The sequence below is a fragment of the Cydia pomonella genome, chromosome 1, assembly GCF_033807575.1.
Source record: "Cydia pomonella isolate Wapato2018A chromosome 1, ilCydPomo1, whole genome shotgun sequence".
Classification (NCBI taxonomy): Eukaryota; Metazoa; Arthropoda; class Insecta; order Lepidoptera; family Tortricidae; genus Cydia; species Cydia pomonella.
The window spans coordinates 8,436,710-9,013,425 of NC_084703.1; the positions used below are offsets into that span (position 1 = coordinate 8,436,710).

The following is a 576,716-nucleotide window of genomic DNA, read 5'->3' on the forward strand; positions in this document are numbered from 1 at the left end:
TGTACTATTAGTTAACAAGTGCTTACACATGTTACTTAGGTATATACTATTAGCTGTGTATTGAGGAAATATAGATATCACACAAAAATACGATACTTAATGAGAAACATCGTTAAGCCGATACATAGGTAGTTATTTGAGCACTGTTATTGATTCTATATATAGACAATTGGAATAATTCCGTTATAATCTATTGTTTTCTGCTTAATATCCATTTAGCAATTGACAATACAAAAAAAAAAAACAAGAGGCTTATTCTGAACTGTTCTAGATTTTTTTCCATAATAGTTACAACTCTATGAGGCATGTACCTACACATTGCTGTTGTATTACAATAGTTTAGTTCAATAGAGGCAATTTGATGCATTTTGAAAATATCTGAAGTTCATCAGTGACATTGCCGTTTGACCAAAAAACAATATATATATATATATATATATATATATATATATATATATATATATATATATGTGTCTACTATATGTAAAATTCACGACCTATCATTATAGGAATAGATCCTTACCTTTCGCTTACACCATAGCACCGTAGCAGTCGCGCCCAATCTCTGAGCTACGGTGGATACATGTTTTTTTTTTGTTTTACCCATAGTGACACATAGGTTAAAAGAAATATCAACAAATCAAGAGTCAGGTGGTGCAAATTAGAATTATTAAAATGTGCAATTCTGCAAGGTTACTCCAAGTCAATAACGTGAGGTCATGATCTTTTGGCAAACAAAGCTATAATACACTCGATACACGCGAAATATAAACGAAGTAAACAATCTAAAATGTTAATAGTGACACGAATTAGAACATTTTAACTGACTGTCGAATATCGCATGGTAATTTTTAGATGGTTACTTTGGCACCGCTTACAACGTTAGCTGCTTGTCTGATTTTGAATACCGAAGGAGAGTTAAAAAATAATTCATAAAAATCAAACTCCACATCTATACAAAAATATAATTTAATAACAGAATGAGTAATGATACAAACACGTTGCCCCACATAAAAATATTAATTATCAAGTCGACGCAACTAGAATCGAGTCTTGAAAACTAGACCTGTTAAGTAGGACAGTGTTGTAAAAAATCCATACTCGGAGTATTTAAGATAACAAACCAATTAGGAGTCAGATCGAAGCGGTTCCCTGGCCGGAAAGCGAGCGCTATGCTATGATCATTGAGATAATTAAATCATTTTAAACAATAGTCGTGGAAGAGTCGGTCGATTTGCGTGCCTGTTTGCATTATGCCGAGCACGCTCTTCGCGGCGCTTAGTCGTTTCAACGATCCTAATGATCACTACCTTAACCTTAATCAAAAACAATCAGAACGCTCGTTTCTGACACTTGTTTTGTGTCGCAGTACAAATCAGCTACGATGAATCTGACTATAGCTAACCTTCTGACAATTTTGTGTGGCGCTTTCACGATGAAATGTTATGACAGTACAAAGTCGCACCGATAACGAGTTTCCGTTTTTGATTGAACGCGCATAGCAAGGAGAGTACGAGAAATTTCACCCGACCCAGAAACCAATTGCGTTGAATTTGTTTAATTAATTACCTGGTATATCTTCCTGCGTCCTTTGCGCTGTGCTTAAGGAATATAAACTCTCTCCGCTTGGCATAGGAGCAATATTTGTTTTGACAGTGTTGTCGAGTACAGAGATTGGATGACACAGAAACGGGCAGAGAAGCCGTGAAAATTTGACGGCAACACACAATACTTAACTAAGCATAACCGACGTTTTGAATGCCTTCTATTCTGGAGACCCCGGTCGCAACGTCCATACTTACATAAATTATCGTTCACTCTTTACGTAACCAATGTTCGGTTTTCAGCGATAATTTCTGAAATTATTACTCGTGTTTCATGAATTTTATACTGCAGTCATTTGCAATGTAAGGGATCCAAAATAACGTGACTTATACTCAGTCTAAAAATAAAATGCTTTATGATAATTTGATGCGTTTGACTACACGTTTACATAACCTAAACATACACTTAATCAAAGATCAAGGCATCCTAATATATAATTGGTCATTTTTCATTTAGATTGGGATAAGACAGCACAAGAATAAAAGCTTATTAAAATTAATTGATGCACAAAAACAGCAATCTTGGATGCAAACGTGGTACTTAAGGTTTACCATTTAATGGACCTGCGCTTAATTTGAGGCAGGGAGCCTCAGGGCAGTCGTACATTTCGAGTCTGTTTTGAATGCTGCCGACTAAAAATAGCCGTGAACTCATCCAACAGAGATTCAGGTAAAGATTTTTACTAGTAATTCACCAATAGCATGACATAATTGGTTATAAAAAATTAAAACATTTTAAGCCCGTCATTCAAATTATATGACACGATCATATAAACAAAAAACGCGAATTAACTTTAATAGTTATCGCTTACTTGTTAGGTATAATTGTATAAGATAATATATATATACCTACACTTAAAAAAACCGTCAAACTCATTTAGCAATTAAAATAATAACTGAACTTAAGTAATAAAGAAATAAATTTCGATCAATATCCTGAACCGAACTATTGGCCGGTGTAACACATTCCTAAGTCCGAATTTTTATGTAAGTCAAAATATTTGCTATTGTTGCTTATGCTACTATTATTTATGGAAACATTTTTTTCAGTATATACTGTATAATTATACCTTAACCGTGAATATAAGACCTAAACTTTATTTACGAACTTATACTTACGCATTATACTTTGTCAGATTTTTTAACAATTAAAAGATCAATTAAAAAATGCAGAATACCTACCTGTTTATGCCACTGCTTAAGCCAGCCATTTCACATCGTTTGTTTTAACTACTGCTTAACTACTAAATTAGTAATTACTTATTTAGTAATTTAATCCGCTAATTAATTTTATTAATTGCATAACTAAGTATTAATCAGCGGGGTAATACTTATTATGGAGTTCAATAGAAGTGGAAAAAATTCAAATATACCAATTAACCTTTTCTTATTCACGTTATATGTAGTAACATGACACTATCAACAAGTTTTACACTTAAATGTCAGTTTATATTTCGATAAAACCTTTCGTAGAGTTAGAGTAAAACTTATTTAAAGCTCCTCTTGAATATGTGTATACGTACTATGACTAAAACAAGAAATTGGGAAATTGTATAAAATTCTTTAACAAGATACCGAACTTATAGACTCTAAATTCAAAACGATTGTTTTGATAAAATGTCCATGGCTGTCCACTACGGCACCACAGCGGCAGCTATGGAAGACGTTAGTCCCTAAACGCAAAAAAGCCACAAGGCGAAATGTGGAGTTGTCTATTAAGGTGCCTATGGATAGATCTTGCAACCACATAACCGACTTCCCCCCGACAGTGGCAAGAAGACGAGCTCGACCTGCCGTACCAGTTGACGTATCAACAATACTATTCAATACTAGACGGCAGAGCGGCTCGTCCTAATGCCTCTGCAAACATTCTTGGCCTCGGTGCAATGTGCTGCCTCTATGGCCCCGAGAGAAAGGGTTAAAATGCTCTGTCAGGTTTAGAGCACTATGCACCGAGGACAAGAAGGCTGGTGGTGAGATACTAGAAATTTTGCGAATACCCAGGCTACAAAAAGTAGTTGAAAACTCGTGACATTTGAGTCACAATTCCAGACAAAGTTTCAACTCCGTCATCGATCGACAAAAATGTAAGTTCCCGATAGAAACTGTCAATCTCCTCTCAATCCCCTTACTTTTCCTCACTTAAAATATTTTCGTTCTCGATGCAATGGTTCAACCCCTTTTTAGCCTTATTAGAGGATGTATTTTCAAAAGCACTGAAATCACTTTTCGTGCTTTCTAATAACGAATTTCAAGTCTTTTATTACGTGGTCAAATCCGTCCCATTATAAACTTTAAGCTTTAAACCCCATTTTAATGGTAAGTATTTTTTTAAACGCTTTAATTAATTCACTTGTAAATAAAGCGATTTTAATAAAAACAAAATTACTTGTTTTGTAAATTATAATTTTGTGTCTTCCTTCGGAGTTTCAAGTCCCTCACTCGCAAAGTTCCCGATACAAACTTTCAACCCCTTTTTCAACACATGGCATACATTTTCAAAAACGCTGAAATCATTTTTATTGTATTTTATTCAAATATCCTTTTCACGACGTTTTAAGTTCCTGGCTCAAAATAAAACTTGAACGCTATACAAACGTTCAACCCCTTATTAACCCCTTTAGGATTGAAAATCGCTTCTTATCTCTTGTAAATATACTTTATAAATGCATCCTATTACAACTTTCTATCTTTTGTAGCTTCGGGACTGCATTGATGAATCCGTCAGTCAGTCAGACAAACGCATTTATATATATAAGTACCTATAGATATATATTTGGCGCATTCGAGGTGGATCTGTAGTTTGATTGCGCCTTGTTTATATGAATTTTCATGTCATTATTAATAAATATTCAATTATGTCCGGTTATGGTTTATTTATATGTGCTCGTAACTCTGATGTTAATAACTCAAAAACAACTTAACTAATTGTGACAAAAAGTGATAACTTTATTATAATATTATTTTGTTTGAAACGCAAACACACCAATAAAGTATTTTTAATAACTACTAAACTAATTGATTAAAATGTATATTTTTTTTTTTTTACAGCACTATATACAAGTAATATTTTTATTTACATATATAATCTGAATCAATCGTCTAAATTAATAGCTTACTTTTTATATTAATAAGTCCTTACTTATATTTTAAGTACACATATTTTTTTTACTTTCGGAGCGATAATTTTTATTTTACCAATGTGACGTCATGCGTGATTTATTTATCCATTCTAAAATGCAGCCCACTAACGATCGAAACCGTGGACGGACAGACGGACGGACATGGCAAAACTATAAGGGTTCCTAGTGGACTACGGAACCCTAAAAAGTCTTTCAACAGACAACCTTAGGTATCAAAATGGGGCAAGTAAAAAAATCCTACATGAACATGCATAGTCAGAAAATATGATTATAAATATGTAGATACCCCACAAACGCCACACAAAATCACTGAGCGCCCAAATTTTTATACAAATACTGCCTGAGGAAAAATGAGCCGTATACTTTTTAGGACGATCCTATCGTAAAGAAATATTTGTACGTATTTACAGAAAATTTATTAAAAAAGAAAACATATTTCTACTACAGTATAGGGACTTTCAGTTTAAACTAAGTATAATTATTTCACCGAGTATAAAAGCGTAAAAATTCACTCAGGAATAAATCAATTTGGTAGGTTTTCCTTAATCTAACTAAACTACTGTTCATTGTGTAGGTAACTTGAACGTGTTGATACGAGTTTACTATACCGATTTGACCGATACGGAGTTCCTAGGATAGTTTTCTGGATACTCAGACTAAGATAATTGTTATGGACATAATGTTAATGGCCTCTTTAAATCACAATCATAACACGTGCATTCTCACGTTTGGGTAAGAGATAGTGTAATCTGTTTCAAACGCTGGACGCCAGACATGGCCACTTGGCACGTTTGGACAATCATTGACACCTGTCATTTGTCGAAATGTATCCACTGTACATACTAAATATGGATAAGTAAACTAAGTAATGTGAGTTTTGGTAGACGTACCTAATGTAACAAGTTGGAAACTCAAAATCCCATACAAAATGAGACTTAACGCAAACGTGTACGTCACGTTACGCCATCGAATAAATTTACATCATCATCATTTTTGATATCATTAGTGACTTTTAGAGGCCAGAGCAGACCGGCTGCGTGTGCGTAAATGTGTAAGTGCGCGTGCATGACAATGCTGGAGTCGTGCACGCACATGCTACGCAAGCGGTGTGCCGTCTCTCTTAAGGATCCATATATTACAAAGCACACATGCACGTCTGCACGTCCGGTGTGCACAGGTTTTTATGCGTAAATTTAAACATTTTTTACGTGTATGAAAACTTCACAAGTGAATGTACAGTTATGTAGACATAAAATGTACCACCACAAGTATTTTCATGTAAAATGTTGCCAAGACGAAACCAAAACGTTCGCACTCTCAAAAAGCCAAGCTTCTAACTCTACAAGCCTTAGGGCCTCTACAAGCCTTCACAAACTCTAATCCTTAGACAAAATATGTGGCTTGGCCGTTTCGCTGCCGTCACATGGGCGTAAGGTGAAAAATGTATTCACTATTAAGTAATTATTTTTATAAACTATACAAAATTCTTTTTGTAACGAAATGGCCAAGCCGCATATTTCAACCAAGGTGTAGAGTTTGTGAAGTTAAAACTTATAGACTTAGAAGCTTTGCTCTACAAGAGATGTGTCAACAACACTACTTCATTTCGTATCTATACTCTATATCTTTAGGTATTTATATAAAAGTAAACAAAATCTTCCCTCAAATGGCTCCTTAAATGTAGGCTAAAGTCAGGTCGTTCGGTTACAGATCCAAGCGGTTGGTTGACTATTAAATGTTATAATTACCGGAAAATGTATCAATTGTTTGTTTACATTTATTTAGAGGGACATGATTTTATCTATTTCAGATACCCGAGGTAGTTGATCTGCATACTTAATGGTTATAGGCTCATGCTAAGTTAACTGGTTCTTTCAAGCGTGGATAACATAAGGCGGTCTTCACATTGGATGCGGATTTGCACGCCGCTCCGGAATGCGAACGGCACATCGCGAAATAGGCGCATAGCGCTCTCACGCTTATACACCGGAGCGACGTTCGAATTCGCATCAGTGTGCAGTGTGATATTACCGACCGAGACCGAGCGTCTGCGAAGGGCTCCGTTTCAGCTTGGGCAAAAATGCGTTCGTATGTCCGGATGTTTACCCCCGCAGGTCGCATTTCTCAACTGATTCACGTGAAATTTTGTGAACATGTTCGGTGGTTAGAAAGAATTTGTCTGTCGTTTCGTTTTTTTGGAAAATGGTGGAAATTGGTATAAAGGACTTAAGTGCCACTTAAGTCCATTATGAGTTTGCTGTAATAATAACTCAACGAAGGAAGTATTTTTTAATTTTGCTTTTTTTATGCTTATGAAGCTTATGGCGAGGTCCACAGCTCACAGAGCCGCTAGTATTAAGTTGGATAACTTCTACTCATGAACACATTTTTAAATGGTCGGTAGCGGTCGAACCCCGACTGGTGTCAATGAGTTTCATGTTTCATGCAACTTCAGAACGAAATATCTATTACCAATTTCCCGTTAAAAAAAACGTAAACAGATTCACACTATTTTTGTAACACCTTGTATAGGTACAAAACACCCATGACGCAGGAACAAATATCTGTGTTCATCATCATCCAAATAAATTCCCTTACCGGGATTCGATCCCAGGACCATCGGCTTCATAGGCAGGGTCACTACCTACTAGGCCAGACCGGTCGGTCGTCGAATTTAAACCTTACAGAAGACCGCAGCCAACTAACACTAGACCCTTCTCATAGTGTTGTGTTCCTACCGGTGAGTAAGGTTGCCAGAGCTCAACGAGGGTGCGGGGTGTTAAGGTCGGCAATGCGCATGTAACACCTCTGGAGTTGCCAGTAACCGTTTACCATTAGGCGGGCCGTATGCTTATTCGCCACCGACGTAGTATAAAAAAATATGGTCCGAATATACGGTAATTATTCGGTATTCGGCATGTTCGGCAAGTTTTCTAGTGTTCAGTTAAAGTGCCGAATATTCGGTAAATATTTTTTATTGTTTGTCCTTTTGCAACGCTGTAAAATGTAAGCCTTCACTTCACTAGTAATTTTCAAGTACTCTCTTCCATTAGGTTACGCTTTCCCCATTGTCATTAATGATCAGACATGTTGAATCCATATCATGTTTTGATTATTAGAGGTGCTGGAATTTTATGGCGAGTCCCTTGCCTTTTGATCAGTTTGTTTTTACCTATGAAGCAATTCATCTTTAGATACTAATGTAAATTAAGCGTTTTAACACATTCACCGCTGAGCTACGGTGGTAGCCGATAACATGGGTTTCCCGGTATGTAGCGAAAATGATGCGTAGAGACAAAATGACAACGAGTCGTGATTAGCGCTGAATGGGTTAAAATGGTTTATTAGAATGATATGATACAGATGAACCGAAGAATTCGAAGATCTGACCCGAACATTCGGCCGAATGTTCGTATTCAGCAAACTCCATATACGGCCCATCCCTACATACCTATAGTAAAACCGCTATAATGGAACAGGCACCAGTAATGGGATGGTATAGAGAAATCCTGTTAAACAAGTATTTACCATCAGTTTATATTGCGCCATACATCTCATGACTGGAGCAAAAAACCATAGTTTTAATTGGTTAATAATATTGCAACTAATTGAAGTAGCTTTCATTAAATACGTAGAAAATATAAAGGACGAATTAGACGTTCAACTTTTAAAGCATAAAGCGATATACATTTTAAAGATGTCGGTGAAATATCAAAAATACTTCAAAATTTCTATTAAATGCCCCATAATTGGTGCCGTTAACATAGGTATACTACAAACCAAAGTATTTCGAAAATAGAGGTTAAAATAAAATAAATGAAAAATGTTTATATTATATCGCAAAGAGCTAATGAACCCGTCACTGAGGAAATAAGCCGGCTATAAGGGCGCATTCACACTGGGCACACCGAACGTTCTATTTTTTGAGATTTTTCTTCCATTTATAAAAAGTGGGAATACATTTATTAACGCAATTAAGTTATGAGTAAAAATTACATTCAATAATAATACCAAAATAAAATGAATGCATTCATAAACTACTACATTCAAATAATAGTCCCACATAAACGAAGATTGGATCTGTTGAATAGGCTGTTCATTGTATAATTGGTTTTTTTTATAGGTAAGGTTCGTTTTAGTGTTCATTTTATTTGAGGTATTTAATTTTGCTCTTATTTTAATTCTTCATTTATTACTATTATTATACGATTATGAATTAATTATTTACTACAATTTTTGCCCCATTGTAAACACTCCCTAGTTTGGAACCACATCGAACCTGTTTGGGGCATTAAGAATCCGAGAACTTTGACCCAATGTTACATTGATTAGTCACCGGGCACTAATTAAGTACCCAATAACATTTAACAGTTACTTATCTTTTTACTTGGCTTTTAATGCTTTAGTGTTGCGATAAGGAAAAAGGTTAGAAGCTTTACAAGTAATGTAAAATCACGGATGATAATACTAGTAACGAATGAAGCTCGATAGATTCCTGTTTAATGGGGAGTATTACTGCAATTTTCGGCCGCCAGAGTGCAGCACTAGCACCATCATAAACCATAGAGTAACTTATACATACTGTGCCTTAAAATGTTTATTGACAAGTTTTCACAGATAATAAAATATGGCATTGATGCATCAAGGCGGTTTGTTTACAGAAAATATAATTTTATTTCGTACCCGGCTTGGAAGATTTAACAACTGGAGTCGCGTTTAAAAGCTTAACCCTCTTTCTATTGTATAGACTGACGTTTATTTGACATGGCTATTTGTATGTTACGTACGAATAGTCATACATTTCACGTGCCTCTCCCCCGCAAAAATCGGTAGACTGTTTTGTACAGAAAACTACAAGACAAGGCGTCTCCAGTTATTAAATCATCTAAGGTTTTTAGGGGCCTATCCATGACAATCGTACATCGACAAACGCTAAACAAATAGAAAATATGTGTCGGGATGACAGATGCAACGAAAAGTCACGTCCATACATTATTTAAATTTCGATTGGCGTTTTCTATCAACAATTGTCATCCTGGCTAGGCGAGCTAGTGATATAATAGGCTAGTATTTGCTAGTATACATTTTCTTTTGCGTCCCTACTTTCAGGACTGTGCCAAATTGGCAGAGGTGTTTTTAAATCCATTTAATGTTTACTCCCCAACGGTCAAAGTTACTTACTACACTGGCGGCTGGTTTTGCGCAACTACGACGCAAGTATTATTAGCATGACATCGTGTCTATTCCTCACGCTCATAGCCATTGTTGGTCGGTAGGGTAGCCTAATAAAAATATAATTAAATAAACTAAATGAGGCGGCATATCACAAATAATTTGCGCGAATATGCTGAGTTGCACGTGTCTAGCGCGCCGCTCGTTAGGAAACCCGTTCGTGGTGTCGTGGAATCCGTTTTCAAGACCGGTTCCTTGCTCTATCCGACACTATTAACGTCCTGAAAGATCTTTTTATAGGTACTTAGTAACAGACATAATAAAATCGACTATGCGTTTATCTATGGTAATCTTTTACATCAATATTATATAGGAAATTTTATAAGCAAATACAGCCTCAATATAAGGAAAACTATACATAAACATGAGAATTATACGACTAATGTGTTACTAATAAGTCATTTAAGATAATAAATTGATACGTTTACCTTAAGATAATTACCTTTTTTTTATTTTTATGATCTTTTTATGTATATCGTAAGTTTTAAGAAAATAACTTGTATGTATATCGAAAATAAGGATAAAATCAATGCGAGTAATAAAATGTGTAATAAAGTTTCTTTGGATGAGCGTTTTTATTTTAATGTTAGTCACTAAGACACGGTCACACAGAAAAATACAGTCAATAAGTAATCGCTACTCGTATGTACTATCTATGCTGTTTTACCCTATATATCCTCGTGGCAAAAAATTTAATTGTATGTTAGGTATTCAAAACAGTTCACATTTTACGTTTTCCAGCGAGTTGCGCAATGCAGCGCCACCTTTTGCAGCGACTACTTATAACCGCCTTACACTGGACCATACTAGTTTAGTTACGAACATTTGAAAAACGAACAACGACTTTGGTCGTGTTTTAATTTCCATGCAATGTCATAAAGAAGATCGTCGATTTTCTTAAGCGATTGGGCCCCCTCGTCAAATTGAACGTATACGTGTACTATATAGAAGCTGCTGCTAGTACTCGGCTCTTGAAGTATATTTAAGTTTGAAACATTATAGGTTTTGAGATGTTTTTTGGAGAAAATTGGAAAACAACGTAAAAACACTCTCTTAATGGGATACTTAAACGAGATCTAATTGAACAGATTCTAGAATCTCTTTTACCTAACACTTAACTGGCCATATCACGTTGATAAATCAAATAACACATTTAAGACAAATAATTATTGACCTGACAGAAAGTGTCAAACATCTTGTCAGTTAAATCACATGATGATTATTTTTAGATAAAACTATAATCGTTTTTTTTTTGTTTGGGAAATGAAACCAAAAAACTGTTATGAAAAGTTTTCTTAATATCTATGTTAATTGTTTTATGTAAAGTTGGTTCTCTTAAATTATCGGTAACTAATGTTATCACCTTAAATATATACATATATATATGGAATTAATCGTTATACTTGCTAAATTATGATGATAAAAACGGACGGATATTGGCAGGTCGTGTCTCTGTCTACCTAGCAAATAGTTTAGTGCAAAGGTAATATAACTCCTTAATGAAAAAACCTCACGGTTCAGGTAAAGTTAAGCCTTATGTCAATTCTATTAAGATGTTGACGACAGCAACGCATTTGTTGCTGTATCTATATGAAGATTTATCTTACCCTAAACAGGGTGAAATTGTTATGTTTGACCATATGCTGAGGGTTGGACATGTAGGTCATACTGAACAACGCAAAATTATCTGCCGTAATTTTGGTGAATCACATGTCAATGTTTTATATGGAACAGCAGATTTTTTTTCGCGATTTCGGGGTGGCCCCATAGTAAAAATTACTCAGTGTGATCCACATATTCAGCCCTACCTGTATACCCTCCATACTTACCTATTTAATGAAATATATTGAATTACGGAAAAGAACACTAAAATTTATTTTTATAATGTATGTCTAATTTGTGTAATAGATGCATATTTAATTAATAGAATGAACTTTAAAACGCGATAGTAACTACTAAGTGGGCCGAAAATCATAATCATGAAATTATCAAAAATTACTTGACATATTATAACGAGTCATTTGTTTTGGTTTATCGATTGTTGGTATGTGAAACGGAATGGCATGGGGAAAAACGGTTATATAAGTTGGGTAGATGCGTATAAAGCCTTAGAGAACCAGGTTTCGAAATCAGGCAAACAGTCCTCCCGCGTCACACGGCTTGCAACACCAGCGCTGCGCCGCGACGATCGCGAAAGGGGCACGATAAGAGAATCTGTTAATCTCACATAGGGTGAAAAATGTAATTCGGAATGCTTATTAGCGAAAAAACTACTTTATGACTTATATATTTGTTAATTTTACATAGTTTAAAGTTAAATAAGTTCGGATTTCAGTTTATAATTTGCATATGATTCTGTGAAAGTCCAGTTTCAGGTTTAAAGTATTATTAAAAAGTACCTTTTATTATATTTTGCTTATTTTAAGGTAATAAAGCGCCAGTATCAATTATTTTAGAAAAAGTACGCTGCACTAAATTAACTCCGGATCACCTACAGAGTCGACGCTACGCCACTGCTACAATCATTCTCGTGGTTTATTTATAAGTAATTAGACATATTTAAAACCACAAGGCTACCACAGTATCACGGTCTATTGCCCCAATTCAGATATTTAAAGTCGTCTATAACACCACTAACCTCAGCAGGGGCAACAGGATGAAAAGAAGGGGCAGAAGATTACACAACTGTATCAAAATGACATAGGTACATAGTGCAATATTATTTTCCCCATAACGATACCAATATATAGTTAATACCAGTTTCACCTAAAGGTTTATTAGTTTCGTATGTACCAATAGTAGTAAAACTCGATAGCATTAACGATCAGTTAAATACGTCGGTATTGAGTTTATCGCAGAAATTTCGCTGTTTAAGTATTACAGTTAAATGTTGTATTTACTATGGCAGTAATATTAACGTAACAGTAACCTACGCTTATCATTGCTTAAGAAATATTACCTATATATAATTTACTAATAACTTATTAACATAATTTTGTCTCCTTTTGTCATCATATTTCACGTTACATGTCGTGCCTGAATAAGAAAAATAATAGATTTAGATGGACATCAACTTAGTAGGTACACATTATCCTTCTGCTGAAGGAAATCTACAAATATTATAGGTAGGTAACAATTCAACGGGTCCCTGTTTAAGATATTATTAGTTACAATACGTATAAAAAGCTTGTTTTTTTATGTAATTGATCACTTGATCAGTTACTTTATTTAAAATCAATGCTTAGATATACGTATATAGATATTACTTGTATAAGAACTGCGAGAAAACAAATCATTATTATTTCATTATATGTTGCGAGAAAATTGCTTTTTATCGGCTTCGAGCAGTCACGTTTTAGATACTAGTCGGCATTATTTAAATGCATATATCTATAATTTCAACAGTAGGTATTTCGACTACATTTTTAACTTTTTTATGACATTATTTGAAATTTAAAATATACTAATTGTGGTCTAAAAATATACGAAAGAACTGTGTATTATATAATTGTATTTCTTTATTGGGTGAGTTTTTATATACAGCAAACTTTTCTCTATGTGTCGTGTTTTTTTACCGTTCATTGTGTTCGCTTAATCGAAATGATGTAAATAGTTTTAGGTGATTTATATTTTTATTTTAAACAACAACTTAATTTTAGACATATAGGATAGTAAATAAATAAGTAAATATTATGTAGTTTGTACCATAAAAATACTCAGAAAATGAAATATAAGTAGTAATGAAATACCTAGTTTTGACTAGGTAACAACAGGCGATCTTATTTATCGCCTAAAATAAACCTGGGTAGACAAGTACGAGTCCAAATATTTTAATAAATTGAATGTTGTAGCTATATAATATATACCTACAACATTCAATTTATTAAAAATTTTAGCTATGACATATTGTTTACCATAACGACACATCCACCTATCTTCAGACAGGGAAAATTGTACAAACCTAATGTTAATTTATTAATCAGTGCAAAGCAACAAATAGGTACCTTTTACAATCAGAATGATCTCGGTAAACGCAACCTGGCGTTTTCTCCGCTATTGCGATTGTTATTAATGATTTATATTACGAATAAAGTATATTATACATAGTATCCGTAACTTGGCCCCAACATAATAATTCAATGAGGGAATGTAAACAAGTTTAAAGGAGTGCCACTTTGTTGGAGGTAGGGGGTGGGAAATCTGGAGGTCACTGGCGACAAAGAGATCGCTAGAAGAAAAGTAAAGAATCTCCTAATCCTTAAGTTCTCAAACTAAAACAAATCACGGACTCCTTTTCCGATTGTTTTTTTTTCTGCGATGGATACTAAAAATTTTGACGGCTGAATAATTAACTTAGCTTTTGTTACCGGCTAGCATAATTTTCCTAGCGCTTTTAAGAAAACTGCGCCGTTTCATAGGTGTTATTAAATAGGTTTTTGTGTTTCATTCCAGTCACGGGTGAATAATACGCGAACAAAAGAAACGAGCATACGCGTCGAATTCAGAGCCGCTTTTCACTTGCTGTGCTCGATAAGATATTTAAATACCAAATATATAAGCAGAAAAATCCTTAGCGCCGTACGCGCACGACAGCCGCGAGTATTTACAAAATACCGTCCGGATTAACCTTAACGCTGAACGGTGGTGGTCCTCGCAACCCCAAGATTCGCCTTGCAGTTATATGACAGTCGCAGCGGCTAGAAAATGAGATCTTACCTTGTCAAAAATTCCGAGTGATGTTTGTGTTTTCAAAGTCCGGTTTAGCATTCACGTCGAACACGATAGCACTGCGTGAGAGAAAGGCAGCTTGTCACTGGACACTCGCGAGTGCGGCTGCGCGGGTACGTGTGCGCGGGCGTCGGACGGTGCTGAGACTGGAGGCCGCGACGCGAGGGGGCCGCTTAAAAGAGCGCCAGCGCACCCCGCGCTAGCTACCACCAGCACCCAACGTCGACCAGCACCAAAAACCACTTGGACTCTAATTGGACGGAAAAAATAGTTTTTCACAAAAAAGTCATGTCATATTTTAATATAAGATTAAATATATGACAGTTAATGAACTCAAATTGCTGTAATTCATTATCACAAAATAACTGTATTTTTTTGAGTGAAAGAAGCTATTTTGAAGCCTATTTTTAATTTTAAATGATGAACACCAGTTAGTTATGCTGGCCATTTTTTCGCAAATCGCCGACCATTGTGTCTATTTTGCGTGAAAATGAGGTAGCGCTACTCTAACCACCCCGAAACCTAGCAATGTCTTTAAGTTGCTAATTGTCTTCTTTAGTGTGCACGTGTCTCTAGAGATTTGATCTTGTATACTTCAACCTGTTTACAGTGTAGGAAAATGTTTTGAAGTTTCCTCTTTTTCCATACACGCTCACATGGGGCTGTCTGTTTTACCCATATTATATAGGTGTTTGTTTAGTGTGTCGAACACCAGATGTAAATTAATATTCAACTATTATTGTTGGAAAAAAACTTCGTAAGTAGTTATTTATTTCTATACAAAAGCTCAAAACTCGACGCATTAGGTTCCTCAACCTTCCCTCTGACGGCATGCGGAATATAGAAAGTCAGTGAGCAAATCCGAACAGAGTCTTTCGAACTTGATTATTATAAAAAAATGTACGTAGCCATAAACAACAAAAAAGAACAATATCTGACAATATGATACAAAAAATAGGCGTAGATAGTTGAAAAATTCGAGTAATAAACTTGGCACGCGCGTACAGTTAGATCGTAATACTATCAAGGACTATATTAACACGCACTTTACTGAAATTCAGCGCTGTGGTGGTTTATGTAGTTACCAGTATTAATTAAATTTTGCGTGGCTATTTATACTGACTTGTTATTATATTAAGTAAGTAGTACTTGTTTTTTTTTGTATATGTTCAGCTACTATTTCTGTCTGGGCAAATATAAAAGTACATATCTACTTAAGTCCTGCTAAACAATCCGATGTCACCTGTGTATGTTTATTATTTACATAAAAGTACAGATGTGCAGTTGCGGAAAGTTTAAAAAAAATTGGAAGAGTTCTCATAAATTTCAATAAAATTTCATAGGAAATTAAGGTAACTTCCATTTTGCGAATGGAAAATCGATCCCCATACAAAATCTGAGAAGTTTCTGAAATATTTCAATGTGGAAATTTCGCAATTTTGGAATCTTTTCGACGTTACATCAGTGTTAAAAGTACCTACACTAAGCTAGGTAAGCCTTACCTGAAGAATAAAAAAAATCAGATATTACTATTTAGATTTATCACAGGTATATTTACACCCCCGGTCGCCCTCGATCATTATTACACTCGTCATAATGATCTAATGAGCAATGATCACAGCCTTAGCCGACCTTCCTACTAAATACAATATGACTACCAGGTAACATTGTGCCGCCCGAGCCACCATCACGTTCCAATTACCCTATTCTTGAGAAATTCCTAGTCACTTATTTATATTTCATAGCAACTTTGTTAGAATCGTAAAACAGCACGATGTTTTGACAAAGCAAACTGCCCGGTGGTTGCTGTTAAGATAAGAGCCTAAATAATAATATTGTGAAAAGTTTTTGGCAAATAATTCATTGTTGGTACAAGCTTTTATCGCTGAGTGTACTTTTCTTTCCACAGGTAAGTAATACTGATCGAGACAATTCTAACAACCCCAAAAACAATTTTTATCACTGAGTTCATATGGCTACCTCCTGTCTTTATCACCAGATCAGCTCGATGGTACCATAATATTGCATTGTCAACGTACTTACATATGTACGTAAATTTTCAGCTTCATCGGAAACCGGGAAGTGGGTGAGATTTAACTTGCAAGATTTGACCCGTACATACATAGGTACATTGCAAGTTAGTAAAAAGCTTGCAATAAAACCAAAATTTAGACTAGGTAGCTTTTTCTTATCTTCTCTTGACAAGTTGAAGATAAAATAGGGTCGCAACGCGCATGTAACTCCTCTGGAGTTGCAGGCGTACATAAGCTACGGAATTCATATATAAGACTGAAATTTTGCCCCCTATTTATATCGGGCATTTTCCATAATTATTTAAAAATAAAATAAAAAATTACACTACATTACTATTCCAAATTTCAAATCGATAGCTTAAGTACATCTCGAGATATTTAGCAATGTGACAGACAGACGGAACTGTTCCTTTTGTACCTTTTTGGTACGGAACCCTAAAAATCATCACACTCTGACAAATAATATTAAATAAATGACACTCGGACCGCGACTGCAGCACAGTTACTCGCTGCAACGTTATTGCTGCCGGCTGCAACGCTGCCGCAGTCGCAAACCGAATGTAACCATAAATGTACCCTTCGGATTCATACTACACCAGCTTGCATTACTGCCAACTGCATCGCTGGCGCAAATGTGAAAATTCGAGGAGCAACATTGATTTTGACATTTGCGGCAATAATGCAGTCGGCAGTAATATCGCGCTGCAATACTGTTGCAGTAACGCTATCGATTGCATTACTTTCACAAATGTCAAATTTAAATAAATTACTCGATAAAATGATTTTTTAGCCGGCTGCAGTCGGTTATCGTATCGCAATAAATCTTTCCTTAGTAAAAAGAAGTAAAGTAACTCTGTTTATGGCTGTTTGTCACCTCTTCATACTCAAAACGCTGAACCGATGTTAATGAATTTGCTATGAAGATAGTCTAAGTCTTAGGGAAGGATATTGGATAGATTGCATCATGGATATTATCATTCTACGCAGCCCAAGCCGCCGGCAGAAGCCAAGTGGACATGCGCAACAAACTAATACTCGTATGTACGTATTACCTATATTTGAGGCGTATCGAAACCGCGCCTAAAGGGAGGCGTCTATATGTAATCCCATGTATCGGTACAGGCATGTGATTCTAGCGAATCTAACGCGAACTACCTACATTATTTTAATTTGGTGATTTTTAATACAACATAAAGGGTTTATGATATATCATTATAGACATATCATAAGCCCTTTATGATGCCTTCAAAATCACTAAATTACAGCCAACACAAAGATAAACTTTAAACCAATTTCTTATACTATGTGAAAATTTTATCTTATGTTAGCTGTTTGGAACCCCAACCCAACAATTTCCTATAGCCAAGAAAAATATCCTAAGACAAATGCAATTTTGATGTGTCATATAATTACAGTGGCACGGGACTCGGAAGACTTTTTACATATAGGCCTCTGGGAGCCTAATCAAGATGACAATCATTGTTAGGAAACTCCATTCGAAATTTAAAAAATGTTTAGAAATAGTCACGTGACTTTTCGTAGCATCTGGGCTATCCGCGAAAATCGAAGTACGTCAATTGCGGGCATTGTTCTCTGTCACTTTACGTATTAGTGAGAGTAAAAGACAAAGATCCCCGCAATTTGCGAATTTTGGTTTTCGCGGTTTTTAGTTTTCGATACATTTTTAATTTACGTTTGACATTTGTCGGCGTACGATTGTCATCTTGGATAGGCCCCTGGGCAGAGAGTTACCTCAGCCTCCCACCGTGCCGTCACGGTATCGCCACATACGTCCGTATCACAAAATATACTTATGAAAATGTAGCCAAGTGCGCCACCCAAGGATTCCGCAATCACAACATTTCACAGATCAACTATTTTAGGTCTAGTAGTGTCGAAGATAAAGGGGTAAACGTCAATTTTCGCCTTTTTGTCTCTCGAGATGTAGTAAGTAGTTTTTTTTTAATACGTCATAAATGGTACGAAACCCTTCATGGGCGAGTTCGACTCGCACTTGGCCGCTTTTTAGGGTTCCGTAGTCAACTAGGAATCCTTATAGTTTCGCCATGTCCGTCTGTCTGTCTGTCTGTCTGTCTGTCCGAGGCTTTGCTCCGTGGTCGTTAGTGCTAGAAAAATGAAATTCGGCATGGATATATAAATCAATAAAGCCGACAAAGTCGTACAATAAAATATAAAAATTTAATTTTTTTGAGGGTACCTCCCCTACACGTAAAGTGGGGGTGAATTTTTTTTTTGCTTCAACCCTACAGTGTGGGGTATCGTTGGAAAGGTCTTCCAAAACTAATAGGGGTCTTTAACAAACATTTTTTGATAAAGTGAATAGATTCGGAGCTAATCGCTCCGAAAGAGAAAAAAAATGTGTCCCCCCCCCTCTAACTTTTGAACCATAGGTCCAAAAAATATGAAAAAAATCGTGGAAGTAGAGCTTAAGAAAGACATTAAATGAAAACTATAGCGGACATGATCAGTTTAGTTGTTTTTGAGTTATCGCAAAAAGTTGCTCCCATAGTAAAAAGACTTACTTTAATTAGGTACTGATTATGCAATTTTGCCTATTTGTTTAACTCGCGTGAAAGGTACCGTTTCATCCCTTGGTTAACAATTTACTATACTTTAAGCTCCAGTTTAGCTTATTGTGACGGAAGAGTAACTACGGAACCCTACACTGAGCGTGGCCCGACATGCTCTTGGCCGGTTTTCTAGTTTCTATTTGAGGTTGCTAAATATTCATATTGACTGCTACACGCTACACGACTGTGAAAACATTGCGCTATAGACTGACGAAATAAACAGTCTTCAGATTCAGGGTCCCTAACGCTTTTGCGATGCTGATATGGGAGCCTGGCCAAAATGACAATCGTACATCTAAACGCTAAACGAAAAGAAAAAGGTATCGGGATGACAGATGCTATGAAAATTCACGTTACTATTTATTTCTATACATTATTAAAGTTTTTTTGTATAGTTTCTGTCTACTACATTAGCTGGTCTACGTGGTACACTTAAGAAAAATTAAAATGAATAATATACTCGTATAATTATAATTTTCCATTGCTCTTCAGTGTGTAAATACTCGTAACGACAAAAGCTTAAAGCAGGAAAGGTTTAACTCTTTAACGCAATAGCTGTGATGCTGAGACGGAAATAGATAATAAGTGTTTTTGTTGTTATTCCCCAGGTAGTTTAAAGATAACCTGTAAAACGTGTAAGTATACAATGTGTATTAAAAATAGTGGTGATCCGTTTAATCCGTGGGCATATTCGGTATCGTGTTCTAATTAGGAAATAGTAAAAGATTTGTCCGGGAATTGTGGACATTAATAGATATAATTTAGGATAGCTTAGGAGAGCAGAACGAAACAACCAAGCTTTCCAGTCTAGATTTTAATGACAACTAAAAAATAAAAGAATTATACATAGAAGACGTCAAATGGACATACTCGTAAACAATATGTATAAAAAATATAAATAATATAAAAACCTATTTACACCTCGACAAGATTTTTTTTGCCCTTTGTATGGAGGGTTGGCTGACTTGTAAGACCTACCAAAGAAATATGCCTACTTGAATACTAAACTATCTTTATCTTTAAATTTCGCGACATGTTTCCAAATCAGAAAATGATACTGAATATATCCTTATACAGATCACCGCTGTTTTTGTTACAAGTTGTACTGACAGTATATTTTCATATAACAATTTATTCTAAATTAACCAACATTCGATGGCACTTTATGGTGCTTTATTCTGCTGTATTTATTTATTCTCCTGAGAATCAGAGGCAGTTGTTTTGTTTTTGAATTTGGAACCTTTAGTTAAATATTAAAGTTTAAAACAGATTGTGGATTATGTAAAAGAATGTGTACGAAGGGTCTTAGGAGATCTCCAGTTGCATCATTTTTCTTTGACCAGAACGAGAAAAGAATGCATTGAGTCCAGCGAAGTTGCAAATATCGTAAAAAAATTGCAATTTCTTAAAGTCCGTATTACACGGACGGTTTGCATTCCGATGTCCGATTGAAAAAAGGAGCAAATATCTTAGTAGGAGTAACAAACCGAATGTCTTTACCAGGATACCTGACTGGCACTGTATCGAACGCTCGTTTTATGGGTGGGCACTGAGCTTGAAACGGCACTTAGAATACTCCGGCAATGGTTTAAGTAGTTTTGAAAACGCTGTTGTGTTTGATATTTGAGATTACTGTGTTTATAAATGTCACTATAGGTACCTCTGATAGCATCGCTCAAGGGCGCTAAGTACATTCCATAAAACCAGCTAACTATACTTAGTCCAGTACTACAACTATGCTTCACAATTTCAATACCAATCTTCTTTTTGGTTTCGCAAGTGTTTTCTTCCATTTAAAAAATAAATTTATGAAATTACTTTGTTTAGAACTACGACATTCGAATAATACCACATAGTAGATACACGGTATTTCAGGAGGAACCCTAAAGATTTTAATAGTGTATTCCTAATCACATTTAAAGATTAAAATGTCCTATAAAAAAAATCTGGAATTCTCCTAGTTTCAGAGTTAATGTCTACTGAAACAAAAAACATTTTTATTGTTACTTAGTGGTAAACGGCTTTTTGATGGCGATGTTGCTACGATGAGACGTAGTCTAAATATTCTCATTGATAAATGAAAAACGTGACAAATAACACTGCAAAAAGTAGGTTTTACGAAAAAAAAAAAAATCTTTTTAAGTGACAGGTTGATTAATGAATGACATTATTTTTTTAAGTAACATACGTTTAAAAAAATCAGAATAATATATTTTTTTTGCGAAATTCACCTGAACTCATATAACATTTGTTCCTTCTTTTAGCCTCAGAATGCGTGGTTTAAATATTTCGGGTTCCTCGTGATAGACCGCGTATATGTAAAAGTTACATTGTTTACTGTGAGATCCACCCCACACTAGCGTCTTTTGAGCTAGTGAGCGCTATGGAAAATAGCGTCGTTTTCGCCGAGCAGCAGCCCTGGAAACGACTAGACGTCGACGCTCGGGAGACGCTAGTGTGGGGTGGCCCTTAGACTGCTATACATGGTGGGACAGTATAAGTATCAGTTGGAAGTGCATTATCACCCAATTTTTCTATGAAAATTAGGCTCTATATCTCTTGGTTAAAATTACTTAGGAAAAAACTTATTTACACGTACTGATGTGCCGTCGGAAAATTACCAAAATTGCCAGATTTCCACATGGGAATAAATTCGGAAACTACTCATATTTTTAAATGGGGATCAAAATATTCCAGTTCCAAATTGAAATTTCCCTTCATTTACAACTTCCTGCAATTTCCAAGCACATTTACAAGTTTTTGGAAACTTGTACATCTTAATTCACGCCACCTCCTGAAGTATGATCTTGAGCATACATGCCTGTCAACAAGGATGTTGTATGACTGGGCACAAACGCGACTGACATACTTGTAATCATGTAGGAGTATTGTAATCTTAAAAACGCAGACATAAATACTTAATAGACTACACCCAAACATCTACTTCGCGTGCGAAAAACTTCAGTTTTCTAAAAGAATTAAGGATGAATCTCGTTATCACGGATGGACGGATCACGTTAGAATGGCTCGGGTCCGGGCCGAGCCATTCGACACTTCGTTTTCTATAGAAAGCATCAGGTGAGCACCGGTCACCTGTCACCTGTCATAGAAAATGAAATGTCGGCTGCCACGGCCCGGACCGGGGCCGTGCTAGCGTGAGTCATCGTTTAACTCGTGAACTCTGGCAAGCCCATAAAACAAAAAAAGAAACAATAACATAGCAAATGCTTTCGATGAAAACTATTCACATAATTTTTTTGACCGGTTTTGAATGTATCTAAAATACGGGAAAAAGTTGAATGAATGAAGACGCGCAAAACTATCCAAGAAGCGGTACTATACGGTGGTACTTTTTTATTTATTTATTTATTATTTATTATTAACATAAAATGATACATCTCAAACAGATACGGAGTCCCACAAAACAGTTTACACGGTTTGACTATGGGATCGTGCAGTCTCTACTCTCTTATATTTATATTACAATGAGATTCGTTTCTATATCTATATGCTTAATAATTATTTTATGCAGTTTACAAGGTAACTACGCAGCTGTACATCGCGGTAACTACGTACGATATCTACGTCTTCATGTATCTCGAACTATATTCAGGACATAAGAAGAGGAAATCAGTAGTTGTAAAACTATAAAGGCTGCTTGTTTCCGCTCATCGCTGCCAGCGTCAGAGATGCCGTGCTCGACATTTATAATCCTAAACGTGACTAACACGTGCCTTCATTCAAACAAATAATACCCGTACCTACAAACAAGCACATGAAAACGGCGATGTACGTACGTGGGAACATACCGCATCATTATTGTATAATCGTCCTAAATTAATACCGAACACAATGGCGGATAACTAGCAGTCGTCCATTAAGTACGGCGGAAGTCATGTCAGGGTGTGCGAATGTTGGTAAGATTATAAATTACTGTTAATCCGTGTCAACTCAGTTGAGTTGATCATGAAAAATGGCGGAGGCTGAAATTGGCAGTTGCTGTGATGGTGACGCGCTGCAATCAGATGCAGGAAGGCGCCAAGGTTCCTGGCGTTGGTGCAAGCTATAGAAATATTTGGTGATATTATAACAAATAAATAATTGTTTCTATTTGAATTAATTGTCTGACATTGCATTTATTTATACAAGTTTAACGAATCTATTTTGACGGTGTATCTTTTCGTTTGCTTTGATTTTGGTTTTCCTAACATCCTAACTTTGTTGTGCTCCGAGAGCTTTTTGATCTTTATAAAAATTTAAACATGACCCATTGGAAAATTACGCGAATGAAGATTTTATGTTTCACAATGATAAATGCAGTAATTTTTTTATGGAGTAATAAAATATTTTTACCTCGATGTTACTTAGCTAAGTAATCCAATGATGACTCCTCTCCATTCTTTTCCACTCTGAATTCAAATATATTTATACTATCAATAGAAGTTACAGAAAGACACCGAGGTACCTGTTAAATCGACAGAGCTGTGAGGCCACACACGTACAAACAAGGGCGCGACCAAACATAGATTCGCCAAATGTCCCATGCAGCTGTATACGGAGTCTTCTAATAGTTCGATTATAGATGCAAGTTACCCCGCGATAAAATTAGCTTGACGATAATTTGACAGTGCCCATAAAGATATTTAAAATTATTATTAATGTTCTTTATTTTTCTAATAGGTACTCGGAAATAATCTCATCCAAAAAATCATCTCTCATGTAGTTCATTATTCATTATCTGCCTGATAAGCGGGTGAAATTGATACGTTTGAAAGTAGGACCGAAACTAAACTCATTTGTACTAATCCATTTCCATTGTAGATGTAGTTCATTTGAAAACCTTTTTTTCTGTCCTCCGGACGAAAAGTGTCAACATTGCTCCCGCTGCGCTAAACGAAGTTGCCGCTTTCCGCCTCCATCGAGCAGAAAAATAGTATGCGCACCACGGGAGGAATCGTAGGACATTCAATCCCGCGTCTTTGCCACCCTCGCCACTTTTCCTCCCGTGGGGCACAAATAACTATTATTGATTTGTTTTCGCTACGAACGCATGGGCAATAACAGAAGGGACTAGGTGCACACCCTACATTTTTATCTTATTTAGGTTAGGTTGCAGGATGATGTTGTAATTTAACATCTACCTGCGAGTCCTGCGACCCCTTCCCCCAATAGGTAAGTCCATCAAACAATAACAAATAACTTAAAATTCCATAACTGTTAAATCACCGGCAAATTTTCCTGTAGTTTTTCCCCTATCTCCTTCGGGGTCGCAATTTTACCGCATGTGAGACCGCATAGCGAGCTCTAACCTAGATTTATTTCTCGGTGATTGTGCGTTTATTTTGCGTGTCCGTTTCGACCCATTGGCGAGCGTAGCACTAAAGTTCTACTGAAAGTAAGTAGAAGTTATGAACATTGAAGAACTACGCTTTTTTAGGGTTCTGTACCTCAAAAGGGAAAATCGGAACCCTCATAGGATCACTCGTGCGTCTGTCTGTCTGTCCGTCTGTCACAGCCTATTTGCTCCGAAACGACTGGGTCAATTAAGTTTAAATTTGGTACACATATGTAAGTCTGTGACCCAAAGTTGACCACAAGTTTAAAACATAGGGGGCACTTTTGGGGGGTAAACAAGAAAATTTAAAATCATAGTTCTGTATGCAAATTGTGTTACTACATATCGAATGACAGGGCTCATTGTGAGGATCTAATATATTTATTTTTTTATAATTTAATAAAATCAATTTAACAGTTATTTAAGAAAATAGGCAAAAAAAGACCATTCGGCGCCCCTCTTTTATCTCCGTAACTTTATCTACGGTCTAAAACTTTGAAAAAAACACACAAAATAGTTCTTAACCTATTTAAATATTTATATCAGGAAATCCTATTAGAAATCTACCGTCAAACGCGAGTCGGACTTCAGAACAAAACTGCTTTTAGGATGTTTTAGGGACACAGCCGTAATGGTTTACGTGAAATGTGGTAAGGACACCTATTGCGACAGCCGAAAGTCGAGATTCGCTTAAAGTCGAAGGCCCGAAACGTCTCTAAGAGGAGTTGCTACACGCGAAGGCGAAGGCCGAGCTGAGGGAGATTAGTGCTTGAGCACTAACTGTGTTTAAACACAGAACAATAGTAAAAGTGGCCATGTGCATACTTCTTGCAAATTTCACAAGTATCCTAAATACGAAGGCCGATGGCCGAGCTCCACATATGGCCGATGGCCTGAAGCGTTCGGGAGAGGCACACCATTAATGTTCAAGCGTAACTTGGACTTAAGAGAAAAATGCAGCTTGGCTTTATTTGGCACACAGCCGCAATGATACTTGCGCTAATGATTGATTATGCAGGTACTTGTACTATTGTTCCGTGTTTGAGCACTACATTAATGCTAGCAGCTCTGTCTTTGGCTTTCGCTTTTAGGCACTTAGAAGTATACTATTGTTCTGTACTTGATCGCAGCTACTTTGAATTCGTTTTGTACATTAATTTTCGCGCATAGTAGCCTCAAACAAGAGCAATCGTGAAATATCTCTGAAAAATCCCAAATATTTTACAACTTGTTATAATTCTATATATTTTATTTGTCGTAGTAATTAAGTACTCGTAAGCTATCAAATGACACCACTTTTTAGGGTTCCGTAGCCAAATGGCAAAAAACGGAAACCTTATAGATTCGTCTGTCTATCTGTCCGTTTTATGTCATTTTTCTAAATACACCGCGCAGAAGGCTTATTTCAGCTCCAAATGCGTGGTTTCTAGCGCAAAATCAGCGCCATCACATGTAACAACATTTAACAAATTAGCAGAGCAGCTTGTGGCGATCTATTGGAGAGCAGCGACCCCACGTACCTGGGTGCTCCTAGGAGAGCTCTGTCACCCGCTCTGTTCCTCTGCCCCTTGCCTTAGCTGGTCGTCCATAGTTGTGGAAACGTGAGGCAGTTGGCTATATGTTTAAAATCCAGTGACACCTCTCTATCCTCAGCCCTCACACCGGTGTTACCTTTGAGCCATCTTAGATGTCACTTTTCGTGGGGGCAATCTTGTGGGCGCGAGTTACCGTCTGCCGGAAATAAAATTGATACCGTTTTATTCAGCAGACGCGATTTTATCTCATAGCCCATTAGGTATTTAATCCATCGGTTTTACCCAATAACCTAGTTCATTTTAGATTCCATCAATTCTTAATAGTCCTTACACTGTGGCGGGCGCCGGCTCTGCTTGCGTTCCATGACACGGGCAAGGGCAGCATCCGCTCATTGTACCCCATACATCTCATTAAAGTGTCAAAAGGGGCTCTACGTGTTGGCTTCGGCTCCACACACGTCTCCCAAATGTCCGGGATACCATTGTTCCGTGGTAGGTAAAGACATAATTATAGGTATATTTGTAGATAAGGGATCTCCAAAGTGTGGTGACCGCGCGTAAGGTTAGTGATTGTGTAAAACAGACGTAAGTACTTGCCTAAATTTGAACAGATGCTCCTTAAACTTGTCTAATAGGGCAAAACACGCAGTAATCAAATTTTCAGTAACTTTGTTCATTGTATCTTTTCTTTTATATAATTTTTCACATCACAAATATGTATTGATTTGATAATGCACCTCAAACATTCATATCTTAACAACATTTATTTGGGTCACATTACATAATAACTTACAGTTTACTAATACAATTTAAGTACAACAATGACTATCTAATACTAACACGTAGAGGATCGGACTGTTATCGAAATTTATTAAGTAGGTGTTTCACATTAGCCATTGAAACAAACATTCATACCTAAATTGTACATATATGTGGGTCATAAACACTCTAATATTGATAAAGCGTTTTAACATTGTGAAGAAGAAATAAATTTGTCTTCTCAGCCCAATCTCTTAACATGGAGATGGAAATGCTATATCCTCGTACGGCCCACGGTCCTATACAGAGTACTAAGTACTAATCAAGTAATAATCTTATTCAATGTAATATAACCGATTTTATATTGGAACAGAGTTGCATTTCTCTTCTTTCGTTCAAATTTCAAAATAAAATCAACCATATTTCCTTCACTATTGAATTTAAATTGAATTGGCTTTTATTTGTTTGTATTTATTTAGCTTAGACTATTACAACAGTGACCTTATTGCATAATAAAAAACTAGCTAATACTTACTATTAGTGATATACATACAAAATCACTAACAGTATTAGCTTGTATTTTATTATGCAATAGGCCCCTGTTTAAGATTTTGTTTTTCTAGGTTGTGAAGGTTGAATTAAGATTTCGTATACCAAACTATAATAGCGTACTTTTCATGTGTGGGCTCCCAACTCAACTATAAGGTTAATTTCGATACGCTGAAGTCAATTTAAAAAATAATTGACCAATTACGTGCCACCGCGCTCTCACAGAAAATACTAAACGGGTGACGGGCGGGCGGTTGGTCGCGCGTTTATGTCTTTTGTAAGTAAGTAGGTAAATATTCTTTATTGCACCACAAAGAAAACAAATTTAAAAACAGATTTACAATGTAAATAAAGGTAGCAATAGGCGGTCTTATCGCTGTAAGCGATCTCTTCCAGACCACCTTAGGGTAGCAGGACAGGGTAGAGTAGGATTTTGTACTACATTTTTGTCTACTGAGATACTTACCAATCTATAATTATCTAGGTTTTATAGTAAAAAAAGTATTATTTTAGATGACTCATAGATAAAGTATTGTACCTAGGTATACAATAGTGATATAATCAAGCTTTTCAATCTCGTACCTTATTTAGGCGAAATAAATACGGTACTCGACTGAAAAGCTCTCTATTATATCACGATTGTATGATAAAAAAACATTTTTTTAAATAAGGGCATGTTCACATTTAGCTCACAATCAGCGACGAACTATCAAATAAAACTCGTTGTCAGCGGTAATATCAGCGGCTTAACCGCTTGTATCTTAGACGCCAACTAGGCTCACCGTGTACCGCCAACTATGGGCTTACACTTAACTGATAATTTGTAAACCTCATTAAGTCATTACGATAGTCTAGATAAGGCCTAACTTTGCACATACTTTTAATAGAATTTGTTATATTTAAAGTATGTGCAAAGTTAAGCCTTCACGTTGGTGAAAAAGTTTCATTATAAACGTCATATTTTTATAGAAATTTGATACTATGATGACAGTCATTGCAATTAGAATGCAAAGTTAGCTTGGTCCAAGTCTGAGAGTAAATTTAATATATCCTGAGTGATGAACGCTTATTAAGGCCCCGTGGCTTCGTATTCTTCTCTCACTATCACCGAGTTTCAACAAAAAAAGTAATCGATGAGTTCCCGCATCTTAAGAAGCAATTGTCATATTTTAGCTTTTATGCATAAATCGTTAAAAAAAATTAAAGTGAGTTTAGAACCTATATATGTGATTTTTTTCTATCGATCGAATGTCAAAAATCAGGATTCGTATCGATGAAGTCACTAAGGAAAATCCTCAAGATTTTTGGCAACCGTATTGTGATCTTCAAAAATAGAACACATGTTTGAAGAACCGCATGTGGGAAATATATATCCCTTAGCCTGGTAAAGGGTTAACTTACTCGGTTCGTGAGGTTGTACGTGTTTGTTCTTTAGTGGGATACCTCCCACTTAAGTGGTTTCAATATACATATACATTTTATTTACTAGGCTTAAAATAACTCAGTCGCAATCAGCTTAACACCTTTAACCACATCGTAGCCAACCACAATAACTTCTCACAATCGGACACAATTAGTACCTAGTAGGGAAAGCCTTAGCGTAATGCTGCGGCCAGATATGCCGCTCTTTCATTTTCCTTGGGTACCGAGAGACGCTATTACGAATATTCGATGAATCCCAATATGTGTGGCCGCACCCTAAGATTAGGTGGAACGACTAAAAAAGGACTTTACAGTACATATGGGGCTACTTTATAGCACTAGTGCGAGAAGTAGCATATTACGTTACTGTGTCGAACATTTAAAGGGCCATATGTACTGTAAAACGTTGTACGATACATGTGCGAATAGGTAATTCGCAACTCGTGTCGATTTAAAACACTCCCTTCGGTCGTGTTTTAATTTATCGCCACTCGTTTCGAATTTCCTATTTTTCGCACTTGTATCGTAATGTACTATAATCCCATCATCATTCTCTCGACCTACATTCGAATTAGAATTGTCAAGATGGCTTGATTTAATCAGAAAAAAAAGTAGTAACCACCTCAATAAAGTCTCAATAAAGGATTCCAATCGGAACTTAAAAGATTACTGTAAAACGGGTATAGTTCCTCAAATACAGACTCAAAAGTCTCGAATTGCTATCAACTCTAGTGATGGCACTAAGACGGTTATTCATATAATCAGCGAGAGCTATCTTTTTGTTATACTTTGCGCAGCGTATATCGCTATGTAATTGAAAAAAAAAAGTATTTCTATGGCGGTCTACCTTGCCGAGCTAGTTCGGAGCGTTGATTTCATTGCTAAAGATGTGCCAAACGGGCCAGTGTTCTTCAATGCAATTTGCGGTGTAAGACAAGGAAAACAATAGAATTAAATGTAGTTATTGTTTAAACTTAACCGCAAATTACGACACTTAGGTATATTACATCTTCTAACTAATCAATCGCTATGTTACGTCATGATTTAGGAATGACTCTCTGTCACGTTCCGGAACATTAATGAGATTTTACAAAAAATCTGTCTTAAAAAGTAAAACAAATCGTAGTGTGAGCCTTATCAGGCTCTTAAGAGGCCGTTATCGATTTTAGTCGCAAAAATTTCAAATTGATAGATTTAGTCGACGAAATTGTACACCTTTTGTTAACTATAAGAAATAACAAGTACTGGTTTCTATGAGCACGTCTTGTTATCTTTAATTTTAATGGATCATTATTTTGAAAACGGAGTCACTTAATTAGTTGTTTTTTTTTTTTGATGGACGTTTAGGTAAACACGCGTAAAGCACTGATTTTGCCGATCTAATTTGTAAATTTCCTAAAGTTTGGACTAATAAAAATTGTAATTTTGTATTACACATATCCTGTACTTCAACTTTAATAAACTACATTTTTGTTATTATATATTTGAAATATGACTTCATAACAAGTGACAATTTGTCTGAAAATCGACTTAATTTTAACGTAATTTTGAAACTTAAACAATCTACAACGTTTGTTGAAACTGGTCTTATACATCATTTTGTATAATTTATCACCATAGTTTTTATAAGAACTTTTAAAACTGTCCCTTCTCGTCACATATTACGAGACGCCCGCTTGTGACCTCATTATTAAAAGGCAAGATGAGAAGACGTGCTAATAGAAACCAATACTTGTAAACAACAAAATGTGTACAATTTCAACGATTAAATCTATCAATTTTACATTGTAGCTCTAAAATCGTTACCGGGCTCTTAAAATCCTACTGCGTCGTGCCAGATCTGTAGAACCGTTACCCCCAGCCCCCTTACAATTCTAATATACTCGTATCCGTCGTCGAAAAAAAAACATAACTTTTTCACAAATCGGACCCTAGTGATACAATCACTTAATAGTGTAATTGGATTACCTGGTTGATATTAATACTCGTATCAATTTAAAGTTCGTTATCTTCAACTATATTGCTGTTATCGTGTTAAAAAAAATATACTTATACACTTAGGAGCAAAACTGTCCCAATAGTAGCTTATTAGTAGAATGTGGAGAAGTTGATGTCGATCAAGGGGAGGGGTACATGATTAATACCATAACAGCACTCCTTGACATTTTCTACAAATCCGCCTAGCATATGATGTACTTGCCATTTACGATTATTTTGTAATTTCGAATCGAAAAGTAGAAAAACACACATTTTTATTTTTTGGAATACCCACTTGACAAGTTGTTTTCACCTTTATCTTTTTCTTTACCTACATAAGTTACGTGATTTCTGTCGGGTGGGACTGTACTTTAAGCTATCAAGAGCTTAGACTTTACCGACTTGTGGCGTTATTCATAAATGCCATCAAAACAAGTCATTGATAATGGTTTGTTCCTATCTGCCTTGCTAAGTTGCTCGGCTTGCTAAGTTTTATGTTTCTTCCTAATGAAATTGTAAAAATTCTCGTCGTGCCCCAAATATCCCAGTTCCATTGGTACCAAATGATGTTATATGAAATATGTCCTGTAAAAGGGTTAACATTGTGTAACTAATAAAACATTTCAAGTCACGGTATTCTGTTTAATAACATTTACAAGGGATAACATGGAATGTCAACAAACGTTAGGTATCATACGTTACACAGCAAATGTACATTCATTCCGAATCCTAGGAACCGCAAAACCTGAATCTAAAGCGCGGCTTCACTACACGAACCGCGAGCCGGAATTACGAGCGCTTAAAATCAGCGCGCTAGATTTGTCCGTCATTAAGATCTATCGCTGAGCTCGAAGAATTTCGTACATTGACTTTTTAAATTGTTGCCTTCGCATAAGTATATGTTAACGGAGCGCGCGCGACAGTATCACAATGGCGCGCAAGCGAGAGAAAAATATGGGGACTGGCTAAGTACGAAACTCTATGTGCTCGGCAGCATACTGTATTCACTCTCGGAATTGCCTGCAGATTTGTCGCCAGCGACAAATCCAGTATGCAAGCAAGCGCGTGAACTACTGGGTTGTCCGCAAAATCTAAACGGCTCCCTGTGGTCATTCTTTCAGCGTTTTAATCGCTTCCGTGACCGTGTTCATAGATTCCTGGCATTTTCTACAGCTTCGTACCGGTTTTCACATTAATATCACAAGATATTGCAGTCTTATTAATTCGAAAATAAAAGCCACAGTGGCGGTTGAGACACTCGATCTATCAGGTTTAAAAGAAAAGACCTCGGGGCCTATCTTTGGTTGAAATTTAGTGGATTTTGTTAGAGCTCAGTAAAACAAGTCTATACATTTACATATTATGATAGGATGCACGCCGGGCGCTCACTCGGCGTTGTAGTTAGCTCCTGCTCCTTGGCTTTAACCTTCAGGATCTGTTCTTTATCCGATGATCTGAAAATAAGAAACATTTAATAGACATTTTTTGGACAATTAAAATAAAAACGTCGTAATTAAAAATAAGTGGAGTACACGCCAAGTTATTTTGGGCTTGACAGTGTTTAATCGATTTTCTTCTATAATAGAGCAAATATTTAAATGACTCCGAACAATCGTATGATGTATGTAATATTGACTTTATGATTATTATAAAAAGGTAGAAAAGCACTATACGGTTCTGGACAAAACAGCCAAGGCGGTGTGATAACTTACTGTTGCGAGGCAAAACTACGGCCTGGTTGTCCGCGACGGTGCAGCAGTGTAGGTTCTTGTGGAAGTTGTATTGTATGGTGAGGTGCTTCTCCTCGCCCACGCACGGGTCGAAGAAACCAGCCAGGTCCGCCTGTAGTACAATGGAATATTATACAGTAAACTCGGGTAACTAGAGTAAAACCAACATGCAAGGTCTACGTATGGTATGTTAAGAGGAGGTGTAAAGCCAGGAAATTAAAACACGGGTATCGTTACGTCAGTGACCTTGCTGCGAGCACTCCGTCTCGGCCCGACTGACTCTACGCATATCCTCGTATGTACCTTGCTCGCCTCCAACAGCTCGAGCCGCGAGTCCTTGACAAGGCACTGCACTGGTATCGTCACGTCGATGACTTCGCTGTAAGCACTCGGTGACTCGGGCGAGGCCGCGTCGCCCGTCGGCTCGGCCTCAACCTCGTGACTTGTAGCTCCTGATCAAAATAAACAATATATGAAACTATAAATACACCTAACACCCCGGCACTCACTAATGGGTATTTGGACACCAAACATGTGAGGTGATTCTATTTTGTTCATAAAAGCCCATTTAAATTATATAAATTATATTTCTACAATCGATTATTGAACGCGAGTAGTCAAATATGACCTACGATAATTTTAATCCCATACGAAATAAGTATCTTGTCTCCACTACACAAGCCTTATTGAGGGGCTTAGTGAATTTGTGTATTAATGTCCTATAATATTTATTTACAGTATGGCTCGATTCTACTCTCTAAATCGAGCTACTTTTACTATAGTATCACCCCGAAATAGCGAGATTTTATTTGGCCCATACAAAACATCGACTTCTGATCAGTCCAAATGTACGAAAAATATATACAAAGCGAGAAACTCTCTGAATGGTCTTTTAACTTTCGTAAGCTATTATGAAAATTCAAAACATGAACTTAATTAATGTGATAAGCCTACGTTGAATATAGGGATGCACTGATCAGTGCTTAAGTATACTTGGTTTTATTAGCTTATAAGAGTGCCCCACTGCTGCACAAAACGTAACTAGGTGACGACGCCACCTCCGTACTGGTTTCCCTCTGCCCCGAGAATCATTCTGTGGGATCCAGTGTGTGGCATAAGCATGCTAAAGGTTAAAATGTTCTTACCCGCAGGTAGCTTCCCGTACAACGCCCTGAGGATGACGAGGCCCTTTTTCTTCTCCTCGTCGCTCCGTATCCTGGAGTAGGTCTCCCGCATCAGCTCTACCGTCGCTCGCGCTTGCCGCTGCATTTCTTGTAACCTGTCGAATAAAATAAAAGAGCAAGTTATTGAAAAGATTCTTGGAGTAAGAAACTTCTCTTTCTTTGATAATCTTTATTTTTAGTATGCTGTCAATTAACCCTTTGACCGCCATATTAAATATTGCGCGCGGCTACAACTCAATACCAACCTTCGTGCCTTCTGGGGGCCTACCGCGAAAACCGAAATTCGCAAATTGCAGGGATCTTTCTCTTTTACTCTCACTAAGACGTAATTAGAGTGAAAGAGAAAAATGCCCGCACTTGACAAACTTCGATTTTCGCGGTCATAGCCTTGATTAGGTTTAAGATGACGCGCCGTACACGATAAGCATGGCGTAATGTTTAAAAGAGTTAACATAACGTTCAAAATGCTATAACTTGCATAACTAAGCTTCGCAGTATGGTATTTTAGATGCAAAAAAGTTTATACGGAAACAGAACTTTGCTATTGGGATGAAACTCTATGAACTCCTCCTAAAAATATAATTTCAAAGACGAACATTCCAGTACCAACTCACCTTTCAAAGTTAGCCTCCATAGATCTTTGCCGCTCCCTCTCTGACCGCTCCCTCGCTATGGGGTCCAATACTAATTTCTTGAGAATAAGCCATGAGACTATCGGCACGACTGTGGCGTAGAAGACTGGTGACGGCATCACTTCTTCGCACAGGTGTATGGGGACCACTATCGTTTGTGTTGAACACGTCCACCTGGAAAAAATATAAACAAATGAATAAAACTTACAATTGATCGAATTATTCATCATACAAAAGCACAGGTTGTAAATGGTACTGTGTGGCAAAAGTATGAACTTACAGTTCCCATGAATCGTGTTCTTCTATCTCTCGCACATTTCTGATAAGGAAGAGGTGGGCAGTCTGGATAGACACGCTGGATACTGGATAGCACGAAGTAATATATTAACATGGCTACCAAAAGCGACTCGAAGCTCGTTTAGGATCTAACCGATCCGGGGCTCCGTCGGAAACGGGAAAGTATAATAAGGTCGATAAGTCGCTCTTGCGCGAGATCGTCATGAGAGGGCAAAATTGATACACAAAAGCCGGAGCCGAATATCTATGAATTTAGGTATTCACTGTTTTTCATTCATGCGTCACGCGTCACTCATAACTCCTTACTATCCTTTTTTTACTATATTATCCTTTTTTAAGAATATGCGTTACCAACAGATATATTTGAAGTCGATGCCAAGGCATATAGTAATAGTACCGGTCAAAAATAATCAGCTTTATGTCTATAAATCATTACAACTGTAGTCATAAGTAAAATAAACGTGGAATAAATTCTATCAGTCTCTTTGTTACCTTTTCACGGCTAAATATCTATATCAATTTAGGTGAAATTTGGCACTAAGGTAAAAAGTATAAGCCCTGAAGACGGTCCTTGAATTGTTTTATATTTTGAGATGAAGTTATCTGGATAAGGGACTGGAAATAACTCAGTCTCAATTCCACACTTGCGTGTTATGGACAGTTCGAAAATGCTCTTTAAAAATTACGCCGTCCAATAAACGTATTGGATTTATACTAATATACCGACAAACATGGTATGGACACGGACTTCGCTAAGAAGGTGCGACCGTGTGTTCTTAGGTATACCTATAGAAAGTATGTTCATTGCTGTCGTAGTAAGGTAATCCAACGTATATATGTCTTCTTCTTCTTCTTTACATCCTGTTACCCCCTGCTGGGGTGTAGGGCTCGAACCATTTTCTTCCACTGACTCCGGTCTTGGGCAGCTTGGATAACCTCCTCCCACCCCATCCCCAATACACCCAACTCTTGCTCCACGGAACGGCGCCAAGTAGATTTAGGGCGACCATGTTTCCGTTTTCCGGGCATCTTCCAGGTCACGGTCAGGGCCACCTTGGATAGGTGGGTGTCAGGCTTCCTGAGGATATGCCCAATTCAATGCCATTTGCGCGTTTGGAACGAATATATGTATATATATATATATATATATATATATATATATTACGATGTATAGCCGCATCTTTATCGAATCGCACCAAAATCATGGTATGATTCTAAATTTGGATTGGGATCGACTTCAAACATATCCGTTAACGAATATACTTAAAAATGATATATGATTACTTTTGGCACAACATTCATCTTTGTTAGACTCGTTGTTGAACATAAGCTTGTCTTTTTTTCTTGCAGTGTGTTAACACGTGAGCTACTGTACAATTTAACCTTTATAGAGTTATAATATCATTGGTTGTACTAACTTGAGTTTGAGGATGACGCCGCTGGGAACGCCGAGCATGACCGCGGCCGACACGCTGCTGTTTTTAGACACCTTCTTCTCGGCCCCGTACTCTGCTATGGCGCCGAAGGTACCGAGCCTGTAGAATTACACCCATTTGATATTATCGTCGACAAGCACTATGTCTACGGATGTCTTTACAGTTTGCTAATCCTCCAGCAGACCGCAGCTGCGAAATGACAGCCTTTGTGCACAGCAATAGAATTAAATATCGCATATTATTATTATTTATATACTTTAGAATAACAAAGACGTATGATTGAGTGAGTTCATCAGAAACTTTTGATAATTTACAATATAAACTCGAACAGGTTTATACTTTTAATCTAGAACCTTGTTGGAATGCACCAAGGTTGATATTGGACTGTAGCCTCGCGCGTCAGTTGACGTATTTGACTGTCAAAGGGCCTATTAATAACTTACTTCAACGCCAAGCGTAGTTTCATATCGTGCTGCGGCATCTTCCTCATGATATTGAAGGAGATGAACGAGTGCGGGTTGCCGAGCTGGATGGCCGTGTTGGTGTGGTACTTCTCGGAGTCGCGGACGTATATGGACGTCATGGAAGACCCGCCCTGCCCGCCGGCGCGGTACGTCAGGTAACCGACGGAGTGAGCGTCCAGTTGCAGCGCCATTGCTGCAAATAATAGGTTTTGGGTCATTATTTACGTACTTTGGTGGTTTATTTTCTGCATTAACCTGAAGGATTAACCATTCTAGGCCAACCTTACAACATTCTCCTTATAATTTGAGCCTTGTTGTATAGGAAATTGGGATGAATTTCGTTTTTCGAGAAAGCAATGAAACAAAACAAATGTTACTTTATTTGGTTTATGTAGGGCGCTAATTAGGCACTATTTTACTTGGGAGAAATTGGGCATAACCGCCGAAATTAGGGTTCCCTGCGGTAAATACTTTAGCCAACTTAAACCTGATTTTTATTGGGTTACAACATTGATAACGTTGTTTAATGATGACATACTTGAAACAAGACTAGGAACTATCCCCCTCGGCGTGAACTGCATGACCGTGCCGCAGTTGAGGAACATCAGTCGGGAAAGGGTACGGAACATCTTGAAGCCCAGGAGCGGTCCATTGCCTATCCCGAACTCGAACTCCGTCCAGCCCTTCTCGGAACTAAGATGGCGGTTGCATAGGTTCACGGAACCCGTACCTGAAAAAGAAAGTTATGTAAGTTATTTCATGATCTTTGCTGTGTAGAGGTGTGAGGGTTAATAAATGGTTAGGGTAATGTGCGTTTAGCGGGCTGAGTTATGAAAAATCATAGATCATATGGTTGCCAAAAATATGAATAGCCGGGTCCACACAGAGCGAGCATACGCGCGAGGCAATTTCCTCACGCACAAACCGGCCAGTGTAGACGTGCCTCAGCTGGTTTGTGCGTGAGGAAATTGCCTCGCGCGTATGCTCACTCTGTGTGGACCCGCCTAATGAATATCAATCTAGAGGCCGTGCTCTAATTTTTTTTGTTTTTTTTTTTTTGATCTTATGTATGCGTATCTATAGTTAGTATCATTAAAATATATTGAATTATTGATGAAAGAAATTCTTCAGACAGTGGTTTTATCCGGTAAGTACTCTGGTTATACAAAATATCTTCCAGAGTGTAAATCTAAATCAATTTAATAGCCCGAAAAAACCAGAAAAATACACAAACAAATTTACAGGTCTAATATACTATTTTTCACACAGCTTGGGTACGGTGACAGCTGGGCTATAACCACGAAAATCGAAGTTCGTCAATTGCGGGGATTATTCTGTCACTCCAATTACGTTTTAATGAGAGTAAAAGAGAACACATACGACATATTTTGCGTTTTATAAGGTTATAAAACTTAGTAATTGTGTGTAGATAACAGCTGTTACCGTACACAAGCTATGTGAAAAATAGTGTAAAGGTCTGAGGGTAATATAGCCGACTCCACACAGAGCTAGCATACAGCAATAAGGCCAGTATAGATGTGCCTCGGCCGAGGCGGCGAGTTCGGGCGAGGACAACGCGTTCATCGTGGACAACGCGACAGTCAGCATTCTTACCGATTCCGTTTTGTGTTGATATATTCCCTGAGAGCGTCATGGTGTCCCTCAACGTTATGGGCGAGTCTATAGATTGCTGAATGGTCATGCCTGATACCTCTATATTCGGTAGGATATTTGATTCTTCTCTGTTGACAAAACATAATGATGTAAGCTTAAGAGTGCTTAAAAAACAAATAAAAAATAATTCACAAAATAGATTGATAGAATACTCTTTTTTTTATACTACGTCGGTGGCAAACACGCATACGGCCCCCCTGATGGTCTCACCGACAGGAACACAACACTATGAGTAGGGTCTAATTAATGAATGGCACAGTAAAAAGATACAAGAACGACATAAAAAAAAATGCAGTGTCTTCATGCAAAATACATGTGTTCTTATATAAGATACACAAATCATCATCAATTTACTGTTATCTTTGTACTGAGGCTCGAGTCGTTTTGGGTAGAGCTTGAAATAGACTTAATAAAGGACTTTACTTTTTAAGGTGTTTATTAAGCGACGAGTCTCGTATAAGTCAATTTATTTAGACTGTGAAAATACTCGAGTTACTACCAACACTACTACCATCTGTAGATAGTACTCACATGATTTCATATTCATCGTAATACTTCATAAACATATCTGTAGCGTTGACGGAGAGTGTTATGGTGCCGCGAGGATTCGCGCTCTGTTGCAACCTTCGCTCCTCTCGCTCGCGCTTTAACCTGCCACAAAAGAACGGCAATTAAGTTAGGGGCCTTTATGTCATGACACTAAGAATAGGTAGGCAATTATGACTACTATCTTCTGCTCGCAACTTCATCTGATGATTTCTATGATAAAAACCTGGAACTCAAAATATCTTCATACCAAATATCATACGTATTGGTTCAGTAGTAGAAGCATGAAAAAGTAACAGTTTATAATATTATCAGGAATTTCTAAATGGGATGTCTACACTCTATGATGTTACTTCTGTATGTGTTACTGCATCATTATTGCTAACAATCTGTGTTACCGTTCTATTTTAACATAAATTTGTATAGATTTTAGGGTATAATATTAAGAGAATAAAAATCGAAATCACCTGGCTCATTTTTAAAGAGAAGATGTTTTTTAACATTTAGTCATAGTCAATGACTTACCTTTCATATTCTTCTCTAATGAAATGACTTACCTTTCATATTCTTCTCTAATTTCTCTAGGTGTTCGCGTACGAAATATAACTTCCCAGCCATCTACTTCCAAACCTCTTTTACCTGTTAACAATTTAAATATTAATGACTTCTTCTCTATAGTAAAGTACGGTACAACAGTCCGATACACATTGAGATATTTTCTCTTAGCTAGCTGACCATATATATCTCAAAACTTGCCAAGACATGCGTTCTGATCCCTCAAAACAAGGATTCAACAAACCGCGTATTGGAAGGGCTTTTTATATGCATCTGAGAGGTTAGAGTAAGTATAGGGACCATCAGAATATCAGTACTATACAAGGAGTCCTACGGAGTTGCAGGCGTCATAGGCTATGGAGACTGCTTACCACCAGGTGGGCCATATGCTTGTTTGGTGTTCAATAACTACCACCTTGATAATTAATTATTGGGTGATGTCAATAACAGATCATTTTGTTTGCTCCGATATCTGACTTTACTAGTCTGTATACTTATGTAACACATTTTGATTTATTGATTGTAGATTACTGTGCTGCGTATTTGGCCATTTATAATAATAAACAAGCTAAAAAATAGAGAAAACAGATTTTTTGCCTGTATACTGTGACATGAAACTAAATGACATATTTAAATTAGCAAATATCAAAAATTTTATTGTCTCCAGAACAAACCTGTTCATGCTTACCTAGTGTATCATAAATAGCTCTCTTGTGGTTATCGGATAGCACTTCATATGCCTCCTTCACCTTGTTGAAGATCTGCTCTGCCCATTTCTGTTTGTTAGGGTCTGTGCTGTGCTTGTCAGGGTGGAACATGCGGCTGAACCGCCGATATGCGCTGTTGATCTCATCTGGTGATGCCTGTTAAGTTGTACGTGACGTTACACGGGTAAAGGCGGTTGACACTTACGCTATTATTAACGACGCTCCAACTCTAATATGGTGCTGTGCAACATAAGCGCCGACCACCATTAGGTACCAGTGGAACGTTTTACATGCTTGTTATATGGGTCCGATGCAAACTGCCCAATCTGACTTAAAATCAGGCTATTTAAGGGAGCCACACCATACTGTTGCCTAGAAGCGAGTGTTTAGTGTTAGTTTATGAAATTTTGTTTGTTAGTATTTAATGCATTTGTAATATTGGCCTGATTGCATGATCCTGAAAAAATACTTATTGTTGATTGATCGCCGAAGATTGCTTAACAATAAAAATAAAGTTGGTACAGTCTGCATTAGACAACTGACCATAAACCTACATTGCAACACATTAGTTATATGGTAATAAAATAAATAATGGACAGTTGCAAATTACGGTGCTCACTTATGTGATTCGCAAATCATACAAGGAACAGAAATTTAAATGTTTGGATGTGAGTCACAAAGTTGTCATATATTTATTTAATTTCCGTATCAATTCAGTACTGAGACACGAGTATAGGGGTTTCAAAAGATAGTTGTGACTTTGCTAGATAATTTTAGAAGCAAACTGGTATTATATTGTCTCCATACATGTTATGCTGACAAGCAAAAAATACAAGCAAGTAAATAGCTAGCTTATAAAATCTCACACGTTCATTTAAAATATTTAAATAAAGATATTTTGAAAAACAAAAACAAGTATTTCATTTGATTAATGAATGAATGAATGAATGAAATTTATTCCAGAAAATTATTTCCATATACATTATACATTTACACACATTACATAAAGAATTAAATTAAATCAAATTAAATAACATCCTAAAATTTAAATAATTTCTGAAGAGTTTTGTATAACAGATGTGTTAATGATTATGTTAGCAGTCAATCAGTGAAATAGATTTTTGTTTAATTGTGTTACTGAATTGTGTACAATTATTATGAATATTAGTATCTTGCGCATTATTTCCAATCTAAGTTTTACATACACCCACCTCATACAGAAAATATGAAACTTTTCTACTCTGATTTTAACTCATTATTTTTCACTATGACAGGACTTAATCGCTTTAAATTATGTTTAAATTTACCTCCGACGTTTTGAGGACGGCATTGTGCCCGTGGTCTCAGAAAAGGCTGGCTAAAGTTGACATCAACATCTTCTAGCCGCGCGAGTTTTTCGAAATACCCGCAATTGGTCTTGTTTATCAATTTGAACATTTTGCACACTACCAACGGATAAATTTACGTTATGGATAGTAAAGATAAGTTTAGCACAGTACTTAAGAGGTGCTCTATAAATTTGGTGTACATCCCTTCATCCAAAATTGCAGGAAAACTGAGGTCACCAAAGGACATCATCATTTTCCAGTCACCTGACATTTATAAGATCGATTGCAGTTGTGGTAGTTGCTACATTGAGGAAACAAAACATACCATAGCGGAAAGAGTTAAGAGGCATTTCTCGGCTGTCAAGAACTGCCAGGTGAACAAGTCTGCCATTTCTGAGCATTTACTAAAGTCAGGGCCAAACCACTGGATTGAGCTTCACAACCCTAAAATACAGGTTGTGGGTTTTATTGTAGGAAAATCCGTCAAACCATTGAAATAAAAAAAAAAACAGAAATGTCAATTGAGATGAAGGTTTTAAGATGTCATCCACATAGAACCCAGTCATTAGTAAATGTAAGTAAAACCAAAATTGCAAGTTGAGATACCGTGTGAGTGTTGTGTGTCGACTCGGTGATATCCCTAGTGCACAAAACATAAAAGTTGATAAACAAGGCCATGTGCGGGTAGTTCGAATAACTCACACGGCTCGAAGATGTTGCGGTAAACTTTAACCAGTCTTCTCCACGGGACAACACCATCCTCAAATTTCTTTGTAGAGTGTAATAATGGTCCATCAATTGGACTTTGTTGTTAATTTTTGATTGATTACTTGTTTCGTTTGCTTGCTTGAGGCTCTGGTCAAAGTGTCGCCCAAGACAAACACTGTTTTCAAGCTATTTTTAAAAATATTTACTTAAGTTATATATAGAATTGTTTGGTTTGCTTGCTTGAGGCTCTGGTCAAAGTGTCACCCAAGACAAACACTGTTTTCAAGCTATTTTTAGAAATATTTACTTAAGTTATATATAGAATTATTAGTATAAATAAACTTCTATTATACTTACTGTACACTACTGTATAGCTATTTTATTTGTGATCTTGATGTATAAGTGAGGAGGCACTTACAAATCTTAGCTGCATAATATAAATATTTTAAGTAGGTCAAGAACTGGAAATAAAATTGGTCCAGAAGGTAATAGTATGCTCTTTTAAAATAATCAAAATGTCGAAACGAGTCCCAAATGCAAACCTCGTGGGAACAATTTCAAGTCAGATGAAGTTATCATTTTCGTTCCTTTAGTAATCTCAGGACATGACGATATGTTCTGACATGACGACAAGTTCGCATGATGTGTATATAAAAGATTCAAGTAACGAGACATGGAAGCTGGGTTATTATTGTTGCAATAATATAGCCTTAATGTTATTTAATCGAACTGTAAAAAGCATATCATCGCCGGTTCTAACCTAAAATTACGTGACAATATCACGTTCATTTTGGCTCAGTCCGCAATAAATATTATACGCCAACTACTGTATCTACAATTCCTAATATTTATGTAGGACAACAAAACGAGTTTCTCGCAAGAATTTGTCTGCTTAGGATCAAATTTGACGTTATATAATAATGATAATCAAAATAAGTAAGACCTCTGACGAAATACACATGCAATAATATAATTACCGTCTTGGAGACATTCAGCAACTGGTAATAATTTTCTTCCATCAAAATACTATCGCCTTCTTCATCCATTATATATAATTTAAATTAAAAATTAAAAACCTAAAAAAATTCAATCCTTGGATATTGAGATAGTTAATTCCTTTTACTGCCGCTCTGACAGCGGCGTCGCCAGTGTCGAATAGAAAAGCGTAAACCATAGAGTAACTATAAAACTTTGTCTAAACTTTATCCAACATTGTTACGACTCTTTACACGACCCAAAATTTAGAGTTAATCAGATTTCAATTTGAAAACAACGCAGAATGTGTTACATTACAGAAACATAACTATAATTTTAGTACAGCTCAGTTGCATAATGCATTCAATTTTCATAATAAATTATTGAATTACCTTAAAATTATCAATTAAGTCATAGATCACGCTAAGTTGGCAGCGATTTCGAGAGAATAGACTGTACAAGTTATGGAAGGTACCTGCCTCTACCTTCCGTAGTACAAGGTATAAGTGCTATATACGTCAAACTCACTTTAATCTTAAAAAAACCGGCCAAGTGCGAGTAGACTCACCCCCAAGGGTTCCAAACGTCAGACAAGATTTCATAAATCTTTGTTTTTCGTATGATCGAGGCAGGCTTGACAATTTTATACATCTTTAAGTTCGCAGCCTGCCAGCCATATCGTGAAATGTGAAAATCATACTCTCTTTCCCTGAGTCGAATTTCTAGACAGTTTGCCCGTCGGGCATCTGAAACAACCTAACGTACCTATTCTACCTATCTATTGGTTTAATGTGACTACCGTCAAAACAATACACATGAACTTTACAATTGGGCGGATTTTCCGATCGGCCGTCGACATATAGATAAAGATATTTTTTTTCCTTTTTTTTCAAAATGGTAGGCCTAATGGTTACAGCGATAGGGAAGGTATATTTCGCCATTTATTTAACATTCTTACAACGAGTCCATACCTTACAAATCTTATAATATCCCCATAAATAATTTTAAAGATTTATTTACAGTACATATGGTGCTATTTTCCGCACTAGTGCGTAAATTAGTACATTATGTAGCTATGTCGAAAATTTAAAGGGCCATATGTACTGTAAAAGGTTGTACGATACATGTGCGAATAGGTAATTCGCAACTTGTGTCTATTTAAAACACTCCCTTCGATCGTGTTTTAATTTATCACCACTGATTACGAATTTTCTATATTTCGCACTTGTATCGTAAATGATATAATGGTTAGGTTTTCAAATCTTTAAATAAAACGTAGGTAAGTATTTTGTACTGTGTTAAATACTTTGATTTTGAGTTTCAAGAAATGGCTCAGCTAACTCAATGGAAAATTGCTCTGACAATCAGAAAAGAAAATCGGAAATAGTTTTACAGCAGACTCGATACGCTTCGCTGACTAGATCGGCACTCGATTTCATATCCACTCGGCAGATGGTCGGATATCGTGGTGTGGGCATAGACAATGTATTTTTTTTTGCCGTACATATACGTACGGTACGGACAGCAGGCAGTCAGCTAGTAGGTAAGTAGGTATAATACACACAAGCAAAGCAACGTCTCTCGTATGCTCTCTCTAGTGAAAAAATGTAGTAAAAAGTAATAATATTTATATACTTTTCTTAAAGATTAAACTAAATGTAGGCCGAATTGTGAGTGTGTGTGAATTTTGCGCCACGCAGGATACTTATAGGAACCAGAAGGTAAAACAGTTTGAAAATAATTTTAAAACAGATAAATTTAATACTTAACTGTAAAACGGTGATCGTGTCGGGACCATATATCTAGCTTTGTTATTTGTTATTTTGCATGATATTAGCACGAATTAGGTATGTTTTGAAGGGACCTTGGCTTTAAGCTTTTATGGTGAGGTTGGTTTGTGTAGGTGGCTGATTGTTCTGTAGTTGTTTTAGGATATAGAGCGATACATTCGAACGTTCACAGCGAAGTGTTGATTAAAAATTCTAAATGTTTTCTCTCTTTGCCGTACGTTACCTGTCAGAGATGCACCAGTAATTTCACTAAGTACACGGTACACAGGCTTTCCCCGCGGGATTAATTTATAAATCAACTTAGGCTTATTAATCTCTTAATATATTTGCGAGACGGTTTACATTCGTACGCATCATTAGTCTTAAATATATTTACATTTAATATAGGAACCTAATGTTTAACTTACTGGTTACTTTAACTTGTTTATTACTTTATTGATTACATACTTTATATGTTAACACATAAGGTCTACTATTGGTTTGGGTGTCTTATTAACTGGGCTTGCTATGATCCATCTATTAACATAATAGACCTAGTTTTGAGGAGTTATAACTTTCTCCACCACAAATAGCCAGTTGATTGCCAGTATGAATAATAAATTAGGGCTGAGTTATTTATATCTGCACACCATGTAGATATTTAACGTTAACCTTTTTTTAACCCTTTATTGGGAAAGACTGAAAAAATCCTCTATATAAGCGTCATTGCCAACTGACACTGAAATAACAAAATTATGATGTTATAGGTTGGTCTTTTTTGAGACCGCTGCCCTATAAAGGGTTAGAGTCTGTTAATGTCAAAGGTGCATCCCTGATCTTAAATTAAGTAACTTTCTCAAAGAAACTGGTATTCTAATTAACTCCATTTTGGAGATAATCTGATTTATTTTTATCTGATAAGGAAGGACCCCTACAAGCATGTAAACCTGCCTTAGGGCCTCTTTACGTATTGATTAGTGTTTAGTAGGATTTTATTAAGTTGCTACTAAATACATGTGTGAAGTAAGTTATTAAAAAAAGACAGAAAAGTTTGATTATCTCTAGGGTTGCCATAATTATTTGAAATGGAAACGGGACAATGGTGTCGTAATGACCTACCTATATCATTTAAGCTACTAGGCCAAATTTGTTATCGTTTTTGTTTAAATCGAGGATGTCGAATTCATTTATCATATCATATTGACACCATTCTGATCTAAAAATATATAAAATATGACAAAAAAAGAATTTCAATTCCTCCTCATACTTAAATAGTGCTTAAACCACTGAACTAATTTAGTTAAAATTTGGTATAGAGATAGTTTGAGCCATGGAAAAGAACATAGGATAGTTTTAATGTAAAAAATGATCCTTTAAGGGTGTGAAAAGGGAGGTGGAAATTTGTATCCTGAGGAGTCAATAACCACTGAACCGATTTAGAAAAAATTTGGTATATGTCTCGGGTATGAACATAGGATAGTTTTTATTTCAAATAATTTCCATTAAAAGTGAAAAGGAAGGCCTTGGTTGGTATGGGGAATCAATAACCGCTGAACCGATTTAGATGAAAATGATATTATACTTGTCTTAAAACCGAAACTGAAACTATTATCAACTTTAGAGGTCACCGAAGCTGAAATCCCCCCAAGGTTACTTTTTGTGTTTACTTATTAATTTTGCTGATTAAATATGTTCTTAATTCTCATGTTAAAGGTAATTTCTCAATTCAGTTTATGGCCTAACTCATTGACATCTATTGCTTGGTTTCATTTTTATGTTTTGTAGAAACTAGCATGTCTTGGGGAGTAGAACAAAAACAATAAAAATGCAGCAAGGCTTTTTTTTTAATGCTTTAAATTATCTAATAACTGTATTTCATGTAACATTAATGTGTAAAGAGTACTTATTATATTGAGGAATGCATGCTACATCAACCAGAGTTTATCAGAATTAAGATTAATGTGTTAGAATAGATTTAGTTTTATATAAAACTTTGATAGAATGAAAGATAGTAAACTGTTGCTAGGAGAAATAATTAAAAATACCTATATCACTAATAGAAAACAAACACATTTTTCACTCGAATGTATGATGGCTGGATTTTTTTGCTAACAAGTGCTTTTATTTTATTCATAACATATCTGTTCAACTTACAACTTTTCTTAAAACTGATCTTTAAGCTCTATATAGGTAAAAAACTTAAGTAAGTCACCTGTTGTATGTAGTTGTGATGTGTTCAAATAGACATTTGTTTTGTTTGTGTGTGTCTTTTAAACATGTATTGTCTATTCGAACACGTCACAACTACATACAACAGGTGACTTACTTAAGTTTTTTACCTATACTAACATGTATAATATATATGTATCTGATACTTATGGTAACGATTGCCGCATGTTTAGTTGCTATGACAACACAATAACAGTATTTGTATACGTCCATAACTCGTTGCACAACGTTAACCATATATGTATAATGCTTTGCCATACTGATTAACATTAGGTTTGCACACGAAGGACTTAATGAAGGGGTATTCGTTAAAGTGACATGGTACTAAAGTGTGCAATGAAAGATTTTGGCCCATATTGACTTTACAATATCTGTAATAGTGTTAAAGGTGCCGTCAGGTACGGTATTTTCGTCAATTTATAAAAGTGACATCATTAGTAAAAATAACTGGTTCAAATTTAAGCAGATTAGACTCACAACCCCGCCATTATTTATGTAGTGCCAAATCAATATACGTAGGTACCCTTTTGTTGGGAAGTTGACCTTTTAGACTTGGGTTAGTTGTATATTTGTCAAGACATAATGTTGTCGCCGGCAACTGGTTAGTTTTTGCTAATTTTGTAAATGATCTCTTGCTTACATACAGTTGTGTGCAATATAATAGCAGTCAATAAGAAAATTAGGGTAAAACTATAACTCCAGATCAATAATATTGGATTTTTTTTAATATAATTTTTCTGCATTACTTGACATTGTTTCAAAATGAACTGTAACCTTTAGCTTTGCTTAAATAATATTGGAAGTAAAAAAAAATGTAAATCTGCTTTTTTTACTAACTTGCAGAACTTCTTATAAAAATGTAAAACCCTACGAAAAAACTATAATTGTAATTTAGTATCCTGCCTATTATTTCCAATCAAAGCTTTACATCTAAACCCATGTTACCCAGAAAAAAATAAAGTTTTCAATAAGACGATCTTCGTCGCAGAGTGTACAAGTGGTCCATCATTCGGACTTTGATATATAACAAACCAATATTTGCGGCGAGTCCGACTCTTATAATAAATTATGAGCAAACATTTCTCTTGTTGTAGACTTTAAATAAACCACCAAGTTAAAATGCCGTCTACACACCTGAACCTGCGAGAGGACGACGTCGTGCGGCTTGCCCTGGAGTTCCTCCACAACAGGGACCTGCACATCACCCAGCTCTCCCTAGAGCGCGAGACCGGCGTCATCAACGGCAACTTCGCGGACGACGTGCTCTTCCTCCGACAGCTTATCCTCGACGGCCAGTGGGACGACGTACTCGAGTTCATCCAACCTCTAAGCGCTCTAAAAGCTTTCGAAGTGGATAAATTCAATTACGCTATCCTCAGACATAAATACATAGAACTCCTCTGCATACGATCAGAAATAAAAGCCTACAACAATGTCGAAAACATTGTCGACGAGGTAGTAAAAGTGCTAAGCGATTTAGAAAAACTAGCGCCCTCTAAAGAAGAATACTCAAATTTATGTTTACTATTAACTTTACCTAGCATTACTGATCACGCACAATTTAAGAAATGGAATCCAAGCAATGCTCGCGTCCAGTGCTTCCGCGAGGTTTACCCTCTAGTAGAACAATTTTTGCCGTGCGACAAGAAGTCAACCGGTACTGTATCTAAGTGCGCGAAGAACGATCGACTCATGCAACTGCTAATAAAGGGTATATTGTACGAGTCCTGCGTTAATTATTGTCAGGCTAAGGCTACAGGGTCTAAGGAGGCGCAGTCGAACGAGGTAAATTTTTCTAGATTACTGGACGGTTCGGGATTTGACGAGTCTGATTTGAGTTTGCTTTCATGGCTGCAATCGATACCGGCGGAAACGTTCAGCGTGCCTTTTGAACAACGAATGCTGAATGTTGATGTGGAGAAATTGGAGCGTCCGTCGCTGCATACGTCGTGGACAGAGCATATGTTAGTGACGCCGATTAAGCCTCGAACGTTCCCTCATTTGGCGATGCCGTTTAGGAGGCCGCGCTCGGCCGCCGACGCCATGACGCGCTCGCTGCGCCCGCTGCCCGACGGTGCGCCGCGCCACCCGGCCGTTATGGCCTTGTCCGCTATCGACTACGGCCCGTCTTCGTCGTGTTTCGCCGGTTTCCATCTGACAGGAATAAAAGGCAGCAAACTGATGAATACTTCCGTCGATCGGTTGTTTGACAATAATAATGGTGGTAGCATTTTCGACAATTTGGATGATACGTTGAAACCGATCGAGGAGAAATTGAAGCCAATCGGAGAGGGAAAAACGAATGAAGGGAATAGCGTTGGTGCTTCAAACGCGACGACGCCTGAGCACAGAGGGCAGGATTACTCGGCCTCTACGTCTATATCAACCACCGCGGCGTCGACTGAACGTTCGTCTTTGGCAGAGCGGACGCCGCAGCAGCCTGAGTCGGCGCTGTTACCCGCGATGGAGGGAGACTTTAGAAGAGAACTGCTCAAAGAGTACCAGATTCAGAAGCAACGTGAATGCGACGATTATCTCCGAAATCTTTGCTCAGCAGATGCGAGACAAAAAGGGTGAGTTGTCGCTACATTCTCTTTCTAATTATAAATTTAACTACGCTAGTTTTTTGATCTGATTGTAGTTGGCATAGTTATTTCATCAACCCAAGCTTTAAACTTTCAAGTAACCTTGACTCATTTCTAGTTATCTTCACTCGTATGCATGTTAAGCTAATAAAATGTCTAATTACTTTAATTAACTAAATGTTATAAACTGAAATAGAATCTTAATTTTAATTAAATGTTATACAGAATACTAGATATAGAGAAGCTATGTATGTAACATTAGGTTATTACAAGTTTTAATTAGTTTTACCTAAACTGAGACTGTTATTGTGTCATAGAACTGGTGATGAGTAACTCCTAAGACTGCCTCCGAAAACAAAGGCAGCAAATTAATTTACCTATATGTATATTTATTATTTTCCAGTATGGAGCAAGGTGATTCTCCAGGCCAGCCTCCTGGAGCAAAGTACCCGCCAGGCGGGCCCCCCAAGCCGGACCACCAATACATGAGGTAACTTCACACTGAGTCATTTCTTGAGTAGTCACTCTTTGGAAGAATGCGTCATCCGAGTGTTCATTTTCGGAAAGTCGTAACTTGCTCGCGAATGCTTGAAATTTCGTCCGTCTTATGCATGTGCAATAAAGGTTATGTAGTACTGTACCTATCTACGAAGGTATGTAGATCTATGTGTACAAGAATCGGGGCACATACGTAAAAACTACATTGACAAAAATACCGACAAACGTGTATGCATTCGAATTGTTTTTTGTTTACCATTTAGTGACTGTTTGTTTTTTGTTTACAAGTTACTGCACTGCGAAACACGTGCAATCCATTCTACATCAATGTTAGAAAATCAGTAAAGTGATAGGTACGGTAAAAATATGTGCATTTGTCAACGCTACTCTAAGTATGGCTGAGTGCAACTTTATTTCAAGGTATACTGATAATTCTTTAAATTGAATCGAAAAAATACTAGAATCGTGCCTTTGAAAGGGTGTTATATGTTATATAATACACGAAAATTTGTGGCGTGAGTGCCGTGCTATTTGTTGTGGCAATTTTATTAAAAAAAATTGTCTATTCTACAAATCTATTTGTTTTAAATATTGGTTATGTTAGTTCTATGAATATTTAAGCGCTTACATTTTGCCCGCTGTGTCATCATTGTCGTGGCCAAAAAAGTCCACTACCGGACAAATGCTTCCCCAAACTACGCCGACAACAACTGATAGTGCATTATCCTCATTCTATCCACGTTTCCCTGCAATGTTAACGAGACCGGGATGCGTTTATGGTGGTTTTCTCAAGAACTGTTCTGCCCCGACAGCGCTTGGTTCTATGTGTTATGTGCCTCGCCCACTGCTTGTCCATATGGATGACCTTGGTTATTCTATTTCAATTTCGCGGAGATTCCTCGCTTCGGTTATGCGTTTGACTTTGAATGGTCAAATACTGGTTGCACGTTGAATCCTACCGGCAATTATACAGAGAACAACTAAGAGAGCGATAAGTAGGTGTCGGTAAGAATGCGCTGAAGCATTGCATTACTCTAACGTTACAGTTGTATCTCACAATGGCCTCAAGCGAAATTATATCTTATTACAACCGCATTAGGATCGCCGAACAAACAAAAGGAGCACATGATGGTTTCGCGGTACAACGAGCATACTATTTGTTCTGAATATTTAGGAGTCAATTGCTTTAGAACCAATTTCTCCTAACCGCCTAGTTCTATGCAAACAAGCGTAGCGTTTTCCGCATTTTGTGTTGTTACGTTGTTAGTAACGGTTAGACTTGGTTCTTAGCGATTTTTTGATTCCAATTGGAACTCTATTCTTAAAGAATTTAGAAGGAAAAAATAAGCACACGTTGAATTGAAATGCGCGCTTAACCAATGACAAGCAGTTTAAATATACTGATGCTTCGGTGACTCGAGTGATTGCCTATAACGTTAGTGCAAGTTGCACTGAAATGGTGAGCATTGTTGCCAACTAGCTTTTGAAAGTTATTCGACACGGGAGTCTGAATATTGTTAACTATAATATGGGGACGATGTATTAAAGTGCTGACATGTAAGAAAAATATCTGCATATGGAGGAAATTTCGGATGTTAGAAAACAGGTTACAGTTAAAATCAAATGTTACCTTTTTAATTCATATCCTCTTCGAAAATATTTTTCATTTTATTCGTATACCGTAATATTTTATTCCTCGAGGGAGCTTCGATGGCTGATAAAAAACATTAGATTTAGGATATCGATAAGAAAAATCTATTGGGGATAAATCTGGGTTGTGAGGTGGTCAGTTAAGGTTCCCTCTTGGAAATAAAATTACCGATGATTTTATTCAAAACTGCTCATAAAGTTTCGTTGGAGGGCGGGGGAGAAGTTGTCCCTTCCTCTTGATAGCGAGTCGGTTAGGTAGGACAGAAACAATCTGCAGTAACTTTTCATACCGCTTTCCTGTTACCATTTAAGAAAGTAGACCGTTTTATCGTAGGGAAACCAAGTTGACCTTGAACTCGCTCTATAGACCGCGGGCCAGGGGCATATTTCGTCAGTCATCGCCTCCTGGCCGATACTTTGTCAGATGATAGTTTAGATGTGTTTTAAACTTAAAAAAACCCTTAGCCGGTTCTATCGCGGTTGAATGACCTTAGCTGTAAAATGAACATGTAAAAAATATGCGCCTACCAGTTTATGTGCGGCAAAGTATGCGTAATGTGTAAATTGCGTAATCAGTTGATGGCTTTGTGATGTAATGCTACATGCAACGTTTCATGATTTGTTTTTGCTATCATAAAAGGTATAGCGCTTATTGTTCATGCGACCAGCTGATGTTCTTGCCACCGCGGTATAACCGTATGATGATTTTTTTAATCAACAACAGCATCTGAACTATCATTTGACAAAGTATCAAACGGGAGGCGACGGCAATTTTTTTTTGTTTTACGTATTTCGGTGGCTGTCATTCCTCAATCCACCATCGGAGCGGCAGCTGACGTCCACGAGGGTTCATCATACCTAGCCGTTAACCACTACACGAGTTTTCAGCCGGGAGGCGATCATAGAAATTGTTCCTGGCTCGCGGTCTACTATGTTTTGGGCCACTTGACATTGTTGGCTCATTGGATTGTGATATTTTAGGGTTTAAACGTTCGTATCTAGAAGTGGACTTCTGTATCCATTTACAATTGCTTGAGCAGGCGGGGTAACAGATAATTTTTGCGTATTGCGTATATTTAAAATGTTACGAATTTATATCCTTGATGCGCGAGCCTAAAAATAATGGTTTAGGTAAAATGCAGATAAATACACCTGCTGTTGTATTTCTCTGCATTTTACCATTTCCACTGAAACAAACGTAGGGGCCGATTCAAATGTTAACCTATTTATGGTCCACCCTGTATTTATATTTTGGGTTTTTTCAAAAGGATTTTTTAAAACTAAGGTAATATTAAGAGGCTGCCTATTGCGCATGGTTTTTTTACATCAATAACTTCGATACCTATACCTCTTTTCCTCTTATGAGAGAGGAAAAAAACAGTTATTTATTTACATGTGTGGAACATGAGCAATTTCCAACTAACGTCCATATTGTTAAACATGAGCAAATACGAGTGAAATGACTACAGATGTAGCGAATAATCCCTTTTCCATTGTATTTTCTCGGAACGGATGCTGACTCAAATACGAAAGTTTCCGAAAAAATACGATGAGAAAGATTATTCAATACATCTGTATTCCGAATTGTTTAACCTCTTGGGGATGACATTAAAAAAAAATGTGATCGTCAGTTGTGTCAGCCCGCCATCGTCCGGATTACAGCGATCACCGAATTAGCGAGGCTCCGGATTAGCAAGGCTCTACTGGAGTAGTACAGGCAGTATAGCAAAGCTAGTGTAAAATGTAGTTCTAAGCTTCGCCAGTTATATACACTATATAAATTGTAGTTGATGCGTCGACGCGTTGATGAATTATTTGCTTATGCCCCGACAATTTTCTTTTATTGCGATTCTCAAGTAAATGTTTTTTTTTTTTGCAGGAAAAATGACAACGACGAGTCGGATGTTAGAGAACAGATAAATGTAAGTAGATTTGTTTGGCTATATTTTATAATTTTTTCACGCGCGAATGTATGATTTTTAAACAACATGTTCACTGAAACCAAACCAAAGGAATACTAAGTCGAATAAAGTAGTGCTAAAATAATTATTTGACCCTTTGAACGCCAAGAGCCACTGAAGTGGTCGTGTGCTGTCGTGCCTACCACGCCAACGACCACTAAAGGGGTTATGGCATACGCTGTCAAAGCAATTTTACTGTTGACAGATAAAGTTTAAATTCATTTCTCACTAGTTGAGATGTCGGCGTGTATGTCACATTTGAATGCGTTCAAAGGTTAAGGTGACGTTCGGATAGCAACTGCAGATGCATTACTGTTGCAATATTACTGATGCTGGCTTGACGCGGTTTCTGCATCCGTCAATTTGCTTGATGAAATGAGTGACGTTCGACGCAGCATTACTGCCGCGATTATGACGTACCTACAATCCGTCACTCACAGTGTTGTCAGGTGACCAGAAGAGAATTATCGTATTTGTGTGTCAAAATTATCGTACCGATGAAAAAAATATCGTACTATCCAAAAGTATCCAAAAGAAACTACCCCTAAAATTTCTTGAATAGTAAGCTTACAAGTCCAATGTATACTTAAAGATAACGCAATTTTCGTCTTAATTGCGCAAAAATCAGTTTTATATTTGTGTATTTGTGTCATACATTACAGGAAATTTCGACATTATTACTTACACTAAGGAGCCGAACACCAAAAGGTTCTAATTGTAGCCTATTTTTGAGGGAAAATGTGACATTTACGGGCGGCATCGTCAAAGGGCTGTAATTATCGTAATTTTGCGTACGATAATGCTCTTTGGGACGTACATCGTATCGGAGCCTAAATTACATACATGTACGATAACTATCGTACTCCTGGTAACGCTGGTCACTCATTTCATAAAGGACGACATCAACGCCGCAGCAGTAATGTCAGAATGGTAATGCAGCTGCAGTTGACATCTGAATGTCACCTTTTTTTATTGTATTTTTTTTATTGCATTTGACCACAATCTCACCTGATGAGTAAAGTGCCGATGCGGTCTAGGGCGGAACATGTTTACCTAAAAGATGTGTATTCACTTCCGATTTAAAAAGATCCAAGTTATAGTGGACTCTGTGAATTCCATTCCTTAGCCGTTCGCATGATAAAGCTGGAGGCATGGCGTTTAGTGCGAATCAGTGGCAGGCTGGCAGAGTAACGACGTAAGGGTGAAACGCAAGTCCGCGTCTAGTGCGCGCGGTGGCAGAACGGAGATAGGGGGATTAGATTGTGTAATCCCATCGCACACTCCCCGAAATGTATCTGGGAGAATCAACTTTTTAGCGTCACTCGTTGCCATGGTTACGATTAGTTGTCCAGGGGACAAAAGTTCATTGAAATACTGATTTTATGGTACTTAAATGAATTAAACTTGCGTTTTTGTGGTCGTTATAACCAATGTCCATAATGGGCCCCCTACTAAGCATGTTAATAGAACGGCATACACCGTCTCTTCAAACAAACTGTGCCACTGTTGTCCCTCAAACCTCCTTTAATCTTGTAGTCGCAAATGTAACAACTGAATTATATGGTTGTAATATTATTGTGGAGTCCTGCTGTCGAGTAGAGCCCTGGATATGCTACTATTGATACAGTTTGTAGACTTCAAATATAGTCATATCCGGCAAATAGCATGAAACTTAGCACATGTAAACAAAAGATGTCGCGCGAGACTCGACTTGCGTGGTGAGAATCTCACTCTAATCCCAATATGCCCGGCTAACATGAGTTGCGTTCTCGCGCGCGATATACTCGAAGTCGCGCAGTCTGATGTACTAAAATCTAGAGGACCTGGTAATTTGTGTCAGTAATGCACCGTCTACCGATCGAAACGATAGCATTAGAACCAGACAATTCGCAAAGGTGACTGACAACAGGTAACGCAACGGATGAGTAGTTCTCGCAATGATCACCAGATAGCACTGTCCGCACTTGCAGCATTAATCTTTAGATGGCGCTGTATGTTTCAATCGTTCAGCGAACTAAAATTTGCCTTCCCTAAAATATCCCTTTTCCAGTCAACCTATCGTTAGAATAGATGGCGTTACTTCTCGGATGTTTCTATCTCACAGACTTTTTATTCAGAAAATTACGATACTATGCCAAAAGGGGTACGAATCCCGAAATAGATGTTTCTGAAAATATAGTTACATAGGAACTGGTTGTATTTTAATCGCGGGTGAATTTCGCATAGTGTGTTTTTAACCCTTTCCAGCCTGCACCAATCAACATGTTTTTCCCAAAAAATTCAAATACGTTCCAATTAATGCAGCTTTGATGATTCATATGAAGAGAAGTCACATTTCTCGCAATCTTGTCCATAGGAAATACTATGGAACGCTCTATGGAAAATGTATTGCAAAGTACTTTAAAATTAAGAAAAAAACAGACTATACAACAGTCAACAGGTGTTATTGAAAAAAGTAAATCAGTTTAAAGCGCCCACGAAACATCCTCTCTTTTTTAAATTAGGCCCTTCGAGCTTATGCACTAATCCATTTGATGGAAATTAGTTTTACAGCTTAGGTTCGATCTCTTTCTATGCAGGCTTTCGATGTTAAATTTAGAGCCTAGTTTCATAACAGCTTGTGAGCGGAAGCCTTTTTTTACAAGCTTATATTTAACTGGCTCTGTTAGAATGTATCTAGGAAGTTAAATTTGACCCACTTCTCGATTTCGGGTCCGGTGACAATGCAATAAATGCAATATTATCGTACCATCGAGCTGATCTGATGATGGAGACATGAGAACTCATACATCAACATAGGAACGCTCTGATGAAACAAAGCAACCGAATTGCGTTTGGGGTTTTTAGAATTGTCTTGATGAGTATTAGTTGCCTGTGGTAAAAAAAGTGCAGTCAGCGACAAAAGCTTGTACCAATAATGAATTTATTGCCAAAAACTTATTAATATTTTTATTAAAAACAGACGTCCGCTTGTATTATAAGTCTTCACAAAATGAGCCCCAACCTCACAGTTGAGACAAAGTGTTTTCGAAATTACGTAACAGGCATCAAAGCGAAACAAACTTTGCATACCCTAAAGTTTTTATTATACTTGCAAACAAATTGCGATTATGAATATCCTTTTAAATTAGGCGAATGGAGGTAGAGATATGCTGGAAATTTGAAACCAGTTTTTATGGATTGGAAAGTTCACTTGATTTTTTACATGAGGGCGGATCCGTGTAAACAATAGCCTAAACATGTCACCTTATTGGCGAACGAAACTTTCATGGATGTTTATGTCTTGTTTCACTGTAATGGGATAGCTACAGTAGTGTGTAACATAATAGAAGTTTCTTTATGCTTACTAGAGTAAATCGAGTTAATCATTTCTAAAAATAAGCCTAAGACAGTCATGGCAAGTCGTGGGCTGCTATCAACAGAGCCCAAGGCAAACAAACAAACCAAGTAGTCGTTCAATAATCCACTACTAGTCCGAATGATGGACCATTAGTACACTCTGTGAGGAAGATCGAAGAGTTTCATATTTTCTGGGTGAAATGGGTGTAGATAGCGTTTCCATAGCAAAATGGGTATCGAATGAAAGCTTTCAATACCGAAGTGATTACATAAGAGCTCCGTCAACAAAGTTTTGTACGGAGCTCTAAAAACCATTTTAAAAATATGTATCGAATATTTTTATTCGTCTAGTTTTTTGTTTTTATAATAATTTACTTGTTTTTGGTTTATATCACTTCATAAGAAATTTAAATAAAGCCTACGTCTTAATGTTCTTAAAACATATGTAGTAAAGTTTTTACAGTTTGTAATCCATGGAAGCACATCATTATTCTATTGACGCGTATGTGATAAATTATTATTGGCCGTAAAGTGGATTCATGCGCTAGAAAATCCCTCCAATGTCTAGCCATTTGCATAGGAGATATTGCCTAGCCATAAAAATAAAGGCTAGACCTCATTCCACATTCAGATACTAGTAATCTGGTTGTATTTTTAAATAATTAAAGTAAATTGGCATCTATCAATTCAAATGGTTAATTACCTGTATAAATTGATTAATTATGTCATTAATTAACAAGGATAATGTCGCTCAGGGGTTCCCATTTTATTTTGCGTCGAAACACCTGATGATACCTTGACTCCATTTTAATTGTATTAATTAGTGTAAAACTAAAAAGTATACGAGTGTTTACATATATTGCTAAAGCTTTCCAAGCCTCACTGAGCGGCTACTAATGAAAATTCTGATAAATTTAGAGTAAATTTGACATAAAGTAATAAATAAATACACTCACTTCTCCACACACGAACGTAAACGAGCCACTTGGGCATATCCTCGGAATAATGTCCCCAGCTTAGCACGTACGCCAGTGTGGGATTGTCGATCTTCATTTTGATAAGCTGTGGGCCCCACGGGGACACGACCCCGACTAACCTAACATGATTTTAAGAGAGAAGTGGCATAGGTGGCATAATAACTATTGTTTTTTTTATATTACGTCGCTGGCAAACAAGCATACGGCCCACCTGATGGTAAGCAGTCTTCGTAGCCCATATACGCTTGCAACTCCAGAGGAGTTAAGTATTCATACTTTTATATAGCGCATAGATGTTTAAAAAAAATGTTCTTATAGTAAAACATATCTTCCTTTATCTCTTCCTGGGTCGCATAATAATGGGACGCTCGCCCTGTGGTAGCCAAAAGGTGTCATTTTCTCGAGTCGAATCGGGCCCCAGTACTATATATACAAATAGCCTTTGTTTATTAAATCGTTTCCTAACATATATCTCATAACGTCAACAATATTTACGAGCGATTAGATCTGGTTTGTTTTACTCCCACGGCTTTAAAAGGGATAACTCTACCAAAGACTAGTTAAAAACAAAGACTGGTCTCTGTACAAAATTTAACTCATCGTTATAGTAGATGACTTCATATTGCAAGGTATCTGATGCATATATTTTGTACTAACTTCTGTCTTTCTGTCTGCGACTGCGTCTGCGAAGAATTTTCCGGAAACTAAAAACACGATAGTTCAGTACCTCGACGATAAACAACTTGACGGTTAAGTTTACCTGAGATTATTATTTACCTGACCCTGATAACACTATTTACTTTGTTGTAAATTTTCTGCATAGTTCACTGCAAGAATGGCCTTGCACAGGGCCCCAAGGTATGGACCTGCCTGCACTAGAAAGCTGCAATTTATACTCCAGTAACTTCATCGTAATTAAAATCGTTAAGAGAAACTCACGATGACTTTTTCCAGCGTAATAGGACTGCAGTTTCAGTTAACTTTTTCTAACTTTTTGCGTCGTATTTCATGTTATTACTGATTAAGTCTGCCGTACATAAGAGAAAAATCAGTTAACCCTTTTCCAGGCCGCACTAATCTACAAGGATTTCCGAAAAAAAAAACAAATATATTCCTATTAATCTAGCTTTGATGATTCATTTAAAGGCAAGTCACATTTTCCGAAAGTGCAATCTAATTTGAACCTTAAATCGGAATACTAAAGAAGAAATTCTATTGACACGTATGTGGTTGATAAATCGTACTATGCCTGGAAAAGGGTTAAAGAAGTAAAATCGTTCTAAACCAAAAACTAGTGAAGTGACCCGCCCCGGTTTTTGCACGGGTTACACAAAACCTTAACAAACACACCTAAACTTTCCTCAAGAAATCAATAGTGATATTGATGGGTGAAAACCGCATGAAAATTCGTTCAATAATTTTCGGGTTTTTCGCGAACATACAGACAGACGTGCCGGGGAACTTTGTTTTATAAGGTGTAGTTATAAAAAAATAAACGAATTTGTGTTTAACACGAACTACCTAACAGTAACTGTAACTGCAGAACTACATTTTATATAGGTACGTTTACCTGTATAGGCTGTATATATATTTATATATTTTACCCACTGGCAAATACGCAGGTGTACGAGTAATACGTACAACTGAAAACACACGTAACTATTTGTAGACATACTGTTAACGTGAAAAGTTTTTCCAATGATCCTTGTTTATCTAACCAAAATATTGTCAGTTCTTTGGTCCATAAAATGACAACAAAATAACTTATTATAAGCGCTACATATTTTACATACACGGATATATATGATAGATTAAGTATTATTAATTTATGAAATAATATTAGCCTGTGCATTAGATCCCTCCTAGGTGGAGGCCTCCTCCATAAATTTCCACTTATCTCTGTCTTGAGCTATTTTGATCCAGTTTTGTCCAGCAGTTTTCTTAATGTCCATCTTTTGTCCATTACAATTTCCATACTATTTTACTGTCTGAACAAAAGTAATGTGAATGTCCTTATTTAAACTTACTGATAATGTCTGGTCCACATATTAAATGCTTGGCGACTTATTTGGAAATATAGCCTCGTAACTAATTTCCGTTTTTAATATGAATGTTTGTTTCCCTAACAGTTGTATTAGTGTATGCTAATTTGACTATTAATTTAATAGCCGACGGCGCTATTGCATCCATTAAATTTTTTCTGAATTCGTTATGGGAGCAGTTACGTAAAATAATCTGATTATTATAAGCCTTAATGAATTTCACGAAAGGAGCTACGATTTGACGTATTAATTACGAACAAACTTATTAAATATTCATTGAGGTGTATGTTACGCGTTTATACGTAACCAGCGTCTTAAGGCATCAAATGTGATTTTCTTCCATATTTCTTGGTCATATCACAAGTCGTATAACTTTGTATAAGTTTAAGCCAAAATATATTTGCATAATTATACAAGCTTGTTATTGATGCCGATGAGCACAATTTACTTTTCAATTCTAAATACATTTCAGTTACATTTACTTATTTTGTACAATCGCCATCAGATATATCGGAGCGGCCGAGGTGCTCACAAATGTCTGCCGTGTTTGTAGTCTGGAAGCGTGTTTAGATATTGGAAATCCTCTGTAGACTGTACCTGTAGTAAAAATTTAAGAACACGCAGAGTAAAATTATTTTGAATTATAAAATGAATAATTATTTTACCCACAGTTTGTAAGCGAAATTGAGGCATAAGAGGGAAGAGTAGCTTTGCGATCCTAGCGAAATAACGGTACTTTTTCTATGAAATTCCATTTTGGGAGATAACGTTTTCCACTAACTAAATCTTAACAAATCACTTTGATTTTGATATCGATCGCGTCAGCATAAAATATTCTAGGTTTGTTGGTTTCGGTTTAAATAAATAAATAAATATATATATACTATACTGCAAATTTTGAAAAAAAAAAGGAAAACCTGTAACCATAGTTTTTAATTGTGTCAATATCGTACTAAAAACTCATAGAGAATGGAAAATATTTAAAACTGGAAAAACGTTTTCTTTTTGTATCCATGGGCGATGTGGTATACTTCCGTCTTAAGGAAAAACATTATAATCCCATACATGAAATTGCAAAAAATCTGACACAGGATTATCGGTTTTTACCGATTCGGGGACAATTTGAATCAAAGTGACTAGACTTTATTAACGCTGATCATAATATTTGAAAACTTCACACACCTCTCTTCTTTTTATGGCTTTTCGGACGCAGGAGTACGAATCCCAAAATACAGCTTACGTAGTAAATACGCATGAGGATAGGCTAAGTACAATTTCGCACAAACTTGCCAGAACTGAAAGATCCGTATACTACCTGGGACCTTCCGTGTATAATTGGTTGCCCGGCACATTAAGAAATGCAGCATCCGTTCAAGGCTTCATAATTAGACTGAAGTCATGGCTCGAGGAAAATATTTTTCATAACAATCAGAACATTTTCAATCTGCCTCTCGCGATATAATAATATAATCTGTGTAATATAATCAAATATACCGAATGTAAAATAATCTCATTATGTATTGACTTAAAACTGTATGTTATGAATAATACATTTCATATCATTTTATTTCCTTTTCAAACACTCCTAAGCTGCGATTAATAAAATCAAAAAAAGAATTGGTTTTTCAGCTATAGCCTATTTCAAACTCGAAGAGTAGGCTGACACATGTCTAAAAGCAATTATAGGGTTGTCACCAGGGTCCGTACATTTCATGCTGTTGACGCAAAAATGACGTAATTTGACATACAGGGAGATTTTCTTATAACACTACAAATTTAGATTGCTTACCTATTGTCACGTTTTTTTTTTATACTACGTCGGTGGCAAACAAGCATACGGCCCGCCTGATGGTAAGCAGTCTCCGTAGCCTATGTACGCCTGCAACTCCAGAGGAGTTACATGCGCGTTGCCGACCCTAACCCCGCCCCCCTCGTTAAGCTCTCTGGCAACCTTACTCACCGGTAGGAACACAACACTATGAATAGGGTCTAGTGTTATTTGGCTGCGGTTTTCTGTAAGGTCTTTTTGCGTCAACGGCATGACATGTAGGGGCCCTGGTTGTGACAATGCAAATTAGAAACGATTTTTTACCATTCTCTATTCAATCTGAAAAGGCCATATAATTTATTATAGTGATAATGATTTATATTTTAAAGTAAACATTACTTCACAATCGGACGCGACTGAAATAATTTGTCATGAACGGGATTGATTCAGTCGATATAAATTAAATTAAATATCATTCATTTTCAGGCAACTAAGGCCCATACATACATACCTTACAAACTAACATATGTAGAGTCAAACTCTAATGCGATTGAGTTCCGTCTTGCATAATGAAACTCAACGATATTAAAATTGATTTCTTTTTTCTTTTTATAACATAATAATATACGGTTGAGATATTCTAAGCTACGAAGATTTTTTAGTCTTTTTGGGATTCAGGTTATTTTTGTTAAAAAAGTATTGGTCTGAAAATTTATGGCATGGAATTCATTAAAAACCCCTGCCCTGCCCCGCTGCCAGCGGCACCCTAGGTTAGGCTTTTTTAATGTGATCTTTATATGTTGTTTGTATTAATAATTAATATTGTCCTTTTTCTGCCTAAACACAGGAACTCCTAGTTCAGGCGTTTTTGAGCTTTTCCTTATCCTTAGTCTTTAAAAGCTACCACTGTACAATACTTTTTTCAATAAATTATTTGTATTTGCGTTGTTATTGTACGTGTGCTTGTATTTTACTTTTATATTCATGGAATAAACAACCTAACTTAAGAAGAAAAATAAATAAAGAGAACATAAATAATAATAAATAAATAATGACATTTGTAATACCAACTGCTGCATAAGAGTATTTAGTGATATAGACTATATTCTAGAGAATAAGAAGAACGGGTAAAATTATTTACAAAAAATTATTTACTTTATCAAAAAATGGTTGTTCTAGACCCTTATTCGTTTTGAAAGACCTGTCCAACGATATCCCACACCATAGGGTTAAAGCGAAAAAAGAAAAACATTTTGTATGTTAGGTACCTACCTAAAAAAATATTTGTACTTTTTATTATACTATTCTTATCTGTTGTCATGCGTGATTTATGTATCCATGCCAAATTGCAGCTTTCTAGCACTAACGATCATGGAGAAAAGCCGCGTACGGACAGACGGACGGACCCTAGTTGACTCCTAAAAAAGGCGTTTAACATTTCTGCCCAGGATTAAACTTACCAGAACTTACAACAACGCTGGCTTAAACTCGCAGCTAAGTTATTTAGCCAAAATAAAGTCTTTAACTTGACCAACAAGTTAAGGAAAGGTTGTTGACAGATCTGTCTGGCATACTGATGTGCCGTAGAAAAGTTTGCAATATTGCGAAATTTCCACGTGGAAAACATCCTACATTTTTGCATTCAAAATTTTCCATTTCTAAAATAAAAGTTTCTATCGTTTCCCGTGAAATTTCCCTTCTGCAACTTGGTCATCTATAGTTTGGCAGATGTGTCTGGCCCAGAAATCAGTCAATGTATGGCGGGAAACAGGCACAGGTGTGTATGCTGGGGAGTTCAGACATATGTACGTAGGTATATCCTTAGCTACTTAAACTACCGGTGGTAGTGAATACATTGAACATAATAAAATAGCAATAACGTCAAACTGATATAAAAACTTCTAACTTCCCTGAGATATTGTAATTTTTACACTGATCCAAATATAATCAACGGGAGCAGGCACTATAATATGCCTTTAAGTTACGAGTAGATACTCGTATATTATGCACTTCACTTTGCGACCGACTTACGACTTATAAGCAATCTTGTTGTCCGCTGCGTCTTAAACCACTATACTTTCGGTACCATTTGTTCGACTTAAGTAGTAGACACGGAACGGAGACGTGGAAGACGTAGTTGGGTTGCCTGGATAGATCTGAATCTACACTCTAGAGAGAACTCTGCATTGAAAACTCTTCTTTCTTCTTCCTCGCTTTGTCCCGGCATTTGCCACGGCTCATGGGAGCCTGGGGTCCGCTTGACAACTAACCCCAAGATTTGGCGTAGGCACTAGTTTTTACGAAAGCGACTGCCATCAGACCTTCCAACCGAGAGGATAAACTAGGCCTTGTTGGGATTAGTCCGGTTTCCTCACGATGTTTTCCTTCACCGAAAAGCGACTCGTAAATATCAAATGATATTTCGTACATAAGTTCCGAAAAACTCATTGGTACGAGCCGGGGTTTGAGCCCGCGACCCCCGGATTGCAAGTCGCACGCTCTTACCGCTAGGCCACCAGCGCTTTTGCTTTGCATGCTTTTGAGTGTAAGAATTGCCCTTTAACCTAACCCAACTAAGCTAAGATGATTTATGTTACGGTTAGTTGTACGTATCACACGCCTACGCCCGCTTACAATGAAGTCTTTGCGATCCTACTGGATAGATAAATCAAATCCAAGTTCATACGGTGAGGAACTAAAAAGGATATAATACTGGTATCTTTTACTTTTGCTTGGTCGACGTGGCACTGAAAGACCCACAAAACCCCAATAATAATCTTTTACTTTCATAGTATAGCAAATTAACTCATAATATATACGTTTTCCGGGGTTCCTTCTCCTTCCTCGCGTTGTCCCGGCATTTTGCCACGGCTCATGGGAGCCTGGGGTCCGCTTGACAACTAATCCCCTGAATTGGCGTAGGCATTAGATTTTACGGAAGCGACCAACCAACCCAGAGGTTAAATTCAGCCTTATTGGGATTAGTCCGGTTTCCTCACGATGTTTTCCTTGACCGAAAAGCGACTGGTAAATATTAAATGATATTTCGTAAATAAGTTCCGAGAAACTCATTGGTACGAGCCGGGGTTTGAACCCGCGACCCCCGGATTGAAAGTCGCACGCTCTCTCGCTAGGCTCTCCGTATAACCATCTCATTAAATTTGAACAAAAAAGAACATGATTGCAAATTCGTTTTATATTTTATATAATTGTTCTCATTTGCGTTTTCTTTGCTTAACCTAAACTAACGTGACCTTTTACTATCGACCGCCACTATATTGTAAACGTGTTTTTTATTAAAAAAAAGGTTCCGACACCCGGGTCCTTTTATATCTCCTCTACTTCCGATAGTAATCCATTTAGCCCGTAGTTGTAGCTTTTGTTCTCATCTCTGAGTGGGTATAATTTAATTCTCTCAGAATTTATCACTCAGTCGAGGAACCGTGAAATTTGTGAATTAATCGTATTAGACGCACCGGTTAATCACGTCTTTAAGATGTCAGCGATGTTATTATAAAGGATGACTAAACACCAAAATAATAGTTTTCTTCAATTAATGGCTTAGAACGAAAATTAACTACGTTTACTGTTACAACGTCCTACGTAAATCCTTTTTTTTAGTTTACATTTCTATAAGGTACGACATTTTTGCAACTAGGTTCAATCTAATACCAATTGTTTTATTTTATTTCATGGTAAACAGGTATATCAAGATTAATTTGAATATTATTTTATTTCAAGCCCACATTTCGGAAAACGGTGTCCTAGAACATTAACAGTTTTTATGTCGTGCCGTCTTATTAAAATTCACTCCTCATATAAACTTGAGTAACAATTAAATTTGGAAATTAGTTTAAGACCTCGGAGTTATTCAATTGTCTTGACTTGAAATTCAGGACCGCACCCCTGAGATCTGTAAGCTCACCCGTCACATGATATTAATTGAGGTATCTAACTGTCGTAAGGTTTGTTTAAAGCAATAATATAATTTCTTTTTTCATAAAAAATAATTGCACATTTTCATGTCGCAAAATTGATTGAGTTATATAAAACCGGCCAAGAGCATGTCGGGCCACGCTCAGTGTAGGGTTCCGTAGTTACTCTTCCGTCACAATAAGCTAAACTGGAGCTTAAAGTATAGTAAATTGTTAACCAAGGGATGAAACGGTACCTTTCACCCGAGTTAAACAAATAGGCAAATTTGCATAATCAGTACCTAATTAAAGTCTTTTTACTATGAAGGGAAAACTTTTTGCGATAACTCAAAAACAGGTAAACTGATCATGTCCGCTATAGTTTTCATTTAATGTCTTTCTTAAGCTCTACTTCCACGATTTTTTTCATATTTTTTGGACCTATGGTTCAAAAGTTAGAGGGTAGGGGGACATATTTTTTTTCTTTCGGAGCGATTATCTCCGTATATATTCACTTTATCAAAAAATGTTTCTTGAAAACCCCTATTAGTTTTGAAAGACCTTTCCAACGATACCCCACACTCTAGGGTTGAAGCGAAAAAAAAATTTCACCCCCACTTTACGTGTAGGAGAGGTACCCTTAAAAAAATTAATTGTTCAGATTTTATTGTACGACTTTGTCGCCTTTATTTATATATTATATGCCAAATTTCAGCTTTCTAGCACTAATGACCACGGAGCAAAGCCTCGGACAGACAGACAGACAGACAAACAGACAGACAGACAGACGGACATGGTGAAACTATAAGGGTTCCTAGTTGACTACGGAACCCTAAAAACAAAATGCATATAAACTTATTTTGGTAAATTATATTGAATACTAAACGAACGGTACAATACTCACTTTGTCTTAAAAAATACCTGCCACTTGATGTTCGGTATGTAATGTCCCGACCAACTACCAATTTTACATTTTGCTTTGATTTAATTGAGTATCAACTCTATATTATTTTTGTTTGTGGGTAAATTGTATGATAACCGGTTAGAAATGGAAGATCTTACATTATATGGAACTACTTACTTTTTAAGGTTATGTGCCTAAGAGTTGGTAGATAAATTAAGGCACAGAACCCTCCATTATGCCTCGTCCAACACGTACTTGACCAGCTTTTGGCTTCATGCGACGCAACATGTTAGGGTAATGGTATTTTTTGTCCAGAGAATCATCACAGCCTCTACGTATATACTCTATAACTGTATTTTTCCGAGCTTCTCGAGTCTGCGCCATAAAAAACCTTTTGAAGAGTCAAATGGTTTCGTATTGGCATAACTCACCTACAAATGTTACGTTTACGGGGTTTCTATACATTTTTCAATCGTCATAATGATATTATATACAGAAAAAAATATAAGCGCTAGTAACCTTAGGATAGCCCTTATCTTAAAGAGACGTCCATTGAAAGGCTTTGACCGAGGAAAGGGATCTCTGGTTAGTTATCTTAGATTCGGCCACGTAGGTAGCGCTAATGCCATTATCGACAATGGGTAAACTATGTTCTCAGTGGGTGGGTAACCTATAGTGGCCTAAAGTTAATCCATAATATAACCATGATATTGCTAACTTATGGCATTATTATGTTTATAGTAGAAAAGTAAATGATTATGTATTAAATTTAAACCATAATTTTATTTTGTCAAAAAGGAAACTTAAATTAAATTAAAATTACATTTTGGTGAACTAGCAGGTGTAATTTACGTGTCGCGCAATTAAAAAAAAAAATAATTGCAAATGATTGTTCACAAATTGCGATATCGATACTCGGTAATTTATTTATTTGCCATCTATTTTGACCGTTTATTCTATATCAATTGCCATCTACTTTGATCGTCATTTATTGCCGCGTACCTAAACACCGACTTCCTGAAACGGTTAAACGACAGCTATCCTAACATTTATATTTATTGTATTACTTGATTGCAGACCTACGCGCCAGCTGCTCGTTGTTTGACAATTAAAAGACTTTAATTAATAGGGCTGTAGTCTTACCACGACTGCTTTGACACAAACTGACATATTTGGTAACGTCTGCGAAACTTATTTTCTGTACTTCTCGCTCGAATTATTTATGCGAATACGAGCGAGATGCATAGAAAGTAAGTTACGCACACGTTAGCGAATATGTCAGTGTCAAACTGATGGTGGTAGCCGTACTGGTGGCACCGACGATCGGTAATTATAAATAGGATTAATTTTATTATTCGAAAACTGAAACTTTCCTGTCGTATTATTGCTGCTTATTGTAGGTATACTGGATTATATGTCAATACCTTAACCGTACTGATACTTATATAGGTAGTTGGTATATGCAATGTTTATTCTTTTTTTAATGTTTTAAAAGGCTTGCACTATGCTGCAACCTGAGTAATACGATTCAGGCATTTTTCTAAAATACGAGCGAATGCGAGTCTGGGAAAATGTACATACAAATACCTTACCGCTACCGATGCTATGTAGGAACTTGGCGAAAGAGATCGGAACTGGAATATAACAAAATATTTCTTGCAGGGAATGTTCACTGAAATCGTTAATTAACAGTTTTGTGTGAGAGAAATTTGGGAATGTTTATGTCAAAGTCACGATTCTGATGTTTAATTATTTAATCACTGACCAGATTTAAAAAAAAACCGGGCAAGTGCGAGTTCGTTTAACTCGCGCACCGAGGTACACACACTTTCGATTATCTCATGTCTCGTAAACAGAAAAGACTTTTAAGTACACTAAGCATAATTTGTGCGAAATGTATCTATGTTGGTTTTTCACGTGTAATTATTTATCATGTGAACCGATTTCGACAATTTATATTTTCTTTGACAGAACATATTTTTAGCGTAATCTCATAGAAAATTCAAGTATAATTAACAAAAGAGTTAAGTAAATTGCAAATTAAATTAGAATATGTTTTTATTAATTAAAAATAAAGATAGAGGAGAAGGAAATTTTGATCATTTTTCGTTGGTAACCTTCGGAGACTTCATGATACCCCACTTGACCTAGTACCTAGACTTTGAAATTTTGCCCTCTTTTAATATTGATAATTTTCCATACTTAATAAAACAATTAAAAGTAATAATACTTTCAATGTGTTTGGGTTCGCGTTTATGGCTATTCCAAATTTCAAATCGATAGCTTTCGAGATATTTAGTAATGTGACAGACGGGCAGAGTTGCACCATAAGGGTTCCTTTTGTACCTTTTTGGTACGGACCCCTAAAATGAGAAAAAATGTGGAACAATATTTTTTACAAAATAAGGCAAAGATAGGTATGGGTTATATTCACTAAAAATTATAAAGTTTAGAACCAATTTAAAGGGACATTTAGTCCTTTAATTAGAAATGGAAGCCGTTTTCTTACGATCGAATAAAAACAAAGCGTTTCTAATAACAAGGAAAATGACCGTTCAATTAGACGAAGCGCAATCAAAATTGTCGCAATGATTATTCGACACTTTTTATACAAACGAAAGTTATTTAGAACGAATCGACGGTCGTCACAATTGATTACTCCGTGTCGATTTGGTTGGATATGAAAATGATTTCGGTAAATAAAACTGTCGTGACGTAACTGGCCCAATCCCAATATCATGGCCTAATTTCCCCTTCTGGTTGAGAATGTTTTGATGACCAGCTTTCGTAAAATCTAGTAACACTTAAAGTGCCTAAGCTTTATCACGGAAGCAGATATCCAAGCGGACGCCGGAATTCTTGCAATCAGAAAAGGGGCTAAGATGACCAGATGATTATAAAAATTATAAGGCGTCTTGCAGCTACTTTCTGTTCATTTTCACTCGGGTGTTTTCAAAATGGATTATGTTTTTGGATTTGTGACTTGTATACGACTGATATTCGTTAGATACTTTCTTGTTTCAAATAAACATATTTTTCATATCGAAAGTATGTCAATGTCTCTATTTCGATACCAAGGATCTTGATAAGTATGGCATGGCTGATAATATTTTTGCATAACTGTTGAGATAAACTGGTTATGGAACGATCTTAGTATCAACCTACATTCTATGTAGAAGCCGCATACTAAGATAATGTTTACATTTATAAATAATCTTAATATTTAAAATTGCACGAACGTAGGTTTTTCTCAGTCGCGAGTATATCGTCGCGACCTTGGCATGAACTTCCACCCACGTACTGCTTGTTTATTATTGATGGCTCTAAGTTGTGCTCTGGACCATTATTTACCTTGTCACTTACTTATTGTATATGTGTAATTGTAGGACACGTCGATAATCGTACTTGCTCGCGCGCAGTGAGTCATCGTCGTTTGTGTTGTGCGCACCAATGCCGTCCGTTCTGTCCAGTCGCCTCGCAGCATACTTGGAGGACGTACGTTAATACTTTGTTGTCTTTTTACTTCGCGATCGTGTCAGTGAAGATGAGTGTTGTGAAGAAGGTAGCTGCCATGCGTCAGCTGGACTCTATGTTTGGGAACATGAACTTGGAAGGGCGGCGGTCGCCTTATGTCAGTTCGACCGTGGAGCACGATCCCCACTGCGATGTGCACGGAAGACATGCCTGCAGCTCTCCTCATAGATCGTCTCTATATTTGCACAGCAGCAGGGAATCCTCACCTGGATATTATAGGGAGTCAGTGTCGCCGTCTAATGGGCTCATTATCAGGTAGGCGATAATATTTATGTTATGTTCTGACGCGCGCATCATAGCTTGTGCCCTGTCTATAAACAATGTTGTCTTTATGACGCGAGGATTATTTCTTGTTTCATCTTGTCTTCTTAAGTGGCATTGCAAATTTATGTTGTAATTGTATTAATTATAGTCCTAGATTATGTCTTAGACGTATTATAAATATACCGCTTGCTTGATATAACACAGTACCGTCAACCGGGTAGATTAGGGACGGCTGGGGTGAATAGGGACAAAACTTAAAATGAGATTAATCTGACAATTTCTTAGAAAATATCCAGACAAATTGTATCATACAAAATCTACTATCATTTTCTATCGAATGATATAATTTGTGTAAGTATTTGTTAAGATATTGTCTGGTACATTACATTTTAAGTTTTGCCCCTATTCACCCCAGCCGTCCCTATTCATCAAAGTTGATGGTACTAAAACTTAATCATTTTAAACAGTGAAAAATAAACTCCGGCGAAGAAATCTATATCCTTAACTCTTAATCCTTACATTTAGTGCAAAGTACGAAAAAATCTTATGTGTATGAAAATACCAAATTATTATATTACAATATTGGTTTTCAACAATGTTTTATTTATTCTACCAGTAGTTTTCAATATATACATCAAAGCATCAACGTAATTAGGTGTTTGTAGCATGGTTTTTATACTTGATATATGTATTTACAATGTTATCCCATATATAGTCGCGCCAGTTGATGCATTATTAAAATCGAATGCGATAGCTATGTATCTTGGATAACGCTTTGTTCTTTCCACATGGTCTACATAACTTATTTAGACAAACAGGGCACAGGACTAAGGTGCTTAACTCTCATGAGATCCGGTAATACAAGTTATTATACCACACATGTTGTTAAACAGGCGAAGAGATTCCTTGGGCCTGGGGGGCTCACCCGCTCGCGAGATGGATCATCCCTCTGCATTCCCGAGCATTCTGCGGCGCCCGCACAGCCCGTCCGTCACCCCTCCGCGCAGGGAGACACCCAGTCCCACCCAAAGATACAACAACAAAAGGCACTCCATGGGATCATTTACAAACCTTGTCAACCGTGCAAACGTTGTCAACTACAACAGAAGAGACTCCCTTTCTAGCAATGGCATCAGGGAAATGAAAAGAGATTACGTCGGCAGCAACTACTCCTTGTCCAGAAAGAGCTCCATTGATACAAAGAAATCTTCCACAGACTCGTTAGATAACTGGCACTTAAACTGGGACAGCGACAGGCACACTCCCATCTCCACGATATCACATGAAGATAGATTCTCCTTCGGACAAAACAAGGTACGGATTTATATAAATGGCCTCCCGAGGGAGTTGTCTTTTCAATCACGTCAAAGGATTAGGTACTTACATATATTTCGTATGAATGTAATGCCTTAACATCAAGCATCCTTTTGACAGGCTAAAAGGGCATCAAAGTTGGTCAATATTGAGTACAGCTCAAATTAAACTACAATGACGCTTTTGAGAAATTCACTGATGAATAAACAACATGAATTACCTCATCACCCCATTCGTTCAGAGTGAATAGGTAATTTATTTTGTAAGGAAAATGGACGAGTGTTCGTACAAATTGAGACTTATGGCTTATAATTTAACGTGAGCAAGTGCAATTACCGATGTATTCATGAAGAGATCATGTTTATTAAAATTTGTTTCAATAGAATATCGAATTTCCAATTTTGATTAACTTCTTTTGTTCTTAGATGTTTTCTAATGTTGATGCGCTGCTTCTTTTGAATGATACAGCATTTCGCCTTAGATGCTATTAATGTTGTACTCATTAGTGTAACATCGAAGTTGCCGTGGGAAGTCGTGTTAAGGAGCAATCATAGAAGGTGTAAATATTTGCCTACAAAAAAGCAGTTATGTAGGAATAGTTCGTCGAAGCCTGAGGTGTATACGGAACCGAAGTAATGAGGGTTCAATGGTTTTCGTCGTTCCGTTAATCTTCATTGAGCGTGAAGTTGCATTGCGTCGGAAAGAGTATTCGTTCCTTCCTATTGAATTGCGTGTCACGATACAGACAACATGCACCACTAACGCCGAATGCAATTAGTTAGTGCGTTTTACAAATTATAAGTTTTCTCAAGGAAAAAACCGCAAATGAGTGAAGGTATTGTGTACGTTTTCGTAGAAACAGATAAATATACACCGGACGCCATTGAAAATTAACATTGTTACAAATAAATTGACTTTAAAGCGCTTTTGAACTAAAGGTCTCCATTAAAACATAATCTAAAGCAAAAAAATTTGATGCCGAGGGCCTTTGACAAACTCAATCATGTTAATTTCAATCTGTCAACAACAGAATGTCACCCAATCAAGACTTGTTTCGAAGTATAAAAAATAAAATCGGCGAATAGCATGTCGGGTCATGCACAGTGTAGAGTTCCGCAGTTACCATTCTGTCAGAATAGGCTAAACGGGGGCTATTAGTAAGTAGGGTATCATGTACATTACAAACATAAGGGGCTGAATAAGCAGAGTCATGCGAGCTTAAAGCGTTATATGTATCAGTATCAACATCGCCTCCTCTTGTAGTCTCCCCTCCCTTGCTGCAGGATCTGCCGGTTGGAGTTACCCCAAGTATCAGTATCATGTACATTACAAACATAAGGGACTATTTTCGCAGCGCTTTGCGTCTTTTTACTAAGAGGAGGCTTTTTGCAATAACTCTAAAACGGCTGGACCGATCATGTTCGCTATATTTTTCATTGAAAGAATTTATTAACCTTTTATTGTACTACTAATATTTACGAAAATATTCCCCTTGTCGAAAATGGTTGCAGGCGACCGTTATTTGTATCACCCTTACACGATCTTATTTTTAGAGCTATAAGAGGGTGTCACATATTTTTGCAGCCTTCGAACATATTATTGCAGGTGACTGTACTGCACAATGTCACTGGTATATAAAATCACTAGCATCGAAATGTACTATTATAAAAGCGATTTAAACGAAACGAATGCAACTGTTTTTTTTTTTAAGAAAAGTATTTAAATCTCATTCAATTTAGTTGAACCTAGGGTTGCCATAATTATTCGGGACTGATACGGGACAATGGGGTAGTAACGTGGTTGTAAGCAAACAGAGATGATTTATATATTCTGCAGCGGCATTGACATATGGGACAAAAACGGGACGGGAAAAAATCCGGAACGCGATACTTAAGCACGGTGACAGTCCCGTATGTACGGGGCGTATGGCAACCTTACCTATAATAGGGATTGAACTTGTACGGAACAATTGCCTTTTGACCCAAAAACAATGCATAGGACATATCGGCGACTGATAATTCCATTTAGGTAATTCATGCTTTCGTTACGCGATATTAAAAATAAAACTAACTTCACGTCTCGACAAGAAGAACGAGTAGCATTACATAGCATAACAATTTTACATATTCAAATAAAATAAATTGACTGTTTAAATAACACTTAGCTGGTAAAGGTCAAGTAGGCATTCAAATGGTGCGAGCGACAATGACACAAGATCATCCTGCCAATCTGTTTGGCGAAATGTTTCAATACTTTCAATGATTCATCTCTATTCTGCGGCCATGGACGGCAGACGTATCACTGTCATGGGGCATACGAGTATTCCATCATAGTGCAGAGGGCCTAACAAGAAAAACGAAAATCGAAATTTCGTTTTTCTTGTTATAGTACGGTCGCCAAGCCGCTCCGAGGCCAGATTTAATTGACTCAGCTCGGCCTTACCCACAACCGGTATCAATGTGTTCGGACAGTTCTCCTGATCACCGTACATGCGGTAGTAAAGCGGAAAAATGGTGGAGGGGATAGTAATGACGTCACAAAGATGGCGGCCGGACCTATTCTTTTTGGCGGTGTATCTCGAAAACCACTTAACCGATTTTAATCATCGAGGTGTCAAATAATAGCTTATATTATGGAGATTATTTCCTTTTCTACAAACATTTACGTGAAACCTATAGGAAAAAAAATAATCACAAAAAACAGTTTTTTTTATAAAATTATTATTTTTTATTTTGTAAAAATCTCCGTAAATATTAGCATTTCGCAAATTTTGTTTAATATAAAACATATTGCTTCATTATCAAGGAATATAATGAGCCTTAAAACATACAGATCGAGTAATAAACAATGAAGCTACACTCATTTATTTGCGCATGGGTAACGATAACTGGCTTTTACCGCTCGAAACTGTGGTGACTGTTACGATACGTATTGAATGGAATTTATAGAGTATCGGTTTTAATTACTGAAATTATAATTAAAATTATAAAAACCAGACACAATAATGTTACCTTACTTCGACGTTTAGTCTCTTTTTTCGTCTTAATCATAGGTAGGTACATATTTCTTTTTACTTAAAAATTTTATACAGGGTGAACTTTTAACCACCAGTCATACTCTGCGCAGCGACTTTATAGGTCATACTTAACAACTTTTACTATGGGACCAATTCCGAAATCGCGAAAAAAATTTTGACTGTCCCATATAAAGGTGCGACCAACTTTACCAGACCAACACTTTTCCAAACTGAGCTACAGCTGTCCGATGAAGTTAAGTACTTAGGACTAACTCTCGACAATAAACTCAATTGGAACAACCACATCAACAAACGGATAGACAAGGCGGGAGTTGTCTTCTGGCAGTGCAGAAGGATGATTGGTAAGTGGGGACTCAACCCGAAAATTACCCTCTGGCTCTATAAGACGATAATCCGCCCCTTACTCTGTTACGGTGCTCTGGTTTGGTGGCCAAGAACAAACTTCAAAGGCTCGCATGCGCGGCCACCACTGGCTGCACGAGGTCTACCCCGACTGCAGCCATGGAGGTCATGCTAAACCTTCCACCGCTGCACCTACACATACAGCAAGAGGCCAGTCTCTCAGCGGTAAGGTTGCGAACCCTCAAGATATGGTCTAACATCACAGGAGCTCTTCACACAAAATGCCTGGAAAAGGTGTATGACGAATTTCCAGTGCTTAGGTCAGGCACGGACCGGATTCACAAACAAGCTATCTTCGATAAAAGGTACAAAATACAGTTATATGAGGACGACAATCATGAAGGACTCAATCCCCGGGAGCTGAGAATCTTCACTGATGGGTCCAAAACAGACAGCGGATCGGGCTCTGGAACCTTCTCAGAAGACCTGAACATGTCGATCACCACTCGGCTAGGAGCCCATAACTCGGTATTCCAAGCTGAGTGCATGGGCATCATAAACGCGGCGGCTGCCATCACTGCAAGGAAGGTAGTAGGATCCTCCATCCGCATACTCTCCGACAGTAGAGCAGTCTTAATGGCTCTAAATAGCCATATAGTTACATCCAAACTTATACACGAATGCCACGAACGACTAATGGAGGTATGTCATAATAACAAGATCACCCTACAATGGATCAAGGGACACAGTGGATCCCGAGGTAACGATGCTGCGGACGAGCTTGCCAGGCAAGGATCGAATGCGGGGGCGATTGGTCCGGAACCGATTCTTCCGATACCATTTAGCAAGGTACGCTCAATGCTGCTGGCACGTACAGGGAAACTACACACAGAACACTGGCTGAACCAGACTGGATGCAGACAGGCAAAAGAAGCCATGCCTGGCATCAACGGAAAACTCACAAGGGCGCTCCTGCAACTAGGGAAGGTCCGACTGAGTATGGTAACCAGTGTCATAACAGGTCATGTACTATTTAACAAACATCTTTTCACAACAGGTGTCACAGACAGTCCCCTGTGCCGAGCTAAACATCTCGGATCTCCGAGAGACCTCCCCGAGGTCCTACTCAACATCAAAGGTTTGATAGGATTCCTCGAGGAGCTGGGCTGGCAGGACTAGCCCACCCCCAACATATCACGCAAAATAGGCGCAAGTCGTCGAGTTGCGGAAAAATCGCCCGAATACAATACAATACAATACAAGGTGCGACCAGACCGCAGCTTAAAAAACGGTCACGATACGGAATCGCAGTGACGCGTCGTATGCGTACCGTTTTTGACGCATGCTCCCCACACCGCTGTTTAAAAAACGGTGACGGTACGGAATCGCAGTGACGTGCTTCACGCGAATCTTTTTTGTTCGCAAAACAGTTGCGTCTTTTACGTCACCGGTACGGTGTCTGCCATAAGATCTCCGTGTAATATTTTTTGCGATTTTTACGCAGTTCAATTTACGGTGCGTCAGCTTATTTTAAGCAGCGGTGTGGCGAGCATGCGTCATGGACCCGGGTACGTCCTTAAACTACGTCCAAAAGAGAGGTATGGGCATTGTGAATGTCATCTCGCTTTGTGTGGTAGGGTGTCATTCCAGATCCAAATTTTCTTGCGTGATTCGGCATTGGTCCCATAATAAAAGTTGTTCAGTATGACCTGTAAAGTCACTGCGCAGAGTATGGCTGGTGGTTAAAATTTCATCTTATACCTATATTCGACACAAGTAGTAAGTACTTACAGACCAACTATGATACACATTTTGCCTGTATAGTGATACATAGTGAATAAATTAATACCTGATTTAAAAAATAAAACAAAAATAACAAATAGCATGTTATTTAATTCAGTAATCACTAATCAGTCTTAAACAATGAACATCATACTTTTAGATTAGACAACAAAATGTATATTTATACTGTGTTTCGACTTGAAAGATTTTACTGCTTTAAAACATAAGACAAACCTACCAACCAAATGTATAAAAAAAAATGTTTTTTGTGATTATTATTTTCCTATAGGTTTCACGTAAATGTTTGTAAAAAGGAAATAATCTCCATAATATAAGCTATTAGTTGACACCTCGATGAATACAATCGGTTAAGTGGTTTTCGAGATACACCGCCAAAAAGAATAGGTCCGGACGCCATCTTTGTGACGTCATTACTATCCCCTCCCACCATTTTTCCGCTTTACTACCGCATGTACGGTGATCAGGAGAAACGCCCGAACACATTGATACCGGTTGTGGGTAAGGCCGAGCTGAGTCAATTAAATCTGGCCTCGGAGCGGCTTGGGGACTACTAATAGTAAAAGTTGTTCAGTATGACCTATAAAGTCGCTGCGCAGAGTATGACTGGTGGTTAAAAGTTCACCCTGTATAAAATTTTTAAGTAAAAAGAAATATGTACCTACCTATGATTAAGACGAAAAAGAGACTAAACGTCGAAGTAAGGTAACATTATTGTGTCTGGTTTTTATAATTTTAATTATAATTTCAGTAATTAAAACCGATACTCTATAAATTCCATTCAATACGTATCGTAACAGTCACCACAGTTTCGACCGGTAAAAGCCAGTTATCGTTACCCATGCGCAAATAAATGAGTGTAGCTTCATTGTTTATTACTCGATCTGTATGTTTTAAGGCTCATTATATTCCTTGATAATGGAGCAATGTGTTTTATATTAAACAAAATTTGCGAAATGCTAATATTTACGGAGATTATTACAAAATAAAAAATAATAATTTTATAAAAAAACTGTTTTTTGTGATTATTTTTTTTCCTATAGGTTTCACGTAAATGTTTGTACAAAAGGAAATAATCTCCATAATATAAGCTATTATTTGACACCTCGATGATTAAAATCGGTTAAGTGGTTTTCGAGATACACCGCCAAAAAGAATAGGTCCGGCCGCCATCTTTGTGACGTCATTACTATCCCCTCCACCATTTTTCCGCTTTACTACCGCATGTACGGTGATCAGGAGAACTGTCCGAACACATTGATACCGGTTGTGGGTAAGGCCGAGCCGAGTCAATTAAATCGTGTTTCTAGAGGGCTTTTGAGATTTGGCGACCGTACTATTAGGCCCTAAAATCGAAAATCTGATTCTATGGCTCTTGTATATTCGAGCGCTAGAGATACATAAAGAAATTTCGATTTTCGTTTTTCGTGATAGGGCTCCAGTGCAGGTTACATACCTATCTAACACTACTCATTTAATGTTGTGAGGAATTAGACTTATGGTCTACTGTTTTAATTCAATCCGTGATTTGAACCGGCAAAGCCAGCTTGAGCCGTTCTTCACGTGAAGCTCCGTATTAAATTCAATTTTTACGTAATTATTTGATTTTAGGTTGTAGGTACTTCCGTGCATTTTTAAGAATACTTGAGAATAGCTAGAATATAAATTGTTCTCAAGTTCCTTAACTGCCTTGCTCCGCTCATCTGCTTATATCATACTCGACTGGTAATTTCCATATTCCCTATATATATTGACAATAGTACTATGTACTGTCTATCTTAGGTCTCGTTCTTTATAAACGAGAACGATTCAGTAAACGTATCAAAAGTCTTTACGACATTAAATATACTCTGCATTATTCATTAGCATTAAAAGCGGTCGTAAAAAGTTTATATACCTATCGTGGACAATCCGAGCACCGAGAAACCGACTCCCATTCAAAAGGAATCAATAGTCTAGTTGCTTTTAGGTAAATTACTGGTTTGTTTAATAGAGAAAGCAGGGGTTTATTATGTTCTACTTTACTTACTCAAAGTTTCTCTGGAACAAAAGATCACGGCATGATATTGTAAACCGTTAAGAGATCGTACCAAATCATAATAACGTTACATTGATCATAATTTGGTCCAATCATGGGTATATGTAATAAAATAAATCTTATACCGCATAGCTAAATTCATATTTATAATTTTATAGTCTATTTAGACGTATACTTCTACAAAGCAATATAAAGTCCTTTTATATTCTAACCAGAATACGAGATTGGAAATGTAATAAAACAATCTTCATATAACTTTACTTCTATCTTATTTATGACAATGGTTTCATTTCATAAGAATGGTTCAAACTTGCAAAATAACAACTTGCTCTCTACTATGTGCCCTTTTAATAAGACGCTATTTTCTAACGCAACCCAAGCCACAGAATTGTGGTAATAATGTGCAGAAGGTTCATTGACTAACTAAGCGTAGTGAAACAGCTTAAAGTCACTTGTAAGTTTTGTGTACCTACATAAAAATGCGTATAGTCCTAATCGGTCAGCAATATACTTTTGTGAGCAAAAATGTATTTCGTCAATTGTAGGACTTTAGTTAGTTTTTATTATTAAGATTTTGGTAAAAATATTACGTGAGAATAGAAGCCATATGGTAACCGCGGTACGCCACGTGCTATGACTGTAATAAATCGAAGTGACCACCATGACACACTATGTTGTAGGTATGTCTTTTGTCCTGTTATATATGCAACCGTAGCATAAAAAAGTACTGGGTACTCTACCGCGTGTAATAGACGCGTCATGATCAATCTTCTATTTTTTTATCAAAAAATACCGCGCCAGTATTATGTTTTCTAGGTCGCTTTACATGGCTCGCTTGGAGGCAGCAGCCGACCTATACCTCCGTAAATGGGCACGACGCCGCGCACCCGTTACCGGTCGGTACTAAATCATGAAAATATTTATATTTAGTCTCACGACTGTTTACGCCTTTAATACCTATTTTCCGAATTTGCATAGCTACCGCTGCGTTAAGGATATTTTCAAGCTTTTTATCTTCATTTATATATAAGTACACCGTTTCGTGCTGCCTTAAATATTGTGATGTTTATAAACTCTAATAGAGTTTTTAAACATCACAGTCTATACGGTATCTCGCTAATTCCCAAGAGGGAGGCACTAGTTGGGAATTATCTGTATGCATGTTTTTTTAAGAATATACAATCGATTGTACTTCCCGTGATATTCAAATGTTTCATATATTACTTACCGAATATATCTGCTGTTTATTGTATCCTAGAAATTTACAAATAATGAAAATAAATGTGGCGCGTGCACCGCGAGTAAAACGCACACAGTTTGTGGGCGGCTGCATCAAAATGTTTGGAAAGAATTGTTAAAAAATAAGTTATTCATTATTTACCCTATAAAAAATGCCTATGTATACTTAGATTCTATATGAGATTTAAAAATATAGGTACAATTGTACAAACTGCCCTTATTGGCGCTGCTCTTGCCAAAATTAAGGAAATGTAGTCCGACAAAAGTTCAACCATATCCATTTTGGCCATTTGGCGTTTCATTGTAATAATTACACCCACTGCTCACGTTCACAGTCGTGGTTGCGCTCACTAATCAAAAGTAATGATTTGTTGATTAAATAAAGTGAGCAAGATGATTGTATAGTTTAGTACTCTTTACATTTAAGTAATGTCACTAACGTCCTTGTCGACGCAATCAGCTTTATAAAATTGTAATCACTCTTGGTGTGTTTAGTTCTTTACCCTAGTATAGGTACATACAACATTGTAAAAGAGAATCTAATCATATCTATGCTCTATATAGTCATTTGTTCCACAAGGGGGCAAAGTTGTTGTTTAATCCCTCGTGGTAATATTGGTACCAAAGCAAAATTGAGAGTGGAATCCAACTTTGGTACCGAGTGAGATACTCACTGTTAAACATTACGAAAGAAATCTAAATGAACTGTATTAAATAGGTATTTATCATCCAAAATCATCACTTGTAAGTAAATTCTACCAGCCAACATGAGGAAACTCATAATTTGCATTAAAAATCCCTGGCAAGCTCGGCCGAATTTCACCTTCCCATACAAACGGGAGTTTCGTTCTCATTTTAAAACTACGTGTATATAATGTAATGAAACTTTGCACATACAATGACATGAGGTATAATCTAGTCCTGTAATTAGTTTATAGAGTGTTGTATGAAAAATTTAATTCGCTGTATTTTTTTACTACTCGTATGGTATCAGAAGCTACATAAACTAATTACAGGACCAGATATACCTTATCCTATTGTAAGTACAAAGTTTCAGAGCAATCTAGCCAGTTGTTTTAAAATGAGAGCGTAACTACGTTTGAATGGGGAACCGAGCTTGCTGGGAACCCTTAAATTACTTTGCCACTCTTGTGGATAAAATGCAACATTCTGGTCTGTTAATGAAGAATAAAGACAGCCTTCACGTGCGGATGTAGTGAAAAATATTTTGATATAAATAAAGTCAATGTTAACGTTGGACCTTTATTATTTATAGTGATGTCAAAGCATTTTTAAATTGAGTTGTATTAATCCAAACCACGCTAAACATCAAGAATATCTTATTCGCATCAAATTAGGCTATTAAGTGGTAAATTATGTTTATTTGTATTTTACTTCCATCTGTATTCAAACTAATTCAAACCCTAGTCCACAATGCACCGATGGTCATGTCAATAGTGAATCTGATAACTGAATCATACTTATTAAAATCCCATTTATTTCGTCAGATATTATGCGCAGAGCGATCGTTAGCATATTACCATAATTTGACCCCGTTCGTGCATGTATTTTAAACATATTTCTTTGTTTATTTTATTTACTTATGATATTCAGGTCTGTTTACAGCTTATCAATAATTCATATTATCGTATACCGTTTACCCTTTGCTTTAAAGGAGATCATCGATTTTGGGCCCAGAGATAAACCATCGCGTACATTTTACAGACTATTAATACGGATATAGACATAATATTGGGTGTAAATGGAACGGGAATTAGAAATAATAAAAATACATTTTATTGTTCCTTTCCGTGATTCCGTATACCTATTTTAATCGCTTAACAAAATCGTTGATTTCCTTTGTTTTTGGTGTTTTATTTGTAAAGTTTTGCATAAACACAAAACTAGATTCTAACGCTACGCGCTATTTTGATGTGGTATCCAGGTGCCGCAATGCAACGGGTCCTTATATCGTGAAGTAGTAAGTGAAGAGTTACTGATTGCAACTAATTTTGCCCGCCACCGCAGCCCGGTATCTCTAAAGAGCCCATCTTAATAGCGTCCAAGGTCGGCATCTACTCATTCAATTCCCATTTATCCTGAAACTCGACTCCATGAATTTGCAGTTTGGCCCGTTTGACTCTTTGATCAATCAGTTATTAACTTCCAATTGATTGAAGACAAAGACAAATATACGACCGGCGAATGATTCACTTGTAATGTAGCGTCGGTCGGAATTGTAAATGTTTACCTACATACGTACTTCGTTTAGGGAATTTCGGCTAAAGTAAACCGGCATCGCTGTGAGTCATTTAATGAAGTCATAGGCTGCACAGCCGCGTTTGCACAACACTGTGAGGTAATAATCTATTGTATTAATTACCTTATCGTCTGTTATTGTTTCTACGATCGCTTTTTTTGCGCGACTATTAATTAATTTATCAAACGTTTAGTTTTTTCTGCTAGCGGTATTCTTTATCATAAGTCCGCGGCGACATGAAACATTTATAGCCGTGATGTATAACACCAGGCATTTGTTGTGGTCATTATTGTTGATGCTTATGCTTAATTAGTATGCGCGTTTTCCACGCGTAGGCTGAAATTAAGATTATGATGAGTTCCATTGACATTAACATGTTTATGATTACTGTGCGTATGATCTGTATATGGTACAACCTTGAGTTCCCTCGTTACAAATAAGGCGACTAATTAAATATTTGAGTTTTCCATCGTTATTTCTAGGCGGGCGTGTGGGAGTTGTGCGCAATATTCAGTTGATTTATCTTATTGTTTTACGTCTCATCTTCATCAATAAGCAATTATTATGCGCAGAGTCGAGTTAATTGAATATTATGAAATATGTTTCTCAGTTGTGGCGTGCTTCGCAAATAACTGTTCGGGCGTAAGAAATAAGCGAAAGTGGAATGCACGCGTGATGTGATAAACGTTATGTCGAAAACTGGCAATTCAAAGACACTCAGAATGTCTTTTTACGGAGTGCAATAGACCGAATAGTAAATCTTTACTCGTGATGGAAACTCAATACGTTACGTAAAATAATAAAAATGAACGATTTCGAATTCACTCCACTTGGAATAATTACATAAATATTCAGCAGTATTGATGGATGCCTTATAAGAAATATTCACGTATATTTTAATCGCATCTCGGCTGGGTTCTTACCTCTGATAGAAAGTGAAAAACAAGTAACCCGCTTGTAAAATTCAACGTTCGCATTACAATGTAAATAGTAATAATTTGTTGGTAGGTACTAAGGTTATACATTGTATTTAATAGTCGCTAGTTGTAAACAGCCGAAGACATCTCGCTCATTCGCTAGAGACTGCTTATCTGAGCGCATTCGACGCGTTGACCGCGCACGGGCTACCCCTTTCACTTATATTCGCATTCGACGGATCGAGCGGAACACAAGCGCGCCTTTCTCTATGTTCTCATCTCTGTCTAACGCGTGGTGGATTGTGGTGCAGCACGGGTGGTGGGCCCGCGCCCGCGCAGCGTCGCTGCCCATGACAGCAGTAGCGCTGTTCCCTCGGCTACATCCGCACGGAACCGTCTGACTACGTCGCGCTCGGATGCGCTACAATCTAAAATGAAGTCCAAACCGTCACATTACGTTGACGCACCGTTCAGACCTTGGCCTCCGCTTTCCCGCCAGGCGCAACCCAATTTTTACTTCAGACCGCCGGATCCAATGGATTTAAGGAATTTCAAAACATCATCATCCAAAGGTTCTACATACTCGGATTTCTCCGGGATGAGCGCGTACAGCAATAAGTCTCGCGACTATTATTTCTTATCTCCGAGCTACAGATCAGCCGGAGCACCCACACCGAGTCACTCGGATCTGTACAGTAGGGAGAGACCTCCGCGTCAGCTGCGACACCCTAACCCGGCACCGGCGGCGGCCTGCCCGTGTAGCCGCTCGCGATCGCTTGAGGACGTTCGTACAGATGTTGTTACCGAGTGGGAAGATGACGACGAAAATGGCAATCGAATTGTTGCTCCTGCAACTAAATTTAACCGCGCATCCTACAAAAGTAACACCTCTTTCCAAAAGCAAGGATTCTTCAGTCGTCACTCCATGGAAAATTTAGTCGACAAACCTCCACAACTGCTGCCCCCCAAACGCGTCTCCGCCTTCCAGGTAATTGAGCTAACTTTCTATCTTGGCTATGATGCCGTTGTAGTAGCCTGTATCTCAACGACTACAGTGATGTGTCTTTTCATAGAAGGGAATTTGCAGTGTGATAATTTAAAAGTTGTTAAACTGTAACTGTGTCGATTTAAAATGTATTTATGCGGACTTTCTAGGCTCGAATATCTGATTATCATTACTTGATTGACGCTCAGCGAAGTTAGAGTTTGTGACGCTATTGCGAATGATGTCTTAAGTATAGTGTGTAAATACTATGGAGATGAATTTGTACAGTGTTGTGTTTACGGAACATCGGCACAATGTTTGGTCGAGTGCTATGGGAATGGGAATCAAGAGCTGCGCCGGGCAGGCCCCGTTCAGCTCCGGTGAACCGAGACACTCCGTCCTGCGCGTAACGGATGTTCGATACTTGATTTTAAATCAAATAATATACTAAGTACAATACGTTAACGTGAATCCAAATCATTTTCATTTATCTATGAACTTACATCACTATAATGTGTGTACATAAGTGTGAATTCAGGTTTTCGGGTAATTCGAACACTTTTTGTTCTAGGTGTTACTCAACGTTGCAATGCGAGTGTGAATTCTTTTGTGTCGTAATATCTTGTTTAGATATGTTTTAATTATTATTGTGAGCGGAATCTAGATAGTGAATTGTATCGTGCACCTTTTTACGGTCGGTTTGTTCGGATGGGATCGTGTGATTTATTCCGGGTACCTGGCTTGTTTTCACCCTCGCGTGTTTCCTGCTACGTGACTCGGTCGCAGGAAATCCTGTAATAGATTCAGAACGGCTCTTTTATTATCGAGTTGTGATACGAAATCTTCCTAATACCGCCCTGTATTGATCATCCGGCCGACCGACATTAGCACCCGCCTACGAGAATCGGACGAGCAAATTAGAAAACTCTTACCCAATGCGACATCCGAAGCGAATTTACAAATTTGTTTTATAACACGAATTTGAATAATGCCTCGTCATCTTACATAAACCTCACGTAACTGTGCATTATGGGTTCCGTATTTGAGACGATTACTAAAAATTCAAATTCATAAACTAAAAACTAATGGTATTCGCAATTTCACATGCAAATACCCTATAATGAAGACCATATGTATGTCTTCGATTTTATGATGAAAAGGATAAATTATACATGTGCTCATAGTTTTTATATAAGAGTGTCCGTTAGAAATGTAACGCAATGTGTAATTAAGATTTTTTTAACTTCAAGCGGTGATGTATTGAAGCGTGGCTTATAAGCAACAACACATGCTTATCAACTCGATTTTACATTTCTAATCTCTATTGAGTGCTATGAGTTACTTAGGAAAAAACCAAACGATCACCTGTTATTTAAAGTTTTATGACGGCAATAATTGCTTGTCACCTAACACAATCATGCCAGTCACCGCTTATGGGCAAACGTTAGTCATATCTTCTAATAACGCGGATGATGCGAACAAAAATAACACTACACTTGTGAAAAGTGACCTAACATTGGTTGCGTCGTTATTTTAAAGAGGTCTCACAAATCATTAAGTTACATAAAGGAAGCTAGAGTTTTAAAATTGAATTAACACGGGTCGTTTAGAATCTTGACCTGTAATTTGGAATCAAAGGCCGTTTCCTTAATCGTTTCAGCTTCGAATTCTATTTGCGTACCGTAGCGGACGGTTGACATTTGAATTTACTGATTTTAGTAATTTCGTTTTATTTTTATATAAATAAAACGTGATCGAAGAGACTGTAGTTCGTGTTAGAAACTTAATGAAATTATATTTTCACAATAATTAATTTGCTTCTGAAAATATTTAGATTCTTATGTATTATATCAAGTAACCGTCGGTATCTCAATTTGGAGAAACAATGCAGGGAATCTAACAAAGAACGCAATTAAATCAAAGAACAAAACGACGTTAAATTCTTCTTTCTTTACTCAATGAAATTAGGAAATTGTCATTTAGTAAAACAGAAAATAAAGTCTTATTATGCAAGATTTATATTGAAACGATACATTTTAGTACATCTAACAAGATTTACATGTTTATAATCACAATTTATGTAATAGATGTACTGTTTATTAATTATCATTAATAATGAAGACACTAAGTATTTTACACTGTGTTTTTTTTTCGTTCATTTCAAGGATTTGTTAGATGAGTTTCCCAAACGCAGTTATTCCTTGCAGCTAATTTTCTTTTCGCATTTTTTCCCGAAAGCGATTATCCTAGTCACTTTTTTGTCCGGCAGCTTATTTTTACAGTCGCTTTGCTTCTCTTTCTGATATTTTTTTGTCTGAATTTTAACCTGCAGTTAATTTCTGAATTCTTTTTTTTCCTTGTTGTTTTTTTCCGTAGCTATATTTCCTAAACGTTTTCTCCCACCAGAGGTGTGTGGGGTCGAATAGTCGATTTGAAAATGTTAAAAATAATCATAATACTTTAAATGAATAAAGGGAAGGGAATCATTTTTTTTAATTTGTTTAGAATCCATAAGTATTAATTTTCTAATGTATGTTGTTGCGGACAAGAACAAGAGGTATGGTCAATTACAAAAATATGGATACAATCAGAACGCTATAAATATGTATACACAACCTCATTGTCCTCATTAAGGTAGTGTATTTTTGACACGTCGATATTTTGTATCGATATAACATTTGCAGCTGACCGTACAGGATTTGATTTTTGTTATGAAAATAAATATATTTAACAACACATCACTGTTGTGGAAATACAAATGTGAAAAGTTGAACAAAACTTTTAGATAGGTATACAGGTTATGATATTTGCAGTTAGATAATCTTGATCTAATTATTCTATTAGGATTCCGGACAAAATAACTAAATAACTTTATATTTACCGAGAAACTTACTTAATATATGTTCTAAGGAATTATAACAAAACGAATAAAACAAAACACGTTCGTAAACAAATGCAAGCATGTTAAAAATTGCTTTAGGGAAATATTGCGAGCAATAAATAAACTACAGAGTAATAAAACGAATCTGAAAAAATGCGTTTATGAACAAATGCGGTCATGAAAGTCGCTACTGGAAAATAGTAAGACAGGGAAATTTAAAAAGTGGGAAAATTTGCGACTATGAATAACGGCGAAAAGAAAATTAGCTGCAAGGAATAACTGCGTTTGGGAAACTCATCTAACAAATCATTTCAAGGGTGCATTCGAGAGCTTAAATAAAGTAAATTTCTCAAAGGCACTGGTATTCTAACTAACTCCATTTAGGAGATAATAAATAATTTATTTTTATCTTATAATGCTCTTACGAGCATCTACACTTGCCTTAGGGCCGGTTTACATATTGATAAGTGTTTAGAACGAGTGTGTACATTTGCTACTAGTACTTTCGAAATGTCATTGATATGTCACAGTATTCAATTGTTTGGTTGAATTAAATGTAAATGCCCGTGTTACAACAACGCTATATACAACATTTAATTACTTTTTATAAAAATAAAAAACATGAATAAATTATTTTTATTAACTATGCCATTTAGTTTCGTTAAACGTACTTAATCATACCCCGGAGTTGACGGAATTCAATAAAAACACGGTGTAGATGTTCTATGACCTCCTACATAAACCGAGTGGTATAAAGTTAAGTGCGTGAGTTACACTTTCTAATGCGAGTCGCAAGTTTGGCCGAAATCGTACTATTACCTAATGTCAGTCAAGTTGTATCGGATTCAAAGAATATCGAAGTGGAAGCGGTTAAGCGATTTGACGTCGATCGATCGGATTGGTCTAGTAGAAACTATCGATCGACGTCGACAGTTCCATTCTACCATCGATCGATTGGTGTGGCAACACCCTAACACTAATTAGTCCGTCAAAACAGATTCGCAAACCCTCTTAATATCGCTTCACTAGTGAGCGCTACTGAGTTTCTGCCTTTGGGGTGCCGTTCAGTCTGTAAGTAATCTTCAGCTTCTTCTAAGGGAAGGTTGTCCATGCTCAATCGACGCACTGATGAGTGTTAAATACATATATCGCCCACAGCTTTATTCGATAGACAACTGAAATTTTTAACCTAATTGCAACCACTACGATCAAATATGGTATGGTGTAAGAGCTCGTATTTTTGTGGTTCACACTGGGATGATTACAGTTTATATAAACAACGTCACATAACGTTGTAGGTGGTCAGCGAAGTGACCAGTAAACCCAAACCAAGGTGTGATATTTGACAATGACACAGGAAGGTTAAGTGCATTGAGACAACAACGTACACTGTAACTGTAAACTATTATCTGCAATTTTGGATGGATTTTCGAAATGGGCAAACGTATGGAAAATCTCGCAACAAAATGATGTTCTAACACTGTTTACTGTCAACATGAGCAAAGATCTTTAATCACCAGGACGAAAAAGGCAAATAATTTGTATATTTAACAATGAACATATTTGTAAGTTTATGGTGTTTTATGAGTTTCTGACTTGAAATAAACGGTTATGTAGCATATTTTCTTAAATCAAATATCCTAAGTATGAAATTCCTAAAGATAACATAGAAAATGAAAATGTCTAATGTAGGCAATTCATGAAGATGCATATCCTTATACACTTATAATCGAACGATCTCATTTTCGAAAATCAATATTCTTTTGTACAAAATGCCTAATGAGAATAATTTGAAAGTTAATATGTCTAGTGCTCAAAATAGCTATGTTCAATAAGCCTAATGAGAATGACAATACTTTGAAAGTCAATATGTCTAGTGCTCAAAATAGCTGCGTATAAAAAGCCTAATGACGTACCTTGAAACTCAATATTTCCGTGAACATTTCCTTCTTACCCTGAGTAACGCCTTTCCCGCTACGCGGGGCTCCTGTTTCTGGGCGGTTTGCCTTTCGGGCATCTGAAGCTACCCAATGAATCTAACCTATCTACTTACCTATTGATTTAGTGTGCCGTCCCTGAAAACATTACAGTTTGGGAAAAAAGCATAGGTAGGTAGGTAGATTAGGTTCGTGGTGAGATGCGTAAATGCATTTACCCCTGCGTCAAAAAAAATGTTTTTGGAAAAGAAATAGTGCATCTCTATCTATAGAGTACGTAGGTATCCCAAACAAAACATAAATATGAAAAATAAGCATAGTTCTCATGGACGATCAAAAGTCGTGATATTAAATAAAATAATCAGTTTCGTAAGTTACAGACTCTTTAAACTAAGGTCAGCTAAACTTAGGACATATGTCGTTGCAAATTTTGCAATTTATACATTTTAAACTTAGGTCAACTGGATGTAGGAAAAAAGTCGTTAGTATTTTCGTGCACTAGTAGTATTTTACTTTAGACATTTAAAAAAATAGGTTGATTAGCCGTAGCACATGTATCTTTAGGAATTTCGAACTTAGGATATTTGATTTTAGAAATTATGTTACATAACCGAATAAACGATATTATTATTTATGGAGGTAAAGTTGTTATTGAGTGTAAGAAGTCGTCTTATTCTGACAGATATTGTAAATCTATCTGTAGACATTTTATATTTACGGAATCCTAAATTTGTTCCGTGTTACGTGACTTATCCGAATCCGTAGCACTCATTTACTGGCCGGTGTTGAATGGCGAGGACATTTGTAAACAACTTTCTTGCCCAAATCAATTCAAACTCGAATCGAAACTGTTACAAGCAATGTTCCGATTACGATTTCGTACAGTTTATGCGGTTAGTTAGTTTTGATCGAGAAAAACCTGATTGAGGAATGTGAATATATGAAACTGGAGTGTTGGCGATTACTAGAGCTGATTTTGCTTACATAATTGACAGCCACTTACTTGGCAACTGCACTTTACTGTTAGCGTAAAAAATAATGAGTGAACAAAGTATTCATAAATAACTCGACGCGTTCTCTCTCATAGAAATAAAGTCATCCTGGCTAGTGAATGGATATGACACACAATAGAAAGTGGGATACGTGTAAACACATTAACCCTTATTTATCCTTAATTACGCACTTTAAAACTTTTATTTCTATTCGTTTTTAGTTAAAATGCCTGTATCACTTAGTACAAAGTCATTTTAGTCTGCCTTTGGAGGTTGGTAATTTGGATCATAGCCAGCAGTAGTCAAGACATCGCACATAGTCCCGTCGGTTCCGAATCGTTAAAACCTTAAAAAAAAAACGACTTCAAAAAGAATAAATAAAAATATTATTTCTTTTACCGGTCAATATGAAGATCTGAATGAATTTCTACCTACTGTTAATTTGCGGCGTCATGCAAAAAATTCCAGATAAGGGTCGGTGTCTTGCATTAGATAAGGGTCGGTTGGTTTTTTTAATATGTTAATATTGACAAAATGATCTTGTTCTTAAATTCAAGTTTTTGTCTTGTAAGCACACAGAGTTATTATCAAATACTTGAAAAACCAAGAAATTATCGTATCTTGTTTTGATTTTATCGATTATTCCTACTAAAAACTTATGATATGGCAAAAGTCACTAAATTTTAAGTATGAACAAAGTAGATGGTTTAAAGAATCTAAATTTGCATCAAAATAAGTGGGGTTTGGTCTACATTGTCCTCTTTTAAATAATAGTCAAACCTTATAGGTTGGGACCCTAAATAAAATTCAGCCATCTTAAAAAATATTTACGAAATTATTTTTATTGTTCAGTTTCCGTTAAAAATTCTAATTAGTCATCGTTGAATTAACGATGAAATCATTTCGCAAAATTTGAACTAGGTACAAATATTTTCTTTCTGTTATGTTATCTTAAATTTTACTTTAAGTACAGTCACCTAAAATAATATGTTACTCTTCGAAGGACGCAATAATACACGCACTTATAAGCTCCACAAATAACATGGTAGGTGTGTCTTACTAATCTGTCAATGTATGGCTGATATGTCTGCCGGAGATCTGTCCCTAAAAATTACGGTCGGATGCCAACTGCAGCTGCGTTACTGTTGCGGCGTCGTTATTGCCGCCACTGCATCTGTCAAATTTCTTGATAAAATTAGTGACGGATGAAACGTCACAATTTTAAGGCGCGGTGTATAGTAAAATGCGCTATTTTTAAATCGATATTTACAGGCTTGTTCAAGGATTTCATCGATTATTTTCTAGTATGTATAACTTCAGTCTTTGAACTAGCCGTATGCTTGTCAGAAACACGATGGCTCATCTTTTTCTCGATAGATTTTTGATTTGAAAATATGCTTAAAACTGTATTTATTTCGATATTTTAGAAGTACTATGATGAATATCAATATGAAATTTACTTCATTCAATAGCTTTTAAGTAACTCTAACATTTTGCTTGTCAGTTTATCGATGCGTTAAATTTTTCATTCATAATTATGAATTCAACATTTTGTCTACTAAACGTTACCCTGCGCGGCAATACCGTCAGTACGCCAGTACGCCCGTGACCACTGTCAGCGTCGGACCTGTGCTAGTTTAGCGGACGTTACATAAAATGGATAATCACACTATAAATACACAATGTTTTCATCACTCTTACGAAGAAAAAACTAATTTTTAAGCTAATTGATTCTAAATACGGTGACATTTCAGACATCCATCCGTCATATTATCTTTTTTGACAAGTTTTACACACGCACCTGTCCGGCATACAGCCACGATTAACCAAATGATGAAATGGTGCCTTGCACCCGAGTTAAACACTCTACTTTTCATTTTTAATACGAGGAAGGTAAAATACATGTACATTTTAAAAAACACTGCTAAGTATAAAATTCAGTAGTACTTATTTCGTGAGGGGTACCTACTTTTAATTATCAATTTAGGTAAAATAATATTTTAAATTGCTATTACAGTAATAATCAAATTGAATGCCTATTTTTAAACGTAAACAAATAAAATTAATCCGCTTGTTTAATTTATATAAGTCATTATATTGGAACAGCTTCATTTTTAACACATACAGGATGCAGGAGATATACTGGATTTAAATATGTGGGATTTAAATAGTGCTTAGTGAAAGGTATCATTTCACGTTTTTGTGGAAGTGCTCAAATGGCTGTAATAGTTTATGTTATAAGTGTTGAATTTGTTTGGTATTTCTGGTTTATTAACTTTCATATGGTATACACTTAAGACTTTATTTACAACATTTATCAACTATTTTACCCTTCAAATTCCATTCAAAATTTTGCAAGTACTCGGTTCGGAAGTTCGTATATATTTGTACCTCTCGCCAATATTTTTATTTCACTGGTTAATTATTCTGTAAATTCAAGAATGTCACTAAATTCCATTTTTGATAATGTTAAACATAAAGTCCTTTGTAAAAGTTTGGTATAATACTTTTATACCATGCTATTTCTGTTTTGTATGAAATGAAAACTGATGACATTTTATTTCTTTTTTTTCAAGTATAAATTTCGATGACACTCTGCCGTCAATTTCAGGTCTCAGCCAATTTTACCTTCTTCTTTAAAACCTTGGACCTTGTTATGTCTTTGTGATATGCTTTTACTATTTTTCCTGCCAATACAAAATATAAGTGGAAAAATCGATCGAAAGTTTCGCAAAATATATTTTCTTCATTTTTGCATTAGGGTGCTTATGTGTAATATGTATATATTAAAATAGTTTATTTTGAAATGAATCACTAGTCAAGGCCTATAGTATATCCCTTCAAGTGGCAGAAGCCAAAACGTAAAAAGTAGTCACGTGGCGGGGCCCCGTCGGGTGTTCAGCGCGGATTTAGAGAATATTACAAATTCAACTATTTAAGCTTATCTATGTATAAAAGTATATATTGAAGCATATATCGTTAGAATAAGCACTAAATACGCTATTCGAATAGAACAATTAAATTATTGTCTTCTTCTTCTTGTTCCCTCAATGCTGAGGATCGTGACATCATGTCCTTCTGTTGAAGTTGTCCTTGTTGTTGTTAAATTATTGTAATGTTTATGCATTTCGCCACATGCACCTAACTAATCAAACCTAGCAACAGTGACAGTTTTCCAGTTTCCTTATTAAAAATGACTACCACCACAAAACAAAGTTATGATTGGAGGTAATTGTTAATTAATTTTCTACGTAGGGCTTAAAATTCAAAGGTTAAGTCATAAAAAGTGCCCGTGAGGAAACGGAATTTTTTTAACCACGTATTCTTGAGTTCATAAGAAGAATTTCATGTACAAGTTTAAGTCAATTCCGCAAAAAAAATTGTTTTTTTTTTTTACTTTTTGTATGTTTTTAAACATATTTAGTTCATGTTCTTGGAAAATTTATGGATTAATATAAATTGGTACATTTTTTTTCGTAAAAATTAGTCTATTCAAATGGTACCTTGTGACTTTGATATCTGTCAAGAAGGTAGTCTAGACTTGGTCCCAAAGTGGCGACTGGCGACATAGCCATCAAAAAGGCGTTATGCACTAAAACACAACGAAAAATATATATTTTTAATTGGTATTAACTCTGAAACTAGGCGAATTAAAAAAGTTTATATGACATTTTTGCCTCTAAATACGATCCGGAATATACTGTTAAAATCATTCCGTTTCCTCGAGGGTACCGTGTATTTACAAAATAACCTCTTTAAAAATCAAGACAGAACTCGACCTAGGCGTTCGATCCCGGATGAACGGTCCTTAGCAACCAAGCGTTAACAAGCGTGTGTATGTATGTTTTCCTTGTCTAACTTTCTAGCTACTTTTGGGCGCTAGAAGAGCGTAAATATACTTCAAAGCCTTTAATTTTGCCACTAAATATGGCAACACCTCACTAACCACCCTCTGTTGGCCGACAGCTTTCTGGCTATCGCATCGACCCGTGAGGGGTGGGCCACCACTTGAAGGGATAAATAATATAGTTGACGATAAAATAATTTTGTTCATCGGAAAGTTTTGTATGTTAATTAACTTTACGGAACAGGTCTTAACTGTACTTCTTTCCAAAGGAAAACAATACTCATTGAGACAATTCTAACAACCTCAAACGCAATTTGGTTGCGATATTTTGACACAGAGTTCCTATGGCCACCTCCTCTCTCATGCATCAGATCAGCTCGATGGTACCATAATATTTCATTGTCACCCTACTTACATATGTATGCAGATTTTCAACTTCATCTGAAACCTCAGTGGGTCAAATATACTTGTAATATTTTATTACAGACAGAGTAGACAGACAACAGACTGATTCTTTATTAGACATTAATTAAAGTCAGTCAATTATACTCATTACTATATAACTTCGAAGTAGTAGTAGTATAAGTGCATTTTTGCCATTATAAACTTTAAATAATAAATAATAATAGCAGTTTTCTCGACCTTTGCATTTAAAATTTATAATCGTCTTCATTGTCGTCAATTCAAAAAATAATATAGAAATAGTCGTTACAGTTAGAGTCAATGGTTCTTTTTTGAGAAGATAGCATAATTTATCTACTTTTTGGAGTTACATATGCTTGTGCATACCTTATGCTTTTGTTTTCAGTTATCTCAATACCAGCAAAAACATGCTACCTTTTTACGTTCACTTCCACAAATTACTTAGCTTTGCTAGTATTCTTCCTTTTTTTCACTACTTGCCCGAAATTGACTTCTATTGCATTTTTAAGGTCAACTAGGTTTTGAATAGGTATCTATATATGATTTAAAGCAGACAGTTGTAACTTTTGTCTGAATTAGTAAGTAATATTATTTCGACACAAAACGATTTGGTATCATTTTACTAGGTTCTCAATTTGCCGCGGTATACTCTAGTATTATATATAATTATCAAATTTTTAATTTCATTAAGTTTAAATCATAATCAATATAAATTTCCGGAAAAGATCCCAGAACTAACAAACCAGAATACGGATGGCGTCAGAATAAGGACGTAGGCTTGCTGCGAGCGCGGCGCTCGGGGCGCCCGCCTGCCTGCTTTACCACTTCGTCTGCTTCACCCCCTCAAAAACCTAAAATCTGTCTATAAGAGCGCCTTAACATTGATTTTATTTATTTTGAAAAAGGTAAACATTTGATCATAAAATTGGCAGACACAGCGGTGAAATCAACGCCGCCGCAGTAATGTCGCAACAGTAATGCAGCTGCAGTTATCATCCGAGTGCCACTTTAAATTGTGACATACATCAACAGATTGGTCCGCTAGACGTCCACCACACAGATATGATGGACATATATATATATATATATATATATATCCCTAGCTAATAAATAACTCTATGTATGGTTGTAAGATTCAGTGCTCTTATCTAGTTGTACTAATGTAACCTTATAAAAGAGGCTTGACGCCTATCACCTCAATCGAGTCAGTAATCGATGCATTTCTAGTTAGAAACCAGTTCTCATTGGTGTCATATGTACAAGCTTTTTCTTCGGCAATCATAAATATTGTTATTGTGGTGAGGCGCATTCACACGTTTTATGATAATACAATTTTGTAGCATTGTTGACGGTAATGTTTTTAACGGATTCCATTACCATTTATCATTGACCTTTCTGTTATATTATGAGTTACTGTTTTTTTCTTATTCAGTGATTATAAATTTCCTCTTTGTATTGTAGGATATGTGTAAATGATACATAATCATGTTAAAATAACAAATAATATTTTGAAAGGTCAGGACGACTTACTAAAACTCAAAAAATAAGTTGTAAATATACAAGTCAACGAAACCCAATGCTGATCTGCGTAAGATATAATAAAGTTATGTTGCACGGACTACGGACCAATCGGACGAATGTTTGCTTGACCTAAATGACAGTTCCATCTTAAATTGGTTAGCGTCCCTATAGTGCACGTCAGTGTTGGCCGAACGTTAATTAGGATTGATTATATTGAAAAATACCATTTCAAATTGAACGTCCGTTACGGTTTACGGTTAATTTTCAATATGGTCAATTCTAATTAACGTTCTGACAATACTGGTGTATAAGTGTGTAAGTTTAAGTAGCTCTATCTATTCTAAAAAGTTGCTGGGTATTTTATAAATAAAACGGATCTTGTTAGAATTTGTTACTTTCTTATCTACACGTAAATGTGACTTGAATAAAAAAAAGAGCGCCTCATTTTTTAGAATACCAATGTTATTAAAAATGTATAGTACTCTGTGTCTAAGATGCGTGTGAGTCTCGTTGGTGTAAGTTGCAAAACTTATAAAGAGAACAATATTTATTTAGTTCTGACAGTAAATGATAGACGTGATTTATTCATCACATTATTCAGTGATTAATTCAGCTATTTCGGCTTACAAATTGCTAAAGATAAATTGCATGAGTCCTTTAATTGGAAACTTCTGTATCAATAGATCATTATTCATTACGTAACGCGATGATCAGTTGTTGAATTTCGAGATTGTTCTCAACTACTAGACTGTTTCCATCGTTTTTTATCAACCAATTGTGACTGATTCATGATGTCATAACGCTGGAAATGGTCTTTAGGAGCATCTTTATAGCACCTATTATATCACGCTTTATTACATAGTGTTAACTGTTATCGTCTGTATAATAAATGAATCGAGTCCCTTATGTACACAATTTTTTGTAGATCTAAATTAAGCTTAGTTTTTCTAAACAATAATGGCACGGAATATGGATGTACCTAACGCAAACGGTTTGGTAGATATTCCACGGCAGACCAAGTTTTTGCTGCCACAATTTCTTTTGTCGTTTTCTCAGTCCATCGCTAGGGTCCATTGACGTGGAAAATATACAGACCTATCGATTCGCTGAATCGAAGACCCTGAAAGTGTCTGTTTTATATCTCCTTTTAAGTCTTACGCTCTTTATTTTTTTCTCTGAAACAAAGTTGTACCTGTATTGTGTATCCAACATTATTTAAACTAAGTTTACAACTTAATTAGGAATTGTTAGTCAAGCCAGATTCAAATCATGCTTATGCACACCTAATCGTTCAATGATTCCAAAACAACTGCTGAATTTCAACCCGATGAAAATTTACATTGCAAATTTCGAGTATAAATCGGATTTGCATTTTTTCTCCCCTTTACCTATATAGGTCGGAAATCCAACGAAACAGCGCAAAAGGCAACTGATAATGTTTTTTTAGTAATACTTTTGAACGTGCTATAGTGGAATGCTTCATTTTCGAGTTAATAGAAAATATACCAGCATATTTAACTGTAAATTGCTCATATCAATGTTCATATCTGTGTCCATAGATACGCTCTAATTACGGCGGACAGAATGTGTTTTGCTCAATTTATAGTGGTGATTAATATAATATTTACTTGATGTGTTTTGAACCTTGCGTTATTGAAAAGGGAAACTAAGATTTTAAAAGGGTCAGCTACAAGAGTTGAATATTAATTTTAAAATTATATAATGGCGGGGCTCACTTGTTTCTTTACCCGACTACGGAATCACAAGATTCTAAAGGGTTAAGATTTTAGCAGTCTGCCGAACTTTAATCTACATACTTAGCAATCATTTTTTTATTAAGTATGCAGGTGCCAGATTTATGAACTTATATAGAAATTGAATCCGCTGTGGAGTGTACAGGTTTTCAGGTTAAGTAAAAACTTGTTATCTACCTGTGGTAGGTATGCAAATTATACTTATAGTCTATTTCTTTAGGTAGGTAAATAAATGTAAACATTGTGTGTGGGAGTGTATAAGGGAGAAGTAGAAGAGGGAGCTGGAAGGGGTAGACCTCGGCGGACTTTTTCTGATCAAATCGGGGAAATCATGAAGAAAGGCCAGGTCAAGAGCACCCTAAACCGACGAGCGTGTATGAGGAATGTCATGAAAGTGAAGGAAATGAGGGTATGTCAGGATCGTAGCAAGTGGAAATCCGTGGTATCTGCCTACCCCTCCGGGAAATAGGCGTGATTATATGTATGTATGTATGTGTGTAATGTGTTTTTACATTTTTGAGTACTTGAATCATTTACCTGTTAACCAATAAAATATAAAACTGCCTTATTAACCTATTTTATTTAATCGTGTAAAGTTTTAATCTACCCTAAAAGGGCTTAACATTCCATTTCGTTTTATTACGTTATATACTAGGGCGAAGTAATAGGAAATATTATAAAACAAAATAAAACAAATCATCCCGATAGATTTCTATTACCAAAATAGCACGACTATAGAAGCTTAATGGTTACGTTGAGTAAGTAATCGAAAAACCAACATACGTGCATTATCTCGCAAAATAGACAATTTGCAGATAGATCGCGCGGTACACAATTATAATGAGTATAGGTACTTCTGTACAAAAGTTTTTCGCCTTTATAGTTACACGAGATGTTTCAAAGTTTGTACGGTGCACGAATTAAACGAACTCGCGCTTGACCGGTTTTTTATTTATTATACAAATGACGATTTTGATAGTTGCTTTATTGAACCGAACATTCCAATTCGTGAATTGCTTTTACCTTGAATACTAAAATAGTGATCAAATCTGTTATAGATATTTGTTATGATGAAACAAGTAATTTTCTTTCTCATTTATGATGTAAATTATTTAATGCTGAACCGCGTCAAGTAGGTTAACCTATATTATGCTATTTTTATTAGACAAATTGGAATTATCAAAATCAACAATTGTATAATAACAAAGACAGGAAGAAACCGAGGCGGTCACAGATGAGAAGGATTAATTCCCATTTGTCCCCGCCGGCCACAGATGGGAATTGATCCTTCCCACTTGTGCCTGGCGGGGGCAGATGGGAATGTAGCGATTATTCTTGCCCAATAAAATACTTTATTGTGGTTTGTTTACATTTTGTTAAATACCTAAAGAAATACACTATTCGTACGTATAGGTTTCCGAGAATTGGGCGTAAAGATTTAATAAATAAATATGGTCTTTGATAACAATTCACTATAAGTAGGTATTCGTTCGTCGTTTCAATGACGAGCTATAATTTCGTTTTGATAGATTGCCCTGAAAATAAGAAAATGTTGGTCGTTCGGAAAAATTCACTGCGGACCACACAACAGATGTCTCGTTGCCCGTCTATTTCTACTATTACTTTCTCAACCTCGTATAACATCTTTGCAGTTTGTCAATTATGAGCTTTATCTGTTACGAGCTAGAGTGTGGTGTCCGTTTGAATGGCCAAGTAAAAATTAAGGTTAGAAAAGGAACAGTTTATTTCATGTCGGGTCATCCGTCATTAGAGTTTGTGTACTTTCTATAGGCTCCTTTATAATAGATAGAGGGTTCCCGAGTTGTATGGTTCCGACAACTTTTGTCAATAGCTTTTCATCTATACCTATAATACTCGTAGCATACTAAAACGATACCTAACTAGCACGAGTACAAGTTGGTCATTGTCTAAGTTTTGCCGGGTCACCTCTACACCATGCTAAGGATATTTGCCTTAGTTTAATAGGCTTAGTAAATAACTGGCGAATGAACTCTCCCTATTGTGGAAAAGGAATTGTATAACTATACCTAACTTATGGGTCTGCCGTTTAACTGACTTCTAAGATTGTCACATTTTAAACAACATCTAATTACAATGAGTTCTGCAATTATGTTTACTCATTACGTTAATAACGCCTAGCTTAGTACTATTAAATTAATTGAGGATTAAATTATTAGTATTAATTGTGATTAACTGTGTGAATTGCACAAAAGTCTATCTCAGTTATAGCGCGACGGCTTTACGCCTGGTTGTAAGTATTTACGGAAATGATGTAGGTAAACAAAATCACGTGACTCGGTTATTCGGTTAACAACTAGTTAACAACATTAATTGCATCTACATTATTTTATATACATAGTTGGCTTCTTTACTGAATGAACTGTTGTCGGTTTGTTTAAATTACTTTCAACGCCTTAAAATTGGCTATACTTAACCCCAACTTAGCTATAAACACGAATCGTTCGAACACTCACCATATAAGTGCAACATTATTGTACCTATGGCTGCTGCTTGACGCAACGTTGGCGCTACTGCGCAGCGACATAATTTTCCATAGCGCTGACAAAGGACGCTAGTGTGGGGTCTCTCTAATAGTGTTTGTAATCATACTAAATTTTAAGTCGTTTTTCCTGGCCAATGACAATGACCCATTGCTTTCTTTATAGGCACAAAACAGAAATGGCGGCCATGGTCTACCCATGTCGGCGGGCAACATGGTCGGAGCCGAGGTGAACGGCTCCCGGCCTACATTCAAGCCTGTGACTGTGCTCGAAGACCTTCAGGCAGTGCGGTGCGCCGAGTTTCACCCCAACGGGAAACTGTACGCCGTCGGCTCCAACACCAAAACCCTCAGGATATGCACCTATCCGAAGATAGATGATATCAAGTAAGTAATTATTAACACATCTATCAGAAACATTTCCGGTCAATTATTTAATTTTTAACAGTTGAAATATGTCACCGTTAAGGAAATATGTGAAATGTTTCAGAAATTGCCCATCGCTAGGTATCATCCCATCTTTATCATCATCGCATTAAGTCGATGCGTAATATAGCAGTGTCATAAAGCGCATTTAAGTCCAAGCGATGCAACTTGAACACGGCAACGTAGTTCGTGCCGAATTTTCGATCTGTTATAGGCGGTCTCCGTTGGAGTTTCAAAGAAAACTCTTGAATACAAAAAATAATTTAATTACCCAAAATACACTGCACAAACTTACAAGATTTAGGATATTAGTAGATGTATTTACATATACATATGTAAATTACGAGTGACAATGTTCTTACTGGTATTCGAATTTTTATATCGTAATATTGCTCTTAATGCGTCACCTACATTTTAGTATCACAGGGTAAAAAAAATTTTTTGAGTGTATTATAACAGTTCATTTCCATTACGCATCTAAATGACTAAACGAGAACAATGCTTAGCGAATGTTGACGATGAAATACCAATGGTGTAACCCAACCAATTGAAAGTACGGCGAAACGTGGTCGTCTTAACGATTCCGGGTCCTTAAGTGTGGTGACGCCCTAGCTAAATTGTCAGACCATCGAAACGTAAAATGATTTTCTAAATTTTATATAGAGGTCTGGAGACTGGTATAACTTTGAAACTCAAGTTTATTATACTCTGCAAGTGATTACTGATTCGTGGATCGAAATTATAAGTCGACGCGACATGAAACTCAAAGTTTAATAACATGCGGTGACATAACAATCTGACATAGAATGCCTATGTACGAGTAATGTCATACCGGAATTAAGAGAGTTTGAGGGTTTTGTGGTTTTCCGCCCTATTTTAATTTTCTCTAAATTAATATAGGCATTTGTTGCGTTTATGTACATATGTATACTTATATTATCCGCTTAATAAATCGTTATCTAGACAGTGAACATCGTTTAAGGTGTCCCTTATTTAACGATTTTCAGAAATATAATAACGCATACCCCCTAATTCAGTTTATTTTATCCCAAAACACTTTGAAAATAAATTTCAGGTCATTCCTGTAACAGGAACCTGGACTTGCAACTAAAATTTCAATACAAATTACTATGGAAAAACTTGGTCAGACAGTAATTTGATAATTTTTTATTGGTTTTCTGTTCGCATCGAGATTTCTTGTGAAATAATGATTATACGGCAGTAGTATACGCGATTGATACGAAAAAAGTTAAGAAAAAGAAGAAAAAATGTTTTTAGTATTGATTATTTAATTCGTTTTGAAGATTTATTTTCATCATATTTCGGATTTAATATTGCATAAAAGTTCCGTACTCCAACGAAAGTTTGCTCTTTTTGCCGGTTAATAAAATATTAAAACTCGTCAAATAATAATGTACATGTAAACTCAGCAAACTTTGTGAAAGGGGAGAATTCTTATTAAATTTATCATAAGTTCTAGCATACATGTTCATATTATGCCTCTTATTTACATGTATACTTCTTAGCCCTGGTTAAGTCATAATTAGGAGTGAATACAATTTACACGCTACAGTCGAGCTTGTCTGATGGATGGAAGTGGAAAACTTCCATAGGAAGTTAAAACACCGCTACTTTCAATATTATTTGACATGCTACGTTTAGGTATTCCTGATTCAGTGCGTTGTGTGTCACTCCAACCACTCACATTATGGACGCGCTCGCGCATTTTACTATCAGAAGTGTCACGTGATAGGGAGGGATAATAACAATAATAATTCGTGACTTTCCGGTATCAAACATTGGTCTTGTTGGACAGTGATAATTTGTCATTTAGTCAACTAGTCATTGAATACGTCTCAAGTAAACTTGTTTAGAATTGATTTTTCAAAATCTCAAATCATGGATAACTTCTCACGCTGTCGATGCAACATTTCCATAAATGTAAATTTGTCATTGAGTCATCTAGTCACGTCATTATAACTAATTTATATAACTTATCATGTAACTGCTTTCGATTTATCTGTCACGTTATAACGCGAATTTGTGACATTTGTTATGATGACATTGCCATAATAATGCTGTACCTAGTTCAGAAGGGCTAAGATGGTCGGCTCTTTATCATTTGACACCATGCCTGTCACGTTCTAACAAATATGTGAGCGCGAAAGTGACGGGCATAGCGACAAGTGATAAAACTGGAACCATACTGCCACTGCAGTTATATATTCTGTGATTATACGAACTACACTACTATATCGCGAGCTGACAAGAAACTAAGTCTTTTACCGTTTCTGCAATGTAAATGTGGAAATTCATTACTAATACGTACAATAGATTTGGAAGAAGGACCTGTTTTTATTCCATATTAAAATGTATTCCAGATAACACTTTAATGTCCTATTGTGTCTACCAACTTGCAAATGGGAATATTTTCTTTTGTGTTGTTAGCATTAGTTTCTGCTTCGGCTGGTTATTTTCCTCAACGTAAGCGATTAACTAAACCATTTGTCATATAAAACGACTTTTCAACACGTGATTTGTGTCCATATTTGTATTTCGTATTTGTTCGGCTTTATTACGAGGTATATTTATATGCACATTGCAAATACGCATATTATACTTGAATAAGGACGTAGTGTTTACTTACAAAGGAAAAGCATGTAGCTTATGTTCTTCTCGCGTGTATAATCAGTAGTATATCATGTATAAGTATTATTGTAATGAATTCGCGATATTTATTAAAAAAAATATTGCGCTGGTGAGAGAAAGGCGTGTTTTATATGATTTGAGTCGTAATGATTATAAAAATTGCGACCAGAAAGAAGAACCTTGTCTTGATATTGCATAAATAATGGAAAGTGACGACGATAAGTACAAAAACTTTTTAATTTTTTAGATGCCTGTAGACTCCCCAAAAGCAACGCTTGGTATACGTGGTATGAACTCTTTTGTGACATGTTGCACACACAATAGCATAAACAAAAATGGAACGCAAGATTTTGTACGCTATTTTGTGTGCGTTAGAACGCTTTTGTAAATCAAGCGGTCAGCAGAACGCGGAACTCCAGACCGCTTTTGGTGTGCGCGGGCTCTTATAAAAAATCTGGCGGTCAACAGGAGGCTGATAACAGGCGGTCTTAAAGTAAAAACCGATCTTTCGAAAACTTAGTTTGTAAACGTTATCTCAAACATAGTTTATTTTTGATTATTTACAAAATCATATTGTACATAAACAGTACAAACTAAAATAATGTAGGCCTAGATCGTTATGCCGGCTGCGTTGTCACGCTCAATGCATGAGGATATTTGTTGGATAAGATAAGATCCAGCCCGGGGGCCGCAGCCTCCGTCCCTCAACCGGTGTCCAGTCTCCCTAACTAGCTCCTTGGCCTCGGCGCACCATAGCCCAGTCGTTTCGACAGCGACCGGAATAAAGTCATACACTGGTCCATGGTTGGCGTATTTGCCGTGTCTGAACTTAAAAGCAGCCTCAGCCGCTGCACCTGCCTTCTTGTGTGGCTGACGAGTGGGAGCAAAAGTACACACACAGCCTATAAGTAAATAAATAAATAAATATTATAGGACATTATTACACAAATTGACTAAGTCCCACAGTTAGCTCAATAAGGCTTGTGTTGAGGGTACTTAGACAACGATATATATAATAAATAAATATTTATAAATACTTAACACATAGAAAACACCCATGACTCAGGAACAAATATCTATGCTCATCACACGAATACATGCCTTTACCAGGATTTGAACCCAAATAAAATAAAATCCTTGTTATTATAGTAGCATAGTGCTTTATACATAACTTCGAGAATTTTTATATAGTTGTTGTCGATGATATTTCAATATTCTCTATTAAATAAAACAAATAATTTAATGTGTGTTTAATTTATACGTGTGTACATTTGCTGAACATTAATGGAACCAGAACAAACGAATGAATCCATATAGCGATTTTAGGTATGTCAGATTATTATTGATATTTGTAATACGGCTCTGTTGTACAATTCTCACATTACTATTATGCGGTTTTTGTTGTAACAATTTAAATATAAATTTATTAACGAAAACACTCATAACAAACAAAATTTTAGGCTTCAAAGTAAAAAACTTAGTATCATATAAAGTGTAAACTGAAATGCTGCCCTAAAAAGCTTGTTTTAATCACTGTAACTATGGTCTAACAATTAATTCCTCTCATGCATATAACTTATTCTCTCATGCATATGAAGTAAAAGGTACACGAATCCCTATATAATGTTTACCTGAATAGGTATTTTGATGTCGTTGTTTAATGGGATTATAGCGATTAGCGGTTGGGATGTCAACTTAATACCCGGAATAGGTATGGCACGGTATTATGTGAGCCGGTGAGAACCTAGTCTCATATTTTAGCAATAAATCGTAATACTTGATAAAACACATGTATAAACCAAGTTATGACGGAATTATAATTCCCGATTTAGCTTAAGAACGATTATTTTGATTAATTAAATGAATATTGACTACCACTCATATTTACTTGATCGTTTCAGGGATTGATAATCAAGAAAATAGTAAACATAGTTTCTCTATCTCACATATAAAAATACAGAAATACTTAATCTTCGTTTACCCTCTTAATACGTTTTAATGACATCCTATATTTTCCCATACATACAAGCTATTTAAAACAAAACTGTGTAAACGTCTAACTGATATCCTCTACAAATGCCCACCTCCCGAGCAGGCTGGTTATAGTGTATTTTCTACTATAGATCATATCCATGCGGTAAAGCAATTGATGAAAAAGAGTCACAACCGGCTCCTGTGCATAACATTCGTAGATTAAGAGGCCTTCAATAGTGTCGCACATTGGGCCGTGTATCACACTCCATCGCTGTTCAATTGATACTCGCTGTATGGATGTGCTCCGGGGGCTATATGTATAGAAGGTTGGGTGGCATTCAAATAAACTAGCGCACATTCTCAAACGCTCTCTAAGGAGGCTGTGCTAACAATCCGAGTGGCGCAGAGAGCCATCATCAAGCTTCAACACCAAGTAAGGAATGTCTAGATCCGGCGCTGCTTCAAGGTGCAAGACGCAGAATTAGATGAAGTAGGATCTCATTACCAAACTAAAATGAAATCGGGGAGGGCCTGTTGCTAGCCAGAGTAATGGCAGGTGGACTAAAAAGGAGCGCCTGGCGTGCGTTGTTACCTCGTTTGGTGGACGACATTCGGAAAATTGCCGGTCACTTCTGAATGCGACTTGCTCAGGACCGAGACAAGTGGCGTACTCAAAGGACAGGAATGGGCAATAAAAGGCTGACATGATGATGATGATAATGAATGACACCTTAAAAACTAGGAGCCCTTTTTTCAAATAGATACCTGTCAGTCGGAGATTAAGGCTGCACTGCCATAATATCGCCACATCGGGTAGACTGATTTATGATTATGATTATGTTGTATAGACTGGCGGGCGGAGTCACCAAGCCAATTAGAATTAAAAATGAATATATTACAGGTAGTTTTAAAGTCTCGTCTATCGCAAATAAACTCTTTGAAAGCCAAATCCGATGGCACGGACATATAATGCGTCGAGAAAGGATCATCCGGTAAAAATTGCTCTTGAAATTGACTCAAGCAAACATCTATCAGAACTCCCAAAGGCCGCCTGGTGGAAAAACCAAGAGAAACTGTCGCTAAAAATACCAGCAACATACTTTGAAAACACATTCAGAGAGCCGATCCCAAACAAAATGGGAAGAGGCACGGAGAAAGAAAAAGAGGAATTTTCAAAATATTGCTTTTTTTGTTAGCAGATGTTTGAATGCTTCTGATAGAAATTGTACAAGTAAGTGTGTTACACCCGCTACACAATAGCATTATTAAATACTCGTTAGCCGTTAAAATGGTTTCCTGGTTGCGTCCCGGGCTTACCAAGCACGACGTCCTACCAACCTTAAAAGCCTAATACAGTAATACACCCTGCTCTGCGGCGGCATATTTTATTCAAACCCGTCCACGCCGCGCTAAACATATAAACTCGCAATTTTATTCCACGAGGGAGCGTTTGGGACAGAAAATGATAATCGCTAGTGAATACCCTCGCGTTCGGCTACGCATTCGGGGAAATATTTGTCCTTAACGTGACAGGTGGGGTGGGATTTCTACCAAGAGTACTCAAGGTATCGCTAGTAAGTAGTGAGCAGATCAATTTTATTGGTATTATCATATTTTTCCGACAAGTAGTGTCATACATTCAGAAGATCAGTCAAGCACGAGGAAAGGCCATTTAATTTTCCTGAAACAATTTATAATCGCATATTGTCAAAAACAATATATTGCTCGCTCCAAAGCTTAAATAGTCATAAGTGTCATAACCCAGTCGCTTGACTGGATTTTAAACATAGCTCACCACTTATTTATAGCTATACTGCGTTGACTGTTTGAATTGGTGAAACCAATGGCCGACGAGGTCTTGATATCGCTATGTATATTAAGGTACCATTAGACCAATTATACATGTCTGAGATAGTTGTATATAATGAATAATGATTATTGCATATTCCTAGATATAGTTGTGAAATGTAAGGGAACTCATACATTATACGACTTTTCTCTTTCCGCACATACTATAACATTGCTACACCCTAGTAGGGTCTAACGTTTGTTTTGTACCGGTTAGCATAGAAATAGACATAATTTATTCGTAAGCATAAACACAGAAGAGAAAATTATACTGAACAGAAATACATAGGGAGAGAAATACTCTCTCCAGCGCAGATCTTCCGATGAGACCATCAGGTGAAACATACATACTCATAAATGTGTCCTGTAAACACAACGTTTGTAAGAAATAAATAGTTAAATAATACAACATTTTAGCATTGTTGTCCGTCAGTTGTGTTACTTCAATTTTGTTCATTATTATTTCTAGGTCTCTTTAATGTTACCCCGATTGACAGTAATTAGACAGTGTCTTCACTATCATTATTATTTAGTATCTACGATGCGAATTCTCATGTACTTTAGTGAATTATTCAGTATATAGTAGTGATGCGAGTAAATTCTTATTTGCAAACCAGCTTCTTCCAATCATCCTTCTTCTAAAATTTTACCTTCCGTTCCATTTAATTCAAAAACTTGATATCAGATTCGTGTATAAATGTCTAACCCTTTCATTATTTTAAGATGAAAGATTGACAGCTGTTGCTACAGATCTTGGCCGAAATTTCTGAGAGAGATTCTTTGTATTTATTACAAGGGCAGCGAACGGAATTATTTACTAATAACAATCTGTTCTCAGTCGACAGACAAATGGCCGATTTATTAATTTCCGGATGAAATCGCAACAGGCTGGTTCAGGAAATAAAGGCATTTGAGAGTGGTTTACCACAGATAAAACTTGGTTTCCACTCTCGTTTTTATTACGCGATATTTTCTTGTTTTTATCAATTACAAGCGCACTTTACGTCTTGTCTTATATTAACAATAAATATCGACACATAGATTTGTAATCTTCGTAAATATAACATAGTTTAATTGCTTTTGCAGTTCGGATGTGATATTGGTTATAATTATGCCTATAATGAATGGGTAAATGGTAATTAAACTGAGTATGAACTAAAGAAGGGGGGACATGCGATGTTGTCATCTAAGTGGCGTAAGAAAAAAAAACACACAACTTCAGATGACTGCTCTTTCTTATAAATTAAATTAAATAGGTCAATTCACTGACGTAGTGACGTATATTTTGCTGTTCATATGTTATAAAGTACACATTACATTAAATAAATGTGGTTCATTGTACTTTAAATTAAACTACTATGCTCCGGGGTAAATTAATTCAGCTAGTGTATTTTGCATATGATTGCCGAGTATCAGCGACTCAAGTCGCGGCCCAGCTCACCTTCCGTCCCCATCTCGTTAAAGGACAAATCCGAGACCTTTTGTCCCCTCGCCAGCGCCTTGGTATCTCAGCAATCCCTCTTACAAATAACCTTAAGAAATACACATTCGCCTTTACGCCGCTGCCCTACAAGCGTTTACGCAAAATTAAACTGTAACTCGGATAAAGGACCCACAAAAATCTCAATATACCGGCAACCTTCACCTTAACTCAGAGAAATACCTGTGCACAGAAATATTAAATCCGGCATATATTCCTCTCACTTGTTTGTCTTCGGAGTTGTTAATGCGGTACGGTAGTAATAGGCTTCCTTTGGGGTTAACTTTATTGAGTGGGAATTCGAACTTTTCTCGGAAATGTATTGTAGACTCCGTTTAGGTAACTTTACATCGGCTCAGGACTGCTTCGTCGACAATACTATTTCGTCACCTTTTTAAATCGTCCACAATGCCATGTCGTCACGTCATCTTCGTAACTCGTTCACGTTACTATTTTGACTACAGTCCCAGATGGTCTACATTTTCTATTTTGACCATAGTGATAACTCGTCAACATTGTACCATCCGTGATCATGACTGCCTTCTATTTACGAGGAAACTTCAGTACTTTTCATTTTGAATTAGTTTTTTCAACTGAAATTTTTGTTGGCCAGTAATTTTGATCTATACCAATGCCAGTAATGTGGACTATATAGGAATGTGGACGGGTTAGCACTGTGGACAAGATTGGAAAGTGCCGAAATAGGATTGTGGACGAAGCGGCCCTGAGCCTTGACATTGACTTAGACGTGACTTTGGGGGCGTCCATTAATCGCGTCATACGTTTTTGGCTTGTTTTAGACCCCCCCCTCCCCCATGGTGATCTTTGGTGATATTTTCAGGACCCCCCCCCCCCCCCATCCAATATGACGTGTATTTTTTTCGATAACTAAAGAACAGTTTTCTAAGAAATGAACCTAAGTACACGTGAAGGATAATAAGGGCGGAAAACTATTATTTTTATTTTATTGACTATAATACAGTATAGCACAGATGAAAAAAAAAATACACGTGATACGTGTCCATACCCCCCGTCCCCTGTGGTGATCCTTGGTGATTTTTTGCTGACCCCCTCCCCCCCCCCCCCCCCTATACAATATGACGCGATTAATGGACGCCCCCTTTGTAATCTTTTATATTTTGCCACTGTAAGATTTAAAGGGCAAGATTTAAGATTTTATTACTTGACAGCCTTAAATTCGACCTCGACTATTACCGCAGCTTGGAGCGAGTGGCGCGCCACCTTTCCCAATTATGCGCCAAAATATTGAATAAGTACATTGCGATACGAGTGCGAAAAGTAGAAAATTTGCAACTAGTGGCGATAAATTAACGTGTTTATGCGGCCTATGTATTATGTATCATACAGATACAAACGCCGTATAAACAACGCTTGTTCCCTTATACATAGGCAGAGATCGCCTATTGACACAACATATTAATTATTTTCAGAGCAATTTAAAACACAATCATATTATTTAATGTCATCCTTCTTTATTATCATTGGAACTCAAACGGCCGAGTCTTGCTACCTTCATTGTTCCGGTAATTTATTATTTTCCATAAAATCTTCGACAATTGTGTTTTGTATTCTAGCTATCTCGACTATAAAATGAGAAATGAAAGGGAAGGCGATATCTAGGTAAATGGATGTTTCAATACAATGCATATAAGGTTGCGGAATTTAACAAATGGCAAGGGCTACTTTGTTATATTGGTCGCCGAAACCAAAGAATACTATGTCAATATGATACTGTTACACAACTACGAGTACTACGACTTTTGAAAGTCTACATAGTTGCTTGATGGCATTCGCTGCTCCTACTCCGTGCCCGCTAGTTTTTAGTGCGAAATATTTACTCCATATTTTACCCCAGTTGTTGGTTTATTATCCAGTTATACTTTCTGAAACTTCTTAGTGCAACTACATTTTTAACCGACTTCAATTTCATAGCAGGAGGTTCTGTATTCGGTTGTGGCTATATTTTTTTTATGTACGTTCACCGATTATTCCGACACCCGTGGTCCGATTTGAGTAATTCTTTTTTGTTTGAAAGGAGTTATCTCCAAGTTGGTCCCATTTTATTTTTGGTTCTGATCTGATGATGGGATCCATGAAGAATTGAGGGAACTCCTAAGTGTTTAAAGGCAAGTGTATATTGAGTTGGGTGTTTTCTTAAGCAAATTGAGCATTTTATCTCAAAAACGATCAATTTGATGAAGTGGATCTGATGATGATGATTTTTTGATGATAATAATGATGATTATTTTAATGTAGTATGTTCACCGATTACTCGGACAACCGTGGTCCGATTGGTCCATAACAATTTTGTGGAGAGTTCCCTATCACTTAAAAGCTACAGAACCATTGTTTTAGAGCATTCACGAAATCCTAATTAAGAAACCCTTATCAAGTTTAGGTCGATAAAATAATAAAATAATAAATACTCTCATAAATGTATGATGAGCCGCGTCTGTACCCCTTTCCTCATATGACAAGTAGTTAACATTGGCGACACGCGTTTCCCTTGACCTTTCTCGGTCGCGAGACTGTTTTATTGTTTCCCGAGACATACTTGAGCGTAATTTTAAGTATGACATGTAACTGCTTTCGCTTTTCTCTCTGAGATTAAGCGCTTAATGCGCCTTTGACGTATATAAAGCTGGTACTGTCTAGCTAAGGAATGCTATTATGTAGATAATGGCATTACAGGGTTATATTCGTACATGATTTCTTCTGTCGGTATGGTTATGTATTTTATCGTTGCAGTGACTCATGCCTCAAGTACAGTCGACGACAAAAATATGTTTACACTTTTGCACCTTGTGGCAAATGTAAATTGCATTTTTTTTTGAGTTTTTTTTTTTATTGATAAAAATGTTTTCATGACATTACAGTTGAACCAATGCGTCACGAAACTTAGACTAACAGCAATAATAATTATAAGCATTAACAATTATAAAACAATAATGGCACATTGACAAATTAAATTGGAACAGTTGAGCACCTAGCATCCATCGTCTCACAGAATCTCAAGCATTCACTATACACTGCCGCCCATCGCCAAGCAAATAGATCGCATTCAGGCGTCGATGCCAGGAGCGCATTGAGCAGTGAAAGGGCGCGGGGCAGCGGCGAGTTCCTGCGCGATACGGTGCGTGCCGGCGGCACGGCCAACAGGTCGCGTTGTCGTGGTCTGGGGGCCTACCGCAAAAACCGAAATTCGCAAATTGCGGGGATCTTTCTCTTTTCCTCTTACTGATACGTAATTAGAGTGACAGAGAAAAATGCCCGCAATTGACGAACTTCGATTTTCGCGGTAATAGCCCTGAAGGCCATTCTCGGGGCGTCCGGAACAAACAGGCGCATGAGACCAGAAACAACTTCGGGACAGTCTGATTCCCCACGCAAGGCTCGGGATGCCATGACAAGGAGTTAGTAATTCCGCCTGACCTCCAAGGAATTGTACCCGAGGGAGCCGAGAAGATACTTTGTCGGGTACAGGTACGGATAGAATCCGAATATTTTTTTATAAAGGAACCTTCAAAACGCTTTCTGGACCTTCTCAAGCAGTAAAGCATACGTCGATTCGTAGGGGTTCCAAATGATCGACGAAGTCTCCAGCTTACTCCTTACTAGACCATTGTAAACCATTTTTATAGCCACCGGGTCATGAAAATCGCGGAGGTTTCGGATTACAAAACCCAGCCTTTGAAGAGCTCTTAGCGAGAGAAAAAATATGTTCGTGAAAAGTTAGCCGTGCATCGAACACTGACGGAAAAGACACGATTTATCGGCTCTGACCCCAGTATATAATGCCCATATATAGCGGAACGAGAGCGGGTAAATTTATTTACTGGTAATTATTTATTATTGATTTAACAGCATTTTGTTTTATACATATAAGATATTGTTTTTATTCGTAATGATTTGGACGACACGGTCAATCAAACATAACTGAGTTTCTCTGTAAGAAAAGATTTATTGAATTAATCTACAAGTACCTAAGTTATTCACAAACAGTACAAGTTAAACAGTAACAAAAATAAACTTTACCTGTAAGAAAAGAAACGACATTTAATGTTATTAATCACAATGTCGATTCTCAAATCACTATTAGCTTTTATTAAATATTGGTTATTAAATTTATTTTGTCATGACGATGATATGACAGCAGTTCTAGGTTATAATCTACCATAGATTATATAAGCCGTTTATGCCGCGATCTGCCAGTGACTGATGCGCGGAATAATTTAAATGAAAGAAAATTATATTTTTCTTTACATCTCCCCCTCCCAGTGAAGATAGAAGATAACTATTTACTCATCTTCATCATGCATGTCAAGCGAAGGGGCTGGAGTTAGTTTAGAGACGTGGAAAAAGTTTGACTCTGATTTCCTATGGTCAGTGCTTATCCTGTAGATTGAGTTTGATATTTTCCCAATGATTTTATAGGGTCCGATTCTCAATTCGTCAAGCTTTTTCCTATTGAGTTTGTTTCCATTGTCCACGAAAACAGTATCACCAACTTCAAAGTCTATATGTTTTCGATTTTTATCATAAATCGTCTTGTTGTACTTGTGTGATTTTAATGTATTCTCCATAGCTTTTTTCCTGTCTTGGGTCAAATCATAGTCGGTCTTCTGAAGTTTCAGCTCATTTGGCAGAATTGTGACATCGGTGCCATTTAGAAGATACTTTGGAGCAAATCCAGTGACAGTGTGCTCAGTTTCATTGTAGTTTTTTACACAGTTCTGTGCTATGGTTGTCCACGCTATTTTAGCGTCACTTTCGTTTATCTTGCATCTGATTTTATTAACTAATGTTTGATTTAATCTCTCGTTTAGACCATTTGAGAAGGGTGAGTCTACAGCAGTGAAAATAATTGGAATATTTTTTTCATCCAGGAATGCCTTGAAGTCTCTAGAGTTGATACCAGGGTATTGGTCTGACAGGATCATGCCAATGTCGTTTTCCTCCGCACAGTTTCTCACTAGTTTAATGAAATCATTTGCATTCTGTGTACTTGACGTCATGATGTAAGCGTACCTAGTGAAATGATCTGATAACAGGTGCAAATATTTCTTGGTCGACCTCGAACCCCCAAATCCTCCAATTGTATCTATGGAGCAGATTTCGAATGGTTTTGTGGCAGGACCCAAGTGAGACATCAATCCATATTTGTTCTGTCCTCTTGATTTGTTTTTCAAACATACTATACAATTTTTACAGATTTTTTTTATGTTTTTTGATAAGTTTTCTGCTGTGTACCACAAGCTAATCATTCTCTGCATTTGTGTGATGCCTATGTGGCCTAGATCTGCATGTACATTTTTTATAAATTTTAAACTGAATTGCTCTGATAATATTATTTTCTCTCTTTCTTTAACTTTCTTGTAATAGACATTGTTTCTTGTTATTAATTTGTCTCTCCTGCTCTGTATATTGACATTGTTAACTTGGTCTATTAAGATATCTTGTAGGGTTATCATATTAACTACTTTTAATTGTTCATCCAGGTTTTCATTTACTTCTAGGACTGGGTTTCTGCTTAAGCAATCTGCTTCGACGTTGTATTTTCCTGGTGAATATTTAACTTGGAAATCATATTGTGACAGGTAGTACGTTAGATCGCCTAATTCCTCATCCGTTCTTGACTTTATATTCATATTCTCCAAAGGCTTGTGATCAGAAAAGACAGTAAATTTCCTACCTATCAGCAGATGCTGCCAATATTTTACACATTCTTTAATTGCCAGGCATTCTAGGTATATAGCTTTCTTCCTTTTTTGAACTTCATTTAGTTTTTTTGAGAAGTATGCCACCGGTTTTTCTTCATTGTTTTCTTGTGGCTGTTTAAGGACTGCTCCTACTCCTAGTATACTAGCATCTGTGTATATGTGTATAGGTAACTTTGGGTCAAAAATGGTCAGTATTGGATGAGAACATAATATTTGTTTCATTTCATCAAATGATTCTTGGCATGCCTCAGTCCAGTTAAAGGTTTGTCCTTTTCTCAAAAGGTTATGTAATGGTTCCAGTTTGATTGCTATTTGTGGCACATACTTATGATAAAAGTTTATTTTCCCTAAGAATTGCCTCACATTTTTCCTTGTTTTTGGAGTTGGAAAGTTTTTTATTGATATTAGATTGTCTTTCAAGGGTCTTACCGAATTATTTTGTATTATATGGCCCAAGTACTTAACTGAGTTGGCTGCAAACATACATTTGGAAAACTTCAATTTTAAGCCTTCGCTTACAATCGCTTGAAATAGCTGTTCCAGATGTTGGACGTGGTCTGAGAACGATTTTGAGAAAATTAATATGTCATCAATGTAACAAACCGTGAAATCTCCCAACTTATGTTTCCGAATTATATTGCACATTATTCTTTGAAATATGGCCGGTGACGTCTTTAAGCCAAATGGCAAGCAAGTCCACTGAAAGTGCCCCTCTTGAGTGACGAAAGCTGTCTTGTGCCTGTCTGTAAGACGCAGAGGTATTGACCAAAATGCTGAATTCAAATCCAGTGTAGAGAAGAACTTGCAATCTCTAGTTTTTATTATTAGATCCTCAATAAGCGGGAATGGCTGAGACTGTGGAACAACGATTTTATTAAGGTCTCGAAAGTCTATGCAAAGTCTTGACTTTTTGTTTTCATCTCTTTTATAAGCCAATGTAACTGGAGCTGCGAACGGACTATATGATTCTTCTATTATTTTTTTTCCCAATAGTTTTCCAATTTGTGTTTCAATCTCCTGTTTGTCTTCAATTGTGCAACGATATGGCCTTTTACTGCAATATTTGTCTATCGATAAGTCAATGTGTGCTTCATAATCCTTTGCAACTCCAACATCATATTTGTCTTTTGCAAATACAGATTTATTTTTCAATATTAAGTCATCAATCACTGTCCGCTGTTGACAGTCTAGATGATTTATGCTAATTTCGAAGTTCTCTTCACTGAAGTACTCGTTGAAGTTTATTAATTTATCAGAAATGATTTCCTTAGAAATATCAATATCCGACTCACTTGTTTCCTTAGAAACTATTTCACTATGTTGTAAAGGAACATTTTGGCTGATTACTAAATTTTCGTCTTGACATAAGTAAAACGCTTTTATACAGTCCAATCCGATTAAGAAATCATAAGTGAAATTGTCATTCTCCATAACAAAAATATTCATTGTTTTTTCCACATCAAAAATTTTCACATGAAGTGTAACCATGCCATTTGCCTTTCCAACGCCGCTAATTGTTTTTAAATTAGTATTGTTAAAGTAACCTAATTCTTTGTTCTTTATTTTCAATAACTTAGCATTTATCAATGACACATTCGAGCCAGAGTCATACATTCCAAGTAACTGAACTTTTTTATTCAATACCAATTTTATTTTAATTAACGGCGGCACTATTAGTTTTTTGGTTCATCACACTGCAGTTCACATTCCAATTCTGAATTGTTGACGTGCTTTATTTGTTTATTATTTTTATCTTTTCCATTATTCGATTTTGTCTTGAACCAACAGGAATCTTCTGAATGATAGCGCACACCTTTTTGTAAACTTTCACAAATACTACACTTTTCCTTTACTTGCTTAGTATCTTCTTTCTTTTTTATAAACTTCTTCTTTGCAACCAAATGTTCTAACTTGCCAAGTTCATTAAATAGTTCTTTTGTTTGTACAATTTCTTCCTTGTTGATTCTATCCGTTATGTAATCTGGTAAACCGGCAGCAATTATATCAATCAAAGTGCCATGATCAATCGTCTTCCTTACTTCTAAAAGAAGTTTTTCTTTTTTTATGGCATATTCTAATAAAGAGCCTGATTGGTACCTGTAAAATAAAGCATACTTGCTTGCGTTCCAACCTTTATTGGCATAGGTTTGCAAAAAGTTTGATTTCCACTCAGACCACTCCGATTGTAAACTATACTTTATCATCATAGAAGAGTACCAGTCAGCGCCTGATTTGTCAAGAAATAATCTGAAGATTTCAATTTTTTCCTCATCCTTTTCAATATTAAACCTCGCACACTCCTTTTCAAATGTTTCCATCCAGTGACATGCACTTGCACTTCTTCCATCAAATTTTTCGATCACAAACCTGTCGGCTAACTTCTTTATACTTTGTTTTTCTTTATTTTGTTGACTTTCAATTAACTTTTCCAAAATTTTCGTTAAAGGATCTTCTAAATCTCTTGTTTTCCCAATAGTTGACTGTCCTTGGGTAATTTCCTCAAGAAATTGGTCCTGGAAAATCATATTTTCATCCTCATCACAGTATGTTTGTAAAAGTTCCTCTGTCATTTTTATCCATACATTTCTGGTTTGATGCCTTTTCTTCAATGTATTTCTCAGTGTATTGAAAGCCTTAGATGCTTGAACATGTTTGTGAAACTGTACAGCTTGAAATTCCTCCGGGATCAGGTAAGTCTTGTCATCTTGTGTAGCAATTGAGGTTATAGCGATGTAGTTAGACTTTCCGTCATTTGTTGATTTCACTTGAAACGTAAACTTTAACTTTTCCATTTTTCTGACAATAAATGTCGTTTTATAAGATATTGTTTTTATTCGTAATGATTTGGACGACACGGTCAATCAAACATAACTGAGTTTCTCTGTAAGAAAAGATTTATTGAATTAATCTACAAGTACCTAAGTTATTCACAAACAGTACAAGTTAAACAGTAACAAAAATAAACTTTACCTGTAAGAAAAGAAACGACATTTAATGTTATTAATCACAATGTCGATTCTCAAATCACTATTAGCTTTTATTAAATATTGGTTATTAAATTTATTTTGTCATGACGATGATATGACAGCAGTTCTAGGTTATAATCTACCATAGATTATATAAGCCGTTTATGCCGCGATCTGCCAGTGACTGATGCGCGGAATAATTTAAATGAAAGAAAATTATATTTTTCTTTACATACAATTACCATTACAAAAAGTACACACACAACACTTGACTGGGTTGAAATGCGGGTTCTCTGTTCGTGGGTGCATTTCGTTGCACACGGTTTTTTCCGTTTTATCGGCTACGCTCTTACCGCGTAGCTCGCCCTGCCACTGAATGTGTTAATCTAGTTATGCGTCAATCAAGAGCTCGCATGGTCACAGGTATATTCACAACGCCAACCTTAGTCGCGTCGGCCGACCGTAATAAGTTTTATCGCCGTATACACAGGGGTCGTCGTTTTGCAAAAAATAGCCAGCAGCAGGAAAAAATAAAATACATTTGTCATTATAAAATAGAAGATGCAATTTGAGACAATTATGGATTTATTTAATTTTAGTTTCATTTTAAAAACTTCGATCTCACATGGACTGTCGCGGAGGCTTGTTTTTTTTCCTTTACAATATGACATCTACTTTTATGTGTTCACATTTTTGTTACGCCCCTTACAAAACGCTACTTGATGAATGCTAATTTGACGGTGAAATATTGCCTTTAATATGTTATAGTATCAACTTTGCAATAAAATGTAAGGAATCGAAAAGTATGTATACATTTTCGTTTTGAAAGTTAAAAATGAGAAGAATGTGTAACTTATAGGAAGTATGCCTTATTTTTTAACATTTCCATGTATTTTTAGTCTGCAATTTAGTGTGTTAAATTACTCATTTTTATCTAATTAACAAGTATTTGTTATAAATCTACTCCAGTAGAGTATTGGCTCTATACGTCGTTTCAGCCACAAGTAAGGCAAAGTTTTATTTAGCTCCTCCCAATTCCAATATTGATCGCTTCAAAATACAAAATTGTAAGGTTTCCCGTGATACAGCGCATAGTGCCCTGAAAGACGCCTGTGTCATGCAAATAAAGCACTCTGACCGCACAAACTATCATGGCAGATTACTTTCTTTACCTACGTTACCCTTTTATAACTTCCTGTACGTTATCCTACATATGTGACATTTTCAAGCAAAGGGTACATTGTCGCTTACCGCAATTCGCTTGTATAATTTATACGAATAACCCGTCAGAACATCATTATGGCAAGCTTGTGGTACCTTTTGCTTGAAAGCGGAAAAGGAGATATTTTTATCTATTCTCAATCATCCGTCAAAACTGTGTGTTAAGTGTCATTATAGAATGTTGGCTCTTTAGCGTAGTAACTAGAAACGGCTCAACAGATTTGACTAAACACACGGAATTAGAATTGATACACTCATACAACTATTATTACTTACCAAAGATATGTAACTACGTACAGTTTAAAAGATAAATAAAGTCTAAGAAAAAAAGTGATACCTTTGGCATATACTCGAGTAGAGGCAACACCGTTTCATATTTAACACATATCACCATATCAGTGAAAGCCACACATATCAGTGAATGGGTGAAATAGCCATATGTTATTCTGAGAGTTTTAGTCCTGTGTCAAGGCCAACTCTAAATGTTCTTAGAAAAGGCTACTTGGAGATCATATAACAAATAGGCATATTAGATATGAAAATATAACTCTTTATTTTTTTTTGAGGTATCTGCCGTTTGGTCGTTACTTGTGTTTCAAGGTTGCTGGCAGTTTGGAAATTGTACGTCGAGGGTTATTCCAATTTCGACACAAAAAATTTTTCGTGTCACTATTTTAAACGATTTTCATTGTGGGCTCAGCCAGCAACACAGTCGAGCTTCGGTTATATTTTCATAATGAAGACTAGTTCTTGTACGTTTGATTATTCTTAAAATTTCAAATTGAATCGCTTTTGTAGTTCTTTTAACGAATGATCATAGAGAAGCACGTCATTCAAGAGCGACGTCAAAAGTTTACATCGCAGTTGTGCAGTTAATAAAAAAAACTGTCATTTTTTTATATCAGCAGTTTCTGACATCCCTCAGTATTCACACACTGTTAAAAATCTTGCATAAATACTTATGTGTAAAAAAAACTCACGAATTTTATACAAAACCTCCGAGGGCTTAAAATCGCCATACGTGCGCTTTAGGGTAATCTAATCCTAATGAAAATTTGTACGCGTGATCAGAAACAATTGAAGCACGCATTAAAATAATAATTTACTTCAGCTTTTTTTATCCTAAATACTTTCAGTTAGCCCCCCGTTGCTAAAATTTAAACTTTTTGACATTGTCGAACTCGGGTAAAAAACACGTTCGTTGTGTCCTTGCATTTAATATGCAAATATTCGATTTTTTTACGTTCAACGTAAACAAAGGGCGTTTGTTCGTAGCATTTACCGTCAGATGGGATAGTTTAACTCTATACCTAAATGAAAAAAGGCTTGATAGGTGTTCATTTTCTAAAACAATAGAAAAAAAATTACTGACATGCTTGAGAAAATGCATTTTTCTACACCTTACTCAGTTTAATAACGATGGAGTGAGTTTTAGTAGGCAACATGTCTTGCCGTATGCGTACGTTAGTTCGTCCAATAAAGCTCTTAAGCACAAGTATCTCGATTGTCATCCCAGTACTCTAAAAGCTCTCGTGTTACCCATTGAACCACAGAAACGTTCGGTGCGGCTAAACCTCGCTTGTCAACGGCATAAACTTTAGTAAGAGGAGCGGAAATAATACGATTGTCAGCTTTGGACATGCCAACTAAGAAGGGATTTGCCGCTTTTGTCGAGTTTATAACTAGATAAAATTATTTCTGGTAACGTTAAACGGATCCATCCCGCTATGATCGTTCAAAGTGTAGGCTTCTTAGTGCTTGAGAAAACTTACAAAGTACTTAAAGGTGATCGGTTATTTTATTTCTGGCACGATATAAATATACTGTAATTAAATTAACAATTTATACTATAAACTTGAACATGAAAATATAAAATAAGGGTCTTGAATAATGTAAATAAGGGTATTTTTATTTGAAAACGTCTCCATAAATAGCTGCCGATGGCAAATGTGCCCAGAAGACTGGCCGCAACGCCACGTTGACTGTTAACACTGAGCCTTGTTGGGAATTTAGTTGAAAATGTGTACATATTTTTGGCCAATGACTGTTTAAATCAGGTAACATTCTTGGAAGCGGGTATTCTTTCTTACAACCTGTTTCTGGGCTTATTACCACCATATATGTACGATATATCATTTAATATTTACCAGTCGCTTTTCGGTGAAGGGAAACACCGTGAGAAAACCGGACTAATCACAATAAGGGGACCTGTGGTTTTTCTGAGTTGAAAGGTCAGACAGCAGTTGCTTTCGCAAAAACTGGTGCCTGCGACCATTTTCGGGATTAGTTGCCATGAGCCGTGGCAATAAGCCGGGAAAAAACGCTAGGAAGAAGAAGATTAGCTACAATAGTATAACAAAGAATTGATGTCGCCGTGAAAGTAACTCGTCATGCCGTTTCACTCAGCCGTTGCACCGGCCTACAAAAAACTTGATTTTGAAACGTCCTTTATGACGTAAGGGACCTCTAAACTAAAAGCGGCGATACGTTTTACCTTTCAAGCCATATTTGCGTAGCGAAAGGTTACTGGCACCGAGAACAGACTAACCTTTTTATCTGCGACCAGCCGGATTACGCTTTTTTTTCAAATAAATTACATTAAAACACATCTAAGTATTTGAAGTAATGCTTAGCAGGTGGCGGGGTTCGCGGGACTGTGGTCGAGCAATTAGGTAAAACAAATGTTGTAAATATATTGCGCTTATAACGTATATTTCGTTGAGGTAATATTAGCAAATAAACAGAAAACGAAAAGGCACTTATCTCGTCCCGCCGAGAAATAAAAATCTTAGAAAGCCCCTATAAATTATGAAACCTTCGTAACGGCGAGTAGGGAATTCTGTGGCTATTTATTTCGACAACAATCCCGTGTCACTCTGAGCGAATCTACTGTGATGCCCAATGTAATTATGACTACTGGCCAGCTAACTAGGTCATTTGAAAAGTAGAGAGCGAAATCATAACAAAACCGGAGTTGGCAATAGGAAATCTACTTATAATAACACAATCTCATCGAATAGGTTACTTAGAACCTTTTTAATGAGGATCTAACGACTATAGAGACAGCAATTTTAGAAACAAACTTTTCCTATGAATAAGTATAGTAAAATTCACGTACGAGATTTTGAATAAGTGTTCACATAATCATAGAATAGAAAATTTGAACTATCCTTTTCCACTTAAATAATCGGAGTAATCTTTTATTGTATAAAAGTGTATCGACGGCATAGCCACTAAAACGGATCTGATAATGTATTGCTGGAGATAAAACCTGGATTTCAACGCAGATATAAATAAAATGTAAACCTTTTTCAATGTTCAAACTCAACGCGGTTTACCTACGTACTCATATTTAATGCACAGTTCTATTTACAGAACCAGCATCCTACAGACCATAACGGAACTACAATTTAAATTCTTATGAATGGTTGTGCCTTGCTCACAAATATACAAACGTTCATGCACATATTCATGGTGCAATTCGGCATCCAGTTGTATAAACAAACCGGTAAACGATTAAAATGTAATACTATTTACTTAACCCCCGATCCGCACATTAAACAAGAAACAGATACAGCTATAATTACTGGTATGAACAATATTTTTTATTATTAAGGTGCCGAAGGTTCAGAGAGCGGAGTTTTTGAAAAATCGTACATTTGTCTAAATTTTATTTAGCAATCTGGATGATTTTCTCTGGGAGAGCAAGATCCCAGAGCCGCCAGACCTTACTTATTTTCCTTCAGGAACAGAAAGTTGAATTCCTAAAATGTTGAATTCCCAAAATGTTGAATTCCCAGAAAGTTGAACATTAAAATGTTGAATTTCCATAAAGTTGAATTCTTTAAATGTTGAGATTGCAAAAAGTTGAACTTGCAGGATGTTGATTATTAAAATGTTGAATTCTTTAAATGTTGAGATTGCAAAAAGTTGAATTTGCAGAATGTTAAAGAAGTTTCCGGTTTATTTTTTATTTTTACTAAAATAAATAGTTTTAAAGGTATTCATTTCGAATAAACAAATTATGAATTATGATTTAAATATAATCTTGACAGGGCAGATTACTTCTAACAGTGACAGTGACAATCAACGTTATCTAAAGAGGTTTTGCAGTAACTACTTATAGAAACGAGTCATGATTCGGTATTACGGCAGAGGTTTTAGCAGCATCTTAAATTGAAATTTCCATAATTGACGTCTAATAAAGTAAAACTAGACTATGGCAGACCAGCGATGAGAAGTATTTCAAAGATCTTCGGTTACATTATGGGATCTATAAGTAATCGAGGTAACTCTTTGAGCATTTAGGAGCCGAAAGTTGAATTGTCATAAAGATAAAATCCCAAAATGTATACTTTCCTAGGATATCACAAAGTCAACGTTGTGGGAATTCTACTTTTTGATATTTCAACATTATAAGAGTTCAACATTTCGCGAAACTAAAAATATTCAACTTTCTGGGAATTCAACATTTTGGGAATTCAACATTTTAGGAATTCAACTTTCTGTTCCTGAAGGCTTAAAATTTACCTAATTATTGGACAACTAAATTATTTAGCTTTAACCCTAATAAATACCTTGACAATGACCGTGACCGTGCCGTTTAATAAATGTTAAATAGGTACGTATTTGTAACCATTTTAAAGTTACTACTTGTTAAGGTTTCATGCAAAACTTGCTTCAACCCATATTAGATTCAATGTCATTGGAATCCCTGAGTGTCGCAATGGTGTCGCATTAAGTTTCATCATTCCACGTTTTACATCTGCACATTCTTTTCATTCACACGTTCTACATTTAAATTTTCTACGAACAAATAAATAAATCCATGCCATTCATAAACTTGTATGTTACTTATGGACAAATCGTAGACGGATATATGATGTATTGATATTTGTCGAGTCGTAAACAATACATGATAGGGCGAGAATGTAATGAGATGAGAATGTATGAATGTCTGACATGGTAAAATTGTTGAGGCGCGAATGTAGTTCGTTGAATAACTAATATATTAAACAATTAAAAAAACCCTACGCTATATGTCAACAAAATCCATTTTATACCGACAATGCCTTACATCATTTTGGAAAAGAGCTGATACTCTTCAAACTGCTGGATCGATTTCTATGAAACAGCTAAGAACCATCGCAAGAAAACTCGCTTTCACGTAAAAATATCGCATCGAAATCAAGAGACAGACATTGGCGTCAAAAATGTAATACCCCTCTTTTGCGTCGGGGGTTTAAAAACGTTGACGAGATGAGACTGTACCTAGACAAGAACATGATAACTCAAAAAGGTGATGAGTTCCCAATGTAAATGTGGCAAATAAAATATTATAAAATAAATAAACAAAGCGGTCGCTGCGATGACTCGTATAGCTTTGTCACAAATTGGTATGTAATACGCCGATAAATAATGGGAGTCCAATGATTAGGTAAATGCCTAAGCTAAAAGTACGAGTACCCGACATGTTTATATGAATACCCGACTGTTTGAGAAGGTGAAGTCCAAAAGTATAAAACAGCCTTGTTAAGACAGCTATTTTTTACCAGTTTTGTATGATAACATAAATAACATGACTACGTTTTTCCATTGACATATAGGTTAATTTTTATACAGTGAATGCTAGTCAAATCAGTCTCTATTTTCGAACTGTCAAAACGATTAACGACTATGGAATTTATATGAAAACAGTACAAGTGATGTCACGGTCAAGTCACCTACTTCTTAGTTCTATCCGATTAATTACATAAAAATTGTGTCAAAAAATAACTACTGTACACGTTTTTCGGTGAAATATAGTTTATTTTAAATACAGCTACTACACTTTTTTTAAATGATCTTCCTCCTATAATTTGAAGCGGATATAAAATTTATTTTTCACCACACCAACTGCTAAAGGTCCTCTTGATTTTCAAAAACTAAAACATGAGGGGCAAAATTTTGAGTCATTTCCTTATGTTAGCTGGTAGAATTTACTTTTAAATGATGATTTTGGATGATAAATATTTAATAACGTTCATTTTTATTTGATTTGGTTTTTTTTTTTTTGGTATTTCATAGTTATTATTTTCCTCGCGTTGGTGTGGTGAAAAATGTTGTTTCACTCGGAGGCAAAGTTTGTTTAACCCTCGTGCCTTGAAACCTTCGCAACACTAGATTCCACTTCTGAAACCACTCGCTACGCTCGTGGTTCAATTTTGGAATCTCGCTTGCTCGGGTATCAAAATTAGCACGAGTGGTTAAACAACAACTGTTGCTCCCTTGTAAAACAAGTAAATATTCTTTGAATTATAACTGTACCTACTTGTTACAAGCTTTTATTTAACTAGCAATGTACCTATGTAATAGTATGTTTGTACGGGTTAAATCTTGCAAGTTAAATTTTACCCACTTCCCGGTTTGTGATCAAACTGAAAATTTGCATACATATGTAAGTCCGGTGACAATGCAATATTATAGTCGTAGTAGTGTAGTAGTGCAATATTGTAGTATTATCAAGCTGACCTGATGATGGAGACAGGAAAGAGGTGGCCATAGGAACTCTGTGATAAAACAACGCAACCTAATTGTGTTTGGGGTTTTTAGAATTGACTCGATGAGTATTATTTGCCTGTGGAAAGAAAAGTACAATCGGCGATAAAAACTTGTACTAAAAATCATTATTTTGCCAAAAACATACAATTATTTATATCTTTTAATACTTTCTATACATTCGCATTAAAATATTTAGAGATTAAACAGACTGAAAATTAAAAGTATGAGTATGTGTAAATAACTAATAACACCTTCATAGTTCCTATTAAATACAAGATATGACAACCTCCTTGTATACAAGTTATTTGAACCCAGTCTGAGATCATCTAAGTTCCGCAACACCTAGAGGCGTATGCAAAGATATGACGACGCATCACGAACTGTCTTGGAGATACAACTTTCAAATAAGGTCTTTCCACAAGCGAGGATTACTTAGTATTCATCTATGAGTCACCCGTTGCTTGCTTTATTTAATAAATATCTACTGATAATCCATATGATATAATGATATAAATATTCACGTGTATATTTGAACAAATGCTTCTGTTAGTTACGCAATTTTTGTAAAGGGCAAAACGACGGTAAGCGACAGGATCGATTAATAAAATCAGGTTTATGTCTGAAAAATTATAATCCGAGGTGAAGGTGAGCTCACAGACCGAGATAAACTGCGATAGCGGCGTTCTGCGGATAAAACACCCTCATCCCTTCCTAGGGGGCCTTTAAGCTAAAACATTAAAAGATTATATTATCGTCAGGTGACAATAAAGTCACTAATTACTAAAAAATAATTAACACATTCACTGCCGGGAACCCACCTGGCGGGCGCTCGTGAACTTTGTTCAGATGCCGGACAACCCGCTGGGCGGGTTGTTTTGTACGCAGCTATAGACCACCGGTTTCTGGGGTAGTGCGCCGTTTTTTGTCTGGCAGTGAATGTGTTAAACAAAAGTCAAACTCATTTTAGTATTAATATGGTTCATTATGGCTATGAACTTGTAGTGGTAATTAGTGAGTTTTGCGTGTCTTACGTAAACTTACGCAGATCGACCTAGGTTTCATGAAACTTGTAAAACAGGAAGAAGTCTCTTTCAAAATCTGTTAAAAAAAAAGATTTTCCTTCAGGTCCCGTAGGTTCGTGTTCTTCTTCGCTCATTCTCACTGAATACAAGCGTGAGCGTGCTCGGGACCGTGCTAATATGTTTTGAATTTTAATTTCTTATAATTAAAAAAAAAAAATTGGCCCGACGGCCATTTGTTCGGTACAAGGTGCTAAAGGTTGGTAAAAATAGTAATATTTTTAACATAACTTTTGTCAATATTTTCAAATCATAATTCATAATTTGTTTATTCGAAAAGAATACCTTTAAAACTATTTATTTTAGTAAAAATAAAAAATAAACCGGAAACTTCTTTAACATTCTGCAAATTCAACTTTTTGCAATCTCAACATTTAAAGAATTCAACATTTTAATAATCAACATCCTGCAAGTTCAACTTTTTGCAATCTCAACATTTAAAGAATTCAACTTTATGCAAATTCAACATTTTAATGTTCAACTTTCTGGGAATTCAATATTTTGGGAATTCAACATTTTAGGAATTCAACTTTCTGTTCCTGAAGGATTTTAAGTAGGGAATGAAACAATGTCTCTTACCGGGAAAATCCTTCTCTTTATTCCAGCTTACATATAATTGTAATGTCACATAAAATTAGGAACTGTAAGGTCAATTTGATTAATTATTTAAACCTGCTATATACGAGCATGCTATCGTCATCTATACTGTTAGATATTTTTACAAGGTAATGTATCTTGGCTTATGTATTTTCCCATTATTCGATTGAGCTGAAATTCACACACATAAATATGTAAGTTGGGTGACAATGCAATATTATGGTACCATCGAGCTGGTCTGATGGACACAGGAGGTGGTCATAGGATTAAAACAACGCAAACTAATTGTGTTTGGGTTTATTAGAATTGACTCGATAAGTATTAGTTGCCTGTTGAAAGAAAAGTACAGTCATCGATAAAAGTTTGTATCAAACATATTTATTTAACTAAAATCTTATATAATAAGATAATTTATTGCTATAATCTTTCCTTGCTATATAATAACTAGAATTGATTTAAGGCTAAGTCAGTAAAAAGAGGATCTGTCCACTGTTGAGTCCACAAACCGTAACAAAAATCACGTTCAAGTGCTGTTACGTGCCAGGACTGCCAGGGGTTGCAATTGACTATTTGTTGTCTATGATTGTCCTGAAACCAAGAAAATTTCACACACAAAAAGTGTTTTCTTACTGATCCCTATCATGCTGGTGCGTGAAAGGTAAACAAAAGTTCTGTAGTGTGTCCTCTTTTGTAATACATTAAAATGATTTCCAATTTCCTTATGTACTTTTGTTATTGCTAAGGTATAATCTATTTGGAATTTGCACAGCTCGTGAGTGAAGTCACGACCTGTCATTAATAAACCTCCCGTATATATTTAACCAATCTTCGCTTGAAAATCGTACGTTTTTCTTAATTGTGTTGGTTTTTATATTCTTAATGATCCCCTGTTACAGTGCGACAGGCAATACTCCCTCGCCGCTAATGTTCCCTGGGAATCTATCAAAAAGAGCTCCGCACGTGAAAGTACGCAGCATCGATACGATGTTGCACTACAGACCACTTGTTCCAATGGATAATCCCCGACGGAACAGTACCGCCGTCTTACGACTATTCTACAAGAAACTCCCCTCTGTAGCAACAAACGCTTCCGTGTCGAGTCGTGCCAATTACTCCGAACTTGTATTCGTTAACAAAGAGTAACTGTAACTATGATCCATTATGCACAACTTGCTAACAGACACCCTTGTTAGTCGAAGCACGATCTGATTTAATATTAAGCAGCTCGATCTGCTCCTGATTTATTTAATGCAATCCACTAATGCGTCGTTATGGCATCAAGAGCACTCACGGTTCTGTGTGACGGCAATCTAATTTATTTTATATAAATATAAAAATACCGTATTGTTAGCGAACGCGCAAAGTACGAACTTGAAATTCACGAACAAAGTAAGCGCTCCACTTAACTTTAATCAACTCTGAAAGGGAGAACAAAATATATCCGCTGTTGTTCCCAGTACATAGGCACCTACCTGTATTCGAAATCTCGCATACCTCAGTCATAAAGGGAACGAAATCGTTGCACACTTGGAACTTGCCTGTACTGTTTTAAAACTCAATTAATATTTACAGTTGCGAGTAATGAATCGGGTCCTTCACGTTACTCTCGAGTTTATATAATAATTATATGATTCACATAATAGGATAAGGTAGAATGGTGAATTATATAACATAGAAAATGACTATTTTCGTTTCTATAAACCAGTACTATACGTTTATTTTATACGTTTCTAGTATTGTACATACATATACCTTTTGAATTTCGGAATCCGAAATTTATGTCATAAAGTCATTCGGGTTTATATATTTTTATTCAACGCGCCTAAAGGAATAGATACGTTAAGAGGACTCTAGTGCATTAATTAATTGAAATATTTTTTCGTAGCTAAATATTCTCCATTGATTCTGTTTATTTATCTGAGCATTATCACTTGTTAAATAAGTAGGCATTTTATAAAATTATTTCAATTTTTATTGAATAATATAGCAATACTATTTATGTATTATGATTTAAGTGAGGTGTAAGTGTGATAAACCGATGACGATTTTGACTGAACTGTCGGATTCATGTTACATTAACAGAGCTGGATTTCAATCAGGTATTCATGTCATCGCGTCATGAAGACTCATGATGATAGAAATTCATCGTACAATGTGGTAAATAAACCAATCTAAATAAACTATATAAGTACTGTGCTTACAACCCGTACTACAGTGGCAGTTTTTTTTTTCAGAGAAAACAGCGCACCGGCTGCTCCGACAGTGCTGCTCAAACGCACCAAACATCACAAGGGCAGCATCTACTGCCTGGCATGGAGCCCGGCAGGAGACCTTCTCGCGACTGGCTCCAACGACAAGACCGTCAAGCTGATGCGGTTCAACAGCCACACCTGCAACCTGGAAGGCCAGGAGGTAAGGAACCACAACTATTTATGGGTCACACAAGGATTTGTAACATCGTGAAAGGTATTTGGCAAAATCGTTTTAACGACATTCGCACACCCATTGTCGTTGTAAGCACATTCCACGTTAATTTCCCAGCCAGACTGCTCCTAATCTTCGAACAACCCCTAAAACTTTACCGAACCGTAATGTGTACCTGTTACTACGAAAACTTGTTAACTCGGGTTACTGAGTAGCGAAGCAAGTTAAAACTATTTCCTTTAGCTGCGTGAGCTGTGGTTTCTAGCACGTGAATCAGTTTTCAGAGTAATTTCTTGTTTTGTCTCTTGTTTATATAATGTAAATAAGTAAGCCACAAGAGCAAGTTTTTTGTGGTTTACGATGAAAATTTATTTCTAGTAACATACTGGCTATTTAGAATGAAATAAGTGATACTTAGTATTAATATCCAGAACTTAAAATAGCATTATGTAATAAAATGACTATTTTTTTGGTTGTAAGTTTAATTCAAGTCTAGTGTTCAGAAATTTTGGGATTTGAATCTACTAGAAAAGAAAGTGTTCCAACGTTTCAGAATCCGCTACTTCTCTAAGTCACTAGTTTACTTGTATGGAGTAAATATATTGGAAAATCGAAAACAAGAGAATTAAATCAAGCCTTTCTTTTTTCTAACACAAACAATAGTGCTCGTGATTCTGAGTGTTAGTATTGTTAGTAACCTAAAATTTCTGGGAACCATAAGAAAATATGACCTTGCAACAGTAAAAAAGACGGAGGATTTATACATTATGATAAAAGTTTATCAAGAAAGTCTTCTCCAGGACGTAATTGTTGTGTTTACAGGCGAATATTCCGTAAATATAAGAGAGTAGCGTCAGCCCGCGACTTCGTCTGAGTGGGATGATGGTCCTACTATCCTATGTCTTTCCTCGCGCCTTAATCTATATCATCAGAGTTACAATCGCATTTATAATATTAGTAGAGAAATGGGATATCAAAAAAACTTTTATTTGATATTGATAAATAAGGACGTAACTACATTTTGTTTGTAGTTGTTTAGACTTAATACTTATTTATATTATATTTTTACATAATTGTATTTAATAAGTTTTAAAACTAATACTTATTTAATAAACTTATTAAATACAATAATGTAAAAATATAATATAAATAAGTATTAAGTCTAAACAACTACAAACAAAATGTAGTTACGTCCTTATTTTTATATTTAATAAACTTATTAAATACAATTATGTAAAAATATAATATAAATAAGTATTAAATCTAAACAGCTACAAACAAAATGTAGTTACGTCCTTATAAAATAAATATATTAACGACAGATTAATCATGTAAAAAAAAAATCATGTTTACTGTAGATAAATTAAGAGTTAGCCACTTTCAGTGTACTAAACGTATAAGCGCGTTAAAACTTAAACTATTTTGGATGTTTCTAGTTTTATATATAAAAAAAAAAAATTTTACTTATTGGCTAATGCACTTTCCGTGTATTTTTTTTTACATCTGTTATATTTACGGAATTATCGCAAGTAAACACTTAACGATTACATTCTGTATATTAAGTAACAAGACTTGCCTAACTTGAACGAAACATAAGCAAACAAAAATCTAATTGAGTAAACGAAATCGTTTAGTGAACATTTAAATATGAGCACGCATGTTAACTCCTTATCTGAGGTAAATCGGACGAGGATCATCAAAAAGACCTCTCAAATTTCAACAGTTTCAAGCGGCTCCAAATAATCAAGTACCTATCTGGGCTAAAAGCGTTATAATGGTCACTTTAACACGGCCAGGTAATGTCACTATTGGCATTATGCTACCTTTCAGGCGAGGAAGTCAAAGTGGCAATACATTACCTTCACGACAGACCCTTTGTTTACCTTGCTATCACTCCACCTACGAAAATGTCGTAGCTTTTACGTTGTTCCACATGAATTTATGCTGCATTTGAACAGATTCATACGACGCAGATAATAACATTTACTCAAGTCTCCCTTTGTTTACTAAGTTTGCTGTCGAGTCAGTACACTTTGCGAGGAAACTTTTCAAATGAAATGTCACTTTAACCCTTTGACTGGGGAACACTCCTTTGTGCTCGCACGGACAAATGAACCGTGCTCTCACTCAAGTTTGATAGCAGTTTGTTTGATAGATTTGATCCTCACGTGTAGCGGTCATGCAGTCCCTCTGCTGATTTAAACTTTTGTATCAATAGCCTTGAAGCACCTACTCCAATTAAATAACCTAGCTTCCAATTTCAGTTGAAATACCAAAAATGATTTCCGATATTGAGATGCATCATACCGTAGCAATAAAACAAAGAGGATGAAGCTTTCAAATGTGGAACTAGAATTTATACACGAATGAACTCCAAAATTAATTTTGCTGTATTCGAAATATTGAATCCGAACAAAATAAACAGTATACATTTAGTTAAAATCTGATGGAAACGAGATAGGTATACAATAATGAAAATACACCTACCTACCTGAACCTATACCTATGTACCTATACTTATGGACCTATTTGGCTAAATCCCACTGTGTGACAATGGGATTTTAGCACTCTATTTGGGTGTCCATTTTCAGGCTAGTTTTAAACACAAAGCAAGTCACTGTCGGAATATGGAAGAGTGATAGAGAGAGATGACTACGCTACGGAGCATTAACGATTAGCATATTGGCTAAGCACCCAGGCCCTAGCTGTCCAGAACGTCAAGCAACGCAATGGTCTGAGTGATTTATTCAAGGATATCAAACATACAGACTGTTTTTGTTATTTTTGACGATACTCTGAGGGATGAATATGTAGGTCATACTGAACAACTTTACTATAGGATCAACCCCGAACTCACAAAAAAAAACTGCTGTGTAAAAATACATTTTTCCGCGAATCATATATCAATGTTTTCTATGGAACAGCAGATATTTTTTTCGCGATTTAGGGGCGGGCTCCATTGTAAAAGTTTTTCAGTATGAAGTACAACTACATCCTGTATGTTCTTATGTTAGGCTAGTAGTATATAGGTATTATGTGAAACCTATACTTATACTGTTATATTTGCTCTTGTGGTTAATAAACGAACTCGCTTGCTAAATTATTGGTAGTGATCGTTAATTAATTTCCGCCATATATATTTTGAATGTTTGCCTTGTTAGCGGTTAGAACGTACCACTTGTTAGTGATCATTCTACAAAATTGACGGGTGCTATACGTCGAGACAATAAGGTTTGTGATGTAGAACTCTATTTCGATATGTGGTTATCAAATAATGGGTACGTTTTGTAGCTACTCAATAAGGCGCTGTTGCCATAAAGTATTAATTAAAAAGCGACCTTAATGACAACCGTCACAGGTATCTTTTACTGCAAACCTTACATACATTATACGGTCCAGCTTGTATGTCTTTATTCTTCTTATCCAGTTTGATAAAGATATTGCCAAATATTGTACAGTTGAAGAACAGTAGTCTCGCCTAGCCACAAGGACGAAAAACGTAAAGCGCAGCTTCTTTCCATAACATCAGGTAGCTAAATATTGCGCAAGATATCAGGCAGTAATATTATTTTATCAGCTCCTGACTGATCTAAAAGTCATCACAAATAGATTTTTATTTAAGCGTAAGTTAAAGTCTTTCTTCCTGACTGACTAATATTTGATAGGTCGCTAATTTAAGGTATTTATAATTGTATGTATTTCTTACACAATGAGTATTGTTTAAGAATAAATAAGCGAATGAATGAAATATAGCTTTAGTCCATTGTAGCGCGGGTCAGTGGCTCCTCGGATCTGATACCAGTGCCCCACGCCGTGGCCAAGCTTACGCTTCTCTTATGTCAGAGCGACCCGCGAAGAAATTACTTATTACCTGCGAACCGCTGGGTCCGTTCTGCGGAAACCTATCAATGGCCACCCGTTTGGTGATTTATGTTTCAGGGATGAAATATCCTGCGTTCAAATTGAACTATATGCCTCAACGCTATTTATTTACAAATACTTACGACCTATCCCTTACCGAACGATTACCTGTCCTTTAGTAGCACTTAACACCGACTGCCTTAACAGAGTACCAAAAATAGTGGGGATTCGATTAAGGGCATATTCGGTATCGTGTTCTGCTGGAAAAGTAAAAGAAAAAATTGACAGAAGGTTCAAATTTCTACAATTTTGTATCTCGAGTTCTCTTATCAACTTCTTCCCGCCGCGCCGTATATGGAATGTATATACTACTTAAAAAAACAAATCAATATATTTCATTAATAATTAGATTTTTTGTTTCTCAGTGGTGGTTTTGTCATGAATATGGCCAAGAATTTGACACTGACATATTCGCTAGCGTGAGCTTAACTTATTTTCTATGCATCTCGCTCGTACTGGCATATTAGAACGAGCGAGATGTATAGAATGTAAGTTAAGCAAACGTTAGCGAAAATGTCAGTTTGCCACTGATAAGACAGTCGGTGTAAGGCTACTGTAGTGTATAGTCATAAATGAATCGAAATGACGAATAAAAAGTGTTTCTAAAATTACCTGAATTATTACAAAATTACTGAGACCTCATTACATGATACAAATAGTGAAATATATTTTATTTTTATTGACGACCAAGAAACCATCCCTACATTGCATTTTAAATTTTTTTTAAATGCATGTTCAAATTTTAGACACTTACCCCCTTATTCATAAACGTGTACTAAAGTTACGATGTCGCTGATCATCGTTTGTCCCTTTCCATCATACCAATACGTCGGAAAGGGACAAACGATGATCAGCGTCATCGTAACTTTAGTACACGTTTATGAATAAGGGGGATAGTAATTAGAACCCCAAAATCTTTCTATGCGAAACTCTCCCGCTCTTATATTTTTTTCTATTTCTAATGTAATATGGCTGTTAACTACGCAATTGATAACTGTCAAAAATATACTGGTTTTAATAACAAACTAGTACCGTCAAAAACTCGAATGGGCGCACTTTTTATTGACTCGGTGTGATTCATGTGTTTTATCCAAGTCAAATAAAGAGCTCTTTTATTTCAATACTAACCATTTAGTTTCAGCTGTACATTGCAATTGATTGGCTAGTGTTTGGAATGGATTTGGATTTATTTGGTTTTGTTACTGAATATACCACTGTAGGCACAATGACCATGAAACGATATATCTAGGTTTTGTTTGTTGACAAACATTTACGTTTTATTATACTTGATTATTAATTGTGATACAAGTGTGTAACACGTTTGCCGCACACGTACGGGAAAGTGGGGTTTTCTTTATCTTTATGAAGAAACAAAATTAAAACATGTTCAAATTAAACAAAATCGGTACCTACTACAAAATTACTTGTTAGATAGTCATATTACTTATAACTTTCGGCTTTCTATAATCTTATATATGAAGCTATTTATTGCACTAGCTAACTATCAATAAAAGTCAATGTATTAAATTTCATAGAACAGTTTTTATTGAGGCGTAAAACTAGTATCTTATCCGAAACTACATCGCGATAACATCGATAAAACTATAAATTCCCATATAAATACCAGGTTACTTTAGCAAACGCGTACCATGCATAAAACTATTTTTAAAATAGAAATCTAATAATACATGATAAGGTCGCGTTTGCGAACACTAGTTTACCTGTGTCTACTCCTCAAGAGAAAATACTAGTTTACAAGTTTACTGTGTAATATTATGACATATTAAAATATCAACTCAGAAATACGGGGCTTTATATGTGAAATGAGTCTGTTTGTACCGATAATGGACTGCATTTTTACTACTAAGCTACAATAGCCGCGTACAATATTTATTTTCTGAAACTATTTAAACACAATGGAGTGTATTTTCCAGACATTGAAGAAATATATTAATTTTACCATAATATAACTTTCACAGCAGTGAATCAGTCAGAAAAGTTATACTTATATATACCTAAGTATACTCATACTTATGGCATATCGAATCTATATGTAATAGTAGATTAGATTATAGTTTATTTTTTTATGGATATAGTTTTTTTTGTATGTTGTATTAATATCAAGAATTTTCATTTATCTATTTCTCATTATTAAAATAAACACTTCGTTCCACGTGACGCTTACTTGACGTCACTTATAGTTTAGGAAAGATACACACAAACAGTTTGACAAACACCATGATTCTATACCAACAATCAAAGAGAATTTGAAATAGAGGTGGAATCTCAAATCAAACTTTGTAGCCACAGTAAGTTTACTGCCATCTTTCGACACATGATTAAAACTTTTAGATCGCCATTTGACTTTGATCCTTCACCTTTCACAGATATGTATTTAACTTGTTAAATATCAAAATGTGGCGCCATCTAATAAAACAATGGCCAAAGGTATGCAGGCATCGTTTCGAGCAATGGCGCCACAAACTTTGGGTTATGCACGGTAAGATGGGGTTTGATATTCAAAAAATTTAACACATATCAGTGAAAGAATAAGGATAAAAGTCAAGTGGCGTTCTAATAGTTATTATCATGTCTCTAAAGATGGCAGTAAATTTACCGTGGCTACAAAATTTTCTTTTACAATCCATCTCTTTTTGATCAATCCATTTGACGACCGGTTTGGCCTAGTGGGTAGTGACCCTGCCTACGAAGCTGATGGTCCCGGGTTCAAATCCTGGTAAGGGCATTTATTCGTGTGATGAGCATGGATATTTGTTCCTGAGTCATGGGTGTTTTCTATGCATTTAAGTATTTATAAATATTTATATATTATATATATCGTTGTCTTAGTACCCTCAACACAACCCTTATTGAGCTTATCGTGGGACTTAGTTTGTGTAATAATGTCCTATAATATTTATTTTATTTATTTATTTATCTCTATTTCAAATTCTCTTTGCTACAATAGACACTTCAAAAACTTGCTTATTGCGTTGAGAATGTAATATTTCTGTAGTGCACTGCGACACTACCTTGTTAAGCTTAATACTTCAAGAAATACATAATCCCGCTGAAATTTGTTGCTCAGCGTATGACGCGGTGGTAGAAACTCCAGTATGTTTTAGTTTAGAAATCTTGTCTTTACTATTACTTTAAAATATTTGAATTTCAAGTAATATTTAAATTGGCACTATGTTAAATATAAAATGAAATATATGTCATATACATACAAAAGAAAAGTGATAATGGCCCGAGTGCCTATGGTTGGAAACGAACCAACGTCCTCTGCATTCGCGGCAGATGCCTTGAACACTCTGCCACCCGGGCACGACAGCATAGGTCGAATTTTCTCAAGTAAATGCAATCGCTTAAGAGCTCTCGTCCCTTTCCAAATGTAAGGTAGAATAGTATGGTTCGTATCGCATGTCTCCAGCCCTGGGCACTGGACACCTTGGTCACTTTTTCTTTTATATACGACATCTATTTCAGTTGATAATTTTTGATCATCAGTTCAAATTCAGAATAAAACTCAACTCAACGTCCGCCATCAATGCTTTACAATTAACTTTATGACAATAAACAAACCCTCAAAAGTGGCCATATGGCTGATCGTAAGCTAATTAAAATAATGTGGAAAACGACTGTTTAGTTAAGGTACAAATGTCTACATTAGAGAACAAAGAGTTTCCGACAACTGTAATTACATGGTACGCGAAATAGCCTCTAATCGTGTACCGTATTCATGAGACAGCCCACACCTGGAGATGCCAGTATTCCTAAAGGGCCCGGAAACTTATCGGATGCTTGGTGCTCATACATAATTTACGAGTAATCTTGCCCTACTCGTTTGTGCGTACATTTTTGAGTTGAACGGCGCAATTGAATCCGCCCCCGTGGACAGACTTGTTTACTCATTTAAATCATAGCGTCATCAACTTATATAAACAGATTATATCCGAACGATTTGCTACTGGTAAAATTAACGGTCTTCCAATCGATGATTTTAATGACTGCATTCGATTGTGACTTTCAGTACTATTTACAAATTATACACGGCGATAAAATGTGATGAAATTTAGTCAATTCATGTTTTGACGTATTAATATGATCTTAACGCTTCTTCGGTTGCATCCTGCAGCAAAGGAGCCCGGGGTCCGCTCTTGGCTCTCCCAATGACATAATATAGAAACCGGATGACATATCGTTTCCAACCCAGAGGAAAAACGGGGCCTTGTGGGGATTAGTTTGGTTTCCACGAGATCTATTCCTTGTCCGAAGATTGGTAAATATGAAATGATTTTCCGTACGTAAGTTCCGGGGTTCGAACCACCTGACTACACGTCCGGAGCCGTACGCCTTACCGCTTGGCTATTAGCTTTTCATGTTTATGATGAGAAAAGGTCACTTGACATTGACAGATCATATACATAACAAATCCAGATCAAATTCATAACCAATCAAAATACGCCTCCGGAATAGTAAAATTACAACTGAGTTGTGTTTTATATTTTGTTAGTTCCACAATTATACACATCCTCAAGTACTCATAAAATTTGAATGTGTCCTCATATTTGGTTTCTCAAGCGAACTTTCTACTATCCTTATTCTCTTATTGGATTCATAGTAAATAATTGATGAGTCTACAAATTTGTGAGCAACAAGCAACGATTCAGTGTTCAAATAGCCTTATTTAAGTATCGTCAGATCGGCCCCAGTACGAAAAACTGGCAGGGTAATGGCTGAACTTTAGGCATCGGTTTTATCTGGAATTAAGGTTGATACCTCTTTTAACTCACGGCCATCCCTGCCGTCATGTTTTGTATACTTTGTATTCTATTATGATGCCCTAAACCTGAAGAATAAAAATGTATAAAGGAGATATCTGCCACGCTTAAGATGGATAATTTATGGAGACAAGGTAATAGCAAAGTATAAATGTAGTTAGGGTTGTGCTAAAAGCAGATACTGTTATTACCTAAAGTCCCTACATTGTTAGCGTGCGCTGACCGCATTTCACGCCTTCGGTGAAACATCCTTGCCTCTCCTACATATGTGCCTAGCCGTAAACCAAATATCATTGCGTGGGGCTATTTGGAATTCCGGGCGTTATTTGTGACTATAAACATCATTGCTTGAGGTCAAATACTTTATACTTGTACCTGCTAAGGACCTATTTACTGCATTATTGCCGTTTATTATATTTAGGTGCATAACACATAGTTTATGTCGCCGTGGAAGTCTTAATTTAAATACGAAGATATTTACACAAGTCAATATATCTTCTAAATTAAAACGCTGTGTGTTTTTATATTTAATTATTACACGTTTTAATCAAGGGTAAATGCCATAAAAATATCACTCGGAAACAAGATACAATTGCGAGGGCAAACTTTAAGCAAAACCTTAGTAAGTTTTGACGACCGGTTTGGCCTAGTGGGTAGTGACCCTGCCTACGAAGCTGATGGTCCCGGGTTCAAATCCTGGTAAGGGCATTTATTCGTGTGATGAGCATGGATATTTGTTCCTGAGTCATGGGTGTTTTCTATGTATTTAAGTATTTATAAATATTTATATATTATATATATGAACACAAGCCTTATTGAGCTTACTGTGGGACTTAGTCAATTTGTGTAATAATGTCCTATAATATTTATTTATTTATTATAAGTTAAAAATGGCTCGATAGAAAAAATCACAAAACATCTAATTTTCATTTATTTTCAATTTTATATCGTTACGCATTACATATCAGTATAATTTTAGTATATAATAGATTAGTAATGATATTTCCGAAGGATTAATTAGGTATAAATAGGACTCCTAGAATATTTTTAATATCTTATTGTTATTTTTGAGATAATTGCATAGATAATGCTTTCACAGAACATACTCTTACTCTCTGCTCTGTACATTTTATTCTACGTCACTGACCTTCGCGCCAGACAAATCTCCCTTTAGTCCTTTTGAAGGGCAGAAATTTATTTAATGCTATACGACTTACGAGATTATACCTGATTTTGCAAAGGTATACTCTGAGTGTAGATGATAATGCCTTTATTTGGAAGGATATAGGTTTTAACCCTTCTGTTCGTTAGAATATTTCCTCAAAATGACCAAAATAAGTAATAGTACTCTCAATCGCGAACGGACTGATGACTAAAAGAACATGGTTAAACCTATGAAGTCGATGGTCCTGGGTTCGAATCCCGGTAAGGGCATGTATAGTTAATTTGTGTAAGAATGCCCCTTTAATGTTTATTTATTGATTTAAAGCTTATAGTTCTGTCCCGTACGTCTATCTTAAACATCTCCTTTTTCACTATACAATATTATTGTTCAAGTTAATCTACTAAGTGCAGAAAATAGGAAATTCGCAACGAGTGGTGATAAATTAAACACGACCGAAGGGAGTGTTTTAAATCGACACGAGTTGCGAATTGCCTATTCGCACGTGTATCGTACAACGTTTTACAGTACATATGGGTCTTTAAAGTTTCGACTTACGCACGAAAAGTGCTCATTCCCGCACACGTGCGGGAAAGTAGCATCATATGTACTGTAAAGTATATTTTATTGTTCAGGTGGAGTTGACGATGCATGACGGCACAGTAAGAGACGTGTGCTTCATAGAGGACACGACCAACAAAACCAGTCTGCTAGTGAGCGGTGGCGCCGGCGACTGCAAGATCTACGTCACTGACTGCGCCACTGGCAAGACTTTCCAGGTAAATGTTGTCCCTATACTATCCGCCAACCAATATGGTCGTAAAACGGTGGTAGTGGTTGCGTGGTCGTTGCAAGAGTGAGAGATAAGATAAGATTCGCGGCTACTATAGTACCATAGACAAAGGTAGGGCAGGAATGTGCTAAAAAGTGCGGGTAAAAAGGTCTACTCGGAAAAGTCCGTTTGGGATTGAAATGGCCGTAGATTAAAGATACGGTAAGGAGTTTAGATGTTTTTAATAATCAATTAGTACTTATCTATCAAGGAGAAATTAAAGTGATTAGGTAAACAAGTAATCAATTATCCCGAATTAGTTCGAGGTTGGCCGTGATTCTTGCGCAGACAGCTCTTTTAATGAAACTAAAGGAATTAATCCGTCGTATATGAAACGCGGATTCGAGCTTCACGAAACCATTCTAAAAAATATCCGGTTGTAGTCAAGAGTTCTTCGAAATCTTCGGGAATATTTAGATATATGAATAATAGTTTAGAAGATAATTTTTATTTTATTCCATCGCAATGTTTATCATTATGACAATAGGTTACGGATCTGTACGATTATATGATGGTTGCCATTTTACTTGCATTTGCACTCACATACTATAGAAACCTATGTCAGGCTCGTAAGTCGTATCGGGCTTAATCCGGTTGTTTATTTGATCACAGGCACTAAGTGGTCACTCCGGGCACGTGTTGTCACTGTACAACTGGGGCGGAGCGATGTTCGTGTCTGGCAGCCAGGACAAGTCGGTCCGCTTCTGGGACCTGCGGACGGGGGGCTGCGTTAATGTCATTTCGCCGCCCGTCGGCAGTGCTACCAAGGTAAATCCAGTCCAGATTATCATACAGTCGACGTAAGAAATTATTGAAAATGCCTACTTAGAAGGCACTGAACAGTCACTCAGTTTCTCGTTGTACACCTGGGAGAAGCGATGTTAGTGTTTAGCATCAGTATATTCGTATCTGGTGGTATGAGACCATACCTACTACTGTCGGTAGTGCAACAAAGGCATATTCTGTCCAACCATTCCCTTCACCAAGGAAAGGCAAGAATTAAAAAAAATCGTTTTCCACTGATGGAATAGGTTCTAAACCCACAGCTATAACTTCTCCAGAGTAATCAAAATAAGGTAAAAAATGTCGGTAATCTTGGTTTAGATAAGTTTTTGTTTGAATATTATAGAAATCGATAGAGTTTACAAGCCATAATTTACTTCTGCCTTGCGCGTTACTTTGGGAATATTTCGCCTACGCGGCCTTGAAAGGTTGAAATATAAAATACGTTTTACGTAGAATTTGTTCAGAAATAAACTCGACCTCAAGTTATGATGAATAACCGACCGTATTTGAACTGGTCTAGCCTTAAATTCTAGTACTTAATATGTTATCAGTACAGAACAACTATGAAGTAATTTATTGAATTAAATTTTACACATAAAAATATCTAAATAGGGAATCTAATTAGTAATAATACATACCTAATTATTATTCGATAATGACATGTCTTGCCTTAATACATGTTTTTTAACGAACGCGAAGCGACGCACCTCAAAATATGTACCACTTTTTCGGGTATCGGGAATTTTTGGATTCTAGATATTTTAAATATTTCTGTAACAAACCAATGTTTATTTGACGCGAAGAGCAGGCTTGGATCTCTAAGCCACAAAGCATTGTATATTCGTTTTTCATTCCTTTAATAAATGCATAAAACTTAATTCAATAACTTGAAAATCATAATCTCTCAAAGGACAATTAACTTTGTGGCAGAATTTATGGCTAAACTCGGTATTTACATCAGATGTATACAACTTTAAAAATAGATAAGTTACGATCCGCGCCCGTTTAGCATAACCCTCTTAAGTTGGTAAGTTAATCTTCCCGTTTTATACTTGATATTGAAGTCGTCGATATTGGCAAGAAGATGGATCGCCGCGTCGCTTACAAAATATGTATACTGCATGCGACACTTAACTGGAATAGTAACTAAGTTAGCGAATATTCTGGGCTAAACTAAGTATAAATTATGTATATGACATACTTCGCTCACTATTATCATTACTGAGATTAAAATTAAGCTTCTCATTTCTCACACCTTTATCATATTTTCGGCATAGCGCCTTCAACTTTTGAAAATTCAATACGATTTATTTCCAACATAAAATTAATGCATTAGAGAGATTGATAAACCACAACATGTGTCCGATTCTCTCATATCTTCATATATAATATGCTTAAAGATGGTCCATAAATACTGACAGACGAGCGGGTACAGTGAAGTGTAAAAGCATGGATGCACACAAGTTGCTCAAAAATATGTCCCATAGCTCTTAAGTCGACGAATTACGAGCTATGGGACATTTTTTTGAGTAAGTCTTGTGCATCCATATTTTCACACTTGACTTGCCAGATCATAGTCCTAAACCTAATATCGTCGGCTTTTACAGTCTTCGGACTCATACCTTGTCGTAGACTACTTTCATTAGTAATATAGGTACAAATGTAACAGTGAAGGCAAAAGATTGCGCGGTCGTTCACCAACGACCTTCACGACGTCTTCCTAATTCTACACGGTCGTAAGATACGCGCTGAACAGAAACCGGGAAAGACAGATTATCGTCTCCAGATGCAACCCTGATGCTGGCCACGATCCTTAGATTTAAGGGACTTACCCAGAGAGGTATAACGTATCTAGTTGCAATAAGGTTTAAGAAAAAGCGGTTAAGTGTGGCAACGAACTGCGTTTACAATTTCGTTTTACATGACCTTAATGAGAACCTTAATTGGTGTTGTGTAGGGTGCAGCCGTGGCGTCTCTGGCGGTGGACCCGTCCGGCCGCCTCCTCGTGTGCGGGCACGACGACGGCTCGTGCGCGCTGCACGACGTGCGCGGTTCCCGCGCGCTTCAGCGGTTCACTCCGCACTCGGGCGACGTGCGCAGTGTGCGGTTCTCGCCTGGCGCTTATTATCTACTCACAGCTGGTTACGACACCAGAGTCGTGCTCACAGATCTTCAGGGTGAGTTTACTACTATAATATCCTAGCAATTAATCTTTAATCGATATGACAAAGTGCGCGCGTTGCAGCGGTCCACACCGCACTCCTTCAACGTACTACTTACTACCACGGGACACCAGTCGTGTTTTCGGATCTTCATTGTGAGCTTAACTATAAATAGTTCATAGCGATTATATCAGATTTTTGTTGAAACTTGTGTCATACAAGTTTTTAAATAAACGTAGTAATAAGCCTGTAGTTATGGAAACGATTACCTTTCTAAGCGTATAAGGGCTCAATCAGAAAAAAAGGCTACTTAAGCCTTTAATTTTGAATATGTCATGAGAGACGTGAACCTAATTGCTGTGTATGACACCCTCATTATACCAAAGTTTAATCCTAGCAAGGGCTATTGGCTAATATTTACACACATTTTGTTTATCAACACAAGTCAAAATACTTCTGGCTTTAATATTTTTAACAGTAACTTACAAATTTACGTTGTAACAAACGCGTTAATTACTCAGTTTTTGTTTCTAAGTAGTTTTTACATATTTTTAATAGCCTATTTTTTAACTAATTTTTAATAAACAAGATCTTTTGCCCCTAACATGGCGGAGAAATGCGTCCTGTAGAGGAGAAAAGCCGGCCAGACATACAATAGCATTTTCGCATAATCTGAAACGGACTCGAATGGCTCACGCTTCGCGTTCGCTCGGTCAATGATATTTGGTACGGAGATTGTTTGAGTCCCAGGGAAGACCATAGAATAGTTTTTATCACGGAAAACATTACTCCACGCGAACGAAGTCGCGGGCAGTGGCTTGTATTGATTACATAACAACCAACCCGGTACGTAAGCGTCAAAAGTTCAAAAAGGTCGCGAGTCAAAGTGGGCCATGTTTGTTCACGTTCAGCTTCACTATTGAAAAGTAATAGTTTTCTACTTTCTGCCATCGCTCAATTACCAACTTATACTACTTACTTAAAAATTTAAACCTTTGGAAACGTTCGACGTGTTATTTTAACGTATATAAAACCCAGAATGTTGCTATTTCTCCTTACTAATTGAAAGGATAAGCACGATTAGTTTTAGAAGTACATATGTGGATTTTTAAAGTGAATAGTAAATACGGTCCTGATGGACGAGGATAAGGCAGAAAGAGCTACTCAACTACTCACGTCTCTCTGATCTGCGATCTGTGAGAGGGGAAAAGGTTATCTCGCGCGATTTGCGCTGCTGCCAGATATAGGCGAATGAAACATGTGATGAACAAATGGAATCACACTGACAAATATAAAAATGAGAAAATTATTTAAATTTTTTAATGACTTTGAATAGTTTCATATCTGTGTGTTGTTGTATTTGGCATCTTATAATTATATTAATTACAGTACGCCAACTTATTATAACGTATTCCTCATTTAAATTTTCTCAATTTATTTACGAAAATGGGTTGATAGTTTAACATCGACTACAGTTGTAAAGCAACGAAGTGTTAATTAGAGCCAGTACACATTAACAGCACATTCTGGGCAGTCCGTTAATCGTCCATTAATTAGCCAGTCGTATCCTAACATGGGTCTGCAAGGCGAGCCATTAGATGGACCATTAGAAAAAACACGCTTGTTTCCGTCGGTCACGGTTTACTTCACAAATACTTTTAGTATAAAGATTAATGTGAAGTGCTATGTGCTTCTATGTTAAAACTATATAAAGCATTTATTCGGACTTAGAGAGGATAAAAATGTTACAAGTAATATTTTCAATAGGGTAACACTGTTTCAATCTAAAAAGGTTATAGAAGGTTTTGTAAGGCGAGTGTGAACTTTTAGTCGATATCATTGTTCTTTAGGTAAAATATTTTTTTAGTATAATTTGTATGTATGTCACTTTATTACACTTAAAGAGGTTTACATATAATAGACAACACAAAAAAAAGTTATGTTCAAAGGCGAACTTATCCCTAAAAGGGACCTCTTCCAGCTAACCTATGAGAAGAAGCGAAAGGATCAAACACTAACAAGTGAACGACAATTTAATAAGAACAATATGATGATGCTTGAGATTGACAACTAGAGCTGCTTCGCACTTTATTGTCTCCATTAACTGCACAGTCCGATGTTAGCTTTAAATGTCCCTATTGAAATATCTTCTCGATGATCGTATAGGTAAAAAACTTAAGTAAGTCACCAGTACCCCTAGTGTAAATAAATTCGATTTTGAAACGTGACGTACGCGTTTGCGTTTAGTCTCATTTTGTATTGGATTTAGAAAGAGCGCGCCAAGCGGGACGTTTTGGAAACTCAAAATCCTATACAAAATGAGACTTAACGCAAACGCGTTCGTCACGTTATGATGTCGATAAAATTTACACTAGGGGTACTGTTATATGTAGTTGTGAGGTGTTCGAATAGACATTTGTTTTGTTTGTGTGTGTCTTTTAAACATGTATTGTCTATTCGAACACGTCACAACTACATACAACAGGTGACTTACTTAAGTTTTTTACCTATACGCAGTTGTACGAACACAATTAAATTGCGCGAAAAAGTAACGTCAGAATCAAATGTAAAAATAAATATCTATCGGAAGGTGAAAACTTAATTATTAACTGAGATCATAATGAAAATTGTACGAAACTATTTCATGAAATTGTTGCGAGTTGAAAACCTAACAACGCCAGCTATACATGACTACATAGAAATTGACAACCCAATAGAATGTATGCATTTCTAAGTATGTAGCTCATTTTAAAAACTTTCAGTGTGCATTTACCTATTCGAGATTATGTTCTGTATTGTAATTTCTATATAAGCAAACATGTTTTTATATTCTGTCTAATAATATATGTTTTATTTTGCTCTGATTTTTTTGATTGCTTTAATCATCAATGACTGTTCTGTAAATATTAATTTTTATCTTCTGGGTTTCATGTACTATGTGTAGTGTATTGAATGCAAATAAATAAATGAAATCAAATGAAATATGTAATTGAACTTATTTGTACAAAATAGCCGTCGGATCTCCATCCGACGCGCAAAGCACGACATGTATAGTCTTTCTTATTAAAATCTACGAGCGAATAATTTTTCTATTAGCTCTGACGTTACCAACCTTATTGGGTCGTGTCCTGAGGGGTTTCTTAGTATCGTCCGAGATCGATAACTCATTAATACGCTCGTGCGGTGCAAACGGGGCAAAAATACTCTTTATTAAGGAGAACACGTGGTTATCTTCATCACGGATAAGGCTGTAACTTGGATTGCTTCAGCGATATTCAGAGAGAGAGAGAGAGAGAGAGAGAGAGAGAGAGAGAGAGAAATACGTGAAACTTAATTTTGCCAATAATTTAGAATTACTGTAAAACACGGTGGCCAGTCTAGTTATAGGAAAGTTATTTTTATAATATAAATTTAATAAATGTGATTTATATTCATTTTCCCAATTCTTAGAATTATAGAAATACGTAAGGAAAATTAGTAAGAAGTCTAAGATAAATAACGTGCAAGATATTACGGATCGAATTTTTTGGGGCTTTTCCTGTTTATCTCTTTGTTTAGGTTTTGTTGTTAAAAATATACTTGATAAAAACTAACCGTATGTTTACTTAAAGTACTTTTCTAAGTTTGGTTAATTTTCGTCGTCCTGTGTCAAATTAGAACACGTTTTTAGGGTTCCGTAGTCAACTAGGAACCCTTATAGTTTCGCCATGTCCGTCTGTCTGTCTGTCTGTCCGAGGCTTTGCTCCGTGGTCGTTAGTGCTAGAAAGCTGAAATTTGGTATGGATATATAAATCAATAAAGCCGACAAATTCGTACAATAAAATCTAAAAAATTTTTTTTTTTTAGGGTACCTACCCTACACGTAAAGTGGGGGTGAATTTTTTTTTGATAAAGTGAATATATTCGAAGATAATCGCTCCGAAAAAAAAATGTGTCCCCCCCCTTCTAACTTTTGAACCATAAGTCCAAAAAATATGAAAAAAATCGTGGAAGTAGAGCTTAAGAAACACATTAAATGAAAACTATAGCGGACATGATCAGTTCAGCTGTTTTTGTGTTATCGTAAAAAGTTTTCCCTTCATAGTAAAAAGACTTACTTTAATTAGGTACTGATTATGCAAATTTGCCTATTTGTTTAACTCGGGTGAAAGGTACCGTTCCATCCCTTGGTTAACAATTTACTATACTTTAAGCTCCAGTTTAGCTTATTGTGACGGAAGAGTAACTACGGAACCCTACACTGAGCGTGGCCCGACATGCTCTTGGTCAAAAGAAGGAAAAATGTTATATGAGCTTAAGTTTAACCAAAAAAAAGTTTCTTTTATTTTTTAATGTGTTTGTACGTAAAAAAATAATGTTATGGTAAAACTGGCACAGAAAATGAATTTTTACGATTTTTTTGTAAAACCTAGTTTATGCAAAGGTTACTGGTCACTTTTCGACGTCTATCAATAAGGATATTTAGACTACGCCCGATAATGGCATCATTGCCATAAAAAAAAGGCGTTTTGCACTAAGTTACAATAAGATTTTTTTTTATTGGTATTAACTCTGAACCTAAGCGAAATCCAGAAAAGTTTTGTATGACATTAGTCTTTAAATGTGATCAGGAATAGACTTAAAATCTTTCGGTTTCCTCATGTTACGTGAGAGAAATACGTCATAAATAGTGTATACTAAACGAATTAAACTCTTACTTAACACCTATATCATCTATTCGTGGTTATCGTATATCGTTACGCCACGATCGACTGACGTGAAACAAATGAACAGTGTCATTTATCATTGTTTGGCTTACCTCAGTAGTGGCAACATGGTTCTATTTTTTTATCACTTGGTCACTATGCCCGTCACTTTCGCGCTTACTTACTTGTTAGAACGTGACAGGCATGGTGACATATGATAAAGAGCCGGCCTTCTTAGCCCTACTGCGGTGGCAGCATGGTTCCATTTTTATCACCTGTCACTATGCCCGTCACTTTCATGCTTACATATTTGTTAGAACGTGACAGGCATGGTTACAAATCCCATCTTAACCCTACTGGACCCCATTATAAAAGTATAAGTTTCAAATACGGTGTAATGTCAGTATGGCAATTTGGATGCGATTGCGCAATTGCCATGAAGAAATTCCTGTTACATACATATAGGCTATAGTAAGCCCACGTATTTCTTTGTTCCAATTTCTATAATTTCACGAAACCTTAAGTGAATTGACGTTTCAACTAGAAGGAAATTGTAAGTAGGTACACTCAATCCATTAAATTTTAAGTCAATTTTATTTTTCGCTCCAACCTTTTCTTATCGTGTGTCGCCGTCGTTTTATAGTGGCTTCCCAGCATGGACTCTCGTTTATGTTAATAGAAGAATCACCCCAAATCACAGACCTTGTAATGTAAAAATATTCAAAGGAACTCTGCATTCAGTACAAAAAGTTAGACAACTTTTAGTTACACGTATCCGCTAAAAACTTTAACACAACGACCTGAAAGTGGACATAATGTTCATATAAAAGTTCTGTTTGCTAAGACAATGTTTCTGCGGTTAGATCCTAAAAGTGCTGAGTACCTACGTCGAGAATGTGTGATATAACCATTTTATTGTCACACCAGGTGTTTTCATCTGAAAATATCTACAAAAGCTCCTAGCAAATAATACAAAGGTCTGATTACCTTCGTTCCAAATTCAAATTTGTTACTCCGCGCCCCGGCACCGATCTCCGAACCTCCCGTAGCCCTCAACTTATTGTCCCTCGACATCGTACAGGTTTCATGTCGAATTCCTTCAACATTCAGGCAATCCGGCTGTGGAATGATCTTCCTCTCTCTATGAGACAAGCCCAGAACAAATTCTCCTTCAAGCGCATGTTGCGCAAGCATCTGTTTGACAAGGTTCAAAGGTCGTCCTCATGATGTTTCACAATGGGTATATATTTATATATGTATGTATTTATATTTATGTATCATATTATTTATGTACGTATAATTTTATATAGGTAATATTGTGATATATTTTTTTGTCATTTTACTCTGTATTCTGACCCTGCACCAATTATGATCTTTCGGTTTGGCTCATGGTTGACTGGTAGAGAATGCCTTCTGGCATTAAGTCCGCCATTTGTACTCTTCATGTATTGTGCAATAAAGTTTAAATAAATAAAAAAATAAATAAAGGTCTTTAACATTGGCGAGTAGTGTAGCTTTCAAGACAATAGTATATTACGATACAAGTGTGAAAAGTAGGAAATTCGCAACGAGTAGCGATAAACTAAAACACGACCAAAGGCAGTGTTTTAAATCGACACGAGTTGCGAATGACCTATTCTCACCGTACAATGTTTCGCAGTACATATGGCCCTTTAAATTTTCGACATAGACATGCATGTGACACTAGTGCAATCGGCCGAATTGTCTAACCAATAGTGGTACTTAACTTTTTTTTAAATTAAAATTTCTAGTCTACAAAAACGGGAGATAGTGCGGTAAAGTAGCACCATATGTACTGTAAAAAATATGATTCTAATCTAATCTCAGTCCGGCGCTGACGCGAATATGGCTCCTAGGTAGACCCTCTTCAGTTGCACTTCTCGATTACTCGAGACACGCGTTGTCAGCAAAAACTAGGCCTGTGTTAAATAAAACTCAAGTGAGATGTCGTGCTCAAATAAAGGTCCTGTCTGGCCTAATGGATCCAGAATTATGAAACCGATGATCCCGGGTGCAAATCCTACCAGGATTCGAAAACTGTCTTAACCTCCTGAGACCCAGAAGCAATTGTTTCGTTTTTGAATTTGGAATCCTTAGTTACACAATAATAGTTCAAAATATATTTTGGAATAAGTACAAAAATTTGTACTCAGTGTCTGAGGAGGATAAAACTGCCAGTTTTGATGTATATCGGAATTTTACAAAAATTGAAGTGCCGTAAAGCTCAAGCTGTCGAGAAGCGAGAAGCACTCTGTAGTGGTGACTTACTGGAGCTCTGAGGAGCTATACGGAGAAATAAATCCTTAGGCACTAAATATCAAAGTTAATAGGTAGAGATTTCATGTCAAGGAATTCAACAATTATCTTCAAAACGTATAGCTGCGTCTCTCGAGAGAAACCACGCACACTACAACAGTCTGTAGAGTGTAGACATAAAATACTGTCATCGCCATTTCAAATTATTATATCCTTATTACTGGTGTGTGTAATTCCATTCATTCATTCCACCTTTGAATTGCGAAACCTATAACAACAAGCATTGAACTAGGATACTTCGTAAATGCCCCAGAGCGTAAATCCAGGACCGTTAGCTAGTATCATATATCACGTTGGCTTCGTAATCAACTCTAGTAAACAAGGGACCCTAATAGGACAAATGTTTGCCTATATCAGTACTCCGAGCCGATGACGAGCGCTAAATGAAACTCGTCAGGATGACTAATAACAAATGCCTTTTTTATTATTACGACGTGGCCTACGTGACTATTGTACCTATTGATTTGGCACATGATTTAATAATAAATAAGTATACCTAGTCAGCAGCAGAAGCGAAATATTTAACTTACTTAATGCCCAAAGTTTGTAAGATTTATACTGCAACGCTGTAAAGTCACTATAACAAATACACACCCGCTAATGTATGTTCTGTTCTTGTTAATTCTGTTTAAATATATCGTTGTATGAATTTCGTTCCTATCAGATATTATATACTTCATTGAAAATATTGGAAACTGTGAAACTTATTCCCAGTTTTTCGGTTCTGCCGCCAACAACACTTAACAAATGCATGCGTTTTATGTTGGCCTGCATTAAACGATCTGAGCTGGAGTACCTTATTCAAGCCAGGGATAAGGTTTTGTATGTTTCTAATTCACATTGAATTTTATTTGACTTTAACAAACATATTGACAACTTTGTTGTGGTAGTGAAGTTGAACTTCTGTAATAAATATGTGTCAATGCGAGCGATTATAGGGCGTCACTGTCGCACAAAAAGTGACACTCTCCCCTACACAAATATCTGTGTTCGCGGCTTAGTGCTACAGTCCAGAAAATGTATATCTGTGCCACTTCGGACCTTGTTGTTGTTGTTGTGTTTGTTAATATGTCACAGGTCACAGTGATGAGAAAGCCGCTAGGGATATCATGTTATATGTCACTGTGAACCAGAATGGGAAATGGCTTATTTTCATAGTTATTGATTATAATTCATGACTCTCCCGTTCGAGTTTCACGGATTTATTAAATGGTGCAGCTTTTTATGAACACATGGCTTGCTTAGCTACTTCTGCTGCTGACTGAACACGATAAACTAAAAACCACGGGATTATACATTTTCGTGTAGATCAATTTTAAAGTTATTTTGGCGTGCATTATAATATAATTCTTAATTACCAAAATATTTGGTTAGGTAATAAAAATGTATGTATGTACACCGTAGTAAACTTTGCACATTGTACGGCGGACACGGAACGTGTAAGTACGATTGTTGCCGTCATCTGCCACCACCGGTGCCAATTTGAACACCTTTAAATTACCCCTATCCCTAGCTTCTACCTGTATAGCATCGATTTTGTTAACGTACTTGTTATGTTTTAGGTGATTTGACCTGCGCCTTGCCGAGCGTTCCCGTGGCCCGGCACCCCGACAAGGTGATCTCCGCCAGATGGCATCCGGACGACTTCTCGTTCCTTTCGACTTCTGCAGACAAGACCGCCGTGCTGTGGACTATACCGCCGGTTTAACTCCTCCGGTATCCGGGTCGTACTAACACTAAAATAGTACATTACGATACAAGTGCGAAAAATAGGAAATTCGAAACGAGTGGCGATAAATTAAAACACGACCGAAGGGAGTGTTTTAAATCGACACGAGTTGCGAATTACCTATTCGCACATGTATCGTACAACGTTTTACAGTACATATGGCCCTTTAAATGTTCGACACAGTAACATAATATGCTACTTCTCGCACTAGTGCTATAAAGTAGCCCCATATGTACTGTAAAGGCACTTTCCTGACTTGATGCGGAACCGGCAAAAAAAGGCGATTGTCCTCACTTACACCAATCAGGAAAAAATACTGCGTACTGTTTCGATTACACACTGACAAATCAGGTGAGGGCCTAAATTTCTTTATCCTGAGCTAGCAGTCATCGTATCATGTTTCATAATTTCTCATTATTAACAAAAGGTCCACGTGCGGGTCGAAGTCGCACTATAAGTTGTGCTTGCCTCACCGATGCCAAAATTTAAGGACACTTTACGGTTTACGGTTGTGAACTATATTGGCATATAGCGCTTCTGCCGTAGTTTTGGTCTGGCAAAATTGTTGATATTTTATGTCCTCATATTTTGGGAATGAGAAAGGCAAATTAGAAATGTAATCTTGAAGCGTAAAGAAAGAATAAGAGTTTTAGCTCTTAAATATATGATGATAGTCCATTGTTTGTGAGTCGATTTGTCGGTTTCCGTATCAAAAAGTCATCATACTGACATCACGACGACCACATATGCACGATATGGACATACGCTACGCTTGATATGGAAACCCACACAAATACTGGTTACTATGGCTACAGTCAACTACGGCCAATTAAAGGAGGGCCAAGCTCTTTATAATATAGATCAAATACGAGCTGTTTATGGGATATTTTAATTTCAATTTCATCAATTTCACGTGTAACGTCCTGTAATATAATATAGGCAATGCTAAATTATATGTTCTGTAAATAAATTACGTTTAAAATTTTATACGAAAGATTTTACGAAGGGTGTCTCGGGAATTCAATTTGGCGAAGTGATCGATTTTTCGTAAATGGCGGGAGCTCTGCCGCCTGTAGAATTGCCCTACCATTTAATGTCTGTTTCGTATAAAATTATTTTATGCTACAGATTTAAACGCTGGTTGATAAACGTGGATCAGTTTTATGAATTTGTACGGGATGTTAAGAGAGCTCTACCCACGATCAATTCTCACAAGTCAAGTTCTGTCAAGTCAGTTATAATTGTGAACCTTCGTAAGAAATAATAACATGTTACATCCTTACAACTATCAGTTTTAACTGTGTAAACACGATTCTGTGAAAACTGTTATTTAAAACTGAATGTGATGGCCAGTACCTATAAATGATATATTGCATCCAGTGATTTGAAACTGTACTCACGGTTCGGTTTCTAAAGACTTACGCCCGGGTGTGTTGTTTACTACCGTTTACCGATACGAGTACTACATCGCAACATTCAAAGGTTACATTTTACAAATGTTGTTAAAATAAATCGAATGTTACGATTTCTCTTCATTTATATGTAGTTTGTATATAGTATTTATAACTCTTCCATTATTTTATGATGTTTCTGTGCCTCGAATTGGCGTTTTTTTCTTACTTTCAGGGAATAATGAAAGCATTTTAGTAGAAACACATCTTTCGAATTAGCAGTTCTATGTTTGTTTCGTTCCATATTGCTGAACAAATTATTTATACGAAATTTGTTATTACAAGTATAAACTATTGTTTATACTGATGATTCCATGAGCTAAGATTTTATTAATCGATCGATACTAAGCTACAACCCCGCGATAACACACAAAGTTAAACTTGACATTTTAGCATGTTGAAATAATATTCAATGTAAAAGGTGCAAGTATGTGTTATATTTAATTTGTTTTACCACAATATATATTCAACAAATAAATAAGGTAAATTCACGTATTCTGTTTATTATTTGTGGTGCTGTTCTAAATTTGAGATGATACTGTGTCATTGCGGGCCTAAGTATAGTAGTATAGTTTAACAGTAAAATATGTATTAATCTTATTTAACTCCCATAGTAGCATTTTGTATTGTTAAATACATAATGTTAAAGAGTTGTACGTATTTTACTTGATTTAATACTTATTTCTGTAGCTCTATTTTAATATATATTGCATGTATGTACTTGTGTGTGTACACTTAACATTTTAATGTAAATTTACATTTGGCTTCTTTTATTATTGTTTGCTACAAATACGTAAAAAGATCAAAAAATGGTTAGAGATTTTTTATGTCATGTCTTATTGTGAATTATAAAAACAAGTTCATTGTGAGGTACAAATGAACTGTATAAGTATTTAAAAGATTGTCTAACCATTTCTAAAAAGACAAACGACTCACTTGTCAAAATACATGGGAAAGCATTGCTTTACTTCTGTTTGGGTTTTAAATCTTTGGTAATGTGATGTGTTGCGATGTGCTGTAAAATGCTTCTAGCTTTATTTCTGTTTATAGATGTTAAAGACAAAAAGCTTTAAACACAAAAAATCTTTATTTTTATATACGTAAGTATTTATGGAGCTTGCGTAGTGATTATCTTGTCACAAATAGGAATATTGATATATTTTGCTTTTTATTTTATGTGTTTTTAAATTATTTGACTATACGTTTTTGTACATTGAATCTCATTTTGAAAATTACTAGTAATAAAAAAACATGATATTTTCTTAAAGAGGAATTTAAGTTCGCCCTCTGGACTAATACCAAACAGAATTGTCACCCAGTGGAAAAGTTAGGTCAGATTTAATCAAGAACATTTCCAGTCTCATTTTATTAGCTTCCATGCTAATAAAAATTCAATCCGTCATGTATTATATTACACTTTTTATTGTTCATCTATTTTATACTTTACTTTCATTGTTTGAAGGTTTATTTTTCATTCCCCTTGTCAATGTCATAAGTATTTTACTATAATACGAGTCGTGTTGAGTACGTGCTGTATAGCGTGGTCCGGTCGTTTTTGCTGATTTTGGTCTGAATTGAAGCGACAGATTAGCGGATTAAATATATTTTGAAAAGCTAGCAAGTCTTTAGATTAGTAAGCGAATTTAATTTCGTTCACCACCATAGGTAGTCCATATTTTAAATAAAAAGAGCTTTTGCGGTTTTGGTGGGAATTGTTCACTGGTTAGTTTTGACGGTTAATATGCTTGAATTTCTCCATTCGGTCACTTTATTTACAGTCAATACTGCTCGCGAACATTGTAAATAATTGCGAAAACGTGACCAGAACTGCAAATTAAATTGCACTTCAAAATAAATGCGTCATTTCTTTTCGTTATTGTCACGTTCATTCCAGCTACAATAAATCAACTGTAAACGTCGCTTTAAAGTTAATTGTTACGAGATATTCAATTTTAGTAACGACATTCAGTTGACCTACTCATCTCTTAGGTTTCTTGAAGGTTGTCATCATTAAGAGCCTGTGCTAAATATGTTTGAGTCAAACTTTAGGTTAAGCGAGGCCTCTCCAGAGTACGTACACAGACGGATCAGCACGTCGTACTGGGGGCAAGAGAGGCGCTAAGCCCTCGACCATTTGCTTAGAATCGTAAGGGCACCTATGGTGTTAATAATTAATAAATAAATAATTGTATTAATGACAATCTTAAAGATTATAATATGACGTACCTAAATTATTAATATAAATGTACTGCAATCTAATTGTAAACGACTTTGCACAAATTTAATAACTAATAATTATTAAATTTACTTTTTCATGTTGTGCTAGTTAATAATTTACGTCGAGCAAGTACTTATATTAAGTAGTGTTTGACAAATGGAAGATTATTAAAATACTTGTTTTAATTATTATTATATTTGTGCTGAGTCAGCCATTATTGCACATAATGTTATTATGTTTATAGTATATATATTTTATGAACGAAAAATGTATTAATAAATTTTAATTTTTATTGACAGATAATCGATGCTTTAGTATTTTAACTTACCCAAATGTAGTATATATATATTTTATGGACGACTAATGTATTGATAAACATTAATTTTTACTTGACAGATAATCGATGCTTTAGTATTTTAACTTACCCAAATGTACGAGACTTAAGTTAACAGAATTGATGAAAACATTGTCAAACTGGAATTCGTTAACAAAATGTATCCGTTAATTATTTAAGAATATAATCACATTATTTACTTACTATTTGTTTGATTAATCTCCTTTTATGGACGGACGGAATAGTAGTAATCCAGCAACAATTTGAACTACTGCTTTTTTTTTACAATCGATAAAGCGCCACCTTTTGCCTAAAATATTCACAAACAATGAAAAGTCTTCAATACGTCCGGACCGGACCGGACCGGACCGATGGGTGACGACCGGTGTGGCCTAGTGGGTATTGATGTGCGAATCGGACGCAGTGTGTCATGCCTCTTATTACGTCGATACGAAGTATCTCGCCTCTTAAGGTACCGGACCGGACATGTAAGGCCCAGTGCCTAACAAAGCACACTTCATAATTTTTCGGTATCTTTATAAAAACGGTTTCAGTTAATATTAAACATTGTTTTCTAACCCAACGCTACTATGAATACGTCGATGATTCTATATTTTATTAAGTAATATTTGTTGCTTTTTCTTACAATTAATACTTTTATTTTTGTATCTATAAATAAATAAGGTGGGCCTTACATGGGTCAGGTACCTTACTATCAAGCGGTTAAAAAAAGACTTCTAATCTAATCATGGTGGGATTGTTTCGCCCACGGGATAAAGGCGCTTTCTCTGGAATTAATTTGTAAAACTTTGGATAGGATTCGATGCAATTTAACCGTGTACGCATGTATCTAACTCTATTGTCTAAAGATCGTTATATAGGCCGTTAAAATTACCAGCTGCTTGTTATTATAAATAAAACGCATTTGACCCGTAGTTACAATGCTACTATCAGTACTGATGTAATAAACAGCCTACTGAATTTTAAAAATACAATATCGAACGTGGTTATTCTACAAAGCGCCTATACGAAAGATAAATGTAAAGACATCACTAGAAAGTTATATAGGTTCACGATTTGTTACCTATACAATCATTATACAAAGTGTAACAAAAATAGTGGGGATCCGTTTAAGGGGATATTCAGTATCGTATCTGATTAGGAAAAAGTAGAAGAAATGTTTTTTGAAGCGAAACATTTTTGGACTGTATGGAGGGTTGGCCGGCTTAGACGACCTGCCCCATAGACAAAAAATTTTTCGCGTCAAAAAATCTTTCGTTCTGTTTTTTCCTCATCAAGATACCATACCCAATATGCGGGCTTAAACAGATTCCTACTAATTTTGTTACACCCATCATAATGCCTTCAAAAGAACATCCCAGCCCATAATGTTTCACTCCGCTAAGTAAACCCCTAAAACCTTACGCTCCATTGGGCTTCTAAAGCTGCAACATCTGAGTTCGTAATCTGTTATTCCCACAGACAAGTATGATTTTACGTTTAGGTATATGTTACCGTGAAAATACGATTTTACTGACAACACGTTTTCTCCATTTAAAACGAGTTTTAACTGCAGAAAATGTTTGAACAATTAGTCAAAACTAGTTTCGAGGCACTTAAAAAATCAAGGCACTTTGCGAAAACCCCTTCGGCCGCGTACGCAACCAGAGCTTCGTAACCAGATGCGATCGAAAACTTTTTCTGCCTTGTACGAAACCGGTTGCGATCAAAAACTAATTCCGTCTTACTAGTTATCAGTTACGATCGAACACTTTTCTTTGTTGTAAGAAACCTTTCGACCGTTGATAAACTCAGCTAAGATTATATTTGTACACCTTGTTATACAGTATAAGTACTGTACACGTTATATATCTAGTCAAAAATCAGAACACAAAAATTGTACCAGTTGATAATATTCAAATACTTTGTTGGCAAATACAATGTAACCTTGTTCCTTAAAAGACACTGGCTTAAGAGACATGGAGCACTGACATTCAGGATAAGAAATTATCATGAGTATCATGAAAAAATATTTAATAAAAAACCTATAGCTAGATGGCCCAGACATTGGTTTCGTATAAGAACGAGAAGTGTTCGATCGTAACTGGTTACGGGTAAGACGAAATTAGTTTTTGATCGCAACCGGTTTCGTACAAGGCAGAAATAGTTTTCGATCGCATCTGGTTACGAAGCTCTGGTTGCGTACGCGGCCGAAGGGGCGAAAACTAGTTTTAACTAGTGAAAACGTGTTCCCACCAAGGCGAGGTGGAAAACTAGGTTTAACTAGGGAAAACGCGTTTTCACATAATACAGGTTTTTACGGTAACATACAAGATGTTTTTTATAAACTCCGTTAACTTCGGGGTATGGCTAAGTAGGTACATTTAAGGAAGCTGAATGGCATACCTAGATATTTTAAATTATTGTTATTTTCGTTAAAAGTAATTAGTAGCACTGTCGTAACACGAACATTCTATTTAAATCCAAACAATACAGGCCTTAAGACAAGTGTACCGGGACTTATCAGATAAAAATAAATCACTGATTATCTCCAAAATGGAGTTAGAATATCGGTTATTGTTGAGAACTCTACTTAATTAAAGCACAGGAATGCACCAGAAGTTTGACGTGTTGGCGTAGATTTATACGATGGATTTAGATTTTTACGTCGGTTTCCAAAAATCTTGTGCAAAGCAAATAAATAATAATTAAATAAATAAATATTTGGGGACAATCTTACACAGATTGACCTAGCCACAAACTAAGCATAGCTTCTACTATGGGTACTATTAGGCGACGTTATACATACATACTTATATAGTTAAATACAAACTTATATGAAACATACAACACTTAAAACACTTATGACTCAGGAACCTGTGTCGACCTGGGGGCCGAATTTGAATTTCGAGTGCTCGATTTCGTGTAACTCCCTTCAATTTATCTCCACTACAAGGCATTTAAATTCTACTAATATAATTGAAAACGAGTGGCCAATACCACTAGATTCCCAATTTTTATTGCTCGTATTTCAAAAATAACAATTCGCCGTTTTCCACAGATTTTCGAGTAACGAAATCGAGCGCTCGAAATACAAAAATCAGCCCCCTGTGTTCATCACACAAATTCGAACCCGGGACCATTAGCTTCATAGGCAGGGTCACTACGCCAGAACGGTGGTCTTCAGCAGGTAAAATTTTGTAGGTACTAAAACGTGATAGTCCAGAAAAGCAAAGGTATTGTACATTTTATCTGGCTGGCAGTGGAATTCGATCCGATCCAAGTTCTTAAAAATATTTGAATATTCTGATGATAAATATAAACAAAAGTTTTTAAGTTCTATAAACACTATTAAAATAAGACAGTGTCTACTTTATAATTGCACTTGACGAGGGCACGCCATCAAACATGGTAGGAACAAGCAACAAAATATAACGCCGGGTATCGTAATTTTTTTATTACAATCGTTTTTAATTGCTACTCATGTCATGTAGGCTCAGAAATATTTTTTCTGAGTGTACTCTTACGCTTGCATACGAGCCCCGATGCATGTGTTCTCGTCTCGTGAGAGCAATTTCTAAGGTTCTTCCATTTGAACAAATATAATGTAATTGCTAAAAAACAATAATGATTAAGACTAATACTAAACTTCGCTTTTTTTAGCATTAGAAACAAGGTAAGCGATCTAGACGTGTATTTTTTATTGCTTGAAAAATAAGTTTCAGCTAATATGTAACAATTATATATTATATAGCATACTCGTATATGACCATTTACATTCTATCGGTTTCATAAGTAATATTGTTTTAAAGCGTTTTTTAATAAAAAGACACGTCAAGATTATTAACCCTTTTTCAAGCTTTTATTTAACTTGCAATATAACTATCTCAAATCTTGCAAGACAAATTTGACCCACTTCTCGGTCTCCGATGAAGCTGAAAATTTGCATACATATGTAATATGTGGGTCGGGTGACAATGCAATATTATGATACCATCGAGCTGATCTGATGACGGAGACAGGAGGAGGCCTGTGGAAAGAAACTTACTAAATATATGGTGTACCGAACTATTTGGCTACTTTGACTGCTACGAAGTATTTGACGCTGACTGTACAGTCAGCGATAAAAGCTTGTACCAAAACCGAAATTTTTGGCAAAAACTTATTTCTAATAAACAAACTAGTTTAATTTAATTATGTACTAAAATATACATGCTACTAGGTATAACAAAATGTAAATACAAGATATACCAATTGTACCAATTGAAAAACAAATCGGATTGTTACCTATTTCGGGTAGGATTTAAGAGATTTAGATAGGGCTGTTATAGTTGACGAAATATAATTTACACCAATCGGTCATAAGACTTTACCTTTACGAATACCATAGGACAAAAGAGGTGTAAATGTAAAGTGCTTTGCCGCACGTCCCATTCATATAATAGGAATAACTAGTTATGATACTTTGTGCTTCTGGGATAATATCGACACGTTATTAGGTAAACGAAACTTTTTCCGACACAAATCGTATTTACTTTGAAATTAATGTATCATATTTTTTTATAGAATAAACTACGTATTGAAGTTACATTACTAGGAAAACAAAGAAATTAAAATGTAGAAAAGTAACTGGGATGGGATGGGAAAATAGGATTCTATTTCTTTTATTACCATATTGTAAAAAAGCCATTAGCGATAACATTCATCGGTGCAAATAATATGTCTTCAACTATACTAGAGAAAGCAACATGGCTCTGCCAATGTACTGGCAGTTTTGATTCGAGCCCTTCCATGTAAAAGTGGAAAGGACAATATGATTTGATTTGGATTTTGATCTATAAGTCAAATTTTTCTACAGCAAAAGTCTCATTGGGAAGTATTTTAATTTACATGTGAACAAAATCATTAAAATATATAAATAATTATTTTTACAGTAGACGAACGCTACTGCATCGGGGCTAGTAGGTATTATAACGTCAGAAAGCACCTAGGGTTTTTGATTTACGATTACACATCTGAGATACGGCCAAGTTTTAAATCCTATCTCTCACAGGGCCAGTACATCGACACTAAAAATTCTAGAAAAGTTTAAATAGATGGCAAGCAATAACACGCTTTCCCAGTCAAGTAGCCAAACGATAGAACTCTACCTGTAATTATCCAGTAGAACATGCCCCATGGGTGCTGCTATCGGCCTGTTTAGATTTATTGATATTTCCTACGCGTGGTTTCAGTGATAGATCAGTGATAACTTAACATATTAATGAATTCCACAACCGAAAAAAGATAGATAAAAAAAGAATACTTGGGTACGAAACAAATTTAATTATAACTTGGTATTAACGAATGATCTAATTTCCTTCCCGTAACATCATGTTTTTGTCGGCCTTGTGAGGCTTTTAAAAGGTATATAATGTTTTTGCGAGTCTTGGACGTTGATTAATTATAACTACGGCGCAAAAGCTTGTCGCAGAAACAGAATACTGTCAAGTATAACCAGAATCTTGGACTAATAAACAGCAAAACTTACGTCAATTATTATTTACAGTACATATGGGGCTACTTTATAGCACTAGTGCGAGAAGTAGCATATTACGTTACTGTGTCGAACATTTAAAGGGCCATATGTACTGTAAAACGTTGTACGATACATGTGCGAATAGGTAATTCGCAACTCGTGTCGATTTAAAACACTCCCTTCGGTCGTGTTTTAATTTATCGCCACTCGTTTCGAATTTCCTATTTTTCGCACTTGTATCGTAATGTACTGTTTTAGATTGTAGCTCGGTAAAGTTTTAGTTATTACTGCCTTATTAAAAAAATAACGGGTTGCTCTCTGGGAATGGCGGCCGAAGTGAAAACTTGAATTTTAACGTTGTGTATTTTTGATATTTTGGAATGGTTAGGGAATAATTTTGCACGAATATCTTTAATTATCAGTATAAAAGTACTATCATTTATGTGGTAAAATACAATATTCATTTATTGCGCTATCGTACACAAACATGACAAATTATATTACATTAAAAAATTTACACTTCAGAACTATTACAATTATTTAACATTAAAAAGTTTAACTCTCAGAAAAATCAACTTCTATCCATGATTTCAACCCTTCTACTCTACTGGCTTCAATGACATTGTAAAAGTTTTTCGATCAGGTCACGTGTCCGTCTTACGAATTTTTAATCTGTCGAATCTGTCGGTCACGTGACCTGTCGCGAGTTTAAAAAAAATCCCCATCACAAAAAGTGCACAGCGTCGCTAAAGAAATTTTCACTTCAAAAATACATTTTATTTAAGAACTACGTATGTACATAACATAACTCTAAAACTGGTCGCTGCTTGTAACGCTTGCTTTGATTTGCTTGCACATCTCAAGTTTTGACTTTGAGACCACTTAGCTCGTGTGCATTTAGTCAGTCTAACACATACACTGCCGGCAAATCGCTAGGCGGGTTCTCTGTTCGTAGGCGGTTTTCACTATCTACAGATTTTTCTCGTGTTATCGGCATCTACGCCGTTAACGTGTTACATTAAAAGCTGACCATGCGTTTAATGTAACTCTGTGCCTGTGACGTCAGTCAGAATGGCCTTACTTAATTAAAATGAAGAAAACCTTACCATATTTTTGTACCTAATTTGTTTTATTTAGTTCCTCCATTGAAAAAAAAATTGACTGTCACGTCACAAGCAGAGAGTTACAATAAACGCATGGTCAGCTTTTAATTTAACTTTGAAATCACTAATAAATAGGGTCATATTAAAATTGAATATGAAGGTACATAAGAGGTAGAAAAATTTGGCTTTTATAGAATTTATCAATAATCGCGGGATCAAAGCGTAATAAAGTACGGGTGCACTGTTCTTTGCTGATAACTTTAAGTACTGTGAGACTTTTTTTAATGGACGTACTAAATAGTACAAATTAGGTACATAAATATGGTAAGCTTTTTTTTATTTAGGTACACCCGCCATTCTGACTCTCACACCTGTGACAGCGGTCAAACCGATTAGTAGGTAAGGTTAATTCGGTTTTAAATTGTACTGTTATTGATTTAATTATAATTATACAGTGAATATCACTATATACATTTTTCTCTAAAGGAAAAAAAATGATGAGTGTTGCTAGCAGTGAATATGAATACAATGTAGCTAATATAACGGTTTTAGTATTTAATTACTTACACGGAAAAATAAATTTTGAATGTAACAAACTTTTGACACTATATTACCAACCAAGTATGTAGGTATACTTAACTAAATAATTAGAGGGACACTTTCAGTTATGGTTTTAATAATACAAATTAACAACAGACAAATTGATAATACAGAAATACAACATTATGAAGCACATATTGGCATTTTTATTTTTTTAACACCATACCCATGTGTATCTACTTAGATAAAATAACTAAAAGGTATTGTCGATTATACTATTAGATAATGTCATATGAGAATTTCTTAGTTACATGTATATTTACGAATCGCATACCAATTAACCAATTTACAGTTGAATTCCAGTTATAATATGGGGTGTTGAGAATAGAGAACCACTTACACTTACAGAGTCAGACAATTTTAAACTTCTATAAAATTATAACATTTACTTAACACTTACAACGTCTGGGCTATAAAAATCGCTGCCAACTCCGCTTGGTCTGACTCTAACAAAGTGATTTTAGTTATTTATTGAATGTCGCGTATGTAAGGCCCGTGTTTTTGATAATACACTAGTTCACTGCGGTCGGGGGTCGCAAGACCGCATGTAAGGTATTGTTAATATGAAGATTCTCTGAAAGCTCTGTACTGGTTATCTGGTATGCGAAAATTATAAATTATTTAACTGCCATTGAATGATTGAATATGGATACCAAACAACAATATGTACGAGTAAATTCAGATAATAAATTATTTTATCATTAAGTATTATTGAATCCGAGCTTTACTTTAAAATGGCATTCGTTCCAGTAGTGTTTTATTTACACATTATACATACCTTCATGAAATTATATTCCTTAACAGCATCAAAAATAACAATAGCTACACCAAAAATAATAATTCGAGTTTTTGGACCATAGTTGACTGGTTGGACTTTGGCTAGGTTAGGTTAGGTTAGGTTAGGTTTGGTTAGGTAGGTTTGGTTTGGAGGTTTAATTGTACATTTATTCGATCATGTGAAATGAGTAGCTTAATACAATAGTTATAAGAAAATAAGAAATTGAGACTGGATACTTTTCATAGGTACACAATGTAACTGTGTTGTGTAACTATAATAAGAATAGTTTTAGGTATCAAAGGTGGTGTCTTATCTGGTCAAATATATTTTATCTAAAATTGTAATAACATTATTGAAAAACATAAGCAGGTATTCGTATTATTATTCCGGTAACTACAAGGGAACATTCGATAGACCTCTGCTTTTTTTTAATTTCTTTAGGCTCATACTTCTTTGAAAATAATAAAAAATATGTCAACGAGAAGAGTATTTTTTCTCCTAAATTTATATTGTTTAATTAATTAAACTTATTCATATTACAAATCCGAGTAGGGTACAATTTCAGGAAAAAATGTATTTGGCCACATAAAACAATCGTCGCCGTACTTATATCATTTGTATACATTTTGGCGATCGTACATTTTAGCAACTAACACGTTTTATATATAAAAGATTACTCATAGTATTTTCCATAGAATTTATAGATATATTGTTAAGTATTTGTACAAAAGAGCCAGTCGATTTAATCATTATACTATTACTTACATATGTAGGATTAGGTACACACATTAGAAACATTGGTCTCAGATAACTAGGTAAACAATGCTTAAAGTAATTGATGATCATGAAAACAAAATCTTAAGTATTTTTGTTTGGTAAGGTTCTGTGGCACGGTACTCAATAGGTACAAAAAAACAGCAATGGCAATGGTGGTGACACCCTAAATATATTATCGGTGTAACATTTGTGATTCACTTAAATATTATACAACGTAGTTTAACATAATTTTCGTATTTCTATAATTATTAAAACACGTCAACTCATCTCTATAAAATGAAGTATTTGCTATCAGCATGACTTACTGTCAAAAATACTTGAGGTTGCGTTTGACATACATATGGAGTCGCGCGATGCATCTCCAGTTATGCGCAGCGGTAAGCACTCCATTTCAATAGTACATTTCGATGCTAGTGCGGAAAGTATGTCATTACTTCACGAGTACCGAGATATGGCAAGGCTTGGGACGAGTGAAGAATGAAATTTCCGCACGTGTATCGAACGACGTTTTTAAATACAGTTGCAAAAAAATATGAAAAACAACAAGTACTTTTTTATGCATGTTCTATAAGACAGAAACAATTGTAAATATAAAATATTATACTATTATTACCTAAGTACCGTTATTTACGATTATTTGTGTATCGTATATTTAAATTGTATGAAAAAAATATCGAATGTTGCCTTTGGAAACATAAAACATTCTTGCAGTAAGAAAAAACGCCTCTGCATTGTCAGGCGTTTCGGCAGCTATTCCGTTCCATTCAGACAACTTGTTAAGAACAGTTTTTCAATATTCAATATTAAAAAATAAACGTGTTATGATGATGAAGAGGTAAGTAATAAAATATGAAATACACATATATTTATTATTCTTACATTAGCAGTAGGCTTTTATGTTGATTACGACTTTTATAGGAAACTAACATTAACACTCATCAATAAGTAGTCATGAATTGGAACAGGTGGAAAAGTAAAAAGCACTAGTTCGCAAAATCCAACTTTCCGCTAAACAGCTACGTAAAGTAGCACTTTTTGAGCAACTGTATTAAAATATATTTTACAGTACATATGGTGCTACTTTACCGCACTAGTGCGAAAATTAGCATATTACGTTGCTGTGTCGAACATTTAAAGGGCTATATGTACTGTAAAACGTTGTACGATACATGTGCGAATAGGTAATTCGCAACTCGTGTTCATTTAAAACACTCCCTTCGGTCGTGTTTTAATTTATCGCCACTCGTTTCGAATTTCCTATTTTTCACACTTGTATCGTAATGTACTATTACAGTAGGTACATATGGTGCTACTTTTCCGCACTAGTGCGTAAATTAGCGCAGTATGTAACTATGTCGAAAATTTAAAGGTTCATCATATGTATTGTAAAACGTTGTACGATACATGTGTGAATAGGTAATTCGCGGCGAATTTTTCGCACTTGTATCGCAAATAACTATTTTACCTTGTAACAAATACATGTTTTGTTTAGTATTTATCAGCATTTTATATGAAACTGATGTTTATCTGACTTGTACGGTCACGTCTGAAAATATATATACGGGATAAGTGCATACAATACCTTAATATATGGGTAAATAAGATCATGTATACATATTTTTGGCACTTTGTTCGTATCAATATTTTTAGAGGTGATTGTACCTACCTTATTGTTGGTTACGAAAACAAACGAAGCAATAAAGAGTCTATACAATGAAATACATATTGATTCACTTTAATCATTTGAGCTAAAACGAAAGAATACCCATATTATATGAATATGACTGTGTTGAGCTCTCCAGGGTCCAGGTGACTCAATAGGACTCTGTAGCGCAATCAGCAAGCAGGAATAAATCAGTATTGGAGCTGGAAATAGGATACAGCCGGATCACCTATTTAATTCACTGATATTATTATTATTAGTATTCGTCGAATACTGGGGCCCATTTTCGAACGGTATAAATTAAACTAATATTACCTACTATTAGTTTACAAACTGTCAAATCGTATGTATGTACATGACAACACACGAATAATATTAGCCTAATATGGTTCGAGAAATGGGCCCCTGGTGTTCCGTCAGAAAGGTTCCAAAATTGCAAATGATTTTGAACCACATCATGAAAACAATTCGGGAATTTCTCATATTGTGTATCTACGGGAATCGAAATTTTCTATTTCCAAATCCAAAGTTTCCTCGGTTTCCTGTGAAGCTATCCTGTAATTTCCGAGGTAGTTTTAACTTTTTGGAAACTAGCCGCTACTTGCATATCTGTAAATACAGGCGATCCAGTCAAATGATCTTGGTGAATGGGTATCATTATCCTGTCTTACTTTAACATCAATTTATAAAATGATTTGTTTTTGTTTTACAATTTGCATTTTTAAAACTAATAAATATTTTAATTAACTAAGAAACAAGTCAATAAATTCTTTAGATAAAATTTCTACTTCGTTCTACTATAACGAATTTTGGTTTCAACACATACTTCCATAAAAGTACATTTTTTTATCGATACTAAAGCTATATTTAATATTCTATATACATTTTATTATTTGCTTACACAAACTTGAATAGCTTCGCTTTACCCTGTCCGTGAGATACTCTTTGTGGCCATGTCATCATTAAACACTTGGTATCAGATACTAAGTCTTTGGTATTTTTGAATTATTAAAATAAGAACGCATAGAACGCACAGGCGCTTCTAATGATACCTTCTATGAACTACGTTATTAACTTATTGCGTGGTGCATTGAAGAGTGGCATTCGTCAGATCTATACCTATACGGTTACGCTATCACGAGCTTGACGCTGACCTGGCACTGAAATATTGGCGAGCGTGTGCGTAACTTACTTTCTATGCATCTCGCTCGCACTAATATGCCAGTACGAGCGAGATGAATAGAAAGTAAGTTACACAGACGTTAGCGAATGTCAAGTTCGTACTTGATGCCAAATAAGCGCGTTTTTATTGACGATGGCGATGGCTTAAAAACCGTTGAGAAGAGACTGATTGTTTAAGTTATGATTCTGGAGATAGATTAAGCGGGAAATGGAAAATTACAGTTGGTTTCTTCAAATAATCGCCTTTCGTATGAAATAATAATAAGCTAAATATTTTCCGCCTCATGATTTTACTTTAAAGAAATGTAAAGTTTTTTCAGTGATAGGTATTGAAATATTGTAAAGTGTAGTTATAAAGTTTAAAAATTTACTATGTAACTGACATTATTAAGAGCTACTTTGTGGAAATCAGACGGAATTATTAGAACTTGCAACAATAAAGTTAAGTACATATTTAGTCGCAATAAGATACAGAATGTACTACTGTATCTTGTTGCTCAGTTCCAAATATATCATATTTAATAATGAATTAAACTGTAGCTAATTAAAATTTTACACTAGAACAGTCGCGCCCTAGTTTGAAACGCATTTAGTCGCTTTGGGGTCCACTGGACCCAGTCATTTAAATAACCATAAAATGAAAGCTCTTTAAAGACAATGGTTATACACATAATATTCCTTAAATTAGATTATTAGAGCATTCATGAAATAATAATCAACAGTTTTAATTAGCGCATATTCGCAAAATATTCAAATCTAAATCTATACTTATCATTTTACTCATTAGATGAATATATGAATGAAGAAGAATTTGACGTGATTATTAAAATGGGTAACTTATTATTATTATTAATGTTGTTGATATATAAAAATAGACATAAGATGTAAATAATTAATGTAAATTGACATGTAACTTGCGTTATGAATTGAAATAGAAATATAAGTGACATTTTTAACTATTTTTTAGCGCGTTCAAATGTAATGTAAATAACCTTCAGAGATCTTTATTTCCCTTTTTATAAACTAGATTTTCTTAACCTACTAGAATTGTTTCATCAAAAATGGCTAAAATTTTACATACGTCTAACAGACTCATAGACACTTCAGACGTCCGTTGCTCGTGAATGTGACACCCTGACAGACAAAAAAAATGACGAATCGACGCGACGAACTTTCACTTGAAGGTACTAAAAACGACATCGTCGTTCAATACCTAACGAGCAAGTTAGCGTTAATAAAGGTCCAGCAGACCTATTAGCGACTGTTCTAGTGTTAAGTGAAGTGTACTTTGCTTCTTTGGTGTCTGTGGATTAGCAAGTCCGTAGTAGCCGTAACATTGCAATTAAAAGACAGTCAATTTTTATTTATTTAAATGCATTATCTGAAGGTCACTCACAAGGTTTCCCGACGATATGGTGGTAATGGCTGAGACCATTAAGGACCTAAGTACAATGCTCGAAGACCTCAGCAGAGTTTCCAAATCGAGGTTCCAAAATGAGCCAGTTTTGACTTATGCATAAGAAGGCTCAAAGTCACTCAAAGAACAATAGCTATTCTGCAGAAAAGATGAGATCCGCAGGAGAACCAAGGTAACCGACATAGTCTTCAGAATCGCTAAACATAAGTAGCAGTGGGCGGGGCATATTGTTCGAAGAACTGACGGCTCACGGCCGCTGGGGTAGAAAGGTTCTCGAGTGGCGATCGCGTACTGGAAGACGATCACGACGATCTGGTGAAGGTCGTCGGAAACCGCTGGATGCGGAGAGCGCAGGAACGGACGTTGTGGAGATTCTTGGGGGATTCCTTCATCTAGAACTGGACGTCTTTTGGCTGATGATGATTAACCTTTTGACCGCCGTAGTCTGATATATCAGACAATCAATACCCAGCTCGTGTCGCCGCAGTCTGATAAATAAGACAATTTTTTTCATGTTTTTCTCAAGACATTCTTTACTTTAATAAAGTTTACTTTGGTTCTTTGCATAAGTAAGTCGCAGTAATTGTTAATTAAGTAACAGTGAGACTGATCTGTTGATTTTATTATATTTTCTAGTTGAAAATAAACTTTAATTATACCATTAGATTATGTATGATTTTACCCCAAGTCTCGTAGCCAAAGTCTTATTTAAAAGACACCAGTGATGTGACGATGATTGGTATTGAAATATCTACGTTGACTTTCTCATTCGATGTTTAGATTTACGACGTAAGATTTATGCATGCGACTGACCTTACTTAGCTAACCTATTTTATTTTATCACTTCGATATGTTCTTATAAATATATGACGTAAGTTGTCTATTATTCTACAATGTCATCCGCTGAAGAATTAATTAGAATTTTAGTATTTTATTTTAATTTTTTTAAACCTAAAAAATTATAATTTAAGAATTTTAATTTTTATCCATAGGTAACCGTAAAAAACTGTCTACCTTAAACACAAGAGGATAGAAAGAGCTTAGACGCTTGTAAATTGTAATTTGTAGCTTTATAAAACGCGACCCTGGTTGATTGTTACCAATAATCCTGACCTACCGGTCTGATGCGGTTTGGCGTCACCTACTATATTGTCTATACATATAATATTTTATAGATCCATGAATGATAGATTTGGTAGACACTTTTTCCATGACTGAATCTGTCATAAAAATAATCTGCCGTAACCAGAATCTGTCCTTAACTGAATCAAGTTACCCAATGACTTAAGTAGCCACACCAAGTGTTGATACATTCGCTTCATACGCAATTGCCATGCAGAGACTCCTTCTACAGTTCTAGGTGCACGTTCAGCGTCCAGAAACTTGACTCTAGCAACACGACATGCCATGATGGCCTCGCAGTAAATGATCGAGTACCTAATCCTTGTCATTGTGATCCCGATCCAAGCAGTTCCACTTTACCATTTTACTCTTTGGACATTTTGATTCCATGGATGTTTTGACCCTTGGACATTTTGACACTTGGACATATTGAGTCCTTGGACGTTTTCAAAGTTGAACTTAGAAATAAATATATTTGAATTGTACTAGTGCCTACCTTCCAGGGTTTCGTGAAGTCGGTTTTTTTCATCGATGATAGATATTTGAATCGATAAATAAGGCGAGACTCTGTTATCGTGGTTCATCGGTAATCCCTACTAAGTTATTATATTCCGCAATAATAATCAATACAGACTACGCCGTCGTCTTAAAAATGAGACCGCATGTGACGTCAAAGATATAACTTAGAAAATTTTAGTGGTGTAGATTACTCGATATTTCAAAGTTATGTTAGGTCAACAAAATATATAAGAAGGTACTGTTTAGTAGTTTTAAAACTTCGAATACTATAATAATATTGAGTTTACAATATTTATTTATCAAAAGAATTGTGTTACTGTGTAAAATTTTATAATTTATTATGCCAAACAACGTTGAAATTTTCAGATTCGATACGTTTCTAATGTGATCAATCCTCTCCCTACTAGTGTCAACTTATCAACGAAAATACAATGAAGCCTTCGCCAATGTCTGAAATAGTAGACCGCTCATGACGTCACAGATACGAAATAAAAAATAATAGTGATGTAGCAAAGTCCATCAATAAATTTGCATAGCTGGTAAAATTCACAGATTCAATCCATTAATAAAGGGACGAAACCATAAAAAAGACATTGGTAAACGTGATTTAATTATTATAATATTTTTTTTTAATGATAAGGTGGTAAAAAATGAAGTTAATCACTGTAAACTATAAACAATAAAATATTTTATCGTAAGTTATGTGGCAAGCACTACACAGTTTGTTATTACTTAGTATAGGCGGCGACACGGGCAAGTTCGATGACATCCTAAGCGGCGTTCAAAAGGTTAATATCTTGAGCGTTGAAATAATTAAGAGAACTTCAAAGGTCTTTAATGTATTCAGGAATACACCCTTAAAATTCTTCCAGCGACTAAGGAAGGACTGCTTAAAGGTAGGTAATTGGAAATAATTATTTATTTACCAATATCAAACATGCTTTGCACACGTTAATATTAAAAGTTACTATAATCTTTTAAGAAATTGGAGATTACAGTCGACTGGATATTGTAAGTAAATTTTCTGGCTCCATCTCATTTTAAGGTGAATACAATATATAACTTCGTAACACTTAGGGCTGTAGCCCTTTTTGTTTCATTCGCTTCTTCGTGGTTTCAACATTAAATCCTTGAATTTCTTGATTTTTAATAAAAACACAACAATCATTGCATAACAAATAACTAGTAGGCATCATAATGCCCTTATTATTATTTTGTACAATTTTCTTGTTATTCAAAGTCTCTACATAATATTTTATGTAATACATGTTAAAGCATTAATAAATGTGGGTTTCTAGCGGAACGACTGTGAAATATGAGTCTCCGTGGCAAGGGAACTTCAGACTAATTTCAAGCCACATCGCACCCGGGTTCCTCCGCGCCTCCTTATTATAATAATAATTGCCGCATAAATAAATTATGTACTGTTTGCTTCATTTTGTCTTTCGTTCCATTGGACACTGATGGAGGGTTTATTTAATTTCGCACAATTTTCACACGGCGGATACGATTGCATGAGGAAGGTCAGATGATAACTAGATAGGTGGTTTATTTGCGGACAGACGAAGGAAGGATAATTTTTAATAAGGTAGTAATATTATGTCCTGCATCTAACTATTATTTATAGTGCTTACAATCGATGCGCATGTTTTTTTGATACGCTTTGTAGCCTAAACGGCTGAACAAAATTAAAATTCATTAGAATCGATTGACAGTGGAGTGTTTGTTACTGGATATAAAATTCATGTGATACGCAAGTTTTTCCGTTTTAGATATTTACATGTTTGTCTTTTATATGATAACTATGTTTAAGTACAGGTATGTTTAGTGGCATAGGTATTTTTGGTGGCAAACTTCTAACATAATTACTATCCACATTTTTTTTATAGGTACATAGGCCTTTCATTGCAACGTAACGTATTACTAAGAAACAAATTAATAATAGTTCAATGTAAGAACAGCCCGAAAACTAATAATAGTAATAATAAGTCGGCCAATATTAACAATTGATAAATCTGTCTATCCTCCTAGTGTGTGGGAGTTATCAGACTTAATATAATATATATTTTTGCTCTTGATATTCTTTTTATATATAGGTCAAGTGGGCGTGAGCGATTTCCGATATGGTCCTACGCAAAATTTGATTAAACCGGAGTGACTCCTGAAGTTTATTTTTAAACGCAACAGACCAGGGACCCATTTCTCGAAAATATTATTGCGGTCGTCGTGGGAACCCATACAATGTGTAGACTAATACTGTTTTTATAACGGTATACGCAATCGTATGTTTCTTGAATCATCAAATCGTATCAGCTATGAAGTCACGGGCGGCAAAATGAAATAAACATTGGGTATTAAAGAAACGTCAAAGGCCCGCTTTCGGACCGCGGGGAGCAAGTTATGTTTCAAATGCCTATTATGTTTCTGCAATTGGCGATCGTCATTTGTTGAGAGTCATACCTAAGTATAACTTTACTCGTAAGTTCTCAAATAAAAACATTTCCGTAGGATGAGCTATGAGTTAAATGGGTGATGGTTGTACCGAAAAAAACTGTGTTTGTGAAAAAAATGATGCGATTGAGAACAAACTAAGGATTTTTGAATAACTACAGTAAGCGACTTTCAATTTAGATAATTGTCATTTTTTATATTTATTATTTGTGCTGTAGGAGTGATAAGCAGCTCCTTCTTAACGCACTCAGCGGCAGCTTATTACGGACCAGTTTTTCATATTTACCAGCATCCCATCACCTGCTGGAATTGTTAATGTTTTTTTGGCTGTTTCATTCTTCTCTTTTAATACACTTTTGATTAGATCCTAATAATAGTTGCGAGAACGGCTCTGCATGATGTTTAGAGCTCTTACTCTATTCTATGTCAACTGCCAAATGCGATTTTTGTACGAGGGAAATTGTATGATTTCCGACTTGGCCTAGAATTAAGTACTAACACACATATTCTATAACTTTAGATATCCTAACTTTCGTACGAAAAACTGAACTGATTTTCATCGTAGTTAGTTGCACTTTAGCCGCATATGTAGATATACCTGTCATAATTATCGTAAAAACTGGAGTAGTCCAGTTTTTACGATAATTATGACAGGTATGCTTCGTTTTCGCAAATTCCATTAACAATCTTCGTGATGGCCCCAGGGTCACTTGTTCCTAGAGATTTATCGCTTCGAAGCTTCTGTTCAAGAGACTACTAAATTAGTTTTTATTATGAAATGCACGAATTTTCGAGGTAATTTTAAGTGTTTCGAAATGAGGCATGAAGGATTTTTTGGCATATTTTCTTGCTATTTGGAAAAGATAAATTTTTAGTGATCTTTTCTATTTACCGGTGTAAAGTCGAACAACGTAAAACCGGAATTATTTATATTGGAGTATAGAATGTAATAATAAGACTTTTTATTGCGGTAAGAAAGCCGTAAACATCTTACTTAGAAACAAAATGACAGCGGCGTGAAATTTAATGTTTTTTTCGGTACAGGCCTTAACGTTATGCGTCTTTCCTGTGGACAACATAAAATAGGCATGTTAAATCCACCTACTTCTTGAAAGCTGTATCATAAAAGCCTATATAGAATAATGTACTTATCTCTGTAGTGGCCAGATTTATCATTTGATCTTTTCATGACGTCGCAATCATTTCATGAAGTAAACAATACTAAAATGGCATTTCATGAAATGATCATAATCTATGATCTGGCCACGACATATCGAAGTCGTTAACTTTTAAGTTAAGTTCCACAGAAAAGATGCTGGTTTTCCCAAACGTTTTTGTCCCAACTATGTATGTAAATCATCCAGAAGTATTACTAATGTGCTTATAGTTGCCTACTGTACTAACTTTTGGCCGAACATTGTTCCTGCTCCCATTATAGGTTTTTAATGGTTACTGCAACAGAATTTAATTAATTGAAGCTGTTGTAATATTCACGTAATTTCCACTCATCCTGAATCAAAAAGCCTTATTAATAAGCCCTGGAGGGCAAATGAGGTCGACGGGGCTGTTCGTACTTTCTATCGAGCGAACTTTATGTAATCGTGTAGTCGTTAAGCAATGTCATCTGTTCGAAATGAAAATAAGAAACTAGAAATTACTTTAAATAACTTAAGGCGGTTTTCACATTGGATGCGGATCCTCACACAGTGTGCGAGCGGGACGTCGCTATCGCTATATTATATGTACGTTCATACTGTTCATAGCGATGTCTCGCTTACACACCGGAGCGGCGTAGGGATCCGCATCAGCGGCACAACCGCATAAGTGCTCTCTTGTATTTTACTCTTCCGAGCTAGCTTTTAGTAAAAAACGTGCTACGCCTTAACGCGTAAAGTGTTGAGCATTGGGTACCTATAGAGGCGTAATAAAATTTCAAAGTAAAGGAGATCATCGATTTTGCTTAGGCACTTGGGCGCAGAACAAACAGGAGCATTTTGGATTGTAACGAACGTTTTATTAATCGTCAGAATCTTTAGATTACGATGGTAAAAACAAAATTACGAAATAAAACCGGAATATGGAGAAATCCTGCAGTGAAAACATGAATCCGGAAAGAAAAACCTTTAAGCAGGTGCTACTATTCACACTCCATAAAATAAGTGCGGAATTTTTCATGTAATATAAAGTAATATTTTGATCTTATTTGTAGCACATTATTTCCTAATGAAAGTGAACATATTGTTAATTTGCCATTTGTAACACTTTTTTCAACAATAATAAGGTTTATTTAAGATTGGCCTTGGTTGCAAATATTTGACAGATTGGAAAAAGATTGATACGTATCATTATACTGAATACATTTACATCTCCAAACTTTAAACCAAAATTAAGAGAAAAGTAACTTTATTTAATTCTAAGTATTTTAAGTCGTTTGTGATTTAAACATAGGTACAAAAACTAGATAATGAAATAAGTGATACTGTTATATTTTTAATAGTATCGAAACGCACGTATGTCAACTATGAGACTATGACAGAGATAGTGGTAGTTAGTGTCGAACTAGAATACAGATTTGAAGTGTTGAAGTTTAGTGCAAAGATAATATACTCGTACCTATACCTTTTTAATAAAATAACCTCACGGTTTGTGTGAAGTTGAGCGTTATGTCAATGTTGATGAAGATGTTGACGACGGAAATCATTTTGTTGTTCAATATGTTAAATTACGGATATGAATAATATAATATCTTGTTATTATGTATTTCTAATTCCAATTTCATTTACACCAATATTATATATTTTTTCCGTAATAAAATGCCCATATAATTACTGTAATATTCTGTATTATATAGGCGATGGTTTTTCCTCCGGGCCCAAAATCGATGATGTCCTTTTATAGTCAGCAAAATTTAATGTCATATTTCGACACAGAACTAATCTTAGAATGACATATGACTATTTGACCCATACTCTTTCATTTGATATGTGTTGAATATCAAACGGTGTTGCCATTATTACAGTATAGACCAAAGGTGTATCGCTATCTATTCGAGCATACATTTTTCTTTATTTTTCGAACCGCGTGTTTTTTTCTTAAACTTTATTTATCTTATCAAGTATATAGTACACCGTGTTTTTTTGACTTCCGTTAATTTCAAGGGTGCATTCCTGAGCTTAAATTAAGTAACTTTCACAAAAACACCGGTATTCTAACTAACTCCATTTCGGAGATAACCAATAATCAATTTTTATCTTATAAGGCCATAACGAGCGTATATACTTGCCTTAGGGCTTGTTTACATATTGATTAGTGTTTAGGACGAGTTCATACAATTACTACTAAACGTAAGTAATTACCATCTCGGACGATCGGTGTTCGAAATGACATTGATATGTCTCAGTTTTCAATTGCTTGGTTGATTTAAATTTAATGCCCGTGTTACAACAACGCTATTAGCAACATTTTTTTTTTATAAAAAACAAAATAATCAAAAAAAATATGAAATAAGTTTTTTTGTAAATTTCCTATGCCATTTAGTTTCCTTAAATGTACTTACCGATACCCCGAAGTTAACGGAATTCAATAAAAACACGGTGTATAATGTGGCTTTCATTATAACGATTTCATGTAAAGTGTCTCGTGGATGCGGTGAATCGAAAAAAATATTCCTATTATTAAAATTTAGATTAATCAAGTCTTTTTAAAATAAAGTAACGACCTCCAAAATCAATAATGAAGTAGAAAGCCTCATCGAAATTCAGCGTGCAGGCACAAATTCGTAAATGAGAAAATAAAAACGCCTAATCAGAATTCTGGCCGGGCGGATTGAGCAATAAATATTAGCTCAGTCCTTGAGAGTAGAAAAAAGGACCTATGTGTTAATCAAACTCTTGCATACTTACGCTCTTGCCGCCTACGGTAGAGCGATCCTCATTTTATGGCCAATGTTCAAGTAGTCTTAGCGCACTAGCAAAAATATTAGAGATTATTAATTTAACGATGTTTGTCTCGGTGCTGAGTAATCGTTATTCTGAAGGTGTCTATTTAATTAATAAAACTACAGGAGTCGAAACAAAGCCTTGTCTTATCCATTTTTAAGGCTATAATCGCTTGCTCTGGGGCCCCTCTTTTATAGATAAGTAACCTGATTCAAAGTAACAAGTTCTAAATCGAATCCCCGGCAGTAAATCTTGCCAAACAAGTTGCCGACAAGCTTCCTTAAATCATGCGAATGTATTTGGCTCACGATATGAAAATATATATGGAATCGATGGGATATTATTACCTACAGAATCGCAATATGCCTGGAACGAAAATTCTATACACAATTTTTCTATTTTAGTTAAATATTCAGGGACGTTGAGATAAATTATAGGGACTCGGGCGTACATACATAATATACCGTAGTTATGCAGAAAAGAACCAACTCCATTTTTTTTACCGTAGTTATATGCAGAAAAGAACCAACTTCATTTTTTTATCAATGCAGAAACCAACCAAAGCCACTGAGTTATGGTGTAAGTCACTTTGTCAAAAATAAAAAGTTGGTCGCTTTCTACACAATTACGGTCCGTAATTGCGCTAGCGAAGAACAAAATAAACAAATAGTCACAATTTTTTTCAGATCCAAAAAGCTTATCAAAAAAAGATAATATGTTTCGACGAAAGATATATTTCAAGTGTTAAATATCTAAATAATACTTGATTAAATTTTTCGAGTGTGACTGCCTATTAACATGAGACACGGAAGACAGACGAGCCTTCCTTGATCACAGTTAGTGCAACCTGGCTGAAACATCGGATAAAAGGTAAAATTAAATATTTTTTCGTGTTAGACCCGTTAAGGACATTAAGTTTGTGTACTAAACGCGAGAGTTTAAAGTGTGATATGTACGATATTACTAATATGGTCAGTACCCCTAGTGTAAATTTTATCGACATCATAACGTGACGAACGCGTTTGCGTTAAGTCTCATTTTGTATAGGATTTTGAGTTTCCAAAACGTCCCGCTTGACGCGCTCTTTCTAAATCCAATACAAAATGAGACTAAACGCAAACGCGTACGTCACGTTTCAAAATCGAATTTATTTACACTAGGGATACTGGTAAATTACACTTAACATTTATTTATGTAATTATAAAACTCATGCATTTGCAACACACATCTGATCGGCTAAGAAATTTTTACAAGCCTCCACCAATTTTCGCATTGTCGCGGACGTTTTAGTTTTATGTATATGTATGTGGATAAATGTATTTCACCTTGTATATCTTATTGTTAGGATTGAAAGAGAAATCTCTTCATAACTGGGGCCTTTCAAACTCGATTTGGTATCTTATTCCTTTGAAAATAGGTACCTACATCTAACGTTGAACACGTATGAACAGAGTATGAGATTCATGAGGATTTATCAAATAGAAAGCAACCCACGGGGAATATCTTCATATTATTCACGTCTGTCGCGTTTCATTGAATTGATAAGTAAATAGGTAAGTCATACGTTTTTTGATAGACAATATGGTTTCTTATAACATGGATATATTAGACAATAGCTTCGTCAGCCAGTGAACCAAAGGTTAATACATCGAACAAAGGTTAGGATTTTATCAGTTAGGTATTGAGGTTTTGTTTTCCATAAGTTACAGCCAGAGTATTGTGATATGTCGTGTCTGTTTTGATATTCTTGTTTCTGGTAAACTCCAGCCTACCAAAATGCAAATAATAATAAAAATCATGATAATTTACGATGAGAAAATAGCGCGGATCAGGTAAAAAAAATTTAATGATCCGGTCAGAGTGTATTTTTACTAAAAATACACTCTGACCGGATCATTTTGTATACACCTCTTTAATTAATTTTTGTAGTAACCTATCTCACTTAAGCAAAAAGTCAAGGAGCAACAATCAGTTAATTAAGATTAGCACCTTTCGTACCAATTTCATGATAACTGCAATTTTATCTACCTATCCTTTTGTTGTGACCTGTATTGGTCAAATGTCCGATATATCCAAATCAAGCATTAATTCCTCCGTTAGGCAGTTTTGAATACTGATGAAAAGGGGTTTGGTTTTAATTTCCGTCGATAACTTTCTATAGAAAGGGAGATACATTGTTATAATGAATTTGTAACTGTTTTGACATACTTTCTAACATATAATTTTGGTTTGATATATAAAAATATGAAGGTAAAAATAATAAATATGCAAGGCATTCTGCACAAGCCAGTTGTGAAAGCGTTGGCCGTTCTGTCGATCTAACGGAAATAATGGAAATCCTAAGCGATCTTAGTGTAATAGGGGCGCCGAAGTTAACTTTACATAAATAAAGTTAGACAGATACATTATTACGCTCTTGATTATAAGGTTAGACCGACGTTTTTACCACTTTCTACCTGTGATTCTTGTCGCCTAGTTTAGGTACATAACGTAAATATGTAAGTAAATTTTATGTCAATTTGGCAAAAATCACGACCGCAACACCGCATCAATTTCAGGTAAATGTATTTATAATAGTAGAATTAGAATTTCACGTAAAAGTCGTATTAGACTATTAAGCATGTTTTCTATGTTGCATTGGATAAATTACATTCTATATATATATTGACTGTTGTTATTCTTGACAATGTTAAAATACCTAAACTAAAAAACACTGCACATCAGCCTTCGTCTCAATACTATCATATCATTTCAAAACTTTCAACTATCCTAATAGTCTTTCCCATTGCACATCGTATTTACATGCTTGTATAAAGTTGTTCTTTCAACCCTTAGCCATTTTCAATGTAGCAACCAAATTTCGCGAATACAGGTTTCGTAGCACAGTCCAAGTCGTTAGGTATTAAGGTAGACATCCGAGGGCTCGTTACTGTCTTAGTACATGTCATCGGGGAACATAAGTCATTGCCAAGAGAAGGGTGTTATCTACTATACATTAACATGTCGAGCACTAGGACATTTACCTTGGCTACATTTTTACCTTGCGGCGTAATGCTAAGGGTTGAGAAAACATGTATTTACAAGTAAGCTCAGGAAGGTGGGTTTACAAGAAGTCGTCGGCGGGCGGCACTCCGGCGGCAGACATCTTGCGGCGCTCCAGGCGCGCGCGCGACACCGGCCGGTGGAACTGCTCGCTGCGCCGGCGTCAGCGCTCCGGCGCGGGCGCTTCCGACTCCAGCTCCATCCACAGGGAGCTGATTACGCGTCCTTCTGCACAAAACAATACATTGTTACGTACAGTTATCAAACAACTCAGGTATCTATTTGAATTCGCAGGGCTATACATATGTATATTGGATAGCTGTCCATTAGAAATCAAATCAATGGTCACTTTCGCAAATACGTTAAACGCACCAACATACTCGTACATCTTTTCAGCTGATTGCGTTTCGCGGTCGGGTATCACATTGTTTTTATAGTTAAGTGGAGGTAACTACTTATAGAACCTATCATTAAATATTCACGTGACTATTTCCCTATAGGTATTATTGATATAAGTGGTGATCTACAGATGGTAAGTGTAATGATCTCAAGCACTTGGTGCGGCATATGAGTCGGTGGGTAATTGCTATGGGAAGGAAGACCGCCGAAAGTAAATAATGTTCTCTGAAATTTGTAACAGCTTCCGAAAATTCTGACTTTGGAAATTCCCCTTGGGAAATGTTCTTAAATTAACTTATACTTCCATATAACAAGTTTCTTAACTTGAGAAATTACTCATGTCTATGCCTCAAATTTGCAAGTTTTCGATGTATTTTAAAAGTACAAATAATATGATTCTGTCTCGGTTAACAAAAAGCACAAGATCATTTTTCTTTCTAAATCAAATAGTTATTTAACTTCTGTAGGCATTCATGTTCTCCGACTTTTAATAAGTAGATATACAAAGAAATATTTCATGTAATATTTTCTGTACGGTTCTGATCTGACCTACAGTTATACGCCACAAAAAAAATGAAAATTTTGAAAAAAGGTAAATCTATAAACCTAGTTTTTCATTGTGGCAATAACATACTAAAAAAATCATAGACAATGGAAAATATTTAGAAGTGGAAAAACGTTTTCTCTTTTTGTATGGACGATCACGTGGTATATATACTTCCCTATTAACATATCACTGAATTCTATCTTTATTATATTATTCAGAAAAGCTCTTATCTCAATACATTGTAATATATATATATATAATTGTTAGACTACTTGTTACTTTCTCATCACATTGTTTCAGTTATTATGTATTTTCCCTTATTTGTTCTAAAGTAGATAATTATTAATTTGGGTTTTTTGAAGAACAGTGCGTAAATGCATAAAGACAAATAAACATTGGTGCACCATAATAATACATGACAATCTGTAACGTTACATCAAATTTGTAAATAAACATAATTTTGTAAAATATACTAACACTCAATACCTGACCTACTACACCATTTTTAAAAATACGTATACTCGTACGATAAGTCAACCCGTATAGGATACATAATATCGGTGGCAAGACAAAAATTGAGACTTACCTATTTACTGTAGGAAAAAAAAACTTAGACGAATCCGTATTTGTTATTCCCATTAAAAATTGTAATTCTAGCCTACTTTTCGGGCGTAACTAATTCAACATGACGTTGATGCTAATTAATCTACAAAACTGAAGGTTGGTTGCCAGAATTAATAAAGCCATCTGAAAAACGTTGAGCTCGTTCTACTTCTCGAAACCCGACGTGACAGCACCGTAATTTATTTATTCAATAAAAAATAGACCCAGATCCGAACTGTATAGCTGCCATCTTTATTTTATTTATTTATTTATTTATTTTATTTTAGTATATGGAAAACCAACAGCGCTATATATATCTAGAACTTCCAATAGAATTACAGAGCCAATTACAGGTTCTCACTTATAAAAATACAATAAATTATAAAAAGTTTTTACCAATCTTAATTTACACATACAAGTTCCTACAGCATAAGAACAGATCTATATATATATATATGATTCATTTTTACAAAAAATAAATTAAAAAAAGAAAAAGTAGTTAAATCCTGTGAGTACATATTCAACAATGCACCGAGCCTTGTCCTGCGCCAGAATTATTGTCACCCATGAAGTGTCTGATTAATTTATTTTTTATTACTGCTATGCTATCATTATATATGTCGATATCACAATTTATAGAAACTTTATTTAAACTCATGCCTGCCCTGCATATGAAACTGTTTTTCCTATACCTAGTAGTAGCTTGGTAATTACTAATGGGACGAAAATGCCTTAGCCTCCTTGACGGAATATTAAAAGAGATCTTATTAAGCAAATTTGGACAATCTACATTACCTTTAATAATATTGACTAAGTACACTATATCTGCAATTTCACGGCGCTTAACAAGTGGGATCAAATGATGTTTCTTACACAGCTTAAGATAGTCGATAGAACTATAGTTGACTCGCATTTTATAACAAAGAAATTTTATAAATTTTGACTGTAATCTCTCAACCCTATCAACATAAATTTGATACTGAGGATTCCATATTTGAGATGCGTATTCTAGTTTGCTTCTCACGTAAGCGCAATACAAGATTTTCAGAGTTTTAGGATGGGTAAAACAAACTGAACTACGCATTATAAAACCAAGTGACCTGGAAGCTTTACCTACTATATTATCAATGTGTTCACTAAAAATAAGTTTGGAGTCATGAATAATACCTAAATCGCTCATGCTTCCAACTCGCTGAAGAATGTTACTTTTTAGTGAATATGGGGTACAAATGTTATTTAATTTACGAGAGAAGGTTACTGTAAAACATTTAGTGGGGTTCAAATCTAATTTGTTTATAATACAATAGGCATCCAGCCTTCTTAGATCAGATTGTAGTGCACATGCATCAGCCGGTGAGCTAATTTTAGCAAAAATTTTCATGTCATCAGCAAAGCTGAGCAACTTAGAGAACTGGAAGCAGCTACTTATGTCATTAACAAAGATGTTAAATAGAAGTGGGCCCAATAAAGACCCTTGGGGGACTCCACTTGGGATAGATACCCAGCTCGACATATAATTATTAATCACCACCGACTGGCACCGATTTTTTATGTACGACTTAAACCATCTTAAGAGATCCCCTCTAATACCAATCAAGTAAAGCTTAGATAATAGAATATCATGGTCAATACGATCGAAAGCTTTACTGTAATCTGTATAGATAACATCCACCTGATGACCATTGTCCATCGACTCAGAGATAAAGTCATTGAACAGAGCCAGGTTAGACACCGTGGACCTACGTTGTATGAAACCATGTTGAGTGTTATCTATACAATTTCTTAATGCTGACGAAATCTGCATGTGGACTATTCTTTCTAATACCTTGGCCAAGATACATAATTTAGAAATCGGTCTGTAATTGGAAACATCTGTTTTTGAACCTTTTTTTAAAACTAAAAAAAAAAAAAACTTTTTTAAAATGAAACTTTTATTTTTTCATAACAAATTATTTTCATTACAAATACCGATAGAAATAGGTAGTACTTCTAGGTAAAATTTTCTACGTACAGCACGACAAAAAACGGCCATAAGTTTCCATAAGTTTGGAACCGGCAGGTATTCAATGTTAAAAATAGAATCCCAATAATCCCATTTAATCGTCTATCAAATTTGGGCGCCCAAATAAAAGCTAGGTACCTACGTACGATCTGTATGACACACATCTATAGTGTACTCAATATTTAAAGTAGCGTATCATATTCGATATTTCATATGTTTTCCAATCGTAGGAAAGAAGAAAAGTTATCTTTCAAAGTGACGATAAAGAAGTCTATTTTGTTTGGCGTTCGTCATTAATTTCTAGTTTTATTTTAAATTTAAATACATTGTTTAAAAGTCTGATACAATATAAAACAACTTCATTAATCAAGTACTTATCCCATTTTATGTTAATAATATTGTTAAAATTCACTAATTTATTAGTGACGGAGTTAACAAAAGAGTTGACATGTTCAAGATAATTATATTAAGATTAATTAAGACAAACAGAAAACACATGGCGACTCCAAAGAAAATATTTACCGTCCTAATTGTGGAAAATGAAGTCTCCCGGCAAATTATCACGTACAACTCGTAAAAAGAAAAATACTACGTCTTTTGATCGCTGAAACGGACGCTTCAGTGGTTCCGCATTGGCGTCGTGGCTTAGGGGGAGCGCTCACAGACCAAAAAGAAACTAAAATGTACGATCCGACTTTTATTTTCCTGTTTCTAAAGTATCGAGTGCCAAAGAGGCTTCATTAAGTTTTGAAGTTGGTTTTTCTTGTTCATCCGATGTCAATTTGGAAGGAAAAGCAAAGCTATCATCTATTTTAAAAAAGATGTGGGGCCGAATGAAGAATATTGGACGATTACACCTACTGAACCTCTCATTAAATATTTTTGTAATGCAAGTATATATTTTAAGCTTTTTGTAAAACATAGTTTCGGGAAAAAAATGGAGTACGCGCAATGTAGACTCAGGCGATTAATCCGACTGTCGAATGGTTTCACGGTCTGTGAACACCATCCCTTACTCGTCCAACACCCGATACACGAAAAAGAAAAATCTACACGTTACCGAAGCGTGGATATCTATTTTGTATCGTAACGAAATATCGTACAATTTGCTAAAAGCCCACTTGGCGCGAAATCTCCGACACAACTTAAGGTCGCGCCATTCGTATAGTGATTTAAGCCCTTTTCGAAATTATTGATCCCAACTAATCTCCAATAGGGCCTAGTGTGAGTTAGTATATTAGTGTTATAGGTCGTTCTTAAAGTAAAGGGATGCTTTAATATTGGTATCAGAGGGGCAATTGTTTTAGTAATATTTTTAACGAAAGTATTCGAATCTGCCGCTCAACAGACCATGCACGTACCTAATCCAACACTAACTACCGAATTTTTCTCGGATAACAGCACCAAATAGGAAATTGAATTGTTTGTTCTCTCAGTGGACGTAGGGGGTGGGTACACCACAACAGGAAAACGTGTTTCATTCGAATCTATTGTTGTTTCGCAATGTAATGAGGCAAAGAAATGGCGATAATACGACGCAAAGCTGAGGGCTAATCTATTCTCACGTTTATTTCCTTTTTAGGGTTCCAAATCATGAACAACCCGAGCGTACAATATAATTGTATTATGTACTTTTCACTTGGCAGTAATTTGAAAATTCACTTGTCTGCCCCGATTTTCTGTGTGAAAAAACCGTTGTCTGCCCCGACATTCTGTATACACGACTGCCGGCCGCAGTGTGTTTTTCATACACAAAATAAGTTATTACTAATGTTTAACTGTACTAGTGGATAACGGCTATGTATGATGAGTCCTGATGGACATCAGCTGCCACTCAGTTGGTGGGTTGAGGAATGGCAGCCACCGTAACATGTAAAAAATCAATATAGTCATCAGACAGATAATAGACCGCGGGCCTGGAGCATGTAATTATCGTCAGTCATCGCCTCCCGTTTAATACTTTGTCAGTTTAGATGCCACCCCAGCTGACGGTCATTGCACCGCTATAGAACCGGATGACGGTTTTTATTTTATTTTAAATAGCATCTAAGCTATCATCTGATACAGTATCAATTGAGAGCCGATGACTGAAGAAAAATCTTTGTTTACATGTTCGTCAGCTGATGGTCTTTTCACCGCGATACAACCGGCTGACACTTTTTTCAAGCAAACTATCACCTGACAAAGAATCAACCGGGAGGCGATGGCTGACGATAGATAATTTTATGGCGGTCTATTATCTGTCTAAAGTAAAAGACACTCGTCAAAAGTCAGTGGATTGTTTGTACAGAATGTGTTAACAAATAATAATAAAAGGATGACCTTCAGATATCATGATTTTTTCGAGGATTTGCTTTATTAACATGACATGACAAAAAGTAATCACATTTTGAAACCCCAGCAGCGGTATCGTGTTCGCATTTTTATCAACTGTAATGCCATACGTCACTTTACATACTTGTTAGAACGTGTCAGGCATGGTGACAAATGATAAAGAGCTGACCATATTAGCCCTACGGTATGCATCGTCTGACACGCACGTTGCCAGGTTTTTGCTACCTAAGAACGCCGTAGATTAAGTAAACCAATTCTTTTATGCACGTCGCTTTGTTAATGCTTGTGGCAAGTAAGGTGTAGGTTAGGTACTATTACGTGCTATCCGAATTGAACTAGTACTTATCAAAGTGTATACTTAGATCAGGATCAGACGGATCTTCTTTCACATTAGGATCCTAATATCAAATCCCAGTGCAGGCGGTACATTTAAAATTTGGCTTTACACTAACACTGAACATTTAATATTACTAGAGAAAATATTCGGAACCGTCTAATTTATAGGTACGTGGAGTTCGCCACTGTTTAGTTCACCACACCATCACGTGTTCATAAAGGCGGCCAACGAAGCGAGGGGTATGACGGGCAAGGTTATACATATATGTAACAGTAATTAAGGCGGGCTTGTTTGTGCTGCTACTGATGCTAACTTTATCAAACTTGTGCTGAAAACTGTAAATTCTCGAGTGCGCTAATGACGCATTTGATTGGATATGGATACAGGGCTTTCTAGCACTAACAATCACGGAGCAAAGCTGCGGACGGACAGACAGACAGACGGACATGGCGAAACTATAAGTAGTCCATTGAATAAAAAGTTCTAGAGTGCGTGAGTTAGTAACGTAAGATGTTTCTTCGGAAACATGTCAAGAGTCCCTAGGTAATAAACATACTAAAACCCCGGGACACTAGGAGGAGCCCCGGAGTGGGGGGAGGGGGGGAAAGGGTCCATTTTTTCATTTTTCGCTTAAATCTCAAAAACGGTACATGTTAGAGAAAAACTTTCAAGGAAAAGTTGAAAGGCCATAAAATTATCTACAAGTTGTACCTAAATCATTTTTTTCTATTCCCAGCCGTTTCTGAGTTACACGCAGTAAAAAATGATTTTGGCTCAAACAATTTCCCCATACTACATACCCATGTTTATCACATCAATCGATCAAAAAATATTTCTTTCTTCCAAAAAACTCAAATGTGCAACTTGTGACCGGTACTGATAGATTGCTCTTAATTAGGTCTATAATTGGTAAAATAAACACATTCCTCCATGGAAGCCTTTAGGAGGAATCGATTGTCAAAATATTATATTAGGGTAGTTTGAGTTACTGAACTTGATCTTTTTATTTTTTTTCTTCCAAAAAACTCAAAAGTGCAACTTGTGACCGGTACAGATAGATTGCTCATAATTAGATCTATCATTGATAAAAATACCAGATTCCACCACGGAGGCGTTTACGGGGAATTGAATTTTATTAGGGTAGTTACGATACTTGAACTTTTTATTTTTTTTCTTCCAAAAAGCTCAAAAGTGCAACTTGTGACCGGTACTGATAGATTGCTCTTAATTAGGTCTATCATTGGTAAAAAAAACACATTCCTCCATGGAAGCCTTTAGGAGGAATCGATTGTCAAAATATTATATTAGGGTAGTTACGCAACTTGACCTTTTTATTTTTTTTTCTTCCAAAAAGCTCAAAAGTGCAACTTGTGACCGGTACCGATAGATTGCTCATAATTAGGTCTATCATTGATAAAAAAACCAGATTCCACCATGGAGGCGTTTAGGAGGAATTGAATTTTATTAGGGTAGTTACGATACTTGAACTTTTTTTTTTTTCCTCTAGTGCCTCTCATATGACATCAATGTCCCAACATTATCCATGTGGGGATAATGTTGGGACATTGATGGGGGGATGGCAGTCTGTAGGAAACACCCTGGAGCCCATAAAAACCGAAGATCCACCAGCACCAGAGGCCTTACTACAGACCATATTTTGCCGTTGCACTAAAGATTGTGCTAGCGGCAAATGTGGATGCCGAAAAGCAATGCTCAAATGTTCAGCGGCATGCCTTCATTGCCAAGGGAAATGCCTTGACAGCGTATCCATTCAGGAAGATGATGATGATGGTGATGGTGATGACGAAGAGCTTCACCACGAATCACCTACATCTGAGGATGAACAAATAATAGAAGAAGAACTCTTAACAGGACCGTCCCAACCCAAAAGGATGAAAAAGTAGTCATCATCATCATCATCATCATCATCATTATCATCGTCATTTCTTACAATCCACAACAAAAACAGAGAAAAAACGGTCGTCTGCGGGCACCCTAAGTTGGTAAAATAAAAAGTTTTCGAATTTTTCACCTTTCATGGGATGTAGCTCGAAAACGGCTGGGAATAGAAAAAAATGATTTAGGTACAACTTGTAGATAATTTTATGGCCTTTCAACTTTTCCTTGAAAGTTTTTCTCTAACATGTACCGCTTTTGAGATTTAAGCGAAAAATGAAAAAATGGACCCTTTCCCCCCCTCCCCCCACTCCGGGGCTCCTCCTAGTGTCCCGGGGTTTTAGTATGTTTATTACCTAGGGACTCTTGACATGTTTCCGAAGAAACATCTTACGTTACTAACTCACGCACTCTAGACCCCCCTTGGAGGGACTCATTCAATGGACTAAAGGGTTCCTCATCATCATCATCATATCCTAGCCGTTTTTGACCACAGCGACTGAGTTCTACCGCTGAGAGCGTCGCTGGTGCGCTCTCAGGTGACTGATATAGCCAATTTTTGCAGCAAATGTACGACCACACTCGTTGCAAGTCAGCACCCCTCCGACATAATTGTAAAGTATGGCCGCAGGTGGTCTGGCCTTCAGCTTGTCACGCTTAGCGTCGAGTTCTGTGAGCCTTGAATTCACAGAACTCAAGGGTTCCTAGTTGACTACGGAACCCTAATAAAATTATGAGGATAACGAGGATTATAGTATCAGATCTCTTTAAAAGTGGCTGGACGCATGTTTAATCTTTGTGAAATTTTCTATCTCTTCGTTCTTGGTATTTCATATTAAATACAAAATATATATGTAGGTATAAATAGTAACTAACTTTAAAAAAAGTAGGTATAGTTTATGCCGCTTTGATTCCTTCCTCGGCCACTGGAGGTTACTTTTTCTTTAGTATATGACATCTATTTAAGATTATGTTTAAATCTGTAAAGTACCGTTAGCAGTGCTGTTCTTAGAAACTTTAAGAAATCTATCGTTTAACCTGGCAAGGTAAAGAAGAGTTTTTAGAGTCGGGTAAGCTAACTCTGCATGGCATTTGTAATGGTAAAGTGTGGCCATGACATCAAATTTCTATGAAAATATGACGTTTGTAATGTAATGACACTGCTTCACTATGTTCCGTTCGTGTCGGTGCAGAGTTAAAATAGACGGAATTTGGCTTGTTAGTGAGACTTTAGAGAATGAAACAGCTGCAGCATAAAAGTCTGTGATGAGTGAAAATTTTCTTTCGTAAGAAATACACTTCAGCTTTTTTCAAGTCGTTAAGTAAACTCTCGTTCATCGCAATTTTAATCCTATCTGATCGGCGCCTTTGGGGCAGACACCTGGCTAAGATTGCATACACGTTTCTTCCGGAGGGATGGGGTCAATAGCCGGTTCCCACAGGCCCGTCTATTTTAAGGGACTTGAACGCTTTATCCTACAAAGGTCGTAATTCTCATTGGTAATCCGAGCGCGGCCGTGTCGAGTTGTTCAGCGTGCTTAAATTTTACGTATTAAAATGGTTTTTGTGGCTTTTTTAAGCCCCCGTAGGTGGTCTATGTAATTCGCAACCATCCGCACGCGCGCTGATACTATTTAACCGACTCCGGCGGGGAGGTTCATGCGTTAATCATGATTATAATGCTGTGTGCAGTGATCGCCACAGTCTTCTCTCACTCTCACTGAGCTTAAGCGTGAGCGAGATGAACGTGCGTGCTCGGGACCGCGGGTATCATTTTTAGGGTTCCGTACCAAAGAAGTACAAACGGAACCCTTATGGTGCGACTCTGTCCGTCCGTCCGTCTGTCACAACGCTAAATATCTCGATAACCACTTAACACTTAAGCTATATATTTGAAATTTGGTATAGTTATGAACATTGCTAACCGAGACACATTGGCAGTATTATTTTTTATTTAAATTTTTAATAACATGGAAAATGCCCAATATGAAGAGGGGGCAAAATTTCAAAGTCTTGTAACTAGATCAAGTGGGGTATCATCTGAAAGAGCTTAAATTGTACATTCCAAAACGTTCTTGATTTTATTTTTCGTAATGAAAAAAAATCTTTTTATGAAGGAAAATGTGGAAAAAATACCATCCCCTCCCCCTTATCTCCGAAAATTATAATTTTTTACACAATATTAACATTACTATAAATTTTACAGGAAAAATATAATCAGACCTCTATCTGTGTAACTTTTTTTTATTAACAATAAACATTTCCGAACACTGTTTGCAATTTAACCAACCTTACATGTATTTATTACACTTGAAATTTCTATACATACTCGTACCATACACCTACAGACATACATTTACCTCTCATAGCTTTGTATTCAAGTCATCATACTCCATAGATACCATATATACCCGACTCATCCAAGATGACTTGGTCGGAAAGTAACCTGAAACCTTATTTGCCAACCTATAATAACTTATATAAAAAAAAGAAAAGGTGAGTTCGGCCAAAAATAAAATTGCACTTTTTTAGAAGCAATATCCATATTTTTAGCGCTGGTAAAAAATTGTTAAAACTTTTTAAGGTGCGTTTAAGACCAATGTTTGTGATTTTACTCTGTTAGAGCAAAAGTAAGATATCAAGTTCTGAATTAACGATGTTACTAGAGAAAGGCGTCAAGATAGCTAATTATATTTTTGCAACCATATCGTGACCTAAAAAAGCGCTACGTTTTTTCAAAAACTTCTGGTTGAACCCACTGCACCTAAAAACTTATAAATAACCTTGTTGGTTCACCAAGCACTAATTTGTTTTTTGTATTCACCTTAATAAAAAAACGTGTTTTGTTTTGTTTGTTCATCTCGACGTTATAATACTTATTTTTATCAACAAATTGTCTTAATAGGGAAGGGAGACTCCTTTTTAGGGTTCCGTAGTCAACTAGGAACCCTTATAGTTTCGCCATGTCCGTCTGTCTGTCTGTCTGTCTGAGGCTTTGCTCCGTGGTCGTTAGTGCTAGAAAGCTGAAATTTGGCATGGACATATAAATCAATAAAGCCAAGAAAGTCGTACAATAAAATCTAAAAGTTTAATTTTTTTTAGGGTACTTCCCCTACTGTGTGGGATATCGTTGGAAAGGTCTCTCAAAACTAATAGGGGTCTTCAACAAACATTTTTTGATAAAGTGAATATATTCGGAGATAAACGCTCCGAAAGAAAAAAAAAATGTGGGTAACTTTTGAACCATAGGTCCAAAAAATTTGAAAAAAATCTTGGAAGTAGAGCTTAAAAAACACAATAAGGGCGGCGCCCCACTGCAGCGCACGCTATGTACACGACCCACGTTCCTATACAAAATTTCGTGGGCTTGCCCACGGTTTGTATTAAAACGTGGGCCGTGGATGTAGCGTGCGCAGCAGTGGGGCGCCAGCCTAAACGAAAACTATAGCGGATATGATCAGTTTAGCTGTTTTTGAGTTATCGCAAAAAGTTTCCCCTTCATAGTAAAAAGACGTACATCCACAGTTCATCCCTTGGTTGTTCAATCTACTATACTTTAAGCTCCAGTTTAGCTTATTGTGACGGAGGAGTTACTACGGAACCCTACTCTGAGTATGGCCCGACATGCTCTTGACCTTTTTTTTTCTTTTACGCCAGGGTCCAACCTGTATTAAGGTTCGACTCGGTAAGCGAATTGGAATTACACCTAGGCTTATGATCCACATACCCGGGTTCATGTTATTTACCGCTGTGGATTAACCATATGTCGCGTCGCTGTCGCACTTATGATTGTGAGTCGAACGTGACAGATGTTCTCATATCTACAGCAGTAAACATTGACAGCATTTTTTGTTTAAACGTTGACAGTTTTTATTATTTTTAATAACTTACGAGTATCTTACAAGGCCGTTATCGATTTCAGTCGCAAAAATGTCAAATTGATAGATTTAGTCGATGAAATTGTACACCTTTTGTAAACTATTAGAAATAATAAATACTGGTTTCTATTAGCACGTCTTGTTATCTTTCATTTTAACAAATATTTTTATTGAAAACAGACTCATTTAATATGAATGCTTCTTTTTTCTGATGGACGTCTAGGTAAACGCGCGTAAAGAACAGATTTTGTCGATCCCCTTTGTATATTTCGAAAAGTTTGGACTGCAAAAAATGGTAATTTTGTACTACACATGTCCTGTACTTCAACTTTAATAAACCACATTTTTGTTGTTGTAAATTTGAAGTGGTGTAAATGAAAGTTAGAAGAAAACAATTTTGTCCAGAAATTACCTCAAATGAAGCGATAATTTCTCTGAAAATTGACTTTATTTCAACGTCATTTTGATACTTAAACAATCTAAAATATTTGCTAAAACTGTTCTTATACATCATTTTGTATAATTTACCACCATAACTTTTTGAAGAATTTTTAAAAACTGTCCCTTCTCGTCACAAATTACCGGGGACGCACTCTTGCGACCTCATTATTAATATAAACCAATACTTGTCATTTAGATATTACGCAACAAAAGGTGAACAATTTCAACGACTAAATCTATCAATTTTACATTTTTGCTCTAAAATCGTTACTGGGCTCTTACATCTAGATTAAAATGTAAAGTAACACCAAAATCACAGTCAATTTCATTCAGAAAAATCATCTTTATTTTCCTCGTCTTTTGATGTCTCTCATATGATATAGTGTTTTATTTAGATCCCACACTGTATAGGCCAGGCAAGCCAAACGTTTCCGTCTATACCTTACCTTCTTGATGCTTGGCCTGATTTCTAATTATTTCCTGTAATTTAGTTGGTTTTGCTTCATTTTTAACTGAATATTTGTACAGGCAACAACTACTGTTTCCCATTTACTTAAGTATAAATAAATAGGCAATATACCTACTTATGTACCTAGTATGAACTTACAACTTTTCCTCAGTCAATAGTGTACAAAAGAGCTCGATTGCTCTAACAGTTAAAAAAATAGCTTCCAATCAAGTGAATACCTACAACGTTTTTAGGTCGAGTATAAAAAACACATGAATGAGAATTTGTTAGCTGCGGAAAAGTCTTCGTTAAGTCGATTATCGAGCTTCATTCTTGTAACTCTTCTCTGGGTAAAAAGTAACAATTGCACACATGTTTTTATATACGAAAAAAAAATCAATGGTAGCTGCCGTTCAGCTTTCGCGTTACTTTAATTAAATTTACTCCAATGTAAACATAAGAATTGCAAACCCTACACGTCGACTCCCAGGGTTTGACCTCCCGAGAAATCAATGGTGTCGGCTCAATAGACTAAGAACGGGACATGGCCGATGAAACTACTTTTTGCACAGGTGGGGGTGGAGGGACTCAGCTCTGTGTGATTGCGGCGAGGAGGACCAGACCATGGGACACATTATCCAGCGCTGCCCCCTGTATTCCTACCAGGGGCCACCAGAGGATCTGCTGCTTCTCACACCCGATGCTTGGATCAGCATCCTGAACGTTGACGTGTTATGCGATTAAATAAATAAATTAATTTTACTGTGCAGTTCTGGTGTTCTATATAAATACGAATCAAAACTCGCGCAACGAAACTTCTAAATAATTCACGAAAGTTTAGTCTTATTTTATAAATTACCTAGTATACTATCTAAAATAATGAAATAATCCGACCCATTTTATCGTTACAATTAACGTGATATATCTTTCGGTACAGACCTTGAACAATGAGGCTAACCTTAGCACATAAACCAACGCTCACTCAAAATACGGCCTAAAATTTAAATAATTGTATGTAAACACGTCCAGAATGCTTGTAACGCTAAGGCGCCTCAAAGGAAAACATGTTTCTAACATTAATTAAAGGGCGGGCACCCGCATCTTCAATTTTCTTGTGACCGCGCCATTGCAGTATGTTAATGTAACTTGTCGGCGTTATTACTATTCGGAATACGTAATAGACATGTTTTAGTTTTGGGAATTGAGCCTTAAGACGTAACCTACTAGGTTAGAAACCCGTAAATGGAGCGTAAGAAGCTGAAACCTTGAAAGTTCTAACTAGCGTGTGAAAGCGTAGGATTATATCGACGCTCCGGAATGGAAGGCTTATGCTACAAACGCTCTAAAGCTTCGGAAAATCTAATGCTGTGCGCTGTAAGACTGAGTGAGCTGCGACTGCACATGACAACTAGTAATGTATAGATATGGACACACGTCTGGTGTCGGCAGGCATACCCCAGACCTCCTTAGTCAACCCTTGAACTTTAAGGGTACCTTTAAGGCTTAAAGTATAGTATTTTAACCCAAAAGAGGCTAATGTTGACCCGCATAAAATCAAATAAGTGTAGAAGAGTCTGATAAAAAATATAAAAACGCCGTCGAATATCTTAGACCATCCAGGTGACAATGTGCCATAATTTCAGTATAATAATAAATCAGCACTAGTAGCAGACCAGTTTGTCGCCAAGTCTAACTTTAATAGGTTACCTACTTATTCGACTTTACGGTACTTGAACAGTCGAACTCGGAATAGTTCCAATTATAACCGTGCATCAATGTGGTAACGACGCAGGTTTTTGAAGTAGAAATACCGCGCAATTGGCGGTATACAAAAGTAACTAATCAAACGCTAAAACCGACAATTTATAAATACCCATCCAAGTTACTGTAGCTCAATCTCAACAGTATTTGCTTTCAGCATCTAAGTGACAGAATAGAGACTTGAACCCACCGCACATTAAACTCTGCCTAATTGACCTTATAATTTCTGGGTCAACAAGCAAAAATCGCAGAAAATATATCGTTACTATTAACGTGAAATCCTTAATGTCCCTACTGACATTAACATGTCTGGTGCAGTAATAAGCAGTGACAATATTCCACATGAGAATATTTAATTTACTTTAGCGAATTAAAAATTGATCCTTACTCTAAAATAACGACTTTGCTCTTTTTATTTCGCCCCGTTGAGAAGAAAACCGTTATGTTGTTATCTGGAAAACAGTTGAGCAATATACTCACTGGAGATCTGGCTCACCAAAGTTGAACTGGGGGTCTATTTTAGTTTAACAATTTGTTATAGTGTGCGATTTTCAAGGTTGCATGAAAATAAGATTAGATAAGTAATATGAAAGCATGTGAATCGAGCTCCCGGTTAAAAACTAATGTATATATATAATGTATTGTAGATCACAAACCTTCTCTCTTGAAACGACATTGCCTGAATACTATAAGTATCTATACAATGTATACTAAAGCCGAGCTGATCAATCGTTAAAACTACATTATTGAAAACATCCAATTATCTCTATTAATAACCCGTTAAAATGATATTGATCCATTAATCCATCCATCGTTATTAATCCATTTCTGGACATAACATTTTTTCTTGATTAAGTATAGGTATTGTGACATTTATGACTACATAACGTTATTTTTGTTACGAATGTAGCTAACACAGAGGAAATACTTTTATAACATTACTATTACTAGCTGTTGCCCGCGACTATCTGTCACAATGTCTTTCTACGCACTTTCAAGTCTCTCACTCGTGAAAGCGAATGATTCTCTCAACCCTCATAGAAGAATTTTCCAAAGTGCTAATTTTTTAAATTACTTTTAAATGCCTCTTTTGAAGATAAGTAAAATGCAAATTGTGAACTAAAGTATCTTATTTAAAGCAAAAATATTTTTAGGTCATTTTATTAGTTAAGGGGCCCATTCTTCTTACTTAAATAACTCTGAAATATATTTCTTGTATTCTAGTATTACCAATTGGTTAAGAAGTCTCAAGTCCCTTATTAAAAAAAAAACTATTCGTACCCGATACAATATTTCAAACCGTTCTTCTCCTTAGAGAATGAATTTTCATAAACGCTGAAATAGCTTTTCTTCATTTCTATTATTGTGTCTCTACAAAGGATGAGTTATCAAAAATACTGAAACTATTTGTCTCGTTTTCTAATTTTCTTACTGAAAAATTGTCACTCCTGATAAAAAAAGTTCACCCCTCTTTAGACACCTTAGAGGACGAATGAAAAAAAAACAGATTTGATGTACTTTGTGGAAGGAACTGACCAGGTTTCTCAGTTTCCTCTTGAGGCGCGGCGATCTCCGGCGCCTCTTCGATGGTGCTGGTCTCGTCGGGAAACTGCACGTGTTTCTTGACCGCCGAACGGCTGGGTTTAGACAGCACCGACGCTGAAACAACGCCTGCTGTCACTCGAAGTACAAAAATATATCGATGCCCTAGTTCACACTCGTACTAATTACGGGAAAAAAAAGTTAAAGGTGATTAGTAGCTTAGAGCATAAACAAAAAGTCATAATTAGTACGAGTGCGAACCAGGATAATAATATAAACTTAATTCAACCACAACTTAGATACATCTAGGTTACTAGATGGAGACAGGAAAATGATAGAGAAAGTTGGAAAAAGCTGGAGGAGGCCTTCACCCAGAGAGGGATCCATATGAACAAATAAAACTACATTCAAAAATGAATAACATAAACGAAAAGAAAGGACATGGAAGAAAAGGCTATAATAATAATAATGTGTATAGGTACGAGTATATGCACAGTCAAAAGAGATCATTTTGACCCATTTCGTACCTAGTCACAGTGACAAACGACATGAAAGTCGCTAGGGACCTCATTCTATTGTCACAATGACGAGGTACAAATTGGGTCCCGAAATGAATTATTTGACTGGACATATGTGTATTTATGTGTATGTTCTACAATTAATATATATTTATTGTAGAAAATGAACGTTAATCCGAATGTGGCTGTGAGGTAAAATCAGGCTCAAAATAGAAATATGATTGTGCTCTCACAAACCATTAGGGCTATTTTCAGATAAGAAGATTTTCCAAAAACCTTTTATATCAGTCCGGGAATCGGGTTTATATACAAAAACACATATAACGCCTAAGTATTTTTTTTTACTGATATAGATAGTCTATATTTTGTCTAAGATATCTATAAGGATCAGATTTTATAATGGAACCATGTACCTAAACGGTGTTTCTTTTAAAGTCCTTTAATTTCTAGGGTGCACTCCTAAGCGATGTTGATTAAGTAATATGTCATAGTTTTCAATTGTTTGGTAGATTTAAATATAATGCTTTTATTATTTTATTTCCTTATTATATTATTTAATGCTATAGAGGAAATAAAAAATAACAATGCCATTCCGTTTCCTTAAATGTACTAAGCCAAACCTCGAAATTAACAGAGTTAAAAAAAAACATGTATAAACATATTTATGTACCTATCTTTACGTTGAACTCACTCACACTCGTCTATTTTCATTTCAATACGTCATATTAGCGCGTTTTCAATCAAGAGTATTCAGAATCATTGAATCAAATGATCTCGTATTTCACTACGCTCAATAAGCCCTCAGGCATCAGATACGTTAAACTCACATTACAAGCATGGACTTTGATATATTTGCGGTAAATCATTTTGTGACTGAGCAATACGATTGTCAAAAAAACATTTATTGTACTCGATAAGCACGGTTGAGTCAAATGAACGAATACATTTTTCCGGTTTTTTAATAACAGTTTACAAAGTTACCACGAACATACGTTACTGTAGGACTATGTAATTACACTTTTTAGGGTTCCGTAGTCAACTAGGAACCCTTATAGTTTTTAGGGTTCCGTAGTCAACTAGGAACCCTTATAGTTTCGCCATGTCCGTCTGTCTGTCTGTCTGTCTGTCTGTCTGTCTGTCTGAGGCTTGTTGGCATGGATATATAAATCAATAAAGCCGACAAAGTCGTACAATGAAATCTAAATTTTTTTTTAGGTTATCTCCCCTAGACGTAAAGAGGGGGTCAACTTTTTTTTTTGCTTCAACTCTACAGTGTGGGGTATCGTTGGAAAGGTCTTTCAAATCCAATAGGGGTCTTACATAAACATTTTTTGATAAAGTAAATATTTTCGGAGATAATTGCTCCAAAAGAAAAAAAAATGTGTGTCCCCCCTCTAACTTTTAAACCATAGGTCAAAAAAATATGAAAAAAATCGTGGAAGTAGAGCTTAAGAAAGACTTTAAATGAAAACTATAGCGGACATGATCGGTTTAGCTGATTTTGAGTTATCGCAAAATCTAATGTATAGTACTATCCCTTTCGGCTATTTAGGGTAGTCGAATTTCAAGTAATTATCTGTGGTTGTGCACGCAAAGTAACGTCAAATTTTGCCAACCCTAATAATTGCTCGTAGCGATTTTGAGCCGAGAGCGCCTGAAAGGCCGAGTGTCACCCCACTGCTATAGAATAAAAAACCGAACAGCTGCCTAATAAAACGGTATGCAATTTTATTTCCAGCAGACGGTGACTTGCCCCCACAAGATGGGCAACACCCCCACGGGACTTACCCCTACAAAAAACGACATCTAGAATGTCGCTACGCCTTATTATTAATTATTAATAAACGGTTTTATTTAACTTCCCCGTATATATTTGTTTATGGCTATTTTGACATCTTCCGAAGACTTTTTCAACAACTTCCTCTGAACCGATTCTGGTATAAATTTGCACACACGTTGAGTTTCCATGACAGTACAACATTGTGATAATTTCATGAGGGTCTGATGATGGAGACAGGAGGTGGACAATGGAACTCTTCAACCGTTACTAGTAATCTCTTCGTGTTTGGGCTCATTTGGTTTGTATTGACGAGCCTTATTACGATATACAGAGTCGGATGGTGGAGTCAGGAGGTGGAATCAGGAGGTGGATAGTGGAACTCTTTAACCGTGAATAGGAATCCATAGTGTTTGGGCTCATTTGGTTAGTATTGATGAGTCATTATACATGGTGACGAGAGTCTGATTATGGAGTCAGGAAGTGGATAGTGGAACTCTTCAACTGTCACTAATAATCTCTTCGTGTTCGGGCCCATTTGGTTGGTTTTGACGAGTCCCATACGTTACATATCATATAGTGACGAGAGTCTGATGATGGAGTCAGGAGGCAGACAGGAGAACTATTCAACCGTTACTAGACCAGAGAATGTTAAGGGATTTGCAGATTAAATATTTACTCAAAGTTTTCTCATGTGAATAAATATGTACTGTGGTTTAGTACTCCTAGCGCAGACTGAATAAATAAACCTTGCGAGACAATTAGTGCAGAGACAATTACTCCTCGGCTATTAGTTTTCTTTAAGCTAGGGCATTGTTCTGCTGAAATTTTGCTCTACGAGTACGCGAGCATAATAGCTTATTTAGTCTATGATCGTCTGCTAGTAAAATATACTTAGAAAAGGTACAAGAATTTAGATCTTTTGTAAAAAGGGTGCTAAAGCGATCTACAGCGTTTTTAACTTAATTGTCATTTTAGTAATGCGTAAAGATAAGATATTGAATGTGCTTAAATAAATATGAATGAGTCTGTTCAGTAGTGTTTCTAAAAGTGTTCCGTACCTTCATGCAATAAAAATAGCCATACAAGCAAAAACTAATTAATGGCTCGACTGTTCATATTCAAAGTAATTTCATGGAATGTAATTTGTTAAGTTTTATTTTTTGCAATTTGCAGTAAATTGGGGGTGTACCGCGAACCATTTATATTGTTCGTTCGTCTATTTGCCCCTCTATTTCCCTGATATGCAAGAATAGAGCGGCAGATGACGGAATTTTGATTTTCACGGTAGGTTCTCTAGTTACTTGTTGAATATGAAAGTGTAAGTTAAGTGGCACTTACTTATAGCCTTTGCGGGGGCTTCTGAGAATTCTTCCGGGTCGTGCCGACTTGGCATCGGCCGGCTCCCGCGCGCTGCAATAAGTTCAGCAATGTTGTACTATTTTATATTATGTCAATTTGAAGAAAAAAATGAATTCTGAATAGCTACTGAATCGGTAATAACGCTTGATTGTTTGGAACGTTGCAGGCAAATTATGAGAGCGGATGGTATGAAATGAAATTGAAATGAAATGAAAAAATATTATAACACCATATGTTCGAATACAACTACTATCCTATCAAAAATCACCGGGTGCATTGAATACATCATGACTCACTGGTTTGCATTAATAGTTAAACATTGATAGGATAACTATCTATTCTATACCGTAGATCTGAATCTGGAAAGTACCTAGAAGCCGCATGAGGCCAACTTTTTGCTCGATTCACTATAGACGAGTTTTGTGATTAGGTACATACTCGTATGCCTAGTTACCTGTTGTGTTGTTTGCTTCCATCTACACAAATTATATTGTAAGTAGTATTAAGAGATGTAAGTAAACTTTGCATGCCCATGTTGGGTAGGTAACTGTTGGGATAATGTTATTGTAAAAATATCATCATTTGTACACAGTTTGATATATGTATATTTAAAATGTTACCAATAGATTTGGGCGCTTCAGAGAACTCCTCCGGGTCACACCGGCTCGGCATGGGGCGGCCTGCGGAGCGCCGCCGCCCGCCGGAACTAGTTGTGGTAGTGTGCTGAGCTGTGGCCGTGTATTGCACTGACGCTAGTTGCTGCAACAAGAAGAACACTAAAAATTAACAACGCACAGGCATTCTCTAAATATATACATATATATATATATATATACTACCTACTTCACAACACCCTGAAACAAAAGGTCATTTCCGTTTTATGTATGGAAGCTGAAGCCACCTTTTAACACGCATACCGACTGTTATATGTAGAGGTATTACGAAATCAAGGTCATATCATATTTACCGAGTTTTTTCTAAAATTCATCGCCGTATAACGTAGGTAATTGAGATTAGTTTCGTGATTGTGCGGTTATTTTCTAAAGTACTGTGAGTTCAGCGGACGTTCACGTTATTTTAGAATATATAGCCTCTATTATATAGGTGTTAGGAGCAAATAGATGTATACACAAAAAACAATTAAATTCAAAATTCGTTTTCACTAATAATGCACTTTATGAAAAGTAGTTTTTAATGAGAAATTCCATTTAAAACTAGTTTTCATCAAGGCCTTACGGAAAACTAGTTTAGACTTACTAGCGTTACTGTAAACTAGTTTTAACTAAGGAAATAGCGTATTTATACATATATCTCAATTTAGTTCAATTTTGACATATTTTTTGGACAAAAATAAGGCAATCTTCTTTCATGTCATTCCTGTGATAGCAGCAAACTAAGCCCTAGTGTTTATTATATTAATTGACTACTTCGAGGCTACTGTAGGAGTTTACACAAGTTTCAAAATGGCATATTGCAACCCTCGAAATACTAAATAGGAAACTTGTTAAAAGAGTAGATTGCCATAATCACTTAACGCGACCCGACCGCATAATATACCTACCCTTTTAACAACCGGCAGTTAGCGAGCCATCAGCGTCAGCAGGCATTTTTTGTTTCCCAATTTTCAATCCTCTTATAGCGTAAACGTGAATAGATCACAACTGATAATAAATCTTACTAGTAGAGGTTTAGAAATGAAAATCGGTTGCGACAGTTCAATTATTTTGCTACCGTGACTCAGGGAGCCCGGCTGGTTTCGGCCGTATTAAAATTCAGAGGCGCTACTAGAATAAGGCACTATGTCCTTTTGTATCGCTGATGTACTTGATCATTTTACCTGGGGGCGAGGAATTGTGAAATTCGCTTGATTCTTGCTGCGTAACGGAACCTTTCACGCCTGTTTGCCCTATATCAAAAAAGACGACCCCATTTTTAGAGTTAAAATATGAATAATGTTGGATGGTAGTGAATTTTTATATAACTTATATTACATATTTAGTGATGTCAAACAGACATCGTCACAGGGTACATGAAAACTTTTGTAAAAATCATACATTGGTAACAATTTTCACGTACAAAACTTGCAAATACCAAAAAACACGACTGAAATACGCAAACTATGCCTGGGTACTTACCTACTTGCGATTGCTGAGTTTACCGAACACGGTGTAACACATTTGTTGCAGTCTTCTACAAAATACGGTTTAATCACGTCTAGTCTGCAAGGTTATGCTATAAAAAAAACCCTATAAATATCTTAGTATAAAGTATTTATACTAAGATCACTGTGTACAGCGCCTTCTATCGGCAAATTGTCTAAATAATTTGCGCGAAGTAATGCACGTATGTTGGTTTTCGAGGATAATTCTCTATCATGTGAACCGTTTTAAATTTTTTTATTGTAAATGAAAAAAGGTGTTTTTAATGTAATTTCCAGTGTAATAAACACACTTATAGCTGGTTAAATTGCAAACTGGATGCGGAAATGTTTTTTGTTAATAAATTTTTTTTACCAAGATAGAGGTCTGATTATATTTTACTTGTAAAATTTAAAGTAACGTTAAAATAATTTAAAAAATCCATAATTTTTGTTCGGTAAACTTCGGAGATAAGGGGGGGCGGGAGGGAATAGTATTCTTTTCACATTTTCTTCCATAAATAATTTTTTTCCACTACCACAAAATAATAAACAAATGTTTTGGAATGGTCAATTTAAGCTCTTTCAAATGATACCCCACTTGACCTAGTCACTAGACTTTGAAATTCTGCCCCCTCTTAATATTGCGCATCTCCCATAGTTATTAAAAATAAAATAACAAAATAATATTTTTAGTGCGTCTGGGTTAGCGTTGTTCATTACTATTCTAAATATCAAATCGATAGCTTCAGTAGTTCTCGAGATATTTAGTGTTGTGACAGACGGACGTACTGAGTCGCACCATAACTTATCCTTTTGTACCTTTTTGCTACGGAACCCTAAAAAGATCGTACTTGCATATTGCAATCCTTGAAATACTAAATAGGAAACTTGTTAAAAGAGACTAAACTTGTTAACTTGTTAGAATCGATAACAACATTATTCACACTTCGCTGGTCTAAAATATAAATCTTATTATGTATTAAACTGAGTATATTCATAATTGTTAAATTAATACACATAAAAGTATATTTCTAAATAAAAATGATTCCGCTTTTTTTTAACTTATAACTGTCGTGTATGAGTTACTCGTTAATTCAACAGTTGAATGAACGTCGTATTAACGCTGGTTTAACCCAGCTCGGATTTTATAAATACAACAGAAACGAGAAATATATATAAGAATACTGTTTTTTGTAGGATACTCGGCATGCAGGGGTTGAAGAATAGACAGCTAAATTGTTCAAAAGTTGGGTTGAGAGTTTTATGGCAGCGAGTTGAACCGGAGTAGTTGGCCATTTATTATGCGAATAATAAACACACTTTCAGTCTTTTAAATACATTTTGTTGGTTAATTCATTTTTGAACGTACTCGTATACAAAAGTTAATTTGCAACAACGCAACAGATTTCAGATTCTGTCTGATTTTGCCAGCATTTTGAATGATATTTTGTTAAACAATCTTACCTCGAAAATCATAAATCGGATATGAAAAAAGACAACTTTTCAAGAGAGCAAAATAAAATTGTCTAAGTATACCATAATATAATAATACAGTGCTGGGCAGGCCTTTCTTTGTTTTTATATTGTGCAAGGCCTTCGTACATTCATTCTCGTAGCGTAAAAACATTTAAGTAGTTTTTCTGATGTCCAAATTCGACCAAAGAATTTCAAGTCCAGCTAGAGCTTTCCATCGCTTCGATTTGATCCGACACAATGTTGTCAGTCTGTTTAATATAGGACCATGCAGGCTTTCAAATAATAAAATACGCAGTCGAGTTTCATTAACGCTTTTCCAGGCAAAGTACGATTTATCGACCACATACGCGTCAATAGAATTGTAACCTTAGCAATGCGATTTAAGGTTGAAGTTGGATTTGACTTCCGAGAAATGTGACTGGTCTTAAAATGAATCATCAAAGCTGGATTAATTGGATTATATTTGGATTTTTTGCGAAAACTTTGTAGATTGAACTTTGTAGAAAACGGTTAACTCAAGTATCTGGGGGCACGGCAACATTTTCCATGAAAATGTTTTTGTCGAGATCAAAGTTTTAAACGTAGGCAACATTTCAATGTAAATTGTAAAAAAGCCTATTTAACATGAACCTCAAATGAATATTAAAATTACAAAAAATACACACATTTACTATTAAAGAACCAATTACTTAACTAGTGTTGCCATTCTGAACTTAAGTCCTCTTCAACTAAACAAAAAATGCTATCGAAAAGAGAACATCCTTTTTTGAAAGTCAGTTTGAAAAGCGGGGTAAACGGTCACGGTCGGTATCGATCGACGCATAAATGTGCCATCACAAACCATGGTGCCCCATACCTACAGGTACACCAGACGAATAGGGAAATTCTTTGTTTCGTTATTCCCCAGGCGATAGAGACAGACGGCGATATTACTGCAGTAAGGGATTCGGGAATAGGCTTTTATTTTGATCAATAGGGCTTACCACGGCCACAATCACACTATTCAATTCCCTGCCTGAATTCCCACTTTGGGCATACATACGTTATGAGGCAAAATTAGACCTGGTTCCATCTATACAAGAACATCAATTTCTAGGAATTGTTCTAAATTAGCCTTAACGGCTCACGTGCAGAATTCAATATTAATATTAAAACTTCCGTGAGACACAGAAATATTAAATGTATTAACACGGGTCACTCGCGTATTTTAAGTGAAAGCCTGACCAATCTGTATAAAAATACCGACATGTCAAAAGCTGAACTGGTCTATGTTACTCTGTGACACTAAAATTGTCTAATAACTAACTAATTTAAATATGAACAATAATCTAAAATAACAAATTCAGTTTCAATTCACCATACAGAGACGCTGAACACTGGCCCGTTCAAGCCGTAGTGTAGGCCTGTCGAGTCTACGGAGCTGTCCAATCCATCAATATTGCCACAGCCTGTCGACAGCTCATACATAATGAGGGATAGTCATGCTGTCTAATATTGATGTAGTTCCAAATAAGTTGTTTGTAATTTGCTTATTTAGTACGTCATGACTGTAATAGGAAAAGTAGGTACAGTCAAGGTATTAGATATGGACACCTGCAAAGTGCAAAAATATGTAGACACTACCTTAATATTTAGATCCTCTAATACTTCGACATATAAAACTTCGAATACTTACATACTAAACTATTTTTGTAAGTAAGAAAATAAAGAGATAAAGTAACAAGTATTCACTTATAATTTACGGTTGTATGGTACTCAACTGTCACAAAACCCCAATCATGTGGTGACCAAAGTATATGGGCGCCCCGCCACAAGTGCCGAAATATATTTTTTTGATACACGCCGACTATAAATAATTCTACACACACGCCACACACAACGCTACGGACAAACTAAACTTTATTGAGCAAAATTGCTATAATAAAATATCCGGTGCGAATGTGGGTATCCGCCATTTCGGGGCTATGAAAACTATTACAATATAATATACTTTGTGAGAATAAAAAGGTTCGTAACCAAGTTAAGAACAAAATACGAGTAACAACCTAATATATGAATTACGAATAACAAACTAATATATTAATTAATTAAAAGGTTTACGTACTTTTTCTTTGATCATGATCTGACCCCTAGTGTAACTTTGATCGACATCATAACGTGACGAACGCGTTTGCGTTAAGTGTCATTTTGTATAGGATTTTGAGTTTCCAAAACGTCCCGCTTGGCGCGCTCTTTCGAAATTCAATACAAAATGAGACTAAACGCAAACGCGTACGTCACGTTTGGAAATCGAATTTATTTACACTAGGGGTACTGATTTTTATGTAAGTTAATGCTTAGATAAGTTTTTAATCAAGTGTTGAAATATGTAGTTGTTCACACAACAGAATTTGAGAAATATAGTCTTGTAAACCAATTTTGTTAGTTGGTAAAGAAAATAAATCAGAAAATATTCGATTTGTCGTGCAAATTGAGAACCTGTCACCTTGTTTTACTGTCCAGTTTATTTGTTTTGCGAAAATACTACAGTAAAATATAATTCGTTTGCGCTGAATATAAAATCCCATCAAAAACATTTTCATGTAAAATGTTGCCAAGACGAAAGCATAACCCTCGAACGGTCAAAAAATTATCAGATCTCTTGTAGAGCCAAGATTCCAACTCTACAAGCCCCAGCCAAGCCATATATTTTGAGTAAGGTGTAGAGTTTGTGAAGTTAGGCCTTGTAGAGTTACATCTTGACTCTACGATCGATCTGATAACTTTTTGACAGTGCGAGCTTTTTTTGTTGTTTGTGTACTAACACTATACTATATACCAAATTTCAGCTTCCTAGGACTTCAGAAAGTACCCTAAGGGTTTTGATGATCATCAGTGAGTGAGTAAGTGAGCGAGACAGTGACGAAATCGGGGTTTTATAGGTATGAATAAAATCTGAAGTATGGGGCATTTCACGCCAAGCGGGCAGCGAAAAAAATGACAGGTCATAGAATTTGCTGATATTTGGAATAGTTATACTATTCGATATCCTAAAGGGTATAGCCGGGTAAGCATGGCCAAACTACCCTTAGCGAAAAAATAATTTCCTTTTACTAGATTGTTACTATATACTTTATATCATCCTCGTCAAATCGAAATATGTATTTGGAAGTGTTATAACATTTTCCATCTTGCTCAAAAAAGATCTTATTTCATGCGGATATACTGAAGGACTAAAGCATGTATTATTTCCTCGGGAGTTATCGTTTGTGAAAAAAAGGCATAACTGCCGAGGGAGTTAAACTTTTTTTTTGCCACTAATTCATACAAACTTTTAAAATATTAAATAATATTAACCTTTATATATGTAGCCTTTCACCAAAAATTGAGCCTCAAATGCTTCAACTTTTAAAAAAATGCAAAAAATGAAAAAATACATTTTTATTTTATTACAACCCAAGTACTGATCTGATTTCTTTGCAATTTGGTTATGTTGTATATACAATTACGGTCGTTTTCTAAAAAAATATATTGAATTATCTCTTGAAAAAAATATTGAAAAATTTCAGAATAATTAAAAAAACTACTTGCGACAGTTATCAAATATACATATTTCATGTAGAATTTAATAATATTTAACATATTTTTTTTAAAACTTAAAATCGGAATTAACAGTGTGAAAAACTCGAATTTGTGATATCCCATACTACTTTCTCTTCATACAAGCAAAGAAGACAATAAACGAATGAAGTATATTGTGAGCTAAGACCCCTTGTCGGGTCCACTCCAACCGACGAAGATACGCCGGAGACAGAGACCCTGACCGACTCTCGGGAGTACTCGGGTCTGTGGGGTCGTTACTATTATTATTATTTTATTATCTCCTTATTAGGAATAGGCAATTTTTCATACGAGTATGATTAAGTAGTAAAACTTAAAACGATATCTAAATATATTTATTTTTATGACATTTAATCGCTAAAACGTACATTTCAACAAATAGTTAACTGTATAACAAGTATTTAATGAATACATTTAACTATGTCATTCATTACCTATACCTAACGAATTATATTATTATCCAACTAATAAACAAAACAGTATTTCAATTACTTATTTAACCACACATTCAGTTAATTCTTTCTGATGTAGGCGATGCCCGGCGTCCTACTACTCGTATTCTGTCCATCTGTTAGTGGCATTTGTAGGGCCCTGAGGGCCTACCGTGAACTACGTTCGACGTGTTGTCTCCCTGTCATACTTACGTACGAAATTACAAGTGCGATAGATAGGCAACACTTGAAACGTGGTTCGCGGTAGGCCCTCTGAGTAGGCCTCTAACTTGACTGTTAATTCTGGCTTTGTTATTGTTTTAAAGCAGTTTGGACTCTCATCAAGACTCCTTTTTATCCTCTAACTAAAAATAAATTAACGATTCTATAAATTTACCCAATGCAAACCATTAAAAAAAAGGAAAACTATTAGAACTAAAATTAACCATTCTATAAATGTACCTAACGATAACAATTTAAAAAATATGCAAATCTATTTGATCTAAAATGCGGTATTCCTTTAAAAACCAGTTATAACCGGCCGTCCCGAGGGTAGAATTTGTTTGTAGAAATGGTCAGTCGATTATTCCATTCAGTGGAGTGTGCTAACAGGGTTGGCGTATACAAAATACACAGTATACAGGCTTCAAATAGTACCATCAAAGAGTAGAAAAGGTATATTGTAGATAGATTCATAAGGAAGCGAAATGACATATTTACGACGAGGGCGTGCCTAAACGAAGCGAAGGATTTTACGATAATGAGGGTGGACATTATTTAAATACCATATGACACATACTACTTTTCACATCACCTATGAGGGAAAAGATGGGGTAAACGTTCTTGAGAACGGCACAGTTCTTTACTCGACGAATGGAGGAAAACCGGAGAGGCAATATAGGTTTGTTGAGTTACTGTACCCTTAACAAGAGATTTTTTCGTCCGTACAAATATAAAATACAAATAATTTATTATTAGAAAGTAAGTAATAGAAATGATAATGATGTTGCATAAAGTGCGTTACAAATGTCACAGTCAGCGAGTATTTGGCGTGCAATATATACTGTTTGTAATGCATGTCATTGAATGTACCTAATGTTTATGTCAAATTCGTTAGCGATTACGTATCTTTATATCTCTTCAAGTGGCATATGTCGTTTTTGAGTTGTTGGAATTTAGATTTCATTTCAATTAATCAAATTTGCAATTTAAATTACATAATCGGTCGGGAGTCGACGGCCAACCACTCCAAGGGTTAACAGAGTGACATACACTTAGGCCCACTTGCACCATTTCACTAACCCAAGGTTAACCGGTTAAACCTGAAGTTACCATGGTTATCAATACAATTTCACACTGGGTTAACTGGTGCAAGTGGGCCTTAATAAGTTTACTTAGACGAGAACGTAAAAGGCCACGCAGTAAACTTATGGTAAGGGTACTGTTTTTAGAAGCTTACTGTACGACATGGCAGCCACGTGTACGACGTACTCAAGTGACTGTTACAAAATCTTGCCTATTTGATCAAGTTTACCCTTAAATTTATTTTACACGCTACACACACGTGTACATGCTAGTGATGCCTAAACAAGTTTATGTATAATTAAAGTAATTTTAATCAGCAGACTAATGCAAATACCTATACACCAGACTACTTCAAATACCCTAATACTCCAAATACCGATGACACCAGACACTCCGGCAGTAGCCCACCCCGCGCCCACTGAACCCCGGCGCCCGCGGTGCCGCGCCCCCGCACCCCAGCCTGCACGATCTGAGCTCAGGAGTCCTGGGAGCCAGGAGACGTCACAGTGAACCGATGACACCAACGATTCCGGCAGGAGCCCGCCTCGCGCCGCCTGTACCCCGCGGCCGCCACACCGCGCCCCCGCGCCCCGGCCGCGCCCATGCCCGCGCGCCCCGAGCCAGGACCTCCTCCCCGGTCGACGGTCATCCACTCTGATGGTATCGGGGCCGGCCTCGGATCGATGTCGAGGGAATGTCTTCGGCAGAAGGTGACAAATATATGTATGTGCGGGGCCTCTTTCAAATGTTTTGTGAACCACTTAGCAAAGGAGAAATTTGATAGGGGTACCACTCTAATTGTATATTTAGGTGATAGTGTAGGTGTATGATAATTTCACTAAATCATTTTGTGTGCCTTGCCGTATCCCAATTCAGTATCTCATGAACATAATATTAGAGTGTCCGAATTAAATTCCATGCTGTACAATGTGACATGTTACAAAAGTAACTACAACTTCATAGACCTCAACCAAATGTTCAAAAGAAACTTTATAATGTCACAATGTATGATCATTTTTAGTATTACTTGCAGACAACTTTGAACCTGGGTTTTTCGACTCTGCAGCCAATGGCAACAGCGCCAACGGAGCCTCGAGCGCTGGCGCATGCGCAGCCTGTCCCGTGGGTTGCCCACAGCATTTAAACAGACTGCTGAGACAGCGGAGAAGCCCAGCGAGCTCATGTTAGTCCAATAAAACCTACAGGGCTTCCCCAGCAAGGAATTAGAGGTGGGTCTATTATTAGTTTCTCTAGATGTACATATTATGCGTATTACGGAACACTGGCTCAAGGAACATGAATTATTATTACTCAATATTTATAATTAAATTATAGTTAGCTCGTTCAGTAGAAAGTCAGCCATTCACGGGGACTCATTGATTTTAGTGAAAAGAAAATTGAAATGCAAGGAAATAAACGACAAAGTCAAACTTTCTATTAAGCGAACTATAGAAATATCATGTGTGGTAATGGAAAGTCACATTATGTAACGAAGCACGTTACTATACGTATTTAAATTAATTGTAATCTCAATCTCAACTAATACTTTAAATAAGAAATATTATAGGCCTTAAACCAATATGTTAATTTTTACATACGATGTTCCATCATGAAGTTCTAGTTCATATCTTCCGGCTCCATCATCAGATCAGTTCGACAGTACCATATTATTGTATTGTCATGACAACTGCATACAGCTGCCGCTACGATCCTTGAAAATGGTTAGATTAGTTACCTTAGATTCAATTACATAGTTACATACAGGTCGACTTAATAAAAACGTGTTAATAAAGATACCTTTAGCTGCTTTGCTGCTTCAACTCAGATCACTATGGTCAAAAACTTGGACTAATAATACTGCGGGCGTAGTTTTGTTAATACCAAAGAGTATTTATTATAGTAATTGATTGTAATAGAGAGGTAAAGTCTAAGAAAAAAATGTGCCCCTTAGTTTGACATCCAAAACAGATGGCGCTGTACTGTGCCATATGTTTTTCGGTCACTGAATTGTCAAATATCAACTTTTGACAATCAGAGTTACCGCAAAATGTATGGAGCTGTACAGCGCCATCTCGTTTTCTTGTCAAATTCGAAGCACGAAATTGACTTAGATTATACGCATCTTAATCAATGTATCTTTGATAATACACAACTAGGATACCATCGTCCACTTTTCCTAATATAGTATTTACGCGCCGAATACTGTCTGCAGACCTGTACCCCTAGTGTAAATTTATTCGATGGCGTAACGCGTTTGCGTGAAGTCTCATTTTGTATGGGATTTTGAGTTTCCAAGACGTTCCGCTTGGCGCGCTGTTTCTAAATCCTATACTAAAATGAGACTTAACGCAAACGCGTACTTCACGTCACGAAATCGAATAATTTTACACTAGGGGTACAGGTTTGCAGACAGTATTCGGCGCGTAAATACTATATTAGGAAAAGTGGACGATGGTATCCTAGTTGTGTATCCTGAGCGCCGGATATTGCTGGCGCCTTTCAACACTTGTTGTCAACATTAGTCATCTGCACGTGACATATGTATTCTTTTTTAATGGGTTATGAAACTTATATTAGATACCTACAAGATCAAAATTTCTGACGTCAAAAATACAGATTCAAGATTTAATTAAACTAATTATAATTTTGATAGTTTTTGCTTGACTTACTAATATTCACGTCGCGAGAAAACTTTACCGTTATGGTTGACAGTTGACACCTCACAGTAGTTATTTAAGTTTGTTTAATTTTTTTTGCCATGGACTACTGTATTTGCAGAGTAATAGCAAGCTTTTGGAAATAAACAGTAATTATGACAACCATTTCGTATATTTGACAGCATAGCAGAACTTGTTGACATAGAATAACCTTAACCTTATTTTAAGTATTGACACAGGTCCTCCAAAATTATTTTTTATCTTCGACAGTCAGATATACAGACAAAATTATTCATAACAAAAGGTCCAATTTCCTCAACATAAAACGCGATAGTACATACTCAATCGATATATCTGAGATACTGTTTGAACAGGTGAAACTTACAGCTCTGCCGATGACAAGGGTACCTAATCGGCAAGGATATTCCGGGCGGTTAGATCCTTCAATTCACGAGTAGACTATACAAGTCTTGTGATAATAATACAAGGTTCGGCTCGCAAGTCGCGATGAGCAAATATTTTGGACGATATTGAGTCTACCTTCCAGATAACTTTCGTTGACACAGTTTAGAATGTTTAAAACTTCTTCGTCTATTCCAGCAGTATGGTAAAAGTACCGGACCTTCACCAAACATCGGGAAATGGTATCAAAACTCACTCACTCGCTCGTCAAAAATGTGCCAAAAAGTACAAAGTGCGATTCAAATGCCGAAACCAATTTGAAATTCTTAATTTTTTAGCCTAGCTCGGTGAATAATATTATGAGCCTTTGTAACATACCCGATCATTGAAGTCGAAAGCGGCCGTGCCGCGGCCCGCCACGTACTCTTGAAACTGAGATATAACGCATATAATCGCGTAGATCTGTGGACAAAAAACAATGTATGTTTACGAAAGTTGTACTTGATGGCAATGCTTAATTTTCAATGTGAAAAAGTTTCAGGAATCAGCGCTGTTTTCACACATATCCGTAGGTACACCTTACACCAGATAGCCATACACCTTATTTCATACCGCTTTTAAGATGATTGCCTAAATTGGAATTATTTTGCCATTAAGTTGTTTCATAGACAAGATAGGTACGTGATCGCTTACTTGATTAATAATTAATGACAAGCAGTAGGTAATTAAATATTGATGAGATGTTCAACGGACCGCTCTTTAATTAATTATCTTATCTGCAATTAATTGCCCTAACATCTGTTATACCTGATTTTCATTAGTACTCTCCCAAAAACATAAGTCAGCTGGTTAATTAAGTATTTTGCCCCACCCCCACACCGGTTACAAGGTATTACAAAGGCACCTCGCGTGGAGTATTCGTGCGGTGGTGCGGTGTGGTATCTTATGGGGAGTATTCATAGACATTATCAACGCCCATATACACGTGCGTGTCTACGAGAACGCACCCGGTTTTCGCCCATAACTAAAATTTGAGAACATAGGTAGTGTGATTTCTTGAATATCTTGCTCTCGTAAAATCAAATTCCCCTTTGTATTTTGCACCCCGATAATCTGATACTTACTCGTACTTATTTTCTTCAACTCAAACGGGTTGAAGTGTAAAACTAGTAAATAAATGGAAATGTCGTAAATTTTTTTGATTCGATGATTCGAGTTATAATATTAAATAAATTGTATGCTACACTTCACTGTGCATTAATGGTCGGACTTTTTAAGTGACACAATGCTTTTTGTTTATTACTATGAATTATCCTAATTATAAAACAGCCGGACTTTATTTATGCAACGCCCTTTATTTGGAACGATTAAATACCGTAGTTTACAAAGTATAATATCTATAGACCTATATATTACATCGTAAAGACCGGCCTTACGAGCACTAAAATGGGGTCAATACATGGGTGTTAAAATCGCATTTAGTTATACCGCTGCGCTCAGTCGTGTGGCGGATTGCGCTGTGAAAATATGTCTCGCAGCATAACACAAAAATGCCTAGTTGCGTTGTAAAAGTTTGTAAAAACCATTATAAAAAATGTAAGAAGAAAGATGGGATCTCATATCATCGGTGAGTAACTTCCAATTATATTTATTTATTGCTTAAAACAAATTGAGACGATAATTTTATTTCATTCTCACGCGCAACCGATGTTCGCTCGTACGTCATGACGCTAATGTATTAACCTTGTAATAAGGTCTATGACGCGCTTAAACGTAACCCGCTTAGCGTTAGCCTTGTATGCACGCCCGTACAAAGTTATCGCTTCGAGCGCTTGGTAGGCGGGATATGGGCGGTGCTCACGTGGTTCTACTCCAAGGCCGCTAGCTAGAGTCAGACAAAGATGAGTTGGTAGCAATTTTGGTAGCCCAGACGGTGTAAGTGTCAAGTATAAACGTCATAATTTCATAGAAGTTTGACGTTTAAAATAACCCGTGCACCGTCTGGGCTATCAACATCGCTGCCAGCTTATCTTCGTTTGACTCTATGGCAATTCATATGCAAGGGCTTATCCCTAGTTTATATCTATGATAATATCATATTTTATATTACCTATATGAAGCAGGTCTACAAAATTCATTAAGGTACCTAAAATTGAGAACCTCAACAATAGATATTGAGTACTTCACTTTTAAATAAAAAAAGCATTTCATATTTTTATACTTCAGTGTTCAGGGCGCATTCTCATCGCTCCCCAAATACGATTAAAGTTGACCAATGGTATTTGTGCCCTCGTATTCTGTAGCAGATGTGAGTAATCGTAGAGCACATCCTTTTGGTTCGTTTCGGTCGTACGGGAGTTAGCACTCAGAGATAAAACCCCACACAGGCATTTTAAAGACCCTCCCGTCTGAAAACTTTGGCGAAAAAATGTGAATATTTAATTTTGTTAATTTTGTTTGTAAACTTTTCCAGCGGAATAAGCAAATAAACTTATTTAGCGTCTCGTGGCAGTGCAGAGCTTCTACCCTAGCCCCCTCGAATTAGTGAAGGGGGGATTTCTAAAGATGATCTTTTAGTGAATGCATGAAATTTGCTGATTAACTTATTCGATGAACCGCTTAATATTTTTCAATTTACTTAAAAGCTTGTATCGTTCGATATGGCACAGAAGATATTAAAACCTTGGTTTCGAATCTGGGGGTACTTTTGCTGGAAGTAAATAATAGCTATTTCGCGGGAAGACTGTAATAAGTTGTACAGTTTGCGCGCAATTTTTAAAAGTGGAGTAAAAGACGCTTAGAAAGAAGTTATAAGTCTGTACCTACACGGATACAAATAGCCATCGTAAAACGCGTCTCCATTCTGGCTCAGAAGCTTAACTCAGTACTTCGAATTTGTAAATAAATAAAATAATTTTTAGTAAATGTTTAAATTCGTATTTTTTAAAATCATATCGAACCTGCGTCTTTCGCTAACGCCCTGGACCTCTAGACCACCCGGTCACATCGGTACCCGTCCCAAATTCCCGAGTATATGCAGTTTTTGAAAGGCGCCTTTGACTAAATTTAGAGAGCGCGAGCAGCTTTCGTGGATTTCATTCTAGACCCTTCCTTGGGTGAGGGGGTGAGAGGTCTCTTCCGCATCCCTACTATGGAGACTGTGTCCATTCGCGCCCCACCGCAGCTGCTCGCCCGTGCTTGCATCGCCTATACGAATTCCTCGCGGGATTATGGTACAACGAAAGAGATGGAGTTGCCATGTATACAACTAACTAAAAATAATACGTTGAAGCAAGTAACTAAACTGTACTGTTGTAGACATTTCAATACAGTCTATGTTAGGGGTGTTTTTACCAGGTTAAGGCAATAAATACATTTTAAGCCAGAATAAATATTTATTCTAATAAAAATGATCGATACTTTGATGGAGCCCTCCATACATGTCTCAGATAATTGTATGCGCTTTTGTATAGATTGTTGACTAAACAGGTGCAGTGAATTCAATCGATCAATCAAATGCCGCACTTAATGCAATTTAGTTGTGGTTAGTTTCGCTTCAGCTGCTTCCCGTGTTGTTGAATTCTTTGATTTCTGACTGTTATCCTTTGCACCAGTCTCATCTACTTCCTCTGCTGTAAATATATCTTGTCACTAAATGTACCTATATTAAAATCCATGCACTGTCACGTTTAACTTGCATGAATGTTTTTGTAATAAATTTATACTTAAGTCGTTTTAAATGAACTTTGAAAGACGATTAGCTATTAGGCAATATTTTGAACTGATTAAATTGGACTCTAAGTAGAAACAGATAGCTCCCACAGTGTTGAATACTAACTCCCACGAGATATACCTAGCCGCAATCCTTGACCCAGGAATAGGATTAGAAACAAACAAGCCACTTAATAATTGCTTTAATTACGTGGCTAGCATGGAGGAAAATTATCCTTTAACAAATTATGCTAATTGTTGTCTGCGGTTCAAAAGGATTTGGTACAAATTATAATTAAGTTTAACTTTACAATGGAACTGGAGGAAGTCTCGTGCCCTTGTAATGTATGTAATATAATAATGTAAAGCTCGTAATAGGGAGCCCCTGCGTACTCTTTTCCTTCGTGTATTTACATTCTTCAGTACGCGAATTGCCAGACACATTAAAAACATAGCATAAATTCCTATTTTTTAATGTAAAATTGTACATACTTATGAACATGAATAGCCAATCATTTCAAATAATCTTGACACTTCTAAACACTTAGTCCAATGAGACTAAAATCTAATTAATTCAAATTATACTAGTACAGCAGCATATAAATAACGGATTTGACTACGCGACAAAAACTTCCTAAAAGCTTAAAGAGATATATCTTAATATGTAGAAAAATTAGCCTAAAACAGATACTTTTGAACGCGAACTGTATTGATTTGTCATTATTTGAAAAAAAATTCTAAAGCTAAAATTTTTGGCGCGTTGTACAGTCAGCATCAAAAGTAGCGGATTAAACAAGGTTTCAAAAGTATCTGCTATTCTGTAACAGCTTAACAAAATGTGGTGGTTCTATATGTAGAACAATGAAGACGTTAAAAGATATACTTTTGAACGTAAATTTTATGGGCTTGGAAAAGTTATCCGGAATATCAGATACTTTTGGAGCGATGTTTCATCCGCTACTATTGATGCTGACCCTATCACTCGCTACTACGAGTATTGATGCTGACTTTATGTACTAGTCTGGTAGTCGAAGTATTTAGAAGATTCGAAGCTAAAACTCGCTTCGAGTAATACGCGATCTATAACGGCGATATTTTTTACGTGCAACTACTTTACCTATAAAAAACTCCCGTTAACCCTTTGACGCGTCCGCGTTAAAACTTCTAAAGACATATGTTCTCGATTTAAAGTCGAAAAATCAGGATTCGGATCAATAAAGTCACTAGAGAAAATCCTCAAGATTCCAATTTCAATCTAATGAATTTTTTGCAATCATATTGTCATCTAAAAAAGCGGAATGGTTTATCGAAAACCCCGCTCGCTGAACCTACAGCACATAAATGCATGATTTGTGTGGCTACCACCAGTTCGGCGCTGACATAAACGCTATCAAGAACGTAACTTACTTTCTATGCATCTCGCTCGTATTCGAATATAAGTGCGAGCGAGATGTATAGAAAGTAAATTACGTTCTCGATAGCGTATATGTCAGTTTTGACACTGTCAGTGACTCATGGTGCGGGTACTGTTTACTGAATGGCTCAAGCTAAATAAGAGGATTTCCGATCCTAGTTTAGTTTGATTAATAGCTATTATAATAATCACCTGTACGGCTAAAAAGCTTGAAAAAGGTTGAAATAACGTTGTGATGCAGTTGGATTGTATATAAAATGTTTGCACTAATAACAAAATATTGTAAACGTGCTTGATATATTTTGAAAACCTGTTACCCCTTGATACCTACTACCGCAAAAGCTTTTTCGATAACTTTAATTATCAATAACGGGAAATTTACGTGTTCATAATTGACGCTCTTTGATTGCGTTGTTTTATCCGTTTTTGTGATATTATCCAAGAGAAGCAACTAAGACGCATCGAAGTTGACTTGCTACACGACAACACTCCGCCGCATGTTGCTTCTGTTTCTCATCATCAACTAGAACAACTCGGTTTGAATGTGGTTCCACACCCAGCTTATTCCCCAGACTTAGCAAGATTACCAGTTGTTCCGAGCTCTAAATAATTTTCTCCGGGAATAAAATTCCGCGGTTTTAATTATATTAAATATAAGTTGTTTTTTAACTCTCAGACAAATGTTTTGGTCCGATGATATTCAGTCGATTAAATGTGTTAAATAGACAGACTTAAACACTTTTTACCTATTAAAACCAAAATATCACTAGCACAAACTTTAATCCTACCAATAATCGACTATTCTCCTGTCTTTTCTGATCGCCGTACCTATTTGGCAATTTTATTTTCCCAAAGTACCATAAAACCTAACTTTTTTCCAAGGCGTTTCGGAAAACTAGCGTTAAATAGGTATAAACGCGTTATCTAGGGATAACGCGTTTTCTCTAATAGCGGCGTTTTCGCGGCATCATAATATATTTTAAATACATTGCCTGAAAAAGTGGCAAGCGGATATTCAATAAAACTTCCGTCGATTAGTCAACGGAACAAAAACAAATTACACCATGTAAATAAACCTTAAATACCCCGAAATTCTGTTTAATTAAAGACAAAAGCTTTTGTGTCCCGAAGTTGAAAAAGTTTAAAACAGGAGTTAGAGGAAATTACTTACTAAATTGCTCCTTTATGGCTCCGGAACTTTAAACATTGTGTTAATATTATTGATTAACAGTTTTTGTTTGTTCTTGATTGAATAATGTACTTTTAATATGGCACATTAAAGAAAAAAAAATTAGGTGGTAGCCGAGTGGATCTGACGTCCAACTTTCTTGAAACGTGCTCGCAGATTTAAATCCTGGCCTGTGCCAATCAGTTTTTTTTTTGTTAGCCTACTATAGTGTCCCATTGCTGGGCAAAGGCCTCCCCTCGTTTTCTCCACTCGACTCTGTCGTCGGTATTTTACCACCATTTTGGGTAGAATGCGTCCAAGTCGCCCCGCCATCTCCTTTTCGCCATGTCCTTTTTTCCCCCCTCATGGTATACGACTCCCCGTTTTAGATTTTATGTTTGGAAAATCATTTGATATTCTTCGGTGAAGGTGCGGAGCGTGGAGTCTTTATCCCAAGCTTCTCGCACAAGAGAGGAGGCGTGTGCATAAGCAGACTAATTTGACAACAATAAAGACATAAAAATAATTTATATATAAGATGGAAAATCTATCTATCCATATACAAATCCCATAATAAAAAAAATTGAGAAGTTACCGGTGCCGATGGGGTAAAATACACAAAGTTCGCTCGAATTCAAAATCTAAAAAACCACATGTACACGTTTGTCGCTGTATGATCGAAATTCTGATAACTAATATTTGATCGCTTGCCTTTGTGTAATTAGTTTCAGATCAGAAACGTGGAGATTAGCAAGGATTTGCAGCGGTTATTACCGTGAAAACACTACAGTCACATGAGTGCGTCCAATCGAAATTAAGCCATAAGAGTTTAAGACTAAGTATCTTTTTGATCAAACGAAATGCGATAGAAAAGAGTTTGTGTTGGTTATTCGTCATGTGTCGACGTTATAAGCCTATTGGCTTACGCCTGTATTATTTCTAACCTATGGAACTTTCAATACCGAATGAGATTATTATTATTAATGGAGATTTTTATTAAAAGGGGTGTACAAGTAAGCCCTAGGATACTACAATAGACTGTAGGTGCCTGAGTTAGGTACTAGATTATTTAGTGCAAGTCTTAGAGCACTGGGCTTAATACAAAGAGTTACAAATTACGAATATAAATTCTGAAGTAGAACGCACTGAAAGCAAAACCCAGCAAAAATACGTGCCGTAGTATATAAATGTACGGATTTTTACGCAATCTTGCATTTGCCTGGTACGAGTAGCTTGTGACAGGCGTGTCAATCGATGTTCTTTTATTGACAGAAATCAGTTGGGAATACAGCGGAATGACACCGATTGTTTCACGTCGTACGAGTTCGCGAGAACGTTTTCTCGCTATGTTTAGCCAAACAAAACGTGGAGCGGCATTGGAACCTCACATTTTTATATTTGTAGGAGAGACATGTACCTACTGCGACTAATGTCAAAATGGGATCAAATGTAAAGTTCTTACAAACACTGCTCCTGTAGGGCTAAGATGGTCGGCTCTTTATCATTTGTCACCATACCTGTCCCGTTCTCTCAAGTATGTAAGTGCGAAAGTGACAAGTGATAAAAATAGAACCATGATGCCGCCGCTGGTGTAGATTATAAATCTCGAGCATTAATTTCCCATTTTACAGACTATTTATTCAATTTTGATTGTTTAAAATGTTTCTCGAAAAAAACGAGTGTGTTAATCTTAACCATTTCAAACTGAATAAATTCCCACTTCACCTGAATAGATGAAAGCTTACAAATGATTCGCATTTATCTAACCTGTATCATTTTATAGAAATGGAGAGGGCAATTACGCCCTGAACTGAACCCCTATAAATGTCGGTCGCTATTGTGTATACACCCACTTAAAAGGCTATTCATATAATACTATAACTAATTTATACTACGTAACGCTTTCGTTAACCACAAGTGGCCTTGAAATGACCGGTTTAGCTTGAGCCCTCGCAGCATAGGAAATATAGACCCAAAGAGGACAAGCGGATGGATACTCCTTACGGTGCCGATGGGTACGTGTCATCCGATTTCATTGGGGGTAAAATAGAGACGCGACCGTAATTATATTAGGCATTTCGGTCGTGTACGGTCAAAAATAAATAAGAGGCTCAGAGAAAAGTAAATATAGAAAGTGTTTGTAATCTTCTAATGTCGCTACGTAGTATGCAAGCACAGCTCATTCATGGCCCAAAATACCTATGACGTACCTAAAACGCAAAATTTGCTTAATTTATGCAATCGTTTTATTTTTACTATAATCATTTAATTTAGTTTTTAATATCTTTAAGTATCTATAACTCATTATTTTCCGTAAAAGTGTTTCGCCTTTACGGCTACCACCAGTTTGGCACTGACAAATTCGCTAACGACTGCGCAACTTACTTTCTATACATCTCACTCGCACTAATATGCCAGTACGAGCGACATTTATAGACAGTAAATTACGCACACGCTAGCGAATATGTCAGTGTCAGGTTGGCTCGCAGTATCAAGCTCGTGGTAAGGCTACTAACCTTATAAGTGTTTAAATGAGCTTTGTTCTATAATTCTTTTCTATTCGCTCAAATTAAGAATATTATTAAAACCAATAATTTCGGTAGAGAACAAAACAACGTTAAGAGCGGTACTTATAGGGTTTCTGGTTTCTCGACCTTTTTTATTTCTCGAGGCACGGGAATTTTCGACCAGGATTTCTCGACTTTCTCGAGTATCTCGAGAAATTTAAACAGTTTGAAAAAACACCATGTTATTATTTTATTTTTTTGCTTTATTACAAATCAGGCGAATAGGAGTCGTAGATGAGATCGATAACTAGACAACTGGTACCATAAATTGCACTTAATAATCAACAATTCAACAACAAACAAAGAAAACGTGTATTTTTTTAGGTATTTCACAAAATGTAATATGGTATTTTATTAGGCAAGAATATTCAAGTCAATAAATTTAACGAATTAAATTTGACAAATATTTAATATGACAATCTTAAAGAAGATTTTACTACGTAATATTTTTACTCAACGTAACATAAAGCTGCTAAAATTGTACTATTTTGCCAATAGGAATATATCGGGATGATTTGATTTATCAATAATGTTTATTACTAATAATTACATTTAATGGGAAACATACAGCATATAATAAAACAAAATGGTAAAAACTAATCTAAATTAAAATATATCTAAATAAGGCCCACGCGGCATTGTGCCAAAGATGCTGGCAGCATTCCCTCGCTGAATGGCAATACTTATGCGCTGCGAGAGAAAGCTGCCAGAATGTTTTAGTTTTGTAATATTTGTTATTACATGGCCCTTTAATTTGTATTTTAGCATTAGAAACAATATAAGCGATCTTAACGTTTCTTTTTTTGAAAAAGTTTTCCTTTCATAAGTAATAGTTACGAATTTATTGAAAACGTCTTTCAATAAAAAGACGCGTCAAGATTGTTGACCTTTTTCTAATGCCAAAAAAGGAAGCATAGTAATAAAAAGAGACGAATTCTTTAGACATCTGAGGGTAGCAGTTCAAAAGTTAGAAAACATGAAAATCTGTTGAAGCCAAGTGATAGGGGAGGGGGGGGGGGGGGGAGGGAGGACCAAGGCAATTTTTTATTTAATATTTCAGACGTTTTTAAGTACATGAAAATGTAAAAAAAAAATCTTACATTTATTTACCTACCTAAAGAAGTACACTATAGACACATCACGTTTCACTTATAACAAGAGATTTATTTCTCGATTTTCAAAAATAAGAGAGAATCTAAATAATATGTGCAAGATCAATTTTTTCATTTAATTTGCCGCTCTTACTTGTCGCACTAAACCTGCCTACATGTTGATTAGGGTATTTATAACTAACATATAAAGTAGTCTACTCAGCAGCGGCCTGTATGCAGCAAAGGCGGGGATAACAATTTGTCACTAGGCAAGCCGATGCATATTAACGAGTAATATAAACTTACATTAAGAATGATGAGAAAGAAATCCAACGTAAACAGGAACGAAGTGACCGGGTTGAAGTTTAGCTGAAACAGAAAAACCTATTGTACTTTTCGTTTCCGTTGTAGGTATATAGTTACGATAACACATAAAGGCATATATGAAAACTTATGGGTTGTCCCGGTCTATGTAACTTACGCTTTCGTACTTATATAAATTTATTTTTTTACAGGTCGTTTCATATACAAGGTGCCCGTGAACATTGCGAGGCATTTTAGCTAAGCATTCCTGGTAATATTTAGAAACTAAAATGTCATATAAAATTTTCTGTTTGATGTTTTCATTTCAATTCAATTCCGTGCAAAAATTACTAAGACGATTCACACGCTTAGACTGTATATGCCGCCGATATATAGTTTTATATGCAAACATGCATGTGCATCGCAACGGGTTCTAAACATGTGCTATGTCGGTTCACTTACCGCTTCAGTTTGCGGTGGCACAGTCTTAGAGTTACATTTTTTAAATTCGTATCATTGGAAGAATAGGTAATAGTGATTTTTAACCAACTTCAATTTCATAGAAGGACGAGGTTCTGTATTCGGTAGTGGCTATATTTCTTTTCTGTGTTTTTAAGGTCATACGCAGAGGTCGATTTACAAGAATTGAATGAAATGAACGAGTGAATGAAAATATCTATATGTGTATCATATAAACCAATAAAATTGTGGCTCGGACTTCGATCGAGCAACAACCCGATTCCTTGCGTCGATACTCATTTTATGACATTATTACGATGCTGACAGTTACATAACCTGAGCAAAGTCCGTTACGTCACTTGTCACCATCATTTAGCAGGTAACAAGAAGGTTAAATTACGTTGCGTAATGTACAAAAGGGGTAAAAAAGGGCGCGAAGCTGCTGAACAATACACCCACATTTATTAACAACAAAAATGAAATCCTACTTTGGATTTTTAAAGCTGAACAAATTAAAAGCTCTAATGTTTTCTGGAAGCTTTATTATTTTCGAGGCCACATTTCAATTAAATTCTCAATTAAATCAGTAGAATTCAAGTCTAATGTCGAAACGATGTGATTTGCCGTCAGACGGATATTTTACGGTTGAAACATTATAACTACAAAAGGGTTGAAGCCCCGTTTAGACGGTACAAGAACTTGCACACAATTTTCGATACATTACTAACTACAGAGTACAATGAGCTCAGTCGATCGACTAAATATTGCAATGTAACGAAAATTACATGCAAGTTCTTGAACTGTCTAAATAGGCTGGTTCATCACAAAAGATCCCGACTGACATCTTCGGTCGGCTTGAATGACCTTTGGACATAATACTGTGTTTGTATATTAAATGCTTTTTATAGGTATGGTTGCCATAATTACTGAGAACTACAATGAAAATGGAGCCAATGGGGTAGTAACGGTGTTACAGGGGGAGGGGTGCAAATACATATTCACCTAGCTTCGTTTTTTAGGTAATGAAACTAGATGGTTAAACAGATATGATTACACAGGACCTATAGAAACAGAGACCATTTCTATAGCGGTAGGTATATATACGGAACAAATTAAAAACGGGACGGGAAACATACGGGACGAAATACATAATTGACATTTCAATTTTCTGACCCTATAATTTTATTGGTTCTCTACATTTTAATTGGAACGAGGAATACGCTAATAGTTTATTTTTTTCACGAGGAATTGTATTTAATTTATTTTCATTTTATTTCATGCGTACTTATTCTAAAATGGCGTAATTCCACGCTACGCTTACGCTAGAAGCTAGGTCTTATCGCGATAGAAAAAACTAATCTGACGTTGTCTATCATTGTCAATGTTTTAAACTGGTCCGTTGTTTTCTTTAAACAATTATGATAAAATATCAGATTTCTACGACGATTTGGATATTATAACGGATACTGATACATAAATACGATACCTTTCATATAGATACGACGGATCGACGGATAAACACTGAAGAATGTAATATAATTAAATGTTTGTACCGATATCTTCGATGAGTTATTTTTGGTATTTTTGCAGTAGGTAAGGGACGAAACAGTATTTGGTATACTTTGGAGGAGTATATACCTCATCGATCCATACGGCTTTGTCTATTTAATTCGTAGATAGTATCTTAATTATGTAAGTATATAAATTTCTCTTTGTTTTGAAAATCAATCAATACGTCGTATTCAATTGACAATGTCAAATCCAATATTATGACAGCTAATTTTTTTTCGTGATGAATGGCAATGGCATTTCACCTATTGTGCCGTAGAAATGGTAAAGTCACAACATTTTTAAATTCTTTTGTATTTTTTGTAATAAGCCATATTCAATTTATATTAATATATTGCAGTGTTCAGGAAGCAAAATACTTCCAAATCATATGTAAAATTTTAGGCTTTATAAAATGAAATGTTGTCAATTCTGGTGACAGTCCACGTATGGCAATGGCAATCCTTTTTATAGGGTTCCTTATGCATAGACTGATTGTATGCAAGGGGTCACCCCTCTCTGCAGCTGACTGTACATTAGCTTAATTGTAATATTTTGATGAATAAACTACCTATTTGTCGAATTGTATTTGTAATAACTGTTCTACATATGTCTGATGTCTTAAAAATTGGTTATATTTTTGACGTTAGTATTACGTTACGTTTGGCTACCTCTATTGCACGCGCATAATTATATTGCTGTTAAACTCGAACAGTGATATTGGCAACCAGTATCATGGGCAGGACAATAGAGATAGCAACAGGCGGGCCAATGTACGAAAATCTATTTGAAAAGCGACTCTGATTTACTAATAACATTACAGAAGTATACAGTTCTCATAAATCATCAAACATTTATTCAGCAAATAGGCCACAGGGGTACTTTTACATGTAATTTTTTTACAAGCAATTAAAATAACCAAAAATTACAACATACAATTATTTTATTTAATAATACTGAACAAGGCACCTTATTAAAAGTCAACAAGTAAGTACCGATGTAGACTCAACGTCCACTGTCAGTCAAGATGAGTTATGGTCCTCTTGCGTAGGTAGTACTCAAAATAAAATATAACATCGATCGGGTAATTGCTAGTTCAGTCCAACATAGGAAATGTTGAATACATAAAATTGGACTATAAAATAGCGTTTTTGAAGACGTAAATAGAAACTGTTATAATATTTAATAAATGAAGAGAGGTTAGAAAATTAACATAATAGGTTAAAACCTCATCAACTCCATATGAAAAGAAAACATGACACTCAAATCATAAAACCAGTAATATAATGCATTAAAAAACCGCAAATTACAAACAGCATAAAAATAAACTGTTTGAAACAGTAGTTTTTAGGGATACATAAGTAAATCAATCATGGCGATAATGTAGTAAAAAAAAACTATAAAACATTTTTTTTTTGCAAAAAGTAAAGTAGGCATGAATATATTTTGCACTCTTACCATATAGGGATAGGCCTTTCAAAACAAATAGGGGTCTCCAAAAACTATTATTTGATAAAGTGAATATTCTCTGAAATAATCGCTCGAAGAGAAAAATAAATATCCCTAGTGACAGAAGGGTAACTACGGAACCCTACACTGCGAATGGCTCGACATTTGACGGCACTTTCGGTCGGTTAGCGCATCGTGTCTGGGGATCGCATGATCTAAAGCTGCAGACGAAGTTGTCGGTGTACAAAGCCATGTTTTTTCCCATTCTTTTGTATGCTTCGGGAACATGGTGCTTGAACAAAGGCGACATTCGCATGACACAGCATGGACGTGTGTAGATAAAATAGTGTAAGTAACGGCGCATAATTAATTAGGCATTAAATCACTCGTAAGACCCTTTTATGAAAAAAACATTTTTTTAAATTATTAGTTAGGGACTTAAATCAGTTACATGATTATGCTAGCCCAATCGTACCGTGTTCTAGAATTCTTACCTTATTGTACCTACCTATTGTACCGTTTGCAAAATTTATAACATTTAAAAATATCTTTTTAGTCTCTTCTGATGTCGGTACAATTAAGATGCTCTGAAAAGCACCTATATCTAATCTATTTACCCTGAGGGTAGTTAGTAACGCTTGTCTCTCGCTTTCATTCTGTGCACTTTCCGTCAAAATACGTTGCATGTCATCAATACAACCGCAAACATGGCAACTTATACTAAACCTAAACCTAAGTAAACTCGTATTTTAATACCTTTTCATCACACTTGCTCAAAAAAGACTTTATTTCATGCAGGTTAAACTTTTCTTATAAGAAGATATTGATAAAAGTATTACTATTGATTTGGGCTAAATGAAAATACCTAAAACAAAACTTTATTTAGGGTTAAACATTGCATCACACTTGCTTGAAAATGTCTCTTATTTCATGCAGGTATACTGAAGGACAAAGGGGTATGTTGTTTCCGAGGGAGTTATGGATTGAGAAAAAAAAACTATAACCGATTAATTTAATTAATTAATTACTAAATGCCGAATGCCTGAAATGCCTTCGATGCCTATTCTGTCAAGAAATTCCAAAATGGTGGACGAATGTTGATATGGCACCGTATTTAAGAATTATTTGGCTTAGAGTTTAGCTTTTTCTGCACAAGTGTGATGAAAAACATTGTGTGTCACTCCGTGGGTAAGACTGTTGCAAACTCGGGTCTTTAATTGCCACCCTCGTATCCAAAATTTCACTTACCCCCCTCGTTGCACAATGTACTATTCACTATGTGGCAGTCACATAAATTACTACTACTTATAATTTGTTTTTCCGAAGAAAAAAGTGCCAAATCGTTTAATAATTTTGAGTATTCACTTAGATAATTCGACTGACAAATCAGGTAGGGTCCGTCTGAGCTAACTTTGAACCGGCTTTAATACAGTAAAGTGAGATCATGTCACTATAAACGTCACATTTTCATAGAAATTTGACATTATAATGGCATTTCCACACGTTGTCATTGAATATGCCACGCAGAGTTACCTTGGTCCAATTCTAATATGAACTCAGAAAAAAAACTGCCTTTATGTGAGTGACGTTAATAGATCATCTCAAACAAACTTCTTTCGGCAAGTCTCGTTATTAATATTAAATAGGAATCAAATATGTACAAGACTTGTTTTTTGTATTGCTAGCAAGCGAGGCTTAATAAAATAAATGGTTACTTATTTTTGAAGGCCTTTTGAATAAGAAATATAATATACAAACATGATTTATTTGAGATATATATTTCATAATGTAATTTTTTAATTTTGGACCTCTGTTCGGGCTGATATTTATGTTCTTCCTTCTTCTCTAATTGTAATGTAATGGCAGTGTGTAATGAGGTCATAAATATCATAACCCCAGTTCATAGACAAGCGTAACTGAATGAGTTATTTAGGTATTGGTAAGAAATAAGGTTGAGAAAAAACGTTCTGTCTAAATAAAAGTGAAATTGTTGTATAGAGGACTTATGAGGACCGCTACTCCATACAAATATAGTCCCCATTTTCCTCTCTGGATGTTGACATTATGGATAATATTTATCCACGATTCGATGTATATTAACCATAGCTATATCTCTTCATTTGCCTTTTTCTAATATAATTTTCTAATAATATTTAATAAACAACTTCAAATCCTATTTTTGACATTTTGTTTTACCAGTTCACTAAATCCAGTTGGAAATTTGTTCACATTACGTTATTTTAGAGTAAAATGTTACATCCAGTACTTTCGTGATTTGACTGAACCAGTTCAGAGATTTGATCAAATCGGTATTCAGAGATTTTATTAAATCACTGAACTTGACTTTTTTAGAGGATTTCATCATTTCACTCAGGGATTTCATCAAATTACTTAATTTTTATAGGCAAATGATAAAATGGATTCCCCAAAGGTAACATCCTGTGTAACTTGTAACTGTGTTGTGAGTTGAATTTTTTGGACGATTTCGTCATTTCAGTAAACCGAATCAGGGATTTGATTAAAAAACTGAATTTTTCTAGGTAAATACCTAATAAAATGTATTTGCCATTTTACCATACTGGGGGCCGATTTTTGAATTTCGAGTGCTTGATTTCGTGTAATTCCCTTCAATTTATCTCCACTACTAGGCATTTAAATTTTACTTATATAATTGAAAACGAGTGGTCAATACCACTAGATTCCTAATTTCTATTGCTCTTATTTTTAAAATATCAATTCGCCGTTTTACAAGATTTTCGAATGACGAATTCGATCGCTCGAAATTATAAAATCAGCCCCACGCGTGACTTAATCCAATACCTTAGAGATTTGGTCAAATCTCTGTTTGGATCATTTCCCTGCGACATATATATAGATTGAGATACACATTTACGTTCGGAACAATATGACGATATTTGAAACCTGAATTCTAAAATGTTAATTTAAATTAACAGTGATTAATAAAACTTAATTTAAGTTTATTTCACGTAAACGAACCAAGATTATTTTTTGTTTGTTGTATGAATAAAATAAATAATATTTAAGTTGGTGCGCAATGAAATGCCTACTTACATAATAACTCTCAGATTTTTTGGTTTCAAACAACCTCATATTACGATAGTCATTCGACATATACAGGTATTAAGTAACGTTTGCTATCTAAATCTTCATACTGAATCGATCATAAAATAAAATAAAAACACGTAAACATTTACAGTAAATGTATGTTAAAGTATTATATTTTTGGTTAGCTACCGTTGACAACATATTATGGGGACACATTCATTGTAAACCTGTTAAATGGCGAGTATAAAGTTACAGATGGCTATTTTATAGCGTTATTCTTAATATTATCTTTCGCCTCGTGTTCCATAATGTCGGATGTGAAAAAAGTAAACTTTTCAGGAGTGTCAAAACGGAATGGACACTTTTGTATACCAACATGTCATCCTCATGAAATATGTGAGCTATCAGGTCCATTCAAGTTATTTAATAAGCAAGTTATTTATGCCTTTTAATTTAGTCTGAATAATTAAACTTAAAAAGTTGGTATTTATGCAAAATGTATCTCATCCCATTTTTTATGTCTTCTAAATACAGACATGAAGTCGTATTTTTACATGCTTACTCTCTACTTTTTAAATATTTTAGACATAAGATTCATTCGACGTTATGGAATTCGTGTAGCTTTAACATCGCCGTATTATTTTATTAATTATGCTTTATACGGAGAATTTTTAAGGGCAGGGTACTATCATAAATATGTCGATGATTATAATCAACTTTTACTCTATGACCAAATCTGGAAAGACGGAAAAATAAATAAAATAGCTCGGTTTTCTCGTAATTTTGGTTCATCATAAAAGTCGTTCATAATGACCTCATATGCGAGTATGGCCGAACGTTGAATAAACACCCTGCTTGTGCTTACTACACCTATCCCACTGAACATCTATTACCGAATCTCCACAATGTATGGGCCTGAGGATCTCCGTAAAGTTGTTATAGATCTCATCCCGATTGCAGCTCCCGCGCTAGCATGATAAATACAAAAGACAAAATACAGTAAAAAATAATTTGGCTCAGCCAACCGTAGATAATAAATGTATTATTTCTATCTAGTAACATTACTGTACAAATCCAATTATATATTTTTTGTTTTATATAGCCTAACTATATAGATTGTAATCGTTAAGTGTTTACATGCGATTGTTCCGTAATTATATCAGATAAATAAAAAAAACTTTAAGCTGACATCGAAAGTACTTTACCCAATGAGTAAAATTAGAAATATCCAAAATATAGGTATTAAGTTTAAACGCCCCCATACATAAAGTACGGCGTTCGTGGTCTTAGTGGTTTAATTTTATTACAGTAAGAGATAGAAATATGATTTGTAGCATGTTTACATGATTATTCTTTAATCAAGTAATAAAACTATTCGTGGTAAAACTAAAACAATTTCGAATCATTATTCATTAATGACCTAATAACGATAACGGCTAAATTACTGAGCCTTTTAAACTAAACCATCAGCGCACGTCGCACTAAATGTAATTTTAATTAAAAAAGTTATTGATATAATTTCAATCATTGAAAAACGTATTTTCGATATTAAATAAAAGTTTTTTTAATATCTTTTATATTTACGAAATAATTGTCAGTAAACACTTAATGACATCCTGTATGGATAACGTAGTTAGGATAACAATAGGATCCAATACGATAAGGATCCTTTACACATTAAAACGCCACAATTTGTGCTGATTGAAAATAATTGTAAGGGCAGAAAGATTTAAGAACTTGATTTTTACGTTTTTTGTAACATTGCATGGTTTCATGAATGGTGCAAAACAAGTTAGTTCAGATGTATTGAAATGGCCTATTATTTATTATTTTAATTGGTTAATACTCACCGTCTGTAAGTAGAACAGATAGACCAGATTGACCATTTCCACCATGGTTTCGAGAACCATGGCCACGACCCAAGGTAGCAGCATGAATTTGAGGTCCTGCAATCAATTTTCAAATTACAGTATGAACAATAAAATAACGGCATACATTGTATGAAATTATAATTTATTTAAACAGTGACCCGATTTCCGTGTATATAGATATGGAAATTGTATTTATATGGGCATGACCAGTAAAAGGAGCAATAAGTTAAACTTTAGGCTGTACTCCTCAAACCGACCAACATTTGTTCAACTTTTAAAAATAACTTGTGTTTGGATTTTTAGTACTTACACTTTAAAGTTTGTTCTAAGACGTATACTCGTATTTCGAATTTTTTTTTGTTTAAAGCGTGAAAAGAAACGTCAGTTACAATATTTAAGATAATATTTATTTTTTATGAAAAAGAGAAATACTAAAGAAGTCATAATTTTTAAAAGTTTTTAGTCAAAAGTTATAGTGTTTGAGGAGTACAATATGTTTTAATTATTTGCTCTATTACAGACCACACCCGGTAGATATGCACAAATTGAATTTATTGCAGATATATAGGTGCTTCAAATTGCTTTGACTCGAAGTAGTAAGATGCGTTTCTAATTACACAATCAGCAGCAAAAGTAAATAGCGTATCAGACTGTGCATGAAAAGTATACCTAAGTAGAGATATACAAAACAGTTAAACTGTTGCGGATACTAACTAACTAGATACATCTCTCTTTTGAGAAGTATTCGAGGGTGGCAGATACTTTTGGTGCGTTGTTTTATACGCTCCTATTGATGTTGACTATACATTACAATGTTCTAATAATAAAACAGTTAAATATGTATATAATTATGTATTCGCGGGCTTCCGCAACTCGACGTCGCAATTCGCGCCTATTTCGCGTGAATATAATTATGTAATAGGATACAAATACCGTACACACAAACACATCTTGCATATCATAATTATATCAAATTGCGAGAAATATAGATCCTTCTTGCATGAGGCACTTCGTGTTCTGATACAAATAGTTATTTGTTTGATAATGGGGTAAAGTTGTTGTTTAACCGCTCGTGCTAATATTAATACCCGAGCAAGCGAAAGATTCCAAAATTGGAATCTCGACGTTGCGAGGGTTTCAAAGCACGAGGGATAAAAAAATTGCCTTCGAGTGAATCATACAATTTATTCACCACACCAACACGAGGAAAATCCTAACTGTATATCAAACATAATCAAACCAAGTGAAATCCAAATGAACCTTATTAAATATTCATCATTCAAAATCATCATTTATAAGTCGATTTTACCAACTAGTATATAGGAAATTAACTCAAAATTTCCATCAGATTACTTTGCCACACATGTGTATAAAATGCAACTTTCTCATCCGTTTTTGAACAACCAAGAGAGCCTTTACCAGGTGGTGTAGTATAAAATATTTTTTACAGCTGATCAGCAACAGATATTGTAATAAAGCCCCTCAAATATATAACCATATTCCTATATTACTTTATTATTTATATGTATTAACACACGAGAGACGAAGAAAACAAATCAAACGGTGTTATTTTAGTTTCTCAACTAACGAATACTTGGAACACTCCCACTCTTAATTTTATTGAGGAATAAGTGTCGTGTTTTGATTGATCTGGAACAGCATTCGAAATCTACAGTTGACGCCAATTTGATCTCACTTTAACATCACTCGCCCGTGTATCCAGCTTGTAGGTAAGGTACATATATACATATTAGCTGACAGCTTTCTCTCGCAGTGCATGAGTATTACCAAATATTTGCCAGCATATTTGCCACGATGCTGTGTGGACCCTTGTAATACTTTTTTTATGAAATAAAGTCCTTATTCAGTAAAGTTTACTTGTAATACTTATTGTATGAAATAAACCTCTTTTAAATGTTGTCTCTGTCTAACAAATAGAAATTGTTATAAATAGTTTGTTTAGTTTGACCGTTATGAATAACGCCATTAAACTATGTAAATGGATTATATCGCGTATAATGAATTTAAAATATATCTCGAAGTCTCGAACTCTACTTATATGTATAGGCCTTGAAATTTATAGTTTTTTTCATTATGTTATTGTGATTAAGGTATGTAGTTACACAAGTTGTAATTTTTCCTCATTCTCCTGTTGATCACGAACGATGTAAAGGGTTCGAAATATGGGGATGTATTCTAAATTCATTTTACGCGATATAATCCGTTTATATAGTTTTCTTTCATGCGTAATTATGACAGAAACCAACATTAGGTACTTATCTTATACCTTTAAACGAGCAATTCTTGTATATATATATATATATTTCTGTGATCTCGGAAACGGCTCTAACGATTTCGCTGAAATTTGGTATATGGGGGTTTTTGGGGGTATACAATCTATCTAGATTAGTCTTATGTTTGGGAAAACGCGTGTTTTCGAGTTTTCATGCGTTTTTCTTTCGACGCAGAATATGGTCGCTAATTTCGTGTTGCCGGCCACTGTCCGGCTGGTCCAGCGGGTTAAGACGCGGACTGCTAAACGAGTGTTACGGATTCGAATCTCGCCCGGTGACTAACTTTTGTTTTTTTTTTATATGTTCAAGTTTATATATAATTTTTATTGTTTTAGACAAGTTTAATTTAGTAAAAAAATGTAGTTAAGATTATCACCTATAGACCACCATATTACAATAAATAGTTATAACCGAGCAAAGCTCGGTCGCCCAGGTACTTTTATTCTTAAGGCGAGTATCGTTAACATGTTTTGTACCTTTAATAAAAATAGATCAAATTGAGATCAATTTGTAAAGTTCGTATACTTGTTCTATTTTCTAATCCCAGAACTTATTTTCGGCTTCACAGGAACTTGAAGGACTAAACATCCTTGTTTAGGTTACGTAAGTTTAATTAACGGTGAGATCGGCCAAATGGCCCCAAGGCGGGACAAAAGGCAAGTCAACAGCTCGCAAGTTACAGACATACACTTAGATATACCACACAAATGGCCAATTCGTATCTTAATAGAGCTTTATTGGGTAGGTATTCTCATATATTTGTAGTTGAAGCTGTTTCAAAAGTCGAATGAGGACTTGTTGTACAACTTAATTGAATTGGTTTTTATATGTTTAACCATAGAACTAAGTATTAACAAATACTACTCTAGAACTAAGACTACCTCGTCTGTCCGTCCCTCAATCCGTCCACTCAACACTGGGTTCGGAAATTAGATGGCCACCGCCTTCGTAAAAACCTGTTTTTGCTACCGCCAATTCATTGGATTGGGATGTCAAAAGACGAAACAAATCCCGGCAGGCTTTGTTAGAATACAACCAGGAAAGAATAAACTGCTCTAATCCACGTATGTCACTCAAAGTTCGTTTTAGTTTTAACGTCTATTTTAATATATGTCTATGACAAAGACGGTAAGGTCTGTCGAGAAGGGCCCCACTGGGCAGGTCGACTTGAAAATGAACGGATAAACACCTAATAACGGTATAAAATTACCCCGCCGTAATTGGCTGCATCCGCCTTAGCTTTGACAGGGGAAATTATTTAACTAGGAGTTACAAGTGCTCTCGGTGAGGTTTTGTAGTGAAAATCTCTTTGATCCTTTGTTTGAGCGCTTTTAAAGTGAAATACACAAAGTCAAGATTCTTCTTTCTCAACGATATCTCAGTTAAGATAAAAAGGTTTTTTCTTATAGAGCAAGTAAATAGAAAATAATTTGAAATTAACCACGATGGACCTTTCGGGTTAGACAATATACCAAACGAAGTTTAGGATTACAAGATGGTCAAAAGAACATCATTTATTTTAAAAGTTATAAGCAAGTAGGTATGAATAGACGGACATGACTTAATTTAACTTTTAGGCTACCTTATTTAAATACTTAAAGGATATTTCAACAATAACAACAACAGTTTTAAAAAAGCGGCCAAGTGCGAGTCGGACTCGCCCATGAAGGGTTCCTTTATGACGTATTAAAAAAAACTACTTAAACTACTAGATCTCGTTCAACATTTTACCACTTTGGACACACATTTTACCACTTTGGTAGTGTCTCTCGCGCAAACTATTCACTTTAGAAAAAAATTATATTAGGAACCTAAATATCATTTTTGAAGACCTATCCATAGATACCCCACACGTATGGGTTTGACAAAAAAAATTTTTTTTTTAATTTTATGACGTATTAAAAAAAACTACTCACTAGATCTCGTTCAAAACAATTTTCGTTAGAAGTTTGCATCGTAATGTATATCATATATTTTTTTTAGATTTTTCATTCTGTTATTTTAGAAGTTACAGGGGGGGGGGGGGGGACACACTTTTTTTTACTTTGGGAGGTTCTCTCGCGCAAACTATTCATTTAGAAAAAAATGATATTAGAAACCTTAATATCATTTTTGAAGACCTATCCATAGATACTCCACATGTATGAGTATGTTGAAAAAAAAAAATTTTTTTTAATTTCATGACGTATTTAAAAAAAACTACTTACTAGATCTCGTTCAAAACATTTTTCGTTAGAAGTTTGCATTGTAATGTATATCATATATTTTTTTTAGATTTTTCATTCTGTTATTTTAGAAGTTACAGGGGGGGGGACACTTTTTTTTACTTTGGGAGGTTCTCTCGCGCAAACTATTCAGTTTAGAAAAAAATGATATTTGAAACTTTAATATCATTTTTGAAGACCTATCCATAGATACCCCACATGTATGGGTATGTTGAAAAAAAAAATTTTTTTTAATTTCATGACGTATTTAAAAAAAACTACTTACTAGATCTCGTTCAAACCAATTTTCGGTGGAAGTTTACATGGCAATGTATATCATATATTTTTTTTAGATTTTTCATTCTGTTATTTTAGAAGTTACGGGGGGGGGGGTGATATAAATTACATATTCATTAAGATTTATAGAATAGTTTATTCATATGTTGACAATAAAATTAAAAATGACAGATATGACATACTGAACGCCGTTGATGATGTTCTCTATGGTAAAAGATAGGTGATATGAAATGAGGTTGTAACATTCGTTCGCCCTAAAGATTTAAACGTCCATCTCATCAATTAGTCGACGAGGTGGTTTAATGGTACGCCGGCTTCGACGCGGTGCCATAGGTGTAGCGGCTGTGGCCGTACCGGCCTCATTCTGAGGAGAGCAAACTGGGGCAACTTCTGCAAGAGATTCCGCTCCAGCTTCTGACCCTGGGCATGGCACTGTCGATCCATTGGCTTGCAATACTGGTGTTGACGATGTAACTGGTACCATAGGAGTTCTCTCAGCTGGGATTTCTTCTAGGTCAGGGAGACGGGGTCGTATGTGGTCTGCGTGATACCTCCTCTCCACCCCAACTGGAGTGTTAATAACATAAGAATATCGATGTGTGCGTCGAGAGACCGTGGCAGGCTCCCATCGCGGCTGTTCCCTGCTTCGCACATACACAGCATCACCCGGTCTATAGTTTGGAGTCTGGTCAGCGGAGTTAACATTCGCTTGTATTTGTCTATACTGTAATGAACGTTTAGCACTTGGTCTGGCATTGTCAAGGAGACAATTTAGTTGTCTTCCAAACATTAGCTGGCCCGGCGCTTTGCCAGTTGTGCTATGGGGTGTGATGCGATAAGCGAAAAGGAAATGTTCTAAACGTTTCTTGAGGCATTTTGTGCTTGACGACATTCTGGTCTTGAAAGTCCTCACAAGCCTTTCGGCTAATCCATTCGTCCGCGGATGATAAGGTGACGATTTGATATGTTTAATTCCGTTTTTTTCACAGTAATCCTGGAATTCTTTAGAAATGAATTGGGGGCCATTGTCAGACACTAAAAATTGGGGTAGACCAAAGGTAGTGAAAATTGTATCCAGTTCATCACATAGTTTGGTTGTCGTTATTTTGGTCATCGGCTTGATTTCAATCCATTTAGAAAAAGCATCTGACAAAACCAACCAATATGAACCTTCGAATGGTCCGGCAAAGTCGACGTGAATCCTTTCCCAGGCTTGGTCTGGCATGGACCATGAGAAGATTGGTAGATCTGAAGTATTAGGCCTATTTTCCTGGCATTTGTGGCAAGTCTTTACATGTGTGTCTATATCTTCCTCTATAGTTGGCCACCAAACGTAAAAACGTGCCAGTGCTCTCATTGCTGAAATGCCTGGGTGCCCAAGATGCAGATATTTTAGGGTCGGTTTCCTCAGAGTGTCAGGAACAACAATACGGCCTTGCCACATGATTATTTTGTTTTCTAGTGACAACTCATCGCGCTTCCGGGCGTATGGTTTTACATCGTTTGAGTATTGATGCTCACGCCAACCAGTTTTTATAAGGTTAGTTATTCGTTTAAGCGTAGTATCTTTTCGCGTTTCTTCTCGTATAACGGTTTCAGATAATGCAAGATCGCCAATGCTATCAGTTTGCAGTCGCGCTACAATTTTGTGGACCTTGAGTTCAGACTTGGAAGGTAATTCCTCTGGATTGGGCATCCTGGATAAATAGTCTGCGATGAGATTGTTGCAACCTTTTGTATACTTAATGTCGTAATCATAACTACCAATTATTAAAGCCCATCGTACTAGGCGATTGTTGGCGAGTTTGGGTAAGTTTCGTTGAGATCCCAAAATGTGTATCAGGGGCTTATGATCCGTGACTAATGTAAATTTAGTGCCACGAAGATATTGGTCAAATTTTCTAATCCCAAAAAATATTGCGAGAGCTTCGCGGTCTATGACGGAATACTTTGACTCTGCTGGTCGGAGTTTTCGTGATGCGAAAGCAATTGGTTGTTCAATATTATTCCTCATGTGAAAAAGCACTGCGCCCACGCCCTTCTCTGAAGCATCACAGGCTAGGTAAAGTGGGCACTTATCATTGAAAGCTACAAGTGATTTAGAATGAACAATCATTAATTTAGCACGTTCAAAAGCCTCAGCTTCCTTGTTGGTCCATTGCCATTTCATTCTGTTCCCTGTTAGTGTGTGAAGATCGGCGCATACACTGTGTAAGTGTGGTATAAATCGCTCATAAAAGTTGACTAATCCAAGGAATGATCGTAGCTCCTTGGCATTAGTTGGTGGGGAAGATTTGCTGATAGCTTCTATCTTTGATTTTGTAGGGCGTACTCCATTTTTGTCAATTGTGTGCCCAAGATATTCTACTTCTGGTTGTAAAAAGGTACATTTCTTTAAATTGACTTTTAATCCAGCTTGTTCCAGTCTTTCAAATACGGTACGTAGTGTTTCAAGGTGGTCTTTGTCGTTTTTTCCTGTAACTGCAATGTCATCAAAGTAGACTGCTACATTTGGCAATCCCTCCAGAAGCTTGTCAAGATAATGTTGGAATATTGATGGGGCCGTGGAAATGCCAAATGGCATTCGGTTGTAGGTGTAGTATCCTTTGTGTGTCGATATTGTCAAGAACTGTTTAGATTCGGGCTCAATTTCAAATTGTAGGTACGCATCTTTTAGGTCAATTTTTGAAAATTTTTCACCCTCCGCTAGACTCTGGCGTAGTTGATCAAACAAAGGAACAGGGTGTGCGTGTGTTATCAGAACAGGGTTGAGTGTGCTGCGGAAATCACCACAGATTCTGATCTGGCCATTGGTTTTCACCACGTTAACTGTCGGTGTTGCCCACTGGATCGGAGTCATATTTGGGTCTACTTTGGTTATAATTCCTTCTTCAACCAAACGATCCAGTTCAACTTCTATGTTTTTCTTCATTGAGAATTTAATTGATCTGGCTGTGATGTGTTTCGGTTGTGCATCGGGCTTGATGTGTATGTTTACTTGATAATCTTTTACTTTTCCAAGTTTTCCGTCGAAGAGTGTTGTATGCTTGTCCAGAATTTGTTTTAGTGTAATGGCTTCCTGTCGAGTTTTCTTGATCGAGTAGACTGGTTTTGGAAAATCCATCTGGAACATTTCGCTCCATTGAAGGCCGAACAACATAGGGTCTGCTGACTTCATGACAACAACAGGAAGTAGTCTTTCCTCATTTTGAATGCGTACGCTAACGTTTGTTAGACCCTTTGGTTTGAGTCTTGTATTTCCATATGCGCGCAAGCTGGGAGCCTTTATGAGGGAAGGAGTTCCGATACGCGCCCAGAATTGCGTACTAATGATCGAATAGAGAGAACCGGGATCCCAGTCCATCGTGCAAGGAATGTCGTTAATGAAAACATCGATTTTTTTGCTGTCCTTGCTGTTCGTTTTACTTATTTGACAAACGATGTCCGTTTCATCTCCGCTGACGTCTGAGTAGGAAGATTGAGACGAGTGGCTGCTACTCCTGTCATGCTTAAGTTTGTGCAGCTTGTTTCTTTTGGTAAATGTTGTTTGTTTATAGTTTCGATTAGGTAAGCATGCTTTACCTGATTTGATGCAGCAGTCCTCGAAATGGCCTGGTGTGTTGCACTGTTTGCATGTATGTGTTTTGGCAGTACATTGGTTTAATGGGTGTCTTTCGGGCTCACCGCATCTCAAACATTGATGGGTCCGTAATTTGCGCGGTGATGTGTTCTGGTAAGATTTGGAGTTTCTTTTAATCTTATTGACATTGGCCTGTGTGTCTGTATCGCCTTCTGCTCGTTCCCGAGATTGAGCAACGCTAAAAATCTGAGAGAAAGTCACTTCTTTCATCTTACCTTCTTGAATGTCTTGTAGATCAGGCCATTTTTGTTTAAGATCGATCTGTAATTGTTCGTGGTTTAGCCCGGTTGCAAATCGGTCACGTAACTGTCGCTCTAGTAGATCATCGCTATAGCCACAATCTTTGCTTATTTCTTTCAGCCTGTTAGCGTAATGTTCCATAGATTCATTTTCTTTACGTATGCAGTTCCAAAAGTCCGTTAATGCTCTATATCTTGTGCGTTTTATTCTAAATAGGTCCATCAGTTTATTTCGTACATCCGCGTATGTACTGTCTTCAAAGTGTGGTGTAAGTGCAACCTTTATTTCGTGAAAGATCTCCGGTGAGAGGCAGGTGAAAAGTAGTTCCTTCTGTATGTTGCGTGCATCCTCGCCCCAAAGTTTGCATTTTGTTTCGAAATAGTCAATAAATTTTTCAACCGCGGTATCGTCTGGATTGAATTTGTCGCTCTTAAAACCGTTGTAAACATTGTTTCTGTTACCGTTAGTATTCGAAAAACTAGGTGACTCCGTGCCGTTTGTCGTTGTTGGTGTAGGAGCCGCGGCAGTTGCGTTTTGCTGTTGCGATAACAGCAATTGTAATATGTCTGAGATTTGCTTCTGTTGTGTAGCTTGCAATGTAAGAAACTTGTCAAATTGTTCGCTGTTCATTTTGTAACGAGTTTTGTTTTAATCCTCGTCGCCACTGATATAAATTACATATTCATTAAGATTTATAGAATAGTTTATTCATATGTTGACAATAAAATTAAAAATGACAGATATGACATACTGAACGCCGTTGATGATGTTCTCTATGGTAAAAGATAGGTGATATGAAATGAGGTTGTAACAGGGGGGACACACATTTTACCACTTTGGAAGTGTCTCTCGCGCAAACTATTCATTTTAGAAAAAAATGATGTTAGAAACCTCAATATCATTTTTGAAGACCTATCCATAGATACCCCACACGTATGGGTTTGATGAAAAAATATTTTTTGAGTTTCAGTTCTAAGTATGGGGAACCCCCAAAATTTATTGTTTTTTTTTCTATTTTTGTGTGAAAATCTTAATGCGGTTCATAGAATACATCCACTTACTAAGTTTGAACAGTACAGCTCTTATAGTTTCGGAAAAAAGTGGCTGTGACAGAATCGGACAGACAGACGGACATGACGAATCTATAAGGGTTCCGTTTTTTGCCATTTGGCTACGGAACCCTAAAAATGGTAAAAATGCCCTTTGTGACTATTTCCAATATTTTCTAAACAAGGTGTTAAATAAAATAGCGTGAAACGTTCAATTTCGCCCATGCATAAATATGGTCATCCATCATACAATCAATGGTAAAATGGTACTGTGTAACTTGTTAGTAAAAAACAAATTAAACCACAAATATACGTATATACGTAGGTAGGCAGTAAGTACTCTGTCATATAGTAATTTTTCCGCCGACGAGCATTTCTCCAGAGCCAAGATTGACTTTAAAGTTGTCGAGTGAAGGATGGCTCGCGCTATACTCGTAACCAAACCATGCCAAGACGTCCGATATTTCGTTTTCTAAAAAGAGCATCTGTATAACGTTGTACGATATAAGTGCGAATAGGTATCACTGACAACCCGTCATAGACAACGAAGTGTCTGACGCCTCGGCGCGGACCCGGGCCGTCTAGCGTGAGTTATCCTTAAGTCTGTCCCACCGCACATAGATAACAGACGTAACAGTCATTGGACAAATCATTCCATAACCGTATTCTCGTTAAAAAGGAAACTGGTTTTTCTACAGCTGTTATGCGCGGGCAGAACTGAAAGTTTCTGCATCTGAGGCGTAATTACGGAATTCGCAGTACACTTGACCTTTCACATCACGGTGATAAATCAGATTTCGAATATAAGCTCCTTATTTACACATATGTACCTACATATATACTTTGTATGATTTTTTTAAAGATTTGTTTTGTGTAATGATAAAACAAGACTAAATTACAATATATCATAACAACAACAGGTATATCTACAGTTCTTTTTACCGCCGCCGCCTACCGCCATAAACTTTTGTGGAGCAACACTTGCATTTGTGCAACACGGTAACATTAATATATTATATATTAAAATGTTTTTGCCTGCATTGTGTTATTGTGCCTATCAAAATAAAATAAAATAAATAAATTAGGTAACTTACCTATTTTAGTTACTGTAACACAGTGTTACTCCCCAGTTGCTCCACTAAACTTGACTAAGGTGTGCATGCACTTTAACCGACAATTTGTAAATACGTAGTCTCGCGAAATTAACTATCAGTCAATCAGCTTATGATTTTCCTGTGTCACGTACGGTAGTCACAAAGGGACAGGGTATTTTGAATGTATCTATTTTGGAATTATTTGAAAGCAAATCAGTTTAATAACTCCGGCAATCAACATGCCTTTTTGATCCATTGGACTGACCTTTCCCAGAAAATTACCTTTTCCTTTAAGCTATTAGAGAAATAAGTTAATGTGCAAAGGGATTTAACCCCAATTATATACATTACCTAACCCAGCCCGAGGGGATTGTAAGTTAATATTGTCACAGGTAAAATCACGCCTGGGAAGGTGTTTAATCTGTAACAGTATAAATACACCTTACTTTAATAGAAATGGCAAATAATGTAAACAAATATGACAGATGTTGAAAAAAAAAAATTTTTTTTAATTTCATGACGTATTTAAAAAAAACTACTTACTAGATCTCGTTCAAAACATTTTTCGTTAGAAGTTTGCATTGTAATGTATATCATATATTTTTTTTAGATTTTTCATTCTGTTATTTTAGAAGTTACAGGGGGGGGGGACACTTTTTTTTACTTTGGGAGGTTCTCTCGCGCAAACTATTCAGTTTAGAAAAAAATGATATTAGAAACTTTAATATCATTTTTGAAGACCTATCCATAGATACCCCACATGTATGGGTATGTTGAAAAAAAAATTTTTTTTAATTTCATGACGTATTTAAAAAAAACTACTTACTAGATCTCGTTCAAACCAATTTTCGGTGGAAGTTTACATGGCAATGTATATCATATATTTTTTTTAGATTTTTCATTCTGTTATTTTAGAAGTTACGGGGGGGGGGGACACACATTTTACCACTTTGGAAGTGTCTCTCGCGCAAACTATTCATTTTAGAAAAAAATGATGTTAGAAACCTCAATATCATTTTTGAAGACCTATCCATAGATACCCCACACGTATGGGTTTGATGAAAAAATATTTTTTGAGTTTCAGTTCTAAGTATGGGGAACCCCCAAAATTTATTGTTTTTTTTCTATTTTTGTGTGAAAATCTTAATGCGGTTCATAGAATACATCCACTTACTAAGTTTGAACAGTACAGCTCTTATAGTTTCGGAAAAAAGTGGCTGTGACAGAATCGGACAGACAGACGGACATGACGAATCTATAAGGGTTCCGTTTTTTTGCCATTTGGCTACGGAACCCTAAAAATGGTAAAAATGCCCTTTGTGACTATTTCCAATATTTTCTAAACAAGGTGTGAAATAAAATAGCGTGAAACGTTCAATTTCGCCCATGCATAAATATGGTCATCCATCATACAATCAATGGTAAAATGGTACTGTGTAACTTGTTAGTAAAAAACAAATTAAACCACAAATATACGTATATACGTAGGTAGGCAGTAAGTACTCTGTCATATAGTAATTTTTCCGCCGACGAGCATTTCTCCAGAGCCAAGATTGACTTTAAAGTTGTCGAGTGAAGGATGGCTCGCGCTATACTCGTAACCAAACCATGCCAAGACGTCCGATATTTCGTTTTCTAAAAAGAGCATCTGTATAACGTTGTACGATATAAGTGCGAATAGGTATCACTGACAACCCGTCATAGACAACGAAGTGTCTGACGCCTCGGCGCGGACCCGGGCCGTCTAGCGTGAGTTATCCTTAAGTCTGTCCCACCGCACATAGATAACAGACGTAACAGTCATTGGACAAATCATTCCATAACCGTATTCTCGTTAAAAAGGAAACTGGTTTTTCTACAGCTGTTATGCGCGGGCAGAACTGAAAGTTTCTGCATCTGAGGCGTAATTACGGAATTCGCAGTACACTTGACCTTTCACATCACGGTGATAAATCAGATTTCGAATATAAGCTCCTTATTTACACATATGTACCTACATATATACTTTGTATGATTTTTTTAAAGATTTGTTTTGTGTAATGATAAAACAAGACTAAATTACAATATATCATAACAACAACAGGTATATCTACAGTTCTTTTTACCGCCGCCGCCTACCGCCATAAACTTTTGTGGAGCAACACTTGCATTTGTGCAACACGGTAACATTAATATATTATATATTAAAATGTTTTTGCCTGCATTGTGTTATTGTGCCTATCAAAATAAAATAAAATAAATAAATTAGGTAACTTACCTATTTTAGTTACTGTAACACAGTGTTACTCCCCAGTTGCTCCACTAAACTTGACTAAGGTGTGCATGCACTTTAACCGACAATTTGTAAATACGTAGTCTCGCGAAATTAACTATCAGTCAATCAGCTTATGATTTTCCTGTGTCACGTACGGTAGTCACAAAGGGACAGGGTATTTTGAATGTATCTATTTTGGAATTATTTGAAAGCAAATCAGTTTAATAACTCCGGCAATCAACATGCCTTTTTGATCCATTGGACTGACCTTTCCCAGAAAATTACCTTTTCCTTTAAGCTATTAGAGAAATAAGTTAATGTGCAAAGGGATTTAACCCCAATTATATACATTACCTAACCCAGCCCGAGGGGATTGTAAGTTAATATTGTCACAGGTAAAATCACGCCTGGGAAGGTGTTTAATCTGTAACAGTATAAATACACCTTACTTTAATAGAAATGGCAAATAATGTAAACAAATATGACAGATTTTGTTAGTATTTTACGTATAATCTAAAGGTTTTACGATAGTTGTTTTCATTGTAATATTAATAATTAACATATGGTTTAACTAGGTAATAACTGATACAAATAAAAGATTTAAGTATACTACTGTTGATAAAATCATGGTTGGCCACAAGTGCGAGATTACGAAGAAATGAAGGTAAATTGGTTTGTTTAGATTAATTGCCATTTAATATTGAATTTTATAAGTAGTTTTATAAGTTCTAAATCCCATCAAAAACATAAATGTGAAATGAAAGCCAAGTTCAATATGAAGTACGTGTATATGCTTTGTTGTTAACTTCGCTGATAAAAAAATTAAGATCATGGGTGCCAAGTTCTGCGTAGAAAATCATTTTTACAAGACAAGATACGGGGCTCGAAATGGTTCGGATGATACACGATTGCTGCGTCGCCAGTTCCTTTTTCTTTGAACTTGGCTGGACACGCTACCGCGTGTCTGGATTTGATAAAGTTACGTCACTGTGAGGCGTTACGCAGATGAAATGAGAAAAGTTAAAAATAAGTTACTCACTTTAAAAAAAAGTGCAACGTGCGTTTTCCCCAACTTGAAACAATAATCGCTATATAGAATGTCGCTTCGTAATGAAATGACGTTGCTACGGGCTACGGCGTAGCATGCGTAGCACCCACGCAGTAAAAAAGTGCACGAGGCGTATTCTAATAGTAATAATAGGTTATGAATGGATTTGTTTACGTAAGTCTATGAGAAGCCCGTTGCCGAAGGTGGAGGACTTTAAATGACTCGAGTTTGTTATCATTTTACTGTATACGTGATATTTATATAATACACTATGCTTACTTTTTAGCGAAATGAGTGTTAAATTGTTGTATTTTGTAATATGTCATATTGCTCTTAGTTTTTAAGATGCCGATCATTATGAGATATATTCCTAATTTTTAAGTTGATATGCTTTTACATTTTATACTTATTTAATATTTTTGCATTCTTTCCATTTTTGACATTTCAATTGTATATACTGATGATCATAATATAAATTCGTGTAAATTGACATAGCATTATTTATACTGCTATTTATTATTATGATATTCATTTATATGAAAATCAAATTATACGGTAATATTATAAATACATTATGGATGTGTTGCTGATCCAATTATGATAAAGCCATGTTTGAAATTTGTGTACGTGTGTACACACACGTAAGATAATAACTTGGACTGTCCGTGCGGAGTTTGTTAATAATGCACACCTAGCGAAATTGTAACAAGGCTGGCAAAAATAGCCCGAAAGCCTGTTATTATTGTATGTAACTCAAGTAAATTTTGAAACGGAAGTCTTACATGTGATCGGTGCAAGGTATAGTTATTTACGATACAACAGCGGAAAGTAGAAAATTCACAACGATTGGCGATAAATTAAAAGACGACCGAAGGGAGTGTTTAAAATCGACACGAGTTGCGAATTACCTATTCGCACATGTATCGTGCAACGTTATACAGTAACCCTTTAAACTGTCGACATATGCACGGAAAGTGCTCATGCCTGCTTTAGCGCGGGAAAGTAGCACCATATGTGCAGTAAAATAATACGACAGGTCGCATGATTATAGTCTATATCTTTCGTTTGACAAGCGAAATTTAAACACGGATGCCTTTGATTTTTTTATTAGCCTGGTGAAGTCAAACGATTTATGAAGTATGGTAAATAATATACAGTACCTGGGCGACCGAGCTTTGCTCGGTTATAACTATTTATTGTAATATGGTGGTGTATAGGTGATAATCTTAACTACATTTTTTTACTAAATTAAACTTGTCTAAAACAATAAAAATTATATATAAACTTGAACATATAAAAAAAAACAAAAGTTAGTTACCGGACGAGATTCGAACCCGTAACACTCGTTTAGCAGTCCGCGTCTTAACCCGCTGGACCAGACGGACAGTGGCCGGCATCACGAAATTAGCGACCATATTCTGCGTCGAAAGAAAAACGCATGAAAACTCGAAAACACGCGTTTTCCCAAACATAAGACTAATCTAGATAGATTGTATACCCCCAAAAACCCCCATATACCAAATTTCAGCGAAATCGTTAGAGCCGTTTCCGAGATCACAGAAATATATATATTTATATATACAAGAATTGCTCGTTTAAAGGTATAAGATATTTATTATGTACCAATCGACGTCAAAATATGTTTACATCTTTCGCCTATTACAAACGAGTGAGGTGGAAAGGTGTAATATATTTCTAACGTCGACTGTACCACTACACAACAGACTGTACAACTAGGCAACAACACAGCAACAACATATACTCGTTTATTGCTACTGCTGTCTTGATATTACGGAAAGAGACTCAGCTAATTTCGGCTTCGTAGGGCGTTGTCCTATACTACCTTGGTGACGTTTGTCATGAGACGTCATATTCAAATTTAACATGTCATTAATTTTTCATAAAGTGCAGTATTTATTTATATGATATGAAATGGCACTTAATAAAATAAGATGATGGATGAACGGTCGCCTGTATTCGGAAATCGTCGTAAACAGCCAATTGTCTCTTTCCAAAGATCGATGTGCAATATTTATCGCCGGGTACTCTGAGAGTGACAAGAATAATATTTTGATCTTCTTTGTCCGTAAAATATTTACGGTCCCTTAAATATAAATGTTCATCGGAATGATGGTGTGACTTCTAGCAGGCCTCCGCGGTCTATTTATAGTCTAAATGATATATAAATTATCCCTTTAGGTATAACAGTAAAAAAAGAATGAATTAATGCGATAGTCACAAACATGAGGATTAGGGGTGTGATAAATTACGGTATATATTCAAAGTGAAGGGACGGGTATTGGATATTCAATTCAGTTAGATGGATAGAACACAAGGGGAAACGTGTAGACCTTTGTATAAACGTTAGGAGTCCGCAGCAAGCTACGCCCTCATTTTGAAACGACTAGCTATATTCTGTTTTTTTATTCCGTGGACTAAAATGACATTTCATGTGGTACAGTCAGCGTCAAATACTTCGTAGCAGTCAAAGTGGCCAAATAGTTAATATTTGGCCACTTTGACTACTACTATAATAAACTATTTGGCTACTTTGACTGCTACGAAGTATTTGACGCTGATTGTACTAAGAAATGTCATGTCTTACATATGAAACGTCATTTTAGTCTACGGAATAAAAAAACAGACCTTAGATTATTCTGAAACTTTGTACAGTCAGCGTCAAATACTTTGTTGCAGTCAAAGTGGCCAAATAGTTCGGTACACCATACTAAATATATGGTGTACCGAACTATTTGGCTACTTTGGTTGCTATAAAGTATTTGACGCTGACTGTACTTACAATAGGATAAGGTATATCTATGCCTGTAATTAGTTTATGTAGCTCATATATCATAGTTAAACTATACAGAGAATTTAAGTTATTCATATAATATTAGTTTTTGCTCTTTTTCGTTTGTTTTATAAACTAAATCTCATGTCATTGTATGTGCAAAGTTTCATTACAATCCAACAAGTGGTATTATAATGAGAACGAAACTCCGTTTGTATGGAAAGGTGAAAGTCAGTCGGACTCTTAATAAGGCAAATTAATATCAGGCATGCGATTTTCAAACTGCTTTTCATGTTATTCTCTCGTCATCTCATGGTTAGGAATGTAGCGAAAGAGCAAAGTATATTTTCAAATGAAAAATTACCACTACTAGTTTAGCCTACGCAAATTTTAAAGTAAGTATTTAAAAAGTACCTCCCTGAAAAGCCGGCAGAGTGTTTACGAGGTCACTAAGGGAAAAGCAAACAGTTTTAACAACTATAGGTATTCGTAAGTGCCACGCCATAAAGTAATGCTTAAATGTTTGAAAAATTGTGTTACGCGGTAGTGTTGCTGAGTCATGGACGTTAAATGGGTTATTGTTAATAAATCGATATAGATGTCATATAGTAAGAAAAGGATAACCATGACCTCCTATGTCCAATGCTGAGTTTGAATGGTTTCAACCATTTTGGGGTGTAGTAATTTCTGGAGGAGATGCTGGAGATGTTGATGGTCTGGACCGGTCGCCAACCCGTCAACATCGCTAGCATCTGATGATGCCTCATGGAGAATCAAAACATGTGTCGAGTTTTGTACTTTTGGTGGTGGTTTGCTATATTTATTTGCATATTTATTTTCGCTGTGGGATGGTGTAATTGCATGTAAAAATACACATGTAAATACTAATCACTATTCAGATAAGTTTTATTTCGTGTTGTAAATATATCCTCAATTCGACTTTACTTTCTTTAGACGACTTATGCCCGATTAGAAGGACTTTATATTCAATTTACTAACTATGCACTTACTTTGTAAATACCCAGGATCAGCAGGCAGCAAGAGATGAGGCCAAGCGTGCTGGTAGCCAGGAGAGTTATGTTCAGTGACACCGTTACTGCAACAAGCAATACGCGAGGTCAGATTGGGTGGGTACAGATAGGTACTGTACATTGCTACGCTACCTTGATGTATGGGCAAATTATGACATTTAATGCCTTGACTGTATCTGAGTTCTTGAAACTCGGGAAGCAATTGAGTGGGTCAACTGTTTTTTTTTTGTTATTATGTAAGTACTTAAGTACTTTGTCCCATCTATAACCGAGATAACTTACACAATTTGTTGAAAAAAAATTCTAACGACGTCAGCCATACCCGTATTTTTTTCATGATTTCAAAAGGTTCGGTTGTATATTAAGTCTTATGATTTATGAAATCACGCCATCTTTCGCTATTCGATTGGATTATCAGTGACATCTACCATAATATAAAAGGTGTTTCAAAAAATCACAGACCTCATACAGAAAAGCAACCTTCAGTAAAATTAGGTTAGGTCCGATACAGTGCCGCCCCCCGGATTCGCTCACGGTGCCTTTCCAGGTCACTTGGGCGCGGATGTGGCTCGTTTAACAAATACGACGCTAGGGTTAGGGTTGACACCTAATCTTATTATATAATTCATTTAGACGGCAGGGCACGTTGTGAATTTAAATTTGACGGGGTTAACTTAATTTCATTTTGCATTTTCAATGCCTTTTTTCCACTTCGTGGAGATAATTTACTACAGAAAAACTGTAAATGATGAAGTTCTGCGGCTTATTAAATATCTCAGAAAATAGACGAAGTAGGTGTCATATTTGAGCATGCCTACTGTTTGTTTCAGTAATGTAAAAATAAAAGAATAATAATTCCTAGAATGAATTTACATCAAATCTAAAAAACAATACAATAACAGCTAGTAGATTCTTCTTTTACCTTTGATTTTTTTTTTTCGTTCAAATAAAGAAATGTTTCACTCTATTACTTTTAATAAATCTGTTGATATCGTTACTATGACACAGTTTAATTACACACACGAGAACATATTTAACCTACCTACATAAATCTCAACGTTACTTAAGTCCCTACGTTTTGTTACGTAATTTACTAAGAAACGTAGGTAATCAAATTCAGAAACAGCGCCTAGACGAAACGTCTTATCTGCATACTTACGAATCCCAAAGTTGACAAACGATTTATCGACTTAGGGCGGCGGAGTGGCAACCCTTGGAGGCTTTCATGAAATGTGAAGATACATTTTTACCGCATTGAATTAGAAATGTTTTGTCAGGGCCCTTTCACTGTGCGACGTGTCGGTTGGAAGTTTCTCGAGTTTCGTTTGAAACTTTGTTGTGATAACATATGTTTTTATTAAAGGCTATGTAGAGACATGTCACGAAGAGGTAAAATGGGGATTGGAAATTTTATTTTGAGAATACTACGAAACTTTTTTCTTCATGTCGTGTTACATGAAGACATTTTATATAATGATATGCTAGTGCTTTCATTAATATGTTGTCATAGAAAAAAACCTAAATTTTAGCTTTTACTGCGATCTGCTTCTACTACGGCTTAACTACAGGTTTTCGACAAATGGAATAGATATATTAATTACTTATAAACATTCTAATATTAGCCATTGGGTCCCTGTTTATTTACCTTATCCTTCTGTTATTTTCGCACATCATAACCATTTATCTCGTCATTATTTTCAGATCATTTTGACACTTGCATTTAAGGAGCGGATATGGTATGCAAAGCAATCTACGAAGCATAGCGGGAAAACTATGCTACATGCTGCGACGTAGTATAAGGGTAGTTTAACTGAGAATGAAATAAAAAATATGCTATCAGAATCGTTTCATATTTTGAACTGGAAATCAAATTAGATCTAAAAATAGCTTTATGAGGAATTAATTCCCAGCAAGCTGGAAATCGTTTTGAGACTTCCATTTGGTCCTAAATGAGTGTAATCCGAGTTTGCTCCATCTCAGGAGGTGTGTATAATTATTTTTTTGCTTGGATTGCTAAACCACTTGATGTAGAAGAAACCCACCATCAATTACTTATAATAAAACTACCAGCAAGGTTTGGTGGATCAGACACTGATAAAAAGGTGTTTTCGGATTTTTTACATGATTTTAAGAATAAGAATATGAATAATATTTATTTCAAGAATTTGGCATTACAAGACCAGCAGTACATTGATCCCCACACTAGGCTCAGCCTGTCACGTGGGAATCTCAGAGAAGTATCGAAATGGTGCGGTTCTCATTTTAACAGAATACATTATTGTTAAAGCTAAATTAAATAAGATTTTTTTATTATATGACTAACTATCAAACTAAGCACAAAAACAGTTAAAAAGGTCTCAGTAAGTTGTATGTAAGTGAAAGTGTTTATGTGAGGGTATGTGTGTATATATGTGAGTATGTATGTATGAATATGTGCGTGTGTATAACTACGAAATGTGAGAGAAAACAAAATAAAAGAAAAGTAGCTGTAGAAGTTATTCATCTTTTGGGAGCAGACGCAATTGAATATTGTCGTCTACTACAGTCATTTCAAAATATCCTCTGACTCATCATAGTTCCAAGAAAGTAGTAGGGGTTGGATATGCCTTTTTGCTTCAGTTAAGTTACAGTGCCTTATGTCGCAGATTTTTACTAATTTATTGTATAAATGCGGAAAGAGATAAGCCGAGAATCTCATAGCAAAAGCAGTTTTAACAGGGGGCTTGGGAATTTTGTACACTCTTTTTAGTATCATGTCTTGTAGATTAGGCTGACGACTGACCGTATTGTGTACGTAAAGGGAAGCACGCAGTAAAAACAATCTACGAACACTTAAAAAAAGAATTACAAAGTGGCGGTCCTGTTTTACAAATTGACTACGAATTCATATTAAGGTATTAATTTTCATCATGATTAACACAAATTTTCCGCCAGACGTATGTTTTTGATCTACAAGCAAAAACCTGAGAAACAGCAAAAATTTGGGATGCCAGCAAACTCGGATTACACGTATTTAGGACCAAATTAAGTGATTAGGTTAATTTCCTGCTTGCTGGGAATTAATTGTTCGCAAAAATTGAAATAGATTGGCTTATAAGTAGTCTTAATTAAAAAATAAAACACTAGTATTCCCTTGCCATTTTGAAAGCTGATAGATAAAGGCTGTGATATGTCAAAAAAGTGATAATGTTTCTGGAACAAATAATATCGCCTTTTTTGCTCGGTTCGAATCAATTTACTTCCATTCACTCTTTATTAAATTCCATTTCAAGAAAGAGGCAGATAACAAAAGAAACTCGAACGTCGTATCAATCTCGAAACGCCAGGGGCGCATATCATGTTTCTACTAAAAGATATCGACTGAACTCACGTATCTTAAGCAACAAATTTTACAGAAAACAATTTTCTTACAGTCACGCTAAGTTGATATTTGAACAAAATGTAAATAGTGATGCGAGGTTTAGAAAGGAAACAGATGATTAGATCGTGAGAGCGGTTAGGACACGTAGTGGGGCACGTTTCGCGCCATCCATATTGTATGTGTGTCTCAATCCTACGAGACCGAACATTATTTGAATAGGGCATTGCATTTCCGGGCCAAGAACGCTCTTGAGACAGGCATTTATGTCTCAGGAGACACATTTCCATGCGCAAAATATACGAGTACTTACCTATTGATTAAAATAGCATTGCGTGTCACTCGCGCAAATATACATACTTCTAAAGCAGCGGAAACTATCGAAAATGTCCAGAAATATTTACTTACAGACGTATAGGAACATCTTTTCGGTACATTGTGAACAGAAATCTAAGCAATTTAGGTATTGTATACAGTAGTAATTTCATAGCACTCCAAGGATCTAGAAATGATGATACCTACAGTTACTAGTTTTGCAAAGTAAAAGGTGACCATATATCTTATGTAGCGGAAAACTAAGCCAACGCAATAGCAAACACTGAGCCACAGTACATGACCTATACAATGAATCTAACAGCTTTAGCGAGTGACTAGGACTCCATTTAGGTACCTATTTGCGTCACTTAATCTTCATTGCGGTTCTTTATATTAAATAATTAATTTTATGTATGGTAAGCCAGGAAAACTTGTAATTTAAAATGTAGTAAAAGTAACTGGGATATAAATTACTTAGACCCGACTTTGCTTAAAGTATACTGTTAATGATTATTGATAGTCGTTGTAAAAGAGCTATTACTATTAGCGATAATATTCAACAGTGCAAATAATATTACTTCAACTATACATGTGGTGCGCATCAATAAGAGCGAGATGCCCTATGACACGCGTCGTAGTGCATTTCGCGCGCACCGATACGTGCGTGTAATTTCAAAATTATCCGAATACTGTTACTGATCCTTAATATATTAAGGGAATTTTAGCTTCTGAGTGTATTGTTGGGTGAAAATAATGTATTTTATTTTATTTTGATACGAAACCTAGTTAGGATTCAACATGAAAATCTCAAAACAAAATACATTTTAAAATATACATAAACATTTTTTGTAGACCGCAATCCTTTTTACCCTGCAGGCGTTTGCTTTGCAGACAGTGAACGGGAAATTCTCCGCATTATTCATCGTGTTGACAAAGATTACACAATAAACCAAATACGCCACTATTATACAATATCGTACATTATTATATGATTATATTTTAGACATATATTTAATTGTCGCCAATTCAAAACAAGGTTAACATATTATTTTGCCAGCTGCTTGACGAATACCTACTTTCTAAAGCGGCCCACTAATTAACAGTCCGCCGGACGGTATCGGCCTGTCAGTTAGAGCAAAAAGTTGACAGTTCCGAACAACTGACAGGCCGATACCGTCCAGCGGACTGTCAGTTAGAACAAAAAGTTGACAGTTTCGAACAACTGACAGGCCGATACCGTCCGGCGGGCTGTCAGTTAGAACAAAAAGTTGACAGTTCCGAAAAACTGACAGGCCGATACCGTCCGACGGACTGTTAGTTAGAACAAAAAGTTGACAGTTCCGAACAACTCACAGGCCGATACCGTCCGGCGGGCTGTCAGGTTGAACTAAAAGTTGACAGTTCCGAACAACTCACAGGCCGATACCGTCCGGCGGACTGTCAGTTAGAACAAAAAGTTGACAGTTCCGAAAAACTGACAGGCCGATACCGTCCGACGGACTGTCAGTTAGAACAAAAAGTTGACAGTTCCGAAAAACTGACAGGCCGATACCGTCCGACGGACTGTTAGTTAGAACAAAAAGTTGACAGTTCCGAACAACTCACAGGCCGATACCGTCCGGCGGGCTGTCAGGTTGAACTAAAAGTTGACAGTTCCGAACAACTCACAGGCCGATACCGTCCGGCGGGCTGTCAGGTTAAACTAAAAGTTGACAGTTCCGAAAAACTGACAGGCCGATACCGTCCAGCGGACTGTCAGTTAGAACTAAAAGTTGACAGTTCCGAACAACTGACAGGCCGATGCCGTCCGGTGGACTGTTAATCACTGGGCCTCTTAAGAAACTATCATTGGTAAAATGCAAACTACTAAACTTAGTGATCGGTCGTAGTTCTCCTATATTAAAATGCCGATTTTTTATGCTTAGTTAATAATAATTTGCAGTAGGTGTCACTGCCAATGCGAATTAGCTTCATGCAAGAACTTTTTGGAAGATGTCAATCGATTCTACTTCCCTTGAGATTCATATGTTTCTAATAAACCTGTTATCTATTGTACCCAAATTGTGAAAGTAAATGTGGCGCGCACACTGCGAGTAATAACTCCCCATACAAAAAGCTCGCGCACTGCGATGTCACATCACACACTTACAAAATATTATACCCAAACATGTGTATTAAAATTTATCCACCTGGCTAATATGCTATGTGATGGGACTGAGACGACATATACTTCCAAGGCTCAATGTGGAAATGCGCCGCTATCCTAAGTCAAAGTACAATAATACTACAATTTGAAGTCAAATAAAATGCCAAGTAATGACTTGGCGGCCAGTTCGCAAATTCTATTTAACAACGATTTTCACTAAAGTTAGCCAACAAGAATTTTAAGATTTAATCTGACTTCAAAGAATGAATTTAAGTTTGACTCTCGTTAAGGGATTAATTAAGCTATCCAAGTTAAAATCGTCTTAAGTATTACTTTTAGGTTTTTCTAATAGGCTAACATTGTTTTGAACTGAAGCAGCCTTATGTTGTACATCATAAAGTTCATAATTATGCCATAATAAGGTAACAAATTTAAAAGGCAAATGCAATGAGCAGCCTTAGTTTCCGAGCGAAGCAAGGCATTAAACATTTCTAAGAAAACAGGTTTAATTTCGTGCTGATTATAATGTAAATGTATTGTTAAAGGGCTAGTAATAGAAATGCGTTTGGGGAATTTTTGTGGGAGATATAAAATCTGACAGAAAAAAAACTTATTATCAAATTAATCCAGCGGTTGTAGCATCGCATTTTTATCACCAGAGCCCGGATTTTTCACAGCAAAACAAAAGACTGTCGTAATGTTACTAGTCTTAAAAACATTTTTTATCGACATCTATATTTGAGTAATAGAAGAAAAAAAAAACGGTCCACCAAAAAAAAACAAAATATTTATATATATAAATTACGTGAGGTTTGTATAAAATTACACAGAAACAGATGATTTTTCTGCTTCAAAAATCTACGTCAGTACACACAGCAGCACATGAAATTTTATTTGGTTTCTGTTAGTCATAATCTTCAATAAGCTATGTTGTATTAAGCTTCGCGAACGCCGTAACTGTGGGATTCAACTGTTAACGCCGCGCCATGCCTCAGCTGCTTTTCGTGGAAGTTTTCGCTACGCCGCGTCGAAGGTCTGGAATAACATCCCTCCCCCCTTGAGAAACCTGCAAAGTATTCATAGTTTTAAGTCAAAGCTGAAACAGTATTTACTTAATCACCAACTTAACCAGGAAGCCTACAGACTTGATACTAGCTGCCTGTAGTTTGTACGCTTTTACTTACGCTTACCACAAGTTTTTGTTCCTTCTGCATAGCAATAGTTCACCACTCCTGTTATGCCATACTTGTTTGAGTATTATTATGTTAGTATTCGTCTTCCTCTGATGCTGTTTTATAGCTATATATAGCTGCGTCCCTTAGGCTGGCCTACGCTGGGCCATCATGTAGAGGAGCCCTCAGATGAGATTGAATATTGCACTTTTTAGGGTTCCGTAGCCAAATGGCAAAAAACGGAACCCTTATAGATTCGTCATGTCACAGCCACTTTTTTCCGAAACTATAAGAGCTATACTGTTCAAACTTGGTAAGTAGATGTTTCTATGAACCGCATTAAGATTTTTACACAAAAATTTATAGAAAAAAAAAAAACAATAAATTTTGGGGGTTCCCCATACTTCGTTGCTATATGTGAGATCCTTAATTGGCTCTGTGTCACTATTTATGTTGTTATTAGCATAGTTATAGCTGTTGGTTCTCCATGTAAAATAAAAAAATAAATACTTAGAACGGAAACTCAAAAAATCTTTTTTCATCAAACTCATGGTTATAGGATAGGTCTTCAAAAATGATATTGAGGTTTCTAATTTTTTTTTTTTCTAAACTGAATAGTTTGCGCGAGAGACACTTCCAAAGTGGTAAAATGTGTCCACCCCCCCTCTTAACTTCCAAAATAACAGAATGAAAAATCTAAAAAAATATATTTGACATACATTGCCATGCAAACTTCCACCGAAAATTGGTTTGAACGAGATCTAGTAAGTAGTTTTTTTAATACGTCATAAATGGTACGGAACCCTTCATGGGTGAGTCCGACTCGCACTTGGCCGCTTTTTTATTTTTAGATTAATATCGCACGTAGAGCAGTATATAGTTGACGTCACTTCATTATGTACAAATTCATGGTATTTGATTAACCACGTTTTTATTAAGCCAATATTGCACTAATTTTTACTTCAGATAAAAACTATAATACTTAGATATAGCAAACACGTCCATATCAAAGCGTTTTACATATAATCGTATTTTAGCACTGTCATACACAATGAAGTGACGATCAATGTCTTATAGAATACTCATTTTCTGAAGTGTCTATTATTGTCAATGAGGTGGTATAGTTAAAGCCAAAAGGACGGGTTATTTTATTTATAACAATGTACTGTAAAGATTTAGATCAAATAACACATATAAAACCATCTCTGACTTACTACTTTATTTTCATATTTTAAATTAACTGTTGCGAATAATTATAAAATATTTGTTGATAATACTCGATATCGATAAAAAATGTTTCTAACACTACTCACTTGGCGACAGTGTTTTGTTTTTCCGTGAATATTCCGGATTCTGTTTATCACCTTCAGCATACCTGTTACGTTCTAACAAGTATGTAAGTAACAGGCATAGTGACAGGCCATAAATATCCTGCCATGCTACAGCCGCAGCAGGTGTACTATGGATGGCTTTAATTACGTGATAAAATAAGTGTCACTTTATGATATCATGCGATTGAAATAGACAGACACTATCGTTATCACGCTGTCATGTAGATAAGTACGATCATCATATTCATACTGTTGACGTACGTTTGTATGTTTATACTTACCCCAAAAATGAGTACCTGAATGAATTTCGATGAAAACCATTAATATATATTTACTTATATGTATGTGTATTTAATCTAAGACTTGTCTAATATTACTGCGTCGTAGATTGTCCACTATGTGTCAGACGTCGTAGATGTCAAACGTGATGCCTTCCTAGCTATGGAGGGTAGAGGTATTTCTAGTGTACTTACGCAAATCGGTATTCAATGTCACATGCGTGTGTGTGTGGGTGTGTGTGTTAGCCTGTGATATTTGTTTGTATTTTTTTAATTTAATTGCAAGATGGATTCAATTTCTACATATGTTAACATTTTTTGCCATTCGGTAACTATTTTCTTTTAGCTCTGAGTGTACTACTTACTTGGTGTTATTTTCTCCGGCTCAAGAAAACTTTCTGATTCTGGATTAGTCATCTCGCCGCTCAAGTAGCGCTGCTCGACCTCTATGAAGTGACCCATGGTCACTATCGTTATCGAAAAGTACACCTGTTAACAAACAGCCAACATGAACATCTGTGTCTCTATAAAAAGTACTTACGAGTAAGTATTGCACCAACAATTATACAAATGACATACATGTAAATCTACAAATAAATTAAAGTATAAATAATCTCAGATGATTTTTTCGGGCTCAATCCCTAATCTGTTAACCAAAAGCCTTTGTTTCTTTTATGCAGAGCAATTTCGTCGCGTGCCAAGGCAACCATCTGTCAAAGCGCGTGCCATAGCAAGCAACTATCGTGATAGTATTAAGACTATTAAGGTTCAAATTTTGTGACAGCTTATTCAGAGAACAATTAGCCACAATGCGCGTGGTAATTTTTTTGAAGATAACAAAACGTGATATCATCGAACAGGCTGTTTCATGAATTTGAAACATATAAATAAGATATTAAATTTGCCTTTTAAACGAACCTGTTACCGTTACTTATGTCGGGGTTACTAGCAGTAACAGGAATCAATACCTTTTGTTTAACATGTTTACGTCACGTTTCGCTGTCGAATAAATTTACACTAGGGGTACTGATAATTCATACTACAAAACTAGGGAACAAATCAAATTATGTATTTTATAGAATATTTTTTATAAGTATATATGTTATAAACTGAAATACATGTCGAAAGGGCCGAAGTCGAAGCCGAAAGGTAGTTTATTAAAAAAAATACTTACTAGTGTGTATAAGGCTGAGGCGTAGCAGCCGCGGCGCAGGCTCCTCCAGCAGCAGCAAGACTGGATGATGGCCATCTTGCCCTGTGAATAAATGAATTTTGGACAGTCTTACACAAAGCAACGTAAGTCTCACAGTAACCCCAATAACAGGGACCCATTTTTCAAATGGTATTAGACTAATATTATTAGTCCACGAACTATCAAGTCGTTCGAGAAAATGGGCCCCGAGGGGTGTGCATACTATGTATTTGCGACTCATTCACGTCACATCACAACACACATTTTCATCCCATATCATGTAAACTTGTGTTATTCGTCACTTTTTAACGACATGTTTTACTCGTAATTTAACTCGTTTATTTAATACATATATTGACATCGGACATAATTTGGTTACATTGATTATCGCCATTGCTCTATAATTAAATATGGTACCCTGAAATTGGAACAAGTCTTACTATGTGCTGTGTTAAATTTACATTAAATATGCTAATGTTGAGTTAACAAAGTCACATTGCATAGAGTCGGGGACGGGTAAAAGTGGGACTTCATTTGAAGGGAGAAAGCGACAGAAGGTAACGTGGATATTTGTGTGCCAAGTAACGAAAGTAGATGTCACGGCTGAACTGTCAAATCACAAAAGTTATATGTAATTTCCAAGACGTACAATGATGTAAGCTTTTAATGTGTCGGCCGGTGCATGCATATTAGCTATATACGAAGTGCGCGGAGAGGGAAATACTAGCGACCACAACGCAGGTCGTGAGAAATGTTAATTTCCATGGGTCGAGTCTTCATACGATTTGATAGCTGTCAAGTCTGTCAACTCTGGGATAGATCAGGGGTCTCCAAACCCCGGCCCATGAGGCGTTCCAGACCGGCCCGCGGAAATCCAATGCGACAGCCCACGGTCCGGCCCGCGAGTGGTTGCCAAACGGATCCTAGGCTCCAGAGGTTCAGCATTCATTGAGAGTGTGCCCTGCGCAAAAACCGATGGCGGCCCGTGCGAAATATCTGAGGTGCAATATGGCCCTCAGGTAAAAAAAGTTTGGAGACCCCTGCATTAGATTATAATCATTATAAACTATACTCATGTACTTTGTAGCAGATCGAGCCCAAGATGAAATATATACACGAAAATAAGCTTACCTATTAATGGAATAGTTATTACAATCGACTTATTATAGTAAGGAGCGATTACGTTTGTTTTTAGGGTTCCGTACCAAACGGTACAAAAGGAACCCTTATCCATGGGCGACTCTGTCCGTCCGTTTGTCACAACGCTGACCCAGATACATTCAAAGTATATACATATATATATATATATTTTATATTTAAGTTTGATTGTCTTCTTACGAGTATGTGCATAATGAGCCAGAGGACCAAATCACTTTCATTAATTTATTATTAGCGTTAGTAAACTAACATGTAGATTAAGTTCAAAACTAAGAATTATGTGAACCAATATGTTGTCTGTAATAAATTAATTGATTGATTAACTATGGAAAATGCTCAATATCAAGAGGGGGCAAAATTTCAAAATCTAGTGACTAGGTCAAGTGGGGTATCATTTGAAAGAGCTCAAATCATCAAATCAATTTGTACATTACAAAACATTTTTACAAGCTTATATTGGGAAATATAATTTTGTTTGAAAAATTTCTCGTCAGTTCACTCGGCTATGACTACTATGACTACCGATTTTATACTGAAATCATACTGCTGTGGCATGCAGGGCAACAATGTACAACTGAAAATAAATGAAACATAGCCATGTTTTAGTGATTTTCACACATGTCCACGGGAGGAACAACTTTTGTTTTAAAATCTGTGTATGACAGATGCACGTCACGTATCTAACTGAAATAGTATTGTCGCGTGATCGTAAATATCCATTCTACTTTGTCTACTATTCTTGAACTACCTTCTATTCTTTCGGCTGCATTACCTATAAAGCTATGTAATTTGGTGGATAAAATCAGATTCCAACGCAGCCTTAATCAAACTTGATTTGCATAAATTAGCGATATGCGGAGCGACGCTGAAAATCCCCGTAATTATGCTTATCGGAATACATTAGTGTCCGCCATTAATAAACAGAGATATCACTTGATGCCTGCGTAATTCAGGGTAATGGCTCCTTCGCAAAGGCAGAATAATTAAAATTGTACGAGCTTCGCGTTAAGTCAGTCCACCTATAGTTCAGTTTTCAGACTAGCGAGCACGCTTAAGAGCAATGAAAACGAATAAAAGCAATGTAAAAAAACACTAGCCTCAATGACCGGTTTTCATTGTGCTTTTGTGTATTTAGTAGCATACGTGAGAAGGTTATACCAAATGATTAGCAGAGTTATAGATTTACAATTTTAAAAGTTTACCATCAAATATAACGGATAAGTATTAGGTAGGGCACAAATCCTGGTTCTTATTTTGCCACACAATAAACACGTTTGTTTCGTCACTGGGGTTGTAAAGTTTGCGTGTCACCCGTAGTAATATTTTATTGGTGTTTTGTACATATTTTTTGTTTATACTAGTAATTAGGCTAATGGAGGTAATATTGGCTACAAAGTATAATGAAAAAGATAATCGAATAGGTTAAACCACACTTAGATAATGCATGTGCGTGCATAGTTTTAAAAATAATCCTAATGATTTTTCACAGCGGCAATGTCGGAATCTTTTGAAAAATAACCCGAGAAAAATTCATCAAAGCAACTTTCTTGGTAAGTAATAAATAATTGTTTAAAGGAAAAATGTAATATTGCTAACAGTAATTTAGGATCTACTAAAGTCCAATGTTTAGTTAACACACATTAATAAATAGGTATAGCATTTAAAAGTTATATTCAGAAGTATGTTTCATAATGTCAAAATAATGTCAAGCGTATACCAATAAATTTCCCAGCCGAACTCACCCGTCACCAATATGGAACGTTTATGTATATAGCTGTCTATCAACGTTCGTACAAATGGGTTTCATCACACTCCAAATGGCAGTATTGCTACAAAAGCCGTGATATAAAAAATAGGGCGCGTCCCGAAATCAAGCGAAGTTCCACTTACACCAAACGGCAGTCAATTAACGCATTTTGGCTCACCTAAAGGTTATTTAAAATTCAACCCTAGAGCAAGTTTTTTAGGTGCATTTTACGTTGCATTCTGTAGCGTTCCGGATCCAATCAATCATTGTTTGTGCTTGCGTTAAAATATAACTGATCAAAGCCTTGACAAGCTGGTCCGCAGAAGACACTATTATATGTAGTGTTTATGCTCAATAGAGTGACCAAGTGAACTTTCACATGCACAGTAATAGGTAATCTTTCAGTAGCAGTTTCGACTACTCTCATATTAAAAATTAAAACAAAAAAAGTACTTTGCTGATCCGCAAAAAGATAACGTGCTAGTTAATCAGTGCCAACCCGTTATACTTACTTGCGTATTTTTACATGCAATTAATTTACTCTCATATTGTGGTCGCACTTTCATTTATATTAATTTCTGCAAAAATAGGAAATAAGTCTTACAGTGCTACGTGAAATTGTAGAAATTAAACAAAGTGGAACTAAAGGTGGAATAGTGGCAATACCAAATGACTTGTCACAACAATCGCATTTTTGTCTGGTATTTGTTTAATTTATTTTTATTTCTAAATATTTCTGTATTACTTGACCTACTTTTCAAAGAAATCAAATAGTAAGAGCATCAAAATTAATAAAACTAACAAACGTAGTTAAATACGGAACGGAAGATAACATAAAACGTGTTTTAAAGACGGTTAGCCAAAATATCATGTTGGCGGATTGTGATCTGATTTAATGAATGATCTGCTGAAATAACTGGTCTCCCGGGACGGGTCAGGACGGAAATCTCTTAATATATAACTTTATATTATTGATAATTAATGATATATATCAAGGCATCGATGTATTTACAATTATTGAAGAAAAACATACCTATAATAATTTGGTTTAATTTATCTATTGTAAAGTTTTGAGCTAGATCAAATTACTACCTGAATGTATGTATATACATAATAACCTAAAAAAAGTGATGCTGGTCATGCCTACAGTAGTGGCTCCATTTTTGAGGCTTTTGAGGTAGAACCGCTAGGGTCGCAGGACTTAGCGCGTGTCGGGTGCCGGTTGTACGTAGCGACGCGTCTCATAGACACCGCAGGTAATCAGAAGGCTTGTCAGTATTTTGCTAAACGCATTAAGCAATGCCATTCAACTTGACAATGCGGTTGCTTTCTGAGCACACTTGGAGTACATTTTTTTTTATATATTTATTGTTTGTAAGGCCATCATCTTAAGTTTATATTATTATTCCGAAGCTTGTTAATAGTTTATATTGTTATTTAACTGTCATAAAATAAAGTACAAAAACAAACAAATGAATACAAATAATTGTCCTAACAACGAATCTTATAATGCCAAAGATGCGATTCCTCCTTTGCAAAGCACTATTATTGGATTATAACCTTTAATCAATTTCACAAAATTACGCAATTGTAAATATCCTGGGATTGTTAGAGGGTAGGGAGTGATGGTCCATTATCAGAAATGTAATACCTATCCGATAACAATATAATGCCGCAGCTCCAGGAAATATTAGGTAATTTCGGTTTTCCGTTATTACAATACTATAAAAGAGGGTTGTGTTGAGTGATAGGTTACGATGCTACAAATAACTAACCTTTGTTAAGGTTCCTCACCGAAACGGTTTGAGTTCGTTAAATAATTTAAAGCGAGAGAATGTAACACAAACAGAGAAGATAAACACGACCACCGGGCACTTTGTAGGTGTGTAAACAGCTGGTGATGTTGGCTAAGAGGGGAAAGTTGCCATACTGCAATCTTACTCTTAGTGACATCAAGGGTCTAGTAAAGAATTTTCTGCGTACAAACACTTAAAAATACAGTCGAATTAACAGTAGCTAAGTTTGAAGCAATAAAAGGAGATTTCAGAGTAAAACGTTTATTTGACCATTGATTTGGACCATGGATACGTTTCCCTGGGCAATACTATAAAAGACTAAAATCGATCGGGATATGAAACGTGATTTTGTATTTTTTTCGAGGTTCCGATATTATCCTCCTATAATAATTTCGATAATATTCCTGTTTTTTTTGGTATTTATATTGACCAAACATACATGTAGTTATAATATAAGTACTTTCTATAGTAGGTCATCTACGTGACATGATTGTTAGTAGAACGACGCACAATATTTCTTCTAACTATGCCAGTATTGTCCCCCGGACTACGGGATTGAATAACAACACAAAAAAGTTGGTCCACACAGTTAATAGTACAGTAAGCATCAATAGACCAATAGTAGCGGATGAATAAAACAACCCTCTAAAATTATCTGCCTTCCGGGAATTACCCAAATAAAGATTTTTCTCTACAGTTCGCGTCCTGAAGTATCTGTCACAGTCACACCTAACAAAAATATACACGGTGCCCAGTGAGCATTGCGAGAGATTTAAACAGTATATTCCTGATCATATTTAAAGACTAAAATGTTCTATAAACTTTTTTGAAATCGCTTAAATTCATATCCTTATTGAGAGATGTCAACAAGTAACACTTTAAAGGCACATTTCACAAAAAGAAGTTCAAAAACTTTTTGAGTTACAGTTTTACAAATAGCGTTTACATTTTATGTACAAATACATACAAAAAATTAAATTAAACAAAAAGTTTTCTTTTTTTGTGAATTTGACCTAAACTCATATAGCATTGTTTCCTTCTTTTGGCCTCAGAAATGCGTGGTTATAATCTCTCAGGTTCCTCGTGGGAACCTTGTATAAGTCCCTTTATGTAGAAAAATTGTTCTACGTACAGGGACTTATATATGTATTTTTGTTAAATAGTTTATCACTATCAGATAATGGGATACTTTTGACGCGTAGTCTGAACCGTTACTTTTGATGCTGACTATATGTAAATATTTCACCCATGAACCATGTTTTATCTTGAATCGCTATAAAATACAACCTAACAGAGTATATGACAACAAAACGCGTTGATTCACTGTATAAAATATACGTGCACGAACAATAAGTGAAGCTAGATTCATATTTATTATCTCACATAAGCTTAATTATTCTGAAGAGATCAAAAACTCGTTGAATTTTGTTATCATTTATTTTACAGACGGGACAAAAGTGAAAGAAGATTATTCAAAAAGAAGGCACCGTATTTCCTTTGGGTTCTTAAAGGATGACTCACGCTAGACCGGCTCGGCCCAGCCCTAGCCCGGTCTAGCGTGACTCATCCTTAATGAATCACAGTTGTGTAAAAATATAATCTAACGGACCTCAACATAAAAAAAAAACCCTTATACAACACGTAGTATCTAAATACTGTTCTGATTGACGTTCTCTTCTCGTTTTTCTACCCTAGTTAATAATTACCTATATAGATAAATAGAATAGGTAGAGTACACTTTATTACGCATCTTAAAATAGAAATAGTTACTGAAAAACATAATTGACTAAGACAGTGGTTCCCAAAGTTGACTGGGCTCCGATCCACCTAACAAAAAAATCCAAACGTCAGGACCCAAATCTAGGCTAGTTTAAAAAAAATATTATAGGACATTATTACACAAATTGACTAAGTCCCACATTAAGCTCAATAAGGCTTGTGTTGCAGGTACTTAGACAAAGATAAATATAATAGTATAAATACTTAAATACATAGAAAACACCCATGTTTCAGGTACAAATATTCGTGCTCATCACACAAATAAATGCCCTTACCAGGATTTGAACCCGGGAACTTCGACTTCATAGGCAGGGTCATTAGTCACTACCCACTAGGCTAGACAGGTCGTTAAACGTGTTTTAAATAGGGAGCATACAATATTATTCGTAACACTCAGATTCCCTAATAGTAGCAAGTCGAAGAACTACCTACTCAATGGTGTCTTATTTATTCGGGCTGATGATCTTGTTAATTTGTTATCATTTCAGAAAATATACATCCCAGCACAAAATAAATCATGTAAAATAGGCGGCTAAGAATCTTTAGCTTTTGCTTTAAAAAAGTTATCAGATATCTGGCTTGACTAACCATACACCTTTATTACAACACTATGGCTTGGCGGTTCGGTTGGCATGACATCTCACGTTTCAGGGCCCACTCATATTTCCCTCATAGTTTGGGAAATGCTGGACTAAGATATTATGGCTTTCTTTACAAAAAACTTTATGGGTCAAAAACTATTTTAGTTTCAGGTTATAAAGGTCTTTCCGATTCCTCATAAAATAAATGAACTTGAAGCTAAATTTTCTTAACGGACCCTTACAAGCATGTTCCGTTTTTATACTTCTTAATAGCTGTACGGTACGATTAAAAGCTCAGTAAAATATACCTACATAATTTTATAACAAATAGTTGATACTAATGAAACATATATTATAATTCGTGTTAGCGCAAGAAAAAAATTAGCATGAGGATTTCATTGTCTGAAATTGTCTGGAATCACAGAACCCGTAATGTCCGTGAGTGACCCGTGCCGTTCTAAATCCTTTTGAGTTATATTATTATTTTGTCATAAACTGAAATTTAACACCCATATAACCAGAACAATACAGTTTAAAAATGGAAACCGGTCGTTATTCGAAATTATAATACAAATAAATTTAATAAAACCACCCATGTTGACAAGTTGGGCAAATAAGAAGTACATAACATAAACATACACATCTACATATACATTATATATACATTTTGTTTTTAAATTTTAACTATATTAAGTTCAAAGATTATTAAGTATTGTTTTAAAAATATATATTTATTCAGGGTTGGCAAAATGAAAAATATTTCATAAATTTTGGACTTAATATAATTAAAATTTGAAAAAACAAAGTGTATCACTTTTATTTGCCCACTCTGTATATGGAACTGAGATTGACAATATACAAAATATCTCTAAGAGGCGTATCCTTCTTATGAAGGGCTCCGTACCAAAATGGATTAAGAACAGTGTTTTGTTCTTAAACTATTAATGTGTATAAGGGGCATAGATAACGTATTATTTCGAGTATATCAGCTGGAATACATCCAGTCTGACCAAAAGTTTCCCTGGGGACCTCCAAAGCGGCCGGTCGTGAGCAGATATATAATAACTAATCTCTGGTGGTACATTTGTTTATTTATGTCACCGAGATAGACTAAAACCAGCGAGCCGTGCCATAAAATAAAATGCCGTTATTTCACAACTGTACCTGGTACCTAGTATCTAGTTTGTGAGGTAAGGGAAGAGTAGGGGAATGTAAGGGATTCCATACATTCTACATGTACGACTCTTCTCTTTCCGCATGACTCTATTGCGGTATTTTCGATTAGGACACCCCGTCTGTCAACTGTCTACTTAACTAATGCCTATCAATTTGGGACACGGTATTTTTTCCCCGAAATAAGAAATTAAAAGAATAATGTTAGCTTTAAGAGTAAAATATAAAATATTTTCCGCAAAATATTTTTTTTGTGTTTCACCGAAAATTTTATTATAAAATAATTGTAGATACAATAGGAAAGGCTTTATTGAGGTTCAACTTGAGAATCTTAAATATAAATTTCTTGAATTATTACTTAAATGTCTCATTTGACAAACATCACGCCGCCAATAAACGGCTAACAGACCATTTTTAAACATTTTAAGGGCGAATTAATTCTGGCAATGGTCTCTTAAGAGTTCTCCTGTTAGTACTGTCAACATGATTCAATTCTTGTGCTTCATAAATTTAATACCCCTGTCTATTACTTCCGTAAGATTGATAATTTGTTTGTCATGTCATGTGTCAAGTTGGTTTTAGTTTGATTTTACCTATTTCATGTTACACAATAAAATAGTTTTATAAGTCTACGGTTGAAAAAAATTCAACTTATTTCGAAACTAAAGCAAGGTATCTTTTAACGTTAAGACTAAATAATTATCAGTGTTACACTAAAGATAAAAGCGTACCTTAATTGAATTAAGAAACTTAAGATGAGATAACCAACTACTTAGATTTTACATGTTGTAATAAGTCCTTATATTCTATAAATTCTATGTAGAGCTACATATAAGTACGTAATCAAATATTCATATTTCCGTTTTAAATTTTAATGAAATGTATCTGGGTTGTCATGGAAATTTATGGTCGTGGCCTATTATAGAGCTAATTTCCATATTTATTGTCAAGATGATCAACCATTTTAATTTTAATCTCTATCAAAGTAAACTATTTAAACGTTGCGCTTTTGATACTGGCGACTTGGCGACGTAAAGTGAAAATAAAAAGGATTATCGTGAACTCTTTGCATAAATTACGTTTAGAAATTGCTGAGAATGGCTCTTTATCGACATCGGAACTTCAACAGATTTTAATTTCATATCATAGTTCGCAGTATGAAAATCCTGCGAGATTGTAAACTTTGAGTTTTATTTTTATACTATTATATAAAGTTGCAGTAAAAAAGTAGTCAGATCAAATATTTGATTCTAATTGTATAGTGTTGTGTTCCTGCCGGTGAGTAAGGTTGCCAGAGCTCAACGAGGGGGTTGGGGTTACGGTCGGCAACGCGCATGTAACTCCTCTGGAGTTGCAGGCGTACATAGGCTACGGAGACTGCTTACCATCAGGCGGGCCGTATGCTTGTTTGCCACCGACGTAGTATAAAATATATATATATATATATATATTTTAATATGTTTTGAAGTTGACATAGGTTGCTTAGATATTATCTTTATTATGGTGGCGCAAAAAAACCGATTATTTTAATTTTTTGTCTCGTGTAAAAATATGTAAGTTTATCATGTTTCAAGAGCCCCCTCCAAAGAACAGCTAGAAAAAAAACTTAAGAGATCGCTCCAAATTTTTAAAAATTTCAAAAATCGTCGAAAATCTAAATTTTTTTTTTCGTCAATCTTTTTTCTCGTCCTTTCATCATTTTCTACTCGACAAACTATGGAGGTTCTGAAACTTTAAAGACAATATTCCAATATCTACAGGGTGCCATTATTTTTTTAGGTTTCTAAGTACAGGACCGTAGATATTTTCGAGCGACTTTTGTAAATCAATATTTAGGAACTATAAATTTTTTTCTTCATAGTTGACATAGTTAAGAGTAACAATAAAGAAAGAGACACACGTTAAAGCTGGAACGGTGATTATCACTACAACATGATGAATTGACTAATTTATTCCGCTAATCTACACCAGATTTACTATTTCGTCATCGTAATTTTTTCGTTGTTTTGGGAATAATTATTAGTTATTGTGCAGAATTTGGAGATTGTTCGTTAATTGTGTGTCTTAATCCTACATTCACCGAGAATTGTGTATTTTGAACTGTAATCATCATTTTGTCTTGAGTCAATCTTTTATTGATCGAAACCAACGGTGGAAAAATGTTTCCAACTTTTGTAGAGTAAGTAACATATTTTTAGAACTGAATTCAACATGACCCATTACAGTGTTTTATATTTCATGCATGCAATAATCACCGGTTCTTTCTATCTTTATTATTTTGGGTCTGCAATAAATCAAAATTCAAAATATTTAGACCTTAATATAATATTACACAAATAATCCATATTTTTTTCAATAGTTTTTTTAGGCCCGGTAACAGTGACAGTGTTATCTCATTACCTCCGATACAAACCGACAGTGTGCGCTGAAGCGCTGTTCCTTCGGCATTGACGGCCTCTTAAGTTATAATAAGGTTTTCTAGCCCTTTTGAACTAGAAATCGGAATCGGCTAATGGCTCCATGTAAAACTTATGTATCCCCCTAAAATAGTCCATAAAATAGCTTATTTCTAAAAGTAGATTTGAAATGCACGCTCCATTGCCTCATCCTCCATTGCCCACAACAACAAGAACCGAGGCAGATGTGTCCGGCTCAGTTCCACTTAAGCTTAGCGTCTGTCGCATCTACGTTGTCTAGTTTGGTTTCAGAGTTTAATACGGTCCGTCAGCTATCGTCCAAAATACTAAGGGCTTACTGCAAATACCGAAGTTCGCAAATTGCGGGCATCTTTCTCTTTTACTCCAACTAAGGCGTAATTAGAGTAACAGAGAAGGATGCCCGCAATTTGCTTCGGTGTTCGCGGTAAGCCCTCTGCAATGTACGGCTTGCTAGCAAATCACAAGGGAAACAGTTCCCAGCTCCCAGCCTGTAAGGCCTTGGCCAAACCGTTTGACCTAGGAAGCTATTTTTTTACAATAGGCTGTTTATATTTTTCACATTCGGCAAGATGCATCCCTACTATCCATTACCTACACGAAGTAGGTAATGGTGTGAAATGTTCCTCGCTGCTTAGTATGGTATTCCACCTGTCTAATTACATAGTCCAATATGTATTTGCGTCTTACATATTGCTTAATGAGAGAGTGGGAGGCAATGACATTGAACCAAGAAATTGGACAGATGGAATACCACCCTTAGACTAATAGTGTAATAGTTAAAGCTAGAGACTCGAATAGAATCAGCCGAGTAATTGTTCGAAATAGTGCTGTGTAATGAACCTATGCAATGGGGCAGTTTATTTTTTTTAATTTAGGCAAATAACAAACCAGTATTCAATATTTTTTTATAAGTGATCAAAATATTTAAAAACCTTGAAATTTGCTAATTTTTTATTGAAACCATGCAATATTTAATAAAATTTATATGTTACATAACAGATCAAAAGTTATTTATTATATTTATAGAAACAATATTATTAATGAGTTGGTTTTAAATTTTGACTAATCCCTACAATGATTATAAATGCGATAGTAACTCTGTCTGTTTGTTACCTCTTCACGCTAAAACCATTGAACTAATTTTGATGTAATTCGGTATGGATATAGTTTGAGGCCTGGGGAAGGACTTACGATCGTTTTTATCAATCATTATCATCATACCACGCAGACAAAGGAGAACATATTTAGGTAATAAAATGAAAAATAATGCTGCAAACACGGCATTCGGCGGGAGTTACAACCCTACTGCGCGAACTAATCGTGTGAGATATTTGCCCCCGCTAAGAGTAATAGTTAACGGTAGAGACTCGAATAGTTTTCAACCAGCCGGGTAATTGAAACTGGGGGACTATCGCGAATCTTGATTATCGGAGATTCTTCTACTTGCGTCTCTATCACTCGAATAAGTCAGAATGTTAGAGAGGCGAATATACGAAAGTTTGCGCTAGGAATATTTACACAACATGTAATGGTGAATTTTATAGCAAACTCTAGTTAAACAGAGGAAAATTTAAATGTGAAAAATATAACAAAGTAGAATTTAACCATATGATTATTAAATTAAAAGGTTAGGTATAATTAGAACCCTTATTTGCTACTTTATCGACTATCTAAGAGAGATATGGACACTGTGAATGTCATCTCGCGGTGTGTGGTAGGGCACAGCACAGCGAATGTCATTCCAGATCTAGAGCAGAGCCCGACTGAGGAAGTACGAGTACCTCCATCTTACAGCAAACAGCAGCCAAATAACACTAGACCCTGCTCATAGTGTTGTGTTCCTGCCGGTGAGTAAGGTTGCCAGAGCTCAACGAGGGTGAGGAGTGTTAGGAATTACTTTGGGAATGGGGCAAACTTTGGGACAAAGATTATTTATTGGACGACATTTTATTACACTAATTGCGTAAAACGTTCGGAAGCTTAAAAAATCGTGCATGATTGTGGTCCGTTCTACATATATTAATATACAAACTATATTACTTTTCATTTTTCACGCTCTGAAAGTGGGTCATTGTTGTTCTATGAAGTGTGCAACAAATGATACGTATCTGCCTGTGAGCAGTTTAGTTTCTAAGTAAATTCATCCAATTTTATTACGACAACTAAGCAATGATTGTATTGTTAAAGAATAAAATAAATGAAATGGTTAAAATTTGGTTTTAAATAGATTAGTTATATGATTTCCATTCTGATATTTAACTCTCCATTCAAAAAATACTATTGTAGAAGTCTATAATTAGTTATAGTGTTTATAAACTAATGTATATATTTTAATTTCCTCGTATCCGAAATGAAAAGTAATGTTTCACTCGGGTGAAATGCAATATTTCAGCCTCAGACTATTTGCGCTCTAGTTCGAGTGCCAAACTACCTCGACTCAAATAAGTGCTTTCATCCGTTGATTAACACATAATATAGTTTTAGTGCATCGTTATGATTGTTATAAAAGGGCTCTGATACTGTTTTGTATGTAGGTAATGGCTTTTCTACTACCAATCACCTTTTATTTCTCATATACACTTGAATTATTATACCTAAGACTATATACATATCCTAAAATGTCCGTTAGTGACGTCATAAGGAATCTATCCATAAAACTATTGTCTCAACTGTCTGCTCGAAGGAGACAGCACCCATAAAACGGCCTAGAAATCGTTACAAAAAGATAATGTATGTCTACCGATTTCTCGAAGACGGCTGAATCGATTTGACAAATTATGTATTTTCAATATTAGATCTAAGTATGCTTACGGTGATTTCGGCATTATGTTTTTTGTCTATAATAGAAACAGACAAAAAATCGGACACTTAGTCCGCAATAATCTCACCAAACAAAATGTAGGTAGTATACAAATACTAGTAGTAATCAGACCAATTAGCTAAAGTACGATTACCACCTGTTATGTCATATAATTTAAGTGCTTAGAAATCGAAATGTAATATAAAATATTAAGGCACAATTACTAATATATGAACCAAATTTCTACAAGCAAATTCGATACGGCTGCTATTAATATATGCCTAATAAGCGAATGCCAGTGTCCAGACAATTACGCTTCAGTGATTTACCACTGATTTCTATGGCAAGCAATATCGTAAACTATCTACGGAATGTTTATTACGATATGCGTGACAAGCTTAAGGGTTCTCACCAGAGTTAAATACGAGTAAGCTGCCCTTCGAAGCCTTAATACTGTCTGCAAATGAGCCGAAATCAGCACTGTTAAACAAAGCCCCTTACTACACAACTGGCAACCATGCTTCCGATTTCGTACGTTAAAAAAAAGTCATGAATAAGTTCTGTCAAACATAATATTGCCGATTCTTAGCAGCCATTTTAATATGTTTACCTCTTGTATACAATTGCGCTATAGACCGATTTATGTTTGTGATTTCTTTTCTATCCAGCGTAAGGTTAAAACTCAGAATTCCATTAATTGTGATATATTTTCATACGGCTTTTATCATATCATGTATCAAAAATAATTCAGGTACGCTACATATAATTTCAAAGCGTTTTATCTAAAATATTTCTGGCATTTTTAATTCACAATACTTAATTCCAATTTTCCTACATATAACCTAATCCTTTACACCAAAGACTATTATAACTTAAGTGCGCTACACATGTCGTACTTAGTGCATGCTAGACTAACGGCCCGATTAGAACCTTAATATAGGTCAAATATTAGATTATATACGATATGGATAGGATATGTCATAGTAAAAAGTGACGTTTCTTCAAACAAAAACGTCACGTTTGACATTGAGATATCCGATTATTTGACGTATCTTAAAGTTCAAATCAGGCCATAAGCCTTTTCCTTAAATATCTCGTGCACCTAGTTAGCATGGATGCAAACAATTAGTTCTGGGAAATATATTTTTTAAATGTATTTGTACATCATATTGTCGCACTTACTAAACCCATATTCGAATTAGAACCTTCGCGAGTCATAAACTCATAACTAACATGAGATAATTTAATGGTTTTTCCTACTAAAGTATTTGCATCTCCATTTTCAGGCCACTGTATCCGGTGTGTGGAGCTCGGCGTGTGGCGTGTCGCGATTCTTGCTTTCAGCGACTTAAAATAATGAATAAAAACCGTCCAATGATACCAGTCTAGCATAAGAACACTGGAAGAAAAACGTCCTAGTATTTAACAGCTTGTAACCAAATAAATACTGAGCATCTAAAGTTACTTAGCGGCTAGTTTCAAGCCTTAGTTGCTGAGTTGATATTTCAATCGCTCAGTTTCATTTTTGTAGGTAAGGTTAGGTTAGTATGAAGCTGTCATCATCAGACCCCATTTCAATCGTTGACAGCCCGTTTGTTAGGAAAATATATACCTCTATTGCCAAGAATTAAGATAAATGATAGCAACTAATGGGAGTGTCCAGTACTGGGACATTTACGTTGGGCGATACCTATGACGTCATTAGGTATTTTACTTTTATCTCGAAGGCAACAACTAACATAGTGTATGTAAACTCAGCATTATTTAATTTGTAACTGTGTTTCTCATGTTTTTATTTCTATGTACAATAAAGTATATACATACTTACTGATAGTTGGATAGTAAAACGTGGAATATTGTAAGTTAAACGACGCTCAAAGTTTTAATTGCCACTCGTTTCATCGAACCGACGTTTCTCGAACAGTACCTATTATGCGATTAATTAATTAAAATCCACTACATTTTGCGGGAATAACTTTTAATTTATATTGCCTTTTTTAGAAATTTCTAAAGTGGAAAAAAGGGAGAATATATTTAGCATTAAAATATTAATATAGTGCTTAACAATTAATTTTACCTACCTAGTAAATGATTTTTTATTAAAATATTTAAGATTGATATTAAATTTGTGAATATAAGCCTAGGATTTGTCAAGGAAACAGTATGGGTACATAGTAGAGTAGAAAAGCTATTTTAGAAGCAATGTTATAAAAAAACAGTCAGTATTGCTACACTTTGTTAATGTTGGCCTTACGAAGCTTACTTATAAGCTCCGTGTCTTAGATCTTGGCATCTAAGAGTCAACCATAAATCAAAGTTAAATAAATTCAAAACATTCTGGGGGCACGGCCGTGCCCCCAGAATGAGAATATATTTTACTGGTATTAGACTGTCACCGTTTATGAAAAAACACTGAGCAGAGAAATAATAATGTTTCCTTAAAAAATGAAATTGCAATATAATGACTGTGTTTCATGTTTTATTGTAAAAAGATTTAAATATGTTATCTAATCCTGTTCAACCAGCGTGATAGGTTATGCGTCACAACATGGTAGCCGATCGAAAATAGGTACCTTTTCATTCACAATATTTCAGGAAGTTTTGATGAATATGGCTTTTTATCCGAGAGTAATTTTTAGCAGTTGTGGACGGACAAAACTATGACAAAACACATTATTGCTACTCTGAATTAATTTCGAAAGTAAAAAGAATTCCTAATAACGATTAAAAATCGAAGACGTGAGTGGATGAATGAGTTATTGTTACAAAAACATATTGTTGAGTAGATCGCAGTTAAATATGTTTAATAATTGATAAGACAATGTTTTATTTGTGAAGATGCAAGTTATACAATGATAGATATAATAAATACAATAATTATTTTAGAAGTATACATATTACTCTATTTTAGATACCTCCTTCATTCACGTTCAAAATTCACACATGAATAAAATGAATTCGGTGCATTAAGCATTGACATATATTTAAGAACGGGCCTTACGGACACTAAGAATGGTGCTAGTTTAATGGTGTCACTCACTAATTCATGCCAATCGTGCAGTCTAACGCAACTAGTTGCGACCAATCGCGCGTGTGATGCGAACTCATCAACCAATCGCGTTGTGGCGCTAAACTGCACGATTGGCTCGAATTCGTGTGCGGTACACCGCTGTACTGGCCCCATTCTTACTGCCGGTAAAGCCCGTCCTTAGATATATAAATAAATTGTAAATGGCATTAAGGTGTTAATGGCCTAATTTTATTTTTTATCCTCTTAATGTCCTTTCAGAATCAGAAATTCTATTACTTTGGAACATTTTCGCAATAATAGTCATAAACCTAGATCAAGTACAAGAAAAAAACTTATTTAACAAGAGCATAACGTCATCTTAATACTGACTAACGCTTTTTACTCTTATTTGTAAAAATAAATACGCCTCGACATTGAATGAAAATGCTATGATTCAGTATGAAACGTTCTTCCATGTCAATAAAGTAAAATTTGAAAAACATACTAAGTTCGAAGGTACTAGGGTTCGAAATAGATACCTGTTTAAAGTGGGACCATCATATTAACAGACTCAGTGGAAGAATCGGCAGTGCGTGTTTTGCTGTAGAACGGGTAACTAGGCTAGTGTCAGATGAGGTCGCGCGCTCGTGCTATTTTGCTACAGTGCACTCGTTGATCCAGTATGGTGCGGAACTATGGGGACGCTGTGCCGAGTGGGAAAGAGTCTTCCGTCTCCAAAAGCGCGCGGTTAGAATAATCGCCAGAGTACCGCACAACACTCCTGCAAGACCCTACTTTAAAAAACTGGGAATACTGACCTTACCAGCTATAGTCATCTTACAGGTGGCTGTGTATGTGCGGTCAAACCTAACAGCATACAAAACTCATAGTATGGTACATAATTATAACACGCGTAACGCCCATAAGCTCGTGGGCGTGAGCCGCAAGTTGGCCAAGTCGGCCAAGCTCACCCATGTCATGGGGCCTGCCGTCTACAACAAACTACCTGACACCATCACCAGCGCCCCAAACTTGGCCATTTTTAAATGTCGCCTCAAACGCTGGCTTGAGCATCCGTTCTACGACTATAATGAATACTTAAATTTCCGCGAATAGGATGATAAGTAATGTGTGTTTTTAATATTATTAACATTAATGTTTTTGATTTTGATTTGGATTTGTATATTTTGCGACGTATGTAAATATGCTCTATAATAATTATAACGTGTAAATTGGTTTTACTAATAAATAACTTATGACTTATGTTTGCGCACTAATGGCGTTATACATAAACGCGTTATTGGCCTAATTAGCTATGTATCGTTTGTTTTTATCTGTCATTAGGACTTATGTATTTGTAAGAAAGGGATAATAACGAAATCAAGCCCGTAAAGTTTTAAGAATCCTTATACCCCCTTGGTAGGTATGCCTCTTCATCCACGGAGAGTTTAACTTTTTCGTGTAAACGTTCATAATTCTGGTTTAAGGATTAATTTTATGAATATTAGAGGAAAAGTTACCCGGAATATCAGATACTTTTGGCGCGTTGTTTCATCCGCTATTTTTGATGCTGACTGTACTCATGAAACCCTATATTTTGTATCATTGCCACCAGTCAAGTGAAACAAAGTAGTATCGCCAATTCGCCAAGCGTGCAATCGGTGCAATATTCCAATCAAATAGAACAATGTGGCAGCATGCCGCTGCCGATGAAAAGAACGTGAGACACCGAAAGACAATATGTCACCTCTTTTATTAGCTTTATTCGTGTTGAGTTGCGGTGTGATCACTTGTATGTAGATATTTATTACCTATTAGGTAGTTAAATTATCGCTTAGTCTTAGTACCCATAGTAGTATGTACTTAAAATTGATGGCACATTTTATAAAACACGCCGCAGCAGCCATAGGAGAAAAAAATAAGCCGCTAGGTAGATATTGTTTAAAAATGGAGCAAAAAGGTCCGAAATTACACGCAAAATCTACCAAGAGAGAGAATGATTGAATTAGTCAGTTGTAGTTGTAGGCTATAGAAGAAATTGTAAATAGCTGGAAGGTTGAATATTTTACCTTCGGACGTTTTAAGCTATTTATATTTCTAGCAATCGTTTTTTTAATACCACGACGGTGGCAAACAAGCATACGGTCCGCCTGATGGTAACCAGTCACCGTAGCTTATGGACGCCTGCAACTCCAGAGGTGTAACATGCGCGTTGCCGACCCTTTAAAAATCTGTACACTCTTTATTGAAGAACCTCATACTGTAGACCCTCGGGAAAACCTCAGCAATTAGCTCATTCCACAATCAGAGCGTCCGCGGGAGGAAATTCCTCTTAAATCGCACAATGCGCGACCATTTAGGTTCTAGGGTTTTAAAATAATACTTATTTCAGAGTAACACAGAGCACATACACAAGCATAATAAGTCAGCTATAACAACGTAAGTACAATACTCGCATTCCATATTATTTAAAAATGGTCTTTTAAAATGATCTGTTATACAACATACTTGTTTTATTAAAACTACTTATACATATTATGTCACTTAGAATCAACTCAATTGTTATATCACACATATAAAAAAAAATTGTAATTACTTAAGATTGAATTCCATTAATTTATTTCAATAAGTAATTAAAACTAAATTATAATGAAACATATACATTTTTGTTGATTGGCGTATTAGCAAAATGTTATTACTATTTAATCTTGTCACGACATACTTACATAATAATACATGTGCATTTTGTCCTACGAACCTAAAATTATAAATGGACTTTGGGCGGTTACCTTATCTTTGTTAAAAAATAACTCTAGGCATACATTGCCCTTACTTTTGTACTTTATACACCACCACGTGTGCAATGTTAAAGATTTTACAGCACTTGAAACTGTCCTCGAAATTTTACGGGTTTCAATACGCGCTAGAGAACGCTGTTTACCACAGCTGAACATTTTAAGAGAAACATAATGTCCTTTGCCTCAAATTTCCGGAAAACTGCTCAAAATGCTTGGCAACACAGAGTTTTATTGAATGTATTTTCCAAGATTTTTGTTGTACGTACAGTGAGGTGTGATATTGCATGGATAAATTATTCATTGATAAAGTCGCCATGCACTTTTACGGCTGATGGTACATGGTCTTTAGCCACTTTAAATAAGCCGCTTATTTTATAGTTTTATTAACCATTCCACTATACAAGAACGACAAGTTTTTGAAGTCGTTTACTTAAGAAGTAATTTAAATAGATCCTCATCTTATTTATTTTCAATCCTTCCTTAATTTTGCCAAATAAAAGTACACTGAAATATTTAAACTAGAAACGTTTTCAGGAATACTTTTAGAACTGCTCCCAAGTCAAGTATGATGTATAATGAAGGCGTTATATGGAATAATCCTTAGAAAGGGTTGTTTATGTTTATATAAATCTTGCAGTCCAGTCGATGCTTCGCCGTGCTCGCCGCGGTTTAGCGGGACTTAATTTCATAATACAGGGCTTGACTTAATATGGCCTTAGCTCATACAGCTTTTATTTTAGAGAGAAACCCTGTGGAAGACCTTTTTAATTATGCAGTACACACAGATTGAGGAGGGACTCGACCCTTACAATAGCGCTGTATAAGGAAAAACGCGCATAAGAAGGTAAGATGTTGTATATGAAACATACGAGTATAACAGATTAAATTTTCTATACAAACATCATATATTTGCTTGCATTTTTCATGTTCTGTAAGTGGCTCATTATTTATCTGTGAAGCGGGTAGAAAGTAATATATTTCGACTGCAGATAATTTTACTTTCGGAGTACATTTTCTTACGATTTGTTATGAAACTAATAAAATTCCATGAAATATGGATTTGTAGCATAATTTCTGTTTGATTCATTTTAAAATCCATATTTTTTGAGGGGTGTAATTATTGGCAAAATTAATGATTTCTATTTTGATATGGTTTCAAAAATAACGATCCGTTTACCTCAATTATTCAGTGAACTTAACATCAAGAAATACTAAAAGTTTATGCTTAGTCATATTCTGCAAATAAAAATGTAAAGAAATATGCTTATTTCCCTAGTTCGTATGTTACATTCTGTCGAACAGGGAACGGTGTATTGTCTAAAAGATCTGGATAAGCGCCACTTGCACCAATCACTAACCCGGGGTTAACCGGTTAAACCTGGAGTTACCATGGTTACCAGTACAATTTGACACTGGGTTAACCACACTTTTCCAAATCACCAACAAAATGTCTAACAGTTTCTCTTTCCGCGTGAGACCACTGTGGTTGAGTCCTTTAAGCGAATTTTCATATCGGTAACATTGGTACATTTTATTTCACTAGTATTAAAGGCAAAAATTATCTATAGGTACTTAGTTAATAATGGTGTTAATTTTACAGATGATTCGGATCTAACTCAGCATCAACTAACAAGTCTTTAGGGTGAATATTCCATTCCATTTACTTTACCAGAATCATCACTGAAAGTTTCTATCAAATTAACTAGTAATACATTAGCTGGGCGAGAGCGAACTAACAGCGTGTCAGCAGCAGCACTAACAGCAATACAAACTGTCGAGACGGATAAACCCTAATACGAGTAGTTATCTGACCTTTGCCTTCATATTATTTACGTGGTTCCTAATCAAAAGTTCGTCAGAATACACTCACTTAGAATAAATTTCTACCGTACTAACGCCTTCAATTTTAGTGTTCTAATATTAAATAACAAATAAATAACATAAAAAACATTGCTAATTTTTGAAATATTTACAATTGTATTTATAGGAGCGACAAGTATGGACGCACCTCTAAATCAATACTTAGAATAATTTAAAAAATCAGCGGCGCTATTTTATGTCAAGTCTCACATTAATAATACACACGGACACATCGTACCACAACAAAAAATCTATTTTTTTTTTAGAAAAGTTTACATTTTGTATGGAGGGTCAAAATTTTCAAAGTACGGCACCTAAAATGTATAAAATATTGATAGATTTAAAACATAAAGCGGGTGCCCCGCAGATAAATATAACTTCGACGAAATACGGACCACCCTAAGGATATGACCTAAGAATAAGGTCATTTTAATTTTTTTTGATGGAATGAGAAAGTAATAACTATCAATAGAGGGCATGCAACAACGCGAATATAACACTGTGTTTTATAGTCATTACATTATTTATGCCATCCCGACCCCTTCCATCTAAAAATGTGTCTACTGTATATTTTTTTTTACAAAAAACACAGATTCAAACCGGATTATGCTCTTTCGCAGTCGGGTGATCTAAAAAAGAAACTACTCGTAAGCTGTAAAAGAAGGATGATGCATACTCGTATTTGTGTTAGTACATTGTTATTTTTTTATTATATAGAAACAGTCCATTACAGCAACTCTGTATTTTCACACGGATATTAGGGCACCGCAATCGCAAGCCTTTCATTGATCAGAGTAGGAAGGGAAATGCGGCTTCTAGCTATACATCCATCTCTACCGGAAACACAAATTTCCTTGCAACCTCCTGACACGGATGGCTTCGGGGAGAAATTGTTTTCAGACAAGAAGAAAATCCTTACTAGAACGGTTGATGTGTTGGGATGGCAGTTGGTAAACTTTGTTTAATGAAATTTCTGACAGTTAGTGTCGCAGCTCACTTGAATTTGGACACATTCAAGGCGCGCAAGTTTCCTACGTGGTCATTGTTTACCTAAACGATTTTAGGCAGCTTGTACTGAAATGGGGTCAGATTTAACAGGGAGACTGTTAGCTCTGACAAGATACGAGTATACGTCTTTTGTACCTAGATATTTTCGTTGTTTTATATTTTGTAGATTTAAGGCAAACTGGCAGACGGTAACGCAGATCATCGAAGACTGACGACAGCCGGCAGCCGACTCGCGAGGGAGCACTCCGGCGCATACCGGGGGATGCCGCGGCATGTCGGTGCCTACCGCCGCGTTATCCTCTATGAAAAAGGATTAGTAACTAGTGTGCGCGAGTTCTCCCCGGTTGTCAGCTTAGTAGCGCAACTAAGCCTTCCCCTTCCGAGGCCCCGTTGGAGACTCCGGCGCAAACCGGGGGATGCCGTGGCATGCCAGCGACTACTGCCGCCGTATCCTCTAACGTGCTCCTCGATCCCGCGGAGAGAAATCTTCCGTAATGCTCCGAGGTTGGTGACAAAGCATTAAAATGTATACCTTATTGTAATAGAAATAGGAAAAAATATACGTTGATAAATTGAATGGCGTTACTTCACGGTATGGGTACCTACGGTAAGTATGTATCAAATACATGAACTTAAAAGTATGGCCAACAATAAGTGAATTGTACAAGTTATCTAGGTACACCAGTAAGGCACGAAACATATTTACCCTCCTTCTCGCTTCCACATTATTCCAAACTGAACTTGAAAAACAATTCAATCTTTATTTTATTTAAAGATCTTCCGTAATTTCAATTATAGAGGCCTTTTGAGGTTAAGGGACCGGGACTAGATCTTTAGTTACAATTACTGGGGGTTCCCATTTATCCAGGTCCTAATTAACCAAGTTTCACTGTATTTATGATCTGCCTGAATCCGATTGACAGAAGCTATCAGTTGATTTTCCGCAGTTATCTCGCTGAGGGAGACTAGGATTTTTTGAGAACCTAATCCCAAGAATCGGTTAATTAGAATTGACGACAGTAGACGCCGTCTGACTTACCAAAATAGAGGGCTTTTTTGATATAGTCCGGTTTCCTCACGATGTTTTCCTTCAGAGAAAAGCAACTGGCAAACATCAAATGATATTTCATACAATACTTATAAAATAAGTCATACCTAATAGGTAGATAGCATTCGTATTAAATCACCACCCATTTTTCTGCACTGTCAATATTAGTTAGGTTACGTAACAAGGAAAAATAGTATCTTATATCGTTCCGGACGTTATGACATCGTCCTTCAAGACAAAAAATGTGTCCCAGAAATCGTACTGATATTTCGATAAATTGAGAACGAACTGTGGAATTCAATTTGCCATAATGGTCCGCTGTAGGAAATTTGGAATCTCAGATCTGCTTTTCTTACTGATAGAGCCTCCTAACGCCCACCATATAAAGTAAATGGATTAATCAAAGTATTTCGGTCGCATAATTTCTTTGGACGTTTTTTTGGAGGCATCTGTATAGTTTTATGGCATTTTCGATCGGTAAAATTGTCTGATATTCGCTTTGTCAAACTAGTATTGCTCGAGGTTCAGTAAACTTTTACTTAAGGACTGTTTTAGAGGGCACACGAACTTGCATACGATTTTAGTTACATTGCGGACTATTCAGGTTACACCCAATTCGACCGACCGATCAAATACCGCAATTTAATGAAACTCGCATGCGAGTTCTAATACTATGAGAAAATAGAGATGAGCCCTAATACTATGAGAAAATAAGTTAAAAAAAAACATCTTTGGTGCAAGCTTTTATCGCTGACTGTACTATTCTTTCCACAGGTAACTAATACTCATCAAGACAAAAACCCCAAATTCAATATATCGCCGTGTGCCTGCTATACGGCCACAATTCAAAAATTTTAATTTTCTGGATTATTGCAGATTCGTATTCAAAATTGTTCAATTTACGACCTTATTTCGAGAGCCATAGCAGAAAAGGTCTTAAAGAGCCTTTTTCTCACAAGTGGCCTTATGAATTTGACCATAAATTGACAGAAGATTCCCTGCAATACAGCCACTTGCCTGCTCCCGCGGCGTTCGCACGTGAACCTGACGGCCCTTTTGAGTTGTGGCTATATAGCACACGTTATAACTGAAGCTTTTGAGTTGCGTCCTAGAAAATAATAATTAGTTTAGTGATAATTACGATGAATCACTATAAATATAAAAGAAACAAACGGCAATTGGTTGTGTCACAGCAGTAAGTATTACACTTATTATTGCAAAATTACCAGCTCGCCACCAAAACTACCACAACGCAACAAAATGATTAAGCAAATCTCAACTTTGTTTTATTACAAGTGCGGTTCAATATGGCTCATCAGTGAGGGTCGTGAGCCTAATTCATATTTTTACCCGTCTGAAGAAAGATAAGCATTGAGCATGTTTTCGAAGAGTGTGTATGTTTTTAACTAACATTTTATTGTATATAATATTATGTGTGTCTAATTCTATAGCACGCTTTACTGCCAATAATATGCAACGGATTTTATTGTGTGAGGTAAATTACTAACTGTGTTCGGGATGGTTGTATTCGGGATGGTGTCATAATATTGGAATTTTGTTAAATATTATAATAACTGCTTTTATTTTGGGGACTTTGGCGCCAAAAATTAAATCACGTGGAAAGTCGTTACTTTGATATGTTTACATTTACTATTTACTTATTTGATAATGGTAAATACATTTTCGTGGTAATGACTGTGTTTAGTGTTTTTTTCGGTGTGTGTCCTAGCTATTCAATTATTTCAATTAAAATGCTTTTATGAAGAATGATAGAAACTAGATATAGCTATGTTTTATATGCTTGCTAGTTTTAGATCTAAAATTCCGAGGACTACGAGTAGATCTGCTAACACACGTAATGCCACCTCGGACAGTCTCTCTCGTGTGACACCTTTGTCAAAAGCGAAGGATTCACCAGAAAACAGAAGTTTTTCCTGTCTTGATTATGACCTAATGAAAGACATGTTCAAAGGACGCTGCTCGGGCCCTACAAGATTCACCACCAACTATAAGCGATTTTAATTATTCCGAAAGTCACTCGCAATATACACAACGCATTGATGAACTATTACAGACTGATTATTACATACGTTGCTTCTACTAAAGTAACAAAGAAAAAATATTTTGTATAACAACGCTTTTTTTATTAGTGCTAAGTTGTGACACATTGTGACATTCGTTATTTCTTGAACTGATTACCTATGATTAAGTTTAGTGTCCAGTAGTTACGTGTTATTCATGTGTATTGTGTATTGGCCTTTTAAAGGAAAATATACAGCAATTTACTACCTTTGTATTTTGTAAGTCTACTTAAAGAAGACTGATTATTACATACGTTGATTCTACTAAAGTAACGAAAACAAAATATTTTGTATAACAACGCTTTTTTTATTAGTGATAAGTTGAAATACATTGTGATATTCGTTATTTCTTGAACTGATTACTTATAAGAAGTTATCTACTTGTAAGAATTAACTTACTGAATACATTAAGTATAATAAATAAATTGCCTGCAATGTTCTTAAAGATGTTGATTTCACAAATTAGCAAGGAACAGTATTGTGTTTTGATTTCTTATTTTATAATATAATAGGTATTCTAAATACTTTTTATTATTTTGAATGTTTTAAAAAAGAAGTTACAAAGTTTTATTTGTTCACATTTTATAAAGAACCTTTTAAACAATTAATATTATTTGGTAATGCCATGGTATAATGTTGCTGATTATACTCGTAAGCTAGTTACACATATTATCGCGTACAGTGATCTTGTTCCTATCAAAGTTGATAAAATAAAGGGATTTTAACTATTTTGGTGTTTTTATTTATATTTGCATGGTAACCTTTATCCAATAATTTTGTGTTTAAATTTGGCCGCATCCCAAAATCTTTAAAAAACGTTTCTGCAATACGGCCACAACTCTAAATACCTGTCTTTCGGGCCTTGTGTCTTAAAAAATATACATTTTCTTTTAAAAGTGGCGTGGTCATAAGGAGGGTTATATCATTCCGAGTAAAAAAAGCTAAAATTTTAAATTCATAGACCTAAAACTAAAGGAGTAAGATCCTATTAAACACCCTGAACTATACTCTCACAACTTTGAGACGCGATTTCTCGAAAAAACGGTTTTTTGAGATGTGGCAGTGTAGCAGGCACACGGCGATATATGGCCACCTCCTGTCTTCATCATCAGAGTTACATATTATGTATGCAAATTTTCAGCTTCATAGGAAGTCGGAAAGTAGGTCAAATTTAACTTGCAAGATTGATTGTACCTCTAACATTGAAATGAAATAAACAGTTTTTTTTAGTTACATACGAACATGTCAAGTTAAAGGCTTGTAATATTCTTCAACAGTGTAGGTACTTACAATACGTGGTAATATAAGCTGTCAAAAGTCTTTAAATGGCTAGTAATACACTCACTAGGCAATAAAAACGAGTCGCATAAGATGGAAATTTCTAAATTCGGTAAGTACGGTCAAGAAATTTAATTTCAGTACCATTACGTACCTTGTCACAGTGACAATAGTATGGGGCCCTAGCAACTTTCATATTGCTTGTAATTGTGGCACGGTACGAAATGGTACCGAAATTTAGTTATATGACTGTACCTACGTACATTGGTATTGGGTTGGGTATAGTACTCAGTCACACGTGTTTAAAAGTCAAAAGTGTTTGATGGCTAGTAATACACTCATGAGGCAATAAAAACGAGTCGCATAAGATGGCTAAATCTAGTAAGTACGGTCAAGAAATTTAATTTCAATACCATTACGTACCTTGTCACAGTGACAATAGTATGGGGTCCCTAGCAACTTTCATATTGCTTGTCACTGTGGCAAGGTATAAAATGGTACTGAAATTAAATTATTTCACTGTACGTACATTGGTATTGGGTTAGGTATAGTACTCAGTCACACGTGTTTAAAAGTCTTAGGTATTTAATGGCTAGTAATACACTCATGAGGCAATAAAAACGAGTCGCATAAGATGGAAATTTCTAAATTCGGTAAGTACGGTCAAGAAATTTAATTTCAGTACCATTACTTACCTTGTCACAGGGACAATAGTATGGGGTCCCTAGCAACTTTCATATTGCTTGTCACTGTGGCAAGGTACGAAATGGTACTGAAATTCAATTATTTGACTATACATACATTGGTATTAGGTTAAGTATAGTACTCAGTCACATGTGTTTAAAGTCGAAAGTGTTTAAATGGCTAGTAATTTTTTATTTATTTAAAAAATTGTTTCAGGCAACAAGGCCCATATTACAAATACCTTACAGACTAACATACATATACATTTTATAAAATTACAACTAAACACTATTTAGGCGACAAAACGGCGTGGCTCCGTTGAATCGGCTGCTCTTGTGTCGGATTAGGCAGTTTGCCCCGGAACCTCCGAAACACGACACCCTTCGGCCAGAAGTAATATGTACTGCTATTACGTTAGCAATAGTGCAAGTAGTCCTACGTAGTATTGTAGCACGCAAATGAATTGGCAAACAGCGCTGCCGCGTCTGTGGCGGTTTAGTTTATTCCGATGCAACAAAAGGACCCATTGTCGACCGATATAATGGTCACTTGGACAAATTGGTGGGCCGGTGTGGAATTCAATTTGCCCGAGGTTGCCCAAATTGCGCGCTCTACTGACCCTGCCCAGTTTGATTTGGGATAGAGCTACTTGTTCAATTGTAATGTTTTATTGCTTTTTGATTTTTATTCCCGGTGCGGTGTAGGTGTATAATATTTTCTTCCAATAACAGGCTTATAGTCTCTCTGGGCCAACTCTACATCGCCTTTGAACCGACAAAGTGTGGTGGTACCACTATTAACTTTATTTTAATTTAAACTTTAATTAATTATATAATAAATTAATACGAATTTGATGCAGCTAAAGCCAACTCCAGCATTTAAAATAATTATTTTCAAATCATTATTTAGGGGTAAATAGGTATTAACGAGTACCAGCGTGGTAAATCGATTCGTGCGTTCAATTATAATGGTGTTACCTACTAAATATCAATTGATTTCATTCGAGTACCGATTTTAGCTAGTCGACCTTTAGTGGACGTCACCTTTATCTAATATGACCTCATAGGTGTCACTGTTCTCGCTAGCAAAACCTTTATCTGTCAAACACTGCGGCACGAGGTTTTTTCTTAAGACGATAGTGGAGGCCCGTTTTCCATATAAAGGTAGTCCCCATTTTCCTCCCTAATATTTCTACACAATCTATTGTATATTATTTAGTTACGAGTATGTCCATTCCTTTGTAATATTTTAGATTGTTTGATTTATTGTGTTAGTCTTGCAGTAATTCTAAAATCTAAAATATTCAAACAAAGGGGCATAGCTGTAATTAAAATACATGAAAGCGCGTAAAAATATTGTCTATAATGTTAATATCCAAAAAGGACACTGTTGTAAATTATTTAATGTTTGTGGTGAATGGTAACACAAACACACACATTACGCACGAAAAGGACAATGACAGTTATACTCGGCAACATGCACGCACGTTTACGCTGCAGTAATCTCGACAATTTAGCAATTTATGAATAGAGAGGTATCATCTTACATCTTAGTAGGGCATTAATATTACATGTATCGTTGAAGATTAAGGCATCCATTAAAATAACGTTGATGGACGTAATAAGTGTAGGTAATGACATACAATTTCAATTTACATACTTTAAAAAGGAGATTTTTTTTTCATTAAAATAAATAAGTTTTAATGGGGATGATTATATCAAAAATTGTATGGGGTCCCTAGCAACTTTCATATTGCTTGTCACTGTGGCAAGGTATAAAATGGTACTGAAATTAAATTATTTCACTGTACGTACATTGGTATTGGGTTAGGTATAGTACTCAGTCACACGTGTTTAAAAGTCTTAGGTATTTAATGGCTAGTAATACACTCATGAGGCAATAAAAACGAGTCGCATAAGATGGAAATTTCTAAATTCGGTAAGTACGGTCAAGAAATTTAATTTCAGTACCATTACTTACCTTGTCACAGGGACAATAGTATGGGGTCCCTAGCAACTTTCATATTGCTTGTCACTGTGGCAAGGTACGAAATGGTACTGAAATTCAATTATTTGACTATACATACATTGGTATTAGGTTAAGTATAGTACTCAGTCACATGTGTTTAAAGTCGAAAGTGTTTAAATGGCTAGTAATTTTTTATTTATTTAAAAAATTGTTTCAGGCAACAAGGCCCATATTACAAATACCTTACAGACTAACATACATATACATTTTATAAAATTACAACTAAACACTATTTAGGCGACAAAACGGCGTGGCTCCGTTGAATCGGCTGCTCTTGTGTCGGATTAGGCAGTTTGCCCCGGAACCTCCGAAACACGACACCCTTCGGCCAGAAGTAATATGTACTGCTATTACGTTAGCAATAGTGCAAGTAGTCCTACGTAGTATTGTAGCACGCAAATGAATTGGCAAACAGCGCTGCCGCGTCTGTGGCGGTTTAGTTTATTCCGATGCAACAAAAGGACCCATTGTCGACCGATATAATGGTCACTTGGACAAATTGGTGGGCCGGTGTGGAATTCAATTTGCCCGAGGTTGCCCAAATTGCGCGCTCTACTGACCCTGCCCAGTTTGATTTGGGATAGAGCTACTTGTTCAATTGTAATGTTTTATTGCTTTTTGATTTTTATTCCCGGTGCGGTGTAGGTGTATAATATTTTCTTCCAATAACAGGCTTATAGTCTCTCTGGGCCAACTCTACATCGCCTTTGAACCGACAAAGTGTGGTGGTACCACTATTAACTTTATTTTAATTTAAACTTTAATTAATTATATAATAAATTAATACGAATTTGATGCAGCTAAAGCCAACTCCAGCATTTAAAATAATTATTTTCAAATCATTATTTAGGGGTAAATAGGTATTAACGAGTACCAGCGTGGTAAATCGATTCGTGCGTTCAATTATAATGGTGTTACCTACTAAATATCAATTGATTTCATTCGAGTACCGATTTTAGCTAGTCGACCTTTAGTGGACGTCACCTTTATCTAATATGACCTCATAGGTGTCACTGTTCTCGCTAGCAAAACCTTTATCTGTCAAACACTGCGGCACGAGGTTTTTTCTTAAGACGATAGTGGAGGCCCGTTTTCCATATAAAGGTAGTCCCCATTTTCCTCCCTAATATTTCTACACAATCTATTGTATATTATTTAGTTACGAGTATGTCCATTCCTTTGTAATATTTTAGATTGTTTGATTTATTGTGTTAGTCTTGCAGTAATTCTAAAATCTAAAATATTCAAACAAAGGGGCATAGCTGTAATTAAAATACATGAAAGCGCGTAAAAATATTGTCTATAATGCTAATATCCAAAAAGGACACTGTTGTAAATTATTTAATGTTTGTGGTGAATGGTAACACAAACACACACATTACGCACGAAAAGGACAATGACAGTTATACTCGGCAACATGCACGCACGTTTACGCTGCAGTAATCTCGACAATTTAGCAATTTATGAATAGAGAGGTATCATCTTACATCTTAGTAGGGCATTAATATTACATGTATCGTTGAAGATTAAGGCATCCATTAAAATAACGTTGATGGACGTAATAAGTGTAGGTAATGACATACAATTTCAATTTACATACTTTAAAAAGGAGATTTTTTTTTCATTAAAATAAATAAGTTTTAAATGGGGATGATTATATCAAAAAACTTGAATAAATTGCCTAAATTTGAATCCAGCATCCTTAACATGCTACACAATGTAAGGAATTTGCGTCAAGAGAACATACATGCATATATTACATGTTATTAAACTGGAACAGCATCAAATAAGTTCGAGATGCTAAAATTCCCAGCATTACGAGTATATTGAGTTACACTCCAAATCAGAAATTCGCTTAAGAGTCCTTATTCCTACAGACGAGCGTATTTTGTAAAATGCTTCCTTTTTCATTCAAGATTACGACGTAACTATAAGTATTTATTCAAAAACTGGTAACGTACTTAAATAATCGTTTCCTAAACTAGCGGCTCCAACAGTTCAAATTTTCATTTTCTCTTTTAAACCTCTTTTTTAATGAGTTTTTTTGGGAGTCTTTTCCAAATTTTGCAGTGAGATGTGGCGTTTCGGTTCTCAATTTTGCTGTAAACAAGAATCATTTGGTACATGAATGACTACAATTTGATTCAACATATCTCGTACGAGGGGCTGGAATGATTAACAATCGAAGATTCATTTGAAAAATCTGACAAAATACCTTCCGAGTTTTCTTCATTTTTTTGGCGAAAACAGGGTTTTATTATATTTTTTTTCCGCAAATTGTACGCATATTTTGCTTTAAAAATAATATTATAGCAAACTGTAACTTTATGTTAACCTATAAAAAAAAAATCATAACTATGGGACCTACATTGCCGTAAATTTATATTTTTTTAAAACACGTATAAATCACGCAGCAGCGACGCCCCGCTCTCAGTCCGCGCGGAGCGCGCTTAGAGGACGAACCTGTGCTCGATTGTCAGGCATTCGTTGCGATCGTAATCAGCTACGGAGTTCCGAGAAGTGCTATATACTGCGATTAGAAAATCTTAATAAAAGTTCATTTTTTACACTATGCTTAACAGACTCTCGCTTATTGATGGATTTTCAGTGGTCCTTTTTTTATACTACGTCGGTGGCAAACAAGCTTACGGCCCGCCTGATGGTAAGCAGTATCCGTAGCCTATGTACGCCTGCAACTCCAGAGGAGTTACATGCGCGTTGCCGACTCTAACCCCCTCCCGCCCCTCGTTGAGCTCTGGCAACCTTACTCACCGGCAGGAACACAACACTATGAGTAGGGTCTAGTGTTATTTGGCTGCGATTTTCTGAAAAAACGCATTTTTACTTGAAATTACGTTAGGGTTTGCATTTGCATTATTATTTTTGACCCGGATGAAGTCCAAGTTCTCATGATGGAGTCAGGAGTTGGTCACCAGAACTCCTAATCTACTCATTATAATCCCATCGTGTTTGGGCTCAAAAGATTTGCCCTGACGAACACCATCGATCTAGATGAGGTCCAGGGTCTCATGATGGAGTCAGGAGTTGGTCACCAGGACTCTTTATCTACTTATCATAACGCCATCGTGTTTGGGCTCAATAGATTTGCCCTGACGAGCACCATCAATCTAGATAAAGTCCAGGGTCTCATGATGGAGTCAGGAGTTGGTCACTAGAACTCCTAATCTACTCATTATAATTCCATCGTGTTTTGGCTCAAAAGATTTGCCCTGACGAGCACCATAGATCTAGATGAGGCCCAGGGTCTCATGATGGAGTCAGGATTTGGTCACCAGAACTCCTAATCTACTCATCATAACTCCATCGTGTTTGGGCTCAATAGATTTGCCCTGACGAACACCATCGACCTAGATGAGGTCCAGGGTCTCATGATGGAGTCAGGAGTTGGTCACCAGAACTCCTAATCTACTGATCATAACTCCATCGTGTTTGGGCTCAATAGATTTGCCCTGATGAACACCATCGATCTAGATGAGGTCCAGGGTCTCATGATGGAGTCAGGAGTTGGTCACCAGAACTCCTAAACTACTCATCATAACCTCATCGTGTTTGGGCTCAATAGATTTGCCCTGACGAGCATCATCAATCTAGATAAAGTCCAGGGTCTCATGATGGAGTCAGGAGTTGGTCACTAGAACTCCTAATCTACTCATTATAATTCCAACGTGTTTGGGCTCATGAGATTTGCCATGACGAGCACCATCGACCTAGATGAGGTCCAGGGTCTCATGATGGAGTCAGGAGTTGGTCACCAGAACTCCTAATCTACTCATCATAACTCCATCGTGTTTGGGCTCAATAGAGTTGCCCTGACGAGCACCATCAATCTAGATCAGGTCCAGGGTCTCATGATGGACTCAGGAGTTGGTCACCAGAACTCCTAGTCTATTCATCATAACTCCATCGTGTTTGGGCTCAAAAGATTTGCCCTGACGAGTACCATCGATCTAGATTAAGTCGAGGGTCTCATGATGGACTCAGGAGTTGGTCACCAGAACTCCTAATCTATTCATCATAATGGTAATTTGATGTGGTGGATTTGATTTGGTGGACTTCATCTAGATCGATGGTACTCGTCAGGGCAAATCTTTTGAGCCCAAACACGATGGAATTATAATGAGTAGATTAGGAGTTCTAGTGACCTACTCCTGACTCCATCATGAGACCCTGGACTTCATCTAGATTGATGGTGCTCATCAGGGTAAATCTATTGAGCCCAAACTCGATGGAGTTATGATGAGTAGATTAGGAGTTCTGGGGAGTTCTGGTGACCAACTCCTGACTCCGTCATGAGACCCTGGACCTCATCTAGATCGATGGTGTTCGTCAAGGCAAATCTTTTGAGCCCAAGCACGATGGAATTATAATGAGTAGATTAGGAGTTCTGGTGACCAACTCCTGACTCCATCATAAGAACCTGGATGGACTTCATTCGGGTCATAAATAATAATACAAACCCTAACGTGATTTCAAATAACACTGAAACTCTATAGCACTAATGTGCGCAAACGATTGGCATCTTGACTAGGCAGCATGGGTGCGTAGCCACCATGCCAATCGATACGACAACGAAACACTATCTGTCTCTCTCTCGTACTAATATGCACAAACGATTGGCATCTTGGCTGGGCAGCATGGGTGCGTAGCCAACATGCCAAACGTTTACGATACGACAAGGAAACACTATCTGTCTCTCTATCGCACTAATATGCGCAATCGATTGGCTTCTTGGCTAGGTATCATGGGTGCGTAGCCAACATGCCAATCGTTTACGATACGACAACGAAACACTACTGTCTCTCTATCGCACTAATATACGCAAACGATTGGTATTTTGGCTAGGCACCAAGCAAGTGTGTGGCCAACATGCCAATCGTTTACGATACGACAACGAAACACTATCTGTCTCTCTATCGCACTAATATACTTTATTTATACCTGCAGTCATTTACTAACTTCTTCATTTTCCATTGGTGTGAAAGAGACAGAATAAAGAGCAAGGGTTATAGTACACTCTGTAGTCTGTACACTTAGTAGTAGTGTACATAAAAAAACCTACTGTGCATATAAAATAAAATAAAGAGTGCCCATATGATATCATATAACACTAAAATTAATGTTGCTTGAAATTATATTGAAAACTATCAAGATTATTCTAGTCTGCATTGAAACGCGCGTCGCGTTGCCGGCGCTCGCGTACCGAGCGCCAACGCCATCTATCGAGCGTTATTTCGTGAAATCGGAGAACGCTCCAAGGATTAAGGGCTCTTAAGCAATGTTCGCCTGAGTACCTACTATTTAATAATGAAGACGACCTCAAATATCGACACATTCGGAATACCGAATACTGTTATTACTCGTAACAGACGCAACTTATAATTTTCGTCTCATACTCTATCATACTCCATACATCCATACTGTCCCATTCTCATAGTAAGTAAACTTTTTAATGAATTTAATTAAATAAATATACAGTATCTATAATTGGCCGTATACTCAACTGTATTCAAACTTATAAATAAAACATGCTCTTCGCCTTTGTAAGTATCTATGATAGTCGTCGGTGCAACTCATGAAATACGGCGTGTCGTAACAAAAAATTTCCTATGATAAGATTGGTCCTTAGAACCCAAGCATGGATTTTAGAAGTGGAGTTACCATGATTTTTGATGAGATTTTTAGGAGGGGGGAGGGGTCTCCAATTTATCTTGATATCTATATCATTTAAGCTACTAGGCCAAGTTTAGTATCGTTTTCGTATAAACCGGGGATGCCGAATTAATTTATGGTATCATATTGACAAGATTATGAAGCAAAAACCTATTTAGATGAAAATTGGTATAAAGATACTCGTAGTTTTAGTCTCGTTTTTAGGGTTCCGTAGCCAAATGGCAAAAAACGGAACCCTTATGGATTCGTCATGTCCGTCTGTCTGTCCGTTTATGTCACAGCCACTTTTTTCCGAAACAATAAGAACTATACTGGTGAAACTTGGTAAGTAGATGTATTCTGTGAACCGCATTAAGATTTTTACACAAAAAAAAAATACATTTTGGGGGTTCCCCATACTTAGAACTGAACCTCAAATATTTTTTTTTCATCAAACCCATACGTGTGGGGTATCTAGATATGGATAGGTCAAAAATGATACAATGAGGTTTCAAAATATATGATGTACATTACCATGCAAACTTCCACCGAAAATTGGTTTGAATGAGATCTAGTAAGTACTTAAAAAAAAACAATAAATTTTGGGAGTTAGAACTGAAACTCTGATAGGTCTTCAAAAATGATATTGAGGTTTCTAATATCATCTAAATTGAATAGTTTGCGCGAGAGACATTTCCAAAGTGGTAAAATGTGTCCCTACAGGAGGGGCTGTAACTTCTAAAATAACAGAATGATAAAACTAAAAAATATATATGATGTACAATGTACATTACCATGCAAACTTTCATCGAAAATTGGTTTGAACGAGATCTAGTAAGTATTTTTTTTAATACGTCATAAATGGTACGGAACCCTTCATGGGCGAGTCCGGCTCGCACTTGGCCGCTTTTTTTTCCCAAAAATTATCTCTTAAAAGTAAAAATGGAGGTGGAAGTTTGTACAAGGAATCAATAAACACTGTACCAATTTAGTTGAAATCTACGTCTACATCTTTGATTTAGTAGTAAATGGCACCAAAGCTTGACTTAGAACCTAACTTAAGCAATTATTAACCTCAGACATCGCCGACCTGCAACACAAATTTGGGTGGCTTCACTTATTGAATAACACAAAGATAAATCCTGCCAAAGGTAATCTTTTATTCAGACAACGCCGTATTTGACCTTTTTATGCTTTCTGCCACCACCACTATTAATATTTATCACCGGTATAATTATATAGATAGACGCGCTGGTAGCCTAGCGGTAAGAACGTGCGATTTTCAATCTGGAGGTCGTGGGTTCTAACCCCGGCTCGTACCGATGAGTTTCGGAACTTATGTACGGTGTATCAATTGATTTCCCCTCTGGGTTGGAAGGTTAGATGGCAGTCACTTGCTCGTTACACGTAAAAACTAGTGCCTACGCCAATTCTTAAACTTAGTTGCCAAGCGGACCCCAGGCTCCCATAAGCCGGGACAAACGTATGGAAGAAGAGATGAAGTTATCTATGTAGATAGATCGACATGTAGACACATGTAACCTCCTTGTATATTAAGGGCGGTAAACAAGAATTTACACGAACCAGTATGAATTGAAGCCCGAAGCCAAAGGCGAGGGCTTAATAAATACGAGTTCATAATTCCTGTACCGCCCGCGGCACACAATGTTTTTATGTCACAAAAAAAACTTCTGCCTAATTTCGTACGAACGTTACAGCCCAAGTTTGAAATCTAGGATTCACGGACCGCATCGCTTACGTGTAACAAGCAAGTGTCATGATTCATTTTAATTTTCATCAATGTAATATAAATGAAATAATACAGATAAGAACTACCTTTTTGCTTTACTTAATAAAAGTAAGCTTAATAAAAACTTTAACGTCGTTTTAACCGTCATTCGCCATCAGTCACCGCCGTCAACTAACAGGCGTATTCAGCTCATTTTATTTCATTTCTCATTAAGAGCCTCGGTAGAGAGTACCATTTTGTACCATTTGGCGTTGAAACTGTAAATGTAAGTTTTTTGGAGCAATCGCGAAACGTCTGGTTGACGTAACTGGTGACCGAAGAGCTGGCGGCTTCCTCGCACAACGTATCAGTATTGCGATACAACGAAGAAATGCCGCCAGCATCCTTGGTACAATGCCTGAACGGCCAATTTTAGATATAAGCTAGTTATATTAATCATCTGTATACATCCAATAATGTTATTGTAAATAAATAATTTCTTTTCTCATTATTAAAGGATATATATTCGATCATGATTAGATATGGATCAAGTTAATATCCTATAATTTAGAGTACGCCTGTAACAAAAAAATATATAATAAATATAAATCTTTTAATAGTAAAAAAAAAACAATTGCAAAATTACAATCTACTTAGTTATCACCTACACATGTAGTACACATTCTAAAAAGTAAACACAGCCCGTAAAAGTTATGAAAAATCTTTATTATTGACTTGAATTTGTACACAGCGTAAGTATTAATAGGTGATTAATGACTGTGTGAGCTTTTCCACCGGGCACCCCTATTTTAATTATGGTTACGTGTCTGAGCTATGCCAGCTACTAGTTGGTTAGACAGTAATTTTATTTCTGTGATTTGGATTCGTTAACAGGTGCTAGTAATACAAATTCCACATTTGATAAGTGTCTCTGTCTACTATTATTATATAATTATATTCTTTTAAATAAGTTACGTTAGTATACGATTCGGGGCAGTATTTTGGACTAATTAATTACTAATTAATTCGAATAATTATTGCTCTTGAATAATTATGTTGTATATAAAGTAATAAATACTTTTTGATCATAATTAAAAACTTAAATTAATATTTATTATACCTGTATTTAATAATGGGCGGCAAGTAGTACGAAATCCTCAATTTTATATGTTACAGCATTATTTACTTAGTTGGGTCAAAAGTTCTGTTAAAAAGGTTTTGACTTATAAAACAGCTATAGGTTTAATCCCTTATTATTCATATATATATATGGGTTGAAAGCTTATTTAATGCTGAATTACTTACATTATATTTAAACTTAATTTGCTGTCTCAGTTTTGCACAAATCTATGTAATATTCAGAAAAATGTTATAAAAACATGCAAAAAATACGCGACCTGTTCAAAGTGAGTTTGATCCCTAGTTATTTATTTTTCTTGTTTATATGGTCGAATCTACCAATAAATTAAAGCTGAATCTTTTATCTTTCTTAAAATATATAATTCATGTGTATTGGTATTGCCAACCTACAACTACGTGTTTTACCAAACGTACTCGTAGGAAGGAAAAAAAAATTGCGTATCACTGAAAAATACCCTAAGTTTGAACGATATTAGCTGAAGTACAGACTTGTCGGAAAACTAATTGCAGGTGATAAAATAACGTTCTAATAAAGTAGGTTCATACAAATAAACGATTGTACCTATTTTATTAAAGTGACACTGGTTTTTACTCCCTTTGGTAAAGTTTAATTTTTCACAATCCAGCCGCGTATTTGCGTCTAACGTCAATCCCAAAGTAAACAAGTAGTAAATTAAGACGCGATCTGAATTTTAAACTAATTACATTACGTTTTGATCAGCATAAAAGAAGCTTTCAATTCATGGCAAACTTTTTTTTATTAAAAGCTTTGTATTACATTTTATCAGCCAAAACATTTGTGACAGAACTTATGACCCAACTAAGTATGTCAGAACATAAAGAAGTCCGAAGATTTTATATTGACCATGCTAATATAACTTTAACATTAACGTTACTTGGATATTTCAAAAATATGAACGTAAATCGAATATGGCCTTAAAAATAATAGCCTGAAGACCAGCCATATCACGCATTACTTGTTTGTCAGTTATGGGCCCGGATTGATTTTCACTAGGAACGAGTACCTACATAGGGGTTCAATCGGTATCTATTAATCTCCTCTGTCATTGACTTTCGTTTGATCCGTACTGAACGCGGCAACCTGTACATATTTTTAGCAGGTATTTTCAATCTTTCTGTAATTACTCTGTGGTTAAATTATGTTTCAAAGATATTTTAAAATTACATGGCATAGGTAACTTCTGAAGGGGCTGTTCATAACTACAAGGACGGCAATAAGTCGTTTTGTAAATTATGTGTTTGCTACTTATGAAGAATGTAAGGTGAGTTATCCATCTCTTATTTATTGTGTTATATTGTACCTATATTACACACTCCTCAGTCAATTTATAGTATAATACATTCGTGGCACTCTCTCTCTGTGACACAACTTTATAGTGCGCATTTAATAAGGTTTCGTCAGAAACAATTATTAGAAATATACGTAAATATATAACACCTTAGTATTTTTGGCGATATTTTTGAAAGACATCCTCAGCAATCAAAAATACCAAATTTAAAAAAAGTGTGAAACAGATTCATGCGGGAAAAAACAATATAAACTACATAAACCGTTGCAGTGGTATGTATGTACGAGCAGGCCCACGATCTCTACATAAGCATCTCATTCGATCCACCTGTTACACGACGCCCTAAGCGTTTCGTGAATGTTCACGGGCATAAGTTATAAAACTCGCTTTGCAAGCTATATTATTGGCATGTATATTGTTCTAGCTTCTGCCCACGACTTCGTCTGAGTAGAATGATGATGATGATTGATAGAAACTATCCTTTGTCCTTCCTCCTTTAAGTGGGAAGCATGAAGTCTAAGCGGTAACAGACAGACAGAGTATGAATCACAAATGAGTAACTCAATTATATGTTTGTTATTAAAATCTATTAAAATTTATGCACACTTCGAAGATAATGCTCTAACTCTTGTGTTTATGCCCATCATCGTCATGTCACAAGTTGTTATTAAAATACTAATATAAAACTTACCTACTTTATTTTTATTTTTAAGCCGATACTGGAGGGTGATTTTTGAATTTCAACCGCTGGATTTCGTGTATTTCGTTGAATATTGTTGTATACTAATATATTGAAAACGAGTGGGCAATACCACTTTATTCCCTATTTCTATCACTCGTATTTCAAGAATAGCATTCCGCCGTTTTCCACAGAGTTTCGAGTGACGAAGTCGAGCGCACGAAATTCAAAAATCGGTTCCCTGCTTATAAACTTGAACAAGAAAAAATGTAACAATAGTGAAAGATAAAATAAATGACGGGAAAAAATATGCGGCTCGGCAAATTAGTATTTCATTTAAATAAAACAGCTTTGAATCTTGTTAATCCGACCCAAAGCATATCAGCTCTAAAGATGTATAAATATAAGTATTTGAGTAGGTAAAGCAGACTAATAAAATTTCATAGTGTCATAAAATTCGCATGGCCTTCGCAAACTTTTGTAAAGTAAAAACTAAATGTCACTGTCTCACCTCTGATCTTCTTTCGCTGTTTCAGTTTTTACGGACCATCACCGAGTGAAAACTATTTACTTCTAATTTGTTTTTCACCGGTTCACAAAAAAGTAGCACATAATTTTGTAAAAGTTTGCCGAAGCTTGAATCTCGGGCGCGAACGGGCGGGCGCGTCCGGCCAGGCCTCCGGTGCCTACTGTACTACGAGCGCCTCGTATACTCCCCCGCTAGTGATGTGACATGCTGGGCGGGACTTACCTCGTATGGTAACCTTTGTCGAAAAATGACAAACCTCGGGTTCTTGATTAGCCATAGTTGACGTCACGGAAGATAAATCAACGGCAATATAAATACTTAATTTAATAAATAATAATAATAATAAATAATTTCAACGACATAATGGGAAAAGGGTCTACGCGAATATTCGGAATTTCTTCCGGAAACGAAAAACTGACACTGGCGTATCGTTTGTTTTTATTTATCTTACAATAAGTACAATCAGGCACAAGCTAGGTACTTCCGAAACAAGATAGTTCCTAATAAAATTAGTATTTTAGGGTTTTCTTCCAGAAGAGTGCCAAACAGTACCCCTAGTGTAAAATTATTCAATGGCGTAACGTGACGTACGCGTTTGCGTTAAGTCTAATTTTTTATGGGATTTTGAGTTTCCGAAACGTTCCGCTTGGCGCGCCGTTTCTAAAGCCCATACAAAATGAGACTTAATAACGCAAACGCGTACCTACGTCACGTTACGGAATCGAATAAATTTACACTAGGGGCTCTGAACTCTCCGTTATCCGCATGTGAACCGTACTGTATTCATAAACCGTACATACTTACCTAGACAGTTGACATTTTCACAGATTGTGTACACGTATATATTTCTATTGTCACCGTAAAACCAAATTAATGACAAACCTGCTTAACCTTAATTTAGAAAATTAAGCCTACTAAATTAGGTAAGCTCGCGTGTGAAACGCATTTCCTGTCTATTGTCTATCAGGTGATTGTGTCCATGAAACGTAAATTGCATTATTTAGAATTCACAATTGAGACAATAGCTTATCTAGATTACAAATCACCTTGATTTATTATAAAAGAATGCTTCGCCTCGTGGCTGTCACACGCATTTTCCGGCCGGATCCTTGTTATTAGACTCATCCCTATTTAGCCAAATCCACCCGGCCTCCCCCGACCGCGTACCTGTATAATGCGTACCTATAGCCTCGCGTCTCAGATGTTCTGCTTTACATTGATCATATGATGCGAAACAAATACTATAAACGAGAATAAATTGAGTTATGGCCCAATTTGTGGTACCGAAGTTTTAATAGGTTGGATTCTAAAAAGTTAGGGCAGGTAGGTAATTGAGTACAACAAATAGGTACATATAGAATTACATGTTATGATTTTACAACTGATTTTATTTTCATCGGGGCCCAAGATTTTCACAAATTCACATCTCACAAGCGAATGAGCAATTTCATTTTCACTATACCAGGTGGTAAAAGGCCCTCTTAATTGTTTAAATATGAATGAGACAGTTGCATTTCATCCACATGTGGGGCAAATTAATCTGATGCAAATTTGAGTTGTTCAAAATATGTGGCTTGGCCGTTTCGTTACTACAACGAGTATTTATTGTATAATAAAAAATAATGAAAAGTGAGTTGAGTTTTTTCACCTTACGCCCATTTGACGGTAGCGAAACGGCCAAGCCATATATTTTGACGAAGGTGTAAAGTTTGTGAAGAGTTAAAAGCTTGTCTACAAGAGATCAGGCCTACAACCGTGAAAATCGAAGTTCGTCAATTGCGGGCATTTTTCTCTGTCACTCTAATTACGTCTTAGTGAGAGTAAAAGAGAAAGATCCCCGCAATTTGCGAAATCTGGTTTTCGCGGTTGTACGCCTGATCTCTTGTAGACAAGCTTGTAACTCTTCACAAACTTTACACCTTCGTCAAAATATATGGCTCACTGATAACTTTTTGATAGTGCGAGCCTTATGGTTTCGTCTTGGCAACATTTTACATAAAATGTTTTTGATGGGATAGCGTTTCCTAAAAGGAGAACCAACGTAATTAAAATAATTTTTAATAATAGAGATATAATGCGGCTTAATACGACTTTAATCAATAATTATTTATATAAAATGTCGTGCTGTTACAACCGAAAGCAATATTCGACTAAAATAAGTGTTTCGTGAACAAAGTTTTGTACGGAACACTAAAAACGATGTATACGTCCCGAGCCTCTAGGTATGCGTAGGTAATATTTTTCCACCTTCTTTCAATGGATTAAGGGTGAACGCCCTAATTTTTCAATAGTTAAGACTTTTTAGATACATCTTCATTATTTTCTAGGATAGAACATAAAGGCATAAGTTTTCGTAATTATATACTGCCTTAGAAAATCGTAATGAAACGAAATGAAGTATTTCTCCGACAAAGATATCGCGAGTTCTAAATTGTAATTACTTACGCGCCAGCCTGTGCTCGTCAAGCAGAAGAAGTTTTAAGTATCTCAATTTTACAGGATCGACCAATAATACGCTTTATAGAAGTTTTAAAAGCATCCTAATAAAACTTAACATTATAGGAGTCGTAGACGTTTGACAGACTACAAGATCTAACCATAAATTATGGTCGGATTTTGCACGAACTTGTAGATATAAATACATTATGCTTACTCGGTACTGAAGCTATTGATATTGTCAATAACTAAGTACCCTTGATCGCACACGTTTCAAAATGAATATGAATATTACCAGCTACATAAGACAAAGAACCTTCACTTAATGTTATTTGGAGCCTCGTCTGCCAACAAACCATACTCTGGTTTGGCGGAAGTTGTGATTTAGTTTTAAGGTTTGTCTTTGAATAAACATTTATTTCATTATTTCATTTCATTTCATTAAATAATATCCTACCGCCATCACTCCGACTGTGTTTTCCTACGTACACACAAAATGGCATTCTTCAATAAAAAGTACGCAAGGGTAAAGTAACTACCAGACAGGTCGGTCTCATCGTGGCGTAAAAAAACTATACGAACCTTCATCCACTCCGTTAGAGTTCGTACAACTAGTTATGATTTCCCAATTCAATTGAAAGTCTATATGTAAATGTAATCATAGTCTCTTTTATTTCAGCAGCTGAGTATTCATTGTATAAGTAGCAAAATTAATTTCAGTTTGTACGCACCCAATCGTTCCCCGGGGAGTGTTTCGTCGAATCAGCACTAGGCAAACGGCGGGCCCATTACGTAACTGTCAGCGGCGGCCCGGCAGCGGTCAGGAGGTCAACTCTCCAATGAAAATTTGACGTAATTGAAGAGACCGAAGAAAAACGATAAGAGATTTTTTAATTGTTATATATTTTCTAGTATTCAAAGTACTGCTTCTTGGACATTGGAAAATTAGTTTGAGCTGGGAGGTTTTTAGGGACATACATATTCCAGAAAAAAACATATTTGTAGATAAATATACAATGTGTTTGTGCACACATAGTGGAGCCGTTAACCACGTATAGTACGATTAATTTTATTAACAAATCACCCCCCATACCGATGTTTTTTCTCAACCCTTTTAAAAATGCAGCTCTTCTAAGTTTTATGGCGCCAAACACGACTGCACTTGGTTAATGTACCATTATCTGTCCATTTACCTATCGCACATTTAAAAAATAATAACCATTCGATAGCTTATGAATAAGGGAATAAATTTCAAGCATAAATGTTATAGAGAATTTTCCACAAATATAATCCATAATAACGAAGATAAATATTGTCTATAAAATTACCTTTTTTTTTCTTCTTCTTCTCCAAACTTCCAACCTCGCACCGCTAAACTGTGGAATGAACTGTCGTCTGCGGTATTTCCGGACCGATACGACCTTCAAACCTTCAAGAAAAGAGCGTACTCCCATCTTAAATTCCGGCAACGCTCTTACAACCCCTCTGATGTTGCAGGTGTCCATGGGTGGCGGTAATCGCTTACCATGAGGCGATCCGTCTGCTCGTTTGCCTTCTGTATCATAAAAAAAAAACAATTTTGAATTTGTACTGAAGGACAGGGAAATTTGATACTTTCCAGCCAACAAGTGGGTTTGTGTTTTCAGACACCTAACAAAATATAAATATCTACTTTACCAAGATTTGATTTGATTACATAATTTTTATAAGGTTATTTTATAGGTATTTTGCTGTACAATACTTAATAAATTAAGTACATCAGATATTTTGGTGTTTATTTAATTTTTATACACTGTTGATGTTGTAAGAGTAACCATACAAATTACAATAAACTTCAGTAGAGAGTTTGCCAACAAACTTGGTACTTTTGATTCTTGCCTTGCCTTTTAAGGACGAGTGAGAAACCTGTAACAATCATAACTTATATAAGAACTAATCAGATATTGTGTATATGTAAATACATAGCAAGTTATAACCATTATGTTTATTATTATAATTGCTATGTTTACTTACTTTTCAAATATTTTAAGATTTCTTCTCTTTGATGTTCGTTTGGCGAAACAATATAAAATCTTTGCAGTCTTTGAATATATTAGGGAGCAGGTAATGTAATGTAAAAGAAAGATGTTTAAACGGTTTTCTTTATATCAATTTCGAATTTAACTAGTTACTCGATTTGTTACTGAGAGTAAACTGCACTTATCACTGCATAACTTCAATTTTACATATACATATCGCTCAAACATAATTATACCTGTTAATGTATTAATTTCTCATCAAATTTTGCTAGAGAAAACGCACACTCTTATTTGTATATTTTTCAATGATGATGTGAAAAAAGTGTTTGAAAATCGCAATTACAAACTTGATCAAAATCTAAATGTAAACAAAACAGTTCCACAGATAAGATATAAACGACACGCGATTTTCGAACAATTCCAACGTAGTGTTACTAGCCGCCCGCCGCCGTGTTGCCTTTTTCTACTGACACGTTTTGCTTGACCAACTATATTTTTCGCTGGATAGTACAAGTATAGTAGCCATTTATTTCGTAAAACTGAGAGGAGGTAGTACAAAGTACTACCTATGAATAACTCTTCTTAGAATGTAAAATTTTAACAGTTCATGGAACAGTCACGTTATTCTTAGCTATGGAACAAACCAACCATATGAAGTCAACCATATAATTTATGGGAAAACGGAAAACATATACATAAAATTTTAATTCCGTTGAATTCTGACATTTCCGAGCAGACTCTATAGTACCGTACCAGGAAATGTCAGAATTCCACGCAAACTGGCAACTGGCACTGACAAAATAAAAGCAAAAATAAAATAATGAAAATACATTTTGACATAATTATTCTTACTAACAATTATTAGTACATTATGATACAAGTATGCTAAGTTGGTCATTACACACGAGGCGATATTGTGCGCGCGAGCTGCAAGCGAGCGCGCAATAAGAAAGCCGATGTGGGTAAATGACCAATGCACACGCGTTTCATACGACGTTTTTTAACACACTTGCGAGGAAAAAACAAAACTTTTAAATTAGATTTTTTTGTCAAGACAGTGAAAAAAAATATATTACTCGACCAAATTAAGAAGGCTCCGTTTCAATCAGTTACCTTCTTAACTCAGTCGGATAATATAATGAAAAAGCACGAGTGTTATAATATACTGAAAAAGCACGCGTGTTTAATATCTAGGATTATAAGCCAAAAATCGGTGGAACAAAACGTCGTTTTGAGCAAGTGTGTCAAAAAATAATATAATACTTTATTTTTGAAAACAAAGACAATTTAATTTTAAAGTGCGCTTCTTATTACGCCACAATTATCAAATATTTTCTTGGGGTGAAAAATAAATGTTACAGGTATCATTCTAATGACTTTCATATAGCATAAATATTTGTGATATATCGTCTCAGCTTTATGAAATAAATGGCTAAGTAGTATACTTATAATATCCAACGAAAGATAAATCCAGTGTTGCAGTTTCGTAAAAAGACACGCTTAAAAATAACTTTATCATTATAAAAATAATATATTTAACTCAAAATCTGAGTTTCAGTGCTTATATTGGTAACACTGCCGTTCGTGACAGATATTTTTAAATATTTTCTCATAAATAAGTACAACTAAATAATAAACATTATTTTTCATTTAAATCAGGTAATTTTAACGTTATAATTAAACTAGTGAGAACAGAGGCACATTCGAACTAATTTAATTAATTGTGTAAGTCTACAACAAAGCAGAATCATAATATTTAAGTTAACAACAAGCAGGTATGTACACTAAATTTCTGCAAGCCTTGTGAGTTAATAATTTATTATTAAATTTAGTTCAATTCATTGAAGATAATAAATTAAAATTTGATTGCTTAGAATATTTCAGACGGCTCCACGGCATATGTAGTTTTATGGTGATTATTATCCTTAAAAACCTTGATCACTACTTATCGTAATAACGGAATAATTGTAATGTTTTGCATAAATGAAATAGAAAACGATACAATACAGTGCATATGTACAACACAAGATTTCTTAAGCTTGCCGTGGGACTTAGTCAATTTGTGTAAGAATGTCCTTATATGTATTTATTTTTATGTTGGTAGTTATTTTCGTAACACAAGGTAATTAATTAACTCGAGAGAAAAGAATAGCTTTTCGAATCTAATGAAATATCGGTTATTTTTCTAAGGAATTCAATTTCGGGAGAAAACGGTTTCCACTAAATAATCTTAACAAATCACTTTGATTTTAATGTCGATCGCTTCAGCATAAGATATTCTAGATTTATAGGTTTAGATTTTTTGAAATAAAGAAGTTTATTTTTGTTTTGGAAATTGAAAAAAAAAAAACGAAAACCTATAAGCTTAATTTTTCCTTGTTTCAATATAACATACTAAAAAATCATGGAGAACTTAAAATATTTAGAAGTAGAAAAAGTTTTTCAAACAATTTTGGTCCCATTTATGGCAGATGCAACCAGCTTATACACTAGCTATAATAGTATAACTAATAATACACTAATACCCGATAATACACTAGCTACGGCGTATCGCTATGATTGCTACTTTTAATTGTATCAGCAAAATGTGAATTATTATCGATTTCAAAACCATCCTACCCAATTATTGCATTTTTAAGTAGGTAAAGTCATTGGTGCCTATTTTCCGAGGAAAGCTATCACTCGTGACTGCTGCCTTTAAGTAAAGTTGGAGGGGCCAGGTCAATCGTTAGAGGCGGACCGATATTAGTATAGTTTACCCTACTTAACTAGAAACTTTGGACGATTGGATCTAGTTCGGGCAGAATTAACTTTTTCGTATCTGTTAATACTTAATTACCACATAATCAAATTAAATAAATGAATGAATTATACTTTTGGCGGTGTATAATTGATTTTCATTACCTACTGCATAGCATCAGTCCCCAAAAGCCCATATTAGAATTATTTCGACTAGGCACCGAAACAATTTGGACGAAGGTCGAGTAACCATATTATTAGGTTTCGTGCATAAATATTATTAGCAATTTCCAGCATGTTGGAATAAATTATCGCCACGTGTGCATAATATTTTTGATGCTTGGGTTTTATTTTCGTTTTGCCTGTTACTCGCCTGCTATATCTTTTTTGTCAATACGGGCACATTTAATAGGTTCCTGTGATTATTTAAGCTTTCCCAAATTACATACATTAGTACCCATATGTGATAATGCCACATCGGCACTGATTTCTTTGCAATTCTTTATAATTTCTACTGATCCAAACAAAATCATTATAAGTAAGTATATAGAACAACAACATAGGTAGAAATTCTATAAAAAAACTTCACGTTAACATTGTGGTTAGCCTTAGATATTATAGTGTAATTAGGTGTAACATATATATTTGACAACTATTACGTAAAAATGTTACGTACGAGATACTAATAGTTGTGTGGTGGGCGTGTTTACGATTGAGTAATGCCGTCCTTGAGACACGGGGTGAGACTAGCTATTACATTACACATGCGGTGCTAACACATGCAGTTTTTTTTTTTCAGCATGTCCCTTGCGTTAGACTAATTATAATGAAATCGCTTGCGATTCGCAATACTGATATCTTATTTTATTTCACTGGTCATTGACTTGATATAAATTCAATAGATTTAGTGTCCCACATGCCATAACTTCATATTCAGTCTAAGTTTTAGTTTATCATCCGCCGATCTCTTGCTACCATCAACGCACCGGCTATCCTTGAAAAACGGTGTTTCAAGGGACGATGGCAAGAGACCGGACGGTATGACCCTGGTCCCGTAGAAGATGGGTCGAGAGCTAGTCTGGGACGCCACATGCGTCGATACACTGGCACCGTCCTATCTATCAATAACTTCGACCAGGGCTGTGACAGCTGCCGAGACGGCTGAAACCAAAAAGATTTCAAAATATCGAGGTCTCGGCCCCCAATACCATTTTGTGGCATTTGGAGTCGAGACACTAGGGCCGTGGGGTCCAAGCGCCAAGGTACTATTCAAGGAATTAAGTAAAAGGCTCATCGATTCTACCGGTGACCAGAGAGCTGGCAGCTTTCTCTCGCAGCGCATTAGTATTGCCATTCAGCGAGGGAATGCTGCCAAAGATGGCACAATGCCGCGGGGGCCTTATTTAGATATATTTTAATTTAGAATATTTTTTAATTTAAAAAAAAGTAGCTATTTTATATGATTGTGTGTACCGTTAATTTTATATTGAATTAAATCAAATAAATTACAAGTTTTGGTCAGGTTTGTTTACGTGTAATTTGTTGCATGGCGTTGATAACACTTTATTACTTCATTGACACGGTGGCAGAAAGGTTAAATACGGGCCACAGGTTAGTACAGACCCGTATTATATGACAGACTTATTGTATTATAGATCACAGGTCGACCCAGCCACTTAAGATTGATCCACAACTTCCACAAGTTTGTCACCCCCATTTTCAATTATTGGATAGCCCTCGTCCTGCGTCTCACTTTAACATAATACTATTTGTCGGCCTCCTTTAATTACCTACGTCATATATGTGTTATATTTGTTCTGAATAATAATGTTCAGCCATACATTAATGATCATATAACTTACTTTTCATGAACCTATGACATATATTATGCAAATCATAAAATTATAAACGCTAAAGAGTTTTGTTCTTTGTTTCTTGAGGCTGGTCGTAGAATAAACTCTGGTAGTATCGCTATAATAGATATTTATATTTTTGATTTATAGGTTTGATTTATTCTTGGAAAAAACTAGTAAAGCCTCGAAAGCACACACTGGCACAGTCCGACAATTTATTCAATCAACTTTCAGACAATCGATCTAATAAATAACTATGTTAATTGATAAGCATACAACTTTCATAGAACTGAGTAAAAATATTTGAAAGGGACATCTTTAAAAAAATACTTTTACAACACCATGCCACTCCGTGGACAACCCCACTCTTCAATACAGAACGTAGTTATTACAAGAAGAAATTGAGCTGCTAACTAGATATAAGAATAAGGCCAATAGGGGGTCTAAATGTGAAATACTATGACATAAACATGTACAACACTTAACATTTTTTTATACTTTACACTGTAAGGATCTGTTCAAGTTCGAGTATTTTTCGAGTGTTTTTATCTAGAAAATTATAATCAGTCACTAACGGCAACGACATACTTAAAGAGAAGCAAAAGGGGAAATATTTTTTTTTAATATTAGTGAGAGGTTTATTTATTTATTTAAAACATAAAATTAGCATAACATTTGAAACCAAAGCACTGTACAATTCAGATTATAAAATACGATTACACAATAGGAAAAACTTTCGTCCATTACCTCACAATACCACAGACACATCTGATATACAGCCATCCATCGACATGCAAATATACACAATGTGGTGCCCATGACAGCTGGTGAGTTTTTATGTGCTACAGTGCGTGTAATTGGGACTGCCAAAAGTTTGTGACTTCTCGGTCACAGGAGATTTTTGGGCACAAATGGAATAGTGAGTCTAACAGTTCTTCCTATCAGCTCAGGACAGTGTTATTTGGCTGCTGTTTTCTGTAAGGTGGAGATACTTCCCCAGTTGGGCTCTGCTCTAGATCTGGAATGACATCCACTGGCTGTGCCCTACCACATAAAGCGAGATGACATTCACAATGCCCAGACCTCTCTTTTGGACGTAGTTTAAGGACGTACCCGGGTCCAACATGGCTTGCAATAGAACAGCCCTCTGGAATACTCATGGATGAGTAGATTGATCATTGGACATCATAACCCAGGATCGGAACCGGTTTTTTGGAAAAACTTTGAAATAAACATATATTTCGGTTTATTTTATACTCCAAATATAGGACTCGGTTGTGTTTTTAGATAACGACTGCGTATTATTAGATTGCCCAATTAGTAATGAAATAATTAACAAAGAACGAAAAAATACCGTTTTCGTTCCCATACAAAAAATACCGGTTTCCGATCCCTGTCATAACCTATGGACGCTTGCACAGGGCCTCGCAGTGCGTCAACTGTGCCTTCACAGAACTTTTAAGAAAGAAAAACATAAAAACTAAAATCGATTTCACGTTGAACTAGAACTCCAAACAAAACTTGTTTTATAGCACAAGCGCTAGTTGCTGCGGCGTTTGTTAAACAAGCGCCAGTTTTATAAACATGACGTTTACATTTTTGTTTCCTTCTTACGTAACAGAAATGTTACTATCCCAAGCGAGTAGATCACTCAGGCTAACCAGGTTTAAAGTGGTTTGCGACTACCTATTCATTCCCACTCTATCTACGTTAACAATAACATTTAGGAAACTATATTTTTGACGATTGAATCATTTATCAAAATCTGCTGAGTAGTTTTGATGCTTTGGTGTAACACAAGGCACTAACATAACCCTAACTGTAGTCGATAAAAATAGTCCTATAATGCCGCTTTCCGAAATCATCTTATTGTACTCGTAGGTTGTCCTACTAATGTTGTAAGTGTGGATGTTTTTGTCTGGACTGGATATTTGGAAGTTTGTTCCTCGACCATACTCTGTAATATAGCATACAAATACATAGTTTTTAACCTGGACTAGGACATGTTTTACTGGGAATCGGATTAAGGAATTATTCGGTTCATCTGTAACATTTGCCTACTTATAAGGTATAAAATAAATGGATAAAATAAAATAAATAAATCATCCGAAATCACTTTGATTACATTAGCAGCTAGATACAAACTGCTCCCTTTAAGCAAACATCGGTACAATGCTTGTGGAAATTTTTGAACACTCGTCAGAAAAAAAAGTTCTATGGATTCAACAGAAGAACTTTTGGAACAGCTTGGTTAACTCACACAACCCAACATCCTCAATCGGGAAATAAAAAGGTGTAGGTAGGTAAAGGTGCTGGGAATGAGCTTACGCAAGAAGGGAACGTTTGCGCCGAACGAAACGGTAATCTCTCTCTCTATCACTCTTCCATATAAGTGCGACAGAGAAACATTATCCACGGCGTAAACGATTGGCATCTTGGCTAGGCACCCAGGTGAAAGAAAGGCGTGACCGCAGTGCTCCTGGGTGCCTAGCCAAGATGCTAATCGGTCATTTATGTTAATACAGGTACAGAAATTCATGTTAACCAGTCCGTCTCTAAAAATCTGGCCATAAAAATACTGCTTTTGCGAGTTTTTGAGGATACTTATTGCTAAAAACTGGATTCACTTAATATTGGGTTGAAAACTTAGGCTCATTGTTTATTAATTAATAAAATGACCTGATAATAGTGATGTACTCGTATGCAAACTAGATCGCCGTGCCTCCGCCAAGACGAACATAAAAAAAATCGGCCAGGAGTATAATGTCGGGCCATGTTCAGTGTAATAGAGTGCCGTAGTTACCCATCCGTCACAAATAGGCTGCCTAGAACGGGGGCTATTAGTCAGTATCATGTACATAATATGCAAAAGGGAGTAGGTACCGTCGCAGTGGTTTGTACGTCTTTTTAGTAAGGAGGAAAGATTTTTTAACTCAGAAACGGTTTAACTGATAATGCTCGCTATAGTTTTCATTGAGTGTATTTAGGGTTTTTTCTTATTTTTGAACCAATTGTTCATTTTTTCTTTCGGAGCGATTATTTCCGAAACTTGACCAAGAAATAGTTGTTGTAGACCTCTATTTTAAAATACCTATACAACGATCGTCGATATCGAACGAAAAAAACATCTCCACTTTACGGTGTAGGGTACCCTAAAAAATTTTTTATTTTAATTTTACCACTTTGTCGGTATCCTCGCGCTGGCCCTCACGGCGTAGAGGAGCGTCCCCCGGGTGGTGGATGGGTCGGTAGTACAGCCTAGCTACAATAACCGGCTAAGTCTAGTAGACTCGCTGACCAACGAAGGGTGTGGTCCTCCGGCATTTTGGGGGTTGTGCGGCGGGTTAACAACCCTCCCACGTAAAAAAAAACTATTGTTACGAGACCAACACGAAATAATAACCGGAATGATCCCAATACCAACGACCCCAGGCAAAGCTTAATGGAACTCCGATTATATAGCTTCGTGGAATGTATGTACGCTCCCTTTTCCGCCCTGGAGCCATGTACCAGGTAAGCGACGAATTGCATAGGTACGGATTGGGAGTAACGGCCCTCCAAGAAATCAGATGATTAGGAAGAGGAGAATGTAATGTAGACAATAAATCAGGGCCCTTATTCGACATGCTAAAAGTGACGTTTCGTGTTGATTTCCATTTGATGTGGGAAATATTGTGACTTGTCGAATTGCTATCATCAACACCTGTCAGTGAACAATATCCACACTAGAGGCGGGGCGTTGTACCGGAATAGTTTTTGGAACAGGTTTTTTGTAATAGACTACTTTTAGCTTGTCGAGTATTTAAAAGTACGAACTTTGATTTCTGAAATAAAACAAATATGAAACTTTCATCACCTCGTACCTCCATTCTTACCGTTACTTTAAGCAAAACAAAATTTTGTTAACAGACGGTCGTCTGGGCGTCTGTTGTATCTAAAAATAGTGTAATAATATATAATAAAAATATGTCAATGGATTCATAGCCTTCACTCAAAACGTCATAATATTTCCGACCCCTACCGAAATAATAAGTCGATATTTGCATAAATAATCCTTATTTGTAAGACGCCTAAGACCGGCAAATACGTAAACTGCCTATTGGGGGTCATACTCGTAAAAGTGGTATTTTAGACGTACTTTTGGTACGAGTAACAGAGACGTACTTTTGGTACGCAGTCCCAGCTCTAGTCAGGATTCTAGTTGTCAAATATAAGCGTGTCGAATACGTATTAGTTAACTGTCAAATGAAATTAGATCAACGGTAGACTTTTTTGTCGATGGGTATGGCTGCCATGTTTGGATTTATGACATTTGAAAGGGGATCCTAAGGCAGAGAGTAGTTTTTTCTGTACGATTTTGATTCTTCTACTCGACGCAAGATGGAGTTAGCTGCCAAATTCCGATCTTGGCGTTATAAAAATATACCGCAAGAACCATGACAATGACATGCAGTTGCGTCGATGTAGATCTATCATAAAAACGTACATGTGACAATTGTCCAGGATTTAAAAAAATCTTGACAATTAATAAATGTCAAAAAGAAAACTGATTTATTATAAAAATACAAATTATATATAAAGTTTGATTTTAAAACCAATGATCGTGGGTCCTAACCCCGGCTCTTAACAATGAACATCTTGTAACTTGTGTGCAAAATATCATTTAACTTTTACCAATTACTTTTCGGTTAAATAAAATATCACGAGGAAGAAGTAGCCCCAATAAGGTATATTTTCCCCTCTGGGTTAGAAGGTCAGATGGCAGTGAGACAGGGAGAGATAGTGAAGAATGCGGCAAAATAATCATTAATTGTGTTGTTAGACTAGCTTTTTTTGTTAATATGAAAATTGACGCAACAGCAAGCTCAAAGCCCCCTATGAGCCAGAGCCTGTTAGGTGCAGGCTTAATTGGCTCATCCGAGGGAAGCGGAGCTTCGGCGACTAGCTGGTTGCGTCTGCTTATCAACTTCTTCCAATTCACTTTTACATCAACTCCTTAAAAATTTGTAAATTAAGGTCAACTTTGTAAGAACTAATTACCTGTGCCATACTATAAATTGGACGATATGCCTAATTAATTGTTATTAATGTTGAATTTTTAATGGCGTATAATATAAGACAGCGGTCGTATAATGACTGAGAAATTTGGATTTTTCTGTTTGAATAAACAGCAAACTGGAGACATTGAGATTAATTATAAACTTATTATTTTAGGTGTTATCAAGAAAAAAGTTCTTAACAGATTTATGAATAGGCATTGGCAGAAAAACAGGCGTCCGACCACGCATAATGGAGGATTCTATTTCTTTTATCATGTAGCTATATCTATATGACCTCTGCCGCCTACTTTTTCACCCGTTGGCGCCTGTGCCTAAATCCTTCTAAGACCGAAGTTTGCTGTTTCCACCTGTCCAATAAGCTGGCACATAAGACCCTCAGAGTTAGATTCCGGGGTACAGCCTTACAACATAACTATTCCCCAAAGTATCTCGGTGTTACACTGGACAGAAGCCTGACATACCGATTGCACATAGAGAAGCTAAAAAGTAAAATAAGGACCAGGATATTTTAATTACGATACATAAATAACTACTAAAACATGTTTTCTGCAAGAAATTAGTTATCTTATTATATTATAAAATATTTATTATCCATCTGTGATGTTTATTTCTTGTGAAGATATCGAAGTTTCGCTGTGTAGCACTTATCGATATATAATATGATCAAAATCGACCCGTCCACATCCCTAAAAATCCACACATACACATTTTTACGCACATATACAAAGCAGTATAACCACCAAAATGGCTACGGCTTGAGTATTCAAATTTGTATTGAGAAAAGGCAACTATATCCTGTCTTTATTTGCCTCTCTATCGCTCGAATATGCAATACGCATGCACTCTTCGTCAAAATCGGTTTCAAACTTTTTCGACTGAGTACGCGCAATAAACGCCTAGTAGTAGTATTTAAATGTTTACCGTATTCATTTAAAGCATCGTAGGACAATGCCGCTATGTAAACTGTAAGGTGGGTCTTAAATTAGTGTGAGTTATTTTGGCACCGGACTCAACCTTCACGTTACAATATTTAAAGTATTGCGCTGTCATAGTAACGAAAATGATAAACACGTCAATCGGAGTAAACAAGTAACTAAATGATGCAAACAAGAAAATATTGCAAAATAGGTACATATATATGTACCGATAATAATTTTGTGTTAAAAATATGAGGCAAATTATACTGCCCGATTATATGGACTACATATTAAAAACGATTATCTTGGAAACAGTCAATAGGTGAACAAAGTTATAGTAAAATTGGTGCATAATTTCAGGGCTTGCCTGGCCCACGCATGATGTACCTGCCTACCACGACCACGGCCGTCTCCTATTACTATTTTTTTCTAATTCCCTAACTAGCGAACAATATTTCATGTTCATAGTCTAGAATTTAAAACCTTAGCTACATATTTGTGGCGCTTGGGGTTGAAGTTGAAACCCTGGGGTCCTAGCGTGGGTCTATGAGGAAATGTCAAAACGCCTTTTAAAGGTTTCTGGTGACCAGAGGCCTGGCCTATATTTCAATCGGCGGATCAGCATTGTTATCCAGAGGGGCAGCAGCCTTCTGGACACACCACCGACCGACCAGAATTTATTTATAAGTTTTTATCTTAAGTGTTTTTATGATATTTTATATATAAACTTACAGATGTCGAACCACCAGCAAAGTTTTTGAAGAGGTGTAGTTCCTGGTACCAACTGGAAACTGAAACTAATAATCTACACTCAAGAAAATGAAATATAGTCACAGAAAACTTTAATGTTTTATTTTATTAAAGAAAAACGTTAAAAAAATGTGTAAACAGAAATATATATTTTTAAATTCGTAGTTGAATAACATAATATGTATTTAATCTCCTGTACATAGGAATCGTCTTTTTGTAGGTTTATATAAACAATAAGTACTTAGGTCGATTTAGGCATCAACTCATCACACCAAAATTTTGTTCTAACCGGTCACACCGCCAAAAGCAGTATTATTTGTTTCAACCCGTCACAAGTAGATTTAGTTCTATTAGGACACATCGTAATTTTGTAGCTATTGGTCAAACTGCAAATCTGTTCCTATTCGTCATCCCGTCAAACTGTTCTAACTAGTCACAAGGAGGATACCTAAACAAATTTCACTACCCGCGAAACGTGTAATATAGACCATACAGTAGGTCTTAATGGTGATGGCGACTGTACAATGGGGTTGCGTATACATACAAAGAGCATTCAAATAGTTGGTGATAGACCAAGTGACCGAGTTACTAACAGTTATATTATATCTTTTTTATAAATAATGTAATAGCGTAATTTTTGGAAAAATAATAAAGGATTCATGAACCATCTCGTAATTTTTAAAAAACGGACTTTAAATCATATGCCTGAAAGATGTGTTAAGGTATACTTACAACTTGGATCGTGAACGTGGTTTAGAAGCAACTGGGTGCGGAGTAAATTGCTTGAATTTTTTCAGAATTTTGAGCGTTTCTAGGAGAATATGTGGAGCGAGCATTATTCGATATCGTATAGTTTCACTACTCGCCGCCGCATTATTCATAGCGCATTACTTATCCTATCGGATACAAGATGTCGCTGATTCTTGTAAAGTTATGTTTTAAAAAAAAAGACGCCTTACTCTATGCCATATATTGTATGAAAGGAAGGGTATTCCCTGTCGTACGTCAAAAAATCCAAGATGGTGCCCAAGCCCATGGACAAAAAAGTCTAGCAATAAAATCAACACTTGTCAAAATTTGACATTAGCAATCCACAGTCAGGTGACAATCAAATCAAACCGATCCACTTCGAGTTCAGAGCCATTACAAACTGTATAGTAGTAATAAACAAAGTTGATTTTAGTTTGATTATTTTTTCTATGAATGAGTTTTGATTGTTCCAAATGATAATATCCACAGTTGATAGAATCAACACTTGATACAATCAACATGCGATAGAATCAAGTGTTGATTTGATGTGGACGCGAAATTTGACAGTTGTGCATGTCGAATAAGGCCCCAGTATTACTCTATAGTGGTAGTGACACTGGGAGGCACAGTCATAACTCTCTAGAAATGTCATGAATGCTGCAAAAAGCCTCCATCGAATAAAAAATCGAAAAATGCAAGCACACCTTTCTCGAAACCCAGTACTTCTAAAGTAAACCAGGCCCCAACAGCATACAACTATGGGGCAGTGCCAGTAACTCTAACATCTCAATAATACAAAGAATGCAAAACAACATACTGCGGTCCATAACGCTCCGTGGTTCACAACCAACTCTGAAATACATGAATACCTGCAAATCAATACTGTGAAGGTAGAAATCCTTCATGCAACTAAAGCATATCAACGTAGATTAAGCCACCACCCAAATGACCTGGCAGCAAAACTCACAGACGAGGGATATGAAAAAAGGTTAAAAAGAAAAGACATCTTCCCTCATACATAGAAAGGGGAAAAAAAAGTAGAAGCCCTCACTGGAGGACTCGCTCGTCACGTTATTAAGCATTCAACCAATCTGCTTATAGTCTGACTGATCGCAGATATATATATATAAAAAAAGAGATATATTCTTTAGTTTTACCAAACGACAGAACTTAAAAGGCAGCCCTCGTATAATCTAGTTTCGGTGTGATTTTTAATGGCATTTATCCTCGATTAAAAGTGTAACAATTCGATATAAAAACTACATTTTCAGCAACTCTTAACCACGAACAGTGAAATGGGCTCTCACGTAAGAATGTACGAGTACACACAGAATATCAATAATATTGCAAATAAAAACTACTATTCAAAGTGTAATTAATGCAGCAATAGTAAGTTTAAAAATAGAATTACACCAGCGCACTAATAATCTATGCTTGGAACAGAAAAACATAAATAACAACATAAATTTGATGACACAGAGAAAAACATCATTAGATGAAGAAAATAACATTCTACGGGTGATTTAAAAAAATACAAAACTCGATAAAAACTGATGCTCATTTAAATATAACGGACTCTTCAGCTTTAAAAAAAAACGGACTCTGCAGTTTGTAAGAAAATAGTTCTACACGGACTAGAAGAACAATGGGGTGAAACCGGGGAGCTGGTAGAGAAACGCCTCGGAAACATATTCCATGACATAATGAATATGAATACTGTTGGACACATCGAGGACTTATATCGGCTCGGAAAAAGAGGAAATAGGCGCCCGTTGGTCATAGAGTTTTTAAGTAAAAAAATTACTAGGTACATATTACAACACAACCACTATTTTAAATATTCTGGACCGAGTGTGACTGAGTATCTGGATGAAAAGTCCCTAATAGGGAGAAGAAAGCTAATCGAAACTCTAAGAGAAGCAAGAAAAACAGGGAAACATGCAATAAGAGACAATAAACTAATAATAACCGGAAAAGAAATATTGCCTGACAGTTCAGTAAGTTACGCAGAACAAATAAGGGTTCCGTTTTTTTCCATTTGGCTACCGAACCCTAAAAACTGGATTTGAAAAGAACACGGCTCAACACCAGACTCCTGTAGATTGTAGTACAGGAAATTAATCGTTTCGAAACTGATTTTAAGTAACTTAAACAGAACGTCCAAAGTCTAAAAAATAAGACCCACATAATAGAAGCCCTGACTACAGGAAATTATTCCTTTCGAAACTGATTTTAAGTAACTTAAACAGAACGTCCAAAATCTAAAAAATAAGACGCACATAATAGAAGCCCTGACTACAGGAAATTATTCCTTTCGAAACTGATTTTAAGTAACTTAAACAGAACGTCCAAAATCTAAATAATAAGACGCACATAATAGAAGCCCTGACTACATCAACAATACCAAGCATTATGTCTAACCGAAAGTTGGATCTCAGATGAACAAAGAGATGCTATCCAAATTGAAGGTTACGTGACGGCTGCAAGTTTCAATCGCCTAAAACACAAAGGCGGAGGAGTGTCAATAATGCAACGAGACGATATTCCTTACCACAATATACCGGACTTTGCAGACCTATCAGTCGAATTAGATATAGAATGTTGTGCAATAGAATTAAAAGCTAACATTATATTAATTGTTGTGGATAGAGCAGACCGTGAGATCGAAACCTTCTTCGAAGTACTAGAGCAACTCTTATTTAAACTAAAACTGAAAAGTCATAAACACATTATAATAACAGGCGATTTTAATATAAATAAATTTAGTAACTCGATTAATTTAAAAAAAACTTATAAATGTGATGCTTGAATATGATCTTCGCCAAATTGTAAATGTGCCCACAAGAGAAACAAGCTCGAGTTCTACTTGTATAGATCTTTTATTTACCAATAATAAAAATATTACCTAACAGTTGAAGATAAAGGAATATCTGACCACAAAAGCTTACAATACGAATTTAAAGAATCGAGCAACGGCTAACAGTCATATATGCCATATTATACAGTTAAAAGATCTCATATTAGCTTCCGCATTTTAATACCAAGTATTATTAAAAAATGTATTACTTAAATACAAGTATGTATATATTTAAATGTATGAAATAAATATTTGTTAATAAATCAAGATGTTTAAAATATTATCATTACATTACATTCATTCATTCGGTTCTACTTTTGTAAAGGCGCGTATACATTTAGGCCATTTAAGACACAACCCAATTTAAGATCAGATTGTCTATGGTTTTAGTTTTTTTTTTCGATCTTAATATAAATGGCGCCAATTCCTGCAGTCATAACTCATAACCTACATTTCTTATTTGTGTTTGACTTTCCTCATAGTCGAAATGAAAAGTAGAGTTTTTAACTCGGGTCAAAGTAACCATCTCACCCTCAAACTTATGGCAAAGATATCTCGGGTGATATATGGTTCACTTTTCACCCTTGCTTAACAATCTACTACTAAACTAACATACTTATATTTACCCCTGCTTTCTAGCTATTTTGAATTACATCGTCACAAATGTCACAAGATATTTGGGATAAACAAATATTAAAGTCTGACCAGTAATATATGATCACGCGCCATATTGCAGAATTTCATTTGGACTACATTTTTCATACTAAACTGAACTGTCACCCGATACATAAGAATAACAGCGCCCTCTTGACAATGATCATATATTTCTGGTCGGACTTTAGAAGGATCACGTCACAATGGTTTGACCAAGGCCTTGACTCGTGCGCTGGCGCAAGCATTTAGAGCACGGGGAAACGTTACGAGAAGTTACTACGTGAGAGCCGGAACTGCAATCACTCACCAGACGTTATGGCGCATAGTAAAGTCGCCCTACTTCTCGCCGTTGTGCTCGGCTCCGCGATAATTGTAAGTAAAGTTGTAATAAAACTGCGAGAGGGCAGTCAATTGTGGTGATTTTATGGGAGGAGCTATGTTTAGGGCCAAGAAAACTACGGGCTTAATTTTTATTCTGAAGAATGTAGAGAGCTATTGAGAGAATTGGAAATCACATGACTCAAAATGTATGCCTATTAGGTAGATTTAAAAAAATAACTGGAAAGACAATTACAATTTCTTGGAATTTAATAATTATTAATAACTATTAATAGTAATTGCTGTAGGTGACATAACTACCTATGTACTTAACTCGTGCAGTGTCTGTAAATTTAGGTACCTAACTTTTAATTTTTTTATTAATATACTTACAATTAGAAATGGAAGATTAAGAAATATAAAAAAAGGATTTTCCATAATGCGTTGTATCATTTATGGGATAGGTACCTATCAAAATGTGTGTCGTAATTCTTATTTATAGGTCCTTTCCACACTTCCTTGTGCTCCCGACGGGTAAAGAATATTTATGTTATTACAGCACACACTAATACAAGCAGAATTCGTTCTGTAAAACAGCTGTTAGCAATGAATTCGTAAATCAACAAAAGATTTTATCCAAAGTACTATTACAATGTGTTTAGTTAGATTTATGCCTAACAGAAGAGCGTAAACTTCGCAAATTTGTTTAGAAAGGAAAAGAATTACGCACAGAAACGTGTTTAAACTGAATAGTTTTATGGGCCGTTACCACATTTTCGTCCACAACATTATCTACACGGCTACCTACGATTAGTTTAATCATAAAGGAAAATATTTTCTGTGTATTTCCACCCACTGATAGATCGGGCTTTAAGTTCCGGGTCATTGGGTTTTTAAAATAGAATAGGTAATGCTATTTCGGTCGTATGGGTGGGACACGGACCGCTGCTCGGTAAAGGGCTCTTGCCTTAAATAAAATATGACATTGACCGAGAGAAATATGGCTGTCTCAAAAGTTTCATTAAAATAGCAAGCCATTGCATAGGTAGGTAGCTAAATGTCATTAAATCAAGAATAGTTTTCTAATGTTTTTGTAGCTTATCACATTAACAGAAACAGCTTTAAGCAATATACCTAGTATCCCATATATAGATATTCGGCATCAAAGTTGAACAATTTTAGGCCAAAAAACTGGTTTTCTGACCATAACTTTTGTCTTAATTAGTTTAAAATTAAAATCTCCGCCCAGTTTTTAGAGACGTTAAAGACGAACCTAAATATGTAGAGTTCGTACATGTATCATCCGTGATAGCAATCGAGTAAAATAAGTGTTTATTTCTTTCAAAATCTGGTAGACCAAAATGGAGATAAAAGATTGAAGAACCGGTTGCCGTTTGTCTTATAATTCTATCTATAGTGCAAATGTAGGACTAACGACTCAAAACTTGTCAAAAAGCGATGAAAACCGCGGGGAGCCCCTAATACAAAAAATCATCTTTAATTAAAATTTGCTCACTAAAAACACGAACATGAACCACGAACATGCAAATACAAGACTATTAAAATTATAAACCTTGCTTTTGTCTTTGCCGAAGTCCGGTAAAATTAGTAAAATAAGGTACCTATACGTGCACTTCTGGTACTGATGATGACGACGTATGTTATTTTACAAATCAGTGGAATTGATAACAGTTTGCACATGCCGCTACGTTTCGCCACCTGACTTCAAACGATCCTTTGCTGTTCTATATTGACGTTGAGAGTGCAAACAAAATCTGCGTAGATAGTGTTTGGAAGTTATGGGTTGGTACTTTTATTAACTTTATTATTACGTATGTAGGTACGGGAGAGCTGTTTCCAATTTTTTTTAGACTTAATTCGAATATCGTTACAGGAATGCAAAATAGTCCTGCCGCACAAGCTCCGATACCTCGAAAACATGTTGAATGCGGACTTGCTATCGAAGGCCACGAGGATGAGACAGCGAACGGAAGGTAATACCGGCCCCGAGAACAGAGTCTGGCCCGTTCTGGGTCTAGGCAAGTACCAGGATGAGAAACTGAATGGACCTCCACCTTTGCCGCCATTTCTCATGAATAGCATCGTTCAGCGGCGGATTTCAAACCCCAAAATCTAATCTAGTTAAATTCTATGTTTAATCTAAGTCAGCCAGTAAGTAAGCAGGGATACCTTCATCTTTAGTAAATCTTTTCCGAAGATTAAAAGAAGCTAACAAATGTCCCTATTCTTAAATCGTTTTTTTCTCGTGATACATAGATGTAATACTAGTAACACGGCATCAGTAGCTATGTTCGCTAAATTAACATCCAATTCAGCTTAAACAATGCAGTATTTGTTCATTTCATGAATTTTGTAATTATTCCAAAATTGTTTTAAGACATAAGCAATTAAGCATTTTACTGACTTGTAGTTTTATGTAATATATATAATTAAGGTAGACGTTAGTGAGACTGAAACCTGACTCCAAGGTCAAACTAAATGTACTTATAAATAGTTTAATGGAGCTCTGTGAACCTGCAATTTTATCTTTTTGTTTCAAATAAATAATTAAATTAAATAATAAATTGATATAAGTAAGTGTTTGTGAACCCCTAAAAGCTCTACCAAGGTATGACCCATGGGTAATGTGAATGATTGCAGCGTGCCTCGGTATTAGAAGTAGCTAAGTGAGGGGTTCAAAATGATTTGTAACCTGATTATTCTAGACACCCGGCTCGCTTAGTCACTTCTGTTGCCGACTGTATGACCAAATACAGCTCAGACAACCTCGAATTTGCAGAAGTAGTCAACAACAACGACTGCTTTCCTTAATCAAATGTGTATTTATTATCTTAACTCTTTTATCTTAAGATATTGTTAAATATATGTTGCGAATAACCCAAAATGTGTTTTTTTTACTATAGTTTACCACTGTTACAATGGAGACTGTCAATGTGTTATCGTTGTATCAAAGTGGTATATCTCAGTAGCTTTTTTTTAAATATGAACTCTATAATCGGGGAACAAGATCGCTATCGCCTGGGTGGTTTGGGAGAGATACGGAGGTTCAGCAAGTCAATGGCTTTTCATCTCGTTATGGCAGTCGTTTTTCACCGAGCCCTAAGAGGGCCCGTGAGGCTATGAATGCCGTTCGCGTTCTAATGGACGTACCTATACATCAAAATACTTAGAAGTGTGAGTCTTTGTCCTCCCACTTAACTTAGTCCCGTGTTTCAATAAAGTTTAATGAGTTACTTGTAAATATCTAACGAGACAATAGATGCTCGAATTGGGGGACCGATAAAGTATATTAAGTACAATACTGTACTGTATTATGAACATGACTACAATGAAATAAAGAATACAAGTTCCTACATACAATACACCTATGAACTTGAAGCCTTATCCTAATTTTATTCTTGCCAACAGTTTAGCCATATTAAGGATGACACTAGACCGGGCCGGAGCTTCCGGAGCTTCGTTTTCTATGGAAAGCACCAGGTGATCACCGATCAGCCGTCATAGAAAATGACGTGTCGGTCGCCTCGGTCCGGGCACGAGCCGGTCTTGCGTGAGTCATCCTTTATGGGGTCAGAATGAACTTTTCACAGCACTGTTCGGAAATGTGACGATAGATGATCTAAAACCAAGCTGAAAAGTCAGCAATAGCTGTAGGACCTGAACCACCACTACTACAATGTTTCATTGTTATTATCATCCGTCATTGGTGCGAGTAAAAGGTATTTTTTTTGCGCAACTTTTTCCTTCCAAAACTAAATAAAAGGTTATTTATAGGACCAATTACTTGTTTAAAAAAAGAAACGTCAAAACCATTCAGTTCACGCTTAAGGCGTTATCAAGGCGTTTTTACTTTTGTAGCTGTTTGTGGTTTTTTTTATAAAAAAGGCCGGATCGGAAAATATCACTGAATAAACGAATTTGATAGGGAGCGTGCATGAACTGTAGGAGGCAGCACAGGAGCCGTCAGATTTTTGGCGCGAGGCGTAAATGTGATGATTTTTGTTCCGATGTAGCCCACAAGATGGCAGAACCTACTATGCACAAGAAAACACGTGACGTGTAAATGTGCATGTTTATGGTTCCGATTCAGGCCACAAGATGGGAGACCCTCCAACGCGCACGGTCCCTATTGTGTTTGACTAAAAAATACAAGAAACAAGTATCTACGGCTATATAAACGAGTTCTTCTCGTGAAGAAAATATAAATGTTCCTGGCAAAAATACATCGCTTTCTTTCAACAATTGTCCTCACGCCAATATAAATATTAATTTCTATTAAAGAATTTATGGTATGGAAATGTTTTCTTATTTCCTCGCAGTAGTTGTGAAAAGCACTATGTAATGCCTCGGCGGAACGCTTAAGATGGACTCGTATTATTTGAGGCCCTCCACTAACGTGTCGGCCCTCAAACTCACTTGTCCATCTTTGAGAGGTTTTCCGGCCTCTCCTACAATGTACTATACTAACCAGATAAAGTAATATAAATAATATAATATTCTGGATGTATGCGACATGTGTATATTTGCTGTCAGGCCTCGTGCCCTAACTGTACGAGGATTTTGACGTATGTTGGTAATGTAAGCTTTATAAAATCGGTTAGGTATAATTTTAAAATTTACTTTCTTACGCCCAGTAGATTTGCGTTGTTCTCTCACTCACTGAGAGTAAGCATGAGCGAGATGGTTTTGCATGCTCGGGACCGCGGATATCATGTTTTTGAATTTTATTTTTTCGTGTCATAATAAAAAAAATATTGCTAATTTTTAGAAATAATGTTCATATTTAGTTTTTGTGCAAAATTTATTATAACTTTTTAAAGTGCATTTTAGATACGTTCGTGATTTTTTTCTATCGAGCGAAAGTCAAAAACTCAGGATTCGAATCTCTTATGTGATATCCCCTAGAGAAAATCCCTTTTGCCAACCTATTTGCATCTAAAAATTCGTGATCTAAAAAAGCGCCAAGTACTTTCCAAAAACTCCGTTCACTGCACCTTAACACATTCCGTGCTAGCGCGCGCTACGCGCTACGAGCGTAGGCGATAACATGCAAAATATAATAGTACATTACGATACAAGTGCGAAAAATAGGAAATTCGAAATGAGTGGCGATAAATTAAAACACGACCGAAGGGAGTGTTTTAAATCGACACGAGTTGCGAATTACCTATTCGCACATGTATCGTACAACGTTTTACAGTACATATGGCCCTTTAAATGTTCGACACAGTAACGTAATATGCTACTTCTCGCACTAGTGCTATAAAGTAGCCCCATATGTACTGTGTAAATATAATTTATACATACAGCTACTACGAACAGAGAACCCGACTATTCGACCCTCGGGTCACTGGAAATGGGTTTAAAAATGTGTTCATAAATATATAAAACTGAAAACGTAACATTCAGGCTTTTTGTGGGAGCAGCTTGTTATTATAACGCTATTAAAGGTCCATGAACGAGACTATCGAATACCCAATCATTTATCAGCGTCAAAAACAGCTTTTTTCGTTCATTATACTCAAGGCTATTTGTTACACAGAGTATTTGGCAGTCGAATCCAGACTTTCGTAGATGGTTGGAAATCGTGTTGAGAAAAATAATATTTTTGACAAATGTTTAAATTTTTTGCACATGCACGCACGGTTACAGTTTAATTTTAATCTTTATGCATTCCGTTAAGGTTATCCATGGCGCGTTATATAGAATAGGCGTGGTGTTTAAATACATACATACCACCTACGTAATTATTCCCGAGGGAAGTATCCACACTGTAGTAGCCACAGAAGAGTTCCACCGTCCATCTTCTGGTTCCATCATCAGATAGCAGATTTTTGTACCTGCTGTCTGTATTATATATACCTACTTGCAAAATTTCAAATCGATACGGCGGATTCGAAATAAGTTAAAATCAGTTTAAATTGACTTGCAAGATTCTATTAATCCTTTACCATCGCAATAAAGAATTTAATACTTTCACGGCCCTAAAATTGTAATAAGTTCAGGAGGGCGATTTTTGAATTTACAGCGCTCGATTTCGTCACTCAAAAATCTGTAGATAACGGCGAATGCTGTTTTTGAAGTAGGAGCGATAGGAATTGGGAATCCAGTGGAATTTACCAGTCGTTTTCAATTCTATTAGTAGAATTTAAATTCCTAGTAGTGGAGATATTATTAAAGGGAGAACACGAAATCAAGCGATCGAAATTCAAAAATCGGCCCCCTATTCGCAGAAATCCACTTAGGGCCCTGCATCCGTGCACAAAACATGCACCTTTGTCGGCCTAGGCGAGGATGTCAAGCACGGTTCAGGAATTAGTTCTGTGGTTTTCCTTATTGATTGTCACTGTATTTCCTGATTAGGTACCAATTGGAACAGAAATCTAATTCCAAGCTGACAGAAATACAGTGTACACAGACTTCGAAGGGACCAAGTGTGCAAGTTCCACCATATAGTCATATTTTCGTACGAATTTGACTTTTATGACGGCATTTTCACATGCTGTCACTGCAAAGTTGCGCATACTTAAGTTGCAAGTCGAGGCAATAGGCGATACGTTAAATGGGAGATTATAATTAAACAAATTATGATTTTCAACAAGTTTGTAATAAAATAATATAATATGTAGATCACAAAATATTTTTAAACGACTGCGTTTTATTTTATGGACATAATGAGTATGCGTACTCCATACAATGGACTAGCGATTGCATTGCGGAACGCCGAGCATCTAGTGCAAAGGAACCTGGCCGATTTCATTTAGGCAGGAATCTCAATAAAAGTCTTGGATAGTTATTCAACGAAAAGTCGAGACCTAGACAACGCGATGTCTATGGTGTCTACTACATGTCAGGTATTTGATTTCAATGGGTTGATTAATGTGCTAAGCTTACTAGCTTACCTACTAGTTACAAAGTAATATAATCATTTAATTACATTTCAACCGTATATACCTAGATATTAACGTGTCTTTGTATCACCATGTTGGAGCTTTGAGATAACGCTCAAGCTAGACAACTTTTATCTCAGTACTAAAAACATTAGAAAAGAAAATACTTAAATGTTTTAAATGTCAGGATTAAGAGCTTATCTCGCCGTCGGGCGGTATCATTTGGAAAATAAAATTTTTTGCTTTTTTGCGCTTAAGACCGTAAAGATTGATATAATTGATTTATATCACGTAAATCGGATAAAAAGACAAATGTAGTGTATAATTGTTATCCATAGTATTTTCTAGGAAACGTTCGTATTTGTCATGCCACTTCAGTCAACGTCAACGTCTTGCTATTTCAGTCAGTCACGGTACTATTTGTACCGAGACTGACTGAAATAGCAAGACACGTTCGTACGATGACTTTAAAATACGATGGAAAATAATTATGCACTACATCTGTATTACACACGACAAGATATATTTTACCAGGAGATTTAAAACGTGTGTACTAATCAATCACGTCACACTGCCGTTATGACATTAAACAGAGGTCAAAGCATCATTTACAACATATGGCGCATAGATATCTGGATTAGTACCTATGAATCTAGGACAATGAAATCAAAATGGTATGAAGATTTAACGACAAATATCTTCGAATCGTGTAGTACAAAAATCACTGTTTTATTTTTTATTGCAATTTAGATTCACAATAGATATTTAGTAAGCCTCTGTGCTGCTTTAGGTATCTTAAGTATCTATATAACCTCAGAAAGGCGCCTCATACGCTGACACCGCGATCTGCCACGGCAAGTGAAGACACACCTAACAACGTATAATTTCTCTCTACCCTCATAAGCCCAATAGCGTTCTCAGAACAAACGAATTCGCTCATTGGCTTAGCAGTAGGCTTATAGCACCACCGGGCTAGGACATGATTGGCGCGACAGTACTTAACTCGCGGCAAGATAGACTACCCGTCCCTCGATAATTAACATAGAAAAAGACGGTTAGTCTATCTCGCCGCGACATAGATCAGCGCGCCAATCATGTGCTAGGCCTACAGGAGCGCCGCGACAATATCTCGCCCGCGAGATTGACTAACCGCCTATTCTAACTGTATTAATTTGCGCTCTCGCCGCAGCAGAAAGCGTTATCTGTGTGTGAATAGCCTAATAAGAAAGATAGCGGAATATTAAATGTCTATTTCTAAAAAAAAAACTATATTTTCTAATGTCTGCCACCCTGAAGCTAGTAATTAAAAATAACATAAAACAGAAAATAAATTTTGTAAATAGGAATATCTCTATACAGTATACTGTATAGATAGATATATGTTTTATTTAATATTGCACTAAATGCCTGCGTTTGTTTGGCCCATATCGATTAATCCAACACCGGTAGTTTAAGCCAAAAAGTGTACGGTATATATTGTGGAGAACGTCAGTTCACAACCAAAACTCATTCAGAGACTAATACATAGAACAAAAGTACCGGGGCCAAACAAACGTAGTGCCCACTTTCCTCTCTGAATACTAATATTACGGACAGTATTTTTTATAAAATAAGATTTATACACAGCTCTGCCTTCGTTAGTTTTTTTTTCCATTTTTTAAATAATTATATGAGTTAGGAGCGAAAAACTTATTCCTAAACTCCTATACTCGTACATATCTAAAAGCTTCTAACTCAGATAATAATGTAAAAAATTAAAAATTCCAACGAAGGGGCACAGCTATGGTCCATATACATTAAAATATGTAAAAGATGTTTCCCATATCGAAGCCAGGGAGGAAAATGGGCACTATGGTTGCATGGGAAACTGGTTGTCCACTATCGTCTTAAGCAAGTAACCGAAAATAACGTAGCTACCACGCTACTTTCATATTTATTTTAATTTTAACGATGGTCATGTCACCACCTTGATCAACTTTATCGATCTACTTGAGCGTCTTGAGATACAAGCTTGCAAGTTACAGAGTTTTGGTAGTCAAATGACGATAAGAATTTTATAACCATCCTATTTCAGCGTGCAGTGTATTTTTCTTTATGTACTATGTTGTGGCGTTAAACAAATGTAATCTTCTTTCTTTCTTACTTTTTCCGTTGTAAAAGCACCTTATGAAAAGACGATTGTATACATTAAATCCATGCTATTGCTGGTATAAGAACTAAATATCTGCATTACCTTATCATAAAAAGGCTAATTGTACTTTTTGACAACATAATCGTTTATAAATTACACATTATACTCTAAAAATACGGAAGAAAATTTGTTTATTTAGACTACATTTTAGAATATGAGGAATTCAGTTGTTTTTTCCAAGGACACTGTTGTCATCAATCGCAGCATGGACTTATAGCAACGATATTGAAGCCTTGTGAATAGACAAGCCTTAGATAGAATATAGAAAAAAAAATATTGATTTTTGCGACTATGAAATGTTTAAATATAGCACATGGTTATTAAACTGTTAGAATAATGCTTTTTTTTTTCGACTACAATATCATAGACATATGTCCCAAACACGAAGACAAATAACAGGTCCAAAAACGTTGTGCTATAGAACGCCAGTACAATTTTATCATAACTATCTACTTATTCGCTGAATATGAGACGAATACTTTCGTCCAAAAACTTGTTTATTTTACTTTGGCAACAACCGTGTCTATTTTGATTGGCAATCTCGAATTGTGTACTTTCGAAGATTTACACTCATCAGTATCTTATACAAATACGAAACAATTGAGTCTTACATACCGACAAAGCAATAGTTGAACCTATACGATCTCGAATTACACTGAAATTCTGCTACTTTCTATATAAAGTTTTTGGACGAAAGTGCGATGTTGAAATCGCCAAGTTATAATTTAGTAATCATATTATATCATTCTAATCGATTCATTTCGTATATTTACAAAGGCCGAGAGTCTCGTTTAAAAATATCACGGGAATATACAGTATTGGTATAAAATGTTAAAACCGAAACAATAACAACATGGAAGATCTCTGAAAAAATATTGACTATTCTGCACATAAAAATAATTGATCTATCTGAAATATACATATGACATTACATTACATTACATTAACCTACGACACATATACAGAAAACGTTACCTACGACGTATTAACAACACATTATTTTACATTTCATTGATATGTCACATTATGTACATTAATATCGATCTAAACAATGAGTATGTTGCTCAAACTCCGTGGCTACAATAGTCGTAGCAATAAATAAATAATTAAATTAGCACGGGACTACAAGGTATATACGCAAAATAAACAGAACAGTAAAGCGAATCACTCAGTTGAAGGTAGTCCAGCCCTTGGGCACGGCGGAGGGCGGGGCCTCCGCGCTCGAGCCCGGCGCCGGCGCCTCCAGCAGGCCGAAGCCGAACTGGCTAAAGTCCAACCCGTACTCGTGCAAGAGAGCACTGTCCGTCGCTTTGTTTGTCTCCACTTTATCATTTTTATCACGGCACTTGAGAGGATCGAAATCTTCTAGATTCGTCGGTGAATCGTCCAGTTTTATGAGATCAGTGGACTCACACGACTGTAAAAGAAAATTTAAATTAATCTTTACTATATGCGTTCTATATGCATTATTATTATTAAATTAGCATTTATAATTTAGTCTTATTCACTAACGCTACAGATTTAAAACTCTATGAGTAAATACACAGACTAGATACTACCTATTACTACGTAATTTAGTGGCATGCAATTGCGTGCACTAGGAAGGCATGACATAAGTGAGTTAATTATTTACAAGGCGATACATAGGACAGATAGACAGATCCCAGTGACATGTCATCTTTCACAGTTGGGCAAACCACGCGTACAATCAACGGCCTAGTTCATCACTTCGTAACGCAGCTAAGGAGCGGTGAAACAAATACCGGCGCTATAATTAGAATAAATAATTATTTCTGCTTTTACAAATCATTTAAATAAACCAGGATTAGTTCAGCAATAAATATTGTTATTTTTTTTATATTGTCTACAACTTGTAGCATAAATAATTATTAATTGTCAGTAACGAGTCAAGTACCGCTTTAAAATAATTTAATTTGCTAACAAATGGTTTAATATTTACCTTTTGCTAAGTAAGAGAATGATGTCCTTTGCGACATTGTAGTAAGTTTCTCGTTTAGGCACTTTTGTTATATCCCAGATTATAATAGTTCGTCATGAGAACCCTGAAATACTATTTGTCGGCCAGCCACACCATGTTAAACAGGTCGTAACAGATCACGGGTCACATCGGGGAGCAGTCGGTTTCCACTGCCCATTCTCGACTAACCCAAATTAGGGATCACTGGTATCTAGCTCGAGTACAGTGAGGAATGAAGGACCTTGGATATGTTATAAATATATTAATCCATAATAAAATTAACAATATAATAAGTTTTTATAGTTAATGTTTTAATAAATAAACTATTCTTATCTAGGTATTCAGTTTTTAAAACCGTGTTAGTGCAAAACAAGCTCCACTCTCGATTTCAGGACAAGAACTCGACCGCTTTCTGTTTGACGGCGAGATATAGAATCGATATGAGTACAAATGCGCATATCACAATTACCTCTTGAGTTTTTCCTCTATTCGGTATGTGGAGGTTTCGGGCCGTGGGCCTCGGTAAGCTATTTGGTTCCTGACCGGGCGCGGGCGGCGGCTTGAAGCCGTTGGGCGCGGGCAGGGGCGCGGGTGAGCTGTCGGACAGCTTCCTCTGCGTGGTCGACATGGTGAGCTTCAGCTTGCCTTTCTCCTTGCCCTCCGTAAACTGAATAGTGCTCGTGTGAAAATCGCTCGCGTCACTGTTTTTGGTGATGTTAGTGACGAAATGCGAGTGGTTCGCGTGGTGCTGCGCGCGGGGTGGCGGCGCGGGCGCGTCCGACAGGTCTATCAACTTCCTCGTGGAAATTATTGGGTAACGGAGGGGGAGTTTGGGACGATCCGGTAACCGGGGTGGGACACTTGGTGACAGTGTTTTCTGCAAAATAAAATTGAATAATGTGCCTCTGCGCCCCTAGGACCGTGCTGACACGCATTCGCATCACACGCATCGCATACAAAATGACGTGACGGAGGCGAGTACGGAAGCGACTATGAAATGGAAACAAGCCGAGTACTAGAAATCTAAATAGAAGTACACAATCTCGACAAATCTAAATTAATGTCCTACAAGAAAAGTAAGATTACAGATAAATGTCTTTTCTCTGTGTGCTAAATCTAGTAGGGTCAATTTTGATAAGACGTTAAGTAATAATGAAACAGTGAAAAGTGCAATCATGGCTTTTGTAACGTTTAAATTAAGTTAAAAAAATTGCATACTGTAAACAAAGAAAAGGTTGATAAAGTAATGTGGTGATGTAGAAAATTAATATATTTTTCGGAATATATTTTCATGGAATGTGCAAAGAAGTTTAGAATGAACTTAATGAGTTTAGCGAGATAATTGGGGTCTCTACAAACGCATGTCTAAAAAATATATGCAAATGAATACGAAAGGCGGTATAAAGCACATAAAACAAACACACACGCATATGTACCTATAGTGAAAAACGTCCATAAACCGTACATGTGTAACTTTTGCACATTTTCCATGCTTGCTTGGCCAAAGCAAGCTTGGACGGTTTATAACAACAGGAAAACAATACACAGTAACAAAAGCCACGATGACGAAAGCACACAACAAGCATCTAAGATTCTACCAAGATACACAAAAAAAATGTTGATCCGCTCTGACTATTAGCCCTTTGAACGCAATAAATCACATGGGTATAAAAGTATGAAAACGATGCAAGTGAGCTTTAAATAACAGTGATAGCGTACGTTCGGTCTTTAATTGATAAGCCGATTAGGGTTTCAGCTAATTTGGATATAAAATACTTACGCTATGAAATCTATAACAATTTAACACTACACACGCATAACAATTAAAGTCCATGTACGTGAAAACACTTATAGGCCTTCTTACCGCAGTGTGTAAGACAAGCGACAGATAACTTTACGCGGTCTAGGCATCCAAAGGGTTAACACGTGCGAAAATCTGGTCTTGTGATACAAGGACCAAATTATCAAACGAGTTCTATTTTACTAAAAAATATAACTTGAATTTTATGGAAACAACTAGGTACGTAGTAGTCGATAACATATATTATTCTTGCATTTGATTAATCGAATGACTCTTTCGTTTCTGAACGACGCAAGTGTTTATGTGTGTAGTATATTGTAAGGCAACGTAGCAAAATGCATTTCATCGAGGGAGACGACTCAAAGGGTAAAGTGAATGATTCCAGAACAGAATTGCGTAGTGTGAGTTGTTGTGCTTCTTCGATAAAGAAGTAAATTTTACGAGAAAAAAATAACCTCACGAAACTAGTCACTTACACTTGATACCTAAATTAAATGCCTTGTCATACAGTCGGCAACATGTAGATAGTGCACATCCTTATTGCTACGATAACAAAGGAGTGTTACGATACATTTAACTACTTTGGCCGTCACGGTATGCCTGTACAATCAACTACAGACATTAACACAGTGGTCACTTGCTCGTCACTCAAGATCAGCATTTGAGGCAAAAATCAACTTTGTTGCATTAATAACTAATGCCATCGACTTTTTATAGATATAATAAGTATTTGTCACACTGGATAATGTAATTTACGTTGTATTAAGTTTCTCGATATTTTTCTCCGACCGTACGGTTTTTTTCGGAACGGTCAATACTAATCAATCGAGGGTCAATTTGGTCACCCAATATGACAATTTTAACGTCCAAGTCTAGCGAACGCGTCGGATATGCCTATTTATAATACATAGTTCTCTTACTACACGCTTGCATTACTTAAGATGAAAGTGTACGACCGCGCTAAACCGCCGTTCCATACAAAAGTAGTCCTCCTTTTCCTCTCTGAATATTGTCATTTTTTATTATTATTTAAAATACTATAGGAACAGTTTAGCTATGTCAGCTTATATTTAAGTGCGCGTGCACAGCGATATGAGATGACTAGCCAAAAGCTTTATAGAGCAACGGGGCACTAGTCCCGCCTGAACCATTGTACACTCAACTTGGTTATTCTAATATACGAAGTGGATATAAAACAAATGAAACCCACAAATACAAACTTAAACAAACCTAAAAATCATAGCCCCTCCCTAGGGCTATGATTTTTAGGTTTGTTTAAGTTTGTATGTTCATTATTGAGTACATAATGTTGACATACATACTATCAGCAGAAAGAAAATGAACTCATGAGCCATACTTAATAGTTTTCAGAGCCAAATCAGTATCAACATATGACATGAACTCTACATTTAATGTAATAGGGCAGAAATTAAAAAAATATATATGAGTGTGTCAAATTATACGGAGGGTAAGTAGAAGATTGGTTATAAAATAGGTTAAAATTAATATATTAAGATTGGTAAACATTATAAATCACAATCACATATATTGACCATACAGCTATGATTTATTAATTACTATAAAAATTGGGGCATTTTTTAAAATGGAATTTGTTATTTGCTTACAGCTCTTATAATAATAAAAAAAATCGAAAAAAGTCAAACGAAGTGGTATAACTATGGTTAATAGGTATACATCAAATTGTGTAAAAATATGTTCTATAATGTTAATATCCAGAGAGGAAAATAGGGACTACTGTTGTGTGGGGAAGTAGCCGTCCACTATCGTCTTCATACGATGCGCAGCGTACAAAACGATTGGCTAGACATTCACTAGGAATGGGCGCACTTTTTTCTGTGCATATCGCTCGTGTTCAACTCACGGATTTGTCGGCTAGACTCAGCTGATTATGCGGGCTGTTGGGCAGGCTGTCCCGGCGCGATTTGTTCTTGAACAGGTGCTCCATCTCCGTGAGCAGGTCGAGGGGCAGCTGCGGCGCCGGGTCGCGGAGCGGCGGGTCGCGGGACGGCGACGAGTCCGAAGAATCCGAGGATACTGGGGTCACTGAGCCGCATGAGAATCTGAGAATGAGGTGAAATGCCATATATAATGAATGGATCCGACTGTCAAGAACCCAAAACAAGTATCTAGTCCGGGAAATCTACGAACAGCGGCGTATCTAATAATGTTTTTATTGAACTAAGAATCAGGACATACAGTACCGGCCAAAAATACATCACCTGTGTTTTTTTTTTTATATCATCTTTGTATACACATCTTTGTATATAGAGTAAACAAAAGTTTGTACATTGCATATTTTACTAGTCATTTTTACAAATATATGTTGGATACCGCAACACTGTGAATAGGAGACTCAACAAGAACTCTAATTTTTTTTAAAACATATATTTAAAAAAAAAAACCTTTACGAAAAAAACAGTACATTAGACCATATTTTCTCATCGCTTGCACGAAAGACTACTACTAAACTACCTAAAGTAGCGAGGTGGAAATCACTAAGGTACATACGAGTATATCGAAAAAAAGTTCTACTGTAAAAACATGGAGGTTTAGAGGTGATATATGTATTACTGTAAATAAGTTATTACTCGTAATATCAATACTTTTTTCAACACACTTGCTCAAAACGGCGTTTTTATTCCACCGATTTTTGGCTCATAATCCTAGATATTAAACACGCGTGCTTTTTCAGTATATTATAACACTCGTGCATTTTCATTATATTATCCGACTGAGTTAAGAGGGTAACTGATTGCTAATAATATGCATGGAAACGGAGCCTTCTTAATTTGGTCGAGTAATATTTTTTTTTAAACTATTAGGTTTCAAATGTTAGTTCAAAGAGGTTCTATATCGCCAAACATAATTTATAGATTAACTTATCTCGTACATTACATTAATCAATAAACATAACATTTAATCGGTTTAATCTCCATCCGTCTGATATAAATACGAAAATATTAGCTTTTTTACATTTTTTTTAATTGGCTGTTTGTCGATTTTGTTCGCGCCTTAGCCCTGCACAAGCATCGGTATCGCGGCAAGAAAAAAAAAACAACGCGCCATTTTTCGTAAATAATGATGGATGTGATGAAGTTTGGATTCATTGTGAAGTTTAATATTAACGAATATGTCTACTTCAAGTGAAGAAAATGAAGAAAAAGTATTTAGCGGCCTATGAAACATTTTTTAAATGGAGAACCGATAAGAATGCTCATTCTAATTCAGAAAGTGTATTTTAGCCTACTTCAATGAATTGGCAAAAAAGTATAAGCCCAGCTCGCTTTGGTACACTTAAAAAGCACAGAAAAGATAAAGAGTAACAGATATTCGAACGTACAATAACCTGATGGCATTTTGAAAATCAAAAGTATTGAGTCCATCCGACGTGGAGAAGTTTTTGAAAGAAGCTCCTGATTATCAGTACCTTGCAACAAAGGTCAGTTGAACTTATACATTTTACCTTGTATTACCTATAAGTACAATAAGTACCTAATTTATTATATCATAACATAATAATGTTCTTATATTAAGTTACAACTATGTTTGGTTTCTTTACAGGTTGCGTTAATATTCGGCGTAACAGGTGCCTGTAGACGTAAAGAACTCAGTGATGGTAACGACTCAAGATATAGAAACCCAGGGTAAAAAGCTTCTTGTAAAAATTTAAAATACCAAAAACAAAACTCCTCGATCTTTCACGATAGATGGCCCGTTCTATGAAATAGTTGAACAGTATCAAGCTCTACGTTCACCAAATGCCAAATCTGACCGTTTTTTCCAGAATTTTCAAAAAGGGAAGTGTACAGCACAACCTATTGGCATTAATAAATTTGATGCCATGCCAAAAGAAATAGCCAAATATTTGGAATTGCCTGACGCAGATTCCTACACTGGCCACAGTTTCAGAAGGACTTCGGCAACTTTACTAGCTGATTCAGGGGCCGATGTATTGACCCTAAAGCCTCATGACGGATGGCGTTCAGACGCAGTCGCCGAGTCTTATGTTGAAAACTCATTACACAATAAGGCGAAAATTGGTAATAAAATCACACGGGCTATAAATTTGGAGCCACCGGCAAAAAAGATTTGCCCAGAGCCGCGGCCCGGAACATCACGCGACAGCGGCCCTGATTTCTTGTCGTCTCCTGCTCGTGCCTTAACAAAACCATCAAACTCCATCGAAAACAATTGTTCGTCGCCGACATTCACCCAAGAGAATGAAATAATTAACAACATTACACAAACCGTAATGCCAAACAAAACTGTTCAGTACCGTTTTGAAAATTGTACTTTTACTAATTGTTTTAATAATTAAAATTTGACTAAATGAAGTCTTGTTTTTTCCTCGCAAGTGTGTTTAAAAACGTCGTATGAAACACGTGTGCCTGTGACCATTATATACGCGGCTTTCTTATGGCACACAATATCGCCTAGTATATAATGGTCAACTTAGCAAGCTAAGCATATTATAAAATGTGTATGACCCTGTTATATTATCTTACCTGCTGTCATCCGTAGTATTGATCGACGACGGCCGAGAACCAGTCTTGGGTATTTTATTCTTCAGACCCTTAACCGCTGACTTCATGTTTTTACCTCCTTGCCGGACCTAAGTTCAAACATTTCATTGTTAATGACAACATGTGTTTATGTTAGGTGTTTATTTTATAACGCTTTATATATGACAGGGACAAAGAAATAGTAAGATGCATAAAGTATTTTGGCCGTAAAGGACTATGCGTCAAAATGGTAAAAAAACCAACAGTGTTGAAAATTAGGTAATTAGGTATTTCTATGTACTTCATTTTGTTCTATGGGCACCAATGGGCGCGGCGAATGGTTTGCCATGCTCGCCCAGCAGTGCACTCTATTGTTTATATAGGTAATAAGAGTGATGAACTGATGACATTATGACTAAAATAAAAAAATTAAATACTTATCTCAGTTCTGCATTGTAATTTCGCGCGCGCCCATAGAACGAATTGAAGTACATAGATGATGATCTAACTCTCATTTCTGCAGGCGCCATAAAGTTCCCCATGGTCCTTTGATAGCCGAAGTAGATTGCGTTGTACCGCCCCATGCGGGTTTTAAACCACTAATGTGACAGTCCAGAGTCCCGAGCCAAGATGGCAATAGTTAATAGAAGACGTCAATCGAAACATAAATGGGTCATTCCTCAACAATATCATTCCCCTGGCTATATACCTATTCGCAAATATCCAGGAGATTCCGCTTAGCAGTTTTGGTTGTAGATGGAACTTGGTAAAGCGGAATTTCCAGGGAATTTGCAAATAGGTACGGCCAGGGGAATGAGATTTTTTAGCAATGACAAAACTCGTGCCTACGCCAAATCTTGGGATTAGTTGTCTAGCGGACCCCAGGCTCAAATGAGCTGTAGCAATATGCCGGGACAACGCTAGAAAGAAGATAAACAAAGAAACATTGGAAACTCCACTAATTCACATTCAAATGTGTTTTCACAAGTGCCAAGTATGGAAAATTTAATTGCCGACTGTACTTATCAGTTAAACAGTTATTCATTTGTTAAGTATAAAATAGCATGCAATAAATACAGTTTGTCCTATGGAGACCCAGTGCAGAAAAAATTTAGAACCAATTTATTATATTCGCTACTTCGTGGAGTACACATACTTGGCGGCAGCGCTAAATGAAAAACTAGGTAATTGTGAATAATGCGATAGATACTAAAGAACATTAAGTACATTTGTATAAATAAGTCATTTACCTAATTAAATATAGCATTATAAATAATATTAGGCAACTTCTATATCTATATTATTTAAAGAGAGCAATCATTATATTCAATATACAATAAAAATAAAAAGCTACTTGTTATATAAATTAAAGCCGAGCGTGAGAAAATTATCTCGCTTCAGGCTACGACTACGATACCCATATTTGCCTGTTGCCTTCAAACGGCTATGTATTATATATAAGACAATTTTTTCAAGTTACAGCAGATATGCCCCTTGTCTCCAATCTATATAACTACTAGATCATTTATTAAACAATATAATTAGAAGGGAGCAAAAGGCATAGCGCGCCGCGCAATGCGGAATACGGAAATACGGAAGATATGGCCATCGGCTAACTACAATTTTGTGTTAGCCCCCTCTTAAGCAATAAATATTAAATACATAATATAATTATTTCTATAGCCAAAGTTAATGCTGAATGAAGAAATCAGTAGAAACTAAATCGAGACTTAATAATAGTAAATATATATTCACCAAATATACCTACATCACAAAATATTAAGCAAGCTGAAATATTATTTATATATATACATATAAATGTATGTATATATGTATTACGGAATTACACAATATTTTTCTGGACATGGAGAAACATTACACAAAACCTTGACGATATTAGAAAACAATGTTAAGTTTTAAAGTAACTAGATTGTCATCGATTACCGCGATAGTTACATACTTATGAAACAAAACTATTTCAACGGATTACATCGCCTATCATTAATGTAAGATACATCTCAAAGTTTCGAAGCCTGTAACGCCTGTAACCTGTAAGTTTCCCGTTCACCTCGAAAACTGCAGGTTCAAGACGACGGGATGTATTTTGAATTCATCATGTAGCCTAAGAAACATTATTTGTACCGATGAATGTTATCGCTAACGGCTCCTTTACTAATAAAACAATTAGCATCCGGTTTTGTTCAAAGTATACTTAGCTAAACAATCTTGATCCCAATTACTTTTCTACATTTTAATTTCTAAGTTTTCCTTATATTTAAGTTTTAGTTGACATATTCAATTTTTAAATTCGTAAGAAAAAAAAAGTAAATACGATTTGTCGAAGAAAAGTTTAATTTACGTTAATAGTAACATGTCGATATTATCCCCGAAACACAAAGTATTATAACTAGTTATTTCCACATATGGATGGGACGCGCGGTAAAACACCTCACAACTTCTTTGTCTTTTTATTTGTAAAGATACTCGTACAGTTTTATGACCAATCGGTGCAAATTTCGTCAACTATACACTATGTAATCTTTTAAAATACTTTTATTTATGATATTTACGTATCTGAACACAAATTTAATTTCAATCAGTTAATTTATTTTATTTAAACATGCTCAAAAGTTTATAATAGGTTCTAATCTATTTTTAAATTTCCAGCGTCCAAGAAAAAAACACAGTGTATACCTATAACATGACAAGATTTTATTTGGCCTTGGTCATGTTCTGGATTTTCAGTGGTACTAATTTATTTTACTGGCAAAGAGTCTCCCTTTGGCAATAGACGTTAAAAGTAATCGAATGACACCGATATAAACAAAAAGAAAGATTTCGCAATTATAAGCGATCCACAGAAATGTTCAAAAGTTTGTCAAAGATGCAAGAAAAAATATTTTGAATAGGTACAATTACCATCGGATATATAAGAGCGGCCGACGCGCTCACAAATATTTAAACACGCCTCTATTGTCAAGGCGTTAGAGTGCGTGTTCGGATATTTTGAACACCTCGGCCGCTCCTATGTATCTGATGGCGACTATATAGTCATCGTCAAGAGTAACGGATCGGATTACGCGTCAAAACTATCTACTAATATCTAATAGCTGTGCAAAAAGATATAGGTCCTTATATGTAGAACAATTAAGATTGCGACAGATACTTTGGAACGCGAACTGAAGAGATATATCTCTATTTGGAAAATAATTCTAGGATGCCAGATACTTTTTGAGCGTCGTTTCATTCGCTACTATTGATGCTGACTGGACAATAAAACCTTTGCATCAATAAAAGGACGAAGGATTGCGTAGCGTTCCAATAAACGATGTTTTGAAATGAGTGGCTGACACGACCTATACTGACATTATTTGTCATTATATGTAAGCTCCGTATAGCAACACTATCTCGGGGCCAAATATAATCTTGTCAGGCTTAAAGAGTCCGTAGCAAGCTCGGTTCTCCATACAATTGTACTTAGTGCAAAAGTTTTTTATTTATTTATTAAGGACTGTAGGGACTGCGTCCTACATTCGCCCAAGCTTAGATGATATTAATGTAATAATATATTAATTTAGCTTTTCCCGTTATGCGCAATGTGCATTTTAGTTAATAGCATACGTAACTGTTTATTATAACCGTTACAGGGATGAGCTTGTAAAAACATTGTAATATAAGTTATCTGTTTCCTTCCCTTTGTCGGTACTTGCCTTTGTGTTAATCTCTCTTTGTTTTATTTCTTTGTCAGTTTCCAAATATTGTTAACTTTAAATAATAAACTAATTTGTAGCCAGCGGAGTAATTCGTGGGAAACGTTAGGATTCGCCATGTGCGAAACCGTTATAGGTTCTGTACCGCTATTCCTATCGCGTACCTGATGCAAGGTTATAATCATCGGGATCGCGGGAGTCAAAGTTAGTTCGTAGTCAGACGTCAACTCGACAAGTTGTCTCGTACCTATTATCACAGGTTGAGCTTGATATCGTATCGCTCCCTCGCGTTCTCTTGGTACCTATCTTTAACGGTCGAGCTCGATTATATATCGCTCCCTACTTATTATTGTAATTAGTGTTAGTTTAGTATTGAGTTGTGTTAATATAGATTTATTATTGTTACCGCGTCTGAACTTTTTATTTGCAACAATCCCAACACCTAAGTACATATACCAAACCCCACTGCCGTTTACAGCGATCACGTCGGGGTCACCAATTTGGCAGTGGGGTTTGGTATATGTACTTAGGTGTTGGGATTGTTGCAAATAAAAAGTTCAGACGCGGTAACAATAATAAATCTATATTAACACAACTCAATACTAAACTAACACTAATTACAATAATAAGTAGGGAGCGATATATAATCGAGCTCGACCGTTAAAGATAGGTACCAAGAGAACGCGAGGGAGCGATACGATATCAAGCTCAACCTGTGATAATAGGTACGAGACAACTTGTCGAGTTGACGTCTGACTACGAACTAACTTTGACTCCCGCGATCCCGATGATTATAACCTTGCATCAGGTACGCGATAGGAACAGCGGTACAGAACCTATAACGGTTTTGCACATGGCGAATCCTTACGTTTCCCACGAATTACTCCGCTGGCTACAAATTAGTTTATTATTTAAAGTTAACAATATTTGGAAACTGACAAAGAAATAAAACAAAGAGAGATTAACACAAAGGCAAGTACCGACAAAGGGAAGGAAACAGATAACTTATATTACAATGTTTTTACAAGCTCATCCCTGTAACGGTTATAATAAACAGTTACGTATGCTATTAACTAAAATGCACATTGCGCATAACGGGAAAAGCTAAATTAATATATTATTACATTAATATCATCTAAGCTTGGGCGAATGTAGGACGCAGTCCCTACAGGACCACCAGCTGTGACAACAACATTTTATAAGCTAACACATTTGCGTCCTTTTTAATTTTAATTGCACCCCCAATTATAGGTAAATACAGCAGAAGGTACATGCCTGTAATTAGTTTGTAGCTCCAGATACCATAGTAAAAAAAAACATCCAATTTAAGTATTTAAAAAAAAGTTGTGTTTGCTATATTTTGTTTGTTGTATAAACTGGAGCTATAACTACATTACAAACCAACACGTAGTTTCAAAATAAAACCAAAACTCCGTGTGAATCGAAAGGCAAAATTTGGCCGAGCTTACTGCGGCATAGAATGAAACAAAAACAAACTAAAGCATTTATAACAACTACCATCACCAATACGCAACATAAAAGTACGCTCCACAGAGTAGTGAACAACTAGAGTAATTTGAACAAAACAGTTCTGACGACATTGTCTGGGACTCACCGTTTTGACAGCTGACTGTACCGCGGGGTTCGCCTGGAAATATTAAAGATAAAACAACCACACGTAGTTAAAGCATGCATGCATAAGGGAAAAGCTACGGGGTAACAGAGATGGCGATAGCTGTATGTTCACGATGTTTCACGGGATTTTTACAAGGGCATGACGATAGTGAATGAACGCTTCTCCATACAAAGCAGTTCCCATTTTCCTGTGGAAAATATTTTTACACGATTTATTGCATATTAACCAATAGCAATATGCCCCTTCGTTTGATTTTTTGTGATTGTTTGATTTAAAAGAGTTAGGGGCGAATAACAAATTTCATACAAAAACTGCTAATGCTAAAATCATACAAAGGGGCAAATATTTTCTATAATGTTTTTATTCAGAAAGAAAAATGGAGACTTCGTATGTATGGAGAAAACAGTCACGTGTTTTCGTCCCCTTTTGTCGCGGATATAGTACATACATATTTTTGTTAATGTTACAATGAGGATATAATAATATTTTCATTTTCTACGTATATGGATAGCTACGGTTTCTCAATACGCCAAGGCTCGGCAGATCGAAAGCTAACGTTCACGAGGCTGCATGATAAATCTCCCTTACACACTCTAAAAAGATATCGCCCGCGAAGAACTTGCAGTATCTTACTGCGAGATGTAATTACATAAAATTATACACAGCTTCCATCTCTATGAGGGAAAAATCCAATGGGTCCAATCAATTATCTATTTTGTTTAGTTGAGAGAATATGGACTTAAATTTTGAATTTTGAGCAAGGTAAGCCAGGGGTTGGCAAATAAAAAAAATGCAATTCGCCTTTTGTTCGGGGGCCCGTTCTTAAGAGGAAAGGGGACGGCCGCTTCTCCATACAAACGTAGTCCCCATTTTCCTCTCTGGATATTGACATTATGGAAAATATTTTAACGTAATTTGATTTATAATTATAACATATGCATATATTATGCATAAATTGATGTATATTAACATTAGATTATTTTTTATTCTAGAAATTAGGAGCGAAAAACAGGTATCATACAAAATGTTAAGTGCTCTTTACTCTTATAATAATTAAAACATCGAAAAAAAAATAGGGGAATAGCTGCGGTCGATATACAGCAAATTGTCTCAAAATATTATAAATACTTAATGTTCATGTTTATATGAAAAGGCGATTTTGCGCGGGTCCTCCATTGTCGTCCTAAACTTGTGCTATAAACGGGAGTCTCTTTTAAATTTTATTTGAAAGAGACTTGTACGGCCACGTCTGAAAATATCGATACGGACAAAGTGCCAAAAATACACTACCCTAATATATGGGTCATAAGGTCGTGTATACATTTTTTGGCACTTCGATCGTGTCGATGTTTTCAGACGTGACTGTACGAAATATACGTTAAATTGTTTCTGTATAGTATTAAATGTCGCAATTTAATATAAACATAAATAGATAACAAAATTTGAATAATGTACAAAGTTAGTATTATTATAGAGAACCAAATTGCGACAATACATGACTACACGAGACGCAGAAGTATAAATAAGATTGGATTAGTTTGGGACTAAGGCAAATATGGTAGAACTAATACTGGTAATTAGTATGAAATCGACATCGTAAAGTCAACTCTCTAGATGTTGTTCCAACTCCATTCGGAAATGATTGCTTGCTTATTTCAGTTTAACACTATACATTTGGAAAAAACAGAACACTTCTGTACCCCTAGTGTAAATAAATTCGATTTCCAAACGTGACGTACGCGTTTGCGCTTAGTCTCATTTTGTATTGGATTTAGAAACAGCGCGCCAAGCGGGACGTTTTGGAAACTCAAAATCCTATACAAAATGAGACTTAACGCGAACGCGTTCGTCACGTAATGATGTCGATCAAAGTTACACTAGGGGTACTGATCAAATCATCATGGCTCAAGTACCCTTACCAAGAGTTACTTTTACTTTACTACTTAAACGGACATATTATACGCTAACGTCTACGTAACTTAGTTTGTATGCGTACTGACATATTAGTGCGAGCGAGATGTATTCAAAGCAATTTACGTAGACGTTCGCGTATATGTTAGTGTTGACACTGTCAGTGACTCGTGGTACAGTCGCCATCAGATATGTCGGAGCGGCCACGGTGCTCACAAATATCTAAACAGACCTCTATTGTCAAGGCTTTAGAGTGCGTGTTCAGATATTTTTAAGCACCTTGGCCGCTCCGATATATCTGAAGAACGGACTTTGATTATTAATCACTTTTACTTTAACTTGACACACTTTTTAACATGTTCACTCGTCTTCATCATGCAATAAAAACGAGCACCATAGCCCCCGCATCTGTTAATACACGTGAACACAATAAACCTTATAAAAATTACCTTATCTTTGAAATTTTTAAAGAAGGCACCGCCTTCTTTCTTCACAGTCTTGGCCCAGTCTTTGTACTGCTGTTTGAGTCGTTGGCCGCTGCCCGTCCCTAGTTTGTCGGCGTAGGCGTTACATTCAACTTCGAACTCGTCGTTAAAGCCTCTGCCGGAATTGAGCAATTCTAACCTTTCGTCTATAAACTGGAAATGAAATGAGAAAATGTCTGTATTCAATCTTAGATACTTTTATTGAACAACTTGATTCTTGGCCCACTGAGAAACCATTTTCATTTGTTTCAAAGAGTAATATTATTATGACACTTACTGTGAAACGTAGAGTTATATTGGGTCACAACACACAACTCAGTTTGTTCGATTGTGCGTGTCAACTCAAAAGTTAAAAACAAACATCTTTAAGCTTATTACTATTGATCAGAATTTGAAATCAATTTTCTAAAATATTATTATTTGAAACAATTTTTTTTTATGTTTGTATAGTCTGTCAAGGAACTTAATAAAACTGGAGTAAAAAAACATCAAATTCTCGATGTTTGACGGATTAAAAATAATACTTGAATGATTCCATTTAATGGTATTCAGTAAAAGGAAATGAACACAGCACTTGGTTATATGCTGTGACTGAAAATTATTTTTTTATTATGTCACAATCTTTAAATCAGTCTTAAAAATAGTAATCGTACCTGTTGAAATATTTGTGATTGTAGTATTTTTTTAAGGAATGGTTGCATATTTTTTCTTGTTCTCACAAAAGCCTCAGGGTTGAACGTTATTTGTTGACCTTTTTCAATTCTAAAAAGAAAAATAAAATCAAGATTGTAAATAAATAAGTACTAAAACACTTTTAAGATAAAACGAAAGGAGAAGAATAATTGTCAATTCATATTTTCTTCATACGAACATTTTTGTTATTAAATAAGGAACAAAAATGTCCAATTACCTGACTCTTATACCATTTATAAATACTCCTAAACTTCTATTACCAGTTTTTGGGTCATGTGTCTGGTGTCCCAACGGTAAGAGCGTGTGACGTTCAATCCGGAGGTCGCGGGTTCAAACCCCGGTTCGTACCAATGAGTTTTTCGAAACTTAGGTACGAAATATCATTTAATATTTAGCAGTCACTTTTCGGTGAAGTAAAACATCGTGAGGAAACCGGACTAATCCCAATAAGGCCTAGTTTACCCTCTGGGTTGGAAGGTCAGATGGCAGTCGCTTTCGTAAAAACTAGTGTCTACGCCAATTCTGGGGATTAGTTGTCAAACGGACCCCAGGCTCCCATGAGCCGTGGTAAAATGCCGGAACAACGCGAGAAAAAAGGAAAGTCTCAGGCTGTATTTGCATTTTATATTTGTCACATTGACGAACAAACAATGTATGAAAGGTAGGTGAAAATCGATGTCAAGGATACATTTAAGGAAGAAATTTATTCTCTAATTATAACAATAAAAGTGATTTTTAAAACTTACAGATAGTTTAGGTATCATTAATGTCAAGTTTCTATGAAAATGTGACATTTATAATGATACTTTCTGACTTTGTTCTGTTAAATTTGGTGCAAAGTTCGCAAAGCCGGACTCTAGTTCAAACACTTAAAGGACGAGGTAGCACTAGTGTACTTAAAAAACTCTGATATCCAACACCATTTAATTGATCACGAAAAAATTTATATATAAACCAAACAAATACGGCCCCGCATCCGATAAAACGTTAATTTCAAGAAAAACACACGTCGGACATTGGCCTATTTGGAATTTCACTTTATCTTCCTGTAGTTGCTCAGAGCACCGACCAGCTCCGCCTGCGACCGCGGCGAGTATCTCAGCAACTCGATCTGATAGTACCTCGGCCGTATCCCAGAAATCACCGCTTCAATCATCAAGTCGTTCGGAGCGTTGGGCGAGATCCTCGCGAAGAGTCTCCAGGCTTCGTTGACATACTCCGCGTAAGTGTCAGCATCGTTCGACGTGTATTCCCTGAATCTGTTGACGAAGCGAATATACCGTAACTCCCCGCAGAAGTGCATCATGAGTTGCTCCTTTATAGCCGGCCACTGAGAGAAGAGATGAGCGTTAGCCTCCGCCCAAATTTGCGCACGTCCTTTAAGACATGATAGGGCTTTAGTCATGGCTAGCGATGGTGCTACCCCTCTTACTTCGATCAGCGAATCAACCTGATTGCACCACTCGCCGACAGTTATTCTTTGGTTATCCGGGTTATATTCCGGTAGGTAAATATCGCTGAGTTTATTGTTTTGAGCTTTGATGTTGAATACCAATCTCTCGAGAAGCTCGATTTGTCTCTTGAGCACCATGAGTTCGTTATTCTGCATTGCATCCTGAATAATCCCCGGTAGGCTTGGGGAAAGCACTGAAGTTGAAGGAATGTCATCGTGCAGTAAGTTGTTATTAACATCTTCGTCTGGCGTTGGCGGCTGACTTGGGTGGGAAGGTACTCTTCTATCGGAGGACATTATTGACGCAAGTCTTCCAGATTAATTTGTAGTTCTTAACACTTTAGCAGCGTCGCGAGGACTGAAAGAAGACTATTACCGACTATGCACTTATAGTTTACTAATTCAATTCAATCTCAACCCGCGATCGAAACGCATCACCACGTGACATAAGGTGCATAAATAATACAAAAGGTTATCTTTGTTTACTCGAAATGCTTTTGTACTGCAATAGATTCGCTTCCGGGTACATAATTTCTATTGACACCTGTATCGCAATAGGATACAATAATATTAACATTTGAATGAACGTTATGGGGAAAAATAGAATCTGCAGAATTACTTTGTGTGTTTACCAACATACTCGTACTTATATTATTTAAACTTTACTGCACGATATAAGATTATACAAATGGCGGACAAAACCTAAAAAAATGTACATATCGTCACATACCTTTTGCATACAAAATAATAACTACCCTATTCGCAAGCGCAAATAATTAAAAATATGCGTGTCGATTTTCTACCATTCGGAGAAATTACAACTCTCTGAACTGACCATCGGTGGACATTTTGCATTTGTTATATAGAATTGTCAGTGTAACAGTAACAGTGTGGACGATGGTACTATGACCATGGTGGTGATGCTTGCGATGTTGCATAGTGATACTGCTGACGCGGATTCGCACGCCACTCTGCTGTTTGAGCGAGATAGTGCTATCCAAATATATAGCGACGTCCGTCCCACACCGGAGCAGCGCAAGGTAAAGACCGCATTTCTCTAGTAGTTAGTAAAATGACATAGCTCACCTTATCGCGTCTCGGTACCCTCCTATTAAACCTACTAGTGCTCGTAAAAACGCTCGCGACACAGCGTCCCCTAATGCATTCTTATCACTTAAAGCTTTCTTTAAACTGGATACCTGAAATAACAAAGGAATAATAAAAATAAAAGTGAAATGCAAACAAAAGTTATAAGAAAACGCGTTCAAAACGGAAATGTTACATGCAGGGAAGTAATAGCCGATTTAACTCCCTGAGCCCTAAGCCTAAGACCCTAAAATACCATAGTATTTTATCGCAACCTTGAACAAAACAATTTACCCCTTTTCAATTTTAAATTAACGCGTTTTTTTTTTTAATACACAATCCATATCTATTTTCTATTTTTTGGAAAATTTTATTCTGTAGAAGCCGATAGGTTAGACCCTTTAGAAAATTTTGCAAATGAAACATAGGGCATAAAATTAGTCGATATGTAACCTTTTTGGGCTTATTACAAATGTATCGACAAGTGAATAATGGATATGAGCGCGTATAGGAAAATACTTTAGGTTATAAACTGAAATACTCATACACGAAAGAAAAAAATGACCGGGTGACGAGGCGGGAATCCTACCCGCGTCTTCGGCTTACGAGGCTCTCTATATATCTATATGGTGTTTGATATCTATTTCAATTCATAATTTATATATAGTAGTGTGACTACTTAAACCAGACAAATAAAAAAAATCAGAAATTCATTTGAAAGTGTCCTAGTTGACACTTCAGGTACTTACCAATTCAGGCGGAAGACTTTCTAAGTCTTGGAAGGGAGATCTCAGTTCGTTTTCGTCTACATTCAATATTACTACATCTCCTATATCCGACATCCTTACAGTCTGAAACGTAAAAATTAAGAAAATTACATGTATCTAGGATAACGTATAGAGGTCAAAAAAGTTCGGGAAATCTTCATCTTTTCTGTATACATTTTTTCTAAGACTTATAACGTGCCTATAAGGATAAAGTACAAAAACGGGTTTGAAGTCCGATTATTTCATAATGTCTACAGGAAAGTCTCATAACCTTAACTTGTACTAACAAGTTTTTGACCCATAATAAGTTTACACGCAATCAAGAGACACGACCAAGGTAGCAAGCAATCGTTTCGCCAATATTACTTAGGGTATTTTAAGATGTGTTTTTAAATATTAATTCCTTAGCCATTTGAAAACAATTGATGTGATATACAGAAAACAGGCACCGAAGTATAAAAGTACAAATTGAACATAGGAACATATTATGTAATTACTTAACAGTGATAAAAATAACTAGCTAATCAGTATTGCGAGATAACTTAGCAACATTTTACATGGCCTAGTCTTTAACTAGACTTCCACTTATAAAAATATATATTAAAAAAAGTGAAATCTATAAACCCAGAACATATTATGCTGAAGCGATCCACATCAAAATCAAAGTGATTTGTTAAGATTTAGTTAGTGGAAAACGTTTTCTCCCGAAATAGAATTTCATAGAAAAATTACCGTTATTTTGTTAGATTCGAAAAGCTATCCTTCCCTCTTAATGAACAAATGAAATCTCGAGATGCTGCTGCATTCTTTGAGTATACTTTGTAACTGAAGTACGAATCTTACGGACATAATGCATTTCCTTGTATCATTGTTGTATTGATACATATCAAAACCTTCTACAAAATAGTATAACCTCTGAGTATTATGACTACTCAGTCTACTATTATCATGTTTATATATCCTCTAGACTCTCTAGAGCCCCACTATGCAAGAAAAATTGGCAAGTTAAATTTGAACCAATGCTATTCGAAAATAGAATAGAATTTGTTTCGTTTTAAAATCGAACTAAACAAACAAAAGCAACTCTGTTCCATAATAATGATTGAAATTCCATTAGAGGTAATTTGTGCTAGTATTAGGACCGAGGGGCGCTAGAGGATAAATATGGAAGCTTAACCACGAAGTGTTAATCAGTAATCGATTTATGGGTGAACTAATGGGTGTTTAGGGGAAAATAAGTCTTTAAATATAACAAAAATGCATTTACCCATAACGGGTTATTACATTTCTACAACCTTTCTCATGACAAACTGTGTCAATATTATCCCTTGGGTAAATAGACAGTACGAAACAAAAAGGTTGATCTACCCGTAAAAATATGCCCCGATGTGGGGGAACTTTGATCGATCTTACCTTCATAACGCTAGCAGGAACTCCAATTAGAAACGGCATTGGCGCCAACAGATAATCCACAAAATGTTTAGGCAGAATCGGTATAAATATATGCTGCCACGACATCGGGAATAAGGTTGCGTTGGCCGCCTGAACACACGCCGATAACCGGGAGGGCTTGGATGCCACGATGGCGACTCGTCTTTCGTGTAGTAACGCTGCCCATAACCCTGCCATGCATTTTGTATCTACCGCACTGAAGTATTCCGTTAAATTACACTGGAAAAAGTACAGCACGTGTTATTATGCAGAAGAGTAATCTACATGAGTATGACTTTGGGATCAAATGAAAATATTTTATCAAATATTTTGATTTGCGTTTTTAAGTTTCATACTACTGTAAATAAATAATAGACTGAAATAGATGTAACGGCGTAAATGGCTAAATACACCGATTCGAATCCAGCCTCCGCCACTGGAGGAGTTAGTCACTTTTTCTTTAGGTGGTATATGACATTTATTTCAGTTTATAATAGAAGAGTTCAATGCTAAAACCATCGATTTAAAACTAAACCTCAGGCATATTTAAAACTTATCTCTCACGTAATATTTAGGTAGAATAAAGCTCTGCATGTTTTTATCTTCGGTAAGCTAGAGCATAAAGCACACTGATTTAGTTTCTCTAAAAGGTCTCGTAAGATAATACAAACAACGCTTCTTATAATACATAATATACCTATTGAAATAAAGTCTACGAATGCCGTCATTTAAAGTGCCAATAGGGTTTTGACAATAGAACGTGCGTCCTTGCCCGTGTTGAAGGTCACTTTTAGCCTGTAGACCTTTATCGGCTACTTATCTCTTTTCGGATAATACTGAGCATCGCTAGGCTTTACGAGGTTGCAATTAAATTTACGAATAGTCATTAAAGTATCGCCGATGGTACATACATTTTCTGGGATGCTCGGAAGACGGCCGTCGGGGTTTTGGCAAGAGAACACGCTTCTGCCCGCGTTGTACGTCACTTTTAGCGTGTGGTCCTTCATCGGCGGCCGGATCCGACACGCCTCGAGGAACGACGTCAGCTCTCCCTTCTCTGAACTGTTTATTAGGTTCGATATACTATTTAATAATCTGGAAAACGATAGAATGGATGAAACAAACATAAAAATAGCTTTTGGCAATATTTTATCAACCCTTAGTTGTAGGTACTCTGCGAAGTGAACATGTAGGAATTAAGAGTAAAGAACCCTAACTAAGGGGCCAAACCAAAAATTAAGAATAAACCCGCGACCAGTCTGGCCAAGTGGGTAGTGACCTTACCTATGAAGCCGATGGTCCTGGGTTCGAATCCCGGTAAGGGCATTTATTTGTATGATGAACACAGATATTTGTTCCTGAGTCATGGGTGTTTTCCATGTATATAAGTATGTATTTATCTATACAAATATTATATCGCCGCCTAGTAACCATAGTACAAGCTTTGCTTAGTTTGGGGCCAGGTTGATCTGTGTAAGATGTCCCCTATTTTTTTATAGGCTTATTCATATTTAATAAAGATTTAAAACAGCAAAATGTAAGTCCTATAAGAAAATCCGTTCAGCATCGCCTTTATATTCACTAGCCGAGTATGTATAAACCACACTTATATCAGCAACGGTAAATAAAAACATTACAAATTACACTTAAATGCTGCTAATTTTGAATACCACTATAAAAAAAAATACTATATCAATATTTAAAGTCAGTCCTGTTTAAAGAGTGAAATCGATTGCACTTGAGTCACAAAGTTGAATTCATACTATTCACGCTTGTCGCCAACTACCATTAAGTGACTCGAGTAGGTAGCTACTGTCGAAAATCGATACGTTTAGTAATATTCTATACAACTAAATGAACATATTTTTCTATAATATTTTATTTGTTCCATAATATTCAATTATAACATTCAGTTTCGATATTGTTTATTTTGCATAATATGCTAGTGACGCTAGTTTATTAAATGCTTAGAATGTATTTCATAAAACCACGAGCTTTATTTTTCAGTTTTAACTATAGTACTGATTCACAAATATCAAAAACCATTCGCTTAGCTTTTTTATTTATTTAAGGGCGTCCGCTAGTTGGCGCGGTTGCACGGAACTGATGAGCAGGTTAACGAAAAATAATATGAACAGCGCACTGGCGCGGACGTCGGGTTATACCTACAATGGACCCCGCGAGCGTACGCCCGCTCCGTGCACCCGCGCCTGATAGCAGACGCCCCAATTTATATCAAGTGGCTCTATGAGCTTTAGACCTCGCGAACACTCATGGCTCCGCCATTTCGAAAAAAATCTGAATCGACACAAAAAATACATATGTATAAGTATTCATTGAACTAGCTCACAAAATTTCATGAGAATCGGTTGAGAATTTCGACCTATACAGGAGAACAGCCGACCATAGGAAATATTGCCATGTTGTAACGAAACTTCGCTCAGTGTATATATTTATATACCTAGGGTTGTCATACGTCCCGTATTTAAGTATTTGTCCCGTATATTCATCATTAATCATATGTTCCCTATTGTCCCGTATCCGTTCCAGAGAATGCCATTAGGCATTAAGACCTCCAATGAATAAAATAAAAATGACAAATTCGCTCAGCTTGCAATGCGACTTCTATTTTGGTTTTCCTTTAGGCACTTGTAAATATCAGGACAAGGTTACGAGAACAAACCAAAACTCTTTCTATATGAGGTACTTAGAAAAACGGTTTGTATGTATAAATATAATTATTGGAGTATTTAATGGACATTCAAAGAACGATTCTTAATATATAGTTCGATATTCTCTTCTTTTTCACCTTTAAGAAGTATCGTATATCCAAATCCAATTTTTAAAAAAAGTATCTAAACGAGAACTTTACTCAAATCTGATTCGCGGTGTTTGCGCGATTAATCAAAATTCAATCTTTCACATTTAAATGATAACGTTAATAGGAATTAGTTACGCAAAATGAAGATCCATATTACGAGTATATCATCGACAATGCGGCTTACTGTGCGATTGCAAACCTTAAAACTTGGTAAGGCCTTCTAATGGTCTACTACGATTGCACGCAGCACTACGAATTGAGCGAAGGCCGAGCCACTTACGGCCCCCTTTATAGATTGCCAGGCTAACTATTATTATATTGGGACTATCATTCATTATACAAGTAGCAGGTGCGAACAAATTGCAAACTGTAGTGAAGATATAAAAGAGATATCTATAAATACATAAATAAATATTATAGGACATTATTACACAAATTGACTAAGTCCCACAGTAGACTAAGCTCAATACGGCTTGTGTTGAGGGTACTTAGAAAACGATATATATAATATATACTTAAATACATAGAAAATGACACCCATGACTCAGGAACTATCACATGCTCATCACACGAATCGTCCACCAGAATTCAGGATTTGAACCCGGGACCATCGTCACTACCCACTAGGCCAGATAGGTCGTCAAACAACAAGGAAAAACAACACAAAGCAAGGCATAACGAGGCAAAGGAAAAAAACGATTATTAAATTTATGCACTTTTACGCTGATACTGCTCCTCCATGCTGCTGCTGATACGACTTATATACTCGAGTTCTGTGGTGTGTTGTTCCGATATTATCCTCAGCGAAGTATTAATAAGACTCAAGGAAAGTAACTTTCAAACAAACGTCTCGTTCAGATTCTTCAAACATGATATTTTTATAATGTAGGAGGCAAAAGAGCAGACGTATCGCCTGATGGTTAGCAATTGCTTACGACTTGTTACGAGTTACGACTTATTTAGGAACCCGCTACTTACTTATAAAATATATCGTGCCATGGTAAGTGAGACATTATCACTAATGCGGTGTTCGTTCTGGGGTCGTATCGGCAGAAACAAAACGTATACTTTGAATCCACAGCCGTCATCACAAAAGAATAGTGCTGGACGAATGTACTGAAAACAAAAAACAAATTGTCAATAGTAAAATTCTAATTACACTCCGACCACGCTGAGTTAGCGCCGACTTGGCACAGTTGGCAGTGACAATATGTGGCCGAGCTTTATTTCATGTAAACTTGGCGGGCGGCCTAGTGTCGTCAAATTCTCCGGATTTTTTACTCATACTTCTTGAAAAATGTAGTCTACTTGTAATATAGCCCAGCCATAAGAATCAGATTTATAGCTACTACGGTACGGTGGATCATAAGTAATACACACCGAAATAATTGACTGCTAATAACAAAATACTTCCTTTTGGCTTTGCTGTAACGTACGCAATGATGGCTAAACGCCCCTTTTGAATTTGTACTGAAAGAGACGAAAAATGCTACCTTAAGCAAATTGTTAAGTCAAAAGGTAGAAGTAATGCTAGATCACTAGACCTAGACTCTAGCTAGTCACAAGTAATACTGTCATAGTATAAAATCTAATTTACCTTAAGATATCACATTTCAATGAATGATTCATAGCATAACTACCTAACTTGGACATACAGTAGCGAAAAAAATCTATCATATTGTGATTTTTCTGTAAATATTTCAAATTAGATGAAACCAAGAACTGAATTTGTTGATAACTAATCAAAAAAAGGTTATATTGATTTATTCTCAACCAATTATACGCTAACAGGCCGGTACATATTTCGAAATTCAATTTGAATAGGTACATTTTTCTGGAATTTAGCTTCCATCACTAGTAGTATTTAAGTCGATAAAAAAGGCGTATCGTGCTAATTCATAATCATATTTGTAAGAAATATCAGTTCCGTCATGGGGAGACCTCATGGAAATAAAAACTTAACAGTAGCTATACAAGAAGCAATTATTAATGGCTATAGAAATGGCTTCACACAATCGACGCTGGCGAAGCAATTTCAAGTTCATCAGTCTACTATATCGAAGGTTTTGAAACGCGGAAAAGCTCACGGAGGTGTCAAAAGGCCCAACAGACCTGGTCGCCCACGCTGCACATCAAGTTTGGTAGACCGCAACATTTTGCGAATAGCAAGACACAATCCACGACTCACGGCGAGCGACATTATGCGGGAAATATCGTGTGGAAATTCAGTTTCTGTATCCGTACGTACTGTAAGAAATCGCCTGATGGATGGTGGACTTCGTGCTCGTCGTCCTGCAAAGAAACCACTGATTTCCAAGAAAAATGGAGCAGCTAGAAAAAAATATGCGAAAGAACATCTTTCTTGGACTGCGGAAATGTGGGAAAAGTGGAGCGATGAATCCAAGTTTTTACTGTTCGGAACAGATGGAATTACCTACGTACGACGTCCCGACAATGCTCGCTATGACCCCAAGTATCAGCTCCCTACAGTCAAACACGGCAGCGGCTCCCTTATGGTGTGGGGCTGTTTCAGTGCAAGTGGAGTTGGTCCTTTACATCGAATAAACGGCATTATGACGAAGGAAGTTTATGAAGGAATATTACAAGATGTGTTTTTTCCCTGGGCACGCCAAAATTTCGGCAGAGCGTTTATGTTTCAGCAAGATAATGACCCGAAACATTCGTCTAATCTTGATAAACAATGGTTCAAAAAACGTAGAGTGAGGGTTTTTGAATGGCCCAGCCAAAGTCCGGACTTAAATCCTATAGAAAACCTATGGAAGGAACTAGGTCGTCGTGTGAGTTCAAGAAATGCAAGAAATGTCAACGAAAGATTTGAACAATTAAAGGAAGAGTGGGAACGCATTCCAAGTTCTTTCCTCGCGAAGTTGATTGCATCACTGCCCCGAAGATGCCAAGCTGTTCTTGATGCAAAAGGTTGCAGTACCAAGTACTTATCTAATATTTTGATTTTCAGCGCAGAATCTGTAATTTTTGTTGTTTTCTTTATTAATAAACAACTTTTACCTATATTTCGAGTATTAGTTATTTTATGCACTTTTTAATAAACTCGTACAAAACGAGTTTCTTAATGGTGTCATACAAATGTAGTATATGATTGTACTCTCCATCTAAAGGACTTTCACATGATAATCGTTTAGGCAGCCTTAGTCGTTCTCATAAAAAAATACTTAAACACAAATATGATAGATTATTTTCCGCTACTGTATTATGTCACATATTATGGCTCGAAGAGGTTTGTATAAATATATACAATTATCGTCCTGCTCTTTGAACTTGGCCGCTTGTTTGGATCTCATTTCATAGTTAGCGTAGTTTTTTTATTAACGCATTCACTGCCACCGACGCATATATGCGTTCACCGTCATACAACTTTGTTCCTAGGCCACGCCCCCTGGCAGTGAATGCGTTAAAAACATTGGCATTGAAACTAAAGCAGACACTATGATAAAAATGTTTTCGCAACAAAATCGCAATGCAAAAGGCCTTACAACACATAGTATATGCAGAATAAGAAGAGTCATAGAATGTATTTGTCCCCTTATATTCCATGTCTCTTCCTTTTCCGCAAAGACTTTGAAGTATATGTTGTTGTTCTTTCATATATTATATAATTTTCAGATCACTTACGTATCTAATTCACAGGGGAATGTGAACTTAGGAACATCTTTTAGTTCATCCTCTGTTCTGAGTCCTTCGGGATATTTTCTGATGATATAGGGCTCCCGTGGTTCTTTTGTGGGGTCCCCGGGTGATACTTCACAAAACAATTCGAACAGCCGTGCTGTGTCTCTGAAATAAAGGAGAACAGCACATCAGTTTCCTGTTTTATTAAAACCTGTATTACAATTTTCAGAAAAATTTGGATGTAACTAAGAGATTTCTGCTGTATGAAGTTACAGGCCTTAATAAGATAGCCCCAAATGTATATGACAACCAGCCTGGCCAAATGGGTAGTGACCCTGCCTATGAAGCCAATGGTCCCTGGTGTGGTGGCCAATGGTGTGATCAATTTGTGTAAGAATGTCCTAAAATATTTATTATTAATTTATTGTTATATGTGGCCACTTTAACCATCACTATCTATTTGATGCTGCCTATAACATAAACTAGGGCAACTATACTTTACAAACTGACCATCAGTCATTGACCTTGACTGCCTACTACTAATAAACAATGTACTTATACGTCAGCAGATTCCATATTTTAAGTCCGGAATAGATGGAGAAAATATGTATATTTTGGTCCATGTGTTTGCTTAAGTAGATAATGATGGTATTAAAAATCATCTTAAGAGGATTGTGCCAAGGATCAAACAAATAAAGGAACAAGCAATTAACATTAACAATAAACACCAAGTACAAGTAATTTTAATTACTTAAACTGTTTATTCCATAGATGTTTTGCCAAGCATCTAATGAAGTAGTTAAAAACAAATATTTATTTAATATTCAAATAGCAGATACAACTTTTGTTTAGTTAATATTCCTAATTAAAATCTAATTGTTGAATAGCTAGTTATCTTCGTAGTTTATTACAATACTTATAATATATTGGGTCTGGAAATAAAAAATTATGACCACCTTACACTAAAAAATAGGACTATCTTATTACCATAAGGCTGTGAATTTCATTTCAACCTGCCTGCCGTGTCTCGCGACTGTTTACCCAGGCCCAGAACACTCAGTTTTCATGTTTGTATTGTAACTGCATCAACAGCGGTATGTGCACTTCTAGCTTAATGGTATCATCTCAGTAGTAATAGTAAGTTGCAGTAGTAGTGGAGCTATTTATTCCAATAAATATTACACTAGTTTACAAAATATGCAATGATTTTTGTAAATAGATTTAGTATTAATACTTGTAATATTTCATAATTATTCCGTAGTAACTTTAAATGGAAAGGCCCTATTGGCAAAAGGAAATGGGGAAAGCCATATAAATAAACGATAGCTAGATGACATTACAGAAACTGCAGGGAAAGACTGGCTAAACAAAGCGAAAGACAGGAAAAATGGAGAGAGTTGGAGGAGGCCTACACTCGAAGAGGGGTCCTAATTAAATAAATGAGTAGTAATAAAACTTCAAATGTAAAATGGGAAATTTGGAAATAAAGGTTTTTTTATTTATTTTATTTATTAACTTTAAATAAGTAGTATAGTTATTTTTAATAGTCTTTTTTGGAATGCAATTGAATTTCACTGTTAAATACTTGAAACCATTGTATTGTAGCATGGGCAGGTTTTCGCCACTCAACAACTGGCACCTAATATGCGCAGGTGTGATAAAACGCTATGATTCGTTAAAGCAAGTTTTAATGGAAAGGTTTTATTTTTACTCCCATAATTTACACCAATTACACTTAATTGCATATACATAATTATAGAAAAGGTGGTGGTGGCCAAGTGGATATGACGTCTGACTTTCAATCCGGAGGTCGCGGGTTCAAATCCTGGCTCGTACCATTCGTTTTTCGGAATTTATGTACGAAATTGCATTTGATACATACCACTAGCTTTTCGATGAAGATAAACATCGTGAGAAAACCTGCGTACATCTGTGAAGAAATTCAAATGTGTATGTGACAGGCGCGGATACAAGGGGGGGGCCATAGGGGCAATGGCCCCCCCCTAAAACCCTGGCTCTCACATTACTAAATTGAGTAAATTTTATTTTTTACCAAAAATATATGATTTTTCTCAAAATGGCCCCCCCCTAAGCCAAATCTTGTATCCGCGCCTGGTATGTGAAGTCCCTCATCCGCATTGGGCTAGCATAGGGACAAGCCCTCTCGCGCATGAGAAGAGGCCTGTGCCCAACAGTGGGATGTATATAGGCTGAATTATTATTATAGAATCCAAATAAATATGCAGTTGTAGAAAAATACAATAATGTAAAATAATCATATCTGAATATATGTCATTGATTGCCTAATTCAAACTGTCTCACGGTAATGAATATAGTAGGTACAGTCAGTAGAGGATGAGACAAAATGACAAAACTATCTACCATTCACTTTCCAGTCTGTCCCCCTTATTCATAAAACTGGGCAAGCTCTTACAAACCTGTTTGAAATTGTCTCTTTCTAACTAACAGAAAAGTCAAAATAATGGATAGGGACAAACAATAATAAATGGTTTGTTAGATTTGACAGATGCTTATGAATGAAAAACTGTGGCATATACTTTTGAAGTGCATCTTTTACACTACTATGTTTCCAATTCTCTATGCAATGGGTTTTTCATTTCAATCTTTTTGCAGATCAGATTTACATCCAACTACTCATTATTTCATAAAAATATTATGGCTTGAATAGGCATTTATATTAACATCCTGTTATTGAAGGCAACCGAGAAAGATCAGTGCACAGTGATCTTAAAAAAAAATAGTGATAGACGAGTGTGAGAGTGAATACATGAATTCATGATTACTATGCACATTTAAAACTAAGATAAAAACTAAAGAAAACAAAAAGAAAGGGCAGATGAACTACAGGTTACTTGAACAGGTATTAAATTAAAGGCGACAGTAATTTTTCATATCAGTATTGTAATGTGATACATGCCTACAACAATAGCATAACAGCATGAATTAAGGAAGTAGGCGTATGGCTTGTTTACGTTCGAGATACTACGATATCAACAAGCGAATGAGTATTACCAACGGAAACGACAACACTCGAGTGATATTAAATAGGAAATACGTATCTTTGCGCATACAGAATCTTTAGGCATAATAAATCATTTCTAACGCGGCTGCTGACAAACCGTCACAGTTTACACAGATAAGAGGGACAAAAGGAAACAATTACTTACCTTAGCCTGGAACCCATTTCTCGACGTGGTACTCTTCAAATTTTGACCGAAATAAGCGTTTCGCTGTACATTGTGTATGCTTACGAGTATAAAGATCTAACGATTATGAGACATCACAGGCCATAGAACACTAAATACAACTGGGAACTGGCATTTTTAATGATTTTTTTTAAGCTGTTACGAAAGACTGTATTGAGTCACCATGGTTTAGAGACAGGCGAACACTCAACACTGCAGCATACATCAAAAATTGAGTACCAAAGAGAAATTCTTTTTTTTTTTTGAAAATGTCATATCAGATGACGTTTAGAAATCCAATAGGATTTTTAGTTTGATGAACGTATCGCCTGTTCATTGGTTATTTTACTGTCAGAAGTAAGATGACATTGACATAATACATTTAAATGTTGCCTTAGAAAAAAAACATTTGAAGGCTTGGAAACAAAGATATAAGAGATTCAAAAAAGGTTTAACCAAAGAGTAAAGTAAGTATATAGGACAAGAGAGCCCTCCTGAAGCATTTTAAGGAAACTAATTTTGAAGCACTATCTCTAATTTGTATCCGAAACTAGCTATTAGGGCCTACAATACCGGAATCGGGGATCCCGGTATTGTGGAATCCCGGGATTCCGTCTTTTTAAAAACATTTTTCTATACCGGTATTTTTAAATGCAATACCGGGATCCCGGTATTTTTAAAAACAAGGGAAATGTGCAGTATGAACCCTTCATATCCATTTGAATGGTTATATTCAGCTGTATCAAGAAGTTTACTACACGTCTCACGCATCTTACTGGTATTTTTATCTTTGACTTTGACTTTGACTAAGATAAATATTTGGTGGTTGGTGGTGGATGAATCCTGAAGTTTTCCGAATGACGTATATAGACACATAAAGATAGTGACATTAATTGAATTAGTTCTTAAATTTTATCAAAAAATTTAAAAGAAAAGAGCAAGGAACTTTATTATGGCAAACCAATTTTGGTAGAAAATTGAAGAAAAGTTGGCTGGTAAGTTGGACTAAAAATGTAACTGTAAAAGTCAAGAAGTCGAAAAAAAATATTGCCAACCTGGAGTGTGAATTAAAATTATTGCAGATGGCGATATTGATTGTTTAGGTCTAGGCCAGACGGGATTATGAAATTGACCAATTTGATCGGAAAAGACATTGGCTCCAATCTCATTCCGCATCCACACGTACAGAATTTAATCACCAATTTTAGATTTATGATGAATTCGAGGGCTCGTAGTTTAAAAAATGTCCCCAAATGTGCATACTAGCGTCGGAAATTGTTATGACAAAGGAAGTTTAAGAAGGAATATTACAAGATGTGTTTTTTCCCTGGGCACGCCAAAATTTCGGCAGAGCGTTTATGTTTCAGTAAGATAATGACCCAAAACATTCGTCTAATCTTGATAAACAATGGTTCAAAAAACGTAGAGTGAGGGTTTTTTAATGGCCCAGCCAAAGTCCGGACTTGAATCCTATAGAAGACCTATGGAAGGAACTAGGCCGTCGTGTGAGTGCAAGAAATGTCAACGAAAGATTTGAACAATTAAAGGAAGAGTGGGAACGCATTCCAAGTTCTTTCCTCGCGAAGTTGATTGCATCACTGCCCCGAAGATGCCAAGCTGTTCTTGATGCAAAAGGTTGCAGTACCAAGTACTTATCTAATATTTTGATTTTCAGTGCAGAATCTGTAATTTTTGTTGTTTTCTTTATTAATAAACCACTTTTACCTATATTTCGAGTATTAGTTATTTTATGCACTTTTTAATAAACTCGTACAAAACGAGTTTCTTAATGGTGTCATACAAATGTAGTATATGATTGTACTCTCCATCTAAAGGACTTTCACATGATAATCGTTTAGGCAGCCTTAGTCGTTCTCATAAAAAAATACTTAAACACAAATATGATAGATTATTTTCCGCTACTGTATATATATATATATATATTATATTTCAGAAATTAATATTGACTAATTAATATTAAATATAACCTGACTTTAAGTAACCAATCAAACCATTTATTTTAAATAGTTTCAGAAATTTGAATTTTGTATTTAGAATATTCGTATCGATAATCGTTTGTTTCTGGCTTTATTATTAGTATTGGTGTTAATTTTTTTCTGGCTTCTAATTTGGGGTGTATAAGGGGATATGTCAGAATTTGTTATTATAATTTCGTCTGTCAACTGTGAAATGGTTAAATGTCATAATGGTTTGTCCCGATTGTACGGTTGAGGTGGGAGTAATAACCCGTGAATTAAATGAAATAATATCCGCGCATATGAGACGATTCGAGCGCAAGAGATATTGTTATCAAAATATTATAATGCTTTGTTGGTTGGTGGGATGTGGCGGGAGACAGCGCCTACCGTGGCTTTCGGGGGAGACGGTGGCCCAATCAGACAACCTAGTGAGGAGGATGCGGAGGAAGACGTCGGCGCGCAACCATTGGTGGCTCCCGAGGAAGACGCCGTCGTGAGCCACCAATGGTTGATGATGACGAGCCACTTTCTGGCAACATAGTGTTTTATAAATATCGTAAAGTTTCATTGAGTACGACTGTTTTAATGTTAGACATGTGACCTTAAACCTTGCCATCAATGAAACATTCAACATATAAACCATCCTATATCAGTCGTTGCTAAAGTTAAGTATCTTATATTTATATGTTGCCATTGCCATAGGATAGACAAATTATCATAAACTTTCATGGTATTTTACTTTCACAAATTTCGCATAAATTCTTTAATTATTTAAAAAAATAATGGTTTTGTTTCATTATGTACTGGAACTTGGTGTTCAGTGAAACATCTGGACTGTTACAATGCCGTTTCATTGTCAACAAAAAATGGCATTGGTAATCAACAGTGAAACAATGCTATACGGCCAAGTTGGTTGATCATTTAGATAAAAGTGTAGAAAAAAAAAACAAAAGTAGAATGGTCAAAAACAAATAATGAAAGAAATGAAATTTCGGTTATTAACCGGTTTGTGGATCCGCAAAACCGGTTATTAACCGAGCCCAAAAATCTCAGTTAACCGGTTTTCGATTAACCGGTTTCTAATCCCTAGTTGGCAGTCAACGCTCTACTGCCCTCTACTGGTATAGGTTTTTAATAACCACTCTATAAAACATTGACTACTCCGCCTTTTGCAAGGCAATGTATGGAGGTGGTTTCCAGAGTATTGGCATAAAACGAATTTGACAAACAATTCTTGAAATGAACATATTCACAAAAACAACTTAAAAAGCAATCTAAAATAATTTTGTAAAAATGGTAACCTATTGCAATTTATGACTTGGTCTACAATTCTACATAATACATAATGGTACATAATATATACAATGAAACACGAGACATGATTCATTGTACACTATTGTAAAAATGGAAACCTGTTGCAATTTCGCACTCGGTCTACAATAAAACTACATGGTATACAATGAAAGATGAGACCTGTTTCATTGTACACTACATACACATGTTTCATTGTGAGACAACGGGATGTTTTTTCAAACAATTTAACAAAACTGCACCAAAGAGTGAACGATATTTAAAAATATTTAGCTCCAAATAAACTTTAATAGTCATAGAACACAAAAAAAAAATGTATAACTCCAAACTCGTTTCTATATCTTGGTTAAAAATCGCGAAAAATAAATAAAAAAACTTACTTTTGCCACACGAATTTATATTAACGCGCGCAGCAACGTACTCTTTCCCCGAGGCGTTCTCGCGTACAGGGGAGGCGCGGGGGGTCCCTGAGCCCGTCCTTACTTGATAGCCGGTACTAGCTGGTAACACCTAGTTTCCGAGATATCGCAAAGTTTCACTGTGTCCGTTTGTTTCAACCTAGAACAACTGACCCTAGGCAAAAAACTTAAGTATGTAGATTTGACTCATTCGAATAGACATATTTCTGTTTTGTTTTTATTTTATACTATATCTAGTCGAACTCGTCCTATCTACAAAAAATATGTGCTTTACTTAAGTCTTTTTACTTATAACATTGTTTTGTTTTGTACACGGATACTAAAATGAATCAACAAAGAAAAGTAGTACTTCAGAAAATATTTTTGTAAAGTTGAAAAAAATATATATTATTTTACTACCCACATTTTTGGAGCCAGAAGAGGCTTATCTGTATAAAGTTTAATAAATATTTATTAAATAACATTTTTTTTTAATCCAAAATTACCTTGTTCAGTTTACTAAAAATTTTCAAGAAAAACTTGTACGGTCAAATTTTCCAGGTTCAGGTGATTAAAAAAAATAGGTTTTAACAATCAGTACCCCTAGTGTAAATTTGATCGACATCATAACGTGACGAACGCGTTTGCGTTAAGTCTTGTCGTGACGAACGTTTTGTAAACTCAAAATCCTATACAAAATGAGACTTAACGCAAACGCATTCGTCACGTTATGATGTCGTTCAAAGTTACACTAGGGGTACTGAAGGCTAATTTTAACTTAACATTATGTAAAAAAATAGTAAGCATACAAAATTTTTGGTAATGAAGTTTTTTGTGTCTTCTGTGAAATTTGGTCAGATTGAGTTACGAGATTTGCGATTTAGGCCGACGCGTATTTTATATTTTTAGTTTTTATTTTACCGTTCTGTGGCCATGCATGATTTATGTATCCATGCCAAATTACAGCTTTCTAGCACTAACGATCACGGAGCAAAGCCGCGGACGGATGGACAGACGGATATGGCGAAATTATAAGTGTTTCTAGGTGACTACGAAACCCTAAAAACGAGATCCGTTCATTACTCTTTGGATTATAATCTTAAATCACATACAATAAACACAAATAAAACATAATGAAATCTATTGTTTACAATTACTAAAGAGTTAAGGATGACACACGCTACACCGGACCAGGGCGAACCGGACCGAGCCGTCACACGGGATTTCAGGAGCGCCACCGTCACCGGACCGTTACGGGTCCGGAGCGTCTGGGCCATCCGACACTAGTTTATTACATTAACACTATCGTTGAGTCTCCGAGCCTGAGACGAGCCGGGCGGGCAAAGACAGGCCGGGCCGGGCTGTCCGAGCTGACCGAGCCGTCCGAGCAACGGACTGTTCATGACAAATGTCACAAATGTCAATTATATTTCAATCATTTTTCATCATCTCAATGGAAAGAATGAATAAAATAAAAATATTGGCGCTGGCTGCCATAACGGCGGATAAGGAGGCTGCTGCGTGCTCCTCAAGACAATGGGGCGTACCTCCACTTTGGCGGACTCGTTTGGAAAAAGGAGAATACACGACATTATGTAAAGAGCTTTGGATCTACGACGACGAATTGTTTGATTATTTTCATATGACCCAAGATTCTTTCGAAGCCGTTCACGACAGAATTAAACACGGTTGGGTAAAACAAAAATAAAGATTTCTGGAACCAATTTCAAGTAAACATCGTCTGGCTCTCTGCTTAAGGTTAGATATGGAAACACAATGCGTGTATTTTCAACATAACAAAATAAGTATAATGATGTGCCGGAGCATATATTAAGCTATTAAGAGGAAAGGGGATGATCGGTCTATCATACAAACATAGTTCCCATTTTCCTCTCTAGATTTTTATAGACTTGTATAAACTTAGATGTTTATAAACTATAGCTATCCTCCTTCGTTCTACATATAATTTTATAAAAATCATTTTCATAATATCAATATCCAAAGAGGAAAATCGGGGCGGTTGTACACTTTCATCTTAAGTGTATATATATCTTAAATGATATGTCATTAGATTCGTCTCATGCTGAATGCTGAATTTTGGACAATTTTTTAACAACTAGTGTGCACTAACCTACCAACCAAATCAACGTGACCTGTGAATCATGTTTTGACTCAAGGTGACAAAAAACCATGAATAGAACTCAAACCTGTAGGACGCTGTTAAGCATGATTAAATATTACGTTTGAGTCGGCAACATATAATTCGCAACACTTAAACATAATATCTAAGATAAAATACAGTTTTAAAATGTGTAAATGTTTTTTTTGTTAGACAGATGTTGAGTTTTAGTTTGTACTGTACGTAAACGTGTCTGTTGTTTTGTGAATTTGCTCCTTCGATGAACTATTAGAGTTCTTCGGTAGTAGTGCTGTGATAAGAACCGTTTAAAAATATTGGTTATAATTTTAAAATTTATTTCCCTATCAATAAGTAACTGCAATTTTAGTTTTAGTGGCATGTAAACGAGCCTATTACCATAACATAAACGTCTTTATTTTTATTATTTTTTTGTTTTATTTTTATAGTTTGAAGTAATCCTTTTAAATACATATGTATTGCATAAGTTTTGACAACGCTTTTGTCAGAAAAGTATCGTATCGTTCATTCACTACAATGTTGATTTACTGCGGAACTTACCTAGGTGTTGGGAAATGGCTTGTTTGTGTGTATAGACACGCTAGCTATTTATTTGACGCCGAGCACATGTCATTTGACGCCGAGCACATGTCTTTTAACGACGACAACGCGGTTTAAAAAAGTATTTAATTTAAAATATTGTCTAATTATACCGCTACCTCTCCATTTCATTGTTTTATACTTAATATTATACGAGTAGCTATATTGGTAACTAGTCGTTTTGATAGGTACCAAGAAACATAGACGTTCTGCCACTTGGTCTTTTTGAGATCTAGTCGTTTAACTAAAGGGTGTCCCGGAAGTAAAGAGACAACTTTCAAGGCTGAAAATTTTATTAAAACAAAAGTAAAGTTTTGGTGTCATTGCTTCTATGGTTTCATAAAAAGACATTATGAAGAAACGGTTGAGATTAGTTTTAAGAAGGTTCTGGGAAGAAATAGGACAATCACGCTACCTCGAATCATTAACCGAGTTAAATCGATTTTTAATAAAACTCCGTTAACGTCCGTCAGAGTGGCAGCGAATTTATATATATTATATATTTATAAGTATCAAAGCTGTCTGTCGCCAGAATGAAAAAGGAACGATTTAGGTTTAAAAACATATATGAACCAAATTACTTCCAGACATATAAAAGACCAAGAGAAACGTGCAAAAAGAGAGACGAAAAGTTTATAAAAGTTAACTGGAAAAAGTACTCAGCGTTTATTGACGTTTGTTGAACCAATGTTCCGGCGAACTCCAATGATGTTCATGAAGGCAATATTTCCATACAACTATTCATTAATTTCCTTTCAGTCATATATATGTGACATAGAACCAAAAAAATGTATCAAAAGCCAATTTTTTTACAAAACATTTTGTATGGCCAAAGGTGTGGCTGCAAAATCGTGAAAAGCCGTAAGGTTACGGGCCACGAACAATTTAAGAAAAAAATATTTTTAAGAGGTTGTGGGCGCAAAAGCTATATCAATCTAATAATTTAATTAATTTTCTTGCAACTTACAACCAAAATTATAACTTTTATCGTTTACCTGATATTACATTTTATGGAAATAAATTTGTCTCTTTACTTCAGGGACATCCCATCACTTAAGGCATTTAAAGATGTAGACGTTCCACGAGGTGGTCGTTTTGCGAGTAGTTTTGATACTAAACCATTCTTTCAAACGACGACCTTTTAGCAAGGTAGTCGTTTTGCTACCATTTTACTTTGAGATATAGGCTTTCTGCAATTGTGTTCATTTTGCGATCCCGTCCTTATGCACGATCGGTCATTTTGAGATCCAACTGTTTTGATACCAACCCCTGCAGCCTACCTTCTCGAAATGGGCGTCTACACCATGGACTGGCCAGCGATGAGCCCGGACCTTAACCCCATTGAACACGTGTGGGATTACCTGAAAAGGATGGTTCGGAAGCGGAATCCTGCCCCGGCCAATGTTGAGAAGCTGAAGGGGAGCCTTGCTGGAGGAGTGGGACGCTATTCCTCAAGATCATATAAAAAAATAATTAGGTCTATGAAAAACCGCTTGATTTGTGTCAAGAGGGCTAGGGGTGGCAACACCAAGTATTAATTTAGTAAAAATAGTTTATTTATGTACTAATAAAATAACTTTTATTCTTAACTTCCTGATTTATTTTTGGAACATTATGGAACTACTTTCAGTTTTGTGATTTTTTTAGTCTCAAGAATCGAAATTTCATTGAATTTACCAATTTTCTAATGCGTTACATTATAAGCTTTCAGTTGATACCTAAATTTTCAGATTTGGGTATAGAATTACAAAGATATTGGATGCGGACGAAAAAATGCAGTGATGCAATACTTTTGCACGCGAGTGTAGTTCCTCTACATTAATTAGCCAAACTCTAACTGGTAAGCACAGTAACGTCCTAATATATCTTTCTACGAATGTTGTTATTTTGGTTATATTTTATTTTATTTAACGTCACAATAGACAAAGAATGTAAAGGTAGGTCACTTTTCAACTTTATGTTAAGGTGTTAAGTTTCAAAATGAAAACCTTATTATATTACCGCGTCTGTACCCATATAATCAGTATCGAATAAGTTGTAATACCTATCCAAAGCGCCAAATATATCGACGCGTTCCTTGATCTGCTTTTAACCGCTGTAACTTAATACATTCTAATTTTTATTTTATTTTATTAAAAAGTGATTGGCGATTGGCTCTAGTCACACCTGATGGAAAGTGAAGACAGGGCCTAAGATGGAGCTCACCGGTTCAGTAGTAGCCTATTCACTCTTGCTTTAAAGAGACCGAGGTCATATTTATCAGGGAATACAGATGGCGGGAGCGCATTCCATTCTTTAGCCGTCCGTACCAAAAAATAGGAGGCAAACCGTTTAGTGCAAACAAATGGAATGTTTACCACGAACGGGTGCATTCGCTCCCCACGCCTGGATGTCCCATGATGGAAAGGGGAAGGTGGGATCAGATCGTGCAGTTCCTGTGCGCACTCCCCGAAATGTATCCGATAGAACACCGATAGGCTAGCGAAGCGACGGCGATGCTCAAGGCTCTGTAATTTTGACTTGATAGATGGGTCATCGCCAAAAAGTCTATTATTTTCCAACGTTTGTGTTTTATTATTTATTTGACGAGTGAAAGTGAAAGTTATTTCAGGTGTTATGAAATTTTCATCCAAATCGGTTCAGCAATTTTTAAGAAAATTAACAAACGAGTGGTTTTTGCGTTGCAATCTGTATTGAAGTCGGTTTTTATTTTTTCAAAAGTTTTCTAAGTATTTCACTATTGGAATTCCTGTATTCTAGCGGCGTTTCGTCGCCGCAACGGGTCTGTAGTACATTATAATTTCTGTATTTCCATTTACCAGAGCTTCAGAAATCTCTTACATTTTTCCAATATAGTTCTAAATAATATCTTCAGGATCGTCCAAAAAGAAAAAAAAAAGGTAAATAATCGTATTAACTTTCATACTTATATTTGCATGTTTTTGACAACGGGAGATTCGTTCAAAACCCTCTCGCTCAATTTTAGGATGGGACATTCGACTGTTTATAATATCGTCAGAGAAACATGTCGGGGCATTGTCAATTGCATCTTGGCAGAGGTAATGCCACCGCCCACCGAATAGATGTGGAAAAACATTGCTGACGAGTTTGAGAGGCTGTGGCATATCCCAAATTGTATCGGAGCATTGAACGGAAAACATTTTTGCAGTGAAGCGCCTGCTAATAGTGGTTCAGTATATTTCAATAAACTAAAACCACTTGTAGAAGATAATGTCTACCTAAAGATTGAAGTGGCAAAATTAAATGAGAAGGTCAAACGTCTGGAACATGGAATAAAGAAGAAAAACTTGATATTTCACGGCTTCAAGGAGGCCCCAGAAAATAATGATATCATAGAAATAGTAGCCCAAACTCTAAGTGATTCTGGCATTGAATGTTACAAACAATGTTGGAAAGTGCTGGCTGTTCATATTGTCTATGATCGCGGGAATATTTGAATTTGTTTTCTTGACATGGTTTTCTATTTTTGATGTCATTATATCGATCGTGTAACATGTGTTAATTTTCTCTCTGAATAAACCTAATCAATATTGCTTCAATATATTCCTTTTATTTCGTCACTGTTTTCCACCATCAGTGGTAGCAGAGCGTGGTTAGTAAAAATAAAAGTGATAAATAAAATGGAAGAATAAAAAAGTGTAAAAGTGAGAAAAGAAAAATGGGTTCGAATTTTCGTAACATCGAAACATTAACGAAATCTAATTACGACACATGGTGCCTACAAGCACAAGCAATCTTAATAAGAAGTGACTTGTGGGAATACGCGAGCGGCGAAAAAAAGTTATTGGAGACCGCGACTACTGATGAAAAAAGTGCTTTTGAAAAAGAAGATAGAAAAGCAAGGTCTGAGTTATTACTGCTAATATCTCCAGCAGAACTTAAGCAAATTAAAGGTTGCAACACGTCAAAAGAGGTATGGGATAAATTAGTATCCATCTATCAAAGCTCGGGACCAGCCAGAAAAGCTACCCTATTAAAACAATTAGTTTTGAAGAAAATGTCACCTCAAGAAGATGTAAGAGACCATCTCAACAACTTCATGGATGTCGTAGGTAAACTAGAAGACATGAAAGTCACTATCAACTGAAGCTGTTAAGCATAATGATGTTGTACAGTCTGCCTACAAATTTCGACAGCTTTAGAACGGCGATTGAGTCGAGAGATACTTTGCCTAGCCCTGAAACTCTCAAGGTAAAAATAATCGAAGAACATGAAGCAAGGAGGCAATCTAAGTCCCAAACTTCAGAGGCATTCTACGTGAAAGCAAAGAAAAAGAGTTTAATGTGCAGCAATTGTAATAAAAAAGGGCATTCAACGGAAGATTGTTGGTCGAAGATAAAACAAAAGAAAAACGTAAACAAAAATCAACAAAAGAGCTTCAATGTATGTCTGACAACTGAAAGTACTGATACGTCAAAATTCAAAAATGGATCGTGGTGTCTAGACAGCGGCTGTACGTCGCACATGACAGGAGAAGAAGATTTGTTGACAAACCTAATCCCTGTGTCTGATAAATTACGATTGGCGTCAGAGAAGCATACTGCAAATGTAGAAGGTAAAGGAAAAGTGGTACTACATGCTGATGAGTACGAATATATTTTAAAAAATACGCTTTACGTTCCGGACTTGACAAATAATCTAATGTCAGTAAGCAAAATAACAGATAATGGCTTTAAAGTCTTATTTGAAAAGAATCAAGCTAGTGTACTAGAAGACGAAAGTGTAATTTTAAAAGCAAAGAGAAGAGATGGGTTATACTACCTTGAACTTGAAGAGTCGACGGAGACAGCAAATTTCACGCCTGTAGTAGAAAGCGAAATTATGAAGTGGCATAAAAAATTAGGTCATGCTAATGAGAGAGACCTGAAACTAATGCAAAGAAATGAGATGATAAGAGGACTTGATTTCAAAGAAAAATCTCTTGAACCATGTGAAACCTGTATCAAAGGTAAAATGTCAACTCTACCATTTCAAAGCTATGGTGAAATATTCTCTACTGAGCCTCTACAGATAATATACAGTGCGGTATGCGGTCCTTTCGAGCATCAATCATTGGGCGGTTCGAAGTATTACGTCACGTTCATAGACGACTTCACAAGATACTGCTGTGTATACTTCATGTCAGAAAAAAGTGAAGTTATCGAAAAATTCAAGGAGTATAAGAAGAACGTCGAACTATTCCATAAAACCAAGATACAGAACCTCCATACAGACAATGGTGGTGAGTACCGATCAAAACCTTTCGACAACCTCCTCAAAAAGTATGGTATAAACAGAAGACTGACTACTCCTTACACACCTCAATCGAACGGGTGTAGCGAGAGAAAAAACAGATCTCTGATGGAAAAAACAAGATGTCTAATGCTTGACTCCAATGTCCCTCCATATTTATGGGCAGAGGCAGTGAACACTGCTAATTACCTGATAAACAGAAGCCCAGCAAGAGCTTTGAAAGGAAGTTCGCCCTACGAGAAGTGGACAGGAAGAATACCATCAGGAAATCACCTACATGTATTCGGAAACAGAGCGTTTGTTTTGAATAAAAATCGCAGAGGAAAATTGACTGCGAAAGCTATTGAAGGAGTGTTTATAGGATATGCGAGAAACGCAAAAGGTTTCAGAATATACATACCGGCGAAAAATGACATTGTTATCAGCAGAGATGTACGAATAATGGAGAAGATGCATTTCAAAATTAATACTGATGAACAATATGAAAATATTCAACGAGCACGTCCAGAATCTAAAAAAGAAGAAATTGAATTAGAACCTTGTAAAACTAATAATTACTTACCTTTTCAGGAACCTAATCAATTTTCTTCTGATTTAGAGTCTTTTTTCCAACCTGTTGTTGCTGATCCAGAAATTTCAGAGCCATTTGAGATACCTGACCCTGCTCCAAGTGCAAGACTACAGAGAGTAGTGAGGCCGCCAAAATGGACACGAGATTACGAGCTAAGTAGTTGTGTTACTATGTCTGCGTCTGAAAATAAAACTGACTGCTCGCTACTTACTTATGAAGAAGCTGTGACAAGCACGGACAAGCGAAATTGGGAGAAGGCAATTCAATCTGAGAAGGATTCACTCGAAAAGAACAACACGTGGGTAATAGTTGACAAGTCAGAAGCCAAAGGACACAAGATTCTGTCCAACAAATGGGTATTTAGAATAAAAGATGACGGTACGTACAAGGCGAGATTAGTCGTACGTGGCTGCGAGCAGAAGGGTAACCTGGATTTTGAAGAAATTTATAGCCCAGTTGTAAGTCAATCTGCTCTAAAGACATTATTAGCCGTTGCCGCATCTAAAAATTACTACTTCATGACTTTTGATGTCAAGACCGCTTTCTTATATGGCGAACTGACAGATGGAGTTTACATGAAACTACCTGTTGGCTATGACATTGGCCAAAATGGAACGGAAAAAGTTTGTCGATTACGAAAATGACTATACGGATTAAAACAAGCTCCGTTCACATGGAATAAAACCTTTACCCGAGCGATGTTTGATTTAGGGTTCAAGACAATAAAAACCGAAAGATGCGTATTCGTAAACGAAGACAAGTCAATAATAATTGGATTGTTTGTTGACGATGGACTGGTCATAGGAAAAGACCGAAAAAAGATAGACTGCTTATTGAAAAAACTTGAAACAAAATTCGAGATGAAAATAAATGAAAATCCAAATACTTACCTGGGTATGGAAATTCATAACTCCAAAGAAGGAATAAGGTTGACACAGAAGACCTATATTAACGATACTCTGGAAAAATATAATATGAAAAATGCTAAATCTTGTGACACACCTGGAAGCAACGATGCCAAGTCGACACAGGAAACTCCTCAGGAGAAGGAATACCCCTATAGAGAGGCAGTGGGGAGTCTACTGTATCTATCGACCAGAACGAGACCTGACATTGCACAGGCTGTAAATTGCATTGCTGCGACGTGGCAGTAACCATTAAAGCTGAAACTGCTTCCCTGGCAGTTCCATGTAGGCATTTTCTCAGTCTCCATAGGTTCTCCTTCGGGCTGAATCCGCACACTTCGGTGGACTCTTCATAGGCCTGCTTAAATTGTAGCCAGTCCAAAGGGTCGCCAGAGTAACTAGGTAGGTCTCTGGGAGTACATAATCGGCTTAGCAGGTTTTTGTCACTCTTTTGTTTAGCGGTACTTGCAGTTAGATTTTGAAGTGCACTTGCGAGCATTTGAATCGTTCCATTGGAGGTGCCGGGGTCAACGACCGGCGGCGGGCACGGCAGGTCCGGCTGGTTACCTTGATCGGGGACTTGCTGCGCGGCGGATTCCAGCTCACGTTGGCTTTGTTCCAACCACTTTTCCACTTCACCCTGTTTGTCAGCGTGCAGATCATCATGTGGACTGTAGTTATCTTGTCCCTCATCCGTCAGGTTAGCTAAATCAGCTTCAAGTTTCTTGTCGATGAGGGCCATTTGGATACGCGCTTTTTCTTGAGCCGCTTCTAGTTCCAGCTGTTTTCGTCGAGCCAGCACAGACGATGATGACGACTTGGGCTTTGCCCCCGTTAGCGAAGCGGGCGTATGTTGCTCCGGGCGATGCTCCGATTTTGCGCTGCTACCCGATAATTGAACCGCGGGGACAATAATCTTCGTTTCGTCATTGTTCTGAGTATTATTTTCCTTAGTTGGCTGAGAAGGTACTTGTAGCTGAAGTTGTCTATCCTCTTCTGCTTTTCTCTCGCGTTCTTTGCGCGTTGTACTGCGTGTATTCACCATTTTCGCAGGCGGAGTACGGAACATAAATCCGGTCGAAGTGACCACTGTTGACGCTGTAGGTGTTCCACAATACAAACTCGAAATACGGATTACGAAAAACAGTTTAATTTCTAAAAGTTACAGACACCACGTGAATTTTATATGAGAGCGATATGTACGTGTGTCGCGCGCGGATAGACAAGCCGACTGACGCGTGGTCAAAAAACAAAACCGTTGGAACCTTGTCGCTGCGTCACACGTATATATATTTACCTTCAAATTTCAGCTTAAAACTAACATTGTACAGATTATGAGAGTACCACCATATTAAAACAAATTAAAATAAAGAGAAAAACCCATTTTGAGCACGTCGCTAACAGCCACAAATACCTTGATTGTAATTTTTGATGGTACCTATGCTTATCATCAAAAGAGTAATAATAACGAGTACCAACGCAAGTCATTCTCTGGCCAGAAAAATACCCATTTATGTAAGCCATTTACAATCTGTATGTCAGATGGCTTCAATGTGGATATGTTGGGGCCTTACCATGCGAATGAAAATGTTTAATGCGTAAAATCATTGATAGCATGAGTAACCTTGTACAAAGTGACGACATGTTTGTTCTCGATAGAGGATTTCAGGATGTTGTTCCTTTGCTGGAATCAAAAGGATTTAAAGTTATGATGCCGTAAATCAAAGGTAAAAGGAAACAATTAACAGCTAAAGAGGCTAACGAGTCCCGAAGTGTTACTAAAATTCGTTGGGTTGTAGAAGCAAAACACGGTGCCCTAAAACAAAGATATAAACTGCTTGACCAAACATTAGACAACAAAATGCTTCCCAAAATAAAAAGCTTATATAGAATTGCTTCATATCTATTAAATCTTTTTGGCAAGCCGTTAACGTCTGACATTCACATGTCTAATGAGATTTACGAACAAATGATATCGAAAACCTATTCAGAAAACCTTTAAGCAGCGGAAGTAGAACAAAAAGGCTGGATGCGAAATGTCCCTTACGAACACGGCTATACCCTTTAATGCGAGGTGTCAAAAACAAGGTGCTAAAATTCTATCAAAATAGACCTCTGGATTAATTTAACTCCTCAGTATGACTATTTAGTAAGCAAATGCCATAAAATATATACTAATATCACAAATATGCTCGTAGTTTAACTTCTATAAAGAAACACATTTGCCCGGATTGTATCGTGGTACAGTCTTTAATATGAGCGTCTTAACGTCAGTGCCTAAAACTGGTCGGTCAGAGAGCATTCTAGTTTGTCAAATGCTTTCCGAAAAGCACGATGCTAACAGCATCTATTGAATGGCTCAACGAATGGCGTAAAACTGGAGCACCCGTGCTACACGAAGTCTTTATTGAAAACTCGGCTGCATTGAAGAATGCAGTGGCACGGGTGTTCGTAAGAATAGATTTAGAAACATACATCAATATCTGTTTCAGGTATTTGGCGGTCCGACAGTGGCGGAAGATGGTGACCTGCCTAGAACGTTTTTGAGGTTAGATGTTGTCCATAACCTAAACGCCGCGTGTAGGTGGGGCATTTGGGCAAAACGGAAAAAGGTTAAAGAATTTTATATGAGGTGCTTGGACATTTTAATAAATGCTTAGTCTCTCATTAAAAATACACAAAAGCTCAAGGGCATTTTTACGGTCGCGATACCTTGTAAGGCAGACCGTGTTGGAAACGACTTTCCCGTCGCAGAATGCCTGTCTCGCCTTTCAAAAGTGATGCGTGACAAAAAAATGAGTATTTTGAAACCGAACCAGAGGTTGAATCAGTACGTCTGGCAGATGGTGGGAACAATTGATCTGGCCCTTAACGTGAATTAGAGGCTTAATTATATTAAAAACCATATGATCCATTACGATGATCCAGAGGGCGAATTCAACCTCTACCATTTGCCAGACGTTGAAAAAGAATTCGACCGAATTGCGGCCGATTTTGTTTCGTAGTCCTATGTTGTAACTCGTGGCTTTGACTCGCCGTTCGAGACAGGCACTGTAGAAAGTCCTTATTCGAACTTGAAGTGGAATATATTGAAAGGTGAGTCAAAGCCACTGAAAGTTGTCAATTTTGTGGCTATACACATATGTAAAGGCAATCGAAGGAGCGTACCGAATTTCAAACACAACCTTGTATAATCAAAGAGATAAAAACAAATCTCCAAAGGACTCAACCCGTAAATACCTTAACGAGGTCGAAAACTGGAGGGGTTTGGGCGCTCCCAAGCATTCCAAGAACTGGTCCGTTTTCCCCGGGGCGTAGTTTGCTATTGCGTCTGCCAACTTTAAGTTTGCGGCGCAAGGAGTACTAAGAAACGGAACCGGGAAGATGGTCACGACATCAGATGGAACAGTATTGTATATTAGTAACACTTGTTCCTTTGAAGTGTATTGAAGTTAACAGATGAATGGATGAAAAAAAAAACATACAACCGAATTGATAACCTCCTCCTTTTGAAATCTTGAAGTCAGTTAAAAATAATCTGGATTTGTTTATTACAGATCTCTGATGCGGACCTTAACATTTTAAGCGTGGACGCGAGTAATGGCAGTTCGACACACGATAGTGCCGTGTGGTCAAGCCATCCAGCAAAAAACACCTGCAGTCTCTTTACGACAATGGGGAATGTGTCTGGTTACAGGGTATGTATCATCCGAGACGTCCGTTGGTCGGTGCGCAGAGGCAAGAACTGTCCTTAGGAAGTCGGCAAAACTATAACTAAAAGGAGAAATTTTTTAATAGTACGCAAAAAACGAATGTCGGCTAACACGGATCAGATTGCCGCGACGATAACAGGCGGCTTGGACATATACGTCAAAATTATATACGTTGCTAAATATCTTGATTTATTTTGAGAAATGTGTCTACTTGAGTTTACTGCTTGTAAAGATAATTCATTAAAGAGAACATAGGGAAAAAGTAGGGCAAGAGCTGAAAAGAAATTGTGCTAGTGAGTATAGGCGGGAGCTTGTCTTCCTCAACATTGACCAACGCGACCCAAAACCGCCAATGTTGTATTCAAACGCCTTGTTGAGGAAGACCAAGTAGGAAGCAAGAGAGGAGCTAGGAACATAAGAACGTGGCTTTCCTATAAGTAGCCTTCTTAGAATGAAACATTCTGCCAACACGATACACTTACGCTGGGACTAGAGTTTGAGATCCGGATATCCGTCAAATTTAAGGTCCGGATCCAACGAGTCATAATGAACCGGATATTTTCGATATTACGGATCCGTTAAATATGGTGATAGACCTATTGCAGAAACCATTTTCGAATGTAATTTATGAATAATTTCATACCATTGTAATTTAAATATAGTATTTTCGTATATTTAATCAATTCAAATACTTACAGCACATCAAATTATGTTAGGTACATCACGTCACGCAGTAACTTCATAAAATGAATGCGAATGTTGCTTAATCTAAACAGTAGTAACAGTAACAGTTTTTAAAACTAGTTATCTGGATACCTCCTGACTGATATAACGGTAGTTATTGACACAAATTACATAACTTAGGATATGAAAATCCGACCAAAATGACATTTTAACATAACGGTAATAAATAGTGAATTATCTTTCTTACTCTGGTTTTTTTTTAAATTTTTAGTTTCCGAGATACAGAAAGTGCATAAGGTCGGATTTCATGATTTTCTTTATTTTCGTGAAACATAAAGCATTGTTTTCACACACGTCTTTTCCCATACGTTTGCCCCTCAATTGGTTCGAGTTTGTGGTGTGCGTTATATTGAGACTTTATGCATCTAAAATGTTGACACATTGTGAGGTGTTTATTAGATATGACGTTTTGTCTATAATTTTAGTAACAATACTACGTTTCGGATCTGAACTTTAGACCTTATGCCTAAAATAATCAAAGTACCTATTGAGTGTAATTAAGACAATACGACCTTATGCTTCTCTCTTTTATTGTTCAATTGGGAGAAATAAAAAAATGGGGTCTAATAAATTAAACATAAATACCGCATTTTTAAATATTATCAAAGGTATGACAGCGTTTTTAGGGTTCCGTAGCCAAATGACAAAAAACGGAACCCTTATAGATTCGTCATGTCCGTCTGTCTGTCCGATTCTGTCACAGCCACTTTTTTCCGAAACTATAAGAGCTATACTGTTCAAACTTAGTAAGTGGATGTATTCTATGAACCACATTAAGATGTTCACACAAAAATAGAAAAAAAAAACAATAAATTTTGGGGGTTCCCCATACTTAGAACTGAAACTCAAAAAATCTTTTTTCATCAAACCCATACATGTGGGGTATCTATGGATAGGTCTTCAAAAATGATATTGAGGTTTCTAATATCATTTTTTTCTAAAATGAATAGTTTGCGCGAGAGACACTTCCAAAGTGGTAAAATGTGTCCCCCCCCCCCCCCCGTAACTTCTAAAATAACAGAATAAAAAACTAAAAAATTATATGATATACATTGTCATGCAAACTTCCACCGAAAATTGGTTTGAACGAGATCTAGTAAGTAGTTTTTTTAATACGTCATAAAATTAAAAACAATTTTTTTTTCATCAAACCTATACGTGTGGGGTATCTATCAGTGGCGGATCGTTCAAAGAACTCGATTCCCACCGGCTTGCCTAATGTCAGCCCGTTGAGTACTTTTACGATCGGTTCATGGAGAAAAGGAAAGCAAACTTAGCTCCGCGTTCTCCACGAATATTTGTGACGCGCCGCCACTGGTATCTATGGATAGGTCTTCAAAAATGATATTTAGGTTTCTAATATCATTTTTTTCTAAACTGAATAGTTTGCGCGAGAGACACTTCTAAAGTGAAAAAATGTGTGTCCCCCCCCCCTGTAACTTCTAAAAAAACAGAATGAAATATCTAAAAAAATATATGATATACATTACCATGCAAACTTCTACCGAAAATTGGTTTGAACGAGATCTAGTGAGTAGTTTTTTTTTAATACGTCATAAAATTAAAAAAAAATTTTTTCATCAAACCCATACGTATGGGGTATCTATGGATAGGTCTTCAAAAATGATATTTAGGTTCCTAATATCATTTTTTTCTAAACTGAATAGTTTGCGCGAGAGACACTTCCAAAGTGGTAAAATGTGTGTCCAAAGTGGTAAAATGTTGAACAAGATCTAGCAAGTAAATTTTTTTTAATACGTCTCAAATGGTACGGAACCCTTCATGCGCGAGTCCGACTCGCACTTGGCCGCTTTTACTTATCCAAAACAGAAGGTAAAAAGGCTTTTCTCAATAAAAAAGACTGGTATGTCTAGCCCACGTACTCCTACTACGTGAAATAATGGCAAACAAAAGTGCGAGTTTGGTTTTGGCTCTGCTGAGAAGTTAATTTTTTTCAAATCCGACCATATGGAACTCAAGGCGAGAAATATAATCGTGTACAGGAATTATTACCAGGGTTTCGCTCAGTCTTTGAGTAGTCTTCGAGTCATCTACATAGAATGTCATTACAGTGCTTGTGAGTGTTCTTATCACTAATTTTGTTTGTGTATTATGATGTCGGTTCCCCTTCTTCTGTTAAAAGGAAAATAACATGCGCTACTGACTGACTAAGTGGTAATATTGATATGATTTCGCTCAACTTTGGTCATTATTTGCAGTAACTAATAGGATTTTTTATTATTTTTTTACTACTCGTGTATAATGGAATATCGCTGTAATGCGGACTAAAAGAATGAACTAGATATTTATTCTAAGCAATTAACCTCTATTTAACGACTATTTTTCAAAGGTACAGAAAGCAAGCTTTTCTTATGTGATTTTATCAAACCGATTATGTAAAGATTAACACATATTTGACAAATTTGTCGTTTATTAAGGAATAAATGTAACTTTTACTCCATATACATATTATTTTGCGAGCATAACTTAATTTTTGACTAGAAATGGTTCGTTTTTGGCCGAATCCTTATAGAACGTAACCTTTTCTTATACGGATCCGTATTATCTGAATTTTCCGGATATCCGGATCCGTCAAATTTTAATATCGCAAATATCCAGATCCGAAAAATTTACGGATATTGCAAACCCTAGCTTGGACTATTCACGATACAATCGAATAGATAAATTCTTCGTGCATTACTATTCCCATGCTCAGCTGCTTTTAGATGCGACCGGAACTCTTGTGAAAAAAATAGTACACGCCCCAGAACGTAAAAGCGTCCATATCTTTTTTTTTATATGAAAGCGCCTTAACGTCAGTGCCTAAAAGTGGTCAATCACACAGCATTCTACTCTGTCAAATGCTTTTCGAAAAGCACAATGCTAACAGCATCATTTAATGGCTCAACGAATGGCGTAAAACTGGAGCATCCGTACCACACGAAGTCGTTATTGACAACTCAGCTGCATTGAAGAATGCAGTGGCACGGGTCTTCGTAGGAAGACTTAAAAACATACATCAATACCTGTTTTAGGTATCTGGCGGTCTGCCAGTGGCGGAAAGTGGTGACCTGCCTAAAACGTTTTTGAGGTTAATGTTGCCCATTACCTAAACGCCGCGTGTACGTACTGTGCATTTGGGCAGAACGGAAAAAGATTAAAGAATTTTATATGAGGTGCTTTTGCATTTTAATAAATGCTTAGTTTCTTATTCAATTTACAGGAAGGCCCACGGACATTTTGACGGTCGCGACATCACCTTGTAAGGCGGACAGTGTTGGAATCGACTTTCTCGTCGCTGAATGCCTCTAACTCGCCTTCCCATGATACAAAGGAATAGATAAATTCTTCGTGCATTACTATTCCCATGCTCAGCTGCTTTTAGATGCGACCGGAACTCTTGTGAAAAAAATAGTACACGCCCCAGAACGTAAAAGCGTTCATATCTTTTTTTTTATATGAAAGCGCCTTAACGTCAGTGCCTAAAAGTGGTCAATCACAGAGCATTCTACTCTGTCAAATGCTTTTCGAAAAGCACAATGCTAACAGCATCATTTAATGGCTCAACGAATGGCGTAAAACTGGAGCATCCGTACCACACGAAGTCGTTATTGACAACTCAGCTGCATTGAAGAATGCAGTGGCACGGGTCTTCGTAGGAAGACTTAAAAACATACATCAATACCTGTTTTAGGTATCTGGCGGTCTGCCAGTGGCGGAAAGTGGTGACCTGCCTAAAACGTTTTTGAGGTTAATGTTGCCCATTACCTAAACGCCGCGTGTACGTACTGTGCATTTGGGCAGGACGGAAAAATATTAAAGAATTTTATATGAGGTGCTTTTGCATTTTAATAAATGCTTAGTTTCTTATTCAATTTACAGAAAGGCCAACGGACATTTTGACGGTCGCGACATCACCTTGTAAGGCGGACAGTGTTGGAATCGACTTTCTCGTCGCTGAATGCCTCTAACTCGCCTTCCCATGGTTGGGAAAAGGGCCCTTGCAAAATTGAGTTATTAACTATTTCAAGATTCAATTTATTATAGTATTATATATATGGTAAGCAAAGCTACCCTGAAAGTGTATAGATATAAAAAAAACTTCATCTGTACTCTGTGTACTTATACAATAAACAATGGGACTGAAGTTTGAATTGAATCAGGGATTATTTTTATGTATTTATATATTTTGGCTTTATCCTAATTAGTTCTTTAGAGTGGTTTTACGTAATGAAGATTGTAGTTTTGAGATGGCAAGTGAATTGAAACGGTTAATAATATGACTCTGAGGGTTATAAAATGGAACTGTTTGAGGTAATTACCGGATCCAATGTGTTTTCAGGGCGTAGACACAGAGCATTACTCCTATCATCTATAGAAGAACTCTAAAATTAAATCTAACTATATATTATTCATATAATACTCGTACGCGTGACACACCCACATTGACAGCTATATCTGTGCCCTCATCCACCAATCTGCCGTCAGTCGGATCGAGACGTCATTAGAGTGAATTGTTGGAAGAAAAAAAAAATATACAGGCATGCGTTGTTAATGTTGTAAAAAATATTCTGATCGGAAGAGAAAAACAGACGGAATAACTTTTTATTGGTAAATTATTCAATTATCACGACGTAAAATCACGCTATATCATTGTTTATAAATTATCAAACTACAAAACAGGAGTGTGACCAGTAAGTTCGATAGGGTAATTTAGGTAGGTAAAAGTAGGGTAACTGATGCCTTTTTTTAAATCATTATTTATATGAGAGACTAATTAGGTAACCATGGCTAAAATATTGATTGTGCATTTTAAACTAGGTCGGTATGGTACTTTCCCGAGAATAAGGAGATTAAATACATTGGCTATGTTGCATTTATACTTATAAACTTAATCTCAATTGTGAATTGATGAAGGTACATACCTGCTTAACTTTTTGGACCGTGTCCTTAAAAACCACAGGAGAGGTAACCGAAAAGTCTCTTTTCGAACATGATGGACTAAACGAAAACCAGAGCATATTTTAGAACATAAAATAAAAATAGTGTTATAGCAGACGCGGACTGTAAGGTTATAAATGTCAATGGACAATTTCCGGGCAGTGTGCACGATACGTACCTATATTATCCACCAATGGGCGGTGAAAGGCTAAATGAGCAGTTTTTTTTCAGGGTATGCAGATTATATATAATTCTAACAACCAACATACAAATCCGCGCGTACGAAGTCGTGGGCAACAGCTAGTGAGGAACACGTACATTGAGTCGAAAAGTAAGCATCGTTACGCCTAAATACAGGCCGGGTTTCCCTGCAATAATCATATCTGCGAATGTACCAGACAGCGAATGGGAATGGGAAACAAAATCATGAGCGATGCGATAAGTTACTAGGAGATATGAAAATTCTCTAAGACATCTGAAAATATTAACCTACTCGTAGATTTCCTAATTAAGTTCTACACACACAAGGATATTTTGAAGAAGCGCAATAGTAAGTAATGAAAAATATCCTTTTAAACTTTCTCCGCCTGGGTCCATCCGGCCATATACTAACACCCTACCACTTATAAGGTCATGTATGTAGCAATAAACAAATATCTCTTCTATTTCACAATACACAGTAATAATGTATGCAGGTGTTATCATCAGTTATGACCATGGCTGCCGGGAGCTACCAGAGGTGTGGGTTCAGACCACAACCTCGGTATGGCTTAGACAACTAAGACAACAATGTTCGACCACCGCGGCAGGGTTGTGGATGCAAATAAATCAACGGTGAGTAGTAACTTGAATACTCCTTAACTTTAAATAAATAGATTTGTAAATACATACTTAATTGTTTACTAGTGTCCCAATTTATTTGTAGATTCCAAAATTGGTGGATTGTTTTCCCAGACAGGATTTCGGGAAAAATCCCGGATGCACTGGGGGCAGTGGATTGTACGCATGTGGCTATAGTTCCACCACGACGGTCATATGGCGTAGTACAAAGATTACAGACAGACAGACTCGGCTGGGGACTTTGTTTTATAAGGTGTAGTGTAAGTACTAACTACTACATCCAAAAATAGTTTGAAAAAGTGCGAAAGTAGGCTATGAATAATATACTTATCGCAGAACGTCAGTTATAAGACTTATAAGTATAACTGCTGCGTCTGATGGAAAGTAGTGTCTTATATTCAAATTGTCCATCCTTGCGTGTGTTTGACTGCGATACAGTGACATTATAGCCGGTCAAACAAGTTTGTCAGTAGAAAAAGGCGCGAATTTCAAATTTTCTGTGGAACGGGTTACCGTACCGAATTTGAAATTCGCGCCTTTTAACCTAAACTTGGCGTCTACATTTTTTAAAGTTGCAGCTTTTTTCAAGTGACGGGAATGACTTGAGAGACTATAGTTTCAATATCTCGAACAGCTATCATATTTATGAAATTGTATAAGTAATATAGATATAATAAGTATAAGTAATATAGATGACGGCTTCCTCGGCGGGGATGCCGCCAGTCTTACAGGATCTGCAATTAATAATTGACTAATTGTCTGACAGGTTTCACCTTAAACTTCACCAAATGCGAAATATTCATACCGAACCACCTTTTGCCATTTTCATCATCATTTTTTGCCTTTTTATTCCAAAGTGTATGTATTTACTTCGATCCTGTCCGACATGGAAATACCCCGCCATACTTTCATCAATTGACAGCAGCCTCCAAACTACCCTGTCTAAAATTTTGCGATACGGTTTGCGCAAGCATTATTCATGCTCTCAATTTTGAAATCCTTTGCCTGTATCATGGCATGGCAACACCCAAATTCGCACTGCGCAGTCGCGCAAAAGAATAAACGTTTAAATCGACCAATCACCAAAAGCTGGTTAAAAAATTAAGTAAGTCAGTTTAAAGAAGGTTTTCTCGGAGCATAAACCTAGGATTTTATGTTAAAATAGTGTGGAAAGTGGACTCATTTATACATAAAAGTATCGTAATATAACTCTAAGTATGTGTACATAAATATTTACTCCGCGCCCGGTCGAACCATTTAAATCGGTGCGTGACCAATCCAGCGCGTATTGCCGCTGTCGCCAGAATTATCAAGAAGGTACGTGATTCATTTTTGGTGGTTTGAGTAATGCTAGTAGTGAACAATTTAACCTATGGTCTACAGTTCGTAATTATTACATCGAAGGCAAAATAATACGAGGGTTGATTGAAAAATTCACGGCCTGGCCAATTAAAAAAAAAACTTTTTTTATTTTTTCTGCCGCCATTTTGAACTATCATTATTCAACTGTCTTCCCGCGAAATTTCAATTGGCGTCTATATTTAAAAGCAATTTTACGGCATATTTACAGTTACGTGTCGGTAGATATCGTGAAAATGGAGAAATTAGAGCAGCGTGCTGTGATTGAATGCCTGCATAAAAAAGGATTGACACCGAAGCATATTTATGATGATATGCAAAGTACATTAGGGCAATCCTGTCCATCATATACGATGGTGAAAAAATGGGCAGCTGAATTCAAGCGTGGACGAGATAGTATCGCAGATGACCCTCGTCCCGGAAGGCCAACAACGGTGACTAACACGAACAATGTGGCAATTATATGCGAAATGATAATGATAGACCGGCGATTAAAGGTGCGGGAAATAGCCGACATCGTAGGCATCTCTTATGAAAGAACTCAAAATATTATAGAAAACGAATTAGGTTTTTCCAAGGTGTCGGCGAGATGGGTCCCGAGGCTTCTTTCAGTGGAACAAAAAATCACTCGCCGTACTAATTCACGTGAATGTCTAGACCTGTATGAAGCCGATACTCAAGACTTTTTGGACAGATTTGTAACTATGGACGAGACGTGTGTCCACCACTATACACCAGAGACCAAACAGCAATGGAAGCAGTGGGTTCGTTCTGGATCTCCGCCTCCCAAAAAAGCCAAAGCAATTTTGTCAGCCAATAAAGTCATGGCATCTGTTTTCTGGGATGCAAAGGGAATAATAATGGTTGACTATCTCCAGAGAGGTAAAACTATAAATTCCGACTATTATTGCGAGTTATTACGCAGATTACGCGAGGCTCTGAAGATAAAAAGACCTGGAATGTTGACGAAGAAATTTATCTTCCACCCGGACAATGCACGTGTTCACACATCACTAAAATCGATGGCGGAGATTGCCAAATGTGGGTTTGAATTATTGCCTCACCCACCCTATTCACCCGATTTAGCACCATCGGACTTTCATCTGTTCCTCAATTTAAAAAAAACAAATGGGTGGTATGAAATTTTCAAGCAACGCCGAGGTCCAAGCTGAGGTGGATGCCTATTTTGAAGGTCTCGAGGAAAGCTTCTTCAAAAGTGGTGTAATGGCTCTGGAATCCAGATGGAACAAATACATTCAACTCGACGGGGACTATGTAGAAAAATTAAAATAAATTAAAAAACCTCTGTTTTGTTTTTAATATTCAGGCCGCGAATTTTTCAATCCGCTCGTACAATACACAGTTTAAGAGATCTTGGTCTAAGTTGTAAGTAATATATTTCAGTTTTGATTACAACTATCTTTTCACATTACTAAAACGGACCTTGTTTCCATAAATAAGCTTAAAAATCACAGCTGAAAAATCCATATCCAGTTGTAGTACAAAAAATTGTTTAAGAATTGAAATCAGTGTTCTTACCAAAACATGTTTTTTTTAAAGGAAATTCGTTCCCGAGCCCAGTATACGAAATGAATTGAGTCAATGATTATTAGGTAATTAAAATGACCCTCTCGCGTAGCCAGCGGTCCCAGTGTCACGGCAATCGAATCAAACACAAACACCAAAATCGCTTGTATGAAAAGCAGTGATTGGTTATTTGGATTCTCCCTCGCGGGATATCAAGTAGAAAAGTTAATATAGATACGACAGTTTCCCGCGATACCGAACAAACCGTACAAAAATAAAACAATTTAAATTATCTCTAAGGAATTTTTTACTCTTACATGGCAACCAGTTGAGACAAAAACTTCTATTCTTTTCATAATCTCAACATTTTATTTAAAGCAAAATATATTTAAACTTCCACAAAGTATTAGCTTATATATCTGTCATGATGGAAAAAATACTTCAGAATCTTGACATTGACATCTCATTATTTTCTCTGGATTTCAGTTCTAATTATTTTTTGTGAGCAATAAAACCATTTGACATTGTGGACATTGTTTTTCTCAAACTACCTCTCAGTTGAAAGAAGTGTAATTCACTTTTTGATAACGAATTCATTTATTCAAACAATTAACCCGTAGTAACCATATATTAGCTGATAGACACGCGTACTTACTCGCCGAACTTTTATCCAAACGGTACAAAATGTGCCGCTTTGGAGGCAGCAAATGAGCTGTCAGTGTAAACACTTGTGCTCATTTGCTCGATTTAGACAAAAGAACGGTGAGTAAGTACTCGTCTATCAGCTACTTAGATGTTTTAAAGTGTAATAAAATAAACACATTGTATTTTTTTACCTTTTCTAACAACATAAAGCCCGGATTCCTGGGGCATATCCATACTAACATAATGATTGAGGTCGTTCACCCCATGTCGAATCCAAAAAACCGATCACTGATGAAAAGTAAGCATTCTTACAAAAATGTACGTCAATAGAAAACGACAACGTGCCCAAGACTCGATGAATGATCAGCACCAGCACATCTCCGTCTTGTTGTGTTGTCTATGCACTATGGTCCACCGTCGGACTATCTATGTATGAAAAAATAAAAATTTGTCTTTGATCCGAACTTGAAGTGGTTTCATTACGCTCCGCTCCCAAATCCTAATTTAAATAATTAAAGCCCAATATCCTGAAATAGAAAACGATACATAGTGTCAGAAGTGAAAACGAAGCAAAAGAAGAAAGAAAATGTCCAAAGAAACGGAAAAATCACAAAACGTTATCCTAGCGAACAGCTTAAAGCCGTTACAGCTTAGCGTTCAAAATGGCGCAGGGACCAATGAGTGTGCAAATTCGGAAAAGTGGCGGAGATGGAAGCAAAAATTCGAAATCCTCAGCGACACAAATGACTTGGTAAAATTACCCGAGAAAAAGAAAGTCGCAATCTTGTAAATGCCATCGGTGATGAAGGGTTGCAAATTTACGACTCATTCAACGTACAGAAGTCGGAAGAATCTTTGGATTAAATTTTAAAGAAATTCGACAGCAAATTCAACGCGTGCAAAAATACTACAGTCGAGAGGTATAATTTTTTTACTCTTCTTCAAACGGAGGAAACACTAGATGAGTATGTCACGTCACTCAACAATTTGGCTGCCACATGTAACTTCGGGACTCTTAAAGATTCACTCGTCAAAGACATGTTATCATAGGTTTGAAAAACCAGGTAAGTAATTAAGGAAAAATTGCTACAAACTGAAGAGCTTCAGGATGTCAGCGAAGCCGTCAATATAGCAAAAACCATGGAATTGTCTCGCAAAAGATTAAAGAAACTGTCCAAACGTCACGAATCAAGCAACCAAGTAGAAGCTATTACAAAACACACTTCAAGACCAAAATTTAGGAATTCGTTGTCGAGAACACCTTCAAAATCGAAGTACAAACGCCATTCAAGCCAGAGACGCAGCACTCCATTGTCTTCAAGGGAAGTCAGTCAGTCGAGAAACAGCGGGATATGCCAGCGATGCGGGCAAGTGCACCGTCACAAATGTCCAGCGCAGGGCAAGACCTGTGCTCATTGTAAGTAGCCAAATCACTTCGCACAGTACTGTTTCTTAAAAAATAAAAAAGTAAGTGCTGTCTCTAGTCATGTAAGTTCAGACACAGACCAAACTCTTAATAATAATCTAAATTCAAAGCGAAACAAATGGAAAGTCAAATTCAAATGTAATCTTCTTGTCTGTTACTTTTCGTGATTTTTCTCACTTGATGGTCTCATCGGAAGATCAGCGCTGGAAGCCACCAGCAACATGCTCAGATGAGGCCATTTCGTGGCACTTTATACTTCCTTTGTTTTTGTTATATCATGTATTTTAATGTGTCTTGTTTGTGTCTACGAATAAAAAATATTCTATTCTATTCTATCATTATTATCTAACTGTCATGTCAATAAACACTTTGAAAAAGCTGGAAAAGGTAAGTATCTCTAAAATACCTATTCAGAGACCAAGTGATAAAATATTCTCTTTTTCAGGACAACCAATAAATAATCTAAGTACTGTAATGCTGTCTGGGACTATTGAAAATGGAAAACAAGCCGACATCGAATTTATAGTTCTAGATTGTGAATGCTGGACTATACTGAGTGCTGATAAATCTGATGAATTAGGTTTTGTCAAAAGGATCTACGAGGTGATAAGTGACAGAGGTCAGTAAAATCACTTTTAGAGACTTATTCCGACACTTTCGAGGGTTAGGGTTATCTGCCTCACAAGGCTCATTTACATGTTGACACAAGTGTTCCGCCTAAGATTTGTCCTGTCCGTAGAATTCCATATGCTTTACATCCAAAACTTAAGACTGAGTTAGATAGAATGGAAGAGTTACAGGTCACAGAAAAAATTACTACCCCTACAGACTGGGTGAATGTAATTGTTCCTATAGAAAAGTCAAATGGTCAATTACGCATATGTTTAGATCCTAGACCACTAAATAAGGCTATTCAAAGACCTCATTTTCCATACCCTACATTAGATGATTTGCGTTCTAAAGAAGCAGGTGCATCAGTATTTTCAAAATTAGATGCAAACTCCGGTTATTGGATGATACAGTTAGATGAAGAGAGTCGACTATGTACATTAACACACAATTTGGTAGATGTAAATTTCTTAGACTGCCTTATGGGATTCATTCTAGTAGTGAAATTTGTCATAAAGCAATGTCAGACTTATTCGGAGACTTACCTGGAGAGTACTTATTTTTGTCGGTGATATTTTAGTATTTGGCTCAAGTCAAAAATAACACAACGAAAGGTTAGAAAATGTTCTTTAGAGAGCTCGTGAAGTCAATTTAAAGTTTAACAAATCAAAATGTATGTTTGACAAGTCTGAAGTCACATATGTAGGTCATATTTTCAATAGGAATGGTATTTCAGCAGATAAATCTAAAGTAGAAGCAATAGTCGAGAGGCCAAGATCAGAGAACATTAAAGACTTACAACGCTTTTTAGGAATGGTCAATTATTTAGTCTCATGCATACCGAACTTAGCTAATGAAACTAATTTGCTCAGAAGTTTACTTAAAAAACAAAACATTTGGCAATGGACAGAGGACCATGAAAAAGAATAGTTCTTGTGCACTATGATGTAAACAAGCCAATTACAATGTCTGTAGACTCATCTAAGGATCCAATTGCTTATTCATCAAAATCGCTCACAAGTTCACAGCAAAACTACTTATGCTCAAATTTAATTTTTACCATATATATTCTGATGTAAAAAGTTTCATCAGTATATATATATGGTAAAACAGGTAGAGACAGATCATCAACCATTAGTCAATCTATTTAAGAAACCCTTGCCAGATGTACCAGCTCGTCTACAGAGAATGATGATTACACTACAAGCTTATGACTTCAGAGTTTCATACACAAAGGTTACAGAAATGTATGTCTCTGACACTTTGTCAAGAGCACCAATTTCATCAAACGGAAATATAGAAAAATTTGATGCTAATGAATTAGAAAGTACATTGTCTGTCAGGTAAAGTTACTGACATCTAATTTGGCTATTTCTCCAAGTAAATTACAAAAGATTAAAGATCATACAAAGTCAGATTTAACCTTGTTGAAATTGCAAGAATATTATGTAAACGGATGACCAAATAGTAAAACTCAGTGTGACCTAATAACATTACTTTACTGGAATATTCGTGATGAAATTCATGCTATTGATGATATCCTATTCAAAAATCAGTCTGTAATCATTCCAAAATCAACGCATGTTCAGAAATATGAATTATTTTACATGAAGGTCATATGGGAGTTGAGAAAACAAAAAGCTTAGCTAGAGGTTTAGTTTTTTGGACTAACATATGTCATGACATAGAAATGAAAGTTAGTGTGAAACTTGTATGACGTTTAGTCCAAACAAAACAAAAGAAACTTTATTGTCACATGACCAACAAAGCCTACCATGGCAAAAGTTGGCAACAGATTTATTTGACTACAATAGTAAAATATATCTATTGGTAGTAGACTACTATTCAAATTACATAGAAATCGCACAGTTAAACACAGATCATAGAAGTCAAACTGTCACTCAGCATTTAAAGTCAATGTTTTCCCGGCATGGAATCCCATTGCAACTATTAGTCAGCGATGGAGTTCCGCCGTATAATAGTCCGGAATTCCAGAAATTTCTTTGTGATTGGGACATAGAACACATAGTGTCTAGTCCACATTTGTCAAGATCAAATGGGTTAGCCGAAGTATCTGTAAAAATAGTAAAAACAAATTAAGGAAATATCAAGACTCAGGTACTGATTTTCACCTAGGTTTGTTGCAGTATAAGGACAACAACTAGAGGTAATTTAAAGTCGCCATCAGAATTACTTACGTCTAGAAAGCTCAGAGCTAGGTTACCTACACATTTAGACAGTCTAAAGCCTAAAGTCATAACTTTTGCAGTACATGCAATAAACAAGTCAGAATTACTGTCTAAAAGAGAGGCTTACATACTTATTATAATAAAAATGCTGTTCCTCAACAGGAATTTCAGGAAAATGATTCAGTATTTTTCAAGACAAACCCTAATGATGTATCATGATTCTTAAAATGACGCCACCTGATTGATGTTGTCTGAGTTCTGGACGAAATTATTAAATATCCCGCCCTCTATTTCAAAAACAATTGGTACATAGTTATTGCATTTAAATTATAGAAATAAATGGCACCCTGAAAAGGGTATTGCAAGTATTCTTATTTCATTTGTTTCTTTTCTTATGCCAATGTATTATTGTAGCTTCAAATAAACGTCTTATTTATAGATAAAATATCTACCTTCTCATACTGATATTCAGCCAGAACTTAATAACCTTCCACAAAAACTCATATAGGTACATTATATCAACATCTTTTAAAACATACCAACTGTTCTATCATTGAAAAGGTTATCAAAAATGAAGAGTCTTCGACGCAGAAATGAAGGATTGCTTAAAGAATTTACTTGAGATCTCAAAAAAAAAAGATAGGTAAGCCTAAATGAGGGAACAACACTTCCTGATGTAGCAAGCCAAATTTGGTCTAACATTAACAAATAACAAACTATCCGCGCAAAAGGAAAAAAAGCCTTTATTCAAGGCGCAACAAAATAAAATAAATCCTTACTACTGAAAGGTGTTATGTTATAATACCGATTATAGAAAGATCGTTAGGGTTGCCATACTGTTACCGTAAACCATATTGAACTAAAGAAAGGGACGTAACAGCAGAGCCAAGATATTTATGTATTTGCCCCCCTCCCCTTTCTCCGTAACGCCATTACTACCCCAATTACCCCATTGTCCCGTATCAGTTTCGAATAATTACACAACCATACAAAAAAAAACTTAAAAATTGGAGCAATTTTGTCAATAACCGACCAAGTAGGTTGAAATGCAACACAAACATACATATTCCTAAGACCTGTCAGCTCTTGTTTGTTACATAACCTCATTTCATAGTTTTCGCAGTCTCATTCGGAAACAGCGGGTTTTACAATATTACTGACTGATTACCTCTTATTGTTTTCATAATGACTAGCAAGTTAAGACATTGTGTTATCCACCCCAATAAGTTTTGTTATATTTGTGGTAAATATATTTTTGAAGATCAGCGCAAATCGATAACGGAGCATGTTCGCCGCTTGTATTTTACTTACTTCAAACCTGAAATTCGTCATCAAGATAAGGCGTGGGTGCCTCACAGTGTGTGTAAAATGTGCGTTGAACATTTGCGTCAATGGGAGAAAGGTACTCGTAAATCGCTGAAGTTTGGGGTACCCATGATTTGGAAAGAACAAAGAAATCATCACGATGACTTATTTTTGCATGACAAATATTGTGGGCATCAACAAAAATAATCACCAAAAGTGGAAATATCCTAATATTTCTTCTGCAAAAAGACCAATTCCTCATTCAGAAAACGTACCCGTACCAGTATTTCAAAAGTTAGATCAGTAACCACAGTGTCAGGAAGAAAGTACTGAAATTGAAGAAGCCAGGCCCATTGAAGAAAGTGATGACGAATATTGTGGAGAAACGTCGTCAAATCCCGAACCGTTTTCCCAAAATGAACTTAACGATCTTATTAGAGATTTAGATCTCTCAAAAGAACGAGCTGAGTTGCTAGCGTCGAGATTAAAAGAAAAAAATGCTTAGCTTCTGATGTGAAAATTTCTGCGTACCGGACGAGAGAACGAGACTTGTTGCCTTTTTTTCTAATGAAGAAAATTTAGTATATTGCAACAATGTAAGCGGATTAATGAAATTTATGGGCTTAGAGATTTATAAGACAAACGATTGGCGTCTTTTTATTGACAGTTGTAAACGAAGTCTGAAAGGCGTACTCTTACATAATGGCAATAAATATACTTCAATTCCGATTGCATACTCCACTTGTATAAAGGAACAATATCAAGAAATTGCAGCACTTTTACAGAAAATAAGATATTCTGAACATAAATGGTTGATATGTGATGCTTTGGTAGTTGGTGAACAAAATGTGATAAATGAGCCTTTAGTTTCGCGAGAAAAAATCGTTCTTCCGCCTTTACACATCAAATTGGGATTAATAAAACAATACGTCAAAGCTCTAGACAAAAAAGGTCAATGTTTTCAGTTTATTTGTCGAAAATTTCCTGGGCTAAGCTCAGAAAAACTAAAATCAGGTATTATAGATGGGCCCCAAATACGTCGCCTGAATGGGTTAAAGACTCTGCAAATGTTGAATCATCTATGACTCAAGTCGAACAGCTGGCATGGAAATCATTTGTGGCGGTCACACAAAATTTCCTTGGAAATAAGAAGACTGCTAACTATGTGGAGTTGGTTGATGAAATGCTTGAGCGCTTCAGAGATTTGGGCTGTAACATGAGCGTAAAGTTACACTACCTTCATAGCCATATTGAACTTCTTGTATGGTTAAATATATGTATGAAGAATAGGTTATTCTTGTAAAATTACACGAAAAGAAGTATAAGCTTATTAAAGACTAAATGAAATCTATTTCGAGCTTGATAAAAATGTGTACCTAATTATTTTTATAGATGTCCCAGTGAGGTATCTGTGGCGGCTTAAAAAAGAAATAACTACCCAGGAACCTAAAGAAAAGTCACTCTAGATAACGTAGCCTGCGGATCTAGTAAAAAAACAAGGCATTATTGCAAATCTAGATAGTTTTGATATAACTGCAATAAGAAACAATATTAATGAATTTTACACGGTGAAAAAACAAGTGCCAACATGACGGTCTTTGTTACCCGAGTTGATAGAAGCCATCGGATTTACGGGTTCTCACGAGAGACTGCGTCAAAATTTTACACAAAAATGGATTTGTATTTAAAAATAATCCATCCGAAAGACAGGATCTTACAGAGAGAGTACAAATATCGCAATGGCGTGAAAAGTACTGAAGGTCGATTTATACCAAGAGACAAGAAGGGAACCCCATCATTTACTTAGATGAGACTTACGTGCATCTTAACTATAAAACTAAACAATCTTGCCAGGGACCACGTCAAAAGGTGTCACTGAAAATATTTCATCTGGCAAAAGATATATCATTGTTCACACTGGCAGACAAGGATTGGGTTCCAAATGCACTTTTAGTGTTTAGTACAAAATCCAAATCAGCCGACTATCATCACGACATGAACGCGCAAAATGGCTCAAAGATAAATTAATCCCAAATTTACATGCGCCCAGCGACATTGTTATGGGCAATGCCAAATACCACACGAGGCAAACAAACAGACCACCCACAACGCAGGATTTAAACGCGACCATCCAAAATTGCTATTTTATGTTTCTTAAAAATTCTCCGGGATCTTCCAATAACTACGAGTATCATAACCTCAAATTTTTCTAATGGTTACGATCAACGAGCATGACTGTAGCATAAAGTGTGTAAATGGTACCGATTTTTATGTTCAATAATAACCCTTCTTAATATTATACAATGATAATTGCTGGTTTTAAATGAAAAACTGTCCTTCTATTGTTGAAACTGACACGTGCATAATGTTTTATGTTAACATTTGAAAATATTATTGCGAAAAATAATCTTTTTCTAGAAGTTATATAAGAATGGGTATAGTAAGTTATCCTTAAAAGATAGAAATCCAAAATCACGGATTTTTTTGTAGACCCATGAAAGAAAGACATCCCCACCATACATTGTGTTGTTATAGCTCAAACGGATTAGGCAGCGTTTTCGATTAAAGCTCCTAGTGTGATTTTTTTCCGACAACATCGTTATATTTCAACCAATTTACACAAAACCTTAACAAGTTATATACCTAAACCTTCCTCAAGAATCACTCTATTGATAGATGAAAGTTGTATGAAAATATGTTCAGTAGTTTTTAGTTTTGGAGTAGTTTTATAAGATGTAGTGCATTGACATTTTCCCCTAGACTTGCGGACGCTAGGTTGCGTGACAGTCGTGCACATAGCGAATATGTTACTGATAACTTTGTTTTCCGCTTACTGCTTCTACTAGATACTTTAGATTAGAACATAATATTATTGATGTATGGAACTCAATGTCTGTTAACACATTGCTTATGATTACAATATTTTGTATACGTCTGTTTGTTGCTAAATAAATAATAACCGGCCAAGAGCATGTCGGGCCACGCTCAGTGTAGGGTTCCGTAGTTACTCTTCCGTCACAATAAGCTAAACTGGAGCTTAAAGTATAGTAAATTGTTAACCAAGGGATGAAACGGTACCTTTCACCCGAGTTAAACAAATAGGCAAATTTGCATAATCAGTACCTAATTAAAGTCTTTTTACTATGAAGGGAAAACTTTTTGCGATAACTCAAAAACAGCTAAACTGATCATGTCCGCTATAGTTTTCATTTAATGTCTTTCTTAAGCTCTACTTCCACGATTTTTTTCATATTTTTTGGACCTATGGTTCAAAAGTTAGAGGGGGGGACACATTTTTTTTTCTTTCGGAGCGATTATCTCCGAATATATTCACTTTATCAAAAAATGTTTCTTGAAAACCCCTATTAGTTTTAAAAGACCTTTCCAACGATACCCCACACTCTAGGGTTGAAGCGAAAAAAAAAATTCACCCCCACTTTACGTGTAGGGGAGGTACCCTAAAAAAAATTAAATTCTTAGATTTTATTGTACGACTTTGTCGGCTTTATTGATTTATATATCTATGCCAAATTTCAGCTTTCTAGCACTAACGACCACGGAGCAAAGCCTCGGACAGACAGACAGACAGACAGACAGACAGACAGACAGACAGACGGACATGGCGAAACTATAAGGGTTCCGTTTTATGCCATTTGGCTACGGAACCCTAAAAAATTAGACGTTTGGTTTAAAAAGCTTTACTGATGACTTCTGAGACTTGCGATACAAAAGTTGCATGGAGTGTAAAAAAATCAACTACTCGATGTTACAAAAGTAGCTGCAATTTCTCGCTAGTACAGTCAGCGTCAACTACTTCGTAGCAGTCAAAGTAGCCAAATAGTTCGGTACACCATACTAAATATATGGTGTACCGAACTATTTGGCCACTTTGACTGCTACGAAGTATTTGACGCTGACTGTACAGTCCATGAGAACTTGCAACTAAGCTTGCAGATAATACTTGTTATACAAATATTGCAAGTAATATAAATACGAATACAAGTAGTTGCTCAATAAATTGCAGGAAGTTCTTGCTAGTCTAAACCTCGCACTCGACTGGAAGACTAAGGCTCATATCAAGTGACTGCGGTGGCTCTGCATAGTCTACTAAAGGATGCATATGAAATTGAAGAAGTTTCTCAACTTTCTCTACACGTTTTGCAAGAGCAATCTTTAAAACAATATTACTAACGTTTGTCAAACCTGTGAGAAAAGGAACTTTCGCATTTATTAAGGGAACCATAAAAAATTATGCTGCTTTTTTGCATCTGACCACAGTAATTACGCAGGTTGGTTAGCTGTTCACTTTAAGGAAGTGACGAATGAAGATTGGGTGACGAAAGCAGAACGGGACGAATTTAAGAACTCGACAAAAAACGATTGAGGCGAGCCAAGACGATACCAGTTTTGTGACGTTCCATACCAAATGTATGTGAAAATGCGTCACAAAACTGACGATTATTTTCGGACACAGTTTTTTTTCCTTTTTAAATCGAAAGTCCACGTGATTTTGAGTAAAAATAACCCAAACGTTGGTTTATCTAAAAAAGTAAATAGTACTTTTTTTTTCTACAAAAGCGCAGTTATGGATATCGCAAGTTAAATAAAAGCTAGTAACAGCAAAGATATTTGTATTAGCTGAATAATTATCAGCCATGCAGTTTTAATTTATTTCTTGCAATAAATTAAATTGAATACCCACTGAAAGAAGAAAACAGATTCAATGTATAATTATATTTTAGTTATAAAAAAACAATAAAAAAACATTCACTAACGGGAGTTAACAGCGCATTTTTTTTATCATTTCAACTAGTAGGTAATATATAAAAAAAAACTACGACAAAAACTTACACGACACGGACACAGTAACAATTAGATAGGTAAGGCCAGTGTGGCGAAGGCCGTTTGGTATAATGTACAGTCAGCGTCAAATACTTTGTAGCAGTCAAAGTGGCCAAATAGTTCGGTACACCATACTAAATATATGGTGTACCGAACTATTTGGCTACTTTGGTTGCTACAAAGTATTTGACGCTGACTGTACTTTAACATTATACCACTTGGTATAATGTGAGAGTGGCCACGATCTAATAATATTCTTCACGGATTTCAACAGGGTAGTATATATCAACAATATGTTCAGACAATCTCGATAAGGATATATATAATAGGTGCATAACAACCATTTCGTGGGTTGCGTTTGAATAGTGTGGTTGCGAAACTTTCATTGAATACGATGCAATACGAAAGTTAAGGAAAATCCCGATAAAAATTCACCAAGTAAATTAACAACCTTAGCAGAACGTCATAATAGCGAGATGTACCACACTGCCTTTACAGACGATCTTGACCTTAAACTGAACAAAAACAAACTGAAACGACACGAGGTGGGATCGTCACGGAACAACGTAATTTAATAGCGGCGCCGACGTCGTCGTCGTCGACGACAGCGGCGACGGCGTTTGCGGCGAGTGCACTTGCACTGATGGCGGCGGCGTCTTCGACACCTGTCGCTTGGGTCTTCGGCTGCAGTAGCCCCAGATTGACTATTCCTTTTTTCAAAAAGCTTTAAGTCCTCTTCTCCTTTGGCAGCCAGTCTACGATGTCTATCATCTTCACGTCGAGGGGCCCTCAAGCGCTTTATAATATCGCTAAGCTTCGCGCTATTTCCGCAGTTTCGCAGACATTGGACCACCGCCTGGCCGATCGGAGTAATTAATTGTTCTAAGTCTTCCAATTCGAGTTTAAGATTAACGCCACGCAACTCGGTACTCGTAGACCTCGTTACCCCCTGCTCGGATTTCATTATTGTATCAACACTCATAATTTATACTAAGTTAATTACGAAAAAAAATTTATCATAATCGGACACCGAACAAGAATTCCTTTAAAAAAGAAAATGACTTTATGAGCTTCAGAATATTTAGACGTATTCAGAAGTTTGAATATTTGAAAATATTCTTTGTTTTTAGCCAGTAAGAGAAAAGGTCAAAGAGGTTTAATTGAGATTCCGACCACAGAGTCCCGATTTGTCGAGCTTGTATGACAACTTATGGGCCTCTACAGACCTCGCTGATATTTAGAAGGAAATTTGATATTTTATCCCACCAGGCGGCGAGGTGTGCTTTCGTCTGCGCTTTACGCAAGGCCCCCACGTTGTACAGTACCAATACGCTGTACCCATTTTGGTGATTCTGATTACACTGCTTTGTATGTGTGCGTAATAATGTGTATGTGTGGGTTCTTAGGGATGTGGACTAGTCGATTTTAATCATGTTATATATCGATAAGCGCTACACAGCGGAACGTAATAGGTAGTGACTAATTGAAGCTTCGATATCTTCGATAAAAATAAACATCTTATATTTCATAATATAATAAAATAATTCAATTCTTGCGGAAAACATTTTAATAATTATTTATTATTGTAGTTAAAATTCGAACTTCCCTTCGTTTCAATCTGTATCGTCAAGATAAAATCGTGACCTAACCACGATGCAGAATAAAAGCGTATTTTGTTCATTTTAGGTATAGTTAATCCTTTCAAGCAAAATTAAAATTGTAAGAAATGTCGATAGTTTATCGATATGACTTTATTGACATGGCCACAGCAACCATTGTTAATCATACATAAAAACTGAGTGGTAACCATTGATGTACGTAATAGGGGTAGATGAGGTACCAGGCGCTCGATCGTGAGCCACAAAATATAGGTTCCGGGACCTATATTGAATTAGTCGTACGGGTGACGCTGAAGTGTCAACATTGTCATCAAATTCGATAAAATATTGCCAAAGAATGCCGTGTTGCGCCTTTTTCCAGTGCTTCAATAGCTCCAAGCACAAAAACAAAGCTCACGGTATCACTTTTCATTCGTAAGTACTGTTATAACATTTGAAAACATAATTTTTTCTAAATAAAATTAAAAATTTCCTTGTTATTGAGTGAGCGCGACAGCTAAATAATGCATTACCCATGTGAGTAACACGTTTATCCGAGTGTCAAGTAGGCCTGCCCACTTCATGCATTGTAGAGTCAGCAATTTTTTTTATAAATAATGCAACGTTTTAAATCATGTGCTCCTATTCCTTGAAACTATAGAATGTAACCGGTTTTTATTTTAATATACGAATAACCGGTTGTTAACCAAAAATTCAGTTTTTCTGATAGTATTGTTAAAACAATATCTTGCATTAACTTGAAATCCAAATATCGGGAATAGTCCATCAAAAATTACTAAATAGTACTTGTACAACAATAGGAAAACTATGGACAACATTTTTAACGAGAGCTCGATTTACAATTTTAATATGCGAGTTATAGTGTAGTTTTAAGATGTATTTATGTATGTTGAAAACTGTGTAAAAATATTTAGAACAGATATTAGATCAATCAAATTTAACCTTTTATCATAAACAAAAGAAATAAATAATAATCATCTCTATTTGTCAAGTAAAATGTATGATGACTGGTCTGGCCTAGTGGGCAGTGACCCTGCCTATAAAGCCGATGGTCCCGTCCCGGGTTCAAAGTTCTAATGATGGAATCCATGAAGAATTGAGGGAACACTTAAAGTCTTATAGGTACACATATAGTGATTTTTGTGGTTTTTGTTTACAAATTAAGCATTTTCATCCAAAAACTGGCAATTAGTGTAGTGGAACTGCTGATTATAAACAGAACGAAACTCCCTAACTACGTATTTACCGTTTGAGTATTTGTTTTAATTTGTCCTCTTTGTAGAGCAACTAAGGTGATGAAAATGAAAACGATGAAAATCAGAACGAATACTTTAAATTGAACATTCTAATGTAAGGGCACGCTGCCGTCTCAAATCGAGAAAAGTGGGACATTGCTAATTTCGCCTTCGATAGGGAATGATTAAAAAAAATATAACTTCAAAATCAGTATTAACGTTAAAAAAATGAAAACTATAACGTTTAGAGAAAAAACTTTCACTTATTTCTATTTTAAAACGAGCTGCAGCTGTGGAAATGCCTAGCGATTGAATTGTGAAAATTAAAAATGATGCTCGGTTTCGTTTTTGATACAATTTTTTTTCTCCATACATTATAATTTTCCTTTTTATACCGCCCTCTCCGCATATTTTTTTGAATTGTATAGATAAACTATCGGTTTTACATATAAAATACATACAGTTTTACATATTTTATTTGCATTAGCGAAAAAAAAAATTGTTTTCCATAAAATAAATAAAGTGCCTATTTATTTTAATTTCGTATATATTTTATAAATATTTGTTTCCTGACGCTACCTAATAAAGACCGCCGTTGAAGGCGCTTATTCCCATGACTTACAACTTGTCCAATATAAGTGAATCCGTATACGTATCGTAACTATGAATAAACAAGGTTCACACTTTTATATTGGTTATCTTGAGTCGTGCGCTCGGTGAACGATTGGAATATATAAATACCAGGAGTAACTACGAATTACCAGTGATTACATTATCTCTTGTCAAGCGTACTTGTCTTTTCCGAAAAACCATCAGAAGTGGAACCTCGAGATCCCTATCAACTGAGATCATATCGTTATACTGGTTTTCTCGAGGCGACACGTTAGTTGAACATAGTGAATAGTCGACCAGGGTTTCAGAAGTAAAAAACGAGGGTCAATTTCATGCTTTAAAAATATGATAGTCAATCATTTGATATTAATCTCAGTGTAACTCGCTCGCTCAGATATTTGCTTGAAGTGAGAGACGGTCTAAGATTAGGTAATATCAAATCATTGTATTTTTTAAAAATCGAAATGACTTAATATCACTTTAAGACGACAATGTAAGAAGTATGTACGTCTCGCCTACACATTTGTATAATGTTATTAGTTTTTCTCTGTTGCACCTCGAGGAATACGCAAAATATAGGGGTCTCGCTTGCGCAGCACTGTTAACTATATTTGGTTATCCCTGTTGCTCGTTGTGCACATGTACATTATAATGGTGTGTAGTATTTGCAAATGAGTGGGTGCTGGACCAGATTTTAGTTTTGTCAACTATTAACGTCACATATCTACCCCTTTTACTTACATCAATGGTGGTAACGGTGACAACTAGCTTTCGCTTATCTATTGAATCTCATATATCTATGGCTTTACGGTGAAACCTGTCAAATCGCATACATTTTTCCCCGAAATGTCAAAAAAGCGTTTTTTTTTTTCAAAAATGACTCAATGCAGTGCGATTTGTAGAAATATAGGAGTTCCGTTTATTTTCAAAAGAACCCAAAGTATGCGGATCTTTTGGAAAAAGCTTTTCATCAAAAATAAATAAAGCTCAGTTATGCAGACTACATTTTAAAGAAGATGATTCGACCCAAAAGACACAAAATGTGCTATAGAGCAAATAAATGAGGATCTGGATGCAATATACAAATGGGCGTATAATAATAACCTAGTTATAAACCCATCAAAAACAAAGTACCTTATATTTGGATCTAAATTCAAATAGTTCAAAATGCCTGTACTAGGTCGGTGCGAAAGCGAGCCCATATCACACCGTTTCTAAACGAGAGAAAAATTCTGAAGATGGCAGCACGTAGAACCTTGCATATGGTCAGTATGGTTAAAAATATAGTTTCTAGTCATAAACCAGAATATCTTTATAATAAGTTTCGATGGATGAAAGACGTTCACGGTCGGAATACTCGCAGTAAGTTTCTAAATAAAATGAGTGCCCCACAACATAAAACAGCAGGTTATCGTGGTAGTTTCAAATACTCTGCATCTAAGATCTGGAACGACCTACCACCACCATTGCGAGCTAAAATGTCCCTTCCAACCTTTAAAGGCAAATTGAGCTTACTTTTATAAAATTTCCTCAGAGGATATAATTATTTAAAATGGTGTTGTGCTATATTTTGGACACTTACTATTCCTGTTGTTTATAAGTTTGTATTTTTTATTTTATTTATTTATATTACTTATCGCTGTACGTTTCAATGAACGAAACTTATGACTATGGCATTGTTTGTACCTATTCAGTAAAATACTTGAGTTATAAATGTAACCAGTTGTCAATATCAAGTAAATACCAAATTAAAATATTAAATATTCACTTGTAATAAAAAAATCTTTTTTTTTTGTACTATAATTGTATACACAAGCTATCTCTGGTAATAAAACAAAAAATCCATTTAACCCGCATGTCATAACAATGTGGTTCAGTGAAGGGGACGGACTGAAAATCAGCGCTGCGCAGTCAATTTGTAATAAAATGGCTGACGCAGCGTATGCTGAGTCCGTTCCTTTTGCCGCGCATGCCTATTTTTTTTTAAGTTAAACATTGTATTTTTTGTGGCAATAAATGGTTTCTTATTCTTATGATTATTTTGGTAGGAGTAAATATACAGACGAGCAAGTTAATCAATTAAATGATATTGGCTTGGCTACAGATGAATCATTCAGCATTCGTATCTTTGAAAGTATCAAAGAGTGGACACGAATATGGTAGATCCTTTTGTGAATCAAGATTTGCACCTAAGTTTTGGTTCCGATTATATGCCTCCAATCTAAAGAGAAAACAGTTTGTATGCATCGAAAATACACATGAAAACTATAAAAGACTCAACATAACCTCAAATACTGCAAAATTATGCTGAGTCGAGCCCCTTTTTAGCATCACGCTGTTTCATGGGAATCCCGACTATCAGATCGGAATCCCGACTAAGATACTATACGGAATGTTACAAAGCACCACAAAGATGACGATTCGGCAAAAATTCTTTGGAATACAACTTTAACTTCAATGTGGAGAGGTTGTTCTGAACACACAAAAGAGTTTTTGATAAGTCGAGAACTCGTTTAACCCCGCAAAATATAGAAACAAAATAATGATCCATTCTTACTACCATTTTAATGATGTACATGAAATTGTAATAGATGATGATTATGATGTACTGATTCCAAAAGCCAGTACCTCATCAGAGATTTAAAAGTGCCGACTAATATTAGATTTAAGAAGACATTTTTGTTATTGTTACTTAAAGTTTTGCCTTAGTTTATTTTGTTAACTAATAGTAGAGTGTTTTAGTATAATTATATACATTCAAGTAAATATGCCCTTACCTACTTTGATTTTGACGTCGGAAATAATATTATAAAATAATGGCGACTCCGTGGATTCTAGAACCACGGCGAACATCCAAAAGTCTTAAGCCTACTTATTGCACATACAAGTAGGGAGTTCAACCTACATATTTTTGGCAGTTTGTCCGCATCGATATTTAATACCTTGACTGTGCCTGTTGTAACATTCAATATACTCTAATAATCTAATTGGACATTGTGAAATTCGGGAATCGTTCAAATCTTGATGGCAAGCTTCTAATAATTTTACGTTATAAAATGCGGCCAAATCCGTTTGCGGTACATTCCGTACACAGTATATTTTTTCCAAACGTCATCTACAGAGCACCTTATGACTGCTGGCACTAATAGCAATAGCAGCTTATAAATAAAGTTAACGATATAGTCTAATAAAGAGGCATATAATTCCATAAAATCCTATCTTGATAACAATAACAAATAAAGCAATAACTAAAACCATGACTGATGACTTAATGATATATTTCTAGTTTAATTGTATTTGAATTGTATTTTAATTAATTAATTTATAAATTATAACATTTGCATTAAGTATTTAATTCAACCGGCAAGACATAGCGATCAATGTACGAGTATATAAATAAAGTGTTTAACAAATAGCATTATGACTATGATTAAGATTATTTTTTTAGGGTGTATACACATCACAAATCTAGTGATTACGAAACATAATCAAAATAAATATAACTCATTTAGTAACTATTATATGAAATTCAAAATTCACAGATATAAATATATTCAAAATATTAACATTTCACTCTTAAAGTAATCTGGTGAACAATTTATTTGCAAGATCTATAAAGGATCTTCACTCAATTTATTTAAATAATATCAGATACGAAAAATTTGCTCAACTCATTCTGAGTGTATCACCAAGTTGGTTTAATAATTATAAAATAGATACCACAAAATGGGGCTGGAAGATAGAACAGAACAATTCATTCCAATCCAAAAACCAAATGACTGCTCCACCTAAATACTGCAAACTATATCTTGTAAGTGCAAAACGACATGTGACCATAACTGGTACCTCTAAAAATATGGGATGAACTGCACTTATTTGTTTTAGCTATGGAGGAAAATAATTTCATAGCTAAGCCTAATGAAATGCTTTAAGCTTGTAAAAACGGATTACATGCCACTATACTAAACAAACAGCTGATTATAGAGGTTAAACCATTAAGGAAGCTAGAAACAGTAGAATCACCGAAGCCAACCACAACTTAGTAACTGAAAACGGAACAAATGAAAAGTCTGGTATATAGGTACGCAGATAACCGTTATAATAGTGGTACATTTCGCAAATGAAAATATGCAGAGCGTCGATAATAAGCAAGATATACATATTGCAAGCATTATTTGTATACGAAGAAAGATTTCAAGCTATTGTATATATATGCATTTCTGGATCCTGGCTCCCAAAATTACATTTTATTCGTTTTCATGGCTATAAAATAGGAGCATTTTACTGTCGAGAGGAGAGAGCTGGTGGCAGTGTCCTCATACTCCCGCAGAAGCATATCAAACTCATCGAGAAGACCGACCGGTCCGACATATAAACCGACTTTACTATTTTATATTACTGATCAATGTATTGGAACGCAAACATATTATTTCCTAGAGTAGTCCATTTAATTATGTACGGTCACGTCTGAAAATACAGATACAGACAAAGTGCCAAAAATATGTATACCTAATATATGGGCCATAAGGTCGTGTATACACATTTTTGGCACTTCGATCGTGTCGATGTTTTCATACGTGACTGTACTAGTATATATATCGTTACGAGAGTTGAAGTCACGCACACAACATGTCATGTAAGTAATGATAACGGGATTTTGAAATTACTGTTCTTTTTTTATACGGATTCAATTTTTTCGTACCGATAGCAAGTTCAGCAGAAAATTGTAAGATTGTATAAATGTTTCGTCGAATTATTTCGTTAAGAATTATTTCGAAAAAACATCTGAATCAAACAAAACAAAAAAATATATTTTGATCAATTTTATTTCAATCAGTTTTTACCTACTTAATTATATTTTTCGCTATTTATAAATATAGATTTATTAGTTGTGAATATTTTTTATTCGTTTTAAATAGGTACATAGTTATATTTAAGTAAAAATCGGTTATATGAATAAATGAAGTTTAGATATTTATTTAGCCTACTGAAATAGGTAAAGTGGGATATTGTATTCAACTTAATCTGCCGTTTTGGATATAATTTATTTTAAGACAACTTTTACTAATGACGGGAATATAAAATGCTGAAGTAACTGATGTATCAAAGGGTGCTAATGGAAACTGGAACTCAAAATCGTCCATCATTAACTGAACAATTTACCTCATCATTACCTCAACCATCCACGGTCACGACACCGGGACCGAAGCGACCAAAATCATCGTCAAAAACCAATTTACTGAAATTCGATTACGATGTCATAAGAAGTTGCATATGTAGAGTCTGTGCGGGAAGAGAAGCGTCGTGGAATGTATGGGGCCAAAAACATTCCATGACTCTTTCTCTTTCCGAACAGACTCTATATGATTTTTATATATAGTATACAAAATATTGCCGACAAAAAAACCTGAAGTTTTAAAACGTGACATAAACTTTACAGGATCTGAAACTTCATTTAGGAGAATAATAGGTACGTCACTTAGGGTTTCGCCGGAATAAATCGCAATTAAACAGAATCAGCCTATATCGTGTAGGTATACCGATAACTCGTACATTGATAGTTCGTATTCAACACCAAAGACTTGAACTTATAAATCATATAAAGGATGTAAAGTGCCCATATCTAAGGCATAACGATGTATTCTTGTGCATGCAAGTACTAAAAATTGTTTTGTATCGAAAGCACTTCTCACGTTTAAATCAAATAACTGGCGGTTATCATGGGTCTATGAATTTGGCCAATTACTTACAGAAAATGAATCTCGGAGAAGCTTCTGTCAAATCAAGAACCAACTTCAATTTTGGTTGTAGACACTGCTTCTAATTGTAACCATTATGAGCAATGTCTAACAACAAACCCAAACAAAGCAGAGATGTTGGATTGGCTAAACAAACAGAATATACTATGTCCACAGCCTTATAAGCCACGACACATGAAATACGGGCACTCAGTACCACGTCTGCCATCATACCACCCTGAACTGAACCCTATAGAACTTTGCTGGGGAATCATAAAAGGAAGAGTAGCAGCCAGTAATACCTACAGAGTTCACATTTGACAGCGCCACGAGAAAATTACAAGAAGAAATTGAAACTCTTAATGACGAGACGTTTCAAAATATTTTCAATAAAACGCATGAAAAAAAGAATGATACAAATTAATGGAAGATACAGAGTAATATTAACAAAACAGACGAACATATTATACCAAGTGACTATTTTATTAGAGCTTATTTTTATTTTTCTACTGTTTTACCTATTATAAATATATTTTTATTTACATTCACTTATTCATTTCATTCATCTACTTACTACTTTTTTGCAATCGGTATTTTATGTAGCTGTGTGTGTAATCATTAACCTCAACCCTCGTGGCGATAGCTATAGCACATTTCGCAGTGACAGAGTGTGAAAGTGTCACCATAACTGACAAATGACTATGAAAATCCTCCTCACTATACTCCTATACTCAGAGGGATAGAGAGGTAGATAACACCATTTTGTATTTTTGCGGTGCGTCCTTTGTACCTAAAGCCTACAGGCGCTACCTTGGCAGTTGAGTCTTAACACTAACGCAAAGTATTGGTAGTGGATTTTGGCGCATTTATTAAATTGTATTTATTATTTATTTTAAGCATGTTTTTGCGTGATTAAGTCTGAAAGAAATTTTTACGTAGCCTTCATAAATGTCTGTAGAAGCAAAGCAAATAGTATTTATGTATTCAAGGCCTACTTGTTACTACCTATTTATTTCTATCAACTTAGAACGCACATCAGTGAAGCCATGCCATTAATTAAATAACTTAGTTACTTTCCGTGTAAATATATCTCGATTTCACTCTTAACATTATCGTTGATATGTTTAAAAATAAAAATTAAATATACTATAGGTAAGTATCAAAACTAAAAAAAAACCTATGTTTTTAACACTATTTTGACCAGGGAGCAAGTTGGTAGAATTACAAAACATAGTATCTGAGAATATTCTAGAAACAGAAATAAAAAAATAACCTATTATAAACTTAAAGCATAGTTCAAATAGAATTGGCACATAATTAGCAATGTAAAAAAATAATAATTCCATGGCGGGAAAAAAATTGAAAATTAAAGTTCAATCACCAACCTTCAAAGTATTAATGGTGAAAGTATTATTTTCCTAGCTTTATGCATTTTAAAGTCGTCGACCATGAAAATTGAGAACAGGAGATTGATCGTCCCCAAATACTTCGAAAATTCTTATCGATCCCGGACAAAGACAGCTAAGTCGCTTAAGATGCTAAAAGCTAGTATTTGTAGGGTCATAAAACGTTACAAGGAGACTCTATCAGCCGACAGGAAAACACAAACTAATCGGAGGTCTGGTACAAATAACAAGATTTTGGGAAAAAAAGTCCCAATGTCACTCAAACAAAATTCAGGACGGTCTAATAACGATTTATCCCAAAAATTCTAAGAAACTTCTAGAAAGATAAAGATGATTCACAGAGGTGGCTATAAGAGCTATCGAGCAATAAAACAGCCAAATCGGACTGTTAAACAGATCCGACAAGCTAAAACACTAGCTCGACCATTGTACGACCCAGTAATGACAAAAAAAAATCGAAGGTTGCTTGTTGTTGGACGACAAGACGTATGTAAAACTCGATTTTAATCAACTACTCGGTTCGAAGTTTTATATGGCCAATAATAGACGTAATTTACCCGAAAGTCGTGAAACTTGACAAGTTCGCAAAAAAACATATGATATGGCAAGGAATTTATAATTGCGGCTGTAAGACGAAAAGTTTTATAACATAGTCAACAATGAAGTCGGACCTTTATATTAAAGAGTGCTTAGAGAAATGCGTATTGGCATTTATTAGAACCCATAACGGTCCTGTGAAATGTTGGCAAGATTTAGCCAGCTGCTACTACTCAAAAAAAGTTTTGGCATGGTATGCTAATAATCAGGCCAATTATATACCCCGCGAGATGAATCCTTCGAATTGTCCCCAATTTCAATCTATCAAAAACTACTGGGCAATCATGAAAAAATATTAAATAAGACTAGTCAAATTATCCAGGGTATCAATTCATTGCGATCTACGAGAAATCAACACGCCAAAAATGTCGACAAAATCATTCCATTCCATCCATTATGAAAACAGTTCGTAATTATTTACATAACAGAGATTTTTTTTTAATTTATACATAGTTGAAAGCTACGAGTAAATACATTACTATTTAAAATTCACCATTCATAACTTTCTTATTTTATTACTTAAAAAAAAAAAATCTTCTAGTGTGTACCAATTCTATATGAACTATGCTTTATGTTTAGCGCACTGTATCTTCCCTGGACTAATAATGCAGGGTCATGTGTTGTACAGGGACGCAAGTAGATACCGTTGTTTGAAAAACACGCTCATGTACCTACGGAATTTCCCACGGGCGCATTTGCCCGCATAGAACAGTCTCCTGCCTGTAACTGCGGGCACCCAGACCAGATCATCAACCACATCGTTCTGGAGTGCCCCCTTACTAGATACACAGGCCATGTAGACGGTTTTAAAATCTATCAGAAGAAGCAGTCGCGTACCTCGGAAGGGCGAAATTCTAACTATAAGTTTTTTTTTTATACTATGTCGGTGGCAAACAAGCATACGGCCTGCCTGATGAAAAGCAGTCTCCGTAGCCTATGTACACCTGCAACTCCAGAGGAGTTACATGCGCGTTGCCGACCCTAACCCCACCCCCCTCGTTGAGCTCTGGCAACCTTAATCACCGGCAGGAACACAACACTATGAGTAGGATCAAGTGTTATTTGGCTGCGGTTTTCTGTAAGGTGGAGGTACTTCCCCTGTTGGGCTCTGCTCTAGATCTGGAATGACATCTGCTGTGCTGTGCCCTACCACACAAGGCGAGATAACATTCACATTGCCCATACCTCTCTTTTGGACGTAGTTTAAGGACATACCCGGGTCCAAAATCCTAATCCTTCCTAATTAATCCAGTGACATACATATGCCATACGATAAATAAATAATTGAACAGTGCGGTCGGTCGAAGTGCCTACCCTCCCGCTTCCTCAGACCCCGAATTCACGTTTTTCACTTTCGAACTATTTCATAGTTACCCCCAGTTCCTGATCTAGTTACAGATGGTTATTTGATTTAAGTACCTTTTTCTGCTTTATAATTATCACGGAGTGTTATGTATTAAGTACCACATTACCTACAGGCATTATACATACTACGTCCGTGTATTTAAAACAATACTACCATCGCAGGTTAGATTTACCTGTAAAAAGGTAAAATGAAATAAAAACTATATGTATATGAACATAGGTATATTTTATTTTTAATACAAAACAAGATATCAAGAATAAAGGAAACTGTAACTCTGTACCTGTTTAATTTCCAATACTTAGTCTATAAAGACAGGTAAAATGTAGTTAATTCATTTCCTAGTTCTGACGTTAGCATTGCACAAGGAAACAAAAGCCAATCGATAACACATATTTCAATAACATAACAACTATAAATAAACATGTGTACATATCAAAATATAAATATATGTATATAATATTGGATATGTGTAATTTAAGTACCAGTGCCTACATTGAACACATTTCCCTAGTTTCAGCTATAATATATATTACTTTACGCAGGTAAGGAGCACCATAACTCGCGTCAGCGAGTGAATTAAATTTAGGGTAGCCATAGGTTTTATATAACATACATCTACATTTATAGTAAATTCACGCAAGTTCTCTATTTAATGCCATCTTAGGGAAATATTGTTCCTTTTCGTTTCCATAATACATACATTTTTAGCTTAGGAAAGTAAGTTTTCATACTAATTTTGTAGAAATCAAAGGGCCGTTAAAGGCACATGTTAATGATTTTAAAAAAATAAGTACGTAGGTTATTATAGCAACACTCTCAAGTGACCATCGGAGCTTATTTGTGCATTAACCTTTCGTATGTGTGTGTGGCTCGGTTGGTCAGACTTCAGACCGTCGCATAAATACGATAATGGTTGGTCAAAGAAAATAGTAATAATGACTACAAGTTTAGTCATTGTTGCTGTTGTATTGTAGAACTCTATCTACCTATTATAAAAAAAACATGTCACCGAGCTTCAATATCTTCTACGGACGCAATTTTACTACCTATCAACAACAAGATTCGTACTGTATATTTTATTTAACTGATATTAAAGTAAAAACTGATACTAATAAAAAAACAAATAAGAATAATATATTAAGGCACCACAAAAAATACATATGTGCCCACATTATATTACACACAGTAATTCGACCCAATTAATCAAATTAAAACATATCTAAATAAAAATATACTTACATTTTTGCACTTAATATTTAATAAGAGGCCATACAACACCACCAAATGCAATTACAGCAAACTTGTATATTCCGGGTTTGACCATCAGAAGGCACTTGTACATGCGTGACTTAATTTATATGCCTGTTATGAATGCTGCAATTTATTGCACACAACTATCGACCTATCTTTGGACTGAACTATCGTTCAAAATAAACTTTAATATAACACATTTCATTGCAAAAAACGTGCAACCAATTTGCAACCGAATCCCTTTTAAAGAGACTGCAACTATACAATATTTAGCGTACGTCACGATCTATGTATAGGATATATTGCTATCCTCCCATGCAAGGTAACGCTGTACGGCGTCCACCGGAGACCAAGACCTAAGGGAACATATTTACGAAGAAATAAGATTCTCACTCACCAATGTTTCTTAACCTAGTATTACTTATAGTAAACATACATCAACTTTACAAAATCATAAATATGTAGGTATTTATAATTTAAGGAAATTATGTACTTAAAATACTTAAATCACAGGAACTAATTATGCACTAAAAATATTCCACACCACAACCAACGTACCTAACAAAAAGAAATGAATAATTTTGGAACTGTTGGTTAAGTCTACCTATTAGATATAGCCTTGAAATAGATTTTGCAAGATACCTACCTAGTAATTTCAACCGCCACCAATATAGGTATGTTTTTATTATGATTTACATACTTGTTTTTTGTTGTGTTATTAATATATATTGGTATATAATTATGTATATTTTTTCTCCAAGTATATTTTTATTAAAATTAAAAAACTTAATGACCGATGTCCGATTTCGTTCATTAATTTATTTTTTTGTAAAAACTGAGAATCATACACTAGTTTTCATTTTGACTATTATCTTGCAGTCGTGTGAGGTAGGACATAACGCTTTTTGGATAAGTAATTTACTAATACCGTCAACATACTAAGCCTATCTATCATAAAAAAAAATCGTTCTAATATTGTATTAAACAACCACTAACTTGCACATAAAGGACACAGGACACCGGAACTGGACACAGCGTGTTGTACGCAGAAACCTGACTTATGAATTGCGTTTCTTTCACCAAATTTGCTACGTAAACGGTGCGCCAACGTCTTTTGAGCAGCGGTGTGACCGATCTAAAACTCACTAAGTCAAATAGTCTCGTTTTGTTTTAATTTAGAAAAAATATGTTTTTGTAACTACCGCAACTGCATTTCCCTGCCTTCTAGGTGATCCTCCATTATACAAACCATATCTCCAGGCTGCTCATATCTTATGATGGACATGTAGCCACCTGAAACATTAAAAATGAAATGGTAATTTAAAAACGTAATTGCAAATATAGGGAGAAAAGGAGACAATGATACTAAAAACGAGAATAAATATGAATGCAACATGACGAAATTAAATCTGGACAACCTTCCATGTATTAAATAAAAACAACGCGGTTATTTTCTATAAATTTTCACGTTTTTAATAATGTATTTAACAACATTAAATGCTAGAGAAAGATATTAAACGGCAGTTATGGTACTTTAAAGCCATCGGTGTCGAAAACACAAATACTGGCATTTTTTAGTTACAATTTTATCTTCCTTAGGTTTTTTTAGGAAACTTAGTATTCTCAACATGTTTCACATTCTCATTTGGACAATTGGTGTTCTCAAAATAATAGTTACCTTGCCATGAAATTCCATTTTAAGCGACATGTGACTATTCCCCATAAATCCCATTTTTGTAAAGAAAAAGGACGCAAAAATATTATAAACAGCCTTTCAGCTCTAACCCGTTTCCACAAAATGTTCCACTATCTTCGCTTTCGGCTATAGGGAAATAGTTCTGCAGACATTTTATACTGTTTTACGACGGTGTTCTTCTAGATTGACCATAATTTTAAGAGAAATATCCAATGTCCATGAAACTTACCAGTTGACAGATATATAGACTTTCAATTGGCAGTTTTTTATTTACTTTTTACATGTTCAAATCTATGTCCAGTTTTCATTCCGCATAGGTTATGTACTTAAGTACATTATGACCAGGCATCGGAGTTTTTGGGTGCGAGAATGATTTAGTGTATTTATAAGTTTGTTAATTCTAAAGTAAAAACCAAACTATGAATTATTAAAAGATAGTAAGCTCCTAATGTACTTAGAAATGTTAAAATAGTATCGGTTTTTAAAGTTTTTATGATTTTTTTTGGCTTGTGTAAAACATTCCCGCACCAAAAACACTTATGTATGATTATAACGTGTTTTTGCACTGGTACACACATTTCAAGGTACATATATGGCTATACAACATGTTTTATAATTAGTAAATTGGAACATACTTGCTTTTTGTTAACAAAGAATACAATATATCAAACTCCTGATGTACACACTGAAACCAAGCTATGAAACAAAAATTAACATCTAAGTAAATAAGATGCATAAACTCTGCAATAAATATCGTGGTTTATTTTGTAATGGTAAAGGAAATAAATCAAACACAATTGAGCTTTAGCTAAGACGCATTTATTAAAAAAAAAACCTAGGACTATGTTTATATAATATAATACTGGATTTAAAAGGAACTTATAGGCACAACTTTGAATTAACTATATATTAACGTACCTACAATAAGCACCACGTGGTAAGTACTTATAAGTACAATGATAATTATGGCAGAAAATACAATAAAACAAAATAAGTAAAAAACACATAATTAAGTCATGGGGAATAAAATTTCCTAGAACTATGTAACTCTTAAATTTATCTTTAATTAAATTAATAACATACTCAATCTTACAGTCAAGTGCAAAAATATGTATCGAACCCCTGTGTACTGTACCCCTAGTGTAAATAAATTCGATTTCCAAACGTGACCTAAGCGTTTGCGTTTAGTCTCATTTTGTATTGGATTTCGAAAGAGCGCGCCAAGCGGGACGTTTTGGAACCTCAAAATCCTATACAAAATGAGACTTAACGCAAACGCGTTCGTCACGTTATGATGTCGATCAAAGTTACACTAGGGGTACTGATCGACGAGCGAGTAAAACCGCGGTTTTGCGGCTCGTCGGTAAAGTTCGCCGGTGTATCATTGCAATACCGCGGTTTTATATACCGACGACCTGGGCTCGTGGCTTGTCAAGTATGTTTAATTTTTTACTCGGCTCGCCATTTCCGGGACCCAAATGGGATATTCTGAGTTTTTAGGTAATTATTCACGACTACTTGCATGATATTGCCACAGAACACATTGCTTTGAGCTCAGAAGAAGTTTATTTACAGTCGTCTGACGACGAATTTGAAGATATTTAAACTTCTGTTTATCTATAATAATCAAATTCTATCAAGGACTAATAAACCGTATAGATGATATCAAATGTCATTATATTTATATCCATGCTCACGTGATGCATCTTCAATTTTCATGTTAATCAGTTTAACTGTTTAAACGAGATACATTCGGTTGTTATAAAATTTTATTGAGTGATCGAACCTCAAATTCACTTTTCGGGGATTACCCTTAACTAGTTCCGTATTACGTAAGAGACACCCTATTTTCATAGAAAATTACGAAATCCTTAAAAATGACTTATCTCCAAGGTTCTGGGATATTAATGTGTTACTAACAGCTATATTCTGCATCAATTTAAAGTAATAATGATCGCTTTGAGTATAGCGATCGAAACTACCGAGAAAAAAAAAGATTAGTAGTATTCAGAAAAACTTAAAATGCTCTCAGTTTTGAATAGTTAAAGCTGTGTTTGCATTTAATTCCCGTATGTTTTTCAATACGTAATTGATTCCATAAATATGTGCGGGTTCAATTCCATTATTTCTATAATCAAACTACCGATTTAGCATCTAGGGGCATACACTATACAGCATGTCCGCAACTAAGCCAATATAATTCACTGAGGTGTAGTCTGTCAGACGTCTAAAATAAAATAAATCATAAAAATGCTATTTGCATTCTTCAACTCATCAAGTTTGACTATCGAATAGTTAATCACTTTAGGTATTTAAACAATAGGTATTCATAAAAAAAATCACTCTAAAAACATCAAAATGAATTTAGCAGAACCTTTCGTATCATGTCCAGTAACTTTTATTTTAAGACTGTACCTTACACTGTCACAACTTGCTTAAGTACATACGTTTTAAATACAATCCTATTTACTATCTTATAAATATAGTCATCTACTATTATCAAGGTAAATGAGGTTGTGCAGTTTTATCATTGGATGCATAAAATTGCGCTCAGCATTACAAATCAAACAAACAAATAAAATAAAAGTGAACAAATAAATGTTTGTATAAAAAAAAAACAAATAAAGACCGAAAGCCAAACAAAAAACACATACTTAACTAGTTCTACAAAAAAATAATAATTTAAAGAATATCACAGAACTATCAAACTAAGAAAATCAACTGATGAAAAAAACACAACATGAAAAACAAAATAGGGTCACAGCCTACAGTTCAAAACACGAAGCCGCTGTAATTTTAGTGTAGGAAATGAAGCAAGTCGTTGTATGGAGACCCATGCATTAATTTCTCAGTCGATGAAATTTTGCTTGGTTATTATATAGTATGAGTCGAAACTAACATATAAATATCCAAAAAAAAAAACACTTCTAAGTTAGGTATTTATACGTAAAAATATAAATCTGTTTATATTTTTAACCGAGTAATTCCTCTGTCCAAAATTATTTTACCAAATAAGTTATTTGTATCAGTATGTAATACTAGAAAAAAATCAAAAAAATTTGTCAAACATGTGATTTTTTTTAAATGATAATTCCTTTTTTTGACGCTCATTTTCATCGGAAAATTGCTCTGTCATTTTTTTCTTCTTATATGATCTTAGAATATAATTTGGCGTAGAGGGTAAGAATATCCAAAAAAAATACATACCCAAATGTATGTATTTTACAACTATTAAAAACTGAGAGTGGAAAATTTCTCAGCCTGTATTCTTTTTAAATATATACTAAGTAGTCACGTATACACTTAAATTCAAAATATCCAAAAGAAATATCATCCAGAACACCGAAATTTTTGAAGCGAAGATAAATCCATCCCGCGGTTACGCAATAATGTACCGTCTTCCTTTAGCAGTTAAGTGCAGATTAGTGTCCTTGTGCTACTAGTACGACCCGACCGCGTGACCCGCAGTCCACACTTAAGAAGGGAGTTGTCGTTGTCACTGATGTGTGAGTCTTTACACTACATTTAGTGATTTTTGCGTTTTCTTTGTACCGAATAATATATACTTACGCAGTTTTATATAACATTGATTAGAATAATATCACGCTAAAGACGTTAATAACAACCGACGTCAAAAACAACTAATAAAGATAACCTACTTATTGTATGCTTATCGTTAATAAATTGCGATATCTTAAAACTTAACCGTCGAGATCTTTAAAACTACTGAACCAGTTTTGATGAAACTTGTACTATAAGCTGAAAGATACTTCATCATCATTATCGTCAGCCTGTTGCAGTCCACTGCTGGACATAGGCCTCACCGAGATGCGCCACAAAGCACGTTTTCCCGTTTTCTGCATCCAGTCCCTACCAGCTACCTTCTTTAGACGCCCACATAGAATGACATAGGTTTAAAGGTCCCTTTTTTCAGTTTTTCTTAAATAAGTCATAAACGGTGGCCCATAGCAAAAAATGTTCTTTAACGTAAATAATATATATAAAATTGCCTAATCGAAAAATTCAGTGCACTTTTTCGCTAGGATCAACATTTAAAAAATATTAAAGCGGGAAAGTTAGTTAAAATCAATTTTATGGTCCATTTTACTATATTTTCGTGAATAACCCGTAAATAGCAAAAACCTTGTAAAACGTAAATAATTTACACATTTTTTTTTACAAAAAAGATTCAGTAAACTTTTTGAAAGTATCAATATTTAAAAAGATATTAAAGGGGGAAAGTCAATTAAAATCAATTCTAAGGTTCCTTTTCTTTCGTTTTTCGTAAATAATTTGTAAAGTATTATCCATAGCAAAAAATCTCTCATACATAAATATTAACCATAATTTTTTCTACAGGAAAGATATATGAAACTTTTCGCTAGGATCAACATTTAAAAAGATACTAAAGAGGGAATATTTATACTAATCAATTTTAAAGTCACTTCTTAGTTTTTCGTAAATAACTCTTAAACGGCAGCTCATAACAAAACAGGTTCTTATACATAAATAATTAACATAATATTTCCTACAAAAAACATACAGAACACTTTTCTCCAGGATCAATATTTAAAACAATATTAAAGGGGGAAAGTAAATCACAAACAATTTACAAGTCCCTAATTTTTTTTGTTTTTCGTAAATAACTCGTAAACAGTGGCCCAATGCAAAAAGTTCTTTATACATTAATAATAGAAATTTAATTTTGTACAACAAAAGTTCCGTAAATTTTTTCGCTAGGATCAATATTTAATGAGATATTAAAATTCATTATAATCAGTTTCCAGGTCCTTTTTAGGGTTCCGTACCCAAAGGGTAAAACGGGACTCTATTAATAAGACTGCGCTGTCCGTCCGTCCGTCTGTCACCAGGCTGTATCTCATGAACCGTGATATACAGTTGAAATTTTCACAGATGATGTATTTCTGTTGCCGCTATAACAACAAATACTAAAAAGTACGGAACCCTCGGTGGGCGAGTCCGACTCGCACTTGTTGGGTTTTTTTTAGTCAGAGGGGCAAAGTTACTTACAATTAATCCTCAGGTCTCTTTTTTAGTTTTTCGTAAATAATTTTGTAAAGTATTATGACCTATAGCAAAATATATATATAAACAATTATAATAAAAATTTCTACAAAAGACATGCGGAACATTTTTCCCTAAGATCAATATTTATTAAGGTTTTAAAGCGAGAAACACAAATAATGTGCAGAATTGATTAAAATTAACTTTCGCGGTTTAATATCTCAATAATATTGATCCTAAAGAAAAAGAATAGAAATCTTTTTTCTAGAAACATTTATGTTAAGTATTTATGTTTGAACGTGTTTTGCAACGGGCTACCGTTTACGAGTTACTTACGAGAACTAAAAAGGGTTTTTATAATTGATTATTATTAACATTCCCGCTTTAGTATCTTTTTAAATATTCATCCTAGCGAAAAGTGTGCTACATATTTCTTATAGAAAATTTTATGTTACTTATTTATGTATGAGACATTTTTTTGCTATGGGTCATACTTTAGAAATTATTTACGAAAACTAAAGAAAAGGAACCTTAGAATTGGTTTTATTAACTTTCCCTCTCTTATCTTTTTAAATATTGATCCTTTCACAAAGGGTACTGAATCTTTTTTGTAGAAAGTTTTGTGTAGATCATTTACATTTTACAGCGTTTTATGCTAATTGCCACCGTTTACGAAAATATAGAAAAATGGACCATAAAATTGATTTTAATTAACTTTCCCGCTTTTATTGATCCTAGTGAAAAAGTGGACAGAATTTTTCTTGTGCGAAATTTTATTTAGATGATTTGCGTGAAAGAACATTTTTTGATATGGGCCACCGTTTACGAGTTATTTAAGATAAACTAAAAAAGGGCCATTTAAAGCTAGCAGCCGCGTCGATGCAATTGTCTCACGTGCGCTCCGAGCGATATCATTGTCGCTGGTTACGTTTAGAATTATAGTTTGGCATGCTATGACAGAAATATTTATATTTATATGTATTTCTGTTGCCGCTATAACAACAAATACTAAAAAGTACGGAACCCTCGGTGGGCGAGTCCGACTCGCACTTGTCCGGTTTTTTAGTCAAAGAGGAGCAAAGTTACTTACAATGAATCCTCAGGTCTCTTTTTTTAGTTTTTCGTAAATAATTTGTAAAGTATGACCTATAGCAAAAAAAATATATGTGTATATAAACAATTATAATAAAAAATTCTACAAAAGACATGCGGAACACTTTTCCCTAAGATCAATATTTATTAAGCTTTTAAAGCGAGAAACACAAATAATGTGCAGAATTGATTAAAATTAACTTTCGCCGTTTAATATCTCAATAATATTGATCCTAAAGAAAAAGTGTAAGAAATCTTTTTTCCAGAAAATTTTATGTTAAGTATTTATGTTTAACATTCTTATTGCGCTGGAGCACCGTTTAAGAGTTATTTACGAACAACTAAAAAAGTACCTATGAATTGATTTACCCCCTATAATAACTTCTTAAATATTGATCCTAGAGAAAAGTGATCGAATTATTTTTTGTAGGAAATATTATGTGCATTCTTTATGTATAAGAATGTGTTTTGCTACGGGCTACCGTTTACGAGTTACTTACGAAAACTAAAAAGGGTTTTTAAAATTGATTATTATTAACATTCCCGCTTTAGTATCTTTTTAAATATTCATCCTAGCGAAAAGTGTGCTAGATATTTCTTATAGAAAATTTTATGTTACTTATATATTTATGTATAAGACATTTTTTTTGCTATGGGTCATACTTTACAAATTATTTACGAAAACTAAAGAAAATGAACCTTAGAATTGGTTTTATTAACTTTCCCTTTTTAATATCTTTTTAAATATTGATCCTTTCACAAAGTGTACTGAATCTTTTTTGTAGAAGTTTTGTGTAGATTATTTACATTTTACAGCGTTTATTGCTAATTGCCACCGTTTACGAAAATATAGAAAAATGGACCAGAAAATTGATTTTAATTAATTTTCCCGCTTTAATATCTTTTTAAATATTGATCCTAGTGAAAAAGTGGACTGAATTTTTCTTGTACGAAATTTTATTTAGATGATTTGCGTGAAAGAACATTTTTTGATATGGGCCACCGTTTACGAGTTATTTAAGATAAACTAAAAAAGGGACATTTAAACCCTCCCTCCCCCGTACACAATAGCGCCACCCCCATCTATCAGTACTTTCAGTATGTTATGTAAGGTACCTTTATCTACAACTATGCCAAAATTCGCTTATACACGAATTATTTCCCCGTTTTTTCCTTCGTTTGGTGGCCTAATACGTACGACTCGAATTGAATAAATTGAATTTAAGAATATAAATATTTAAATTAGACACATCGCATAACCTACCTACTTCATTTGTAGGTACGATAGAGACTATACTTACGGTAGGTACTACACAGACAGGCAGGCATTAGGCAGCTCAAAAAAGAAACAAGTAGCAATATTTTTAAAAACAGTAACCTATGCACCTAGGCGATACGCGAATGAATAGAGAAGTAGCAAGCTGCCACCGCCGGGCAGGCGCGGCGCGCGCGCTGGCGGCGGCCGGTACCGCTCCCGCACCCCGCTTGTACACCCCGCTCCCTACATATATCCCCGATATGTTAAGTTTTTAATACGCTCGTTATTTTTTTGGATGTTTTTATAGTTGGATGGAAATAAAACTGTGATCTTAATTCAATAAATAAAATGGATAGAGAAATTTTTCACAGCGAGTTAAAAGGCAATTTCTGAAAATAGTAAAGTTACATGGATTTTTTTTTAGATTTTCATTTAGTAGCTATAAAACGGCAATAAAATGGCATTTCAGTGAAAAAATTAGATGGAGTAATTTTCCGGTCCAAGACACGTCCAAAAATTATATTTTATTAATATTAGTATTTCTGCTGGGATATTTTTTTGGATATTTCATATATTGTTGTAATACGTTACATGAATATGTCTGGTGAAGAAAGTTTGAACGGAACATTTTTCCGTAAAAAGATATTAACGATTTAATACTTTAGGTATTTACTTAAATCCTATTATTATTATTCGTTGGAAATTAAGACAATACTTTTTATTTATTGATACTTTATCATACTGTAAAGTTTTTTCTGGCAGAGGAATTACAGCGGGGTCCACTACCTTTATTTCCTACACTATTTTTCAGACATGTAAACAAATTTAGGAACGAAGAGTTATTGTTTCGTATGTTGTCATTGGAATCCAGTCCAGCGCAATACGTAAAAAAAGCAAGTATATTCCAAGTACAGACCGAAATAAAAGTAAAGCACGTTTCTATATGTAACACTCTAAATAGTCCGGCTGATTTGTTTTAACCCTTTTCCAGGCCGCACCAATCTACAAGGTTATCAAAAAAATCCAAATAAGTATATTCCAATTAATCCAGCTTTAATGATTCATTTGAAGACAAATCACATGTACCGATAGTGAAAATGCTTTAGTTGAAATTCTATTGGCGCGTATATGGTCGATATATCCCTGTAAAAGGGAGAACTTGAAGTAATAAGTATTTATCTCAATCGTTTTTTTCCCCGTTGCAAGTTGCGAGGAAAATAGTGATACGAACAAATCGTCATTCATTGTGGAAACAAAAGGCTAGACATTAATTTTAGTAGCTGAGATATAGAAACAGGCTTTAGATAAGTACATCCAACGGTTTATTTAAAATTAACACAGCCTTTGTCTTTTTCATTTCATAGGTACTTAAACATCGTGATACGCGGCAGACCACTGTCATTTTAATAGATTTTGCATAATGAGCATTTTTATAGAAATATATTTTAATATAAACAGGCTAAAAGCAAAATAATCTCATTATAATACACTAGTTTCACATTTTTTAATTCCTACAAATACTTAAATACATAATCGATAAAAATAAATGGAATTAATTAATTAAGTCGTTAGGTACAGACTTTATACTGCTTTAAAACTCAACTCCCTTAATATTATAAAACTACATCAGACTTTGAAATTTTGAATTTCAAACACAAGGTGTGAAGGAAGTATTTGTAAGTACTAATTACAGATATATTTTTACGTCAAAAAAACTATTTATCGTAATGTAATATTAGAAAATAAAGCGTTCGCGAAAATAAAAACCACAACCATTCAGTTTTATGAATACTGGTGTGACTTAAGACACAAGCTTGTATTATAAGTTAAATGGTTTAAAACGTGCTCATGATAGTGAAAATTATTAATATATAGAGCGTATGGAGTTAAGCTAAACCAATAAATGCCGGTCACTGTTACAAATATTTGGTGACGGCACCGAAAAAAATTAGGCGAAAAAATCAAGTTTCCAAACAATATGAAGAGCTGACAGGTAAATTACAAGTTATTGTAACCGATTAAAGTTAGATTAAATCCAGCCGTATTTAAAAAATAGTCATAACTTTAAAATCAATCAACGGAACACAGCACTCGATCTAGAAATACGCCACAATTATAGTTATCACATTTGTAAAATGAAGTTCATTTTATAAAATGAAGTACGAATTACACAGCCAGCTCCCCGTCTATCTGTTGTATATCACTCAAAACAGTACAAAACGCCGCGCCCTGATAAAATAATACTTACCTAATTTAATAGTTTTAATAGCATATATCTTAACTTATAAACAGCGACAGAAATATAATTCGTATACCTACCTGGCTTCCTATTTAATTTATAACCTACATTTGTTCGATAGGATAAACCACAAAAAATTCACGTTGTCATTGTACCGGATCTATGACTTCTTGTCTTTATTTTCCAAATTGACGACAGATTTTACTACATTAGAATTATATTCACTGGTACATTTTGTATAGAAATTTAATCTTTATAATTTGAATTGACAACTACATATTTTTCATTTGACTTAAAAGAAAATCATTTCGCGCGCACATAGAACGCAAAAATCTATTTTGGAATATATTTACAATACTTAGCGTTTGTTACACATGCCCTATGGATCAAAGTAACAAGTCAAGTAACAACAATTCCATGGAAAGAAAAGAATACGGGTATCTTAACATTCGCGTTCCTTTAAGTCAATAGAAAGTAGCACTCATACTCGTAAAATATGAAATTTTGCCACGTGTCCATTAAGTCATCAACGGGTATAAGTACATTAAATAATCAGACATGTATCTACTCAAGCCAGCTAATAGATCTCACGCCGATAAGTATAGCAAGGTTAAGTCAAGGATAGCGAATCTTTATTGGTGAAAGAAGATTTTGTTAAAAAAAATTATATTGTTATGCAAGATAAGATTTAACGAATAATTTTATCACCGCTTAAGTCGACATTTTTCACCGATTCTGCTTAAGGTATTCAGTTAAACTTGTCCAACGTTACGAGAATCACAATTAAATGACCAAGTCGTAAACCTTATTGCAACGAGATAAGGAAAGTTTTATAATTGTATGAACTCCATTAGCTAGCTATCGCTGTCCAAGACCATCTTGCTCCGTTTTAATTTAATCCTCAATTTTTGTAACACCTAGAGCAGGTTCATTCGCTTCTTTACCTTGCGGTGATCCTGCCGTTCTGTCCCTCACTAGGCACTGGACGACGACGTGGACAACGCAGAAAACGAGGGACCCGATCCCAAACCATAGGAACGTCTTCCAACTCCCGTATTCGTCGTAGAGGAGGCCGCCGATGAAACTGCCGAGAGAAGTGCCGATGCCTTCGAATATCGCCCCCGTTAGACCCTGAAAACATGTGATGGTTAGGTTCCTCGCCCTAGGGTAATCAATAAGTAATAAATGGGGCAGGGAAAATCATACCTGATACAACTTTTAAAAGCTAATTTACTGTGTCGTTTATATAGCCTGGCAAGCAGCTTCCGTCAGTGGAAAAGGCGGCAAATTTCAAATAAGTAGGCGCGAAGCGCAGCTCGTCCAAGGAAAATTTGCGTTTCACGTTTTACGAGATTGCATGATTAGTTTTAGCAATGACCTGTATTTTGACATGCTAGATGTAACGTTCTGTTGTTACTTGGCCAAATAAAGAAACTTGAACTTTGACGGGCAAAAATTTGCTAGTGTGTTACCTGTACAGTGGTTTCAGTGCCGGGCGGCGATACGACCTTAGCGTACGACGCCATGGTGGGGTAGAACATGCCGAAGGTGATGCCCTGAAACATCTCTATGGGTAGAACCCACCATGCGTTGCTCAACAGCGAGTAAAGTATAAAGCGCACGCCGAACGCGAATAGCACAAGGGTCATCATGTTTATATGGCCTAGACGCTTTAATATGTAACCTGAAAACAAGATAATTTTGGTCAATGTTTCGTACAATGTTTTCTTCATGTAAAAGGTCTTATTTTTCGGCTCCTCTTGGCTTTGCCAGTCGGGAAAAAATACTAATGGTTATTCATCATAAAGCCTGTCAAATCCAAGAAACCGTTGATTATTGTTTGGTCCTATCTATTATTATGACATTTGTTTGTTAGAAAGAGACAACATTTAATAGAATTTTGGTAATCTATAAATTGTAGATACAGATGTCAATCTCAATGCGAAAATCAATGATGATCAACCCCGGCCATGATTGAGTTACATTTAGAATTTTGTTAATTTTGTGAATCACTCACCAGACACAAACATGAACGGTATCTCTCCTCCAAACGTCTGTATAGCGCTGACCAGGCCCTGCAGAGTCTTGTCGTACTCCGAACCACTGCCGTTTTGCTTCGAAATATCCTCCAAATGCCAGAACAGAAACGACCACAGTAGTCCCGTGCAGAGACCGACGGCTATGGTCCATAGAAAGAATATCACAGTGGGTAGAGAGGATAACAGGGACCCGACATCGGCAAGAATGCTCACTGACATTTTTGTGGATTCGATCTATAAATCATATGAAAGTTAGTGTTATTTTGTGTTTCGTGACCATCGAATTCGAATATTTCTGGAGTAATCTAAATAGAAATTACATGCTTTAGTGTTAGACTTAAAATTTAATGAATACTCAAATTTCATGGTATTATTAACGTATTAGCATCGTATACGTGTCGGCGACATGTCAGGCGAACTGGTACGAGTTCGAGAAACATCGCTTGACATGTTTTGCGACATCGCATGACTTATGACACACAATGGCGACACGTGTCGCGCGATGTTGCCAGAAATGTCGAGCAAAAAAAAGCAAAGTCGCGCCACTTCACCTGAGGTCGCTGGCGAAACGTGTCGCGGGACATTTGTGGCCTCATGTTTCTTTGGCTTTATATTAAATGAGGCCTACAGGTAAGAGAGTGACTCTTTGTAACTGCGTAATGGGAACTCTAGTAAGTCTGTGTAGCATACCTTTATGAAACACGATACTATGACGTCACCAAGCATGAACACGAACATGAGCACGAACGCGACGGCGTAGTTTTTGTACTCGCCCTCGCTGAACACGTCTATGAGGGCGCCAGTGAGTAAAGAGAATATACCCCAGCCCACCGAGCCCCATAGTCGCTGCTTGCCGTATTGGGACACTTTTACTCCTGAAATATAAAGCTTATTTGAAACATAATAAAGTGTATCAATAAAATTACCATGATTGATAACGTCGAGCGAATTCGTGCAGAGATAGTCTGCTAAAGTCAAACACTGTTTTCTTAGTGTTTGAATACTACGCTACTACGATTTTGTTGATAAAGCAACAGAACGGCATATTGATATTAATTAAACCAAAGTACTAAAACTCCAACTTTTTAGGTTTTGGAAGACAAGCCTGGTCTTGGTATGAATGACGCGTTGTATAAAAAGTCCGCAACATTTTAAATCGTGACGCAGTACGCAGTATCCGGCATCAACCAAGGACCACTTTACCTAAAATATTGAAGCAGATGGCATCGGCGAAGGTAACAACGACGGCCATGCCCACCCAACTGAGCACCATAAGGACGAAGAACATCCAAAACTGCCTGGTGTACTGACTGCCCGTGTGGTAGCTCTCTGTCGCTGCTTGGAACAACTCGTTCAACTATAAACAATCACCGAATTTAAACTACAGTTTGACGTGACAAGCGAGTGCGGTAATAAACTTTATATTCTTACCCGTTATATTTTCATAAAAAATGACTTTTTGCTGACACTGCGATTACAAAAACTGTGCAGAGTTAGCTTGGTGCGTCTCTAAGTCTTTCTGCCATTTTCGGTTTAACTCACGAATTTTTTATCACTCGCCTAACAGGTTTCGTCCATGTCACTGATATTTTTAAATTTAAAGAGACACTTCAAAGTCGTAATATAATGATACAGTACTTAATGTAGAAAACGTATTTATTGCGTTTAAAACATTAATGAGTTAGTTGTTAGAACTGTTTCTTTTATATAACAGGAAATGACAATCTTTTTGTACTCCCGATCTTCTTCTTCTGGTGCCATGCCCAGTCTAATGGGCGTCGGTGGTCAGCATGGCATTCAGCTCTCTGGTGTTTGCCAATAAAGATAGAATATAGAATTTGTCTTTGTCTAAGATGAGTATATTATAGCTTAGCGTACCTCAGCGTTATTGCAGTTGATTTTACACGACGTCTGGAATAACTCGTGTGAAGCGCAATACGGATAATGTACCGACTCCGAATCACCTACGAACAAATAAAATAAAATTAGGATTTTGTTACTACCATGTGGAACTCAGTAATTCGAGTTACGCAATAACTTTATTCATTAGACCTTTGTAATTGGTACGAGATTTAAAAAGAACTTGGGTAGTTACAAACAACTTTTTTGTAGATTTATTTACACAGTAAAGTAAAATGCGAGCCCAAAATAACGCATAAGATGTGAAAATAGAATAAACAAGGAAGGTCACAGCACTGTTTATTAAACGAATAATAAATATAACAGAATATTTCGGATATGTCATAACAATTTAATGAGTGTGGTGTCAGGTAGTCTAACGGGGGGGTAAGTCTGAAATAATCAGCGCTAACATTGAAGCCCCTGAAGCAGCGTCTTTACTATTAGGAATGGCCATGTTTGCGTGACATAAACGCAGCTGCCAACTTTCTGCATGGTCTTTAGCTCCACATATCCCGTGAATCATAATTTGGATGGAGGCGGTCTGGCCTTCAGCATATCGCGTACTCTTTTGGCTCGTTGGATGGTATTATTGGCAACGTTGGCCGGTTGGTTCCTTGTGGAATAAATCTTACCATTAAGTATAATATTACTCTCTACAATATATTCACGAATGACTTGCCTACTTCTGAGCAGGTGACTGTTGCTACTTACACAGATGACATAGCTTACTTCTCCTGTCACAAATCTGAAGTAGCTAGTATGCAGCAACAGCTTGTACTGGATAATACTCATAACTGGTTAACACAATGGTGCGTAAGAGCTAGTGCTCACAAGTAAAACCAAATCACCTTTAGCCTGAGAAGAGGAGATTGCCCTCCAGTCAAACTTGGAAATGATATCCTAGTATCTCGTGAACACAATATAGATCGTCCGAATTAAATTATGTTACAAAATGACGTGTTACAAAAGTAACTATCATTTCGTGGGTCTCAACCAAATGTATAAAATAAACTTTTATAATGTCACATTGTATGGTGAATATTTGTATGTACCGCGAAATTGTAAAGTGACAACAGCCAAATTACTAGCATACAACATTGAACCTGGGCTTTTTGACTCTGCAGCCAGTGGCAACAGCGCCTGCGTACGCAACCTCTCCCGTGGGCCGCCCACGCGCCCACAGCGTTAAACTGACTGCTAAGACAGCGGAGAAGCCCCGCAAGATCATGTTAGTCCACCAAAACCTACAGGGCTTCTCCAGCAAGGAGTTAAAGATTTTGAGGTTTTGAGGTCAACGTATGCAGTGATTGTAAGTGTGCACGGCAGCGTCTGTTTCTGTCTGGCCTTCCACATTTCGTGTACGTTTTCGATTCGTTGAATTTCTTTGTTGGCTGGTTGGTTCTATGTGGAATAAGACTTACCGTCAGGAATGGTCACGTTTTTAAGCCTGGCATAAACGTAGTTGCTAACGTTCGTAGCGGTCTCTAGTTCAACGTATCCAGTGAATGACAGTTCGGATGGCAGCGCCTGTCCCTGCCTGGTTTTCGGTTGGCAGGATTCGGCGTCGTCGGCGTACCAACCATCGCAGATCTCCATGAGACGCCATGGGGTCGTTGAGTCTAGGTCGCAATGTGCCTGTAATGTGGTTTTATCGGACATTTAGTAAGATTTCTCATATAATTGGTTTTCCATAAAAGCATCTTAAATTTGAACAGTATATTTGATACACGAACTTCAGTCTTTGCGGAATCATTTTCAATCTAATTAGTCATTATTTTAAAATTGTATAGTATCCATATTTCAGCCGTGTATGAACTTAGGTTCGTAAATTTTCGCATTCCATATCAAAATTAATAACAGCTTAGAGAAACATGGAAACACTGTCTGATTTCCGTAGGTATTTTGGAAACCTTATTCTTATTACAAAACGATTTACCATAGCTATCATTATGTGAGTGACATGCTGTCAAATTTTATATTCAGTCGATCGATAAACCTAAACTTAGTATTCAGTTCGAGTAGTAAAAAGAAGAAGAGTCAAAAAGTTCAAAAAATACACTCCTGTTTGAAGATCATTACTTTTAAAAGTCGGCCTGTGCCAACCGTATTATACCATACCTCACATTTACTGCTAACATTCGTAGGCAGCTGCTCCAACGAGGTATCGTTCACACATAGCTTATAGTTAAGAGTCTGGTTTCCGCAAGTCATGTTCGCGGTGCGACTGCCAATCACACCGGACAGGGCGGCGTTGTCGCACTGCAGGTTACAGGGCTCGTTTATATCCACGTAGTCGCTTCCGATATTGCAGCGGGGGGTGTAAAACTTTCCTGAGGAAGGATTTAATATTATTTCATTTATAGAAAGATTTATTAGACACTACATAATGTTGCCGAATTTATCATGATGCTGACCACCGGGTCTGGATTATAATCTCACCAGCGAGCTGAGCCAAGATGACAATCGTACAATTACAAACGGCAAAAGAAAATAAAAAATGTATCGGTTGAAATGCTAAGAAGTCACGCGACTGTTTTCATACGTTATTTAAGTATCGGTTGTCGTTATCTATCAACGATTGTCATCTAGGCTAGGCCCCTGATCTGGCTATATAAGCTTTATTGTTTAGACATACTGTCTGTAAAACTCTAACCGTCCATTGTGGCTTACGGTTCAATTTGTACTGGTTAATTTTCAATATTTTGCTGCGGCAACATTGCTGCTGTAAAGTAGGTATGCCGCGTTTTACCCCGATTTACCTTTCTAGTGAGCCGTTGTTAGCTGCTACATACGCACAGTTGTCCTGCACAGTGGAGCTGGCCATGTCCGTATAGTTTAATTTATACTGCGTGTGGCACTGTGGCAGTAATGATGTGCCAATATGCCACATTTTAGACCGAATTACCTTCCAGCGAGACGTTGTTAGCCGTAATATACGCGCAGTTGTCCCGCACAGCAGAGCTAGCCACGTACGCTGTGTAGTTTATACTGTCTGTGGCACTGTAACAGTACTGCGGTATGTGCCAGTGTTCGCATATCGTTTGCCACATCTTTGGTGAAGTCATGTCGCAAGTCATCTGAGAATTTTTATTAGGTATTAATGCTAGTGTTGTCATTTGTCTATAAAAATGATTTAGGTCATATTAACACAAGTATACAGTTAAACAAATAACAAATATTATACAAGATTAAGTAACATTTAGTTTAAGTACTTTCATTTTTAAAGATGGAGATTTATAATATATGTATATATATATTTGTAACGTATTAAATATTAAAAAATTCTTAAGCACTCACCCGACATGCCGCTGTACCGTTTTCTTTGCCTAGCTTTTCTAATTTATCCCAATCTATCATTTTCTCGTCCAGATAACGGCTCTGCAGGTAAGATAATCCACTACTGCAGGAAATACCCACGGTGGCAAGGCTATCGGACTCCGGTATTAGGTATATGGCGCCGAAGCTCACAATAGTTATTATTTGAAATAGTATGAAAATTGATTTTTGTATCCTAAATCTGTAAAAGAAGAAAACAGATGGCTGGCAGCAGTATAAGTAATAATTATAATTTATTGTGCTCTCAAAGCATGGAGATATTACCTTCTGATCTGAGCGCTTAGGGGACAACAAACTAGAATAACACGTGTATAGAGCCGCGAGCGACTCAACGGTACAGCTCGCAGTTTGACAACGTCAAATATTATAATGTCGCAGAAATAAAATATTTAGCATTGCAAATAAGCGTAAGAATGTGGTTGTTTTTATTTACGTGTACTTTACATACCAAAAGATCGAATAAATTTATATCATGGAATTCCGCAACGCCTGATTAAATTAATTCATAATAAAACTACCGTGCGCAGTTAAAGTTGCCTTAGGTAGATTTTTATTTTCTCGTTAAAACTTAGTTCTCACCGTTCTACTAACAATATACTGTGTGCGGTCGTGGATGTTGCGGATAATTTCCAAGAGTCCCAGACATTTTATGGGACTCTTGGAAATTCATGAGTTTGGCGGCTCTCGGATCTTGCTCTATGATAGAAATGCTGACAATTCCCAAAGGGTACCTACTGAATAAAAGATTATGATGATGAAAGGATTTTTTATCAATTATTAATTGAGGTTATAACAATTTCCCATAAGTTTAGTTTGTAAGTTTTAATACAAAGATTGGTTCAATGACAATGTCCACATCATGGAATATTTTAAAAAGAAACCTGTTGAAGTTACACTATCAACTTATCTGCAAGTAATGGCTGGGACTGTTTAAATATACTGTAATCCTGTCGTCCAAAGTGCCTAGTGATCTGGTCATTACATAAAGTCTGGTATGTCAAATCCTGAGGTTTAAATTCCAGTATTTTACTATGATAAACTATTTTTTTTACGCCTAGACACTTCGCGCTCTTTACCGAAATATTCGCATTAGGTACATATACATCATTAATACCACAAACTAAAGTGCAAAGCTAAAACATGAGAGCTAAGTGTATTGCGGGTGTGACGGTCATCAACTGGACATTATAGCACTATAGCAGAATTTATACCTATGTAAAATATTTCGTCAGGTGACAACTAAAACTCACCATTACCTCCACAAATTAATGCTATTGTGAACCGTATTCGTATCAAAACAAGGTTGATTTTTATTTAATTACTTTTTGTTGTCACCTGACGATTTGTTTATGACCCCAAAAACTAGATACGTATCGTGTTTCGTATTGTCTCAGTTCGGTATAAAGAGAATACGTACATAATTAAATAAAACAGAACAGAATCGACAATATCTAATGAGCAGGATCTTAAAGATTATGATAAAGTCAAGATAACATTCGCTAGTAATGCAAGTATAGATTACGAAGTCCACAAAATGTGGATTTGTATTAAACACCGATAATACTTTGGTCCCGGTTTTCGCGTGATAATGGCAGGATAAAGCGTTCGTCTTTGTCTACAGAAGCAATATTAGAAACTGACGATTCTTCTGTTATGTTGTTATATTGCACTGTACACAGTAATTTTATGACTTAAAATTCTGCTAGCCAAGGATGCACGTAAAGATTTTTTGAAAGTGAACTTATTTGGCGTATTTTTGATGTTAAAATGAAGTCCGTTTCAAAGACGATTCGTATGCGTAGACGCGCATGCAGACATCACGCAAGCGGTGTGCCATCTCTCATAAGGATCTCTATATTACAACGCGTACGTGCACGTCTACGCACACGCACCCGGTGTGCACAAGTCTTTATTCGTCCTTCATCATTGTTCAGGGACCTACAGTATTCGTTCATAGTCGACAATGTTAACTGATCATTCGGTAACCTTATTGCAATCACGTAAGGTAACAAAATAGTCAAAGTTGCTGATAGTGGGCCATTTTATTTAAAGTTATACACTACTTACACTTTTTCAAATTTGTTAATTTTTGTTTATTTTCTACTTAGAATCAATTTTTCATAGACTTGTATGGCGGTAATGGAATGGAAAGAACGAAGTGTATGAAAATTTTATTTACTGTTAAATAATAAATAAATATTAATGGACATTATTACATGACAATTGACTAAGACCCATAGTAAGCTCATAAGGTTTGTAGAGGTACTTAAATATTTATAAATCATAGAAAACACCCATGGCTCAGGAACACATATCCGTGTTCATCACACGAATAAATACCCTTACCAGGATTAGAACCCCGGACCATCAGCTTCATAGGCCGGGTCAAAACCCACTAGTCCAGGTAAGTGTTATGATCGAGAGAGCAAGTGATTTTGAGTAGAAATAAAAATAAATAACAATTTTAGCCTATATTCGTCCCACTGCTTCCTCCCATGCGCGAGAGGGCTTGAGCTTTAGTCCCCACGCTAGCCCAATGCGGATTGCGGACTTCACATACACCTTTGAATTTCTTCGCAAATGTATGGAGAACAATGTTTTCCTTCACCGAAAATCTAGTGGTAAATTAAGCTAATGAGCAGAAAATTTAAAAAAAGTAATAAAAAATCTATCTAAACAAAGTATCACAATTTTAAATAAATAACCTTAGTACATCTATCATCTATCTATAACATATATTTCATGCGCGAAAAAAAAAAAGAATTACAAGAATACTAACCTATCAGCAATAACTCCAAAAAGAGGTTTTGCTACAAGTCCAAATATTGGCAGGATTGTGTAGATCAGGCCCACCGTGGCCGAAGAGAATCCTAGCTGCCGGGCATATGTGGAGAGATAAGGGACAAGGGGTGCTGTTCCTGTAATCCAACAATTAAAAAAAACATTAGAGCTAAATCGTTAGAGATAAATCAGCCTTCCTTGTTATGTAGGCTGATTTTGTACATATGATGAATATAATATGATGTGGGAAACCGCTATTTCTACTTTATATACTTCAAATTCCCAATCTGCCTAAGGCCCGGAGTCCGTCGAAGAATATGATTCAAGTCCTACACCCCAACAGAGGATAACAGCATGACCAGAAGATGCTTCTATTTTTACATCACAGTTCCTATGAAAATATGATAGAGTCAGACCAAGCTAAGTTGGCAGCAATTTTGATAGCCCAGCATGGGCAAGTGTTAAGTAAACGTCATAATTTCATAGAAGTTTGACGTACGTATGACGGCGCCAATTGACTTATAACTAAGGACGGGCCTTATATAAAATAATTATATAAATAACACAAAAAAAATAATTAGAAAAACCAACCATAGCATATTTAAAAGTAAGCTTAGAGTGTTCATCAGTTTCCTTACTTAAAAAATAATGAGTTGTATAGAAGGTGTGGTAAAACATATAACTAATAAGTTTTAAACCTGCTTAAAACTTGATTATTTAAGCTTAAAATTTAAAGTTAAGGCAAAGCTCGCTTAAAACTTAAAGATACGATAAGGATAGTTTATTATTCAAGTAGGCATATTACAATGCACTTATGAACGTCAAATACCGCCGCTACACCGGCTCTAACTCTACACCTCTGACCCTCAATTGGAGGAGGGTATCCTAATATGGACTGGCAAGAAACTCGGTGGGATACATCTTTTCAAAACATTACATCTTATAATTAACATGCATTAAATAAGAAAAACAAAATACAATTTAGATTACTATAGTTATCCTTATTAGTTAAAAACATATTTTTTTAACTATGTATGGAGTGAGTAACTAATGGCTTACTTATTTCTTTATGACCATGGACTAATGGAATGTAATGATATAACTTTTTCCAAATCAAGTAACATCAAAATATTATAAACTGGGGCAGTCTTGCTCTGTTCTACATTTGAAATCAAACTGATAAGCCATGTACTTAGGAACTAATTATGCAATAAAGATAAGGGAATTGGCAGTTATCAATGGATTCAAAGACAAATACGGTCACCATCACATTTACTGAAATGGTCAAGGTGTTCACAAATATCTGAACAAAGCCTCTATTATCAGGATGTTATTGTGCATGTTCAGATATTTTTGAGCATCTTGGCCACTTTAAGTGTGTTGCTTTATTTAATAGCCAGGTCCACATAGAGGGAGCATACGCGCAAGGCAATTGCCGCGCTGAAAGCACAGGTGCTGCTTTGGCCAAGGCATGTCTACACTGTAAATTGCCTCGCGCACATGCTCGCTCAGTGTGGACCCGGCTAATCACTTGAATACATATGTGACGGTAACTGGCAAAATGTCAGACTTTGTTGCTTGCCATAAGATTGAGATTTGCTTGTATCTTTATATAATATCCTGTTAAGGCGTCCTTATGGCAAGCTACAAAGTGGAACATTTTGCTGGTTTCAGTTACATATTATTACTGGCAGTTCTTATATAGTTAAGTAAACACAATCCTATACATATATCTTAAATCTCACCGGGTAACAAACATGCAGTAATTGGCAAATTATACTTTATAGTTTAAGGCAAAATAGGGCACTCTGTTCTGAACTCTGCTAATTATCAATATAAAATTGCACCGCCCTAACCATGTTGGACCAAGCTAACGTTGCATAGCATTTGCAAGGACAAGTATGGCCAAGTCATCATTGATGTCAAATTCCTCTTTGTTCTATTCATATTGGTGCAAAGCTACTCTACTCTAGTTACTAAATTGTGAATATAATTATTAAAAACAATTAAACAAAACAATAAGAAAAAACTTCAAGAGAAATCTTTACCTATAACAATAATTTGATAGATAATTTATAAACTTGTACTGACTCACCTGCATTGAAAAGAAAATAATGCCCTTTTACAGGCAACAACTTTTTGTTGACTTTCATGTTTGATGTCACCATCGGAACTGAAATAACATTATAATATGTTCACACGCTTATGTTGAATGACATGATTGACATGAAACACTATTTAAATAGAATTCATAAAATGAAAAGCAAAAAAACAACCGAGGACAAGGTAAAGACATGCAAATCCTGCACGACCGGAACTGTTGAATGGAAACTTAAACGTAAAACAGCGTGTTTATTACTTACTAAATAGCTCCGATCAAAACAATACTATTTTCGTAGATTATCAATTTACCTTGTGACTTTGCATGGATGTTTTGCAGAACTTTATATGAAATAATTGCTAATTGGAAATTTATTTAATGCAGCATGCACCGGTTGTCGGTGCGTTCCTCAAATGAAAGCGCGTGGAAATACATGCAAAGTTTTGCAACTGTTTGACAGCTGTCTCTGCACGGTCTATAGTCTACGGCCCGCCTATAGACAATGCAAAGAGTAAAGCAGGGGAGGAGGACACTAGCAATATAGTTGTCTATTGTATTGCCACTGTTTCGCCACTATGGCGCCACTTTTTGATATTTAACAAATTGAACACATATCATTGAAAGAATAAGGATCAAAGTCAAATCGCGTTCTAAAAGTTTTAATTATGTGTCGAAAAATGGCAGTAAATTTACTTACAACAAACACAACTAACCAGTTCACGATTAAGACTTTTAGAAAAATTTATTAAACCGTCAAGAGCATGTCGGGCCATGCTCAGGGTAGGGTTCCGTAGTTACTCTTCCGTCACAATAAGCTAAACTGGAGCTTAAAGTATAGCAAATCGTTAACCAAGGGATGAAACGGTACCTTTCACCCGAGTTCAACAAATAGGCAAATTTGCATAATCAGTACCTATATAATTAAAGTAACAAACTTACTTGCAATCGGAGACTTAGCATGTTTAAAAATAAATATCCCATAGCGAAAAACATTTAGATTTCTATATAGATGAATAAAACACATATTTTAGCAAACTGCAGTAATTTTTAAATGATTTGGTTCATTAAAGCATGAAAAAGTAAAGTATAACAATAAGTCCTAGACATGCATCGTACATGAGTGCAATAAACGAACATGAATATAAAATTAGCGGGATTGCCTCTTACTTTTTAATTTTTACTCTTTCGTTCTAAAACTACTAATAGTCAACGGCTTTACTCACACAGCCAATGAAACTGTTTCAGAAAAATTAAATATGAAATAAAAATAAAATGAGCAAATTTTAACATGAATTATGCAAAATTACTTTAACAACCCATTTAATGTCGTAATAACGTTTAACTGTGGATCGTCTTTTTACCATGAAGGGGAAACTTTTTGCGATAACTCAAAAACAGCTAAACTGACCATGTCCGCTATAGTTTTTATTTAATGTCGTTCTTAAGCCCTACTTTTACAATTTTTTGGACCTATGGTTCAAAAGTTAGAGGGGGGGGGGGGGGCACATTATTTTTTTCTTTCGGAGCGATTATCTCCGAATATATTCACTTTATCAAAAAATATTTAGTGAAGACCCCTATTAGTTTTGAAAGACCTTTCCAACGATACCCCACACTGTAGGGTGAAAACAAAAAAAAAAATCACCCCCACTTTACGTATCCCTACACCCTAGGTGCCCTAAAAAAAAATTTTTAGATTTTATTGTACAACTTTGTCGGCTTTATTAATTTATATGTCCATGCCAAATTTCATCTTTCTAGTACTAACGACAGGGGAGCAAAGCCTCGGACAGAGGGACATGGCGAAAATATAAGGGTTCCTAGTTGACTATGGAACCCTAAATACGAATGGTCCCGTGAGCTTTAGACCTTTCTTTTTATAGGTACTACGTCGGTGGCAAACAAGCATACGGCCCGCCTGATGATAAGCTGTCTCCGTAGCTTATGTATGACTGCAACTCAAGAGGAGTTACATGCGCGTTGCCGACCCTAACACTCCGCACTCTCGTTGAGCTCTGGCAACCTTACTCACCGGCAGGATCACAACACTATGAGTATGCATAACCGCGCGAGCATAAGCTTTAAATTGAATAACTACATACATATATGGCTCCACTGTAAATTTCACACTTTTTGCCACAATAGATTTAAGCAATATTGTAAGCGTCCTGAATAAATTTATTTTCTTTCTTTCTTTTAATATTGCAATAACGGAACCAAGTATTTAATAAGAAACTTAATATATAATAAGAAAACATTTTTATTCAAGGTGAAACGGAGACGCTTAGATCATGCTCCGCAGTCGCTTGGTTAATCAAAAAAATAAAAATTAGGTAAAAAAAAACATATAACATTATCTCACAGACGTCTGAGATTCGAACTGGCGACGCCGCGCTTGGAAAGCGAAGGATTCCCGAATGCGCCACATTAACACATAAAATAGCGGGTGAAATTTGGCTTCTTAACACAAGCAACTAATGAGTTTCCAAACTATACGTTACATTTCAAAATTTCAAAAAGCGGCTAAGTGCGAGTCGGACTCGCCCATGAAGGGTTCCGTACCATTTATGACGTATTAAAAAAAACTACTAACTAGATCTCGTTCAAACCAATTTTCGGTGGAAGTTTGCATGGTAATGTACATCATATATTTTTTTTAGGTTTATCATTCTCTTTACGGAAGGTGGAGATAAGGAATGGAATCTCCATATACCAAAAAGTGTCGTAAAAAAACCTTAAATAGGTGGCGCTACAATACCTAGAATACTTGACAAAAAAATCAAATCATAGACAGCGCACTTCACTCCGTCAATAACGCCTAGGTTCTTAGCTACTCTAACGCTACTCTGGAGAGATTTGGAACTATTATTTATAGCTGACCACTGGACACTTTTGCATAAGTTCTGCTTATGGAGATTGCGTTCCTTAACTCTACCTTCCATAATTCTCTTATTTTAGAAGTTACAGGGGGGCGGGGGACACATTTTACCACTTTGGAAGTGTCTCTCGCGCAAACTATTCGGTTTAGAAAAAAATGATATTAGAAACCTCAATATCATTTTTGAAGACCTATCCATAGATACCCCACACGTATGGGTTTGATGGAAAAAAAAATTGAGTTTCAGTTCTAAGTATGGGGAACCCCCAAAATTTATTGTTTATTTTTTTCTATTTTTGTGTGAAAATCTTAATGCGGTTCATAGAATACATCTACTTACCAAGTTTTAACAGTATAGTTCTTATAGTTTCGGAAAAAAGTGGCTGTGACATAAACGGACAGCCAGACGGACATGACGAATCTATAAGGGTTCCGTTTTTTGCCATTTGGCTACGGAACCCTAAAAATGTCTATCCTAATATTATTACTGCAATGTTCGGCGACCAGAGTGCAGCTCTAGCGCACAGTTTTTGATAGTTTTAAGGTTTTCACAGATAATTTGTTGCGAACTTGCGAATAAAATATGACATTGATTATACATTATGCATGCATTAAAGGCGGTGTGTTTAAAGGGACCAACCGCGTAAAGCAAAAATAAATAAATTGCGTAATCTACTTCTCTATCTCTATCGCGACAGAGAGGCAGATAAATAAATTTTTGAATTTTCGTATTTCGCAGTAGACCCTCTGAATGTGCTAGTGGCTTCCCCTCCACAGAGTTTTGCGAAATGTTTCCTATTCGAACATTTCACTTACACATGCAAGACGTTTTTAATAGTTTTTAATGTCTGCCCAAGGGTGCCCACAAGGCTTGCTATATCCCTATTCATAACTCATACTCATAACATCTTTATTGCTCATATATTACATTGAATACAGACCCTGTAAGGGCACAGCAATTTATTCTTATACTATAAGTACTTATACTTAAAACTAATATTATTAATTACATTACATTGCACAGCGATGTAGGTAAAAATAAACCTAAAAAAAAAAAAAACTAGCATTCTATTTTGTCGGAAAGGTATCTTCAAAAAACTCCTTCAAAGAATAATAACTTTTATCTAATAAATAATTATTTAAGGCGGTTTCAAATGATTTAGGTTTTGCTATTGATTTTATTGCTTGTGGAATTTTGTTATATATTTTAGTGCACATCATGTGAGGTCCTGAATGATATAATGTTAGGTTGGATGTGGGTAGCGCGAGGTTGTTATTGTTTCGGAGGTTTAGCGGTTTTGTGTGTCGTTCTTTGGCTTGTAAGAAAAGATGGCTATGGGCTTTTACAAATTTACATATTTCTAATATATATAAGCACGTTATTAGTGTTAAGATGCCTAGCTCCTTGAAATAGGTTCGACAGCTGTGCATTTGTTTTATATTTATTATTATTCTGATACACTTTTTTTGTACAGTGAACAGACTGTTTACAATCGTGCTATTTCCCCAAAGCAATATGCCATAGCGGAACAAGGTGTGAGCATAAGCATGGTAGGCTGTTAAAGCAGTTGTTATATTCGTAGTCTTTTTTAATTCATGCAGTGCATACGTAAATCGGGATAATCTACTAATTAATTGTTGTATGTGGTTTTTTACCTAAGTAAGTATATAACTTATCTTAACACCAAGATTTTTCTTACCTTTGTGAACTTTGAACGCATTCAGTACTTACGTCTCAAAATATTGAGTTAGTTCTTAATAATTCTGCGTGGTCAAAAAAATTTAGTCTCGGTAATAAATACAACACTAGCTAATTTAGAAGTTTGTGTAAGTAGATAGTTTCATTGCAAGAGGGGGTCGGACGCCATCGTGTGATTTCAATGTCGGGTGACTGTTCCTGTTTTTTCTATTCCTTGACATTCTTTATAAATTATTTTCGTGGTGGCATTTAAGTTAGATATGTTTGTTGTTCATGTTGTGGAACATTGGGACTTACGTAGCGCTTTCAAGGGACACTAATTTGATTGGAGTCCACCTAATTAATATTAATTTTGGCTGTATCAAAGCACAACAGTCCGCTGTAGTTGAATATCACTTAGATCAAAATATTGCCCTGATTTATCCTTTATTGAAAAGAATAAAGAAACAGCGAATAAAAAGAAAGACCGAAACGCAAATTATCCAACTCAACTCTATAAAGCCATCATCTTGGTTAAACGGTACAGCTTGGCCGTTTCGTTGCTGTGACATTAGACATGCTCGTGGTCAACTTTTGTAACAGCAGTGAAACGGCCAAGTTGTACTGTTTAACCAAGACTTTTAGTACTCTGACATTGGGGACCTTTTACATCTCCAGATTTAATGTGTTTTTAACCATAGAGACTATACATCTCTATTGTATTGTATTAATTATTTATTTTAAGATTATTATAATGTAATGTTTACCCAGGTATTGGCTGTTGTATTTATAAATGTTGTTATGTATTTTTCATGTCACTATATGATGTTACTATAAATGTTGTATTGACTTGTAAAAGAGCCCTTGAGGCCTACTTGCAGAATAAATTTTTGAATTTTGAATTTTGAATTTGAAAAAGATGATGGCTTTATAGAGTTAGAGCTCGTAAAGTTAGGATTTATAGAGTTAAAGGGTTAGGATTAACGGAGTAAAAGTCTTGGTATTAAGAGATCTGATAACTGTTTAGTGTGAAAACTATAGGCGCATATAAGTCTTGGCAACACTTTACATGAAATGTTTTTGGTGGGATATAACCTTACATTATATGAAAGTTGTTTTCACTGTTCAGTTATAGAGAAGTTATAATTAACACGTATTTTTAGAAGAGTTTGATATAAATAAAGTATATAAGTATATAAAGTGATTATAAGATCATGGTTGTCCTTAAAAAGTGCGAGATTATGAAGTATTTAATGTGAATTGGTTTGTTTACAATGTATATTGAGCTCGACTGTAAACATCGACTCAATAATAAAACAATAAATATTATTACTACCCTTCTTACAGTAACACGATTTATAAATGCTTATGAGCCCGGTAACGATTTTAGAGCAAAAATGTGAAATTGATAGATTAAGTCGTTGCATTTGTACACATTTTGTTACGTAATATCTAAATAACAAGTATTGGTTTCTATTAGCACGTCTTCTCATCTTGCCTTTTAATAATGAGGTCGCAAGCGTGCGCCCCCGGCCCCGGTAACATGTGACGAGACGGGACAGTTTTTAAAAAATTATAAAAATTACGGCGATAAATTATACAAAATGATGTATAAGAACAGTTTCAGAAAATGTTGTAAATTGTTTAAGTATCAAAATTAAGTTGAAATTAAGTAGATTATCAGAGAAATTGTCACTTGTTTTGAACTCATTTCTCGGGAAAATTGATTCCGTCTAACTTTCATTTACATTACTTCAAATTTATAATAACAAAAATTTAGTTTATTAAAGTTGATGTACAGGATATGTGTAATACAATATAACCATTTTTAGCAGTCCAAACATTACGAAATTTAGAAATAAGTTCGACAAAATCAGTGCTTTACGCGCGTTTACCTAAACGTCCATCAGAAATAAATCATTACTAATTAAGTCAGTCTGTTTTCAAAAAAATAATTTATAAAATGAAAGATGCGTCCATGGGCGGCGGTAATCGCTTACCATCAGGTAATCCGTCTGCTCGTTTGCCCCCTGTATCATTAAAAAAGAGATAACAAGACGTGCATAGAAACCAGTATTTGTTATTTCAAATAGTTAACAAATGGTGTACAATTTCATTGTCTCAATCTATAAATTTGACATTTTGCGAATTGATAACGGTCTCTTAATGAAAAAAAGAAAACCTTCGGTGTACTATCGGTGCGGAATTGTGTAACGTAAAAATATCTAGAGAAAAAATGCTACGCGAGCAGTATCTACGCGCGTAGCACTAAAGGCCGTCTACAAGCGGATCATAAGCGCATCACGAGCAGGACAGAGAACCTAACATCCGGCAACATATTACCGTACAACGGCGTTTACGGATATTCAAACAACAGTTATGCACTTGCTGACCCGATTCGTAAAGCAGAGAGCATTCCTATTTAATACCAGCTGTCAAAAACAGATGGCGCTCTGTAGCCAGTAAATAAAAAAAAGCTTTAGTTCATTTACGCTTCGAACTTGACACCAGGCTGACGCAACTAGGAACAAAATAAGTTTTGTATGGAACTTGTTTCGCAAATCTTTGCCAACGAAGAAAAATAAAACGTCAGTGCTATTTATTCTGTCAAGTTTACATAAAGTCAACTGTCAGCCTAATTGTTTTGTTTGTTAATAAGGCTTCAATGTTTTATTCGGGTATTTCGTGCAATATCTTTATTATTTAGTGAAAATATCGAAAATAGTGAACCGTGATCAGAGTAAAGAACGAGTTTGTTACAATGCCACCGAGAAAACGGTTTACTAAGTGTGAAATATGTGGCAAGCGAGCCACTCGAGAAAATCACGAAAAAAGGGATTTTATGGCGAAATTTCCCCTGGATAAAGACCGGTACGTATTGCTTTAGATACTTTTGACCTTATTTTGGTGCAGCAGGCTTTAAACACATCGAAAATTTGATATTTTATATTATTTCTAGTTGTGAACTAGGGATGTACTAAAACTATCGATAATTGTATGTTTATTTGTATATCAGTGTAAGTAATAAAATAAAATATGTGAAATTTCCTGAGAACTTGCATGCAATATAACACAAAATTAATTCGTCGAAGATTTTCAGTGGAAAATTATCTATCATCTATGCATTAATGGTTATTATTTAACATATTTGATTTGATTTATAGATGCATATTAGCGCTAAATAATCAGTTGATCATCTCATTAGCAAACACTTGGAATATAAACTGTACATAACCAAGGCTATATGTTTTCAGATGCAGGCAGTGGGTTAAATTTGTTGGGAACGAAGACCTGATACATCTTCCCATAGAAAAGTTACATTTATTGAAACATGTATCTGCAGATCATTTTGAAAATAGTGCTTTTAATAAAAAAAAAATAATAAGAAAAAAAATAGTGAAGGATTTTATAATTACAATCTGAGTGTAACGAGGTATTCTAATATAGAATCCTAGCGTAGTGAGGGATTCAATTGTTAACGCCTATGGGTGGTATTCCACCTATGCAATTTCTTTGTCCAATGTGTATTGCGTCTCACATTTTGATTAGTGACAGAGTGAAACGCAATGACATTGGACCAAGAAATTGGATAGGTGGAATACCACCCTAAGGTGGAAATATTTTTGCTACCACGTGATAAATTTACATACTGCTTTTCACATCACCTATGAGGAAATTATTATGGTACAAATAAATAAATAAATTTTAATTAATGGTAATTAAATAAAATAATTTAACCTAAGAAGTATGCAAAAAGAGGAAAAAAGTGATCCCTCCTAGTAGGGAAAAAAAGTGCTACTTTGATCCTTCCTAGTGGTGAAGAACAACAAGGTGTTCTAAAAAAAAATCGAGTCCACATTAAGCTCGACCACGTATTAGTCCACTCATAGAACTATCCACTATATAACATACAACTTAATTGTGGACTCGATCCTAACTTGATTTCGAGTACAAAATTTGTAGACAAGAGTCTATATTTCAACCCTCCCCATTTTATCGATATCGATAAGAAACGCAAGCGTGTAGCGTACTACACTATTTAAATTGCTTATGTTGGTAGTATGGTTCTTTGACAGTTCTTTGTCGTACATTTTGGTAATGATTTGCGAAACAAAGGGATTCCACTCGCTAGTATGGAAGTCCCGTCTCTTAAAACGTAGTGATTATATGCTCTTTGCTTGACACGCGAGTTTATAGTCCATTTTTTTTGCATTAGAAAGAAGGTAAGCGATTATGACGTGTCTTTTTATTGAAAAACATTTTTGAAAAATAAGTCACGGCAAATATGTAACAATTATAAACAATATATGTGCGTTCTTTTACATTATTTTGCTTTCATAATTAATAGTTACCAATTTTTAAAAGCGTTTTTCATTAAAAAGACATGTGTAGATTATTTACCTTTTAACTTTTACCTACCTAAAAAAACTACCTAAGAATTTCCCGAGTAATATATACTTGTCAATAGTATCTAAAATACCTAAGCCTAAATGGAGTTCACTAAAGTTTACTTTCGATTTAAAGTAAAGTGATATTTGTCTGCTTGACGAATAGATTTGTAGGTAATACGTCACGCTATAAGAAAAATATTTGGTAGACGGAAATGTCCCAAACCTTAAGGACAATCCGTGTGCGAACATCTTTTTAATACGACGCAAATTATTATTACTATTAAAATATATATTTTTTAAATAAAATCATATTTTAAACAATCTGCAGTACTAGCTAAAGTACAGGTATATAAACGAAGTTATGTCCAGCCAAAGTAAACTTATAAAACAATATGTCGGTAATGTCGGTATTGCCCTCATTGCCCTTCCGATCCGTTTAGTAATGTTTTACGAAGTTTCTTTAAGGTGCCGTGCCGATTCAGCGAGCGGAGCGGAAAATGATTGGCTGTTTCAAGTGCACTGTTTCATTAATTTATAATACCATTTTTTTAAAATTAATATAGTATTCTTTTATTATATAAAATGAATTGACTGACTGACAACAGTAGGTACTTATGCGTTTCGTAAAACCACCAAACTATGATCGAATATTAACTCAAATATCTTCGTCCAGGGGCCGATTTTTGAATTTCGAGTGCACGATTTCGTGTAATTCCCTTCAATTTATCTCCACTACTAGGCATTTAAATTCTACTAATATAATCGAAAACGAGTGGTCAATTCCACTAGATTCCCAATTTGTATTGTTTGTATTTCTAAAATATCAATTCGCCGTTTTCCACAGATTTTTGAATGACGAATTCGAGCGCTCGTATTTAAAATTCTGCCCCCGGTGTGACATTCGTTTAAAATTCGTTATAGTGTGGAAAAAAATAAGGGCAATATACGGAATGTACCCTAAAACCTTAAGCAAGCTAATTTTACTTTAATGAGATATTCATTTATTTTTTTAAAGAAATAAGTTTGCATTCATTTCTTTTATTCGCTTGCCTCGCCCGGGAATCGAACCGACTAAAAAATTCCACAAAATAAACACTCGCTTTTTTATTCCGCTGTATCAACTACAGTAAATGTTAATGTTTTCCAAGAAAAATTAGGTCTTACACTCGTCTGTCGTACAAAATATCCATAAAATCGAATATATAGTACGCAAGAACATTATTAGACAAACAAATTGTAAAAAATATTTAAATGCTGTTTTGTACCATTTTAAAAATGAAAGTATGTTTCCTTTAATTAAAATGAGCTAGCTTAAGGTTTTAATTTAAGGTACTTTCTCTCCATTACATTTTTCCACCATGTATAAGGCAATATTATTTTTATAAAAATAAAACTAAGACGAAATCAAAAAGAACATTGCTATTGATTACGTATGGAACTTGTGGACCATTGTCGTAGTATTGGACTATTGATGGTTGGTTTTACGGTACCTAGTTTTACCTTATATTTTCATTTCACCTGCAGACCTGCTGTAACCACAACCTCCACAAATGGGGCTACAAACCCTCATCAAACTGTGACTGGTGCGCCAGACCAAACAACTGCGCACATAGTGGAGGAATGCCCCAAGAGACGTTTTCGGGGGGGCATGAAACATCTGCACGCAATAACTACGGATGCCAGGGATTGGCTGTCAAACCTAGATATTAAGCTACAGATGTACATATAATGTTAACCTCTGTAAATTTTATTTCAATAAAGCCATACGATAATAATAATAATAACCTGCAGACCTACACTACAATGTTACAAATCAGGTAATCACATGTACGAGTACATGCGGCGTAAGGTCGGAAAGGCTGCTCCGGTATTTCTACATTATTCAAGTCCAAAAGACGGAAATTGGGGAGGAACCGTTTCTCGCCAAATTTCAAAGCGGTTACAAGGCTCCTCCTTCTCACGCCATTGGCGTCGGGCCGCTCAAACCCACCAATAGCACTCCGTCTTGCCCCACCGACCGCAAGACCAAGATTTGGTTTTCCTTGTGAAAACTTAACGATTTTCGTCATTATTTTATACCTATTACATGAAGGTTTTTTAACCTATTAAAAGTTTTTTGTTAAAGTTTTTTTTTCTAAGTAGGTCATGGTATGATTTGTTTTCAGGTTTCAGTGTGGCGTTGGTGTGCCGTGATTTGGCGGTAGTGAGTGTAGCGCAACCTAAGCCAGTCCGTCGGTCGCCCATCGCTCGCACACTCGTTCGGAGCGCAACACACTGCGTCCGCCCGCCCAGTTGACGCGATTTTCTTAAAACTTATAATAAATTTAAAAAAAAAAGCTGTTTTCGTGTGGACTGTTTTTTTTCTGTGACGTAACAAGGATGCCCGCTATGCAAAGCTTCATGGACTTTTGAGCTGAATTGGAAAGCCTAAATTTATAAAAAGTGGGTGAGTAATATAAAAGTAGAAGTAGAGTAGAGATAAATTAGTGGGCGATCGGGCTTTAGGTGGGCGGTAAACTTTTATAGCTTGTTAACTCTGATTTATGCACTGTAAAATACTCGTTTATTACAAAAACATACAACTGTGTTTTGGTAAACAAACGTAAGTCAATAGTGGATAAAAATGCTTATTCTGTTAATAAAAACACTCATAAAACAGTATTCTCTCACGAAGTAATTAATTAACTATGTTTCTTGACGGTACTTACACAAATACCGTCAAGAAACGTAGTCAATACAAATCAAGTACAGTCAACAAACTTTATCTTGAGTTTGTGGTTAATATAAAATGTTCACATAATTTGATTATATATCCATTTATTATTATATTATGTCTGGTATAAAGATGAAAAAGTCATCATTAATTTGATATAAGGTAGGTATGTTACGTAACGAATATAACTCTACAAATATTTTGTAAAATAAGCTGATGTGGGTACTAATTCTTGATTAACATTCACAGCTCAGCGCTCTAAAAACAAACCAATTTAGAAATCGTTTATATAATAATACATAATAAAAACCTAAAAACTCTAACGTTATATATATAGTACTCCATGTCTATTTAAGAGCAAACATTAGTGGTTATTTTTCCATAAAAACGTTCTCGATATTTTTCTCTTTGGATTTTGGCTCAAGATGAATAGCTATTTTTTATGAGTTCAATATTATCAGTACCGTTATCTGTATAATTTGCTTTTTATGATAATCTTTTTTTTAAGAACTAGGTTACTTTAAAAAAGCGCTAAAACGGCCAAATGAATGCGCCGTAACATACAAAATCAACGACAAGAAACGCAAAAATCAAAACGGTCAGACACAGATAATTTTTTTATCATTCCGTTCCCAAAATTTCGTTACGATTGGATTGGTTTTGGGGGAAAGTCGCGAACAAAACCTCGATTTCTGAGATTTATGCGCAGGATTTTTCCCTTAAGCTGTAGGTGTCTTTATCGCACTAATTTTAGGAACCGCCGCCCCGCCAGTGCGGCAGAGATTTTACCTAAAATTCTCAAATCTGAGAAGGGGATCAGCTGGTATTTCCTCTTAAATACCCGGTATCGGACATATACGAGTAGTAACCCCTCCTATAATAGACGTGGCACAAGTAATAAAACGCAAACTAAACATTCTATCAAATATTTCAGTATTTAATTTGGAGAAAAAAACTTAGTTTTTATTTGTTAAAACAGAAAAGACAAATAGGACAATCAACTTGTAATGCGCAAAGAGGTAGAAAATTATAAAATACTCCAAATTTTCTTTCAAGATGGTAGAATAGCTTTTTAAATCAAACGAAAGAACGGTAATTTTTCTATGAAATTCCATTTATTTTGCAAATTTTGAAAAAAAGGAAAACCTAGAAACCTAGTTTCTCAATGTTTCAATAACATACTTAAAAATCAAGGAGAATGGAAAATATCTAGAAGTGGAAAAACGTTTTCTCTTATTGTATGGTCGATCACGTGGTATAGTCCCTCTTAAGGTACAAAAGGTTAATCCAGGAGAGTTTTTGAAAAATAGTACCGCTTTCGATCATAATACGGTTGCCAAAAATTTGATTAGGAATACTCGAAACCTGACTTCTTGACTTTCGATCGATAGAAGTAGTCACGAACATAGATCTAAAACGCACCTTAACTTTTTTAACAGTTTTTGGAACAAGCAAAATATATGAACATTGCTCCTAAAAATGCGCAATTTAATTTAAATAAAATAATTATTTGGGGACAATCTTAGACAAATCGACCTAGCCCCAACTAAGCATAGCTTGTACTATGGGCACTAGGCGATTTTATGATCAAACTCATCGATTACTTTCTTCTTGTAATAAAAGGTTGAATATATATAATTTTCACCACACCAGCTCGTAATTAACCAAGAACTGATGAGAAGGTAAAGTAATTTGATGCAAATTATGAGCTGTTTCCACATGTTGGCCGGTAGAATTGACTTTAAAGTTATGACTTGGAATAATTATATTAAATATTTAATAACGTTCATTTGGATTTGATTTGCAACATTTTAAAATTAGTATTTGCCTCGCACTGGTGTCAGTAGTACACCCCTTTAAACGCCGCAACGCTCTAGATTCCACTTTTCGGACCACTCGGTCTTTCTATTGCTCGAGTATCAAATCAACATTAGCACTAGGGGTTAAATAGCAAATTTGCCCCCGTGTAAAACAGATAACTATTAACATGTATAAATAAACTATACGTTGAATTAGCCTATTTCATGTTCGGCCAATGTTCCAAATCGTAATGCTACCTATAAATAGCCACATGATTATAATATCGAGAAAAATGGCCCCCCGATTAAATGATTATCATAAAAAAATTGCCGGCTGAAATACAATTTATCTACACACATATCATAAACACGCTTTCATCTCATTTCATAAACCCACATTCGTATTTGTCAATGCATCATTAATATCATTATACTTTATTTGATAATATGTAGGGGGGAATTGGGAACGGAGGGTAATTTAAAACAGTGAGATATATAGTAAGTACTTCTAATTGCACAAAATAATCTTGAGTATGTTTAATACAAGCATAAACAGGCCTTCATGTGACTAAGATTCGTAAGCTTCGCACATCTATTCACAATTAATTGACCAATATATTTTCAACTTTTGTTATAATTTTTATCATACATGGATAGATGGAAGCATGTAATTTTTGTAGAGGAAGACTCCAAATTTTGTTAGTATCTTGTATTTGGTATCTGCTTTTAAACCCTAGATGGTTTTCGGATCACCAAAAATACAATCATAAGTGATGCTCATTTTGATTATTATTAATTAGTTGGGGTAATTAGGACCAAAAGAATTGAGAACGTTCCCAATTATCCCTTGCGATCTTAATTATTCCTACTACGTACTGATCAAAAGTCCAATATTTTTTAACTTCGCTAATTGTTATGCATGCCTTGAAGTAAAGAAATAAACTTGGAAAGTGATATTATATTGAAAAACTTTAATGTCTCCATTTCCCCCGCGGACTGTTTCCAATTACCTCATACTGTTTCGGGTAATGTGGAACGACAATGTTTTTGACTTTATCCAAATTACTTACGATAAAGTTTATTTATAATCATGATTTGATTAAAATTTGGTAGGTAAATAACCAAACTAAAGGTAAGCGTAAAAATGTATTCGGTTTGTGATATTTTTTTTTTTAGAGCATTTGAAGTTAAGTGTTCCCAATTCCCTAACTCTCTCCTAGTAGTGTAATTTTAGAGTAATTTTTTTTTAAGATATATTTTTTGGTGGTCATTATATTTAATGCCATTTATAATTATAGTAAAAGCGTATTTTTGGCCCAACCTTTTTTGTTTGAAATAAAATGAACTGCGTTTTTTTTATATACCACGTCGGTTGCAAACAAGCGTATGGCCCGCCTGATGGAAAGCAGTCACCGTAGCCTATGGACGCCTGCAACACCAGAGATATTACATGCGCGTTGCCGACCTTTTAAAAACCTGTACACTCCTTTTTTGAAGCGACTACCGAATATCATATCAAGATCTAGGTTTGAATGCCGGTCCTGTTGCTGTGTGCCCTACAAATAACTAAATTCTCATTTTCCTTACATAAAAGTAGAATGTAGAATATGGGTTTAACTGGAAATGATTGTATATAGACTCCGTTTGCATTCAATTTGACACTTGTCATGCGTAAAACAAAGAGGGTGACCATAAATGAGTAAATTAAAGTCAATCTCACAAATACTGCTACTAAGAAACAGTTGCTTACTACTTACTGAATGCGCCATCCTGCTCACGTCTTCTGAATCATACAGTGTGTTTATCTGGGACAGGTCATAGAATACCCCATTTTTAGGGTTCCGTACCTCAAAAGGAAAAAACGGAACCCTTATATGATTACTTTGTTCGCGGGAACGCGTAGAGATATCGAGTTTAAATTAAAAGAATATACTCAGATCTAGTCCTTTGAGGCTGTGAAAAAGTCAAGCTTCTAAATTAACGTCAAATAAAAATACGGCCGTTTATGCCGCAAAAAACATATATTTCGACACTCCCAAGGGAATCAAAATTTGTAGGGTACTGCCCGTAAAATTTTGCAAGTAATATATACACTACAAGTATAGGAAAAAATCTGAAAACCAAAAATTTTGAAAAATTAAAGAGTAAAGTATTTGAGTAAAATTTGTACGGAACGGTAGGCGAGTTCGACTCGCACATGTCCAGTTTTTTGATTTATCAAACATCCTGTATGTACCTAGGTCAAACATATTTCAGCATTTGTCTCTTCTGTGGACACACAATAAAAGTTAACGACCCCGGTACATTAGGTACATAACACGTTTTTCTTATTTGAGTCTCAAGTACTGAAAACATGGATTCCATTTGTGTGTATCGTAAAACTTTACTTATGTTTTTATTTTTTTTTGCGATGTCCATGATAGACCTTACCGAGTTTATCGTGTAATAAAATGTGGTTGACCCATTTACACGGTACACATATCATTTTTTTTTAATGTTTTTATTTTGTAATTTTTTGTTTTAAGTTTTGAATGTGTATGTCCTTCCCGTTCCGGACTTTCGTAAGGCGAACGCGCAGCCGAAGCCAACAGAAGAGTCCCATTCAACAATTTAAATGATTTAATACCGAGCGGATTATGCCCATGCCCGAATAAACTGGAGTTAGTCCAAGCTAATTTTGCACCTCATGTCAAATTCCTATAAAAATAGCCCTTGTAAGTGACACCGCCAAACTTTGTCAAAGCTGCTAAGTCAGTGCATGTAGCTTAGACAGAATAGATTTTTTTGTGTAGATTTACTAATATAAAGAACAAATAAACAAACCTAATAACACTTACTGTTAAGTATAAAAACCTATAGATAAAAAAGTGCTTGTCAAAATGAAACTTCGATATAAATGACTGATATTCGGATTTAATGGAATCGAAAATGTACGACTATTGGGTAAAGCCGATAGACAAAATTCTAAGCTATTTGATGAAAAACGGTATAAAACCTCGCCCTTTACTAATTTAATATGCGAGCGCAAATGTCCCACACATTCACGTCCCAACTTCAGCGAAAGTAAAAACCTCGAAAATCGTATTTAATTCCGTATTGCCACGCCCATAATTCGCAGTGAAATTCGTAACTTTCCCGAAATATTTCCAAGTTATAAATAGAGAAGTCTACCTTATAAGGATTAATTAATCCGGACCATTATGAACACTACGTTTTCCTGCTTCGTACTTTGTAATGGAAAATTGCCAGATTTTGCGTTAAATATTTTTAGTTGCTTTTGGTAGCGTGATCGACGGATCGTGATAAAAACCTATTGCACTAAACATTCGAATTTTTAAATCTAGTAGGTATGAACCTATTTATTCATTTTCGTAGTAGTCAAACTACGCTTGTATAAAGTAGGTTGATTATCACTAGTTATAGTCGATGAAATATTATTCGAACCGACAAATGTTATTGCTAATGGGTCTTTTACAGCAGGTTAATAAAACAATTAGCGGCCGGTTTAGCTTAAATTATACTTGAGCTAAACAATCTTGATCCCAGTTACTTTTCTACATTTTAATTTCTTTAATTTTCCTAGTACTCGTATTTCAACTATTTAATTGATTATTAAAAAAATATTAATGTAAAGTAAATACGATTTGTATCGACAAAGAAGTTTTAATTACCTAATAACGTGTCAATATTATCCAAGAAACACAAAGTTATGATACTTTACTAGTTATTTCGCTCATATGGATGGGAAGCGCGGCAAAGCACTTCACACGCCTTTTTATTCGTAAAGATAAAGTTTTATGAACAATCGATGCAAACTATATTTATACCACCAATTGGTTACCGATGATCTTCTTCTTCCTCGCGTTGTCCCGGCATTTTGCTACGGCTCATGGGAGCCTAGGGTCCACTTGGCAACTAATCCCGAGAATTGGCGTAGGCACTAGGTTTTACGAAAGCGACTGCCATCTGACGTTTCAACCTAGGCCTTATTGGGATTAGTCCGGTTTTCTCACGATATTTTCCTTCCGAAAAGCGACTGGTAAATATCAAATGATAACAACCGATGACAACAACTGAAAACTTTTTCTCACCTAGTCCCAGTGGATAAAACTTGGTGGTAACTATTAGTATAAGTAACCGTAAAATTTCATCTAAATCGGTTCAGCGTTTTTATGAATGTAACAGACCATATGGTATAAAAATATATTTATAATAGCAGAAATATATATTTATAACATCACTGGCAAAATCTCGCGACTTCATCTGCGTGTTATGATGATGATGATGATAAAAAAAACTATCCTTTGTCTTTTTTCGGGTCTTAAACATTCCCCAAACCAAAATTCATCTAAATCGGCTCAGCGTTATAAAAGTCCTTTCATTTGTAATATTAAGTAGAGAAGGATTCAGAGATCATGAAAATACATAGCAACCGTATGTGACGTTCAAATAGTACGGCAAGTATGTCATTACTTCACGAGTACCGAGATATCTAGATATAGAGACTCAGGCCGAGTGAAGAATGACGTTTCCGCACGTGTATCGAACCTACTGTAAATAATACCGTTGCGAAAAAAGAAGAAAAAGTGGCTGTGACATAATCGGACAGACAGACGGACATGATGAATCTATAAGGGTTCCGTTTTTTGCCATTTGGCTACGGAACCCTAACAAGTAATTTTTTTATGCAAGTTCTATAAGACAGAAACCATTGTAAATATGATTATTTGTGTATTAAAATTGTTTAAAAACAATATGGAATGTTGCCTTTGGAAGCTTAAAACATGCTTGCTTAAAATAAGCGTGTTATAATGATGAAGAGGTAAGTAATAAAATATGAAATATGTATATTTTTATTATTCTTACATTTACAGTAGGTTTTTATATTCATTACGACTTTTAAAGGAAACTAACATTAACATCTCATCAATAAGTAGTCATGAATTGGAACAAGTATACATTTAATAAAAGTGAAAAGCACTAGTTCGCGAAAACAAAGTTTCCGCACGTTAAACAGCTACGTAAAGTAGCGCTTTTTGAGCAACTGTATTAAAATAGTACATTACGATACAAGTGCGAAAAATAGGAAATTCGAAACGAGTGGCGATAAATTAAAACACGACCGAAGGGAGTGTTTTAAATCGACACGAGTTGCGAATTACCTATTCGCACATGTATTGTACAACGTTTTACAGTACATATGGCCCTTTAAATGTTCGACAGAGTAACGTAATGTGCTAATTTTCGCACTAGTGCGGCAAAGTAGCACCATATGTACTGTAAAATACTATTACAGTACATATGGTGCTACTTTGCCGCACGTGTGCGGGAATGAGCACTTTCCGTGCATACGTCGAAACTTTAAAGAGCCATATGTAATGTAAAACGTTGTTATTTTAGCGTTCTGTCGCAACGCATGATATAGGTATTTATGCCAAAGTGCAGCTTTCTAGCACTAACAATCGCGGAGCAAAGCCTCGGACTGACGGACAAGGCGAAACTACAAGGGTTTCTAGGTGACTACGAAACCCTAAAAGCGAACATCATCTTATAACAACCTTTTGCTTTATTAATTTGAATATAAATTATATTTAACATTACCAAAAATTAACTTAAATTATTCTTATTTAAGCTCAGACACCAATTAACGCATCGAATTTAAAAGAAAAAGAAAATACCTGCGTATTTTCCCGTGGGTGGGTAAATATGGGGTATATACCGCTCTCGGGTATTTACCCGGGTAATAGTTACCCATCTTAAGATAGACTACTGGATCCCATGCTGATGGTAGAGAAAAACTGCCTTCGCCTTTAAAGTTTGGATATTTCTTAATCTCAATGGCCCTGCAATGGCCTCACACAACATTCAACATTGGTTGGGTTGGTAGTGATGTTACATTAGGTCATATAATTGACCGAATTTAGTTATGCAATTATGAAAAAGTTAGCGTGACTACGTAATGCTACATCAGCATATGGAAGTACTGAAGTAAGCAATAAAGATATACATACGTACTCTAGGTGTATGTAATTTGATTACTGGCTGATGAGTTACAGCCCACGTTATTGTTAATAGGTCTTACTGCATTTTCGACTAAGTAATATCAGTAATTAATATCTTTCCGTAAGGGTATTGAGCTCTAGAATGGTTTAAGCAAGAGTAAGACTTAATATATAGTATATCGCACATGTATGTACCTATGTTTGATACAAAATGAAGTACACATTTATAATGTGCCTTTAATTTACACAATGAAATGTTATTTAGTTAACTTTTTAATGTTTGTTTCAGTATGGTACTTATTTATTAATGTGATGTAAAAAGAAACCCAATTTTTTTTTCGCAACTAGTTCAGCTTTTGAAACCATTTGGCAAGTAGGTAACATATTCTGGAAATGATATGACAAGACAACACATTAATGAATCCCTTTATTTATAAACATGCCACAAGCCTCAATTAGCTAATAATCCTTTGTCTTAATATGTCATTTTGACTTATGTATTTGTCAGAAATGGGTAAAATGTAATTAAGTAATCGAGGCTTGGAGTGCGTTTATGAATAAAGGGATTAAATGTTGCAGTGAAAGCTATAGACTTGGCGTTGGCGAGTCGATGCAAGAAGTAGTAACATAATTCATGACTAAATACTTATTACTGGCATTAAATATGTGTGCCTCCCCAATAATGAAAAATGATCAACAACCTAATCGACTAACAAATTACGACGACAAACCAGCCCGGGCCGATCAGGGGCGTCTAACACTTTGTTTTCTATAGAAGAACTCACGTGATCACCGATCATTCGCACTAGAAAACGAAGTGTCGGATGCCCCGGCCCGGACCCGTGGCTTTAATAACTGTAACTATTAAACAGAAATTGAAAATACCCCCATATAAATCCGGCGCGTGAAAGGGCAAATTTTAGAGAGTTTCGTCGAAAGAAGTCAAAAATTACCTCATTTACATTAAAAATAAAATAAAATAAAAATCGTTTATTAAAAGAAAAAAGATAAAATTACTAGCTCACTGGTCCCACACTAGGCTAGGCCTGTATCGTGGTGACCGCTCTACAGAATTACTATGTACATACATTTTTGGGGTATCCTCTAAACTAAAGTACCTATCTTGAAAAAATACTAACTAATACTACTATTTATATTATATTTACAATTTTGAGTGAATAAAAATCATGATGTGTGTGTGTGTGTATGTGTGTGTGTGTGTGATTACGAGCGATCTTAAGAAATGTACTTGTACATCAATGCCTACATTACATAACTACATGCCAATGACAACTACTGAGAACATTAGCTAAATTTCAGACTTTACTCGTAGTCTCGAGTTATGTATAGTGTTTACTCTATCCTTACAGTTAGTAAACAAAGAATAATCTTGACGATATGACCCTCAATCCCGCCATCTAGCGAGATAATAAGGTGCTAAACTTAGCAAACTTTGTCGCAGTGGCCCGCACGACGGATGAGGACGAGCTGCACGACGGCAGCGGCGATGTCGCGCTGACCGGCTACCCCTTCGTCATGAACGACCTTTATGTCGACGCGCGCAGAATGCAACTCTACTCCCACCCGCATATGCACACGACGGTGAGTCCTTTTATCTCGTCGCACGACGGATGATATCATGCTGACTGGTGTCTTCGTCATGAACGATGAAACCAATAGGCTGTATATAAATAGTCCAGGAACCCGATTCCGATTTTAATTGTTCTGAAACTGACCAGATATTTTGACAGACAGTTGACAACTGACAGATCAAATCCATAACAGTTTCAGAACAAGAAATTAAAATCATAATCAGTCTCCGGGAAAAAACGAAAGAAGCTAATTTTGTAAATATACCTACTTATTTTTTCAAGTTCTGATAAAGCTAGTTAGGTGCATTTGCTATACGGAAAGTAAGTATATTTCAACTTCTTTCTCCTCATAAACGTGTAAACCTCGACGCACGTATATAAATTGAAACTCTACCTCTACACCGTGCACCAGTATGTGAGTCAGCCTTTTGTCTTTACGCAAACGGACTTGGCCCTAAGCACTTACGTTTTGCCATTGGTTACGCGAGAACGGTCGAATCGAGGTCGAACCAGTGTGAGCAACTTAGAAATTCATAATAACTCTAGGTACGCAGCTCGGCAACCCATTGCTAAGCATCGCTTTAAAAGTATCTCTAGTCTAAGCACATAGTATACCTAAAGTGATACTGCATGAACTGCAAAGAATTTTAATGCATAATGTTAACGTTCTGTTATTTTACATAGTCCTCATGTCGGTATTATAACTAATGTTGATAATCTCAGTGTAGGCGACACTGAGATTAATGAACTGCTGGTAGGGAGTAAAAACAAGTAAGAATGAAACAGATACATGCACTTAATTTCTCGTCTATATTATAAAAAAAATTAAGCAACACATGTAAGAATAAGAATAGTATGATTTCAAAAAAGCGTTATAAATGTTAGAATCACAAGCTCTTTCGATCCAAATAGAACTAATAAACTCTCCCGAGATTTTGTTCCCTTCCCTTACCGTTTTTCATAGACTTTTTATAACAATAACGGAATCTGTGAGTACTTATAGATATAATTCCATCTAAATTGCAAAAGGTATTTCCAATTAGAAATTATCAATTGCCTCTGCTGTTACTTACGCGTGGTATGGCTGTGCATGCATATGGCATATTTGCTTAGATATGTAATTACGCCAATAACATAGCGATGGTCGTCTTTGGACCTTCTACTTCTACATTCATAAGTGCTCTAGCTCTTGTTTGATACCTGTTTTTCTCTTGTCATGTAATACGTGAGTTGGTAGTTTCTATTTTCTATTCTGCATTTTCATTTTCTACGTATCTAACAAAGTTGCTTGAATTTTCTTTGTGTTTTGAAGATTTCGAAGTGCGCACCGCCCCAAATTATTCAAGTCACGTTTATTACACGACACCGAATCAGTACGTAGGTATATTTTTATAACAATCAATATGACATTGACTTATCCAATGTTCAGGTTATCAAACATTACCATTTTAATCGGTTAGGGCACTCTCAATTACAAAAAATAACATTTTTATTTCTGTACAGATTTTTTTGAAAGGATTTTACTATACCTACAGTTTACCCTTGTTAGTAAGTTACTAATAGCAACATACGATATCAACTTTAAAATAAAGGCATTGGATGGTAATCCAAAGGAAAATTGCCTTCTTCAGATATAAACTTAGATAAAAAATATGTAAATAAGAGATTATAAAAAGTTATTATCATATGTATACTTCGGACATCTTTCACGCCGGCCCCGGATAGCCTATGACGGGCAAAGTTGAAGGCACCAGACCTCAGAGCCCTCCCCCTACTAGAGGGTGTGCTCAAATCACTGCACCTATGCAATTAAAACTGCACGAGGCCATGCACTTGGCGAGGAATAGAAGCCAATGGTGGTATTAGGTCTTCAACAGAAAGACATGAAGTCACGATCCTCAGCATTGAGGGACCGACTGAAGAAGAAGAAGACATTCGTCGGGCCCTTGTTAGTGCCAAAGTGCCGAAAGTCCTTGCGGGTAGCGGTCTGGTTAGAGATGACGGCAAAAGGCCTGACGGAATGACACACACAAGGCACTAGCTTGGAGCATGGGCCGGCCGCTAGTTTGGGACGCTACTTACGTTGATACCCGTGCCATGGTGTCCCATGTTCCAAGCACCAAAGTTGCTGCTGGCGCTGCGGCATTCTCGGGCGAAAGCATCAAGCGCCGCAAATAGGCTGCCCTAGGAAGCAGCTACATATATGTGGCGTTTGGCGTTGAAAACTTAGGGCCATAGGAGCCAAGTGCGCGTCAACTAGGTATAAAGATATGTCGGCGCGCCTAATAGAAGCTTCTGGTGACCAAAGGGCTAGCTCTATTTCGCACAGCGTACAAGTATCGCCATTCAGCGAAGAAATACGGCCAGCCGTCTGGGCACGTTCCCCGTTGACGGCGATCTGGGCCAATTTTTTTATTATTTGTAGGTTTTTGTAATTTTTAAGTAACATAATTGTTATGTATTTAATAGATAAATTAAAAATAGATTGAAAAATATGCACAAAAAATGTATGCAGGGACTCAGGCCTTACACTTAAAAAAATATTGGGCAATCTTATACAAATTGACGGGATAGTATTAAACACTTCAGACAATTGGCCACTTCAGCAGCTGAAACTAGTGGGCATTTCTGAATTTACTATTTACCTGTCACAATCCTTACCTAATTTCTAATTCACCTAAAACGAGCCATAGCTCATCTAATTTTACATTAATGAGACGAGTGCTATGTCTCACCCTATACTAATGACGATTTAATTGCTCGACCATTGTATTTTTGATAGTATGACCACAAATTAAAACAAGACGTAGGTTTTAGTAGTAAGAAAAATAAAGTAACGTACAATTATAATAAAACATACAAAAGCTTGTTCATTATGGGGCCTTTATTGCTACCCTTAAAATATGTGGTCGTACCATAAATACACTCTTAAATGAGTATACCACGTCCAATATTGTAATCAAAGCCAAAAAGGAATTCTCATATATATTAGGACACGACAAACCCGACACGAGACTATCACGTGCCTGTTGAGATATTTTTGAGCACTGTATTTATATAAAACGACAGAAAAAATCACAAACTACCCATGCAATAAACACTTTGAATTTGCACGAAATTTAAAAACAAAAAAGCAGTTCGGCGTTTGTAAAGATGAATTACACCTGAAGTCATGAAAATAAAAATAATTGAAAGGTATGAAACCGGGCGTTGGATTTCGACTAAAAGATGAAAAGCCGTATCTACATAAGAGAGGTGTAGTGGCATAAGGCGTACTGGATCGGTGTTGTGGCTTCGAATTCGAATCCGGCGACGCGACGGTCGCTCGAACCAATGATTGCACATTGCCGTAAAGCAGTCTGCTCTGTGTTTGCACGAGAAACTTGATTCGCGGGATAAAAGTGATACGTTTATGCTCTAGGGCTGGAAATTGGCCTACTCCTCTGTTTCCTCGACCGAAATTATTCTAATTTTATCTCATATTGGATCTATTTGATCAAAAGTAGATTGTTCAAATAAATAGTTTTTGATTGTTGCTTGTTCAGTTGTATTTAATAAGGCAGCAACCAAAAGGATTAAGTACCTACAAAAAAACAAAGATTTTTTTAAACCTTAAACTTTCGTAAGTGAGCAAAGGCAGAAAATCTTATACATACACTTAAACGTTTTTACAACATAAAATAGTTTTTTTAAGGGTTTGATATTATTCATGGAAACATTTAAAAAAATTGTTAATTATAGTTTTATTTAAAAAAACATTGCTTGTGATATAACTCAATTCATTTTCATTTAATATGTGTTTAAATTATCGTCGAAATTAATGGTAGTGTTTATCTTGGTTCATCCCTTGATTAATAATTTAACTATTTATTATTCATTGGTTTACTTTATAATTGATTAGACTTATCAATAAACGTGACAAAATATTGTATATTTAAATCATGCGATTACATTATGGTTTACTGAAATAGCTTGTATCTAAGATAGGAGATGAAAAGAGACTGTAACGACAATGTATTTTTTTTATTGTCAACATTTTATAAATATTTGCGATATCTACACTACTTAAATAAGTATATTGATATTATTCCTTGTTCCTGTAGCTTTGGGATTCCCGTCTTCTTTATAACTAAGTATGAAATATTTATCGTTTGTACTCAACCTATGTTTATTAAATAAATAAACCAAACAGAATAATATTTACTTAAAGTACTAATTACGCACATTAAAAACGAATCTGGTGATCAATTTGCGAAAGCCTATGCTCGTTTTAATCAGTATCAATTGAATTTTGTTTGTAAATATTTTTCTAGTTTCACACAGTTAATCGGGTATTTACAATAATAATTTTCATACGAGCTGGTTATGCGATGACGTGGGTTGTCAAGTCCGAGTACATGCGGTATCAGAACAGGGTCTTATCGCCCTCGTCACGGTTATATCACCGAGACCGACCTTGTTGTCTTGACTTTTATTCTTGCAACTATTGATATGACTTGATATTGGAGCTATCCTGTGTAATTAGTTAGTTTGGAAATACCTAGTTTGTTTAAATACTGTTCGATAGTAAAAATGTTAGATCAGCCCAAGGGATTTTATGTCAACAGGAAATATATTGAAAAAAAGCAACGTGTATTTTCTACGTATTTTCTGCCGTTTTTTATAAGCATTCCATTAAATTAATGAAAAATGTGACTACATAGTGTTAATAATATAAGTTATGCGGACGATATGGTGCTGTTGAGCCCATCAGTATCAGGGCTAAAAAAGCTAATTGAAACATGTGAGACTTATGCGCAGCAGCACGGTTTGAAATACAACGCTGCCAAAAGCGAGTTCATGATTTTTAGGGGTAAATTAAAGTGTCCAGCCTACACTCCCAAAATAATGTTGAACGGATATCCTTTGAATCGTGTCACACATTTCAAATACCTAGGGCATATTGTGACCGAGGACCTGAAAGACGATCTTGATATCGAGCGGGAGCGCAGAGCGTTGTCGGTCCGAGGCGGGATGCTGGCACACAGGTTCGCACGCTGTAGTGCCGAAGTGAAGCTGACTTTATTCAAAGCTTACTGTCAAAGTTTTTACACGTGTGGCCTATTGGCCAGTTTCAGGCTGAAGACTTATAATACCCTGCGTATCCAATATAATAACATTTTCAGAATGCTGTTTGGGCTTCCTCGATTCTGTAGCGCCTCTGGAATGTTTGCCGATGCCGGTGTAGAGGACTTTTATGCTATAGTGAGGAAGAAGACGGCATCTGCGGTGAGGCGGATGAGGGGGAGCGCAAACAGCATCCTGAGAATGATAGCAGAGAGGTGGGATTCGGATATTCTCCGCCGTTATACCGAACTCCATATCATACGACCTAAGAAATAGATATTTGTATGAAACCTGTAATATACCTGTATTAGTTTACTAATGTAGTTTTATAAGTGTCTTGTAACTAACAATCTATGGATCAGAGGAATCTGAAAAGAAATATTTTTATTTTATTTTATTAAATGATGGCTGAATGGTGTAAGATTTTCTTTTAATGTTTGTCATATGTGTGTATATATATATGTATATAGACAGATAAAATTTCACTAAAACTAACTAAAATTATTCCACGATTCGAGCACGGCTTGAATTTCCAGAATTTCCAATTTATTTTGCGTCTTTATCTGCAATTCAGTTGGGTTTGTTCTTTCGACTTCGTAGCAGATAGCTTTTGAAGTGTATGTATCAAAGAAAACACTTGATAAAAGAACCTGTAAACTATGTATATGTCCAATTTAAACGCATTAGCTTGCGTGGGGGAAAGAATTGCTTACAAACTGTAGAATTGTGTACCTAATATGAATTCAATGGTACATGAATTCTAGTTACAGGCCCGGAATCTGTATTATCGGTCGTCCGTGACTCTAGTTCACCGCGGGCCGAACAACAGATTGACCGTAAGATAACACTTATTTACTACTAAGCGGGTAAAAATTAATGATGAAATATTCGGGTCAAGCAATGACACAATAAATACTGTACCTGAAATATTATATTATTGCACGACACGACTCCGTTCCATCTTCCTCGTTCCTTCACCGGACGTCCGGCGTGGCGAGGGAATGCATCCTTTACATTGTCTACATACCGTTTATTCGCACGAAGCGATTTGCCACGTCATCCTCAATGCGGACTGCTATGGAATGGAATCGCACGCGTCGTCATATTACCTGTCAAGGACTATTGTACTAGCGACAGTGTGCATTTTGCGACAACGTCGCTAATATCAAAATTATTTTATTGTATTTTGTAATTGAAAAATGAAGCTGTGTTTACGCGTACATCATACTTATTTGATTTCGAAGGTTAGTCCCCATTGGACCAATGTCATAAAGTTAAAATCTGATGATGGGATCCTGGAGAAATCCAGGGAACTCTTCAAATGTTATAAACGCACCTATAGTGATTTCGGTATGTATTATACGTAGTAACTCGTGCAATTGTGTTGCAAAGCTGATATATTTAGTAAAGTGGAACTGCTAGATATTCTAGTTAGAAAGGTTTTTATAAGACATAATTATGTATGTTTTCAAAGATTAGTAAGTAATAAAACTTTCTTTCCTATCATCACCTCAGGCGACCTACAAAGTGCAGAATGCGCGTCTAGAGCATGATATGCCTTAATAACCTCGTGTTCATCGTGACTCATTAGCTCATTACTAATTATGGTCTAGACTCCTCTGGCTACCTACACTGTTATACTAAGTATAATGTACTGTCAACGTCAAACATTTGTAGATACGAACTTATACTTTTTTAGTCTTTTAATGTTTCCGCACCAAAAAGGTAAGCCCTTATAGGAGATGTTAGAACGGCCCGGGTCCAGGCCGAGGCATCCGACACTTCGTTTTCTATAGAAAGCATCACGTGATCACCGGTCACCTGTCATAGAAAAGTTGTGTCGGTTGTGTCGGTTGCCTCGGCTCGGACCCGGGCCGTCTAACATCCTCTCATCCATCATGAGTCCTCATTTGTGATGCAGTTCTGGGGGCTGATTTTTGGATTTCGAGCGATCGAATTCGTCACTCGAAAATTTGTGGAAAACGGCGAATTGATATTTTAGAAATACGAGGAATAGAAATTGGGAATCTAGTGGTATTGACCACTCGTTTTCAATTATATTAGTAGAATTTGAATGCCTAGTAGTGGAGATAAATTGAAGGGAATTACACGAAATCGAGCACTCGAAATTTAAAAACGTGCGTCACTTACGCATTTTAATTCGAAGATTGCTCGATATGAATCATTTGTAATAAAATTTGATCCTTATGTTGGGATTTTTTTCATAGTACAGTGTAAATTTTATATTATAACAGCGACCGACACTCAAGGGAACGGCTACTTTTTGACGTTATAGAGTGTTTTCGTTAAATACACAGAAATTAACATTGAAGTAAACCAACTAGAGCAAACATTGTCGATGTTATAGGGAGGGTAACAGTGAAGTTTACAATTACACTGTTTTAAGAATCAAAATTACTTAGACTAGCTCTAAACAGACTTGCAAATTGCCAAAATGTGGAAGTGATATCATAAACTAAATCTATGAAAATATGAATATACTTCCACACTTAGTTCAGTCAAAGTCGGTGCAGTGCATAGTTGGCTTACAAGGAAGGGTACCCAACTGTCCGACTCCGACTTGATTCATTTTGATATATGTTATAGAGTAGTCTAAAATAACGGACACGTATTTTTTTTTAGCTGCCCAAACTCAACCTATTGGGAGAAATTGTCCTCCAAAGTACTAAAAAGTTACTATTTAAATCTTCTAACTCCTATAGAAAGTGATGCTCAAGCAACTTGCTAGTTAATGGATTGTTTGAGTATATGTTTGAGAGCAGGAAAAAATAATATACACGTGTTTTGTTATATCTGCTTAAACTCAAGTTTTCCTAAAAAAACACCCGTCTTTATGTGTAACTATAGTGATAAGATATTATAAAACTTCGAATGTCGATTTTTTTAGGAAAAAATGAGTTTTAGCCGATATAACAAAACACGTGCTCATTATTTTTTGCTGCTTTCAAACATATACTCAAACCAGCCATTAACTAGCAAGTTGCTTGCGCATCACTTTCTATAGGAGTTAGAAGATTTAGTAACTTTTTAGTACTTTGGAGGACAATTTCTCCCAATAGGTTGAGTTTGGGCAGCTAAAAAAATACGTGTCCGTTATTTTAGACTACTCTATAACATATATAAAAATGAATCAAATCGGAGTCGGACAGTTGGGTACCCTTCCTTGTTAGATGGATTATATTTATTCGCTGACAAATTATCTACCTGTTTTGGTAACAGAACTGTTAATTTAGGACAGACTGTAACTCAATTAGGCAATAGAAATTGTGATCAGTTATATAATGAAGTGATACCATCGAGATTAAATTATGTCTATTATTTTTTATTATTCAGCATATTAACAATGGCAAACCGTGCACGAAAATGTTAAATAGGTATTCAATATACTACTAAATTTAATATAGGTACACGCAAGAGAACGTCACTTCCGTAAAATTTTAGTAATATGTATAGTGTATAGGTATCGTCAGGAAAGTGGCGGTGAATGATTACACACACAGCTACATAGAGTACTAATCGCAAGAACAGTATTTAATTAATGAGTGAATGCAGGTTAAACTAAGAAAATAAATAAAAACTTGGAATAACTTTTTGGTCCAGGAAGAACGGTACGAAAAAATAATACTAATATCATAAAGTCATTCAATTATTTTGTTATTGTGTGTAAAGTAGTAAACAATGTCAATTATACAGGCTGTTAAATATGCACTCAATTTTAAGTATCATTTTTAAGCTATCGTTTTACACATTTTATTGTATGCTTAACTCGGTCGCGGCTTCCTTATAGTAGGTAGACATAGGATACATTTTTTCGTTCCTGAGTCCAAAGACGAGACCTGTTTCTAAAATACCTTTGTATAAAATTTTACTCCTATTCTGCTTTAGTCATTTTTATTAAACAGATTTCAATATAAAATGACCCATCAACGTTGTTTCAGAACGTATGTCTTTTAAGACAATCGTCGGCAACCCTAAGTCACACTCGAAACCCCATTGTCGCAAAACTTCAATCGTCGTAACTCGACACTTCTAATCATAAATTTCAAAGTGCGTATACAAGTACAGGAAGCGTGCAATACTACTCCAACCATTAATCTTATAACGGCTCTAGTGGAGGGATTTCACACGAACCTGAGGCATTTCGGTTCTTGACCACTCATAAGTCGCTTACTATTTCTAAATATTAATCACTAGAGCGTGTATAATGACTCGCGCTCACCGGCCACAGGCGCTTCTATACTACCTGCGTTTGTAGGAACTTCTCTTTGCAGTCGCTGAAATGTAATGTCCACTTGTACAGTGAAATCTAAAAATATCGGCGCATCTAATTTACTCAAAAAATATGTCCCAAAGTTATTATTTTGCCGACATAAGGGCTTATGGGACATATCTTTCTGTGAGTAAGCGTGCACACAACGCATATTTATAAAATGAGGAGGAATACAACTGCATAATCTAAAAGAGGTAATCACTGATTTCAGCGCTTGAAGCCGTAAAGTCCTTAGTCACCTGCAGTTTGGACTTTTTGTTGTTTTACGTTTTTGAACGAGTTAACTCTCGTTATTCATTCACGTGCGACAACGGTTTGACTTTAACAGAACGCTTTGTTTAGAGCCGTAGCTGTGCTAGTTATTATAAAGCTCGAAAACTCATTGGGATACGGGGAGTTAGGACTTTTGGTATGGGATTACTGCCGATCGCCGATACGTAAGTGGTTTGATAAAATATTGCAGCCCCAAGAATGTTCCTGAATAAGTAGTTTCACGGTAGGGTTCTACTCTAAAATTAAAAGTTAAGGGGCTTGGTTTTAATGAGATGATATGGCGATTATTTGCCTAATTAATAAACATGTCAAAAGTTAAGGAATCAGAAAAAACCGTGGACAAAACTATACAAGCGTTAATCTCGGAGTACATGTCTAAAGTTCATTTTGGTTACCTATCTTATTTTACACCGCGAAAAAGCTTATACTCGCACTATCACTGCTTGAAAAAGGAGACCAGGGGATTTCGTGTAATTCCCTTCAATTTATCTTCACTACTAAGCATTTAAATTCTACTAATATAATTGAAAACGAGTGGTCAATACCACTAGATTGCCAATTTCTATTGCTCGTATTTCTAAAATATCAATTCGTCGTTTTCCAGATTTTCGAGTGATGAATTCGAGCGCACGAAATTAAAAAATCAGCCCCCTGGGCTCAGATTCGGATTCAGATTTTTTATTGGTAAAAAAAATACAGATTTCTACACGTCAAATAAAAAATCATAGGTACTTATTCATAATTTAAGATAAACTTAAATGTGCGGTATAGCTATAATTAAATTACAATTTCAAAATGTCAGTTATTTAGTACATGTCAAGTAAATAATCGTAGAATAATGTTATAAATTGATGTAGAATTAATAACAAAATGTCAAAATATTGTCAATTAAATTAAATTACAAAAAAAAGATGCATACAACATGTCCACTATTACCTACTACAAATTATCCCTTAGGTATTTCGAGTTCGTTTATATCGTAACAGGCTAATTTAAAGCCTTGAATTTATTTTTATAAATTGTGTCACTACCTACATTTCTGATATCAATTGGATTTTTTTATATATTTTGGGCCCGAAGATGCTGAGAGATGCTCGGGCTTTGGCCAACCGACGACGCGGGGGCGCGAGTAGATTTCGGGCGCGACATCTATCGCTTGTAATACCGTACGCTGAGTAGTTGTGCTTATTAGCTCTGACGTATAGGCATGCAGTTAGTATGTATATACTGGGCAGAGTCAAGATTTTGAAGTGTCTGAACAGGTCCTTAGCCACCCGGCTATCGGCCGGTTTTCTAGCAATGATTCGTAATGCTCGCTTCTGTAGTTTTTTAGGTCTATCTCAATCAGCAGATGTGGCTCATAGATCCACTCCTTGTATGAGGATAGAATGAAAGTATCCAAAATATGTTTTTTTGAGATTGTCGGTAGATAACGTAGGGGCAAGCCTAGACAATGCAAAGCACGCCGAGGCCAGTTTATTGCATATTTGATCAATATAGCGAGCCCAGGTCAGTCCTGAGTCAATAATAAACCCGAGGTACCTAGTCTCCTGGACCTGTGGGACCGTGACGTTGTTTAATGAGATGTCTAGTTGAGTATTATCTTTATTTTTTAGTTTATGTTAGTTTTGTCTACGTTGAGTAACATCCCGTTAGCAGAAAACCATCGAGACATTTTGAGCATTATCATCGATAACGTGGATTTTAGTTGATCAATGTTGTCAGCGTTAACAATGATAATCTCTCCGAAATATGTTGCGCCCGTGACTATACGTGAGTTAAGCCGCAAAATTAGCTTAAAAATAATGTTCTTTTAGAACTCAGGTTCACGAATAAGTACGTTCTTGTAATTCTTACAGAGGAACCCTAAACGTCAAACCGAATTCTGAAAGCGTTTCAACAAAGCGCATTGTTTCAAACTCATCGATCATCAGCACATGAACTCAATAAAACACTTTTTTTCACGACTTCAAGAGGTATAAGTAGTGCGGGCTACTTTATAAGTACGGTCACATTTTGTTGAGTAATGGAGAGTATTACTACTCCTGTTGCCTCTACTCGTATATAACAAACATCACAAATCAAGTTACTATAAAAGTGCGTGCTAGTTTTTTAAAAGTACAGTGTTTATTATGGAACCGGGTTGGTTCCATACCGAGAAAACTAGGCCGTTTCATATAACTTGGCTGATGAGATGTCGATATATTGCGGCTATATATTTGCGAATTCAGGATGCGTCATGATGTATTCTGCATTATCCGACTCCGAAAAGACACCTTGTGTACGATGCACGTTTGAGTATATAGTATAAACGCTTACAATAATTTATACAACACTAGTCTGAAGCTGCTCTCATTAGTAATCCTTTAGCTATACATATGTAAGTGTACTGTTTATGTATCGTCATTCGGCATCCACGTCTATCACCGAGATGTGCCAAACAGCCAGGTATCGCTGACTCGTGGCTCGCCTCGCATGTCAGCAACCCGACACGCGTAGTGTGACAAATGCGAAAACTATTGCAGTTTTTAAGTGCCTGCAGTGCCTGCAACAATTTAAGCTGCCGATGGATCGGGTTACGTCAAAATGCTGCTTGTACAAAACTGTAGCGTCGTCACATTCCTTTTTGACCACGTGTCTTCGGCACAGACTAGTGAATTGTAAAGAGTGTTCCCTGTGCTGCTGTACACATGTACAGCAGGCGTATCTGTACATATATAGACGCCTTTTTAGGGTTTCGTAGTCAACTAAGAAAGTTTTGCCATGTCTGTCTGCCCGACTGTCCGTCTGCGGTTTGGCTCGGTGTTTGTTAGTGCTAGACAGCTGATTTGGCATGGATATATATAAATCAATTGTTAATTATTGTCTTATAAGTGTAATTTTGTAATTTCTTTAGACAATAAATACTCTCTAAACGGAATCACGCCAACAAAGTGATACATTAAAAACTATGTAGAAAAAAAAAACAACCTACCTCTCCTACACGTAAAGTGGACGCATTTTTTTTTGCTAGTGTGGGGGTTTCCTTAGATAGGACTTTAAAAACTAATAGGATTTCCAACAGTCATTTTTGATAAAGTAAATATATTCGAAAGTAATCGCTTTCAAAGAAACAATATGATAAAAATGTAATATAAATATATGCGTACCCCTCTAACTTTTAAACCATGGGCATAAAAAATAAAAATAATATCGCGAAAATAAAGCATACTAAAGACTTTCAATGAAAATTATAGCGACCATGATCGGTTAAGCCGTTTTTTAGTCATAGCAAAAAGTATTCCCTTCTTAGTACAAAGACGTATATAGCGCCGCTAAGGTACTCCCATTTAATAAATGTACATTGTACGTCTACGGTTAAGGAATTTAATCTCAGTACCATTTCGTACCTTGTCAGAGTGACAATAGTATGATGTTTTTTTATTGCTTGTCACTGTAACAAGGCACGAAATTGTACTAAAATTTAATTATTTGACTGTAGATGATGATTACTAATAGCCCCCGTTAAAGGCAGCTTATTGTAACCCTACATTGAGCATGGCCTGACATGCTCATGGCCGATTTATTCGAAAATAATACTCTCCTATTCGTGGAAGAGTTGATAAACCATGTAGGCTATGGTATATGGCTTTAAGATATGTTGCATCTTCGGTAGGTTAATAAAACCGCGAGTTTCAATCTTGCGTCAGGAAATTAACTGTACAATATTTTTTATAATAAAATATAGCTATCAGATGGCACTGCTAACAAAAAAAAAAGAAGTCAGGTAACGGATTTCCACTTGCTACAAGTCTGGCAAAGGCTTACTTTATTCGCTTCTTTCACTTTTCCACACTCTTTGGTTTAAAATAATTAGTTGATTTATCTGCTCTTGATCAGAACTATTTTTCTAGGATTTTTCCAATTAAATCGGACAATTTTTGCCGAGGGCATCCTTTTCTAGCTGCCATATTTACTTTTGCTCTATCTATGAGCTTCCCTGGTCAATTTCCATTCAACCTGGCAGCTATTGGACACAAAATTTATTTGCCAGATCAAAAATTAAGCTTAGTAGCTGTAGCCATGATAACAATCGTATATCGACAAACACAAAACGAGAAGTAATCATTTATCGGTATGGGCGACAACATATAGTACCGTAATTCACATAATCATATTCATACATTATTTATGATTTGTTTAGCGTATTATATAATTATTGCCACTTTGTTATTATAACTAGGCCCCCTGGAAAGTTCGCAATTTAGCTCATAGCCAATATTAATCAAGCTACAAGAATTTTCTGACGTCAGAACGCCGTGTGACTATTTGAAATAGTTTACATTACAGTCAGGTGTTTATATTAGCACTAACCGTAATATAATTAATTGTACAGAAATAATACCTTCCTGTGCAGGTTTATTGCAGGCAAGGCCAAAAAGCAGATAGAAGGCTACGTTTTTAGGGTTCCGTACCAAAAAGGTACAAAAGGAACCCTTATGGAGCGACTCTGTCCATCCGTCCGTCTGTCACAACGCTAAATATATCGAAAACCACTTAAGCTATTGATTTGAAATTTGGAATAGTTATGAACAACGCTAACTCAAACATATTGAAAGTATTATTTTGAATAACAATGGAAAATGACCAATATGAAGGGGGGCATCATTTCAAAGTCTAGTGACTAGGTCAAAACATTTTTTTATTATTTTTTAGTAAGTAGTAAAAAAAAATAAGTTTATGGAGGAAAATGTGAAAAATACCATTTCCATACCCATCCATTAATAAGTTAAAAAATAATAATACCTATATAATTGTAATACCAAAATGTATAATAGTTATTGGGAAATTAAAAAAAAGTACTAACTTCAATCAAATAAATAACGCGGCAAATTTTACACTTTTTATTTTGGTTCAAGTAATGCTAATATGGTTGGTTTGTATACTTGCTTAGGTATTTGTTGCTTTATGAAATTTACACATGTAATAAATTCAAATTTGTTAATTGCACCCCCTCAGTTCCCGAGTTCGACTAGCACTTGGCCAATTTTTTCATAAGTAACTATTAGCTACCTATTTATTATTAAGCATAGTTTGAAGTCATATTTGTGTCGCAACACTCGACCTCAATTAAAGTAAAGCGTAATATGTAAATGATGCCAATGTTAATGTGACGAAATCGAAGATGGCTGCCCCGTCAGCGTAGTTTCAGCTTTGTCGACAACCGCGGCGCGGACTATAGTAGTCACCCTATGGGTTAGTAAGAAGTTGTGCAGTGAGAGTTAGGCCGAGTTTTGGGACTAAAACAAGTTCAAAATATACTTACATAATATATGTAGATTTAGATACATAATACAAATCAGCTTGATGCAGCTAAGCCTTCAAACAATCCATAGCTGACTAGTTATAATAAATTCTGACCAAGGGCCGCAGTTACACGATAGACTTAGGCTAGGTCCACACGGCGTTAACTTTTCCCGTATACGGTATACGGGATTTTATCGAATACCATAGTGACAGCTAAATTTGTATGGTAACTTTCAACTACTAAAAATTAACGCCGTGTTCACACGGCGTAGGTTTACCTAGAGTTCGGGTCGGTTGCGTGACACCGTCTGTTACTGTTAACGCGTTCGCAAATTTTTATTGTATAGGAAGAATGCTGATTGATGTTGATCAGTCCGTTAATTGTGGTTGGCACAACTGGCCCTTATAGCACTACATCACTTTGGGGACCCAATTTGACTAGATAAAGTGACAGTAACATGGCTATCATAGCTGATATCGCTTCTAACACATACGGTAGCTGTATGGTATTTAACTAGAGCTGTACCTACTTAGGTATATGTAGTATGGCAATTGGAACTTTTTTGAATGGAATTGGCCCCTTGTTATTTCGGTGCTAAGAGCTAATGGCGTTGATAGCTGATGATCATGATATTCGATCGTTGGTCAGTCACTATCGACAGATTTTGACATAGTTGATCGAAGCTTTAGCGATGGTCTCCGTTTTGACTCGGGTAATCTGCTTTCGTATGTCTGGATGTTCTCCTCTACAGGTCGCAATTCTCAACCGAGGTTAGAACCTGCTCACAAAATTTTACAATAATCGGTTCTCTAGGTGACGTGTCTAGGTGACCTTCGCTAAAAAAACAAAACGATAAAAACATTTCAATCTCTAGATTGTTCGTTTTGTTTTTTTGAATATGTTAAAAATTGTGGTAATTGGCATAAAAAAACTTAGGTCATTAGCGTCTATGGCACTTAAGACCATTGGTAGTACGCTGTGATAATAACTAGAAGTATAAATGTTATTTATACATTTGTTAAGATTATCAATCTTATCACAAGGTCTACAGCTCACGGAGCATCTAGTATGTATTTGTTAGAAAAAGAAAAAAAATACCAAGTTTAACTTTTATTATTTTTATTAAAAAGAGGTTACAGGAGGTCAGTAACAATTTCAATTGGGTAATTTAAGGTAGGTATTTAATCAATCAAAGTTTTATGCAAATAAAGCACCAATGTTTTGTAACAAAATATTCCCCGTAAGCATTTGCCATTGCCTCCTCGTGGGTGGCCCGCTTGCACTTTTTCACATATGTATACTTTACTCAGGCGTCAACCGCCGCCTGAAGGGTTTATACGAATCTCGATCTTAGACGTATGAGCTTTAGAACTTGGATGAATAAAAATGCCTTATCGGGAGCACTGGTTCAATTAGTTAGCGAAATGAGAAATAAGCACGCGGAGCGAGCTACTTCATAAATTTCTTAAGTTATACATAAGTACAAACATGTATAGTAATATCGTCTTCAATGGGGTAGCCAGAACACGGGTTATATATTTAGAGAACATTTGCCCACCGTTTTGTACAAATAGTACTTTTTAAGTGGGCTTGGTTATTGCACCGTAGGAAGATGCATACATGTGCCGTATTAAGAACTTAGAGCATATAAAAATAATAAAGTAATTACTAATTACAGTTACGCTCATTACAGAGACGCAAAGTTCAAAATCAAACGGATAAAGAACATCTGTCAATTACACAAATCACTTAGATTAGGCACTTGTAGTAGTAGTAGTAGTAAAACACTTTATTGTACAAAAATGAAAACAAAACAGGAAAAAACAGTCATCATTAGTACAAAGGCGAACATCCCTTTTTGACTATTATAATGTAGATATTTAAAAAAAGTACAAAAACGGGGCAGGGCCAGTTGTCGTTGTGGTCTGGCCATAATGCCCGTAATTTAGGAACTGCCGCCGGAATATGTATTCGCGCCGTGTGCAGGATTACTGCCTTCCGTATTCGACCCTTAACCCAATCACAACTAAAGCAGAGACGCTTTCCAGGTAGATTTTCGTACATTAACCCGCCTGTTGCTATCTCTATTGCACGCGCATAATTATACTGATGTCCCGAATATGATGCCGGTTGTCAATGTTGTGCAAGTTTGACAGCAATTTAATTTTATTATTCGTTAATGAATAATGCTATTTTGTCAGCACTTTTTACCACCAATTATAGTCAGACCAAGATAAGTTGGCATGCGATATTGACATTTACTGAACACTTGCACAGGCTGGGCTATGAAAATCGATGCCAACTTAGGCACTTTTGTTCTAACTCTACGCAACCTAGATAGAAAACGAAACGCCATTCTTTTGATCACTCGTCCATATTAGTGCGATAGAGAGAGATAGCGTTTCGTTTTCTGCGAACGATTGTCATCTTGTCTGGGAGCCCTCTGATGTGAATTGTGGTCTGGGAGCTTTTAGAAATATACGCATTTCGAAAAATGCTGCTAGTTGTAAGTCCCGGATAGCCGTGCGAGTAAGTTCGCGAACTTACGGCTCGACGACCTTTACCGCTCGTGTGTCAGCCTAAGTACGCGTACTTTACAAGAAGTCGTCGAGCCATAGGTTCGCGAACTTACTCGCCCGTCTATCACCCACTTTAGATTTACACACATAGCAAAGCATCAATAACTCTTAATATCATTTTTTTTTCGTTTACTTATACAAATACTTTATTTTTAAAATCTGATTTATTGGACTTTTTTGAAGTTTTTGGTAACTATTCAACTATGATAATAAAGCCAAAAGCATATCGGGCCATGCTCAGTATAGGGTTCCTTCTGTCACCATAGGTTAAACGGGAGCTATTAGTGATTAGTACGACGAAACCAAATAAGACTTTGGTATTAACGGGCCCACTGATTATGTTCGCCGGACGGTGTCGGCCTGTAAGATAGAACAAAAACTTGACAGTTGCGAACAACTGACAGACCGATACTTATGCAAATACCCTGGACTGGTCTTCTGATCTGGTCGGGTGCGGAGTTTTAGAGTCAGCAACACGCATGTAACTCCTCTGGAGTTAGTCTAGCCAAAAAATATTTCAATTCCAATAGGTATTTAAAATACAGTAATTTAAAAATAATTTGTATTTTAAAGTATGGAAATCAGCGGATTCCTTCTTATTTATTTATTTTTCCATTGTAAAAGTGCCAACAGGTTGCGGCATTAAGGTACTCTTACAGCCAACATAATGAAGCAGTTTTATAGAATTGAACTGAATGAGTAAAATAAGAAATTTTTATCTTATATTTTATTTGCGATGCGAAATAACGTTTAAAACCCATTTAATGGTAGGTACGTGTTTTTACTAAAAAGGCAAGACTTTTGCAATAACTAAAAAATGGCTTAACCTGTCATGTGTTAAGTAGGTATAGTTTTCATTGAAAGTTTTTCTTTCACGATATTTTCATATTTTTTGGATCTATGGTTCAAAAGTTAGAGGCCCTCATATTTATTTTTCTTTCGGAGCTATACTTTCTGGAAACATTAATTTTACCAACGACATCCAAAACCAAATGATAAAAGCAGAAACAAACTAATAAAATGTTTTTTGGGAAAATTTATATTTAATTATTTTGTACCCATGATTAATTAAGTTAAACGATATACTTTTGCAATAGTATGTATGCCGAATTGCAGTAATCTAGCCCTAATGATCACACGACGCAAAGCCACGGATGGACAGACAGACGGACATGGCGAAACTACGTAGTCTTGCCATAAATTCTGTCCCAACTTTTTCATCATTTAAAATTTAATAATGGATTTTTTTATGTACTTTTGTTTCTTGGTTATGCTTAAATAGACATTTGGCTGTCAGAAAAAGTACATTTAGATCCAGGTATCGTTTCCCTGAAGATGGAGTGGGGCATCAAAGAGAATCATGTCGCAGTGGTAGTGCAACAAGCAAGTGAATGACATTTTCAAACTGCTGAAACCTTTGGATTATGGAGTGTGGAATTAAAAGGAGGAAAATCTATATGTATGAAAAGTGTCCACAAAACACATTAAATAGGCGGCGCCACAATGCACCGAAATAATATATCATAAACCTTGTATTTATATAGATGTGCTATACGCGTGCGCCCGTGAGGGACAGAACATACTCAAACAACCTACGTAATTTGTTGCCCCTTCCCCATTTCATCTCTATATTATTATACCTCTATGGTTTATGTAATCCATGAGCCTACCTTGCGCCACCGGAGAGATTAGGATATTATTTAAAACTGAAAGATTTTCCTCCTTTTAATTCCACATACCATACTTTGAATATAACGAAGAAATTTATCTATCGTACTATCAAGCGATACAACGACATGTGATTAGTCGACGACCGACCCAGGAGCGGTCGACCACGTCAAACAAGGACACCGGCAGTGATTAAAGCGGTAGCTGAGCAAATTCGGAGAAATCCGCTACGCAAGCAAAAAATCATAGCTAGGGAAATGAAAACTCCCACTAGAACTATGTCGCGTATCATGAAACAAGATCTTGGGGCTTGTCGTCGGAGCACAGGACAGCGATTGATAGCGGCCCTACGGAAAATAAGAGCGACGAGTGCCAAAGTGTGTGCAGCGGCATGCAAAGGGCGGATATCGTAATATTCTGTTCACAGATGAAAAAATCTTTACCGTGGAGCAAAACTTCAACCGCCAAAATGATAAAATATATGATCACAGTTCCCAAGAACCTTCTGAAAAAGTTCCAAGAGTAGAAAGAGGCCACTATCCTGCATATGTCATGGTTTGGTAGGAAGTATCCTCTGAAGGCGTCTCAAAGCTTTATTTTTGTGAACAAGCGGTAAAATACGTGCTACGAACTATCAAAACGACATGTGTGGGCAGCGGCTTCAATACCCATCGGTACCGTCCGTGCCATCATAGACAAGTGGTCGGACCGTTTAAAGAAGTGTGTTAAAGTAAAAGGTGGACATTTTGAATAAATATTTTATTTTATAGAATCTGTATAATGCAATTAATAAAAATAACCCTGATTTATTTATAAGCCTTCTTTTATTTTCATAATAAATATCATTTCATGTAGCACAGAATTTATGGCAAGACTACGTATAAGGGTTCCTACTTCCTAGTTGACTACAGAACATTAAAAAGGGAAAGCTGTGGTAGACACATATATATAAGTACTCTAAAAATATCAACTCATGTAAGTGAGTTGATATTTTTAGAGTTCCGTATCAAAAAGGTTAAAAAAGGCATTAAAGCGTTTATTTCAATAACGTCATTATCTAGGGGAGATAACGGTGTAGTCCACTGAAGAATGGCACCATGCTTTTAACAAACGAAGTTGTGTGCGCCGATCCGATGCAGCATTATTCTTCCAAGAGCTGCCGTCAGACGGCGTTAGAAGGCGAGCTAACCGGCAGTGTACCGCACCCCTTACAATTTTATTACGTACAACTTTAATGTAACCTGTTGCACCTTGTTGCACGCTTCATAAAACGCTTGCGAAGGAATAAGATCGGAGGCTACGGACGGTGGAGATGGTAATTCGTTTGGGTACACACAATGGAGTTATTTCACGAACCGATTGAATTATGTACAATTTTACTCAGCTAGAAAAAGTAATGATTTTAGGAATTGTAGTAAATAAATAACAAACATCATGTTAGCTTGACACTATTTTGTTGTTGTTTTTGGCTGGATGAATCAACTGTCACTTAAAAAGTAGTGCCTAACGAGGAATTAGACCTCTGGCTGTTTTAAAAACGAAGAGTTTTTCTATAGATATAATATTGAAGATAAGTATTATCTATTGCTCTTAAGGGATTTACTCTTTATATGGTTAGCCAATTAACTCGGAGTTAACCGCGTATACTTACAGTACCTAAAGTTTAACCCTGAGCCTTGTATAGGTAAAATATGGCACTTCATGGCATGGTATTTTAGTACAGTAAGCTTAAGTAAATTGCCCACTGTTACTTACTTTATTGTTCTTATTGGTATAAAATCATCAAGACAATCTAACGAGCCCAAACTCGTTATTGTTGTATTAATTTTGTACTGAGTTTCGTCAGTCTTCAGACCACCTTTTTTGCATTATGACTGAAGTGTATTGGTATTTACATACTCGTATATTAATTGTCACCTCAATCGGAAACCGGAAACCATAAAGTAGGTCAAATTTAATTTGCTAGATCTGATTTCATACACACAAACAGGACACCTGGACACATGTAACTTGACTCACGCAAGAGAAATCTATGCAATTCTCCATGTTAACCCGTTTTCATTACTCCAATGTGCAGGTTATTAACAGCTTGTGAAAATGCAATTTAGAGTTAGACCAAGACAAGTCTGCAACGATTTTGATAGCACACGCAGTGCAAGCGTTATTTATACGTCATAATTTCATAGATTTTGACGTTTAAAATACCACTTGCACTGCAATGTGCTATCAAAATCGTTGCAGACTTGTCTTGGTCTGACTTTATTATGTAATTTGAATTCTATGATTGCGATGCGATGACAAGTTTATGTTTTAAGCTTGATATTTTTTTTATTTCGGTTACTTAATCCTAGTGTAGGCATGGGCACAAATAACTGTGGGAGGGTTTATCTAGTCTATTTACTATCACATTGGTGTTACGCAGTGTTATATAACGTTATATAACATTTTAACATACACTAAGATTTTATACCATTTGTTACAACTTGTAGGATGTTTAATAGTACATTACGATACAAGTGCGAAAAATAGGAAATTCGAAACGTGTGACGATAAATTAAAACACAACCGAAGGGAGTGTTTTAAATGTATCGTACAACATTTTACAGTACATATGGCCATTTAAATGTTCGACACAGTAACGTAATATGCTAATTTTCGCACTAGTGCTATAAAGTAGCACCATATGTACTGTAAATGTTATTTATACATCATAATACTCATAATTTCATTGAAGTTTAACGTTTAAAATAACACTTGGACGGAGTGTCCTATTAAAATCGTTGCAGACTTGTTTTGGTCTGATTCTATTATGGTAGGTAATTTAAATACTACGAGTTGCGATGCGATGACAAGTGTATGTTTTAAAACAATCGTTTTACACGTTCACTTATTGTTAAGTAGTTGTGTAGCCTAATTTTTTTATTTATTTCTGTTACTTAATCTTAGCGTAGGCAGTAACACAAATAATTGGGTAAGTTGAGATGGATTACAGTGTTGCCGTGGAAAGGTTCATACAGGGTGTTTATTGAGTTACCTGCAATAATTTATGGGATGAATATATAGGTCATACTGAGCGACTTTTGTTATGGGACCAACCCCGATATCGCGAAAAAAATTACCGCCCTAAAAAAACAGAAAAGATAAGTTTTTTAAAAGCAGCTTCTTAAAAGGCCATCCCACACTAGCGTCTTATGAGCGTCAGTCAGCGCTATGGAAAATGGCGTTGCTGCGTAGTTGCTCCAACGTTGCGTCGTCGAGCAGCTGCCATAGAGTTGAGGAGACGCCGACGCTAGTGTAAAGTGTCCCTTATACCTATCACTTTGTAATTTAATAAACAGACATTCTATCTGCAGTGACTTTTTACACGCTAATATGCCAAGCACACTGGACACTAGTGTATAGAAACTTTATTCCTATACTTCACTTTAGACTTTTAAATACCGGAGTATTTAAAACGTTGGCAACACGCATGCTGAACTTGCAACCATCCTTAGGGTACGGTAATTGCTTACCATCAAGCGAGCTGTAAGAAGAAATGCTTGTTTGCTAGTTTTGCCAGCGACGTAGTAAAAATGACAACTGTTTGTATAAGTACAAACATTGTAGCTTGCTAATTAGTAAAACAATACTTCGTAGAAATTGTCTGTCGGGCCGGAACCAGTCTAAATATAATACGCTTAAAATGTTTTCTAGAACTCTTGTCCTGAATCAGCGAGTCTCAGTCATGTATCTGTCGGCATATTCTCCTGATCTTGAAATTGGCCTTATCCAAATATCGTTAGTAGATGGCGGACCACATCGAAACTTGATTGTGTAAAGACTTGAGGCTTTGGAGTCCTTAGTCCCGTTCACTGTCAGTTTACTGTTTGCTGATTTATATTCCACAGTTTTTGCACATTGCCTTACTCGTAACCGAACTTTTACTAACCGAAGCGTCAGCGAAGGTTTCCGTTTCAGCTTGGGCGAAAACAAAAATACTTTCGTATATCCGGATGGTCTGCATGCCGCATAACAACCGTTTCTCGTGCAATATTGTAAGTTGGTTCGATAATTAGGTTAATATTTATATTTTTTGTCGATTTAGTTTTTAGATTTTTTTTAATGGCAGTGCCATGGGTATTCGCGAGATCTACAGCTTAAAAAGCTACTAGTTTATTTATCCTAACGTTTAGAATCACGTATACTATTCACTTATTGACCGAGCGTTAGCAAAGAACTCTGTTCTCCAAATGTTCTCCTCCACAGGTCGCAATTTTCAACTGATTCTCGTGAAATTTTGTGAGTTAGTTCGATAATTAATAAATATTATAGGACATTATTCCAGAAATTGACTAAGTCCCACAGTAAGGTCAATAAGGCTTGTGTTGTAGGTACCTAGATAACGATATATATAATTATAAATACTTAAATACATAGAAAACACCCATGACTCAGAAACAAATGTTTATCCGTGTTCATCACACAAATATATGCTCTTACCAGGATTTGAACCCGGGACCATCAGCTTTATAGGCAGGGTCACTACCCACTAGGCCAGACCGGTCGTCAAAATTTTTATTTGACTATTTAGTGTAAGGTTTTTTCAGAATGGCGGAGCCATACATTTATTCAGTTTTAAGTTATGCTCGTGAGGTCTAGGTACAGCTCACAGAGCCATTAGTTTTAAAGTTTTGTCTCAAGCCAATGCCTAATTATTTATTCATAGTTTAGCTATACATATTTTTATAACAATGATTTTCTTTGTTTTTGTAGGGGAAAAAACGTTTGCATTATACTTGCTAGGCAATGCGGTCCGTAAATCGTTAGGAAATTCACAAGCGTGATGAAAAACAATGTGTGCGCAAAAAATATAAGAAATTATCTCTGCGACCAAATTCATTTATATTTATAAAATAAAAAGTAAAAGTTTAAAAATTATGTTTCTATTTCTATGAAAGGTGATTTTGAGCCCACCGTGGGGCGTTACAGGAATTACGAACTAATTAAGCCAAGCCTTGCGTTAGGTTAGGTTAAAAAATTCTTGTGTACCGCCTTAATACACAAAAATGATATTTTTCCGATGCACCTTTATCGAGTTATATCTAAGTGAATCTCGTATAGCTCAGTTGAGTACCTACTTAAATTGTATTTAAGTTGTTATCAAGGCTTATTCACAGTGACGTGTGAGTTTATGCCTCGCATTCTTGTCAAATATTTGCTGCTTGAACGGTGCGTCGGTCGGTCCCATGCTATTACGCAAGTGGAATCTTATATTTTATACATCTACGAAGAATAACGTTAAATATTTATTTTAGTATACCTACCTAAATTGCAAAGTTTTAAGTCCATCTATAAACATTGCAAGTAATTATGAAAACAACTAATTTTTTTTTACACGAGTGTGCCGACTCGATCTGTTCGACCTATGGGTAAGGAACTTTATCGTTTCAACCCAAAAATAAAATATGTACATACCTATATCTCAAAATGTTCCCATTCCCATTGTGTTTTTACTCCAGCTTGTTATGTTGTATTATTTTATTGGCATTGGCAAAATTATTATAATATTGGCATACATATTTTGTTCGAAATCTGTTGATAAGTAACTAAATAATAAGTAGGTACATTTTGAAATATGGCGCGCGCCGCCGCTGACACGGCGTGCACATCTGTCACAACATAATTAAACGACGACGAACCGTCTTATAAAGTGATTCGTTAGTCAACCACGGCATTCATTCGTACCCATAAACTACGATCTTAAACTTATCGCAGATTAATTCATTCAAGCTGGCGCTTCTTGCGAATATATTAAAAAGCGAATAGATGCTGTATTTGATGACAACGGGTGATCCGATGGACATTTATTGTAAAGAATTTTAGGTATCAAACCACTTAGGGGGTTCAAGATTTAAAACAAAAATCAAGTTAGATTCTATTTATAAATGTAAAACGTGCGAACTTAGTGCAGTTGTAAGAGCATGTAAGATCTGTTAGTAATCCTAAATAAAATAATAATAAAAGTTTTCATTTATTGACCTACAATAATAAATTATTGACCAAATCAGTCGCCGCCTTGCAATATAAATCCTGCCCGGACAAGCGATTTACATCGGGACTGAAAATAATTTCCTAAGTATTATATTCGATAATTTTATTATCATGTGTTGGTATTCTGGAAATGCGTTCGTTTGGAGACTGTGGGCTTCGAAATGCCCATTAATTACGAAGCTATTTTCGTTTAATCCACCCGCGATCCGCAGCGTCTTCGTCACTATGTCGAGGACTTTTTCTTGTATCTGGTAATATTTATTTTTTATCCACTAACAAATTGTTTCTTTTTGGATTTTACGGTCTGTCCATCACTCCAGAATCCATGGTACTTGTTGTTATTGTTACATATCGTTGTTTGGCATCTGTTTTGTTATAAAGATATTTATGGGAGCCAATTAACGTAACCGCTGTGAAGCGGAGCGGTAAGAAATCACCGCATTATGAAATGTTGATAAACTAATGCTGTGTTGACAAATAATTGAGGTTGATACGCCGCCAAGAACATATTTTTTTCTGAGCAGCGACACGTAATAAATGTCTTAATTATATTGTTTCAGCTAAACTACTTATAACGGAAAGACAGATACATCCGCAATGCAGGTGTGTTTTGTGTTCTAATTGATATTGATAGCTCTAGGAAATATACAATAAATAGTTCGATGCAAAAAACGTGTAACTTTCCGACGACATAACGTTTTTTAGGTTAAATAAGAATCTACTATGTCATAAAAATTTAACATTTCTTGACCAATTTATCTTTATACAGCAAAAGAAAAATGGCCTGCCAGCAAAAATGTCGCGTTTATATACTCCGATTCCAATTTTCGTTACGAGAATTTTTCTCATGTGTCACGCTGCAGTAAAATAAATATCGGTCGTGAATTGGAGAAATGGATCGATCTCGCTCTTTTATGGGTGATTTTGGATTTTTATCTCTTTCTCGCTAATAGCCGGCTGACAAACATGTATCAGCGGTTAATAGGTGCGCTCGCGCAGCTGCTGCGAACAAATCAGTTTGGATATAGCTGACACTGTCAAAAAGCTTACTCTTCGGTACACGGGGATAGCGCCGAGCGGCTTCTTCACTAAAAGATACAGTTACTTATCGCGTCCTTTTTTGGTCCTTTTAAAGATAGTCTGTATCTTTACAACGAATGAAAACTAAAATGAAAACGAAAATTCAATATGTATGTATTATTATGTTTGTTTGTTATTAAGTCATTTAAGTCATTTTAAAGTAAGTAATAATATTAATAATCAATCAATATAATAATAACGCAAAACTGGCCAAGAGCATGTCAACATTGTCGGGCCATGCTCAATGTACGATTGCGTAGTAACCCTTGAACGTGGGTGATTACTGTCATTAGAAGCGTGTAATACTGAAAGTTCCTGAATTCTGAAAAACTGCCACGATTTTCTGAGATTGATTAATTTTCTTAAAAATTATTAACTTAACTAACTTAAAAAGTACACGGACATTTTTTTTTAATTCATGATAGGTAGGATTATATAAGATGTAAATTTATGATTTCTGAGGTATACATGCATCTACGGTTGTCTGAATCTAATGACATGTAATTTTTTTGGGATTTTTCGCTTCGCTTCGCTGTTTAATTGCTGTGTAAGATTGATAAGAAAGCGACTAAAATTACAAAAACCTATTACACACAGTCACACGAGAAGTGTGCTTCATTTTAATATAACACTCGAAATCTGGTACTTTATATCTTGGTTTTTTAATGAAGGCACATTGAAAGTCGTATAAAATTATAAAAAGAAATAATAGTCGGGTTAGAATTATAAAAACGCTCGACATACAATTTTCAAACTGCCGGCATTCCCAAAATATACATCACACCATTCACACCGAAATAAGTTGAACCTACTTCAAAAAATAGAGAAAGAGTTATAGTTTCAAACAATAAACGTTTCGTTTCACTGCGTTATCTCTAAGTGTCTTATTATAGATATTTTCAGTTTAACCAGTAAATGGGAGTTTATTCGTAGCACTTGTACGTCTTTTTACTATGACAATAAAAAAGAAGCGAAGTCTTTTTGCGAAAATGTATAAACACTCCACCGTCGTCGGTCGTTTAACCGATCATCTTCGCTATAGTTTTCAGTGAAAGTCTTTTATTACGCTTTGCTTTCAAGATTTTTTATATTGTTTGGACCCATTGTTCAAAATATCAGCTTTCTTCGTGGGTATAGAAATAAATATAGAAGTATTTTTTGTGTTCCTTATGTATGAGTATAACCTATCTATACTTACATAATATCATTGTCTATACAACTAATTGACTGTAACAGATACTTTTTAACGTTATCCATGGTAGCAGATACTTTTGGCGCGTCATCTCATCCGATATGATGCTGTTACATCATCAATATTGTGTTCAGAAAGTGTTTCCTGATACTTTTGCATGAATAATTCTATTTTATGTTTTCTTATATGTATATTAAATAAATACTTACCCGTTACGTTATATTTTTACTTCACCAGAGAAGAAATTCGAAGGCTTAAGCTTAAATAACGAAGTAGAAAAATAAACCTTGTGTTCAAGTTCGCTTCCTCCCCAAACTTGCACCTGCGGCATGGCGTAACAGCCACTCCGAATTACACATTACGAACGAGGGTGGACTCCGTTCATTCAGCATAGTAGAAAGCACCGCTTAAAAATAGACCTACGATATTTATTGGCCATGTCACGGGGATTCGATTTAATATTAACACCAGAAAAATATGGCTGACGCGTGCGCGTTCGATAGATGCTAATTTCTTTACTGGAGTTTTACGCTTAACAGTTTTTTTACTTGTGAAATATTTGTGAATTCGTATAAATATAAAATACCATTTTCATTTACTTCTTTTATTAATTAGTTTTTGATTTAAGCGTTTTATTACTCGTATGTTTTAAGTACCTACTTATTTGTGAATATCGTGCGGCAAAGCAAATAAGTGATTTGTTGTACGATAGGTATAGTGCATAATATTGTAGGTATCTGTTTTGAGTAATGTTGTTAAAAAGTTTCGAAAACAGGAAAATAAATAAAAATCAAAAACTCTTCATAACCCTTAAATGCTGACTGCTGAAACCTCGCGCTCAAATACATATTTATTAACTCCTAAAGGACAATACACACATTATTCACGCACGTAACGAATGATCAAACGTTTCCTCCTGCACTGTAAATCTGTAACTTACAAAAAACCGGTCAAGTACGAGTACATTTAACTCGGCACCAAGGCAGGGTTCCGTACAAACTTCCAATTATCTCAAGTAACTATAAACAGAAGACTTTTGACCAGAATTATACTAAGCATAATTGTGTACTGCGCTATCTATCGGCAAATTGGCTAACTAGTTTGAGCGACCTGAATGTATGTTGGTTTTTCAACAATTTTTGTTTAAGTAAATAAATAATACCTAATAAAAATTTAAACAGGTGTTTACTGTAATCTCGTAGAAATTTAAGTATAATAAACTCCTGCAAAGGGGGTTAAGTTGCAAATTAAATTACTTAGTACATTTTTTTGACAATTCAAATAAAGCTATCAAAATAGAGGTGAGATTATATTTTTCCTGTAATATTTATAAAATGTTAATATTATATAAAAATTGATAATTTTTCGTTGGTAAACTTCAGAGATAGGGGGAGGTTGGTATTTTTTTGACAGTGAGAAAAAAAATTGGAATGTTCAATTTGAGCTCGTTTCGTTCAAATGATACCCCGCTTGACCTAGAATCGAAGTTATCAACATCTGTCTATCCGTCGGCAAAATAGAATTCTGCGTCATGTCACTTTTAATAATTGATTAATAATCATTTCCAGATTGTTGTACCTTTTGATATGTACAGCAACAAAAAATCGATCGTTTTGGATGAACTCACGGTATAAAATAGTATGTTTACTTCAGGAGCTGACGGTGCAGACCGTGTCGTCGCATGAGCTGCTGAAGCCCAAAGACGAGCCGTCTTACACCCTGGCGCCAAGCTCCACACTTTGCTCGGTGGAACTCCATCATCCAGGTTAGTGATCATCTATCTACTTCAGGACCTGACGATGCAGACTGTATCGTCAGACGAGCCGGTAGAGCTGGAGGTGGAACTTCATCACCCAAGATAGCGAACATCACCATATTGACTACAAGAGCTGACGGTGCAGACCTGGCGATTGCTGGGTTCGACGCTCTGTTCCGTGGAGGACTTCATTCACGTAATTTTTTGGTCCTTGCCAGGTTCCATTAACTTACCAACTTTAGTCTGCCACTTTAATTATATTTAGGACAGTAGTAGGGTAATACAGTAGTTTTTTCCATATTATGCAAATAATAAATCAGATCTAAAATAGTTCAGTGATAGTACCCCCTAAATCCGAGATGAGATGGTAGATGGTGGATGGTGCGAGTATTACATTTTCTTACATAGGAGGATTTCTTACAGCACTTGCTAAAAATTATAACTTGGGCTAACCATACAAGCGGTTAGTGTCAAGTCGCATTAGCGACCAATAATAGACCCGAGCGAAGTGACGTAAATCACATTTTAATTTGATTTTCAAGGATCTGGGCTCCCTGAAAATAGCCACGGGTTTTTAGTGCGTCGACCGGACGGCATTAATGACTTTGCAATTTACTCGAATCAAATGCCGTATGCGTTATTTTAGTGCATGCGATTAAATCTATCAATGAGTTTCCGGCACGGACCGGTTGACAGTTTTAATATCGCCAATCAACCCGAGAACGCCGTCAATGAACAATACGACTAAAGATCGTAAATTATACGTTGCTGACTTCGGGTGTGTTCAACTTCTGCTTGTAAATGGCTTACAAACGCCTAATTTTTACCACACATTTGCCTTTTTGGTAATATTATTTTTAAAAACGGTCTCCATTGCCTTGGGTGCAATGAAAACAGGTATGATTTGTATTGAAATTCTACACAAAATGTACGCTCGGTCTTATTGTTTTTGGTTATATTATATTCGGTCACGAATCACAAACAAATAATATTTGGCATATTTACGGGAATTGAACATGTGGCATATTAAAGATTATTGATCGACAAATCCACGTAAGCCGCGCTGTTAGGATGAACTCAATCTCAACTGTTTTAAAATGGGGAAGGTGCAAAGTTGACAGAATGAAGTCGTAATATATTTTTCACCACACCAGATCGTCTGAGGCTCTCTATTTTCCTTAAAAACTGAATGTGAAAATTGCAATTTACCCACAAGAGCGGCAGTGTAGTAATTTGATAAAAATTATCAATTGTTTCCTCATGTTGACTAGTGGACTTGATTTTTAAGTAATTATTTTGAATGTTAGCGAAACACAAGGGCACTAACCTACCTTTTCTCTGAGCTCTTCGTCGTTTTTTTGAACCCTCATAACTTGGGTTTGGATTATACCAGATAAACAAAATTCTCGGGATATAATGCCAATATATTAAACATACAAAATTTCAATTGGCTTTTGTACTTAAAATTTCATTTCCATCAAAACCCCGATTTTGTCACTGACTTACTCACTCACTCACTCCTATCCTAATAAGGAAAATAATACTTGTACCATTAAGATTCAAGCGTACGCTTTGAATAATGTTCTAGAGTAAAAGAAAAACGAAAGGGAATTTAACTAAATAACCAAACAAGAAAATTATACCAAATTACATATAAAATTAGATACACACTTAAGTAAATAGCCCTGGTGGTGTAATTGTATTAATAATAACAATTGGCTTCTATACTAATTCGAAACGTGATCCACCACCGTTTGCTATGAAAACTTTCTACAATGTATGCGACGCAACGGATCGTCTAAATGTAGGTATACCCTCATTGTTTACATTATGTTAGCCTTCTCCGGCAGTCTGACATCATGGAACAACTCACTGAATAACACAACAGATATGCATAGGAAATTCGAATTCCAATTCCTAAAAAAGGAAACCTTTCTAAACTGATTTTTTTTATCTACTTGAGGCATCGATATTTAAAATCATTGACGTTTTCTTACGGAGTAAGTTGTGTTTCGGGTGTGTCATACGTAACTGAGTAAAGTAGGTATATCAAATCTAACAAACCTTTGATAATCGTTCATCCCTGTCCGTCATTTTGACTTTTCTGTTTGTTAGAAAGAGAAAAATCTAACAGAGGTTTGTTATAAGTTGCTTAGTTTTATGAATAAGAGGTTAACCTGAAATACTGAAGGAACCATATGGGATATTTTGTAAAATTATGCAGATAGAAAAGGATAATTTCGTCAGGGTAAAAACAATTTTGGGTAATTCCACGAGACTGTAACATTAGTTACCAATTGTTGTGTTCTAACATTAACTAAGCAAATTTAAGTATCCAGCAGCGGTATCATGGTCGCATTTTTATCACCTCACCTGTCATGCCATGCGTCACTTTCGCACTTATATACTTGTTAGAACGTGACAGACATAGTGACAAGTGATAAAGAGCCGACCATAATAGCTCTACAGATATCTACCTGTAGGGCTACGCCAAACATACAGACACTTAAATTTGCTTAATCTATGTAAGAACACACGAAAGAATAACTGACGTTACAGTCTCGTGGAATTATCTTTTTTTTTTAACAAATATATGGGAAAACGTACATATTTTTATTGATGAATCTACAGGGGCCAATTTTACGAACGGTATTAGACTAATATTATTAGTCCAAGAACTGTCACTGAACTGTGTGTTTTCTGGCCAAAAACCATTCGAAATGAAGACCTATGGAGTATATGCCGGCAAACACCCATTGACGAAGAAATTGCGACACGGAAATGGAGATGGATAGGACATACTATTCGAAGAGGGGAAACGAATAATGCTACCATAGCTTTCGCGTGGAAACCGCCGGATGGAAGCCGTGGCTCCGGGCGTCCTGTACACTCTTGGCAACGGTCCGTCCAAAGAGAGTTACGAGCGGTCGGGTTGAGCTGGAGCGAGGCCAGAGGACGAGCTGAAGATAGGAAGGAGTGGCGCGAGCTTGTGAAGGCCCTTTGCACCTCTGGGGTGCTTTAGGACAACAACAACAACAAGAACTGTCAAGTTGTATGGGTTTCCATGGCAACACACTAATAATATCAGACCAATACCGTTGGAGAATTACCTTAGATGAACACGTACCTATTATCTGTTAAAAAAAAAAAACATAAAATGTTTTTTTTTTTTAACAGATAATAGGTACGTGTTCATCTAAGGTAATTCTCCAACGGTATTGGTCTGATATTATTAGTGTGTTGCCATGGAAACATCTTTCAAATTTTTAAATGGAAGTATTTATTTGTACCTCTATTATCCCCCGATGTAGGTATTTTTTTTTAGGTCGACAAAACGATTAGCTTAGTATAACTTTGCTGACTGTAATACTTAATATCAAACAATTTGCCACCATTGTGACAATTGAAATCTTCGTATAAGGGTCATTTCCTGTAAGTATTTTCTTCTACTTGTTGTAGGTAACTATAGCTTTTTTTTTATTACTAGTCATAGGATTATCGTACATATCCGAATAAGGAGTGTGACCGGTGTACTCGAGTTCTTGTTTCCTTCTACTGTTCCATAAACGTAGGTACAATATAGGTAGATATAGATATTAAGTAGAATGGTGTAAAACAATGCCCCACCTTCGATTCCGATCGTAAACTTACCCGTAGCAAATTCAGTACAAATATGACCGTGTCCAACACATCTCATCGACATGATTCTTTCTCCACCTTTCTTAAAGGACTTAAGGTTCAGATTAGCTTGATTAACGTAACAGCTCCCTGTACTTTCTCGGTTTAAGACCGGGTGCGAACATTACACCTAAATCGATTAGACATCGAAAGAAATCGATTTAAACTGTGTGCGTCGATAATTTCGTTTAATAGCGAAGTTATCATTCGTTAACATTTCATGTTGCATTTCTATAACGTGAGAACGCAGTGTGACTTATGTATTCGGTATTAGGTACAAGATTTTGGGATAACCATTCCACGGGTATAGGTACTTATACTAAATCATTTTACTTCGAACTTTATTGGCTCAAATAGCTTTTAATACATGCAGTTAATTGACCAATTGTACACCTTATTATATTGACTTAGGGACTGGAGTTGGCCATGTAACTGTACTGTGCTATATCTACTTGCTAAGTTAATTAATAACTATATCTATGTAAACAAAAACGTAAGCAGATGTTTGTCCTTTATTACTGAATAAAGATATTTATTATTTAAAATACGTTCAAATATGTAGGTACACGATACTAATTTTATTATTCAAATAACATAGTATGTAACTAAAAAAACGAACAAAATAAATAAACTAATCATTAAAATTAAAACTAAAATATAATAGAACTTGGCCCTAGTTGGTACCCAGAAGGCTTTGGATGGTCAGGCTTATCCTCTGGCCGAGGGAGCTGCCAGCCCTCCAGTCACCTGAGGTGTCTGTTAGACGCTGGGAAATATCTTTGACTATTATTTTTGCGCTAGTCCCCCATGACCCAGAGATTCTACGCCAAACGGCGCAAATATGTAGCCCTCACCGAGGACAGCATATTTGCGCCGTTGTTTGTTCGAATTTTGTATCGAATTTCTTGCGATATAGATGCGTTTATGTTTTGAGTACCTATGCCATCAAAATATTTCGTGGCTGTCCACTAAACCATTCCAAGCGTGGAATTTGGTTGTTTACAGTTATCGAGAATGATTGTTTGGATACTGCATTGTTGAAATTATGGGATCACACTAGTTCTTACGTGTAACTTTGTTCCACTGGTAAGTAATTAAGTCAGGAGTTCGCATAGTGATTGTCGGTCCTTTGACGATATTTATAATTAAACTCATGATTAAGTCCACTTCAGTTTCACACTGGATCCGATAGGCATTACGCACGTTGCTCCGACGTGCGAGCGGGATGTCGCTATAATACGCGCATTGCATTGTCACGCTCAAACATCGGAGTGATATTTCTCGATTCCGGAATATAGTTTACCCACGGAGATTTCGGGCATTTAAAACACTGTTTTTCTGCTTGCTTCCGGATGTATTTGACTGGATTGGACCTAACTAAGCCAAACACTGCTAATTTAAAGGCTACTGTACTAGCTATACTACCTTCAATCACTTCATAAATCTCCCTTATCGGCTAAAAATAACCAGACTATCGAGTCCGTATCGTATTAACCTATGATAAATATAAAAATACAGACAAAATACATTCAAACAACTTTTCGAGAGGAAACATGCTAGCCAGATAGATTTATCTCCGCTGTACCATACCTAAATGTTACCATCACAAACCGCGCATTGCATTGTCTCGCTAAAACATCGGAGCGACGTGCGAATCGGTACGCGCCTAAATTTCTAGATGCCGAAATGAAGTTTACCCACGGAGATAACCCTGTGTAGGTTTTTAACTCTGGTTTGATAATACTCATACTAAACAACCTATTGGACCAACCAAGAAATTGGAAAATCAAATGACTTTTTCATTAATTTCAGCTAATTATTTCGGTGATTTGTATGGAATAGTTTTACAATTTTGGGGTAGATCCCGTAGTAATAGTCGTACAATATATCTTTTCGTTCAAGTTATGTTCTATTAGTATGGGAAAGACAAACAAATTATATCCAGCTTGAAACGAATGTAGTATGTTACCTTTGGGTGGTGCTTTAGGCACACTATTAGCGTTCCCTCCCCTATCCCTGACGCAACTCCCCCTTTCAGCATGAAATACTGTATCGTACTGTATTCGTTTCAATTTGTATATAATTTATTATTTAAAAAAAATATGACCGGATCATAAAGCAAAAATAGCGTGATCGTCGAGCAACAAGAAAAGCGGCTGAAAACTACACAATATTTATATCGTACCTTAAAAAGTTTAGTTAATTGGATACCTTTGGATACTTACGACATTTCATTTAAGTTTTCACATTTCGTTTATTTATTTATAGTAATTGTAATAATAATAATAGTTATTTTTATTGGATTAAGTTACCAACGTGGACCAGGAGCGCAGAGGTTAAGAGGACATGACCGCTGCTAACGTCATCGGTACGAATCCGATAGATACGGAGAGTGATAACTCACGCATGTGATCGACAACAACTTTTTATGCGTTTACGCAGGGGGTCGATTCTTGAATGAGATGTAGAACTCGTACATTTAAATTGTAATTGCTTAATATGCATACGTATGTGATAACGTGCGATATCGGGTTTATGTGAGCGGTACACGCTGTTAAGGCGGCACGAACGCAAAATTGCAGTTATTTTAATTTTTTACACATTTTAATCGAGGGAAATGCCATGAAAAAATTCGCACAGAAATGAGACTAAATATATTTACGAGTGCGAGGGCAGACTTTAAGTAAAAGCGTAGATTAAAGTTGGCTTGATTGAAAAAATGACAAAACATGTCTAAATTTATTTTTTTCTTAATTGTATATCGCTACCCTGCACACTATAGCAGTATAATTTTAGTATAAAAATAGCAATTAACATAGCCGAGGGTTTTGACTAGCAAAATTTAGATCAAAAGTATACTTTCAGAGTTATTGAGGTAAAACGTTACAAGCAACGCAATCGTCAAATCTTCCTTCGCAGGATTCTTTCGACGCGCCGTAGGTATCTTATGTTTTTTTTTCTGATTTCCTTGGTTTACGCTCCCTCTTAAGGTGAAAGTGGATGACCCGCGAGAAATCGCCATTTCATACAAACTTAGTCCTCAATTTTCTCTCTGGATATTAAGATAATTATAAATATTTTGACACAAATAGTTGTATATCAACTACGTTTGACATTTTTCGAATTTCGAATTTAAGGTTATTATTAGAGTTAGGAGTATTTAAAAATTTGTCTGAAAGCTACAACTATATTTACAATAATCAAAAAAAATTATAAAGTCAAACGTAGTGGAATAGCTATGGTTAACACGCATCAAATTATATAAAAAATATTTTACATAATGTCAATACCAGAGAGGAAAATGCCGTCCCCTTTCCTGTTTCCTATGTGTACGGGGTAAGAGAAACACTCGGACTAGACAAGAGAAACACTTTTAGGGAACCTACTTCTGTTTCTTTTGCCACGAGGACAATTAAATGTGTTTTCCCTAACCCCACACGACCTTAGTTGAAATGAATGGAAGTAGGAGTTGAATTGATTCCTGCTTAAAACAGGCACAGAAATCTGGAACTGGTCACAGAGGCGCATTCAACCACTTTTACACAGGAAGTTTGATCGACAGGAGAACTTCCACAGTGGTTCCTGAAAAGGTTGGTGCCAGTATTTCTATTGGTGATCCTATGGTGGATTTTTCAAGCTCATTGCTTCGCTGCTTAACGTTGGTCTAGCTCATGGTCAGTGGTTATCGCCATTGATACTTCCTATTTGTAATACACAAAAACATCCTAGTCGATGAACAATTTCTGTCCAAATTAATATTTAAACACTCAACAGTATTTGGGATAAATACTAGTCCAATATATATCATTCATCTCAAAGACTGTAGAATGTAGGTTTCCCAGCTACCGTAAGTTGAAAACTAGACTCAGCACACTGGTAAAACATATACCGAATGAAGTTTGACGGCACAATCTTGCCAGCTGTTACGAGTAACTACTTTCCTTACCTATACATACTCAAAACATTCACATTACTCATTACCGAGATTAACTCAGCTCTGTTACGTGAATGTTTGAAAAAGGTTTCACGTGCGCCGATAGAGTTATCTAAGTATAACAACGATCATCTGGGCATTACCTCAATCGACAATGCACGCGTACCTTACCTAGAACCTTGCGTTATTAAACTTTATTGTTTGAGGGAACAATTACCTTTTGTACAGTGGGTATCGGAGCCATTATCAGTAGACGCGTTAAGTAACGCCGGAGGCTCGAGTTCGACTATTTAACTTAAGTCACAGGTTCATAACCAGTTTTTATTATGTCTTTGTTCGCTTGGTGGAAAAGAGAAGTAACTATGTACTTCACACAGGTCTAAGCACTTTACCACATTCTTTAGAAATTTATAATTCGTACTTTGTTTATAATATATATTTCACATTAGCTTTACTGAAACGCATCCTAGACAACATTACTCAACGGCGTAGAAGAGTCATGTTAAATCTTTTCCGTTTCTGGGTAGATAGTTGCGCTATTAGTAAATTGGAAATGTCAGCCGTTATATTGCACTTGTGATTTTCTCTAGGAGAATAGAATGATAAAAGACATATTGAACACCCCTACATGATGTGCAATGAAGTCTTAGTACTACGGCCACTAATACAATTTTTATTATTTATTTGAAGAAATAATAAGTATCCATCAGGTATATGTTACATTTTTTTTTTACATAGATTGATAGATACACCTATAGCAAATATCATCCCTCTTCTTTACGTAAACATGCCTTATCTCCCCTAAGGCGATACTTAACCTGACTTTTCTCTTCAGTAACCAAGTGTTTGGTAATTAGTAATCGACCCAAGACTCGCTAAGGATATAACTCTCCTAATTGAAGGGAAATATTTGGTTTCTGCCCTAGGCGTTATGATGAAGGTGGGCATTAAGAGCATCAAATAATATCGGATTACATTTAAGTCCTATTCTTATTAGATTTTATATTTAAATAAATAAAAGTTAGGGGGAGTTCTGTCCAGGTAATAAAAATATGAAAACATTATGAAGCTTTCCCTTTGCATAGTCGCTATAACGCTTCTCTTTCAATTCTTTTAAAAGTGTGAGAAACCTGATTAGTCATCAAATAATATTTTGGTAATATCTAAGTTAAAATAGCATCTAGCATTAGACAAGCGACAGTGTGGTGGCATATGCCTCATTTGGTTGAGGATCAACTCGGAACGGATCCCATGTGACCGAAGGCACAGTTATTCGCCGTGTGTAATCCACTCCCGAACTAACGTTTCACGATTGTTATTTGTTATTAATTTCACGAACGATACGCTGGCTTTTAATGTTTTATAAATACGCATTGTTCTACGCGCGACACAATGCCCGGCGGCGCGGCGTTCGCGGCGCTCGAATCCGATACGCGGGCTACAGCTGTCTGCTGAATTCTTACCTACGTTACCTGATTTAATACTACAATACTTCCCTTATTTAGATTATTTTACGCTTTTTAAAAACTTTACACACTTATGTAAAATGTACCTTAGTAGTCAGTAAAGGCCAATACACCTATAGGTAGTCTAGACAAAAAGTTTCGGCCTCTAAAAACCACACAACACGTACTTAACTAGAAAAGATCCGTTTGTGCTTCTAGTATGAACGCATTTATCCCAAGAGGGTACCTAATCGCAATTAGAGTCAGAGAATAATAAGCTCAACGAGGGGGGAGGCGGGTTTAGGGTCGGCAACGCGCATGTAACTCCTCTGGAGTCGCAGGCGTATATAGGCTACGGAGACTGCTTACCATCAGGCGGGCCGTATGCTTGTTTGCCACCGACGCAGTGTATATATATATATATATATATATATATAAAGTTGGCAGCGCTTTTGATAGCCCAGACGGTGCAAGTGTCAAGTACTTAAACGACATAATTTTATAGATGTTTGACGTTTAAAATAACCCGTGCAGCGTCTGGCCTATCGAAATCGCTGCCAAATTATCTTGGTTTGACTCTTATGTTATATGTATAAGTACACATGAAAATCCTACTTTAATAATTTCCATCATGTCGTCCTTTGATTATTTATTTATTTATTATTCGGAGAACTAACAGCTATCAATTGCACAATAGTTATATAACAAAGAGCCAATTATATGTTCCTACCGGTAGCAACAGGTTAACAAATAATCGGTGGTTAGCACTAGATTTTTTACAAGGTGTTACCACTAATATTCTAAATATGAATAGGTACTTATTATATACTGAACAATGAAAACAAAACTTATTAGTAAATTAATACATCAATCCATACAATAATATGCTATCGCATACGACTCGCTCACTCAAATAATTTGTCGGTTAGAATCCGTCTTATAACTAGAGCACCTTCTCAACTCTTAAAATACATATAAATATCTTTATTTGTTCCAATTATTCGGGATCGTGTTAAAAGAATAATAAAAGAAAACGGAGGTTCTTCTAGTAGGCTGAGGTAGATTTTAGCATCATGAGGTCTATGTTTCTTTATTTGGTAGGTAATTTATTATTCATTAATGTTTTAAGTAAATTTTACGACTTCTGTAACTTTACTACTGACTTTTACAAATTGGGTCAAGTGCTATAGGACAAGTGCCAAAAATGCATAATTATAATCATACCCCGGACAGACGGAACAATTTAAATAAAAATCAAGCAGGTATGCATTATTATTTAACTTATTATTATTTATTTGATTTGCAGACATATCTGCTTGATTTTCAACTTTCATTTGCCTTTTCACTGTTGTCAAATCCTAAATTGGGTACTTGACACATGTTGAATATTATAACGAAATTTAGTTACATGAATAGAAAATGAGGCATCCATTATAAAAAAGTGGAATTAAAAAAAAATATATTAAGATTATAAAAAAATACAAAGCTCCGAAACCTCAACGATTTTTTTTTGTCTTTCAAAAATGGAAAAGAAAATGGTACCATTCGATTCCTTAAATTTTATTGAAAAATTAATTGTATGACAACTTTACACATAAACGCAATATTTCAGGGTCATAATGGCAATTTCCTTGATCTTCCATACATTTAGGACAGACTTATATGATGTGACGTCACATCACCTTATCATTTTGTTAGAGGCGTTTCAATCTTCGAGTGCGAGCGTCAAACTTCTCAACTCTCATTTCGGATCTTTGTGTTGCCATGAGTCCTATATAAACATTTGATCCTCAGGAAAATCAAGATCGTTTGACATTATTTACAAAAAACAGTCAAGTAGCCAATTGCTCCGTTTGTCCGGGGTATGATTATAATCAGTGTTGGCCGAAACGTTAATGCAATTGACCATTAACCATTACAAATTGAACCGTAAACTGTAACTGTCTATGACGGTTAATCGGCAATTGCAATTAATGTTCGGCCAACATTGATTATAATACACACTTTCACATGTAGTGTAGTTGTTGAAAAAAAAAATTGTAATGGTAACTTTTTTTTGACATTCTGCAGTCTTATATTTTTAATTATCATTGAAAGTCTAAGCAACCTTTTTATCGCCTGTCACCATGCCTGCCACGTTCTAACAAGTATGTGAGTGTGAAAGTGATGCCATGCTGTTACCGTAGTTTTCGTTCTTTTTTTAGTACTTAACTACTCGTATAGGTATAAATTTTACTTTGTAATGCCTGTTATCCTTTTTTCGAGAATAAACAGAGTAGACTTTTACTTTCACGAAGCTAGTTTTGCTGCTGGCGGTACATACTCGTATAGGTATTTTCTTAGCTATTCCTCGACGATTCCAAGAAGCCCGTATTGGGAGCCACGTACGTGTAAGATTGGCTAAATCTCAACTCAACAACACACTTTATAACAATAACCGCACTTTAGTTTTTCCGTGCCGTTCGGAGAATTCTATTTAGAGTGTGAACAGATTGATACATATATAGAGAGAACTGTGTTGGGTCTTTAAAATCTAAATTTGAAGAACTAGATTCGGTTTTACGACCCTCTGCGCAAAAAAAATTCCAAGTCTAAAGTCCCGAGTCGAATACTTTATTGAGTATTTTTTAAGAGCTACTCTAAAGGACCTGGGCACCGAATAAAGACTTTGGCTACAATTTTAAGTTTTATCAAAATACTAGTAACAGTAAAGACAATAAGGATTATTATATGATGTACCTAACCCATGAACTTAAATTATTGAATTATTTATAAAAAAATGAACGTTCTCTGAAAAGGACTTAAGCCTCTGCAACAGACTCGGGTCTCTAACAATATGAAAAAACTCGAGTTTCGACTTAATTACATATAAATCTGAAAAACTGAGGTGTCTTTTTCTTTACCAACACTAGCACGGTAGCATAACGTAACGCGCGCAGTTTGGTACTAATTGACAAAATATCAATTGATTTTTCCTAGTCGCCCTTTTGGTAAAGGGAACCCGAGGGTAAACCTGCAAAAATCTACTGAGAAATTCAAAAGTTGTGTGACAGAAGGCCGAAATCTTTCTCCTTGTTTTTAATTCAAATCCGTAGACTATAAATGTTTGCGTATTATTTCTTGATACAATGTATCGTGTTTGTAATATAGCAAAAAATTTACCCATTTAGTCGGTGGTATGTACCTTTTAGGCGTTTTAAAAATTGTTCCATTTAGTTATCACCTACCCATATTCCAATGGAAAAGTGGGATTTTATTTATAAAAATATTGGGGTGGGTGGAAAATAAAGGAATTAGGTATTACAGATCAAGAAAACATGAATATTTACACAGAATATCTTCGTAGGTCTGCACGCCAAGTGCTACCTCTAGTATGGGCCACACAATATCACTGCCAAATCGGAGCAAACTTAATAGGGTTTCTGGTTTCTCGACCCTTTTTGTTTCTCGAGGCATGAGAATTCTCGACCAGGATTTCTCGAGTTTCTCGAGTATCTCGAGAAATTTTAAAAGACTCAAATTACATGATATTGCTTTAATTTTTATGCTGTATTACAAATCAGATGCATAGGAGTCGTAGGTGAGATCAATAATCATACAAATGGCAAAATTTTAATTACCATAAATTGCACTTAACAATCAAAAATTCAACAACAAACAAAAAAACTATAGGTGCAGGCGTGCGCGTCGGCGTTTCTTTAGGTATTTAACAAAATGTAAACAAACTACAATATGGTGTTTTATTAGGCAAGAATATTCAAGTGAATTAATTTTACTCGATGTGACAAACTTACAGAAGATTTACTATGTAACATACTTACTCAACGTAATAATAAAACTGCTAAAATTGTGCTTATTTATTAAAAGTAAATTAGGTTTGTAATTATTACATGGCCCTGTAATTCGTCTTCTAGTATTAGAAATAAGATAAGCGATCTAATCTGGACGTATCTTTTTACTGAAAAACACCGTTGAAAAATAAGTCGAGGCAAATATGTAACAATTATAAATCATATTACACTTTACACTCACATTATTTTGCTTTCAAAAGAAATAGTTACTATTTTTTTAAGCGGATTTAATAAAAGAGGCGTTGACGAGTCTTGAGACTGTTTACCTTTTTCTAATGCTAAAGGAAGCATAGTAATGAACCTTAAATTCTTTAGACATTTGAGGGAAATAGTTACATAATATGAAAATCTGTTGAAGCCAGAACGATAGGGGGCGGATCAAGGCAGTTTATTATTTGGTTGGTTAACTAGTTTACATTTATTTAACCGCCTAAAGAAACACAGTATAGACACATCACACGTGTTATATTTATAAGTATAAATAATAGTTTTTATAACTTGCAAGAGTTTTTTGAAAGTTAAATTACTGGTAATAAACAAATTACAAGATCTCATAGGTATATGTGAAATTACTATATTTATATTTAGATTAAGAATATGTTAAGTATTATTATTAGTTAGTTAAATTAATAATTTTAAATTTGCAGTGCCCTTACCGGGTTCGTAGCTGTCCGATATCCAAATATGACATCTAATGTACTTACCTATGAAAGCAATACATGATTACTGATTATACGCGTGTTTTCTTTTTACTATAACAAGTGATTTATTTCTTGAGCTCTCGAGGCATTGAGTTTTTCTTTCACGCCTCGGCGAATAATGAATTTCTCGAGATTTCCCACCTCGAGAATTCTCGAGCAGAAACCCTAAAACTTAATGTACGCGGATAACAACGCAGCCGTTGTTATTTACTGCCCGATGGACTACTAAGTATGATAGTTAAACACTTACAATGTTCTAATGTCATGAGATCCATGTATCATAACTTTATTTGACAATTTTAGCAAGATAGTCTAAGGAATTACTTGTAGCTCAAATAAAACACAAAAATATCGTATAAAGTTTAAAATCAGTTAATATTCATAAAGGCGCCGGTCCAGATGGGTTACACCTCTCTTAATTAAACGGTGCAGTTCCTCTCTTACAACACCTATCACTATGCTTTTTACCAAATCTCTTAATGACGGCTATGTTCCTAAAACATGGAAGCAGACTTGGGTGATCCCTATACCTAAAGGTACAGTCAGCCGCGATATTGAGAAATACCGTCCGATTTCCAAATTGTGTATCTTTGGTAAGCTATTAGAGAAAATAGTAACTGATCAAATCTTTAGTGCGGTACGTCGCCATATTATTCCTAATCAGCATGGTTTTTTTAGGATCGATCAGTCGATAGTAATCTCTTGACTTTCACTGATGAAATATTCAGCGTAATGGATGATGGTTTTAGCGTTGACGCTATTTATGCCAATTTTGCTAAAGCCTTCGATAAAATTTCTCATCATATCTTATTAACAAAGCTTTGGCGCCTTGGCATTCATGGCGATCTGTTCCGTTGTTTCAAATCTTACATCGAAAATCGAGTTCAGTCCGTAGTATTACTGGGTTTTCAGTCGGAATGGAAACCAATTAGCTCTGGTGTGCCTCAAGGTTGTCATTTGGGCCCTTTGCTTTTCTCACTATACGTCAATGACATCCCTAATTACATTAAACATTCTAATTTGTTGCTTTATGCGGATGATACCAAAATCTTTAGGATCATTAGAAACGAAGATGACTGTATTAAACTACAAGACGATCTTAATAACCTTGTCACCTACTGTAGAGATAATCACTTATTTCCAAATTTGGACAAATGTAACGTTATATTATAACTTTCACAAAAAAGAAAAAGAAAATTGAATTTAATTATAGCCTTTTAGGTAAAACATTGAAAAGGGTTACAGAGATTCGTGATCTTGGCATTCTAATGGATAGTAACCTTACATTTGTCCTACATCTCGACAACATCTTAAATAAGTCATTTAAACAATTGGGTTTCATTTTGCGGGTAGGAAAACCTTTTAAAAATCCTTTAACATACAATATCTTATATAGCTTTGTCCGCAGTCATCTAGAGTTTGCATGTTCTGTCTGGAAACCATCTCACGCTATTCATATTATTAGAATTGAAAGGTTACAAAAGAAATTTATCAAATCACTCGCGTTTAGGACTGGGCAAATTTACACTAACTATACGGATACATGTACATGTTTTAAGATGCAAAAACTAAGTGACCGCCGTGATGCAGTAGACTCTGTCTGCTTTTCAAAATTATTCACTCAGTACTAGACACCCCTACATTGCTTCATAAAATAAGTTTCAGAGTTCCGCGTAGACGAGAGCGCCATTGTCGCAAAAAAGACCTTTTCTCTATTCCTTGCAGTCGGACTCGTTATGCTAGTACGAGTAATGCATTTATTAAGCGTGTTTGTAAACTGTTTAATAATAATGAAAAACTCACAGATGTGGATATATTTAACTGTACAACTACTTTACTGAAAAAAGCATTCACATAATATTTATAAGAATACCTAAATAAGCATATTTTTATCTAATAATTGAGATATATACATCTTTGCTTGTTATTTAGCTTAAATTTCACATGACTTTGATGTTCACTTTTATTTGTAGGTTAGGTATTTACTGCTGCTTAATCTACTGATTAATGTTATTGAATGACTGTTTGTTTCTGAATAAAAAAAATATATATAATGGAATTTTAAAATATTAAAAGTATATCAGTGATTCAGTATTTTCTTCAATTCATGAGTCTGGTAAGAAAGCGCTTTTATCAAATTATGTAGCCTGGAACCTTATGAACGTGGAAACTTTACAAATATCCAAAACCAAATAAATGTATTTACACGAAAAAAATAAATGTAAATCATTCATCCCCAATTTATTTTAACCGTGTACGAAACATTAACGGAGTAAAAAAAAGTTTTGCGAAATTCACCAACATTTTTAGTAATTGAACTTGTCGGCTATCGGGGTGGAACTAATAGGTAGATTACTCGGCTCGAACCAGTAAAACAAAATTTTTCGGTAAAATGGATGAAACCTTAAAACATACTTCCAAGAGCAATTTAAATGAACACAACACACAGCTATATGAAGTGTCCTGTTGTCATTTTGTTAGTGTGTTTGTGCATATACCTAGATAAGTATTTTCGAAACAGATTGATCGATTCTATGTATTATAGTTTTTTTGTAACAGTGATGCACCGACAATGGTTAATAGTTGGACTTTTGCCTCTCAGCGTGATACATACTTAAGTATTTATCGAGGGTATATAATTTAAATTTAGAGTTAAATTAACTTATATTTCTCTAACTTAATTAAAACGTCCAATTATTCCACTTTCTTTCATTCAACATTTTTATTAACTACATAGCTATGCTCAACTCCGACAATCGATCACTGCAAATGTATGACAAGTATTTAAATTGTGTAAGCTATTCGTAGTTATGAAGAATTCCAATCTTTAGGTAATTGTGTAACTAATTGTGACATAAGTACCGAAAACTATTGTTATATTTTCTGAACTAAATAGCTGTAAATTATTTCCTTTTTGTTTGCAGGTTCTTCCCCGTACGAAAATCGGCTATGTCTTCAAGACAACAATGGCCCGGACACATCGAATTCTCAAAGCGTGAAGGGTGACGAGCAGCTGTCCAGAGTTTACCAAACTTTGAACATGCAACCACTCTCGAGAGAAGAGAACACCAGTTCCAATAACAGGTTAGTGACAATGATAACACTCGTGGCGCCTTCAGCGTCTAGACAAGAATCTCAAAGCGAACCTCTACTGCGAAATTTAACATTAAAATAAATCGGTTTAAAAAAAACCACAGTTCTAATAACAGTTTAGTTACAACACTCATAACTCGGAAACAATCCTTGCAGACGTGGCGTCCTCAGTTTTATATACAAATCGCCAAATCGTTACCCACAAGCGCGAAACTTAATAAATAAATTATAAGAAAGAAAAGTTTATAATATAAACTTAAAGAAATTTCACGGGTCGTACGAGAAATATATTATATTTCTCGTACGACCCGTGAAATTTCTTTGCTGAATACAGCTCCTTTTTGACATAGTTATGTACTTATAAACATATACTTAGTGTATAACGAAACTTGACAATTTTAATATTTGTGAGATTTAACATTACCTTTTTTTTGCATAGCTGGTTAATATTCTTCTAAACATTGAATATAGCTTGTAACTTTTCAGTAGCGAAACTAAAAGCAAGTCCAAATCTGCGACTCCGGCCAGTCCCGGCCGCTCAGAGATGAAGCCCCAGTCAACCACCACTTCTCAAGCCCTCACAAAGCCACCGTACTCCTACGTCGCCCTCATCACCATGGCCATCCACAGCAGCCAGTCAAAGCGAGCCACGCTCAGCGAGATCTACGCATACATCACCAAGGAGTTCCCATACTTCGAGAAGAATAAGAAAGGCTGGCAGAACTCTATTCGACACAACTTGAGTCTCAACGATTGCTTTATCAAGGTTCCAAGAGAAGGCGGGGGCGAGAGGAAAGGCAACTACTGGACTCTTGGTAAGACTCGTATATCAATGTATCACAACTTTTCTACATTAGGATCCGTCCAAATCTGACGAATGTGCTGTCATTACCATTGGCGCACTTTACGTGTGCTACAAGTCATGCTACTAACGTAACAACCAAGCAGAGGCGTATTTGAAACGCACTCGCGGCACATTCGTAAAATTTGGACGCACTTAAAATTAAGTTACTTATTGTATCCGTTTATCGTTAAATATGACATATTTTTTTAGAAATATTATATGCTTATATGCGCCTGGCGAGTGTGGCCCTGCGGATGTCTCTTCTTATTTCATGACTTATGCGAACTGTTAGCGAGTTTCAAGTTTACAGCTTATGATGTTTCTGCGAGTTAAGTGTTGTTGGAGCATTCTGCCAGAGTGTCACGAGCGCTATTCTTAATAATTCTAAACATGCTAGAAAGCTGATATTTGCTTTTATGAAATTGCATTACTTCAAATTTTAACGGTATAAATCGGCTTCCTAACATTTTCCGAATGAAGAATAGCTTTCGTAAGCGACACTGGTGGAACGCCTGTTTTAGATCCCCACTGCGGTGACATGTTTGAGAACGGGAACTACCGTCGCCGACGCAGGATGAAGCGGCCGTCGAGGGCCCCTCCGTACTCCAAGTCGATATTCGGAGACGCGTACCATGTAGCCCATGTGGCTCAGCACGTGCCTCCCCACATGCAACCTCTTCAGTTGGGCGGGCGAAACTACTTTGGAGCTACGTCTCCATATCCGCCGTCTTACCCGAGATATGACACGTAAGTTTCACTAAACGAGGAATGACGTAGTAAATATATGTATATCTATTATAAATATTAGAAAACGATCTCGACCTATATCCTAAACTATGAACCTGCATATAGCTATTACTAAGGTATTCGTACCGGACCCCTAAAAAATATACATGAATACTTAAGACTATTAACTTGACAGATAGCAACTGGGTAACATAAGTATTTCCATTTGCTGGGACATGAAAGAAACTAACTAACCAAGAAAAACTCTCAAGTATCCTCACAACAACGTGTGGCGACCTCTAATGACGACCGGTTTGGCCTAGTGGGTAGTGACCCTGCCTACGAAGCTGATGGTCCCGGGTTCAAATCCTGGTAAGGGCATTTATTCGTGTGATGAGCATGGATATTTGTTCCTGAGTCATGGGTGTTTTCTATGTATTTAAGTATTTATAAATATTTATATATTATATATATCGTTGTCTAAGTACCCTCAACACAAGCCTTATTGAGCTTACTGTGGGACTTAGTCAATTTGTGTAATAATGTCGTATAATATTTAATTAATTTAATTAATTTAAATATTGAAACCAACAACGGGCGGGAAACTGCTTTTCCGATGCCTATTACGCGTGTTGGGACAAAATTTGCACAGACACTTCCTAATCATTAAGTTGGGTCTTATGTAATATATTATGTATGTCAATATAATTACATAAAATATAACGCATCATTGTTTTAAGTAATTATTATAAATATTTACGTTTCTTATTCTCATGTTTACAAAACAAAATGCGATTACTTAATCAATTAATTATAATAATAAAATTGATGTGTGTGTGATTTTAGTTCCCGTTTCCGTATTGGTTCACCCATTCTCGATATGTTAGTAAACATTCATGTGACATTAGATAACACACAGGTGGACTTGCAGTGCTTATACGATACAACACTCCATTTTCATTTATAATTAGTGATTCTCATTGTTAATCTGCTAGTATTTTGTGTTAAGTTTAGAAATTAAAGCAAAACACTTCAACTAAAAGCGCAATAAAGCTAATCTAAAATCAGCAATGCAGAATAGGAACTGAATATTTGTTGTAAAATACAAATTCAAATTATAGAGTCCAATTACGGTGAGTACTAGGCTGTATACTCTTTGGTATACTAAGTACGTCAAATATGTGGTTGCTATGGGATATATACCTATCAAATACCTATGCATTGTCTCTGCCAAGTCGATGCAAACTGCGTGGTCAGAGTCAGCTAACCGCCGCATATAATGCCTGTACAACGTCTTGAAAAACACTTCATATACAGTTAGCATTTCAGCAAATCTATTGCTAATAGTCCTCAGCACGTACATACATACGATGACGATATTGAACGTGAAGTGAAAACCGGACTAGCACAGGATGGATGAAATGGCGATAGCTCACGGGAACCATTCGTGACGCACGGAGGCATTAAGAAACCTAAAATATGGATGATGAATTTATAAAAGCTTTGAAAAGAGTTTTCGGCCCTAAAGATGACGGATATGAGAATGTTGAGACAGATATGTAGCGGGACGAAAATGTATAAAGGGAGCCAGAAAAGTGCAAAAAAAGGAAGGGCACATCGCCAAGCATAGTACGGCCATGTGATGAGGAGGGATGAAACTCATATAGGGAAGTAAAATAGAAAGGTTGATGGACTGAGTATGATGAGCAAGTGAATTAAGTGACAGAGAGATATCGAAGAAAAAGATATGGTGCGACGACCCCAAGTCAATAGGATAAAGGCAAGCGAATTATAATGATAACTGAAGCTTGAAGTTAAAGTAATGATACGAATAAATAATACACATTAATATTCATATCAAATATCGCCCAACGTATCGGTCTTCCGCTTCTAGTTCAATCTTAAATCGGAATATCGCGCAATTTTAATGAAAATTTATTATAAATTTATTAACAGATTTAGGTTGCATTGCCAAGCCGTGTATGATTCGAATATAAGGGGATTTTAATATATACGCTCTGTTAGTTCAATTTCGAAAAAACTTGTCTTGTTGCATTTACGGCTTTCCACACTTCGCGTATTGAGTAAGTGAGAAATGCGCCGGCTCCACCACAGTCGTTCACTGAGGGATTCAAATGAATGGATGTTCATGTTTCAGGGCGTGGTTGTCTCCCTCCAGCGCTGGACTGAGCTACGGCGGCGCGTGCGGCGGCGTGGGCCGCAGCCCGCCCGGCTGCTCGCCGCACACTGCACTGCCGCACCAGTCCTCGCCGGTGCCGCTCAACCCGTTCGCATCGCACCAGCTTCAGGGTCAGGTACGTGGATGAAAGCGTCTAAACTTTCGTTCTCTGAGGACTGCTCGCCTCACACCGCACTTCCGTGTCATTCCTCGCCGGTGGCGCTCAACCCTATCGCATCGCACCAACTTCAGGGTCAAGTGTGACTGTTCAGGCTCCGTCAGCTGCTTGCTGTCACATGTTCATTCATTAGGTTCACTCTTAAGTAGTCACGATTTCAGGTAGGTATTAACAAGCTCTAAAATTAAGTCCTAGTGCATTCGAGTACTGAACATTCTTTGTGTGACGAATGTGGGGATTTAGGAATTCGTGCTTAGGTAGAACAACGTATTGAGACTACGAGATCCTGAACAATCAACTCACCTGTTCTAGTCAAGCATTTGGCACAAAGTTCTGCCTATCTCATAGGTAATCGTTCTCGTAGCCTCGTTAATCCAATTTTTTCTTGGACTTGAATGATATGAAATAATATTGAAATAACTTATGGCTTTTAAAATTAAGTACCCTAAGGGCCTATTTCACAATATTCAAGTAGGTAAGGTAGTGGATAGCTAATTAACTAATAAATTAACTGCCAGATAAAGTTTTATACAGAGGAAGTTTCCTACAAAACTTAGCACTTTATCTACCAGTTAAGCTTATTTGAAGATTGTGAAATGCCAACGACGTCTTTATTCGTCAGATAAGTGGCAAGTAGCTTATTCAGGACTTAACTTGGATATTGTGAAACAGGCCCTAAATATTATTAAAAAAGAGAAAATATTTTTCCACTTCTAAAGATTTTCCATTCTCCATGATTTTGTAGTACTTATGATTGTATTGTATTAACACAATAAAAACTAGGTTTGCTGAAGCTGCTGAAGCGATCGACATCAAAATCAAAGTGATTTGTTAAGATTTAGTTAGTGAAAACCGTTTTTCCCGAAATGGAATTTCATAGAAAAAGTAACTGTTATTTCGTTAGGACCGCAAAGCTATTCTTCCCTCTTAAAGTTTAATTTATGTTTTTTAAGATCTCAATCAAAGAATCTTAGCAAATACGAACACAGTATTAAAAATATCTTGGAAAATCAATGACTTCTCAAAATGATGGCCGTTGAGTTGAATAAAAATTTTGAATGACAATACTTAAAGATACTTACAATAATTATTAGCTGTGTCTTAAGCTTCTATAATAATAAGATATAAATAGTGTCATTCACGAAGACACGTGCTTTGACTCGTATTGTCATGTTATTAAAGATTAGATTTGACAAGTCTGCGCGTCATCGTGGATGACACGAACTATAACTTGTGCATGCAATGTTATGGTAAGTTTCCGGACTTCTTTGTAATAGCCTAGTCTTATTTTCCACCCAAACTGAAACCATACACCAGTACTCTTTCTCTATTGTCTGCAATAGCTTCCAAAAATAAATAAATAAAATAAATGCCTACTGAAACACAGGACGCGTAAATGGGTTCCAGCAGGTGTTTTACATGACATCAAATCTCTTCTAATGCCCTCTGCCTGTTGAATCTGTAACCCCGCACACCTTATATATGACTGGACTCAAAAGACCCGAGAATTTCCGATCATTAATTTTATCATAGGTACATTACAGCCGATTCTGACATCAATAACAAGAGCTGATTGAATAGTTACTAGTCTACTAAAACTGACCCCTGAGATTTATAAAGACATCATAAGTAGTCTGGCAAACCAGTTTGTAAGCGTCTGGGCTAACGAAAAGTTCATAACGTGATAGTCTTTAATAATCGTAAATTTCAGGCTCCAGTTACAGAAGGCGTGTTAAAAGACCAATTTGATTTCTGTAATTAAATTCAGATTGGAATTTTACTAGCGTATCACGATGCTGTAAAGTTTCATGCTTGCAAATAGGTACTTGAACGACGATTTTGCTGAGCATAAGCATTTTCACGTCGTAAAATTGTTTAAAATGTTTACAATTGCCTTGTTCAGATTTAAAACTCAATCTTTGTAGCGATTAAAATATATGTCTCAGTTGGATTTATTCGACACGGTAATTAATGAATATTCGCCACGAATAAACATCATTAAATAAACGATTTGGACCAGTAGGTATATAAGCGCAGGCAGGGACAAGAAAAGGCTTATAATTACTCCGAAGAAAGTATTTTATTCATGCAGGTTTTGTATTTATTTAACTATATGCCGGGTTTGTATGTAAATTATATGACTGTCTTAAGAAGCCGCAAATAAATTACAAAGATACTTATCTAGTGATATTAATATTTGATAAACTGATGTGGGTACAAATATGAATAATTTTTTGTCATTTAATTTAATTGACATTGATTTTGTTACACGTAGGTACATTTATTATCAAGACAGGCTTCGACATTTGTTAACATTTATAACGGTTTTAAGATTTCTAAAGGAGGAGGTTCTCACTTCGGTTATATGTATTTGTAATGTTTGCTATTTCAGAACTCCGTCATTTCTCGACCGAATAAAATTCCTTTATGAATTAAGAGAACACCTCTACTCTTTTATTTAATTAACATCCGCATTTTTTTACACCAAAAAACCAAGCATTTGAATTTAAATAGTGCTTGTTTGGTGAAATGGAATTGCTCATGAATACCAGAATGGAATCCCTCTATGACAAAAGATTTTTTTTTTAAGTCTTGAGGCTAATTGTACCTAATGAAATTTACTATGGTTGAAAATAATGTAAATGGCACGTCAAACTGTTTCGAAGTCGTTTTTTTTTTCTATAAAAGATTATATCCGTAACTCGTACTGTTTTTTATTTAATATACTTATATTTTTGTTTCAGATTCAGAGTCCCCTGCAACCGATGCAGTCAATGCCAATGAACTATAATACTATAGGCGGTGTCACTTCCTTGGGTAAGTTTTTAATCTATCAAACTGGATATTTTTGAATGTTATTAATTTATTACTCAAAAACAAGTTAAGCACAAAAATAAACGACAAAACATGTAAGTAGGTCCACGTTAGTTCATAATGAGGTTCTAGGTTGGGTATAGAGCCGTCCCGTCGTCGAAACCAAGAAAATGTATTATCGATCTGAATCAGTGCCGTGTGTTTGTGGCAAATAGTACGAGGCCCAATGCAGAAGAGTTCGGCTACTATTTAAAATTGAAAGTAAATTTTTTTCAAAGTCAAATCTAGTAAGTAATTTTAGTAGCATAGGAGCAAGAATTAAAAAAAAAGTGTTGTACGAGTATATAATATAGAGGCCATTAAATAAATTATTATCGTAATTTGTAAATCAGAAGTGGGTACGCAGTATTATTTATTTCCTTATTTAGGGAATTAATAACAGAGGTATTACCCATTTACCTACATACATCTAGATCCATCCAACTCTTCAACTTCCATTACAGATCTTCTCATAACTTCACTCATCGACCTTAAAGACTGTATTTATATGAATATTGATTGGATAAATCCCTGCAAAATTTCATGAATCAGACGACCGGTCTGGCCTAGTGGGCAGTGGGCAGTGACCCTACCTATGAAGCCGATGGTCCTGGGTTCGGTCCCGGTAAGGGCATTTATTTTGTGTGATGAGCACTGATACTTGTTTCTGACTCATGGATGTTTTTTTATGTATTTAAGGTGGTTCGACTAGGTTACCCAAAGCTTAAACCTCACTAGATGGCGCCACAATTGCAAATTTTGAGTTTTAATTTTTTTGTGGAGTAGTCTTGGTATTTCTAAACTGTAAATTATGTTTAGCGCACTCTTTAAATAAATATTGAACTATTACAACAAACATTGAACACTTCATTGTACAAAAACTACCCCTTAATGTCGACAGAATGTTTCTTGACTCTATTTCTAAGTATCACTCACACATTCAAACAGTCTTACTGGGATCCTTGTAGTAGACAATTTGGCACAGCGTGAGTAGGCTTCAATAGCGTTGCGGTATGTACGTGGAAATACATGCAAGAGGATGTGGGTTCGAGACTCATAAATTTTTTTTTTGTTATCAGTATTATCAAGTACCTATTATTAATAAATTATTTTATGAGAAATATGAGCGTTTTCCATAAAAATATTAAAAATCTGATTCTCACACATCATGATATTTTTGGGTTCTTCCAACTCAGAATCACTAGCATAATCAATCCTCGTGCTAAAAAAACCCCGAAAATTTGTATAGTTTTAGTTTTACATTGAAATTTCTTTCACACTAAAATGTGACGTAATGGTATGGATATTTTAGGATATCTTTTTTTACTGCTAGGGTGGAGAAGATTCTAAGTAGAATTAACCTAAGAAAGTCCAAATTTGTAAGTCAGATTTTCCGGTATTTTTTTCAAAAAAAAACGCTGTTTTGTTCTAAAATTAAAGCAATCCCTTACTGCCCAGCCTTTAAAAAAGTAGGTACTATTTTACAGTACAATTAAAACATTTTTTTTACGATACATTTAATTAAATTACAGTGAGTTACAAAATTGCATGGCCTTCTATTTATAACCATTATAAAAAGAAATGAGATATTTACCATGTTTGTTTATATTATTGATTTCCCGATATTTTGACACAACTAGAAGTTTCACACAATGCCTAGAGATAGAAATTTATTTATTTATTTTATTTATTGTCAATTTCATTCAACGGATCACATCATATCCAATTTATGTGTTTATGTATTGCATTGTTTTCTACCTAGTTGGTTATTAAATTCTGTTACTGCAATAATCTTTATCTACATAAAATATACCAACGAAAGTTTAATAAAGTTTATATTAAAATGAAGTACACAAAATCCTCCTCTGGCTTTGACACAGGCCCTCAAACGACGAGGCCAGTCATCAATAGCGGCACGCACGATTGTCATGTCTAATTCCGTCACTGTCTTAACTATGGCTCGCTTGAGGGAGTTAAGATTTGTGTGGGGTTTAGCACAGGCTTTCTCCTCAATAACCTGCTATATGGCATAATCCAGGGGGTTAAGGTCCGGACTGGAGGACGGCCAGTCTTCGTGGGCAATAAAGTCAATTTTGTTCCTTCGAAACCAGGCTTGAGTTGTTTTTGCCTTATGTGCAGGAGCTGAGTCCTGTTCAAAGATCCATGGCTGGTTTTGAAATAGGGTGTGGCTTAAGGGCTTCACTATTGGTTCGAGAACGGTTTCCAGTTTCCGGTTTTCACACCTTTTTCACAGAAATGAATCTGTGTTAGCCCTGAGTATGACACACCCAAAATCATGTTTGGCGGGTGCCCACATTTGTGCAACGCAATAGGGTTGTTTCCATCTACAAATCTTAGGGCATAATTGTATCCCAAAAAATTCTTTTGGATTATAAAAACATGTTAAACTACTTTTAGGGGACCTGTAATGACCATATTTTTGTAAATATTGAATTTAAAATATCTTTTGGCACACGTCACGTGACCAAACTCGAAACGTCATTGAAGATTCTGATGACGTCACAACTCTCGGATTGACACTGTTGACAGTTAGGCGATTAACAACAAATGACAAATATCAGTTGACAGTTTGTATCTTCTACGTGTGTATGTTGTCAAACCATAAACTGTGACGTCACACAATTTTCAAAGAGCGTTTTGGGCGCGAAAGCATCTGTCAAAATATATTTTGTTAATTTAACATATTTAAAGCCGTTTTTAGTATAAAAGCTGAATTTTAAGGCAACTTTTAGTTAATATACAAAGTAATACAAGCGTTTCAAAAAATTGGAATACGATTCTCTTTTAGGCCCCAATTCATTATAGATACGACGAGATAAGGTATATAATTATAGCTCACATATCCACCACATTGTAATTTTTTATTTTTTCGGTAGCATTTGTTTTAACGGAAATAAAGAGGTTGCAAATCGAGTAACAGAACTTCAGAACAGATATCATTTGATATTTACCAGTCGCTTTTCGGTGAAGGAAAACATCGTGAGGAAACTGGACTAATCCCAACAAGGCTTAGTTTTACCCTCTGGGTTGGAAGGTCAGATGGCAGTGGCTTTCGTAAAAACTAGTGCCTACGCCAAATCTTGGGATTAGTTGTCAAAGCGGACCCCAAGCTCCATTGAGCCGTGGCAATATGCTGGGACAACGCTAGGAAGAAAGAAAGAAATCGAGTAACAGAACTTAGTAACCAACTAGGTATAATAGTTATGATGTAAATGTCCATATCATGTTGGAGTCGTATATGTATTAGCCAACTAATTATTCAAGATCAATACACTTAGCTCCCTTAGGTATTCGCCTAAATACAATCTCGGGCAAAATTGAGTTTTATAAAAGTGAACTAGTTTCTAGTTCCAATTACAGTTACACTTTTCCTGGTTTTTCGCAGACCAGAATATCGATGATTTTTGTAACTTGATTTAGACGTTGCTATCATTTTCAATCCAAAAACACATAAAATCACAATTCAGAACATGCGGCAGCGTTGTTTTCTATCAAGTACCTCAAGCACCAGGGCGGCTACCTGGAAAATCGAAATTCGTCAATTTCGGGCATTTTTCTCTGTCACTCTAATTACGTCTTAGTGAGAGTAAAAGAGAAAGATCCCCGCAATTTGCGAATTTAGGTTTTCGCGGTAGGCCCCCAGGTCCTGCCAAGTTTCAGCAGTGTTGCCAGGTGAGCGGAAGAGAATTATCGTACTTGAGTGTCAATATTATTGTACCGTTGAAAAAAATATCGTACGCCAATCAAAAAGGCAGCCCCTAAAAATGTCTAGCAAAATAATCTTAAATTTCCAATTAATAATAAAAAAAATAAACTTTAAACTTACACCAAGGAGCCGAACACCCAAAAGATACTAATTTTAGCCTATTTCTGAGAGAAAGTGTCATATTTTGCTTCAAATTATTAGACTTTTAAGGTGGCATCATCCAAGGGCTGAAATTATAGTACTTTAGTGTACGATAATGCTCTTTGGAACATTACGTCATACCGGGGCCCAAATTATCGTACATGTACAACAATTATCGTACGCCTGGTCACACTGAGTGTCAGTGTCGACAGAGTCAGCTATAAACGCGTCAAACATCGCAACGTCGCGCCGATGGCCGTCCGAGGCATGAAGTGGCAACGCCGCAATGTATTTGTACACGACATTTGTCACACACACATGAGTAAAATTTATAAAAATATAACGTTGATTATTGCATGATTTCTGTATGAAACAAAGTTTTTCTATTAATTTAGCGCAAATGAATATTCGAAAGTAGATAGATGCGCAACTATTTATGTAATAATATTGTGTAATTAATAAATAAATAGCGATTGTTTTTTGTATGAAAATCGAACCACCTTAAGTATTTTTATATTATATATATCGTTGTATCGAGTACCCACAACACAAGCCTTCTTGAGCTTACCGTGGCACTTAGCCCATTTGTGTAAGAATGTCCCTATAATATTTACTTTAATATTATTTATTTATGAATGTTGGATAAATATTACTCAAAATAACGTCTAACATATTAGAAACATACAAACGGCCCTAGATACGATATGGATCTGATATGTTAGTGTCATAAGTGACGTTTTTGTTTGAAGCCCTACGTCACTTTTGACACTGACATATCCGATCCATATCATATCTGGACCTAATATTTGACGTATCGTTCGAATCGGGCCGAAACTTGATATACCTACCTAAACCTTAGAGGTTGAGGTCAACTTAAGCAGAGACATCTACACATATACTTACTTGCATTTTGTCCCCCTAAATCCTGAATAGCGTTAGGAGCCACTGAGCTGTGGGTCATGCAAGCCATGGTAACAAATTGTTTGTATGACTGCAGACGGATCTCCAAGTCCCGGACCAGGCTATGCGCACTCCTCAGGCGGATTCTCACCGGGCCGACACCATGACGTTGTCACGTCGTCTGACACCGCCGTCACCAGATTCCCCTTTTGGACAGAAGGTATAACTGCAACTATAGTGGGTATAGTTCAGGACTTTATCTCCTCATGTGGGTTCTCACCGAGCCCACACAACGACGTTCTGTCACTGTGTGTAATTCAAAAGTGTCTCGTATATAGCTGGCAACATGTTCCTTTTATTCAATTTATTTGACAGAAGTTTAAAAATAGCTGCTTACTAGAGTCGGACTACGCTAAGTTTCCATGCCAAGTGCTACCTACGTCAAATATGTATGCATTCTTACTGTCAACTTCATGCAAAGTTGGCGTGGTCAGAGTCTTGGTGCATTTCATACGTGTCAGCAAAATTGATTGGAATAGAGAGGTAAATTGTAAGAAAAAAACGTGCTCCTTAGTTTGACATCCGAAACAGATGGCGCTGTACGGCGCCTGTCAGATTGGAAGCACGAAATTGTCTTAGATTTTACACATCTTACTCAATCAATGCATGTTTGGTGTCAGTTTTCTAACACCTAATATATACGCCATCTATCAGTAAACTGCCGGACTTATTATCATTGGAAATTACGACGCTTTCTCGTTCCTGTCCCGTGTTCCAGATTTACGTTAGTACGGACATTTTTCAATAGATGACGCTATAGATGATGAAGTTTATGTAAAATTATACTGGCCACTAGAACACTGCGAATATGTTATCTTATCACTTCATGGTTATAATAATTAGATGTATTTCAACTATTGACAGATAGTAGTAATATTTAGACAGATAGTAGAGATTTGTGTAAGATTGTCTTTATACTTAATATTTATATATTTATTTAGGTAATATTTGACACACATAAATGGACACAATGAATTTATAGCAAGCAGCTACCTCTCCTTCGACACTTTTTCTCCTATTAATATCGGACGAGCTCGAGTAGGTAACATGTATAAAGTTCGAATTTTATTTTAAAGGAGAAAATGGAACAAGTTACGCTTGCGACAGGACTTGAACCCGCAACCTCCGCAATCCGTGCGTTTCTCTTAACCAATTGAGCAAAGAAGCCTACCAGTGTATAAAGTTCGACTTTATGGATGAGTTTTGTTCAAAATACATTTTATACCAGCTCTAATAGAATAACCTCACCTAAATATCTAACAATGAAAGTGAAAAGAAGGGTGTTCTGGTGTACGCTTTAGCACAAATTACCCATTTTATCCTCGACTATCCGCTCTGATATAATGCGTTGTATTGTGCTCTCGGTGTACATTCTTTTATCAGAAGAAAGTTCAGCTTACTATTTTCCCATTAAAGTGCTATTATGGGTGACTTACCTACTTAATAAAATAGGCACTCGAGAGAGAAAAATATGTAATACCTTGTAACACATTTTTTGCTGTTATACATAAACATTGTAATACGGTTGCAAATCCCTAACATGAAATGTACAGTCAGCATCAATAGTAACGGATGAAAAAACGCGCCAAAAGTAACTGATATTCCGGATAATTTTTCCAAATATAGATAAATCTCTAAAATTCACGTTATTAAGTATATCTTTTACAGTCTTCATTGTTCTACATATAGAACCATCACTTTTTGTTAAGCTGTTACAGAATGGTAGATACTTTTGAAGCGTTGTTTAGTCCTAACGGACTTTGATGCTGACTGTACCTATTTCAGATTAGGAGATTCATTTAAATGCGAAGCGACTCTTTGACCCTGTATTGAGAGACCTTCGATTTTAGAATAACGTGGACGCATGCCCCGGGCATTTAAAAATAATTATACCCGACAATCCCTAATCGTTTGTACCGTGGATTGGGGTTACTTTGATTCCTGGGTTTACTTTGATAAAAACTTTACCTCAGGTTCAAACTCAGATATTACGCTCTCTGAATGCATCCTTTGGATATTTTTTTTACGGTTGGCAAGATTGAACGTCACTGCCAGTTTGTGATTTATGTTCGAGGGATAAACCACGTCGATCGATAAGAAAAAAATTAAAATATGTAAGTATTAGTTTTGTGTACTTTTAATAGCCTGTATAACTTCTAATGTACTACGAGTATGTTCTATATAGTTAATACATTCTTTTGATGTAAATCATTGAATCAGGCATGTATCGGCCTATAACATCGATGCTTGTTGTAAATCATAATCATGGCGGTCATTTGTATTTTTTCGGATTTTGTGGCATGGGGTGTCATTGATCGCTTATAAGGGTTTACTTTGATCACTGATCAATAACACCCCGCGAAATATAGTTTTTTTTAAGATTATATAGTTAATTAATGGTTTATTAACTGATTTTTGTTTTATTGTTTTAGAATAATGACTTGTTCATTAAAAAAAAAGCGATTAGTTTCCCGAGCATATCGGAACTACTATGAAAAAGTTTTAAACCTGTGACAGAAGAGGTTGAAGCCAGGTTGTCGATACGCCAAGCATCCGAACATCATGGTGTTGTCGATTACATATTGTTGGTAAAGTTTGATAACTTTTTACTGTTCAATAATTATGCTTCTAAACATAAATAACTAAAATATGACACTGTTTTGAAATAAAGTAGATTTTTCTTAAACTATCCTTGTTTTTCTTTGTCAAAGTCGGATTTTTTTGTAATGTTTTGAAGTTTTACTCTCTATAGGGGTTACTATCGAATTCCGTCGAAAAAAGGGGGTATTAAAGTAACCCCAAGTTCAGTTTAAAGTTGATCACCACTTTTTTATTTTATTTCAAGCGATACATAAAACATAAAAATTATACTATTAGTGAAATCGACTGAGGAGCAAAAATCGATATTGTCATTTTTAATATTTTTTTGTTGATTCCATATTCTGGGAGATAATTACATATTAATTTTTAAATTGATCAAAGTAACCCCAATCCACGGTATTCGCTTTTCACAAAGCGATTTACATGAGCGTATAAATCAATTAGTGCAGTTCAACTATATTTCCTTGCACAGTGCCTCGGAAAATTGCACTTCGACGTTCAAGGTCAGTCTGATGCTCAAGTTCAACAAGTTGTTTTCTTGGAAAATTTTACTCAGTCGATCGGAATAACGAGGATAATATTTTCTCGGAATAGTTAAAGTGAAAATTATAAGGGAATGTTATAGGTCAATCCGTGTACTTATATCTGCAACTAATTATAACTGCCACAGTGCCACACAGAAGTTGGAATATTTATGTATTTATTTTTCGAAAACCCATAATATACCTACGTCTTATAGCGGGGTATTTTATCATGTTGTATTGAGTTCACGATATTTCGACGCTGCACGCTGTTGCAAATGCTGTCACGGAGTACGTATCAGAACAGACATAAATTTCCCGTTTTAAGTTGTAGCTACAACATACCTAATTAAAACTAATTTAAATTAATATTGTCAGCTACCACGATACCGCGTTTAATAAATTTAGCATACATCCCAACTATTGAAACGGTTTACAGCTTACTTTTATTACATTGTGCTACTATAAAATGAAGAGTTACACAGTCGCCGTCATATAATCGATTTCATACATTTTAAATCAACTTCCGAAAATAACATACAATTTGGCATGAACATTCAAGTAATATATATCTAAATATGTATGTCTGGTTGGCTGCTAGAAATTTTCAAAGATATTGGAGCGAGTAGAAGTTACTTGTGTAAAACTCTATTTTCATTCTATGTATTACATTTTTTTACAACAAAAAATACACTAGGCATAGATATATTTTACTTTAATGTTCATACCAAGCTTGAAGCAAGAATATCGTTTTAAAATAAGAGCGAAACTTCAATTGTATTGAGGGTTTCATTGGCGACGAGTTCATATGACTCTTAATCTTTTACAAGGCATAAAGTTTTCAGGAATTCCAGTAATACAACTGTACTTTGCTGCTTCTGTTCGTACCTTTTGTAGATTTCTGAACATCTTACATGTCATGTGATTGAAAAATGTACTAGCCGCGCGGAAGCTTGGGCCATTCCACGGACCACTCTGAACCTCACTAACTCTATTCCAAAATCGGGCTCTTAGTTCCGAAAACTAAAACCCTTCTGCTATTTCCCTTGCCTCGTTTAGATTAAATGTGTGCAGGGGGCCGATTTATGAATTTCGATCGCTCGATTTCATGTTCTCCCTTTAATAATATTTCCACTACTAGGCATTTAAATTCTACTAATAGAATTGAAAACGAGTGGTAAATTCCACTGGATTCCCAATTTATATCTCTCCTACTTCAAAACTATCATTTCGCCGTTTTCTACAGATTTTCGACTTGACGAAATCGAGGGCTCGAAATTCGAAAATCGCCCCCCAGGCTTACGAAATTGACCGTTTTTAGGAGGATCCCCGAGCCCTAACCCAGGCTACGTGCCGTCGAGCAACTACTCGCCCACACGACGACACGAGGCCGTCACGTCTTCCGACGCGGCCTCCCGCTTTTCATTCTGGCCTGAAGGTAATCTTTACGTAGTACCAGACCCTTAACCAAATGGTTTGTTATTAAGAAGAAAGTGTACTACCGTTTCATAAGAACGTAGTTCCTATTTTTTATTATTAACATCATTAACCATACCATAAACTGTTGGAATTTGGAAATTGGTTGGTTTTATAAAACTATCAATTTCCGTAATATTTAAAACGATTTCCAGCTTTCCTTACTCAATAGGTTTTTGTTCTCTTAACACATTTGTATGAAACACCCTGTGTACGAGTTATTGAAATAGTTAGTAGTAACTGTTTAATAGTAGTAATTAAGTAAGTAAATATTCTTTATTGTGCACCATACATTTAAAAATAGACAGGAAATGAAAAAATACGTAAAAGTTAGGTAACAACAGGCGGTCTTATCGCTAAGAAGCGATCTCTTCCAGACAACCTTTGGGTAGCAGGAAACTATGAACTTACAACATTGAACGGGTAGTGCCGATATACATATAATTTAATCAGTAGATAGGGTACTTAAGAAATAAAAAGGCGTATGTGGTCCAAATAATTTAGTATCTAAGTACTTGTATTTGAACATTTTTCTGCCTTTATTTGTAATTGAAAACTTGTTTTGTGACTTTCAGCCATCGGTGTCAAAGAGGAGGCCTCAACGACTCTCATTACCAACGCCGCGCCCTACTCCAAATGTTTCATGTGAGATCAGAGCGAAGCGAGAAACTCACAACACTTCTATCCTGGCCCTTTTATGTAATGTAATCGTTAATTAGGTACAATAATCTGCGACCTGCTTTACGAAAGCTTCAAACTTGTAAATCAAGCAGAGAACATTTCTAAAAAAAGAGTTTATAAGAGACTACCATCACCTAATATTGCAATCTTTCGAAATGCGGACCCTGATGGTTAATTTACATATTTACGAGTAAATTACTTATAGTTACCCACAATCTCGTGTGAGTTTATAAGTATATACTTTTTACACTTTTATTTTTGGTCTGAATAGGAAATTGAGTGTATTTGACGTCTAATGCAAAGAAACAAAAACATAACATAAGTATTTCTATATTTCGAAGTAACTTTCACACTATCAAATCAATTCGTGGTTCGTTATCGGGATTACCCAAACATTCGAGTTGCATCGCTTTCCTTAATGGCGAAGTAAACTAAACCACATTACGCAAACACAAACCACGAAATGAATTGTTCAGTTTAAAGATGGTATGAAGTTTACCTAATTTTTTTAGTGATATGATTTGATTACTAGCAAATAACAAAGGGCATATAACAGGATAGAAAAATCAAATCTTATCTGTAATATAATGTGAAGTTAACTGTCAAAACGTTAAGGTAATATAATGTGTATATACAATTCTAACGTTAAACGTGCATTTAAATGTGTAAGTAGGGAAAACAGATTTGGGTTAATTCTCGACTTTATTAAATGTGTTTAATGTATTATTTGTATGTCGTAATGTTCGTTGTTTATTCTTATAATAATTGCATATTATAATTAAAAAAAAATTAGATTGTTAACATGTGAACCACGCCGTAAACTAACAACTTTTTTACTCTACGGACATATTCGTGTATCCCACCTTTGCAGTATGTAGATATTCGTATTTGACTGTGAAAAAATATTGATTATACTTAATTGATTCTTTAAGTAGGGAGACAAAAGATAGGCAGGCTCAACCAGCTACAACTTCATGGGTCGGACAAATTTCCAATATGTCAAATTAACAGGATCCTTGGTTTGTACATGGGGTTAAAAAACACACCAAGAAAAACAAAAAATAAACACATTTTTAGCCAATATTCGGCAAAATGATAAAAATAGCCACACGTTGCTATGCTAGTCCTACTGACTTTGACATTAAAAAATAAGAATTCTGTGTTATATAGGATTATTAATCAAAAATTTGTATGCTATTTTCTTAATAATTATTTAGAACTGATAAAACATAATATTTATTATATCTAATATAAAGCTTCCGGTGCGTTACGAACCTAAAAATATATAGAAGAAAATATGACGAAGAATAATTATGACCGTGATTTTATTATTGTTTAGATTCAAAGTGCTAACGATTCGGAATTCGATAAACTCAAAAATAGTAAGCTCTGAGATAAAATTACTATTGTACACAAATATTGGAATTGGGCTTAAAATGCACTGCGATAAATTTTTTGCGGTTTCAGAACCGCATAAAGTGACCTACGGCATGTAGCATAAGCGCACGCATTTGCAAGACTGAAACCGCCAGAAATGAGACTGAAACCACAAACAATTTATCGCAGTGCGTTCTAAGCTTTAGAAAATATTTTATACTTATTTTTAAGGAAACTGAAGGAATTCTTTGAATTTTTGCGTAAGATTTATTATACTTCTTTAGACAACCACATACGCGAGCGGGAGGTACCTAGTTATTTTTTTTTTATCATATGCAAGGTTTCAACACAACCTAATTAGACTAATCTCGTATCCAGAACTAATAAACTGACATTTGCGGGCGCATCTTTTATGGCTTCAATGAAATTACCATATTATGGTATAAATCTTACATTTTCTCTGAAAGAAAATTTCTTTAACGCTTTCACTGCCAACGTTTTCGTAGCGCTACACGCGTAGCCGATTCTAGCGTTTTCCCGCTTTGTAGAGGAAAGCGACTACGAACAGAGCGCCCGCCAAGCGGGTTCCCGGCACTCAATGTGTTAACTCACTTGACTCCAATGCTGCTGACTGCCTTCTTACTCATATTTTTATCCTAATGTACTTTATTGTAAGCCTATACGGTGTTCCACTGCTGGGCAAATGCCTCCCCCCTCGATTTCCTCTCTTCTCGGTTTTGAGTAATCTCCGGCCAGTCGTTGCGATCTGATATGCGTCCAGGTCGATGAAATCGAGCGATTTCGTGTTCTCCCGTTAATAATATCTCCACTACTAGGCATTTAAATTCCACTAATAGAATTGAAAACGAGTGGTAAATTCCACTGGATTTCTATCGCTCCTACTTCAAAAATATCATTTCGCCGTTCCCTACAGATTTACGAGTGACGAAATCGAGCGCTCGAAATTCAAAAATCGCCCCCCGTCTCTTAACACACTCATTTCAAATCCAAAGTCCATGTATGTAACTTAATTCTAGTGATCATTTCATGCTTAGGGGTACATTGGACAACATCACCTAGACTGAACTTCAAAAACACCTACCTATTTTATTTAATTATTTCATACTGGGTGCTATTTATCTGTTTGTGGTTACCAACACTGCCCTTGCCCGTTTTGGAAATGCTAATGTCAAATAAATCTTATGGCGTATTTATTGTCACTGAACGTTCTTACTCTGAATGTAAGTGCATATATGTGACTTGTTTTTGATGTGATTTCATGTTAGTAAATTAAGACTGTACCATTTGGAAGAATCTAAGATGAATATTAAATGTTCTACGAAATAAAAAAGAAGGAAAATTGTTATGTACATTAGGGTTATTCATCTTGTTATGTGTTTGAGTTTAATATGTACTTACGAGTATATTATTATTTACTGTTACTCACTTACTCAAATTAAACATGTTTCTTTGTACATTGCAACTGCGAGCGGCGAGTTTGTAATAGAATTATTTAATCCAGTAGTCATTACCGCAAATAAAATTGATTGACTCTAAACAAAACAAACAAATCTAAAGCAATTTCCAAATTTTTTGTACAAAACACTTTAATGCAAATCTGTTTTTTTTAGTTCTGTTCCTCATAACTTTAACGATATAGGCAATGAGCATTCAAGAATAATTTTAAAAGCGACCGTCACTCACTCCGGAATGGATAATAATATGATCGTTTTTTAGACTTTTTGTGAGCGATAGTGCTTTGTAAGAGATACCTACTTATGAAGTACAAACAATTTGGAAATAGCATCCGTATCAATTGGTAATTTAGTGAAAGTTTGCTCTAACCATTGAGGTATAGTACTAGAGTCGCCATCTCTAACAAAATGTTTCCGCTCCTCAATTAAGTGCTGGTATTTCGGCGAGATGTAACGCATGAAACAAAAATTAAAAAAAGTAATGAGAATTTAAAATACATTTGTGCGTTATGAAAATGTATTTTCGTAACATCAAGAAACATAATAAAAGCAAATAAATAAAATAGTAAATTTATATTCTGGATTTCTAAGTATTTACCTAGTTACTCTTATTCTAATTGTATTGACAATCCGTATTGGAACGTTATTATCGGACGGACGGTCGGACGGAATCCGAATTGTTATTATTTTCTTTTTTATTTCATTTTGACAATCATGATATAAATTCTTATATTTTTGACATCACTGCAAATTTATTATATGTATAATAAATAACAATAAACTACGAAAACACTTTTGTTTTAAGCTCATTTAGTTTATTTTTAAACATCACTAAACGTCACCCGCGGTGGTATTGTATTGTAGTACGGGCGATTTTCCGCAACTCGACGACTGGCGCCTATTTTGCGTGACATGACACCCACCCGCGGTGGTATGTCATTTTCTTTGGAGCATAGATTACATTTCGCAGATGTAAAACGTAGGTACTAATAATTACCTACCTTATTGTTAGATCAAAATTGCTACGAGTACGAGAGTCAAAAATAAAAAAGTTTTATGACTATTTTTATAAATTTTAAAGTCGTCAGTGTCACATATGTAAAAAAAATACACTTGTAAGGAAATGAATACATTTATCTAGATTTTTTACAGTGGGTATGTAATCAGAAAATAAACACTTTCGCCTCCAGCTACGCTTATTCTTTAGCTTAGTGACAGACGTCAAACGCCGAAAATCGCGGACACAATTTGTTCTTGATAGCTTGTCTAGTACGTAGTACATACAAGGTGCCCGTGAGCATTGCGAGACATTTTAACTAAGCATTCCTGGTAATATTTAGAGACTAAAATGTCATATAAAGTTTTCTGGATTAGGCCTAGTTTCAGAGATAATTAAATGTTTTTCGAAATCATTCTTTCGCCATAAGTCGATACAAAACACATTTTTGACTGCGGTATGGCCACTTTGAGGTCTAGTCTGGACATACCTATTGATTGACATCGAAAAATTAAAAAAATGTATTCGAGAGGCTACCCCCAAATAAAATAAAAAACTTTTTTGTTAATTTTAGGTTATGTGTTTATCAATAAAAATTACGTTTTATGTACAGGAGTGTTCAAAACAAGTGTTTGTCGAATTTCACAAAAAGTCAGAACATTTTTTGCTTCTGTTGCCATCAGGAATGCACCGTTAAAATCTCTCGCAATGCTCACGGGCACCTTGTATAAGTCAGTGGCTCTAACAGTTAATTAAATTTTTCTCAATAACGTATGTGCTAGCTAAGTTAAATAATTAACTATGTTAAGAAGCTTACATTTTATAGAAAGTTTATTACACTTTGAAGTTCGACTAGTGAAATTAGTTTGCAACTTTTAGTTAGTTAACAAATTGTCGTTAAATGAATTATACTCCGATCTGTTTTCAGTTTGTTTCCAAATGTTTTAATTTAGTGGTCGTTTTGTTTCACTGTGGTGGCATGGCGGGCTATGTTATTTTGTTGATTTACTTTAGTTAAACTGATGTATCAAAATGATAAAACAGATGTGTAAAAATAAATAAGGGATATTAAAAATCTTCATTGCTGTTGTTTCATATTTATTTCATACTTTCTAGCTATGAAGAAGTAAATTGCCATTTATCTTTATAAATAATTCTCCACATATTTACTCTGGTTTCTTATATTTAGTTACAACAGTTTAATAGTAGCACTAAAAGATGTGGCGGTATTATCGCATCGTATATGTTCGGAAAGTTTTGCATCAAAGATGGGTTCATTCATTTAATTAAATATCAATAAAAAATATAGCGGGCCGGTTAAGAGTCAAAACGAGAGTGACGTATAATTTCAAGTCAAATGTCATACCTTTCGAAACAAAACTGGAAGTTTAGAGGAAAATGGATGATCTGCCTCTCCATACAAACTATTTTCGTCTCTGGATTTCGATATTAGGTATAACAATTATTTTTGCACAATTTGATATCATATAATATCAAACGAATGAGCATAGCTATACCTATATGCACATTTGTTTGACTGTTTTCGATTTTATATTTTTTATAAAAGAGTAATAATCGACAAAAATTGCAAACAAATATTCTTGCACCGACACCCTAAATAGATACTACCGATGATGCCCCATCGCTGAGTTAGTTAGTACGCCATCGATATCGGATATATTTAGGGGGGATATCAAGACAAAAGATATGCATTTACTTACCCCAGTGGCTTCTACACTCGATATTATGTTAGATAGATAAACATAACGAACATATTTGGTTATCTAAAGAAAAACACACCTTTCGTTAATTGAAATATCTCAAGGTAAATAAGTTTGAAAATAATAAAATGTTTTTTTTTTTAATTAGGTACCGTTCGTTAAAATAATATGAACATTTTGACACTAAGTTAATTAACTACTTTATTATATCTAAATTAATCTCCACTAATACACTTTTATGATATCGTTTTAATAAATCAGAGTTTTCGTCCTATGATAAATTTATATGTTAATAAATATAAAAATACAAAATTTAGAATTCACACAAAGATCCTGAAATCGGAAATTACGCCAGAGATGGCTAGATGAACCGATGGAACATACCTTAAGACAGGTGATTTACCTACTGAAGCCTATTTACCTAGTACTAAATAGACAATATACACAATTTAATGAATACGTATATTAAAAGAGACCTAGTTATGTAGCGAACTTGTAAAATTATATACTTAATCGTCGATCAACAATAACTTAGGTAGGTACGTAGTAAGACTGGTTAGTAGACAAACAACATTCATTGAATAATCATTATAATATTGTTCGATATATTTCTATTAACTTAAGCGTTATAAAAAATAAAATGAACGGACTTAAACGACATTGATCCAAACTATAATTACAGTTTTTTGTAGAATACAATTAACGAGTATTATTAACAATCTTTAAAACAATACTATTGGAAAGATAAGAAGTCACTCGAGAACTTATTTATGATTTAATTCACTATGATAATGAGTAAATACATAATTGAAAAGAATACTAACTCTGTGATATCATACATTACCACTATAAACTAGTACATTACGATACAAGTGCGAAAAATAGAAAATTCGAAACGAGTGGCGATAAATTAAAACACGACCGAAGGGAGTGTTTTAAATCGACACGAGTTGCGAATTACCTATTCGCACATGTATCGTACAACGTTTTACAGTACATATGGCCCTTTAAATGTTCGACACAGTAACGTAATATGCTACTTCTCGCACTAGTGCTATAAAGTAGCCCCATATGTACTGTAAAAATATATTTATTTCTTTGAGATATTTAACATTTAAAACGTTAAAATACCTACGGTAATGTAACATCAATTTTAATAAAATTGTTTTATAAACAAATTAATTAATACGCAGCCATATGCTGCCCCTCCCTCGTTTCTAATTAAAGCCACATTCCATTGACACTAATTTTCAAAATTATAATAAAGTAGATTTATCTTTAAATACCTATACTTTAAAATAGTTTTTGGTTTGTTTCCGAAATCTAGCCCTATTTCCCAAAATGATGTTCCATTTCCAAACCCTTACATTTAATAAAACCCTTTCAAGGTATCAAAAATAACGTAGATTTATATGAAAGAGAAACATAATTGGGTTTAAAATAATACATCACGGAATTTTTGAATAATTTCCTTTTTTGGCTTTTAGTGAGAGTAGTCTTTGGGCGGTTTCTTAATGCGGAGTGATTTACTCCGCGGTTGGGCGGCAAGGTGGCTGAGGCTGGGCGTCCTCTCCACGCAGAGCGAGTGGCCGCGCTCCCGGCCCGCGATGGGCTTCTCCAGGAACACTGTGGACGTGCTCGGAGACATGCTCAGCGCCAGCTCGCTGCACTCGTAACTGTCAGACATTCGAGCGATTTCGCTTCTTATTTCAGACCCATCGGACGAAGTCCTATCCTCATCGTCGGTAATTACCTCACCTTCAGTGTCTACGACCCTGAAAAAAACACTGTTTATTCATCTACTGTTGTACAATTTACATACAAATTCGCATTGCATTTTATTTACACAATCGCTTTTCGCAAAAATGCTAATACTAAAGATAGATACTTAAAAATTATACCTCATTTCGATTTGACTAAGCTTTTGTTTAATTTTAGCCTGTTCTTCACCAATATCAGTCAACAAGCCCTCTAGCCGGTTATTGAGTATTTCCACTGTAGTCTCCAGTTGGCTGACAGTTTCCTCTAGGCTCAATTGAGTATTTTGCGCTTTTTGGAAAACTTGCTCGTCAAGCAGACCATCCTAAAAAATAATCGAGTAATAGAATTCCTTTTTATTCAATGTACTAATAATATACATTATTTTTTTGTATGAAATTACCTTGCGTAAAAGCTGACATCCACGTTCAGTTAAGGTAGTACGAGCATCGGGGTAGTCAGCCAAGGCTTCCCAAAGATCTCTTTTTCCCAAACAAAACAAGTCAGAATAGCCCAGTGCTCGTACATTGGCGGTCCTGCGATTGCCGGTGCGATTGCCCACGATGTCCAAAACGCTCACTTCTCCAAACACAGATCCGGCACTCAAAACGGCAAGCACAGTTTTACCATCATCTGCCACTACCTGTAGACGGCCCCGTTTAACAATGTACATCTCTTTACCGACATCTCCTTTGCGGCAAATGTAATCTCCAGGGCTAAAGACCTGAAGTCGTAGTTTTAATACAAGTGCTTCAAGGAGACCGGGCTCGCAATCTTGAAATATTTGCACTTTCCGTAGAGTCTCCAAGTGAACGCGTATAGCAATTTCCGCTTTAAGTTTATCAGGTAATGAAGACAGGACGTTCTCTTCGTCCAGCGCGCCGCTCTGAGCCCAGGTGTACGCAAACCATCTGATAACTCTCGCTTCGAGCTCCCCGCTCACTTTTCTAAATGCCATGTACTGCTTCACGCCGTCCATTTTATTTTGAAATTCGACACGGGCCACGTTCATGTTCGATATCATCGAGCCGATGTTACCTACGATTGTAGCAAAAATTAGGACGCCGGCAAGGAAGTCCGCCACAACAAATAAGTATTCCGGATCGATTTCGGGCTGGGGCGTTTCTCCTATGGTAGTGAGTGTTAGGGTCGACCAATAAAAGCTGTAAATGTATTGATGAGCCAACGTTTCGTTTCGTCCACCTGTAATGTTGTATACCCAATTGTCGGTGCCGAATCCAATTGCATAGCTTATCGCGAAATAAAGGCATGCATTCCAGTGAATGAGAACTAGAATGGCCATCACGACCTGAAAGAGTAATGTGAATAAGTTGTCGTATAAACTAAAGTGGAATTCAATAGAAATGGCAAGTAATGTAAGCAGACCAATTTACCTTTATTTTGTAATATTTAAACACGGTGTAACAGGAGGAACCCGATATATTTTAGCCTCGCACTTCTAAGGCCAAAAGAAGGAAAAACTGGTATATAAGGTTAAGTTGGTTTCGCCAAAAAAATAAATTTTTGTTGTTTTTTTTTTTTCAATTTTTGAATGTATTTGTACATAAAAAGTTAACGTTATGGTAAAAATAGCTCTGAAAATTAATTTTTACGATTTTTTTTTTCTAAGACCTAGTTTTTGCAAAGGGTACTTGTCACTTTTTGACATCTATCAATTAGAATATTTAGACTACGCCCCATAATTGCATCAGCACCATCAAAAAGGCATTTTCACTAAGTTACAATGAGAAGATTTTTTTTTCAGTTGGTTCGATTCAATTCAAATCTGATGTTAGGCGAAATCCAGAAAAATAAGTTATTGGCAAAAATTTCATTTTTGGTACATGTTTTTATCGCTGACTGTACTTTTTTCCACAGGCAACTAATACTTATCGAGACAATTCTAAAAACCCCAAACCCAATTAGGTTGCGATTTTTTATCACAGAGTTCCTATGGCTACCTCCTGTCTCTATCATCAGATCAGCTTGATGGTACCATAATATTGCGTTGTCACCCGACTTACATATGTATGCAAATTTTCAGCTTCATCGGTAACCGGGAAGTGGGTCAAATTTAATTTGCAAGATTTGTCCCATACATACTAACAGGGCAACTTAAATAAAAGCTTGTAAAAAATATAACATATTAGTCTCTAAATAAGATATATATAGGAATACACTGTTAAAACTTTTCGATTTCCTCATGTTATACCGTGTATACATTTTCAGTTAACATTTCCTCTATTTAGGTATGTTAAGAATTAGATTAGGTTTGTATAAAATGGAAATTAAAGTAAAATATAAAATCTCACATAAACAATACAAAGTACATATAAACTTAAATATTATTATATTACAACAACTTATCGTAAAAATGTTACGTTAGGTTACCAAATGCTAACTAAATCTGTCATATTTGTATATATTATTCGCAATTTCAATTAAATTCCACCATACAAAATTAATTATTTGATTTGAAATACTTGTGTTATTCTGTTACTGACCTTGCAGATTCTGAAAGCGTTTGGATAGCTGGTGGCGGTCTCGGTGCGGTCAAACCACTCCCACATTCGAGGAAGGCGAAACAGTCTATTCATTCGCACAATAACAGGGCACGGTAAACGGTCCTAGAACGCAAACAATATTGACATTTGTAACTGTAACAACAATGTTAAATAACGTGCACTGCTGCCATGGTTTTAGCTGACTTTATGTAGAGGTATTTTTCGACAAAAAACGTTAAAGGTACACATGTAATATAAAACGTACTCATGTTTTTTGTTAGATATCCAGAAAAAAAGGTATTTAAGTAGAAAAGCGTGTGCAGTCTTAGGTGGTGTGGTAGTTTTTAGAAACATATAATTAATAAAACAGCTGAATTAAATAAGGAATACTATACGTTATTCTATTTTTTGCAATCAATATGCTCTGGTAGTAATGTGTACTATCATAATTGAACCGTGAAGATACTAACATAGTCACAGCTCTGCGGTTTCCACCAGTAGTAAGCAATGTCCGTGGGCAGCAAAGATATTAGGTCGTATCGCCAAGAATCTGTCTTGAGATAATGCTTCCTAAGTCTCGTGGCTTCCTTTACCATGAGACCGTGTTCAAGATACCCTGAAACAACATTTTATAGTATTTAGGCTAGGAGGAGTGGGATTCCTTTTGAAATAAAGGAAAAGGCATGGAAGGCTTTGTTTTTTTTTCATCAAGTTCAGCCTCTTTGGCTTATACTAGAACGAATGACTGCCCATATTAATAATATTAGTACACTTTTACGCTAATAAAACTTTTGTGTTGCGAAAATACGTATGAACGTATGTACTTCGAGTTTTAAACATAGGGATCGAGCATAATGTTATTGCAGTTTGATAATTTTGTAAATGGCGCACAGATTTCGTGATTTTTATGTTTATGGTGTTATAACATAAGAAATAGTTGTAAATATGGTATACATTAAATGCACATGACACTCTCCTAAATTCTGCCCTTGCTTTACGTAACATTATATTTTCGTAACTGTTATAAATCTGTGGATACAGGTATGTATCTATCTCACATGATCATAACCGTTGTTTAAGAAAAGGCACACTATCTATACAAATAGAATAATAAAACATACCTTCATACGCTCGAAAAATAAATATCCCGTGTTTTATCTAGTATAATATAAGGTAAACGTCCAAATGCTCATCACTGTCCCAGTACATCATTTTTACATTTATAGGTAGCAATAATAGAGGTGGAACCGAATCTGGTATAATTAGGCATCAGCGTGTCGACCATAGAGATGTTTACCTTAATAATGCATTGCGTATTTCTAAGCTTCTTAGTGAAAATTGCAAGCATTCAGCATTTATTAGAGATATTTGTCCTGCTATTAATGAGTCGCCCAAGAAACATTTGAAAAACCAATCGATCACAAGTCGCTAGTGCCACACGAACGCAATGCAAAATGTACGGAAAAAGCATCAAGGCTCGGTCAAATATTTATCCACGTGTTAGCTAAATTTGATGACGTAAGGCGCGGTCGGTGTCGAATTTGTTGGTTTGTGAACTCGAGTCTTGGAGAGCTGTAACTTTAGTAGTTTTGGGCAAACGTTGATGTGGACCGATAGTGCGATTATGACTTGGAATGCATACTAAAGTTAATTCATAACAAATAAAACTTAGTTAACAAAAATGATAGTTTGATTTTCCCTTTTATGTCCTAATCGTCCTGCCTTTGACCCAATTTCGTATTAAAATGACAGTGGTGGGATATAAAAACAAGGCTTAATCGAGGGAACCGTTGCATTAGGATGAGGGCAGCATACGACCGTTCTTTATATACTTCTTTAGGTTGGGCTCTGTCCAGCAGTGGTATTAATGATGATAATAGATGACTGTCGTAGTAAATGAAAAAGAAGTTGTCAATGAAAGGTGAGTATCATAGTAATAAAATAAGCATACAAGATATATGTGCGCGATTGTACTCATTACATACTCGAAAAAATAAATTCCTGGTTTCCACATATTGCGGAATTGAACTTATGGAACACCTATGTTTGCGATTCCAAGCTTGCTCTCATAATAAAATTTGCTCACAGAAACGAAGTCGCGCGTACATAGATATATCTTGTATCACATAACAAAATACTTCCCGTACGTATAATGCCATAGTGTTAAAACACGCACCGATAAAAACATAATAAAGCATTTCTAAAAGAGTCCATCTAAGTTAAATCTGCATCGACTTGGCAGCCGACATAGTGCGAAAGTGCCACTAAAATCGTCATCATTTCATAGGAATAAAGTTAGTGGTGGGAATTTAACGTCCTGTTGCTTGCCAAAACGGGTCAAAGTTAGCTCGGTCGATCTGACTTTGATATATAGCAAAAGTAAATAGAAACTGTACACCTTTAAAAAATAAACACTGCTACTAGGGCCTGGGTGTGGGCTTGTTGACAGCAACTCAGAACCTGTCACTATCAGAGTAAGAAACATATTCGCAGAGCACAATCGCGTGGCTTAAGAAAAGAAAAAGTCTGTCTGTTTTTTAATAAATGGTGTGCCGACATATTTAACCACACCCATCTGAGCGTCAATTTATACAGGTTGATTCAGGAGACGTGAGCAAAATCAACCCTACCCAATCAGTAGATAAATTATTGTAACTGTAGGTGAGTACACAGAAAAGTATCAATTTATTTACGACATGCATGGACACCCTACAATTAGAATACTTCAAGGTCTAGTAACCATAAAAAAAAAACTTCCGTCAAATACCAATACTCTTTGCTTTATCCATGACAAGTGTCAACATAAATGTCATTATAGTCTAGTTACTTTTAGAAGCCCTGGTGGCCAAGCGGTAAGAGCGTGGGACTTTCTGTCTGGAAGGTGCGGGTTCACATCCCGGTTCGTACTCGTACCAATGAGTTTTTCGGAACTTATGTACGTAATATCATTTTATATATCAATCGCTCCCAATAAGGTTATAGTTACCCTCTGGGTTGGAAGGTCAGATGGCAGTCCCTTTTGTAAAAACTATAGTGCCTACGCCAATTCTTGAGATTGCTTGCCAAGCTGACCCCAGGCTCTAATGAGCCGTGGCAAAAAGGGGTAACGCGAGTAAGATGAAGTCTGGTTACTTTTGAAAAATCGTATCTCACTCAAGTGTGAATTTTTCTTCTTTATAATCAAAGTGCTGTTCTAACGGATAGGTAAAGAGGTTTTATATTTATTAATGTAATAAAGATAAAACCTTAATATAATTTAGTTTAATAATTTTAAACCTTAATAATTTTAAATTGAAAATATTGTGAATGTTTTACTTAAATACGATGGTGGACGATCCATTAACATTTACTGAGTGTGTAGGGCTGGTCCTACTCACGTCTCATGAATCAGCCTATATTTGTGTACCAAAGTATTTTATTTATATAAAATAACACATGTTAAAAAACCTCACCCTAGTTAATTGTTGATAAACAAACTGATAAAAAGTTATAATTTTGCGATATTGTGTCTACCAGCCTTGTATACCGGGTAGGGCCTATAACAGGAGCAAAACATTGAACTGTAGGCTGTACTCCTCAAACTGACCAACATTTGTCCAGCGACTTTTAAAAATAACTAGTCTTTCAATTTTTAGTACACTTTAAGTAAATGTAAGTATAAAATGTATTGAGATTATTATTATGTTAAAAGCGCGACAAGCAACGTCAATTACAATGATGATGGCGTACATTGAAGACAATATGTAATTTTTATGAAAGAAAGGAAATATAAAGATTTCATTATTTTTAAAAGTTATGGAACAAAAGTGTCATCGTTTGAGGAGTACGATATATTTAATTTAATTATTTGCTCGTGTTACAGGCCCCACTCGGTCATTTAGAATCAAGAATTCATATGAAACATTGATATATATCTAAGGCCAGGCCTTACGGGCAGTAAAAATGGGTCCAGCAGAACGGTGTCACCCACACGAATTCGAGCCAATCGTGCAGACTAACGCCACAACGCGATTGGTTGAAGAGTTCGCATCACGAGGGCGATTCGTCGCAACTAGTTGTGTTAGATAAAACTGCACGATTGGCTCGAATTCGTGAGTGACACCACTTAACTAGCACCATTCTTAGTGCCCGTAAGGCCCGTCCTTAGATATATGTCAACGGTAAAAGCATTTGTTACCTTCATGCACGTGAACGACAGTATCGACGAGATATATGGCGTCGCAGATGTAGTCCAGCACGAACCAGACAACTGTGATGGTGTCCAACTCCCAAAACACGGCGCGCCCGATCACGAACACCACGTTGTATAGTATCGCTAGCGAGACTACGGCTAGCCACTGTTGACAAAGTAAATCATAATAAATATTGGGGACTATCTTAACACAGATTAACTTAACTCCAAGCTAAGCAAAGCTTGTACTATGGCGACGGTATCCATATTTATATATTATATATACTTTATATATTACATCCATAACTTTGACAAACACGCAAATAAATGCACCTACCGACTAAGCTAGGGAGGCGCTTAAATGTTATACACAGATTAGGTTCAAATGCTTTAAAAATGCGCGCACAGTTTCGCCGATATTTTAATTTGGTAGAAAAGTATTACAATTTGAAATAAATCATTTTATATTTTATGCATTTTTATCTCAATACGTTACACGTAGGTAATTGAAACTGGACGACTTGTATTTTACTTCTATTTTTTACCCATCAAAAACACTTTCATGAAAATTTTGCCAAGCCAAACCATAAAACTCGCACTGTCAAAAAGTTATCAGATCTCATGTAGCCTAGCTTCTAACTCTACAAGCCCTAACTTCACAAACCCGATACGTCGTCCAGGCAACATTTTTAATTTTTAAAATTTTCAACATTTTTATTTTTTTTGTTTGTGTACTAATACTATCCTATATACCAAATCTCAGCTTCCTAGGACTTCAGGAAGTACCCTAAGGGTTTTGATGATCAATTGATCATCAGTGAGTGAATGAGAAAGTGAGTCAGTGACGAAATCGTTGTTTGTAGATATGAATAAAATCTAAAGTATGAAAGCTACTATGTAATTGTAGTTTTGTATGCTTAATAAGTCCACTTTTGACATTATATCTCGAGAATTTTGTTTAACTGGTATAATTCAAACTCAGGTTACGAGGGTACAAAAAAACGACGAATCGCTTAGAGAAAAGGTAGGTAGTGCCCTTGCGCTTCGCTATGCTTGTCTTGACGAGGGCACTACCGTGCCCTCAAATATGTACCTACACCTAAAAGCTACATCCACTTTTCACTGACTCTATCTTTGTTTCATATGGCTTTTGTGTCATAACGGAACAATTTGTATGTATGTACATGTCTTTCAAACAGTTTCCCATGTAGGTATTTGTACGTATAAAATTAATTTTGCTTAAGTTATTGTTTGTTTTGTCTTAACGTTGTATAATATATGCACGATGTATTTATGAATCTCTTTATACGAGAGGAGGCGTATGTCATCGCAAACACGGCATTTACATAAATATTGCTAGCAGATTTCACACGCCAGATAGCACAATCAGGCGCTATGATGCCGTCGGGGACATATTGTGATGTTGCGCATCCAAAGATAAAACGCATGTCAGCTTTAATGCTATGACGCAGTACTAAACTTAAGCTACGAAATAAGTACTAAGAATAGAAACTGAACGACCATTGCAACGACTACTTATTTACCTTACTCTAGAGTCCAGTTTCCTTTTATCTTTGTTTGAATATGAATTACTTTATTGGTAAAAAACTTAAGTAAGTCACCTGTTGTATGTAGTTGTGACGTGTTCGAATAGACATTTGTTTTGTGTGTGTGTGTCTTTTAAACATGTATTGTCTATTCGAACACGTCACAACTACATACAACAGGTGACTTACTTAAGTTTTTTACCTATAAAGTAATAATTCATATTCAAACAAAGATAAAAGGAAACTGGACTCTACAACAGGTGACTTACTTAAGTTTTTTACCTATACATAGGTTATACAAGTGAGTAAATCCACTCTTCTTCTTCCTCGCGTTGTCCCGGCATTTTACCACGGCTCATGGGAGCCTGGGGTCCGCTTGACAACTTATCCCAAAATTTGGCGTAGGCACTAGTTTTTACAAAAGCGACTGCCATCTGACCTTCCAACCCAGAGGGTAAACTAGACCTTGTTAGGATTAGTCCGGTTTCCTCACGATGTTTTCCTTCACCGAAAAGCGACTGGTCAAATGATATTTCGTACATAAGTTCCGAAAAATACATTGGTACGAGCCAGGGTTTGAACCCGCGACCTCCGGATTGCAAGTCGCACACTCTTACCGCTAGGCCTCCAGCGGTTCTGTCCTATGCACTATCACCGTTTAAATATTCGCCCGTATAGGATTTACACACTGTAAGTATATTAATCTATGCTAACTAAACATAAGCAAACCTGTTATAACTCGGGGCACATTCTAGGGATTTGATATCGATAAAAAAGATGTCGATACATAATTATACATGTGCTCATTGAAAATTCTCGAAATAGTTTTGATAAAGAACTCCTTTCAGGCATATTTTACAAAATAAATAAGGTTTGTCTCGATATGGTATATTTACCTAATGATATTAATTTTTATGACTTAAGGTAAATTTCACTTTTTATGTACTTTTAGCAATAAATGAAGATTGAGTAATGTTTAAGAAATAATAAAAAACTATATAAAGTGATTAGAATAAAACATTTAGTGCCAATGTGGAAATACTGACCTGGTTTAAAAATAAAATAAATTAAGGAAGCAATATACAAAGCGATTTTGTATAAATATATTTATTTTGTAGAACATTTGAGATATTTACAGTATCATGGATATATTTAATTGTCGATAAAATATTTTGCTACGTCACTTTAGTATAAGTGCCCCGAGTTATCCCAGGTTTGAACATAAGGCTATTATAATCATGTTACTATAGTATCTAACAATTATCATCATCTTCCTAGCGTTGTACCGGCTCTTTGCCACATAAGAACAAATAATAATAATAAATATTTGAGGACATTATGCACACAGTTCAGAGCCTCACCAAGCTAATTCTGCACGGACTTTGCAAAGACAAAGTATGGACCTGTCACCTGTAAAAGATCAATGAGACTTTCATACTTTATTCTGTCAGACTCGATGCAGAGTTAGTTTAGTTAGATGGACTCTATCAATCTAACCCCAAAATAAGCAAGGCAATTTTTGACAATAAACGGTTGGCGGTTGTCAGGTCACAGCCTCTACAGTACAGAGACAACATTTATAGTATGTAGTATTTTTTTAAATGCACACTACTCCCGTGAGCACCTACGACAACACTTAAAATAAGATGGGGGCAATGCCCCCGCCAATAAGACCAAATAAGCGGGGCACTTCGAACCCTCATAGCTTCGTTCTAGATAACACCAGAGAGATCAAATTCAGTAATTAAGATGTAGTTAGGGAACATATAAAAGTGAGCCTGGGCCTCCAATTTTGGTAGGATTTTATGATAGACAACGCTCACAATCAGATTGAATTAGTGGCTCTGTGAGCTGTAGACCTCATGTCATTTCTCCACCATTTTGAAAGTTTTCCGAAAACTTAATCGACAAAAAACGTCTATTGAACCTGCTCACAAAATTTCTCGAATCTCGAATCTTGAGAAATGCAACCGGTAGAGGAGAACATCCGGACATATGAATGCATTTTTGTCCAAGCGGAAACGGATACCTTCGTGTCACTTGGTCAACAATTAAACATTAACCTCTATTATACAATGTTTAGTATATCACTAAAAAATAGACGTGGATGCAACTTATATTGCCGGATTCTCGACTAGGTGACGCAAAAATATTTATGAGGAGAGCATCAGTAACTGTCCGTCTTATTGTTTTTCCTACTCTTTATAAGTGATTCAATAGCACATTCTGCCGATTAAGGCAACAGCAAATCGATTTATCGCTTGAATTAAATTTAAATACGTTTGCTTACATGACGAATATGATGATCATATACCTCAAGAAGCAAGGAACTAATAGGATAAACGTAAAATGTAAGAATTTTAATAACTGTATTAAAATTAGGTGTGATATTTATAGGGTAAAAAACTAAAACGGGTAAGCTAAACAGATTTCGTTCCGTTCGACTTACACTTACTAAGAATGATAGAATTGGAATACGAGACAAAAAGAGTGTGTCATTTTGTACCTAATCATTATTTATTAAAAATAAATAAAATTCCCCAAATACCCGTTTTGTCCTACAAACAAAGAGAATTTAACCACAAAACTAATTTCGATACTTTAGTTGTGTTTATATTGATTCAAATAAGAAATTATATTTATTCAAGTAATCATCTTAGACGTTTTATCGGTGTGTAACAAATTAAGGATATTGCTATAAAAATTCACAATGACGTCTCAATCAAAACAGTATTTTCGTTTTTCTTTAGGCAACGTGCCTGTGAGAAACCTGAAAAAATATTTAAAGCTATTATTATGCACGCTGGATTGTTTAGGTATTTTCAATTTTGTTTTAAAAGTTTGTAATGAAATCTTGAGTAAGTACAAAACTCCTTTATGATTGCGATATTGCGCGCGTAGGCTTTACGCGGAGTACTCGTTTTAGGCTCCTTTCCCGTACAGTATACGTATACACTTATAGGTTAATCAACTCAAATGTCTTAAGGGCTAAAATTAAAAGAGTTCGATATATTTTCTGAGATTTCGCGAGTCCCATTTCATAAATTTTTGAAACTTAGTTATACATATAGGTAGGAACCCAGTATAGTCACATATATGTGCCGTAGTAAGTAGTAATCATTTGAAGTATAAAGACGAGACTTTTCTAGTTAACCTTTGAGTTCAAAACTCTGTTTATTTTTACTCTACGAGCAATACTTTAGGAGCTACAGACTGTTTAAGTTAACAAAGAGACGAAAAATAGACAATTTAAGAAAACGTAGGTTTTTGTTAATTGTTCATCATAACTTTTTTTCTTTAGAATAAGCAAGCTTAGTCACCTGCAGACCAAATATAAAAAAACAGCCAAGAGCATGTCGGGCCATGCTCAGTATAGGGTTCCGTAGTTACCCGTCCATCAACATAGACTTTTTGCAAAAACACAAAAACGGCTAAACCGATCAGGTTCGCTATAGTTTTCCTTGAAAGTCTTTACTAAGCCTTATGTTCACGAAATCGTGAAATATAAATTTATTGAAACTTTTTTCCGAAGTAATTATAATGCTATTCGTATTCGAAGTAATTATATTTGAGACATGAGCAAGAATCTGAAAACGAGTTTCGTATTTAACCAAATCACGCTTAATTTGAAAGAAAGTTCGTTTTTATACAATATTAACGATTGTCAAGTAAATCCGTGTATACGATCAAAGGATAATAATGTATATCAAAATGTTATTTTGATATTAATAAGAACATCTCACGGCAGTGTGATCAAAAACATGTCTTTGAGGCGCGTCTAAATCCTTTTACGTTCAGGGCACGTATTCCGCTCGATTTTGTAATGATATTCAATTATCTCTCGGATACTGTGACAATGTATCAAATTTTCATGTTTAAAATTAATCAAGCCATATATAGCGTGTATTTTTGTTACGATCAGATATTATATTAGTTAGTTTAGATCCCAAAAGAATTAACTTTCATGTTTTTAACTAAAAATTAACGACTGTTATTTTTCCTTATTGCACGCAATGTAGGTAGTATTTATGTATTACACAATTATCATACGTGTTGACTATGCCATTATGCAAAACAATAAGCTTTGATTAGTTTGGAGCTAGGCCAATCGGTAAAAGATTGTTCTCAATCCCCCTTAAAAAAACACTTTCATATTCGTTTCACGGCACTTTTTTGACAAAATTTGTTAGTGTTAATACAAGCTATATATTTATAAGGAAAACATCGTGACATTTCTTCAACCGAAAACGTCACTTTTAACTTTGACAGATCGGTATCGTATCACTTTGACTTCTCATAAGCATTGTGCTAAGCTGTGTAACTATGCATATAAAATAGGGTGAGCTGGCACTCAACAATTATGAGTCTTATATATCTAATAATTCTTAATGTAATTCACACATAAAGTTGCCATGCACTTTTGCATCTGGATGCATATCAGCAACAACAATATAATAAGTATTCATTATAAATATCAATATCATCCGCCTGTTGTTACCTACTCACTTATGTCCTTTTTTTGTTTGTAACATGTATTTTTCTTTGTAGTGCAGAATAAAGTATTTTATTATTATTCCCTTTATTTATTTTTGGTCTTAGGCTAGGTCATTTATAATATGAATATAAAAGTAAAATATAAAAACACTCCAAAAACAATACAAAAGATATAAACACATTATAAAAAACCTAACCTAGGGTGCCGCCAGCAGCGGGGCAGGGCCCAAGCTGCCGGTGGTCAGGGCCGCAGAGAGAGGAACCGTCGGACTATCCGCGCCGTGTCCAAGATCACCGCCTTCTGCATCTGACCCTTGATCCAACCACCTAGCGAGAGTCTCTCAAGGTGTTGGTCGAGACTCTTCGCTATGAGACCGTTCGCTGAAACGACTATTGGGACAATGATCGTCGAATCAACATCCCACATGGCGGTTATCTCGTGGGCCAAGTCTAGGTACTTGCTGGACTTGTCCTTCTCAGCTTTCACGAGATTCTCATCATGGGGGATGGTGATATCGACGAGCACGGCCCGGCGTTGCGATCGATCTATTATCACGATGTCAAGCTTATTGGCTACAATAGTCCTGTCAGTGATAATAGATCGATCCCAATTATTATTATCATAACAGAAACCACTTTTTCTCGCCTTAAACAGCTATAGCACGGTAGATATTAATAATTGGTATAAACTCACATGGTAATGTCCCGGCTGTGTCGGATCGAAGACCAGCTTGAGTCCACAAAGGATCTTGGATCTCTTGGCCTCGTACATTGGCTCCTGCGGGTCGTGGAACTCCGTGGCCGCATACTTGTCAAGGAACAAGTCAGGTGGCGTGGCGGCGTCCTCCCGGCTGAGGCGGCGGCGGATGGCGCGCGTGATTCGCGCAAGGATGTTCCTGAACCAGCTCGGCCGTTGAGTCTCGCCTACCCCCTGGTAACAATAAGGTAACGTAAGCTTGTGGGTAGGTGCATATGATCACAAAATGGTTAAATTCAAAACTTATGACGTTATACTATAGAGATACGTTTTGGAAGTGGCTCATAATCACAAGTGAGATTGCCGTTGCCCCCACCACGAGTATCGACGCCTGAGACTAGACTTATGTATTAAGGCCGCTTGACTACCTTCTACTATTTACTGGTACCTCGGTAAATTATGTTGTAAAAAATCGAGGAATTTCCAATGTGTAAGCAGGAATGAATATCGATGAATAATATTGTAAAATTCACAATCAAAATCATTTAATGTTTTTAATATGTATGTCTGTACAGTCAGCATCAAAAGTAACGGATCAAATAACGCTTCATAAGTATCCATCATACTGTAACAGCTTAACAAAAAGAGATGTATTTAATATAGAACAACTAAGACTGTATATGTGAATTTTAGAAATTTATCTATATTTGAAAAAGTTATCTGGGATGTGAGATACTTTTGGCGCGTTGTTTTATCCGCTACTATTGATGCTGACTGTACCTATGCCTAAAATAATAATAACCATTAAAGTATAAGACGTGCTGCGTTAAAATTCATTAAAGAATAGTAAACAAAGTTCAGGTGCAATACGTATTTAAAATACAAGCCTTGATGCCTACTACAAGTTGCAAATTTCATGAAAATATTGGCCCGAGGATACGAAATGTCAATTAATTCTGGAATATTTTGCGGTTCGGCTATATAAATGATCAACCGTATCATTTTACGAACACATTTATTAACTTGCATTGCATTAGTAAGTAGTTAAATAAATATTTGGGGACACAATCCTACCAGATTGAGCTAGTCCCAAACTGAGCAAAGGTCTATGGGTCCAGACGACCGGTCTGGCCTAGTGGGTAGTGACCCTGCCTATGAAGCCGATGGTCCCGGGTTCAAATCCTGGTAAGGGCATTTATTCGTGTGATGAGCATGGATATTTGTTCCTGAGTCATGGGTGTTTTCTTTGTATTTAAGTATTTATAAATATTTATATATTATATATATCGTTGTCTAAGTACCCTCAACACAAGCCTTATTGAGCTTACTGTGGGACTTGGTCAATTTGTGTAATAATGTCCTATAATATTTATTTATTATTTATGGGTCCTAGGCGACGATATTCATACAACCTCGTGTACAAGACGATCATAAGGCCGGTCCTCACTTATGGCAGCGAAATATAGCCAGTGACCCAGCGACTTCTCCAAACCATCCATGTGGTAGAAATAAAGATGCTGAGGTGAATGTCAGGCGTCTCCAGGATTGATAGGATTCGAAACGAACACATCCGTGGCAGCCTCGGAGTGAGAGACGTCGCCGATAAGCTCCAAGAAAGTCGGCTGAGGTGGTTTGAGCATGTCAAGAGAAGGCCGCCAGAATACGTAGGCAACAAAGCCCTTGTAGGCAACAAAGCTTTGCTTACCAGGCCCAAACAGGAGAGGCAAACCAAGGCAGCGATGGCGCAATGTCATCGCCAAAGATTTAAACGCCTGTGGGTTAGCGGAAAACGACGTCCAGGATAGAGCGAAGTGGAAGGAAAAAAGTAGGAAAGCGGACTCCGTCACAGTATGGGACAAATGCTAGGTGGATGATGATGACATGACATATAAATAGACAACACCCATAACTCAGGAACAAATATTTGTGTTCATCACAGAAATAAATGCCCTTACCGGGATTCTACCGGGACCATCGGCTTCATAGGCAGGGTCACCACCCACTAGGCCAGAAGGGTCGTCACTACTACAAAGTACTTAAATAATAATCCATGCATTTTTTTTGTTGTTTAATTGATGAATTAGAATATTTAAATGACTTCTTACAGAACACGGGGCCTATTAGACTCGAGAAAGTGCCAGAAGGTGAGTTGGACTTCACTAAAACTGTATTGAAATGATTCTACCTCCTTAAGATATTAGATGCTTACTTAAAAATATGCAAAATATTTTTATTTTGCATGTGTTTTATTTTAAATAAACCCAGCAGACCTATTGCGGAGGCCCAATTTCAATCGTATTTTTTTTTAAAGTGAGGTCAATTCGAACGTTGCTTGCCCTCATAATGATGTATGTTTGTATGTCACTTTTTTGCACATAAACGGGTTAACATAAAACAGACAAAACAAAAAAAAAATGTCTGTACAAAGGCGAACTTATCCCTAAAAGGGATCTCTTCCAGTTAACCTTTGAGAAAATGCAATGAACGGATCAAACACTAACAGGTGAAAGACAAATCAATATTTACAGTAGCAATTTTGGATACACATAAAAGTAAGACAAGAGCAATAAATAATAGTAAAAAAATAAAATTATATTTGAATCTTGTTATTTAGTTAACGTGCATTTCACTCGTACTTGTCTATGCTAGGCCCTATTTGCTTCATACAACTAACATTAATATAACCATATAGACAAAGTACCCATTCGTCTTTTCAAGGGCAAAATTATCGTCGGGTTTAACCTCCTTGTCGATTGAACTGCCTCAGTGCACATTACCACCTTGAAAAACACATTGAATGGAAAGATCACCGATGTATCGACTTTCACAAGATCCTTGTTTCCAAGTGAAGTTGATTATAATAATAATATGTCAGCGGCCGATCGTATGATCAGGCTGATTGTAATGTTTTGACGGTAGTCACATTAAACCATTAATAGATAAGTAGGATAGGTTCGTTAGGTTGCTTCAGATGCCCGAAGGCCAAACTCTCCATAAATAAGAGCCCAGCGTACCGGGGCTCTGTCGACTGAGAGAACGAGACAAAAAAATTCACGTTTCACGATATGCCTAGGAATTATATGATCTGCCTAATCTTACGATCGGCCGCCGACATATATACTGTTTGCGTAAAAGTATTAGAAATTAATTATGATTATGACTCATACAGAGTGACTGTATGCTCAAAACTTGTTTCAAAGAAGGCCACGTAAATAAATTTCGCTGGACGCTGATTTCATTAAAACGTGACATTTATATATATACGCCAACAGATACTGAAATCTCAATAGGTTCCAATTTTAACTTTTCATGTTAATAGAATTCGACCTTTAATAATTTCGTATTCAGCAGTAAATGGAAATATAATTTATCCTGTAGTGTTGACAATGAATAATATGTGTGAAAAATTTGTGTAAATTAAACGAAAAATACGATAATCAATATTAAGCAACATCCTTACGTCAAACTTTACCTAACTCCATTCTCAATTTACGATTAAGTATCTAAGATTTGAACTTTCAACCCACTTGCGTAAGAAACGTAAGGAACAAGTATTGTGTAAGAAATATTAAATTTATACGTTGCAAAACTTTTACCTGGATCAAGTTATACTGAGTTTGTGTCTATAAAATTAATGCCGAAAATGTGACTATCATCATTATGAATTTACAGCCCATGACGTTTATTTACTATTGGCATTCAGTTCCAAAGCACTTACAACTGATGTTGTTACTCTTGACTGTGAAATTGATAAAATTAATCATTGTAGGATACAAGAAAATCAATTTTAGGGTTTTTATAGTAAATAATTGGTTCTTGGATTTTTTCAATTCGTGCGGTACTTTAATAGTGAGATATTTCAACCTACAATAGGAACAATAGGTACATACATACATAGTAGACATAATGTCATTTTCAACACACTTGCGCAAAACGGCGTTTTTATTCCACCGATTGTTGGCTTATAATCCTAGATATTAAACACGCGTGCTTTTTCATTATATTATCCGAGTGAGTTAAGAAGGTAACTGATTGCTAATAATATGTATGGAAACGGAGCCTTCTTAAATTGGTCGAGTAGATTTTACAACGTGGTCTTGCGGGAGCCGGGGCCCCGCCTGCCACCGGGGCCCGCGGCGAGCCAGCCGGGCCCGGCTCGCCGGCCGCCGGCGGCGGGGCGAGGGGCGGCAGGCAGTACGACAGATGCAACACTGCATACTAACCGATTTACCAATTAAAATTTGATTAATATGAAAATTTCTTATTTCCTCGCAAGTGTGTTGAAAAACGTCGTATGAAACGCGTGTGCTATGGTCATTACAAACATCGGCTTTCTTAGTGTGCGCTCGCTTGCAGCTCGCGCGCACAATATAGCCTCGTGTGTAATGACCTCTTAATATTTTCGGAACTCGGCCTCAAAGTTTGGAAAATATTTTGATATTTAATTTTATATCACTGACACAACAGAGGGGCACATACATATAGGTATGAGAGGGAGATACATGTTTTAGAAGAAGTTTTCGGTACCTTGCAACAAAATGTTGAATACGAGTATACCACCACCAATTCGTCAATTAAAGAGCAAAGCGATTTTTAAAATAAAATATCGGTTTCAACTTTCACTTATCAACAGAACCAACAATGTTGAATACTATAAGCCTTAAACATTTTTCTTCAAGCTTCTTTTCGCTTCAAGGATGATTCACGCTAGACCGGGCGTCCGACACGTCATATTCTATGACGGCTGATCGGTGATCACGTGGTGCTTTCCATAGAAAACGAAGCGCCGGAGGCCATTCTCCTATAACTAAATACTTTGCCAACCGCGCTTTTACCTTTTTATCTTCATTACTATTTACCAAAGTCCATAAGAAAGAAAAAAACACAGACACACGTACACGTATACACTCACATAATACATAAGTTTATAAAAGTTATAATGTACAAGGGACACACACAAAGTTTTCCTTTTTTTTCTTGTACCAACTTAGGTGTTTAAAAAGCGTTGCACATTTTTGTGTAAGGCACTGGTAGAATACCAGCGATGTGGTTTACCGCATTACCATGCTGAATCAGCGCCTTTTCTGTACCACGACACATGGCGTATTAATTATAGAAACAAAAATATTTTTATTAAATTAAGTTTGCATGATTTTATTTTACACTTTTCTTTTTCGTTTGTTTTGATGTCATTGCCATGTATGTTATGGGTATGAATAAAGAATTTATCTATCTATGCCGGGCCGGGTTCTTGGCACTCGGTGGATGTATTATGCAATTAATCTAGAGCCTGGACGTCATTAGGCGCGCCGGTAAGTTCCATACCTACCTACAGGCCGACTGACGTCTGACGAGATTATAAATAGCAGAACATAATTAAGAAAATAAAATTTATTTCTAAGGAGGTATTTTTTTTTGTACCCGGGTCACTAAACTTTAAGTAAATCTAATGTATTTTTAACGTGATAAATCGTCATAATTCGATTACAATAATAATATCATCTCGAAGTACAGGTATTAAGTTAAGCGCACACGATACCTACCATGAATTCAAATATCTGTATCCCTGTTGCTTTACTCGTCACTTAGTCCTCACTTTACAGACTCACTTTCAAACAGTTCGGAGATATATATTCTTGCGATTCTATCGATTAGTAAGTAGGTACAGTCAGTATCAATAGTAGCGTATGAAAAAACACGCCAATAGTATCTGCCAACCTAGATAACTTCTGACGTCTCAGTCGCTTAATATATATACTTAGTATCTACGGTTAATAAATCCATGTGGATATTTTTTCAGAATTTTCAATAACGTTATAGATGTCACTACTGTACTTTGAAAATTTGTACCCAACATACCAGATGTTTTTAAGCTCATATTTTTTTTGCTTTTTTATTAGTGAGATGGCGAGTCAAAGTATATTAATACTACATACATGTACAAAGCCAAAAAACAACAGCCAATGGACTCCGAGCGTCTGGAAGAAATGATCTGTGAAACCACAATCATTGTGGTGGCTAATAGCCAGCGCAGTCTATGCGTAAATGAGAACTTGAAGCTACTGCAACAGGCCTACCACTCTGAAGTGACAAGGATATGCTGTTTTTATTTTCACACTGAAGTATTTTTCCCTCTGTACATAATTTACTATCGCAACTTAAGATGGCGACATCGTCAGCTTCGAACGGTCTTATTAACTTTTCTAATTATTAAGTTTGTTTTCCAGAATCCATTTAGTTTGTATGATGTTGAACGATATGTAAATATTATGTTATGGTATTATTACTGTTCGGATTTAATTTCATATCCTTTTTGCTTAATGAGTATTTTCGCGCGATTATTATTAAACCATGGACCTGCTAATGCGTATTAACAATACGAATTAACAGGTCCAGGCGTATTTACAGTATTTAGATTTTAGCGATGACAATGTTAATAAGTATATTCCACTTATTATTTTACCGAGTACGATTTTGCACTGTTCAGCTTCACACATCAATAATTTTGTAACAGAGAGAGGTCAACTTCACCGGGGATCAAGTCGGAACTTTATAATCATTAAAATTCATTAAACTTAAACTAAAATGAAATTTTAGTTAAACATGTTAAAATATTGTTGACCACCACCGAAACTTTCTTAAGCATTTTCAGTATCTTAAAAGAATTAAGGGTAACTTAATTTCTGCTTTTTGTATTTTTTTTTTCAACTATTTATATTTTAGATGGAAAGCTTCGACTTCTCGGAGTTTAGAGAAGCTTTTATAAAGTTTGGAAGTCTAACAAGATAATATTATGCTAAAGAGCCCAGTTCGTACTTTTAATGTTCTATAGGTAGGTAATAATTAATTGACTGCGAGCGTTAACGAAGTTCCCGTTTTAGCTTGGGCAAAAATGCTTTCGTATATCCGGATGTTCTTCTCTGCAGGTTTTCTTAACCAATTCTCGTGAAATTTTGAGAGCATGTTCGATGATTAATTTTTTTTTTTGTGATGAAATTTTTCAAAATGGCGGAATCATACATTTATACAGTTTCAAGACTTTCAAGCTATTCTTCGTGAGGTCTCCAGCTCAGTACAACAATTTTAACTTAGTATGCAATTTTGATTATAACACCAGTATTGACCAGCTCGTCTATAAGACACCGAAGACATCGAAGACGATATCAATATTTATTCAGAAAGTAATTTCTCGTAATTAATTTGTTATAATTTTATAATATAGATAAAAACATTAAAATAACTTATGATATAAAAAAGCGACATTTAGTAAACTATCAACCTATCTGAGCGTAATAATCTAACCTGCTCGAGTAAGTACCTAAGTACCGATTATACTAAATGCCCATACACTCGACGAGGTCAACCGCTGTTGGTCAAAGATCATACCAGTACATTTCTTCGGTCCCCTTTTCACGGGTATTCTCAGTATGCGTTTCACCTGGTTTCAGTGACCTTAACTTTTTGTTGTCAGTGTGCAAAATATATAAACCTTGAAATTTGAAGGTGAAAATCCAACCTCAGCCTGCGGCCTTGACATATCGCACTACATCTATGAACATATCGACATCGTAACCGCAGTGCATGGCCAACGCATAACCACCGAAATCAGAAAGCCGTATATCAACGTGTTTAATAGGAAGATACTACTATTTTGGCGACGTAACGATACACTAATTAATACCGGACAATGAAACGCCGCAACGCGTGGATGACATGATAATAAAGTGATACTAATGAGCCACTTTTTAAACACACGGCGTAACGATATCGACCCAAAGCTGCGTTCACACTAAGTAGCCTTATCCTCCAAAGGCCCATTATCCAAGAAAAATATACCTACAGTTGGTTGTAAATGTCCGACACATGGTTGAAATGATTTTGAATTAGAACGAAATAAAAGCAATGCAACTCTGTTCTATTTAAAAATGGTTTAAGAGGATAGCCATGAAATTGGACGGGAACAAACGATATGGCGGACCGCGCGAAATTTGCGACGGAAGATATGGATGAATATCGCGCGGGTTTCAACGTTTTATCTCAATTACTCTAAAAACATATTTCTGACTAGCTTCTGCCCGCGACTTCGTCTGCGTACTAGTGACGCAATGAAGATGATGATTATAAAAACTATGCTATGTCCATTCCCGGGATTCAAACTATGTAAATACAAAATTTATCGTGATCTGTATAATAGATAGACAGACGGACAGCCAGATTTACAGAGTATTTGTAATATTAGTAGGAATTATAATTTTGCTTGTTACGTCGCTCAGCTATACTTACCACTAGATATTTTATACGAAAATTACATATTGATTTAAAATTCAGTTTAAAAACTACAGTATAAGTATGTATTTAAGTAATTAAGTACTTTAGTAGAACCGTAGGGAATCAAAATGAAACAAATTATTATATTAGATATATTATATTAACCGACAACAAACACAATTAAACGCAAGGCAAGACGATGACGGCTACTAATTTGCAAATTTATTTTACTTCATGTTTTGTGTTTAATTCAAATTCAAGACTGACTGTGTTGGTGGTACGCTCAGCAACTTATTTCCCTTTTTCCCTTTAACTATTTAATATGAACATATTTCCGATTGCTGTGCATATAATGCTTCAGTAAGGACAAGCCCTATGATTTGGACTTTAATAATGTTATAGATGCGTGCTTGTGGTGTCACCATTTCCCTTACAGAATTTTAATTCAATATTATTTCTTATTAGTCCAAAATTAGCATATTTTTTCGAAAACGACTGATTCGATAAGCTCCGATAGCGTAATAAATGATAACTATGGTAATTTAAACACATTTCATAAATAAGAATGATTAAAAGTCAGCCAGAACGGCTGGCAAAAGAAAATTGCGATAATTAAGTGTAATTTCAGATAACTCAATTACTCATACCATATTACCAAAATACCTTTTTAATATGTTTCAGCGTTATTAAATATTTAAATAATAGTCAAATGTTGTATTTGGTATATCAGACACGATGTACAGTAATACCTTGATTATCCGCTCCCTCAATTATCCGGACTTTTTAAATGATTTTTATTTTAACGTTAATTAGTAGGTATGTCAGATTTGAATATACTGTACTGTTTATTGCAAAAAGGTATTGTTTTTGTTCGGTCTCGTCCCATAAAACACACATTTTAATCATCCAAACTAATCTCGATCTCAATTAATTTGGATAATCGAGGTCCAACCCGATTTTTCCTTGTATAACTAGGCAAAAAAACATTCCCGACATACATTCTCCTCTTTAACAGTTAAAGTTAAAATCTACTAAGTCAGTTTTGATTATAAATATTTTCCGTGACTTTAAACTTATATTCTTAATGTTTTTATTCAAGTGATTTGGCTGGTGTTAATTTTAGGGTATAGTTAGTGCTCAAGCGCTAAGTTACTAACATAATTACACGTAGGTATGCGGAGTTTTAACTCAAGAGGTAATGGAACTTCAGTCGGAAGATTACAGACAGACACCGAGTTAGGTATTCGAAACTGTCCAAGTCAAGTTTAGTCTGCTAACGTCCTTTGGTTAATGATCGGACTAACGCAACCATTTCCAAAAAGTAATATATCCCATAAAACAACCTTTTGGAATTTGAACTATCATTTCTATACGATAAGGTTGATAATGCAACTAATAAAACCGGCAACACGTGAATTGGGCGCAACGTCTAACCCTTGGAAGGCAAGACACGAACATTTCATTTGCCACGCTATTAAATGTTACAATTAAGGGTCCTAATTCCTCCCCTCAGTTTCGAGGTTATGGTACAGAAGCATAAATACTAGCACTTCGACTTCATGGAAACCAAAAATCGTTACATAAAGTATATAACCGAATACACATACACATACCTATAAAACAGTATGACATTATAATTATATTTTATAGCTTTTATCAGCAGTTCTCCTTCAGTTATTGGCTTTCTGAGATAAAATGCAAGAGTTACTCTGCAATAGAGTTACCTACTCTAAAATAATACACTAATCGTTTTAAGTAGTTACTTATGTCTATTAAAATACAAACGAATTGAGAATTTCCTTGCTCATGAATAATATTGTTTTAATAAACATCCCGACTTGTGATGTGGCTTGGCCTGTATTTTTTTTTCAAATTATGTAATTATTCTAAAACGGATACATTCCCCATAAATAAAACACCACATTAATGACTCAAAGTCACGGATTAGCGTAAATCTGAATTAATAGTTGAATTTATAAAGAAAAGCGACGAAGTTGCAAATTTAAGGCTGCCTCTTTGTTTCTTAGGAGTCAAGCTACTGAATAAGATGTTTCTGTTGCGGCTATAATGAACTCTGATGGAAAATATTGTGTCTATCGATTTTGCGTCGCAAGAGTCCTCTTGCGTGTCCACGCAAATATAGGCAGGGATCGGAACCGGTTTTTTGCAAAAACATCGAAATAACCATATATTTCGATTTATTTTATACTCAAAATGTAGGATTCAGTTGTGTTTTTAGATAACGACTTCGTATTATTAGATTGCCCGATTAGGAATGAAATAATTAACAAAGAACGAAAAAATACCGTTTTCGTTCCCATACAAAAAATACCGGTTTTCGATCCCTGAATATAGGAACCATCAAAATTTGCTCAATTTCAATTTTGTTTGTTTAATAGAATAGCGGTGCAGTTTAGAATTTCAATAGAATTAAATAATGTCTAGGACGAAGTTTTTTTTTTAAAGGTTATCTGTTTTATAAGTATTAACATTCTAGTAACTTGTAGTGCCAGAAAATTGACGAGCAACTTTGCAGTGGTCTAGAGTTGCTGATGCAACAATGCAGCTGCTGGAGATGGGCGATATATTGTCAATTTCTTTGATAAATTAAGTTGCTGACGTTGTCGCATTGTTGTCGCGAGTGGAAAGTTTATTAACCCTGTCCTTGTGGGCTACTTTAATTTAAGACAAAATTTCGTTGATTTATCTTTGAATGATTATATTTTAATGTAATTATTTTATTGTGTAATTTTATTATATATTTGAAATGAATTACTTTTAATTGACAGAGACATCGGTCATTTTTGTCAATTGCAATACAACACCAGTATATAAGCAATGGTGCAACAGTAAAACGGCTGCACTTGCAATCTCAACGTAATCTAAGGAGTTTTAACACAGTAGTAAAATATATGTTGGACGAAAGAAATATACTGTATGAAGAATCATAGTGCTAAATGCATATTAGCGAGAACTGGTATGCAAGCTTCACTCATAAGAAAAAAAAAAAGGTTTTTTTTTTTCGTTAGGTGCCTAATATGGCTAACATTCCCTCTCTTACTTTTGTACCTACTTGTATCCGTCAACAGATATATATTTATTGTCATTATTATGCCATCAAAAACATAACTTGTAAAAAAAAACAAGTCTCGCAACTCAGTTCTTGAAGTTGTGAGATCCATGTAAATACCAAGTCGGTTAATTTATTCAGTCCCTACTTAAGGTGGTTGGTCACGGTCAGCTAGGCACTATAATGCTAATAGATGGCGTTTTTGTTATAATTTGACGTTTTTAATTAATTTATGTATGACAATGATAATATTCTTAAAAAAGTAATATGTATCACAGTATGCTGTTTCTTACGTGTCCAACTAAGTTTGAGATGAGGTTTAGTGTATAAAACATGTTATTTGTATAATTAAAAACGCAGCAGTGACAGCGAAGTAAGTAAACGGAACGCAAACTTGTCATGATTAACAGATTTTTAACTAAAATATCGTCCTCAGTTAACCTATTATTCAAATGTTTTTATTACAAAAACATAATTTCCCGGAAACAAACATCAAATTTATTGTTAATGGAAGTGGTTTCATTGTAAAACCATGCTGCATTCGCCCATAATTAGATAAATACATTAGTATGAAAAATAAACCACCTTAAGGGACCCACTGTCTTAAGTTACTACGTAATTAGCTAATCTAAAAACATCTTATAGTGTCCATATCAGTATAAAAAATCTTTTATGTTTTAAATAAACAGAATAACTTCTATTGTTATCTACAACGAAGTTATAGCGGGGTCGAAATTGGCCTGAACTGCTTCGAGAAAAGGATGGCACGGCCGCGCCGCTTTTTTGCTCGACTTGGCGGAGGCACTGCCGTGCTCCCACAGAAATAATGCCGTCATCGAAACGTCAGGGGTTATTTTAAAACTCAATTATACAGAATTATGTAAAAATGTGTAAAATCCGTGAAAATTTAATTCAGTATAAATTTATTGTGTCCTTTAAACCGAACCTTCTTACTGAATGCATACAAATACCTACGACTATTACATATCGGTTTGTTAATCTAATTGACAAGGTTGCCGAACGAGCATAGGGAAAATACGGTACACCAAAACACCATCCATACCTTCGTTTCAGTCCTGAGGGGTTAGTTATACCGAAATGGCAGAAAAAGAACAATTTATCATAACAAGTGGTCATATCATAACGTACATGACCTTCAAGCTTCGTGATTAAGTCATGATTTTACTGCCAAACTGAAATATTATGATGGTAACATTGGTAACTTGATACGATTCCTAAAAAAATCAACAAGAAAATAACAGGAAGGGTGTGCGTTCGGGATAAGGCCGCGGCGCATACCTATGTACCCTCTATTTCCGTATAGTCAAAAAGTCCTCGTGCAAACAATGACAATGTATAGATTTAAGCTTTCAAATTTCACACATAAAGTGTCATGAAAAATATAAATGCAATGTATTATATAAATGCGTCCTTACTGACTGACTCATAAACGCAGAGCCGAACCAAAAAAGCTAGAATATAAATTTATGATGTGTACCAAAAATAAGTAGCGTTTTTGAAAATTCATCCCCCAAGGTCGTGAAAAAGATGTTGAAAGTTTGTATGGAGATCGGATTTTTTTTTAATGAGGGACTCGAAAACCCTTTACGGGGTTGAATTTTCAAAAACGCTGAAATTGTATATGGAGAAAAGAGGTTTTTTTATACCACGTCGGTGGTAAACAAGCATACAGCCCGCCTGGTGGTAAGCAGTCACCGTAGCCTATGGACGGCTGTACCACCAGATATGTGACATGCGCGTTGTCGACCCTTTAAAAACCTGTCCACTCCGTTTTCGAAGAACCCCATACTGTAGCCCCTCGGGAAAACCTCGGCAGGAAGCTCATTCCTCAGATTTTTTGGATTACAGCGTTTTTTATACATTCATCCCCTAAAAGGGTTAAAAGTTTGAATCCACTACAAATGCTTTGAAACTTCTAAGAAAGGCATACCTAATAACCACGTTTTTCAACGTTTTTGGACATTCAACCCCTAAGAACCCCCTTAGGGGGAAAAGGGGGATGAAAACTTGAAACCTTACAAAAAGGTATTGTATTAAAATAAAAATAAAAATCGTTTCAGTGTTTTTGAAAATTCATTCCCTAAGGTGAAACAGGGTTTGATATTTGTATGGAGGACAATATTCTTTTGAATACGGGACTTGAAACTTTGTATAAAGGCATATTATTAGAATTCAAGAAAAGTAATTTCAGCGTTTTTAAAAATTCACCCCTAAAAGGGTATAGGGTCATAGGGGTTGAAAGTTTTAATCCATCACAAATGCTTTAAACTAAGAAAGGCATAATATAAAGTTACATAACATGTTATTTCAACGTTCTCGATAATTGATAAAAAAGGGGATAGAAGTTTATATGTGGTACGAGTTTTCTTTCAAGCTAGGAACTTGAGACTTTTTAAAGGAAAACTGACATAAACGTTTTTGAAAATTGTTTCCGTAATTAGACAGGAAGCTAATAAAGTTCGGTAAAAAGCTGCGTAGTTACCTTGTAAACTGCACAAAATAATTATTGAGCCTATGTATATAGATAGTAATTATATTATAATATAATTATAAGAGAGTAGAGACTGCATGATGCCACAGTCAAACCGTGTAATCTGTTTTGTGGGACTCTGTATTTGTGTAAGCTGTATCTTTTTATGTGAATAAATGAATAATAATAATTAATAAGTTGGTGAAAAAAAGGATGAAAATTTGCATTATGTTTTAATCCCCTAAATTGATGAAAACAGGGTATAACGTTTGCATCGATGGCGAACATTTTTTTAAATAGTGGACTAGAAAATTTTCTTAGGGGGTTGAGAGGGATTATAACGAGATTTCTCTCGTGCGTTGACAGACAAATCTCGTGCGTTGTATTGTATAATGATTAAACGTCCCTACTTCTATTTTGCTGCATAATGTTCTACAATAATAACCACTAACATAAAAATCCACGCATACGAAGTCGCGGGCAACAGCTAGTCGATTCATATTTACATCATAGTAAGCAATTATTACATTAAATTTAATATAAAACGGTATTTATGTTAAATTTAATGTAACAATTGCTATTGCAATTTAATGTACACACATTGTGTATGTAATATGCATGTAACAATTTGTGCTTGTAACATTTAGTTATTTATTACGAAAGATTAATAAAGATTTGCAGTATGTACTTAAAAACTATTCTCCACTAGGTTCTATACTATTCGGTTACATGAATGTATGTCGGTACATTCATGTTACCGGCAGTAAAATAGAATACTATAGCTCAAAGGTTGACTGGATGAGATCCCTTATAGGGACCTCACCCATCTATGTACATTTCCAATGTTTTTATTGTATCTCTACCTGTCCCTTATGTACAATAAAGTGCTTACATAAATACATACATACATACATACATACTATAGCTTTGCAACCAATATAGGCGAAAAAGTCTACCATTCGTTGACAATAAAAACTAACGAAAATAGTAATATCACACTGTCTTAAAGCTACCCCACCGTATTCACGACGAATTTGAACAAAACAAACAAACAGCTCGCTTTTCAGAGTAAAAATGCGAAATGCTAAAGAAATTTAACTAATACTCAAATATTTTACATTACGTTATATTGGCATATCAACATTTAAATATTTAGGCTGTTCTACAATGTCTTGACGTTTTTTGTTAATTAAAACGTACTTACCGGGCCCATGCTGTTCCCTAGGGGTATTTTTTGAATTGTGAACACTGGACTCATATTTGTTATAATTAACACTACAGTTTTTAAACTCTCGTGCCGAATTACTCCATATCATGTCACTTCACCGGTCTCCAAATGAATAGAGCCGTTAAGACTCTTCGACAAACTAAAGATCTCTATCAGAAAATTGCTGATCTAGTCACGATACCTTAACACGAACTTCAATTAAAAGAATTCAGGCAACACTTCAGGTAAAACAGCGTTTCAATTTATGCGGCTGACTTATGTATGTGTGTAATTTAGAAAATCCATTAACTGGTAAGGAGTGATGAGTTATTGCCGCTACCGTCCCAGGAGGAATGGGTGAGCCGAAAAAAATGATAGTGCGTGCTTAAGTCGGAGGACATCGAAACAATAGGCCATGAGCGCCGGCAACCGACTTCCCGATGCGATGTCACGTTTATGACGCGTTCACCGTACCTTCCGTTGTAAATCGACCATTCAAACCACCAACCTCGTATCTGCTCAGACATCGGTTATAAAATCGACTTTCACTTCCCTGAATTAAAGTTCACGTTTGAATCGATGCTGAAAAGATATGAGGTTCAGACAATAAGCTGGGTAAATACTGATTGCCACAGAACGTAATACCCCTAATTGCCCCTTTAAAAAGTTAGTGCATTAACTTGATGATGGTTCTATGTCTCTTGATCTATATTCGTGTTTGCAATTTTAAGTAAATTAAGTAAGCGATGGAAACTGCACTATGTTTACTCGTATTAAGTTAAAGAGAGGATTTATTCTTCGATTTGGTGTCTTTTAAAGTATCCTTGTCAAACATGAGTTCTCTAGTAATTATAAACCTTATTTTACATGTTAACCTGTACAATTTACTTTTTTAGAAAGTTACAATTTAGTTTTAGAAAGTGTTTATTACGCTTAAGATTTTTCACTTTCAAATCTAGGAAAGTGAAAAAGATTTATTTTGTAAAAATGTTAAGTTGGGTACCTATATACTTCGAAGTTCGTAACAAATAAACAACAACACAACAACACACAACACAACAACAACAACAACTTGTAAAAAGTGTTAAGTAATACATAGGTCACTAGATAAGCTTTGCAATAAACAAATATGAAACAAACAGGTGGCCTATATACTTTTTAAAACGATATTTCCATAGAGAATAATTGGATGGAAAATATTTACTTTCTATTTAAATATACTTAAAAAAAAATCTTAACTTTGTATGAAATGAAAATGTATGAAATATGCGTAAATCGCCTTTAGCACACGCCGACGTTTTAAAAATAAAGTACATGTTTTCCACCCAAACATTGTCTACACAAATATAGTTTTAAAAATATATGTGATAGGCCACCTCATTGTTTCATATTTGTCTACTCGTATTGCAAAACTTATCTAGTGACCTACGTAGTATGTATTCGCAAAATCGAAAATAAAGTTACATCATCATTATTAAGGCCCATGCGTTTTAAAATAAGGTATTAAAGTTAGATCCCTGGGTTTAGCATCACTGAACAGTAATTACAGTCTCCAGAGACTTACTTTGAACGTTATCAACGAGAGGGTGAATGTCCCCTCCTCCCCTTTAACCATGCACATTACTTGTTCATCATATCCTGTAGTATGGTGTGTTTGTCTAGAATTTATTTCACCAATGATTTCCATTTATTTTAGGCTTAAAATGAGTATAATATCCCATTGCAAGGAAAACAAACTTCTATTGCACAAAAAGTAAATTAATAATTTAAATGAATGAATGAATATTTTTTTTGAATTAACTTTGATTTTAATAGACATATACAAAGACTTAAATAACCATTTTACACGAGGCCAATAATCAAAACAATCTGAGTTAAGACATTAAGCTATTGAAGATTACAGTTATTTCAATGAACTTGCTTAAAATGTAAGGGTCCCCAGCAAGCTCGGTTTTCTATACAAAACGTATTTACTTACGCTCTCATTTTAAAACGACTACATTAATAGGTATCTGAAGTGGATCACATGCTAACAATAATTATGAACACCACTTACTTCATCATCGCATATCTCGATCACATCCTCCACTCCATGGTTAGGGCTGGTCAATGATTTCAACGGGATCGAGCTCTTGGAGCTGACGGGAGGAGGACTCTTGAGATCCCTGGAGAACGGAGGGCTGCTGCATATGTCTTTAGAGGTGGGGAGAGGGCTAGCGCAGTCATTGGGAGAGGGAGGACTGCAGTCCTCGAAGATCTCTTTGGTGCTGACGCCGGAGGGCCCCGGCTCGTCCATTCGGGGCCCGGACACCATAAATACTTGGCCATCGCGGTATCTGGGGATAAATAAATATTACAGTATCTTTGTCAAACAGAGCCGTACAGACAAACTTAATCCTACAAATGCATCATTTTTCCTTTTTGTTCTGAATTTACTCATAATTAGATAGATATGCATGCAAATGCGGTTTAAATACCTGGTCTACATTACGAGTGTCAAGGGAGACGAAACCCGAGGCCAATGAAAACTACACTTTCGCTCGAGTACACTCGTACTCGTCGTAATTTTTCTCAAATGTAATAAAAAATGTCGTTTGATACTCATCAAACGAAAATTATTATATAAACAATAACCTAAATGAATTTGGCATTAAAGTAATAGACAGCTAACGGTAATGAATTTTTCTTTAGAACTTGCAATGCCATCGGAGAATTGGCATGCCTGTAGATGTGTAACCCATAGTAAAAACCAGTACTTAGTTAACAATTTGATTGAAAACACATACAATTATATTAGCAAACTGCAATCATTTTAGAAATGTTTTATAAACACAATTGAAGTGAGTAAAGAATACCTACACTTAAAAAAATTAGATGAAACACAATATTGTAGCACCCCTATACTGTATCAATATTAATAAATAATTCATAATAACTGATTTTTTTAGTTTTTAAGAATGATTTGTTCAATAAAATATGAAAATCAGCGTAGGTACGCTTTTTTGTTTTTATACTTTTTCGCTCTGTAACTGTCAACAGTCAATGAAATTATTCAGACCTACAGCAAACATAATTTTATTTACATAAATAATTTCAATTTATATTTTTTTTTAGTGTGGCCGTATAAGTTTCTGCCGTTGCTCACCTGTTACCCCAGTCATGTAAGGTATTCGTATTAGGCTTAGTTTTTACAACCTTCAGTAATATTTAAATAAAATAAGTCCAATGCGGAGAGTAGTAAATTTAGAATAATTCCAATTGTTCCAGGCAGGATAACGAAAATATTTTTCCATTTGTTTCCATCCAGATGTTCAAGAGAAGAAGACACAGGGGAATACGCTACTTTTCAGCCTATGGAGCCGAAACTTGTCACTTTCAGCTCGGTTCATAAATAAACAACTGCCCGGCCTAATTTGAGAAATTAAGCACATACTCATAATTATTTAATAATTATTTCATGACATTAAATAATTATTTGCCGGTTCAGAAAAATAGTTAGTTCATAAAACAACAATTTTTCACTGTTAATACTGTCTGAATGCTGCTAGATCAACCGCATTCGAGGGATGCCAGTTTTGTCAAACTGGTTTAACTTGACAGACGTTCAGACGTACTCTCTGAGTAACAACGGTTGAAACCGTACAATGAGTAAACGCTATGGACTGAAAGTGAATCCGGCTAAAACGCAGGCCAAAATTTTAGGTACTCCTCAACTGACTTCTCGGATTGACTTTCACAGCTTGCCAGCCACAGTGTTTGATGGCGTCCAGGTTCCTTATTCAACTCAAGTAAAGAATCTCGGTATTCTAATTGATCGTACACTTTCGTGAATACCGCAGGTTAGTGAGATCAGCAGGAAATTATTTGCTTCGTTGGGATCACTTCGTAGAGTTTGTAACTTCTTGCCGCTTGCCACCAAAATTGCGCTTGCACATCTCTTCTTCTTCCCATATTAGATTACGCCGATATTTGTTACCTGGATATTACGGAGGATCAGCTTAAAAAACTTACAAAATGTCTGCATAAGGTTCATATTTGGCCTACGCAAGTACGACCACGTCTCAGAATTTCGTACCCAGCTTAAGTGGCTTCCCATTCGTCATCGTCGCAACTCACATCTTCTTTATAATATTCTCTTCAACCCCACCACTCCCCCATATCTTAAAGAGCGTTTTAAGTATCTCTCATCTACGTAAAAGCATCTCCTTGCTCCTCCTTTTTCTTCGTCAAAATTTTATAATAACTCCTTCACTTTTCTTGCTGTTCGTTTGTGGAATTCTTTGCCGTTGGAAATAAGATGAGCAAAATCCCTTCCCATATTTAAAAGCCTTTTATATACACATTACCTCTCGCTGCCTTAACCTGCCTTTATATATATATATATGTATTCTCCTTTTCAATATGTGTTGTACAATAAAGAATATTTATTCTTATTAATATCAGATTTGAATTCAATTATTCATGATTCTATACCTACAAAAGTTTTAAGCTGTGTTTTGTTCATCATTATAGTGTTTTCGAAGAAGATTAGTAGCACTTTATATTCTGAGACTAATTGTCAAAACCTGACGAGCATGATATTTATTATGACGGTATTACTTGATATGAAATTTATATGTATTTAGCTAGTAACACGCTTTTCTAAATTTGAGTGTGTTGTTAAATGGATAAAAAGTGGACTCTGGAAAAAAGGGACAAGAACGGCCAACCTCAACTATATGGGATAATGATCAAGGAAGATGATGACAGTTGTGAAGTGGTACTAACGAGAAGGTGTATTCTTCGGGATTACGTGCCATCGTCTGCCGGGAGTCCCCGCGAGCCGCCGCGATGATGTAGGCCCACATAGCAGGGCCCGGCCAGTGCGCACCACCCTGTAATACAACTTAAAGTTATTTTTACAACAAAACACAATTTAAAATTCCGTTTAGCATGTAAGTTCTTTTTTTTAAATGTAAACTACTTACACAAAAAAAAAAACAAGAAATTTTCATAGGTTTGTTTCAGGGCTGAGCAGTTTGTTTGCCTTACTTATCCTGCCTAACCTGAGTTAACTACTTGCAAATTTATAGATAATGAATGTCCTAAGATGCTACCTCCGCGTTTGCTCTTATCTATGTTGTGCAATAAACTTTCAGTATATATGGTAAAATAGATATTATAAGACAAATACGTTATGCTATGGTAAAACGTTTATTTCTTGTGATTCCCTTTGTTAAAAAGTAGACATTGTAAACTGGAACACACAATACCTACCTAAATAATAGAATAGCCGAGATTTTAATGAGGGATACCCAGCAACGACGTATTATTTTCTCTAATTTTAACAAAACCTTTCACAAAGAAGCTATTTTATAAAGGAAATTTTATTTTCTTTATTTATGTCATTGGATTTACTTAATAGCACTGACGCATTTGGCGTCCAAATTAAGATGTCGTGTCGTCTTATTGTGTAAGTACCTATGAATTAATTTTCATTACTAATTAGTTTATTTTGCCAGGACCTCTTGATTTAAGGCAAAAAGTAAGTAATTAGGTACTTTTACACTACATATGGTGCTACTTTACTGCACTAGTGCGAAAATTAGCATATTACGTTACTGTGTCGAACATTTAAAGGGCCATATGTACTGTAAAACGTTGTACGATACATGTGCGAATAGGTAAATTGCAACTCGTGTCGATTTAAAACGTCACTCGTTTCGAATTTCCTATTTTTCGCACTTGTATCGTAATGTACTATTATTTACTTATACTTTTAATTACTTTAAGTTACGTGTGGTTGACATATCCACATCATCAAAAATAGTTCATTAAGGCCCCTATTCCTTTCAGAAGTCCTCTACCTACCTACGAGTAGATACCCCACACCATAGTGTAATATATAGATCGTGTCATTCACGAAGACGCGTGCTTTAATTCGTATCGTCATGTTATTAAAGGTTAGATTTGACAAATCTGCGCGTCATGGTGAATGACACGAACTATATGAAAAAGTGATTAGGCGGGACCACAAAGAGAGAACATACGTGCGAGGCAATTTCCTCGCGCACAAACCGGCCAGTGTAGACGTGCCTCGGCCATTATGTGCGCGAGGAAATTGCTTCGCGCGTATGCTCGCTCTGTGTGGACCCGCCTATTCACATTTTATGTATACGATTACCATATTGCAACATTTTAGTATCTATTATGCTATTGACTACGGAACGCTAAAAGTACCTTCGTATAAAATATACGCGCATGTGAATATCGATGTGCGATTTAAATTTATTCTGAACAGGGGGCCTAGCCAACATGACAATCGTACATCAACAAACGCCAAACGAAAAGAAAAAAAATTATATTTAGAGATGCTATGAAGTCACGTGACTATTTCCATACATTATTAAAATTTTGAATGGCATTTTCTAACAACGATTGTTATCTTGGCTACGCTCCCAGAGATTTTTACCAAAATATTAATACGATATAAGAAAGCAACGTACCGCAAGTTAAGCATTGGGCGCGGTACGAATCTTGGCATTGTGAAATATCGACTGACTTGTCTCCCATTAGGCAACCTCCATGGAAAGCGAATTTGTTTGTGCCATTAGTATTCTATATTCGTGTTCTGATAATAGGGGCCTTCCAGAGGCCGGGTATCGATTATGACGTAAAATACAGTTTTACTATGTCGTTGCATTTTATGGCGACGTTTAATTTGTAACTTAACACTTCTTGGACGGTTATACCTAATTACTTGGATGTTTCGTTCTCTTGTCACCTGGCTTGGAAACCGAATGATATGTTTAAAGAAAGCAAACCTTCAAGAAAAGAGCGTACTCCCATCTTATACGCGGGTAACGCACTTACAACGTCTCTGAGGTTGCGGGTGTCCATGGGCGGCAGCAATCGCTTACCAACAGGTGATATATCCTCCTCCTATATCATGGAGGCAAACGAGCAGACGCAGAGCAGACTATTTTTATAACTTTTTTCATGTTGTACTTCTCTCATTCTTACTGAGCGTAAGCGTGAGCGAGACGGCTGTGCCTACCCGGGATAGCGGATATTATGTTTTTGAATTGTAACAGTATTCGTAAGCGATGAAATGGATCAAAAATAGAATGCGTATTTTTAAAAGCAATTTACTTATTTTAAGCATTTGTGCAACAATTAAAAAAAAAAAGGTTGGTTTTAGCCACACACCAAAATAGGCCTATTTTTATTATATCATAGTTTTGTTATCGTGAGATTTGGATAAAATTTTATATTTGAGTATCTCGGCCGTTCCGATATATCTCATAGCGACTGTACAATAAAAGCGCAATATCACCGTAAATATATCTTAAAAAAGTCCACTGAATTACGGAAAAGTATGATATTCTCATAACTCAACTCAAATTAAATAATTTTTTTCTGGACAAGTTGTGTTTTCGTATTTAACTCGCACAAAAAAATCGGCTCAAATTACAAACACAGTGGAACTAGAAACAAATTGAAAAGCACATTTGTGCTGATAACATCCAGCCCCGTAGTGGATTCAGATAGCACGCCCGATAGATTGATCTATTTTAACAACCATATGACCTGATAACAGCTGGCCCACTAACGACACAATAAAAACGCAATACCGGATTCAGGCATAGTTTGCACATTACGTCATTTTGATCCTGCGCTAAGCAGGCCTATATTCGCGATGACGTGACAGCATTATCAAATATACGGTCTGAATTACAAGGACCTTAAGCCTATATATTAAGATCGAAATTAGTGTGTCTATCTAATTTCTATTAACGTGGCTCAATAACGAAAACGCGTGTTAATTTCTTGTCCACTCGTTCAGACACAAATTAGACATTGAAGTGTGTTGTGCAGTATGTAATGTCATGTTAGCGGAAAACATTGCCGACTGCGTATTAAAAAAATACATTTAAAGTGGATGTTTTGACTGAAAATTCCAGTTAAAACCATTGAAATATTATTACTACGTATAGAACAGGCACAGAGACCCAATATCTTTCGCCATGAGTTGTTGTCGGCCGATAAAAAACTATAGAAGCGGAGCGGGAATCTCGCAACCTAAACGCGTAAGCGCCATGAATGTCGTGCGTGCGGTTGCGATTGCGACAATTTCAGTGTTTGGTATGGCTACTCTATAGTAATAATAACTTAATGGTTAGAACTAGTTTTCATCGAGACCTAACGGAAAAATAGTTTCAACTAGGAAAAACGCGTTCTCACCATTGACATAGGTATATATCTAAGGACGAGCCTTACGGGCACTAAGAAAGGCGCTAATTCAGTGGTGTCAGTCTCGAATTCGGGCCAATCGTGCAGTCTAACGGAACTAGTTGCGACCAATCGCACGCGTAATGCGAACTCATCAACCAATCGCGTTGCGGCGTTAGACTGCACGATTGGCTCGAATTCGTGTGCGTGACACAGCTGTACTGGCCCCATTCTTATTGTCCGTAAGGGCCGTCCTTAGATATATATGTCAATGGTTCTCACTAAAAGCGGTTTTACGGTGTTGATTTAAACTAACACGATTTTAAAACTGTAACGGGACGGGACAATCGCGTGCACTTACGTTTTATAATTGGCCTTGATTACGTTTTTTAATTGGTCTGCCTGTGACGAACTTTACTTGTTTTGCAGTGTATATCGGCTCGCGTCGGTAGACGGACAACGGTGCGCTATGGATTGTTACGAGAGTAAACTTCCTAGTCAATATTAACACAACATATCGTACCTACTTCCTGCATCCAGGATATCAGAGACACTCAGCGACCGCTAAATGCTCTGCGGGCCCAGTATAAAGGTTACTTTCTAATTACGACTGCATCAGCAGATCAGAATTAGAAGCGTTACTGGAAATTGGCGATGTCATTGTCAACTTATTAAGAATGTACTTGAGATTTTTCACAATGTTCAAGTTGATTAAATTGCTTCGCATCAAAATATTCTGTAATGTAAAACATTACCGAAAACATCTTTAACAGCGAACGGAGAAACTTATCGACATCAGATATACATTAGACCTCATTTATTCAAGAAAAGTCGCAAACTTTTCCCTTGGTCCTACGTACCTTATTTTTTTAGTACCCTCGTGGGAAATAAATAACATTGTTGAGCTATATTCTTTAATGTGTATCCTCCATATTTATCGTATCTACCTATAAAATATTAACATATCTATTAGGTTTATAATTATTTACATATTCCGTTTGATGAGGGTATCGAACGACTTCATATGCTTGAGAAAATCCTTTGTCGAACAGTGAATATCCTTCGGCCGAATTGATGGATGGATCTTTTCTAAGAAAAATAAAGCCTCTTAAGTTAGTATTACATAATATTCTGCCACATTGCGAGTGTATCAACTATCCTAGGATTTCATCTGGATAGGCGCCTTACATGGAAAACTCACATAAAACACAAACGCAGCAAAATAATCGTAAAATACAAAAAATCTTCATTAGCTAATGGGACGCAACTCAGCCCTATAACAATAAATTACTCCTATATAATGCAGTAATTAAACCCTTCTGGACGTATGGGATCTATTCATGGGGAACTACTAGCGACAGTAATATAATGTGTCTTCAAAAAGCACAGAACGCAATCCTTCGTGTAATTGCCACCGCAACTTGGAGGCCGAATTTGAATTCCGAGCGCTCGATTTCACCACTTGAAAATGTGTGGCATACGGCGAAATGCTATTTTTGAAATACGAGCGATAAAAATTAGGAATCCAATGGTATTGATGCCCACCATAAAGGAAGAGATCAAAACATTCACTAAGAATTATTACATTGAGCGCCTGGCAAGGCATTCTAATCCACTGGCTTCAAAATTACTGGACAAGACTGAAACAGTATATAGACTTAAAAGGAAGTATATCGTGCAAAATGAAAGTAGTGGGTACTGAGACAATTGTCTCCAAAGCCCAAATTTTAATTATCTATATACAGCAAAACTGATTATAGTCGTTACCGTCTGATGGCAGATTAAACAAAAAAAAAGTTCGTGTTATAAGCATATTACCTCTTTTAAAGGGTGTAGCGGTTTTAATCGGCCAGAGGCAGAGCTGTCGAATCCATTTAAACGACATTCTAGTATCGTTAAACAGTATTTGACAGGAATACTAAGTGCCTCTTAGACGGAGGAACCTTTTAATGTGATTCGAATTATCGCCAGGGGCGTGCATGTTTTCTAAACACCACGCTATTTTTAGCTCTAAGGGCTTGAGTAGAAAGATCAACTACTAGTTAAGCAGGTACTAAATATACGAGTAAGTATATGTACGTTTTATTTGAGATACCTACTGATCTAATATTAATAATATAAATTTAAAAAGGTAGCTCAATTTACATTATCATAGAGAGGATTATTTACTAAATTTGATGAAAATGAAAAGCATCATGAATTGCAACGAAAATCAAAACGGAAACTTATTGATCGTTACAGAATATACAAAGGCACTTATATTGCACATACAGAATAGTCAGTACTTATTAAAATAGTGGAATATTTTGAGCAAACTTTAATAAGTTTGTTATCTAAAAGAAAGCTGTAACTTTCAGAACCAGTAGATATATTACATTGCAAACCTAATAGCAGAGTAGATCAAATAATTCATATGTCAATATAACGATTCTAATGTTAAGCCTTCGCAGTAGGTATCTACCTTGTTTTGTTTTTCGCAAGTAGTAGTTTTTTGTCTCGCAACAAACCTTATTAACTTTGTCTTTCAATCTAATTATTGTCTCCCATTTTACGGACATTTTGTTTGTATTTCTGTTAGGTGTAAACAAAAGATAAAACCTTGCACTTAGCCGTGAAAGCTTCATCCCTCAGTCTCCAGCAAAGAATGGGTGTCAATGCATTTTAACGCACACACTTTTACAATGATATTTAGTTACTTCATTAGATAGACGACATACCACTATAGCAGTGACATCTCTCGAAACGTCGATCTCGGAATTAGTGTATACTTAGTTAAACCGCTTTCATATTAATGTTTCATTTGAGCCTGTAAGTTCGTTTGAGTGCTAGTATATTTCATAGGCATTGTCAGCAGCAATTTGATGGCACTCATAATATTACTATTCGAGATAAAACCACATTCAAGGTTGCCGATTTCATACGTCGTCGAATCTGATATCAAAGTTGCGGAAATGCATAAATTATCAAGCAGTATTCTCATGTGTTTGTCACTTAATTAATGCAGAAATGTAATAACGATGAATGTAGTGAATCTTTACGTTAAATATCAACATTACGAGTTATAGGAAACTGAAGGGAGCATTGTTAGCATGGGACAGTATTAAAATGGAGTAAGCAATGAATGAAAAATAACCGGTCAAGTGCGAGTTGGACTGGCGTTGCAAGGGTTCCGTACATCACACGATATTTCTCTCTCTGCATCTCTGCAAACTGTGAACCTCACGATGGACTTCATATAACTAAAAACCGACTACATAACAAATCCACGCCACGTACCTATATCAGGCGTCGCCCGACTATATCAAGTACCTACCACGAGACGAGAGCATCGGATCACGAGCAGAGCGCCCTGTAAGTTGCCCCGTTAATATGAGGGTGCCTTTGGTGCCCAGAACTTTACGTCGGCCTTCACCCGCCTCTTTGAGTAGGTATGAGGACGCCGTAACCGCCTGTCACTGGTCTGTGCGCAGTGTGTCTCATACGTCAGGCTTTTCAGTCAAAGGGTTGACTTCAAGCGCTGCAGGCGAGGGCGCCCCTGGACAGGAGCGCTCGCAGCGGGCTTAGTTCAACTTTGTAGCATGTGGGCGCCGCGCTCGAGAAGTAGTTGTATATACGCCAGCGGCCCGTGGTTGGAAAACCATATCATAATTAAAACATGCTACGTATACCTATATAACTGTAAACAAAAACCATATTACTTATTCTGCTTTACCAAAATCGGATTACGCGCGTAGGTATGGTATAGGAACATTAGGAATCCAACTACGACGATTGCGGATTCAAAATCTACTTTCCCTGCGAAATCCTTGTTTTAGTGGATCAATCAGGTACATGCAAACAATCCCAAAACAAGAGCTAACAATACCATGGCATGTTATTTGAAATGTACATATGTCCATCTGAAATAATTTTACCCCCCAAAAGTGGCCCCTATGTATTCGTTTATTTAAGTTACATGTCCGTCTTTGGATCACAGATTTACATATGTGTACCAAATTTTAACCAAATTGGTCCAGTACTTTTGGAACAAATAGGCTGTGACAGACGGACAGACAGACAGACAGACGCACGAGTGATCCTATAAGGGTTCCATTTTATCCTTTTGAGGTACGGAACCCTAAAAATCGTCTATTTCAATTTAATAAAGGCCACACCTTTACAATACATAAATATATTAAAATAACATTATCGTCAATCGCAAAACTACTTATTCAAAGTGTTCAGGTCACATGCGATGTCTTTGTTAATGTTCTTGATAATTGTTATCAAAGAGAATTTGAAATAGAGGTGCATTGTCAAAGAAAATTGTGTAGCCACAGTAAATTTACTGCCATCTTCCGACACATGATTAAAACTTTTAGAAGGCCATTTGACTTTAATCCTTATTCTTTTGCTGATATGTGTTATATTTGTTGAATATCAAAAAGTGGTGAAATTTAAATGGCGTTCTATAAGTTTTAATCATGTGTCGGAAGATGGCAGTAAATTTACTGTGGCTACACAATTTTCTTTGAGAACCCACCTGTATTTCAAATTCTATTTGATTGTTATTAATACAGTAACTTTAAACATTAGCGTTTGCGTCAAATGTTGTTGTAGATGTTGGCCTCATGAATAATCCAAGTTTGTGACCTCGAGCGCTGAACGCAACTTTGTAAAAACTGAAATTAGCCTAGAATTTTATCGAACTTAAACAGAATGTTAGCTTTAAAAAAACTGTCTGATCCATTTTGCGATTAATATTCTATAGATTTCGTTGTTAAGTCAAGTCAGGAATTTCTGAATCAAGTCTGGCCGTTCTTTTTAATTGGCCCGATCTACCAAGCGTGAATGAAACTCTCGAGAATCCTTGTTATTAATATGCCTGGAACTTTTATTAGTAATCTTTAATTTTATAGGATGAGAAATTTTGGTATTTACGAAATTTGGTGATAACGCCTATTTCAGTTATTAATCAAATTTATGTATACATTAATTACGGCTATTTTTTAACCTATGTTAAACAGCTACGAATTGGAAATACAATTGTTTACTATTAGTACGCTTTTAAGTATTCTTTTTGTTTTGATCTTTCAAATAAGAATTGAAAACTCCCATTCCGTAACTGGTGACGAAATTCACAATAAGTTTTTATTGCTTAAATTGTTAGAATATTTTTCAGCTTTGTTTTGTCATTGAATATACTTACATAATTAATATTATACATTGTTTAATTATCTTTTTACCCTTAAACTTGTGGGATTTGGCTGAAAATGTTCATAGTTTTTAAAATTTCCTTAATTCTTTTTTTTAATGAACAAAGTTGGTTACTCTAAAGTTGAAAAAAAAAATAGATGGAAAACAATTCCATTTGGTGTCCGGTATTGTTTTTACTACACTAGATAGTCCCAAAAAAATGTGAAATGGGTTTGAAAGAAAATATATTTTATGCTAATTCATACGCGCTTTCATCGAGATGTCTAGGGACCGATAATATCGCGATATGTCGAGATAAGCCAATCCCATATAAATGAAATGTATTGATTGATATGAATGATGTTGCACCGTCTACAAATTACCTGCTTTGCCCGAAGGTTGACTGGTAGAGAATGACGTATAGCATTCAGTCTGCCTTTTGAACCACTGTATTTACGTTTGTGCAATAAAGGTTAAATAAATAAAATATGAAGATAAAGTTCCTTCGTACTCCTAGAACTCGCATTCATTTTGTCTGAATACCTACTAATCGTCGTATTTCAAACTATTTCATCCTTATTATTAGATACATCTAGGTAGGTATACAATTTTCAAGATTTTAATTCTATATTTAAAGCGAGTTCGATCAGTCTTGTATTGTATTGTAGTTCGGGCGATTTTCCGCAACTCGCCGATGGGCGCCATTTACTTTACTGATAATAAGTTAGTACAAATAAATACCGGGATCCGAGCCCGGGTTCCCCTGCATCGCAGGCAGGGTGACTATCGAACAGACTAGGCTCGGAGGCTTTAGTTTCGTATCAATCGACTAAGAGCGCCAGAATGAGAGAACGCGTTGCCGGGCAAGCCCGAGAGCTGAATTCAACTTACTCGTTTTCCTAGGTTTAGAGAGCACATAAGCCCCTTCTTACGGTAGACTCGGTTAAGAGCTCCAAACAACCATCTCCATTCGTTCCACCTGTACCTTTTTATCTTATAGTAATTCACTTACTGACAACTTACGTGTATTCGCATAAACATGTTTTAGCTGTGTATTGAGCTGCTTCGATTGGTTGGTGTATACGCTTTGTAACATTTACGAGAGCACGATGAACTCTGAGATGGTTAGGTTTATTAGAAATTATGTTACAAATAAACATGATATTATCAAGTCAAAGTAAATATTCATAATGACTAAACATTCAAATATAACAAAATATCCATCCAACTTACTACTAAGGTACTTATTAAGTATATTCACAGTCTCCAAGATAAATCTGAACATAATCTCTTTAGTCATGCCCTCATGATGTTAGAAGGCATGTTCAGATATTTTGAATGCCCTGCTCAGTACTGATGGGTTTATTGTACAATATCATACTTTTAATCCTAATCAAAGAAACGTGTGGTCTTCAACCTATATCGAACTTGCAAAAAAGCTGCTGTTATGTAAGTATGTGTTTTATTAGTAGAACTGACAAACCAAGGGGTTGGTAGATACAGCAAACATACATTTAAAATAAACCAACACTGATAGGGCAATGCAATCTCTCATAGTGTGACAAGTAGGGACAGTCAACCCTATCCGCTATCATTCGTAGGATGCTGTTGGAACTGCCCGCACGCACCCGGCGCACCAGGGATTATAGTGATTGATAAAAACCATGCGATTTCCTTTCCTCAGGCCTCAAACTATCTTCGTCTTTTTCATCTAAATCGGTTCAGCGGTTTGATCATGAAAAGTTAACAGTATTACTTTTAAAATATTAAGAATGTTACAATTTGAAATTAGGGAAACTGTCGATTTGAAGTTGATGTAATGTGTCTGATTTTTTTTACCGGACTCTACCGCGGCCGACCATAACTACCCTAAATATTAAAATTGAAGAGTGTATTTTCAAAAGGGCTTTTTTATATACATAAATAAACCATACGGTTTTCATAGAGAAATAATCCCTTTCGAGAAACGTATCTTGCGAGCGTTTTGGGATTACCTGTAAGCCCGCAAGAGGGTTTCACTAATAAAATAAAAATAAAAATAAGGAAAACATTCGCCAGCAAAGAAAAAAAAATACTCATAGATACTCGCTGATCTATCTACTGCCGCTTCACTAATCGCCGCCGGTCGGGTGATTGCCTAAAATGGCATTAACGGGAGCACACTAAAGTTTCTACTTTTTTCGGTAAAAAGTTCCCAAACTACGAAGATTCGGGACTACCTCGCTCCCCCAGATTAATGGATAGGGCGTTTTTCGTAATTCCTTGGCCAGCTATAATGTCATAAATTACGAGTATTCCGTTTGAGACCAAGTTTGTCATCGGCTGCTGCAGATAATTGGTTTGAGCACATAAAAGAGAAATTATATATTATTTATCATCTCTATACTTACTGAATAATATGTAGATGCAGTCACATTTCTGTTACTTACATCAACATCAATTACTGAGCATTTAAGGTATCCTCCCTATAACTTTAACACAGGCTTAACTTTATTTATGTACACAGATCATAAACCTCTATGATGTGTTAAAAAACCGCAAACTAAGGCCAACAAAAATAAACTACCTACTTTGTTACAACAAATTTCTTATCTGTGGAAATGTTATTATTGTATAATTATAACGTCGATATCGATTTAATTCAAATTTCGAACATCCCTGAAAAACAAAGGAATTCGATTTGACCTCATTTCTCAGAATCAGTTGATAAGACGTTTTATTGAGTGTGATCAAATGCCGTAATGGCGGTCGTAACATGCGGTTCCTGAACATATAATAGAGAGCTTATAATATGTTTACATAAAGCAGTGTATGTAACTCTACATAATTGGGCATTAAAACACTCGTGTAATGTTAAACCCAGACGTATTTTAATACCTTTCATTATGGAGCAGTAACATAAACTACTATTATCGATTGGTCAACGACGGGAATGTGTCACTGTGAAACCTTTTCAAATGACACCCAAATTATTTTCGCCCATAATCATTTGGTCTAGACATGGCTGGCGCAATTAATGGCGTGATATATCCAGAAAATAATACTATCTGCCACTATGCACATCAAATAATTATAAATACGCCGTAATATCGCTAGCGTATCAAATTTGCGAATCTTACCTTACTTATTTCTCGCATATTTTAATCAATTATTAAAATATAACGTTCGATACTTGGACGCTTGTTACTCAATCATACAAAATAACTGTCTAAATTATTTTAAACAAAGATAACTAGAGTCTAACCGGGTGGTACGCCACTACAAACGTAAAATTCCTATGAAAGTATGACACACACACACACTTTGTCACTGCCAAGTTAACAGCGATTCGGTTAGTTTTGACGTACGTATACAAATTAAAATCGCATAAGTAGAGTCGGAGCAACTTTCGGACCAGTTCTCATACACTGAGCAAGAGGTGATTTTAATACCAGAAATAATCTTGAGCTCGTGACATGGAGAAAGACATGAGAGTGACATTAATGTAATTTTTTTGCCTAAGTATCTAAACTATACTTCAAAGCTACATATTTATTGGATTGGTAAAATTGAGAACTTAGATAAATTAAATTTGTAAAAATTACTCTCGTAACAACATTTGGTAAGTATTTATGCGTCTTAAAATATAGTATACTGAAAGGCAAAAGACAAATAATACAACATCCATACTAAACTAGGAAATGTTCGTTAGGTAAAGTTTCAGCTGGAGTTCAAGCTCACTCGTGGAATAGTGCGGTCTACTGGATTCCGCGAAACCCGGCATCGGCGTTTGCATCACTGGATGGTGTTATGCAACACTGCGTCAACCAACAAATAGATAAAGTTACAAAATAATGATACGAAAACATTCCTCAGACAAATAAAAAAATATTTTCCACAAATCAAGTAATATACTAATTAGAGACAAACAATCTTATCGCTTAAGAACTGAGAGGGAGAAAGACACAAATTTCAGGAAACGGGCCTACAATCGTTAAGTTTCGGAGCTTTATGTCTTGTAACATAATATATTCGTGGCACACAAGTACTCGTACATATTGAAAGTGTAAGAACGAACATCTAATTTTCAGGAGAGCTAAAAAACAAAATTATCTAGTTTTCTCATAACATATACATATGTTACATCTTTCAAATAATATTCTCTGTACTAATTGACCAAGCGTTAGCGAAAGTCTCCGTTTCAGCTGGGGCAAAAACGTTTAGTATGTCCGGATGTTCTCCTCTATAGGTCTCAATTCAATAGGTCGAAATATTGTAAGCAGATTCAAAAATTAAACAGAATCTATTTGTCCATTCCGATTCTGGAAATATTTCAAAATATTGGAGCCATACATTTATTCTGTTTTAAGTTATGCTCCCGAGGTCTACAGCATAAAGTCCAACTTATACCTACTAAATAACATTTTAGGTATAGGAATCCAAAAACAAGTTCAGTAGCGGATCCGGCGTAGCGTGAAGGAGTGGCAGCTTCAATAATTGGAACAGAATGTTTGAATACTAGTTTGATAATTCGGTTATCATCTTTGGGTTAAGAGTTAGGTAAGTTTGAATACTGTTACGAAATATCATGACTACATAATCGAGACACAAATTATACTCATCCGTTTCTCTTTTGCCACGTCACTTACGTATAGGTTTATTCAGACAAAGAGAAGCTTTAGCAAACGGACAATTACTGGTTGGTAAAATTATTCACAATTTTAACTGATCTACGGACGTCGGACGTGTTCCATTGCAAACTAATTATCTGGTTTTACTAAACTTAGACAATGATGAACCTACAGTTGCCCCAACACGATGATATAAAATACGTTTTTTGTTTTCATGATATCGACGACCGGGTTGGCCTAGTGGGTAGTGACCCTGCCTACAAAGCTGATGGTCCCGGGTTCAAATCCTGGTAAGGGCATTTATTCGTGTGATGGGCATGGATATTTGTTCCTGAGTCATGGGTGTTTTCTATGTATTTAAGTATTTATAAATATTTATATATTATATATATCGTTGTCTAAGTACCCTCAACACAAGCCTTATTGAGCTTACTGTGGGACTTAGTCGATTTGTGTAATAATGTCCAATAATATTTATTTATTTATTTATTATTTATGATGTGCTCTTTTTCAGTACTGGATTGCTTGTCACTACGTATCGATAAGTGTATCGAGACACACGTTCATCAGGCTTCCGAAACGCCAGTAATTGGCATCGAATTTTAGCAAGACCGTGTGGCTATTGTCTTAAATGACGATGCTTGAAACCAGCTAGTAATTGGAGGGCTGCCGCCTTTAGCTCAGTATACCGACACATGTTAACCCATTCATCATGTTCTAATCAACCACAGCTAAACAGACGATCAGGACGATTTTTATTTAACAATTTGTTACTGTTATGATTTTTTTTTATATGATCTTGAAGACCGCTGACTGGTGCATGCGAAATGAATTAAAAGTCGTGTGTGAGATCCGCTTCAATCACCAGGACGATCGCCAAGGTCGCATCAATCAGAATACACTTCTTACAGGCCAATTCGAACATGTAGTCCGATGTCAAAATAATGTTATTTTATTACCATGCGGTCATGGTCACGAGCAAAATGCACGCGCGAATTATAACAAAATGATATCATTTGGATATCTATTAGTCTCCGTCTCATCACATCGTTTTGCATATGGAAGGTGGAGGTAGGAATTAAATCTCCATGTACCAAAAAGTGTCATCAAAAAACCTTAAATAGGTGGCGCTACAATAGCTAGAATACTTGAAAAAAAAAAACAAATCACTGCACTCCGTCAATAACGCCTAGATTCTTAGCTACTCTAGCGCTACTCTGGAGAGATTTGGAACTATTATTTATAGCTGACAGCTGGACACTTTTACAACAGTTCTACCATAAGAGATTACACTCCTTCTAAATCCACACTCCGTAATTTTGCATTTACTAACGGCCCGATTTGAATTTAAAGATACGTCAAATATTAGGTGTCAAATGTGACGTTTCTTCAAACAAAAACTTCATTTTTGACACTTACATATACATATCCGATCCATATCATATCTAGACCTAATATTTGACATATCTTAAAGTTCGAATCGGAACGAAAGATTTTTTTGCTACGTACCAGGAAACTAATGGTAGCGGCTACGACGTAGCCATAAGACCGCATTGTAGCATTAGATCGCTACGCCGTAGTACGCATAATGCTGAATTCATACTTAACTATGACTACATACATATGTACATCTTAGTCCCCCGCCGTGTCTGTCTGTTTGTATGTATGTTTATTGTAATAAACTATACCTACATATAAAATATACGATAAATTCAAAAACTACTGAACGAATTTTCATGTGGTTTTTACCTATCAATGTAGTGATTATTGAGGAAGGTTTAAGTGTATAATTTGTTAAAGTTCTACCCATGCGAAGTCGGGGCGGGTCACTAATCGGAAAATACCCAGATACCTAAAGTACCTAAACATTTAATGAGATTTCCAGAAAATCCTTTGTTCCGTTCCCAATAACAAGTTTGTACCTACATTTGGGGGACACAGTAACCTCAAAGGTTGAATAACGTGTGCGAAAAATAAATCACACGCCCTTGTCGCTTTGATGTCGCATGATGTGGAAAGCGCTGGTCAATCAAAAACCTCCATATGTTTGAGCTTCAAATATAACGAGTCTGCAATGTTGTGGATGTTACCATTTAGGTTCATGCATTGCCAAGGTTAATACACGTACGTGGGTATGTCCACGAAAAATTGTACATTTGTTTTTTTTTGCTGGACCCTATTTTGTTTTAATTCAGTGGTATCCTTATTTGATAATATGAAAGCCATTATATATTGTATTTTATGTTCTATTTTATGTAATTCTATACAATTTGAGCCCTCTCGTACGTTTTTATATATTTTATCATTGATACTTACTTTCACTCTTGCAGCAAAAACTGTCATAATTTATGAAATGGAATCGCTATCCTGTCCTTTTAAGTAAACATGAAGTTCTATGATATTTAACCCACACGTTTCTGAAAAGCTTTCATCAAATACTGTTTATATTCTTTTTTATATATTTTTAAAAACGTGTCCAAATTTTGGTAACATGTGTTACGTCATGAAAGTGACGCTTATTACTCCTACACTAACTGAATATCCTCCCACCTATAAATATATTTATTATGATGCCAATATAGAAAAAGAACACAGCCATATTAGTTAACAGTGAAATAAAGTTTTGTGTCGACGACAGTTATGTGTGGCTCGAGAAATTACTTTTTTAGTGGGTTAACTGCACGGTAAGTAGGAATATTCTATTGTCCAAATATATGTGACTATGCAGATATACAATTCAGTAACAGAATTAAAGCGATTTGCAGTCCATTGCTATTCGCAATTGAGTGCTATCTTTATTTTTAACCATTTTTTGTCACGAATGTAACAATGTGTTACGAAATATGGTACGTTACAGTCATGTTAAAATGAGTGTAGATTAACGCCCTATGACGAACGAATATAAATATTAGTTTATTTTTATACAATTCAATTTTAGATGGCGTTGACAAATGCTAAAAGGCAAAAACAATATAGGACGCCGATGCCATCCTAGATGGTCGAAATAAATTATTAAATTAAATTAAATTTGTATTTAATTTTTATTACTATGCGTTAGAGTTAGATATATTAATTAACTATGCCATTTAGTTTCCTTAAACGCACTTGGCGATACCCCGAAGTTAATGGAATTCAATAAAAACACGGTGTATATTGTTAAGCGTTTGTAAATATTAAATAATAAATATGTCCCAAGAAAAGTACGAAAGTACGTAATTAAAGTGATTGCTTAACAAAGTTCATTGTTTTATTCAAAAACACAAGAGTAAATAAATATATAAATTCACTCCATTTATTGGCAGTTCTATAAAAAAACTATGTCATGAACTAAGCTTTATAATTGTAATGTACGTAACAATCAGTCATGTACGTAACATGTGTTATATTGTCATGAATGTAGCTGTACACTTTTTCGCGGACATACCCACGTGTAATATTTTGATTGACATTAAAAAGGATTTATCAAGGAATAGTTTTATTATTTAACAATATGGTATTTATTTTATTAAGAGATGTTTAACTAACGCACAATTGTGTTTAGCATATATATACGTACGTAAAAATATACGAAGTAAAATTTATTATAGTAAACACCCCTATAATGGAACAGGCACCAGTAATGGGATGGTATAGACAAATCCTGTAAATGAAGTATTTACCATCAGTTTCTAAACACTGACAACATTTTACCATAAACAAGAGCCAAAGAGCTGCTTAAGTTTAATGTTTCATTGATATTTGTTAATTTGAAAATTAATGATGACATACATCCCATGACTGGAGCAAAAAACCATAGTTTTAATTGGTTAATAATATTGAAACCAATTGCAGTGGCTTTCGTTGAATATATAGAAAACATAGAGGACGAATTGGACCTTGAACTTCTAAAGCATAAAGCGGTAGGAATTTTACTGATGTCGGCGAAATATCAAAAATACTCCAATTTGTCCCATGATTGGTGCCGTTAACATATTAACATTAAGTTGTGGACAACTTAATGTTTAATATACCATAGGTATCTTAATATGTAACGTTTTGTTTTGGTTGACTGTGGGGGCCTAGCGCAAAAATAATATTCAAAGAAATTTCCCAGCGTCTAACAGACACGGCCAGAGGATAAGCCTGACCATCCAAAAAGGTAACGCTGCCAGCCTTCTGGGTACGATAATGCATGAAGGTGACCTGGGGAGCAGTTTTTATTTTAAGTTTATTTTAAATCTATTATATTTTAGTTTTAATTTTAATGATTTTGTTTATTGAGTTTATTTTTAAGTTATATACTATGTTACTTGATTAATAAATTTCTTTATAATTCGTTCCCTATCCTAATTGGATCAAACACATTTTAGAAAAAGGTCATTTCTGTGGACAAACAATAAAAATCAACGACTCTGCTACATATATATCCTGTTTTTCTTATTTGAGTCCCAAGTACTGAAAAAATGTATCCGGCCTGTAAGGGTGCAGCGATTAAATTAGCTTTAGATTCCCTTAATTTTGCGATATCTACAATACGTCGGAAATACGCATTAAGCATACTATAAGATGTATATGTCCCACTAGTCGCAGGTACAGGCAGCATCAACAGTAGCAAATAAAACAACGAACCAAAAGAATCTGCTACGCTGGAACACTTTTATAAATATAGATATATCCCTACATTTCGCGTTCAAAAGTAAAACCTATCTGTTACAATCAAGTTATTCTATATATAGAGGCATATATATCTTCTCGTTAAGCTATTTGAGAATGTTAGACACTTTTGACGCGCATACACTGTACCTACTATTTTAATACCCTTGCCATTCATTTCTACTCGATCGGTAAATGTGCGTTGATTTAGCACACCCTACGTCTTAACGCATGTTGACGTGTGAAGTGACATTGAGTTAGTCTCTATAGACTATAATCAACATTATATCAAGATGAAATTCACTGAACAAGGGGCCTAGCCATGATTCACTAAAAGAAAACATATCGGGATGACATATTCGAAATCTTGAGACTATTTCCATACATGATATAAGTTTCGATAGGCGATTGTCACTTTGGCTAAGCCCCCTGCACGTTCAATTCGTTGCTAATTTTATTGAGACGACAGTGATATCACACGCATTAACTATGAAGCAGAACTCTGCAACAGAAATGCTACAGTAGTCTTCATCCGAATGGATCATGGATAAGGCATTTTATTAAAGTGGTTTAATTTGAATCCAAAGAGACCATACAAGACAAATCATCATATTTTTTTGAAGTGTTAGAAGAAAATTTGTGGAATATTATGGCACGTAACTTTTAATATAAAATATTTCGATTGTGTAGCGGACCACCAACGATTACTTTTGCTTAGAAGAATTGTTCAGGTAAAAATTAAAACTAATGCTGTCTCGCCCATATCTTGATGCTACGTGGAGATTGAAAAACTATAGCCATCAAAACTCGGAGC

The 576,716-nt window shown here is 35.8% G+C and overlaps 12 protein-coding genes and 2 long non-coding RNA genes across 21 annotated transcripts in view; 5 read left to right on the forward strand and 9 right to left on the reverse strand.

Moving 5' to 3' along the window:
- The window catches only part of LOC133529021 (UNC93-like protein), a 127,727-nt gene extending 112,855 nt beyond the window's left edge, over positions 1 to 14,872 (reverse strand). For both annotated transcript variants that reach the window (XM_061866723.1, XM_061866649.1), the window contains exon 1: positions 14,696 to 14,872. The gene's annotated coding sequence lies outside the window, so the exon portion shown is untranslated. The remainder of the gene's footprint in view (positions 1 to 14,695) is intronic.
- A 16,664-nt stretch (positions 14,873 to 31,536) lies between these two features.
- Positions 31,537 to 43,323, reverse strand: LOC133529464 (dnaJ homolog subfamily C member 11). Its single transcript, XM_061867214.1, has 13 exons — positions 43,147 to 43,323; positions 40,115 to 40,289; positions 39,429 to 39,510; positions 38,857 to 38,976; positions 38,266 to 38,393; positions 37,190 to 37,381; positions 36,631 to 36,844; positions 36,170 to 36,286; positions 34,437 to 34,628; positions 33,784 to 33,917; positions 32,942 to 33,090; positions 32,621 to 32,750; positions 31,537 to 32,362 (listed from the first exon to the last, which is right to left on the reverse strand). The coding sequence occupies exons 1-13, from the start codon at positions 43,213 to 43,215 to the stop codon at positions 32,337 to 32,339; spliced, it is 1,728 nt and encodes a 575-aa protein (XP_061723198.1). The 5' UTR covers positions 43,216 to 43,323; the 3' UTR covers positions 31,537 to 32,336.
- A 1,127-nt stretch (positions 43,324 to 44,450) lies between these two features.
- Positions 44,451 to 155,935, forward strand: LOC133529377 (WD repeat-containing protein 47). Its single transcript, XM_061867116.1, has 10 exons — positions 44,451 to 44,865; positions 48,237 to 49,715; positions 50,131 to 50,217; positions 53,755 to 53,797; positions 100,553 to 100,773; positions 129,142 to 129,319; positions 139,834 to 139,977; positions 140,643 to 140,798; positions 142,774 to 142,993; positions 151,563 to 155,935. The coding sequence occupies exons 2-10, from the start codon at positions 48,262 to 48,264 to the stop codon at positions 151,706 to 151,708; spliced, it is 2,649 nt and encodes an 882-aa protein (XP_061723100.1). The 5' UTR covers positions 44,451 to 44,865; positions 48,237 to 48,261; the 3' UTR covers positions 151,709 to 155,935.
- LOC133529632 (uncharacterized) lies at positions 116,019 to 117,699 on the reverse strand. The gene is made up of 2 exons (XM_061867424.1): positions 117,475 to 117,699; positions 116,019 to 117,385 (listed from the first exon to the last, which is right to left on the reverse strand). Exon 2 carries the CDS (start codon positions 117,294 to 117,296, stop codon positions 116,178 to 116,180), a length of 1,119 nt encoding a protein of 372 aa, XP_061723408.1. The 5' UTR covers positions 117,297 to 117,385; positions 117,475 to 117,699; the 3' UTR covers positions 116,019 to 116,177.
- Positions 155,936 to 163,012: 7,077 nt separating the features above from the next.
- Positions 163,013 to 304,561, reverse strand: LOC133529861 (uncharacterized). 3 transcript variants are annotated; one of them, XM_061867807.1, is made up of 11 exons: positions 298,386 to 304,561; positions 258,062 to 258,142; positions 257,253 to 257,376; positions 248,267 to 248,352; positions 230,325 to 230,420; positions 221,956 to 222,018; positions 212,077 to 212,160; positions 200,308 to 200,446; positions 199,667 to 199,738; positions 196,025 to 196,147; positions 163,013 to 180,070 (listed from the first exon to the last, which is right to left on the reverse strand). In XM_061867807.1, exons 2-11 carry the CDS (start codon positions 258,134 to 258,136, stop codon positions 180,006 to 180,008), a joined length of 927 nt encoding a protein of 308 aa, XP_061723791.1. In that variant the 5' UTR covers positions 258,137 to 258,142; positions 298,386 to 304,561; the 3' UTR covers positions 163,013 to 180,005. The 3 variants fall into 3 exon arrangements, with proteins under 3 accessions (XP_061723791.1, XP_061723670.1, XP_061723714.1); XM_061867686.1 differs by lacking the exon at positions 163,013 to 180,070 and having other exon boundaries at positions 191,806 to 196,147; XM_061867730.1 differs by lacking the exons at positions 163,013 to 180,070; positions 298,386 to 304,561 and having other exon boundaries at positions 191,806 to 196,147; positions 258,062 to 259,341.
- On the reverse strand, positions 235,257 to 239,769 carry LOC133529209 (uncharacterized protein K02A2.6-like). The gene has a single exon (XM_061866919.1). The coding sequence runs from the start codon at positions 239,648 to 239,650 to the stop codon at positions 235,403 to 235,405; it is 4,248 nt and encodes a 1,415-aa protein (XP_061722903.1). The 5' UTR covers positions 239,651 to 239,769; the 3' UTR covers positions 235,257 to 235,402.
- An 8,134-nt stretch (positions 304,562 to 312,695) lies between the features above and the next one.
- LOC133530332 (uncharacterized) lies at positions 312,696 to 314,320 on the forward strand. Its single transcript, XR_009801300.1, has 2 exons — positions 312,696 to 313,748; positions 314,161 to 314,320. It is a non-coding gene; the product is annotated as an uncharacterized LOC133530332 (long non-coding RNA).
- A 4,302-nt stretch (positions 314,321 to 318,622) lies between these two features.
- On the forward strand, positions 318,623 to 321,660 carry LOC133530258 (uncharacterized). Its single transcript, XM_061868163.1, has 2 exons — positions 318,623 to 318,809; positions 320,650 to 321,660. Exons 1-2 carry the CDS (start codon positions 318,753 to 318,755, stop codon positions 320,890 to 320,892), a joined length of 300 nt encoding a protein of 99 aa, XP_061724147.1. The 5' UTR covers positions 318,623 to 318,752; the 3' UTR covers positions 320,893 to 321,660.
- A 3,701-nt stretch (positions 321,661 to 325,361) lies between these two features.
- Positions 325,362 to 359,339, reverse strand: LOC133530061 (DENN domain-containing protein 1A). Of its 3 annotated transcripts, XM_061867919.1 has the most exons (14): positions 358,989 to 359,332; positions 355,804 to 355,965; positions 353,131 to 353,268; positions 350,243 to 350,426; positions 349,314 to 349,571; positions 347,883 to 347,984; positions 347,134 to 347,246; positions 344,555 to 344,663; positions 343,866 to 344,054; positions 341,485 to 341,517; positions 336,163 to 336,269; positions 333,519 to 333,717; positions 330,305 to 330,712; positions 325,362 to 329,274 (listed from the first exon to the last, which is right to left on the reverse strand). In XM_061867919.1, the coding sequence occupies exons 1-14, from the start codon at positions 359,003 to 359,005 to the stop codon at positions 329,026 to 329,028; spliced, it is 2,268 nt and encodes a 755-aa protein (XP_061723903.1). In that variant the 5' UTR covers positions 359,006 to 359,332; the 3' UTR covers positions 325,362 to 329,025. The 3 variants fall into 3 exon arrangements, with proteins under 3 accessions (XP_061723903.1, XP_061724047.1, XP_061723979.1); XM_061868063.1 differs by lacking the exon at positions 330,305 to 330,712 and having other exon boundaries at positions 358,989 to 359,339; XM_061867995.1 differs by lacking the exon at positions 341,485 to 341,517 and having other exon boundaries at positions 358,989 to 359,331.
- Positions 359,340 to 409,081: 49,742 nt separating this feature from the next.
- On the reverse strand, positions 409,082 to 434,912 carry LOC133530396 (major facilitator superfamily domain-containing protein 6). Its single transcript, XM_061868325.1, has 14 exons — positions 433,905 to 434,912; positions 433,588 to 433,665; positions 431,491 to 431,629; positions 428,673 to 428,892; positions 428,281 to 428,452; positions 427,494 to 427,705; positions 426,797 to 427,010; positions 425,352 to 425,437; positions 424,677 to 424,830; positions 424,164 to 424,348; positions 423,452 to 423,707; positions 422,907 to 423,118; positions 422,379 to 422,565; positions 409,082 to 411,417 (listed from the first exon to the last, which is right to left on the reverse strand). The coding sequence occupies exons 2-14, from the start codon at positions 433,658 to 433,660 to the stop codon at positions 411,323 to 411,325; spliced, it is 2,205 nt and encodes a 734-aa protein (XP_061724309.1). The 5' UTR covers positions 433,661 to 433,665; positions 433,905 to 434,912; the 3' UTR covers positions 409,082 to 411,322.
- Positions 434,913 to 444,062: 9,150 nt separating this feature from the next.
- LOC133530544 (forkhead box protein L2-like) lies at positions 444,063 to 522,427 on the forward strand. 3 transcript variants are annotated; one of them, XM_061868680.1, is made up of 11 exons: positions 444,063 to 444,986; positions 454,517 to 454,656; positions 483,806 to 483,917; positions 500,442 to 500,601; positions 501,097 to 501,425; positions 501,976 to 502,201; positions 504,339 to 504,495; positions 507,282 to 507,354; positions 512,256 to 512,378; positions 516,662 to 516,778; positions 517,392 to 522,427. In XM_061868680.1, the coding sequence occupies exons 2-11, from the start codon at positions 454,591 to 454,593 to the stop codon at positions 517,463 to 517,465; spliced, it is 1,437 nt and encodes a 478-aa protein (XP_061724664.1). In that variant the 5' UTR covers positions 444,063 to 444,986; positions 454,517 to 454,590; the 3' UTR covers positions 517,466 to 522,427. The 3 variants fall into 3 exon arrangements, with proteins under 3 accessions (XP_061724664.1, XP_061724510.1, XP_061724591.1); XM_061868526.1 differs by having other exon boundaries at positions 444,063 to 444,982; XM_061868607.1 differs by having other exon boundaries at positions 444,063 to 444,982; positions 501,100 to 501,425.
- Positions 512,582 to 514,907, forward strand: LOC133530793 (uncharacterized). The gene is made up of 2 exons (XR_009801381.1): positions 512,582 to 514,332; positions 514,651 to 514,907. It is a non-coding gene; the product is annotated as an uncharacterized LOC133530793 (long non-coding RNA).
- Positions 522,428 to 524,277: 1,850 nt separating the features above from the next.
- LOC133530467 (cyclic nucleotide-gated cation channel subunit A-like) lies at positions 524,278 to 553,997 on the reverse strand. Its single transcript, XM_061868414.1, has 8 exons — positions 553,272 to 553,997; positions 538,236 to 538,472; positions 531,507 to 531,666; positions 527,800 to 527,945; positions 527,330 to 527,452; positions 525,229 to 526,134; positions 524,969 to 525,150; positions 524,278 to 524,842 (listed from the first exon to the last, which is right to left on the reverse strand). The coding sequence occupies exons 1-8, from the start codon at positions 553,323 to 553,325 to the stop codon at positions 524,551 to 524,553; spliced, it is 2,100 nt and encodes a 699-aa protein (XP_061724398.1). The 5' UTR covers positions 553,326 to 553,997; the 3' UTR covers positions 524,278 to 524,550.
- Positions 553,998 to 554,006: 9 nt separating this feature from the next.
- On the reverse strand, positions 554,007 to 558,189 carry LOC133530723 (uncharacterized). Its single transcript, XM_061868789.1, has 2 exons — positions 558,042 to 558,189; positions 554,007 to 555,610 (listed from the first exon to the last, which is right to left on the reverse strand). The coding sequence occupies exons 1-2, from the start codon at positions 558,119 to 558,121 to the stop codon at positions 555,304 to 555,306; spliced, it is 387 nt and encodes a 128-aa protein (XP_061724773.1). The 5' UTR covers positions 558,122 to 558,189; the 3' UTR covers positions 554,007 to 555,303.
- Between the last annotated feature and the right edge of the window lie 18,527 nt (positions 558,190 to 576,716).

Bases quoted from the DNA above. Each gene is read 5' to 3' on its own strand.
- LOC133529464 (XM_061867214.1), bottom strand. From the start codon at position 43,215: ATGGATGAAGAAGGCGATAGTATTTTGATGGAAGAAAATTATTACCAG. The intron at 36,845-37,189 runs GTATGTCATCAT...TATTATTTGCAG, and splicing joins AGTTCCTAGTCTTGTTTCAA to CAATGGCGCTGCAACTGGAC. The intron at 33,918-34,436 runs GTGAGTTGGTAC...TTTATTCGACAG, and splicing joins ATGGAGGCTAACTTTGAAAG to GTTACAAGAAATGCAGCGGC.
- LOC133529377 (XM_061867116.1), top strand. From the start codon at position 48,262: ATGCCGTCTACACACCTGAACCTGCGAGAGGACGACGTCGTGCGGCTT. The intron at 50,218-53,754 runs GTAACTTCACAC...TTTTTTTTGCAG, and splicing joins CCGGACCACCAATACATGAG to GAAAAATGACAACGACGAGT. The intron at 142,994-151,562 runs GTGAGTTTACTA...GTTATGTTTTAG, and splicing joins CGTGCTCACAGATCTTCAGG to GTGATTTGACCTGCGCCTTG.
- LOC133529632 (XM_061867424.1), bottom strand. From the start codon at position 117,296: ATGGAAAAGTTAAAGTTTACGTTTCAAGTGAAATCAACAAATGACGGA.
- LOC133529209 (XM_061866919.1), bottom strand. From the start codon at position 239,650: ATGAACAGCGAACAATTTGACAAGTTTCTTACATTGCAAGCTACACAA.
- LOC133529861 (XM_061867686.1), bottom strand. From the start codon at position 258,136: ATGGCCATCATCCAGTCTTGCTGCTGCTGGAGGAGCCTGCGCCGCGGC. The intron at 257,377-258,061 runs GTAAGTATTTTT...GTTTGTTAACAG, and splicing joins CCTCAGCCTTATACACACTA to GTGTACTTTTCGATAACGAT. The intron at 248,353-257,252 runs GTAAGTAGTACA...TGCTTGTTGCAG, and splicing joins GCCGGAGAAAATAACACCAA to TAACGGTGTCACTGAACATA.
- LOC133530258 (XM_061868163.1), top strand. From the start codon at position 318,753: ATGGCGCATAGTAAAGTCGCCCTACTTCTCGCCGTTGTGCTCGGCTCC. The intron at 318,810-320,649 runs GTAAGTAAAGTT...ATATCGTTACAG, and splicing joins TGCTCGGCTCCGCGATAATT to GAATGCAAAATAGTCCTGCC.
- LOC133530061 (XM_061867919.1), bottom strand. The intron at 353,269-355,803 runs GTAAGTGATCTG...TTTTGTTTTCAG, and splicing joins TTCCCCTGTGAATTAGATAC to TACATTCGTCCAGCACTATT. The intron at 347,985-349,313 runs GTAAGATCGATC...TTTACGTTTCAG, and splicing joins TTCCTGCTAGCGTTATGAAG to ACTGTAAGGATGTCGGATAT.
- LOC133530396 (XM_061868325.1), bottom strand. From the start codon at position 433,660: ATGGTGACATCAAACATGAAAGTCAACAAAAAGTTGTTGCCTGTAAAA. The intron at 423,119-423,451 runs GTGAGTGATTCA...TCTTGTTTTCAG, and splicing joins ACCGTTCATGTTTGTGTCTG to GTTACATATTAAAGCGTCTA. The intron at 411,418-422,378 runs GTAAAGAAGCGA...TTAATGTTTCAG, and splicing joins AACGGCAGGATCACCGCAAG to GTGGCTACATGTCCATCATA.
- LOC133530544 (XM_061868526.1), top strand. The intron at 500,602-501,096 runs GTTAGTGACAAT...GTAACTTTTCAG, and splicing joins AACACCAGTTCCAATAACAG to TAGCGAAACTAAAAGCAAGT. The intron at 504,496-507,281 runs GTACGTGGATGA...TTTTTGTTTCAG, and splicing joins CGCACCAGCTTCAGGGTCAG to ATTCAGAGTCCCCTGCAACC.
- LOC133530467 (XM_061868414.1), bottom strand. From the start codon at position 553,325: ATGAGTCCAGTGTTCACAATTCAAAAAATACCCCTAGGGAACAGCATG. The intron at 531,667-538,235 runs GTGAGTTTATAC...CTTTGTCAACAG, and splicing joins CACAGCCGGGACATTACCAT to TGGCTAGCCGTAGTCTCGCT. The intron at 525,151-525,228 runs GTAATTTCATAC...ATTATTTTTTAG, and splicing joins GATGTCAGCTTTTACGCAAG to GATGGTCTGCTTGACGAGCA.
- LOC133530723 (XM_061868789.1), bottom strand. From the start codon at position 558,121: ATGTGGGCCTACATCATCGCGGCGGCTCGCGGGGACTCCCGGCAGACG. The intron at 555,611-558,041 runs GTTAGTACCACT...ATTTATCCCCAG, and splicing joins CCCGAAGAATACACCTTCTC to ATACCGCGATGGCCAAGTAT.